Here is a 576716-nt window from a genome sequence, read left to right as displayed (position 1 = left end):
TGGGCAGAAACAGACTTTCTAAAAAGTTTTTTTACTTTTTTTAACACCAAAACCCTTTTGCATTGAAGTCTAGCTGATTAACAATGTTGTGGTAATTTAAGGTGAACAGTGAAGGGACGCCATATATATACATGTATCCTGTATACCGTGGCTGATTCATGTCAATGTATGGCAAAAATCACAATATTGTAAAGTAATCAGCCTCCAATTAAAATAAATAAATTAAAAAATATATATACATGTATCCATTCTCCCCCAAAACCTCCCTTCCATAAGATTGAGCAGAGTTGCATGTGCTATACAATAGGCCTTTGTTGGTTATCCACTTTAAATATAGCAATGTGTACGTGACCTTCCCTAGCTGTTCCTACCCCTCGGTAATCATGTCTATTTTCTAAGTCTGTGGGTCTCTTTCTGAGAAGCATATTTATTAGCACATGAAAAGAGTAACATAAAATAAAAGTTTGATGAGTTGAATTCATCAAAACAAAACATTTTGCACATTTAAAGGCATCATTAAGGAAATAGGCAAGTTACAGACTGGGAGAAAATTTTTGCAATACAGAAAACTGACAAGAACTTGAATCCAAAATGTATTTAACAACTCCTAAAATTAACCATAAAAATGACAAGCAACCCAATAAAACACGACAAAAGACTTGTATAGATACTTCACAAAAGATAATATATGATTTGTATGTGCTAATAAGCACTTGAAAATGTTCTCAAACATCATCAAATATTAAGAAAATGAAAATTAAAACCACAAGATGTCAATTCTCACCAACTGGAATGGGTAAAATAAAAGATATTAGCAATACTATTGTTGTTGTTGTTCAGTCAGTAAGTTGTGTTCAACTCTTTGTGACCCCATGGACTGTAGCATGCCAGGCTCCTCTGTCCTCTCGGAGTTTGCTAAAATTCACGTCCATTGAGTCAGTGATGTTATTTAACCATCTCATCCTTTGCTGTCTCCTTCTCCTATTGTCTTCACTCTTTCCCAGCGTCAGGGTCTTCTCCAATGAGTTGGCTCTTCCCATCAGGTGGCCAAAGTATTGGAGCTTCACCTTCAGCATCAGTCCTTCCAATGAATATTAAGGGCTGATTTCCTTTAGAATTGACTGGTTTGATCTCCTTGCAGTCCAAAGGACTCTCAAGAGTCTTTTCCAGCACCATAATTCAAAAGCATCAATTCTTCGGCACTCAGCCTCCTTTATGGTTAAACTCTCACATTTGTACATGACTACTGGAAAAACCATAGCTTTGACTATACTGAACTTTATCAGCAAAGTGTTGTCTCTGCTTTTTAATACACTGTCTAGGTTTGTCATAGCTTTCCTTCCAAGGACCAAGTGACTTTTCATTTCATGGCTGCAGTCACCATCTGCAGTGATTTTGGAGCCCCCCAAAAAGAAAATCTATTGCTGCTTCCACTTTTCCCCTTCTATTTGCCATGAAGTGATGGGATCGGATGTCATGATCTTTGTTTTTTTCCATGTTGAGCTTCAAGCCAGCTTTTTCACTCTCCTCTTTCACCCTTATCAGGAGGCCCTTTAGTTCCTCTTTGATTTTCTGCCATTATAGTGGGGTCATCTGCATATCTGAGGTTATTGATATTTCTCCTAGCAATCTTGATTTCAAATTGTGATGCATCCAGCCCAGCATTTCGCATGATGTACTCTGCATATGAATTAAATAAACAGCGTGACAATATACAACTTTGTTGTACTACTTTCCCAATTTTGAACCAGTTAGTTGTTCTATGTCCAGTTCTAACTGTTGCTTCCTGACCTGCATACAGGATTTTCAGGAGACAGGTAAAGTGGTCTGGTACTCCCACCTCTTTAAGAATTTTCCACAGTTTGTTATGATACACACAGTGAAGGAAATCAACCCTGAATATTCATTGGAAGAACTGATGCTAAAGCTGAAGCTTCAGTACTTTGGCCACCTGATGTGAAGAGCCAACTCACTGGAAAAGACCCTGATGCTAGGGAAGATTGAGGGCAGGAGAAAGAGTGACAGAGGATGAGATGGTTGGATGGCATCACTGACTCAATGGGCATGAATTTGAGCAAACTCCCCATGTGTCCACGGGGTCACAAAGAACCTGACATGGCTTAGCAACTGAACAATAGCACAGTCAAAGGCTTTAGTGTAGTCAGTGAAGCAGAAGAAGATGTTTTTCTGGAACTCCCTTGCTTTCTCCATGATCTAACAAATGTTGACAATTTGATCTCTGGTTCTCCTGCCTTTTTGAAACTCAGTTTGTATATCTGGAAGTTCTTGGTTCACATACTGATGAAGGATTTTGAACATAATCTTGCCAGCATGTGAAATGAGTACAATTATATGGTAGTTGGAGCATTATTTGGCATTGCCCTTCTCTGGAATTGAAATGAAAATTGACCTTTTCCAATCCTGTGACCACAGTTGAGTTTTCCAAATTTGCTGACATATTAAGTGCAGCACTAACAGTATCATTTTTTTAGGATTTTAAATAGCTCACCTGGAATTCTGTCACCTCTACTGGCTTTGTTCATAGCAATGCTTCCTAAGGCCCACTTGACTTTACCCTCAAAGCTCTAGGTGAGTGACCACACCTTCATAGTTATCCAGGTCATTAAGACATTTTTTGTATAGTTCTTCTGTGTATTCACAGAGCCACCCAGGTCAGAAGGTGTCCAATATGCTACTGGAGAAGAGCAGAGGCAATTACTAAAACTCCAGAAATAATGAAGTAGCTGGGCCAAGGCAGAAATGACACTCAGTTGTGGATGTATCTGGTGGTGAAAGTAAAGTCTGATGCTGTAAAAAAACAATATTGCATAGGAACCTGGAATGTTAGGTCCAGGAATCAAGATAAATTGGACATAGTCAAGCAGGAGATGGCAAGATTGAACGTCAACATCTTAGGAATCAGTGAAATAGAATGGACAGGAGTGGGCAAATTTAATTCAGATGACCATTATATCTACTACTGTGGGCAAGAATCCCTTAAAAGGAATAGAGTAGCCTACATAGTCAATAAAAGAGAGCAAAATGAAGTACTTGGGTGCAATATCAAAAATGACAGATGATCTTGGTTCATTTCCAAGGCAAACAATTCAACATCACAGTAATCCAAGTCTGTGCCCCAACCATGATGCTGAAGAAGTTGAACTTGATTGGTTGTATGAAGACCTATAACACCTTCTAGAACTAATACCAAAAAATACGTCCTTTTCATCACAGAGGTTTGGAATGCAAAAGTCAAGAGACACCAAGAACAACAGTCAAGTTTGGCCTTGGAGTAAAAATGAAGCAGGACAAAGGCTAACAGAGTTTTGTCAAGAGAGCCCACTGGTCATAGCAAACACCCTCTTCCAACAACACAAGAGTTGACTCTATACATGGACATAACAGATGGTCAATACCAAAATCATGTTGATTATTCTTCACAGCTGAAGATGGAGAAGCTTTAAAAAGTCAGCAGAAGCAAGATCTGGAACTGACTGGTTCAGATCATCAGCTCCTTATTGCAAAATTCAGGCTTAAATTGAAGAAAGTAGGGAAAACAACTTGGAGAGGGAAATGACAACCCATTCCAGTATTCTTGCCTGGGGAATCCCATGAACAGAGGAGCCTGGTGGGCTACAGTCCATGGGATCACAAAGAGTTGGACAGGACTTAGTGACTCAACAACGACAAAAAAGGGAAAACAACTAGGCCATTCAGGTATGACCTAAATCAAATACCTTATAGTTATATAGTGAAGGTGATGAATAGATTCAAGGGATTAGATCTGGTAGACAGAGTGTCTGAGGAACTATGGATGGAGGTTCATAACATGAATAGAAGGCAGAGACCAAAACCATCCCAAAGAAAAAGAAATACAAGAAGGCAAAGTGGTTGTCTGAGGAGGCTTTACAAATACAAAAGGCAATGTGGAAAGGGAAGGATATACCCAACTGAATGCAGAGTTCCAGAGAATAGCAAGGAGAGATAAGAAGTCCTTCTTCAAAGAACAATGCAAAGAAATAGAGGAAAACAATAGAATGGGAAAGACTAGAGATCTCTTCAAGGAAATTAGGGATACCAAGGGAGCATTTCATACATGGATGAACATAATAAAGGACAGAAACAGTAAGGACCTAACAGAAGCAAAAGAGATTAAGAAGAGGTGGCAAGAGACACACAGAAGAACTATACAAAACGGTTCTCAATGACCTGGATAGCCATGATGGTGTGGTCACTCAACTAGAGTCAGACATCCTGAAGTGTGAAGTCAAATGGGCAATACTATACATGTGGACAAAAAACTTCACCTGCCAATTCAGTAAACAAAGGATGTTGTGGCCACCATGCCATCATCCACTGCCACCACCCCCAACTGTGCACCTTGAGTGAATTCAGGATGGAGAAAAACCAGGTACTCGCCCTAGATAGTTAAGGTACATATCAAAGGAATAATTTCATTAAGCCCAGACATATTCCCATACATAGCAAAGCACTTAAATTCATTAACTTGAGATGTATGTTTCTCTAATTAGTAGTAAAATTTCAATGTTCCACTACCTACTTTTTTTTTTTTTCTTTTTTCTTTTTGGCTTGTTTTTGTTTTGCAGAACCTCTTATATATCCTGGCTTCTCATTACCTTTTTGGGACAGTCCCTCAGAGCTATCTGAGAGGCTATATCCTGGGTTCAAGTCTTCAGTAAGTCTGTGGAATAAAATGTAATTTTCAATGTTTAGGTTTTATATATATATTTTTTCAGTCAATGTACATAGCAGGAATGTGGGAGAGGTGTAACTCTCATACATTGCTAGTGGGAATGCAAAATGATATAACTCCTCCAACAAAATGCTGACTTCTGTGGCCCTTCTTTACAGTTTCCCATAGAAATGATCCCCCTAAATACAACCAATGTCCCATTCTGGGCCACTGAGCCTGTCTAGGCACATAGTTATGCGTGGTGCCCTGTCTCTACCCCCACCACACACACGCAAGAAATAATATTTTAGTTACTCTGTATTTACCAGAAAAATGTGAAATTTCCATTAAAACGTAACCAGATTTGTATCAGTATTTTTTAGGGAGCTGGGTGATCCTGGAGAAATTGCCCATGAGTATAGATAATAAGAACACCCACACTAGCCCACCTTCCCCAGCTCCTCTGAGAAGGAGCACCAAACAGCATTCCCACCACCCATAGGCTCCTCCTGCCTGGTTCCTGACCCAACAGAAGGTAAGAGTGGGAGCCTCAGATAAGGAATTCTATTTTTTTCCCTTTCCTTTGTAGTTTATTATAAGATATTGAAAATAGTTCCCTATGCTATACAGTAGGACCTTGTTTATTTTATATGTAGTAGCATGTATCTGCTAATCTCAGACTCCTAATTTATCCTTCCTACTTTTCCCCTTCATTAACCATAAGTTTGTTTTCTATGTCTATGAGTCTATTTCTGTAAATAAGTTCATCTGTATTATTTTTCTTAGATTCCACATGTAATGATATCATGTGACATTTATCTTCCTCTGTCTGACTTACCTCACTTACTGTGATAATCTCTACATCCATCCATGTTGTTGCAAACGGCATAATTTCATTCTTTTTTATGTCTGAGTAATAGCCCATTGTACGTAAGTACCACATCTTCTTTATCCATTCATCTGTCAATTGATATTTAGGTTGCTTCTATGTCTTGGTTATTGTAAATAGTGCTGCTATGAACACTGGGGTGTGTGTATCTTTCTGAATTAGAGTTTTCTCTGTATGTATGCCCAGGAGTGGGATTGCTGGATCATATGATAACTCTAGCTTTTTAAGGAACTTTTATATTGTTTTTCATAGTTACTGTACCAGTTTACATTCCTACCAACAGTGTAGGAGGATTCCTTTTTCTCCACACTCTCCCAAGCATTTATTTGTGGAATTTTTGATGATGGCATGGCAGCAATTTAAAGGAAAGCTGACTACAACTGCATTGCTTTTCACCATTTATTCTGTTTTCTCTCTTTTCAAACTAGATTGTGATCTCTCATTTCTGAATCTCTAGAAGTTAGTATATACAGTTTCTAGACTATAATAAGGCATCGTAGCCATGATTTTGATTACTTTCATGAGGAACCCATACAAATGGTAGGAAATAGACTGGTTAGAAAATATCACTTGTTCATATTATTCATTTATTTAATATGAGTTATTATTTTCTGTTTATTCATTTTAAATAAATCTTGAGATTTGAGATAAGAATCTGGTTTTTGTAACCCTTGGTTCATTGTTCTTTCCTCTACTGCAAGTAAGTGAGAAGAGAAATACTGTGAATGGCTTATGATCAGGGGCTGGAGTGGGGTGAAAGGACAGATTGTTCGCTTTGGGGTGTGTCTGTGGTCAGTTGATCAGTTGTGCCCAACTCTTTTGTGACCTCCATGGACTGTGGTCTGCCAGGTTCCTTTGTCCATGGGATTTCCCAAGGAAGAATAGTGGTGGTTTGCCATTTTCTTCTCCAGGGGATCTTCCTGACCCAGGGATAGAACCTGTGCCTCATGCATTGGTAGGCAGATAGTTTACCACTGAGCTCCTTGAGGAGGACACGTTAATTACAGAGCTTTCCAGAAGCTATGTTCCTCAAAAGTCAAACTGTGCATCTTCTGTCCTCCTGCCATAAAACACAGTCTCCTGTGCAGGTTTAGGTCAGGTGGGTGGGAACGGGCTTGAATATTAAGGGATCTAGAGAAAATGAAGTCCAGCAACTCATTTCACAGGAGAAGAACTGAAACCAGAGCAGTTAAGCCATCTTCTTCTTCTTCCGTTTCGTGAGAGCTTAGTTCTGTTGAAGCTGATTTTGAATATTGCATCTAATCATCAACTCTGGGCTACAGGCTTAACCGTCACGAGGCTCTCATTTCGTGATAGATAAAGCAGAAAGACAGAGAAGTGGTGTGCTGTGATGAGAAAGTTCTGGCAGGAAATGCGATGGCCAGTTACCACCCATGGCTCTCCAGCTTCTCTCTGCAAGGCTTTTTTTGAACTCTTCTTGCTTTGCCTTCCCATTGACTGATTGAGTCAAGCCTCATTTAAATTGTACTCATTTGCAAAAATGCTCATAATGAAGAAATTCCCAACTGGCCTGGAACAAAGCCTGTGGCTACTTTCTGCCTTCTGCACTGTATCCATTCCCTGGAGGCCTGAACCCATCTGGTGTGGAGAGTTGCAGTGGAAGCAGAAGGAAGTGACCTGTAGGAGCAGGCCATGGGTTAGATGAAATCACGTATTATTTGTCTGACACACTGCATGTGTTCAACGTTTGTTAGCTCCTGGTATCGTGGCAGTGACATAAAGCACAGTGCATGCCTATGTGCATATTCAGTTGTGTCCGACTCTTTGCGACCCCGTGGATTGTCACCCACCAGGCTCCTCTGTACATGGTATTCTCCAGGTAAGAATACTGGAATGGGTCACCCTTCAGGTGAATCTTCCTGACCCAGGACTTTATCCTGGGTTTCCTGTGTCTCCAGCATTGGCAGGCAGATTTTTTACCACTGACCCTGGGAAGACCCTATAAAGCCCAATACAGCAGGTATTTAGCTTCAAAGGTTACATATATAACTATTAACCAATCTGAGTTAATGTTTTAATTTGTTCTTCTGTTTTAAAATCTGAATACTGCATGTTGATTCCCAACAGATATTTAATCACTTGTAGCAGTGTGATACAAGCAGATCCCATCTGGAATTGACATCAACACATCTAATATGAAAGGCCCTTTAGATGTGCCTCCCAACAAATGGTGATTTTAAGATAAAGGTCAGTAAAACATGCCTCCCACCATCATATGGTGTTTATCAGGGGCCTGTGTTGTTCCCAGCACCGCTGGCCTGGGCTCTACTGTGCAGCAAAGGGTTTGTTTACTGTCCTGAAACCCCACAGGGGTAAAGCATTTTGGGAGAGAAGCCAGATCTTCAGTGTCGCTGGATTTGGGGTAAGCCTCTAGGTGCTCAACTGAGAACAAAGCTTTCACAGAAAGTTGTGGCTGACTGGGACCTCTCTGCACCTGGCCTGTGAGTCCTTAGGCTTTAAGCAGCAGGAGTAAATGAATGAGCCTGACTCTATCAATAGCTGGAGCAGGACGATCTCATTCTTATCTCTCACAGGGACCTGAACTGGAAATTCTTGTCTAGGTGGGGGTGATTGTTCTGGACAGTTACATAAATACCCTACTGAAATTTGAGCGGCAAAGCAAATGATAGGGGAAGCCAGACCTTTCTCGAGGCATCAGTATTGATGAGAGTTGAGCAACTCAAGGTCTTTGAGACCGCTTGCTCAGTGATTTCACACTAGTTCTGACATTTCCAAGGATTCTCATGGTCTAGGTTAAGGCTGTCATCACTGTGGCCACTTCTAGCAGAAAGGGTTTGGTCATAGCTGTAGTGAAGAAGGGCCACTGAGATTTGTTAGTGCCAGCCTCAGGAAATACCACTCCTGTTTTAATTTTTTTCAATAAAGCCCCTTATCAGATACAAAATTAGTGGAGGGATCTTCCTCTCTATCAAACAAAACAAAAACCTCAATCCTTTCCCAGAGATCCTGTCTTCCTTGTACTATATAGGTGAAATCAAAGAATGCATAAATACTCAACCTCTGATGCTCCTTGTCCACAAGGAAAATTCTGGAAATTGTAGCATTGTTGACTTGGCATTTACCTTTGACCATGTTCTTTCTCCTCCCCTTTCTACCCACCTCCCCAGCAGTCATTTCTATTATGAGGATCTAGTTTGTTAGAGAACAGAAATGCAAGATAATCCTGTTTTAAGATCTCTCATATAGAGCATAGCACAAAAGAGAGGGACTCATTCTCTCTCATTCCTCTTTAGAACATTGCATGACTCTGGTTCTCCACGGCTCATTGTTCACAGCAGGTAGCCCAGGGGAATGGTAGTGATGGTCATCTCTGGCAGAGCTTCATTGGAGCAGGATCTGCTTGGAGGAGTAATGACAGCCATAGGTGGGGAAACTGCTGTGGCCAGTGGAGATCTGAAGAGAGACCATGGTGCAGAGATCATGGTGCATGCCTAGGAAGTCATGTAGACACCATGGGAGAGAGATTTCTCTGTGTACACAAAGGATTCAAATTACATAAGGTATAGTCTTTGAACAAATTGAACTTAACTAAAAATAAAAAAATAAAATAAAAGTCTGTCTGAAACACCTTCAAATAATTGAAAACTAAGCAATATAATTTTTACCTGTAATTTTCTTTTTTTGTACTGTTTTTATTTGGTTTTAATATCAGGGTAATAGTGACCTCATAAAATAAGTTTGGGAGTGTTCCCTCTTCTTTAATTGTTTGGAATAGTTTGAGAAGGATAAATATTAATACTTCTTTAAATGTTTCTTATAGAATTGACCTGTGAAGGCATCTGGTCTTGGACTTTGCTGGGATTTTTTTTATTGCAAATTCAATTTTATTGCTAGCTGTTTCTTCCTAATTCAGGCTTAGAAGGTTGTATGTTTCTAGAAATTAATCTATTTCTTCTAGGTTGTTCAATTTGTTGGCATATAATTCTTCATAGTATTCTTTTATGACTATTTGTTTTTCTATGATCTCAGTGGTTACTTCTCTTCTTTCATTTCTTATTTTACTTAGATCCTCTCTCTTTTCTACTTGATGAGCCTGGCTAAATGTTTATCAGTTTTGTCTATCTTTTCAAAATATATGGCTTCCCTGGTAGCTCAAGTTGGTAAAGAATCTGCCTGCAATGTAGGAGACCCTGGTTCAAGTCCTGGGTCAGGAAGATCCCCTGGAGAAGGGATAGGCTATCCACTCCAGTATTCTTGGGCTTCCCTGGTGGCTCAGCTCGATGTGGGAGACCTGGTTTCAAAATATAAACTCTTGATTTCATTGTTTTTTTCTATTGTTTTGCTTTTGTGGGTTTTTTTTTTTTTTTTTTTTGGTCTCCATTTATTTCCCCTTTGATTGTTATTCTTCCTTTTTGCTGACTTTGGGCTTTGCTTCTTCTTCTATTTCTAATTTCTTCAGGTTGTTTATTTGAGACCTTTCTTGTCTCTTGAGGTAGATTTGTATCTCTAAAAACCTACCTCCTAGGACTGTTTTTGCTTCATGCTATAGGTTTTGGGGAGTTGTGTTTTTATTTTCATTTGTCTTGAGCTATTTTCTGATTTCCTCCTTGATTTCTTCATTGACCCATTGGTTTTTCAGTAGCAAATTGATTTCTAGTTTCATACTGTAATTGAAAAAATGCTTGGTATAATTTCTATCCTCTTAAATTTGTTGAAACTTGTGTTTATCATGTGATCTTATGATTTTAATAGACATCAAGTGGTCCAATAGAATTATCTTGGATCTTGGATTCTTTTTCAGAAGATCATCTTGGATTCTTTTTCAGAATAAACATCTCTGAGCCCATCTCAGGCTTACTTCTTTGTAGGGTGGGCTGGAGAATCTCCATTTTAGTTGTAACATTTGGGGAATGTTCCATGTGCACTTGAAAAGAATGTATATGCTGCTGTTTTTGGATGGAATATCCTATAGGTATCTATGAAGAGTCCAACCCAGTAATGTGTCATTTAAAACCACTGTTTCCTTAATGATTTTCTGCCCGGATATGTCATTGATGTAGGTGGGGTGTCAAAGTCCCCTTCTATTATTGTATTATTGTTAGTTTCTTTCTTTATGTCTGTTAATATTTGCTTTACATATTTATGTATGCTCAGTCACTTCAGTCGTGTTCAACTCTTTGCAGCTCCGTGGAGTCTGCCAGGCTCCTCTGTCCATGATATTTTCCAGGCAAGAACACTCAGGTGGGTTGCAATGCCCTCCTACAGGTGATCTTCCTGACCCAGGGGTCAAATCTGCATCTTGGGCAATGCAGGCAGATTCTTTACCACTGAATCACCGGGGAAGCTCTTTACATATTTAGGTGTTTCTCTATTGGGTGCATATATGTTAATAAATGTTAAATCCTCTTCTTGTATTAATCCTTTTATCATTATATAATGTCTTTCTTTGTCTTTTGTTACAGACTTCATTTTAAAGTCTGTTTTGTCTGATATGAATATTGCTACCCCTGCTTTCTTGTCATTTCCGTTTGCATGAAATATCTTTTCTACTCAGGTTCCGTCTGTGTCTTCAGTGTGAGGTGAATCTCTTCACAGTTCTAATGTGAGCAGCATATACATGGGCCTTGTTTCTTTATCCAATCAACCACCCTCTGTCTTGGGAGCACTTAGTCTAGTGACATTTAAAATAGTTATTGATAGGTGTTCACTTATTTTCCATTTTGATGTTTGTTTTCTGGTTGTTTTTGTAGTTCTTTGCTGTACTTTTCTTCCTTAGTTTCTTTCCTGGTGATTTGATGATTTTCTTTAGTGGTATGCTAGTGTTCCTTTCTCTCTAGTTTTTGTGTATCTATTGCAGACTTTTGATTTGTGGTTACCATGGGATTCATGTATGTTGACCTCTAACTACATCTACTTGTTTTAAACTGGTTGTCACTTAAATTCAAACATAGTCTAAAAGATCTACATTTTTACTTCCCTCCCCCACATCTTATGCTTTTGATGTCATATTTTACATTTTTATATTTACCCCTTTACTGTTTGTTATAGTTACAGCTGCTTTTACAATCCTTTTTATGTTTATGTCTTTTAATGTTTGGACTAGCTTGTTTAAGAGGTTTCTCTTCTTCAGCCTTTACTATATATTTGTATTTACTAGAGGGATTTTTCCTTTTCTATAGAGGCTTCCTTCTTTTTGTAGCCTTTTCTTTTCCTCTTAGAGAATATACTTTAACTTTTTTAGGGTCAATTTAATACTGTTGAACTCTTATTTGTTGCTTGTCTGAAAAGTTCTTCATCTTTCCTTCAATTCTAAATGATATTGTTGTTGGGTAGAGTATCCTAGCTTACTTATCCTAGTTTAAATTTCTTTCCCTTTCAGAACTTAAAATATACCATGCCACTCCCTTCTGGCCTAAAAAGGCCCTACTGCAGAAAAGTCAGCTAGTTTTACAGGGGTTCATTGTCTGTGACCGTTCGTTTGTCTCCTGATGCCTTTAGAATTTTGTCTTTGTCTTTTTTTTTTTTTTTTTTAGTCTTTTTAAAGACCTTTATTAAGATGTTTCTTACAAACTGGGGAAAAACTTTTATACCACTAAGAGAAAAATCCTTATTTTATAAGACCATTTAAAAAACACCATTGAGAATTTGATAATAGAACTGTGATAAACTCCAGAGTTCAGGATTTCCAGTTCTTTTCAACTAGCCTCTAGAGTAGTACTCAAAGCTTTCTGAAAGAATACCAGATCCAGTCACTCCTACTATAGGTGTTTTAATTAGATTATGTCTTGGTGTAAGTCTGTTTGGGTTCACTTGTTTGGGATTCCCTGTGCTTCCTGTACCTGGATGTGTTTCCTTCTTCAGGTTCAGGAGGTTTTCAGCAATTTCATCAGATACACTTTTGAACCACTTCTCTCTTTCTTCTCCTTCTGGGACCCCTATAATACAAATGTGGGTATGCTTGATATCATCCTAGAGATCCCTTAAACTGTTTTCATTTTAAAAATTCATTTATTTATTTAAATTGGAGGATAATTGCAATATTGTGATGGTTTTATCTGTTTTCATTGTTTTAATTTGCTTTTTCTTTTTTTTTCTGTTTTGATTGGTTAATTTCCTTTTTTCTATCTTCCGGATCACTTATGTATTCTTTTGTATCATCTACTCTGCTGTTAGTTCCTTCTGATGTGTTTTTTTTATTTCAGGTATGTTATTATTCAGTTCTGGCTGGTTCCTTTTTGTATTATGTGTATATAATATTTTCCTAGATAAAACAAATTATGGACATGCTTTTTTGTCTTGTTTTGTGTGTACTTTGACTAACCCTTGATTATTGGGACAAACTTTGAGTTATTTCCCTTGGTAGGAAATAACCAAGACCATACATTTTCAAGGGGTCTAGCTAAGGTCAGGGGTATACCTGGAACCTTGAAACTGTTTTTCTCATAGCAGCTCTGAGGTAAAGCATTGGTAGATTTGAGCATAAATCAAGCCCTGATCAGTGAGAAGCAGCCTCTCAGTCGTTGAGCTGACATGCCAAGATCTCTTCTCTTGCCAGGGATAGGGTTGATGTACAGACCTCAGGACTGTGGGCTCAGGATGCTGTGTGTGTCATTCAGCACCCTGTCTCATTTTCCTGGTCATCGTGAACAATAAACAGCTTGAGCAGGTTCGGAGGTATGACCTTTTTGTCATTGGGTGACTCCTCACCAGCTTAAGAAGGAATGCACTGATATTAGCAAAACCCTTAAGGAAAGGAAATGAGAAAACCAAAAATGAGAAATCAGCAAGACTTCAGAAGTTTGGGTGTGTGCAGTGCTGAATGCCTCCCAATATTGCTATGATTAGTTCCTGAGAATTTTTCAGGAGGATAGAAACTGTGAAGAGAGGGTCACATAATCAGGGCCTTGAGCCTAAGGAAGCAAGGCTCTAGGTACCATTTTAAAAACCAAGCATAAAAAAAAACAAAAAACCCAAGCATATTTGGTCAGGTTAATTCTTAGCCTTTCCCCACCACTACTAAATCTGTAAAACAACATAACTTTGACCTGTAGCAACCAGAATAAATGTAAAACATAAAAGAGAATTTTAGAACCTGTGGTTCCTAACCAGGAGATCCAATGGAATCATCTTGGATTCTTTTTCAGAATAAACATCTCCGAGCCCATCTCAGGCTTACTTCTTTGTAGGGTGGGCTGGAGAATCTCCATTTTAGTTGGATTTATCATTGGGAAGACCCTTCTTCTATTTTCATCTTTTGGTGCACTGGGCTTCTTGCGATTTCCTCCATTGATGTGGATCTAACGTTCCCATCAGCTCACATGTGGCAAGAAAATGGCCCTCTGGTGGCGCTAGTGGTAAAGAATCCACCTGCCAATACAAGAGAGGCAAGAGACGCGTTCAATCCTGGGTCGAGAAGATCCCCTGGAGTAGGGAATGGCAACCCATGCCAGTATTCTTGCCTGGAAGATTCCTTGGACAGAGGAGCCTGGCGGGCTACAATCCATGAAGCTTCAAAGCGTCAGACATGACCGAGCAACTGAGCACACACATGCAAAGCACAGGGCCCCTGGTAATAAGGGGACAAGTGGTTTTCTGATGGGCCAGCAGAGGGAGCTGAGAAACAAGGGCTTTCCTCTTGCTGAATATGCCCGTGGCTCCGGAGGAAGAAGCTCTTTTCTTAGAGTGAGTGTTAGTCTCTCAGTCATGTCTGGCTCTTTGCAATCCGATGGTCTGCAGCCTATCAGGCTCCTCTGTCCATGGACCTCTCCAGGCAAGAATACTGGAGTGGGTAGCCAATGGGTTATAATTTCAGTTCAGTTCACTCAGTCGTGTCCAACTCTCTTTGCGACCCCATGGATTGCAGCACGCCAGGCTTCCCTGTCCATCACCAACTCCCAGAGCTTACTCAAACTCATGTCCATTGAGTCAGTGATGCCATCCAACCACCTCATTCTCTGTCATCCCCTTCTCCCGCCTTCAATCTTTCCCAGCATCAGGGTCTTCCAATGAGTCAGTTCTTCGCATCAGGTGGCCAAATTATTGAAGCTTCAGCTTCAGCATCAGTCCTTCCAAGGAGTATTCAGGGTTGATTTCCTTTGGGATTGACTGGTTTTATCTCCTTGCAGTCCAAGGGATTCTCAAGAGTCTTCTCAAACACCACAATTCAAAAGCATCAATTCTTCGGCATTTAGCTTTCTTTATGGCCCTACTCTCACACCCATACATGACTACTGGAAAAACCATAGCCTTGACTAGATAGACCTTTGTCAGCAAAATAATGTCTCTGCTTTTTAATACGCTGTCTAGATCTGTCATAGCTTTCCTTCCAAGGAGCAAGCTTAATTTCACGGCTGCAGTCACCATCTGCAGTGATTTTGGAGCCCCAAAAATAAAGTCTGTCACTGTTTCCATTATTTCCCCGTCTATTTGCCATAAAGTGATGGGACCTGATGCCATGATCTTCATTTTTTGAAAGTTGAGTTTAAAGCCAGCTTTTGTACTCTCCTCTTTCACTTTCATCAAGAGGCTCTTCGGTTCCTCTTTGCTTTCTGCTATAAGGGTGGTGTCATCTGCATATCTGAAGTTATTGATATTTCTCCTGGTAATCTTGATTCAAGCTTGTGCTTCATCCAGCCAGCATTCCACATGATGTTCTCTGCATATAAGTTAAATAAGCAGGGTGACAATATACAGCCTTGATGTACTCCTTTCCCAATTTGGAACCAGTCTGCATGTTTGGAACACATTATATAAAAATCTTAATATTCCAGAATTTGGCAAGTGAATGTGCCTGATATTTCATTATCACTGTGCCTTCCTGAGCCAGTCATGTGGTCCTTGTCCTTGTGTGATGGGAAGACAAATATAACACTGTGTCCAAATGTGGACATTCATGCTGCCTATGATCCTCTCTGGGTAGAGACAAAGAGAGCAGAATCAAACTGGATTACAAGACAAAAAGTGGCTAATGCATTTCCCTTTGGATTTTTTTTTTCTAATAAGTTAAAGAATGATTTTCCTTAAAGTAATAGTGTTATTTATTCTTTTTGAGAGATAGCTTAGTGAAAAGTCTGATGGCAAGTCCTTCCATTAATCCATAAAAAGAGCACTAATTACTCAGGACAGATAGCATGAGGTTGATTTTATGCTAGGTCTACAAGTGAGTTAAATAGAATAATTTATAAAGGAAGAAGAGAATCAGCCATAGAAAGGGAGGAAAAATATTAATTCAATCTAGCCTTGCAATTGTAAAGAGACATGGAAATACTTTGAAAAGATACAAAACTTGAATTAAGACATCTTGTTGAATAGAATCCATTAAATTCTTGAGTAAATGGAATAATGACAATAATTTTGTTCTAGTGGCAGAACTTCAGATTATTTCCTGGGTATTAGTGGAGAATGATGACCAGAACCAATGGAACAGAAGTATTATTGGAATAGGAGAGCCTATTCTTTAGATGGTAAATGGGATAATGATTCTGGAGTAAATCAGGCTAAAAACAGTTGTAGGACTTTATCTTAGCCCCTGTGATAAGTCAGACTTGGCATTCTGATTTTTGCATAGATGAACATCAGCCTAGGATTGCTCAGAGTTGTTCCATCTGAAGGACATGATCCATTTTTTGTCATTCGCTCCCATTCCAGGTGACTCTTGATATCCCATACCACTCTTTCTTTCTGGAAGATGTCCCTGCAGCAGGTAACAGTTTTCTCAAGGTCAAAGCCCTCAGTCGACTGGGTGAAACATTTGTTCCCTGATATGGACTCGGTGTTTGTTTCTAGTTCTTACATAACGAACTGGGATGTCAACTAAGGGCTGACTTTCCCCTCGAGATGTAGGTTAAATTACCTTTGACCTTCTAATAACTGGGCCTGTGGAAAGTAAAACAGGATTTCTGCTACATTTCCCTGGGGTGGACCAGTCTTAGCTGCTCTCTGAGTCTCCTCTGCCTCGTTGGCTTCCTGCTTCTTTCTGGGTTGTCTGGGTCAATCCCATGCCAAATGTGAAACAGAACTGCTTTAGTTTCCACCACAAAAACTCACTCAAACAAGCACGTGTAAGACTCTTAACAGAGAGAAGGACCTGGCGAAATGATGAAGGAGATCCAAGTGAGAGTTCACAGCTCAAAATGCAATTCCTCCTCCTCAATGTCACCCAACTTTCTCTCCTCCTCTCTGCTTTCCAGTGGATTTCCTGAGGAGGTCCAATGACTTCTCCTTTCATTTATAGGCCATTTCAGCCCTTTTCTCTTGAGCTTTCATTTTGGCCTTGATGGAGCTTCATGCTGAATAACAGTAGAGGTGATATTTTTCCTCAGGTTATTTTCAAATTATTTTTCCAAAGGGGAAGAGTCTGCTTCCTCAGACAAATTTTGGTGCAGACCAGAGGTTAATATTTTGTCAACCTCAGGACTTCCCTCATGGTCCAGTGGTTGAGAATCCCCCTGCCAATGCACGGGACATGGATTTGCTCCCTGGTCCAGGTGGATCCCACAAGCCTTGGAACAGCTGAGCTAGTGCACCAGAACTAGTGAGCCTGTGCTCTGGAGCCCTTGAACCACAACTACTAAAGTCCATGTGCCTAGAGTTAGGGTTCCACAACACGAGAAGCTACCAAAATGAGAAGCCTGCGCACCGCAGCAAAGAGTAACCCACACTCACCATGACTAGGGAAAGCCTGTACACAGCAACAAAGGCCCAGTGCAGTCAAAGTAAATAAATAAAATAAAAATTATAAAAAATATTTTTTCAAGCTCATGATGATGATTTTAACTCAGTTACTCAATAGCTACTCCCAGCTACATTAAGCTCCATTCACAACTTTGATACTGATACTTAGAAATGGATGATTAGAAAAAGGAAGAGAGGGAAAATGTTCTTTAGTAAGAAAAACACACATTACAGAAGCATTCTTAATAAAGCAATAATACAGATGAAAAGAAAATTCCAATCAGTTCAGATGGGCACATAATCATAATAAAATATCTCATTACTTCTTTCCACCCCCTCTTCTCCCACCTGCTCCCCAGGGGCAGCCACTTTTGACCATTTCTGCTTTTAGTTCATCTGATGGTTACAGTCATAACTTCCCTGAATGAGAGAGATGACTAAGCTCTAAGCATGAGGGTGGACCGTGAGCACTAGAAGGCTTAATTTAAAACACATGGGCAGGAAGTCAGGTTAGAACTACTTAAAATGCTGAAAGAGGATGGGCCCTTTCACTGTTGGTTGCTTCCTCAAACCCAGTAACCACCACTGTCAGCATCACCTGGGAACTCTTCAGAAAAGCAAGTTTTTGGCCCCATCCTGGCACTTACTGAACCAGAACTTCTGAGGTGGGATCCAGCAATGGGTGTTTTAACACACACTCCAGGCGATTCTGATGCACACTCAAGTTTGAGAGGTACTGCTTTAAATCAGCCACAGAATCACATTCCTCTCGCCCACGATTAGCTTAGGGTAGACATGTGACCCTGTTCTGGCTACTGAGATGTGGCAGGTTTGTTTGAGGGGCTTCTGGGAAAACAATGCTTTCTCTTAAAAGGGATGCATGAAAGAATGGGAGCCATCCTTGGTCCTTCTACCAGGTACTGTGAGGATGGAACTCCTGTGGCATCTATTGGTGGTGGGGTGAAGTGACAGAGTGAACAGGGCGGAGCTGAGAGGTGGAAAGAATCTGATGTCCTAATGATATCCTGGGGCTCTGAAGTTAACCATCCTGAAATTATCCCCCCGTGGACTTTTTGTTGTAGGCATGGGGGAGGAGAGAAGACAGGAGAATGGACCTACTCTGCAGTTTGTTTCATAAACATTTGTTCAATCATTTTCATCCCTGAGTCCAGTACCCCTGTTCTGCAGCAGGCTTCTCTTGGACATGTTTTGAGCTGACATCCCTCTGCCAGTATCTATCCCTCTGTATAATTCTAACTATTGACTCGCTTCCAGAGAGTCATGAAAATCCTCAGTCTGCTGATCCTCTCCTATGCTCTCCATTCTTCCTGGTTTTCTTGATTGTCCTTTAGATGAGATTGGGGGAGAGCAGAGCAAGAGAAGGAATATGCTTAGCTTTGCCAACTTGAATCAGAAGTCCTAGTTTCTTTGTGTGTTTGCTCTTGTTGAGACTTGACACCCATTTTCCCTGGTAACCCATTTCAAAAGGAGAAAGAAAGAGGAAGTGCATAGAGAAAGAGGAGAGCTGTTCAGAGTGGTCTCTTCTGGGACATCCATGTAACCCTTGTGAGGCATTTCCGTATGTGGAAATTATGCTTAACTTTTTCATGCTGTGGCTTCTCCCAAAATGTGGATCCTTCAAGAGAGACAGGACTACTGCAGTGAGTCAGTGCGGCAGTAGAGAAGCCCGGTAGGGCTCCTGAGCTTGTCTTGTGTGGCTTCTACCATTTCCTGGAGCTTGGGACAACATCCTTCCCTCCCAGAAGTAATTGCAACTGAAGTTTCAACTGTCTAGCACAAAAGGATTAAAAACGTGTGTATAGTTTTATCCAAACCCTCAACCACATGAAGTAATCTCTTTTAGCATATATTGATTTATTTACTAATTTTACTGAGTATAGCTGGTTTACAATGCTCTGTTAGTTTCAGATGTATAGCAAAGTGAATCAATTACGCATATACATATAGTCATTCTTTTTCAGATTCTTCCCCCATACAGGTTATCACATGATGTAATCCTGAAATAGCACTTACACTGGTGAGAAACCGCCATGGGATCTCTAGAGCCATTTTGGATAGACATCTGTATTCTACTTTATAGAATAATTTTCCAACCTATACTTCTTTCAATCTGATGTGGTTTTGCCACAGCTATTTCAATTTACTCTTTGATCTTAACTGAGCAATACATGTGATTTTTTTTTTCTCTCTGTAAAGGTCAGAATGTGACATTCTGTTGTTTAGAAGAGCGACCCTGGGTAGTTGAGGATCAACCAGGATGGAGAGGCTTTTTCTGACTCTAGAACTTGGTTAATATATGCCTTTCTTTTTGACCTTCAGATTCTTCCTCTGCAAAAGACAGAGATTAATCACAACTTCTGACAGGCTTGTGGTGCTGAAGCTTGACAGGGGTGGTAGATAACACTGACTGCAATGTTGTGTAAGAAACCTCAGAGGTCTGAAGTATAAGTAAGTACACCATCCCCACCACTGAGAGTGGCAACAATCACTCTATCTTTTAAATTTTCACTTAAAAAGTAGATGCATATTCCCAGATGCACATTTGTTCATCTAAAGCTTGTCTGTAATGCACTGTCAGAAAAGTTTTGTTTTCTTTAAAATGAGAGTGAAATTTTAAAGGCACATTTTAAAACACTCAGTGTAGAGATTTTTATGATTCTCCCTTGCATTTACCCATCTGTGATTTGACATATTTGATAGTGACATACATTCACTCTCTCTTTCCAAAGCCATTAACTTAATTTTCATAAAAAGAGTTTTGCTTTTTTCTTCACACTCATATTTCATTGGTTTAGGTAATCAACTTCATCCTATAATTAGAATAATAAATACAGCTTGTAATGCCTTGGGACACACTCACTTGGGAACAGAGCCAACTGAGTTTATACGTAGAATATACTTGGTAGGAGTGGAAATGAGTGATGCAAGACCTGCCCTGGGCATGCCTTGGACACCTGTCAAGGTTTTATAGAGGACTGGGCAGAGTTGGGAAGGTGCCAAGCAAATGTCTTCCCTTTGTCCTTGTTCACTGTTGGTGGAAATGTAAATTGGTGCAGCCACTATGGAAAACAGTATGGAAGTTCCTTAAAAACGAAAAATAAAATTACCACATGATCCAGCAATTCTACTCTCGGGTGTTTATCTGGAAAAGACAAAAACTCTAATTTGAGAAGATACATGCTCCTTAGTTCATAGTAGTACTATTTACAATAGCCAAGAGATAGCCAAGCACCCATCAACAGACAATTGGCTTAAGAAGATATATGTGTGTGTGTGTGTGTGTGTGTGTGTGTGTATACACGTGCATGCAGGCTCAGTCACTCAGTTATGCCTGGCTTTTTGTGACCCTATGGAGTAGTCTGCCAGTCTCCTCTGTCTATGGAATTTCCCAGGGAAGAATACTGGACTAGGGTGCCATTCTGTGGCTTATGCATTGGCAGGTTGATTCTTTACCACTGAGCCACCTGGGAAACCATAAATATGCACTTACACACATTAAAAAGAATGACATATTGCCATTTATAGCAGCTTGGATGGACCTACAAAACATTATACTTAGTGAACTGAGTCACACAGAGAAAGACAAATATATATGTGGAATCTAAAAAATAATACAAATGCATCTATATATAAAACAGAAACAGACTCACAGACATAGGAAACAAATCTGTGGTTACCAAAGGGGAAAGAGAGAACAGTGGGTAAATTAGGAGTATGGGATTAACAGTTATAAGCTACTACGTAATAAAATCAATAAGCAACAGGAAATACCATATAGCACAGGTAACTATATATTCAACATCTTGTAATAACCTATCATGAAAAATAATCTGAAAATATATAGATAATTGAATCACGTTACCATACACTTGAAACCAACACACTATTGTAAATCAACAATACTTCAATTTTTAAAAATGCGTGTTCCTCTAGAGAGCCTGGCTACTCAAAGGCTGATCTGGGGACCCGCAACATTGCATCATCTGGAATGTGTTAGCAATGCAGCGTCTCAGGCCTCACCCCAAACCTGAATCGGAATGTTGATTTTGTTTATTTTTAATTCAACAACTTTTCTTACAGTTCACATATTTCATAGAAGAAGGAATGTAGCACACGATCAGGTTGTATGAAAAACAGTAAAATGCAGGTTTGTTGCAGTTGCTTTACTGACACCTGGGGCCGGCTTTCCCCGACATCAGGCAGAGCAGCTGTGCTTGTCCAAGGCCCCTGAGCAGAGGCAGCCCCGGGCACACTCGCCCAGCCTCCAGGGCAGCGGGAGCAGCAGCTCTCCTTCCAGAGGTGCACCTGCAGGCTCCTCGGGAGCTGGAGCCGCCAGTGGACAGGAGCGCTGGGCGTCCCTCGGGAGGAGAGCTGAGGCCTGAGGTCCAGAGGAAGTGGGCAAGCACATCCACCGATCTGGTGGTGGTGGGGCATACAAGGTTCATTTTAACAAGAACCCTGATAATTCGAAGTCACAGAAAAGTCTGAGAATCACTGCTCTGTGGTTTGCTTTAAGGCCTCTGTTCTTCCCACTCTCCCTACTGAAATAGCTATGTCATGGGTATGTTATAACCTTGTTCTGAAAAAAAGGGAAAGGTTGTTTTGTTGGAAATTGCCTCCCTGGCCCAAGCCAATTTATGAACCACCCAAGAAAATCAGTTTTAGAATCTTTGTATGAGTTTTTGCTTGCTCTAATGACAAATTACCACAAACTCAGTAACTTAACCTGGATTTATTCTGAATAATACTGGAGATCAGAACTCCAAAACTGGTCTCGGCTAAATTCAAGGTGTTAGCAGGGCTTCCCTAATGGCTCAGACTGTAAGGAATCTGCCTGCAATGCAGGAGACCCAGATTCAATCCGTGGATCAGGAAGATCCCTTGGAGAAGGGCATGGCAACCCACCCCAGTATTCTCACCCAGAGAATCCCACGGACAGAGGAGCCTGGTGGGCTACAGTTCATGGGGTCGCAAACAGTTGGACATGACTGAGTGACTTGTACTTTCTTCACTTTCAGCAGAGCTAGTTCCCTCTGAAGTTTCTGAGGGAGGACCGACTCCTTACCTTTTCCAGCTTCTAGAGGTCACTTGGATTCCTTGGCTTGTGGCGCCTTTCTCACCTCACTCCAACCTGTGCTTGCATATTCATATAATCTCCCCATCTCCTTCTTAGAAGACCCCTGGTGATGACACTGGGCCCAGCTGGCTAGTTCAGGATCGTGTTCCCATCTCAAGATCCTTGACTTAATCACGCCTGCCAAGTCCTTTCACACATTTTCAGTTTCTGGGGATCAGGATGTGGACATCTATAGGCTGACCATTATTCAGCCTTCCATATCGTCAGACATTGTTTTAGGGGAAGTTAGGTGGCTCAGAGGTTAAAGCGTCTGCCTCCAATGCGGGAGACCCGAGTTAGATCCCTGGGTTGGGGAGATCCCCTGGAGAAGGAAATGGTAACCCACTCCAGTATTCTGGCCTGGAGAATCCCATGGACGGAGGAGCCTGGTAGGCTACAGTCCATGGGGTCACAAAGAGTCAGACACGACTGAGCGACTACTTACTTACTTACTTACTTACTTACTTACTAGCCTTATTATCATTGTGGGCGTGCTGCATGTTAAGTCACTTCAGTTGTGTCCAATTCTTTGCGACTCTGTGGACTGTAGCCTGCCAGGCTCCTCTGTCCATGGGATTCTCCAGGCAAGAATACTAGAGTGGGTTGCCATGCCCTCCTTCAGGGGATTTTCTCCACCAGGAATTGAACCTGCATCTCCTATGTCTCTTTCAATGGCAAGTAGGTTGTTTACCACTAGCATCACCTGGAAAGTCACTATTTAACAGTGCCTGCTATGTCCTGGCACTTTACATCCATGAAGCCTAATCCTCACAAGAATTGCACACAGTAAATATTATCATCTGGTCCTTGTAGATGAGAAGTCTGGAATTCAGACATCACAGTAACACAGAAACTGTTACCCAGACCCTCATGAGTCCAGACCTACTGAGCACTCCTTGATACCTGGCTTGTTAATTCAGCACGAGTGATGAATCCAGGCTTGTCCAGTTGCCTGTTATGCCCACTGATCTTAAAGCCCATGTTAATTTTGAGAAGAAATTTTGAAATGTTATTCAAAGACCAAAGTGATGGTTTTGGTGAAAAGCCCAAATGACTTCCTGTGCGCTATCAACTGACTGATCAGCCCATTTCTAGAAATCACACACCTAGACAGGAAAGGCTTCATCCTTAAAACTGCAAAAGTCAGAAATGCTGTCCCTTGGCAGGAGGCAACTTGTGAGATGCCACTCTGATGAGCTTCCAAGGCAAACTGTGGGCAGAGGAATGAAGCTGGGACAGAACAGAGGTGGCAGACATAGAAACGTTTCAGTTTGTTTGTTTTTCTAAGTAAAAAATAGCTCTTACACTTGCTCTGGAAGCTGTGCTATGGGCAGAGGTCAAATTCCTCTCAATATGTGGCCATAATCACCTTGTTATTGGGATCATTTAAAAGGACAAGTTTGAGGACCACAGTTTGCTTTCAGGATTGCCCCATCCCCCAGATTCAAACATCCTTTGGCAAAGGTGGGCAAAATCTATGCGACTCTAAAATGTGTAGGCTCTTTTCTGATACACTTACCCCCACTCCCCACCAGATGTTCTGGAATATTTGAAGGTGATCTTGTTAGACTCCTCTGCTTGAGCAATATTATCTTTCAAACCTGAAATAAGCTTTTGTAAAAATCCAGCTGTGCTTACAGACTGAATGCAGAAATACTTACGATATACCCAGGCTCCAAGGTCTTACCATGGGTTAAAGTCTTCATTCTTTTTTCTGCCCAAATGTCTGGAACCGCACATGAAACTCCTTGGTGACAACTTTACTACCATCTCTCCATTAACACTGAAAAGAGTGATGTTTCAAAATGTGTCCAAGTTTTAATCTGTGCTGGCTATGTAAAATTTCATAAACAAAGTTTTTTTGAAATAGCATATAAAGTAGCTGACTCCTTTTATAAAACTGGCCAAAATGCAGACATTTTACTGAACTCCTCTTTTTACCATCAGAACTAGCAATCAGAAATGAATTCCTGGGACTTCCCTGGTGGTCCAGTGGCTAAAACTCCATGCTCCCAATGCAGGGGACCTGGGCTGGATCCCTGGTTGCGGAACTAGATCCCACCCCACATACCACAATAAGAGTTTGAACACCACAACGTAAGGGTTCCGCATACCACAATGAAAATGAAAGATCCCAGGTGCCACAACTAAGACCTCACACAGCCAAATAAACACCTTAAAAAGGAAATGAATCTCTATATATAAAATAGATAACCAAGAAAGACTTACTGTATAGCACAGGGAACTATACTCAATATCTTATAATAACATACAAGGGAAGAGAATGTAAAAGAACATGCATATGTTCTTATATGTGTTAATATACGTATATACATATACATAAAACTGAATCATTTTGCTGTACATCTGAAACTAACACAACATTGTATATCAACTGTATTTCAACAGAATTTTTTAAAAAATAAATAAAATTAAAATTAAAAAAAAGAAATGAGACCCTTGCTTTATTTTGCATTTTATACTTTCTTTTAAGGATTATATTGTATGTTTTGGGATTATTAAGGTTTGCAAACTCATGGACAAAACATTCATGTCTGACCTGACTCTTAAACAAGTTAGCTCTCTAGTCCATGCTTCAGCTTTCTGATCTGTAAAATGGGATGAGTCGTACAAGTTTGTTATGAAAATCATGAGGGGAAAATGGGTTTGCAATGGGTGTGAAAGTCAAACTGTTCTCATCACCAATGTGTGGAGTTAAAGCTACACATGCTCACACCAACTCTTCCCTTCCCTCAGCAGGGTCTGGCTGTACTGTGTGCTATTACTCAATGTGAACCGTGGGTTTTATATCACCTATGAAATCAGCTGCCCTTGTCATTTCCTGTTCTGGCAGCACCCTGCTGAACATCTTGTGATCTCCGGGGACTAGAAGCTGGCTGACAGAGGATGGGCATAACAATATAGTTGCCCAACTGTTGGATTAGATTTCCTCTCGGTGGCAAAGCTCCAGGTAGACAAGAGACAACACGTTTACCTTTCTGCAACTTGAATCCCTTTCTCTCATCTCAGTGTTGGGATTAGAACACTACCCCCTCCCCACAACACCACTTCCTTCCTCCAGTGTGTCCAGGCTGGTAGAATCGGGTGTGTCATTGTTTGCCCACGTGCTGGGCTGCTGTGGGGAGGGGGAGGGGGGCTCTTTAAACCACAGTGCTGGTTTGTGGTCCAGAATTAGTCACTGCTCTCAGCATCACAGCCCTGCAGTGCTTTGTGGACAGACAGCGCCCTTCCTCACTCCTGTCCAGGCCCCTCCCCAACCCACCCAAGTTGGCTTTGCAGCCTCATAGACCACTGAAACAAGGCAGGTCCCTCCCATTCCCCAAATGGTAGCTGATACAGCACGAGTTAACTTGTTAGCTATCAGCTTACTTTCGTATTAAATCACATGAAGTGGAGCTTCAAGGACTCTTCAGGACGCATCATCTTGCCAATACAAATTATATTCTTCTTCAACCTTTATTAAGAACTTGCTATGTGGCAGACACTGTCTTGAGTGTTTTTGATGTATTGTCTCATCTGATCATCTCATCAGCTCTATGAGATAGATGTTATTACCTTCATTTTGCATATGGGAGAAGTAAAGCTTAGAGAGCTTTAACATGGTTACAGTCACACAGGTAGACTAGTGAGCAAGGAGGATTCAAACCTGGAAATTGGCTTTAGAGGCTCTGCTCCCCATGGTGACTCCCACCCCAACTCAGGCTCCTGACCCTCCCAACACCCCACCCGACCCCCGACCAACCTTTCCAAATCAGTGATGGGCTCCTGAGCCCTCAAGGACAGCTTTGTGTAGCATTGGGCCAAAGATTCAGGGCAAACACCAGCCGGTGCCTGTAGGTGTGGATGCCCTTGGGCAGGTGGGGAATAGGTGAACCATTTCCCCACTCTCTGCACTGAGGGGAGTGCACTTGGCTTGGGTCCATGTTGAGAAGAGTGTGCTTGGCCTGGGTCCACATTGAGGGGAATGTTTTTGGCCTGGGTACACGTTGAGAGGAGTAAACTCGGCCTGGGTTCACACTGAGAAGTATGACCTTGACCTGGGTTCACACTTGAGGGAAGTAAACTTCTCTTGGGTTCACACTGCAAGGATTGAGCTTGGCCTGGGTTCACACTGAGGGGAGTGAGCTTGGCCTGGGTTCACACTGAGGGGAGTGAGCTTGGCCTGGGTTCACACTGAGATGGGTGAGCTTGGCCTGGGTTCACACTGAGACGGGTGAGCTTGGCCTGGGTTCACACTGAGGCGGGTGAGCTTGGCCTGGGTTCACACTGAGACGGGTGAGCTTGGCCTGGTTTCACACTGAGGCGGGTGAGCTTGGCCTGGGTTCACACTGAGGTGGGTGAGATTGGCCTGGGTTCACACTGAGGTGGGTGAGATTGGCCTGGGCTCACACTGCGAGGATTGAGCTCAAGCTGGGTTCACATTGCAAAGACTGAGCTTGGCTTGGGTTCACACTGAGGGGAGTGCACTCGGCCTGGATTCAGCTGGATGCACGTGGGCCTGTATTCCAGTAGAGGGACACTACCACCTCTTTGCTCTCTCTCCTTACGGGCAAGTGTGACAGTGCCTGTGTTTTGCTCTTGAGCTGGCCATTCCCGTGCTCACATAGCCCCATGGCTGCAGATGGTAAGGAGAGTGGAATAGACAGCAGATTCTATGATGCTGGGCCCCCTGGGAGGAGTGGTCATAATGGAATTTCTCTAGTCAGAGATTTCCAGCACATGATAAAGGGGGTCATTTATCATCTAACAGTGTGTGACCATCCATTTGAGACAGGTGGGCAATTCTGTGGCCTAAAGCAAAGCCCCCTGTTTGGGAGCAGGGAGCCTGGAAAGTTCATCTGCTTGTTTTGGTCAGACCCCTGGGGATGGAGGCCTTCTCACTTAGCTGGCAGACAGTGCATTTCTGTATCTGATTGATTCCTAGTTGGTCTTCCTGGTCCCTGGTGGCTGTTCCCTCACTGTGCTGGTTCTGAGCATGGATCCTGCAGGCCTCTGGGTGCTACGGGCTCACTGTCATGGCTGCTGTACCCAAAGGTTCCTTGTGGTTTTTCATTCCAAGTATTTTTAGTTTTCAGAAGTGGACCCCCCTGCCCACCCCCGTAGAGCACAATCCAACATTTGCAGCCAAGAGGAGGGAGACCCTGGGTACCCACTGACCCTCCTGCCCATGATCAACCCTGCACAAGTGATGGAACCAGTGTTTCCCCTGGTAAAGTGTGTTGATTTTGAGTAAACGCTGCCTAACTATGTGTGCAGAAGGGCTGGAGGGGGTCCCCAGGGTGGAAAGACATCTCCCCCACCCCAAGGATGCCAGGAGATCAGGAGAGAGCAGTAATCAGAGTGGCCACAATGTCAGCAGGCCACTGAAATCCCTGAGAGGGCGGGTACAGACCCTAAGAAGGGGTGGCAGTCTGGCGGCCATGCATGGTAGACTCCCCACCTGGGGAACTGGGGCCTTCAACCTGCAGGCCTTCCATCCATCTGCTTCTCCTCATGATCCAGAAGGACTAGGGGAAAATAGGACCCAAGATACTTCCCTTGGATGGAGCAGTTACTGTATGAATGCACTGTCTAGCCTCTGGGAGAATGAGAACTGGGGTCCTTAAGGTGTGAGCCACCAGAATCTCTAGATGAAATCTCTGTGCTGTGGAGTGACAGGCAGCAAAGGGCTAATGCAGGGATTTTTTTTTTAATGGAAAAATAAAGTGTCTAGACTAGCTGATCAAGAGTGGGCAGACACACCTGGCCCAGTCTTTTTTTTTTTTTTTTTAAATACCATTTTTAAAGGTTATTTTGCATTTACAGTTATCACAAAATGTTAATGATCCTCCCTGTGTGGTACAATGCATCACTGAGGCCTATTTTTTTTAAAAAATTACTTATTTTAATTGGAGGATAATTACTTTACTAGGGGTTTCCCTGATAGCTCAGTTGGTAAAGAATCTGCCTGCAATTCAGGAGACCTGGGTTCGATTCCTGTGCCAGGAAGATCCACTGGAGAAGGGATAGACTACCCACTTCAGTATTCTTGGGCTTCCCTTGTGGCTTAGCTGGTAAAGAATCCTCTTGCAATGTGGGAGACCTGGGTTCAATCCCTGGGTTGGGAAAATATCCTAAAGAAGGGAAAGCTACCCACTCTAGTATTCTGGCCTGGAGAATTCTATGGACTGTATAGTCCATGGGGTCCCCAAGGGTCGGACACGACTGAGTCACTTTCACTTTCTTTCACTTACTTTACAAGATTGTGATGGTTTTTGCCATACATCAACATGAATCTGCCATATACATGTGTGAGTCTCTTTTCTCCTGAAATCCCTTCCTACCTTCCTCCCCACCCCATCCCTCCAGGCTGTCACAGAGCACTGGCTTTGCGTTTTCTGCATCATACATCAAATTCCCACTGGCTGTCTATTTTACATATTTTTGTATATGTTTATGTTAATGTATATGTTTCAGTGATATTCTGTCAAATCATCCCACCCTTTCCTTCTCCCACTGAGTCCAAAAATCTGTTCTTTATGTCTGTGTCTCCTTTTCTGCCCTGTGTGTAAGACTGTTGATACCATCTTTCTAGATTCCATATATATGCATTAGTATACAGTATTTGTCTTTCTCTTTCTGATTTACTTCACTCTGTATAATAGGCTCTAGGTTCATCCACCTCATTAGAAGTGACTGAAATGCATTCTTTTTTATAGCTGAGTAATATTCCATTGTGTATATGTACCACAACTTCCTTATCCATTCATCTGCCAATGGACATCTAGGTTGCTTCCAAGTCCTGGCTATTGTAAATAGTGCTGCAATGAACACTGGGATACATGTGTCTTTTTCAATTCTGGTTTTCTCAAAGTCTACGCTCAGTAGTGATATTGCTGGGTCATATGGTAATTTTATTCCTAGTTTTTTTAAGGAATCTCCATACTGTTCTCCAGAGTGGTTGTATAAGTCCTATCTTACACCTGATAGTTTATGCCTACTGACCCCTCATCCTTATATTGCCCCTCCCCCTGTCTCCCCACACCCAGCTCAGTCTTAAACTGGACTCACGTGGATACATTTATACACCCATGTGGGGAACATGGAAAACCCCGGATGCAAAGTTGCACAGCCCTGCCAAGACCACAGGCAGCACCTGGCTCAGCCTGCCCTATGAAATCCCAGGCAGAATGGGTGCAACCCCCAGGGCTCCATCTAGGAAAGAGGGGAAAAAGGGTAGAGAAAGCCCAAGAATGGAGCTTGGGTCAAATCACCATGGGAGGCCCTCACCTGAAGCAGGAGGGCTAAAAGCAGTTTTGTTAGATGAGAAATGGAGGAGTTTCCATTTCCTGAACCATAGGAGGAAATGCCGAAAGCCTGAAAGGAGAACCAGACTTGGCAGAGTCTTGGGAGAACCCGGGCACGGGTGCCTGAGTTCTGTCCATCTCTGCATGGGGCAACAGGCTTGTGTTCAAGGCCAGGGGGACCCAGCTGGGCTTCAGAGAGCCTGTGGGCAGCCACCTAGGTGCCAGCACTGTGGCTGCTGGTTAATAGCAAAGAAAGCTCAGCAAAACCAAAGTGAAGGAAGCCGGGCTGTCAGCCCAGTGAGGGGCATTTGGGTCGGCTTGCCCTCGCTGGACTTCCGGGCAGTCTGTCCAGACCTGTGGCCCTACTGTGGGACCAGCTGTGAAACAGAAAGCCAGCGGGCTCCCTGCAAGCCTGGATGGGCTGTTTCTCAAAAATGACAGAAATGGACCACATTTATTGTTAAACTTCTCTTGTGATAGTTGGACAGAGTAAGAAGGAACAGATTAAAAACCTCAAGCAGGTATGAGAGGGAGGGTGACAATCCAGAACAAGGTCAAGATCAAGGAGGAGAAAGAGCAAGAGGACTCCCTTCCTGCCCTAGGGCTCCCTCTAGGGATTAGTGAGCCCCTACTCCCCACTGGGTTCCAAGAATGAGGGGAAACAAAGGGCACTGAATCTTGGCACCTCAACCATTTCCACCCATCTTTGGGGTCTGGGGTGAGCTGAGTGCTTGGGAAATGCTGGTCCTTAGGGACTCCCTGGGGGCAATCATGAGGCCCAGGCTCCTCAGTCATGGGAAGACCCCTGGGCCCCTGAGAGTGGATGAAGGAAGGGTGGAAGAGCTAGTCCTCCCTCCCTTGCTCACAGGCCTGCTTGGCCATGTTAGCCTCCGAGTTGCTCTGACCTCTCCTCCTGGGTGTTGGTGCCTTCGCTGCAAGACACTTGTAAAAGGGCTTGAGTGAGGGGGACTGGGAGGAGACAGGCACTGGTACTGCTTATAGCTGGTCAGTCTGGGATGGACACAAACTGGACCTGAAGATGGGCATGGGTTTATACTAACACACTTTCTGGTCCCTAGAGGTTCCTTCTGGTGGAAGGATGGAAGCTCCTTGTTCCTCTCTGAGCCTATTGCTTCAAAGAGAGGCACACATCACCTGACTCACTTGGGAAGGAATGGAAGACCCCAGCTGCTTGACCATGGACATGCCTGACACTGGGAGGTGGTGGAACAGGGTAACTTCCCCATCCAGACACCACAGAGCTATGTCCTGCGTGCTGAGCCGCTGGGGTCAGAGAGCCGAACTAGAGCTGAGCAGGGATGTCCAGTGGAGACTGCATGGCCGGGAAACACGGGACTTTTCTTCTACCAGTGAGAGAGGCTGAGGCCCCCCTGGACTCAACTTACCACTGGACTAGGGGCCCTGAATCTCCAGGTTAAGGACTGGATGTTTTCCCCAAGCCCCTGAACACCTGGGCTGTCCCTGAGACTGCTTGACATCTGAGCCTAAACTGTATATATCTCCTGGGCAAGACCTCTCATGCCAACCCCAAGGAAAAGGAGAACCTGGTGGGGGGGGGCATTCCCACAGGGGCAAGGCCCACATTATCTCTGCAGGATGTGGGGAAAACAGGGCCGGGAAAACCTGAGACCCTCAGGTTAGTATCAACTGTACTTACTGATGTTCTTCCTGAGCCACGAGGGGGACCAAAAAAGTGTAAGGTCAAGGAAGTGTTTGTTTACATGATCTAAAATATCCATCCAATGGATCTCAGCCCTGAGCACCAGACTCCCACCCAACTGCCCACTGGACCATCTCCACTTGGAGGTTTATTGGGCATCTTTAGCTCATGATGTGCTGGCCTCCACCCTCTCCGCCTGGCCTGAACCTTCCCCATCTCAACCAGTGAAAGCCTCATTGTTCCATTTTCTCAGGCCAAGACCCCTGTACTTTCCTTTGATTCCTTTTGTTCTCTCACACCCCTCACCCAATCTGTTAATAGAACTGACAGGACTGATCCACGATGCATTTAGAATCTCAGCCCTTCTCATTAGCTCCTTGGCCACTGCCAGAGCCTGTGCTGGTCCATATGGTGATGCTTTTGTAATATTTAGAAAAATATCACTCCATAACTTAATGGGTAGATTGAGCATTTGAGAAAGGAATGGTTCCCCTCATCTGGAGGAATGCTGCACCATACTCAGGCTCTGGCTGGATCCCAGGACCCCTTCAACCTGTTGGTATGGCTGGTGCCTCTGCAAACTATCAACTGTACAACCCATGTGTGGTGTGCTGGCTGGTCCACACCAATCCAGACCCACCACCCCCTCTCACCTGCATTGTTGCAGCCAACCTCTGAAGTCTCTGCTTCTGTCCTTGCCCTTCTCAGCCTTCACACAATTTGCCCCTTTTTGTTTCCTTCCCACCTACTTAAGCTGGGATCTCTTATCCCCTCTTCCCCAGCCCTCAACATGGAAGCCATAGTGATCTTTTTTTTCTATTTACTTAAGTAGAGTTGCTATACAATAGTATATAAGTTACAGATGTACAATGTGGTGATTCACACTTTTTAAATGGTGTACTCAATTTTAGTTATAGAAGGTTGGATATGTTCCCTGTTGCTGTACAACCCCTCCTTGTAGATTATTTCATACCAAGTAGTTTGTCCTTCTTAACCCCCTACCCCTGTATTGCCCCTCCCCCTCCCTCTCCCCACTGGTAACTGCTAGTTTATTTTCTCTATCTGTGACTTCACTTCTTTTTAAAAAATATTTACTAGTTTGTTGTACTTTTTTAGATTATGCATTTAAGTGATGTCGTGCAGTATTTGTCTTTCTCTGTCTGACTTATTTTGCTTAGTGTAAAGCCAAGTCCATCCATGTTGCTGCAAATGGCAAAATTTGATCCTTTTTTATGGCTGAGCAGTATTCCATCTTCTTTATCCATTGATCTGTTGATCAGCATTTAGTTTGCTTTTGTATCTTGGCTGTTGTAAACAGTGCTGCTATGAACATTTGAATTAGTGGGTTTTTTTTTTGGATATATAGCCAAGAGTGGAATTAATAGGTTATATGATAGTTCCACTTTAAGTTTTTTGAGAAATGTCCATACTGTTCTCCATCCTGGCTGCACCAATTTACATTCCCACCAACAGTGCATAAGAGTCCCTTTTGTCCACATCATTACCAACGTATGTTCTTTGGCTGGTAGCCATTCTGACAGGTGCAAGGTGATAGCTCATTGTGATTTTGATTGTATTTCCCTGATGATTAGCAATGTTGAGCATCTTTTCATAGTGGTGTTTTAAAACTACAAGTCCAGTTACTCTTCCGCTCAAAACCTCACTCCAAGCATAAACCAGAGTCCTGGCCAGGTTCTAAAAGCCCTGTGCAGTCGGCCCCCTGTTACCTCACTGACCCATCCCCAACAAGCTCCCTTTCTTCCCTCCACTCCAGGTACAAGGCTGTCTCACAGGTGTACTTGAGTGGAGCCCTTGCAGTCACTCTCTTTTCTTCTGGAATGTTCTTCCACAGATACGCACCTGGCTCATTCCTCACTTTCCCAGGTCTTCACTCGAGTGGGGCACATCCACCCATCTACAGCTGCAGGCACCCGCTCCTGAAAACTCAGCGTCACTCCTCCCTTCCCAGGGCACACCTGCTCTCCCCCACAACTCTCACCCCGTCTAACATAGCACACTCACTCTACTTATTATTGTGGTTCTCTCTCTCTCCTCTCCCTTGAATAAACTTCACAGAAGCAGGAGGTTTCGGCTATCTTGATTTTGGCTGTGTTCCCAGAACCTAGAACAGTGCCTGGAGCATCACAGGTGAACAACTTATTTGCTGTTTGTTGAGTGGGTGAGTGGCAGGAAGCAGAGTGGGACTTTTACACTGAAATATATGAAGTTGTTTTTGCAGATTAAAAGTGGTCAAATATCAGGAATTTCATGCAGTTCATTCAGTCTAATACGATGTAACCCATGTTTGGCCCGAAGGACATATTATGTGGGGGGAAATTTTCCTCACATAACATTTGCTCTGTGTGCTCCCATTCAAAAACTTAAGATTCTGTGTAATCCTTGGGTGACAAATTTCCTAGTTAAATGGACATTTGTCTTCCTAATCCTATGATCCATGGAACAACCTTCCTCTAGGTAAAATTCAACAGCATTATATATCTCTATTTCTGTCTCTATATCTATATCCATATATATATATATATGTTTATGGGATAGTTGGAATCAATGAAGGTTAATAGACAAACAAGGAGCAACCATCAAAACAAACACTAGAGACTTGGCAGAGATGAGATCAGTATCAAGGAGGGCAGGTTCACCTCATGGTTCAGGCCTGGAGGAACAAGGATCCCAGCAGAGATGCTTGTCTGCCATCCCTTGACCCAAACAGAGTGTTCAGTGGGCAGAGTCTCTTCCTCTGCCAGGCTGGATTTTTTTTAATCTATTTTACTCATATAGCCAAGGGAAAAAGAATAAGACATTGAACTTGTGCTTTTTAAATTTCACTGTCTTAAAGGTACAGACTATTACAATGCATATGAAACACAATATTTCTCTTGGTGTCTCTAAATGCCACACTCTAACACCTTCTATGGAATCAGTTGTATCCCTGAAGGTGCAGCCTTTAATCCTGCAAGGGCTTCCCTGGCGGCTCAGACAGTAAAGAATCCGTCTGCAATTCAGGAGACCTGGGTTTGATCCCTGGGTCAGGAAGATCCCCTGGAGAAGGGAATGGCAACCCACTCAAGTATTCTTGCCTGGAGAATTCCATGGACATAGAGCCTGGTGGGCTACAGCCCGTGGTGTCGCAAAGAGTCAGACACAGCTGAGTGACTTTCACTTCACTTGAGTAGTAACTTAAAGGACGGTTGCTGGTCGAGTGCACCCTCAATATGGGGCAGACATTCGAGCGCCAATAAGAGCCAGGTAAGGAATATAAGCGTGTGAGACTAGCTCACTCATGTCCACAAAGAAATGTTTTCTCCCAAATGTCTTGGCCTTCACAGACTACTTTTATTCTCCCCACTTTAGAATGAGACATTCTGGAATGAGTCTGAGTAAACTCCGGGAGTTGGTGATGGACAGGGAGGCCTGGCATGCTGCAGTCCATGGGGTCGCAAAGAGTTAGACATGAATGAGCGACTGAACTGAACTGAGCATTCTCAGACATGAGGGCAAAGTATCATACTCTTCTTCTTAAATCTAGCCTAAGGAAAACATCACTACAAGTGTGATGACAAATGGCACCTAGCCCCGCCTCTCTGGAGCAGAAGAGTCTCGGCACTCCCGACCTATGTGACCGGTAGCCCCTGTTGAGCTTCTGCTGAGTGGTTTTCTAAGCCGAACCATCTGATTCAAATTCCATGCTCACTGAACAGCTGACGAGATGAGGTGGGTTGTTACAGACGATGACTGGGAATGTGGGGTAGGGGCTGGCATACAGGTTCAAATCCTCAGGCAGCTGGAGTGGGAAGGATCGGGAAGGACTGGGGATGGTGTTAATATTGGCAGGCGGGCAATCAAAATTCACGAGCCCCGGGTGGGGTCCACAGAAAGGAGAGAATTCTCACATGGGTGAGGTGGGATCAAAATCAGCAGGGGTTGTGGGGGCCTACCAAAGTGGGGGTTGGAAGTGGTCCAACTAAGGGGAGGTATGTTTTAGCACAGATATTATTTAGAATTATCATGTGTAGTGATAACAAAAAAAAGCGGATGGCTTTTAATCTTGTTATACATTTTAAATTCTCCACAGACAATGACATCTATTGTCTGCTTAGGGCAGGTGCCTCCCATTGCTCCCTTTCTCCACCCCAGCCCCACCCCACACTCACTACTGAGAAATAAAGACATTAGATTCAGAGATCTGCCACCATGGACAGTGCCTTATTATTATTATTATTATTTTTTACCAAGCATCTCTTTAAGGACTGTGGGAAACAGGTGGGATGGCAATCCAATCCTTGACCTCCTATTAGACTCCAAGATTTTGTTGTTAGTGAAATGGAAAGCCTCTTTTGTTTCACTTCCAACACCAAGATGCTCAAGATTTATCTTTGTTTATATCCCACCTCCCAAAATATACAAGCAATGCTATTAAGGAAAATCACTGGGCCAGCACTAGCAACTAAGTTTCTCTCTGTTCCTCCTAAGGAGAATCTTATTGATCATCAGTGTGTGTGTGTGAGTGTGTGTGTGTGTGTGTGTGTGTGCGTGCACGTTAGTCACTCAGCTGTGTCTGACTCTTTGTGATCCCATGGACTGTAGCCCGCCAGGCTCCCCTGTCCAGGGAATTCTCCAGGCAAGAACACTGGAGCGGATTGCCATTTCCTTCTCCAGGGGATCTTCCTGACCCAGGGATTGAACCCAGATATCCTGCATTGCATGCAGATTGTTTATGATCTGAGCCACCAGGAAATTGCACAAGAAGCTAAGAATCTGGGCTCAGAGAAACCTCCCTGACTCTGTCTCATAGGCAGAGACTTTCTGACAAAGGTGGACACTCAGGTGTTTCTCCTGGAGCCTGTTCTTCACTCAGAGACACACACTGCAGAGAATCCGGAAAGCTGAACTGCCTTCCCTGTCGTACATCTCTCTGATGCTCATCAGTGAGGTGACCACTGTATCATCCTCCCTTACTCTCTCCAGGCACTGCTGCAAATCCCTGCAGAAAATACCAGCTACAATAGCAGTGATGATGAGAATGATGATGACAAACACAACCTGAAGCATGTGATGGGGAAAGAGAGGGAGAATGCAGGGGGCAAAGGATTCTCTCTAGCAGACCTGATCACTACTGGTAAGATGGGACTATGGTTTCAGACCCAACATCACTTAAACATTCATCAGGCAGCAGGTAGGGGAAAGTGGTATTTCGGAAGTACATAGGAAAAAGACTGCCAGAATTTTGGAATGAAATTCAGCATGACATGTGTCAGCTTCTCCTTAAAGAAAGGCTTAAAGGAACCAAAACAATGTAGTAGAAATTGGAAGCAGTCAAAACTGGAAGTCACGTTTTAACTGAACGTGGTTTTGTAGAAATGTATACTCCTTGTAGCTACCTCTTTGGATGTTTCAAGCAGCAGAATTTAAGCTGTAAAAAACAGAAACAGACAATAAACACATGGAAACGTTACTGCCTTCAGGAAAATGCAAATCAAAACTATAATGAAATACCATTCTCTACCTACTAGAATGGCTCAAATAGATGATAACAAGTGTTAGGGAGAACATGGAAAAAATGGAACCCTCCGACATGGCTAGTGGGGACATAAAATGAGGCAGCCACTTTGGAAAACATTCTGGCAGTTCCTCAAAAGTTTAAATGTGAGTCACCATATGATCCAGAAATACCCACTGCTCTGAATATACTCAGGAGAAACAAAAGCATATATACATGAAAATTTGCACCTGAATGTTCACAGCAATATTATCATAATATCTCCAAAGTAAAAATAATTCAAATTTCTATCACCTGATGATCAGATAAACAGAATGTGTCCATATAATGGAATATTCTTGGGTCATAAAAAGAAATAAAATTCTGATATATGCCACAACATTAATGAACCTTCAAAACATTATGCCAAGTGAAAGTGAGTATTATTTTAAAAAAACCACATATTATATGACTCCATTTATATGAAAAGTCCAGAATAGGCACATATATAGATTGAGAAAGTAGACTAGTGGTTGCCTGACGTTGGATGGGGGACTGGAGAGGGTCTGCTAAAGGGCATGGGTTTTTTTTGGGGGGGGTGGTAATGAAAAAGTAATGCTCAAAATTCTCCAAGCCAGGCTTCAGCAATATGTGAACCGTGAACTTCCAGATGTTCAAGCTGGTTTTAGAAAAGGCAGAGGAACCAGAGATCAAATTGCCAACATCCTGGATCATCGAAAAAGCAAGAGAGTTCCAGAAAAACATCTATTTCTGCTTTATTGACTATGCCAAAGCCTTCGACTGTGTGGATCACAATAAACTATGGAAAATTCTGAAGGAGATGGGAATACCAGACCACCTGACCTGCCTCTTGAGAAACCTGTATGCAGGTCAGGAAGCAACAGTTAGAACTGGACATGGAACAACAGACTGGTTCCAAATAGGAGGAAAAGGAGTACGTCAAGGCTGTATATTGTCACCCTGCTTATTTAACTTCGATGCAGAGTACATCACGAGAAACGCTGGGCTGGAAGAAGCACAAGCTGGAATTAAGATTGCCAGGAGAAATATCAATAACCTCAGATATGCAGATGACACCACCCTTATGGCAGAAAGTGAAGAGAAACTAAAAAGCCTCTTAATGAAAGTGAAAGAGGAGAGTGAAAAAGTTGGCTTAAAGCTCAACATTCAGAAAACTAAGATCATGGTATCTGGTCCCATCACTTCATGGGAAATAGATGGGGAGACAGTGGAAACAGTGTCAGACTTTATTTTTGGGGGCTCCAAAATCACTTCAGATGGTGACTGCAGCCATGAAATTAAAAGACACTTACTCCTTGGAAGGAAAGTTATCACCAACCTAGATAGCATATTAAAAAGCAGAGACATTACTTTGCCAACAAAGGTCCGTCTGGTCAAGGCTATGGTTTTTCCAGTGGTCATGTATGGAGGTGAGAGTTGGACTGTGAAGAAAGCTGAGCACCGAAAAATGGATGCTTTTGAACTGTGGTGTTGGAGAAGACTCTTGAGAGTTGCTTGGACTGCAAGGAGATCCAACCAGTCCATCCTGAAGGAGATCAGTCCTGGGTGTTCATTGGAAGGACTGATGCTGAAGCTGAAACTCCAATACTTTGGCCACCTCATGCGAAGAGTTGACTCATTGGAAAAGACCCTGATGCTGGGAGGGATTGGGGGCAGGAGAAGGGGACGACAGAGGATGAGATGGCTGGATGGCATCATCGACTCGATGGACATGAGTTTGAGTAGACTCCGGGAGTTTGTGATGGACATGCCGGGGAGGCCTGGCGTGCTGCAATTCATGGGGTCGCAAAGAGTCGGACATGACTAAGCGACTGAACTGAACTAATGAAAATGTTCTAAAATTGTGGTGATGTTTGCACAACTCTATGAATATAGTAAAAAAAAAATCACTGAATTTTACACTTTAGATGGATGAATTGTGTGGCATAGAAATCATATCTCAATAAAGCTGTTAAGCATTTATTATAAAGCTTTTCACACCAGTGAAATGAAGAACAAACATGAGAAGCTGTCTCAACGTGTAGAGGACGATAACAGAAGTGACAAAATGAAAGACAAAGAGGCAACAAATAAAGAGCTAGCAGGTAGCTAACTGGAATTTCTGGAGATCCAAGGGCCAGTGGAACAAGTCCCAAATAAAGGTATAAGATAATCTCCCTCTCCATGTTGCTCAGACACATAGATACCTAGGCATAGCTGAACCCTACAAATGGCCAATATGCATATTAAAAAGTAACTTCCGTTTCACTGTTAATAAAAAATTGTTTGTTTAATTGGCAATGATTAAAAAGAAAGCATGCCAACTGTTAACAAGGCCATGATGAAACTGGAGACCTCACATAGCACTGATGTGAACACGAACTGGTAGAACCTTCTGGAGGACAGTGTGAAAACACATCAGGATACTCATGTTTTTTTGTCAAGGAATGTTAACGTTTATCAAACAACATGCATTCTAATGTTTTAAAAATTAAAACTATACATAAATATACATACAGACTCTTCCCAGGTAGTGCCAGTGGTTAAGAAACCGCCTGCCAATGCAGGAGACGCAAGAGATGTAGATTTGATCCCTGGGTCAGGAAGATCCCCTGAAGGAGGGCATGGTAACCCACCCCAGTATTCTTGCCTGGAGAATCCCATGGACAGTGGAGCTTGGTTGGCTACAGTCCATGGGGTCGCAAAGAGTCAGACAGGACTGAAGCAACTTAGCACATAAACACATACACAGGACCTACGGTACAGCATGGTGACTATATTTGAAAGTTGCTAAGAGTAGATCTCAGGCATTCTGACATGCAGACACACATACACATACACACACACGCACACACACAAAGAGTAAGGATGTTAACTATGTGAGATGATGGGTGTGTGAATAATCTTTATCTTAGTAATCACACATGTAGAATGTATATGGATAGCAAATCAGCACATTGTACACTTTCAGTATAATTATATTTGTCAATTATTCCCTAATAAAGATAAAAATACATATACACATACACTACATCCACAGAGAAGACAGAGAATGAGAAATATTTTTATTACATCTTAAACGGTAGCAGTGACTTTTATTGTCTTTATACTTATTTAAATATATGGAATTTAGAAAGACGGCAATGATGGTCCTATATGCAAGGCAGTGAAAGAGACACAGATGTAAAGAACAGACTTTTGGACGATGTGGGAGAAGCCGAGGGTGGGACGATATAAGAAAATAGCATTGAAACATGTATATTACCATGTGTAAAATAGATGACCAGTGCAAGTTTGATACATGAAGCGGGCACTCAGAGCCAGCACTCTGGGACAACCCAGAGGGGTGGGGAGGGGAGGGAGGTGGCGGGGGTGGGGGGCATTCAGGAGGGGGGGTTCGAGGGCACCCATGGTTGATTCATTTCGATGTATGGCAAAACCCACCACAGTATTGTAAAGTAGTTATCCTGCAATTAAAATAAATAAATAAAATTTATTAGAGAAATGCAAATCAAAACCACAATGAGGTACCATTACACACCAGTCAGGATGGCTGCTATCCAAAAGTCTACAAGCAATAAATGCTGGAGAGGCTGTGGAGAAAAGGGAACGCTCTTACACTGTTGGTGGGAATGCAAACTAGTACAGCCACTATGGAAAACAGTGTGGAGATTCCTTAAAAAACTGGAAATAGAACTGCCATATGACCCAGCAATACCACTTCTGGGCATACACACTGAGGAAACCAGATCTGAAAGAGACACGTGCACCCCAATGTTCATCGCAGCACTGTTTATAATAGCCAGGACATGGAAGCAACCTAGATGCCCATCAGCAGATGAATGGATAAGGAAGCTGTGGTACATATACACCATGGAATTTTACTCAGCCGTCAAAAAGAATTCATTTGAACCAGTCCTAATGAGATGGATGAAACTGGAGCCCCTTATACAGAGTGAAGTAAGCCAGAAAGATAAAGAACATTACAGCATACTAACACATATATATGGAATTTAGAAAGATGGTAACGATAACCCTATATGCAAAACAGAAAAAGAGACACAGAAATACAGAACAGACTTTTGAACTCTGTGGGAGAAGGTGAGGGTGGGATGTTTCAAAAGAACAGCATGTATACTATCTATGGTGAAACAGATCACCAGCCCAGGTGGGATGCATGAGACAAGTGCTCCGGCCTGGTGCACTGGGAAGACCCAGAGGAATCGGGTGGAGAGGGAGGTGGGAGGGGGGATCGGGATGGGGAATACGTGTAAATCTATGGCTGATTCATATCAATGTATGACAAAACCCACTGAAATGTTGTGAAGTAATTAGCCTCCAACTAATAAAAAAATTAAAAAAAAAAAAAACGTGCACAGACATCTCTAACGGTAAAAATAACAATAAAAGATATGTTTAAAAAGTCCACTGTTGACTCTCACCTCAGGGTAGAGTCCATCCCCTCAGCCAGCGCCTGAGGCCCTGCCCCTTTAGCCCTTTTTCCCTTCCTCCAGCCTTACCCCACAGCCATATACCACTCCGGCTACTTCCCTAAACGGGTTTCCTGTTGTAGCAGCTCTCTGCTGTTTCATCAGCCAGAACATCTTCCTCCCGCGCCCCGATCCTGGTCCTTGTCTGCCCGCTCTCTCCTGGGTCACCTCTCTTGGGAAACCACTCTGGCCCCCCAAGCAGAGCTCACATTTCCTGCTCTCACCCTACCCTGTGTGTGCACTATTTTTATGCCTCCAATGACATTGCCGTGATGTCTGCACTTCTCTCTCCTGAGTCATTTGAGGATTAGGCAGGTTGTTAATCATCCTATTTACTCAGCATCCATCCAGCACAGTCCTGGATAAATATTTATGGAGTGAAGTGGGGAACGAATGAATGTGAGTTCTGGGCTCTCACACCAGCAGAACATCTGCTCTTAGCACCTGGTAGCTCCAACCTGCCCCGGACAGACAGAGCCCACCATCTTCTCCCTGGGGTATCTATCCTTCCTCATTAGCAACCCCGACTCTTTCTGTCCACGCCCCCCCCCCATCTCTGTGATTGGAGCCTCCATCTCTGCAGGGACAGAGGCCAGGACCATGGGCATCTTTTTTCTCCCATAGGAACTCATCGGGTGCCATCAATCTTACCACCTGGCTGGCTCTTACCTTGTTTTCCCTCCTGCTGTCTTTCACTCTCAATCTCCCTTGGATGTCTGTCCCAGCCTCCCCATCCTTATCCCAATAAAAAGCTCCCCAGTGGCTTCTATTTCCTCCAGTGTAAAGTCAAACCTCTTTCCAGGGATCCAGCCCTGATCCAGCCCTGGTCTCTCTCCCCAGCTTCATCTCTCCTCCATCCCTCCTCTTTTATCCTTTTTAGGAGCAACCTGATGAGTTCCTTCTGGCTTCTGTGCCTCTTGCATGCTGTTTATTTCATCTAGAAAGCATTTTAAACCCTTTTGCTTCCCTAAATCATTCATGAAGCCTTAAAAGACACTTCCTCCAGGAAGCCTTCCCTAACTCCCCAAGGCCCAATTAGGCCCCTCTGAGGTAAAGTCTCATGCTCCCCAAACTTTCAATTCAACATACCCCTTCTCATGTCATATTTAATTGTTTACTTAATTGTTCTCTCTCAGCAGACTGTAAGTTGAATGTGAAACAAGAGTGGCTTGTTTAACATTCTGAACATGAACACTCCTCCAATATCCAGTAAAAAATTAAGTCCTAGGACTTCCCTGATGGTCCAGTGGTTAAGACTTCACCTTCCAGTGCTGGGGTGGAGGTTTGATCCCTGGTCAGAGGGCTAAGATTCCACATGCCTTATGCCCAAAAAACCAAACATAAAACAGAAGCAATATTGTAGCAAATTCAATAAAGATCTGAAAAATGAACCACAACCCAGATGTCTATTGGCAGATGAATGGATACATACATATAATGGAATATTACTCAGGTATAGAAAGGAATGCATTTGAATCAGTTCTAATGAGATGGATGAAACTGAAGCCTATTATTTAGAGTGAAATAAGTCAGAAAGAGAAAGACAAATACTGTATATTAATGCATATACAAATTAAGTTCTCAATAGCTGGTTAGCATTCAATAAGCAAATAGATGAATGAATGTTTGCTTTTCCTTTTGCTATTGGAGATGCTGATTCAATCTTTGGAACCAGACAAGACACCTAGTTCTTCATTTTCTGGAGCCCAGGAATCGGGGAGCATCACTGCAGTGGTGCTGCCCTCTACCCCTACCCTGGCAGCGGAAGGCCCCAGAGCTGGCTCTTGGAGGCCAGGTAGTTGTGCTGGGCCATTCCGGGGTGCTTTTCTTCTGGCCGCCTTTCCAAGTATTCACGAGCAACTTCCCCTTCAGTCACGAGTTTTTCCAAGAGTTATAGGAACCTACCCTGAAGAGTAAGGGAAGTTCTCTGCATGTTTCTACACGCTGCCTTTAAGATATTCTCAGAGTTCTTGTGTTTAAAGTCTCAGGACTGAAACTTTGAGTGATATCAAGTTCCCTGTCGAGATGCTGCTGGGCTGAGCTCAGGATGGCTATCTACCTATGCCCCCTCTCCACATCTCCCGCAAGTGAGGACAGAAACATAGTGTTGTTTGGGCTGGGCAGGCAGTCATGCAGAGTGGGGGCTGTGAAATGTGCAATTGGTTGAGTCAAGTTCAGAGGAATCCAGCACCCCTGGGGTGGTTGGAAGGTGGCTGAATAAGCCAGGTTGGTGGGATGGATTGGAATATTGATCAGTCTCTTTTAGTCTCTCCTCCCTTCTTCCCACTCCCTCTCAGGGCTGTATTTTCTGTCTCACTAACTTTGGACTTGGTCACTTGATATGTGTTGGCCACTGGAATGTGAGCAGATATGATAAGAACAGAAGCTTTAAATGTGTTCCTGTGGTTCTTCCCTCTTACAGTCTTTTCACTCACAAAAAGGATATGCCTCAGGTCACCCTTGCTCCTTCAGCCTGGTTCCCCAAACATACATTTTGGAACAGCTTTGTTTGAGATGGTTATTCATTATATGAGCAGAGATGTGTATGACTGGGGGGTTCAGGGAGCAATTTGGGCTGGAAATCTATATTGGAGGGGTCAACAGATGCATAGCATGCAAGCTTTGAGAGAAATGAGCTCACTGAGGTGTGGGCATAGATGGAAAAAAGTTCACGTAGTGTGTCCTGGTTTTTTCTAAAGTTTAAAATTTAGGGAGATGAGATGGAGTCAGCAAGGATATGGAGATGGGGCAGAAAGACAGGCAAACAACCATGCCAGCAAGGAGTCCTGGGAGCCAAGTGGAGAGTGGGCCTGGAGCTGGAGAAAGTAATCAAATGTGTCCAAATTGAAATGACAGGCAGAACTGACCAGTGGGGGAGTCATGGGATCAAAAGATCAACGAAAGAGATTCAGAAGGGAATAATAAGACAGATATTTGCAAGTACAGACAATTCTTACGTAAACTTTGCTCAGAAATGAAGGAGAGAAATAGAGCCATAGCCAAAGGGGGAAGAAGCATCAACAGAGATTTTGTAAAGCTATAGGATGAAAAAGAATAAGTTTGAATGCTGGTAGGAATGAGCCAAAAGAGAAGAAATTGATGATGCAGTAAAGATGGAAGAGTGGCCACACGATTCATCCTTCGTGGCCAGGAGAAGATTGAGGGTGTGAGCCTTCCTGCGTGGAGGTGGGACCTACAGCGGGGGGAGCTTACAGACATCCTCCTCCACTGCATCAGCTTTCTCAGTGAAACAGGAAGCCAGGTCACCAACAGAGTGAGCATGTGGGAGGCAAAGAAGGAAGTACAGCAGAGTCTTCTAGGAGAGTGGGAGAAAGAATGAACCAAAGGTTTGCATCTAGTATGCTGGCCAGTAGCAGCTCTTGCGAGCATTCTTACCTATTGCTTTATTAGCCCCCTTACCTTATGGGCTCATTAGTCTTATTACCTGCTGTCTTGATTAAGCCTCATGACAGCCCTGTGAAGTAGGTCCTATCCTTTACCTCACTTACAGACGAGAATATAAGTACAGAGTCGTCAAGAAACTTGTCCAAACTCACACAGCGAGAAAGTGGTTGGGCCAGGATTTGAACACAAGCAGTCTGGCTCTGGGCCCAAGTACTTAAGCATTAAGTTAGTGCAGCCCAGTTGAACATATGAAAGTCTGTCACGGAACCGGACTAAATGGAATAAGGATTGAGATACTTTTGTGGTGCACCCACTGTGTGTACTAGATGCCATCACAGCGGGTGTGATGTGCAGTCATGGTTATTATCAACCCATTTTACTGCTGAGGATACTGAGGCCCAGAGAGATTCAGTTGCTTATTAAAAGCTATAGCGCTAAAAAGTGGAAGAACTGAGTTTTGAACCCTTATCAGTCTGATTCCCAAACCCACAGCCTGTACACAAGGTCAAAGAACCATTGTAACACCTAAGTGGGTCTACTTAGCTAACATTGACTTAAATACATCAGAGTCCTCCTGACATCAGGTTGAGATCACTTGGAACCTTTACCCAGAGCAGGTGGAGAATTTACTATGTGGGCCTTATAGCAGGAAGAACTCAAAGCGGGTGACTTTGGGGGAGTGCTGATTGTCTTACTGATCATTTTTGGAAGCACAGTCTGTTCAGTGAGAAAGGAGGTTTAGAGGTATATGGCCAGAGTCTTCGAATTTTAATCAAACCTATCAGCTTTATAGCCCAAGAGCACTTACTCTACTTATATAAGCATTTCTAAAATCTATTCTCTGAAGAAAGAGCTTCAGAGCTCAATGTATCATCTACACTGAACAGCCACCCACTTCCTCAAATGCAAGGAAGCAGACAGTTAAAAAAAAAAAAAAAAAAAAAAGCCAAGAGGCAGCCGTTGTTTATCACGACCTCGCCTCAGTGAGGCCTGAGATTCTTTCGAACAGGAGATTTGCTTCCCATGACGCACAGCGAAGTGTCAACTGGGATATTTCTGGTAATACTGAAAGCAAGAGAAGCAGGGTGTACACTTCACAAGGCACCAGCCCCCCGAGGGACCGTGGGAGGGCTTGGGTGCCATCCCCCATGACAAATGGATGGACCTTTCATCTGAGAAAGGAGAAGATACTTGGGCAGATCAACCTCAAACCCAAGATTGCTTGTGAAGCAATCGTAAAAGGGAAAAACACATACACACACACACACACACACACACACACACACGCTCGAGAGGCAAGAAGATCAAAAAGCCAAGAAGGGTGCGAATTGTGGCAGACTCCCCGCTTCAGCAGCGACTCACCCAGACCAGGAGCAAAATGTCCCTGAAGTTGCCAAGAAACTGGGATTTCAACCTGCGAGGGGAGGCTGGCAAAATAGGTACGGTCAACGTCTTCTTGCTGCTTTTGTGGTTCTTACACTTGAGTTCCCACCATTTGCATGTTGGTCCGCAGTTAGCATAATCTGCTTAAAAATGGATCTCTGGGCAAAGCTGGGTTTGGGGTGAAATTTGCATTCAGACTGATATATTGGCTCAAAGTCCCCAAGCGCCAGGGGAAGGCTTCTTTTTTTTGGTTTGTTTGGAGGTGGTGGGAATGGAGCTCCTTGGTGTGTGGGATCTGGGGTACTTGGCGTGGACTAAGGCTACAGATCTCACAAAACATGGTGAGTTTTTCTCTGTTTATCTTGGAAGGATAATTTCCCTCCTGTTTGGACACATCCATGTGTGAGTGGGTTTTGACAGAGTCTTGGAAGTGCTTGATCTGTTCTGTTTTGTGAGCCCACTGGGTCGCCAGACCTTTGTGGACTTGGGGCTGAAATGGTGTTACTTGTAGCAAAAAGTAAACAATGTGGACAAGACAGAAACATAGAGACATTTGACGGTATAATAAAGACACTTTTAATTAAAAAGGACAGAATGGAAGGGAAATCTAGAGGAGTTGAAATAGATGCATTATAAATAAATTAAATTAAGGGACTCTGGTATGCTTTCCGAGATCCTCTGGCCTTTAATTTTTGCCTCTTCTCATTAACAATATTGGTGATATATTGATTTTTTAAAATAAATTATTATTGAAATACAGTTGATTTATAATGTGTTAGTTTCAGGTGTACAACAAAATGATTCGGTTGTGTGTTTGTGTGTGTATATATATATATATTCTTTTTTATGCATCATCTTCCACTATAGGTTATGATAAAATTCCGAGGATACATTTATATCATTTTTTTAAGATTCCACGTAGAACCAATATCATGTGATATTTGTCTTCCTTTGGCTTACTTTACTTAGTATGATTATCTCCAGGTCCACCATGTGATCCTTTGATTTTAATCTGTTCCATAATTGTTATCATTATACGGGTTTGTTCTACAATTAAACTGATCACAGTAATGTACAATAGAGCAATTGGGTTGGAAATGATTCCTTGTGTTTTACCCCTATACATGTATAGTGAAATAACATCCTTGATACTAGACATAGACAAGTGTTAAGGTGTTTCTAATGACTTAGAAATGTTCAGTTTGGAACAGGTCTAACTTGGACTTCTAATGATGGTTAATGTGCTACTAAAACAAAGGGTTTGTTGCAAAAAGTCACATATCTGAGTGTTAATGATACAGGTCTAAGAAAAGATTTGAAAAAAAATTGAGAGTAATCAGAGAAGCCATTTATCTTGGTAACCAGAGAGGATTAGTGGTCTCTAATCAAGCTGGGAATTATTGCAGGTTGGTTCAGAGAATAAGGAGAGATTTTATATAATCAGAGATTTTTCTCCTAACCACTGTTGATAACAAGGTACTTAGCTAACGCTCAGTCTATTGTATGTCATAAAAATTTGCTTTTAGAAGTAAAACTTCTGTGGTTCTGTTCCTTTGCAAGTGTCTTGCTTCTATTTATTTGGGGTCATTCTACACTCTCCTCATCTGTGTTTCAGTCTTATTCTCCTTCTGTTTAAAAAATGGGAAATGAGACAATTAATGGTTAAATGATTAATTGATTAAATAATTAAGGTTTTTTTTCAGGGATATAGGACCGTATCACATTAGAGTGCAGGTCTACATAATCTCAGACTTGGGATTAGGTTGGGTAGACTTCATGTGATATCAACCAATGTTTCTTAAACCACGGTCCCACAGTTAGCCTGTGTCAGAAGCCACCACAAGTGCTAGGTAAAAATACAGATTCCTGAGCATCATCCTGACTTGTAAAATCAGAATCTCTGAAGGGAGACCCAAGCATCTGCAATTTAATAAGCCCCCAGCCCTCCATCTCACCTCATCAAGAAGTCCTGCTGTAGGTGCTGTGGTCTGAGTCAGTGGACTTGGGAAATTGCCATTCATCTTATACAGCACGGTGCTTGGTCCCAGTGGGCACACAACAAATATTTGTTGGCTGAATGAACGATTGAGTACAAGCAGATGATATTGTTTAGTACTATTTAATGAAAATATCAGGCTTCCCTGTTGGATCAGTGGTAAAGAATCCACCTGCCAAACAAGAGATGAGGGTTCAATCCCTGGGTCAGGAAGATCACCTGGAGAAGTAAAAGGCAACCCACTCCAGTATCCTTGCCTGGGAAATCCCATGGACGGAGGAACTTGGTGGGTTATAGTCCATGGGGTTGCAAAAGAGTTGGACATGACTTAGCAACTAAACAACAGTAATAGTGAAAAAAATCTTAATCACAAAATGAAATGCAGAGGAGCTCTTGTCATTATCTATGCCATTTACAAGTTTGTCACCCCAAGGACTGGACTGCAGCCAGAATACTTTTCATGGGTATCACATTGGTGAGAATTCAAATCACACGCTGAGCCGCCCTCGGATGGAGGAGAGCCACTGACTCAGCCATGGGACTTCTGGTTCCCTCTCCAGCATCCTGGGTCCAGGTGTGACTGTAGGAACTGGTTTAAGAATAACCAAAGAGTTGTGTCAGGGTGTCAATGACCTGTAGTTTCTCCAGCCTGGGCTAGTCAGGAGTAGATCAGTTTCTCAAGCTGGACACTACAAATTTTTGTGCTGGTTGATTCTTGTGATCGGGGTTATCCTCTGCATTGTAGCAATGGTCCTCAACCTTTTTGGCACCAGGGACTGGTTACATGGGAGACAGTTTTTCCATGGGCTGAGTGGGGGATGGCTTTGGGATGATTCAAGTATGTTACATTTATTGTCCCTTTTATTTCTGTTATTATTACACTGTGATAAATGCGGTAATGTGAGCAATGGGGAGCGGCTATAAACACAGATGAAGCTTCACTCACTCGCTCACCTCCTGTGTATGACTGGGTTCTTAAGTGACTGGTTAAGCCTGGGGGTTGGGGACTGGTATGCTGTCCAGTATGATGACCAGTACTGGTCCATGGCCTGGGGTTTGGGGACCCCTGCATTCTAGGATATTAGTAGCATCCTCGGCCTCTATCCAGTAGATGGTGGTAGCACTCCCCTACCACCACTAGTGTGACAATACATATCTCCAGACATTACTAGATGTCTTGGGAAGAGACGTCTCTCCTAGTTGAAAACCACTAAAGCGGATTATCATCAAGAAGGTGTGGTTATCAGACCACTTGGATCTGGAATTCAGACACCACTTCATGATTCATTGTCAAGGGCAACTTTCAGGAGGCTCTTAGTAAGTTATAACTTCAGAGGATGGACAGTACCCTAGACAGACACCAAGTTCAGCACTTGTTTAGGGAAATAGCAAGACAATGATGTGGCCCAGGAAAGGGCCCAATATCTTTTTGCTGAGTGGCACTTTTGGTTCCCCTAAATCTTATCTTGTGAGTGCTGAGCCAAGGCTTGAATGAAAGTGAAAATCTGCAAGGGGGGGGGGGGGGGGCGGGCGACTCTGTACTTCCATCTCAGAGACTGAGGAGAGCCCAGTGAATGGGAGGTGGACGAAAGACCACATCATGGGTCTGGATGTATGGGAGAACCTGACCCAGGCCACCCTGAATCTGATCTATTGGTCTTGGGAGGGAACAGGGGTTGGAGGTAAGGGAAATGCCGAGCCAACGACTTGACTTGAGATGGAGCCAAAAGCACACAGTTCTTCCTTTGACGCTTTGTCATCTTCAGTTTTAGTCCAACACTTAAAATTGCGACAGCTTTCCATTGCTTTCTTGCAGTATTTTGTCTTATTCTTTGCAAATATGTTCTATCACTTATTTGTCTTCCTAACAGAACCGTAAGCCCTGAAGGGTGGTTTTCAAATGCGGTGCCCTTTCTTGCACTCTGTCCAAGGGTCTGGCACATCCAGTGGATGGAATGTAGGTGCTCTATTGAGAAGATATTGACCATTGAGGGAAAGCCCCTTCTGCCCTGCGGCTGGAGAGTGCTTAGTTAGAAGATGACTGGGTGAATTTCAGGACTACATTGTATCCATCCAGTTGCAGGCACACCTTACTTTGTTCTCAGGTACCCTAAGCCCAACTAGGGGAGAATGGGTCCTAGAGAGCAAATGACTCTGAGAAACATTTTTTAAAAGAAGTGACTATGGAGGGACAGTGTTTTCAACTTTCTTTTGTGTGTGGACACATATTTTTAAAATTTTTATTGGAATATAGTTGCTTTACAATGCTGTGTTAGCTTCTATTGTACGCCAAAGTGAATGAGCTATACTTTTAAAACAAATTTATTTTTATTTATATTTTGACTGTGGTAGTATGTGGGATCTTAGTTCCTTCACCTAGGGATCAAAATTGAAGCCCCTTCAGTGGGAGTGCAGAATCTTAACCACTGGACTGAGATGGAAGTCCACTCAACTTTTTTTTCTTGCTGAAATTTAATATTGAGAAAAACTTATTCAGAAACAAACATTCATTGTTTTAATCTCCCAAGTAGTGAAGTGAATAATGACAGTATAGGAGGGTTTTTTCCCCCACTTGATAAATCATTATTTTTCTGATATGGAATCTAGTTTTGTCCTTTAGAAAATTAGCATAAGGAGAATAAAAATATTTGTTACTTAAGGCCCTGGAAGTAGATCAATTTCCAGTGTAGGTTATTATTCTTGTTTAAAGAAGTTAGATTTGAAAGTATAGTTTTAGCTAGATAGATGCATAAATAGATAGATCCACAGAGACAGAGAGAACTGAGTATATAAATAAGTCCAAGAAACCATAAAAATGCTTTAAAAAATGAACAAACAACATGAATAGGCATTTTACGGAATAGGAATAACGATTCCAATAAATACATAGAAATATGGTTAATCACAGTAATTAGGAAATGTAAAAGTACAATGATTTACCTAATCTCACCCACCAAAACAGTTAAAAGTAAAAAGTCTGACAATACCAAGTGTTGTTGAGGACATGGAGCGATAGGAACTGTCAGACACTAATAACAACTTTGGAAAACAATTTGACATTCAGTTTAGTGAAATTGATGATGTACAAACTCTATGAAGTAGTCATTTCCCTCTGGAGAGTGTCCCCTGGAGAAAATATTGTGTGTATGAACAAGAAGAGACGTATAGCAGTTCCACAGTGGTATTTCTGAAATGACAAGGGACAGGAAACAACCAAAGTGCCCATCAATAAAAGAAAAATAAATTTTAGTAACTTATAAAATGTAAATAAGTTTATAATAAATTTATAAAATGTAATACTATCCAAGAGCAAAAAACTAACTGTGATGTATTTCAATGGGACTGAATGGCAAAAATTTTATATTAGAAAAGGGAAGTCACAAAATCAGAATGGGGATTCATTTATAAGAAACTTAAAAACTATGTACTTCTATGTATGTATACGGCAAAACTATAAGGGAAATAGAGAAGCCAATTAACATAAAGTTCTGGGTGGTTGTTACATCTGGAGGGACAAGAACGGGAAATGCATTTGGAAACTCCAAAGGTACCCAGGCTCACTGGTAAAGAACCCGCCTGGAGGTGTGAGTTCGATCCCTGGGTGAGAAGAATCCCTGGAGTAGGAAATGGCAACCCATTCCACTATTCCTGCCTGGGTAATCACATGGACAGAGGAGCTTGGTGTGGAGTAAGACATGACTTAGCAACTCAACAACAACAAAGGTACCTAATTAACCTCAATTGGTAGGCAGATAAGAGGGTATTTTATTAATGTGTATAAAATGAACAAAGAAAGAAAGGTGTAAATAAACCCTCAAAAACCTGGAAGGAGGTATACAATTTGTTAATACAGTTGACCCTTGAATAAGGCGGGGGTTAGGGGCACAGGACCCTCCCTCCCCATTCCGTGCAGTTGGAAATCTGGTTACTGTTATCTTTGCCTCCAGAACGAAGGAATTGATAAATGACTCACCCAAGGAGGCAGGATATTGAAATAGGAAAAGAATCTCCAATTGGACACAAACTTTTTGCTACACTTAGTTTATTTAAAGATCTGTAAAGTGAAAACACAGAAACTATATTTACAAAAAAAAAAAATCACCTATAATTGGACATGCCAAGTTCAAACCCATGTTGTTCAAGGGCCAACCATAGTAGCTAATTATGGGTGAAGGATTTATGGATGAGGCATACCCACAGATATATGTATTATTACATTATAGGTATTTGCTAGAGTTTCTGTAGTGAACAAATGTTATTAATAACTATATCATTAAGAATGTGTGGGTGCTCAGTTGTGTCTGACTCTTTGCAACCCCATGGAATATAGGCCTTCAGGCCCCTCTGTCCATGGGATTTCTCAGTCAAGAATGCTAGAGTAGGTTGCCGTTTTCTTCTCCAGAGGATCTTCTTCACCCAGGGATCAAACCCATGCCTCCTGGTGCTCCTGCATTAGCAGGCGGATTCTTAAACACTGAACCACCCAAAACAAATTCCAGTGCTTGGCCAGGCGGGTTGACATGAGGTCTGGCAGGCGGCACATGCTCTTTGGTGATTTAGAGCCAGCTCTAAAGCCCTCCTCCAGCTGCAGAGGTTGTAACCAGCCAGAACTTATGCATGGCCATCTGCAGACTTTCTGGCCTCCCTCTAGCCTTGGGATACAGGGTTTTCTTGGAGCTACATGGTCCTTCTGTGACCAGGCCAGCCTGGTTGAGCTCCTCAGGTTGGAACAACCAAGATCGTGTAGCCTGTGGTGACTGGTCTATGTTTGTGGCATTCGGCTCTGGTGAAGGCTTTCTTTATAATTCACTGCCAAACTTCCAAAGTGCTCATCCAGACCAGCCCGGGGTCTGGCCCAAATGTCTGGGGCTATATGCTGTGGCTGCCTTTGCACACCCTAACAGCTCCTGGTCCCTGAGGCATAAGGGCCCCCCCACACACACAGGCCGAGTCCAAAGGAGGAGTGTTGATTCCTCAGTCCATGACACAGGGGCACTCCTCTCAGGACCCACCCCTGTCTCTGTTCCTTGTTCCAGTAAAAGTCTCTCCCTATGTAGTCACTGACTTACCTTTAGATACAAATTAAATACATGCCTCTTGCTACCGAGGTCGAGAGCCTCCTGACCACTTGGGGAATGGGGACTGACATCATCCTAAACAGCAGTAGAGCGAAGACCAACTTGAGTAATGATGGGAAGTCAAAATCTTGTTTTCTGCTCACTTACGGGTAAAGTCCTCCCAGCATTCACAAGGCAAGGCTGCCTTAGATTCTGACTTAGCTTCTGCACTTTCGTTAGATTGGAGTCAAGTGCGTGTGGATTGGCAGTGGTGAGCTCAGTTGCTCTTGATACATGAACTTCCAAAAATGTGTCCAGGGTGAGACGTGCCTAGACGTATGCCTAGGCATGGTATACACATACGTAAGTACCTTCCAGGCATGGTCAAGCTGTCGTCTCCGGCTCTCTGTTTATAAAGCATTGGCAGAGAGCATCTTATGGGAGAACTAGGGAAACTCTGCCCCTTCCCTTCAGAGCTGGAGTGAGGTCCTTTGAGAAAAGGACACTCATTATATGGCAGTTAGAAAGATCCTGTGACTGATTAAGAAGACTAAGTTGGTGATAATGGTCCCACCACACACAAGACAGCTTGAAAGAAAAAAAAGCGTAACCTCTCATGAGGCAGCTCTGTTGTTGATTAACTGGATATGAGAAGGGAGTGTATAAGGAGCTTTTATGAAGCCCCAGCTGTGGCCACAGGAGCTGACACCAAAGGGCACTCCGAGAGACTCAGGGAAATACCGCGGGGAGAGGCAGCGTGGGGCGCAGGCCAGGGGGAGGGATTCTAGCAAGAGCGTGGTATGTAAATTCTGTATAATCCCCAGACAGGAACCAAGATGCAGAAGTTACAAAGGGAGAAGACAATTTACATTTCTTGATACTTTACTCATCACCATTTTTCTCCTTGAAAACTTGATTTATTCCTTTGAAAATGTTCTAAAAAATCAAAATCATGTTACAAAAAAATGATACCCATAGGTCTGGCAAACAAACAAAGGCCGTCAGTCCTGCTCTCTGCGTTTTCAAGGCTTACAGGCTAGTGGGGTACAGACAAACAATCACAGGACATCAAGACAAGTCTTGTGATGAGAACAGTCATGGAAGCCTAAGAATCTGCATTCTGGTCCCGCCACCTCTCTCCCCATCACTGCCATCCCTTTTCTTTAATATATAGATACATGTGTTCTTCAGTGAGTCCCAGACTTGCCATCCTTCTCACACTGATTTCCTGTACATGGTCTCTGCTCTTTCAGAGAAGAAAGAAGCTCTATAATTTTGTGTAGCTCCTCCCCGTGGAGGGATTACACCTGCCCACTTGTCTCTTGCAGCCCCTGCTTCCCCAAGCAGACACAGATACACTCTAGACTCCGGTCACATCTTCTGCAGTCCCTGCCCTTTCTCATCTGTGTGGAACCCTGTCTCCTTGGGGCTCCCTTAACCACCACCCGATTCCTGCTCATGTTTTAGCCCTCGCTTGATCTCATTTGACCAGACTGACATGCTTCCTCCTTTCTGTAAAGACAGTTGTGAAACTGACTGTGTGTCTTTTTTGTCTTGGCTGCCAGGAAGCTCAGAGCTAAATTGAAACTCTATCATGTTTTAGTCATAGCATAAATGTCTTATCCCCTGGGAGCTTCTGAGCCTGCAAATCACTGGAAGGAGAATATAGCAATCCTTTCCCAGCCCATTTAAACAGAGACACTCACAACTCTAGAAACTGTGGACTTCCTTTGTGGTGAACTCAATGAAGGCTCCAGAACGTGCAAGATATGAGTCAAACCTACTAACTGATCACTTGGTTTTTAAACAAAGACATTTCTCCTTAATCAGTAATGTGCAACACCAGTGCTCTAGGCCCTCCCTGGAGAGAATTAACTTGAATTGACTGTAAAAAGTGGCTTTGACTGAAATGTGTCTAAGGGATGAATTGCCCATTGGTTTTTCTTGAGTGTAGGAAAACAAGAGGTGTGTGGTCCTGAAGAGACTGCATGAGCTTGGGATGCCTTTTCTGATTTGCAGAAACATTCCCTTCATTATTAAACAGAATTAATATTACATATATTGAGAGGAAGAACTTTCATGCATATAACACAGTACATGTTTAGCAAACACGTTTCCTTTCTTCATAGATAATCTCATTTCTAACCTCAGATCAAATGAGAAGCTGTACTAGGGCTGCCTTCCCTTGGCATCCTCGGTGAGACGCGTTCACTGAGCTGTGCTTTATTGTCATACCATCAGTTTCAATCACCACCACAAGTAACGAGTTCTTGAAATCTGCTCCTGATTATTTTGTAACAATGAGAACAAGAAATGAACAAGGCAGGTGACTCTGAGATGTAATTCTAGGTGAGAAAATTCACTGAAAATTCAGTGCTTGTACTTCATCTCCTTTGAGGGATTGGCATACTTCCTCCTTTCTGTCAAGACAGTTGTGAAACTTACTGTATTTCTCTTTTTATCTTGGCTGCCAGGAAGCTCAGAGTTAAATTGAAGCTCCATCACAACTTTCACCCATGCAGCTAGCACACATATTTTCCTTTGTCTTTGGCATAAATTTATGTGTTCATTGCAAATGAGTTTTCTATTTGAATATGAAAAACCTGTGAAGTCTTTTAAGGAGAGAGTAAAAGTATATGCAGTCTATCAATATATACCTCCTCAGGTATCCTAGGAGTAGATTTCCTACTTTTTAGTGGCAACTGGATATTGCAATTTTTCTAAAACCAGTGTTCAGAGAATATTGGTGCTGAGAATCAATCTTTTTAGTTCACAAATGAAAGCACATTTCCATGATCACTCATATTTTTTCACTAATTATATCAAATAATGGTGTGTTCAGTACACTAAGACCAAACATTTTAATTTCATTCATTCATGTAACATTTATTTGCTCACCTTTACATTCTAGACCCTTTTAAGGAGCATTCTCAATATCATGCCTAGTGATAGTTGGTTCACTTACTCCCTGTGCTACTCAGTTCAGTTCAGTCGCTCAGTCGTGTCCAACTCTTTGCGACCCCATGAACCGCAGCACGCCAGGCCTCCCTGTCCATCACCAACTCCCAGAATCCACCCAAACTCATGTCCATTGAGTCAGTGATGCCGTCCAGCCATCTCATCCTCTGTCGTCCCCTCTTCTCCTGCCCTCAATCTTTCCCAGCATCAGGGTCTTTTCAAATGAGTTAGCTCTTTGCATCAGGTGGCCAAAGTATTGGAGTTCAACTTCAACATCAGTCCTTCCAATGAACACCCAGGACTGATCTCCTTTAGGATGAACTGGTTGGATCTCCTTGCAGTCCAAGCAACTCTCAAGAGTCTTCTCCAACACCACAGTTCAAAAGCATCAATTCTTCGGCGCTCAGCTTTCTTTATAGTCCAACTCTCATATCCATACATGACCACTGGGAAAACCGTAGCCTTGACTAGACGGACCTTTGCTGACAAAGTAATGTCTCTGCTTTTTAATATGCTATCTAGGTTGGTCATAACTTTCCTTCCGAGGAGTAAGCATCTTTTAATTTCACGGCTGCAATCACCATCCGCAGTGATTTTGGAGCCCAGAAAAATAAAGTCAGCCACTGTTTCCACTGTTTCCCCAACTATTTGCCATGAAGTGATGGGACCGGATGCCATGATCTTAGTTTTCTGAATGTTGAGCTTTAAGCCAACTTTTTCACTCTCCTCTTTCACTTTCCTCAAGAGGCTCTTTAGTTCTTCACTTTCTGCCATAAGGGTGGTGTCATCTGCATATCTGAGGTTATTGATATTTCTCCTGGCAATCTTGATTCCAGCTTGTGCTTCATCCAGCCCAGCGTTTCTCATGATGTACTTTACATATAAGTTAAATAAGCAGGGTGACAATGCATAGCCTTGATGTACTCCTTTTCCTATTTGGAACCAGTCTGTTGTTCCATGTCCAGTTCTAACTGTTGCTTCCTGACCTGCATACAGGTTTCTCAAGAGACAGATCAGGTGGTCTGGTATTCCCATCTCTTTCAGAATTTTCCATAGTTTATTGTGATCCACACAGTCAAAGGCTTTGGCATAGTCAAGAAAGCAGAAATAGATGTTTTTTCTGAAACTCTCTTGCTTTTTAGATGATCCAGTGGATGTTGGCAGCTTGATCTCTGGTTCCTCTGCCTTTTCTAAAACCAGGTTGAACATCTGGAAGTTCACGGTTCACGTATTGCTGAAGCCTGGCTTGGAGAATTTTGAGCATTACTTTACTAGCGTGTGAGATGAGTGCAATTGTGTGGCAGTTTGAGCATTCTTTGGCATTGCCTTTCTTTGGGATTGGAATGAAAACTGTCCTTTTCCAGTCCTGTGGCCACTGCTGAGTTCTCCAAGTTTGCTGACATATTGAGTGCAGCATTTTCACAGCATCATCTTTTAGGATTTGAAATAGCTCAACTGGAATTCCATCACCTCCACTAGCTTTGTTCGTACTGAACCACCCCCAAAATGTGTACACACAGATCTTGTTTCCAGATGGGGCTGGTGACACTCTACTGCTGGAACTCCGGCCTATGACTTCTGAACCATCTGTATGTTTCCTTGTTGGTTTGGGAGTTTCAGAGTGAAAGAAGAAGTGGTATGGTATTATGTTTCTGATGCTTATAGAAAATATTTTTTAATATTTACAGATAATTTTATAAAGTTTACCAAATAAATTTATGACAAAGTCTGAACTAGCTACAGTGGCATGAGCCAACTATGTATAGTATGGTGGTTAGAAAGTTACCTTGGAGTCAGACTGCCTAAATTTGAATACCACTGTCACTCGTTGCTTGTCGTGTGACTTTGGTTCTCACTTTCTTTTTCTGTAAAATGGGCATAATCACAGTGCTAACCCATCTGGCTATTGCAATGATTAAAGGAGATGATCTTGGTAAAAATCCTTAGCATAACAGCAGACATTGACATGTATTTCATAAATATCACTTATCATCATCACAATCAACTAGGTATTGTATTCTACTACAACTCCTTCTAGCCAAGTCATTGGTGAAGGCCACAGCCAGCAATGCTAGGGTCCACTTTGGTTTGTCTTGGTCCATTTTAGTTCTTCTCTATTTTCTTTAGACAAATGGTCTTTGCAACATCTGCTTACCCATTTTTCTTCCCAGTGTTGGTCGCCTGGCACATCTTGTTTCTGACTCTGCGTCTTTCAATCTGCAATCCTTCTTTAAGACATACAAACTTTATCCATTATGTTTATATAACTTTTTCATTTTCCCTTTTTCTTTCATCTTGCTTTTCTCTCTCTCTTTTTTTATTGACATTTCTTTCCCAAGTTGGTAAAGAACCTGGGTTGTGATTTTTCTATAAGGATAAGGAGAAGCTTCTGGTAAATTTCCTGTAGAATGCCTGCTGTCAAAATTTCAGTCTCCATGCTGTTGTGATGGGGGCCATTCCTCATGCTTAACTCTGGGTGGGAAAAGAGTGAGTGACTCTGGGTGGTACACCACCTGGAAGACCCCCTATTGTATTATTGAGAAGCTGTTTCCTCCAGGGCTGCAGGCATCTCCCACGCCACAAGTCTATGGCCTCTGATGTGAGCTTGCATCTTGTTTGGGCCTCACTCGGGTCAATGTTTAATGTCTGTGACCCCTTACATGTGAGTTACAGTAGCAGCAGACTAGATTTTCCAGTTCTGTAAGAATCCTGCACATGGCCATCTACTCATTTCCACATCATTATTTTTAGATACATGTGAAGAAAGAGCAGGACCTTCTAAATGAGGTCTCTGTCTTTCTTGGCCTCAATTCTGCTGTTGCAACTGAAGGGTTCTTGTGAGTGTGTTCTCCCCTCCCTGTCCTTCTGCATTTTGCTCTGGGCATTTGGTCATTTAGATCCTGGAAACCCATTCTGCTGGTAGATGAGGAATCTCACCAGGCACACAACCCAGAGTTACTAGGATCACAGGTACAGAGCGTAGTTGTCACTCTCAGTCCATTCTCAGCCAGGGCTCTTTGCTCTGTCCTGAGACCAGCTTGGGCACCCATCTTCTCTGTGTGAGCCATCCTGAGTTCTCCCACTCAGCTAGGATGACCAGCTGTCCCGATTGGCTTGGAACTCAAAGGGTTCTTGAAATATGAGACATGCAGTATAGAAACCAGAAAAGTCACCCTAGCCCCATGCTCTAAGTTTGGGATGTTTCGACAGAAAATTGCCATTATTCTAATTGGTAGCCTCTCTATTCATTGAACTGGATTTCTGATGAGGATGTACAGTTTAGGGTAAAAATAAATAGGAAAAAACATCTTTAAACCTTGACTTTTTCTTTTTTTGGTACTTATGATCAAAAGTCCTTCCAGATTCTTCCTTCAGGCTACCTGAATCTGCCATGCTAACTTCCTCTGTTTTCATGAAATTTTAGAATTCTTGTTCATACTTCAATCTCTTGAAGGATTAAGAGCCACACCTGTCAGTCATGGCAAGGAACGTCTTCCCAGAATAACACAAAACCCCCTGCTTTGTGGAATCTATACCTGGCCCCTGGGTTTGCCCTTACACTTTCTGGGTTTTCTTTCAATTCTACCCCTTCCTCCCCACCACTATGATCACCCACTCATCTCCCTCTGGAAGCCTTCCTGAAATTGCCCAAGTAAGATTAATCTCCCCTTCTTGTGTGAAATTCTTCCATTTTGCTCGTTTTCCTTCTCTTTTGAGGAACACATTTATCAGACAGCTACAATGTGCTGGGCACTGTGCCAGGCTCCGGATGTAAGAAGATTAGAAATATCATGATCTTCACTTTAAGTAACTCAGTCTCATTGGAGAGACAGGAAAGCAGGGCTCTCCCATTAGAGAGAATCAGAAAGTCATAAATGACGTAAGTGCGATTGTAACATTTAAAAAGCTGACGCAGTGTTTGTTCTGTAACTAAAGTTTCCTAGCCCCAATTGAACCACAGCCCCTAAGTATCTACAAGGGGCAAGTTTTCACTCGTTAATTATAATACGCGCGCGCCCCGCCTCCGCCCCGCAAAAGCCAGCTCCGGATGGCTATTCTGCTAAGTGCCAGTAGAGGGCGCCCACAGACAAGATAGCTCCATCTCCAACAAACGGTTTCCCTGGTTTCTCTCCAGAAAGCCCTGGATTTAACCAGGCTGTGATCATCACAAAGTTGTCACCATATCTCATTCCTCTGTGGCCTGAAATACCCAGCATTATAACAAAAGTCACCTTTGTATTTTTAGAGATAAAAAGTGAGTTCCAGATAATACCTATTTCTTGAAAGGAACTGCTCATAGTCCTAAATAAACCATGTCATTCTTTATACACTGTACCCTCTCTGAAGTCTCACTTGCAGGCTTCCCACGTGGAAATGTGATGTGACCACCACATCTTACCTGCTCAGGCCACGCACTCCAGCAATTCCTCCCATTCCATTGGTTCAACCACTTTTCCACCATCAATCATCCATTATATTCTCTTTAACATAGATAGATAATTCTGGGATTGCAGAGCTGTTAAACAAACACCCTTGACTCCTCTGCCCCTCCACCTTGCCTTGATAATCACCTGGTAAAACCCTTCACTATGTTTAAACTCAACAACTGATTTTCTTGGTGCGTTGGGCATCTAATCATCGCTAGGGAAAAACAGGCCACTGAGCTGCCTGGATTTGCTTAAAGTTTGTGATCGATCATGTTAGGTGGATGTTCAGCCAAGCCAGAGAAGCCTACTATGCCTACCTAATAAATGTCCTTTCCTTTTTGCCAAAACAGTTTTTTTCTTTTCTGAATGCTTTAACACCTACTTCCACAGTCACACTCACTTTTACATTTCTTAGAGAAAAGTGTGTGCAACTGGTTGGGGACCACCTTGTTTTCCTACCACCAAGTGCTTCTGTCTACCCACATCTACCCCTATCTTCCCCTCAAGAGCTCCCCTTTAGATCTGGACATGGGACCCCCATTTGGAGACTTGGATCTTATAGGGTCCTGCTCAGGTCTGGCTCTGTGTTCCTCCTCATAAGACAAGGCATCTTCCCACCTGTAGCCTGGGCCCTGCTTGCCATCTAGAGCACTTGGGAATGTGAAATTCCTACAAGGATGGCCAGAGCCATCTTCCTGGGTCCCCCTAGTGGTTGTCCTGTAGATGGTTGATGGCACGGAGGCCCAGAATAGAGCTTGGATGTCTGGGCTGCTGTGTCCACATGCATGTATGTGAAGCCCCTCACTCTGCTAAATGGAGCTGGGATTGGGAGAAGGGGTGTGGGCTATAGGGTGAGGGGCCGTTATCTGTATTCTTTCCACACTTTCTCCGGGGTTGGTGGTGGAATCCTGGCCATTTGTCATCTACAGTCAGCCAAGGTAATCACTGGGGACACCACTCCACTAAGAATGTCCTTGTCAGCATCACTGATTGTTGGTATCTTGGCCAAGGGTGCATGGCTGTCCTTGTCTCATTCTACTACCCTGCAGCGTTTAACTGAGTGAGCCATTTCCACCTTGAAATAATCTCCAGGCTGGTTAGATGCCACACTCGGGGCCTTCCTTACTGCATTAGCCACTCTTTCTGAGTCTTCTTTAATGGAGTCTCCTTCTCCACCAGACACTTAGCTTTGAGGTGTTCAAGGCAGAACTGGCTCCATCATTTTTAGGGCCTGGTGCTGAGTGAAAATGTGGAGCCCCTCATTCCAAGTTAGGAAGAATTTCAAGATGGTGCACTTGAAGAGCACTTCAAGTAGAGCACTGATGCAGGTGCAGAGATGTGGGGCCCAGTATGACCTCACAGGTTGTGTGTCTGTGAGGCCAATGCAGGCTTCAGGACTCAGTCCCCTCATCTTCTGTTTAGCCATCCTCACTTGCTGAGGGCTCTCATCCCTTCCCATGGCTTTAAATTCCATCTCCCCTTTTCTATGTTCACCCTAGTCTTTCTGCTGGGCTCCAGACTGCTCACCATTTCCACTTGGATCCCTCTCAGGCTTCGCTCTCCCAGTACGTCCAACACAGACTCCAGAATTCTCTCTCTTCCCATTCCTCCCCACCCTGTTCACCAGGTCTCAGTAAGACTCCACTTTTCACCAGGTTGCTCAAGCTTTCACCTACAGTCATCTGCCACTCGTCTTTTTCTCTCCCACCCTGCATCTAACCCATCAGAAAAAAATTTTTGGATTCATTATCGATTTGGGTTCCCCATCTGATTATGTTTTTTAAATTATTTCTGATACTGTAAACACCATCATTTCTGGCCAAGTCTTCTGCATTTGTTTGCTAACTAGTCTTCCTGTCTCCCATCTTGCCCTATACAATTTACACTCTGCACCATGGCCAGTCTCAATAGTGGTTTTTTTTTTTCTTTTTTCCCCCTTCAATTCTTTGCTTTAATATAATGAAGTTGTTACCCAGATGATTTTTACAACATCAGTCCTGCTTTCTCAGAATATTGAATAACCGCCCCCTCAATAGAATTTAAAAGCAGAAAGCAACTTGTGGAATGCTTTCTCCAGTATATTTAGAATGAGATTCAAACCAATGAGACCTGCCTATGGGATCTGACCCCAACCATTTTCCCCAACCCACCTGCTGCTTCTCTGCTTCTCTCACACTGCCCTTCAGCCACACTCACCTTCCAGTTGCTTAAACACTTGGAGTTCAAGGCCACCTAGAGGTCTGTCTTGCCACTGTCTCTCTGACATGCCCTTCCCCCGCTCTTACCATGACCTTTCGTCCGTTTGGCTTCAGTTCAAATATCCTCTCTTTGAAGATGTCTTTCCTGCCCACAGTATCTAGTATAATAACACCCCCCGAATCCAGTCTCTCTTTATCTCATTACTTTATTCTATTTTCTTTATAGCACCTTAGTACCAGATACGATATTTATTTGATTTCATTTTATGGTCTCCAACTCCTTCTAGACTGTAAGTGCCTTGAAGGAAGGGCTTTGTCTACTTCCCTCACTTTTAGGGCATTGCTGCCAAGAAACAGAGACTGAAACCTAAACAGGTGATCTTGGAGATTTTTGCGGTTTATCTGGGGACTGCCCTGTGGCCTGCTAACATTTCTCCACCCCAGTGAAATTTGTGAGTAAAAATAAGATCAGTGCATGTTTTTTCTGCTGCCCTTACTAGTGTGGAGCAATGGTTTGATCCAGAGAGACGATTCTGAATTTCTTTAAGAGAAGGAAGTAGAACTTTTGGTTTCTGAAGCTATTTTGGAAGAACACGCAGGTGACTGAGCGTCAGCTGTTCTCAAGGGAGGTCAGGCCCAAGTCACAGGGTTTAAGCTGCTGAGTAGGGTGACAAGCCAGTTCTGGACTGGCTTTGGTAATCCACAACCCTCCCAAATTTGTGTGAAAAATTACATGTGCAGATTCTCAAAGGCATCTACACAAAGGCTAAGACCACTGTTTTATGTTTTGAAGCACAAAAAAAAAAAAAAAAAAAATCCCTGACTGAAGAACCTTGTGATAATTAAAAACAATGTAGTGGGCACATGGGTCCGTCCTCTGTCTTGTCCAAGGGTGTTTTCTGGGTGTCGTGTGTAGAGAGTGAAAGGAGAGAAGGCTGAGTGGTGGGAAAATGCCACACGGTTCCCCAGTTCACAGCTTTTCCTGGCCCCACAGTGTTCCTGGCCTGGGGCAATTTGAGGGTGACAACTCACTGGGAAGCTCCTAGAACTGCTTCTTGTTGCTGACGGGCAGGCCCTGGCATCCTGGACCACATCCCGGTCACGGGTGTGCAAGCGGAAGTGCACTGTGGCCACCAGAGGGCAGCACGCTCAGCTGCCGCTGGGGCCGGTCTGTTGGCCCAGCCAGACATCTGGAGCTCCCTTGGGCAACTGAGCCCGTTCAAGGCCACCCTGCCGTTTCATTAGCTTCCAAATAACGTGGTCTTGTGCTGCAGATGACTGATTTTGGCCCCACTTACTGTGTGGGGCGGGGGTTGACTACTTTCTGTACACTCACTTCGTCCTTAAACCGTAAAGTTCAGGTGCAAAATTACCCTTCATGTCCTGATAGCGCCAAGAGAGTAAAACTTGGGACTGACATAAGCAAGCAAAACTTATAAATGTTCGTGGAATCAGTTATGCAAACTGGGGAACATAAGTTATGGTTCCATTTGTTGTATAGTAGCATAAAAAATGCAAACTGTTCTTCAAGATGAAAAAGGGCGAAAAAAGAAAGGTTATGAATACCATTTCAAGGAGACACCTACTGCTTCTACTTCCAAGGGACTTGAGAACCACGGTCATTTATTTAATGGTAGGCTTCTAGCGGGTAGGTGGCCTTGTCATCACTTTACAGATACGTTCAATAACGTCTTGGGGGATGTATTCCCAGCTCCCCCTCTTGGCTTCTAACCCATCTTCATGGGTGGCCACAGGCTCAGCCTTTGCAGGTCTGCCCTTGGACAGAGCTGACTCAAGCTGCATCTAGCTTGTTCTCTCTCAGCCTGAGGTTCACAGAGAATGGGCATTTGCAACAAAGCCCTGCAAATTGTAGGGTGCTGAGAGGAAGGCCCTTGAACCCTAAGAGCTCAAAACTTGCAAAATATATCTTAATTTCTAATCATCCTGAGTCATGGTCTTTTCCCCAAATTGACTTAGTTTTTTAAAATAATATGCTATCTTTAAAAAGATTATGCACACATGCACATACATACGTTATGTATATACATGTTTATACATATATATCAGGGTTTGTCAACCTCAGCACTGGCCCATTTTGGTCTAGACATCTGTTTCCTGGGAGAGCTGCCCTGAACACTGTGGGGTATTTGCCAGCATCCCTGGACTTCTCCACCTCATGGCGATAGCAACCCTCCAAGCTGTGACAAACAAAATATCTCTGGACATTGCCAAATATCCCACGGGGGTAAGAGCATCCCCCATTAAAAACGATTGATTGATCTAGCTATTGATTCATTGCCGGGGTCCAGCCCCAGCAGGATCCAGGGGAACCCTCAGGGTGAACGGCGTTGGCGAATGAGAGAGAGAGTGAGACAAAGCTCAGGGCTAAGTCTGAAGTTTATTTTTGCACGGCCCCTTTATACCCTTAACAACATCTTTTGGGGAAGTGCATATCGCTTACACACAGGTCATCTCAAAACATTACAGCAACTTGACCTTCAACAGAATCAGGATGTCACCCACATACCTTTTCGTTCACAAGAGTCTTTCTTATCATTTGGCCTTCAGGCCTGCTAACATTTTATGGCTTGCACCTGATGTGACTTAAGCAACTTCAGTAGCCGACCCTGTTTTTCTTATAATTAATCTATTTTCTTTCTAATAAGCTCATCTTTATGGGAACTAGATAGGATTACATTTTTACAGAACAGAAATGCGAAGGACTGCAGAAACAGCAGATATGGCACAAAACAGGCTCTTAGTCTGAAAGTTAACTACCTGCAAGAAGTTGCCAGCTAATCTCTATCTAAAGTATTTTCTATTAGGCACATTCGTGGCTATCATATTTGTGGAACTTTCCTCACCCCGCGGAGGGGCCTATGCTTAATAGTTTCTTAATAGCGTACTGTGCTTAGGATGTTTAGAACAATTAAGAGTGCTTTTTGCAATGAGAGCACATATTTATCACACAAGCCAGAATGCCAGCAAAAGGGTTTGAATTGAAGCATTTCCTTCATCCCTGGCCCCTTCATAGGGTACCAGCATCCAGGAGATTTATTAATTAGGGTTTTAAGTTGGTCTTTATTCAGTGAAAGAGGAGCAGGAGAGCTCACGGCAGGCAACACAAGAATCTGCAGCAGGGTAAACAAGAACAACAGCAGAAAAGGGGGGAGGATACAGGGTGGGGTAGAGGCCGAGGCCAACCTGGAGGGTCCCTTATCCTAGACAGCCTTGCCTGTCAGGTATTTTCTTCATGACCTCATCATGGATGGGGTCCCGGATGGCCTTGCCTGCCCGGTATTTTCTTCATGACCTCGTCACGGGCGGGACCTCCCATAATGGCTCCTGGCAGTTCATGTATGTGTGTATGTGTGTATATATGTATGTATGTACACATGTGTCTATCTATCCATCTATTATCTATCTATATTAGCCAGCTTGATTCAGAGTCCGTTTTTTGCAGAAAAAAAAAAAATTCTGGTAAGACAATGATAAAACATGAATAAATTCCGTAAACTGCTCAAATAAGAGCACAGTAAGTTAGCAGCAAAACCAGGCCTGGAAAATCAGGTCTCAGAAACACTGTCCAGTGGGATTTCTCCTACTTGCCACCAGAGAACTCCTTTTAGGGGTCTCTCACCCCACCAACTTGCCTATCATTGTGCTCTCCCTTGTACTGCAACATGGTAACACTGGAACGAAGAAATGGTGTTGAGGTGAGCAAACAGCATGGCTGCATTGCCTTGTTAGCCTGGGACACCAAAAGGAGTCATTTGGGTGAGGGTCATGGTCAGACTTTCTTCCTAGGGTGTAGGCTTGGTGCTGGGGATGATGGGCCATGAGGTGGACCAGCCTTTGCGGGGCTACCATCCACCTTTCCTGTGATCCTGCTCCCTTACCATCTGAGGAGATTTGGCTTAATATTTTGGTCTTCCTGACATTCCCTTGTTTTTTGAGGTCACTCACCTCACCCAAGTCACTATGGGATGCTAGGAGTCACTTTTTTTCCCATTCAGAACTTATATTAGCTATGGAAACTTTTGAAGGTCAGGAGGAAGTGAGAATGTCAGGTGGTTCTGTGTAACAAACATAACAAATGAGAGTGGATGAAAGAATTATTTTGAAATTCACATCTAGTGAAACATATTTACTTTGGTCTGCAGTTGTATGCATTTTGGAAAGTGCCTAGAGTCATGTGATAACCATCACAGTCAAGATACAGACAGGTCCAGCACCATCTCTTTTGAATCAACCCTTCTTGGCCAACCCTGAGCAGCCCCTCATCTGTTCTCTGTCCCTGTAGTTTTTCTTTGTCCTAAATGCTGTATAAATGCAATTGTACAGGATGTAGCCCGTCTGGAGTCCAATCTCTTTTATACAACAGAATGTGTTTGAGGTCCATCCATGTTCCTACTTCTATCAATAGTTGTGTCCTTTTTATTGCTGGATATTATTCCATCATATAGATGTAGCCACTTGTCAGTTCAAAGACACTGAAATTGCTTCCAATTTTTGGAGGTTATGAATCACCTGCTATAAATATGGTGCTTACAGGTTTGGTATACATATAATGTCTCATTTCTCTTGGGTAAATTTTGAGTAGTGAGACTGCTGGGTCATATTGTAAGTGTGTGTTTAGCTTTGTAAGAAACCACCAAATTTTTTTCCAAAGTAGCTGAACCATTTTGTACTCCCACCAGCCAGGTTTTAAAGTTCCAGTTGCTTCTCATCATTACCAGTCCATACTGTGTGTTTTGAAATTTTATTTCAGTCATTCTAATATCGTAAAGGTGGTGGTTTTACTTTGTTTTCCTAATGGTTGATGATGTTTGGCATCTTTTCATCTAGTGAATTATCTGTTCAGTATTGTACTCATTTAAAAAATGGGTTTGTTTATTTACTTACAGTTGAGTTTTAAGAATTCTGTATGTATTCTGGGTACACTAGCTTTGTCAGATATGTGATTGGCAAACATTTCCCCCCCAATCTGTGGCTTGCTTTTCATTCCCTTAGTGCCTTTCAAAGAGCAAAAGGCTTTAATTTTGACAGAAGCCACCATCAATTTTTTCTCTTCTAGAGAAAGTCTTCTAGACTATGCTTTTGGTGGCAGGAGTAGTTTCTGCTAACTCTGACCCAGGATACTCCACGGATATCAAATATGTTTTGTAAATGTTATAGACTCTTTGAATCTCTCATTCAGCTCCTGCCTGCAATGGTTTGCAAACATTTTCTTTCATGTTTCCTCTCCAGCACTGCCCATGTGAACACACCCACACACTTAAGCATTACAAGCACAAATTTCCTGTGTCACTCTGAAACCTCAGCCCTCCCTTTCCAGGCCTCCTCCCAACGATCACAGAAGTCACATTTTCCAAAGTATTTTTTATCATGCAGAGGAAAGTGTTGGAGATTGGAATGGTCAGTGCTGTTTTTAACAGCCAAACAGTCCAGAATGTCATTGTGAAGCCTCTATCTCAAAATTATGCAAGTAAAAATGGCATTCTGGAATCTCGTCCCTGCAAATACATCCATCCCTTGTGTAACAAAGCTCACACTATATGTCAATGGGATTTAATGTTCAAGTGAATTAATCAGCTATGTTTGTCTATTTGTATTTTGAAATATCTTTCCATATATTCAAAGGACCAGATGTTTTGGGGGACTATTTCTAAGTCTGGGTACGGCTTCCTCTCACTGTCTTAGGTAAGATTTGAAGTCCTCCCATTTCACAGCTGATACAAACTAAGGAAATGCCAGAAAAGTGAAGGAGAGAGGGGAAGGGTGGAGTTAAGGAATTGAAGGAGAAAAAAAGTGTGATCCATTCTTGAGCACATGAATAAATCTTTTCTTCCATGTTTAAAATTCCACATTAAGATGTTTCCTGCTTCTTTTCTGATTGAACCCCATGGAAGTTCATTATAAAACATGTCAGTTATTTTATCTTTATTTAGTGCATACCTTGAGTTGAATGAAATCATTCCCTTTCAACAAAACCTCATGCAAACCTAAGTGATTTTTTACCTTTTATGCTGTAAGATGGGCCAGACCTGAGGGACCTGGAACTGGGAATAAATCTTGCGTGTCATGGTACCAGTCACCAAGTCACCCATGTGTGGTTCCCTGTCTTCTGCTTCCTGTTTATCCATCTGGGCTTCCTGCTTCTTCAGCTTGTGCACCCACAGCTTCAAGGCTTAGTCTCTCTTCCAATGTCCATCGGCTAAAAGCAAACGAATGTATAATGGAGGAAGAAAGAAAAGTGATGTTCTTCTAGATCTTCTATGGACAACAAGAGATGTAGTGTAGAGGCTGGGAGGACCATCAAGGTGGCAGTGGGGGGCTGGGCAACCACAGAGAGCGATCAAGGGAAAGGTCTGTGTCTGCTTGTCAAGGAAGCCCACACGTCAGGCAGATGCTTTCAGAAAAAATCCTAACATTTTTGTGAGGACCTTGAGTGATAATAGGGAAACCCCCTTGAGCATTTTTTTTCAGACAGCTGATAACGTTTGACAGCTTTGAAGAGGAAACACAACTGTAGGATGTCTGCAGCGGAGTCACAGGGGAAATTCTGTCTTCTGCAAAGCCTCACTCAAATACTGTGATGCATAGCCTGAAATGGGTAGAAATGCTGGTAAAGAATATTATTTCACAAAAAAAGTAAAATCTCAATGATTTCCCACATCATTAGCTCTATGTGAGACCTTGACATTAATTTTTTTTTCTATTGGATTATGTTTCATGGACTTTAGAGCAATTTCTTCTGTCAATCCTCAAAAAAATGTTTAATGGAACTATAAAATGTCATGGCAATGGAAATTTTCACATATTCCCCAGCCCTCGATTATATGACCCAGGAGAAGCGTCAGAAATTTTCTGCTGTGTCATCTTCTGTTTCTTTGCAACTCTCACCTTCATCACTTTTCCTTACACAGCTAAACACCGAACACTTGGCCTTGCTCCTAAGAACTTCTTTCTTGAAGTTTTCTTAAAGATGCTTTCAATTTTCAGTAGTTGAATTTTAGGCAATATAGAGTATCCTTTCAGCTCCCTGTCTGGTTTGAGATAGACCTTTCTTACCAACTAAGAATGTATTCTATTCTTGATAATTAATTTTGTAATACCATCAATATTGTTAATTTATCAACAGTAAATTCAAAATATTTTAAAAAAACAAATGGCTTTTCAATTCTTTTACTTATTGCTGTAATAAACCATTGTGTAATTTTCTTAATAATGAAATATTTGCATTCCTGGAGAATTCTAGACACTTGGGCTCCTTAAGTGGGAAAACAGGCAAATCACTTAATTTGTGGAGTTTAATGATCTATTTTAAATGGTGAAGTGAAGGTCACTCAGTTGTGTCCGACTCTTTGCGACCCCATGGACTACATAGTCCATGGAATTCTCCAAGCCTTTATAAAATGAGTTATAAAATGGAGTTATAAAATTCCACCATAAAATGGAGTGGAGCTACCCACTCCAGAATTCTTGGGCTTCCCTTGTGGCTCAGCTGGTAAAGAATCTGCCTGCAATGTGGGAGACCTGGGTTCAATCCCTGGGTTGGGAAGATACCCTGGAGAAGGGAAAGGCTACCCACTCCAGTATTCTGGCCTGGAGAATTCCATGGACTCTATAGTCCATGGGGTCACAAAGAGTCAGACACGACTGAGAGCCTTTCACTATAACATGAGTTAGGAATTGTTCCTTGTACGGTAATCAACCACAACTCAGTTTTAGAACAATTTCATCTTTCCAGAAAGTCCCCTCTTGCCCATGCACATTCAATCTCTCCTTCCACTGTCAGCTCCAGGCAACTGCTCACCTGCTTTCTGTCCCTATAATGTTGCCTTTTCTGGAGATTTCTTACATGGATTTGCAGTATGCTATCTTTTGCATTCAGCATCTTTCACTTAGCATAGGTTCTTGAGGGTCACCATGTAGCAACATGTATGAGTTCTCCATTCCTTTTTATTTGTGGGGCAGTGATGCATTGCACAGCCACAGCTTTGTGTTCATCCCTCCAGCAGCTGATGGATTATGGACCATTTCCAGTTTGACCATTATGAATAATACTACTGGAAACACTTGCATGCAAGGAATCTGTGGACATGCGCTTTCACTTCTCGTGAGTAGATTCCTAGAAGTGGAATTGCTGGCGAGCATGGTAAAGCTTACCTGTAACTTTTAAAGAAGCATTCAGTTTAGGAAGTGCAGCTTTGTTCATGGGCAATTTTTTTTTCCTCTTTGGGGCTGCCCCAGGTTAGCTGAAAAAATTTCCCCTGCTCTCACTGGTTCAGTGGCCCAGGTCAGGCATCTGCAAGACAGGACCTCCCTTGCTTTTCTGGCAGGACTGGTGTAAGCTGGAGATGGCATAGCCTGCCCAGCCAGGCCTCCCTGCTCTGGGGGTCTCCCCCTGCTCCCCTCTCCAGTGCTGCTGTTCTGTTCGAGGAGGTGGGCAGATTCTTTGGGGGACCATCCCCATCCCGTGGACAACTGCTCCTCCACAGACACTGAACTGTGAGTTGGTCAACTCTTCTCTCAGTTCAGTCCTGCTCAGCCTCCAGGTCACAGAAATCCTCCTCACCACCAGTAGCTGACACTGTTCCTTCTTTAGTTTTACTTTCATTTCACACATCCCCTTATTACTGAAGTCATTCTTTGGTCGTTTCGATGGAAATTTGGAAATGGGGCTGTTATACCGTAGGGTCAAACCATCCAGTATTCCAGGGGATCCTTCCTTCCTGGGATCCCTCAGGTTGCCTCTTCTGTTTCCCCAAGCCCTGCCCTTCTTAGCCCCAAAGAACTTGTTCAGGTTCTATGGTTTCTGTGATGTCTTGGCTGACGGCTTCAAACTATACTGATGTCCCTTCCTCCTTGAGTGCTTTCTCTCTTATTTTCTTTCCTAAATAATGAGTCTGCTCCGCTCTCCTTTTCTCTAATTCTGTACTCTGTATGCATATCGTATTAGTAGAAACTGCTTGGATACAGAGAGCAGAAGAATTTGGGGGCTGAGGAGGACCTTAGCAAGAATCCTGCTCAACCAGTTCATTTAAAATATGTAGAAACCAAGATGTGCAGAAATTATTCTTATTAATGACAATGCTGTGTGTGAGTGTGTGTGTGCGCACTCAGATGCTCAGTTGTCCGATGCTTTGGGGCCCCATGAACTGTAGCCCACTAGGCTCCTCTGCCCATGGAACTTTCCAGGCAAAAATATTGGAGAGGTTTGCCATGTCTTCCTCCAGGAGATCTTCTCAACCCAGGGACTGAACCCACGCCTCTTCTGCCTGCATTGGCAGGCAGATTCTTTATCACTAGCACCACTAGCATAACTGGGAAGCCTGCTTAATGATGATAATAATAAGCAAAATGTCCTGTACCTCCTATATAGAACATTTATATATTGTATCCTGCTGGCAAATAGTACCAACAGGCAGGGAAGGGGGAATTGCCCAAGATAACATACTAGTGTCTGAAATGCTTTATTTGAAAACTTCTGGAATTCACTTTGGTTTAGATTATGGAAATTTTTCTAACATTGGGACAGATTCCTCTCATTCAGTTCTTTTTTTTTTTCAACTCATGGGCAATCTTGTTTATTTATTAATAATAATGAATCATTCTAAAGTTTCAGTCAGTTCTTTTTTGACTCACAAAGTTTTAGAACTTTTAAATTGGGAGATAGCCTGTAGATCACTGAAGAAAAAGCCGACATAGAAATTTTACAAGTAGCTCTTGTTTTCTTTATGAAAAAATGACAGCAGGTAGAAGACATAAAAATTACCCAAAATCCCACCTACCGCAAAATAACCTATAACCCTACACCAGTCTGGTGTGACTATTGCATTATGTTTTTCTGTGCTATATCACACACATATTTATGAATTTCCTGCACTATAACGTGTATGTGTGTGTATTTAACAAAATGAAGTCGTATACTATTTTGGAGTAAGTAGATAACCTACTATCACTATATAACCTAGCTATCAATATATAAATTCAATGTTTTCACGTCATTATAACCCAAGGAAGCATTAACTTTAATGCATAGCATTTTATTTTATGGGCACACCATACTTCATTCAACCGATTCCATGTTGTTGAACATTTAATATTTACATTTTTTAAACAATAATGCTGCAGTGAGTATCTTTGGAAACAAATTTAAGATACTTATATTATTATCTGCTTAACTAAATTAGTAGACGGCTTCTTGGTCAAAAAGGCATGGATGTGTCTGCAGATGTTGATATGGAAAGCATGGTTTAAAGTTGGAGAGATGCATCCAGAAAGATGATGGGTCCATAATATCTGGGAGCTAAGGTATCACCCCAGAATAAATTGATCATGGAGCCTGTTTAACTGTCAGTCCTTGAGGAATAGTTACAGTGGCTTTTGTCTTTATGCTTCCTACGCTGTATTATTACTGGGACTTCTCAGGGGACTCTTCTTTAGCCTTCTATTGAAATTAGCACTGTAACTAGAGCGTGCCAAATCATCTGGTTTGATTAACATCACCAGAGTATGTCTTTTTCCACATTCATTTTTCTTAATCAATTACATAAATCATTGCTAGAGACCTGTAATTTTGGTATGCAGTCTTGACTGGGTTGGCAAATTGTTAGACATGTTGCATCTGAAAAGCAGAATTACAGCACAAAGTAGTTGGCTGAAAGATGTTTAATAGGCTAATCAGAAAAATTTGGAGTTGAAAAAAATTGTTTTTAATTTAGAGTTGGAAAAGCATTCAAGGTGCTTTATTTTCATTCTTTTATTTCACAAAGGAGGAAATGAAGACTCAGAAAGGCCCAGAGAATTACACAGCTGGTTGTGTCTGAGCTGGAACTTGAGCTTCAATCTCTTGATGCCCAATGAGATGGCCCTCCACTGCTCTAGGCTGACCGCCTGCCGGCTTGTTCGCTGCATGCTGGGGTCACCATCATCAAGTGTAAACAAGTTACCGGTTTCAGTAGCCTATGGACTAGCACTTTCTCCAATTTTTGTCATTGTAAACGCTGATAATCAGTCACTCCATTCTTTCCATTGATCTTGAACTAGGCGTCCGACGTCCCGGACATTACTTCCAGTCAGAACGAAGACAAAGCCTCTTTGACTGCCTTGCAACAGCTGTTTTTAAAGCTGCTTCTGCGACCCTGGGGAATTATGTGTGTGTGTGTGTGTGTGTGTGTGTACATGTGCACACACAGACCATCACCACCACTAACAGTTTGAGTAAAAGCCGACTTTACAGGAAATATCATCCTAAATTGAGAGCGTCAGGGGTTCCTGGGTTCTTCCCCTTCATTAACTGATAAAGTGACAGAGCTGGGAAATGGAGGGGCAGACTCCGTCCGGAGGGGAATGCGTACGTGTGTGGTAGAACATCTGTCTAACATCATTCCACAACGCTCAGAGGAACAACTAACAGGTCTGGAAATGCAGGCCTGGGAAAACCAACAAGTTGAAGTTCAGGGCAACAGCTGATGTGTGAAAAAAATTAAGCTTAAAAGAATTTATTTTCAAAGACTAGTGAATCTGGAGTCTTTTTTTTTTTAATTATACATATGTTTCAAATACCAAAATACAGAAGAAGATTAATGACCCCTACCATGTATATCCATTACTGAAATTCAGAATTATCAAGATTTTATCACATTTGCTCTAATTCTTTCTTTTTCTTTTTTTTTGTTGAGATGTTTTAAAGCCAATCCCAGACACCATGTAACTTTATTTCTCTTACTTAAGTATGCACCTTTGAAAATATGGACGCTTAATTTCCTAACCATATGCCTGATTACATCTATGAAACTAATTAATAATTTATGAATATCCTTTGTCCTCCATCCATAATCTAATTGCCTCCATTTTTAAATAGAATCTTTTTATCAGATTGTACAGTATGAGAGGAGCCGACTCATTGGAAAAGACCCTGATACTGGGAAAGATTGAGGGCAGGAGAAGGGGTGACAAAGGACGAGATAGTTGGATGGTATCACCGACTGAATGGGTATGAATTTGAGCAAGCTCTGGGAGATTGTGAAGGATAGGGAAGCCTAGTATGCTGCAATCCATGGGGTCTCAAAGAGTTGGACATGACTTAATGACTGAACAACAGTAAGAGAAACATATTATGTCTTCTAAGCGAGGCCCATCCCACTGCAAGAACTGTTCATTGCTAACACTCTTAATAGAACTGTAATGTTAAAAGTCACTATTCCCAAGGACCATAGAGGGCCCCTAGAAACAGACTGGAGTGACATCTGTAGGCTAGTTAATGGCATGTAGCATCATCAGGGCCCAGTGTTTGATTATCAGGGCCAGCCCTAGGGCATGGCCCTGGCTGGGTCCCTACTGTGAGTTACTGGAGCCACAGAATTTATTTGGGCTTATAAAATGCAAATAGTTCAAGCATTCTAATGCACTACTTGTTTATGAATGCCAGTGACTAAGCAGAACCCCTTGCCTAGAACACATGACTGACTTCGACAGTGGAAGGGTCAATACTAATGAGTACATCTGACTGTGCTAATGTCCCACCGGTCTCAATGATGCAGAGTGCTTCCTTCCGTTCCTGTCTGGGGAGCCAGGTAGCTTGGATACAGTGAAGGGGCCACAGTGTGTACTCCAGGGTGCGTGTGCCACTCGGTTGCCAAATCTCCTCTTCACCATGAGCTGAGGAAGAGGCAGCCTTGAGCAGTGTTTATTCGGAAGTGCTCACAATTCTGTGCGCTTCTTGTTTTTATGCTTGGCTTCCTGTTATGCAAAGATCGGCCGAAGGGGCCAGTGAACTGTTGCAACGGATGGAGACACACACCCACAAGAGGCGACAGCTCTGTGCATTCCCAAGAGACACACAATTTCCAGAATGTGAACGCCAGAGGGGTGGCCCTGGAGAGGCAGCCTAGGTCGGGTGAATTCAAAGTGTAGACCTTGAAAGCCTAAAGACCCTGGCTCTCTTCTTTGTAACCTACGGAGACCACATTCTTACTTTTTCATACAAAAGATGTGGCTGTGTGTGCTAAGCCCCTTTGCAAGGCAGAGTTTGCTTTTTTAGATTGAAAGGCTCACTTGTCAAACAATGAATGTCTCTGAGCTACAGAACATGGGAGCATTAAGCCTGCTCAGTTCCTAGGTCTGGAGGCAGGTATTCAAGGAACAACTTTAGATATTTCTTTGAATTCTATCTTGTTTGTCTCAAGGCCAGTGTCCTGGGTAGGCCCATGTGACTTCATTCTGGGTGCACAGAGCTGTCCTCGGTCTTACATCTCATTACCTTTTGCAGGGGTGGGGGTGGAGCAAAGATTTTTCAAGCCGAAGTTAAAAATGAGACTGAGAATTTATGACAAAATTCCAGGAGAGTAATCACAGGATAAATGTATTCTAAAGTCTAAATGCCAGGTTTTGAAAGTGGAAAGATTTTTAAAGTTCCCCACCTCCCTGAATAGTGGGTGTTTCAAAATAGAGGTCAGTTTGCCTTGGAGAAGGAAAAGAGAAGAGGGGGAGAAAAAGTGGGCCTGGAGGTTCTGAAGTTAAAAGACTTCATTTTTTTTTCTAGTAAAGCTGTCTTCCCACAGTCTGTTAACTGGATAGCTGAGGGTCTGCGTGTGTGGTGGGGTGGATAGTGTGTGGGTGGGTATGTGACTGTGTGTGAATGTGGATGGATGTGTGAGTTTAGGTGTGAGTGAGGGGAGTATATGTGTGTGGGTGGGTGTAAGTGTGTGGGTGGGTGTAAGTGTGTGTGTGTGTGTGCATGCACAAATGTGTGTGGCTATGTATGAGTGTGGAAGGGGTGGGTGTGAGTGTGTGGGTGTGTGTTGAGGGGTGTGTGCACAAATGTGTGTGGCTATATATGAGTGTGCAGGGGGTGACTGTGAGTGTGTGGGGGTGTGCAGGGGGGTGTGAATGTGTGTGGTGTATATGAGTGTGTGGGGCGCGTGCAGGGTGTATGGAGGGTCTAAGCAGTGGTTGTAATAACCCCTAGTGACCATCTCCAGGGAGGCAGCCATGAGGGGCTACTGTTTCCCAAGCTCCCGGGGTCGCCCCTCAGCCACGTGGGGGATCCGCTGTGAGCTGCGCTGTGGGCTGAGTGCTGGGGCCCCTGGGGTCGGTTCCAAGTTCTTACCTCCCAGGTCTCAGCCCCCCTGGGCTCTGCTCAGGTCTCCTCAAAGGAGCTTGTGCAGAGAGCCCGTGGGGCGCAGCAGGACTGCCTAATACGTCCACTTTCCTGTCGGGGTGTCAGCACCGCCTTGGTGCTGGGCGGCAGTTTCAGTGCTGCTCTTCCCCATGGCTCTTTCATCAGGCCTGCTGAGCCCTGCAGAGCTTATGCTGGACGGAAAAAGCCGCACAGAGTGGTTTACACATAACATTGCAGAGAAACGGGTGGAGGCCGAGGCAGGTGTCTCCCACGATGGGCGGGGAACGGGCTCCTCTTCACTTCCCTCTGACTGTCTAGCTCTGTGAATTTTCACACACGATTCCCAGTGTCTCTCTTAACCACTAGAATATGTGCCTCCCTGTGGGCTCTTAGGTGGTGCTAGTGGTAGAGAACCCGCCTGTCGATGCTGGAGACTTAAGAGATGCAAGTTCAATCCCTGGGTCAGGAAGATCCCCTGGAGAAGGAAATGGCAACCCACTCTAGTATTCTTGCCTGGGAAATCCCATGGACAGAGGAGCCTGGCGGGCTACAATCCATGGGGTTGCAAAGAGTCGGACTCAACAGAAACAACTTAGCACACAGCACATGTGCCTCTATGGACTGTGTGCCTAGGGATGGATTTGGGGCCTTGAAATTAATTTCTTGCTGTGTACCTGGGCCAGTCACTTCATTTCTCTGAGCTCTGGTTCCTGGTCTGTAAAATATAGAGCTTTCCATGAAGACACAGGGTGAGCATTCAACCACACTGGACTTGACCCTGAGAGTGTGCTTGCTCGGTGGCTGGTACAGCTAAGACCTCACTAAATACAGCACTGTTTGTGTGGATCTTTCATATCAGGGATTCCATCTTCCCTGGCTGCTCTGCTTGCGTGGGCATAAGTGAACATATCTAGAAATCCCACAAATATGTAGATCAGCCAACGTTGGTTGCAAATATATACAACGTCTGGTGGTGACTCACATTTCTCACTAAAATATTTATTTTATTCACTCAAGAAATATTTACTGAGGACCTTTAGTTGACCAAATGCTTTTCTAGGAAGTGTGGTTAGATTGGTGAAAAAAAACTTATGAAAATCCCTGTTCCTGGGAACATACTTTCTCACGCCTGAACTTCTGTCTTTTCATACTTTGCGGTTTGTGATCGATAATGAATCCCCTTTTTTATACAAGAGGAATATGAGAGGGCTCTGGTCCACCAACAAGTAGGTCAGAGTGGAGTCAACTATAGACATCAGGGTGTAGCAGAATGTATTTTTGTGCGCCAGGCTGCACAGCAAATGTTTGAAGCCTCATAAGTCTCGAGTTCACTAATTTAGAGGGTTTCCTCCATATTTTAAACTCTGCACATTATCTTGCACCATGCTCTGCACATAGGAAATGCCCAAGAAATTTTTCCAGCTGGTTAATTTAAAGGATATAAATTTCTTTGTTAAAGAGAATGTATCCTATCACAGAATCTTCTGCCTGTGTGGGGGTTTAATCGCTCAGTCCTGTCTGACTCATTGCGACTCTTTCAACTGTAGCCCGCCAGGCTCCACAGTCCATAAGATTTTTTTCAGGCAAGAATACTGGAATGGGTTGCTCTTTCCTCCCCTGGGGATCTTCTGGACCCAGGGATCAAACCCCCGCTTCCTGTGTCTCCTGCATTGTAGGTGGATTCTTTACCTGCTGAGCCTTATTCAACAGTATTTTCTTTTCTTCTAACACACACACACACACACACACACACACACACACTTTCTTCCTCTCTCTTTGTTCCTTCCAATTAACTTTTCTGAGTCAGACACAGTGAGGGTGCTCCTTCATGATACCAAATGAATAAGACACGGTCCTTGTCTCAAGAACTGCTTCATAGCTCTAGCACCTGCAGACATGCAATAAAAAGCACAAAGATAATTATTCCTTACTACTGAGCCATAAAAAGGAATGAAAATAATACAATTTGAAGCAACATGGATGCAACTAAAGGTTATCATACTAAGTGAAGTAAGTCAGAAAGAGAAAGACAAATAACATATGATATCACTTATATGTGGGATCTAAAATATGGCATAAATGAAACCATCTACAAAATAGGAGCAGACTCACAGACATAGAGAACACACTTGTGATTTCCAAGGGGATAGTGGGGGAAGGAGATGGATGGACTGGGAGTTTGGGGCTAATAGATGAAAACTATTAAATATAGGATGGATAAATAAGGTCCTACTGTATAGCACAGGGAACTATATCCAATATCCTGTTATAAACCATAAAGAAAAAGGAAAGAACATGAAAAGAAATGTGGACACATGAGTCGCTGGTGGCTCAGTTGATAAAGAATCTGCCTGCAGTGCAGGAGACCGGGCTCAGTTCCTGGGTCAGGAAGACCCCCTGGAGAAGGGAATGGCAACCCACTCCAGTATTCTTCTTGGAGAATTCCATGGACAGAGGAGCCTGGCAGTTACTGTCCATCGGGTCACAAAGAGTCAGACATGACTGAGTGACTAACACAAACACACAGACATATATGTAAGTCACTTTTTTGTACAATGGTAATTAACACAACATTATAAATCAACTAGACTTCAATAAAAACATAAATTAAAAAAGAGATATTTATTCCCAAGCCATGGGGCCTTTGCTCACCTACGCAGCCAAATATGCTTTTCTGAAAGAGAATACTGAGATCAGAAGCTCAAACACTTCTTTATAAAGGACCTCTTGCCTTTAAACAGTACTTGTATCCTTAAGGGTCCTCTAACAGAACACAGACGTTTGTGTAAGTGTGCGGTCAAGAGTCTTGGCAGAAAGTGATCAGGGCTGAAACCCAGCCAGTGCTCCTCTTATGAAGCTGTTATCTGGCGAGTCGCTACATCCATCCCTCCAGGGGTACTATCCGCTCCTCCAGGACAGCTCCTGGCCCAGGGTTGTGAGATGGGCCAATACTGGCCCTGGATCTTTGCTTAGCATGGAATGACAGCTTCTCCTTTCACATCCCTTCCAGGCAGCAACCCCTGCTCCATCGCTGACTCTTGGTGAGAGTGGATTTTCGTGTTGTACCTCCTTTCTTCCACACTCACACCTAGTGCAAGCTCTCTGTAAGGAGAAGGAAAACAGTAACCTTTTCTGCCTTGTATCTAAGTTGATCTCCAGTGCCCTGATTTAAAAATGTTTCCCTCAATTCTAGTATCCCCTGGGCTCAACCTTTTCTTTAATTTTTCTGAACATCTGTTATGTTACTTTCCAGATAGGAGATTCTCACATCCTGCCTTTCACTTGCACCTCTTTTCCCCCAGTAACCTCTTTCTGAACACACAGGCCTCACCTGTGAAAACAAGAATTCTGGGGAAGTCAAAACCTCTCAGTTCAGTTCAGTTCAGTCGCTCAGTTGTGTCCGACTCGTTGCAACCCCATGAACCGCAGCACGCCAGGCCTCCCTGTCCATCACCAACTGCCGGAGTCTACCCAAGCCCATGTCCATTGAGTTGGTGATGCCATCCAACCATCTCATCCTCTGTCATCCCCTTCTCCTCATGCCTTCATTCTTTCCCAGCATCAGGGTCTTTTCTAATGAATCAGCTTTTCGCATCAGGTGGCCAAAGTATTGGAGTTTCAGCTTCAGCATCAGTCCTTCCAATGAACACCCAGGACTGATCTCCTTTAGGATGGACTGGTTGGATCTCCTTGCAGTCCAAGGGACTCTCAAGAGTCTTCTCCAACACCACAGTTCAAAAGCATCAATTCTTCAGCGTTCAGCTTTCTTTATGGTGCAACTCTCACATCCATACATGACTACTGGAAAAACCATAGCCTTGACTAGATGGACCTTTGTTGACAAAGTAACGTCTCTGCTTTTTAATATGGTTTGTCATAACTTTCCTTCCAAAGAGTAAGTGTCTTTTAATTTCATGGCTGCAATCACCAGCCCACCCTTATATTTCATCATACCCAGAACAGGACCTTCTTGCCCATTCCCACCAACCACACTCTCTGCTTCTTTCCCTGCTTCTACAAAAGGGCCTCGGAGGTCTCTGAGCTATCTGGAGGCAGCGTTGTGTCTGGCTGATCTTAGATGCCAGATCCAGTCGTTGTTCCCAGTTTGTGCCAAGTGCTTGGCCAATATGCATAGAATGAATGGATGGAGAAGGCCCCCTCACCTGAGCCACTCAAACCCCAAACCTCTCACCCACCTTCTGTTCAGCCAGGTGTGGGGCTCCAGTGATCCACCTCACCACTGCCTCTCCTATGCTCTCTGTTTCCCTGACATCATTCTAATTCAGACCTCTGGATTTGTACCCAGAATATTGTACATTGTCCAGTTAGTTTTCCCCTTTTCCTTTCCTCCTTCCCTCTTACTTCATTCATCTCTTTCCTTTCATCACTTCTATATTTTCTCTCATTTAATATATAATCAAATCTATACTATGATAGTAATGTAAACAATTATGACCTCCATTTAATGCCCATGTTTTAAGAGGCAGACATAGACTGACACCTGTCCTCTTAGAGTTCAGGTAGAGAGCGAAGACAGAATAAGAAAAGGACCAGAAGGCATGATAACTGTTTTGAAGGACATGTATTCCCAGCTAAGAGGGACCAGTGCCCAGGGCTTGACTCAGTCTGCCTGGGCTGAAAAGGCTTCTTGTGGGAGGTGTGGCCAGAAGTCTTAAAGGATGAACAAGAACATTCCAAGAGGTCCAACTGGGGGTGGCTAAGGATGGGTGGGAGAATATTCCAGCAGAGAGACTAGAATATTGTCATGGATAAAGTTCAGGATGGGTATGGAAGAAGAGCAGGAAACACAGCAGGAGAATCACAAAGGATTCTGAATCCCATGGTAGGTAGTTTAGCCTTCATCTTTTGGAATAAAGATGTTGGAGGGTCATTGAAGGTTTCTAGGTCAAAGAGTAACATGGTTAGATTTGTGTTTCAGAAGAACTGTGTCATAAACAATGTCATCAGTGGGTTAGAGGTGAGATTGGTGGGAGGCAAACAGGTTAGGCAACTATTGCAGAAATCCAGAGAGAGGATAAATGGGCCCAAAAAACCAGTGGGGGTAAAGAGGAGGGATCAGAGAGAAAGAAAGCTGTTGATTGTGAGGATGTAGGAATGGTGCAGCCTTCTGAATTGGCTGGTTGACTAGGAAGAGGTCAGTCACAACAAACCATAGAAAAGCAGGTTTGAATGTGTCTGTTGCACAAGCCCAAAGAATGGGTGGGAGATGGGAGAGGAAGTGGTAAGTTCAACTAGCAACACATGACCTTGAGATCTTCACGGTGGTACATGTGGGCAGTTGAGTAGATGAGTCCACAGCTCAGGAAAGGGTGTCTGGGGGCTGGCCATGTAAATTCTACTCCCTTTTCAAATTTATTTAAACAAGGTTCCCAGACTAATGCACTGCTCAGATCAACATATTGAGAAAATATCTTCAGAGAGTTCTGGCTTTGACCAAACTATTCCCATCTCACTCACATGTTCACAGCTTCTAAAATAGAATCTAAACTGATGCAGAGTTGAGAGAAGTTGGCAGAAACATCTGTGAAGTAGACCTTAGAAGATTTTGTGATTGATTATCTGGAGGGAGAGGGGTCAGAAGATGAGCAGATAAAGAAAGGAAGTGATAATGCCTCCCCAGCTGACTTCTCTGTTTAAACTTCCTCCTTTAATTTTTTCTCATTCCAATTTAGGGCAAAAAGCAGCTAACTTCTACTGCAGAAACCTCATCACTGAGAATGTGGAACTTCTTCTGTGTATTTTTTTCTATGTCTCATCTCGTCTTCCCTCACCTGCAGACTAGAGTGCAGCCTAATCAGTTCAATTAAATCACTTGACTATTTTATCACAGACCTCTCTTGCTCAGGTAGGTGAGATGGCTCCCTCTAACCTCTCAGATCAAGGCTGAACTTCTAACTCTGCCATCAGAAGCCACTTTTTCTCTAGACCTTCCAGTTTGATTTCTCTATTTGATAAAATGATATTCCCACCTTTATGGCCTGTTTCATCTCATGTTTGAAGTGCCAACCAATAGAACTTTCTGTGATGATGGAAATATTCTATGCTGTCTATTACTAGCCGTGAGCCTCAAGGGCTATTGAGCACTTGAGATGTGGCTGGTGTGAACAAGGCACTGAATTTAATTTATTTTAATTCGTTTTGATGTATGTAGCCAGTCATAGCAAGTGGTTACTATATTATTGGACAGTGCAGGTCTTGGGGCCTATTCTTTCTTTATCTACGAAAGTAAGGGTGGGTTTCCCACATCCCTAGAGTGTTCTGTAAACTTTTAACAACTGCCTTCCAACTGCCCACCTTGCCTCACTGGCCACTCGCCACCCCCTCTCCAGCCCACAATCCAGCTCAGACTTCCTGCCCAAAGAGCCGGGAGCATGCACTAGTATGTGATGACTGGCTTACAAGCAAAGCTTATCACACTTATTATTTTCATTATGAGAAACAGCCCCCATAAATAGTAACAGATTTCTTTGTTTACTTTATTCAGGAACAAGTCACACCCACAGAGAAGAGAGACTGTTCAAAGGAAAAAATCAGGAAATGGAGTCAAAACCAAGTCCAACTTGGGGCCCATCAGGCTTTCTTCTCTGGTATTTGACTCATGATAAGCAGGCTGGCTGAGGGGCCTTACTGCGGGCCGAGGTGGGAGACAGCTCTGATATGGGACAGAAGGAGCCCCGGCTTCTTTACTGTCTCATCAGAAACTTTGCTATCATCTCCCCAGTGTTCAGGCCTGATTCTAGCAGTGGGAATTTGTTCTGAACCATCTGTACTCATGGCCCAGTGCCCCAAGTCACATCACATTTGATGGACGTATGGGTGAATGGGATCATTTCTGAAATATAACAGATGGTCAGCCAAGGCCTAGATCCCACACGTGCGGACAAAGTGGTCACCTACTTGTCACCAGGACATCAAGACCCCTCTTAACCAAGTCTGAGGATGTAAGATTCATATATCTACTCCTCCTTTGCCAGGCCATTCCGTAATGCACGGATGCTTCTAGGGGGAGGTGTGGAGCTCCATATGTTTGTTTCTGTTACTGCTGTTTTTGCCACTTTTGTTGTTTTTCAGTCGCTCAGTCGTGTCCGACTCTTTGTGACCCCATGGACTGCGGCACACCAGGTTTCCGTGTCCTTCACCATCTCCGCAGTTAGCTCAAACTCATGTCCATTGAGTTAATGATGCCATCCAATCATTTCATCCTCTGTCACCCCCTTCTCCCTTCTGCCCTCAATCTTTCCCAGCATCAGGGTCTTTTCCAATGAATCAGCTCTTTGCATCACATGGCTGAAGTGTTAGAGCTTCAGAATCAGTTCTTCCAATGATTATTCAGGGTTGATTTCCTTTAGGATTGACTGGTTTGATCTCCTTGCAGTTCAAGGGATTCTCAAGAGTCTTCTCCAGCACCACAGTTTGAAAGCATCAATTCTTTAGTGCTCAGCCTTCTTTATGGTCCAACTCTCACAGTTTTTACCACTACAGAGCATGAAAAATTTCCCAGCATCTGAATTCTTCTTCACTGAGTTGGTTCTCTTCAGTCTCCAGTGTTTTTTTGGGTCCTGCTCCCCTGCTCCTACTTCTTCAGTGCTTCTGGAGTCTTCTGGTTTCTCCTATCTCCTAGAGGAGTTCTAACAGTTTCTGTGGATCTCTTGGGGGGCGGGGTGTAGCCTGAGTCTGGGGAGACCGGAGTCTTCAGAACCATCACAAGGCACCCACCTGATTCCCTCCTCTCCTGCACAGGCTGCCTGTGGTGGCATCACCCTAGAAGCCATATGAAGGTTTCTCATTAAGCACTTGCTAGGAGGGATGCCATCCCTCCCAAGTCTGGTGCTGCTTCAGCTGAATGATCACATAAGTTCCATTGAGCTGGGCTACACAGAGGCTGTTGAGGTGAGAGAAGATCCCTGTGCATCTGTCAGAATCCCTCACTCTTCAGTCTTCTTCCAAAATTCTGAATACAAACCATTCTTTCCACTTGTGCCCTCTTTCCAGTACAAATATGAGTTTTTCCAAGTGACAGTCTCTGGCCTAGAGAGACACTTCTTCAAATTCCCTCCTCCCCATGGTATTCCTACCCAAACCCTCCTCTGGTTCCTTCAGATCATTGAAACAGCCTTAGAACAAGTGATCAGCCCCAGGGTGGCTGTTCTTTGAGTTACAGATGGAAGACCTTGAAGACAGCAGTAAAGGGGAGAGCAAGATCTAAGATAAAATCCTTAACTGGCATGCCAGGACACATGGATATAAAGCAAATGCATTGCTAGCATGCTGCTGAATTGTCATCAGAATGTCAAGTTACTTTTTACGACAATGGGGCACTTTTATGATGGCTGTGCAAAGGAGGTTGAATTAAGTATGTCTTGTGTCCTGGTGTACAACATAGGCTGACCTCTCCAGTCCCTGGTGAGAGGCAAGGGATGGTGCTGCAAGCTGCACCTTGGGAATGCCAGTATGTGACAGGAACGCAGACCCTTTATGGGGTCAAGGAAGCCCAGTTAGGGAAGAGTCCATCTCAGACAGCAATGCAGGATGAAATATATAAATAGGGTGATAACTCTGGATCCAATTAGAGTCAGTGGAAGAAAGACTGTAATGCCATATACAATTCTTGTATTTGAAAGCATATCGTGAACAGAAATACAGAATGAAAAACCAACAGGTCTAGAAAAAGATTTGAAAAAGGAATCAAAAGCCATGAAAGAAGTTGTTGCTTCAATGCACTGAAGGTGGGAATGAAGGAAGAAGGAAGGTTTGATGATGGAGCAACATTTTGAAACTAACAGGGAAGTTTAGGAGATCCTCAACAGTGATCTCCATCTTCAAAGTAGGAAGTAAAATCATCTGTTGGTAAAAATAATGAGTGACATTTGTTCACCTTGGACGAGGGACTGTGTGCAAAGTGGTTTTTATATATATATTTATATATATAATAAATTCATTTAATCTCCACAGCAATTCCATAGAATAGGGGCTATGATGATCTTAGTTTAACAAGTGAGGAAACGGGCTCAGAGAAGTTGCCTGATGTATGCAGGCTTAAAGAGCCAAGAAAGGAAAAACTGGTCTTTAACCAGGTGGGATGAGATGGGCTGAGAGAGGAATTGGCTTAGTTCAGCTACGTTGTGAACGTTCTGGGGACTGACAAAAGCTGGATAAAGGGATTATGAAATGGAGACTTCCTCCAGCAAGGAGGAGACTGCAGACACAGGAGACTGATGGGTATGGAGTTCGCTCAGCACAAGGTTGAGGAGACAGGGACCTCCAACGTGGTTTTAAGGGCACTGTTGAACCAGCTGGGAAAGAAGGAAGGGCAGAAACAGAGAAGGGACATGCTGACCTGCGGGGGACCCCAGGTTGGCTGATGATTGCTGTGGAAAGGAGGGAAGAAGAGAGTTATCCTCAGTGGGCGTTACCATGGAGACAAGCTGTGGTCACCTGGACCTAATCTGACGACATGCAGAGCTCTTGTGTGAAAACAAAAAGAAACTACACAGTGCAGTGGGTTGAAGGGTCTGGATTCAAATTCTGCTTCTGTGTCCTGTTGGCAGACTCATGTTCCCTTCAAATGCTTGTATGTTGTCAGCCACGCGGGAGGGGCAACCCAGCCGAAAGGGCAATGGGAAGGCAGCCACAGGGAGGCCCTTGGCCCAGCAGAAAGGGCTGTGAACACGCCCAGTGGGCAGGGGGACAGAAAGTACTTGACGACCCTGGGCAGAAGGATTTGGGAGGTTCCCGCATCCTGCATGGTGGCTGTAAGGTCAGGGGTGAGGGGCTTTCGGGGGCAGCTAGGGCAGGGCAGAACCAGACAGTGAGGTTGGGGAACACAGCAACTCCTTCTGTGAAAGAAGTCAGGCAGCTTCTGACTGCTCTGCAGCTGCGTGGGACTCACCCTGAACCCTGAGAGCAAGAGGCACTATTTTCTCCCCTCTCTTGTCAGATATTGACTCCCACGCAGGAAAAAGGAAGCACCTTTTGTCAGATGCTGCGGCCACTTCCTCTTCAGACGGCTCCAGCCAATCTCTGGCTTTGTAGAAGGAGGGAGCGGACTCCAGCTGCCGGACCTTGCGGGTGGGGAGCCCGAGGGCCGGCGCTGGTGGGAGTGGGCCCCTCCGCTGGTTCGCTGGGTCCCGGGGCATCCTCTCTGCAGCAGATCTGGACCCCTAAGCCCGGCCTGGCCGGGGCCCAGTGCCTCCCGGGCCCTCCCTGCACACTGCTCACAGTCCAGGTCAGCCCGCCTGTCTGTCCCTCTCTACAGCTCGGTCAAGGAGCGTGATGACCGGAGAGCAGATGGCGGCCTTTCACCCTGCATCCACCCCCAACCCGCTGGAAAGACCCATCAAGATGGGCTGGCTGAAGAAGCAGAGGTCCATCGTGAAAAACTGGCAGCAGAGGTACTTCGTGCTGAGGGCGCAGCAGCTTTACTACTACAAGGACGAGGAGGACGTAAAGCCACAGGTACCAACCAGGCTATTTGCCCTTCTTCCTACAGCGGTCCCCTCCTGGGCGTGGGAGACGGATAGAGCGCTGGAGAGTCCTATAAACTCACAGGGGGCTTCTCACTAGGATAACATCCTGTCCATTCGAAAGGACTTCTCTCTGTCTTTCTCACCCTTGTCAAGATAATATAAACTGGGCTTCAGAGATGACAGGGTGATGATTCCCCCACGGAGCCCCAAGATGATCACTGGGGCTCTTCCTAAACACAGCACTAAGTCAAGCCTGGCAGCTATGGCCTTTTCTTTTTAACTTTTTATTTTGTATTGGGGTATAGCTGATTAACAATGCTCTGATAGTTTTAGGTGAACAGCGAAGGGGACTCCGTGACAGCGTGGTCTTGATGGGGATGCAGAGCACAGGGGCTCAGGGAAAGTTGATTTGGGTTCAGGAAAATTGGTCTGAGATTTTGATTTATTTGTCTGTTCAATCAGTATTTGTTGAGCATCTACTTTGCACCAGGCACTGTTCTGGGGAATTGAAATAACCCCAGTGAGTAAAACAGATAAAAAAAAACAATACCCTGCCATGTGAAACTTAGAAGATGGGGTGGGGAAGACAGAAAATAAACATAATCGTTAAGAAAAGTATGTGGTTTGTTAGAAAATGACTATTTCTATGAGGAAAAAATAGAGTGGGCTAGGGAGATTGGTCATTTGAAGGAGGTGGTACTATTTCAAGAAGGGTGGTCAGAATGATTTCATGAAGAGGGGGACATCTTAGCAAAGATTAAAGAGGAGTGGTAATTGGCCAGGCAGATCTCTGGGGAAATAGCACTCCAGGTGGCAGGGACAGCCAGTGCAAAGGCCCTGAGGCCTGAGGCCTGAGATAGAGTATGTCTGATATATGTGGGAAATAGCAAGCAGGGCAGAGTGGGGATGTAAGGGTTAGAGAATGAGAGTATCAGAGGGGATGAAGTCAGAGAGGAGAGGGCAGGAGGTGGGGGTGCAAACTGCAAAGGGGGTGGTAGGCCCCTGTGAGGACTTGAGCATTTGTACCGACATAAATGGGAGGCCTAACAAGGTTTCCAGCAGAAAGGGGTCATTCTTGGTCTGTGTTGTAAAAAGATGGCTCTGGCTACCATGTTCCAATACAGATCCAAGGCAGAAGTGAAGAGGCGTAAGGGTGATTTAGATGAGAGGCTATAATGTTTAAAATCTCAATAGGAGTTGGGGGCTGCAGGAAAATGACCAGCCTGATATACTTTGAAAGTACAATAAACGGGACTTCCAGGTGGACTGGATGGGGCTAGAGAGGTCTTTGATCCTAAATCTTGGGCTTGGGTCTTTTCTTCTGGCCTCATGGCCATTGTGATGAATGAGAGCAAAAGGAGATGATAGTAACAGCTGAGAGGCCCCAGATGTAAATTGTATGTCTTAAGGCAACCAGGAGGGCTGGACACCCTCTCCTAGAGTGGTGGAGGGGAAGGAGTAGGCTTGGCCGGAAGGGGTTTACTAGGGAGAACAGACTCTAGAACCTTCTGGAGGCAGGGAAAAAATCCCCAAGAAGAGTGAAGATGTTGGAAGTGGGTGACAGGGTATGTAAAGAAATGAGAAGGTTCTTTTGGAAGAGGGCGGTTCTCTCTAAGGGCAGGCTTGCGGCTCTGACACACGGGCAGTGCCTGGTTGGCCCTCCACCCAGAGGGCTGGGAGTGTTTGTTCCTGCAGAGGCTGGAGAAGGGCTGGAGACCCCATCACTGACTGAGTTCTTGATCAGTGTCCTGTGTGTAGTAACCAGACTTTCTTCACTTGACAAACAGATCCCATCAGAGTCAAGCAATTACAGGCTAAGATGGAATTCCTAGTGCTTTAATAGTGAGGCAGGAAGTCTTCCCATCTGCAAAGAGTAAGGGAGATAGCAATGCGTCGGCCTTCTCAAATTAGCAGAAAGGGCAGCTCAGTGAGACTTACTTCACTCAGGTGTAGTGGGGGGAGCTTATGTTTGGTTCTACTACCATCCGGCCATGTAATTATTTAATTTTTCTAGACCCCTCTTTCTTCTTTTGTAAAATGAGACAGTCATCTGTCACAGGATTATATGAAGCACATGTAAAAAGTTGTTTTGTAAAAGCATAAACTGATGTCAAAGGGTAAAATAAATTATTGATGGTCCTAACTTTTCTCCCTTACTTTGGGAGGAGGAAACTCAGAATCCTCTCAGGATTAAATTAGTAAAGCTACTTCTAGGATGACAAGTGTGGCTTATTTTTTGGGAAACCTATTAATATATCAAGCCAATAAGTCAAGATCAAGAAGTCAAATGAGAAAAATTACACAACCCCTAAAGAGACAGCTGAAAAGAGAATCTGATAAAATTCAAAACTCATTTCAGATATAAAAAGTTTTTTTAAAAAGCTTTTAGTAATAAAATATAATTTCTTAGAATATTTTACATTATATGGGTATGAACATTTTGACTACAAAAGACATATGGGAACATGGTAGGAAATTTGGAGGATGCAGAAAATCAGAAAGTAGAAAATAAAAATTATCCCATCAGGAAGAAATAGCTACCCAAATCCTCAATTCTTCCAGTTTTTTCTATGCATACACATTTAGAAATATCTATTCTAAATGCAAAATTAGTATAATAATATTTTAATTAAAAATTAACAATATGTCATGAATATTGTCCCTTATTATTAAATATTCTTCTACAATGTAATTCTTAGTGGTGGCAAAATAATTTCTTGTGTGGACATTCTATAATTTTTTAACCAATTTCATCCTAGAAATTCATTGAGAATTTGGGCTGATGTTTCTATATTACCGTAACAAATAAGAATTAAGTGGACATCTTGTAGATTTTTCATATATCCATCATTATTTCAGATGAAGAAAAATCTATACAAACTAAAGAATTTTTATTATACTATCATTTAAAATTGTTTTGGGATTCATAGACATTGCAAATATCTTAAAGTGAAATGAAAGATATGAACTAAATTCATGGGAAAAAATAAAGGTCTATTTCCACCCTATGTTTCACACCATTCATGATGCTGGATGGGTTAAAGACTTACATGTGAAAACAAGTTCATAAAGATCTGAGAAGAAAGTGTAATTACCTGCATGATCTTTGGGAAGCAGGTGCTTCTTAAGCACATTTTAATTTCTTAAGCTGATTTTAATTGCATAAATAGAAATGTCTCTACCTTAAAAACCAAAATAATAAGGTGAAAAGGCAAGGAATAAACAGGAAAAACCATTCATATACATCTGGTAAATATTCTTCATATCTAAAGTACTCTCAAACCTATAAGAAACAGCAATAGGAAAATGAGCAAAGGACTTAAACAGACAACTTCCCAAAGAAATGTAATAGCCAAAAGGCATATGTAAAAAATTTCACTCTCAGTCGTAATTAAAGACATACAATGGAAGTTAATGAGATATCATTGTCCTTTTATAAAACCGGCAAAGATTTTCTAGAAATTCCAATATTAGTGAAGACTAGGGAACAGGAATTCTCATGCACAATTAGTAGAAATGAGAATCTGTACAACCTTTGTGGAGAGTAATATACCTCTTTAAAAATGCAAATTCTTTGGCCCTGCATTCCTAATGTAGGGGTTTATAATAGTGAAAAAGAAAGAATATATAGCAAAAGGGGCTAAGTTATATCAGGGAACTTCTATATATTTATACAATAGAATATAATTCAGCTGTTGATGCCGAAATGGATACTTTTTGAAAATGAAAGACATTGATAATTTAACTGCTTTGAAAAAAAACAGTTAATAGCAGAGGATGATTTATATGCTAATCACATTTTTGAGGGAAAAAAGAATCATGAATCTATACTTTATGGGAAAAGACTTGGAAAGAAATACACAGAGGTGTAACTGAGTTATCTGAGTACTAGAGTTACACAAAACTTTAATTTTCTCTTTCTCTATGACTAAAATATAAATTAGTTATAAATTTAAAAAGAACACACATTCCTAAAAACTCAAGACACAAAAATGCTGCAATCATATTAGTGCAATGATATGAAAAAGGCCCTCATGTATACTGATGATGAGTACGTGCAGCCTTTCTAGAAAGCAATTTGGCTAGATTTCTAAGAGCCAAAAATATCATATCCAGAATGACCCTGTCATTCTGGTTTTAAGAAGCTCTTCAAAAGAAATCAGATATGTGCAGTGCTGTTTGTAATGAGAAACATTGGACGAAGTGTCTGACAAAGGAGAATGATTAAGTAAATTACAGAGCCCTGTGTAATGGACTCTTATTTATGCTCTTCCAGGGGAGGTTTGGGAGAAGGCAGTCTGTACATTTTTTCCTCTGAGTTCTCAGAAAGGTCTGTCCAGCTCTAACAGTATAATGCCCTGTAAGTCCATGACCTAGTTTTCTATAACTCATTCCAAAAGTTTCTTTGTCAAGGAAGTTGTTTAAAACAGAATCTCAGTGAATTGCTCTCAAGTCTCTGCTACCATGATGGTTGTAGACAATCCTGGCGTAGCTGTCCCATTGCTTCATCTGCTTTCTCTGAAGTCAGAACAGGTGGCTGCCTATCGGGGGCATGCTGGGAAGTATTTAACCGACAGCCTGCTGGTAGAGGAACTATTTTGGACGAAGCACTTGCCAATTTCTGTGGTGTAAATACTCCCACCATGGCTGATTCAAGCTACCAGCATCCCTGAACTCAGAATTGAGAACGGAAGTATGTAGCACAGTGTTAGAAGCTATTTCTACCACACAGATTGATTAAATGTAAATAACTATATGAAGACAAATGATAGTAAAATACAGCAAATCATTAGGTAAATAGAAATTTTTTTTATATTTATATGAGATGATGGGTGTTCACCAGACTTATTACAGTGATCATTTCATGATGTTTGTGGGTCAAATCATTGTGCTGTGTACCTTGAACTTGGACAGTGTGGTATGTCTCTTGTGTCTCAGGAGAACTGCAAGAAAAAAAAAAAGAAAAAAGAATTAGAAAATGATGAATTCTGAATAGTACTATCTTTATTTTTAATGCAAAATATTTCATTGAAAGTTCATATCACTTGTTTTTTTGGTTATTTAATTTAATTGAGCACTGCCTAATAAGAAGAAAAATAAAATGTCATTTCAGAGATATCTGTCTCTCCTAAGTACATCTCTAAACTATTATTTGATAAATTTAATCCAAATAGAGTAAAAATAAAATACAAAATGCGTAAGTACCATTTATTGAACAGTTACTTGGTGCTGGGATCTGTGTTAAAAGTCCTGCATATACTATCCAGCAGCATAATCTCAGGGTCAATTTTTTCCTGAGGCCACTGATATTTAAAGATAATGAGGAGTGTGTAGGTGGTGGCTATTTTTAAATAATAAAATTAGAGAAGTATAGGCAGATATTTTTTATTTTCCTTCTTCCCCTGCCTCCCTCCTCCCCCTCCTTCTCCTCTTCCCCTTTCTCTCCTCCCCCTCCTCTTCCTCTTCTTCTTATTTTTTTTCTACTCTGTTTCTCAGTCTTAGACATTTTCATTTCTAGACCCCCAAGGAACATTTATTCTTTCGGGATTCTGAGCTGATATGAGAGTTGCTTAAGACTCTTCCTTTATAACTTCTCTGTTGCCAATCCTTTCATCCGTGGTTTGTTCTAGAAATAAGATGTCCCTGTTTACTCAACTCTGAATCAGATACACTACCTATTACAGTCAGTGAGATGTAAATTATGAGTGAATAACTCCAGGACAAATTAGTTATGTCCTTTCCTGCAGTTACTTAGACTTTGAAAGCATTGGTTTCCTCATCTGTAAAATGCGTGTGGTCATCCTGCCCTGCTTTGGGGGTTGTTCTGAGGTCTAAGGAGATACTGCATGTGACGGTGCACTGTCAGTGGTAAAACAGTGAGTGTACACGTGGTGGAAGTGACTTGTTTTTCTGATGACATTTTCATGTGTAAGGTCATAAGTTCTACCCTCACTCTTCAACTCCCCCGCCTGCCCGCCCTGGGAATCCATGATCCTCCTCCCCTGTCCCTTCAAGGGACATTATGCTGAAGGGTCTCAGCACCTCAGCTGTGATGGTGAAGAGCACAGGCTGTGAACTCACTTCTGAGATGAATTTCTGCCACTTCCTAGCTCTGTGACATTGGGCAAATCACAGAACCATTCTGATCCCATTTCCTCACTTGTGAATTTGTGTAGCAATACTTGGAAAATTGATGAAAGGACTAAGTGAATAATACACAGTTGGAGTGCTTAGCAAAGGCACAGACTCCTGGAGTGTGCTGCTTAGAAGCTCTCGCTGCTGAGTACTGCATCTCCTTGATGACCTTGGTTCAGTCCTCAGTGCCCCCTCTGGTGACCTGGCAGGTGGTAGGATTCCCCCAGTCTCAACATGGCCTCCACAGAGATCAGGTGTCTGATTTGGCCATGAATTTGGGCTCTTGGAAAAGTAGGAAGAGACACAGGTTGTTGATGGCACCCTCTCAGCTCATTCTCTGGTCAAGACCTTGTCCTCTTTGTCTCCTCAGGCACCTCCCTTGTGCTCACATAGCTGCCACTTAATTTGACTAAGGTCTGAACAGCCGAAGGGCCCTGTTCGAAGCTGAGTTGCTAGCTTTCATGTTCCTCTCCACCAGCCCATCACTATCCTGCCTGTCCTCCAACCTAAGTTTAGTTTGAAGCTGATGACATTTCTGTTTATCTTAAAGGCCTCACTTTCAATCTTTCAGGGCTGCATGTATCTACCTGGAAGTACAATCAAGGAGATTGCCACAAATCCAGAAGAAGCGGGGAAGTTTGTCTTCGAAGTCATTCCAGGTAGGTGACAAAAAGCGGGAGAGATGTTCTTACATTCCTGTGTTACTTCTGATCCCAGAAGTCAAGGCTATTATTCAGTGAGTCTGTCAACCAGCTAGCCAACCAACCTAGTAAGAATGCATAATAGTTCTATATATAGTTAATGATCCTATACTAGTTCATTAATAACATGGAAACTAAGTGGATGTGCATCTGATTCAGCTCTGTAAGCATTTCATGGGTACCTGCTTGGAGCCAGGTATTCACTAGGCACTGGGACACTAGTCTGAAAGTATATCACCCTCGCTAACTAAAAGGGACATTCCCTGGTGGCTCAGTGGTTGGTAAAGAATCTGCCTGCCAATGCAGGAGACACAGGATTGATTCCTGGGTCAGGAAGATCCCCTGGAGAAGGAAATGGCAACCCACTCCAGTATTCTTGCCTGGGAAATCCCATGGATAAAAGAGCTTGGCAAGCTACAGTCCATGGGGTGGCAAAAATGTTGAACTCGACTCAGCAACTAAGCAACAACATGAAAAGGAGCTTAGCTTTGAAGGTGAGTGGGACAATAAAATGAACAAAGTATAAATCGAACCATGAGAAACTGCCGTATTGGTGGGTCAAAAATGGTCGATAGTCAGCAGTCTCATATGGTGCAATGTGACCTGATAAGAAATGACAGCTTCAACTTCCTGAGTACTTAATACGTGTCGGGTGCTGTAATTCACTTATTACAGAAGTTAACAGCACACTGGAGATGCCTCTTTCTAATCAAGAGTTACCTTCCTCAAACGCATGTAGGGAACAGGGGTACTTGTCTCAATTCGTCTCAAGGGGAGTTGATGTGTCACACTGAAGCTGCTTCTGCCCATCTCTTGCCCCACCAGGAACTCCAGGGCTGCTGGTCTAGCTCTGGCGCCAGATTTTGCTGCTGCCATGGTGACGCAGCAGGAGAGGCCCCAAGTCCCCTGAGTGCCCCTTCCCTTAATTCTCTTTTTAACCCTCACACAAATCAGTCCTATGCATAAGAAACTTGAGGGGGAAGGGTACAGCAGAGACGGTAAACTATCTGGAGCCAGCCTGCCTGGGACCACATCTGGCCCTGCCATTTGCTCTGTGTATGATAGAGTAAAGTGAAAGTCGCTCAGTCATGTTCAACTCTTTGTGACCTCACCAGGTCCGTGGAATTCTCCAGGCAAGAATACTGGAGTGGATTGCCTTTCCCTTCTCCAGGGGATCTTCCTGACCCAGGGATTGAACCTGGGTCTCCTGCATTGCAGGCAGATTCTTTACCATCTGAGCCATCAGGGAATCCCCTGCTATGTGTGTAATTGTGATCAGTTATTGAATTTAATTATTTAATTTCTCCTTGCCTCTGTTTCTTTACCTGTGAAATAGGGGCAGTGATGATGATAGTGAGGATTAAGTAAACAAATATATATGTCACACTTGGTATAGTGCCTGGTAACGGTGTCACGTCAGTGTTTGATGTTTTGGCAATAACTAGAGGAAATTGTAAAATTCAGAAATCAATTTCCAAACTGGCTATGACTGTTTATAGAAAACAAAGAAAAATAGGATTTTTTTTTAAAGTTCAGCTCTTCCTAAGTGGCCACCTCATGGGCCTTCCCTTGATTTTTATCTGAGGAGCTATCCGTTTTTCTTCCTTCTGAAAGGAAGAACCTACTTTTCCAAGCTCTGCTTTCTGGGAGAACTCTACCCCTTTCCCACAAAGTTTATTCTCTGTCTAGGGCCCCTTTCCCGGCACAAATCATGAGACACAGCCACTTATGATAGCTTGTGTCCCATAGCCTGATTTTTCAATATAGGGTGACCTTACTGAGAGCTCCATCTAGAAATTTACTGTGGGCTTTGCACCACGAATCCAGTGCCTTTGGACACTGCTGTGCTAGCGTAGGGTGAAGATCTGTCCTCTCATCGTAACTTATATTTGCAGTTGTCTCCTGGGCTGCTGGGGCAGTTCTTGGGCAGATTCACACATGTAGGTAGGTGCACACACACTCATCACATAAGGAAAAACAACACTTATAAAGCAATAGTAAGGTAGGGAGCTATTTTCCCAAACATGTCATCATTCACCCAACCTGAAATGAGACAATGCTTTCTGTTACAATGTAGAGAATTTTTAGTTCCTTTTTTGGTCATCTTTTTGTATGAGATGATTCTCAGGGGCCAACCCTGGCATAAGAAATGGCCTCCCCTCTCTTTGATCACCAGTGTTAGCTGTACAAAGCCCACAGAGAAGAGTTCCATTGTTGTTATGCTCTGCTTTTCTTTATTTGGAGCAAGCAAAGATTTGAGGCAGGCTTCCCTTCCCTACTTAACTCAAGCAGAGTAACAATCTCCCACCCAAAGGGGATCATCAGGTAGAGGGGGGCTATTCCTTCTGTGGAGTATGTAGGATTTAATTCTCATACTGCTTTCTGAGATGTGACACCAAATTTATTGAGCGCTTGCTATGTAGGAACTGGGAACCCAGCAATGAATGAAACAGCCTGTAAGCAGCTTAGAATCAATGGGGGGAGACTGACACCAAGCCAAATAAATGAGTACATTGTATAGTTTTATGATGGGATCAGTACTATAAGAAGAAAGCAAATTAAGAGAGAGGAAGTTCTGGGTGAGGTGGGGATGGCAACTGTTGATTCATCATTTGAAGGAGAGCAGGCAGAATAGACATCACTGAGGTGACTTATTTTGAGCCAAGATCTGAAGGAAGTGAAGGCATGAGCCAAGTGTGTATCTGGAGGAAGAGCATTCCAGGGAAAAGGAGCAGCCGGTGCCAAGTCTCTGAGCCTATTTCTCACGTTCAGGAAACAGCAAAGAGGCCAAGGTGGTTACAGTGGAGTGCTGAGAGGGGAGAAGAGGAGGCGATTTGGTCAGGGGTGGGCCCAAGTTTCACAGGCACTGGTCGGTAACTGTACAAAGTTTGATTTTTGTGATGGAAGGATGGAAAGCCATTGGGAGTTTTGAGCGGAGAAGTAACATGATCTGACTTTTGTTTTAAAACTCTTTTGAGTTGAGGCTAAAAAGGGGCAAAGACATAGCAGGAGCAGCAGAGGAGGTTATAGCAATTATACAGTTGAGTTATAGAGACAATGAAGGGGGTGAGAAATAAGCAATTTCTGGACACATTTTGAAGGCAGAGAGTACTTCATTTGCTGACAGATTAGATGTAGCAAAGAGAAGTCAAGGCTGACTCCAAAGTTTTCACACAAACAACAGGAAAGCTGGTTTCCTAAGATTAGTGCATGTAGAAGATCAAGGCTTTAGCTTTGTATTTTTGTTTTAGTATTAAGTAGTTAACTCAGTTTTAATGATAAGGAAAACAATGTTCAGGATAATTTAGCTACTGCTTCCATAGAGGTAAGGATAGAATGTTAAGAGATTTAAAAAAAAAAAAGACTCCCCACTAGATTTGGAGTAGGAGGGGAGATGTGAAGGAAGCATCCCTAGAGAAAATATCATTCGTACTAGATTTTAAAGGATGGGCTTCTCTGATGGCTCAGATGGGAAAGAATCCGCTTGCAACGAGGGAGACCCGGAGTTTGATCGCTGGGTGGGGAAGATCCCCTGGAGAAGGTAATGGCTACCCACTCTAGTATTCTTACCTGTAGAATTCTGTGGACAGAGGAGCCTGGCGGGCTACAGTCCAGGAGTCACAAAGAGTTGGACACAACTTTGACTTTAAAGGCTGGCTAGGAGTTCCTTAGGCAAGGGAAGAAAAGAAGGCAGGTTCCTCTCTAACAAGAGAAACAGTCCATTAGGTGACACATGCTGAACAGACTGTTTAAGTCAGAGAAAGTGTGTGTCTGAGGGCAGAGCTGCTGTTCTTGGGCTTTGTATTAATGTCAAATAGTTTCTCTCAAAGACAGCTCTTCCCAGCACCGATGTGTCTAAATACTCATTTGTTTGTAGGACAACAAGAACTTTCAAATTCCCTGAGGTTCTTGTCTCTCAAATCTATCTTAATCTCACTCAGCCTCACTTTCCTTAGCCTTTGAGATAACCTACTTCTGAATCCATCTTGTCATCAGCTCTTCTGATCAGAAAGATCAGTCATAGAAGCTCTGGTTATTTAGAAACATCAAGATCTGGGTATTTCTTAATTGTTGCCATGATGCAATCAAATGAGTCTCTCAGGAATGAATGTGAACTGAAAGGCATGTTCTCTCAGACTGGAGTGTAGGCATGATGGAAGACACCAGATGAATTTTGGCCAAGGTCAAGTTTGAAGCACTATGGGCTGATGGAGACTCTTGAGAGAAAGATCTGTAGCCTTGCCCTGAGTTTGGTGGTAACTTACTGGGTAACTTATGGGCTTCCCACGTGGTGCTAATGGTAAAGAAGCTGCCTGCCAAGGCAGGTGATAAAAGAGACGCGGGTTTGATCCCTGAGTTGGGATGATCCCCTAGAGTAGGAAATGGCAACCCACTCCAGTATTCTTGCCTGGAAAATCCCAGGGTGAGGAGGAGCCTGGTGGGCTATAGTCCATAGAGTTGCAAACAGTTGAACATGACTGAAATGACTTAGCACTTACTGGGTACCAATGGGCAAGGCCCGTTGCACCTCTGGGCTTCATTTATCTGTGGAGCAGAAATGATAGTAGAGCCTTCTTCTACTTCGAAGGGATATTGTGATTCCTTTGGGAGTCTTTAGTTCTGCCCTGAGGGCTTTTTACTGCCCATTTTACTTCTGGAAACACCTGGATGTTCCTCAATAGCCAGTGCTTCCATGGACTGAGACCAGAGGAGCTGTTGATGACCCAGTGATAAGATGGATTCAGAATCATATTTGTTGTCATTGTTGAGTCACTAAGTCATGTCTGACTCTTTGTGACTCCATGGACTGTAGCATGCCAGGCTACAGAATCAGGTTTTTCCAAAGCATAAAAAAAGTGAGACTGGGTAATTTTAAGGTGGGTTCAAGAAACTGGAAACAGAGGAACTTTGGAAGTATTCTGTTGCTATGAAAGAAAATACAGGTTCGGGCCTAGCTGGGCAGATATAACAGGTTCTTTTTAAAAGTTTTTTTAAAACAGGTGAACCTATTGCCGGGCAGGAATAGAGATATAGACATAGAGAAGGGACATGTGGACACAGTGGAGGCAGCGGAGGGGTCATCCCAAGGGATGACTTGGGAGAGTTGCACTGACATATGCACATGAACGCATGTAAAATAGATAGTCAGTGGAAGGCTGCTGTATGACGTGGGGGGCTCAGCCCAGTGCTCTGTGGTGACCTAGAGGGGTGGGGTGCGGGGTGGGGGGAGGGAGGGAGGCTAAAAAGGGGGGGGTATATGTATACGTACAGCTGATTCACTTTGCTATACAGCAGAAACTAACACAAAATTATAAAGCAATAATGCTCAAATAAAAAATAGTAAATGAAAAAACAAATAAAATTGGGACTATGTTTTCTGACATCTAAAAGAAATTGAACTTATTTGATGTACATTATTATGTAAATTATAGGTGTTCAATATAGTGATTAACAGTTTCTAAAGGTTGTACTCCATATATAGCTGTTATAAAATATTGGCTATCTTCCCCATGTTGTACAATATATCCTTGTAGCTTATTTTATACCCAATAGTTTGTCCCACTTAATCCTCTACCCCTTATTGTCTCTCTCTACTTCCTTCTCCCTACTAGTAACCACTAGTTTGTTTTCTATGAGTTTGCTTCTCTTTTTTTTATTATATCCACTAGTCTGTTGTATTTTTTAGATGTTATCTGTAAGCAATATCATACAACAATTATCTTTCTCTGACTTATTTTACTTTGTATAATGCCCTCCAAGTTCATCCATCTTGCTGCAAATGACAGAATTTCATACTTTTTTTTATGGCTGAGTAATATCCCATTGTATATATATACCACATTTTCTTTATCCATTATTCTGTTGATGGATGTTTAAGTTGCTTCCATATCTTGGTAATTGTAAATAATGCTGCTATGAACACTGAAGTATTTGCATCTTTTCAAACTAGTGTTTTTGTTTTGTTTTTTTATAAATACCCAGGAGTGGAATTTCTGGGTCATATGGTAGTAGAACAAACTCTTTTAGAAGGAAATGCCCTAATATTTTGAAAAGAATGGGTTGATATCCCCTAGAACAATTTGAGATTTATTAGTATCTGTCGTTGAAAGGAATTGCCCTTATTTTCTTGTTGTTTTTAAGACCTGCGTTTGATGGGTTGCCTCTCCTATGCCTCTCCTTCTCTTTCCCACTTTTCTCTGTTTGCCTCTTTCTCTCCTTCTTTGTCTCGGTCTCCTGTCCCTCCTCTGCCCCCTTGTCGTTTCCTCTATCCTTTTGTCCACTTGACAACTCCAACCCAGGACATACTACAGACGTATGTCTATAATATTGGGTTTAAAGCGAAAACAGTAAATAAAGACCTAACAGACTTCAGTTGTCTGTCAACTATGCCTCAAGAGCCAGTGTTTGCAATGTCTTGTGCAGGCGGGAGAGCAGTAATGCTGAACAAGAAGAACTGAGTCACAACAGACAGACATCTGTGTGCTCACCGTCTCTCCCTCCTGAGTTGCTGTTTCCTTTCCCACACCCACAGCTGAGCTCAGGGTAGCCTAAGAAAGTATCCATGACTGGCGTGATAGACTGAAGTCTTCAAAACTTGTACGGGCAGAGCCTGTCTCCTCTAGTACTGACATTGCCCCTCACACTTCCTCTTACTTTTGGTAGGAAATGGCTTCTGTCATTCAAGAGAGCAGATCTCAGCCCAAATCAACTCAAAGGCAAACCACTGAGTTCAGTGATTCATCTATAGAATTGGGAGTTTCAGCGAAAACAGCAAAGGTGCATAGATATTCAGTTCTTCTGGGAATAAGTAGATGCTTTCGTGTTGTTTGACTGATTAATTGGACCAAAGAAGCAATTCAGGCTTGACTTCCCCCTTGCTGCCCCTTGCTCTAGTCCCTAACAAATGTAAGACCTTCATCAGTGTTACTTCTTCCTCCAGCCTCATGTGACCAGAGTCGTACTGGACAGGATTCCTATGTCCTCATGGCCAGCTCCCAGGCGGAAATGGAGGAGTGGGTTAAATTCCTTAGGAGAGTCTCTGGCACGCCCTCTGGAGGTAAGGACCTCTGCAGGCTTTTCTGAACAGGTGTCTGTGACATCTCAGAGATGGGAAGGAAATAGTTTCAGACATGATCTTTCCTGGAACAGTGTTCAAAGAAGACCATGAGGGGACAACTCTGAGGCCATGCTCATTGCCACGGCTCTAAATTCCCTCCCCCAGTGATATCAAAGCCAACTCTAGATGGGCTGGAAAGACCTTTGCACTCATCAACAAATGTGTGTGATGCCCTGAAATGGTCCTTTCTCCTCTCTGGACACAGTGCTTTCGTCTGTAAAATGAATAGATTGGAGCAGCTGACCCCAGTCCCCAGCAGCACTAACCTTCAGCAGTACCAAGAGTCTGCCCAGTAACAGGGACTTCGGAACCTAAGAGGCTTGATGGCAGGATCTATGCTAAAAGCATAAGTAAGGCTGATCAGCACAGGAAAGGAAAGTTGCTGTGGGGTCAGGCTGGGGAGAGATTCTGGATTTGTGTCTCGTGTTGTAAGTATGCAGTAAATTCAGAACCAAACACTTTTCTGGCTTACAAGTATTTGAGTGTACAAGCTCAAACCTGAGTATTTGAGCTCTCTGAGAAACCTGATGCTGTGTCCACCAGGAGCCCTGCCTGTGATACCTAAAGTGAAAAAAATCTGAAATTAACAAACAGGTGAATCCAGTATGTGATTTTTCATGTCATAAAAAATATGAAAGAACTGATGTGGACATGATCTCGAGGGACCACATGACACAAATGAGTGCATTCAACTTTTTTAAGAAGACACTCATTTCTGTCAACTTCAGAATAACTGTATAGTACATGATTATTTATCAGTTATGATGCCTGTTAATTTGTAAATCATTTGCGGGGGGGGGCTTTTACAGCTCAAATATTATATATTTTTTAATTGCCCAATTATTTCTTTCAATAATGATGAGCATCTTAACAATTTTGTGGACATCAGAAAAAATATAGGAAAATAACCACCCATAGGCTACTGAAGATATTTTTATATTTTCCTTTCAGCCGGTGTTCATATATACACACTTCTTCCCCAGGATGACAAACATTGGTTATATGCAATTCAATACCTTTTATTTTCTAGTTTAATTTTCCAAAATGGTTGTATAATCTTAATTGGAAAATTTTATGCAAATGATGTTAAACAAGAAAGAGGGTCACACTTCTCATCTGTAGTCGCTCCTTCAGGAAACCAGGGGCAGGAACTTCCAGGAGGACTCAAGGAGCTGAGACTGAGAACTGAGGGGCAATGCAGCTGTTCATTCTGTTTTTCTCTGCCTGCTTGTCTGTTTTCATCTAATTGCCCTCTAGCACTCACACCAGTCCCAAATACTGCTGTGCTAGCCCCAGCTTTCCTGTATTTCTCCCTTAACTACCAGTGGAGATTGAGCTCAACCTCTTGTTCAGTCACTAAGTCATGTCCAACTCTTTGTGACCCCATGGACCTGCAGCACACCAGGCCTGTCTGTCCTCCACTATCTCCCAGAGTTTGCTCAAATTCATGTTTGTTGAGTCAGTGGTGCTATCTAACCATCGCATCCTCTGTCGCCCCTTTCTCCTTTTGCTTTCAATCTTTCCCAGCATCACGGTCTTTTCCAGTGAGTCGGCTCTTCACATCAGCTGGCCAAAGTATTGGAGCTTCAGTTTCGGCAACAGTGCTTCCAGTGAATGGGGTGGCAGCCGAGGCTGAGCTCATTCCCTTTCATGCATCACAGGCACTTGCGTAGCTCAATGAAGCTATGAGCCATGCCAAGACGGATGGGTCATAGTGAAGAGTTCTGCTAAAGTGTAAGGAAATGATAACCCATCCAGTATTCTTCCCTGGAGAACCCTGTGAACAGTATGAACTCAGCCTCTACCACTGCCCCATTCCAAATTCCTGGCTCAGCTGTGGTCAGGATCAGGGGCAGGGATGCTGTCCTGTGACCTATGACCTGCATGGGGGGCTGAGGGGTGGGCTGTGAGAACAGAAGTGACTTGGATGGGACAGCCAAACTCACAAGTGCCTGCCTTCTACTACAAAGAGCTGCAACCTACTACAAAAAAAAAAAAGAGTGTGATTTCATTAACCATTTCCCAATTCCTAAATATGGCATTATTTTGGTGCTAATCAAGTAGAGATGAGATGTTTATTTATTAAAGTTCTATTTGGTGATGCTCAGCCTGGCTGGTCTTATCTGTGACCTTCCTACTGCCCTGGATTGTGAGTTGGTTGACACTTTCTTTCCTGGATCCAGTGTTTTGACTAAACTGACAGGGGTAGTAGATGCCTTCTAAAATATGTACCTGTTCTGAGTCAGAATGCTGTGGATGTGCTGTGACCAGCGTTTGTGCCCCCTGTGGCGCTCTGCTCAGCCTTGTCAGGGTGAACAGTCATAACACAAACGGGGATTTCTCCCTCACCCCACCTGGAGGCCACCACCATCAGAAGCAAGTCAAGCATAAGTCCTGTAGGCAGAGGAAAGTCCAGGGGAGGAAAAATAAGAGCACGGAACTATTTATTTATTCAGAGAACAAGGTTTGGATTTGATGTGGCATCTCAGACCCTTCAAAGTTTTGCATTGAACCAAACTCGGAGATCTCAGGATGAGAAAGTATTTGAAGACAGCAGAGTCCAGTCTGAGGCCATGGGACAAGTCAGACATTTGTCCTTCCTGTTTTAAACTCAGGAAATTCCAGTCCTGAGGAAGTAAATGATTTTTCCAAGGGGCCCAGGTGTCAAGGGGTAGCAGCAGGGCTACTGTCTCTGTAGGGGCCCTCTTTTGCCTTGCAAAGTGCCTCAGATCTGGGTCTACTGGATCCCCAGGGCGCATCCTTCAGACACTGGGAGGACACTGAGATCTGTTGCTGCTGTCTTTGTCCAGCTCTTCATGAAACTTTCTATGACTTTTTTTCACCCAGAACCTAATCACTTCTCACCACCTTCACTACCACCATCCTGGTTGAGATGCCAGACTGTCTTGTTCGAATTGCAGCTTTGATCTCCATACTCTCTCCAGGCTTTCAGCTTCTCCATCTTATAGTCTGTTTTCAACAGAGCAGAAGAGCAAGCCTGTTAACTCTGTCATATCAAGACCCTGCTCTACTCACCACAGTCCAATAGCTTCCTTTCTCTGTCAGAGGAAAAGTCCAAAGCGTTAGGATGAATCCGTGCACAATCTGCCCCCATCCCTGTGACCTCTCGGACCTTGTTTTCTGGAACCCTCTCCAGTGCTCATTTCACTGCAGCATCACCAGCCTCCTTGATCTTCCCCAGACACCCTGGACACAGTCCTGTCTCAGGGCCCTGGCACTTACTGCTCTCTCTGTCTGTAATCCTCCTTTCCCAGGCAGCTGTGTGACTTGGTCCCTTGCTTTGCTCAGGTCCTTGCTCAGACATTACTTCAGCAAGCCCTGCCCCAATCGTCCTGTTTAATATCAAGCCCTTTTCCCACCAAGTCATTCTCATGACAGTTCTGCAGAGCTGAGGCTTCTTCCTGCCCCAGTTCCTTTTCTAACTCCCGTGATGGGAGAGATAGTCCACGTGGTTCCCATGCAAACCTAACTTCTTCTCCATGGCTCTTCCTGCCTCGGAACTGATTCTGAACATGCCTATAACCATGTCTGATTCTGGGACCAACTTCGGTGGATGTGTTTTATTGGGAGGGGGTGGGATTCCCCACAAGTTCAGCATTTCTTCTACAGAAGCTAGGTGTTATACAATTGAACTCAATTTTGACGCTATCTACAATGGTAAAGAGTCCACCTGCCAATGCAGGAGATGCAAGAGACATGGGAAGATCCCCTAGAGGAGGAAATGGCAACCCACTCCAGTATTCTTGCCTGGAGAATCCCATGGACAGAGGAGCCTGGTGGGCTCCAGTCCTTGGGGTGCAGAGTCAGATAAGACCGAGTGACTGAGCACACACGCATGCACCAAGAGATAGCTTCAGATTTCACAGATTAAGAACTCAGTCCTACAAGACTGCCCCCAAGCACGCACACACTTCATACGCCTTCGACAAGTCCATATTGTATCATGTGCATCTGACCAAACAGCTAGAGATTAGAAATTCCAACAATCCCTCCTTGGGTTCTAATAATTTTCTGGAGTGGCTCAGAGGACAGAGGCAAACCAGTTTACTTACTAGATTACTGGATGATTATAAAAGGACATAACTCAGGAACAGACAAGTAGAAGATATGGGTAGGGAAGGTATGGGTAAGCCCTCTCCCCGCGCCGGTCTATCAGTTCCTCCTTGTGTTCACCAACCTGGCAGCTTTCTGAACCCATTTTGTTTGTTTGTTTTTTTCTGGAGGCTTCATTACCTAGACAGGATTGATTAAATCAGTGGTCACTGGTGATTGAATTCAGCCGCCAGTCTCTCTCCCCGTCCCAGGAGGCTGAGACTGAAAGTTCCAAACCAATAATCACATGGTTGGTTCTCCTAGCAACCAGCCCCCATCCTTAGCTAGGATCCAAAAATTACCTCTTTAACATAACAAAAGACACTTGATCACTCTCATCTCAGGAAATTCCAAGAGTTTTAGGAACTCTGTGCCAGGAAATGGGTGGAAGAGCAAATATATATTTCTTATTATAAATCACAATATTGCACCTTGGAAAGCAACATTTTGGTGCACCTTGGTGTTCCAGCTTTTTCCTTCCTAAACAACCAGTTTATCTCTTTCCTCCTCTCCCCCTCCTTTTTTTTTTTTTTCACTACACTTTTCCTAAGGGTCTATCTGGAAAGGCTAGATTAATTTTCCCCAGAAGTTCTGGATGCAATTCTAGAGTTTTCTAGAATTAAGGAGAACAGAAAGGGAAGTGATCACATCTTAACTTTAAATGACTCTTCCCCAGGCTCCCAGCTGCCCATTTTCTTCAAACCATCTCCTCCCTTTAGTAAGATGGCCCTGACTTCCCTGGATCTGGCCCATCTCCAGGAGGCTGTTAGCCACTTTGCAAATTGTTCCTCAGTGGGGACCTGCTTTGCCCTCTTCCTCTGGAGGCTGGCCTCTGAGGTTTTCCTGAGCCATCGCTGGGCACAGAAGCGCTGCTCTAGGTTGTGTGTAGTTTTGCTCCATCCAACCAGGATATAAGACCCTGGGGCAGGTCCCAAGGTTTAAGACACTTTGGGTGTTTGCTAGCACTAGGCATGGAGCGTATAAATATGCAATTGTTCTATTCCTTGGGTTCTTTTTCTCCCTCATTTCTTACTGTGTCTGCAGCCCTCAGAGCAAAATTTCACAACCCTCAGCCCAGTGTTGCCTAAGGGAGTGTGGTTTCTGTAATTCACTGTTACCCCGTGTGCCCTGCATCATTTTCTCTAGCTAAATGGGACGTTACAAGGGATGGTCTCTGTTTATTTTTATTAATTCTTTCACCTCCTTTCCCCTGAGGCCTCAGCACTTGACAGATACTCAACAAATATTTATTTACTCAACAAATATTTCTTGAGCATGTGTCATGTGCCGAGCACTATGCCAGCACTGGGTACAACAGTGAGAGAGAGAAAGAGGAGAGAAAAAAAGACAAAGTCTCTACTTTCGTAGTCTAGTAAAAGACACAGAAAGGAAGTTAAAACTCCAAGGAAAACCATAAAATTACAATTGCATAAAGTACCATGAAGAATAAAACTCATGATGCCATATGGGGGGAAAATGTCTTTATTAAGAAGTTCAGGAAACTAATGATTCAGCTTCTATCTGAAAGGCCAGAAAAGGCCAACTAGGCAAAGAAGAGGGAAGAGGCACAGTGTCGCAGTCAGAGGAACAGCATGTACAAAGGTCCTGTGGCAGAAAGGAGAATGGGCTCTGGAGTGAGAGGAAGATGTGAACAGTGGAGATAGCCTGGTTAAAGCTGGGTCTTTATGCTAAGGTGGTTTGGATGAGGGTAGGGAAGGTGGAGATGGAGAGAAGTAAGCAGGTTTGCATAATGTTTCAGTGGTAACATTGCCCAGACATGGGAGTGAATTTGATACTTAAAGAGAATGTGGTATCAAAGATGAGTCCTCCATTTCTATGAGTGCATGGAGGGATGAACTTGGTTGGCAGCATCACACTGTCCAGGATCCTACCTGGCAGTCCTTCCCTGCCCTTTCCTGTCTTCCCCGTGACGCCGAGAGTCCATTTCAAGTCTCCTGGGCACGCCTATCTGGCTTGCTGCACTCTTTGCTGAGTCTTCTCAGTGGGAGGGGGGAAATCTTCTCATTTTACCCAGCAACCCACCTCCAAGATCCTTTTCTCTGAAGGCTCAACTGAGCCACGTGCAACTCATTTCCAGGGAAGGGTGGGCTGGCTTCATCAGCGCTAAGTGAAATCCTGTGTTCCTGCCAGAGGCTTTGATATATGGAGCGATGCTGGGAAGGGCTGTGTGTGGGCTTTCTTTTCTTTTTTTTTTTAACGCACCTCCCTGGTACTCCTTGAATGGCAGTTGACAATTAGCTGCTAAGTAAAAGGGGGCACTTATTTTTATTGCGGGGGCCTTGACAGCTTTATGTTCACTCTTTAAAAGCCAAGAGTCATGTGTGTTAAGGTGAGTGGGGAGGAGAAGATGTGTGGGAAGGAGGAAGGGAGGGCCAGGGGCAGGTGCCGACAGATCCCATGGTTTCAGTGCTGGAGTCAGAACCTGAGCAGTGTTTACAAGCATGTGTTGATCTGGAAGCAAGAGAGAATGGTTCCTGCAGCTTGTGGAGGAGGGAAGGTCTGAGGCTGGCCCTGCAGAAAGTACGATTCCTGGGCCCCCACCATGCCTCGTATCCCCAGGATGCCGCGGTGGGAGCTGGGCTGTGGCTTTCCTGCCCTGGCACTGCTCTTTTGCTGGAATTTCAGGAAGAAAACCCCCAAGCTCCAAAAGAAAGGTATTTCTTTCCAATTTCGTGATTTGGTTCTTCCAGGAAAAGACGCTTTGCCCAGTGTTCCCCTTCCCTCTCCTGTCTGAGAGGGGGATGCTGCTAGGACTGAGCCTCCGGGGACAAGAGTGGGGGAGCGGGGAGAGAGAGGCAGAGAGGGGGCTCTTGGTGACCTGGGCTGGACCGGAGGCCGGGTGGGAGGGCTCTTGTCCTGAATCCAGGAGTGTTTGAGCCATGATGAAAGAGGAATGAGGTTAAAAAGGAGGTGACAGCTAATCCTACTTGTGCTTAACAGAACCAATATAGAGTTCAGGGGTTTTCCAGCAAATCTAGGGTGGAAGCTAGAGAAGTAAGGAGTGAAGGGGGCTTGTGAGAGGAGACTAGACAGTTTACCCCTTTCTCTCTCTCCTTGAGCTTTTTGGATGTCTGAAATTTTACCTGGACAATTTTATTCCACTGACTTTAAACAAGAAAGATTAAAGTATACTGGTTTTAGAATCCCAGGATAAATATTAATATGATCTTGGACAGATTTGTAATCTGAGTCTCAGTTTTCTCATCTGTAAAATGGGACAATAATATCTAATTTATTATTTTTATGAGGACTAAATGAAAGAGCACATGAAAACTTTTAAGGTAGTTTGTCATAAAATTAGCTTAATTAATTAAATGTATTAATAATTATGTGGCATATTATAATTACTTAAGATTTGTACCTGTTTAGATGGAAATGCGTTTGTTAATGGTAATGGGTCCAAAGTAATGAGCAATTCTGAGTGGACGAGTGGTTGGAGAGGGTAGAAAGGGCAGTTCCCTGAAGGGCTGAGTGCAAGCTAGGAGGGCACAGAAAGGGAAGCTGGGTTTCTCCTCTTAGTACTGTTGGGGAGGGAAATGGCCTTTGAGTACTTTCCAACCCACTGTCTGTTGTCTTTCCCCCTTCACTGATTCTTCAATAGTTTCCCTAGATTTCTCAGTTCATCTATTCCCTTATAGCTAGGCTATTTCTTGTCTACCTGGGGTCAAGGAATTCAGGATCTTTGAATTCTTTGTCCACCCAGGATCAAAGAATTCAGGACACTCTAGCAATCCAGATCCAGAATTCAGAGGTAGGTAGAACTCAAGATTGGGTCTTTGAAGTCCCAGGGATGTTTTGGACTCCAAACTCCTAACATGTGATGTGAGATAAGAGTGACAGACTGATGTGGACAAACTGAAGAAACAGGTTTGCCCTTTCTCTCATCTTAGAAGGGATCTGTGGGGTCCCGTGTCTCCAGAGCAGGCAGCGGTCATGTCTGGTTGGTAAGACTAGCTTGCACTGATTTCCAGGCTGGAGCTGGAAAGTTTGGAGTCTTCATCATATGGATGATATTTAAAGTCGTGAGTTTAAATTGTGATATTTAAAGTACATGCAAAGGCGGAAGGAAAAGCTTGGGACATTAACCTTTAATGGACAGGGAGAAAGGAGGAATCATCCAAGGGGGCTGAGAATGAGGCTGGTGAAATAAATGGAGAACCGAAAGCCATGTGAGAAATTGTCTCAAGAAGGAAGGGGTGATTTGCTGTGTCACATGTTGCTGATACAGCAGTTCAGAAAAAGACTGAGAATTTGATCACCAGACTTTAAAAATGTAGAGGCCATTGATTTCCTTTCCAATCAATCCTAAAGGAAATCAACCCTAAAGATTCATTGGAAGGACTGATGCTAGAGCTCCAATACTTTGGCCACCTGATGGGAAGAGCCCAACTCACTGGAAAAGACCCTGATGAGATTAAATGAGAGATTAAAGGCAAAAGGAGTAAGCGGCAGCAGAGGATAAAATGGTTAGAGAGCATCACTGACTCAATGGACATGAACCTGTGCAAACTCTGGCATGCTGCCAGTCCATGGGTTCACAAAGAGTCAGACACAGTGACTGAACAACAACAAGTTGATTTCCTTGACAAGTGCAAGTTTGGGGAAGTGCTGAGCAGAGTGCATTTGGGAGAGAAGGGATGAGGAACAGGAGGAGTGGGAGACAGCAGGTAACAGCTCTTTGAGGACTAGTCTGTCATGTGCCAGGCTCTGTGCCAGGAGATAAAAATAGATGGTGAGCCAGACAGGCTGTCTGCCTCTGAGGAACCCACAGTCCAGTGGAAGAGAGATACTTAAATAAATCATCGTAAGATGACATGAGAAGTGATGGAGGTATACACAGGGAGTGCCGTGAGCACAATATAGGGAATAACCAATTCCCTCTTAGGAGAAGGCATTTGAGTTCAGGCTACAGGAAAATCAGGTTTCCCAGTGGGTAGGAGGAAGGGCTTTCACTCCAGAGTTTTAAGAGGAAGGCTGGTTTTCCTTCTATCATAATCTACAGTTACCAAAGACTCTGGGCTGCAGCAGATGCTCAAGCTATATTTGCCAAATGATTTTGTGAATTCCAGTGGAAGGAGTTTGTGAAAAAAAGAATTGCAGAAGCACCCATTACAACAATGTTTGCAGTATGAGTGAGGATTGAGAAGAGAGGCAGTTTAAAGTGAATTGAAAATGTCCTGATCTGTTAAGAAGGAAGGAAGGGGTGTTGCACATCATTCTAATGTGCAATAGTTAGTACCTTGTGTTAATGGCTTTGTATTCTCAATGCCTAGGAAACTGCCTACTGCTTGAATGACTGACTGAATTGCTATTGCTTGTGAGAAAGTCTATAGGAGGAGCAGTGACTTGGGAGAGTTGGGAGTGGGATGAGAGTAAGATTGGAGAAGACAGTGGGAGGACTGCCATCAGACATTGGGCTTACAGGAATAGAGGAGAGAGAGAAAGAAATGAGAGAGGCAGAGATGATATCTATAGAAAGAAATTGGACCAGATATGCAGATTTGTGTCAGTTTATGGGTGCTATCCAAATGCATAGACTTGTATGAACTTTCCCAAGGATAACACCTAGAGTGAGGAGCAGTCTGAATTGGGATGCTAGGAAATGACACATTGAAGGAACAGGTAGAAGATGGGCAAGTACAGGACCCTGCAGAGGAGCCTGCAGGGAGATGAGACTAAAATGAGGGTGGATATTTCATTGCCATGTAGGGAGGAAGTCTTGAGGAAGGAAGGAGAATCAATACCATTGGTCTTCAGAGAAGACCAGCAGATTGTGGAATGAATGAAGGTCAGTTCAGTTCAGCCGCTCAGTTGTGTCTGACTCTTTGTGACCAAAGAGTCACATCACCAACTCCTGGAGCTTACTCAAACTCATATGTCCATTGAGTCAGTGATACCATCCAACCGTCTCATCCTCTGTCATCCCCTTCTCCTCCTGCCTTCAGTCTTTCCCAGTATCAGGGTCTTTTCTAATGAGTCAGCTCTTCTCATCTGGTGGCCAAAGGATTGGAGCTTCAACTTTAGCATCAATCCTTCCAATGAATATTCAGGATTGATTTCCTTTAGGATTGACTGGTTTGATCTCTGTGCAGTCCAAGAGTCTTCTCCAACACCACAGTTCAAAAGCATCAGTTCTTCAGCACTCAACTTTCTTTATGGTCCAACTCTCACATCCATACATGACTACTGGAAAAATCATAGCTTTGACTATATGGATCTTTGTCAGCAAAGTAATGTCTCTTCTTTTTAATATGCTATCTAGGTTTGTCAGACTTGGCCATTAGGAGGGCATGAGAAATCTTAGGGAACAGATTGGGTGGGAAGATGCTGGTGAGGATACCAGATTGAAATAGATTGAGAGGTTACATGAATAACAAGGGAAACAGTGGAGGCCATGAGGGTGGATGACTCTTTCCAGAAGCATACATGTTTCTCTGTAAGCATATTGGTGAAGAAAAGAAAGGAAGTATTTTCTGATTGCAGGAGAGCTGGGGTGCGAAATGATTCTTTAATAAACTGGTAAAGACTTAGATGCAGATGCTCTTTCAATTTAAGATATCAAAGAAGAATGAAGTCCTAGAAAAGTCAGAAAAGGAGGATACCCCAGTTTAAGAAACATCATCTTAGGCAAAAGCACAGAGTACTTTTCTTCCTCCAAGAGAGGACAGGCAGATGGACAGAGGAGGGAGGATAGGAAAGGCAGGCACTAGAGATCACAGTTTCTTTCATGATGTCCTCCATTTGGGGAGATAAGGACAAGATGAGACAAGGTCACCTGCTAAGACAGAGGGGAGGGGATGAGTGGTGTTCAAGGGTGTGGTGAAGATTTGGACCTGAGGAGATGCTGGAGGGTAAAGGGATGTTGGGAAATGCGTGTCCTGGGGAGAATGACATTGAAAGTCGTGACTGTGGACCATGGGAGGAAGAGACAATGAACACAGGAAGAAGGCTGAGAGACTCAGATGAGGAGGAAAGCTGGTGGACGGGCTGTGCAGAGGTGTGCAAGAAGGAGCTTGATTTCAGATCATCTGCCTCAAGACCTCAGAAATAGAGCTCACGTTTGACAGCTCTGACATCTTTGTATTTGGGGTATCTTTCTCTACTGTGATCCAGTGGGCCCCTTGAGCCCAAATGTCAACTGCTCTGAAACACATCTGCTTTTCCCTCTAAGGTGCCCTCCCTAGAACTCTCAAAGGGAATTTTTTAAATGCCCCATTGTCTATGCTTTAAGTCAGATCATTTAATCGTTTCCTTCCAACTTGGTGAAAATATCTAGCTAGCGCCTTTCACAGATAAATAGAAACCTAATTCTATATATTTCCTGACACCCTCTAATTGTTTCTTATCATTTTGCATGGGTCCTTTCATTTTCATAACTTGGTAGTAGGCTAATTAAAAGCGAGAGTCACCTCTTACAGGCCCTTGTTTATAGAATCCATTCCACATGGCCTGCTGCTGATACATGCAAGGCACTCAATAGATGCCAGTGTGAGGCTGAATTCACTTACTGAGGGCATCCCTATTAGGGTTTAAAGTATGGAAATGCCCAAATTGTCATTAATCGTGGAAAGCACTTGCTTAAAAATGACATAGCTCATTAAGTGATTCAGCAAAATTGTTTGACTGTCTACCTTGTCCCCATGCTAAACATAAGGGTGGAATCAGGTTGAGTTGGATTGAGAGGTTACTTGAATGACAAGAGAAGAAGTAGAAGCTCTGAGGGCAGGTCACTCTCCTGGCCTACCCCTGGCATTAGGGAGCCTACAGTCTTGCAGAGGGCACAGCGCAGATGAGTGGTAGTAACCCAGTGAGAAAAGGTTTGGGAAAGTACAGAAGGGATGTGGATGCACTGAGTGAGGATGGAGTCCCTCAGGCGGGGTCAGGGAAGTCTTGGCAGAGGTGATGGTATCTGAGTTGGGCCAAGGAAGACATGGGCTTCCCTTCTGGCTCAAATGATGAAGAATCTCCCTGCAATGCAGGATACTGGGGTTCGATCCCTGGGCTGGGAAGATCCCCTGGAGAAGGAAATGGCAACCCACTCTAGTATTCTTGCCTGGAGAATTCCATGGACAGAGGAGCCTGGCAGGCTATGGTCCATGGGGTCGCAGAGTCAGACACGACTGAGTGACTAACACTTTCGCTTCAAGGAAGACATAGAATCTTAGTAGACAGGGAAGAGAGAGATGAGCAGAGTGGGCAGCTAGAAGAGACCGTCCAAGGGCATGTAGTCTGGTGAGTACTGTGAGCTTTGAGATCATCAGGGTGAGGTGCCTTTGGGGGTGTGAGAGGAAGTCAAGCCAGAAAGGTAGGTGGGGGCTGGTCCAGTTGCCGACCTAAGGGATACTGGCCCTGGTTTTCAGATTTTACCCACAGAAATATTGAAGCAGACAGTCTCACTGGCATGCTGTAAATAAAACAGATAACAGCCCAGCAGGTCTGAGGTGATGAGGATCCCCTAGAGCTTTGAGGGGTAATTTGAAAAATGCTGCTGTGGCCATTGGGGAAGAAGTGGGTGACTGTTAAAAATGGAAGCATACTTGGGTAGACCAGCTGTACAAAGGTAAGTAGCTGGAAGATTTTGAACAATTATAGGTGAGGAGATCACAGCAGAGGTAGGAGAAGGAGGAGTCCGGCCTGGCCTCAGGCAGTGGGGAGTAAAGAGGACACGGATTCCAGAGATATGGCTGCAGCTCTTACATGTGGCATCCACATTAATTAGAGACCAAATACAGGGGACCCAGAGAGAGAATCATGGGGAAAACCAAAGGACTTTGGGCACAGCGTCCCAGGGATTGGAGTGGTCAGTGTATCAGATCCCTCATGATGCCAGAGAGAAGGCCAGGCAGGACAGAAATGAAACCATGACCGTCTTCTGACCTGAAGACATGAAGGGCATGGGGCCCTGGTGGAGAAATGGGTAGCCAGCCAGTGTCCTGATTCATAAACTAACCTTGTTCCACTGCTGGGGTGGGGAAATTATAGAGCCAGATGCCGGCAGGGCTGGGTGGGGCGGGCCCACACATGCTTCGCTGGAGGCAGTGTAAGTCGGAAAAATATTTCTGGAAAACCATTTGCATACCATAGTCATTAAAATGTTCAAACGGCTTGACCTAGTAATTCCACATGTGAGAATTGGCCCTAAGGAAATAGTTCAAAAGGAGAAAAAAACCAATGTTCATCCAATCCAAATGTTCATCAATCAATTAAGCAATTAATTAGAAATTATACATTGAACTAGATACATTCCAGGAACTCTGCTAGGCTGGTGACCATGTTCACTGTGGCAGTGTTAACAATAGTAGAACATAGTAAACAACATAAATTATTTAAAATGCTGCGATGGTTTAATACAGTATGAGACATCCATATGATAGACTATTATGCTTTAATGCTAAATGACACAAGCAGAATTCAAAACAGCCTACTTGCTTCTCTTGTGTTTACTGCCTGGGCGTGAATTCTGACTTGTACTGTGTCCTGGCACCTGACCTTGGCAAGTTCATTAGCGCCTCTAAGGCTCTATATCTGTAATAGTAAGACAGTTATAACAATACTATCTCATGGAGTTGGCTGTCAAGATTAAGTGAGGAAAGGTGTTCAAATTTAGCACAATTCCTAGCACAAGACAAGCAGTCATTAAAAGTGAGTTGTTCTTTTAAATACTATAAATGTAGACAAACAGACTGACCGACAGCCTCAAATGGACAGCCCCCACTTTATAGCCCCAGGAAAAATGATGTGTGTGTGTCTTGTATATTTTGTTCAGTATCATTGCAGAAAGTCCTATCACTTTGGCTGCTCAGTTCTGCCAAGGGAAATCGGAGTGATGGGCAGGCTCTGCTTTCTCTCTTCCCAGCCGTGTTTGGCCAGCGCCTGGATGAGACCGTGGCTTATGAGCAGAAGTTCGGCCCCCACCTGGTGCCCATCCTAGTGGAGAAGTGTGCCGAGTTCATCCTGGAGCATGGTCTGAACGAAGAGGGCATCTTTCGACTGCCTGGGCAGGACAACCTGGTGAAACAGCTGAGAGATGCTTTTGATGCGGGGGAGCGGCCCTCCTTTGAGAGGTATGCTGCGCTCGCCTCGTCGCCCCTGTGCCCTGCTTGGCTGAGAGGACCTTTGTCTACCAGTTGAGCCATGGGACTTGCATAGATGCTGCCAAAATCCCTGGCTTGCAACAGAAAAAGCCTTTTGTTCTGTTCATAACTCATAATTTGGCAGCCTGGAGCATCGGTAGAGAAGTGTGCTGACCATTCATGTGAGAGAGGACATGAACTAGGACTAGGGCCTTGCAGGTCAGTCAACAGGTATGTAGGATATGGGGAGGGGAACGCGGACTAAGGGAGAAAGATGGGACCTAGCTCAAGGCGCACGATTTGGAGCAGATGAGGGATGGAGAATGGCAGAGCTGGCTGGGCAGACTTGGGGTGGTGGATTAGGCACCGTGTCAATATCCGAGGGTTCCGATGGTCTTCCTTGGCTTTCCAGAAACAGCCAGGGCCAGGACTTCTTGTTTATTTGCGGGAACACAGTCCTGTGCAACTCTGAACTTGATTCTGAACCCTTTGGAGGGGAGTACAGACTGACATCATGGCAGCCTGGTGTTCTCCCGGTCTCGTCTCTGGAGGTTGCCCAGCCCCATTTGGGGCATTTCAGGTGCAATGATGTTTCTTCCGCCCTCGCCCTCCCCACTGCCCCCCCACCACTGCAGCTACACAGCCGAAGTTTTCTTCTCTGCCCTGCTCAACTGGCACAACCCCCAGCGACATTGTATACTTTTGACCTGTTGTGCAATATTTGCTCAGTTGCCTGCACGCGCTTGTCCTGCTGGCAAGAAAGAGCCATTGTTCTTTCCAAATCTGCAGCCCGTAAACCGAGGTTTAGTGAGCCGGGCCTGAGCTCTCACCAGTCTCCAAAGATTGGAATCCCCCCAGGAGCCTGTTTACATTGGAGAACTAGGGCTGATCCTGGGACAACCATGGACAGCTAAGTGTGTCTCACCCTCCCTCTCCTTCCCCTCCCGCTCCAGCCACCAATGATGCCCACTCTCCTTCGGAAGCATCGCTGAGACCTGTCTCTTTCTCTCCATTCTCAGCCACCGTCTTGGTTTGGAGCATCATATGTCTGTCTCTGCTGTCCTTGGCATCCAATAGGTTAATTTATCAAGGTGCTCTGTTTTAACAGGAAAGCAACAGGCAAAGATGTTACTGGAATGAGAGCAGGTTACGGGCATCAAATTTACAGAGCTTTCTGGGAGGACCATAAATCACATTTCACCATCAGGCACCTGTTCAATCAAGCGCACTATCTTCACACTGACTTTTCTTCTTATGTTTTTAACGAGCTTTGCGTGGATCAAAAGATGCAGATGGGTTATTGCTAAAGTAATGAGAGCAGTCAGCCAGGAGGACTAGAGGTGATTATGGGAGTTGCCAAACATCTGCCCGAGGCTTGAGCTCCTACACCTATAAAGTCAGTCTGGGTGGTTGGAGTTGAGTCTTTGATTCCTGTGAAATATTTGGGGCCGGAGGGAGGAGAGTTACACACACCTTGTCTGATTGCTCCACCCCCTAGGACTGAGGAATAGAATTTACACATCCAAAGTAAGAAGGGTCACCTAAGGCTCTTCAGGGCCGACTCCTGGGGCCACGTGACCCCTAGGGTACTTGTCTAGATCTTCTACATTGGTCGTGCGTACAGTTCCACCATCAGATCCCCCGAATTACCTCACTAGAAAGAAGAAAAACAAAGGTGCTCTTATTTGGTAGGTTCTACTGCAGATGTATCTGGTTCTCATTAAACATATAAATAAGAATTTTAAAATGTCTTTGTCAAGTTACTTCTGGGCTGGATACTGCCCATATATGATTCGCTTCCCATACCTATATTTCTGTGAGAAAAGGACAAGTGTGCCACATTATAAGGTCAGTGTTACAACACAAGGGTTGACAGACCATCTGAGAGGCCTTGGCTAATCTCTGATGGGTTAGTCATTGAACTCAGAAGTCGCTTGGCTCCTGACTTGTTCTTAGGCTTTGATTAAAAAAAAAAAAAAAAAAAAAAATATATATATATATATATATATATATATATATATGGACATTTCATTAGATTGGAGGAAAAGCAAGCAAACTCAGGAAAAATCATGCTGGAAATTTAGACTATAACCATGATATTTGAGCCAGTTCTGTAACCATGGGGGCACAGACATTAAACCAAAAACTTAGACAAAACTGTATAGTTCTATTGTGTTAAGTGCCAAAAAATGAAAAATAGTTCATTTTTATAACTAAAAATAGTTCTATTTTTAGTTTCCTTTTTTCATCATTTTTCTTTTCAGCAGGGGGCTTTTGACATGATCTACTGGATTTAGGGGGCTTCCCTGGTGGCTCAGACAATAAAGAATCTGCCTGCAATGCAGGAGACCTGGGTTCCATCCCTGGGTTGGGAAGATCCCCTGGGAGGAGGGCATGGCAGCCCACTCCAGTATTCTTGCTTTCACCCCAAAATGGCACTTAATCTGAGATACAGTAATCAAGCCTGAGTATTTAGCCAAGCCAAGCAGAATTATCTTCCCCTGACAAAATGAACTGGAAAGCATTCAGTGGGTTACAATATTCTATGATGATTTAGATGGCTAATTGTGCTTTTTGATGATAACTTTGAAGTATCAATCCTGTATCTGTGGTTACAATCCCTTTCTCTTTTCTAATGTTGGTTATTACCTTCTCCTGATTGAGCTATCTATAGAGTTTGACTTTTTTGTTGCTGTGTTTATCTTCAAAAGTTTCTGGTTCTTGATGTATTATCTATACTATTTCTCTCATTTCAAATTCTTTGTTTTCCATATTTGTTCTGTGGGTGTGTTCTGAGTTTTGGGGGCTGTGCCACATGATGGATGATGCATTGGAGAATGGAGTCATGGCAATAGGAAGCCAAATAGGGGCTGGGGCAGAATCCTGGCAAAAGACAATGGCCTTCTGGAACAGGGTGGGGAAAGGAGGGGCAGGACTTAGAGGGATTCCGGGGCACTTGCAGAGTAAGATTAGAGGATGTGCGGTGGGGGAAGGGCTTCAATCAAACCAGAGACGCCCATTGGGTGGACAGTGACTCAGGGGCATTGGGACAAAGGAGATTTCTGGAGTTAGGAGAATGCTGCTCTGCAAAGTGTCAGATGCTATTTTCTGGGGAACTTCTCCTGCATTTTGATGAGAGGGCTTTGCCAAGGTATTTTTAGGCAGTGACTCAGCAGGGAAGTCTTTTCCAGAGCCCCCACCTTTAAGTGAATAGTCCCCACCCCTGATTTCCTGAAGGCAGCAGTGGAACAGAGGCAGGACTCTGTGCTTGCTTGAGTTCTGCTTTGAGTTAGAGTTCACGGGCCGCAAAGACTGGAGCCTTTTCAGAAGGCAGCTCCAACCACCAGCCGTCAAAACAAACCAAAGAGAAAACATTTACATGAAACGTCAAGACAGAGAGCTCCACAGTCAAGCCATGATGTTCTGGTTTCTGAGGCCTCAAATGCCTGCCTTCTCCTCCTCATGCCCACATCCACCCCTCCTGGCCCTCCTCCAAGAGTCATTCCTACCCAGCCCATCCACTTCTGTATCCCCCATTGCTGATGTCCAGGAAGCACTCAGATCAGCTGAACCTTTTACCACATCACAGCTTTTCAAAATACTACTGGGGCTGTCTCTTACAAACACCAGTTTTTTCTTTTTCTTTCTTTTTTAATTGAAGCATAGTTGATTTACAGTGTTTGGAGTGTACAGCAAAGTGCTTCAGTTACACACACATATGTATCTATTCTTTTTCAGACTCTCTTCCATTGTAGGTTATTACAAGATATGGACTATAGTCCCCTGTGCTATGCAGTAGTCCTTGTTATTTACTTACTTTATATGTAGTGGTGTGTATGTGTTAATCCCAGATCCCGATTTACCCCAACCCACCTTCTTCCTTTGCTAACCATGAATTTGTGTTCTATGTCTATGAATCTATTTCTGTTTTGTAAGTAAGTCCATTTGTACCATTGTTTTAGATTCCACATGTAAGCGATATCATATATTTGTCTTTCTCTATCTGCCTTACTTTACTTAGTATAATCTCTAGATCCATCCATGTTGCTGCAAATGGCATTATAAGATTTTTTTTAAAAGGTAGAGTAACATTCTATTGTGCATATATGTAGCACATCTTCTTTATCCATTCATCTGTCAATGGACATTTAGGTTGCTTCCATGTCTTGGCTATTATAAATAGTGCTGCTATGAACAGTGGGGTTCATGACCAGTTTTCCTTGATATGAAATAAGCATATGTTTTTTCACTATTGAGCTTCAAGTTTATGGAATATTCAGACTCACTTTCTCTTATAGAGCTGTGGGATAAATGCAATAAACTCCATAAACCCCAGGGATTTTCTTAAAGGGCCACAAATGAAATATTTAGGCTCTGTGGGTCAGACAGTATCTACTGCAGCTACTCAACTCTGTTCTTATAGCATGAAATCAGCTGAAGACAATACAAAAATGAATGAGCATGGCTGTGTTCCTGTAACACTTTATTTATGGATGCTGAAATTCAAATTTCATATAATTTTTCACTTGCCATGAAATATTCTTCTTTTGGGCAAGCCCCCCCCCCCCCCAGCAGCCATTTAAAAATGTAAAACCCATTCTTAGCTCACAGGATGTACACATAAGGGCAATAGGCCAGATTTGGCTCCTGGGCCATGGTTTACCGTCTTGCCTCCATCCTCCTTGTTGATACATGCGCTGCCTGCCCCATGCCCTAATTCCTCATCATTCTTCAAATCTTTTCTGAAGAGTCTCCTAGGACTCCCCAGTTCTGTGTTGGATATCCCTTTTCTACATTTCGATGCAGTCGCAGGTCCGGAACTTCCTTTTTCTTTGCACTAACCAGACAGTATTATAATGACTTGGTAACATTTGAGTCTGTACAGCTTTCTCGCTCCATGAGGACAGGGGTCTTGTGTGTCTCCCAGGTTCACTGCTGAAATCCCTATATCTGACATAGTATCTTGAACCTAGTAGATTCTCTCAACACTTACTGTTGAGAGTAAGTGTTGAATAAATGATCATGTAAATATATGAATGAACCCCAGAACTATGTTAAACTTTCTGAGGGATTAAAGAGAACAATGGGCCATAGCTATAAATGAGTTATTGCATGAAAAACTATAGACTACATAGAAAATGCTAAATTGTAATATACTAAGTGACTTAGAGAAAGAAGAAAGCAATGAAGGCTAGATAGTTTAACAGGTTTAATGGAAAAGTAGACCTTCAACTTATCTTTGAGGCACTTAGGTAGAAGAGATAAAGGAAATGGTGTTGGGGATTGTTACTCCAGAAAGGGGAGTAGCAAAAATATTTTAGTCAAATGCGTCTTTATCAAACTCTTCTCCTTTGCAAAACTTCCTTTTGGGGACCTGGGATTTTATTCAGTGGATTGCCAGCAGGAAGGTGAGGAGAATTCTGGAACTTTACTTTCAAAAAGCATTGCTTATTTTCCTCCAGAGATACAGACGTCCACACGGTGGCCTCCCTGCTGAAGCTTTACCTCCGAGACCTCCCAGAGCCCGTGGTTCCCTGGAGCCAGTACGATGGGTTCCTGCTCTGTGGGCAGCTCATGAATTCAGATGAGGCAAAGGTTTGTACGTCATTAGAGTAAGTTGTCCTACTTTGGAAAAAGGTAATGGTTACTGAACACTAGTCTGGTAGGCAAGCAACAGTGGGTCAGGGGTGGACCTTTTGGTGAGATACTTTGTTAAACTAGAACTTTCTCAACAGCGAAAAGTCAATGAAGCCAATCATGATGACAGTCTTTTTGGGATGGACTTCAACAAAGAACTGGACTATCGTCAAATACCCTCAAGTCACCTTAAAGCTAGTAAGAGAAGGAGGATGCTTCTGAGAAGGTTTCAAGCAATATGGCCTTGCTGAAACCCGCTGGAACAGAAAGACAGACTGACCAACCTGGAGGGCAGATGCAGGGTCCGAGTGTTCTAGCTTTGTGATACCATGCATGACAGGCGTGGGTATATGAGGAACATATGACAGGGAGAGGAAGGACAGGAACTTTTCCCTGGCTCATTTCAGCCACAGCTGCCTTCAGGGCCTACAGTTCCTGTCTGCAACATCACAAAGCTCCTCACCAGCAGGAATTTTGATCCTCAGGTAAATTGTTTCCTAAAAGGCCTTACAGTCAACAGTTAACCACATTAGAATCATGTTAAACAAACTAACGAACCAGCAAAAGAAACCAGTAAAACCCTACTGACAACAATAAAATCTTCATGGTTTTTAATTTGCAAAACTAAATGGTCCATGAATGCGTTTGTATTACACAGCTAATCAGTTCAGTTCAGTTCAGTCACTCAGTCGACCGAATGAATCGCAGCATGCCAGGCCTCCCTGTCCATCACCAACACCCGGAGTTTACCCAAACTCAAGTCCATCGAGTCGGTGATGCCATCCAGCCATCTCATCCTCTGTTGTCCCCTTCTCCTCCTGCCCCAATCCCTCCCAGCATCAGGGTCTTTTCCAATGAGTCAACTCTTCTCATGAGGTGCCCAAAGTATTGGAGTTTCAGCTTCAGCATCAGTCCTTCCAATGAGCACCCAGGACTGATTTCCTTTAGGATGGGCTAGTTGGATCTCCTTGTAGTCCAAGGGACTCTGAAGAGTCTTCTCCAACACCACACAAGAGTCTTCTCCAATAACACACAGCTAATAAAGGGGTCTAACTCCCCACATTGGGGGCGGGAGGAGATTTGTGTTTAGCACTACTATGTTAAAAGCTCTCTCTGGCAAAATGGTGCACAGAAAAACTTACAATAAATTTAACTTTGATTTTGCCATTTATTGATAGCAAATGATGAATCTTCTGTAAGACTCAGTTTATTTACTTAGACCAAGAGAACTTTCTACAATGATTGAACTGTTACATAACTGCACTGTCCAATGTAGTAACTGCTCGTTGTATATGGCCACTAGGTACTTGAAATGTGGCTACTAAGGAACAAAATTTCTAATTTTATTGTATTTCATAATAGTCACATATGGCAAGTTGCTGTTATATTAGATAGTACAAACTTAGATTTCATAACAGGATCATTTTGAGAACCAAGGGATATGTGTCACAAGTGAGTGACATTTTAAAATTATTGATTTGGGACTACCCTGGTGGTCCAGGGGTTAAGACTTCACTTTCCAGTGCAAGGGGTGTGGGTTCCATCCCTGGTTAGGGAGCTAAGATTCCACATGCCTTGCAGCCAAAAACAACCAAAACATAAAACAGAAGCAACAATGTAACAAATTCAATAAATAATAATGATCCACATTTTAAAAAATCTTTAAAAAATAGTGACAGCAGCCCCTACAGGTGCTATGAGTGAGAAGAGGAAAGAAAGTTTGCAGTCCTTCGTCTTCCTGGCACATGTGCTCCTTGTATGACTGTCTCTGACGGTCAGTGTGATCATGGAGCTCTAACCTTCAGACCTCTCACCTGCCCTCCAGATTGGTCATCCTGGCCTTGTGTCCCAGTGTGTTCCAGGAAAACCATATTACTTGAAATCCCAGTTCTCAGAAGCATACTCCTTCTCAATACATTTGAAGTTACTTGGGGGCATTTGGTTCTGGTCCAGTTCTTTATTGGAGTGTTACATCTCTAGCATTTACAAAACAAACAGTTATTGTGAGTATGGTTATCACTTAGTTCTTGCCTTAGAGTAGCTCCGAGTTGGGGAGGAGAGCATAATTGCAGATAAATAAAGAAATACACTGTACAAAAAACAATGAGCATCTCCATGCTGTTTTTGCAACTTCCTGTGGATTTATAGTTATTTCAAAAACATTTTTTTAAAAAACATAGAAAACTGTGGAGCAGACAAGATTGACTGCCAAAGTGTTCCTCCTTCAGAGATAAACTCCAATTATGTTCCAGGGTCCCATTGCTGGCAAGTTAGCAGCTTCATTCACTGGTGTTGAAATCTTTTCCCAGGCCCAGCAGGAGTTGATAAAACAGCTCTCAATTCTTCCCCGAGACAACTATAGCCTCCTGAGCTACATCTGCAGGTAAGAGGCCCCTGGAATCAGCTCCATAATTTTCAGCCACACCAGAAACATGGCCCCCATTAGAGGAGGAAAGAGTATCTCTGTGAACTCAAGAGATTCTGGTCCAGACCTTTGGAAGGTCAACTCTATTCACATACCACTGAGGTAGTTTCCTGTGACCCCAAGATAATTTAAAGGATCCCCTGAAAATCTGATCAACACAAAAAGGAAACATACATCCTCCTTCAAACCTACTCCAGGGCTGCTCAGAATCCTGGGACAGGCATTAGAACCCAGAATCCTTATAATTTTTCTAGAATTATCTCCCATCTTACTGACCCTGGACCTTAACTTAGCACCCCAGAGGCATTCATTCCAGGCCACCTTTCTTAGTTCCCTTTCTGAGGACCTGCTGTGTGCCGACTTTGTGGCAAAACATGGTATGTGGATTGACCCAGATCAGGCTGAGTTGGGAGCCTGGATCTCCATCCCAGACAGAGATGAATTTCTCTTTATTTTTTTTAATATTTTTTATAGTTTCCAAATTATAAAAGAGATAGATGCTTGGTTTGGAAACCAGCAAAATACAAAGTACTGTATATAAACAAAAATTACACCAAGTCTGCTCACTCAGCAAAAATCACTATTAACATTTGAATGTGCTTCCCTCTGAATGTTGTTGTCTCTGTGCTAGATCTTCACGTATATCAATATAAATAATATGGAAACAATTTTTATACCAAATTAGAAATATGTATATATAGTAATAATATATATATTTGTAGCCTGCTTCTTTTGGTTAAATGTTATAGTTTGACAATTTTCATATGTCGCAAAATAGGGTTATATATGACTCCTTAATATTCCATAAAATTTTCTCATTTGGACACCACACCCTTCTCTGAGAATTTCTCCATATTGGAAATTTTATATTGCTTCAGCCCATTCATTTAAAAGTGTTTTTTAGAGATAGCATTTAGAAATTCCTTTGTTGATCTTTTCAGGTTTTTTCTTTTTCTTTTTTTAAATAATGAATCTGAGAGCTTCATGCCTCAACTGGGTAGAATTATAGTGAAAATTCATTGTTAGTTTTTGAGCACCTGCTGAAAATTTGAGATGCTCGGTGGTGTAGTCTGAGGATGAGAGCAAGGAGGCAACATGAATTCCCATTTATGAAATCTCACTATAACATTTTTTTCTCTGGAGACTCAGCTGGGATGTACAGAGAGCCTGGGAGATAAGCCTGTAAAGTCAAGACTAGGCATGGTCCACACCCATTTTAGTGGGTCTTAAGCTTATCTCTTAGCTCCTTGCACTGGACCCTGCTTCCTGCCAGTGTAACTTCCTACCCACCCTTGGCCCCTACACCACCCTCAGCAGCTGGGCTGCTTGTTTCTTGTCTTCCTTGATCTTGAATCTTTCGAGACAAAGCCAAATTCTTGTAGTCAGAGCAGACTGGTACCATTCCTGAGACCAGGAGGAAGGAGTTGAGACACACCTCTGTGATCTTGTTGGTACCTGGAAGTACTTCCTTGTGGCATCTTCTTGTCTCCCACTCTGGGATATCCTGGCTGCCCGCAGGTTCCTCCATGAAATCCAGCTGAACTGTGGAGTTAACAAAATGAGCGTGGACAATCTGGCTACTGTGATTGGTGTAAATCTCATCAGGTCGAAGGTCGAGGACCCTGCTGTGATCATGAGAGGTACCGCTGGTCCCGTGGTGATGGCAGGGGCAGAGGAAGTAATAACAGTGACATCACTACCAAATTGCTCTGCAATTTGCTGAGCATTTTCTGTCGATTATCTTATCCGAGTTGTAAAATAACCCTGTGAAATCAGCAGGCAGTTTATTTTCTGGGTCATAGCAGAGCAGAGAGGTTAGAGATTTACCAGTCATCACACAGTATGGTAGGCTAGCACAAAAACATTTAGCTGGTGTTTCTTAGTCTTTTAGTATTTTTAAACACCCTTAACCAGAGAGTGCGAACAAATATGATTTTATAAGACACCTCAGAAAGAAGCTACTTGTAAAGCTGTGCTGAAAAGACTTCTGCGGCTGTGTCTTAGTTCAGTGAACAAGAGTCCTGACACGAGTCAGGATGTCATTGATGTCTGCCATGATTTGGGGGAGACAGTATGCTTGGCACACATTTGGTATGTGTGCAATAAGAAATCAGATGTCATATTGAGGACCACATCAGGAGAGAAAGATGTCTTCATTTTCTTTCTTGTCATATTCCCTATTTCCTAATCAAAGATGATGCAGAGGACTATAGGCTGAAAACAACCCTTTTTCACCCCAGTCCCATATCCTCCTGTCTCATCCTTTTCACCAGGATCCCGTATCTCAAGCAATTAAGAAGGGTCCTGTGAGGAACAACTGAAGTCCTTGGGGGCCATGTGGTTTTAGAGTCAAGTTTAGTGACATCTCATGGGTGGAGACCCTTGAGGACTGCCTGGCCCCTGCCCATGGTCTTGCACTACAAATCTCTTTCTTCTTTCTTTCAGGGACTCCTCAAATCCAAAGAGTGATGACCATGATGATCAGAGACCATGAAGTCCTTTTCCCCAAGTCCAAGGATGCACCTTTATCACCCCCTGCCTCCCAAAATGACCCCAAGAAACCTCCAGTTGCACGAAGCTCTGTGGGCTGGGATGCCACTGAGGACCCTCCAATTTCTAGGACAGACAGTGTAAGTAACATGGTAAGGTGTTGAAAACCTTCCTCTTTCCATCCAACTCTTCCTTCAGTCCAGGTCATTCCATGTAAGAGCTGCCCTGGGGCTGGCAATCTGGGGAGTCCTGGGAGATGCTGTGGCAGTGGACACAGCTGGTATAGACTCATTTGAATGCATCTTGAAAGCCTGGCCTCTTTCAAAATCTAGTTTCTGTTGGAATCCTGGAGATGAGATTAGTGACATGTGTGCCCATCCCCCAATGGCCGAGCAATGGGAGTCCTCACTGAAGCCCACATTAAAAAGGAAACCCTTTCAAATGCAGTCCAGGGAAGTTTGATAGGGAAATTAATGTATACCACAGGATAAATGTTTCAGTGAGAGTTGTTGAAAATTCCGGGTGAAAGTCCAGAGAGAACTGGTTTCCTGCTGAGCCATGAAACGTGATTTCTTTCTCAGAGTATGTGATGTGTTTGTGTATTATTTCCCTTTCCCTGATAAGCTGTCTCAGCAATGTCAACCCCCTCATTTGTACTGAAGGATTGCGGCTCACGTTCACAATGTCAAAACACTCTGCAGACTCTGAAATTTAGACTAAGGCCAACAATTTACAGAGCTCAACTATTTTTACATCTTTTTAGAAACAAACATTTTTTTAAAAGAACACGTGAACTTTACATAGCAGCTTGATTCTTGATGTGTGACCAAGTAATGAATCTAAAATTCCCAGCTGACCAGGTGCTGTCAGTTGCCTACAGTACTGTTAATCCTGTGGATGATGAGGGAAGTATTGAGAAAAAGGTGGTGGTGGTTGTGATTTTTCTTGGGTGATGCCTGTCTGGATACAGTGCATCTTACTAATACTCTAAAATCAAATTAATATTTAGAAATGTTCCTTCTTCCTATAATGAAATCATCCTAGACATCCTTGAGAGTGGCCATGTTGCTCATTTGACAGGTTTCTGTATTTGTTGTAACAGTGATGGAGAGGCACTGTGCTGGAGACCTTAAATAGATCACGTCTGGAGTCGTCACCCTTCCTCTGTAGGGCAGAATTTATCTTACACATCTTAGAGCTGAGGTGCTGAGTCTCAGGGAGGTGGACCAGCTAGCCCAAGGTGATGGTAATAGAATGGCAGGAGGGTGGGACTTAGATCTAGTTTGCATCTCAGGTTCCAGGCCCTTCGGATTCCAGGTGGGGTTGCTGAAGCAGGTGATACGTTAGAAGCCTCAAATGACAGCTTGAGCCCTGATTTTCTGATTTTACATTTAGGGCTCAGTCTTTTTCTCTTTCTTCTTAATTCACTCTGAACATATATATCCATGACACAAAAACGTCAAAACAAAAGAAGAGATATGTTTAGAACTTCAGCTCCCTCTGCTCTCTCCACCCAGCTCATTCTTCCCTGACTTTCTCAGTTCCTTTTTTGCCCTTCCAATGTTCCTTTATGAAAATATAAGTAAATATGAATGTAAACTGTTATTTCCCTCCCTTTTTATACAAGGTATAACATACTCATTCTCTCCCTTTACACACACACACAGGCACACACACATGCTACTCTGTATCTTGAATTTTTCTGTTGAATGGCATACCCTGGAGACATTTTCATGTCAATACATAGACAGCAACTTCATAAACCATGTTTTGGGCAGATGTATGATGGTAAAGAATCTGCCTGCAATGCAGAAGACCCAGGTTTGGTCCCTGGGTCAAGAAGATCCCCTAGAGAAGGGCATGGCAACCCACTCCAATATTCTTGCCTGGAGAAATCCATGGGCAGAGGAGCCTGGCGGACCACAGTCCATGTGGTCACAGAGTCGGACGTGACTGAGTGACTAACACACGTGGTATTATATTCTGTGCATGTACCATGATCTACTCAGCCAGCCCCTGTAGATGAGCAGGCTACTTTTATTCCTTTATACTGTAAACAAGGATGCCATAAATAATGTTGACCATGCTTCATTTCATGCCCAGACAGATATATTTCTGGGATAAATTCCTCAAAGTGGGATTGATGAGTCAGAGAGTAAATAGATTTATAATATGCAATTTTGATTAAAATTGTTAAATAGTGGTTGTCCTCTTTTGTACTTCCACCAGTGATGTGTGAAATAATCTATTTCCCTACACTTTCCCCAGCAGAGCATGTTAGCTTTCAGGGGGTAGGGGTTCCCATCTGATAGGAAAGAACTGATATTTCATTAATTTTAATTTTGAATTTTTCCTATTGTAAGAGAATCCAAACATTGTTTTCTTATGTGTAAGGGCCAGTTGCATTTTCCTATGTAAACCATCTGACCTTGTTCTTTGCCTATGTTTCTATTGATTATTGGTCGTTGTCCTCTCAGATTTTATGAACTTTATGTATTAGAGAAAATAGCCTATTGTCTGTGATATGCATTGCATATATATTTGTTAGTTTGTTTATTCTTTTTTGACTTAGCATGTAGTGATTTCTGTGGCTTACTTTTAATTTGGGAAATCATGGAAACCCATGTAGATTTAATTTATCAAACTTTTCTTTTATGGCTTCTGGATTTTGGTCATGAAAAAGCCTCCCCATTCTAAGATTATTTTAAAAGATCCTATTTTAGGACTCCTTCCCACAAGCAATTGATTTTAGTCAGCATTTCACTTCTATAGCACGAGTTCCTTCAAGTATTAATGTGATATTCTTCTGAAAAAAGTGCCAGGCAGAAAATCAACTAATGTGACAAATTAAGAGATAGTCTTCTTACCTAAACAGACATTTCTCCAAAGAAGACATATAGATGGCTAAGAAACACATGAAAAGATGCTCAACATTGCTCATTATTAGAGAAATGCCAGTCAAAACTACAATGAGGTATCATCTTACACCAGTCAGAATGGTCATCATCAAGAAGTCTACAAACAATAAGTGCTAGAGAGTGCGGAGAAAAGGGACCCCTCCTACACTGTTCGTGGGAATGCAAATTGATACAGCCACTATGAAGAACAATCTGGAGATTCCTTAATAAACTAGAAATAAAACTACCATACAGCCCAGCAATCCTACTACTGGACATATATCCTAAGGAAACCATAACTGAAAAATACACATGGTCTCCAATGTTCATTGCAGTACTATTTACAATAGCTAGGACATGGAAGCAACCTAGATGTCCATCAACAGATGAATGGGTAAAGAAGGTGTGGTACATATACACAATAGAATAATACTCAGCTATAAAAAGAAATGCATTTGAGTCAGTTCTAATGAAGTGGATGAACCTAGAGCTTATTATGCAGAGTGAAGTAAGTCATGAAGGTAAATATCATATATTAATACATGTATATGGAATCTAGAAAGATAGTATTGACAATCCTATATGCAGGACAGCAAAAGAGACACAGTCATAAAGAACAGACTTTTGGACACAGTGGGGGAAGGAGGGGGATGATTTGAGAGAATAGCATTGAAACATATACATTGCCATATGTAAAATACATTGCCACTGGGAGTCTAATGTAAGATGCAGGGAACTCAAAGTCAGTCCTCTGTGACAATCTAGAGGGGTGGGATGGGGTGGATGATGGAAGAGGGGTTCAAGAAGGAAGGGACATATGTATACCTATGGCCAATTCATGTTGATGTGTGGCAGAGATCATCACAATATTGTTAAGTAGTTATCCTCTAATCTAAAATATAATAATTAATAAAATACCAAGGAAATAAAAGAGATGGTCTTCTAGAGTTTCATAGATGCACACCCAGGAGATGCCTTCTTTCAAGTTTCTCATCCTTATCCTGAGAACGTGACACATGTGACAAAAACCCATGTAACATCCAAGGCCATTTTTTTTTTAGGCCAGTGACTCAGATGCAACGAGCCCCACCGGACAACAGCCAAACGATGGGTGTCTAGAAGACAAAGCATCCAGGGACAAGCTAGGAGATTGGAAGCTGCAATCACGAAAAAGGACTCAGACACTCCCAAACCGGAAATGCTTCTTGACCTCCGCTTTGCAAGGTGCCAACAGCTGCAAAGCAGAGATCTTTAAAAATGAATTCTGGTCATCTTCTTTGGAGGCGAAGGCTGGGGATGGACATAGGAGAACGATGTCTCAAGGTGTGCCGCAGTTTTTCGACTCCCAGCGGACTTCCACCTATGATAATGTCCCCACCCAGCCCGGGTCCCCTGGGGATGAAGCCAGTACACTCTCACCCCAGGCCTGTGACTCCAAGAGAGATGCTCTTGCCAGCCTAAACTCTGAAACTGGGCCTGGGAGAAAAATCTCTGGTGAAGAGGAACTTGAATCTTTGCAGAAGATGGTCCAGGAGCTGCGAAAGGAAATAGAAACACAGAAGCAAATGTATGAGGAACAGATTGAAAAGTAAGTCAATCCCAGAGGGGCTTGGGCAGCCACTTGGTTTCCATATTAAAAGCAAATAGGGATTTTTTTTTTCTGCCAGAGGAGTGACATCATGAAACTTCAGTTATAGACAATAGTTTCTATAGTAAGTAGTCTGGCCTAATGAAGAACAAGGGCAAAGGGATTGAGGAGATGACCAAATTACTGAAAACACTAAACTTTAGATTAAATTCGTGGAAAAGTAAGTATGTAGCTTAAGTAGCTTAACCAGCTATTTCCACAAAGTGATTCTTTAAGCATCAACATGCTTAATACGAGCTTCCCAGGTGGAATAGTGGTAAAGAATGTGCCTGCCAATGCAGGAGACACATGGGAGGCAGATTTGATCCCTGGGTTGGAAAGATTTCCTGGAGGAGGAAATGGCAACCCACTCCGGTATTCTTGCCTGGAAAATTCCATGGACACAGGAGCCTAGAGGACTACAGTCCATGGGATCACAAAGAGTCTCACGCATTTGCCTTAAAACATTAAGAAAAATTTTTAAATTTTTTTGTATTAATGTCATTCACTAACTCTGCAAATATTTATTAAGATGGCCACTCCTCCTGAAGGGAACAAAGTCTTCTGAATCCAAAATTGGGTAGGGGGTGGGGGTTCCCAACTCCTCCAAGGGAGAGGAAAGAGGACTCACAGTCTATAATACTTACTCTAATCTTCACACTTCAGACATCCCTTCTCATATAATCCCTTTAGTAATCAGGTGAAATAGGTAATACCCTCATTTTACAGAAGAAATTTGAGTTTGGGAAATATAAAAAGGTTCCTAAAGGTTACATAGCTAATCATTGATGGGGCTGAGATTTGAACCCGGGTCAGCCACCCTCCCGAGCTCACTCAGATTCTATCTCCCCACCACTGGAATCAGTGGTCAAGATCTAGTAGTGTCTCTTGAGGTTGCCCTCTAAACAAGAGGGATGCGGAGAACTCTGAGAAGAAAACTAGATTTGTGATGAGTAGGATTCCAGAAAGTAAAAGTGTTAGTCGGTCATGTCTGACTCTTTGCAACCCCATGGACTGTAACCCAGCAGACTCCTCTGTTCATGGGGTTTCCTAGACAAGAATACTGGAGTGGGTTGCCATTTCCTCCTGCCAAGTATCCTCCCCAGTCAGGGATCAAACCTGGGTCTCCCACGTTGCAGGTAGATTCTTTACTGTCTGAGCCACTAGGGAAGATGGGAAAGAATCTTCCTGCAATGTGGATTCCAGAGGAATGTCTAATTTGGCTTGAAGAAGAAATGGGCAGAGGTAGGCAATGCTCTGATGAGAGGCCATTACATGCAGCATCGACCAGGCCCTTGAAGTTAGAAGCCAGTGAAAGTGTTAGTTGCTCAGTTGTGTTTAACTCTTTGCGACCCCATGGACAGTAGCCTGCCAGGCTCCTTTGTCCATGGAATTCACCAGGCAAGAATACTGGAGTAGGTTGCCATTCCCTTCTTTAGGAGATCTTCCCGACCCAGGGATTGAACCGGGATCTCCTGCACAGGCTGGAGATGGGTCTCCTGCATTGCAGGCAGATTTCTTACCATCTGAGCCAACCAGGGGAGCCCAGGCATGGGCTCAAACAGGAACTCAAGTCTCCATTTAAGAATGTCTCTGCCGTTGGGTAGCATGGAGGCAGTATCTCACAGAATGAAACTCTGAAGCGACTTTTCTAGTCACATTCTCCTCACAGGCCTGAAATTCCCTGCTGTGGTTTTAAAATGTCATATGTACGCTCATTTTCAAGGGTGAATTCAGCATAGCCTGAAGGAGGACAGACAGGCACCTGGGATGAGACTAAGATTTTGGCCAGTAACAGTGAAAATCCTGCGGATTCAGGAATCCAGCTGATCCTGCACTTTGAGTGGGATTCAGAAGTGCGGGTGGGGCTGGCAGGACCATTGCTCCCAAAGGGCAGCTCCCTGACTTCTCCAAATCTTGGTCTCCAGGAGCCTTCCTGAGAGAAGGCTCTGGTCCATGGTCTGCGTGGAGCAGGATGAGAAGGCACGCATGTGTACACAGAGGCTGGGGATCCATACACACAGAATCTGGGTGAGATTCAGCTGTCAATCAACACTTCCACAGAGCAGGACAGATGTAAGGCGCTAGTGGGCTGTAAATATTAGAGGTGGTATCTTCATTCAAAGACTTTATAATGTGGTGGAAGATACAAAACACAAAATGACATGAAAAACAACATGAGATGTCATAGGATGGGTGATAAATGATGAAAGAGGAGCAGGAACACGCTCTGGGAGTTCAGCTTTACTGGCAAGTCCTCCTGTCCGGGGTGGGACACAACCAGGAGGCACAGGCTGGAGACGGGTCTTGTGACGTGGAAGGTGAAACGGACAGGGTGGCGGTGGGCAAGGCCGGAGGGAGAGTCTAGAGGTCATGCCTTGTCATTCCATTCTTTTCTTCCCTTCTTTGTAGCCTCGAGAAGGAAAATTATGACGTGTGGGCTAAGGTGGTGAGGCTCAATGAAGAACTGGAGAATGAGAAGAAGAAGTCAGCAGCCTTGGAAATCAGCCTCCGCAACGTGGAACGCTCCCGGGAGGATGTGGAGAAGAGGAACAAGGCCTTGGAAGAGGAGGTCAAGGAGTTTGTCAGATCGATGAAGGAACCCAAGACTGATGCTTGAGGATCCCAGAAACCACAAAGACTGCCTGCAGAGAACCAGCGCGGCTGCCTTTCTTGCTGCTAACCAATAGCCAGGAAGCAACATCACTCCCTAAGAGGGAGATGACATTTGGAGGGAAAAACATCACATTTCCCAGTAAATAGATCAGTGGAGTTTGCAGGAGGATAAGAGTAAGCGGGGACTTGTGTGGACAGCTATGAGCCCCTGGGGCTGTATTTGAAAGGATTGCATTATTCAGCGGTGGTTTCAGCTGAGTGAGACAGCACCTTCCGCAACTGGCTGGCTGTGTCCAGTGGAGACTGACACAGGCCACAGGCAACAGGCTGCCCCCGACAGAGGCTGGACTGAAGTGTTAGCTGTGTTTCCGTTGTGGAACAACTTGCTTGGTCAGATGCCCGAATGGGGTGTCTCTGAGACACAGGGGCCAAAAATAATATTCAGCTTTTGAGTTCTCTGCCTTGGGGGAGGGGAACTGTGTTTTGAAGGGCTGTACCTGCTGAAGCCAGGACCCCATTCTGCCACCCCCCTGCCCCATGAGGCACACTCTCCAGGGCTGGAAACTCAAAATTCGTGTTAGGCAAAGACAAACCAAGCAATAAACTGTATTTATGAAAGCAAAAGCCATTAGAAAATTGTATTCAAATAAAGGGAAAAAAAGAAGCAGCAGCGCTGTTGGTAATCCATGCAACACCTTTATGAGAGCAAATGACTCCCCTTCCTGGGGGCAGAGACACCCCTCTCCAGGCACATGATGCGCAGGACGTGGGCTGTGTTCCAATTCCACTTGCATTTCAGGGGCTGCGATTGCACAGGGCAGGCCCGCGATGATACAACTTTTTTTAGATGCTGGTTGTGAGTTTAGATAGTAACAGTCATATAATAATATTTTTCCTGTTTCACCAAAATGCATATGATTTTATCCTTTTAACCATCCCGAGGCACTAGAGAAAAGCTAGGGCTTTCCCAGCTCAGAGTTGACTTTTCCTTCTATATTAAGCCAACCTGGCAGAGGCCCCTAGGGAGGCCCCAGGCCTTCCTAGGAAGCGTGGTGGAGTCTTTAATGGTTTTTGTCATCGTTCTAGTTAAGGGGTCTCTAAGCTTTTTTGATCATGTACCCCATCAATAGAAAATATTTGAGCATACCTTCCTCAATATGAAAAAAAGTATAAGTGTTAGTCACTCAGTCGTGTCCTATTTTTGCAAACCCATGGACTGTAGCCTGTCAAGCTCCTCTGGCCATGGAATTCTCCAGGCAAGAATGCTGGAGTGGATTGGCATTCCCTTCTCCAGGGGATCTTCCCAACCCAGGGGTCAAACCCACGTCTCCTACATTGTAGACTAATTCTTTACCATCTGAGCAGCCAGGGAAGTCCATCCTTCTCAACATAAGTATGTTTATTTATTTATAAATGATATACACATACTACTATATTAATCTATCATGTATATCACAAAACATACACAGGAAGAAACTGAATAAGGATGAGATAAAAACAAACCTAAGTAAATATTCTCAAATGTGCTTTCAGCTCTGGAAGCCCCTAGCCCAATTTCCCAGGGGGTGTTACCTGTACTCATATTACATATTTCATCCATTACTCCCATAAATATGCTTGAATTCTGGAAGACACATGGCTGAATTAGTGGTTTGGAATCTCCAGTTATTCACAGTGAGAGTTTAGCCTTCCCCTTCTGTGTCTCCTCATTATTTCTTTTTCTCCCTTTATTTTCTCCCTTTTCTTCCTCTTTTCTGTATTTTGCTCACTCTGGTCATCATATCCCTCACAGAGTGAAAGGCCTGGACAGGAGCTGTTTCCTAGTCCTACTACCCAGGCCCTGCTCCTCCCATCTCCAGCATCCTGAGGACCAGACAGATGGAGGACAAGGATGATGCGTGGAACTCCTAGTAGAGGCTTGCTTACAGCCCATTGATGACAGGGAGACTGATTTGGAACATTATTAAGTAAAACAGCTAAATATTTGATTTCCTAGGATTTGTTTTTCAATTACAGAGTAGCAAACGTAGAAACACTTCCTGAATACTTAATGTCCACTGATGTGTGTCTGTAGTTCTGCCAGGCATGTGTGCCATGTTCTCCTGTGGGTTCCTGACATGGACCCTTTGGATGCTAATACAGACTTGAGTGTGAAAGTAGCCGGCTTCATAGTTCCAAAGGGAACATTTGTCTGCAGGTGCAGAGAGGAAGCCCTGAAGCCTGTTTGTTTGGGGGTCCACATTATAGAAACTTGCTGGCCCATATTTGAATCCTAAGCGCCTCCTGGTCAGATCATGCCTCTCCATGCCTTTTGCCAGAAGCACAAGATCACAGAGCGGCCGGTCCAGCTTCAGAAGCCAGTGTCTCAATACCTCTTCACAATCAAGGACATCTGGCTTGCCGAAACTGCCCCTACTTGCTCTGGTGCCACCCTCCACATAAGGAGAACACAAAGGAGAGTTTCTCCAGGACCTCAGACCCTCGAGTCCAAGGAAGGGCCAGGGAAGAAGATCTGGGGTCTGAGGCCAGTGTCGTCAAAGCCCCAAAAGACCACCTACAAGATGCATAGCAGTGTAGCTCCAGCTCACCTGGATCTGGGAGCCAGTTTCTGGAAGGCAAACCCAGACTGACCTATGTCAACTCTGTTGGACCCTGGAGCTCCCAGGGTTACCTTCAAAGCCCTGCCATGGGCAGGATCTAAGGAATCTGCCTTTTCCCCGCCGCTACCCCCCTTTACTGTCTCCTTTCTTCTCCCTGCACAGGTGCTGAGAACTTCAAAAGTCTGCAATACGCACTTTCAAACCCCTTGCCCTCTTTCCACCAACATTTTTCACTTCCTCACTGCCTCAAGCATGGCATGTTTTCTCCTGTGTGTGAGGCAGGCTTGATGGTCTTCCATCTGTTTGTGCACGGGTTAGGAGACTTTGTATTAGGGGATTGCCTGGGGTAAGTCCTGTCTTCATCTAACAAAATTCCACGGATGGGGTGGCATTTATTTGTCACAATTCTGGAGGCTGGAGGCTGAGATCAAGTTCAGGTGAGGTCTTTTTCTGGGCTGCAGTCTTCCAGTTGTATGCATACATAGAAGAAGCTCCATGGGGAGCTCCATGGGGCCTCTTTTGTAAAACATTAATCCCATTCTCAAGGGCTCCAGCCTTACGACTTACCTCCCATAGGCCACATCTCCTATTACCATCATCTTTAGGGCTGAGGATTTCTACATATGAATTTTGGGTGGAAGGGAAGCAAACATTCAGACCAGAGCCATTCTTTCCCAATGAATCTTGGTCAGTCTGAGCCTCGAGACATGGAATGTGACATCACAATACCGAACCTACTGCGGAGGATGCGAGCAATAATCAATTTTGTTGTTGTTGTTTTGACCAATTCTCGCAGTCCTACTCAGATGGCCATCCTCTCGGGAAACATGGAGCAGGGGACTCCCAAGCAGCCTGAGGCTCTCGAGAAGGGGTGGGCCAGGAGCCGCATGGTGCGGGAGCGGATGGCTGGGCTCCAGGTTCAGGACAGGAGGATGCATATGCGCTGACATCATGTAAACTTCCACATTCCACCACTTCCTCTGCAGATAGCATCAGGCCGTGTGCTGCCGTGGAGCAGAGAGATCACTCAGAGGCTACTCCTGCAATTCACGTGGGCTGCCTTCATAAGAATTGCAGGAAAGCTTTCATCCTGCCGGGAAGGCTGGGTAAAAGGAGGCCCCAGGGATGGAGATTCAGCTGTTGCTCAAGGCTGGCCTTTGGTCAGCCACAGAGAGAGCTGCTGAGTGACTTCAGATGAGGAGTGAGTGCAGAATACCAACAGGGATGCCAAGCTCTCTTTCCTCTGCTGCCTGGAAACTGTTTCACGGTCCTAGAATAACAGCACTGGAAGATACCCTTGAACTTGTCTAATCTAACCTGTTCACTTAATGGATAGTGAAACTGAAGCCCAGAGACAAGGAAATTGTCAGAGTTCACACAGTGATGAGGAGGAGGATTTAAAGGGCTCCTCTGTCCCACTGTTCCGTGATGTTTGTGATTTTTAGCTTCTGTCCAAGGCTTTTGCCCCCACACCAGGAACCTGCTGTGAAACCCACTGAACATCTGTCACTTCAGTGCTTCCAGAATACAGAGCTGGGCTTAGCTCTTGGTCACAACCAAGACCCACCTAATATGATAGCATTTTCCACCTTCTCTGCATTACCAACGCTGTCCTAAGACAGTGGTTCTCAGACTTAGCCTCACAATAGAATCTCCTTAATCTGAGCATCAGATCCTACTCCATATCAACTGCATCAGAATATTAGGAGTGGAGCCTAAGAATTAAAAAAAAAAACCAAAAAGCTTTTCAATTACTTCTAATACAGACAGGATTATTAAACCTGATTCTAAAACTGCTAAGTATGGCTCAAGTCATGACTAATGATAATATTAAATCTACCTGCTTCCTCTCCCATTTTCAATCAACACAACTATACACTCTGTCCTCCCTACATGTTGATTTATCATGGGTTCATTCATATAAGATAAGAGATGCCTACAAGATAGAAAATGGATTTATGATATGGATCCATTTTTCAGATGGGAAAAACTGAGCCTGAAGATGTTACCATACAACTTTAATATAGCAGTAACTTAGTCATGAATAAATCCAGAGTCTGAGACTTCCTTAATACATGGGGATACACTCAACTTACTTTAAATGTTCACATAAGCAAAGAAGGTAAGCCCTTGAGAGCCTGATTTAAAGAGTCTTGAGAATGTGTGTTAGTAGCTCAGTCATGTCCGACTCTTTGCGACCCCACAGACTGTAACCTGCTAGGCTTCTCTGTCCATGGGGTTCTCCAGGCAAGAATACTGGAGTGGATTGCCGTTCCCTTCTCCAGAGGATCTTCCCAACCCAGGGATTGAACCCAGGTCCCCTGCATTGCAGGCAGATTCTTTACCGTTTGAGCTACAGGGAAGTCCCAGTCTTGGGAATGACTCTGATTTAAACCATCTCTCTTTCAGACTCAAGGCAGATAGCAACATCTCTACCAGGAGCCTTTGGGATATTAACCATGAGTGTGACAGTCCTAGGAGACACCCATGAAGTTTCCATTAATTGTTAATACCATCTTTATACCATGTAGTTATCTGATTCCTAGCAGAGAGCTGTGTAATTAGGGTGGGAACCTGGCTGGCTAAATTGTGCTATGGGTGGAGGTGTGGATAGAGTGTGGGATGTACCACAGAATAATGCAGATGAGGGCTCTGGTCACCTGAGAGTACAGGTTATACAATCTGAGATGGGTGAAGAGCTGTTTCCGTTGCTCAGTCATGTCTGACTCTTTGCCACCCCCATGGACTGCAGCATGCCAGGCTTCCCTGTCCTTCCCTACCTCCCAGAGTTTGCTGAAACTCATGCCCATTGAATCAATGATACCATCCAACCATCTCATTTTCTGTTGTCCCCTTCTCCTCCTGCCTTCATTCTTTCCCAGCATCAGGGTCTTTTCTAATGAGTCACCTCTTTGCACCAGGTGGCCAAAGTATTGGAGCTTCAGCTTCAGCACCAGTGAATATTCAGGCTTGATTTCCTTTAAGGATGGACTGGTTTGATCTTGCAGTCCAAGGGACTCTCAAGAGTCTTCTCCAGCACCACAGTTCAAAAGCATCAATTCTTCAGTGCTCAGCCTTCTTTATGATCCAACTCTCACATCCATAGTTGACTACTGGGTGAGGAGGCAGGGGACAGGGGACTCAAGCAGCAGGATGGAAAGCTCATTTGCCCTCAAGCAAACCTGATAACGGATCAAAGCTGGCACTTTGACTTCCTTTTCTTCTCTCTCCTCCCCTTTACTAATGGCTGTCCTTCCTGCCTGCAAGGCCAGTCACGTTCAAACATCATTCTGGATCTTTGATCAGCGTCATCATCGACAGCATAACAGTCACTACCATTGGTAAGCAACAAATACCATTTATTCTCTGGAAGGCACTGTGTCAAGCATTTTGTACATGTCGTCTTTAAATCTTACATCAATTCTTCTCTTTTCTTGTTTTTTTGAAGAGAAAGGAAGAGTGGCTTTATTACTTGCCAGGCAAAGGGGGAACACTGTAGGCTTGTGCCTCAAGAACTGTGCCTTAAACCAACACTTGGATGAAGTGCTACTCTACCAGTTTTACAGATGACAAAATTGAGGTTGCAATGTAGCAGAGCTAGGAACTGACCCAAGTCTGTCCAATTTGCCTACTGCTAGAGTGGATCACTAGCACTTGAGAGAAATTAAAAATTTCTAAAATTCTAAAATTTCTAAAATTTAGAAATTAAAAATTCTAAACTAAAATTCAGAGAAACATTTCACTCCCTAGATCATAGGTTTATTATAAAAGAATATAACTCAGCAACAGCCAGATGGAAGAGATGCACAGGGCAAAGTAGATGGGAAGGGGCACAGAGCTTCCTTGATCTTCCGACAGCTCCATGTGTTCACCAACACAGAAACTTTCCAAACTTCGTCATTTGGGGCTTTAGGAAACCCTCATTCTCTAATAACAATTGGTTAAATCACTGACCAAATTGGTGCTTCAAATTGGTGATTGAACTCAATTTCCAGCCCCTCTCCCCCCACCCTCCAGGTAAATGATGAGACCAAAGTTACAGACCACTGAACTGGCCCTGAAAGTGAGTTAGTCACTCAGTCGTGTCCGACTCTCTGTGACCCCCATAGACTGTAGCACACCAGGCTCCTGTGTCCATGGAATTCTCCAGGCCAGAATACTGGAGTGGGTTGCCATTCCCTTCTCCAGGGGATCTTCCCAACCCAGGGATCAAACCCAGGTCTCCTGCATTGCAGGCAGACTTTTTACCAACTGAGCCACCAGGGAAGCCTAGTGACTGCAATCTGTCTTCTATTCCTGGCATTCTTATTCAAATTGTTATTTTAATTTTTAATTGAAAGTATAATTTAGCTCATATAGTTTAAATGCATGTATGAAATTAAAAGTAATAATGATTATAGTGGTAATAATCACTAGCCTTTATTGTGTGCTGAATATCGCCAGTCAGACTGTTCTAAGTGCTTTTTTGGTATTATCTGAGTTAATCCTAACAAAATCCCCAGAACTAGATAGCACTAACCCCTCTTTACAGCAAAGGAATTTGTTGCTGCTTTTGTTCCTGCCTTTCATGGTGACTCTGCAAACTATCTCACGTCCAGAGAAGAACATTTTTCTGACAGCTCCTGGGGTTGGAGATGGAGTTGGGAGCACATGAGGGCAATATTCAGTAATTGGATGAATTGTTCATCTGACAAATTGACTTTGGGCAAATTAGTCTGCTTCACATGCTAATAGCCAAGCTTGGCCAACTGGAAACAGAGACTTACTGGAAACCCCAGTAAAGCACCAGTGACGTTCACACCTGATAGGAAAATATTAGACAAGGCAGGCAGAGGCTGCTTCCTGGACATCTGAACTGAAGATCAGGACCGAGGGCAAGGTGAGATGGGGCAGTGGTTGCAGACCCCGCAGAAAGGATCAGAAGGCAGGGAAAATTCACCATTTGGAACTCCGGGGGTGGGGGATGGGGAGTGCACCCCGCCTCCAGGCTGTGTGAGCAGCTGTATAGCTGAGGGAGCAAACACAGATCCTTCACTCTGCTGTCTGCAGCCTGATCTGTCCTCTAACCCTCCATCCTGACTTCTCACCCCACGGAAGGGGGCCTTCCTCCATGCAGAGCCATACTCAGTTTGCTAAACCCAGCACCTGCAGGGCTCTGCCAGCGCACAGTGGGCACAATTTTCAGCTGACACCAAAGAGCCACACAGACTGCTTATGACTTTCGAACAGAAGTCTTGGTGAAGCAGAAATGGCCACCTAGCTGTTGAGAATGAGGAAGTTCGAGTCTTATTACAAGTAATTTGTAAATACTTGGTGAATACTCAGAGAGAGAGGGGAAAAGAAGATTTCTTACACGTCAAGAGATTTGCCAAAACGTCCACCTTAGAATAGCTCTTTGTTAGTAACTGAGGCAACTGTTATTACTTCCCTTGATGAAAAGCTCTCTTATAGATAAAAAACCAGTATCAAAAGGACTTAAGAATGAAATAGAGTTGCCACATGATCCAGCAGTGGCACTCTTTGGCATATATCCAGACAAAACTATAATTTGAAAAGATACATTCACCCCTAGGTTCATAGCAGCGCTATTCACAATAGCCAAGAAATGGAAGCAACCTAAATGTCTACACTTCAACAATAAAAGAAAATAAAAAGTTTTAAGAATGGAGAGAACCAGTAGGTTGCAAATTTAGCAAGAGATGCCCAGGCTTCCATTCTAAAATTACCTCCTCTCTCTAGTCTAGGTGATGCGTGGTACTAGTTAAGTGTAAACAAGGGTATTACCTTGGGAGAATTGCTCCTAGTTTGAAATTATTTAGTCTATCTAGAGGCATCCTACACAGCTAATAATGCCATCTGACCACGCTGCCTCTTAAAGCTTTGCCTGCCACTAGGACAAGCCCAACTGCCTACACTCAGTGTAGGGGGCACTTAGACTGTGGCTGGGCCGAGCCACTTTGCAGGATTGAGCCACATCCTCCCTTCATGCATGTATACATCTGCAGTCCCCATGTTACCCTGGGAGCTGCCATGTGCTCGGCCCAGCCCACCTTGGCTGTCTTCCCCTGGAGGGCAGGAACAATGCCAAGACAAGGCTGCCACAGGAACCTGTCCTCATCGTCATGCCATTCATCTGACTGGCAGTGCAAGTGTCTTCAGAGTCACCTGTGAGACACCACGTCACTCACCCATCAACCGGGGCGTTGGGGAGATCTATCTCACTCAAAGCTCATGATGGCCCTTAGGACCAAATAGGATGATGTTGTGAAAGGGTTAAGCAAACATGAGCTACTGGCCTGAAGATTAGGACTCCACACTTCACAACCCCGGAATAGGAATTGCCCTGAAAGCAAGCTCTGTACCCTGCTTGCCTGCTGGCACTCTGGCTCCACAAGCAGGAGCAGGACACAGATCCTTCCCGGCCCCTCTGTCTGCCTGGGCTGAGGATGAGGCATCCTTGCCGGGATGGAGGGCACCAGGGCCTCCTGATGCAGCCCAAGAAAATGGGGTGTTAGTACACAAGGCACTATGAGCAGTTTCACGTCCTTGACCCAATGTGCACACGAGGAACCTCCAATGCAGGGAGGTGCTCACACAGCTCACAGAGACCCTAGGGACCTAGCTTCTCCGTTTTACCTTCCAGGAACTGTGTTCGTACCAGAGCGCCTGGTGTGGAGGAAACACCTGGGAGAGAAACAGGAGTCAGGCTTGAGCCTTCAGCCGAAGCCTCAGCCGTGGGATGGAGCAATGAAGAGATTCTGGTGGACGTCGAAGCTTCCTGCTTACCCCCCACACCACTAAGAAAGCAGTCTATCTATGAAAAGTACTCCTCCCTCAAATGTATTTTAATCGCCTTTTGAAAGCCAGCTCAAGGTGGTGAACAGTGAATAACATATACGGTTTGTGTGGATTCCAGAGTAAGAGTTAACCTGAATTTGAATCCCTGAGCCCTGCTGCGCTCAGTCATTATAGTCCTGTCCAGCTGTCTGTGACCCGATAAACTGTAACCTGCCAGGCTCCTCTGTCCGTGGGTTTCTCCAAGCAAGAATACTGGAGTGGGTTGCCATGCTCTGCTCCAGGGGATCTTCCTAGCCCAAGGATCAAACCTGCAACTCCTGTGTCTCCTGCATTGCAGGCAGGTTCTTTACCGGCTGAGCCACCTTGGAAGCCCTGAATTAGAATCCCAGTTCTACTCTGTTCAATCGTATCATTTTGAATTCTCCGTCACCATTAAAATCTGCAGAAAAACTCCCACCCTTGGTGTATTAGTTTTCTTGAGCCTCCATAAATAACAGAAATTTATTACCTAACAGTTCTGAAAGCTGGACATCCAAGATCAAGGTGTGGGAAGGGTTGGGTTCTGAGCCTCTCTCCTTGGCTTGCGGATGGTCACCTTCTGCCTGTGTGTTCACATGGTCTTTTCTCTGTGCACATCTGTCTTAATCTCTTCTCATAGCATGTCAGTCATGGTGGATTAGAGCCCATCCTAGTGATCTCATTTTACCTTAATTACCCCCCTAATTACAAAAATGCACCATCTCTCCAATTACAGGTCACATTCTGAGGTACTGGGGGTTAGGGCTTCAGCACGTAAATTTTAGAGGGGACACAATTCAACCCATCACACTCGGTAACATGACACTTTATCACTTATGTCTCCAATGAAGAGGGATCCCCCCACTTTTCAGAATTTCTTCTGCACATCAATAAAGATTTTAATATTTTCGCCACTAGAAACTAGGGGCTCTGGTTTTATTTAGTTTTAAATTTTCTATCACAGGAGATGAATAAGATCAGAACTCTAAAGTCTTGGCTGACCCATGGGTGTCATGAGAAGGACATTGGACAGGGGTCAGGAAACCTGATTTCTATTTATAATATACAGCATTTTAATTAGATTATTTATTAAACTATTAATAATAATAATAGGAAGGTGTGATGAGGCATTATTTCACTTGAGCCCAGGAACCTGAATGCAGCAGCCTGCACTCACTCAGTCATTACTGTGGTGGGTTTTTGGGGATATGTTGACAATTGCGTGCTCTTTATTACTATAAAGGTTTTGCCCCAAACTTCAGTTTAATCCCTTGGTGACCTGAGCTGGACCTCATGGCAGCACCATGGTACCTGGGCTAGCGGTGGGTTTGCAGCCTGATTTCCAGAAGGACTGGGCAGCCCCTCCACCCCTAGATGCCAGGCCCCCAAACCTCCCATAATGACACTGAGAAAAGACAGGCCCGAAGAGAAGCAGAGGAGACCACTCTCCTTAACCCCTGTGGAGAGCTTTTCTAAACCTCTCATTCCAGACTCCCCAGGAGCTCTTCCAACCTCCCAGCTGGCAGGAGGCAGAGATAAACTAATCATGTGTATGTGTATGTGTGTGTGTGTGTGTGCGCATGCAAAACTCACATCTCTTGATTCTGAAAAGTCCTTAGGAAAAGAAAGTAGTGGAGGTCAGTGGAGGTGGTGGGAAGATTGAGGTGACCTTACACTTCCCTCCTAGTAGCTGAGGCTTTGGCGTCAACTATAAGGAGACATTCATGAAGGCCTGGAGGCATCTATTGTTCCCCATAGGTCCATAGAAAATTGCTAGCATTTGGAAAAAATGTACCCATAAAGGTGAAGATGATGTTTTTTAATATCTCTTGAAGACCACTGGCTTAGCTGTTAAACCCAATGTGAATGAGGGAAGAAACCAATGAAAAGTTGAGAAGCCCTCAATGGAAAAGTTGAGGAGCATTGGTGACCCACTCCTGCCACTAGTGGGAGCTCTAGGTTCATGCCTCCATCAGCCCCCAGCCGGGCTAGAATATGGGGTGAGGATATTTTGGTGGGGCCTTGAACTAGGGGATCACAGGCTGTAGTCCAAATTCTCCCCTGTAGTGTTATCTTCTGAGTCTTATTACTCCACATAACTAGCTGGGCAAGAGAGGTTCCACATCTTCAGATCCTTATACATTGCGAGTTTAAAAAACACAGACCTAGAGATGAGGGCTAAGGGGCCCAAAGCACGGAGACCCAGAAGGCCAGACAGTCTGCTTCCAGGCTGTAAGCTTCAACTTGCCCAGGAACTGGACAAAAGCCGTTCATTCCAAAAGGCCCAGGCATTCACCCTGGCCCAACCTCTAGAATTCATAGAAAGAAAAAAAAAAAACCTTATTGTACTAAAGTAGTTTTCCTTGGAGAACCCCTTCTGAACACGGTCACTGAGAACCAGAGGTAAGAAGATGCTGAGGTTGACATAAACATCCTCAAACCCACCTCAATGAGTCTAACATGGATTCATTAAGGCTAACACTGTTATTTTTAAGGCCTCGATATGGAACCTACAAGTTTTCTCTTCCCTTCAAGTCATTGTTTGAGGAAGGATGGTGCTGAGCATGATTGTGATTTGCAGCTGCCAAAGGAAACACCTGCCGAGAACCAGATGTGGGTAGATTCTTCCCCCAGGCCTGAGAACAAGGTCCTGCTGGCAACATGCTGGTTTTGCTTCACTGTACTTATCATAGTTTGTAGTGATACATTTCAGGTAAGATTATTTGATTAATGTTGACCTCATCTGCCTCATAGACTCACAGGGCACAGACTGTGTCTATCTGGTTCGTGCATGAGCCTCAGTGATCAATGGATTTCCTGGTCCACAGCCCCTGCTCTATTAAGACCTAGAATAATGCCCAAGGGGTGCTTCCAGTAATTCCAAAAGGCGCTGTTTTAAAAAAGAGAACATGTTTGGCTCAAAGCTTTGAGGAACCAGTACTTGTGCAGCAGTATTTAGTCCTCGTCACCAGAAACTATCCCATCGAAACAGTCTTTTGAGGGGCTTCCCTGGTGGCTCAGTGGTAAAGAATCCCCCGCCAATGCAGGAGACATGGGTTCAATCTCTGATCTGGGAAAATCCCACATGCCATGAAGCAGCTAAGCCTGTGCACCACAAATCTTGAGCCTGTGCTCTGGAACCCTGGAACCAGAGCTACTGAGCCCATGAGCCAATGAGCCGTAACTACCGAAGCCCAAGTGCCCTAGAGCCTGTGCTCCACAACAAGAGAAGCCTTCACAATGAGCAGCCTGTGCACACAACTACAAAGTAGCCCCCACTCACCACAACTAGAGGAAAGCCCACACAGCAATGAGACCCAGCACAGCCAAAAATAAAGAAATTAAAAAAAAAAAATCTTTTGCATGATTTCCACCTAAACATTTTGTTTTTTGGGTGTACCATATTAATGATACTGGTTGGCTTGAAATAAAGATTTCCACAAAAACAACAACAGGAACAACAAAAGACACAGATAATTCATTTTTTGAAAGATATGCAATAAAGCAGCCCTGGATTGAATTTTAGGTATGTTTGACTATCATGTGCCAGGCGTTATTTATTCTAATATTTTTGGAGCACCCGGTGAATACCAGGCTCCGTGAAAGAGACAGGTAGAAAAGAGTTTTGTCATCACACAATGGCCCTCCTAGAGCAGGAGGGAGAGAGATGCAGAACTACAGATGGAAGCAAATGGAAGAACAGCAGATTGTGATCAATGCCATTAAAGAAATAAATAGCGTGCTCCATATAAGAGTCAGACAACTTAGCGACTAAAGCACCACTATTCAGGAATAAACAGATTTTCAGAGAGAGCCCTAAAAAGAGATTCCTGCAAAGGAAATGGCAAAGACACTGTTCCTGGCAGATATAGGCTTAAATTATTAAGAATAAGGTCCTTGTGGGTAGACTTTTTCAATCAACAGAAGTGTTGTAATAGAAGCATGTACAGGTTGCTGGGACACACACACACAAAAGAACACCCAACACCAGATGTGGGGGAGCTTGTGGAGAAGATGCCACTTGAGCGGTAGACTTACAGTGAGCAGGTGGTGGGGCATTCGGAGGAGGGGAGGAAAGGGTTCCAGGCAGAAGAGATGGCACATGCAAAGCAGAGTCATCAGTTAAATCAGAAACCAGCCATCAGTCTGCCTGGATGCTATTAGGTCCCAGAAGAGGCTAGAGAAGAGTGGACTGAAATCAAAGGTGGCAGGATTTTATATTAATTGTTCACAGTTCACCTTCTCTGAAGAGAGCCATCAACAGTTGTTTATCCTTAGCTCCAGCTTAGACATTTAAAGATTTTCTGCTGAGCAGATTGGTGCAAATCTAGAATTTAAGAACTTAATTTTTCTTTTCTGCTCATTTTCCTGATGGCAGTCATTTTTCATCACTTTTTTTCTTTGGCTCCATTATCAGCTCTATTCATTATGTTTACGATGTGGCAGCTGAAATAGTTATACACTCAGGCTAGGAATTTTGGAGAATGAATTATTGCCTTAAAAAATTGGGTTCATCTGTAACATAGAGCCTTTATTATGGGGTCTTTATTATGGGGCCTTTATTATTTGATAGAAACCCATGGCTCCAAGCCCATGTGAGCCACTCTCTGTATTACTTCTTTGATCTCCATATAATATTGAAGAAAGTGCAAAGAGCTCAGAGCATTTTTTGAAAAAGAGAAAAATTCTAGTATTTTTACATCTATCTTTCGAATGCCCCACCCCATCCCCAGCAGTAACTTCTCTTATCCAATCTGCTATGCTCCAACATCATCAGAGTCTCAAAATCACTTTCTCTACTAGAGATGTGTTGTTTATTTGTGTGTTTAACCTTAACTCCCCCCTGACTTCTCTAATTGCCATCTCCTTAGTCAGTCTATAGTCTAGTCCTCTCAATTTGTCCTCTCCTGATGACTTTCCTTTATCTGACTCTCTTTCTTTGCCCATCATCCAGCTCCATGTCATGTAAGTCTCATAACCAGAGCCCAGACAGCAGGCTCTGGAGTCCAACTGTGTGTGTTCAATGCCAGCCTCCCTGCCCACTTTACCAACCTTAGCAAAGTCACTGACCTTTTTCAAGTCTTAGCTTCTTCTTCTAATACTGGTGATAGCCTGATTCAGTTACAAGCGTTTGGCTGCAAATAAAAGGACACCCAGCTAAGAGCAACCCAGGCAATGAAGACACGTAACTATCTCTCCTTGTGAGAGCTCTGGAGGCAGGTGGTATAGATACCGGAGGGAAGCTCCACAATTCCTTAGGGGCTCAGGTTTCTCCATGCTTCCCTATCCATCACCATCCTCAGCCTTTTGACTTGTCTCGCATTGGTCACCTCATGTTTCCAAAATAGCCACTTCAACTCTAGACCACTTGACCACATCCTAAGTCAAGGAGCAGAAGACAAATGTACCTCTCCCTTTGAGGCACTGTCCTTTGATCTGAAAAAATAAGTATCCCCAGAAGACTTGCCATTGCCTAGAATGGAATCATGAAGTCACAGATGAGGTACACGGCCACAATATAGATACTTCTTTGAGACATCTAGCTTTAACAACACTATAGTTTTCTAAAATATTTTCATGACATATCTCTAAGGCCTTGTAAACTAAAATTTCTGATGAAAAGTCATATCTTATTTTTAACATTCATTTATTCATTCACCCAACAAATATTGATTACCCACTCGATCAGGCACTATTCTGGGAACTGGGAAACGTGATACATGTGACATGAACAGTGGTCCATGTGATATGACATTTAAGTGCTGGCCTTAGGATAAGACTGGAGTTCTAGGAAAATACCCTAAGTTGTATCCCCTCCCTTTTGTGTACCTTGCCCACATAGCCACACACATGTTTGTAAGGAAGCATGCAGACTCCAATCTCAAGAACTCTGGAGAGTAACAGAAAGGGCTGTAATTTGGGAGTTCTTGATTCAGTCTTGCAATTTCTGATCCCAAAAGTTTATTTGGCCTCTCTGGCTTCCACTTCCGTTTTGGAAAAATAGAGTTCAACTAGATGAAATCTGAAGCCATTTCCAGCTCTACAAATATATAAATGTATATACTTTTGGATGAGCCCATAAATTCTTCTTGCCCACTGAGTACTTAAGTTGGTCTAGTAGAATCTTCATGAAAGAGTGGCTAAGTGTCTGGGCCACTAAAGAACCCAGAGCAAGAAGCTCCGCTATAGTATTTATCCAGAGACACACAAACACACAGAAGCTTTGCCATGAGGTCACCTTGCCCTTATCTCTGCAATGCAGATGGAATATACACATCTGTCAGAATTCTTCCCCCAGAGCTCCGTGTGTCCTCCGGAAGCCAAGCTGTAGAAAGGTTCACAATTAACCCAAGAAGTGAGTGCCTTTGCTTTCTTATCTCCCCTCCTGCTTCATTCCTCTGGTGACAGGAAAGTGAAAATTCTCTGTGGCCTGGGGGAAGGTTTCTCAGAGAACAGAATGCACAACTGCAAATCAATCTCTTGCTTTCCAGAACAGGATAAGGAAGAAGACACGGCCTTTGTATGAACTGCCAAATTTAGAAGAGGCGGCACTCTTCAAAGAGTCACCTCCCAGCCTTTTCAAATGTTTACTGTGGAAAAGTCCTGGCAAGGGTGGTCTCTTTTTTTTCAATCTGGAATTTTCTTCTCAGCGGTCATTGCAAAGCTGGAAATCTTGGGAATTCCATTTTGGCCTGTTTCTCCGGGACTTTCATTGCCAACAGAGACTTTCAGATCAACCTCATTTAAAAATGTGTGTTTCAACCCCCCAGAATTCTAGTCTGTTGGCTCCACTGGGCTTTGCCTTCACTTAGAGTGGACATCAGTGGGTTCCCTGAGAGCTCTTCCTTGAAGCCATCCAGGGTTATAAGATGGTGCTTCCCGTCACGACAATCAACCACCCACATGCACACTTAAATATATGACAAAGTCAGCTTTATACTCAGCCTTATGGGAAAAGAATGGAAAAATGGAATAGGAGAAGGTGAAGAAAGCTTCAAAGGTAGCCCAAGGCTTTCAGTGGAGAGGAACTGGGGCTTCCTGCCTTTACTTGGTAACACTATTAGTTGTCATTTATTGCTTCCTTACCCATTGGCACACACTGTTCCAAATACTTTATGTGCACTAGCACATTTGATCCTCTCAATGTCTGTAAGGTATGGTGTTTTATTTCTCTCACTTGGCAAATGAGGGAACACAGGCACAGAGAGGTTCAGTAACAGGCAGACGGCCTCCAGCAGTTAGGTTTTCAGTCACTATGCCAACATTGGTCTTCAAGGAACAAAAAGGAGGCAGCCCTTCTGAGAGTTGATTGCCTGGCCATCTATTAGTCTAGGGAAAACTTAGCTCTTCCCTTCCACACCTCTGGTCAAAGCACTACCCCCTATTAAAGATGTCAGGGATCCTTAGTTTGTGAAATGTGGCAAGGAGAGTGTGAATTTTTTTTTTCCTGTTTCTATTTTTTCCCTCCAGATGACCCCTTCTTCTAATTTTGTTACCTTCCTTCCAAGTTACTAGACCAGAGTGGTCACAAATATTTGTTTAAATAAGATATATTTAAGAACGTCTACAACATCTATCTAAATGTATACACACACACACATCAAAAGAGAAATTTGAAGTATGTTATTTTAGTTCATTTTCCCACCTTTTAATAGAATTAGCTTCAGAACCGAAGGGAAATTTAAAGTTCATTTAGTCCAGTAGGTCTCAACTAAAGGCCATGTCACCCTCCAAAAGGTTCTTTTGAGGGTCTGGGCATGTTATAATAACTGAGGGTGGAGTGCAGTGCTACTTTTAGTTTAGTTAGGGAGCCTGGGATGTTAAATGCTCTATAGCATAAGGGACTGTCCTTCACAATGTCAGATTTTTATGCCTTGAATGCCAGTGATGTCCCATTGATAAACACTGACTGAGTTCCAAACTTCCATTTTACAATTGAGAAACTGAACCATAAAATGTTGTTGTTATTTGCTAAGTCGTGTTCGACTCTTTGTGACCCTGTGAACTGTGGCCCTCCAGGGTCCTCTGTCCATGGAATTTCCCAGGCAAGTATTCCCAGGCAATGCTGGAGTGGGTTTCCATTTCCTTCTCCAGGGGATTTTCCCAACTCAGGGATCGAACCCATGTATCCTGCATTGGCAGGTGGATTCTTTACCACGGAGCCACCTGGGAAACCCAGTTAGTTGGAAGCCCAGTTAGTAGCAAAGCCTGAGGTAAAATCCAGATAGACATACTTTTTGGAAAGGGCTCATTTTCCTCCACCAGAGAGTCCACAGAGTCAAAGCTTTTTTCATAATAATACTGAGACATGATTTGAATTTATCACTCTCGTTCAGGGGAGTTTGCCAGAGGCTACAGAATGTGTGCTGATATTGAACATGCAATGTGCCAACATTTAAGGTATCTGTGAGCAAATATTTTCCAAGTAACACGTGCACAATATTATAGACCCACTCTTGTCTAAAAGATCCATTAAAAGTGCAAGAAGACCAATGGATTTTAATATAATTACATACAAAGAGTTCATTGATATGATTTAAGATTTTACCTTGCATCTAACATTTAAGAAACTATCAGTGATTGAGTTTTAGTGTAGTGTCAAAGAATACCCACAATTATCTGAACTTGCTATTAAAATGTCTCCCTTTTTCAACTACAAATTTGTAGGAGGCCACATTCCCTTCATCAACTTCAACCAAAATAACATTGCAGAGAATTGAACATTATAAGAATCTAGTTGTCTTCCATTAAGCCAGACATTGAAGATTTTTGCAAAATTATAAAGCACTGCCAATCTTCTTTTGATGCTAATTTTGTTTTGGAAAATAGATTTATTATTCTTAAAAATCCATTGTTTATATTAATGTACAATGATTTTAATTTTAAAATGAATTGGTAAATATATTTTTTAACTTGTGAGTTTAAATTTCTAATACGGTAAATATCAATAGCTATAACCCTCAGAAATGTGAGCTCTTTTGGGGGTCTTTAGTAATTTTTAAGGCTGTAAAGGGGTCTAAGGAATAAAACATTTCAGGACTACTGCCTGGCATTATATCCATTCAACTAAATGTAAGTCTCTTGGCTAAGACCAGGGACTCTGTTTTAAAAATTGTTTCTCAGATGCTTCTAAGGCACAAACTAGTTTAAGAACCATTGACACAGAGCTTGTCTTTGCTGAGAAAGCCTCATTTTATTGTTGAGCTGTGGAAACAATGCCAGGATCAAGGATAGGCCTTCACAGTCCAGTGGGGGACACTAAGGATGCTGTTGGCGTCACATCAACAAGGACCAGCGATAAACTCCCCAGAACTGGGGCGGGGGGGAGGGGGGGGAGTGGGGTGGACAAGGAAATACCTGACCCAAATCCTGGTTCATTTTGATCAAGAGAAACAGCTGGGAGGCAGAGAATGAGCTTCAAGAGGAAAATGAATATGACTGCTGGATTCAGCAGAAAAGCCACTGTCCCAGTCAAGGGGAATGTGATTCTCTCAGTGTCCTAACCAAGCTCAAGGCCAGACAGGGAAAAGAAGTGGCTTATGAGCCAAATTAGGCTCAGAGATATGTATTATTTGTATTTCCCAGAATGTAGACATTTTCTGGAATCAGTCAGAAAAAAAACTTTTAATTACAATTTCAAATTTCTAGTTTTTCTTAAAATTGGAAAATCTGATGCTCACAGGCCTTAAACTACTTCAGCAACAATTGTTCCTCACAACTGCTGCTGCCCACAGCTGGAGCCTGAGTCTTCCAGTGACCCACAGTCTTCAGGCCTCCTCACTTGTTTATGTCACTTTCCTGGCCACTGGGGTTGCCATCCCAGTTCTAGATAGCTCAAAGAGAATGGTGGGATCCTTTGGTGGTCTAAGAAGAAGGCAGGAAGCAGGGCTATACCAGAATGAGACAGCCATCCAGGCTCAAACATAGCAAAGTCTGAAATCTGGAGTCCTACTGGACGCTAAGTTGGTCTAATTTGCCAGGACACAAGGATTAGAGACAAATAGTTTGATCTTTGTACCATTGATTTTAAGTTACTGTGCTAGTAATAGCACTAGTAATAGAACTAAAGGGCTCACATTAGCTGTAGGCAGTTGATTAACTCCATCTTTTTTGTGAATATTAGAGCTCAGAGTAACAAGTATTCTCTGCTAAGTGTCTTTGACATCACTTGTGTGATGATGAAAACAGCAGTTATAATAAACCCCTTAATATCCTCCTCATGGAAATCTCTTGCTGTGTTGCTGAATTTCACATTTAGTCTTTGTCAAACCAGTTAAGAAAAGCTACTTCCTCAATGTCAGCTCTGGATCCAAAAACATCTACCAAAGATAAGCAGTTGTCATGGCAAAAAACAACAAACCCAAAGGTGATGGATCATGGGACTTGGTTACTGTACCTGCCTTGTGAATCCACACTGCCTTCAACCTTTACTGAACTCCACATGTAGCTTTTCAACACATGTCCTGGGTTCTCTCAAAAGCACTTTGTTTCTCACTTTGCAACTCCTCAAGCCAATGGCATTCAACCATATTATGTAAATCCCTATTTACTAAATAACATTGCTTGGCAATATTTGATTGTCAAAAATCTGGCTTCTGATCAAACACGTTCATGAAAGTTTAGAAAATGCAGAATATAGTCTAGTAGGATCTGGGATGTTTTGCTTGTCTGTTTGCTGCTCATTAACACAAAAAGGTATTGAGGCAAACATTAGTCTATAACTTCACTAAGAACATCTTGGTCACCTGAGGTTGGAAGATTAAATCTTCCACTGACTAATTAGATGACTTTAGTTAAATTACTTAACTTTTTTGTAGATCATTTGTCCAGAGACCAAGAATTCCAAATAGAGTTTTAAAATCTAAGAAACCAAAAGAACTGAAAGAGGTCTCTAACTTTAGTTTAAAAATATTGCTTAGCCATCTTGAGTCACCAAGCTTAAAAACTTAGCATGATTTGACTTAAGAAAAATATTTTCCTATCAAGAAAGGATTTGCCATGCCTATAGATATCCTTCAAAACTTGATTTTAGTGACTATTAATTTATTTTGGATGTATCTTCATTTACTTGGACTAGCTCTAATTGTTAGAATTAAGGGGAGGGAGAAGAATACTTTTCCATTTCATACATAGAGTTGCCTCAAATTGTACCCCTCTGAGAACCTAACAGATGTTTTCTGTTTGCAAGGAGGGGCCTGGATAGCTCAAGTCTGAGCCCCACCCAAGAAACCTAAGGTTGAGATGAGCTAGTGACCTGCTCTGGTGGAAGAGTACAGAATAGTTACTGTGAGGGGCAGGGAGGGGCGTCTCTAAGTCAGGCAGGGCCAAGAATGCATATGTTTCCAGGGGCCGCCGTGTGGGTAGTGCACAGAAGAAAGAGAATCACCTTCGAGATTTCTTAGCTATTATCTACGGAGGTTTTAAAAGATGGCTGAAGCTTCATCAACACATCTCCCTGTGAAAGTGAAAGTCCCTCAGTTGTGTCTGACTCTTTGCAACCCCATGGACTATACAGTCCATGAAATTCTCCAGGCCAGAATACTGGACTGGGTAGCCTTTCCCTCCTCCAGAGGATCTTCCCAACACAGGGATGGAAACCAGGTCTCCTGCATTTCAGGCTGATTCTTTACCAGCTAAGCCACAAGGGAAGCCCCTCCCTTTGGAAGGTGGAGTCAGACTCCCATACCATTGATTATGAGCTTGTTGGCCACAAATAGAATGTGGCAGAAGGGATGTTTCTTTTCTTTCAAGGCTAGACATGCACACTGGAAACATTCTGCCACCAGAGTAGATGTCTGGCTACCCTGCTGGAGCCACGTGGAGAGAGAGCATGGTGAGACAGAGAGAGAGACCCAAGGTGCCCAAGGCCAGATGCCACACGTGTCAGTGAGGAAGCCCTGGAAGTGATGAACCCTCAGCCCCTGTCTGACTGCCTGAGATGGGAAAGAAGAATCTTCCCCCATGAGCCTAATCAGCACTCAGATTTCATGGCCAAAATAAATGACTATGATTATTTGGGTAAGGTTGCTTATACAGTGATGCATAATGGGAACACCATCCAATATAATTGCCTAAGGACATGATGGGACATTAGCACAAAAGAGCCTGGGGTGGGGGGCGGTGGGGGTGGGGGTGGGGGCGTGGTACCACTGATTCCCTGGGTGTTGCAGGAAGCAGCAAGCAGACCCTCAGGTCACAGAAACTACAGAGTCAAAGGCAGTTGCAAAATCAAAGGTTTTTTTAAAGAACTCACAGGAAAGAAGCAAAGCTTTAAGCTTTTTCCAGTCCCAGCGTGAAATTGGCTTATGTTAGTCCTAGTCAGGAAAAAAGCTTTCTTCTCCTCTTTATTTCTTCTTCATTTAACTGTTTCATTAAGCTGGACCAAATATTACTTTGCCAACCAAACATTTTAATAATTTTGAGGCAGGGAAATTATTTCTAAGCATAACATGCAAAATCAAGAAGCTATAAAGGAAAAGACTGACAGATTTGACTAAATAAAAATGTAAGACTTTTGAACAGAAAAATAAAATATTTTTGAAAGTTGAAAAGTAAATGACAAACCAGGAAAACCATTGGTAGCATAAAACAAAGGATTGATTGCATATAATATGCAGATTTCAACAAACTAACTAGAAGAATGTGAAGAGTGGATAAAAGACAAGACAAGTCTATTGACGGAATGAAGAAAATTAATCAAGAAATATGCAAAAACATATTCAAATTCACCAATCATTAAAGAAATAGATGTTTAAATTAAATGTATTGTACTTAGCATTTGGTCCCTGGGTCAGAAAGGTCCCTGGGTCAGAAAGATCCCCTGGAGAAGGAAATGGGAACCCACTCCAGTATTCTTACCTGGGAAATTCCATGGACAGAGGAGCTAGGAGGGCTGCAGATCACAAAGAGTTGGACACAACTGAACAACTGAACACATTATACTTGGCATCTGCATTAGTTTCCTAGGGCTGCCATAACAAAGTACCACAAACTGAGTGACTTGAACAACAGGAACATATTGCCTCACAGTTCTTGAAGCTAAAAGTCTAGGATTATGGTGACAGCAAGGTTGGTTCCATCTGAGGAGTGTGATAACAATCTGTCCTTTGCCTCTCCCCTAGCTTCTGGTGGTTTGCTGACAATTTTTGGCATTTCTCATCTTGGAGATATATCACCCTGATCTCTGCCTTCATTTTTACGTGAGGTTCTCCCTGTGTGCATGTCTATATCTTTGTCCAAATTTTGCCCTTTGTATAAGGACACCAGTCATATTGGGTTAGGGACCACCCTAATGACCTGATTTTAATCCAGCTACCTTTTTGAAGACCCTATTTTAAAATTAGGTCACACTCTGAGGTACTAGGGGTTAGAGCTTCAACATATATTTTGAGGGGACACATTTCAACCATGGAAGCATCCATTAAGAAAAACAATAATATTTAATATTAGAAAGTCTATAGAAACAGACTTCTTGTATCCAGGTGGTGGGCAGGGTAGTATAACATTTTGGAGAATAACTTGGTAGTATCTCTTAGAATGATATAGTCTAAATATGTACATCATTTATCTCCAGCAATTTCACTTTTGTGAATATAACAAAGTCCAAAATGGGCAAAGTGAACATGAAAAATAGAAACTCTGAAGGTAAGATTTCCAGGGAAAGGAGGAGGATTTGTCTGTGATTGCTACTGTTTTTAGTATTAGTAGTTATCACAGTGAAGTGGATTTCAACTTCAAATCTCAAAGTTTCATTCAAAAATGAACCCAGCTAGGCTTGATTTGTTATCCTCTGAGTAGCTAGTTGGGGAATCGATGGGAGATGCACTTCATTTCCTCTGGCTCTTTCTGCTCGAGGAATCTTCTGAGCAATAACCTACGAAGGCTGACAAATTTAGCAAATAATACATGGGACACTCAATTAAATTTGGATTTCAGATATACAACAAACATACTTATTTAGTATATGTATGTCCCATGCAAATATTTGAGACATAATCAATTTTTAATTGTTTATCTTAGATTCAAATTTAACTGGGCATCCTATATTTTATCCAGCAACTTAATACCTGACTGCTTACTGTACAAAGCAAGAGGACCTGGCCCTTGGGAGCTAGGATGCAATGGTATGATTTCACTGTGTTGTGCATTTGCAGGAACTTTTAAAAAAGGCAACAACAACACCCCCCAAAAAAACAAAAAACAAAACCAAAAAAAATATTAAAGAACAGAACATGTGACAGGAGCTGGTCTCATGTAAATATTACGTTAATTAAAACAGATGGATCTGGAGCATAAACAACATAGCTACAGGGGGCTGGTTTTTGTTCTGGCTGGGTTTCTTAATATAGTCACTCAGTTCCCATCCTGTTAGCACTCCTTCCTTATCAAACATTGAACTGGGGTATAAGGAAGTTTAAATTACCAGTGATTGGAGAGCCGTTTTCTAAACACTTAAAACAGATGGTTTACTGCCTGAAAAGCGTGCTCCTTTTCGGGGAATGGAGTGTTGAGCGTGGTTATTTCAGGAAAATGCTTGACCGTAGCTCATGTACTGACATCACGTTTGCAACGCGGATGAATAGTTTCCCCTCCACTCTGTTTTCCTTCTGTCTACCCGCTGCGCAAAGGTCTTATTTTGAATGCTACTTGCTTGCTTCTTGCAGATGACATTGGGCAAAAGGCCTAGTTACTCCTCCCATACGACTTCCCACAGCTTCAGAGAAAGAGCAATAACCATGCAGAAGATTCTTTTTAAAATGACCGTCATTTGAGAGTATAGAGCTGAAGACTCTACCCCCTGAGCAGTAGGGAACTTAACAAAAAGAGAATGTCCTTTTGCCCTTTCGGTGGAGAGTGGCGCTGAGGGGGGATCTAGGATCCAATCCAGGATCATGTGTTGCATTTAGTTGTCATGTCTTTTTAGCCTCTTTTAATATATAATAGCGTCTCAATTTTTCTTTGCCTTTCATCAAAGATTTAAGAGAGTGCAGCCTGGTTATTCTCTAGAATGTTCTCCAAACGGATTCATCTGCTATTTCCTCATAATTAGTCAGGTTACGTCATGCATTTTAGGCAAAAATCTAATGAGGGGGTATTAGAGGGGTTAGAACTGGATTTTCTAACACCATTTCTCTTCTGTGGGAGAAAGCAGGCCTTGTGTCCTGTGAGTGAAAATTTTCTGCTGAAACCCTGCTTCACACTTCCCATTGAAGAATCTTAATTTGAATTGAGAGTGTTAAAGCTTTTACAAGTCTCAGAATCTCATTTAAGAGTGAAAATGGACTGGGTGTCTGTATAGTTTCTGGACTTTCTCCTTGGGATGAGCTGAGCTCCTGTGGATCTGTGTGAACCGTCTGATGACCATTAAGAGTAGGCAGGAGCTGGTTCTTGTAAACTGACAGTTTGGGGGAGTGAGTTGAAGATAATCACATAATCCATTTATAACCACCCAAGTTAACAAGCTCTCACCTTCTCCAAGCAAGCCCCTTATTTACAAATAATCACTTCTGCTCAAAAGCGGGCTCTCATCCACATGACTGGAGTTACATGGAGCCCTTCTCATGGCACTATTTTCCCTCACCACCACAAAGGCCCGTTCACCTTACAAGCAGTAGTACAACCTATAAATAATATTAATGTATAATCTGAGCTTTGAAAATCATTTTTTTCTCTTACTTTGTAGACAAACTACACCCCTCCCCAAATCATTTACAGCCCTGTCTGCCCAATGTACTACCAGGCTCTATTGTGGATGAGAAACTTCTAGAACCATGATAGCTAGCCCTGGGCTGCCATGCTCAGGTCAGACCAAGATGGAGAATGAATCCAGACTCCACACTGGGAGAAACACTCAGTAATGGACTTATTTACAGAAAGGAATGAAAGTGTTGCTAAAAAAATTCAAAATAAAGTATAAGAATGGCTTTTCAGGTTTTGTCAGTCCAGTCCTGGCTTACGCCCATCTTAGGTTCTCAGCTCCCTTTTCTCCACACCTGGAACTCTCATCCTGCCTTCGTCACTTCTGATGCTGAGCAACTAGGGTTGTGCTCCCTGCTGATGCACTTGCCAGATCATGACCTCCAAAAGAGGTGCAGGATGATTGATAAAAGGAATTTTGACCCACCTGTCTCTATGTCCTTCAGATCCCATGATCTGCCATAAGAGTAAACTTCCTCTCAGGACAAGCAGCATCATCTATCTGTCTACCAGACATATTACCCTGTCAGGGCCAAGGTCTCGACCAGGTACAGGCCTTCCTTCTGTTTCCCTCTGGCTGAAGGAGCTGTTTCTGGGCATGTGTTTCAACATGGTCTATTGCTTCCCTGGTTTGATCACTGATTTAGGAATATCCCCTGGAGAAGGGAAGGGCAACCCACTCCAGTATTCTCAGTTGGAAAATTCGATGGACAGAGGAACCTGGCAGGCTATAGTCCATGGGGTCACAAAGAGTCGGACATGACTGAGCACCTAACATGTTCCTTTCCTATTGCAGAACAAGGGAAACAGTGGATCCAGAAGGATAGGAGAGCTGTTTGCAAGCCATAGAGGCTGTCAGGAAGGTGGATCAGATGTGCATGTTCAGCCCCAGTCGCTGGGAACTGGAAAGCTGTGAGGGTCACTGAGAGTGAATTAAATTCATATAAGGAAGAACCCTAACAGCTTTCTGCTTACCTTTGTCTCTCCTGAAGTGACCTGTATGCACAACGACCTAACCTACTTGATGAAGTGAGTATAATCAAGGCAACTCCTCTAAAAACGCATTAGGTGCTCCTTAAAGGAAGTGTGTTCCCTTCTCATCACTAATATTTGCAGAAAAGATGAAAGGTATTTTGGTGGCTGCCTGAGTAGCCCTCAGATAACTGTCAAGTTCCCTTCTAAGGCTGAGATTCTGTAAAGTTTGAATAATCAAATTTCAATGAAATTTAGCATGAGTATGTTTCCCAAAGAAACTTCTGCTTCTCCTGCCTCATTCCACACTCAAAAAAGAAATATTTCTCAATTATTGCCAGGAGCCAACATCATTGTCTATGTATGTCTCTGGAATTCTTGGGATTCACAGAAAGTTGTATAAAATGAGAGAAACAACTACTCACTCTCTGGGGAGACCAGTTAGAAGCCAAAACCAACTCATCATTTCCTCTGGCCATGCTCTACAAATGTAGCAGGAAGCTTTATTCCATCTGAATAGACTGTGAAACAGATATGCAAAAGAAGGGGGTGGGGTGGGAAGGGAAGGCAGAAAAGATTTCATCTCGAGGAAAAACAAGCTGCAAATAATTATTGTCAAAATAATTTTTCCATTTTATTTAACAAGATGATCCTGAATGTACACATGTGGCTTATGAACACAGTGTCAAATATCTATTTCCATCTTCACTTTACTCTAATAGTTACTAAGTACATTTAGACATGGTTTGACAAGAGAACATGAACATGCTTCAGCTGGTTCAGTGTGACTGCGGTATTAGCCGATTTCCCGTGTTTGTGGGGGCGTGTTAGGTGGGCACGAGCAGTCCACATTCCCAGGGCACTCAGGCCAGACTCTCACAAAACAAGTGCTCATGTGCAATGGAAACATGTGGATCACGACAAACGGGCATTCCTTGATGGGGTTGTTCATTTTACATTTCCACACCCAGAAACACCCTTTTTTTGTTGCTATTATACAACATTATCTACTTTCCTTCACTCTAATGTGTGAAACCAAATGTCTTTGTTGGAGGCAAGAAAACGCAGAGTCACAGAAGCACTGCTTTTTTTAACCAGATCTGAAAAGGACTAAGTACCACCACTGGTGATTCTGTGAAAAGATCCACAGTCTTTAAAAAGGGCAAGGTCCCTCCAGTGTTACAAATTGCAAATGATTTTGCTAAAACACTGCTGGATTTTATAGTCTGTTGATGAGTGCAGTAAGCAGTCCTACGTAAAATTCCTTTCTATGAAAGTATCTTTTACTTTAACAATGTAAATTCCAAAGAATACCACAAAATTTACTAAGAGTTCTGGGGAAAGTATTTACCACTCTTTCAGACCAAAAAATTACATGCAGGAAAGAAGTTATTCACTTTAAGACTGATTCTTTGGAGAAATCACTAAATTAATATATATATTATATATATCTTTTTCATTTATAGCATAATGGGTCCAATTACAAACAGATTTTTCCAACTGGGTATCTGAATTGGTGGGTCATTGCAGGCAATGGATAAGATCAGAGGGGAAGCACCCAGTTTTGGGGGATGAAAGACCCCCATTACATTCTGTCTCCATTCACTGAGCAGCGATCTTAGTCCCTCACATCCTGACATTTGCCTCTCACAGTAAAATGATAGTGTCAGCTCATTAGAGTGACATTTACTGATGAAATGTTTTCTGAAAACACGGGCACTTCAGTTAAAACTCTCTTATTTACAAATCAGTAAACATGCCAAGGAGCTCGCAGCATGCCTACAAGGTACAAATATACAAAGTTATGGCAAAGTTATGAAAAGACTTGTTAAAGTAACAGGAAATTTTGGTGCAAAAAGAGAGAGATGAAAATACAGGCCATACATTGTAAAGGAGCCATATTTAGGGGAAGGTACTGTTCGAAAAAGCACAGAAGACTCTTTTATCCAAGAGAGAATCACAAACATAAAAATAAAATATTTGGTATTCTACAGTATATTACAAAAATAAATATATCCATCAATAAATAGTAGGAAGCCTAGAAACTTTTACATGAATATTTGGGTTGTTGGCTGCCAAAGTCCCTCTGCTATCTTTCTCCTCGAAAGTCATTTAGGGTTATCAACTTCTATGATGATAATTCTGCCATAAAAATATTTAAAAAGACTGGTGTGGGACATAGCAAAGGTCTATGACCAGAAAAGACAGTAGTGAGTTCTACTTTCCTAAGGGTCTGACAACTTCCTGGCTTTGTATCAATGCAGTGATGTAGAGAGGTTGCAAACTTGATTCAGGAGGTCTAAGGGGAGATGGCAGGACTCCACTACCTGTGGTCAGTGTCTCTTCATTTTTTGATGAGAAGAAAGAAAAAAAAATACATTTGAATAAGCAATAAACGGCTTTCTGCACTCTCTTTCTGTAGGGTAGAAGAAAATCTTAGAAACGCATGTTTGCACCTGGACTGCAGTAAAAAGAGAAACAGTAGGCATTGCCTACAGCCTAGATTTTCACATCTCTTTAATGAAAGAGTGATTATGAGGGCTCATGACAAATTTCTCCAGGAACCCGGAAGAGCCAGCAGAGGGGCTGAGAAAAGCAGAGCCTGGCACCTCACACCATCCGTGTTCTATTATCTGTGCGCTGCCAGCAGAGGGTACCAGAGCTGGCACGCACGACTCCTGAGAACCTGCTGTTAGGCTTATGGGAATTTTGTGAGCCAATTGACAACACACTGGTGTCTTGAAATAGGCCATAGTGGTGGTGGGGGGGTGTTTTTATACCATCCTTACCACTGCTGGTTATAAAGTATTCACCAGCATATGACTCCTGTTTATTTTACATATGAAGAAAATCTTGGTTGGTTTTTATCTAACTATAACAATCCTGTTCAACCAAGGTTTTACCATATGTCTATTACAGTGTCCTTTAGAAGTACTATAGAGTATATGAGTAAATGGTGTGTACCATGAATGCAAAGGATGGACCCCTTCTCACAGAGGGTACTAAGCTTGGCTATATAAAGCCAGCTACACACACACACACACACACACACACACACACACAAGCACACCATTTTAGGTAGGAGGCATTCCATCACTGAATAATTCTGAGTTGCTAGCTCTCTCAAATTGTCAGTCACCATATACCCACTGATGGCCAAAACTCCATTCTTCCAGGGCCAATGAATTCTCCAGGACTCAGCCTCTGGCCACCAGCAGACAATGGATGTGCAGAGCTGAGGTCCTAATTCGGCAAGATGTCCTTCAAAATAGCTTCCCTTGCCTCTATTTTCTAGTGCAAGATGAGATTAAAAAAAAAAAAAAGTGCAAAACTTCTTAAAGAAGTATTCAGTTGGAGGAGGGTGGGGGAACCACATTTCCAGTTCTAGCTTGGACCATCCCTGTCGTCTGCCTGGAGGAGTCGGAACAATTCTGTCGTGGTTCTGCCTGCACAGCACCTGTGGTCCGGCACGAGGGGCACTGGGACCAAAGTCAGAGTCTCAAGTATCCTTCCAACTGGCCAACTACTGGGCAGGCCTCCCAGACCACTCCCATCAGAGACACCTTCCCAGTCCCTTCATCCTGGCAAGATGGAAAGACTGCAGAAGGAGAAGGAAGGGAAGGCACAGGGTTCCTACCATAGCTGATTTCCAAACTCCAGCTTGGCTTTCGACTCATTTCGTTGTGTGTCTGTTTATTAACTCCTTTGTTTAAGTGTATTCATTTTGACTCTGGTTCTCTTTTTCTTACACTTTGGTATTCCTCATGAACAAAAATCTTATATACTAGCAACTCAACTAAGTAAAATATCAGGGGGAAATCTAGACATAAAGCACTAACTCCTTCTATCCTAAGAGCAAATGCTTTTCAGGTGTCCTCTTTCAGCTCACAGCAGGGGCAATGAAGGCCAGCGAAGACAGGGGACGCAGGAATGAAACAAGGACACAGGTGCTGGGGCAGAAAGAGAGACGGGAGTGAAAAGGTGGGAAAAGCAAGAGCAGAAGTTCAGAGGCAAAGGAGAAGATGGGAAGAGAAGAGTAAGAAGTGAAGAGTCCAACAAACAGATCCCTTCTGATATTTCCTTCTCTTGGTCTCTTGGTCTTTGATAATTTTATTTTGTCCAAATTATTGAACTATCCAATTAGACCTGCTTATACAGTTACAAGGCTTCCCTGGTGGCTCAAGAGGGTAAAGCATCTGCCTGCAATGTGGGAGACTCAGGTTCGATCCCTGGGTTGGGAAGATCCCCTGGAGAAGGAAATGGCAACCCACTCCAGTATTCTTGCCTGGAGAACCCCACAGACGGAGGGGCATGGTAGGCTATAGTCCACGGGGTCGCAAAGAGACTGACATGACTGAGTGACTTCACTTTCACACAGTTGCAAACAGTCCTGGGATATCTCTCTTCTTTGCCCCTCCTCCCCTCTCCCACCTCCCACACCCTCTGCAGCCATAAAGGCCAACACACAAGGCCTTGAATTTTCTATCACCTCAGGAACAGACGAAGTCCCCTGCTTTCCTGACAAGTCACCACCTTCAAAAGCACACTAGTCTCCCATGGGCTCCTTCCTTGCTATTGTCCCTTAAGGCCACTGCCCCTTGAAGCCCTTTAGCTTCTGTATCAAACATCCCCTCCCCTCAAATGTACAGCCTCTTTACCAGGCCTTGCTGCTCTGAGTAATGACGGAAATTCAACTCGCCAAAGCTGCATCTAGATTTCCAAGAGTATTGAAGAGATGTAATAGCTCCTAGGATGGTTAAATTCCTGGTGCAAATTATCTTGATGTAAATCTTACTCAGAGAAGAGGTCATCGAGACCTTCCCACTGGTTTTTAATATATACACATTTGATGGTGCATGTGAGTAGAATCTGCCTCTATAGCCCCAAAAAGGTTGATAAGCTTATCTATGTACACATATACATACACAAATATCTACCTCTCTCGACACTGTATTTCTGCTTAGCGGTGTTCCTTTCGAATCAACATAGAAGGCAAGTAGTGTGGGCTTGCCCCTTGCTGTTAGAGATGGCATTGCCGGGACATAGTAAGTCCAAAGAAAAACAGATTGGAAGGGACTCGACTGTAGAGTAAAACATGAATTTCCTACAACAAACCGACCTGTCAAATTCCCTAAGGCAGCAAGCCTCTATGATCTGTACACCCTTATTAAATAATCTCATTAAATAGGAACACAAAATATACACATTTACAGTTATTAAATAAGCCACAGGATTCCTCTCCTATCTACAGCCACATTCAGAGACAGCCATGCCCTCATATTTAAACTTGTAGGTGACGACGCCCTTATCTAAATAGAGGATGGAGATGGGCTCGAGCTTGGTGGGCACACAGCAGGCTTTGGAAGCCTTCTGGGAATTCTTGAGGTGGACCAAGGCCTGGATAATCGCATGCTTTGTGGGGGTGAGATGCTCTGCCAGGGGGTAGTTGCAAACACCGCGACATTCATAGGCTTCATATCCAGGCGGAGCGATGATCCAAGAGTCCCAGCCAATCTCCTTGAAGTCGATGTAGAGCGGGGTCCTCTTGCAGTAGTTTCCTTTTGCATTCCTTCTGATGCGGGCGGTGGAGTCATAGATGATATTCGACCTCATCTGCAGCAAAGCCTCTTCCCCAGGTCCATTGGAATAACCGTCCAAATCCAGATTGTCCATCTCTGGGAATTGCTCGTGGGCGATCATTTCATCCAGTTCCTCTTTCCGCTCCTTCTCACTGCTTTGGTCATCGGAAAACACGACAAGCAAAGGATCGTGCTTATTCCGGGCACTGGTGTCTATTTCCAGGTGTCCCCTGCCAAGTGTGTCCTCTGTTTCGTGTTTGCTCTCAATGTGGACCTCCAGCTGGTGGGTGGACAAGCCTGACTTTTGCCAATGCCTGATGGCATCAGTGACATCAAAAGTCTCCCACTCACTGTTGGTTCCGTAGATCTCCCCTGACACCAATACCAGCATGCTTCTTTCCCCTTCATGGTCCTCTTTGCTCTCAAGTACTTCAAAAATGGTGATTTTCCGGTCCACTCCTTCATATATCAGGCGGTCTCTTTGCACCAGGGTGTACAACCTGAGCTCAGCCATGATGATGTCTTCATGGTGAGGGATGGATACATTGAAGAGGAGAGGGTATTTTCGGAGTCCGTTAAAACTGGCTGGTTGGGAAAACAGATCTAGAAAAAAACAAAAAAGGAATCAGATTTGCAGCATGTAGCAGAGAAAAACAGATGCTTATTTATGCAATAAGCACTCCTGTCCATTCTCTCCACACAGAGAGAATGAAGGAAAATCAGTGAAAACAAACACAGAGTTGGCATTCTCTAAGAGAAAGTACTGAAGGTCAAGCATTGAATGCTAGACCACCATAAGCTGCCAGGACTAAAATGGAAACTGACCCCTTAATGAATGAGAGAAGATACACCCAGCCTGGTTCCCATAGCTTATCAGTCACAGAATTACAAAACTGGGAGGGTCCTTGGAGATTGTGCAGGGAAAACTTTTCTAACCAGTGAGGAGTTATCAAATGAACTGTATGGTGGTTGTTCTTTGCTTGAAACTTTTCAGAGATGAGGTTGTCATGGCTTTTCATATTTGTACTTATGGATGGAGTCCTTCACATAGTCAGGGCCTTCCAGAAAAACATCCCTTTAGACCAGGGGTTTGTAAACCTGGCTCATGGACCAAATCGGCCCTGCCACCTGTTTGTTTTTTAAACTTGGCTGAGGGCATATGCGGAGAAGGCACTGGCACCCACTCCAGTACTCTTGCCTGGAAAATCCCATGGACGGAGGAGCCTGGGAGGCTGCAGTCCGTGGGGTCGCTAAGAGTCGGACACAACTGAGGGACTTCACTTTCACTTTTCACTTTCATGCATTGGAGAAGGAAATGGCAACCCACTCCAGTGTTCTTGCCTGGAGAATCCCAGGGACGGGGGAGCCTGGTGGGCTTCCGTCTATGGGGTCACACAGAGTTGGACACGACTGACGTGACTTAGCAGCAGCAGCAGGCATATGGGATCTTAATTCCCTGACCAGGGACTGAACCCCCACTTCCTGCATTGGAGGGCTTCTTAACCACTGGACCACAAGGGCAGTCCTACACCACCTGTTTTTGGAAATGAAGTTAACCCTGATAGATAGTTGGTAAAGAATCTGCCTGCAATGCAGGAGACCCGGGTTCAATTCCTGGGTTGGGAAGATCCTCTGGAGAAGGGATAGGCTACCCACTCCATTATTCTTGGGCTTCCCCTGTGGCTCAGCTGGTAAAGAATCCACCTGCAATGCAGAAGACCTGGATTTGATCCCTGGATTGGGAAGATTCCCTAGAGAAGGAAAAGGCTACCCACTCCAGTATTCTGGCCTGGAGAATTCCAAGGACTGTATAGTCCATGGGGTCACAAAGAGTTGGACACAACTGAGAGACTTTCACTATACTATACTACTCATTTCTGCATTATGTTTGTGGCTACTGTTGCACTACAATGGCAGAGTTAAATAGTCTTAACAGAGATAATATGGCCCACAAAACTTAAAATATTTACTTATCTGGCCCTTTACAGGAAAAAAAATTGCTGACCAATTGCTAGACACCAAAGCCTAACAAGTTCAACGAGATAGCCATAACACTAAGGGGAGTCATAGCAGTTGAATCTGGAGTGTGTGGTCCTTTGTAAGGAGGGATGGGGGGAAATGAACCTTGAGGGTGAATTGGTTGCCTTAATTTTGCACTTGATTTTGTGCATATAGGAAGCGTTCAGAATGTTTATGAAATAAAACTTTAAAGGTCCCTTAGTTTTAGAAGCACACTTCCAGATATTACCATGTTGATTCCCTATATGAGAATTTTATAGGTGTCCAAACCTTGTACACTTGTGTATTAGTCGCTCAGTCACGTCCAGCTCTTTGCAACCCCATGGACTATAGCCCGCCAGGCTCCTCTGTCCATGGGATTTTCCAGGCAAGAATACTAGAGTGGGTTGCCATTTTCTTCTCCAGGGAATCTTCCCAATCCAGGAATCGAACCCAGGTCTCCCGAGTTGCAGACAGACACTTTACCATCTGAGCCATCAGGGAAGTACTTTGCCCCAGGTAGTACCTGTCTATGAGGAATCCCTAAAGGCATCTGGCATCAATCAAAGTGTTCCATGATGCCAAAGATGCTAAGGATAACCATCTGAGGGGGTCTCCATCAACTTTGGCAACCTTTTCCCAGTTGTATATTCAGCTCATCATTTCTGTTAGGTCCCTATGCCAGATTGTACTTTTTAATATTTAACTTGATTTTATTATTTTCATACTAACTTTTAGACTTGTCCTAAGCAGCTCTATTCTTGAAATGAGAGGTTTGAGGTGATAGTTGTGTGGGTTTTTTTTAATCCACATTAACAAAAATATCTAATGATTTCACATGATTTAGAACTTCCTCTGGGCACCACCCAAAATCTTCTCATACACCACCAGTGAGAACTACATATGAATGGAATGAATTTAGACTCTCTAGCATGGCTCTCAAAACTAGACTGTAATCAGGTCTTAATCTGTTGACCCAGTCATAGCCCCCATTCTTTGCCAGCAGCATGGAATATTGCAATTTATCAATTAATATTCATTGAAAGATTAAACAAATCTTTTAAACAAAGTCTCTTATTTAAGGTATACTGATGTCTTCACTACTTGCCCAAACATTTCTTTGTTTTATTGTCTATTGCACCTTAGATATGTTCTTCTGACCCTTGAAAAGGTCTACTTCCTCTTCTCCACCTATCTAGCTGTGACCCCTCCCTATGGGACCCTCTCTTCCTCACCTCCCTATCTGGAAGTCCACTCCCTTCTGGGTAACTTGAGTACTCACTCTGTATATCTCTCCTTTGACCTTGCCATTCGTGTCCTTGTTTTTCAGTTGTCTTTATAAGTGGATCCTCCTGACTATTAATAGATTCACATCCTACTGTCAGGTACCACAATTTACATTCCCTTCTATGCCCCTAATCTACCGTGATGGAGGTAGCACTTTAAAAATATTGATGAGTTGATGTTTCTGGGCATCAAACCAAATTGATTATGGGCATGATATGTGTCCTTAATATATCAAGCAATTTGGTAGTTGTACGCCTCCTCCCACCCCCATCATAGGAATGGAGGAAACTTCACTCCCCTTGGACAGGAAACATGAGAAAACCAAAAATAGGGAAATAGACTAGTGTTCTATCCATTTAAAAAATGCACACAATAAAAGCTCACTGTTGTGGGAGGAAGTGTTTACAGAGAAGCACAAAGGAAATTTCACTGATGGTGCATATGATCACACTATCTGAATGGTGATGATGGTCCTGATGGATGTTTACGTAAGTAAAAACCTGTTAAATTATACACTTTAAATATATGAAGTTTATTGTATGTCAGTTATGCTTCAATAGAGCTGATATAAAAAAATAAGTTCACAGTGCTTGTGCAAGTATAGTAATAGTGGTGTTATATTTCAGGCAAGGGAACTAAGGTTTGTTGAGCAAATTCCATGTGCCAGGTGCTTTGCAAACTGTTTTATCTAGCTCTTACAATGACTCTGCAATGCTCGTATTGCTCCTCTGTTTTTCTGATTCTGGAAGAAATCAAGCCTCAATGCAGAGAACTGACTTCTCCAAGATGAGGTCAAACCAGTGGTAGGAAATAAAGTCATGTTTTTCCACCTTGGAAGGGGCTCTTGTTTTTCCCTGATCAGTTAGATGTAGAGCAGATTTTATTTTGTTTTGTTGGTCTTTGTCTCCTAGGGAGTGGCACTGAGCAAACAGCAGAGAATCAAAGAAAGACAATAACAGCCAACAGAGTGAGCGCAGTGAGGGATTCATGACCTTGGGCTGTGCATTTCACCTGGGGACTGACAGAGGTGCAGGCAGCAGGGGTGTTCACTGAGAGGTTTGCTCCCACCCTTGCTGGTCTTCAGTAATAAGAAGTTCTGAAAACTTCACTTCCTGACCTAGATCATCCAAATCCTCCACAAAAGTGAGAACTAAAAAAAACTTTTCTCCCCAGGGGTGCAAACATTTTCCCACCCACATTCTGAGCCAGCTGCCCAGGGATCAGTAATCAGAAACATTAGGAAGGCTTCTTAGGGAAGGAGGTTGTTTATTTTCAATTCAGACTGACCCAAAATGAATCTGTAGTTTCAACTTGTCATTGTCATTATGTTACTAAATGTTATGAAGTCACATTTCCAAGGTTACTAAATATTTGAAAGTGGCAGTCACCTACATTTTAAACCAAGTAGTTTCTCCAGGACTGAGCAACACTTATTCAATACTTCCTCCAATGCCTAGAATTTAAGGAACTCATTAGCAATAACTGACATTCAAAACTTCATATCAATTGTGTACTTTCTTACTCATGACCTCTTTGTGAAATTACCCAATGTGTTATACGTATGTATGCGTGTCTGCTAAGTCACTTCAGTTGACTTCTGCTAAGTCACTTCAGCCGGACTCTTTCAAACCCTGCGGATTGTAGCTTACCAGCTCCTCTGTCCATGGGGTTCTCCAGGCAAGAATACTGGAGTGGATTGCCATGCCCTCCTCTAGGAGATCTTCCTGACACAGGGATTGAACCCATGTCTCTTAAGTCTCCTGCATTGGCAGACGGGTTCTTTACCACTAGCGTCATTTGGGAAGCCTGCTATGTAGGTATATTATTCTCAATTTACAGATGAGGAAAAAAATGGGATTCAGAGAAATTAAACTAAATATCCACATCTATTAAGTCAACCTTGTCTCAGAAATCCAAATTCTGAGCTACTACCTTTTTTGCTACTACCTGTTTGCTTTCAAGAACATTTGGCCAACATCTACCAAACTGTGTTTTGTACCTGGCTAATGACTATAAAAGAATAATTGGTAAATATGAGAGAATTAGGTTTTTTTGGACCCACAGCTTTTACCATAGATTCTAGAAAAAAAAATTTTTTTGGATTACTTGCACCATATTAAACAAAGGATTAACTTTCTAGGTCATTACGTTTAGTACTGAATAAAGATCTAGAGGGAGAAAACACACTTTTCCCATGATATTTAAAGTTTGTGCGTTGTTCTTCATAAAGACACAGAATAAACTGAATCATTAATTGGGCATGCACACTTTCCGGAAATTATAAACAGTGCTTCAAGGATATACATGCATGCATGCTCAGTCGGTTCAGTCGTGTCCGACTCTTTGCAACACTATGGATTGCAGCCTGCCAGGCTCCTCTGTCCATGGGATTCTCCAGATAAGAATACTGGAGTGGGTTGCTGTGCCCTCCTCTAGGGCATCTTCCCCACCCAGGGACTGAACCCACATCACCTGCATTACAGGCAGATTCTATACCACTGAGCCCTCAGGGATATACATGTCACATCAAGCAAAACAAAAACTTAGGAAGAATCTCTAAAATATAAGTTTCCATCCTGTTTGAATATTTTTTACATCAAGTCACAAAATGAAAACTCAGTCAAAGTTTGAGTGAAACACAAATCATAACTCTGTATTTTGTCTTTTTTTTCAACCTTTTCATTTGAAGTAGAAATTCACAAACCTGGAGTCAATTAAAAGCCAAATGGAACTGAGGCCTAACTGGAAAATGACAAAGGTATAGTGGTAGACCAACATCAATATTTTTTATTACCTGCTGTCAAAATTGAAATTTTTCAAAGCTCCAATTATGATAGTGAAATGACAAACACTTTATGGCATTGGATTAAAAAGCCATTCTTTAATACCTTTTAGTACTATCTGGAAAATGACCATAAAAATAGTATAGACCAAAATGTGCATTGCTTTGGAATATCTGTGTATACATACCCCTATATAGATGTCTTCACTCTTATCTGTATTATTTCCACGCATTGTAAATTTACCCACCACTTCTGAAAACTCAAAGCCAGATTTTATCGGTAAAATCTCCACTTACCTTCGTTCTTGAAACTCCTGATGATGTTGGCGGACGGCATGGAGGTGCGATCTGTCGCGAATTTGTTGTAGAGCTCCAGCATGTACTCTGGTGGGTCAACCTTGGCCGAGTCCTGCGTGGGGATGTCAGACAGGTTCAATGTCTTGAGAAACTCATTCTTCATGCTCTGTAGCAGTGTGTTGAAGTCTACACCATCTTGCTCTGAGAAGACATCATCGAAGAGGGGCATGTCTTCTTCCAGGGGCGACTGCTCCAGACTCATGATAGGGTTGCCAGAAACCGAGTGAACCAGCAGGCATGAGAGAGTGCACAGCTGCAGGACCACGGAACCCATGACTCTGCTCCAGCCCCCAGGCCAACCCAGGAAGGTTTAGCGCTCCTGGGGCTCTAAGTGGCAGTTTTATCTCGCGGAGCATAAATGTCTCGTGTCACTGGAGACAAGTTTGGAAACTTCCCCTCTCTCCCCCTCCCCCTTACCACTCTTCCTCTCCCCCCCACCAAAAAATCAGGTTGCAGTAATTGGATAACAAATCCCCCATAGGGGCCTAGCCTTTCTTATCTCCCTAGTGTAAACTGCGCACCAGATTTTGTTTCTATCTTGCAATCCTTTTTTCTTTTAATGAGCATTTTGTAAACATTTCCACATTCTGACACTGGCTAAGAGATAGGACGATTTTCTCCTCGCAAAGAGTCTGCTTCTCTTTTTAATTCACTTCCTTTTGGCAGGAATGCCTGAATTCTGCTTTTACATGGTTCGGTTTCACACATGCATAAAATAGACATTAGGAATATACAGGATACACATCAATGGTGATACGTATTAATGCAAGTGATGGGGTTTCATCCTCACATAAGCTTTTCTGAAGAAAGACAAAATAGCCAACATTTCTAAGTTAAGTTAATACATATGAATGATCTTACATAAATCGTTGGAAGCTGACATTATTAGAAATGGGAAAGTATAAACTTCACGGGCAATAGCCTTTTTCGTACAGATTTGATCTGGCTAAAATGGCTTTGGGAAAATAGGGCAAGTGCTTCATTATGACAGCAACTAAAATTTATTAGGTGCTTTCCTACGAAGAGGCATTGTACTAAGTGCTTTGCATATATCACCGAATGTGCTTCCTATAATAACCCTACTATTATCCCCATGGCCTGTATGGGTCACTAAGTTTCGATAAGTTGCCAGAAGTCACAAAGCTACAAAGTGATAGAGCCAGAATTTGAATCCAGGCGGTCTGACTCTTATGTAACAAGAAAACAATCAGACCATTTAACCAGGTTTCCCCTAGTCTGGGCAGAGGCAGTTTAGCCAGGCCAGGCCAGCCTTCCCTAGGGAGTCCACAGTCAGGAGAAGGCAGGTGACTGTTTGCAGCTGGATGTGGTGCTCAGGTCCTTCACCTGTGTGACAAGTTACTAAAAAGACCACAATCTCTGCCCAATCCATCCTTATGGTTAAATCAAATGACCATCAAACAGTTCAAGTGAAAGCTTGCAAACAAAGGTGAAAAGTGCCAAATGCCTTGGTCTGAAAAACAGTGGTGGAATTGATTGTGTCTCTGCTATAGGGAAAGAGAAGTCAAAGTCATCCCAGTTTTCAACTCTAATTAGTGGTGGGAGCAGCACGCAGCCATCAGGGTAGTTCTGCAGACACTCCCCTGGGGTTGCTTCTTCTGCTGAGGCATTGGGGCTGGTGTCTCTCTGACCTGTTCAGGGCACGGCTTGGTTCAGGGGGATTTGCATCTATGTATTTGGTGCCCTCAAATAGTCTTAGTTTCTGAGTTACATTTTCCTACATTTCCCCCAATAACTATAGCATCTCCTTTTTTTCCTCTAGGTTCCCTATGGTTTATTATCTTCTTCTAATTCTTCCCCCTCTTAAAAATGCAAATTTTTATAGCAGTTTTTTTTTTTTGAACTATCAGAGAAAATCTGTATTTTGAGGGGATAAAAAAAAATCCCTCCACAAAATCAGTCATCTCTTTAATAGTTGTGGATTTGATTCAATGCTCTATTTCAACAAAAGCTTCTGCCCCTCCATTAAAAAGACAATCGTAGACTGAAAATAGATTGGAACCTAAACAGGTCCACAAGTGAGTGAGTCCAAGGGCCATATTCCATCCCACGGGCTTTACTGTCAGGCTCCTGACAGCATACCAGCAGGGCCCCTATATGACACTCTGCATTGAAACCAGCGCCCGTTTATCTTCACACACACACACACAAATGTCAGCGCACACTCCAAAACTCTGAATGGCAGGCATGTGCGTCTAACTGCCTAGGACAGCCGAGTAAGTGGTGGTACTTATAATCCGGGTGCGCTGGTTTCAGATGTCAGGAGGAGAGACAGGCCTCCTGCCTTGCAGAGTTCTGGTTCTGAACATTCTCAGGGCTAAGGTGTGCAACTGAGATTTCACTGGCTTCCCTGTACTCCGTGTTAAAGTATCAGTGGGGTTAAATATTTGGACCCACTTCCCCATCACAAATGTCTAACTTTGGGGTTGATTTAAAGATAGAAGTGAAACTTTTCCTGGTGGCTCAGATGGCAAAGAATCTGCTTGCAATGCAGGAGACCTGGGTTTGATCCCTAGGTTGGGAAGATCCCCTAGAGAAGAGAGTGGCTCTAGTTTCCTTGCTTGGAGAATCCCCATGGACAGAGGAGCCTGATGGGCTACAGTCCGGGGGGTCACAAAAGAGTCGGACATTACTGAGCAACTAACACACACAAAGATAGAACAGGAAAATGTCTACAACCACATCTCAATGCCTATAACTTCTTGGAATGCAAGGTCCTTATGCTTCTCACCTGTGCTGGGTAGATAAGGCAGAAGATTGGACTTCAGGCATGAAAGAAGCATACACAACTTCCTCCCTCTTCTAGGCATCTTACATTTTAGCTACAGAGTCTCTTTATTACCACAGTTTTCTCAGGCTTTTCCTGGTGACTCTCTAATGACTCTGAAAAGTCCAAATATCTCCACATTCCTTTTTTTTTTTAAATTTTTATTGCAGTGTAGTTGCTTTACAATTCTGTGTTACTTTTTGCTGCATAGCAAAGTGATTCAGCCATACATATACATATATCCCCTCTTTTTTGGATTTCCTTCCCTTTTCAGGTCACCACAGAACACTGAGCGGAGCTTGCTGTGCCTTACAGCAGGTTCTCATCAGTTAGCTATTTTATACATAATAGTGTGTATATGTTAGCCCCAATATCCCAATTCATCCCACCCCACCTCTTTCCCCACTTAGTGTCCGTATATTTGTTCTCTATGTCTGTGTCTCTATTTCTGCTTTGCAAATAGGTCTGTCTGTACCATCTTTCTAGATTCCTTATATGTGTTAATATATAATATCTGTTTTTTTCTTTCTGACTTATTTCACTTCTGTACACATAGTCTCTTCTATTAGTTTGCAGGTATGATAATAAAATTGCTTAGGAAGATACACATATAAAAGGTCCCAGCCAATTAAAAGAGATACTAGCAGGATCCCAGGGGCCCAAACTTCACCTCTTGAGCTCTGAATCCTGGGGAGATCGGGGTGTAATGCTGAGGAAGGAACTTGGGTAGCAGCTATCCACCAACCGGTGTGGGACTATGATGATAAATTTTAGCATGACATAGTACTGCTATCCCATGTATAACAGGTGAATCTAAGTTCTGCTGAAAACTCCTCAGCCAGAGCTCTGAAAATTACATGCTGTTAAAACTTGCAAGGTCAACAGGAGGATGACAGCTTGCTCTGTTCACTTCCATGCGTACTACTAAATCTACTCTCTGGCTACCTTTTTTTCTCCCTCCCAGATGGTGTCTATTGTACCAGATGTAGGAATTCACTGAGGGGGGTTGGGTGCCTCTGTTCCCAGGGTGGGTTTTTCTCTTTTGATGTGGTCTGCCCAGGACTTCCTTCTAAGATTAGAAGTTGCCTTGGCAGTGGTATTTCTCATTAACTCCATAGGCCATAGTCCACTTTCCAGTAGGAGATGTTTACCCTTGCCTCTACTGACCCCTCAACAGTTAGATGGCTGCTGACCCAAGGTTTACCACTGTGCCAAGTGCTTCTCATGCCCTAACACACAGGGGCCAGTGCCTCCACTCAACTTTTCGATGTAGGGTATTTCGATGTAGGGTCTTAGGTCCTTCCTTCAATAACCTTCCACCTGATCCCTTCACTCTCCAATGAGGCCTAGAATGTGAATCATTGTCAATAATTGTTAACAATTTTTAAAAATGCAAGCCTTTGTAATAGTCTTCCATTCAACAATTTCTTGCATGTACCTACTATGTGCCAGGTATGGTTCAAAAACAAAACCTGAAGGAAACGTACCAAACCCCTGACCTTGTAGAGCTTACTTTTCAGTTGGAGGGAGAGAGACAAATACACAAATCAAGCAAAGTGCCTGTTGGGTGGTGATAAGCATAATGGCAAAAACCAAACTGAAGCCAAAGGATACGAAGAAGAGCCAAGGGGGAAGGGGACCGCTGTCTCACTGTTAAGGCCTTACTGGAGGAGGTGAGGGAGTCAGTCGGGTGCGCCCAGGAAGCCCATGGAGCACACACAAGGGGACTGCATGCAGAGGGAACAGCTCATGCAAAGGCTCTGAAGAAACAGGATGCTTGGGAGGCTTAAGCATCAGGTCAAGATGGCCATAGGAAGCCAAGCCAGGGCGAGCCGTATGATAAGGCCAAAAGGAAATGGGCTGGACCAATTAGAAAGTCATAGATTTTTTTTTAATAGTCATACTGTGCAAATACACAACTTGCCTCTTGTTTTTATTTTTCTCTGACTGCTTCATCTTAAGTGTTTTTCACATTGGCATATACTATTTACAACCATTCATTATAATAATTGCATAATTCCATTGGGTAGAATTTCCATAACCTGCAAGAGGATTTTTAAAGTAGCAAAGGAAAATTTACAATTTTTTTAAAGCGTAAAGTCATTGGACATTTAGGTTTCAAACACAACTGCCAACATATTCCAAGATTGAGAGCAGTCGTTCATTTATTTGCTTACCTGGAATGTAGGTCCAAGAAAAATGCAGAGTACTTAAATCACATTTTTTTCTTCATAGAATACCACCAGTCTCAGAAATACTTGGAGACCGTCTGTGCCACATTGCCTCTTGCCTGGATTATGGTAGCAGGCTACCAGCTGCTTCTGCCCTCAACTCCTAACCATCTGTTCTCACTATGATAACCAGATCCTGATATGATATTGTATCATCACTCTTTTCCTCACTCGGATAAAAAGACAAAGTCTCACAAAAGTCCTCATGACCCTCCACTGATGCTTTGACATCATTGTTACTTGCTAACTCCACCCTGAGGCCAATGGTCTTCTTGCTATTCCTAAACACTGCATGCCTGTTCCCATTTTAGGGCCTTTGTTCCCTCCACCTGAAACAAGCTTTCCCCAGTAATCCACATGGTCCCTCTCTCACCCCATTCAAGTCTCTGCTAAGAAGCAACCTCCTCCATGAAGCCTACCTTGACCACTATTCAAAATGGCAGCTCATTCAGCAATCCTGAACCTACCAACCCTTCTCCAGTGGTCACTTATCACCTCTCAACATAAGATATAATACAATTTATTGATATAGTATACTTATTGTTTTCAGTCTGTCTGTCAGTCTGTCTCTCTTTGCCATCTGCTCCTCACCCCCTAGCTAGAATATGTGTTACAGAATGGCAGGAATCCTAGTTATGTTCCGTGATATATCATAAGTGCCTAGAGCTTTTCTTTCCCCACAGTGGTTAATAAATAGCCACAGTCACTCAAGAAAAATATGATATCAAACACTGAAATATCTTCTTCCTGAGACTACTTACAGTAATATCATAAAAACATAAATGCCATAAAAAATAAATAGCAATTATTAAAATTATTATAAGTAATATAATAATATGTAATAATTTTAATATTATTTAAACCATTGTTAAAATGTGCATGTGTTTTCTTGAGACACAGTATATATATCTAGGCTGGTTTATGTTCTAGAATGGTATATAATGGTATTACATACCATTCAACTAAAACATCACAAAGAATTGGTTTATCATTCTTCTAAAATTTTATTATGCATTGTACTATATCTACAAAGTGTTTATATGAAATATATCAAAAGTTTGAAGACAATAATAGAACAGACACACTCACATACCTACCACTTAAAAATTAGAAAGTGAAAAAGGCCAGTACCTTTAAAATCTCCAGTGTAACCCTTTCCAATTCATCTCCTCTCCAACAGAGGTAACTATCAGACTAAAATTTTTAATTAATCAATCTGTTACACTTCTGTGATTTTACTACAAATGAACCAATTCCAAAAAATATATAGCTTAGCTTTGCATGTTTTAACTTATATATAAATTGAATCATGCTGTATGTCTTTTTCATGGCCTACTTTTTGCACTTTTTAACCTGTAATCCATTGATTTTCATAACTACAGTTACCAGCTTTACAGATATATGAAGATGTGCTTTTTGATTATACTGTTCATAGACATGGGTTATTTTTGTTTTCCTTACTATGTACAGTGTATTATGAGTAATCTTACTGCCAAATTGAAATTGTTTTTCCCAATTCTGTTCATCCCAGCAGGAGTACCTGTTATTTCATATCCTTGCCAACACTTGTTCTGAGGGCTGAATGAGGCTGTCTCATCTGTTGCTAGCCCCATTTATTCCCAGGATCCACAACAGAGCAGGAGATAGTCTCTTGGACAAAAGGCATAGTTTATGTGGGAAAGCAAGCACTGTTTTAAGGTATTGTATCAGTTCCCAAAACTCTATAATAAGTGATTCAAACCATGTAAAGCATGGTTCCCAGGAGCCAAAAAAAGAAAAAACTTATTGAAGGGCAGGAAAGGAGACTGATATGAATACAGCACCATTATTTTTTATTATTGCCACGCTGTGTGGCGTGTGGGATCTTGGTTTCCCAACCAGGGATCAAACCCATTCCCCCTGCATTGGGAGCAGAGAGTCTTAACCAGTGGACCACCAAGAAAGTCCTGGCAGCACCATTCTAAGTCCATGAATAGGAAGAGAATCTAACAGAGCTGTCAATAAACCCCAGTCACTATACAGATTCAATAAGATCCCAATCACAACCCTAACAAGACTTTTAATTGAACTTGAAAAGATGATCCTAAAACTTGAATGCAGGAGCAAAGAATTAAGAATAGCTTAGATACCCTTGGAGAATGCTATCTACTTCACTTTTTCTGCAAAAATCAAATTGAGATAAAGTAAGAGCTTAATATGAAACAAGTAATTTTAAACCTTTGTCTTGGTGATACAGAGACTCTTGGGAGAAAAAAAAATCCTGGGAGAAAAGCTCCTTTCACCCCAAGAGCTAGTGCTTCCTATGCTATCTACAACTGCAGAAGATAAAAAGGAGATAAATGATTGTCCTATCCCCCTTTGCTTAAAAAAAGAAAAAAACATATAAATTGATTCTATCTATCAAATTCCAAAGTAGCAAAATAGTATTATTATTATTATTATTATTAGCTTTTGAAAAAATGTCACCAAGAGTTCCTTGGAACAGAGTTCCCTAATTACATTGTAAATTGATTTTGTTACACTGCTTTCAGGAACACAGTTATTCATGGAATGAGACAAGCTTTCCCTGTCACAAAAGATTGCATTATTTGTATCTTAATTCACATTTTCATAGTTCTTTAACGCTAACAAAATGTTTTTTGGCATGTGCATCTTAAGGAATCAGTGCTAAAAAGGAAAATGCCCACTGACCTAGGATATCCTGGGAGTGGCATAGACTGTCCGTCAGCGTGCTCTTAGGATCACTCGAGGTGTTTGGCAGCTGCGCTAAGCAACCATCCAGAGTGTGAAGACAAAGCAGCAAAGCCAGCCAGGGCACTCTGCCACCACCCTGAGATAAGTCAAGCCCTTTAACACCAGAAGCTGCTAAGGTTTTATTCCACACTCTCAGCAAGATAAGCTGCCTTTCACGCCTCACAAGACACTCAGATCTGGAAAGCAGCTCAGAAGGGGGAAAAAAAAAAAAAGCTACTCAAATAAGTGCAATTATTTCAGTGAAGAAAATTAGTAGGTTTCAAGTTATTTGAATTTTAGCTTCATGAGGAGCCAAGACATGCGTGTCTTCTAGGCTCTTCAAACATATGGAGAGAGGAGAGGAATAAACCCAGGGCCCTGAGTCTCTCTCAGTATCAGCCATTTTGCAGTTACATCTGAGCCCCCCTCTGAAAGGTGTCATTTGTCTCCCCATTTTACAGATGAAACTGAGGTTTGAAAGGTCGAAACAACTTGCCCCCAAGTTCATGCATTGGGGAAATTTGTATTCAATCTCACCCTCTTGGTATTGTTCCCTCTGAATTGTCTGAATAGCTGGTAGTCCACATAGTTAGACTCTGAGAAGGTAAATAGGGCATACCTCTTTTTACTATGTTTTTCCTTCTTTAGGGCTTCCCTAGTGGCTCAGCTGGTAAAGAATCCGCCTGCAATGCGGGAGACCTGGGTTCGATCCCTGCATTTGGAAGATCCCCTGGAGAAGGGAATGGCCACCCACTCCAGTATTCTGGCTTGGAGAATTCCATGGACTGTATAGTCCAAGGGGTTGCAAAGAGTCAGACACGACTGAGTGAGTTACACTTCACTCTCTTTCTTGCACTTCACAAATACTATATTTTTTGCAGGTTTGAAGCAACCCTGCATGGAGCAAGTCTATCAGCATCATTTTTCCAGTAACGTTTGGTCACTTTATTTCTCTGTGTCACATTTTGGTAATTCTCACAATATTTCAAATTTTTTCAGTTATTATATTTGTTATGATGATGTTACTATTGCAAAAAATTACGCTTTGCTGAAAGCTCTGATGACGGTTAGCATATTTTTAGAAATAAAGTATCCTTAAATTAAGATTTGTACACTGCTGTTTTAGACATAATGCTGTTGCACACTTAATAACTAAGTATAAACATAATTTTATATGCATTGAGAGGCCAAAAATATACATGTGTGACTCGCCTTACTGTGATATTTGCTTTATTGTGGTGATCTAGAGAGCCAAATCTGCAGTATCTCCAAGGTATGCCCATATAAAACCTTGACTGTGTGATTATTCGGGCTTCCCTGTAGCTCAGCTGGTAAAAAATCGGCGTGCAATGCAGGAGACCCCGGGTTAATTCAAGAGCAGAGTGGTGGACTAGTCTGTACTCTGACCCCTCTGTGGTTTCCCTAAAGACTGCATGAAACCTCTAATATTTTTAGATTTCCTGGGATGGTTCCAGTTTCGAATGTTCTGTCCAGGCACAATATGAGTGTCCTTTCTTTTTTTAATGAAGAAAATACGGTCACCTTACCTGTAGAACTCAGTGTACCTACATTTTGAAGGAGTAACGCACATTCTTTCTTTGAGTGATCACCACCAGGACCTTCCCCAGAGAGCTGCAAGGTCAAGGCAAACCACTCACAATATTTTTGAACTTGGAAGGTGACTGTTACTAGATGGTGACTACCTGGGGGAGGAAGAAGGCATGTAGTTTTATAAGCTTCATCTCAGCCAAATCACAATATGAATGCCACTGCCACAGTCTGGGACTGTGTAACTACCAGAATGTTCCTGAAGTAACTGCTTGCTCCCCAGTTTCATGACTCACTGAGGCAAACCCTATAACTGAGACTCATTGCGTCTCCAAGTTGGAAGGAACAAAGGAGGTCAGACCAGCTGGCCTCAGACACTGCAGGAAGAGAGAAGGAAGGAGAGAGTAATAGTTGAGACCTGCCTTATCGGTGGATAGCCACTTTTCTGACTACTTTCACTTGACAAGTTCAGAAGGTTGCATGCCAGAAGGGCTTCTTGGAGAAGGTCTTCCGTATCAGAGCGATAGCCTAAGTGTCTTGTGACAGAACTGCTGCTGAGCATCATACAGTTCTTTGTGAAATTAGAGTCTGCATGTGATCCATCTTCATTAAATGTCATGCTCAGAACAAAGAGAAAAAGAAACTCGAAACCATGAATAAACTTTAGGTAATGTTGCAAAAGCAGATACATTTAGAGTCAAATTTTCAGTTCCTAAACAGAAAGGGATGATCATTTTTCCTTAAAAGGTTTAGTTACCTCCCCATGAAAATCTCGTTTTCTGTCTTTCTTTCCATGGTAAAAGGTCAGGTTACAGAGTCAAGCTCCAATCCAATCATATGATGTCATAAGACAGTAATTTAGTTTAAGCAATCCTTACAAAGTGATGTGAATACATGACTGGAAGATGACAAAGTGAATTTTAGATAAGCACCTTCAATTAAGCTTATTCTGATGTAGAAGTCCAAGGGACCAAAGCTATTTGTTTGGTCTTTCACATACCATCCAAAATTATTATTAGCAAATTATCTACCAAGGTTTTGTTAGGATTCACTGGTTAATTACCTCTGGAGAATTTGTGCAGTTAGGATTGAAAACTGAATTCTTTAAACAGCCAATCAAACAGTTAAGTGGAGTTTGGAGAGACAAAGAATAACAGCATGTAAGACTTAGTTTAAGGAGATTGCTATGGTCACCTGATTCTTCCACTCTCACTACATAGTAATCCATTGGCTTGGCTAAAATGAAATATCCCTGTGAGTTCTGCTGTAAAGCCAAATGACCAAATCTGTGATAAAAAGAATTCCAAAATATGCATCCCCCAGCTGTTATTCCAGACACAAGAATGGCCCTTCTCTGTTACATGATCGGCATACTTGTGAGTTGTGTCATCTTTCCTGAGATAATGTTAGAATGCCTGTCTTCTCAGACAAGTTGAATGAAGAGGCTGTATTCCATTTATTTATCCCTGGAACCTAGTATGAAGCTTGGCACATAGTACATGCTCAATAAATCAATAAACAAAGGAACATATATTTGATGTGACATCATCAGATATTTATCTGCTTTCAGTTTTCTATAGTACTGTAGACAGAACTAGGCTTAAAGATATTCAAGGGAATCTACTTTTAATTAGGGACACTAATTTTCCTAAGTGTCCCCATCTTTCCCAAACTGCTGGTGCATCAGATCCTTAAAGACACTTATCTTTCTTGCTGTCTATCTTCTACCCCATGCCATACCTGCCTACTCTCCCTCCTTGAGGTCTCCTTTGAAAATACTGAGATTCTTTTTTGACTATTTTTCAAAGACTAAGTCCTTGGGAATACTAGCTAGGTCTTGACTCGTGAGAACACTTTCTCCATATGGCAGATGAGACAAAAAAAAGTCTGGGTATCCTCCAATTAAGAAAGCACACCCTCCCCAAGCCACCACTCTCTTTGATAGACCTTCAGGATCAAAGTCTCTGGACCCCCTCTTTTTCTTACTGTGTTCCTATTATAATATTAGTTGCTCGGTCATGTCTTACTCTTTGCGACCCCATGGACTGTAGCCTGCCAGGCTCCTCTGTCCATAGACTTCTCCAGGCAAGAATACTGGAGTGGGTTGCCATTTCCTTCTCCAGGGGATCTTCCTGACCCAGGGATCAAACCTGGATCCCCTGCATTGAAGGCAGATTTTTAACCTTCTGAACCACCAGGGAAACCTGTGTTTCTACAGGGTTGCTTTTCTTCTCAAATGGATTGACGTGTGGTCCTCAGGGGAAAAAGAGATTGCTGCTGCCCTTGGGCTCTAGTATTTGAACCTGCATACAGCCAGAAAACGTTCCTCTCCCTGGTCCCGTCCAGCTCATCAGGAGACTGCATTAGGTTTGGGGCAAAATCCTCATAGAAATACAATGATTTTGCCTGGAACATCCCCCTGCTATATGAATGTTGGTCCCTTGAACTTGTAATATCAGGCAGCTCTCTGAGGAATCAGGAATCTTGAGCCCCAGCCAGAATCAACTTATCATGGCTAATAATTCGTCATTCACCACCACCTCTAGAACAAATGTTTATCAAGCACCTACATGGTGTAGTGCACAGTGGCACGAGGCTGGCAGTGCTCACAGATATAACAATGAGAATAAAAGGCTGCCATTTATTCAGGTCCTCTTTTGTGCCAGGCACTGAGTTCCATGCTTATGGTTATTATCTTACCCAATTCTCCCCCAAACTCTATGACCTAGAGTCATTTAAGCCATTGTCTCCATTTTTTCAGATGAAGAGGCTAGTCAGAAAACCAGGAAGAGGAAGGTCTGAGATTGATGCCAGCTTGGTTCAGTTCCAGGCCCAGTCATTCATTCTAACACTGCTCTCCATCCCCAGGAAAGGCTGGCTTGATGGGCTGAGCAGCATGGCAAAGAACACACAACTAGGAGGAGGAGGATAAGCCGTAGAAAGGGGATCATCTTTGTCTACAGTGAAGGGAGAGAGAAGACTGGTGGAGATCCAGCCACATTGGTGGTGGTAGAAGTTGAAGAACTTCATACCTGACATCCTCAATTTCCTCCGAGAAGTAAGAGGCAAAATCATCTGGTTGAGTCAAATTAGTGCAAGGATAGGGCAGAGGTAGTGATCATGATGAGGATGATGACAATAATAGCAGCAAATATTGAGTTCATTACGTGCTGCATGCCTGTGTGCTAAGTCACTCCAGTTGTGTTTGACTCTTAGCAACCATCTGGACCGTAGCCCACCAGGTTCCTCTGTCCAAGGGAGTCTCCAAGAAAGACTACTGGAGTGGATTGCCATGCCCTCCTCCAGGGAATCTTCCCAATTCAGGAATCAAACCTGCATCTCCTGAGGTTCCTGGATTGCAGGTGGATTCTTTACCACTGAGCCACAGGGGAAACTCCCATTACGTGATGACAATGCACTAATTTATTAACATGAGTGATCTATTTTGTGATAGGCACTATTTTGGACTCCAGGAAACCAAAGCTCAGAGAAATGAAATAGTAAAGCCTATCACAGGACAGGGATTTCAATCCTAGAAGTCTGACTCTAGAGCCCAACCTGCTGAAGGGAAAATGAGAAGACCGTTCAGGATACGAAAAAAGATGACTCCTCACATACTTTTCACTTAAAAGATAAACGTTGGAAAACCGGTGATGTAAGAGGTGGTTTGCAGAGGGAGTTTTAGCCTACCATGTTCGACAGAACATGGGGCAGCAAGGCCAACATGCCAAGGAGGCATTTAGACGTGCAGAAACCAGAGTTCAAGAGAGAAATTAGGTGTAGAGTTTTTATAGCAATAACATATCATATGTGCTGAAGCTCCAATACTTTGGCCACCTGATGCAAAGAGATGACTCATTGGAAAAGACCTTGATGCTGAGAAAGATTGAAGGCAGGAAGAGAAGGGAATGACAGAAGATGAGATGGTTGGATGGCATCATCGACTCAATAGACTTGAGTTTGAGCAAATTCCAGGAGATGGGGAAGGACAAGGAAGCATGGCATGCTGCAGTCCATGGGGTCGCAAAGAGTTGGATGTGACTGAGCAACTGAACAAATGCATGATGTTATAGTCACCAGAATTTTAACTGAGTGAGTGGTACAATTCAACACACATGTATATATAGATCCCAACGTTCATTAAAGTTAGTAAAATATATCATCTCTGCCCTTAAAACTCAGTTAAATACAACAAATTTTAAGCAACCCCTACAGAATCTCAGTTTATACAAGTAGAATCAGAACTATTTTCATTTTACTAAAGTTAAGTCTACTTTGAGTTTCAGTCATACTGAAGGAATACTGTAAACTTCGGGTATAAAGTAACTTATCCTGCAAACTACAGAGCTGTTGACAAATACTGTGAGCTGCCCTGAAACAATACATAAGTAGAGTGTACTGGTGAAGGAAGTAGATAAATGGTCTGTAGCACCAGAAGTAATCACAGCAAGACAAGATTCTCCATGGAAAGCGCCAGTGAGTTCAACAACGAGAAGAGGAGGAGGACAGCTGTGAAGGAGGCTGCCAAGGACCAGAGGGAGAGGGTCTTGGGGAAACAGGGGGCTTTCCAGGGAGAAGATAAAGATTGGCTCCTGCTTTATTTTCTTTGCTATTTTCTATTCTTTACTTGGTACAGAGCCAACAAGAAGTTAATTTCTCCATTGAAAGAAGTTCTTTCCTTGCTGAATTGTCACTGAGGAAAAGGCCAGGCTCCAGTGTCACTCGTTCAAGGGTTTTATTAAATGAACAAACGTCTCCAGGAAGTAGCTAAAACATTTGAACAGCATCTTTGCTTTTCTTGTAAACCATTATCACCAGACTTTTTCCATCCCTTCTTTCCCATGATCCTCTGTTGACTCTTCCCTATCACTCTCAGCCAAGCCCACACACACTGTCTTGCGCTGCACACACGTGGCACGCTTGTTCCCATGCTCTATGGAAGAAAACTTCTACATGACCTTCTTCCGCAGGGCTCTCACCAACCAGGCAACCTTGTGGGATTCCCCTTTAGGGCCTCTTTAAATTGCCTTTCCCCAGCATCTTAGTGATATTCTGACTTCAGCTATGCATTGAATTCGCAGGTAAATTTCTTTTCTTTTTATTCCTAGGAATAAGTTTTTAAATTTTCAATATTTTATTTTTACCTTTGTGACTTGAAAATATAATTTAAAATGTATTGCCCAGAATCAAACATATTGTAGCCTAGAACTTCCTGATTCTCAGAGTGTGACCTGGTCCTCAGAAACACTTGATCTTTGCCCTGAATAGGCAATTTTCTTAAGCCCTCAAAGCTTTACCTTTGCCATCTGTAATGCATGGACAACAGTGTTTAGCATAAGGCTTAGTTCTAATAACTGTTATGAATGTAGATATCTATTCAACTTGAGGCATTGAGAATAGTTATTTTCCCTTTTAAATAAAATCTCATTTTAAAATTTGTTCTCTTCTCTGTCTTATATCATGCCCTAAGCTGTGATTCAAACACAGCTTTTGAAAACTACTTAGAAACTTTGGAAAAATGGTTAAATGAGTACACAGTTAACTTATTAATGAGAAGTTTTCACTCACTGAATGGACCTTTTCTTTTTTCATTGGCTGATACAGTCATTAAAATACTCCATACAAGAGAAGGTCAAACCCCAAACTCCATGAAGTTCACATTAGCTGTGTCTGAAAAAGGAAAACAAAGTTCATGGAAAACTGAGGTCTGCAAAGCCAGGAGAATTAGGAAGATTCCTCCAGCTTGTCCTCTCATGGCCACGTGGGATGAATGAAGTAACTGGAGTTGATAGATGTAAGGAAGAAAGGGGGCTGAAAAACCCTCAACCTTTACAATCTGGGGTCCAGAACAATGTATTCTCTGGGTTGTCTCTCCCTCCTTCCCTCTTATCCTTCGTCCCTTTCCTCTTTCTTTCTATCTTCCCTCTCTCCCTTCCTCCATATATGCTCTGAATGCTTCAGGTTATTTTTTTTTTTTTTTTTTTTAGTATATACATTTAAGTAAAGAAAACTTGACTACTGCAATACTCTCAGTTCACTTTTGTGTCATCACCATAATCCTGTGGAAAAAGCAGGGCACACAACATCATCTTTTTATATAAATAGGGAAACCAAAATGCCCCAAAGTGAAATGAAACTTGTCAAAGACCTCTTACAGTGATCCTGAAAGTCAAGACCGAAATCTAACGGTTAAACTAGGTCTAAGCTAAACTGGGAAATAGGCAGGATTTTTTAAAGAATAAGCTGGATAGCATCAGAACAATAAATTTACTAAGTTGGCTAATGGTTTTAATAATTTCAGTCATAATACAGATATAGATACTCTACAGAATGCTTGCTGACAGTATTTTAAAAATCGTAATGAGTAATTCAGGTAAAACAAGACACAATCACATCTAATCTCTCTCATATAGAGGACACTTGACATTTTCTTTTTATTAGTCAAATGCCCCATACACACCAAGTATAATGTAATTCCTTCAACATCAGTGTCATTGCTTGAGCCATTTATCACATTTTCTAGACCTCCTCATCTTCACTTTTAAGACATTGGAAAAATCAGCCTGTCACTAGAAAGCTGATCCCAAACACAGACACATTTGGATAACATTAGCTGTCAGTTTTTCAACTATCCTCAGGTATGCATTTATGACCTATCTAAGGTAATCATCCAATTTATTGCTTTTTAAGCTGATTTTCAAAAGGGTTTTCCCCCCCTTTATATCACTGAGTTGTTGCAATTGGGAAGCATACTTTCAGAAATAATTGTGAGATATGAGTTAAATTCCTTTGCTTCTTTTTCACTTTATCGGTTCAGACAGACCCCAATAAATATCCAACTAAGGTTATCAGGTTGATGTTTTCTTCAAGCAATATTTTACTGGTCAAGAGAAAAGAATTCAGACAGTAATTGTAGCATGAGACTTATAAGGCCTCAAATATAAGGTGGCCTTCTTGGGGAATGAGGTTGCCTACATGCAACAATGGGAGGGCCAGGGAGCTCCAGGTCAAGGTGGAATTCTATCAACAGGATGAGGTATCAACCAGCAGTATGCTCCTGTATGTTTGAGACATGTCTTTACAAGGCCAGAAATAAGGTCTTTCGTCAGTACATACCCATGGTTCTCTCCCTAGCTGCTTTTCTGGCAGACTAAGAAGATTCCAGAGTATCTGTTTGAAATGTTACACATTCATTCATCATCAGAATTTCAGTAGCTTTTTCAGCACCATTGACATTTAGACCTCTGAATGGGAACCATCTCAGAATGGACCATGTATGGGAAAAATGTGGAAATGACAGCCATTCCAGAGAAGGCAAAAATGAGGAGCCCAGATTGGGAACTAATTTTAGTTATCCTGCACACTCCCACCCCTGTCACACTCCTCTGTATCTCTCTTCTCACTGAAGGTTTTGCTCATGCGGCGGGCAGTGTCTGATAGCATTTATAGACATCTTTGTGTTGCTCATCCCATAATGCTTTGGAAGAACTTAAAATTGCCCTTTGGTACCAATTACTTCTGAGAACGATTTGTATCATTCCATTGCTCCCAAATCATTGATAGATGTCAGGATTCTGAAATAGCTGCAGAAGCTGTTGTCAGCACATATTTTACAAACAAAGCTTATAGAGTGGTGAATTCCAATGACGGAACTTTGGGAAAGAGTATTCATCATAAGATGGAGTCAAGTGGTTCACACATTGGTGTTTTATCAGTTGGTGATTGTTGTTAGTAAACTCAGAGGTGTCGTACCAGGCAGATTGCCTCTGCCCAAAGACTGCCTGAATTGGAGATGCAACAGAATTCTGACTGGGACATATTGGTCAGGACAAGACCCATTCCGAGGTCATAGATCTCCTCTGATGTTTTGTATTGCTATTCAATTTTCATGAGTATACATCTTATCTCAACTAGTTTATGGTTGGATACTGGGTTTGTTAGGAGCCCATTGGAAAGAGAAGAACGAACTTCATGTGGAAATGAAATTTTTGTTCAGTGGTTTGAAGATTCTTGGTAGTGGTCAGAGATTACTGACTAAAGGGAGCCTTCATTCTCCCAGAACCTCTGAAAACAAAGTCAGATGCAGATGGGGCTCAAGCAGAGATGTTACAGCATAAGGGGACATTGTTCTGTATCCTTTGGAATATAAAAGAAAGATATGAAAACAATTTAATGCTTTGGCATTTTTATTAGCATTCATCATTCCCTTCTCTGCCCTTCTCTGCCCTCTAATTTTATTAAGCACCCACTATTTGCTACAAATTTGGATACAAACCTTTCCATAGCCACTACTTTCTCTTATAACTCCTTTAATGTTTCCTATAACACAATATTTAAGAACATAACTTTTTGTGTTACACAGACCTTTCTGTGTATCATATTGAACACAGTAAGACCACTGATTGACCATACAAACTTGAGTTGATTACTGAACCTTTCTGAGATTCTTTTTTCTTATTTATAAAATACTGTGTAAAATAAATATGCTTTTACACTTAAAACTAATACAATATTGTAAATCAACTATATTTTAATAAAAAAGAAATAAAAACATAATGAAGACCAAAATGGTACTTACCTCATAAGGTTGTTGTGAGACCAGATGAGATAAAGCCTATAAAATATTTTAAGTCCCCTACCGGTAAACGGTTAAGATTCATTATTGTTATTTAGTGCAAATTTTTCTTATTTGATTAGATTGAGCCATTTGCAATTGCCACTTTTGCAGGTTGAGATGGTAGAATACTGGTGGTTCATGTGATTTAACTTCATGTGCAGTTGTGTTTTCCAGATAGGCTTACGTTTGTTGTGATCAGAGTTAAGGAGACTGATCTCCTTAATAGTGTACATAAGGAAAGGATTGTGGTGTCCAAAGACTGGAGGTCCAGGCTTATAATTTTTATTCCAGTCATATTATACTTTGTATATTTGAGAATTTCTCTCAAGGCTTTCTACATTGGAAATGATTAATAAATACTAGCATAATTAATTCACATAACAAAACTTTAGGAAATAGTAAACTACTTGTTAAAAACCAGCCTATATTCCTTAGTTGTAACATCACAGTTCTAATACTTAAGACCAATTGACACATCATTTCAAAAACTTGAATACCAAATATGTATGACTTGAGTTGACCTGGTTGAGTTTGCAAACTAGATCTATCATATAGAAACCATTTCACTTCAAATCAGTGGTTCTTGATGAAAAACAAAGCTGTGCAAACCATAGCATGAAAATAGTTGTTAAGGGTGAGGGTTTCAGTCATATGTCTGTCCCCTCTCCAAAAAATGAAAAGAGATCCCAGATCAGGAATAAAAAGAGCTAAAAATTACTGGGCACTTTCTCTCTCTCTCTCCAGACAAGGATGAGAGCACCATGAGAAGCCAAAGGAAGCTTGGGATCCTCACACCCCACCCCACACACTAATCCAGCCAATGCTGTCAGATCTAAAAACGACCCATGATTATAGATGCAGCTTTGGTCCCTAGTCTGGGTCCAGAGCAAACAGTTCAGTGATGGCTGTTTTCATGCATGATTGTTGGATGTATCACAGGTGAGTTCTACTGAAAAGCCTAGGTAATACATATAAATGTAAGTTTAAAATATGAATCCAGAGAATGTTTTTAAATACACAGAGACAAAAAAGAAAAATTAGTGGTTGCAAGGGTATGGGTGGTGGGGTGGGTGGAACTCAAAGGTGATGGCTAAGGGGTGCAAGGTTTCTTTTTTGTGATGTTGAAAAAGTTCTAAAATTGACTGTGGTCATGTAATCACACAATTCTCTGAATACACCAAAAGCCATTAAATTATATGATTTAATTGGGTGAGTTACATGGTATGTGAATTGTATCTCATTTAAGATCTTTAGAAGGACAAATAGGAAAAAAGAAAAAAAGAAAGCAGAATTTCATTTCACAAATCTTTAATCCTACCATGAAGATATATAAAATCTGTAGGCATTTTGGTATATAAGTCTTCTGGTCTTTTTTTTTCCATGCGAGGAGAACTTTGTAGTAATCTACCTTTTAAAACTTAATATACTTGAATATCTTTATGTGCCAATATGCATTTATAGAATCTCTATTACATGGCTACATAACACTTCATTTATTTTGCATATACCCACATTTCCTTACCTAATCACTTATTATTAAATATTTAGAATTTTTGCTATTTAAATAATTCCTTATACCTAAGAAAACAAAAATGAACAGGGAGAACCTTTGATAAAAGACTAGATGAACTCTTAAAATTGTCAGTGGTACAAGCAGAAAAATTGACTTTTTCCTTCCATTAAAATGCAGGCTAATATTGTATAACATGTCTCTATAATTCATAGACACCTACTGTGTGCCACCACTGTGCTTTGTGCTGGGGAATCTACAAATGACAGAAACTATCTGTCCTTAAATAAGATCTGAACTACCACTTCATAGACAATATTCCTAATTCTTTTTAGAAAATAATTCAAGGTAATGTCATATCATACTCCAGACAACCATATTTTGCTTTCACAACCTAAACCATGGAATGCAATGTCAGTGCCCAAATATCATCTATAGAAGCCCTACTTCATTATACAGAAGATGTGAAATCTTACATGCAAGGATGTTTGATGATTTTTCCCAGGTGACTTAGTCTCTAATAGTACTGAGATTTGAACTCAACTCGCCATGAGTCCAGAGCATCCACCATTTCTCGTTGGTACCCACAGCTAATCTCCTCTCTACAATACCCTCCCTGCAAGCCCAGCTCAAAAAACTCCTTCCCCCAACAACTTGTGATGTGAGAGTAGGAGCTTGATCTAAAACAAAATTCACTTCCCCCACTGTTAATTATAGTTAATTGAGACAATGCTTATGCAATTAACACTAAGATGTGAATGGTGATGGGTTACTCCTCCAGGGAATATATATGTCCAATACTCTCCACATGTTCCTAGCCCCATGCCTTTTACAGAGCACTTATATTTCGTATCAGAGTTGCCTAATCAAAAGTAGGACATTTATTGTACAGATGGGGAAATCTAAGACTCAGGCAAGTTTTCCTTTCTCTGGACAGAAAACATAGGTGGCAAAGATGAGGTGGATGCCCAGAACTTCAGTCACTGAATCCAGGACTCTTTCCACTAACACATTATCCTGATAAAAGCATGGAAGCCTATTGGGGTATTTTTGAGCAGGGTAGATTTTTTCCTTCTTCCTCCAAGAATAGGAATCAACCACTTGGCTCTTAGGAATATTTGCCCCTGCACTCCCACTCCCATCCCCATTGCTAAACTAGAAGATCTCTGCCTGCTGTCTTCCAGATTGAGATGAGAGACTATTTCCTCTCATCTCCAAAGGAACAGAGCTCTTCATAAGTTTCATGGATGCGCACAAGGCACTGCAAACTTTAAGATTATTTAAAATTCTGTTTTAGTGGGGGCCAAGTTGAAAGATTCAGAGGAAATAGTACGAAACGTTAAAAAGATAGATTTTATATTTTTTAAAAAAATCTGCCCCAGGAAGCAAGACCTGATTCTCTTTAAATTCTTCCCCACGACCCTGTCCCCCACTTGCTGCCTACATGAAGATCACACTCTTCCCATCACAGGAATCCTCCGCCCTGACACGTCCTGGGTTGTGCTTCTCCTTCCAGCCTTTCAGCACCAAATATTGGACACACATTCTTTTAGAGGCTGTGGCTGCTGCTGCCTCATGCGACCAGCGGCCGCACACCACAGTCCACCGAGGGTGATGGAACGGGTTATCACAGATCAAATTCCTGCGTCAGTCACTTCCTCTCCTTATCAGGGAATCGGGGTTTTTTATGAGGGATGGGGTGGATGTCAGCCCTTGCAGAACACCAGCAGTCCTAACAAGCCTGACTTCTTGCATGCAGTCTGAGAAGGAGCTCTCAGCTATGCTAAGAGAAGATGCATTTAAAGAGGGGATCAGACCAGCCAGCCTGGGGCCATCAGTCATGCACTCACTCACCCACAAAGGCCAACTGAATGCCTATAGTTGCCAGACCCGGGCTGGGGCACCGTGGAGATAATGAATGAGGCTTGTCCTCGAGGAGGGTGCGCGACAATGTGATAAATGCAGCATGCTTTGGGGACCCTGTGCTGTCTGACTGTAAGAGGACCTAGGGATTATCAGGCTTTACTCACAAGACGACCGACACTCAGCGGGTTTAGCATCCGTCATGTGGCCTCCTTGAATGGGCTGTGCTGCCCATATTAAAACCCACAGCTAATTCCCTGCTCAGTACACTCTCCACCCTCTCCCCAAGGCCCCTCCCCAAGGAATCTATAGGATAAACCATAAAGAGAAAAGTTCACAGGGTCTTTATTCACACATTGCTTCTGTCATTTGTGGGTTAGATTATCATGGCTTGTTGAGACTGTCTTTAGGCAACGATTATCTACTCGGGAACACCTCTTGGTGTAAAACTTTCAGAATATCATTCCATTTATTCCTTTCAATTCTAAACCAGCTCAAATACTCACCATTAAGGAGATTCACATAAAAAAATTCATTTGAATCAGTTCTAATGAGATGGATGAAACTGGAGCCTATTATACAGAGTGAAGTAAGCCAGAAAGATAAAGACCAACACAGTATACTAACGCATATATATGGAATTTTAAAAGATGGTAACGATAACCCTATATGCAAAATAGAAAAAGAGACACAGATGTACAGAACAGACTTTTGGACTCTGTTGGAGAAGGCGAGGGTGGGATGTTCTGAGAGAACAGCATTGAAACAAGTGTACTATCAAGGGTGAAACAGATCACCAGCCCAGGTTGGATGCATGAGACAAGTGCTCGGGGCTGGTGCACTGGGAAGACCCAGAGGGATGGGATGGGGAGGGAGACGGGAGGGGGGATCGGGATGGGGAATACATGTAAACCCATGCCTGATTCATGTCAATGTATGGCAAAAACCACTGCAATATTGTAAAGTAATTAGCCTCCAACTAATAAAAATAAATGAAAAAAAAAAGATGATTCACATAATAGAGTGCTGTAGTAGTAGAAAAACTCTCCTCTCCTTTCTCTTGCAAAATAAATAAATAAATGTGCTGTTTCCAATCATTTTCTTTCCCTTCCTAAACCATTTCTTCCCAAACTCACTAGGTGAGACCCTGCAAAGTAGACATCCATGCTGGAAGGAAGGAGAGTAGGAACCATAGTGGTCAGAGAAGGGATTCAGGGTCCAAGAGGGGTGAGGCCAGCCACGTGGGGAAGAGGTGCTAGTGGCTCTGGAGGAATTGATTGTGCAGGATGATTGATCAAATAAATCAATATATCAGGGGTAACAGGAGTCAAGTTCTTACTGTCAGAGAAGGGAGTTACAAATGGGAAAAGTGAGAAACTGAAATGAACCTTCTGCTGTTAAATTTAGATTGGAGGTATTGGTGTAAACTATGACTTTCAGTAGATATAGATCTAACTGATATATGATGGATAAATTGTGTCAGTATCTATAGATATAAAATGTTATGTCTATATTTCTAAATATGCACAAATATTTTAAAATATGTGTGTATATACATACCATCCCTCACTCTGACCTCTAAGAAAGTAAGGGCAAAGATACTATGACATGAGTATCTCTGTGAACACATCTGGAGCCCATATCCTGGCTTCTGAACACCATTCTCCAGTAAAAGGAACCAGCACTCCTTGTAGAAATGGCTGATTCCAGGGCTGGAGCAGGGAAATCACAAGATGAGCCTGGAACATCTGTTGTCTTCCAAAGACAATTACCAAGAACACAAGGAATCATGGGGGCCCTCAACAGGATACAGAAGCCAATGTAAAGCCCAAATCAAGGATGGTTTGAGCCTCCAATAAATAATCATAGTAATGGATTGCAACCCATTGACTGAAATAGGAAACTAGGCATCTATAGACACAAATAAGCATATGAATCAATGGAATATTTAGTGGGAAATGGAATATTTACATGGTTCCCAAGTATCTCTCAAAAAAAGCCTCATTAAGTATAAAGGCAAAAGGAGTGAAAAAGCTTGGCAGAAGCCACCTTAATCAAAGGATCAAAGTGAGCGTTATCAGTAACAGAACAAAACCAAACCAAGCCCTCCCTGTTGGGATGCAGTGAGACAAATACAGCATCACCTCAGTGGTATTCCTGCCAATGATATACAACCTGAATCTAATCATAAGGAAACATCAAATCAAAGGAAATCAAGGGATGCTCTATAAAATAAGTGGCCTGTAATCTTCAGATGTATCAAGGTCATTAAAATGAAGAAAACACTGAGGAACTGGGAACTAAAGAGGTATAACAACCAAACGCAACTCATGATTCTGAACGGAATCCGTTTTTAAATAGGACCTTAATAAGATGATTGGCAAAATTTGACTGGGAGCTTAAGCATTAGTTGGTAATAGTATACCAATGTTCATTTCCTGATCTGTTGGTTGTATTCTGGTTATGTAGAAGAATGTCCTAGTTTGCAGGAAATGCAAATAATTCATGGTTGGTGAGCATCAGGGTGGCAACTTACACTTAGATGGGTCAGGAAAATAAGGTTCTTTTCCCTCTACTTGTAACTTCTGTGTAACTTTTTAATTGTGTTAAAATAAAAATAAATTATAAACAAATAATGTGGAATCAGTGCTCATCTGTTGATAAAATGTAGGAAGTGTTCTGCTCTGCTCATTTTTCCTAATTTATATTCCTGGTTCCCACTAAATGAGACCATCAAAATGGGATATTAATATATCTGCTCAATCTGTGGTTCTACTTTGAACAAGAAAAGCCCCTTAGTGATGAGCACTTCAACATTCATTTTTAACAAAGGCATAGGAGGTGACATTCAATTGACCAACACACTATTTCATTTTTAAAATTAAATATCTCAATGCAAGCTAAGTAGCTCTGGTCCTCAGTTTTTGTCTGAATGCAGTAAATAAACTGGAATAGACCTAATGGTCTGGGTGTATTAATCACTGTGGGAAGAGGGTGGAGTTATAACTGCTCCCCTGGGAATCTTTTTCTCTATGGCAGCTGACATTGAAAATCTTCTCTGAGGGTGTATATGTGTGTGTGTGTGTGTGTGTGCCCGTGCATGTGCACACAAAATGCAGTGGTAAAAAAGGCCCAGAAACAGCAGGCATTTGATATTCCTCCCAGCTCTAAATTCCAACATTCTCAAATCTCTTTTTGAAGGAATCTTCCTATACTGTTGGTGGAAATGTAAACTGGTGCAGCTACTATGGACAACAGTGTAGAGGTTCCTCAAAAAACTAAAAATGGAGATACCATATGATATCAGCTATATTACTGATACCAGCCATATTACTCCTGGGCATATATTCAGGCAAAACTATAATCCAAAAAGATACTTACACCTTTATGTTCTTGCAGCGCTATTCACTATAGCCAAGACATGTAAACAATCTAAAGGTTCATCACAGATGAATGGATAAGGAAGATGTGGTACATATATAGAATGTAATATTACTCAGCCATAAAAAAGAATGAAATAATGCTATTTGCAGATACATGGATGGATCTAGAGATTATTATAAGTAAACTACCACACAATTGCACTCATCTCACATGCTTGTAAAGTAATGCTCAAAATTCTCCAAGCCAGGCTTCAGCAATAGGTGAACCGTGAACTTCCAGATGTTCAAGCTGATTTTAGAAAACACAGAGGAAAGAGAGATCACATTGCCAACATCCACTGGATCATCGAAAAAGCAAGAGAGTTCCAGAAAAACATCTATTTCTGCTTTATTGACTATGCCAAAGCCTTTGGCTGTGTGGATCACAACAAACTGTGGAAAATTCTGAAAGAGGTGGGAATACTAGACCACCTGATCTGCCTCTTGAGAAACCTGTATGCAGGTCAGGAAGCAACAGTTAGAACTGGACATGGAACAACAGACTGGTTCCAAATAGGAAAAGGAGTACATCAAGGCTGTATATTGTCACCCTGCTTATTTAACTTATATGCAGAGTACATCATGAGGAACGCTGGGCTGGAAGAAGCACAAGCTGGAATCAAGATTGCCAGGAGAAATATCAATAACCTCAGATATGCAGATGACACCACCCTTATGGCAGAAAGTGAAGAAGAACTGAAGAGCCTCTTGATGAAAGTGAAAGAGGAGAGTGGAAAAGTTGGCTTAAAGCTCAACATTCAGAAAACTAAGATCATGGCATCCGGTCCCATCACTTCATGGTAAATAGATGGGGAAACAGTAGAAACAGTGGCTGACTTTATTTTGGGGGGCTCCAAAATCACTGCAGATGGTGATTGCAGCCATGAAATTAAAAGACGCTTACTCCTTGGAAGGAAAGTTATGACCAACCTAGACAGCATATTAAAAAGCAGAGACATTACTTTGCCAACAAAGGTCCATCTAGTCAAGGCTATGGTTTTTCCAATAGTCATGTATGGATGTGAGAGTTGGACTACAAAGAAAGCTGAGGGCTGAAATATTGATGCTTTTGAACGGTGGTGTTGGAGAAGACTCTTGAGAGTCCCTTGGACTCCATGGAGATCAAACCAGTCCATCCTAAAGGAGATCAGTCCTGGGTGTTCATTGGAAGGACTGATGCTGAAGCTGAGACTCCAATAATTTGACCACCTGATGCAAAGAGCTTACTCATTTGAAAAGACCCTGATGCTGGGAAAGATTGAAGGCAGGAGGAGAAGGGGATGACAGAGGATGAAATGGTTGGATGGCATTACTGACTCAATGGACATGGGTTTGGGTGGACTCTGGGAGTTGGTGATGGACAGAGAGGCCTGGTATGCTGTGGATCATGGAGTCACAAAGAGTTGGACATGACTGAGCAACTGAACTGAACTGAAAGTAAGTTAGAAAGAGAAAGATAAATACTATATGATATCAGTTATATGTGGGATCTAAAATATGAAACAGAAAAAGACTCATGGACATAAAAAACAAAGAGTCTGAATTTCCTCTTGTGAGAAAGAGTGGTTCTCAAACTCAGTTTCTGAGTTTTTTAATGCCAATTTATAATACAACTACACAGAATGGGTAACAGAGTCAATTATGGAATCAGATTTGGGGTAAGTTATAAAAATTATCTGAGTCTCAAGACCCAGGTTCGATCCCTGGGTCAGGAAGATCCCCGGGAGAAGGAAATGGCAACCCACTCCAGTATTCTTGCCTGGAGAATCCCATGAACAGAAGAGCCTGGTAGGCTACAGTCTGCTGGGTCACAAAGAATCGGACACAACTGAGCAACTTCACTTTTCACTTTCACTTTTATCATCTTTAAATTAATAATAAGACTCACCTAATATACCTGATGTGAGAATTATGTAAGCTGATATACGGCAGGAGGTTAGGATGGGGTTGGACCCACAGGAAATATTCACTGAATTGTTACTGTTATGATTATTTAGTTTGAAAGAAGGTACAGAAACAGTGCTGTGTGGTCATCAACAAGTCACAAGCTTTTAATTCTTATTTTTCCATATGAAACACATATATAATGCTCTATTGGAAGCCACTGGCCTCTTCTGATGGAGCAGACAATCCTGCTGGCTTTCATAGCTTGGAGCTGAGGATGCCATGGAGGCTCTATTCTCCCATCACTCCTGCTGCCCCCTCCGCCAGTCTTCCTGGGTTAATTCTTCAGAGGGAGGCAAGGTTGGAGCTGACTGAGGCAGCTGACTTAAATTGATTTTCCAAGGGAATGGACCTGGGCAAAGAGGTGTGGACCAAAGGTGCAGTTCATCTCAACCATCTGCTGAGTCCCTGTTTGGGATTATAGAAATGGTTTGCTTAGAAACGTCATCGGGAGTTGGATAGATGGTGACTCCTGAGTTTTAATGCATCACAAGGAGGAAGTCAGATGACTCCCTCCGACCCCTACACAGCAGCTTCTTCTCTCCTGCCATCAAGGTGTCATCTGCATATCTGAGGTTATTGATATTTCTCCCGACAATCTTGATTCCAGCTTGTGCTTCATCCAGCCCAGTGTTTCTCCTGAGGTACTCTGTATAGAAGTTAAACAAGCAGGGTGACAATATACAGCCTGTTGTTCAATGTCCAGTTCTAACTGTTGCTTCCTGACCTGCATACAGGTTTCTCAAGAGGCAGGTCAGGTGATCTGGTATTCCCATCTCTTTCAGAATTTTCCAGTTTGTTGTGATCCACATAGTCAAAGGCTTTGGCATAGTCAATAAAACAGAAATAGATGTTTTTCTGGAACTCTCTTGCTTTTTCGATGATCCAGAGGATGTTGGCAATTTGATCTCTGGTTCCTCTGCCTTTTTTAAAACCAGCTTGAACATCTAGAAGTTCACGGTTCATGTATTGCTGAAGCCTGGCTTGGAGAATTTTGAGCATTACTTTACTAGCGTGTGAGATGAGTGCAATTGTGTGGCAGTTTGAGCATTCTTTGGCATTGCCTTTCTTAGAGATTGGAATGAAACTGACCTTTTCCAGTCCTGTGGCCACTGCTGAGTTTTCCAAATTTGCTGACATATTGAGTGCAGCACTTTCACAGCATCATCTTTCAGGATTTGAAATAGCTCAACTGGAATTCTATCACATCCATTAGCTTTGTTCGTAGTGATGCTTTCTAAGGCCCACTTGACTTCACATTCCAGGATGTCTGGCGCTAGGTGAGTGATCACACCATCGTGATTATCTGGGTCATGAAGATCTTTTTTGTACAGTTCTTCTGTGTATTCTTGCCACCTCTTCTTAATATCTTCTGCTTCTATTAGGTCCATCCCATTTCTGTCTTTTATCGAACCCGTCTTTGCGTGAAATGTTCCCTTGGTATCTCTAATTTTCTTGAAGAGATCTCTAGTCTTTCCCATTCTATTGTTTTCCTCTATTTCTTTGCATTGATTGCTGAGGAAGGCTTTCTTATCTCTCCTTGCTATTCTTTGGAACTCTGCATTCAAATGGGAATATCTTTCCTTTTCTCCTTTGCTTTTTGCTTCTCTTCTTTTCACAGCTATTTATAAGGCCTCCTCAGACAGTCATTTGGCCTTTTTGCATTTCTTTTCCCTGGGGATGGTCTTGATCCCTGTCTCCTGTACAATGTCACGAACCTCTGTCCATAGTTCATCAGGCACTCTGTCTATCAGATCTAGTCCCTTAAATCTATTTCTCACTTCCTGTATAGTAATAAGGGATTTGATTTAGGTCATACCTGAATGGTCTAGTGGTTTTCCCTACTTTCTTCTATTTAATTCTGAATTTGGCAATAAGGAGTTCATGATCTGAGCCACAGTCAGCTCCCAGTCTTGTTTTTGCTGACTGTATAGAGCTTCTCCATCTTTGGCTGCAAAGAATATAATCAATCTGATTTCGGTGTTGACCACCTGGTGATGTCCATGTGTAGAGTCTTCCCTTGTGTTGCTGGAAGAGGGTGTTTGCTATGACTAGTGCGTTCTCTTGGCAAAACTGTATTAGCCTTTGTCCTGCTTCATTCTGTACTCCAAGGCCAAATTTGTTTGTTACTCCAGGTGTTTCTTGACTTCCTACTTTTGATTCCAGTCCCCTATAATGAAAACGACATCTTTTTTGGGTATTAGTTCTAAAAGGTCTTGTAGGTCTTCATAGAACCATTCAACTTCAGGTTCTTCAGCATTACTGGTCGGGGCATTGACTCGGATTACTGTGATATTGACTGGTTTGCCTTGGAAACAAACAGAGATCATTCTGTCGTTTTTGAGATTGCATCCAAGTACTGCATTTCGGACTCTTTTGTTGACCATGATGGCTACTCCATTTCTTCTAAGGGATTCCTGCCCACAGTAGTAAATATAATGGTCATCTGAGTTAAATTCACCCATTCCAGTCCATTTTAGTTCACTGATTCCTAGAATGTCAACATTCACTCTTGCCATCTCCTGTTTGACCACTTCCAATTTGCCTTGATTCATGGACCTAAGATTCCAGGTTCCTATGCAATATTGCTCTTTACAGCATCGGATGTGCTTCACCAGTCACATCCACAACTGGGTACTGTTTTTGCTTTGACGCCATCCCTTCATTCTTTCTGGAGTTATTTTTCCACTGATCTCCAGTAGCATATTGGGCACCTACCGACCTGGGGAGTTCCTCTTTCAGTATCCTATCATTTTGCCTTTTCATACTGTTCATGGGCTTCTCAAGGCAAGAATACTGAAGTGTTTTGCCATTCCCTTCTCCAGTGGACCACATTCTGTCAGACCTCTCCACCATGACCTGTCGTCTTGGGTGGCCCCACGTGGGAACAATAATACAGTCTCCTTTATCTCCTCCCATGGAGAACAGTGGAGATTGGACTGGGCAAGCACAGTGAGACCGCACACACAGTTAAGTGTGGATAAGGAAGGTGGAAACATTCTGTCTTCTGGGCTATGCACTCAGTCACTCAGCCGTGTCTGACTCTGCAACTCTATGGACTGTAGCCCACCAGGCTTCTCTGTCCATAGGATTCTCCAAGCAAGAATATTGAAGCCCACCCCAATATGCCCTCTTGCAGGGGATCTTCCTCACCCAGGGATCGAACCCTAGTCTCTTATGTCTCCTGCATTGTTAGGCAGGTTTTTTACCTCTAGCACCATCTATTCTGTTGTTGTTGTTTAGTCCTATTCTGTGGTAACAGGTAAATATTGGTGACTTAATGGGAACGTACATCTGATATTATACGAACTGCTCTACTTGGCAATTAGTCTGTAGGTCACGGTTGGTAGATAGGTTATCATGAAGGGCCTTAAACAGCACTTTCCAAAACCAGGTTTCTAACTAGGGACCCAGGTTGAATATCAGGAAACTTGGGGATCCGGGGGTGGAAGGAAGAAGTGGAGGAATATCCCGCCAACAAGAAGGCATTGTAGCTGGGGCTTAGGCAAGGAGGTAAGGTGCACCTTTTCTTTATAAGGACAGAGACTTCCCCAGTGGTCCAATGGTTAAGATTCTGCACTTCCACTACAGGGGGCCAAGGGCTCCATCCCTAGTCAGGGAACTAAGATCCCACATGCTGCGAGGTGAGCTAAAAAAAAAACAACATTTTTAAAAAATGGTTATAAAGACAGGTACAGAACAGTATTGAGTGCTGGATGGCCGAGTTGGAAATGAGATATGATGTGAAAAAAATCTCAGGGGATTAGAGATGGGCAAGGCTTGTAGCTGTTGTTTAGGGGGCGTGAGGTAGTTCTGGATCCTTGAGTAGGAACATGGGTGGAAGTGGGCTGGCCACAGCCACCAAAAGTCTCCATAGACCACACCCAGGGGTTTGAATGGGCAGCAGTCGCTGCAGAGGGACGTGACTTGAACCAAGAGAAACACTCGTGTTTGGTCCTCTCTAACCGGCCCTAGTAGTTCAAACCTCTTTGTTCTTCCAGGGGCCAGACCACTCCCAAACTTTCTCAACAAATTATCCAGCAGTCCCTGTTGCCAGGCCATGGGGTAAACTGGAGCCCAAAAGAGAGGGGGAAAGCCTGTTTTCAATTCTCCTTATTTTATTCTACTTATATCAGGTCCTACCAGCATTCACTTGGGGTGTTAAGTTGGATTAAGGAAGAATGGAGCGAGGATGTTTTTGCTTTTATAACTCTTCAAATAAAGTGTTATTTTTTGAAGGTTGTGGACTCACAATTATTGCTTAAGAAATGTTTGTTGCCTGCTGAAATCTTTTTAAAATCTAACACAATTTCTGATTCTGTTCACAAGATTGGCTAAGGTTTCCATCTTTTTCCTGCCCCTACGCCATCACTTCATTGCAAATGGATAGGGAAAGAATGGAAACTTTGTTTTGCTGGGCTCCAAAATCACTGCAGATGGTGACTGCAGCCATGAAATTAAAAGACGCTTACTCCTCAGAAGAAAAGCTATGACCAAACTAGACAGCATATTAAAAAGCACAAACATTACTTTGCCCACAAAGGTCCATCTAGTCAAAGCTATGGTTTTTCCAGTAGCCATGTATGGATGTGAGAATTGGACTGTAAAGAAAGCTGAGTGACAAAGAATTGACACTTTTGAAATGTGGTGTTGGAGAAGACTCTTGAGAGTCCCTTGGACTGCAAGGAGACCCAACCAGTCCATCCTAAAGGAAATCAGTCCTGAATATTCAGTGGAAGGACTGATGCTGAAGCTGAAGCTCCAGCAGTTTGGCCACATGATGGGAAGAACTGACTCATTGGAAAAGACTCTGATGCTGGGAAAGATTGAAGGCAGGAGGAGAAGGGGACAATAGAGGATGAGATGGTTGGATGGCATCACTGACTTGATGGACATGAGTTTGAGTAGGCTCCAGGAGTTGGTGATGGACAGGGAAGTCTGGCTGAAGTCCATGGGGTCGCAAAGAGTCAGACACGACTGAGTGACTGAACTGAACTGAACCCCATGGTACACCCTATAAGCTGATGTTTTCCTTTTAGAAGCACAGTTCTTGCAGACTTTCCTTTAAAATATTTATTTGTTTATTTGACTGCATGAGATCTTAGTTATAGCACGCGGGATCTTGTTCCCTGACCAGGGTTTGAACCTGGGCCCCCTGCATTGGAAGCACAGAATCTTAGCCACTAAACCACCAGGAAAGTCCCCAGACCTCCTTTTTTTTAGATAGTGGGAATAAACATCCCGCATGCTCCTATTTGCAATAATGAATCCAGGTTCTGTGAATTTAGGGGAAAAATATTCACTAAATATAGAGAGGATCTATAAAGCTTGTATGTGTGTGTGTGGTGGGTAAAGTAATCCTGTCTTCTTTCCCAAACCAGAGCACTACTCCTGTGTGTGCAGCATGTGTGTGTGTGTGTGTGTGTGTGTAAATATCTGAACTACACTTGCACAGAAACCTTCTCTCAGCTCCCCTGCAGGCCTCCCTGAATCACAGCCCCGCCTTCCCAGAGAAGTGCCCCAATTTGCCTTATAAGGCAAAACTGAGGTTTCTAATTTCCCTTCTGAAGGTTGCAGGGAGTAGAAACAGCAGGTGCTCAGAGGCGTGGTCCAGGGTCGCATTTCCACAGTGACTCAGCGAGGCTTCTTGGAAAACAGGTCCCAGCGAGGGTGCTCTTCTTCGGCAGCCTCTGGGCGATGGGTGATGGGGGGCTGTACTTGCTGCCGGATGCTTATCCCAACACGATCGCCTTCGCTGCCTGTTGCCTGGGGTCTACAGACTATATGCCCTTGTCCTTGAAGGCGCTTGGAAAGGTCTTTGTGACGCCACAGTAGGAACCGAGAGAGGTCCCATGGGCGGAGCTCCAGCAGGTGCAAGGGGGCTGTGGTCAAGCAGAGCCCAGTGGATATGGGCAGGCACGCAGGGCCGGAAGTTCTGGTGAAGGAGTAAGGGGCAGAGCGAGAGGCGCCCTGGCCTGTGTGCAGAGTCAGAGGGCAGGGAGCCCGGGGGCAGAAAAGAGATGGCACTCCAGGGAGGCAGATGTCCAGGGTCAGAGAGACCTGCAAGGCCAGGTTTGGACCAGACCCTCAGGACGTGAGGCAGGATCCTGGAGCAGGAAGAACTGGAGAGCTGAGCTCAGAGTCTAGTCAGCTGCTCAGGTAGAAGAGCATTATGGGACCTGGATGTGAAGTAAGGCCCCGATCATGAGGAAGGTGACAAGGGCTCGGTCAACAGAAGCCTGAGTCATCAGAACCTTGAAGCCACTGGCTTGAGGCTGTCAGAGTTAACATGGCCTAGAGCACAAGTGATTCCAAAGCCTGGGCCGATAGTGTGCCTGTGGCACGGGTTGATCTCTGGGAAAATAAAACAGTCCATACCTGCCTATCTTTGACTAGCCCCTCATCTGTCTCCTGTTGCATCTTCCCTACTTGAGTCACACCAGGTAATCAGAGAGGTAATCAGAGAACGATGATCACCTGAAGGATGACATCTCAGCTTCCCATGCCCTGGGCACCTTGTGCATCAACCCACCCAAATATTCCCAGAAGGTCCCGCCTGCTTCAAAAGCCCCACCAACTTCCTATCCAACCCCAGTCAGCCTGTCCTTGAAACAGTAACCTTGTTTGTCCCAGTTTCCCCATCTCTGACAGATAAAAATTATTACCTTGGTAAAGCAGAGGAGTTGGAGGGGAAACCTGAGACGCTTGCTCCTTGGAAGAAAAGTTATGACCAACCTAGACAGCATATTAAAAAACAGAGACATTACTTAACCGACACAGGTCCATTTAGTCAAAGCTATGGTTTTTCCAGTAGTCATGTATGGATGTGAGAGTTGGACTATAAAGAAAGTCGAGTGCCAAAGAATCAATGCTTTTGAACTGTAGTGTTGGAGAAGACTCTTGAGTCCCTTTGGACTGCAAGGAGACCAAACCAGTCCATCCTAAAGGAAATCAGTCCTGAATATTCATTGGAAGGACTGATGTTAAAGCTGAAACTCCAATCCTTTGGTCACCTGATGCGAAGAACTGACTCACTAGAAAAGACCCTGATGCTGGTTAAGATTGAAGGCAGGAGGAGAAGGGGACAACAGAGGATGAGATGGTTGGATGGCATCACCAACTCTATGGATATGAGTTTGAGTAAGCTCTGGGAGTTGATGATGGACAGGGAAGCCTGGTGTGCTGCAGTCCATGGGGTGGCAAAGAGTCAGACACGACTGAGCGACTGAACTGAACTGAACTGAATAAGAAGTGAGATGAAGATGACAATTTGGGGAAGAGAGAAAAGGTAGATGTGAGATAGGTCACAGAGGGAAAATGCACAGGTTTAGGGACCATCTAAATTAGTGCAAGGAGAGAGAGACATGCAGAAGTGACACCAAGATTTTGAACATAGGCATGATGGTCCGGCATACATTCTCCTGCTGTTGCTTTGGGTTTTAGTTTCCACTACTTTTATGTTCAGTTAGTGTAGAGAAGTCTGAAACATGCAGGGGCATGAATGGAAAGAGAACTGAACTTGACCTGGAGAGTTGCAGGCACCACATCTCCCAGAATGGCAGCTGCACGTCCTAGAAAAGTCATCTAACCTCTTTGGGCTTCATTTTTTTCCTCTATAAAAGATAACCTTCTTCATCTGTTCCAAGGGAAATAATGTGAATGAAATACTGTAAACAATGCAGAATAAGTGTAAGGTATCATGTGTAGGTAATTGCAAGCTCACTTTGCCACATTCAGTCTCAGCCTCTTACTGGGTCTCTCATGAGGGGAACTGAGCTTCACCTCCTTTGCTACTACCGCCACCACGTGGCTGCCTTGTGAATTGCATGCCACAACTGGGGACGATGAGCAAAAAACAAGTTTTGTTGTTGTTCAGTTGCCAAGTCAGGTCCAACTCTTTGTGACCCTTTGGACTGCAGCTTGCCAGGCTTCCCTGTCCCTCACCATCTCCCAGACTTTGCTCAAGATCATGTGCATTGAATTGGTGATGCCATCCAACCATCTCATCTTCTGTTGTCCTCTTCTCCACCTGCCTTCCATTTTTCACAGCATCGAGGTCTTTTCCAATGAGTCAGCTGTTCACATCAGGTGGTCAAGATACCAGAGCTTTAGTTTCAGCATCTGCCCTTCCAAAGAGTATTCAGGATTGATTTCCTTAAGATTGACTGGTTTGATCTCCTTGATTTCCAAGGGACTCTCAAGAGTCTTCTCCAGCACCACAATTTATTTGCAAATAAAAAAGTATTTAAGTCTTTCCAAGTTAGTTAATAAATTTAATGCATTGTCAATCAAAAGCTCTTAATAAGTTGATTCTAAATTGCAATGAAAGACTGAATGGGCAGGAATAGTCAAGACAAATTTGAGAAATAAGAATAAAGATAGGGAGAAAAATAGGTTAGGAAGCTATAGTTATACAAACAGGGGTATTGTCACAGAGTAAGCAGATAGCTCAGTGAAGCATGATAGAAAACCCAGAAGCATCTCTGCACATACAAAAATTTAGCATACAATAAAGATACTATTCAAATTAAGGGGAAATTACTCAATAAATGTGATTAAAACCATTGACTGTCCATTAAGATGTAAATAATATATTCATAAAATTTAATCCTAAATGAACTGTAGATCTAAATTTATAAAATTCAATTATATAATATTAAAGGAAAATATTTGAGGAGTGACAAAAGCTCTTAAACAAAGTTTTTAAAACCCACAAAACAAAGCTGTGGCCTAAGTGACTGACAAATTTGATTACATCAACATTTCTTAAATTATGTTCCTTAAAAGAGTGTAAACAAAGTTAAGTAAGTGAATGTAGGAGAAACAAATTTTGCAACAAATGAATAGTATATAAGCTCCTATAAATTAATTTTGAATGACTCAGTTGTAAAGGAGCCAAGTGTAAAAATAAGCAAATCACAGAAGTAAAGCAAATGGTCAATAAACTTATGAAAAGATGTACGTATTCACTTAATAATCCAAGAAGTGCAACATAAGACAGTTAGTATGCCATTTTTCACTAATTTGACTGGCAAAAATTGAGAACTTTTTTTATAACTGTCAGAAATATTATGGGAAAAGCACACTCATTTTCTGTTGGTGAATAGTGTAATTCAATAAACCACATTATATCTATATTGTGCATAAATGGAAAAGGCTAAAAGAGATCTCAGTGCCTGACATGGTACAATCTCTGGACATGCTGAATGAAAAATCAAATTGAAATGAAATACGTACAGTAAGATGCTATTAATGTGAACCATTAGAAACACTCCGGATTTTCTACAGAAGCCTGTGGGCATGTGTTTATGTATGAGGAGGCAGGCGCAGGCAAAGTTCCCGTCAGATGCTCAACAAACAGAATATGGTGGTCATCTTTGGTGAGGAGATGGGAATTGAAATATTGGTCAAAAGGGATACAAGCCCTAACTTTCATGTTTTACAAGGGTGCATTATGCATGTAGAGACCTCTTTAAGGAAGAAACTGGTTAAAGTGACAGATGGTATTTTTCAAAGATGGCTGCAACAACATGTCCAGTCCCTCCCTGATTTTGGCAATGTGATCTTGCCACACGCCTCCCACTTGATCAGCTTTCAAATATCAGAACTGGCATCCAAAGCCAGATAATCTAGATGACATCTGAGTGGAGCCTGTGAGCACTCTCCAACATTGCTCTGACAACAATCCCGTAAGGTAATACTGCCGACATCCCCATTTTACAGAAGAAGAAGCTGAGGTTCGCACAGGAATTACAGATAAGGAGAACTAGTTTTAAAACAAAGAAAGAAAATCTTATGGGAAAAGATTGAGTCATCTCATCTATAATCAAAGAAATAAAACAAAAACAAGATTTGATGTCATACTTAAACCATTAAAACTTTTAAAAAAGAATGCTTATTTCCATAAAATTTGAATACATTATGGGTGAAAGTGCAAATGAACACAGTACTTTGGAAAGCAGTCTGGTAGTATGCATCATGAATCATAATGTGTTGCAAACATTTTGATTTTGATCTACTTCTTGGAGCTTATCTGATAGGAATAAAACAATAGATGAAAAATGTTTTCACGCTAAGACACTCATTCCAACATTATGCAGACAATTAGAAAAAAAACTTTTGGTATTTTGTATTTGTATATCCTCTGCTTTCCCTTGCTTTTTTTTCTAAGCATCTTTAAACAATTGAGATATTTCATTATAAAAAGATTAGGACGCCACATTTATTTATGGAAATTATGTTAATAAATTCCCGTGGGAAAATACCAGGAGAGGTTATGCAAGAATAATCATAGCCTTATCAAATTTATTTTCAAGATGCTTAGTAATGTTCTCATCTTGTTCAAAGATCTATTTTATTTATTTGTTACAGTGCACGCTAAGTCGCTTCAGTCATGTCCAACTCTTTGCAATCCTATGGACTGTAGTTCATTAGGCTCCTCTGTCCATGGGATTCTCTAGGCAAGAATACTGGAGTGGGTTGCCATTTTCTTTTCCAGGGGATCTTCCCAACCCAAGGATTGGATCTGTGTCTCTTGCATTGCAGGCAGATTCTTTTACTGCTGAGGCACCAGGGAAGCTCCATTTATTACAGTAGGACCTTGCTATTTATCCATTCTATAGATAAAATCTTACATCTGCTAACGCCAACTTCCCAGTCTATTGACTATGTCCGTGTAGGACAAAAGTGTTACAATGCTTGTCTGTCTACCAAGCTCTTTTTATAAATCATAGTTTTTGCCTTAAATAAGCATCTTTAAGGGCCAGGAGATCCCACCCTACAGTCTGTCACAGGTTTTTCCTGGATGGATTCTTCCTGCCCATGGGTACGGTGCCGGCAGGTAGTAAAGCACCGAGCCATCCAGAAGCTCATGGGCAGCACCCTGTGCCCACAGTGGGGAATCAGGTCTGGAATGTCCATGGTCTCAGGCCCACATGCCTGGCATTCTTCACCATCCAGGCCTGTCTGCTGGCAGTTGAGGTCCTTGACAGTTGGTTCATCTGCAGTGGGGTTTAAAGCCAAAATCTGCAATTGCATTATTCCATTATCTAGATTGAGGATTAACACCTCTACTGATTTGATGGAGAAAATGGCTCTAAAATCCTCCTTGACAACCTCTCTCTTTATCAAGAAACCACTCGGATCTCACCCACTTAGCAATTCACACTAAGTGCCTGTATGAACTGAAATTAGGTAGCTCTCAGTCTGCCTGCTCTGTCCAACCCCAGGAGACAAAGCAGCAATAACTCAAGCTTGGCTCCTCACCCCACCCCGAGGGCCTGGAATCAGTCTGGAATGAAGCTCATAAAACCCAGACCCCTTTTCAGAATCCTTACTACCAGAAGATAACAAGTTTCCACATTTGCTCTTACTGGCCTCCAATTCACTGTCCACAGAGAGCTGGGAACAGTTTTTCAAAGACCTCTGGTGGCTCCCCGTCACAGACAATAGAAAACCGCCGGGGCCCAGCCTCCAGCCTGCCCAACCTGGCCCTCCCGCCTTACCCCCTGAACACTGGCACGTCCCCCAGCCCCTGCTGAGGACATACTGTTCTCACTCCCCCATAATGACCCATGCATCCTGGTTGACCTGGCACTTTTCCTTTTAACACTTAGAAACCTCTCAGTCCCCAGCAAACCCAAACCATGGACCAGGCTGCTTCCCCATCCAACCCCACGTACCTAACCGGCCACGCCCAGGCTTCCAGAAGGTCTTAGCCCCTAAGTCACTTTTCAGAGGGGCCTGACTCTCCCTCTACATCTAAATTGGGTCCTCACTGCCACTCTATCTTGTGACAGTCTTTCTGGTGGAGGACACCCATGATAATTATTTACTGCTTCATTCACAATCATTTACTGAGGACTTGGTGCTAATGATTTATGGGCTGGGGATAAAGCAACAAACAAAGCTGACAGGAGGCCCTAACTTCAAAGAGCTTACATCCTAGGGGAAGAGATGGTGTGGTTTTTATAAACCAACTACACAGACTGAGCAGTGTGGTAGAGAAAAAGAAAGCAAGAGGGGACAGAGAATATCCAGGGTGGAGACTGTATCAGACAGGGTGTCCAGGGAAAGCCTGAGGGAAGTTACACCTTGATCTCAAAAGATGAGGAAGCAAAACTTGGATTCCTGGGGTAAGTGTTCCAGGCAGATGGCAAAAGCGCTGGGCAAAGAACAATGAAGAAGCCAGAGTGGCCAGAGCTGAGAGGCAAGAGGAGCAGGAACTGGAGTGGAAGACAGACAGGTAACAGGTCTGACCCTGTGGGACTTACTAGGTCCCTGTAAGACCTGTGGCTTTTGCACTGAGTGAGCCAGAAAGATACAGCTGGCCAGGGAATAACAGGATCTGCCTTAGGATTTCACAGGGCAGGGCTCTGACAAACCCCTGGTGGAGACTTTTCAAAAGATGCCTGGGGTGGATTTTTAACAAGGGTAGTTGTAGCAGTGTTGATACCTTAATCTGGTGTACGCTTTGAAGATAGAGCTGAAAAGGTTTTCACTCAATTGGATGTGGGGAAGGAAGGAAGAGTCAAGTGACTCCAGTGACTTTGACCTTAGTGAATGAAGGATGGTGGTTTCATTCTCTGGGATGGAGACTGTGAGCAGCAGGTTGGTGGAGGTGGAACCATTGAAGATCATTTCCGAACATGTCGACTTTTAGATGTTTAGACATCAAGTAGAGAACTAGACATGTGGGTCTGGGGTCGAGAGAGAGTTGGGCTAAGCGTATACACTTAGGAGTCTTAGAGAAGAGATATTTAAAGCCATAATACACTTGGTAAAATCACTAAGTGAGCCAAATACAGACAGAAAAGAGGACATGCCCAAGTACTAAGGTCTGGGACAGTTCACAGCCTCACTAGGCTGTCAGCTCTATGAAGTCAGAGACTCTGTCTAACTTTTTTCATTTCTATCTGCTTGGTATTATGACAGTGTGTGGCAGATATTCAATATATTTGCAAAATTGTGATATAAAATACAATGAAATATTATTCAATCATAAAAAGGAATGGAGTGCTGATTACGATATGCTAAGTGAAAGCATTCAGACACCAAAGGACAGATATTATATGATTCCATCCATGTGAAATATTAAGAATAGGTAAATCTATAAAGACAGAAAGCAACTTTGTGGTGCTTATAGGCTGAGGAAAGGAAATATAGGGAATAACTACTTTAGGGTAGAGGCTTCCTTTTGACGTGGTGTTTTAGAACTCTATAGAAGTGGTGGTTGTACAACTTTATGAGTGTACAAAATGTTTATGAATTGTCCACTGTGAAATGGTTAATTTTATGTTATGTGAATTTCACCTTCAAGGAAAAATATTAGCTCTTATTGCATAACAAGTTATCCCAAATATAAAGAAAATAAATATTTATTACTTTACACAGCTTTTGAGGGTCAGAATCTGGGAGGGCTTAGCTGGATAGTTCTAGCTCAGGGTCTCTCGTGAGGTGTCCATCAAGATGTTGGTGGGGGCCATGGTCACCTGAAGGCTTGACTAGGGCAGGAGGTCCACCTCCAACATGGCTCCCTCACAAGATGGCTCAGCTTGGAATGGGAAGCCTCAGCTTCTTGCCACATAGACCTCCCCATGAGGCTGATTGAGTGTCCTTACAACATAGCAGTGGGCTCCCCCACAGAGTAAGTGATCCATGAGAGTATAAGACAGAAGACACAATGTCTTGTATGGACTAGCCTAGGAAATACCACACCATCATTTCCACACTATCCATTGGTTGCATAGGTTAGTGTGGAAGGGACCTTCACAGGGGCATGAGTGTTAGGAAGTAAGGATCACCTGGGGCCACCTGGAAGGTTGGTTACCACACTTCCTTCACCCTTACCTAAGGAGTAGTAATGAATTACATCACCTGCTTAACATGAACTTGACCACCAGAAGCAGAGAACAAAAGCCAGCCTTGGGAAAACATGTGAATAGCATACATGTGGGGTACTATACAAATAATGCCTGAGTCTCTACAAAGTGCCTCAGGCATCTGTGTTATGCTGGAAACTACACTGCAACTATTTTCTTTGAAAATATTCTTTGAAAGAAGACTCTCCTAAGTAATTGGATTTTGATCCTTGATAATGAGACTCCTTGTCAGGAACTAGGGATGGGTGGGTGATCCCTGCCCCTGGCTCCCCAGTTTCCTTTCATGGGTTATCACATGTCAACACACTGCCTCCCTGTACCTCCTAGGCCTGCCTTACTGCCCAAGTCCAGATGATAGCCTTCCATTCTCAGAAACGGCAGCTTTGACAACTTTATGGCTCTCAGAGTCCACAGACAGTCCAACAGAACTGCAGGCTTGGCCATGTCATCTCTTGAGTCAAATCTTCCAAGATCCTGCCCAATCAGATTACTGATAGGAGCATTCCTGAAAGTTAGCCAGATCAATAAAATTTTACCAAAATCTTAACTTGGATGGAACACTCTTTGGACACATTCATGGAAGCAAGTGATCCAAATGTTGGTCATTTGTCATTCAGAGAGAAAAAATGACCAGGCCACTTGAGGCTTTTGCTTGAATAAAGAATTCAGTAACAGGAGCATTCAGCTAATTCAGTCTTAACACTGCATTTTAACCTCTACTATTCTCTTGTTCAAGTTACTGCTTATGATAGATCACAAAAAGCAAGCAGGACATATGTGAGGGTATACACTTCTACAGGCAGTGCCAACAAATTAATTTTTCTTAGCCATTCTGCCCCAAAATAAAATAAATATATTTCTGAAAGGTCTCATCCCACTGGGGATTGATGAAAAACAAGTAGATATCAGTGGAATTGGTTACCACTGCTTATTGACACCTGAGGTGGGTTTCCTGCAGGCATTCAAGACGTCAGCCAAACATCCAAACCCTTATCTGTTGGAAGATGGAGGACAGTCAATGAGAGTGAAAAACAGAAGAGCTGAGGCTAAAACCCTGGTTTTCAGACTTCAGGTTTGGTGCTTTTTCCAATACTCTGTATTGTCTTCTGAGGAATTTAAGATTAAAAGGCAAAATGAGGTACACAATAACAATACAAGAGAATGTTATAGAGAATAAAGAGGTAGGAATCCTTTGACTAGAGTTGATTTTATATTCCTGTAACAGGGCCTTTTTGAGTAAATGCACATGACAATAGTGTAAGGTTTCAGTTACACTATGTGTATCATGAGAACACTCATCCTGAGGGTTTCCCATAATGTATCTCTCTCTCTTAACATTCTACTGAGTAGAAGGATCAAGACATTTAGAAGCCATCTGCAAACAGTGAGGGTTTTAACAGATAATTCTCCAAAGAAGACATATAGATGGATAACAAACATATGAAATGATGCTCAACATCACTCATTATCAGAGAAATGCAAATCAAAACCACAATGAGGTACCATCTCACGCCAGTCAGAATGGCTGCTCTCAAAAAGTCTACAAACAATAAATGCTGGAGAGGGTGTGGAGAAAAGGGAACCCTTTTACACTGTTGGTGGGAATGCAAACTAGTACAGCCACTATGGAGAACAGTGTGGATTCTGTAAAATACTGGAAAGAGAACTGTCATGTGACCCAGTAATCCCACTGCTGGGTGTACACACTGAGGAAACCAGAATTGAAAGAGACACATGTACCCCAATGTTCATCACAGCACTGTTTACAATAGCCAGGACATGGAAGCAACCTAGATGTCCATCAGCAGATGAATGTATAAGAAAGCTGTGGTACATATATGCAATGGAATATTACTCAGCTATAAAAAAGAACACATTTGAGTCAGTTCTAATGAGGTGGATGAAACTGAACCTATTATACAGCGTGAAATAAGCCAGAAAGATAAACACCAATACAGTATGTTAGCGCATATATACGGAATTTAGAAAGATGGTACTGACGACCCTATATGTGAGACAGCAAAAGAGACACAGATATAAATAACAGACTTTTGTACTCTGGGAGAAGGCGAGGGTAGGATGATTTGAGAGAATAGCATTGAAATGTGTACATTACCATACGTGAAATAGATGACCAGTCCAAGTTTGATGCCTGAAACAGGGCACTCAAAGCTGGTGCTCTGGGACAACCCAGAGGGATGGGATGGGAAGGGAGGTGAGAGGGGGGTTCAGGATGGGGAACACATGTACACCTGTGGCTGATTCATGTCAATGTATGGCAAAAACCACCACAATATTGTAAAGTAATTAGCCTCCAATTATAAATAATTATAATAATTAGCCTCCAATTAAAAAATAAATTAATTTTTTTAAAAAAAGTTAAAAAGGGAAGAAAACACATACAAACAAAGACATTTAGACCCAAAGGAAGGAAAATGTCACATCTTCAGAGAGGTTGTCTTCCTCCCCGCCACACCCATAAGAGGAACAGTGGTAGGACAGAGATTTAGCATAAAAAGAGGAAGGCAAAGTTTGTAGAAGTCCATTTCCACCCATCCACTGAAGGAGCAGCTCCTTGGAGCATAAGCTGGGTGGTCTGAAGCTGACGGGGTCTAGTTTCTTTGGCTCAGAAGCCACAGGGAGGCCTGGAGGAGAAGTTATAGGCTTAAGTTATTGGCTCCAGGCTGCTGCTCCAGGGACAGCTGGCCTTCGGGTTTGTTTTTCCAGAGGTTTGAGATACTTGAAGGAATATCTTTCGGGAATGGGTGACTTTGGCCCAGAAATCTGCCGGAAAATGAGCCATCAGTCATCCGGTATAGGCGCTGGGTTAAGGATAAAGGGGCTCCCCAGCTGGGGTGATGCAGAGCCTGGAAAGAGGATGTAGGGCCAGATGGAAGCACACAGGTCCCAGGTCCTTCAGAAGATTGCTGGGACTCAAGATTGCTCTCGCTTTCTGGCAAACACCTCCTGGGTGGAGATCCTAGGGAGTTAGTTAAGTGTGACATCCAGATGTCTTCATTGTGGCTGGGTCTGAGGGCAGGGGTTGGAGGCAAGGCTTTCCACCTCAAAAAATCAGAAAGCCAAACAGGAGGTCTTTTAATTCCCTGCATCCTCCTGGCTCATTTTAAGTAGCCAGTGAGTTCTTGTTTCCACCTCCCTTGCTTTCTGTCCTCCTGATTCCTGAGCAAAGAAGTCCTTAGCCCCTCTGCCCCATCCTTAACCAGATGCCCCTACACATGGTTTCCTGATGCTGTCCGGGGTGTAGAGGAGAGGGCAAGATGTGAGCTTATTTACTGATGGCCTGTGGTCTCAATGGCTACCAACAACCTCTAGCCCCACCCCGACAGTCCAGTCTGTTTCCAGGCCTGTGAAATGGGTAAACTACACTCTCTCCACCTCCCCCAAAATGGTTTTACCACCTAAACTCATCTTTCCTTACTAGTGTCCCCCTCCTAAGTTTTCTCCCAAGTGAACTAAACTAAGAGATGAGAAAATAAATTACAAAAGAAAAGATAAACACATATTTTCTATGGGAGGAGAATCTTTGAGGTAGAGATTCTTAAACTTTTTAAATAGAACTCCTTTGAAATTTTTGATGAAGGGCATGACACTTCTCCCTGGGAGGGAAAAACCACGTATGCCTTCACAAATAAAGTTTTATTTGCAATTTCAGAAAGACTTAGAGCCATTTCATCGTGGGCCCAGGTGAGAATCTTTGCTTTCAGAAAAACTCTGCTGTAAGAATTAACTTTGTAAAGGATGACACTTGTGTGCTAAGTTGCTTCAGTCGAATCTGACTCTTTGCAACGCTATGGATCATTGCCCTCCAGTCTCCTCTGTCCATGGGATTCTCCAGTCAACATAATGGAGTGGGTTGCCCTGCCCTCCTCCAGGGGATGTTCCCAACCCAGGGATCGAACCTACATCTCTTATGTCTCCTGCATTGTCAGGCAGGTCCTTTACCACCAATGCCACCTGGGAAGCCCCTGTAAAGGATGATGTCAGCCGCCAACCAAGGCAGGACACAGTGGATCCTGTTTGCCAATTTACCTGGAATGAACTCAGGAAGAAGTGAGAGCAATGAAACAATTGCAGGTCAGGAAGACACAGACATGAGAATAGCAGCTGAAGAGCTGAGACAAGATGCAGCAAAATAATGTCTGCTAGAAGGCTGTAGCTGTTCAGGGAAGGCAGGCTCAGAAGAGCAGGCTGTGGAAAAAATATTTGGGTGTGGGATCCAGGGAGGACAAAAGAAGGGGCAGAGATAACATTCAGGGCAATGGACCCGTGAAGGGAAGAGACACAGCTGCAGAACAGTTCTGGGACAGGGAGTGTCCTAAAGTTGAGATCCTGAGTCCTAGGATTTATGGAGGCATCCAGAAGGTAAAGGGGCTAAAGGAGAAAATCCAAGGGGAGGGAGAGAGGAAGGTGGGGTGAGATTTGAAAACAGTCATAGAAAACATATAAATATAATCATAATTGAATCTAGGAATGTGAAACAAGTGGTGCATGGATGAAGCAGTCCAAATGCACTGAGTATCAGACTCTGGAGAAAAAAAACTAATTAAAAACAACCAAACAGGACTTCCTTGGTGATCCAGTGGTTAAGAATCCACCTGCCAATGCAGGCGACACAGGTTTGATCCCTGGTCTGGGAAGATTCCACATGCCTTGGGGCAACTAAGCCCATGCATCACAACTACTGAAGCCCATGCGTGCAGAGCCCGCAAACCGCAACAAGAGAAGCCACCATGATGGGAAGCCTGCATACCGCAACTAGACAGTAGACCCTGCTCGAAGGAACCAGGGGGAGCCGGCACACAGCCACAAAGACCTAGTGCAACCAAAAATAGTTATTAACAAATAAGCTTTCTTTTGAAAAAAAATATTTATATTAAAAAAAAATGAAACAGTATCAGAAAAAGAATTGGTTTGTGGGCCAAAATGATGTTATTGATTTCTATTTTTCATTTGCTTAAGGATTAGGGAAGAAATACAAGTACACAGAGTGTGGGCAAAGCTTTGTTGTTATTCAGTCACTAAGTTGGTCCAACTCTTTGTGACTCCATGGACTGCAGGATGCCAGGCTTCCCTGTCCTTCACTATCTCCCAGAGTTTGCTCAAACTCGTGTCCATTGAGTCAGTGATGCCATCCCACCATCTCATCCTCTGTCACTCCCTTCTCTTCCTGCTCTCAATCTTTCCCAGCGTCAAGGTCTTTTCCAATGAGTCGACCGGTTGCACAGGTGGCCAAAGTACTGGGGCTTCAGATTCAACATCAGTCCTTCATTCAAGGTTGATTTCCTTAAGGATTGACTGATTTGATCTTCTTTCAGTTCAAGGGACTCTCAAGAGTCTTTTCTAGCATCACAGTTTGAAAGCATCGATTCTTTGGTGCTCAGCCTTCTTTATGATCCAACTCTCATATCCATACCTGACTATTGGAAAAAAACAAAGCTTTGACTGTACGGACTTTTGTTAGTAAGGTGATGTCTCTGCTTTCTAGTCCAGTCTATGTTTGTCGTAGCTTTCCTTCCAAGGAGCAAGCATCTTTTAATTTCATGGCTGCAGTCACCTTCCACAGAGATTTTGGAGCCCAGGAAAATAAAATCTGTTACTGCCTCCATTTTTCCCCCTTCTATTAGCTATGAAATGATGGGACCAGATGTCATGATCTTAATTTTTTGAATGTTGAGTTTTAAGCCAGCTATTCTCTCCCCTCTTTCACCCTCAAAAGGCTCTTTAGTTCTTCTTTTCTTTCTGCCATTAAAGTGGTATCATCTGCATATCGGAGTTTGTTTATATTTCTCCTGGCAATCTTGATTCCAGCCTGTGAATCATACAGCACAGCATTTCACATGATGTACTCTGCACATAAGTTAAACATACAGGGTGACAATATACAGCCTTGTCTTACTCCTTTCCCAATTTTGAACCAGTCCTTTGTTCCATGTAAGGCTTTAACTGTTGCTTCTTGACCTGCATACAGTTTCTCAGGAGACAGATAAGGTGGGCTGATATTCTCATCTCTTGAAGAATTTTCCACAGTTTGTTGTGATCCACATGATCAAAGGCTTTAGCATAGTCAACAAAGCAAGAAGTGGATGCTTTTCTAGAATTCTTTTTCTTCTTCTATGATCAAATGAATGTTGGCAATTTGATCTCTGGTCCCCCTGCCTTTTCTAAATCCAACTTGTACATCTGAAAGGTCTCAGTTCATGTACTGCTGAAGCCTAGCTTGAAGGATTTTAAGTATAACCTTACTAGCATGTGAAATGAATACCAACTGTATAGTAGTTTGAACAATTCTTTGGCATTGCCTTTCTTTGGGATTGAAATGAAAACTGACCTTTTCCAGTCCTGTAGTCACCGCTGAGTTTTCCAAATTTGCTGACATATTGAGTGCAACATCTTAACAACATGCATCTTTTAGGATTTTAAATAGCTCAGCTGGAATTTGATCACCCACACTGGCTTTGTTTGTAGTAATGCTTCCTAAGACCCACTTGACTTCAGACTCCATGATGTCAGCTCTGTGCAAGTGACTGCACCATTGTGGTTATCTGGGTCATTAAGACCTTTTTTGTATAGTTCTCTGTATCTTGCCACCTCTTCTTAATCTCTTTTGCTTCTGTTAGGTCCTTACCATTTCTGTCCTTTATCATGCCCATCCTTGCAGGAGATGTTCCCTTGACATCTCCAATTTTCTTTAAGAGATCTCTAGTATTTCCCATTCTATTGTTTTCTTCTATTTCTTTTCACAAGTCATTGAAGAAAGTTTTCTTATCTCTCCTTCCTATTCCCTGGAACTCTGCATTCAGTTGGGTATGTTTTTCCCTTTCTTCCTTGCTTTTTGCTTCTGTTCTTTCCTCAGCTATGTGTAAAGCCTCCTCAGACAATTGCTTTGCCTTCTTGAATTTCTTTTTCTTTGGGATGGTTTTGGTTACTGCCTCCTGTATAATGTTATGAACCTTCGTCCACAGTTCTTTGGGCACTCTGTCTACCAGATACAATTCCTTGAATCTATTCATCACCTCCTTTGTATAATCATAAGGGATTTGATTTAGGTCATATCTGAATGACTTAAGTCATTTTCCTTAGCTTTACTAATTAAAAAAATGATTCCCCAGTTGCGATGCCTGCTGAGTTCTACAAAGCTGAAAAGATTAATTAAATATCAGCACCATGACAGGGATGAATACAGAAGCCTGCGTTCCAGGCAGGAACTAGAAACTGTAAAATAAGGATGAGGAAGTTTCTGGTTTGCAGCATGTGGTAGGTCCATTACAGAGGAAATCAAAGAGTGATTAGCAAACAGCAAGTAGAACAAGGGATCCAGTCAAAGGAGCTTGGCTCATGCCAGAGACTCCAGGATGCAAGATAAAAGGTAAACAACTTTGCAGATGCCTGGCTTTCCTTTTCCTTTTGCTTCACCCCCTACCCTCAAATCCAGGGGCAGAAATATTAATGATGTCTTGGCTAACCTTATAATTGCCCTATAATTGGCATCTATAAAAAGGCTCATTTTTTCTTGTTGAATCCGCTATGCTCTTCAAAATTTAATTGCCTTCCTCATTCACATTATTATTAAATAGTTGATTGCATAATTTGCCTTTAAATTTAACAATCATTTACTATGTACTCACTACATGTTGACCACTGCTAAGTATTCCAAGAGATAGAGGATGAATAATATACCAAGAGTGGCACCCATTCACTCATCTTCTTCATGTATGTATTTTTGTACATCTCTGTGTCAGGTACTGCTCTCAATATTTTATATCAGAGCTTCAGCAGAAAGTAAAGGTGCCTATAATCTTATGAAGTTTATATTCTAGTGACATGAATGTGTCATTTAGTGACCAGATCAAACAACTATACAAGTAAACATAGCACAGTGAAGAGTATAAATAGCAAAGTAAGGTCCAAGCATGGAATTATCAGATTGTGAAGAAGTGATCACATGTGACTAGGAGTGATGGAAGGGTGGGGAGTGGGGCACTGTTTAAATTGGCCTTAAAGAATGGGTAAGAGGAAGAGGTCAGGCAACAAGTCTCCTGGTATGAACCAAGGCTTGGAGTCCAGAAAGCATGGGCTCCACATGGGGAACAGTGGAGAGCCACCTTTGGTTGGCATCTTGGCATAGGCTGAAAGAAGTGGAAGACAGGACTGCAAAGATTAGTGGGGGGCAAACCATGGAAATCCTCAGGTGACTTTGGAAAACTGAAGTAGCAAGACTACAAAAGTTTATGGAATGGATTGGGAGACGGAAGAGAGAATGTTGGGCAAAAAAGAAGTGCTTCCTAAACTTTCTTTTGGCCAAAGCTCATTCCTTAATGAGGCTTCATTGTTTGGATATATTGATTTTTCCTTTGTGCACATGGCTTTTGGCCTTTGCAGAAATAAGTACAGATTTCATTATGTAACTATATGGTTATTTGTTAACAAACTTACACATCAGTATTTTTAATGACTGAATAATACTCATATAGACATATGATATCTATATGTATATATATAATATTTTATATATGTGTGTATATATATATACATATAGCTGTTATTGTTTTGTTGTTAAGTCATATCTGACTCTTTGCAACCCCATGGAATGTAGCCTGCCAGGCTCCTCTGTCCACAGGATTTGCCAGGCAAGAATACTACAGTGGGTTGTCATTTCCTTCTCCAGGAGATCTTCCTGACCAAGGAATTAAACCTGTGTCTCCTGCATTGGCAGGGAAATTCTTTACTGCTAAGCCACCAGTGAAGCCATATCTATATATGGCTTTTAATCACATTTTTTATATTCATTCATTGAATGACAAACTAGACAGTGTGTTAAAAAGCAGACACATCACTTTGCCAACAAGTGTCCATATAGTCAAAGCTATTTTTAAATAATTTAAAAAAACTAAGATCATGGCATCCAGCCCCATTACTTCATGGCAAATAGAAGGGGAAAAGGTGGAAGTAGTTACAGATTTCCTCTTCTTGAGCTCTAAAATCACTGTGAATGGTAATTGCAGCCATGAAATCAGAAGATGACTGCTTCTTAGCTGGAAAGCTATGACAAACCTAGACAATGTGTCGAAAAGCAGAGACATTACTCTGCCAGCAAAAGGCAGTGGTCTTCCCAGTGGTCATGTATGGTTGTGAGAGCTGGACTGTAAAGAAGGCAGAGCATCAAAGAATTGATGCCTTCGAACTGTGGTGCTGGAGAAGAGTCTTGAGAGTCCCTTAGACAGCAAGGAGATCAAACCAGTCAGTCTTAAGGGGAATCAACCCTGAATACTTTTTGGAAGGGCTGATGCTGAAGCTGAAGCTCCAGTATTTTGGTCACCTGATGCAAACAGCTGACTCATTGGAAAAGTCCCTGATGCTGGGAAAGATTGAGGGCAGAAGGAGAAGAGGGCATCAGAGGATGAGATGGCTGGATGGCATCACCAATGCAATGGACATGAACTTGGGTAAACTTCAGGAGATGGTGGGGGACAGGAAACCCTAGTGTGTCTATGGGGTCGCAAAGAGTTGAACATGACTGGGTGATGGAACAACAACAATCCTAAAATGTATGAGGTGATATCTCAGTGTGGCTTTCATTTGCATTTCCCTGTGATTTGTGATATTGAGCACCTTTTCATATACCTATTGGCCACATAAATGTCTTCCTTGGAAAAATGTCTCCTCAGTTTCTTTGTCCATTTTTTTTAACTGGATCATTTCCCATTTGCTATTGAGTTGCATAACTTCTTCAGATATATTGAATAATAATTCCTATTTAGATATATACTTTGCAAATATCTTCTCCCATTCTATAGGTTGTCTTTTTGATTTATTGATTGCTTCCTTTGCAGTACAGAAGATCTTTAGTTTGTCTATTTTAGCTTTTCTTTGCCTGTGTTTTTGGTGTGGTATCCAAAAAAATTATTGCCAAAACCAATATCAAGGATCTTTTCTCCTATGTTCTCTTCTAGAAGTTTTACACTTTCAGGTCTTACCATTTACGTCTCTGGTCCCAAATAGCCAAAGAAATTTTGAGGAAGAAGAACAAAGCTGGAGATGTAAAACTTTCTGATTTCAAACTATATTACACAGCTAGAGTAATCAAAATAATATGGTACTAACTGATGCTGCAGAGAAGGCAGTGGCACCCCACTCTATTACTCTTGCCTAGAAAATCCCATGGACGGAGGAGCCTGGTAGGCTGCAGTCCATGGGGTCGCGAAGAGTCGGACACGACTGAAGCGACTTAGCAGCAGCAGTAGCAGCAACTGATGCTGGGAAAGATTGAGGGCAGGAGGAGAAGGGGACAGCAAGGATGAGATGGTTGGATGGCATCACTGACTCAATGGACATGGGTTTGGGTAAACTCTGGGAGTTGGAGATGGACAGGGAGGCCTGGCGTGCTGCGGTTCATGGGGTTGCAAAGAGTCAGACACAACTGAGTGACTGAACTGAACATAAAAACAGGAATGTAGATCAGTGGAATAGAACAGCGAGTTCAGACATAACCAATGCATGTTCAGTCAACAAATTTTTGACAAAGGCACCACGACCATACAATGGATAAAGGATAATCTAGTTAATAAATCGTGTTGGGAAAAATGCATAACCACATGCCCCAAAATGAAAGTCATTCTTTTATTGCATTTTACTTATTCAGCCAATAACTACTGAGCATGTGCTCTGTGCATGGTGTTTTTAAAATACTGACAGCCATAATATAATATAGAGATTATATTACCTGAGCCCTGGGTGACCTAAGCATCCCAGGGCCCACTTAGTTTATGCTCCCATTGAAAATTCACAGGAAGTACTATAAGAACAGAGCTGTCTGTCTTCCACTTTGATCATTCCAGTGCCCAACCTCATCCATATACTTCATCTTTATCTCTGAAGAAATACATTCATTTGATTATGACCTTTTGGAATTTGGTCCAGGTAGTTGGGTCACAACCAGTCAAGGTCTTGATAAAAAATAAGAAAATGTTTGAAAAAGCCTGAGTTAGAATTGACTAGTCATAGAAAGTGGTTCCCTATGTCTCAGGAGATCCAGTGCGGCTCAAATGGTCCTTCATGGAAAAAGTCACCCTGAAACAAAGGCTGGGAGGAGAAAGACAAATTATAGAGTGGAAGCAAAATATCAGAATATTAAGATGTCACCCAGAGGTAGATCTTTGAAGAGGTTAAATGAGGTCAGCTTGGTGGGTGGGCAGAAGGCATTACAGGACCAACCCTGTGATTTGGGGTTTGGATGAAGAACTGAACCAGTCTTCTTGCCAATCTAATCTTGTGGTTACAATTCATCTCTTTTGGTTTCATAAGGTTTTTCTCAACCACCTCCACTATTAGTAAAGAGTTTCTCTGGAACTGGGAAATAGAAATGGTAAACACTGATTTTGTATCAGGACCATTTGGTGAGATCTACTATTAGCAATCCTTCCCTAACTGTTAAAGTCATGGGCACACCAGCCCACAAAGCCTTGTTCTTCCCATGTTTGCCTTATATAACCAGTGGAGGTATTTGAGTAAAAGGAAAATATTTAAAAGTAGTTAAAGAAAAGTGATAACAGTGATTACATAAACTTGCCTTTTCCCCCCCAAATGGTATTCGGATTATGATTAATTTCCCAGAATCTTTTACCGTGGTAGTAGTTGAAAGGTCCAAGACTATATAAACCAGGCTTAGAAAGTAAATAGGACATGAAAATTCTTTTATGCGTGCAGTTGCCAAGGTTCTGAGAAAGAGGCAATATGAAACACCTTGTAAGTATATTTTCTGGTTTTGAATATAGGTAACTATGTTTTCAGAGCCAGAATAGCCAGGGAGTAGTTCCTTTTTCCCATCGACTCTTCAAATTAACCCTAAATAGAACTTCCAAATATTAACTTGGCACATAACCTCCCTGTTGGTAAGCCTCTCTTTTTTTAGAACATCAGAAAATGGGTCGTTCCCAAAAGAATTAATAGCTAGTTTGTTGAAAGGTCAACAATCTTTGCAGATTGAGTAGATATTCATATTTTAGGGTCTTTTCTTCCTAGATTCATTTTATTTATAAATTTCTGGCAAAGAAAATTTCAAGTGTATTTAACACATGGCACTAATTCTAAGAATCATTTAATAGAATATTATTGTTGTCTGTATCACATGTTTTTCCTTGGTTAACCTCATTGCATTGTGGTTATTATTCAGAGAGTAACTATTGTCTTTTTCTTTGAAGATGTATCTCACATTCATGGTGTCATCACATTGCAGAATACTGCATAGGATATTGTGGGGAAGGGGAGGAAGGGGGTTTCCTGTCGATTTCGGCTTATGTTGTAAGTGCTCTTGAGCTGAGTGAGCCTTAAGTAGACCAGATAATGAGCTGTGAGGTGTAGGGAAAGATTCTCTGCTACATTTATCTTAGCCTGTTCCCGTCCTTCTAATTCTCTTTCACTTATTTTCTGGTGTCTGAAATGCCTCCAATAGGTTAGGCAGGTCACACCAAGAGCAAACGATTCACTGCAAATATCTCAAGAACTACTCACCCTTGAGTAAAACCTATTTCAAAATAAGGTGTAAACAAGTGATGCATAATCTTTTATGCTCAGGCAAGGTGGAAGAAACTGGAGGAGAGGAAATTGGAAGGATATCAGATTCCAGAGGGGACAGAGGGGGTCCCCACTGGTTGGGAAGAAAGAAGGAGTTACAGAAAGGAAGACGGGGGACCTGAATTATCACTTATTTTACAACTTGACTTAAGATGGCCCTGCATTATGTGCAGATCAAGTGCTTGGTCAGGCTGCCTAATCTTTAGCCCAGTGATTGATAGTAGACGTAGAACAAAACAAAAGGTATCTTTGAATGAACGGTAAAGCTTTTCTTCTTGAGTAGCCAGTACATCCCATATCGAACACATGGAATGACAGTCTCCTGATACATTTGGGGCCACTAGGGCAAGAGACACTATGAAAGTTACAGATCTTTTAAGAAGGCTCCAACCCTGGGGTTTCTCTGAGCCCCAGGCCCTGGGCTGATCTGAGGCTAAGGGAGCCAGCCCTGTACACTGACATTTGTTTCCACTTCAGATTGTGCCTTCAATCCTTGTGGTCCTCTTCCTAGCTCCATGTCTGGCCCTGATGGTAAGTGAGGGTGGAGAGGGTTCAACCTGTCTGGTCCTCCTGAAACAGAAGTACTTCAAAGGTGATAATCTGGGGTGCTGTGCTGTGCTTAGTCACTCAGTCGTGTCCGACTCTTTGCAACCCCATGGACTGTAGCCCACCAGGCTCTGCTGTCCATAGGGATTCTCAAGGCAAGAATACTGGAGAGGGTTGCCATGCCCTCCTCCAAGCAATCTTCCCAACCCAGGGATTGAACCCAGGTGTCCTGCCTTGCAGGTGGATTCTTTACCATCTGAGCCACCAGGGAATCTGGAGGGGCCTCCATCAAATTTCTTGTGAGGACCCCTTTATATCTGTGAGAGATGGGCAATGCAGGAACTCTGGACTTAGGACTGTTCTCCTTGCTGCCTTCTCTTCTCCAGAACATCAGTGACAACCATCCTCTGGATGGATCTGTTGGGACCCAGAGCATCCATGTCAATGCCTTTCGAGGTATGGTCAGCATCCGAGACAACAATGTTTTGAGTGAATGGGATGGAGTCTTGGACTACAAGAATGTAAGATTTAGAAAACGTTCATTACAATGCCAAAGAAAGCTTTGCCTGCTCCAAAATTTAGCCTCCTGCTTTTCCAGAGAGAAGAGAACCCTGTCCACACAGGCCTTCTCTAAGTTTAGGATCTTGAGGGAATACATCTCTCTTGGTAAGGAACCAGCTTTCATGCATTTGCAGTGACTTCTTTTTGAGCTATAGGAGGAGCTTCTGAGATCTCTAGGGATCCAGCACCCCTTTGTGTTCCTTTCCTGTGTTGACTTCACAGGGCTCCTGAAGGCCTCTGAAATAAGAGCTATTTTTAAGAATCCTGATGTCCTCTAACTTGTATGTGCCATAGAGGTTCTTTGGTCTTGCTCTCAGATTTTAATCAGTTTATTTCCAAAGCCGGAAAATAATTTATTTTCACTTTTAGAAATCTTGCTTCCACTTGCCCATGTGGTCAGGGATGACAAGGCGTGACCTGGAACAAAGAGGCGGGATTGGGACGGGAGGCCCCATGATAGAGAAGTTATATGACCAGAGACACGACGCAACCAGAGACACGATGCAGCTTTTGAGTGCTTCAGTTTCCTCATCTGCAAAGGAGAATCAATGGCTGCCTTTCCTACTGGAAAGGACTCAGAGGGTTAAGTGAAGGAAAAGACCGCACCCCCCTCCCCCTCAACTCCCTGCATGACCCTCTGCCATCCAGCCCCTGCTGTCTGGAAGCCCCGCTCCTACATTCCCCGCTCAGGACAGACTCCACAAACACAGGCTTTCTCTCTGCTCCCCCTGGACCTCCCCAAACTCTGTCCTCCCCATTCTTCACCTGATCTACTCCTGATTTCCTGGAGGACAAGGCTCCTGAGTCTTCTTACAGGACATGCAGACCAGGGATTTCTAACTCTGTTTTAAGCCATAAAGACTTTTCTTCCAACAAAGATTTCACAAAATTCCACCTGATGGAACAGAAGTCACAATTTCTCTGGCAGGTGAGGGAAATGGGCTCATTGTCAGACTCAGCTGGAGAACCGTTGCTTTACTCCAAAGCTCAGAGAGGCTGAAGGTCAGGTCCAAGGCTACATCAGGGCAGTCAGTGACAGACCGAGGGCTGGGATCTATCTCTGGAGATCTGACCCCAGGCTCCTCCTCACCTTGTAAACCCAGAAGGGATGCCAACTCACACACTGGCTTCACAAGCAGGCAGTGTCTGTCTTATCCGTTCATGACATTCCCCTGGAGAGAGTCTACTTTTCCTACCTTACAGGTGGGGAAGCTGAGGGTCATGGAGGCGGCTGAGGACCATGAACAGCACTGTCACTGCGGCCGACCCCCTGCCCCTCCAGACCCCCCAGTCTGTTAGTGGTATGCAGAGTTTCCCAGGGGATCCCCCTGTGGCGCCTGCAGCAGGGCCCCGTGTACAAGGCCAGTCCTGCTGCTGGCGCTTGGCTCCGGTGCCCAAGGCCTGCTCTGCCAGATGCTCCACACCACAGTCTGAAGGACAGCTCTGTGCAGCTCTGATGACAAGTAGGAGGCCCCCGTATTGTGACTAAATGAATGACAGGGTTCTGCTGTGTTGCTTTAAGGCCCTCTTGGCGGCTAAGTTGTTTAGCAAGATGGCCTGTGTCCTGGCCAAGATGGATGAAACTGTCTTCCCAACTTTGGATGACATTGTTAAGGCCCTGGACCACCAGGTAAGTGAGATCAGCTCACTGGAGTCCCCTCCTAGTTTGGTGTTTTCCAACTTTACTTTCTGACCTCCTAAGATGATGCTGTACATGCTGGGGAATTCAGTTCATGCTTGATCTTAACGCCCATGGAATTCCATCATCGTGCGAAGGACTCCAAGTCCAATCCATGGCCTATTTAAGTCACATCGCATTAATGAAAATGAACCATTTCATTCCATGCAATGACATAATTTTGATGTATTCCAAAAGGGTATGAACTACACGTTAGTGAATATAAATATTAAACTGAAATACTATTATTATTCTCATGCCTCCTCTCCTCCCCTGCAGACCTTTTAAACTCATACACACATATTATCTTTAGTTGAAAATGAGTTTAGGACTCCTGAAACTCTCTTCCTGACTCTTAAATGACAAGGATTGTCAGATAAATTAAAAATCAGCAGGAAGCCCTTGGGAAGTCATTGAAATCTGGCGTCATTTTGCTTAAATAACCAATGCAGAACATTTGGGCCATGTCCCTAATGTCCATGGGAGGAGGACTGCTGATTCCTGGAAAAGAAAATGCCTTTGGATCACATAAAAATAAAATAATTTATCACTTTTTAAAAAGGGAGGTAGAAAGTATTCCCCTCATCTGATTTATAACAAGTAAAAGGCATAATATAAATGAAGACCATAACTTAAAATTTATTGTAGATCATTATTAGAAATGAGAATAGCACTGGAGTCTGGAAGAGCTGAAAATTCAAGGGTGAAAGGAGTACAGATTGAGTCACAGGGACACACAGACTTTTCTGGAGTAATTTTGCCACCTTGTGGTCAGATAGGATATTGCTATTAGGGAGGAAACTCAAGGGCAAGTACAAGGCTGTTTTTGTACATCCAGTGCCCCCGTGCACTGGTTTCTTACTCTTCCCCCTTGCTGCGCCGCATCTACCTGCTGTCTCACCCTTTTGAAATGTCACATCTTCCAGACTTCAAAGCATTATCCAGCTACTCACGGCCTGACCTACACTGTTTTACCCAACCGGGTCAAGAACTTAGCCCAGTTCGGAGCACCCATCAAGGACATGTGCCGAGCGGTCCCCACTTATTTTGCCCAACAGCAAAAAGAAGGTACATGAATAACTTACCTAGAAACTCAAGACCACAGTTGAGGCAAGAGTTGTGGAATGGTTTTTAGGTCCTTGACAAATTCTAATGACACTTTGCAGGTCTATTCCATTTCTTTGCAAATGGGTATAAAAATAATGGGGCCTTAGATGCATTTCCCCCTGGTAGTAGAGATGACTCCTGATTACTGAGAACAGGAAGCAGAGTGAACTTAGCTTTACCAAATGGTAGAGGACAGTCATTTCACCACTGAGAACTGACAGCTGGTGGATACTCTCAGCTGACCCAAAGTTTCAGCCTCCCCTCCCTTCCCCCCACCCCAGCAGCACAGTGCCTGGAATCCCCCACTGGAGGCCCATTGCTCTGGAGAATCTCAGTCTTCCTCTTTCTCAGGCTGCCCAGATGCTAGAAAGCAGGACTCTGACAGTTACGGACCACACTTTGGGAAAGAAATGTCTTAGTGGCTGGCATCCCTGATGGGGATACAGTAGGATCAGTGTCTACCAGCTTGGGAAGTTACCAGATAAGAATAGAATCTCCCTGGTGCTCCAGATAGAGTCAATAACCACTTCCCATTACACTGTTTTCTGTCAACTACATCTGAGTATAAACTAACCCAGTGAACAAGGCTTCTTCATAACGAGAACTTCCAGCAGGAAAACAAAGAGAACTTGAGAGGCTGGGGGGTTAAAGAGGATGATTAAAGATCAATAAAAGAAATAGAAAAAAAGAATGTGGGACCCGTTATTGCAGCATTGATGAGATCTTCCATTTTGTCCCCAAGTCTCTGGCTAGTAAAGTTGTCTTGAGCATCACACTTCATTTAGGTGCAACTCGTAATATATCTACTCTACTTTAGAGTCTTAGAGCAATTAAGTGATCTTCTAAATAAAACGCTTCTCTTTCTTTTTAAAGGTACTGCACTGGCTATTGACCCAGATTCCTGTTTTGAAATCCAAATCCTGTCCTTCTTGGGACTCTCCATCTGTGGAGAGATACCTGGGCTCTGAACCTCCAGGTCGGCCACGTGGAGAGCAGACCTGTCTGGATGGGGCTGCTGACCTGACCCCAGAGCTCAGTGACCCAGCCCACCTCTGCCAATGGAAAGCTGCTCATTTCAGGCCTGATTACCCCTATCTTTTGACCCAAGATCCAGCTCTGTGACGTAGAAACTGAATACACTTTCTCCCTATTCTGTTGGCTTAGAGCAATAAAGTTTCTTGCCTCCCTGATCTAACATATGAGCACTGCCTGCCTGCACTGTCCTCTCTAGAGTTACCGGACTCCCATCCACTTGCTGTCCATAACCATCACACACAAACAAGGCACAAAGGGGAACACGCCTCTCTTGGAAGGTCTCATTTCTAAGGGCCTCTCTTTGGTGTGTCCCTTGAAGAATTCCTGAAGAATCTGGGACACAAGAAAGAACAAAAAGACACCAGCCACAGCCTGACTTAAGCTTTCAGGTCTGAGGTCACATCTCCGTCTCCTGCAAATTGATGCTGTTCACTGTGGCCCAGCCTACACAGTGAAAATCCCTGAGAGAGAGTTAACTGCGTGAACAAGGCCTCTCAGACCTCTCTTTGGAACCAGTCTAAACCCCTTCATGGGAATCCCTGGGCATTTCTCTCTCTTACAAATGAATAAGGGACCTGGCCTCTTGACCCTGGTTCTTTAACTATCCATCTCGAAAGCTGGGAAGGACACAGAGTCAGCCCCACCCACAGCAACCAGAACATCCCTGACTTGCCTAAACCAGAATAAACAAGGAAAGAGTACTGGAAATACAGACATAGACATTCACCGAAGGTCATGCTGGAGTTTGGAGTAAGTGGGACAGGACTGGAATGGGACGGGTGGGGAGTGCTGAACCATGCATGCGCGTGGAGTAGACGGACTGGGGTGAATTTCAGCACTGATTTGCCGGAGGCAGAGCTGAGCTCCAGCTCTGCATAGTCATGATGTGATGTGACTTACAGTTATGAACGGAAAGGTGATTGTGTGGGAAAGCCCCAGAATAAACCTCTAGCTGGGTTTAAATAAGGTATGGCTGGGTCGGCCAGGGTCTCTGAATCTATGCATTTGGTCACAAGCATCTTGTCAAGGATAAGACTGGTGGAGATACTTGCACAGAGCATCCAGGCTGGAAGAATCAGATAGATGTGACAGATTGTCTTGATCAACCAGAGGCCCACAAAGCATGTCTTGCCCTCAAGGCTTGACCTAAAGTGTCCCTGGAGTTAAGTTCCCATGGCTATCAGTCCTTCCTTGACCAGTGTATGCTTTATCCCTGACATCTGGCCCCCAGCATCTTCAGGAGCAGTCCCTATCTGGTCCCAGGTGCCTGACTCCCTGTTACAGTTGCTGGAGCCCTGCTCCCAAACCCTCAGGACTCATGACGGTGGGGCTGCTGCCTACTGACTGGTTCTGATATCTATCACACCTTCCCTTCTGGACATCTGAGCTTCAACTGTTTCTAAATTTCCCATCATCTCCAGGCTCCACTTGATCATTACAACATCCCAGTTACTTCCAGGAGACTTTAGACATCCCACCTCCTGACATCCACCATGTGTCTTTCCATCTGTTACCCTCCCCACAGACACTCTGCCAGCTAGACTGCTTTCCTTCAGGAAATTCTTGGTTCAAGGCCTGCTGCCCTCCCATGTTGGGCTATCATTGACTGGGCTGTAAGAGCTCTGTATCAACTCTGAGAAACAACTAGCACAGTCCTCTAGACCAGAGATCCTTAATCTCTGGGATCTAATGCTTGATAATGCTTGATAATCTGAATTGGAACTCATGTAATAATAACAGAAATGAGGTGCACAATAAAGGTAATGCACTTGAATCACCCTGAAACCATCCCCCTGACTCTGGTCTGCAGAAAAATTGCCTTCCATGAAACAAGTCCCTGGTGTCAAAAATGTTGGGGACCACTGCTCTAGACCTTACAGAACTTGTCAAGATAGATTTTGGTCCTTCAGGTCCTTCAAAGCTCAATCTTCATCTTATAAAGAATCTCCCATGTGTGGAATTTAAATATTTTATCAGGATTTAAATATTTTAGAAGATGGGATTGGGAGGGGCAAAATTCCAAAATATCATAGACTGGATGACTTATAAACACCAAACATTTATTTCTCACATTTTTAGAGGCTGGGAAGTCCAAGATCAAGGCACCAGCAATTCTGGTGTCTGATAAGAGCCCACCTTCTCACATGTAGACAGCCGTCTTCTTGCTGTGTCCTAACATGGTAGAAGGTAAAAGGGAGCTCTCTAGGCCTCTTTTATAAGAGACTAATCCAACAACATTGGGGATTAGATTTCAACTTATGAACTTTAAGGAGACATAAACATTCCTGTCTACAGCACCACCCTACTGATGACCATTGTTAATATTTATCCTTAATCCATCTCTCAACAAAATTCACCATATCTGAATCTCAAGCCAGTACCCCTCACTCTGACCCAAACATATTCCATGTTATTAACACCACCAGCCTTCTGTTTAAAATGCAATCACATTAATATTCACAGCAAAGTGTTTTCCTCCATCTGTGACTGAAGAACCCAAGCTTCTCGCTAAGTCTTTTGCAATAATCTTTGAATGTCTTTGGAAGGGCCTAGGAACTGGCTTGTAAAACCATTCCTCTTCTAAGCAGGGAAATATTCTATTCTCTTTTCTTTTTTTTTTCCCCCATTTCTTGGTACAGCTGCTGTCACTGACCTCTGTCGACATCTCCAGTGCTGCCTCTTAGGTCTGGGCGGAAGGGACTGGGAACCCACCGCCCACGGTGCTGTAAGCCGATCAGTCACCACACTTGCCACCCCTCCACGGAGCGTGTGCCCTGGGCAGATGCTGCTCTCTCAGCCCCAGGGGTTCAGAGGAAACAGGAAAGTGTGTCTCCCTCCGTGGTTTGTTGTCAGTTGTTCTCAATGCTGCAACGTTTGCTCTGGTTTCTTCGAGAAAGTGTAGCGAGACACTGCTTCTGTCCTTTCTGCTCACAACTCCCACTCACCACCCTGAGGCCTGAAGCCTGAGCCCTTTGGAGACTGGGCTAGAGGCAAATCTGAGCTCCTCCCGTCTAGGACTTGTTGGGTGTGACCATGTCCCAGTTCCCTCTTTCCTGAGCTTTCTATCTCCTTCAGCTTTGTCCTTTTCTTCCTGCCAACATGCCACGGAAGGATCATGTCTAAATCCCAGCTGGGAACTGCTCAAAACCCTCCCACCAAGGAATCTCTGAGATTCTTGCAAAAATTCCACCCTTGCCCTTAGGCCCTTCTCAGGGAGGAGGCCCAAGACAGAGGTCAATTTCCCTGCCTCTGAGCTCGGAGAATGATGTTCCAATAATAATGATGCTCCAATAATAGGCTCCCTTGAGGGGAGTCTTGCTCCCTCCACTAGCCCTGCTCCTTCCACCCTAGAAGGAGTCTCCCCTAACTGTCCTCATCACGCCTGCCTCTCTGCAGCCTCAGGGATGAGTCGATAGGCCCCGAACCCCAGATCTGCAGGTCTGGGTGGGCAGGCTCACCAGCCGAGGGCGGTGACTGCCCAGAGCTTACTCTCTGGCTCCCTGCCTACTCATGGCTCTCAACTTCCTCAGGGGTCAGGAGTCGGGCCCCTTGTCCTGCCAAGAATGTGCTGCTCCTCTTCTTCCTACTCCTGCCTGAGGTAAAAGGACCATCCTCACAGTTTAAGCTGTATCTCTGTGGTTATTCCTATGAAGCAGCTTCATTGGCCTCATCCGGTGGGTGCTATTCACCTGGGCATCAAACTCAACATTCAAAACACTAAAATCATGGTATCTGGTCCCATCACTTCGTGGCAAATAGATGGAGAAACAACGGAAAGAGTGACAGACTTTCTTGGGCTCCAAAATCATTGCAGATGGTGACTGCAGCTGTGAAATGAAAAAAGACACTTGCTCCTTGGAGGAAAAGTTATGACAAACCAAGACAGTCTATTAAAAAGCTCTAACTGAAAACCACTGATTTAGACTAATCATTATGGAAGCCTTGGAATTAAATAAGGAATATATTCCTTAAAACTGAAGGATCTTTTTAATGGCTACTTAAAGAGGAAACGACTACTGTTGGCAGGAAAGATGTCAATGGGGGAATAGGGATTAGGTAGTTGGTGGATTTTTTTGTTTTGTTTTGTTTTTGCGGTAGAGATTGGAAAATTCTGATCAACAATAGATGAGGAGGAGGAGCAGCCAAGATGATGGAGTAGGAAGACCCTGTGGCTCACCTCCTTCCAAAGGCACATCGAAAGTTACAACTATGTACAGAGCAACTGTTGAGAATGATCTGAAGACTAGCAGAAAACATCCTTCTGGTGCTGGGAAAACTAGGCAGCTACATGGGAAAGAATGAAATTAGAAGATTTTCTCACATCATACATGAAAAAAAAAAAAAAAACCCTCTCAAAATGGGTTAGAGGCTTAAACATAAGACCTGAAAGTATAGAACTCCTAGAAGAAAATATAGGCAGAACACTTTGCTTATAAATCATAGCAATATTTTTGGATGTCTCCTAAGGCCAAAAAAATGGAAAAATAAAAATCAATAAAAGGGGCTTATTTAAACTTAAAAGCTTTTGCACTGCAAAGGGGACCATCAACAAAACAAAAAGAGAACCTACTAAATGGAAGAAAATATTTGTAAATGATGCGGTTGAAAATTGGTTAATATCCACAGTATGTAAACAACTCAATGTAGAAAAAACATTTTAAAAATGGGCAGAAGACCTAAATAGACATTTTACCAAGGAGGATATGCATAGCCCAACTAACACATGAAAAAATGCTCAATATTGCTAATCATCAAAGAAATGCAAATCCAAACCACAGTAAGATATCACCACACACCTATCAGAATGGATGTCATCGAAAATACCACAAATAACAAATGTTATTGTGGTGAAAAAGGATTACCTTGTACATTGTTGGTATGGATACAAATTACTGCAGCCACTATAAAGAAAAACAATATGACATTTTCTCAAAAAACTAAAATAAAATTACCATATGATCTATCAATTTCATTCCCAGATATATAGCTGAAAAAAGCAAAATGTTAATTCTAAAAGACATATGCACCCATATGTTCACTGCAACATTAATTTCAATAACCAAGATATAGAAAGCAACCTAAGTGTCCACCCATAGATGAATAGGAAAATAAGATGTATATATGCACAATGGAATAAATGGAATGGATACACACACACACATAATGGACTATTAGCCATAAAAATACTGAATCTTGCCATTTGCAACAACTTGGATGGACCTAGAGGATATTAGTCTACATGAAATAGTTCAGACAGAGAAAGACAACCACCATGTATTTCCGCTTACATGTGGACTCAAAATATAGAACAAAAGAACAAACAGAACAGACTCATAGGTACAGAGAACAAACAGGTAGTTGCCAGAGGGTAAAGGAGTAGAGGGATGAATAAAATAGTTAAGGGAGATGAAGAGGTACAAACTTCAGTTACAAAATTAAGGTACACTATTAGGATTATAGTCATTTATAATGCAGTATCTTTGATGACAGCTGGTAGCTAGACTTATGGTGACCATATTATAATGCACGGAAATATCAAACCACTATCTTGTGCACTTGGAACTAACAGCGTTGTAGGCCAATTACACTTCAATTAAACTTATTAGGAGAAGCAAATCAAATAGGACAGGCACATGCCTAAAAGGAGTGAGTCAAATATAAGCTACAAGGAAGCTGGGGCTCCATTAGATGTTCTCCAGAAAGAGTCCCTTTGTAAGGTCTGGAGAGGGAAGATATTAATTCTGTTTTCATTTTTGTTTATCTCAAGATATTTCATAATTTCCCTTTGACTTCTCTCTGAACTCAGTGGTTGCTTGAGTGTATGTTGTTTAATTCCCATGTACTTGTGAATACTTTCCTCTTGTTATTGATTTCTAGTTTTATTCCATTGTGGTTGGGAAAGATATTTGGAATGATTTCAATCCTCTTAAATTTGTTAAGACTTGTTTTCTGGTTTAGCATGATCTACCCTACAGAATGTTCCATGAGTGCTTAGGGAGAATCTGTTTTTGCTACTGTTGGGTGGAATATTCTGTATATGTTGCCAGGCTTGTTCAGTTTACAGTTTTCAAGTCTGCTGTTTTCCTTATTGATTTTCTGTGAATGATCTATTATTAAAAGTGGGGTATTGCAGTCCCCCATGATTATTATATTGCTATCTACTTCTTCCTTTAGATCTGGTGATGTTTGCTTTTTATGTTTAAAAAGCTCTGACATTGAGTGTACATAGATTTATAATTGTTTTATCTTCCTGGTAATTTAAAGTAAAGCTAATTTGAAATTAGAATTAAGAGTCCTTTCCTCTCTGATGATGACATAAGGAAGATGGAGACCTTGGGGCTCACAGTAATGTTGGTTTTACCACCACGGAGAAAGCTAATGCAAGATGCTGAGGCTGACATGTAGAGAGAAAGAGTGTTGAGAGTGGAAGAAGATAGTCTGGTCACCTTCAAGCACTTAGTTCTGGCCAACCAAGACCAGAATATACCTATCTTCCTTTGGCAGATGAGGCAATAAATTCCCACCTCTCCACTCCCACCTGTTATTTCGATTTGGGTGCCATCATTTGCAAACATTAGGGGACCAGCTAATATACTCTACTTTTATTTGACACTTTATTATACACTCTTTACTGCTGTTATCAAGTGGTTTTATATAAATGACTCATTGCCTAACAAGAAAATAACTTTCTTTACTATGGTAGTTTTGCCAGCATATCTATCCTGGTGTTAATGGTTATTAAGGAGTAGGTGTTAGAAATAGAAGCAATTGACGATAGAAATTCTTGCTAGAGTAGTTCCTCTTTGTTCTGAACTTGCATTCACTGACCAGTCCATATAAGAATTTAATTATATGCGCTGGAAATTTGCCCACCTTTTGCAATTTATATGGAATGTTAGAAATTGTTTTCCTCCTACATTGACTTGATACTCCCAATCAAGTCCTCACTCCTGTAAAACTTTTCAGGAATATGTATCTCTCTCTAGGTGATGGGTGTTTCTCCCTCTCTCTCTCCACACTCTGGGATGAAATATGTCATGATAGTGTTTATTACAGTTGAGTCTACTAATCTGATGAACTAAAAGTTATATAAATGGCCCTCAAAGTTGGGGACTTTGTCAGAAGGTATACTTGATATCACAAACTTTATATATAAAGTTTGCATCATCTGATCAGGCAAGCTGTCTTTAAAGAGTATAAATAAACTATCCCTCTCATCAGGTGGAAGTTACTGTCACCTGAGCCCCTGCTCTACCTAAGCTACTTCAATGTGTTGGATGGAGAGATGGGCAGCTGGTTTAAGTGACAGATGCAAAAGTGGAGACTTGCACATAACTGACCAGCCTGTATGTAACTCACCTATATTATCTGGGAATTTTCACACTATGCACTTTATTTGAAATCCTGGCAATTTCTTTCATATATTGATGTAAACATCGTTTGACTTCCCTTTGTGGTTTACAAAAACAAACACGCAGATATCTATAAATATACTAGTCATGTTTTACTAGTGAATCTCCAGATTAGTTGGGGCATTAAGAAAGAATTTAATTTGGCTGTTGAGTGGAAACCAAGGGTGTATTTCTTTAAAAAGATGAAACCAGTGTGCTGAATGCCTTACACGTGAACATCTGCACAGACGGAAATTCCCAAGATGCCCAGCAGCCCAGCCTTTGCACAGGCTTCAGCACCAATATTATCTGAAAAGGGGGAAATTTTTGAAAGAAAGAGAATGAAGACGTTAGCAAATTAAATTTAATTTAGCAAACCAATGCCCTTTTGTAAATGTCTTGACGAGGGATTGCACATGTAATTTCATGTTGCCCAAGATTTCAGCTATACTTGTAAAGAATAATCATATATTAGCTTAAATAAGACTAACAATTCCTGGAAGTACTCTCTGGCTCAGCAGATGCCATGGCATTTTGCATTGATGGCATGCCAGTGTGCCTTTACTTGTAAGTACTAATGACCTTATTAAAAGAAAAATATCTTAACACCTGGGCAATAGAAAGGTAATAAGTGCCAATTCTTTTCTTCTTTATCTACCTCCCACTACTCTGAGGAATTTTTCTTGTTGCCTTCATTGTCTGTGATCCAGCCTCTCTTTCACTCTGGCCACTCTTAATACTTGGGCATATTTAGCAAATTTTGTGTAAAAATACCAGGAATGACCACAGTGACATATGTTAACTGGATAAATCAGAGTTTATATTCCCCGTCTGTCAGTCCACTTTGCCTGCTCTTTCTTGGGCCAGTCTTATCCTAAATTCTGATTGCTCTTTAACTTTTTTGAGAAACAATTGACAAATGTATTTGTATATATTTAAAATGTAAAATATATTGGGGCTCCCCTGGTAGCACAGTGGTAAACAAACCACCTTCAATGCAGGAAACTCAGGTTCAATCCCTGGGTCAGGAAGATACCCCTGAGAAGGAAATGGCTACCCACTCCAATATTCTTGCCTGGAAAATCCCATGAACTCGGGAGCCTGGCGGGCTATGGTACATTGGGTTGCAAAGAGTCAGACATGACTTAGTGACTAAACCACCACCAAAGTGTACAATATGATAATTTGATATACAGATACATTATAGAAGGTCAAAATAACACATCCAGCACTTCACATAGTTAACCGTTTTGTGTTTGTATGGTAGAAATTCTTAATCTCTACCGTCAGCAACTTTTAAGTATGCAATACTATATTATTAACCAGAGTTACCATGCTGTACTGTGCTCAGTCGCTCAGTCATGTCTGACTCCTGGAGACCCTATGGGCTATAGCCCGCCAGGCTCCTCTGTCCATGGGATTTTCCCAGGCAAGAATACTGGAGTGGGTTGCCATTTCCTACTCCAAAGGAATCTTCCCAACCTTTGGACCGAACACACATGTCCTGTGTCTCCTGGTGGATTCTTTACCACTGAGCCACCAAGGAAGCCCTATACTATACTTTGGAGAATCCAATAGTTTTCCCTTGGTGCCAAAGGAATCTTTTTTTTTATTCCATCCTCTATCATAATGAATTAACTTCTCCACCAGATCATGTGTTCCTTGGGGGTAAAGTTTTACTCATTTCTGTGTCTCCCCCAATATTTAGAAGCATTTCCACACATGAAAGATATTTAAATCCCCAAATAAACCCAATTGAGTCATGTTTCATGTTTATTTGTATCTCACACAGCACTTAACAGAGTGCCTGACATATTGGAGCAGTCAGAAAATATTTGGTAAAGGAATGATTTATTGGTACTTACGTGTCTTATCTGCCACTTCCCCCTGATATAAGGGGACATGTTCACAAAGCTGCCTGATGGGTGATCCAAACAGGAACCAATCCACATTTGTGATCAGAGACTTCAGTGGGTTGTACTTGACCCAGATGTATTTGTCAGAAAACATGCTGTTCAAAGCCTAGATCAGTACAACAGAGTGGAATAAGATGAAATAAATTGATATAATCTGGTGTACCTTATTCTACATTGTGGCTTTTTCTCTTTCAAATTATTGAACAGAAGGTGGTCAGGGATCTCAAGACATCATCTCTTCTGACCACTTGGTCTATAGAGAAGCCTCATTATTATCAGTGTTATTTTGCAGTTAATGATAATGAAACCTAGAGAGGGTGAATCCTGTGCCCAATGAGAAGACACAAAAGGAGAATTAAACCTCAAGTTCCTAGCCTCACATGATGCTTGCTTATTCTCATTATATTGTATTTACTTTCACCATTGTGTTATTGGATATCATAACTTCACTCATTTTTCCTCCCAATCATGAAAAGAGCAGTTAGTCCTTTCTACAAAGACACTGGCATTTATGATAGGTTTTTAAATTTTTAATTGTTATTTTTACTCTCTAAGGAAGTAAATGGTTTGCCTGAGGACACATATCTAGGGCTGAGCAGAGGCAGCCTTTGTATTATAAGTTCTTATAACTGGGAGCTGCATAGTGGAACTCAAGCTAAGAGATATATTCCTGCTCTAAAATCAATGAATATGAAAATGCTTTAAAGTGGAGAGTACCGTATCCTTATCCCTTACCCTCTACATTTCTCCATGGATCCCGTATTTTCTGGCTCAAGAACAGGGAATACTTAAGGCTACTCCAGAATTACCTTCCTCTCAAAGATGTACCGTTTGAGTTGGTCCAGAGCAGGGATGGCTTTGTGGTCCATCTTCAGGATGTAGCAGGCTCTTCTGGAGAGCACCCTGAGTGCAATGTAGCCCTGAAGCAGCAAGAGCATAGTTACTGCCCCTCCCAGTTCCTGAATTTAGTGAGTACAGCCCTTCAGGAAAGCTTCAAACATACACAGTAAGATTTTCAAGCTGCAATCCATTCTATCCATTTGACTTCTTTTACCTTGTCATTTCACTTTTTCACTTGTCATTTCTACCTCTAAATTTGTGTAAACTCCTGATGTGTGCCTCACTTTTCATGTTTTGGTTTTGCAGTTTGGGGTTTGAAAGGTCAAGGAGAAATTGCTCTTTGTCTTTCTCTATTGATTTTGTTCTGCCGCTTCCTCAATTTGGAGTAAATACGGTATTCTTTAGACCTGTGCTTTCAAATATGTTAATTACCAGCCACAAGTTTCCATTTACATTTAAAGTCAAATTAAATAAAATTTAAAGTGTACTTCCTCCATCACATATTTTCAAGTGCTCTGTAACCACAAGTGATTAGTAGCTTCCCTATTGGAAAATGCAGATACAGAGCATTTCTACCATTGCAGAAAATTCCACTGGACAGTACTGCTTTAGAAGATCTCCTCAACATATTCACACCACCCTCACGCTCCACACATACATGTTTCATTGACTCTCCTCTCCCCTCTTTACCATCTTCTCTTCATCTTTTCTCCACCTCAAACCCAAGCTGGCTGCATAAGGATGGAATGGAGGAAGTTGGGATTGGAAGAACAATGGAGTTTGAAGACCTTGGAGCCAAAAGGAACCTTCTTGAATATTCATATGGAGTGGAATTTTCTCTGCATAGTTCTAAATAATTATTCAGCATATAAGATTGTATATAATGCAAATCTTTCTAGTCCCTAATTTTCAGCTCTCATTAATTTCCAGTTCCTAAAATCCAAAAATCAACTGAAGCCAATCCTGATGAGAGTGGAAGAGGCTTAAACCAACTTCTCACCATGCTACTTTTTAAAGATACTTTTGGGATTTCCCTGACACCTGCTTAAAAAGAATTTCAGCACAACTCCTTGAAAACTAAGACTCAATGCTTTCAAATGTGTCATCGAACTCCCAATAACAGTGGGACAGAGGCAGGGAGGAGGTTTCTACAAGAAAAGCAAGTTTAAATGCCCAGTGCCATAGACCATGGACTGCTTATATCCACAGTGCATAACTCTCTCCATAGATAAAAGCAGGTTTGTCACCCAGATGGAACAAATGGAAAACAAACAGATAAATGAATGAATCAAGGATGGAATAAGTTTTCTGAGCAGGTTTCTGAGATTTATTGTTAATTCTAGTAATTGAAACTTGGAAATAGCATAATGTTTTTAAGTTAACATGCTTTAATTCTTCCAAAAGTGTCATTTTTCATATCCTATGTACATAGTTAAATATGTAGTTGTTCAGGATTTCTGCTATTTTGTGACTGCTTGTTTCGTGATTGCTCTCTTTCTGCAGATTTTTTTGTATTAGAAGAAGCCCTACTTCACTCACACCTTTGACAAATATTTTTGAGAGCTTGTGTGCCAGGCCTTGCCCTGGGTTTTAGTCACTCTTCTAGGCACTTTCTGAGCCTGTAGTGAGCCAACATCATCATGCTTCCTACCTGAAAAGATCAAACCAATTTGTATATTTCCTGTCTCATCAATTTTTTAATTAGAAATGGGAAAAGAAGAAGTAAGGAAATTCTGAAAGAATTATAAGAATAGATCCTGGAATTCAAATGCACGATAAATGGTTGTTCCTCCACCCTGTAGAAGTCCACTCTTGAAGAATATAAAATATTGCTGCTTACGTGTTTATAGTCAAAAATGGTGGTAGAGGAGCATGAGCCCGCATGGATGTTAATGATGGCAGCATTTTTTTCATTGTCAATTGTCATCGTCTCCTGAATTTGGCCACCTTTGTCAGTTGGGCTGATGATGTTATAAACCTAGATTAACAAAGACATAATGGTGTTTTCACAAACCATGTGCTTTTGAAAGGCAACCCTCCCAGCAAAGTAAAGCCTTCTATTGCTTTGAACAAGAGATTGGACATTGAGATGTTGCCACTGGCATCCCAAACCAAAAGCCCATGCTAAAATAAGAATGCAAAGGTCTTCCTCTTAGTTCACTGCATTATATATGGGTAAAGCAATGACATCACATGAGAAATGAAATTGACCACATTTTAAAGCAAAGGGTTATATTTTTAAGGGTTATATATTTGTGGTTGGAAGAAATAGTCAGCCTCATTGTTTCTGTTACTGGTTATTTCTGGGATGTCATCCCATGTACAGGGCATGTGGACTCTCTGCTGTCCTTCAGATTATCTTGTGTCTTCTTTTTCCTCTCCCAATATCTCTAGGATATAATATCTGTAGTGAACTAACTCACCTCATTTCCCAAAGATTGTGTCCCAAAGAAGGCCAGTGCCACCACAAATAGCACCTGAAAAACAGACCAGTCACATCCATTCATAACAGGGCTGTCATTTGGAGTGGGGTGACATAGGACATGACAAGCACAGATATCTCAGAAAGCATATACTTGAAGACACTGGTGGGAGGTCATGGATGGTCAACAGTCCATTTCCAAAATGTGCCAACACTCATTCATTTGACAGGCATTTGGTGAGTTTTTGCTAATTTTCAGATTAGTTCTCCCTTTGTTACCAAATTCCTGACCCTTCCCAACAACACAACCTTCTAGAAAGAATATGCCAGAAAAATATTTGGGGGAAATACAAGATGCCTTTTGGAGTTAAAAGTAATAATAATGATAATAAATTTTTAAAAAAATACTTGAGAGAGATGAGCGTAAGAAAGGGCTCATTTTACTAAGTGGAGGACCCTGGAGGTATTCACACTGGCTTTAGTAGTCAGGCATCAAGTTGTGCTTTTTGGTTTAAAAAATTATTTAATTCCTTGAGATAAAGAGAGTAAGACAGATTTAAAATAGATTCATGGGTGGTAGGGGTACCCATGTATTCCTAAGGGAAACTATGAAAATCAGATCGTGGAGGCACAAATAACTTCTGAGGCTGATATCAAAGAAAACGTCCATGTTCCCATTAGATGCCATCAGACAAGTGCTGGGCCAGCAGAATGCGAGGCTGACCCGGGGCACTGCTGGCATCCTGCTGCAATTGTACAGGGTCTCATTCAATAAGCTGATCCTGGTTTTGTGTTCCCTGTTCTGAACATCACAGGGCACTGCACGGTCTTTGGGACTGCTGATGGAGAGACTCTTCAGGAAGGCGGGTGTTTTTAGTACCTGTCAGTGAGGCTTCAGAGAAGGCAATGACAACCCACTCCAGTACTCTTGCCTGGGAAATCCCATGGACGGAGGAGCCTGGTAGGCTGCAGTCCCTGGGGTCGCAAAGAGTCAGATATGACTGAGCAGCTTCACTTTCACTTTTCACTTTCATGCATTGGAGAAGGAAATGGCAACCCACTCCAGTGTTCTTGCCTGGAGAATCCCAGGGACGGGAGCCTGGTGGGCTGCCGTCTATGGGGTCGCACAGAGTCGGACACGACTGACATGATTTAGCAGCAGCAGCAGCAGTGAGGTTTTCCTACTTCCCTTTGCATCTCATCAATAATATTTCTGTCCTGGTGACTGTGGGTAGAATGTCTAACATGGACCTAAGGGCAGACATCCAACCTGTCTACTCGCATACAGAAAACCTCGGCTCCAAGGCCAGCTCTAGTAACCTCTGACACTCCTACGTGTTCTATTTAATGGGTCAAGTACAGAAGCTTGAGTTAGATGGGTGGAGGGCTGAGCACCTTAGTGAAATGATTAGAGTCAGGAAATGTCCCCTGCCCCCAAATAGCCACCCACCCAACAATGTGATTAATACCCCACGGTCCCAGGTGTGCATTTTGGGGTTGGATCTCTTTTGGAAAATCAAGAGATCCTGGGAGAGGGAACTGGTTAAATTGACAGTGTTTAACAGCTTATGGGGAGGTACTTATATTACTCTCTCCTTCAACAACTCAGTGAGAATAAGGGGTAGAGGCTGCGGGGAAGGAGCTCCATGCTGCAATAGAACATAGTTCACTGTCTATGGAGCGCTGCCATGTGGAGCTATGGGAGACTGGGATCAGGGCCGGGATCTGTTGGAGTGGGCACAGCAGGGTTGCTCTGCCATGATTGCTTCTGTACGTGGGGCCTAAGATGGATAGATTTCAAGACTAAACCCCACATTTCTGGCCTGGGGAAATCATAGTCCTCTGTGTTTCAGTCTCCTCACCTGTAGAATGGGGCAATACCACTCAGTTCAGTGGCTTCCCCAGTGGCTCAGCAGTAAAGAATCCGCCTGCAATGTAGGAAATGCAGGAGACACAGGTTCAATACCTGGGTCAGGAAGACCCCCGAGAGTAAGAAACCCACTCCAGTATTCTTGCAGGGAGAATCCCAAGGACCGAGGAGCCTGGCAGGCTCTGGTCCATAGGGTCACATGAGGTTCAGACACAGCAGAAGGAACTGAGCATAGCGCACATGAACTTGTTGCAGTGAATAGATGAAGTGATTCATGTGAATGTTCAGCATAAGGCCTAGCATGCACTTGGGAAATGGCAGATGTTTTTTTATTATTGATATTATTATTATTACTTTTGACCATACCTCATGGCATACAGTATCTTAGTTCCCCAACCAAGGATTGAACTTGTGCCCCTTGTAGCCGAAGCACAAAGCCTTAGCTATTTGACCACCAGGAAAGTCCTTGATATTATTATTTTCAAATCACTATTTCCCTTTTAGATGGTAAATATAGTTATCCTAAAATGCCCTCCAAATTTCACAATAAGGAATTATTATTAAAATATTACAAATTAAAATTCCCTCAATATTCCTCATTTTTTTCTTTGTATTTTCATAGTAAACATCTCAAGAAATAGATAAAGGACAAATAAATATGGACAAATTAATATTTGGCGTTATTCCTGCCAAAGACAGCATTAATTCAATCAAGAAACTTAGAAGAATGAAGTATTTGTCTAAGACCCCTGAAAACCAACACACATTGGATGTGAACATTCTCTGCAAGCAGTAACCATAAGAGTATAAAGAAATATAAACAAATACTCACAAAGATTTTCATTTTGCCTGAAAAGAAGAAACTGCTGGAGCAAGTGAGGCTGCCCAGTGCAACTTCTACCTTTATATCGGATTTCAGGTGCAGAAATCTCTGTCCAGAATGATCACTTTGAAAAAGGCCATGTTCCTATCAATGCCACACCCCAGCAAACTCCTTTATCAGGATTAAGACACAACCACATAACATAATATCAGAGAAGTTCATTACTCAATAGTGAAAATTCGTCACTTGGTCACTCTGTAAATATCGCCACTTATCTGCTCTCTGTTGCATTTGTGATTTCAATGTCCACCCTTTAAAAATATTGCAAGATCCTTGTTCTACACAAATATCTCATGGTCATCTATATCTAATACTATATTCCTAAATCTCACCTGTTAGTAAAGTCCACCCTTAAGACATGAGTTGGGCCCCACTCAGTGTCTTTTCATCCCTGCCCTGCTTGTTGAATTTTCCATCCAAGAGTTGGATATGAGCCTAGAGCTGAGGGTAGTGTCTGCGGACATGTTGTAAGAAAAAGCCATCTTAGGACTTCTTTTCTCCTCTCTTACAGAGTTGGTGCTAGTTTCCAGAAATCCATGAAGAACAAGTCTCAGAGATCCCTCTGCCCAATTACCAGCATTAACCAATTTTTTATGTTTAAACTTTACCCAAAACTCCATCACAACTATGACTTATATAGTTCTTGTTATCTTGATGTACACTGAGAAATTCTCAAGACTGAAAAAATAGGGAGAATAAAGATGATACAAGTAATTTTTATAATTCTACCATCAGAAATGGCTAGCTAGTATTAGGGTGGGATCTTGAACTCAAATGCGGGGAAATACAAAAGCAAATAGCACCTGTAAATGGCAGAATTGTTCAACACGGAAAATTACTACAGCAAAGAAAAAAACATAAATGATGTTCTTGTTCTAGAGCTGGAATGACTTCTTAGCCAGTAACTATTTAAAACTTGAGCTTTTAAAAAGCAGACATTTGGGCAATTTGGGAGTTACCTAGTTCATTGGAATTCCCCTACCTTGGCTGTTCAGCTGCGTTGGATGTAAAATGGGCTTTTCATTTAATCTTTCTAAGATAGCAACAGCAAGAAGGGCTACACTACATCTGCATTTTCCTCCCATATCTGGCTCCAAAATCCCCCCTAAAATCACACAGTAGATATTAGAATTAGAGGTATTATACTCTACCCTTTAATGTGTCCCCTGTCCCCTCAAGAGTTCTGAGTCTGTATGTCTAATAATGACAATAGTTAGCATTAATAGGGGTTTCTCTGGTGGCTCAGGATGGTTAAGAATCTGTCTGCAATGCAGGAGACACCTGTTCAATCCCTGGGTTGGGAAGATCCCTTGGAGTAGGAAATGGCAACCCACTCCAGTATTCTTGCCTGGGAAATCACATGGACAGAGGAGCCTGGTGGGCTACAGTCCATGGGGTCACAAAGCATCAGACATGACTAACACTTTCACTTTAGTATTAATGGAGCACCTAATATGTTCTATCACTTCCTAAGAACTTTGCATATATTAATTCATTTGGTCCTCACAAATCCTATGGGTTACTTTCTAATCATGTTTCATTTTACAAATAAGAAAACTAAGGTGCAGAAAAGTCAACTTTTAAGGACACAAGTGGGGGTTAGAGCACAATCTGACATCACATTGTGTCACCAGAGTCCACACTGGTAACAAGTGCTATCTGTCCTCTAATTGGGTGCTAAGTGTAACTTCTTGGCTTTCTGAGATGGAGGCATTAGCAAGGAGCCTTCTGATTCCAGAAAGTTTCACGACAAAAAGATAGACTTGGAAATAGGCCTAACCCACAACTCAAGGGTAAAACTTTTAAATAGGGTGAATGAGACACTGTATTTATAAAAGCTATTATAAATAAAATCCAAGATTCAACTGCCTACCTCCCCAGTGAGAGTGTGAAGTTGCCAACATGGAAGGGTCTCCTTCTGGCCTTACCGACACCTTGGACACTTCTTCAGTGGGTCCGAAAAGGGGCACAGCCACGTGGACTCTTAAACTTCCCTGGGTGATTCTAATTGAAAGAGCTGTTTCAAATCCTGTCCAAACTCCTCCTGAGGAAAATTAAATCCAAATAGGTTAAGAAACTCGGCCAAGGTCATATATAGATACAGTTAGTGACAAAGATAAGACTTTTTCTTGCTATTCTATTGTTCAAACTAAATAGTAAATCCACTCCCTTACTGATTTTGTTAGTTTTCCTTACATAAGTTTGAGCTTATTTTAACTATTACCCTTTTAATGACACCTACATCCCCTATTTTTGCAGTTTTTCTTTCTCTCTCTCACACACACACACATGAACATAATTCTGTAACTCATTTTTTTAATTTGCCAGGCATTTACATTTGGATATACTATAATATATGAGACTCAATACATCTAAAACAAAAGTTGCTACATTCTTTTCCTCAAAGCAGCCTTTTTTCTGGACATTGTTATCTCTGCTGACAATTTCCCCCAGGTGTTCAGGCTCACCTTGCGGCTATCCTTGCTTTTTCTGCCATTTTTCCTCTGTAACGCCTAGCCCACTTGTGTCTTTCTTTTCAATCTATGAGCTCAAACTCCATTTTCTCATTCTCACCACCACACACTGTCCCTGGCGCAATGACTTTAAGTAACCAGAATTGCTACCCTAGCTGCTATAACAGGAAACACCTAAATCTCAGTGATTTGACAACATAAACTTTTATTTCTCATTCACGTAAAGGCCAATGCAGATGACTTCATGGACAATGGCTCTCCTCCAACAGATGACTTATGGCTTCCAGCTTCTTTCTTATGTAGCTTCCCCATCTTCAAATGTAGTTTCATGGTTATCCTGGCAGCAACAAACCGGCAGTTGAGAGTTTAGATCAACAGCATGAAGAAAACACATCTTCTTTTAGCTTCTTCAGAATGAAAATGACCACATCCATTCATTATCCATTAGTAAGGACCAGCCACAGTTCATATCTAGACATGAGGGGAATGAAGCTTAGCTCTGTGCCAAAAAGAGGAAGCCAGTCTTTGGGCATAAGAGAAAAGGCCAAAATTGTCTCCATGTTTCCAGACTTTCCATTGTTCCATCCTCAGAACCAATTAATTCAAGACTTAAAGGCTCTTGTATTCAAAGACTTTCTAAAATTCTCCAGCAACTGTAGGCTAAAATTGAATACTGTTAGCTTGGCAATGGCACCCCACTCCAGTATTCTTGCCTGGAGAATCCCATGGATGGAGGAGCCTAGTGGGCTGCAGTCCATGGGGTCGCTAAGAGTCGGACACGACTGAGCGACTTCACTTCCAATTTTCACTTTCATGCATTGGAGAAGGAAATGGCAACCCACTCCAGTGTTCTTGCCTGGAGAATCCCAGGGACGGGGGAGCCTGGTGGGCTGCCATCTATGGGGTCGCACAGAGTCGGACACGACTGAAGTGACTTAGCAGCAGCAGCAGCAGCAGCTTGGCATTTAGCTCACTTTTATAGTCTCATTGCAAACTAAATTTCTCAAGTAGTATGAGTGAGAAATACTTAAATGAAGGAGAGAAGATGTGGTTATAGAGACAGAGAGATGTTCATTTACTCAATTGCCACAAAAGACACTCAACTTTACTTTCCTGTCCTTTCCCTCCATGTCTTAGACTCCCCACCTTTCACCATGCTATTGTCTTTTCATATTACCTTTATATATTTTGTCTCTCTTTCTTCTTTCCTTCCTTCTTTTATTTCTCTTCTTCTTTCTGTTCTCAATGACAGTCTCCCTTATGAAAGTCACCAGATAAATATTCTGAGATGGATAGAAGAATAAATCAGACCCGATGAGTATCTGTTCTCAGAGCTTGCTATCATAAACATAAATAACTATTAAAATATAGTAAATGTTATGCACACTGTTATATATATAGAAAACAGATAACCAACAATGATGTACTGTATAGCACAGGGAACTATACTCAGTATTTTGTAGTAACCTACATGCAAAAAGACTCTGAAAAAGAATATATATACATATATATATATATGTATATATATCTGAAACACTTTGTTGTACATTTAAAACTAACGCAATATTGTAAGTCAACTATACTTCAATTAAAAGATAATAATCAAGAAATATATAGTAGATGTTAAGCAACAGAAAAGTAACACAAGTAATTTGCAGCAACATGTACAGACCTAGAGATTGCCCTATTGAGTGATGTAAATCAGAGAAAGCAAGGATCATATGATATTGCTTATATAGAATCTTTAAAAAGAGTACAAATGAACCTATTTACAAGACAGAAATTGAGTCACAGATGCAGATTTAGTCTCAACTTATGAAACATTTTACAAATCCACAGGTTATAAAATGAACACATGGAACATGTCTTTAATGGCCAAAGACATGATTAGAGGGAACAAAACAATAGGAGGTGCTTTGAGTTACAGCTTCTGACACATCTTACCTGAATTTGAATTGTCTAAGTGTTCCAGCTCACTGTGTGTTCTTTGCCAAGTTATTTAATCTCTCAGTGCCTCAATATCCTCATCTGTAAAGAAAGGGTAATAAAAACATCCCCTCACAGGGGTACCATGAAGATTGAACGAGGGCACACATATAAAGCACATAGTGGAGTAGCAGACACAGTAGGTTCTTAATAAATGTTATCTAATGTTATGGTCACTATTTACTATTTATAATACACATTCAGTTTTGTTAGTTATTAAGAAATCGCAAATCAATAATTTAATAAGAAACCATTTACTTCTTTTAGTGAGCATAAGGTAAAAAAAGTTCCATCTTCTAGGTGAAGCCTCTGTAACTATCCCAGCTTAAAGAACTCACTCTCCTCTGAATGTTTTGTCTATAGTGCTCATTTGAAGAAGCCACAAGTCACAAAAGAAAAGTACAGGCTCCCAGATTTCATGAAAACATCATCCCATTTTTTAGCTGCCATGTGACATTTGACAAGTTGCAGAGCCTCTCAGTAAGAAAATGGCCCTCATAGAGGAAGTGGGCTCTCATAGATTAGGAATCTGTTGGACATATGAGCCTCTAGAACCTTGAGAAAACAAATATGTATTGTTTATAAACCACCACGTCTGAACGCCTAAGACAATAAGAGAAGGAATAAAGAAGGTAAAATGAAATCTTTTCCCTTAATTGATCTGATAGACAGCTGTTCAAATGTAATGCAAACTATGGATTTTGGGTGGTAATGATGTGTCAGTATAGGTTCATCAATTGTAACAAACGTACCTTTCATTTCAGTGTTGCTAAGGGAGGCTATGCATGTGAGGGAAAGGAGGATATAGGAACTCCACTCAATTTTAATGCCAACTTAAAACTTATCTTTTCAAAAAACTTTAAAAAATAAAAAAGGTTAAAAAAAGGAAAGAAAGAAAAAAACAAATGAAACAAATACAAAATAGTTTCAAACATATTAGCTATTAATCCAACTATTTCAATAACTACTTTAAATATGAATGATCTAAATACACCAAGCAAAAAAGAAATTGTCAAAGTGGATCAGAAAAACAAGACCCAACTATATGTTATGTTCAAGAAACTCACTTTAAATATAAAGACACAGATTATATATTAAAATACAGTTTAAAGTAAAGGAGTAAAGAAATACATACCATCTAACACTAATTTTTAAAAGCTAGAGTATCTATATTAATTTTAGATAAAGCAGGCTTCAAAAAAAAATTATCCAAGATAAAGTGGGCAATAACAGCATGATAAAGGAGTCAATTCTTCAATTTATTTTAGGGTGAGCCACGAAATTCTACACAATAAATAGTATCTACATTTCTAAAATATACATATCTGTTTAGATACCCCCTTGAATATGTGCCTATATGAAGACAGCAAATCAAATTTAAAGGTGTGTTAATTATTTTAAAAAACTAGTGATTGCCTTTTTAGAGAAACACCCATGGAAACTAACACCAACTAAAATATTATTTTTCTGGGAGGAGCGCAAGGAACTTATAGGTGTGGCAAAGAGAAAAGCGCCTTCACGCATGCCGGGAAGTATGAGGCTGACATAGCTGAGCCCAGAAGTCGGGGAGGAAGGGAATTTTCATGTGGCCATTAGTGAAGATTAAATCCCTAGAATATCTCGAGCTTAGTGTGTAGCAAATTGTCAGTTCTTGATAAATGGAATAATTCTGACTCAACTTTTCTCTATTGAAATGCAATTAAATGGGAGATTTCATAACTATAAAGATGAATCTGAGAGTATTAAGAACGTTGTAAGGTGATTCTCCCCCAGTTCACACGACCTGGCTCTGCAACTCCCCTAGGCTGACACTTGTTTCCTGGGTGTCTAGATCCAGACTGCCCCCCAGGACTTGACCAAAGGTTCATCTTCTGCATGAAGCCTCCATAACTATTCCAGCTTACAGAGCACACACTCCTCTGAATGTTTTGTCTCTACTGCTCATTTGGAGAAACTGCAAGGCATAAAACAAAAGAATATAGACTTCTGGGTTACACGAAAGGATTATTCCATTTTTAACGGGCATGTGACCTTGGATAAGTTCAAAGCCTCCCAGAACCTTTCTCTTACCTTGTTTTGATATAGCCACATTATGTGTGTGTCTTGTCTCCTTACAGAGCCAGATACGTAATCTGTGAAGCCCAGGGCAAAATGAAAATATAGCACCTCTTGCTCAAGAAACAAAAAACCACCACAATATTATAAAGGAATTAGCCTCCAATTAAAATAAATAAATAAATTTATAAAAAAGAAAAAAAAGCTTTTTCCTTTCTTCCATAGTTTCTCTCTTTCTCTCAACCTATGATGGTGTCTTTGATTTGATAGTTAATGTCACACTACTCTCTCAGGCATGGGGATAGTTGGAAGTAACTGCAAATCCTGAGGGGCACCCGGGGCCCCTCACTATGACTCAGCATGCAGGTGTACATGTCTGACCTTGATCATGTCTGCATCTGCACCCAGACTCCACAATGGAGGCAGAGGAGTGGGCGGTGGAGAGACCATCCAGGAAGTTGGGGAGAAGCAGGAATTGGGACGACCCACAAGCCACAAATCCAAGCCCCCAGGGCATGCTGCATTGTCCCACTGGACTCTACTTACAAAACACAAATTCAGAAATATAATTAATAAGAATTTCAAGTTGGCAACTCCAAAATATTAAGTTTGGGGCCCTCTTCTGAGCATGAGTCCTGCATGGGTACTATAGTGATCACATGTCAAAAAAACCAATCCTTCCCTTTGGACAGATTTCAGGATCTTGGAGTGTGAGCACTTGTTTTATATCTTTGAATCTTCTATAGCACTTGTGTTTAACTGGCTCATTGCATTAGCTGGTTAATTAACATGATTAATTAACATGGTTAATTGATTACTTTTCAATATGAGAAAATGAGCAAAGAATTATAGGTCTGAGCAGCAAATGAAAAAACTTCCCCAGCTGGATGAGGGGCATTGAGTCTTTATTTAAATGCAGTTGGACCCCTGAAGAAAAAATACATTCCAGAATAAATCCCAATGGATACACTCTATTAAGCATTTCCAGGAATTGGAGACTAGGGGTGTGGGTAGAACGAGTACATAATTGAATAAACATGGAGCTCAGTATTCCCTGAAGCACCTCTGAGTATCCAGCTTCTTCCTCTGAGGATGTGTGCTTCCAGACATGAACAGATTACACACATGTGTGTATTTTCTATCTGGGATGCAGAAAAGGAAACCAGTTTAGATCAGTCACCCTGCAGAACATTCAATGATCCACAAAATCATGTTTCACTGTTCAGTCTTAGGGCAAGTCCTTCACTTTGGCCTCTTCTGCCAGGGAAGTCATGGGGATAGTTCAGTGTGGGGACCATGGGGTCCTCACAAAACCTGGGCTCCAGGTGTGGCCCTCACAGCTGTGCTACTTTTGGTTCTCATCACTTAGAATCTGATTTTCATCTTCCATTGTTCACTTTGATCCTTTCCAGGCCTGACTGCTATGGCTGAAGGAACATACCATCAGCATGAGCTTTCACACCACTTTCTCTAAATTGCTTCAATATGAGCAATCAGCAAGGAGTGTGCTATTACTTCTGAATTACCTGTAAATAAGTATAAAGCAGCACGTTATTATCACTTCGTTTCTATTCCTCAAGTAGGCATATTTTCTCCAACTCCTTTTCAGAATAAAAGTACTTTGATTTGATTACTCTTCATAGTGATGAAAAATGAAGTTATTAATCAATATTCCTTTTATTTCTACTTTCATATATTTTATAGAAATGATGTCATCACTCAGGAGACCTTCTTTTAGCAAGATGTTTCCAAATCCTGTTCACAACGCTCTAACGCTCAAGGTTAGCGACCGATTGGAGTCATAATGTATCACTGGTTGTCTCTGAGGGGTTTCAGAGGTTTGGCAGATGTGATTGGACAGACATACAGGCAGCAGCAGAAAGTCAGCATTATATAGATTTTGGCAGGCAATGGTCCTTGAGGAAATAACAAAAAGAGAAGAATCTGTGATGCCATAAGAAACAGCTTCCTCCACGTTGCCGTAATTTGAAAAGAATTTCTCTCCTATACAAAAAAACAACTATGTAATAAGTATGGATTTTCTGGAATTGGAAGCCTTCTAGCAATAATTATTAACATGCTATTCTACATGTTCCTATTGCTATTTTTTCAGATGTGTCATTCCTGGCCAGAAATATATATGGAAGATTCAATAGGAGTACATCACGGCTAAAAGCCCTGGAAGCTGTAATCACAGGGACTGTTATTAGAGTCTTAGATGCAAACTGGTAAAGCAAGATTGTGGGACGGGGGCAGAAGTCCCCTCCACTCCCCACCTCCAGGTGACAAAGGTGCTCAGATTTCACAGTGAACCATCCGATGCGGGACCATCACAGTCTGGTGTTCAGCAAGACAACAGAGGCAGAGAGACTGAGACAGAATCTTGGCATGAAGGGGATTCCCCCCTCCAGCAAAGAAAGTACAGTGTGAAGTCACAGGGGTTAAAGGCCAGCTGAGTCCTAAATATCAGAAAATGGGGAAGAAGAAAAGGGAAGATGAGATTCCTTCGGGCTTCCTAGGTGTTGAGGGCAGCCCCTCTACGTACCTACACCAGAGAAGGAATCTTGAATGAGGATATTTAATGATGAAAAATTACCCTGTAAGTAAACATCCCTTTCACTCAGAGAGAGAGAAGGGAAATAGAAGTCTGATTTATGCAGAACAGCTCTGAAAGTTCCTCCGGATCTGTGGTCTGACCATATCGCACTCATATCGCACCCCTGTTTGATCCACACAAAGAGAGCTTACACCCAGTTGGACATACAGGGTGTGGGGTGACGTGAGGTCCTGGGTGTGTGTGCTATGAGATAAAACAGGGCCTTGTTCTTTCCATGGCCCAGCATTGAGCTCTGTGGGCAGAGGAGGCTTTATTTACGCAGGGGCTGGTTTGCCCCACACTGACCTTGGGCACTGGGGTCACACCATCTCCCAGACTCCCTTGTTGTGTTACCATAGCCAGTGCAAGGCAGCACCTACCTAGCTGGCTCCAAAAATCAGAAATGAATAAATATTGTGCATATTTTATCTTCTAGCTTGAACATCGCCTTTCAGTGTGTGTTGGTTGCTCAATCGTGTCTGACTCTTTGTGACCCTGTGGACTGTCCATGGAATTCTCCAGGCCAGAATACTGGAGTGGGTAGCTTATCCCTTCTCCAGGGGATCTTCCCAACCCAGGGGTCGAACTCAGGTTTCCCCCATTGCAGGCAGATTATTTACCAGGTGAGCCACAAGGGAAGCCCAAAATGGGCCTATGGAGCATCATATATGTGCCATATATATTCTAAGTTCTATGGAGGTGACAAAAACACTTGTCTTTCTCTCAAGGGAAGATAAGAAACATATAAAATGGAAGAATGGAAGGGAACAAGAGACTTGCTCATGCACGTGGCTTGTAGGATCTCAGTTCCCCTACCAGGGATTGGACCTGGGTCCTCAGTAGTGAGGGCGCAGAGTGCTAACCACTGGACTGCCAGGGAATTCCCACTTCCTTAAGACTTTTGGATGAGACTAGTGTTGAGGTCAGGGTTGACCCCTCCCCACACACATATAGGGTGTGGGGTGAGGTGAGTATATTTCATACATACTACACTGATAGCTCAGTTGGTAAAGAATCTGCCTGCAATGCAGGAGACCCCAGTTCGATTCCTGAGTCAGGAAGATCCCCTGGAAAAGAGAACAGCTACCCACTCCAGTATTCTGGCCTGGAGAATTCCATGGACTGTATAGTCCATGGAGTTGCAAAGAGTTGGACACGACTGAGTGCCTTTCACTTTCACACAAAGTATGGGCTTCCCTGGTAGCTCAGCTGGTAAAGAATCTACCTGCAATGCAGGAGACCCCAGCTCTATTTCTGGATTGGGAAGACCCCCTGGAGAAAGGATAGGCTACCCACTCCAGTATTCATGGGCTTCCCTGGTGGCCCAGAGAGTAAAGAATCCACCTGCAATGCGGAAGACCTGGGTTTGATCCCTGGGTTGGGAAGATCCCCTGGAGGAGGGCTTGGCAACCCACTCCAGTATTCTTGCCTGGAGAATTCCGTGGACAGAGGAGCCTGGTGGGCTACAATCCGTGCAGTCACAAGAAGTTCGACATGATTGAGTGACTAAGCACAGCACAGCACACACAAAGTACAGAGGAAGAGGTTCTTCTGATTTTTGAGGCCACTGAAATACAATATTATATAAAGGAGGAATTATTGTCAAATCCAAGATGCATCCTCGTAGGCAGCACAATTGTTGTCTCCCTAAGGAAGCTGCCTCCAAGGAATGTTAATAGATATTAGGAAAAATAAATCAATAAAAGAAAAAAGGAAAACCAGGTTCTATGGTCAGTTAAGTTTAGGAGAATCTGGATGAAACAACATGACATAGATTTCTCCTCTACAAATTCCTTAGCACATTTGATAGGTGAATGTGAGTTGTCAGTTCCTAAGAGGGAGATTATTGAACCCTGAACTCTAGTTAGCTAGTTAACTATTTACTCATTGTGGAGCATCTTCCAGACCAGCATTCCATAGGCCCAGAGGAAAATATGTCAACCTCCAATCCTTCATTAGATATGACAGTCAAAATGTATCCTAGGTACTGCAGCGATGTACCAATGTGACTACACATGGCTGAGTGTACAGACACCATGCTGTCTCCTCTGACTTTGAAGTCACATGGCAGCACGTGAAGAAGAAGAAGACCTCTTCACAGATGTCTGCCTCTATCCCAGGCTTCCCGATCTTCTGCAGTTAAAGAGTAAGTTTGGTAAAGATTAGTGAACATATTAAAAACATAAACAAAATCTTACCACAGCTACACTAAACCACTCAAACCAACATTCTGAAAGAGATATAGATAGTGATCAAGCTTTATAACCACATAACCCAGTACTGTGATTGCAATCCATACATAGAAGGATAGCTATGGGCTCAAGAAGGCTTCCCAAGGAGAAATTTATAGATCAGTGATTCATGAGGTATAGTTTTTCCCTTCAGTAATTTAATTTACTAACTTCCATTTGTAAGAGAGAGCAGGAAAAAAAATTAAGACTTTAATTCACCTCCAAGATTGTTTTGAGCATTTACTTGTTTGCCCAAGTGACAATATCTACTTTCTGCTTCTGATGAAAACATCAGAAAAAGATTATGTTAGCATCATTTCTGAAAATTTAATTATCTAAAAACAAGTCAAAGGACAAGGATTCCTTTTAGAGCTCCAGGGAAAAAGAAAAAGATTTAGCCCCAGGATATGGAGAAGCCGTGATGGAGGCAGTGATATTTGAGCTTGGCCTGGAAAATGAATAACGATTACCAGTTAGAGATAAAGGCAAGGGTTGGCACTCCAGGGTGAAGGGACAGCATGTATGAAGGCAGAGAGGCATGAACCATCCTGAATGTTTCCACTAGAGTGAGAACCCTGGTGTAGCTCAAATACAGATTTTTAGCATAGAGTGACAGATACAGCTGGAGAGGCTCTGGAAATCTTATTAAAAAGGGCCTTCTGAGCCATTCCAGTGAGCTTGAAGTTTATCTTGTAGGTTGCCAGTGAAAATTTCAAAGCGTAGTAGAGTCAGTTTACTTAAATACTTTAGAAAAACAGCCTTAGGGAAAATGGAGAAAATGCCCTGGAATATGAGACTGATAACCAGAGCTATCAATTACATCACTGTTGTAAAAGTCCAGGTGAACAAAGCTGTGGACAAAGCCAGGGTTTAGAGTCAATTCTAAGATGAAATGACAAGGTTAGTAACTAACTGTATGTGGTGGTAAGAAGAGTCACAGAGAGTCCTTAGTTTTCTAACCAGATGTATGGTCCTGTCACTGAGAGAGCTCAGGATTGCAGAGGAAGATATAGGTTTGGTGGGAGTAACTAATAGAATATGTTTGCATGCCTGCATGCTCAGTTGTGACCAACTCTTTGTAACCCCATGGATTGTAGCCCACCAGGCTCCTCCATCCATGGGATTTCCCAGGCAAGAATACTGGAGTGGGTTACTATTTCCGCCTCCAGAGGATCTTTCTGACCCAGGAATCCAACCCGCATCTCCTGTGTCTGCTGCATTGACAGATAGATTCTCTACCACCGCACCACTTGGGAAGCCCTAATAGAACAGCTTAGCCTAAGCAAAAACATCACAGTGGCTCAGTTGAAGGTACGAAGAGGAAGCCATGCCACGTTCTTACAGGAGCTGCTCTCTGCAAGGTCCTTAGTTTCTTATCTTGTTTGATTTTAGGGATGATTCTTTTCCTAAATCTCAGTGTAATATCAATGTATAAAATACCCACAGCCACGGCTTCAACTGGACCAGCAGTTGCCATCAATCATACTGCTCATTTTGATATCTTCAACTTCAACATATGGTGAGTCAGATCAGCTCCATGTCAAAATGCCTTGCCAACCAGGCAGATATTCCAAAAGGCTTCCTGGTATGCCGGAATGTGGCACAGATATGGAAAATGGAGAAAGATAAGTCTTAGGCCCCACCTGTTCACACCTAGCTTGGGTAAAGCTGGTCAAGTACAAATATGAGAACACTTTTTATCTGAATGCACACCTGTCATCTCAGCTTCATTGCTTTGGTGAAGTCAAGATGAAGTTCACAGTGAGTAGATTGTTCCTTTTGAATTTATTACCTTATAATTGGAAACTGCTAATATTCTCAGCTAAGTGGGGGTATGCTTCTTATTATAATATCACTGTCATGGAAAAATTTGTAAAAATAAGAATAATCCTTTTTTATGGAATCATAGCATTGATAAGCATCTCCATAGAGAAGGATAATTATACTGGGATTAGTTAGCTGCCCGAGCATCTTATATGATACTATCTTTAAAAAAAAATTGCTTTCTGGATCTGTTGATTCAGATCTGGGCACAGAGCAAACAATTGCTAACTCTATAGGAAATGTCTGATTTTTCATTACATTCTTGAATTCCTTTTTTGACAAAAAAAAAAAAAAACTACTGAGCAGGTTCAAGCAAGATAAAAAGCTTATTTTCAAAACAAATTAGTGAGAGACTTACTATCACATTCCCTCCTGTGAAATGGATCTCTAAGTAAAAAGTTTTGCCTTGAACCCTGCCTATAGTCTTATAGTCATGAAAACACTAGCAGCATGAAGCTAGTTCATCAGCTCATTTGTTTCATATAAAAGGCTGAGAGAGTAGCAAATGGACAGCAAAATTCTGCCAAAGCAACTGGTGATGCTGTCTGTCTCATAACAGGATGCAAAAGGGCTAGAGTAGGGTGAATAAACATTCATATTTTGACATATTAAACATTAAAACAAATGACAGTAGATTCTGCTTCATAATGGAGATGCAAGTGTGAAATAGTTTTCTGGAAATAAGTGCTAATGATAGGAAGGTTAAGAAAAAAAAAAAGCTTCAGACACAGGTTAAATCTGATTTCTCTTGCAGTTGTGGTATGAACAAAAGGTACACCCTTGGCCAAGTCACTCAACTTCTGAAGCTCCATTTTCTCATCTGTGAAGAATTATGTTGTACTAATAGATCTTTAAAATTTCTTCCACCTCTGATTTTTTTTCGTCCTCCTTTTTAAACTATCAGGGGATACATCAAACACTTTTTTTTTTTTAATTATCTTGAATCACTAGTGCAGGTCTCAAACCATTTTGTTCCAGGCAAAGAAAATGAACATAGGGACCCAGAATTGTACATCCTGCATAAAGCTCTGTGTTCTGAGAACCAGTATCATGTACTCAATGACAACTATGATTACCCCAGGTATCCTGGGACAGTGATTGACTTCCCTTCTACTAAGCACGCTTGATAGCCAGATACTCCATCTTTGGCTTCTCATCATTCATATCCAACCTGGTTACTAATCCATTGCTTTGAATATATATATATATATATAGTAAATGCAGACAAAGACTATTTGATTTCACTTACATGAGATACCTAGAATAGTTAAATTCATAGAGTCAAAAAGTACATTGATAGATGCCAGGGGCCAAGCGTGGGATGGGAAGGGGAAATAGGGACAATAGTATGAATGTACTTAGTGTCACTGAACCATATAGTTAAATATGGTTAAAATAGTATGTTTTATATTGTGTGACTTTTACCACAATAAAAATTTTTTTTAATAAAAAGACTGCTTCTGAGATTAGGAGGTCTTGGAAGAAGAGAAAGCATTCAGGTCAATAATTTGATCTGGAAATCAGTCCTATTTGATTTCTAGACCACATTAAGAAAGTTCTTAATTCACTTTCAGGTCTGCTTCTCAGAACTTAAAACCATTTTCATGCCATGTATGCTATTATTCAGTGTCAACGCTATTTTTCAATATACTTACACTTCTTCAGTTTTTTGTAAGACCTACATTAAAAATTCTAAAACAATCAACATAATTATTTATAATTAACCTAAAATTCAACATTATCATTGAATTTTCTACAATTTAAAAAAATTGAAGATCGAAGAAGAAGAAAAGACAGATCACTCAACAAATTTAGTAAGCACTTTAATAAGCTTAGCTAGAAAAAGACAATGAGGACATCGTTTTGCCGTTTAACAGTAGACCAATGTTATTTGTGATTTCAGATTGTCTTTGCTGGACTTCTTGGCATCTTCCTGACTCCTACTCTTGCTGGCTATGTAAGTTTTATTTTTTAAAGTGTGTTACCAAAATGCATTTGCAAAAAAAAAAAAAAAAAAGTGGTATTAAATCATTGTCCATTTCTTGTAAATTTCAGGATATCAATGTCAATGATAACAACAACAGTGGTGGAAGTGGGCAGCAGTCAGTGAGTGTCAACAACGAACATGGCGTGGCCAATATTGACAATAACAACGGATGGGGCTCCTGGAATTCCCTCTGGGATTACGGAAGTGTAGGTAGTCAACATGCAATTTCTCTTCTTTGCAAACATGGCATTTCTTTGTAAACAATAATGAAAACTGCCTGCTAACCACAAAAAAACAAAAAATTACGTAAATTCTAACTGCACATAAGAAGAGAGTTATAAGTAAAAGTGTCTCTTTTGCTTACTCAGCTTACATTCCTAGATAAAATTGCTGTCAATAAGTTTCTCATAGTAAGTTAAAATTCAAGTCAGTGAATGTTAATTAGAATCCAGTGAATGGTATGAGGCTATAAAACAAGTGCAACATCCTTTGGCCTTACCTGCAGAAACCCTCAATAAAGATGAAAGACCTTCATAATATTACTGTTGCCAAACCATAATCCACATCATTCTACTGTCAATTTCCTAAAAAGATAGAAATTGGCATTTCATTTATAATTCAAAAGGACTAAAGTAAATGTAACTGACAATATTAATTAAATGTAGGGGCAGCTAAAAATACAACAAAAAAATAATACCCACTTGGCTCTAGTTAGAAAACCTAACTCTGCAATTGTCAGCTCTATATTTAACAAAATTTGTCGTTTAGAAAAGGCAACTCTTTGTAGTTTCAGCTTTATCATCTGGTCAGTTAGAAAACTAATTACTATCCTGCTACTGCTGCCGCTGCTACTAAGTCACTTAAGTTGTGCCCGACGCTGTGCGACCCCATAGACGGCAGCCCACCAGGCTCCACCGTCCCTGGGATTCTCCTGGCAAAAACACTGCGGTGGGTTGCCATTTCCTTCTCCAATGTGTGACAGTGAAAAGTGAAAGTGAAGGTGCTCGGTCATGTTCGACCCTTCGTGACCCCATGCACTGCAGCCTACCAGGCTCCTCCATCCATGGGATCTTCCAGGCAAGAGTACTGGAGTGGGTTGCCATTGCCTTCTCCAACTATCCTGCTAGCCTCCTTGAAATGTTGTGAAGATCAAAGGAGATTAAAATATGAAAGTATTTAAAAATTTATTTCAGCAAAACAAACATGTAGGGAGACTCTTGCTGGGCTAGAGTCTGAAGTGAATTCAACAGTCTCTCCCTCAAAGAGTTTGTGATCTGTGCTTCTGAATGTCAGCAATAAATATGATTGCAAAACAGGGCCAGATCCAGCACTCTCATCTCAGTTCATTGTGATCTCACAATTCCATTTCCCTCTGCTGGTGAAACTAATTTCTGATGAGAAAGACACCTTGGAGAACACACTGTTTACCACCCACCATCTTCTTTAATAGGGCTTTGCTGTAATCAGATCCTTTAAGAAGAAGTCATGCATTGTGCACAAAATGAACAAGGAAGTCATGCCCTCTATTCAAGCCCTTGATATGCTGGCCAAGAAAAACAAGGTAAAAGCAAAAGTCATTTTATTCTTTTGCTCGGGGTCGGGGGGGGGGGGGTCTTATGATTTCCAATAAACCATGAGAAGGTCACAGTTGCTCCCTCTTGACCACATAGTACATTGTCATGTGCAGCACAAAAGGGGAAGAGGAATTGGAACTGCCTGACGAGAGGCAACTGCCATCACACTCAAACCTGTCCCTCTGGAGTCTGATCAGAACACCTCACTCTTACTAATAGGGGAACAAAGCTCTGTTCACATCAAGGGGAGTCCTCCACACTTAAAGGACATTCTCCCAGAAGATTTGGGTTAGGGTTATTAGATTTAACAAACAAAAATAGAGGATACCCAGTTAGGTTTGAATTTCAGATAAACAGTGGATAATTTTTTTTTCCCTAACTATGTCCCATGCAATATTTGGGACATGCTTACAAACGATCTGTTGTTTACCTGAAATCAAAATTTAACTGGGTGTCCTGTATTTTATCTGGTAACCCTAGGAGTGGTGGGCAGGGAGAGGGGAACTATCACTAAAATGTCAGCCTGAGTTTATATTTGTATAACTGATAAGTGGGTATCTTTCATTGATAGTGTAAAGAAAACAAACTACATTTTCAGAGACTGATGATCATATAGCTCAATCCAAGGAATATAAGATGACCAAACGAGCTATAACCTTCAGTGTAAATTTACCCTGACTTACGCTGTTATGAAAAGCTGATGTTTTGAATCAGCTAAATCCCTTAGGACATTTCAAAGTGCTGAGATATACAGGGTTGTAACTGGTTCTTCTTCATTTTGATTATGGAAAAATTATAGCCCAGAAATATGCCCTGTCAGCCTCGTTGTTGTTCAGTCCCTCAGTTGTCCTACTCTTTGCGACCCCATGAACTGCAGCACGCCAGGCTTCCCTGTCCTTCACTATCTCCTGGAGTTTGCTCAGACTCATGCCCATTAGTCAGTAGTGCCATCCAGCCACTTCATCCTCTGTCGTCCCCTTCTCCTCTTGCTCTCAACCTTTCCCAGCATCAGGTGAGTCTTTTCCAATGAGTCAGCTCTTCGCATCAGTTGGCCAAAGTATTGGAGCTTCAGCTTCAGCCTCAGTCCTTCCAATGAATAGTCAGGGTTGATTTCCTTTAGGATGGTCTGGTGTGATCTCCTTGCAGTCCAAGGGACTCTCAAGAGTCTTCTCCAACACCACAGTTCAAAAGCATCAATTCTTCAGCACTCAGCCTTCTTTATGGTCCAACTCTCACATCCATACACAGTGACTGTAAAAACCATAGTCTTGACTATTCGGACCTTGTTGGCAAAGCAATGTCTCTACTTGGCCTTGTATACAACCCCCAATTCAACAAACCACTGGGTTTAACACCCCTTCTCTCTCTTCCTTGCCACCTGTCTTCCCCACACTCAGCTTCAGGGTAGAGGACCAGAGGGACCACCTCCCAAGAGCCTGATCTACTCCGTCAAGCCTGACAAAGTCAACAACCTGGACCAGTTTGGAAAATCCATTGTTACCATGTGCCAGGGGATTCCAACATACATGGCTGAAGAGATTCAGGGTGAGGAACCCCCCTACTGTGCATTCTGAGTTAGTGCTGGTAGGACTGTCAGACTGTTTTCAGGCATGTCCACGGAGGACACAATTTCTCAGGAGGTGGTGATCAAAACTAACACTTATGTAGTGTTTGCTCTGTGCCATGCACCATTCAATGGGCTTTACGTGAGTCAGCTCATTTACTCGTGACCCCAGTCTTATGTGATAGACTTTATTGTTATTCTCACTTTCCAGTGAGGAAACAGGCACAGAAAGAGGACACAAACTCCTTGCCTGGGTCTTTCCTAAGTATTTTGGCTTTGGATTCTGTGATTTTTAACCATTCTGAAATATTTCCTTTCATGGGTGAATCTAGAGTAAACTCAAGAAACTCATAAATCGCTAAATGCAAGGAGAATGCTGATAGAATCTGTTGGTTTTTTATAGCTCAAACAATCACCAATTCTGAGCATTCAAACAATAATTTACACAGAAACAGAGTGTCCACTCAGGAACCGAATAAAACACCAACTTTTTAGATCTCTTAATTGGTTAATTTATGGCTAGCTAGCTAAATCTTGAAATTATTGCAGAGTTGGTTTGAAAACTGTGCAACATTCCTCACCACCATCCCCCTAAAAACAGGTCGTTGAAGAGGCATTGATAGTGCTTTCCTTTTTTTTTATCAGGAGCAAACCTGATTCTGTACCCAGAAAAGTGCATCAAGGTTGATATACTCTGGATTCTGAACATTGCCTTATGTGAAGAAGCAATGGAGAACTAAAAAAAAAAGTTCCTGTGGGTTTAGTCATCAGAATTTTCTATTCAGAAAAATGTGGGTTCTAATGGTGTTTATCATATCATTCTGAAATGTTCTCTCCTAGTCCTGTTTGGTTTCCTTAAGTGTCAATAAACCTATTTAGCACTGAGTTCACCTTATACTAAAATTCTTTAGTATTTCTATTTGGAAAGCACAGGGTCAAAAGTGCTGTATGGTGGCAGCGAGTTGTCGAAGTGCATTAGACCCAAATGTTAGCCTATATTCAGAACCTGTCCCTTATAAAGAGCCCCTTCAGCTGCTTCAGACACTACTAACCACAGCTCTGGGAATAGTTCCAAGACCATCCAACTGCTCTGAAGACTGCCCTATAGTTGATGTGCATAGTAACATTTCAGATCAACAGAAATCCACTCAACGTAGCATAAGCCAAAAGAGGGGGAAGGGTGTTGCAAAGATATTAGAATATCTAAAATTACTCTTAGAGAAAGAAAAGGAGAAGGAGACTTGGGTCTTGGAGCCATTCGGCTTCAAGACCCAAGTCTCCTTCTCTCTGAAACCACATATAGTTCTTCTCTGCTCCTCTCAAATTCAACTTCTCTCTTCTTTCTATCTTGATGACTTTTTCTGTATTCATGGCAGAAGATGGCTGAACCAGAATGTCATCCCCATCTCCCATGTTTTTGTGTCTTTCAAGCTCACAAGATCAAGTCTCATACTTTTGAATCCATATTCCAAATTTTCTTCACAATGCATGGTTCAAGAGCCCACAACCTCCACTCTTTGATGGGGAGGGGAGTGAAGTCATACGGTACACACACAGCATTGAGGTCTCTACTGAAGGAGAATAATTTCAGAGAAAACAGAGGTGCCAACTGGTGTGTGTTCTAATATGAAAGTACATCTCATTTTAAAAAATTACTCCCACATATATTTTTTTATATCCTGGATACCATAAGAGGATATTAATCCACTACCATGTCTTCATATAAGATACCCCTAAATAACCTAACAAACAAAACTAAGGACATTGAAATAGTGGAAATGGCATTGGAAAAATGCCCATATTTACCAGCCCCTTATTGGGAAAAATTATAATTTTTAAAATTTTGAAACAATTCTGATCTTGGTTCGAGGCAGCAGTGAGTGGTAGCATGAAGTGAGGTCCTAACTCCCTGCCTAAGCATTGGATCTGGGAAGCCCGTATGAAAAACAGGAATCCCTGCTACCAGACAGCAAAGACTAGAGGCTAGAAGCTACTTTTCTTTGCCCCCAGCAAAAAATGCATTTATCCCAGAGGCAAAAACTGTTCCTGCAAGTACAAAGTTTATTATTAGAGACATCGCCCAACAATGAGTGGTAGAGCCCCCAGAGAAGTGGCTTGTTTAATGTAGAAGCAAGACAGAGATGCACACCCAGAGAGGAAGGATGTGAGCACCCCTCCTAGTGAGGAGGAGTGCAGTGAAGACGCAGTTAAGTTATTTACATGGGCCAATTTTTCTGGATCTTTGTTTATCTCTAACTAATTATCTGATTTCTTTCTCTACAGCTGACCTACCCTAAGACCCTCCCTGACATGCCTGTGCCAGTTTTTTCTAAGATGGATTCCAGCCCAGAGGCCTATGGAATATTATCATCACATATTATGGGATGGTACTACCTCCTTTGGTCCCCCAAGGAGTCTTTCTCTGCATATGAAATGTCTCCCTTGCCACAAGGATGGGAAATATACAACATCCTGCTCTTTTAACAGGGTTTAGTTTTAATTCTATCCTTGACGTAAAAATGTCCAGTGTCCAGCTATTTACCCTATTCCTGTGGCTGGTTTTTATATTAACGTGTAGATCCCAAAATATAGACAGGAGTCCAGTCGTAGATGTGTAGCCCTGGAGCCTGTTTGTCTGTTGCTTCAGGAAATACAAACAAGGGGCTGGTAATGAATGTCCGACCTGGAGCTCATCTTCTCACCTTCAGGAGGTGTGAACAGAAGGCCAGTTGTAAATGCCTAGCCTGGAGTCCATCTATCTCCTGCCTCTATTCCACTGCTGTTCATAAGAAGTGTGCTACCATCAGAGCAGAGCTTCCAAAATACCCTGAAGCCATGAGATGTGGAAACCTGTCAAAGATCCATTAAAAATAAAAGTCTTACATACTGCCCTCCTATGAGCAAGAAGGAAAAAGAAAGCCACGACTCCCCAACTAGACACAATGTCATGAAGCTGACTTAAGTGAACCAGAGAGTCTCATGTTTCTTAGAAGAATTGTCTCATCACTATTTCAGGATAAGAAATTGAATTCAATGGGAAGTAAAAATTTTAGATTATATACACCTATCAAATATATGAAAGAAAAATTATAAGAATTTCAGGATAATTTAACAATCTGAGTATACTATTAAAGATTTTAACGCATATTTTTCTATTACTTGTAAACGGCTAAGAAAAAAATGAATGGAATTAACAATAACAAGCTTATTTTGATTAACATATATATAGAACACTACAGAAATCACATTCTTCTTAAGCATATACGGGACATATACAAATATTGATCACATGCTAAGGCATAAAGCAGATCTCAAAAACCTTCAATGATTGGTATCAAAAAGATCACACTTTTATAGACCTCAATTTATTTATTTATTTTTTAATTTATTTATTTATTTTTTTAAATTAGTTGGAGGCTGATTACTTCACAACATTTCAGTGGGTTTTGTCATACATTGATAAGAATCAGCCATAGATTTACATGTATTCCCCGTCCCTATCCCCCCTCCCACCTCCCTCTCCACCCAATTCCTCTGGGTCTTCCCAGTGCACCAGGCCCGAGCACTTGTCTCATGCATCCCACCTGGGCTGGTGATCTGTTTCACCATAGATAGTATACATGCTATTCTTTTGAAATATCCCACCCTCATCTTCTCCCACAGAGTTCAAAAGTCTGTTCTGTATTTCTGTGTATAGACCTCAATTTAATTAAGAGAGTATAAACGTTCCCCTCTGAATAAAACAAGATGGTCTCATTTGTTTTGAAATTAGGCAACATAATTCTAAATAACACTTGAGCCAAAGAAAAATTCATGATGAAAAGTACAGTTTATTTAGAACAGTGAAGTAATGGGAGTGCTACATGTCAAAAGCTTGTGAGCAGCATCTGTTAACAACTTACTGTTTTAAACATTCATTTTACAAAAAAAGAAAAGCTAAAAACTGAGTCAACCATTCAACTTTAAAAATAAAGGAAGACAATAAAATATCCAAAATCAGTAGAAGGAAAAAAATAATATGGATAAGTTGACTAAAAAATATTGGTCACAACCTGTAAATAAGAGAGTTGTTTTATTTGGTGGGCGTATTAAGGACTTCTGAACCCAGAGGCCAGCATCTCAGTAGCCCTGAGAAAACTGCTCCTACAGGCAGGAAAGGATGTCAGGCTATATACAAGTTTACAACAAAGCGGGCAGGCAGTCTGAACATCAAAGACTATTGTTAGTAAGGAAAACCAGATACCTAGCTAAGGAATTTAGCATTCTTCAGTGTATAGGAAGATGCAAGCCTCTGGACTCACTGAATTCATTCCTTTCACATGCACCTCTGCTATCTGGGGCCATATCCTATTTCCTAATTGTTTACATCCTCCATTCACTCCTGTTCAAGAAGAAGCAGATGGCTGCTTCTTGCATTCCCCAGCTCCTCAGCAGTCACCGTGGGGATGGGGAATCTGCTGGATCACAGGCATTGTCTTCTGTTTTGGGGAGCTCTCATTCACATTTGGAGCCCTGAAATCACTGATGGCTATGACATTTCTGGTTGATTGATATGGCCAGAGATATTCCATTTCACAGATGGTGGCAGATGTAAGTAACATAGAAAACAACTATACACTAGTAAAACTCAACAATGGCAAAAACTGGTTCTTTGGGAAGGCAGAAAATTGACAAGCTTTAGGTAAAATTAGCCAGAAATAAGAGATAAATTATAAGCAATGTTAGTAATAAAAATAATACTAACCTACAAATACCACAAATACTAAGATGTCAATAAAATGGTATTATGAATTTTATATAGATGAATTTGAAAGCTTGGGTAAACTGAATATCTAAAAACTTAACCTACCAAAGCTCACTCAAGAAGAAATAACAAACCTGAATAATTACGGCCAGAAAAGGAGTTAGTGAAAAGTATAAAAACTTCACACAAGAAAATTACAAGCCAAAATAGTTTCTACATTGAGATTTTACAAACATTGAAAATATAGACTATTCTAATCATAAAACTATTCAAACGTATGGGGGCAAGGGGAGAAGTACTCTCCAGTTCCTTTCATAAGAATATTTAGTTGATTCCAAAACGTGATAGGTATGAGAAAGGAAAAGTACAGGACAATCTCTGTCGTAAAAATAGGTGCAAAATATCTCAATGAAATGATAGCAAACTTATCAAGCAAAGTGTAGAAAAGGTAATACAGTGTGGCCATGTGGAATTTTCCTAGCCATGCCAGGTGGTTTGATATTTAGTTCAGTTCAGTTCAGTCACTCAGTTGTGTCCGACTCTTTGGACTGCAGCATGCCAGGCTTCCTTATCCATCACCAACTCCTGGAGCTTGCTCAAAATCTTGTCCATCGAGTTGGTGATGTCATCCAATCATCTCATCCTCTGTTGTCCCCTTCTCCTCCTGCCTTCAATCTTCAAGTTTGTTTATCTTCTGGGAAAGATCGAAGGTTTTATAGTAGCAAACCAATAATGTAGTTTGCCACAATAAAAATCAAAAGACAACAAACTCACTAAATATCTTAATAGCAGCAGAAATACCTAATAGAGCTGAATATATATTCACAATAAACAAGCAGTTTTTAGGAAACTTGGAATTAAAAGAAAATTCATTAAACAGACCAAAATCATCAAAGAAAACTGTAAGCATCAATTAGAACAATGAAAACATTTCCACTGAAACAAGAAACAAAGCCAGATGCCTGCCATCACAACTTCTAGAAACATTGTACTGAAAGTTAGTATAGTTAAAAAAAAAATTAACTATAAAAATTAGAAGAAAAAAGAAGAAAAAACTATCATTATGCTGAGATGCCAAGGTTTTCTGTGTAAAAATTACAAATCTATAGATAATTTATGGGAGTCAGCATTTGGAAATTTTTCTGAATACAAAAATATTAAGTATGAATTATATTTCAATATGTCAGCAGCAAACATACAGAAAGTTTAATTTTTTAAAAACATTGATAACAGGAATAAGAGCAGCAACAGATATGATATGCCTAGGTAAAAATATTTGATTTATTTAAGAATATTTCTTAAGTATATGCTACATGTATAGCACTATTGTACACACTTGAAATCCATCAGCAAATAAAAATTCAAAGATCCTTGTTTCATACAGGTGACATTTTAGTTAGAGGAGACAAAAATAAATGACAAACATGATTAACAAACAAACAGAAATAAATAGGATATTTGTTAGGACAGTATTGTGTACTATTAATGAATAGAATATAAAATGAGAAATGCTAAGGGAAAAATGCAGAGCAGGTGACATGTGAACAAAGAATGAAGGAGATAAAGGAGTCAGCAATGTCAATATTTTGGGGAGAAAAGTATTAAGGGCAAAGGGAAAAGCCAATGGTAAGGCCTAAGGCAGAAATATGTCTGGCACATTAAAAGTATAGTAAGGAGGTCAGTAGGGCTGAAGCAGAAGAAGCAAAATGGGGAGTAGAAGGAGATAAAGGTACAGAGGTAATGGGGCACCAGATCACCATGAGCTATATAGGCAACTGTTAGAACTTTGCAAAATAGTAAAATAAAGAAATATTGCAGAAATTCAAGCCAAGATGGGATACAATCTTACTAAGTAATAAATTAAAGATCTACCAGACTTCTATGGAAATTTTGTTGAGAGACATTAAGTAAACTCAATAAATGCAGACAAACCATGGTCATGAATTAGGAATTCAATATCATCAGAACATAAGCTCTCCTTCAATCTATAGATTCAGTACGTTGTGTTGCTCAGTTGTGTTAGACGCTTTGTGACCCCATGGACTGCAGCATGCCAGGCTTCCCTGTTCTTCACTGTCTTCCAGAGTTTGCTCAAACTCATGTCCATTGAGTCGGTGATGCCATCAAAACAGCTTACCCTCTGTGACCCCCTTCTCCTCCTGCCCTCTGTCTTTCCCAGCATCAGGGTCTCAAAATAAATTTCCAACAGGTCATGTATATGGATCTGTGTGTGATTAATGATGAGTTAAATTTAGAATGTTCATTGAAGACTAAGGGGCCAGTTAGGAGAAAATTCTCCAAGGGTTCATGATGTTTCTATACATTTTTTAAGTAGAGGTCCTTTGTTCTCAACTATTTTTGTAAAGATGTTTATATAGCAAATAGCCTTGGAAGATAAAGATAGTGTCTCTCTTTAGCACAAAAAGGCTTCCCTGGTGGCTCAGCTGGTAAAGAATCTGCCTGCAATGTGGGAGACCTATTCGATCCCTGGGTTGGGAAGATCCCCTAGAGAAGGAAATGGCAACCTATTCCAGTATTCTTGCCTGGAAAATTCCATGGACAGAAGAGCCTGGCGGGCGATAGTCCTGGGGTTGCAAAGAGTCTGACATGACTGAGCACGCACAGGATACAGGATGGAATAAAAAGAAATGGATAAATGAAGCTGGAACCCTACCTCAAACCATATTAAAAAATAAACTTCAAGTATATTAAAGAAATCTAAATATGAAATGCTCAAAATTCTCCAAGCCAGGCTTCAGCAATACGTGAATCGTGAAATTCCAAATGTCCAAGCTGGTTTTAGAAAAGGCAGAGGAACCAGAGATCAAATTGCCAACATCTGCTGGATCATCGAAAAAGCAAGAGAATTCCAGAAAAAACATCTATTTCTGCTTTATTGACTATGCCAAAGCCTTTGACTGTGTGGATCACAATAAACTGTCGAAAATTCTGAAAGAGATGGGAGTACCAGATCACCTGATCTGCCTCTTGAGAAACCTGTATGTAGGTCAGGAAGCAACAGTTAGAACTGGACATGGAACAACAGACTGATTCCAAATAGGAAAAGGAGTAGGTCAAGGCTGTATATTGTCACCCTGCTTATTTAACTTATATGCAGAGTACATCATGAGAAACCCTGGGCTGGATGAAGCACAAGCTGGAATCAAGATTGCCAGGAGAAATATCAATAACCTCAGATATGCAGATGACACCACCCTTATGGCAGAAAGTGAAGAAGAACTAAAGAGCCTCTTGATGAAAGTGAAAGAGGAGAGTGAAAAAGTTGGCTTAAAGCTCAACATTCAGAAAACTAAGATCATGGCATCCAGTCCCATCACTTCATGGCAAATAGATGGGGAAACAGTGGAAACGGTGGCTGACTTTATTTTGGGGGGCTCCAAAATCACTGTAGATGGTGACTGCAGCCATGAAATTAAAAGACACTTGCTCCTTGGAAGGAAAATTATGACCTACCTAGATAGCATATTAAAAAGCAGAGACATTACTTTGCCAGAAATGTCTGTCCAGTCAAGGCAATGGTTTTTCCAGTAGTCATGTATGGATGTGAGAGTTGGACCGTAAAGAAAGCTGAGCGCTGAAGAATTGATGCTTTTGAACTGTGGTGTTGGAGAAGACTCTTGAGAGTCCCTTGGACAGCAAGGCGATCCAACCAGACCATTCTAAGGGAAATCAGTCCTGAATATTCTTTGGAAGGACTGAAGCTGAAGGTAAAACTCCAATACTTTGGCCACTGATGGAAAGAACTGACTTATTTGAAAAAACCCTGATGCTGGGAAAGATAGAAGGTGGGAGGAGAAGGGGACGACAGAGGATGAGATGGTTGGATGGCATCACCAACTCAATGAACATGAGTTTGAGTAAACTTCGGGAGTTGGTGATGGACAGGTAGGCCTAGCGTGCTACTGTCCATGGGGTCGCAAAGAGTGAGACACAACTGAGTGACTGAACTGAACTGAACTGAACTGATTAGAGGTTGGGATTTTGCGCCTAATGATATCAGCTTGACCTCAGGGGAAGAAAGAAGGCTGAAGATTGAATCACAGGACTAATGATTCAATCAGTAGTGCTTACCTAACGAAGCCCCAATAAGAACTGGGACACCAACGCGTGGGCGAGCTTCCCTGGTTACGACACTCCACATCATTGTGCAGGAGGGTGAGGACCCTGACCGTACACAGAGAGGACAAAGGACGCTTCATGATGGAGACCCTCCCAGACTTTGCCCTGTGCATCTGTCTTCAGCTGGTCCTGATCTGTATCCCTTTGCTATAGTAAAACTGAGTTCTGAGTTATTTTAGTTAATTATTGAATCTGAAACTGTAGTGAGAACCCCTGAATTTTTAGCCAGTTGGTCAGAGGTTGGGTAGCCTGGAGACTCCTGACCTCGTAGCTCGTTTCCAAAGCAAAGGCAGTTTTGTGGAGATAATAATGCCTACATATTTGATTATGTTGCTTCCTTTAATATCTATTTTCTTTTTCTTCCTTTCTTTCTCTTTATTTTTTCTTTCCTTCCTGCTTTCTTTATCTTTCTTTGCCTAATTGTATTGGCTAGAACATTAATAGCAGTGTAAAATACAAAGTCATAGCAGTTACACTCAATTTGTACCTCCATTTTTTACCATTAAACAGCATGCCAACAATCAGCTTGTCAAAGATAGATTGGAAGATTTATTTCTTTCTAATTTATCTAATTACTTCTTGGATTGCCTTAACTTTAAGAAGAGAAATAAATAATCTTTTAATTATTTATATTGAGAAGGTACTATTTTATTGAGGTAGGAAGATAAAAGCTTAGTCAGATAAGAAAATTAAGAGGTCTGTTTTACAATACAAAATAAAACATTGAACTTAATCAGAAATGGGCTACAACTTCTAATGAATTCTTACCTAATTGATGTATACTGCTTTATAGTTACAGTGCAAATAATGTCTCTCTGGTCATATCTGAAAAGAAGACACTCAAAACCCATCTGTCAAGATCACCAAATTCCACTCTATCTCCACAGGGCTTTTGCCCTGCTGCAGCTCCACAATCCTGGGAATGTACTCCTGTCTAAAGAACTGTTCTGGTTATTCTTGTTTCTGCATGGAATCAGAAACAAGACATGCTTCAGTGAACCTGGAAGAATCCTCAGTGTCTACCAGAACTTACTGAGTTATAGCTCTTAGTGCCCAAATAGGAGGTCTTGTCCTAATCCTAACTTAGACACTTGAAAGAGTTTCCCCTCATAAAACTTGTAATTGTCTGACATGAGGCTAAGGCTGAACTTCCTGCTTTGCCAAGGGCTCCTGGTCCAGATTCCTGCCAAAGATGCAAAGGTTCATCAAAGTGATTTTTGCAACTGTCATCATAGCAGTGGACCCTGTTCCAAATCAAAGAAAAAGCTCTAGAATTTTCTTATCAATTCTCTTTTATAATATATCACTTTCTTTAATATTGTTTATTCATTCTTATTCTCCTTAAGTTTGTTATTCGTTTCTAGTTTATTGAGTTGATGACTTAATTTATCTTTATCATTCTTTCCATTGTTAAATAATACAAATGTTTACTAATTTCTTAATTTCTTCCTGTGTATAACTGACTCAACTTTATTCCTTCATTTTCAACATGCACTATTCACATTACATTGGGAAGGACTGATGCTGAAGCTGTAGCTCCAAATCATTGGCCATCTGACGTGAAGAGTCAACTCACTGGAAAAGACCCTGATGCTGGGAAAGATTGAGGGCAGGAGGAGAAGGGGATGACAGATGATGAGATGGTTGGATGGCCTCATTGACTCAATGGATATGAGTTTGAACAAACTGAGGGAAATAGCGAAGGATAAAGGAGCCTGGCAAGCTGCGGTTCATGGGGTTGCAAAGAGTCAGACATGACTTAGCGACTGAACAACAACATTGACATTACTATTATTTATTTAAATTGCCTAAAATTTCATAAGGCTATTTTTTTAAAATGTGTGTCAGTTCTCCTCTTACACTGTTGGTGGGAATGCAAACTAGTACAGCCACTATGGAGAACAGTGTGGAGATTTCTTAAAAAACTGGAAATAGAACTGCCATATGACCCAGCAATCCCACTCCTGGGCATACACACTGAGGAAACCAGAACTGAAAGAGACACGTGCACCCCAATGTTCATCGCAGCACTGTTCATAATAGCCAGGACATGGAAGCAAGCTAGATGCCCATCAGCAGATAAATGGATAAGAAAGTTGTGGTACATATATACAATGGAATATTACTCAGCCATTAAAAAGAATACATTTGAATCAGTTCTAATGAGATGGATGAAACTGGAGCCCATTATACAGAGTGAAGGAAACCAGAAAAATAAACACCAATACAGTATACTAATGCATATATATGGAATTTAGAAAGATGGTAACGATAACCCTGTATGCAAGACAGGAAAAGAGACACAGATGTATAGAACAGACTTTTGGACTCTATGGGAGAAGGCGAGGGTGGGATGATCTGAGAGAATAGCATTGAAATATATATATTATCTATGGTGAAACAGGTCACCAGCCCAGGTTGGATGCATGAGACAAGTGCTCAGGGCTGGTATACTGGGATGACCCAGAGGGATGGGATGGGGAGGGAGGTGGGAAGGGGTTCAGGATGGGGAACACATGTAACTCCACGGCTGATTCATGTCAATGTATGGCAAAAACCACTACAATATTGTAAAGTAATTAGCCCCCAACTAATAAAGATAAATGGGAAAAAAAAAAAGAGAGAGAAAGAAAAAAATGTGTGTCAGTTCCAAAATTCAAGGCAGAACGTAAAGTTACAGAGGTGGAACTTAATTCCTACCCCTTGAGTAGGTGTTGATTTAATGACTTGCTTCTAATAAATCAAATGTGGAAGGAAAAAATAGTAACTTTACAACAGAGAAAACTGACAGAGACCACTTCGTGATCAGGGTGGACAGCACCAGTACTAAGTCATGTAGATATTATATGCCCTCTGATATGATATATATATTTATCTGATATCCTTCCCCAAAATCTATAACCCCAGTATAACCATGACAAAACATCAGATAAACCCCAAATAATGAGCATTTTATAAAATATTTAATGTGCTTGTGTTAAGTCACTTCAGTCATGTCTGGCTCTTTGTGACCACATGGACTCTAGCCCACCATGCTCCCCTGTTCATGGGATTCTCCGGGCAAGAATAGAGGAATGGATTGCTATGCCCTTCTCCAGGAGATCTTTCTGACCCAGGGATCAAACCAATGTCTCTTATGTCTCCTGAATTGTCAGACAAGTTCTTCACCACTGGCACCACCTGGGAACTACAAAGTATTTAATAGTACTCTTCAAAAGTGTCAATGTTCTTGTATTCATTTCTCAGGGCTGCTAAAACAAATTGCCACACATCTACTGCCTTAAAATGTGCTGTATGCCAAGTCGCTTCAGTCCTGTCCAACTCTTTGCGACCCTATAGACTGTAGCCCGCCAGACTCCTCTGTCCATGGGCTTCTCCAGGCAAGAATACTGGAATGGATTTCTGTGCCCTCCTCCAGGGGATCTTCCCAACCCAGGAATAACCTGTGTCTCCTACAACTCCTATCTTGCAGGTGAATTCTTTACTGCTGAGCCACTGGGGAAGCCCATAAAATAGCAGATATTTATTTTCTTATAATGTTGAGGCCAAAAATCTGAAATTAATGTGTCAGCAAAGGCTGTGGGAAGAATCTTGCTTTTCTTCTTCCAGCTTCTGGTGACCTGTGGTGTTTCTCAACTTTAAGAAGCCTAACTCCAATCTCTGCCCCATCTTCCTTCCTTATATGTCTCAAACCTTTCTCTCATTTCACTTACCAGGACACCAATCATTGGATTTAGGATCCACTCTAAATCCAAGATTATCTTATCCCAAGATTCTTAACTTAAATCTGTGAAAACCTTATTTCCAAATTAGGTCACATTCACAGGTACCAGGGGTTGGGGCTTGGACAGATCTTTCTGGAAGACCCAATCCAGGAGACTGAGAAACTGTCACAGACGGTGGAGACTAAGGAGATGACTAAATGCCATGTGGTGTCCTGAACTGGATCCTGGAGTTAAAAAAAGAGACATTAAAGATGAACACTGGTAAAGTGCAAATAAGATCTGTAGGTTATTTAATTAAACCATGACAATGTTAGTTTTTTAATATTATTTAGCATTGTCTTAACATTTATTTCCCAGTTTTGATTATTGTGCCATGATCATGTAAGATATGCATTCTTACTAGAGGAAACTAGGTGAAGGGTTTATGGGAATTTTCTGTACTATCTTCTCAACTCCTCTATAAATCTAAAATTATTTCAAGTTAAAAGTTTTGTTTAAGTGACCATATCATACTATTTTATTAAGAGATAAAAACTCACGAGTTTGTTTTAAAATCCAGATTAGACCAGCTAAAATGATAAAAAGAAATACTGATAGTCAGAAATAAATAGTCAAGGATGTATGGGTACATTTAAAATAAATAATAAAATCAGGTGGTGATATTATTACTGCCAAGTACAACTTAACGGAAAAATCAGTAAATAAAGTAATAGGAAGATTTTTGTGATGATGGAACATGTAATCCACATGGAAGACCCAATAGTCATAAACTTTATATACCGAATTACATAGATCCAAAGCATATGCAACTAAAAATCCCTGTTGGAATTGCTAAAAGAAACTAGCTAAGTTAGAGAGAGGAGAGGGGAAAACTTATACCATATCCATCAATTTTTAAGATTAAATGCATGAAAATAGAATATGAAAAACTTCAATATTATATGCTTGCATCTTAACATAGAATCACAATGACATGCAGAGTCATGTCAGTATCTGCTTTCAGTGGTTTAAATACCATGAGTTGTGTTCATTGGTGAAGTGGTTTTGTTGCAAAGGCAAACAATTCCTGATACACTTCTAAACAAAGCATCATCTTCCCTCAATTTACATTCATTCCTGAAAATTTTGGAACCAACTAAAAAGGTACAAAGTAAATATCTTTCTATGTAAAATAAGTTAGTATCTAAACCCAGAAAACTGAGTTTAGATAAAGATAAATGTTATCTAAACCGAATTTAGATGAAAATCACATGGGATGTAGGACAAGACTTCATGGCACCTATTGCACTATCAGCTGAGCTACCCTCCAAATGACTTCAGTGTGTGTCTGATACACACAATTAATTTTGACAACTAAAATTCTCCTACAATTTTCTTCAAATCTTTTCCTGTTTGTTATGTGCTACCTGTCAACAGTATGGAGACAGAACCAAAACAACGGTAGCATATTTGGGATGTCCCAGCTGGACACAAAGTTTTCTTTTTATGTTTTATTGCCTGAAGTTAGCTGAGTCTTCTACTTAGTAGGATTCTCTAGTTAGGGGACCATTGAAGAGACTGATACCCATTTTCTTACAGCTCTTTACTTGGTTGGAACAAGGGTAGAAGCCCATCATACTCTGTAAGCCACTGGCAGTCAGGTTCTCTCCGTGACAACTGCCCTCCATTCCACTCTCTGCCATTCTGAACGGGGTAGTATTTGCATCTCTGACTGGAGGTGGCTTCAGTTCTAGTGTTACTGAGTCCAAGCTCACTCTACTCACTGTACAACAGGCCAATAAATCGAAAGATGTGGTTTTGAGGCAAGGAATACTTTATTTGTAAAGCCAGCAGAACTAGAGGATGACAGACTATTGTCTCAAAACAGCCATCTTATTGGGGTCAGTTTCTTTTATAGAACAGAGAAGGGGAGGAGGTGAGGAAGTAAAGTAAAAAGGCCATTTATCTTTTTTTTTGTTGTTTGTTTGTTTGTTTGTTTTTAATTTTTTATTAGTTGGAGGCTAATTACTTCACAACATTTCAGTGGGTTTTGTCATACATTGATATGAATCAGCCATAGATTTACACGTATTCCCCATCCCGATCCCCCCTCCCACCTCCCTCTCCACCCGATTCCTCTGGGTCTTCCCAGTGCACCAGGCCCGAGCACTTGTCTCATGCATCCCACCTGGGCTGGGGATCTGTTTCACCATAGATAGTATACATGCTGTTCTTTTGAAATATCCCACCCTCACATTCTCCCACATAGTTCAATAGTCTGTTCTGTATTTCTGTGTCTCTTTTTCTGTTTTGCATATAGGGTTGTCGTTACCATCTTTCTAAATTCCATATATATGCGTTAGTATGCTGTAATGTTCTTTATCTTTCTGGCTTACTTCACTCTGTATAAGGGGCTCCAGTTTCATCCATCTCATTAGGACTGGTTCAAATGAATTCTTTTTAACGGCTGAGTAATATTCCATGGTGTATATGTACCACAGCTTCCTTATCCATTCATCTGCTGATGGGCATCTAGGTTGCTTCCATGTCCTGGCTATTATAAACAGTGCTGCAATGAACATTGGGGTGCATGTGTCTCTTTCAGATCTGGTTTCCTCAGTGTGTATGCCCAGAAGTGGGATTGCTGGGTCATATGGCAGTTTTATTTCCAGTTTTTTAAGAAATCTCCACACTGTTTTCCATAGCGGCTGTACTAGCTTGCATTTATCTTGCAAAATATCTCCTCACTTGGCCAGCATCAGGGGAGGGGATGTGTTAATCTCTTCTTTTATGCAGTCATTCACAGGTGGGCAGGGTCAGATTGTCTCCTTATGAGCTGATCAAAGGCGCTTTAGTTTAATAGTCAGGCAGAGGGGCAGGATTCCCTGTGACTCGCTGTTATGTATGCTTACAGCTATAGACAGCTATTATAATAACAAAAATAACAAAAAGAAATGGTTAAAGTAAAAGAGAGATCCAATGTGGAGTCAGTTTTCTCTTCCCTGTTACACTGGGCATGTCCACTGTGTCAAATGTTTTCTTTCCCAGTGGTATAGCTGAAGTTGGTATGGGCACAGTCTCCTTTGCCTGAAATAGATGTTCCACTTCAGATCTGCTATTGCAGTCTTTCCCAGGCCATCTGGGTGCAATGGAAGCTGGCATTTGGGCTGCAGTCAGCTGCTCTGGAGTTGAGTTATTTGTACATTGGAAATTTGACTGCATATAAGTGTCATCACCACCCTTCACTTCCAGCCTTTGGGGGCTTTGCCCTTAGTCTGGTTAATGTGCTCTTCCCAGAATGTTTTATTTCCCTTGCTTGAATCACAGGTTGCTTGTCACTTCCCTCAGCCTGGTCCTTTATCACAGTGTAGGTAACAAAAACTTTTCAGCTTCTGGCCTTTCAATGGCAACCTTCCATCTTTCCTAGTGCTACAACAAAATTTTACTCTATTTTTGTGTTATTCAGTTCTAAAGGAATATGGATAAGAAGGGAGGTAATATACAATTTTTTTTTTTTGGCTGCATTGGGTCCTCATTGCTTCACGCAGCCTTTTTGCAGTCATGAGGACTACTCTCTAGTTGCAGTACATGGGCTTCTCACTGTGGTGGCTTCTCTTGTTACAGAGCAAGGCTCTATGGCATGTGGGCTTCAGTATTCATGGTGCATGGATTTAGTTGCATGTGGAATCTTCCCGGATCGAACCTGTGTCCCCTGAATTGGCAGGTGGACTCTTAACCACCAGACTACCAGGGAAGTCCTATATGGACTTTAAATGCCATCTTAGACCAGAGGCTGGAGAGGAAGCTGAGTTAATGTCAGACCCCACCAGGACCTTGTCATGGGACTTTGAGGGTCTGGCAAGTGACTGTTAAAAGCAGCATTTGTGATCGGGCTGTGATGTCTCTGGTGCTGAGGGATTGGAGGGAGAATTGTTTTGTTTTTTTTTGTTTTTTTTTACCAAGCTTTAATGAACAAATTGCTTCAATTTTATACTAATGTTTCCAGAATATCGAGAAGGAGACAATACTTCCTCATGTATTCTGAGAACTTGGTATAAACTTAAAAACCCAAATTTGGCAAGGACAGTATAGAAAGGAAAAATTACAGATCAATCTCACTCCTGAACATTCAAAAATTCTAGACTAAATATTGAAAAATCAAATTTTAGCAATGTAAGAAATACAATATATCAGGATTAATTTGGGTTTATCTTAGGGATGCAAGTGTGATTTAACATTCAAATATTTATAGATATCATTCATCATATTGAAGGAGGAAACAGACAGAGCTGGACTCCATCTTAGGCCAGGCTGTGAACATTAGGCTACATGCATGGTCACCCTCCCCATGGACTCTGAACTTTGTGCCCGGTGTCTATAGAAATGGCATACCAATGGAAAACCAGACCCCCCAGATAAAAGAGCCTCAGGACTTGGACTTGGACTCTCCTTTGCCTAAAAGAATATGCTAATTATCTCTGTAACAGAACAAAGTGGTAGATTCCGTTATGTTTATCGGGATATGACCACAGGCCTATTGATAAATATCCACTGTTTACCTAGTCTTGTGACATATGAATCATAGGTTAACTTTGATGGTATCTCTCTTTTACCTTGTCCAGACTAGTTTCAAGGAATCTGGGGAGGTGGGTTTGAGCAAGTACACTTAGGGTGTATAAGGTTTTCACAAAAACTGGTCAGGGTCCTTGGCTAAGAGGAGACTCTGCCTTGGGCCCGCCGGTGTAATAAACTGCACTCCACTATCTGCATTGTCCTTCTGAGTGAGTTTGTTTCCCGGAACGCGTGGCTACAATATTTGGTGCTTTGGCAGGGAAACTCCTCACTTTGAGGAGACAAGTCCCATATGGGACTACTCTGAGGCCTTTTGACTTGAATCTTCAAGAGCGGGGAAGGTGCCTCACCCTTCTGGAAGGATTCTGCTTCTCAACGCCTGGACCTTTCACATTAGCAGGTAGTGGACAGCAGCAGGGAAACTGAACGCTCAGATGAGGAGGAACCCACCCGTCAGGGTGGAAGAGGAGGCCTGATCACCCCCCTGGGAGGGACTAGAAGGAGAGGGGACCCACAGGAGCCTGGAATAGGCAGGCGGCAATTGCTTGGTACACGCAGATAATACCACTCTAATGGCAGAAAGTGAAGAGGAACTAAAGAACCTCTTGAGGGTGAAAGAGGAGAGCCTCTTGAGGCCTGAAACTCAAGATTACAAAAACTAACATCATGACATCTGGTTCCATTACTTCATGGCAAACAGATAGGGGAAAAGTGGAAGCAGTGACAGATTTTATTTTCTTGGGCTCCAAAATCACTATGGACAGTGACTGCAGCCATGGAATTAAAAGACACTTGCATCCAGCCTGGGCTGGTGATCTGTTTCACCCTAGATAATATACATGTTTCGATGCTGTTCTCTCGAAACATCCCACCCTGGCCTTTTCCCACAGAGTCCAAAATTCTGTTCTGTACATCTGTGTCTCTTTTTCTGTTTTGCATATAGGAGGGAGGATCAGGATGGGGAATACATGTAAATCCATGGCTGATTCATGTCAATGTATGACAAAAACCACTACAATATTGTAAAGTAATTAGCCTCCAACTAATAAAAATAAATGAAAAAATAAATAAATAAAAATAAAAGACGCTTGCTTCTTGGAAGGAAAACTATGACAAAACTAGACCACATGTTAAAAAGCAGAGATGTCACTTTGCCAACAAATGCTCATAGAGTCAAAGGTATGATTTTTCTGGCATCCTTTGATGGCTCAGTTGGTAAAGAATCTGCCTGCAATGCAGGAGACCCAGGTTCAATCCCTGGGTTGGGAAGATCCCTTGGAGAAGAAAATGGCAACCTACTTAAGTATTCTTGTCTGGGAAATCCTGTGGACAGAGGAGCCTGGCAGGCTTCAGACCAAGGGGTCACAAAGAGTCAGACATGACTGAGGGCAGTCATGCATGGATGTGAGAGTTGAACCATAAAGAAGGCTGAGCTCCAACGAATTGATACTTTCTAATTGTGGTGCTGAAGAATACTCTTGAGAGCTCCTTGGACAGCAAGGAGATCAAACTAGTCTATCTTAAAGGAAATCAACCCTGAATATTCATTGGAAGGACTGATGCTGAAACTAAAGCTCCAAGACTTTAGCCACCTGGTGTGAAGAGCCTGCACATTGGAAAAGACTCTGATGCTGGTAAAGACTGAAAGCAAAAGGAGAAGTGGGAGGCAGAGGATAAGATGGTTAGAGAGCATCACCAACTCAATGGACATGAATTTGAACAAAGTCCAGGAGATAGTAAAGGACAGGGGAGCCTGGTATGCTGTAGTCCATGGAGTCGCAAAGAGAAGGACATGACTGAGCGACTGAACAAAAACAAATTACATCAAGAAATTAAATGAGAAAAAAATCAGTCGACAGGTTCAGGAAAAATATTTGACAAATTAAAAACCAATTTATGATTTTATTCAAAAAATGAGAGGGACAATTGAATTGCCGATGTCTCTGTCTACAAGTCTTGCCTGGTTTCAGGGAACAGTGACCATACTAGTATTGACCTGGACAGACAGCAGCCAGATAATGACAGAGACAAGGGCCACATGCCTTTTTTTTTTTTTCACAAATGCAAAAATAAGAAAATTGAAAACCATCTTTCCAGGTTACTGATATACATCAACAACCTCTATTCCAGAACTATGTGCATAGATTTGCTCTTCTATCATCTGTTTGATGAAATTGTGTGTTTCTCCCTCCAAGGTCTCATTTGGCTCTTTGGAGTGAGGTAGTTACAGCAGGCAGCTCATGTGGAAACTGAGCCTTAGCAAGGTGAAGCTTTCGATCAGAACCAGGTAGCTAGCAAATGCTGGAGGACAGGGACTGGGTCTCTGGTTTGGATCTGAGTCCAGTTTTTTCTCTAGCACATTTATTCACATTATAAGATTCATTGAAAACACAAGCACAGGATGTGGAAGAGAGAGTTTTTATATGGGTAAATACCAAAAACTCAGTCTTAGATGAATGTCAAGTCTTCCATTTGTTCTCATTGTGAAGAGTATCAAATGGTAGAGCTTTAGGGTACAGAATCCCAATCCCCACCCTCTCACACATATACACAGGCAGAGTTCATCTCTGCGAGACCAGCATCCTTCCAGGGTCTTTTGAGCCCTTTAGCTAACCACATAAGGCAGCCAAATTCACAATGCTTTCTTTCATGCTTGAGTTCTGTAGATGGGACTTCCCTCCTTAGTTCATCTCTTCTGTGGAAATTACTCAGTAAACAGTAAAACTAGGCATAGCAACCCCCACTCCCAACCCACACACACCCCAAGATCAAAGTTCTTGGCAATCTCTAAGAACTTCCTGAGGAAAAAATATAGAGAGGAGCCTTCCCACTTAGATCCTTAGAAAATAGCCTCCTCCATTTCTCTAACCCATGCCCATCAGGCAATGTAGGAGCTTGGTCACACTTGTCTTACCCATCTCTTAGAGTACCGGTGTAGCGAATGGTGTGGGGAGCTGGACTGAGCACAGCTGATCCTTAGGTAAATTAATTAACTTCTCAGGGACCCAGGGGGAAAAATACAGGATTAATGATACCTGCTCTATTAGTCAACTATTATGAACAACCACAGAATCTCAGTTGTGTTCAATAATAAGCATTTCTTTTCACCCATTGGTGGTCAGCTAGGTAGGGTGTCCTGGGCAAGGCTTGGCTGGACATCTCTGTTTCAAGTTGTGAATCCAGCTGGCTCTGATCTGTTCCATGTGTCTCATTCTGGATACCTGGTAGATGAGGCAGCCACTGAAACCATGCAGGACCCTGCTGGACAGAGAATCTGCCACTTAGAAACTCCCTGCTCACCATCAGATTCATTACACTCCTAGGGTGGGTCCTGCTTCTGCTTTGACAAAGGTTTTAGCACCTTCTCAGCTCCCTGTCCAGCCTATTTTACTTCACAGCTGGGGAGGGAGTGAGGGAGTATGCTGGCCAAGTTCTGAAGGCACATACATGACCCCATGTCCACTCCTCCAGGAAGAGTCAGGCTCAGATGGACTGAAATGACCCTTAGACTTTCCATTGTAGACAATCTTTGCCTTTGACTCCAAACATACTTAATGACATATTCAAGAAGCACTCTGAGAATCTGATTCCCCAGAATCCTGCACTGACCTCCCCTGTTTCACAAACTCCAAAGAACACAGACGCATAGGCAGGCCTGTGTAGCTGGTCAGTGTCTGATGGCATTGACAAGACCCTGGTGGGTCTGACAGAATGTCACCTCACCCCAAGGCATCACCCTTCAGAGCATGGCAGGTGTCCATAGGAACCCATCAATATTTTGGGAAACAAAATGCAATCACAACACTTTGGTTTAAGAGATCCCTTCCCTGTTCATTTGTTTTGCACATCTGCTTTGCAGAAGTAAGTTTACAGTAAAGAAGTAGCAATCCTGTGTTTGAAGTCAAGCATCCTTGGCCCTTGCATAATTCAGAGGAAGGACCCTCATCATCCACTAACCAACACATGATACAGTCATTTATATGACTTAAAACATTTAGATAGAACATAAATTAATGCTACAAAAACCAGTGTCTTGGCAATAGAATAAAGAAATGTCAAAGTTAAGTACTTTGTTATACCGAACACTATGTTATGAATAGAATCCAGAAAATACAGTTCCCAGGAACTCTAGCAGTAGATGGTTGCTCAAAAAGGACTATTATGTTTACACTTCATCTTTCAAAACTTCTTCAACTCCTCATCTTTCTACTTACACACTTGCCAACTTGTCAACATCCTTTCCACTGTCTCAAAGGATCACACAGTGGGAGGAGCCAAGGCAAATAGGTACAGGCCAGCATCCCAGGCCCACCAACAGGTACAGAGATGATTAATCAAAGTTATTTGACCTCTTTGAGTCTCAGGTTTTCATTCATGAAATGAGGATTGTAATATGGAAATCACAGCTGTTGTCGTTAGAGAAAGGCCGCATCCATGGTCCTCTAGTATCGTTACTGCCTTGTGATATGTTCGTTTCCTTGGCCAGTGCTGACCTCTCCCTCTGTGTTCTAAATCCTCCCTTCCTGTCTCCTCACACAGGCACCGCCTCCTCGCCTCTCCTCCTCCCCACTCCCATCTTTGGTCTTTCACATTGTTGGTCTCTATAGTTCCTTTGTCCCTTCCCCATCGTGGATATCAACTAAAACATCTCCCAGCTTAAAAGAAAGAAATCATGCAAATAAGTAAACACAAAATCCTCTTCCAGCCTTGTCCTACCTCCAATTCCCTCATCTCAGATATTCCCTTCTTTACAGCTCCAAAACTCGTGTTTTATATGAATTGCATCCACTATTCTTCAAGGTATTCTTTTTGTTTCTAAACAATTTGATTTGTAAAAATGACTTCTGAGTCCTTATTCAGATGAATATATTTCATAGTTGCCATCATAACCTACAGAGATTCTAAATTTTTCATGTCATAAGGCACCATGAACAGTTTCTCATGTTTTACCATCTTCCTGTGTCTTATTTTTATTTTTTTTCAGGGGGAGGGGTAACTTAAAACAACATGAGTTTATTGTCTTATAGTTCTGGAGGCCAGAAGTCTGAAATTGATCTTTAGGGGTTAAAATTAAGATGTCAGCAGAGCTGTGTTTCTTCTGGAGACTCAAGGGGAGAATCCATTCTTTGCTTTTTCTAGCTTTTAGAGACCGCCTACACTCCTTTGATTGCGGGCCCCTTCCAGCCATCAGATCACTCCAGCCTCTGCTTCTGTCATCACCTCTCATTCCCTGACCCTTGTGCCTCCCTCTTTCACTGATAAGGACCCTTGTGTGTATGTGGACCCACCAGATAATCAAGGATAATCTCCTCATCTCAAGATCTTTACCTTAATCACATCTGCAAAATCCTTTTGCCTTATAAGGTAACTAGTTCACAGGTTCTGGAGATTAGGACATGGACATCCAAACTGGGAAACGAGGTGAGGTGGTGGAGGGCATTACTCTGCTCCCAACCAACGGTAAGCTCATAAAGAAGCCTAGGAAGTGATCACCATGAAAGTCAAAACAGACTTAACCTTCCTGTGTTTTATTTTTAATGGTATATAATGCACCATTTTATTATTGACCCAAAACCAAATATGTATATCATTATAGATATATTGTCTATACATATGATATGTGTGTATATATGTATATGATTTTTGGTATTGCCTTCAAAGTTTATAAATTACTCTGTGCTCTGATTATTTTTCAACTTTTTCTACTTTTTTTCACTTTTACTGGGGTCTCCTGCATTGCAGGTGGATTCTTTACCAACTGAGCTATCAGGGAAGCCCCTTTATTTTATAAATATCTCCCTATATTTATATCTAGCCCATGTGATTGTCACTTTTAACAACAACATGGCATTCCATTGTACTAATAACCCAATAGAATGAAACAAACTTAGCAGAATTCCTTAGTGAGAACTTTGGCAAAATCTGAAGACTCAAAATTTTTATTCAAAATATTAAAGTCACATAGTTTAAAAGTCAAATTTCTGAAAGTCTTATAATAAAATGTTCCTGTTTCCTGTCCCACCACACTCCCCAGTTCTCAGTCTCCTTTCCCTTTTAACTATTTTAGGTCATTTTTCTGGCATTTACACATGGCCGTATCTCTAAATGATGTGTACACTGATATATTTTAACCCATTAACCTCAGATATTATCCACTGACTTTCTATTTTAGAGGTGAGATTTAGCTCTCCTGGGTCAATCACATCATATGAGCTATCAATTTCTTTCTTGCTTATTGGCAGTGTCCTTTAAGGATTTAAATAGTTCTGCTGGAATTTCATTGCATCCACTAGCTTTATTAACAGCAGTGCTTCTTAAGGCCCGCTGAACTTTGCATTCCAGAATGACTGGCTCTGGGTGACTAACCACACCATTGTAGTAATCTGGGTCATTGAGATCTTTTTTGTACAGTTCTTCCATGTATTCTTTCCATCTCTTCTTCTTGATCTTTTCAGCATCTACTAGGTCTCTTACCATTTTTATCCATTACTGTTCCCATCTTTGGGCAGAATGCTCCCTTGATGTTGCCAATTTTCCTGAAGAGATCTCTAGTCTTCCCCCCCCCCTTTTTTTTTTTCTATTATTAAACACTCTTCACTGAAAAAGGTCTTCTTGTCCCTTCCAGCTATTCTTTGAAACTCTGCATTTAATTGGATGTACCTTTCCCTCTCTCCCTTGCTTTTCGCTTCTCTTTGTTCTTCTGCTATTCATAAAGCCTCCTCAGATAACCACTTTGCCTTCTTACTTTTCTTTTTCTTTGAGATGGTTTTGTTTGCCTGCATGGCATGGTTCATAACTTCATTGAGTTATGCAAGTCCCTTCACCACGACAAGGCAGTGATCCATGAAGCGGGCTCCAAATATACTGATATTTAGTAATGAATTTGGGGTAGGTCTACTTCTAGCCCTTGTTCTGGAGACTCAAAGGGTCCTTTCAAGCTAGAAACTTATGTCTTTAAGTCTAAGAAATTTTGATGATTTTTTTTCCCCTTTATTTTCTCTGCTCTCACATTCTGTAATTCTGTTATTTGGATATTGGACCTCCTGCACTGGTCGATTGTTTCACCTATGTTTTCTACCCATCTTTTTCTTCTTGTGGTCTTTTAACTCCACTTCCTTAAAAAAAAAAAAAAAAGTCTTCAAGCTTATTTTCCATTTATTCTGTTGTTTTTTTTTCATTTTTATTTTTGTGTTTTAATTTCTAAGAGTTCTTTTCCCCCCCTCTGAATGTTCCTTTTTTCTAGCACCATTTCTATTAATCCCCTTTTATAAAGGTCAACAAAGAACTAGTTACTAAATCTAATGAAGGGTATTTAGTTCTTGTTTTCTCACCTTCTCTGTCGTGATTGATACTCATGATTACTCCTTCCTAGAAGTGTCTTATTTTCCCTCTGGTTCCTCATTCTCTGTCAAGCTCTGTAAAAATGTTCATGATCCCCAGGATCCATTCTTGACCTCATTATGTGGTGCTCTTCACTTGGCCTAAAGTGATATGTAAGTGTACTCATTCCGTCAACTTCTACACTCGTGACTTACACTGCTCTTCATCCAGTCACCATTCCTGAGTGCAAGATTCACACAGATGAATGTCTTCTGCATTCTAACTTTCCAATTAAATATGAAGCAGCAGTATCAATTAAGAATAAAGAAGGGTATGCTGGAAATTTAAAGAAAAAGTATAAATAGACATCTTAGAGAGGAAGAAAGTAATCCAACTCAAAACACATAACAGGACCACCCATGTAGATCTGAACTGCAGCATCAATAAAGACTTGTTGTTTTAATATTATGTTAGGAGAACATGCTTAATGAAGAACTATCCATTTGTGGAAAAAGTATTCTGAAAATTCTACTGTATCCATAGGGTTTTCTGAATTGAATGTTTTTCTTTCCCTTTTTTCTCTTTCCCATTGTCCCTGAATTGACTGCAAGATTAAGAACTATATTTTAAGCTGATCCCATTACTAAGCTTGTGATGAATTCCCTCCACACTTCAGTTTCACAGTTTCTGTTTTTAGACACCAAATTCTAAAGCTTTCTTTAGAAAGCTATCACCTGAAGCTTTCCCTCTACCTCTGAGCAAATCTGATTTCTAGAGGACAGTATTCCAAGTGTTGGAACAGGTCATCCCAAAGACTGTGGTCCAATAGTGTATCACTGAGAATTCCATATGTCAGATCTACTTCTCCTTGAAATTGTCATGGTGGGATCTGGAGGAGATGAGGAGATAAGTTGAGTTTTCTCTAGAAGGTGAACCACATGTTGGACCTATTTATATATTTGTGCCTCCCAGCTAAACTCGGCAAGGTCCACATTGTATTCATCCTTCCATCACCAGTGTAAGCACAGGCCTGCCTTATAGCAGATATCCAAAAACTATTTTTGAATGAGTGAATGAGTTAGGAATAAGAAATAATAATGGTTGTTTTCTATAAATTGTTAGATCTTTACAAAAAAAAAAAATACAGTACCAGAAAGAAGCATCACTGATTATAACCATTTCCTCAGACATTTCTTTAGAGTTTAGCTCTCTAGCATTCTTGGCTAGCAGAAACAGCATTGGTGCCAATAGATTATTAATAGCCCCAAAGCATGTTTTCCATTTGTTTTCTGTACACACCCTAGGAAACCATCAACTCCCAGTAGATCCTGGATGAGCTAAAATCTTTATCTTTGCATTTTTCAAAATTGATAATGTGAATGCTCATGGTACAGAAACAGCTTTGTTTCATTGGTGGTAGAAAAATCAAACACTCTAAATGTGGTTCTTCTAAACGTAATTACTCTTTTCCTCCCTAGAAGAAATTCACATGCAATTTCCCAGAATCTCTCAATAACACTAAAAGCCAAAATCTACTGCGTGCTTCCTGAAGGCCACATGTAATATATTATCCCATTGAAGCCATACAACAATTCAACGAGGTAATATTAACCCAATTTCACAGATGGGAAACTGTACTATAGATAGGTCACTTAACTTGCTCGGTCACCCATTAAAATGGCAGAGCTGTGCTTTGCCCCAAATAGCCTGTTGTGCAATTACACTATTTATTAGTGTGTGCCCTGCCTAGTGCTCAAATAGTTTATGGGAATTACCATTAATTCTACCTATTTCAACAGATCTCATCAGAGAAGAAAAGGGTATAGATGAAAAAGAAATTGGTCACTGTAAGGCTGTATTAAACTATAAGTGTCCCTGGAATCTCCACATCCATTTCTGATATTTTACAGAGATATATATCTTGAAAAAACTCCATTGGTTATTCCAGGGTGATTAATGTCTTTGCCCCCACTTTTCACACTTCCCCCCACACACACATGTGTTCACACACTTTGAGAACAACTGCTCTTTTTGGCTTGGAACTTGGACAGTGGCCACTACCAAAAGTGTTGAAGGAGTTATGGGCTTGACAGGACTAGGTAGATTTTTTGTGTCATCTTCAGTTATAAACTGATCCAGGGTCTCTGAGTAAGACCTTGCTTTTGAATACCCTGAAATATGCCAAGACTGAGCAGAATTGGGTAGAAAAGGGCTGAACTGGTCTTGTATGTACCTTTCTGCTGGCATCAAGTCGTCTGATAAAGCTTCCATTAGGCATTTGTAAATTCTGGACCTGTCAGTACCCTGGATTATCTGTACTGGTCCAGTTCATCCCTCTTCTGGGTTCTGCATTTGATGGGCCTGGTCTCTATTCTAGATGAAATAAATGTTTTGTTTGCAAGGCTTTGGGTCTTGTGAGGCTCTGGGATGGATTTCTTTTTACAATATGTTGGTATGAATCATGGATTATTCTCCTGGCTGACTCCTTGTAAGAATATGCATAAGGCTTGCTGTGTTTGACTTTGAGCTTTGGCTAAACTCTGGTTGGATTAGGCTAAAGCAGGTAGGCAGTTCAACTTCAGGCTGGGCTTGGATGTGGTTTAGGATCTACTGGGATGGTCTGGAGGCTTAGCTGAACTCAGTTGTGAACCATATTACAGATGGTCTGTCTCTGTGATGATGCTGACAGATATATGAAATTGGCTCTTTTTTTTTTTCATGGCTCTGAATTTATTAGAGTTGGGTTGGGACTGTGTTGAATAAGTTCTTTCTCTTCATTGGGATGGCTATAAACAGGGGTTTGGGATTGCCCTAAATTGAATCAAGGGATATAGTGAAGTTAATTGATTTTTAAGTTAGACTTTGCTGGGCTTTAGCATGCTGGGTTTAGCAAGGTTTCAACTGTTTCAGAGCTGAGATTGTGGATAACCTGTCTTATGGAATGCACCAAGGTATTTTGCTATAAATCATGATTCTGCCGCGGGACTTGAAGCTATTACTGGAGGCTTTTCTTTTCCTATGACCAAAAACCAACATTCAAATGATTCAGATTCTTTAGAAGTATTGTTATGGACAATAAATTGCTCCTAGGAATGCTGTCTTGAATTTTTGCAAATGGTGGTCCTATGGAAGATAAGCGTGAAGGAAATCTCATAACAATGAAAAGAAACTTTTTTTTTTTAAACTAAAGGCCATTTTGCCTTAAAAGACTATGGAGTCTCACCAAAGCCCGAGGATCTGTGGGACCTCCAAGACCTTTAAACATTGAACCTATTTGACTGACACAAATTTTGGCAGAGAATGCCAGATCTGTCCATACTGTGAACAAGTATTTCTAAAGAAATAATTATCCAAGTTTTCTTCAGTAGACTCTGTTATCTGGAGCTTCCAAAACCTTTGCCAAAAACCTAGACGAATGGTCCTTTGGTACCCAACTGGATTCTTAGAAGATTAGATGGCAATGTTATCAAGAGAGCAAACTTTGTTTTTGAGAGCTTGACAAAAGGGCTCAATCGTATGTGTTGAAGAGTAGGGGACAAATAATGGAGAGTGAGTCACTAGGGTCTGGTAGACAGGAAGGTCATATTTAACAATTTCTATCTCAAAGAAAGAAGCCTGGAAAATTCATGTGGAACCGTGATTAGAGTGCAGGATAAAGCCTTAAGATGGTCAGTCTAGTATTACAAAGTCTCCATCTTTTGGAAGCCAGGGAACTTGAAATTCTTGGCATTCTTAAGTATCCTGGGATCCTTGTTTGTGTCATAAAATGTGCAAACATTCACAAGTTACCACCTATCCCTCTCTCTTCTTGACATAGAAGTTTCCCCTTCCTGGCAACTCGCTGCAGCCCAGCGTCGCCCTGCACTCCTCCACTGGCACGCTCCTCGGTGCCACGACGACACACATGTCAGATCAGCGGGGTTTTCTTGGGGCTTACGCTCTTGACTTCCACACAATGTGGCACTGTTGACTGTTTCTTCCTCCAAGAAGCTCTCCCCTGCCTTGACTTCTGGTTATCACTCAAACACCTTCACGTGCATGGTTAAATTGCCCTTGTGCTTCTTCAACCCCAGAAATATCTTTCCATAGCTCCAGCATCATCATTTATATCATTCTTCCACTGACTTGACTTTGAGAAGCAGGGGAATTCCTTCCAAACTCCATATGGCTTTCTCTGTGAATCCTGAGAAGGCCAGCCAATGTTCTTGAAAGAGATTAGAACCCTGGATACCCTTAGTACAAGTGGAATACTTAGCATTTCCTTGAGAAGATGATAACATCTGTGGAAAGGTATCTTGATACTTGAATATCTCTGAGCTGTGAAATCAATCTTGAGAAATGCTAGCAGGAACGCCTTGAAAACTCTTCCCAACTTCTTCTCCAACCTCAAGGAACTGATCCACCTCTCCCATTTCCCTATGTGCACTAATTATAAGTCTGTTACATTCTCACAACCAAAAGAAAATATTGCCAATTTGAAGAACCTGAAAATGTCTCCTCTTGAGGACCTGCTGAACCACCATCTTGATATCATACCAGGGACTTCATTTGTCTTGTTATAGACTCTGGACATCTTTGTTCTACTCAGCATTCCATGAGATTAATCATATCTCCATGGCTCAATATCAAGTTCACTTCATGGGCATATTTGGAGGATACCTCTCCATAGTGAGTGAAGCTGGCATAAACTCTCTAATTGGAAGATGCACATGAAATGGATTTCTCTGGGCTTGTGAGACAGAGGAAAAGATAGAGTGACTTTAAAATCTAGAAATGGTCAAGGTGTATTAATGATTCCCTGATAGCTCAGTTGGTAAAGAATCCACCTGCAATGCAGGAGACTCTGGTTCTATTCCTGGGTGGGAAAGATCTGTTGGAGAAGGGATAGGCTACCCACTCCAGTATTCTTGGGCTTCACTTGTGGCTCAGCTGGTAAAGAATCCGCCTGCAATGTGGGAGACCTGTGTTTGATCTCTGGGTTGGGAAGATCCCTTGGAGAAGAGAAAGGCTACCACTCCAGTATTCTGGCCTGGAAAATTCCATGGACTGTATAGTCCATGAGGTCGCAAAGAGTTGGACACGACTGAATGACTTTCACTTTATCTAAGATAGTGAAAGAAAAACAGAGGCAACTTGGGCCTTCAAGCATCTGAATCCATCTAACTCTCTGTCCTCAGAAGAACCCTCTTGGTCCCAGGGGAGACCACTCCACTTTCTCCCCGCTTCCCATAACTTTGTTTCAGACTGAGTTTACCTCCCCCCACTTCCTACCGCGGGAATTCCCTCACTTATCTTTAACAATCGTGTCTCTTAACTTTGAAGAGTTCTGTTAAGACTCTTCTGATCCCCTGCCAGACTAACTTCCTAAACTATAAACCCCTCAAAACATGCTTCTGTCACCCAAACTTTAAAGAGAGTCCAAGAGCATGAGGATGAGAGAAGACACTCCTAATCTTCCCTGACCCCGCCTGTCCCCCAAATCCCTTTCAGGTTCAAGCCCTTTCTTTTTCTTTGCTAATCCTGTCACCCACAAATGTTCTCTTCAGTATGTTTTTCTATCTCATGTTCCTTTCCTAATCAGTTTCCCCTGGTTTTCCTGCATTCATCTACCCACTTAATTTCGGTAGATTTTCCTCACCTTCTTTCTCATCATAGAGCTGCAATGGGACCAGGAGAGGTTTTCAATTTTGGAGAGAGGGAAAATATATGGAAAAAAAAAAAAAAAAAAGACTTGGATAAGTTAGAGTATTTTAATCTCCCTGAAATTATTTTTCTCCTGAGAGTAGTTATTCCCAAAGTATAAGTATTAATAGGTACAGTACTTTTCAAAAAAAGAACAGTTTCTTGGACAACTAAGCTTGGAAAATACAGTTAGACATTTTTTCCCCCTAAAGATAGCCTCAAATTTTTAACATGATAATAGGTTCTTAGTTATCTATTATGGCATAATATTACCCTCAAAATTTGATGCTTGAAACATACATACACTCTCATTCCCTCATAATTTTTGTGGGTCAAGAATCTGTAATTGGCCTGGTTGAGTGGCTCTGGCTTTGAGCTTCTCATAAGGTTACAGTCAAGAAGTCAACCAGGACTGCAGTCCTCTGAAGGCTTCACTGGGGCTGGAGGATCCACCTCCAAGATGGGTTGTTCACGTGGCTGGCTGATTGATGTTGGCTGTCAACACTAAGTTTCTTACTACATGGACTCTTACACAGGGCTGCTTGAGCAATCTCATGACATGGCATTGGGTTCCCCAGAGGAAGTAGTACAGGAGAACAAGGAGGAAACCACAATATCTTTTTTTATCATTATTATTAAAAAAATAGTTGATTTACAATGTTTAATTGTTTCAGGTTTACAGCAAAGTGATTCATATACATATATATTCCTTTTTAAGATTCTTTTCCAGTATAGTTTATTACAAGATGTTTTGAATAGAGTTCCCTGTGCTATACAGTAAGACCTTGTCATTTACCTATTCTATATATAGTAGTGTGTATCTGTTCATCCCAAACTCCTAATTTACTCCTTCTCCTGCACTTTCCTCTTTGGTAACCATAAGTTTGTTTTCTAGGTATGTGAGTCCATTTCTGATTTGCAAATAAGTTCACTTGTATATTTTTAGATTCTACATATATATTTTGGAGTATGTGTTAGTTACTCAATTGTGTCCCACTCTTTGCGACCCCATGAGCCCATCAGGCTCCCTGTCCATGGGATTCCTGGGACATGAATCCTGGAGTGGGTTGCCATGTCCTTCTCCAGGGGATCTTCCTGACCCAGGGATCGAACCCAAGCCTCTCGGGTCTCCTGCATAGGCAGGTGGGTTCTTTAACACTAGCACCACCTGGGAAAGTATATATTTTAGATACCACAAATGATATTTTTTTTCTCTCTGACTTACTTCACTGAGTATGATAATCTCTAAGTTTATCCATGTTGTTGCAAATGGCATTATTTCATCCTTTTTTTTATGGCTTAGTGACAATCCATTGTCCATATATACTATATCTCCTTTATCCTTTCATCTGTGGATGGACACTTAGGTGGCTTCCATGTCTTGGCTACTGTAATTAGTGCTGCTATGAACATTGGTGTCAAACAGTTCAATTAAAAAAAAAAAAAAATCCAACCAGAAAATAGGCAGAAAACCTAAACAGACATTTCTCTGAAGAAGAAATGCAGCTGGTCCACTGGCACATGAAAAGATGCTCAATCACTAATTATTAGAGAAATGCACATCAAAACTACAGTGAGGTATCACTTCACACCAGTCAGAATAGCTATCATCAAAGAGTCCACAAATAATAAAGTCTGGTATAAAGAAAGAGTGTGAAGCAAATGGAACCCTCCCACACTGTTGGTGAGCATGTAATTTGGTAAAACCAGTGTGAAGAACAGTATGGAGCTTCCTTTAAAAATTAAGAATAGAGTTATTATATAATCCAGCAATCTCACTCCTAGGCATACATCTGGAGAAAATTCTAACTTAAAAAGATGAATGCTCAATATCTTTTATATTCTCAGAAGTCACACACCATCATTTCTGCTGTACATTATTTATTACACACAGTTCAGTCTCATTCACTGTGGGAGAGGAGGTGTGAATAGCAGGAGATGAAGAACATAAAGGAACATTTTGGAGGCAGGCTAGTGCAATGCATTAGGAATCTCCAAAATTTAGAGGCTCTCAAGCAGAGGGGAAGATGAGTGTCTGGAGCAATAACCCTGAAATAGGGAGTACCAGCGTGTACTGAGGATTCCCAGAGTGGAAGACATAGGAAGATAAAACTTGAGTTCCCGCTGGGAACGGGGGTCCAGAGCCCACTCTAAAGAGGATCCCTCGCTGTAGAAAGGCTGCAACAGAGCTTCTCTGGCAGTCCCAAACTGTTTGGAAGGTTCACATTCTTGTAAGCTGTTTGCTTCCTCTGTCTTAAATCAAAGATTGGATGAAAAAAGTCAAAGTTCATAGGCTGAAAAGAACTTACCACGGAATCTCCAAAATCGGAGATGGAGACCATCTAGAATGCTCTGCTGTTTCATGCCAGGAACAGCTTTCTGTGTGGGACTGTTTTTTGCTGTTTTCAGTCACATGACCGCATCCCAACAGTCTCTTTTATGATCTGCGCTAAGTGTACAGTTAGGTCACTTGGGTGATTCAGATCACAAAGGCCCGTTCTTCTACGCTCGTTTGTCCACCGTCTTGTTTGCAAAGGTCCTAGCCTGGGGTCAGAGCCGTGGTGCTTGGAGTAAGTTCTCATCAATTGCTTACAGGGACCTTATCAGCGGACGTAGAACAGGAAAAGAAAGAACAAGGATAAAAAGGCTAGCGAGTGAGGAAGAACTAAAAATAGGGAAGAAGTAATGGAGAATGAAAGGAAAGATGCGTGAGAAAATGGAATAGAAAACGTGTACAGCCAGGCTCCCTAGAACGCGGAAGAGTGCTTTCGCCGTCCTTGGCCACAAGGTGGCACCCTTTGAATTTTCTTCCCCCATCAAAATATGAAAGAGGGGGAGTTGAGAGGAGGGAGAAAAGAGTAAGCACTCCCCCAACCAAGAACAATTTGAAAACCCACCCCAAAATATTTAAAATCTGGGACAAAGAACCGTCAGGACGGAACTGCTTCAATTGCAAAACCTCAGCGCTGCCTCCGGAGCGGCCCGCCGGCCCGAGTCAGGAGCAGCCCCTTTAAAAAAAAGCGGACTACAGTATTGGGATTCTTGAAACCCGAAACCTAGAAACAGAATCGTAGCGGAAACCAGAAGGAAAACCTTGAACTCCTCCAGACAATTGCTTCCGGGGAGTTTTTCGGGAGAGCGAGGGGGAATAAAGGGCCCGAGAGGAGGGCCCCTCGGATGGCGCGCCCCTGAGGGTCCTGGCGAGTTCGAGGAGCGTGGGCAGGAGAGGACCCTACCCTCTCCCTTGGGCTGCAGGTCATGGCCACCGTGGAGCAGAAAGCCCTGGGCATTGGCTTCAAGTGTCTCTCTTTGGCCACTTTTGTGCTCATCTGCGCCGGGCAAGGGGGACGCAGGGAGGAAGGGGGTCCAGCCTGCTACGGGGGATTTGACCTGTACTTCATTCTGGACAAGTAAGTGCCGTGAGTTGTTCCACCCTAGGCTAAGCTGATGATGCTTTCTCCCCGGGCTGGGCTCCTTGGCAGGGTGGCTTTGGGACCGGCGCGCATCTCCAGGGACACAGAGGGGCCGCGGGAGGTGGCGGTGGCCCCAGCGCTGCGCCTTTGTGGACCGAGCGCGCGTCCCCATCCTTCCCGGCTGCAGGAGCTGGCCGGGCAGGCATCGCTGCTTGTTCTCCAGACAGCTTCTTCTCTGCCTTGCTTTCCGGCGACCGAGGCGCCTGAGGTTGAGGATGGGAGTGTAAAGATGCTGTTGACCTACTACCTCTCTTTGAACCCTTTCCATTTGCTTTAGAATCCTTGGTGAGAAAAGCTTGCTTAGGAGAGGCAGAATCAGGCACGTCTAAAGTAAGCGGAGTGGGCTTTTAAAAGTCAATCGTCTCTTGTTTAAAAACTCTGCCCTACATATTCCTTTTCCCTGGTTCCTCAGCATAGAATGTAGGCAGACCGAGCAGTTGGTGGAAATATAAGGCGGATTTCTCCACTCCACTGAGTTTGAGGCTAGGGAGTTCTTTGTTGTGGGGACGTCTTGCCAGTTGTAGGATGTTTTGTGAGTTGTAGAATGTTGAGCATCCCTGGCCGCTACCCTCTAGATGCTGGTACCTCCCCCACCCCACTCCCCAGCCCCCGCCGTCCCCACTAGTCTCTCCGTGGTGACAAGCAAAAATGTCTCCAGACATTGCCAAAAGTCCCCTGCAGGTATATTTCTCCTCCCTCTGGGCTTGAGAAACCCCGATGCAGGCGAAGTCAAGTTCTTGGCGATTTGACTGGTGGGCTACCAAGGAAATGCAGGAGCCCTGGTTTTCTTGCAAAAATGGATGAGGCTTCAGGACTGTTCAAGGGAGAACTGAACTCTGCCCAATCCCCTGTAGACTTGCCAAGCCACAGTCATTCAAGGAAGTTGCCTGCTATCAACTAAAACGCAGCTTTAACAATAAAAAGCCCCTTAGCGAAGATCAGTGCTCACCAGCGCTGTGTGAGCGCCCCACTGCCGGGACAGGACGCTTGCTGTTACCGTGGAGGGGACATGAGTTTCACAGACTGGAAAGTATTTGCGAGTTGGAAAAAGAGTCCTGCAAAATAAGCTGGCCAGCTAGACACCAAATGTGCTTTGCAGTTGCCCCTGGAGTTTGATTTTTTTCCGTAAAGGCTGTTTTGAACTCCAGATTCTTTGGATGAAAAGGGAGATCTCTTTCCTGCAGATTTATGAGAAGGTGGATACTGAAAATATACTCCAGTGCTAAGAAATGGAATTTCTTTTGTTACTTCTAGTGGCTGGGAGCACCAGCTCACAGATTCAGACTGTCTGAAAATACAGATGCCCATCACTGTGCTTTTTTTTAAAAGCCAGTTCAGAAGAACATACAGGAAAACTTGAAAATGGACAGAATCACCATGTCCCAGAATGGAACAACTCCACACTGCAGAGATATCAAACTCTTTCCAAATTACCTTGTAAATTGAATTAAACTTTAAAATCAGATTTCTGAAAGAATTTTGTTGGTGAGAGGAATTTAGCAAAATGATTCTAGGTTTATCTTAGAGAAAAAAAACAAGTTATTAACAGCTAAAACATTTGGGAAAAAGAATAATGAATACTTATATCTCCAAATATTAAACTATACTGTGAGGCAAATTAATAAAAGACTTTTTAAAAAATGGTTCTTGAACAAATGGTCCATAGGAAAAGAAAAGGTTTCGATTTATACTTTACCCGCCCCACCACCACCAAGATAAATTCCAAGAGGATTGAAAATTTTAATGTTAAACATTTAATTTAAAAATAAAGTATTGAAAGAATTAGAAGAAAATTTATATGAGTATTACTGTAATCTTAGATTTGGAGCTTTAAAAGCAGAGTAGCAGCAATAAAGAAAATTACAAAAAGATTTAAATATATTAAAATCTGACATGTCTATAAGTGAAAAAAATGTCACAAATAAAAGATAACAAGTAACAAAAGCTTTTGCAACATAAATTCACCTCTGTAGAGTAACCTTAAAATATAATAATCAGTTTTTAAAAGAGCATCTCAATAGAAAACAGGCTTACTATATAAATAATTCACACAAAAAAATATGAAAGGCAATAAACAAAAAAGTTCAACTTCCCTAGCAAAGAAATGGAAAAATCAAACAAGATGTAATTTTTATTACGTTGGCAATGATTTTTAAAGAATTATAACATTCAGCATTGGCCAACTTGTGGGAAGGAGGGCCATTGTCATATCTTAAAAGGAAAATATAAATTTGGTTTGGTCTTTCTAGGTTTGTGCTATCCAATAAAACTTTCTGTGATGATGGAAATATTCTCTTACTGTGCTTTCCAATATGGTAGCCACTAGCCGTATGTGGCTATTGACTCCTGAAATGTGTATAGTGGGATTGAGGAAATGAACTTTCCATTTTATTTAAGTTTAATTTAAATTTAAATAGTCATATGTGGCTATTATTTTGAATAGCATAGACAAGAAGATAGCATGGCAACATGTATCAAAGGAAAACTCCAAGATAGCCAGAAAAGAGTGCCTATATGTTCATGGCTGTGATGTTTATGATAGTGAAGCTGAAAATTATCTAAATGTCCAACAACAGAAGATTTAATAAGTTAGACATGGTATATGCATGATATTGAGTACACATGTTATACATGCATGTAAGATATTTTTAGGAGAAACACAATGCACATAATATACTCTTTAGGGAAAATACAATTACCAAATGTTATACACTATGATTCTACCTTTGTAAAAAATGCTAAACACATGTGTGTCTTTATTTACCCAATATGTAATAGTATTTGTCTGTAGAAAGTAGGATTTTTAAATTCTTTTTTTACACTTTTCTGCATCTTCAAATTTTTCTACAATGAACATATATTCTATAGTCAACAAAAATGAGTTATTCTGAGTTTTTAAAAAGTCATTTCAAGTGTGAGGGGGCTCTCTTAACCAGCGTGCTGAATTGCAAGCTCCTCACAATTATAGGGGATTTGCTTCTTTCATGTTTAATCCTGGAGTACTTTTCTAAATGCACCATAGGATCCTTGGCAATATGTTGAGGACCCAAAAAGGCTCCAGGAAAAAAATGGTGGGGCGACCTTTACAGGTACCTACCTTTACATGGAGATGGACTCCTCTGACTTCTTTTAGTTGTCTTATTGCTTGAAGAGAGGGACATTTTTGTGCTGAATGAGAAAGTTGCTAGAACTTGGTATGATAAGCGTATGCATTTCCAGCTTGCCATCTCGATTCGAGCTGATTTATGGGATTGTGGAACCCAAAGCTGGGGGATGGGCCAAAAGCCAGTGAGAGCAGACAGTCCCCCAGCTGGGCCCTAAAGACATGGTCTTTTGTCCTAGAAAGTACCTCCCCAGAAAGTGCTGTCCAGCACCCAACCACTACAGCTTGCAAAGGGAAAGAGTGCTGATGCATTTTTTCCCCTTGGGCTTCTCAGATCCTCTGACGGACAAGACACTGCAGAGGCTGAAGCCAGTGGCTCAGAAGGCAGTAAATTCACCATTCTTCTCCCCACCCCTCAACTCCCTTTTTCCCAGCGAATGGTTCTCTTCTTTTCTGTGACATTAAACCTCAGCTCATTTCAGCTTTAAGCAGGATGCATCTCTGGCTTGGAAGAAACCCAGATTATACATTTAATGGAACGTCATGTTTTCTCAACCAGAAGCAAAGACTTCATAATGATAACCTAGACTACCACAGTAACACAATAGGGCCTTATTAGCGGCTTTGGCCACGGAGCTGATGGACTGGGCTTCACAAGGCTTTGTATGACGGAATGTTATGTTCATTCAAGCATGCTTTTCTGGTTACAGTCAGGAAAAGTAGACTGCTGGGAATTCAATCAGGGATTTGAAAAGTCAGATTTGGGAGGACTTTATCCAGAGGAAAACAGTCAAGGAGCAGCTCGCCACCTTAAATCTCCCAGAGGGCCCTCTAAGATCAGTCACCCTGTTGGCCAACCCGTGGACATGCACGGACCTTTTCTCTCTTGCAGCACTCTTCTGTTATTACACTAGATGTTTATGTATCACATATTGGTCTGTGTTTATGTATCACATATTGGTCTGTTTTATAGAGAGCTGTTAGTCACTTAAGTGGAAAAAGTGGACTCTCCATCACGAGTTTGGGGAAGTGCTGGCTATATTCATGTGTGCCCTACGGACTTCAAAAATAGAAGGGTTGGGCGGGCTGGGGCAGGAGAAGTGGAGGAGATGGTGGGCTGGAGGACAGCAGTAAGCCTTGAATAGTTGACTTACAAGGTTTCCTAAAGCCACAGCCTGTCACCCAACAAATCCTTCCATTTGCAAAGACCCTCTACAGGCTCAGTGTGTGGGCTTCTTCCCCATTAGGACCCCCCAGCTCCTCCCTCCATGACTTCCTTTCTGTTCAGCACCAATTTTCTCTTTCTCTTTTCCCCATTCAAGGGGACCCCATCTCGCTATTTATGGAAGTCCAACCACAGCATCCAAAATTGGGTGGTCACATGTGATGATCTGTAGGACCCTTCCTATGTGTTATACTTCAGAGACACAGTCATTAAATGGATTTTTATAATATTAGACTGGGAACCTCACCATGTTCTGGGTTCCCAGCTACTAACTTACAACAGAAATCTTTAGAGTCAAAACTAAAGTCTCCTAAAACTTACACCGTCTCACAAGTGCCCCAGTAGGGCAAGTACTACTGTCTCTAATTTACAGATGAGAAAACTGTTCAACCTTGGTCAACCCAATGGATTAAGTGACCTGTGGAAGGACCTAGGATTAGATAATGACAAAGCTGGGACGCTGTCTGCTCCTGACTCTCAGCCCAGCTCTTTCCACTCATTGCCCTGTGCAGTTGGGTCATAATGAGAAGCACATGGCAATACGACTGTGTAGATTCCAGGAATTAAAAATCCCTGCATCAGAGTTTCAGGAAATGATGGTGCATAAGGCAACTAAGGTTACTTAATTGAGGAGCTACTGCTATGCTGTTAAAGCAGCTCTAAATTGATTGAAAGTTTCAGGGTCTCCCACCCTCTGCAGCCCGTGGAGATGTTCCAGAGATCTGGGGATTACCTGATGCATAGGACTCTAAGGACATCTGATTATAGTGTCCTTAAAGATCTGGTAAATTAATAATTTGTTCAGATTGAACCTGGTGGAACGGGGAAATTCAACTCTGTAGACATGTTAAAACTCACAGATGTAGCTTGTTTTCAGAAATGCTTTGGAAGAAGACTTCCAATAATGAAAATGCAAACTTGACTCTAAATAAGGAAAACAGAGTTCATTAGAAGGTACCTTGAAAATGATACAGTAATAATTCTGAGAAGCATCAGGGAAAAAAGATTTTCAAGGGTTCGGAATGTCTTCTTTTTGGTATCAAGATGGATTTGATGGTTTTTCAATATTCTTCCTTAATCGAAAGAATTGCAGTTTTGGAGAGGTTTTATCAGGTCAAGTAATAGCTGGTAGAACTGCTTGCAAATTGGAAGGTTTGGCTTATGGTTCAAAATAAATAGGGCAGAACTCTTTTGTTTTATTTTGTGCTTCTGTCTGGGCCAGCCAAGTAATTACCTCTAGTTTCCTTAGCTGTGGAGACCTGGTAAAACTCAGTGTCAAGCTGAGAATAGAATCCAGGAGTGCTGGAGGAAGGCACCAATCCTAAGATAACCTGCAATTATCTTCAAATCCTGTAGGACTCCCAGCAGTCCAGCGGCAAAGTCTGGCATCCCTTAGTGAGACTTGGCTGTCGCATGAACGCGAATAGGATTCGCCCACCCTAAAGGAAATCAGTCCTGGGTGTTCACTGGAAGGACTGATGTTGAAGCTGAAACTCCAACATTTTGGCCACCTGATGCGAAAAGCTGACTCATTTGAAAAGACCCTGATGTTGGGAAAGATTGAAGGCAGGAAGAGAAGGGGACAACAGAGGATGAGGTGGTTGGATGGCATCACTGACTCAATGGACATGGGTTTGGGTGAACTCCGGGAGTTGGTGATGGACAGGGAGGCCTGGCGTGCTGCAGTTCATGGGGTCGCAAAGAGTCGGATACGACTGAGCGACTGAACTGAACTGAATTTAGAACATGTGCCTATTTTTTATATGAAGTCCAGAGACTGGATTTTGCCTCTTGCAGTGATTACTGGGCAACAAGAGACCAAGTGGGTATTTGGATATTTCCTGACATATTTCCCAGACATGCCATGTTTGTACTGAAAATAGTGATTAGATTTCTTCCATTTGGAAGAGCTGATTCTTTCGTTTCTTTGGCATAGATTTGTTCTTAAGTCCGATCACAAGTGTGTGCTCCAATAAAAGTACAGGTGACGATACCTGTTGTCAACAGTGTCCTGTTCTGGAAGCTGCAAGGAATGGAAGAAAACAGCAAGCAGTCCAAAGCTATTTGCTTTTTAGGGAGGAGGACATTAGATGGACTCCAGGCAGGCAAAGCTAAAGGCTCTAATGAGGATTTGCGGCAGGGGGCAGGTTAGGTCGGGCTTCCCAGGTGGTGCTAGAGGTAAAGAACATGCCTGCCAATGCAGGACACATAAGAGATACAGGTTTGATCCCTGGTCGGGAAGATTCCCCCGGAGAATGGAATGGCAACCCACTGCAGTATTTTTGCCTGGAGAATCCTCATGGACAGAGGAGCCTGGTGGTCTACGGCCCATAGGCTCGCAAAGAGCTGGACATGACTGAAGTGACTTACCATGCATGCAGGTAAAGTCAATTTTAGATCAAAGAGGAGAAAAAATAAGTAAGTTTACTGAGCCCATGTTACCTGCCATGCATTGTATAAACATTTTGCTTGTTATCTCCTTTGTAACCACTTAAGGCCAGCACAGTCATGATCACTATTTGACACATGAGGAAACTGAGGTTTAGCAAGGCTAGCCAAGGTCATTGTAAGTGGTGAAACTCAGCCTCAAATCCAGGCATCTCTGACTCATGACCTGTGCACAGAGATGAAAAGAATCTAAGCATGCAAGAGAACATTGACTCAGTCAGGGTAGTTTATGCCTTGGTAACAAACAATCCCCGAAATCATAGTGACACAAAACAGCAAAGGTATAAACCTTTGTAATCTCTGTCTCTGCTACACATCTGGTGAGGGGCAACAGGGCCTGTGCTCAGGGTGCTATCCTGGAAGCTAGACTGGTGGAAATTCCTTCACACCGGCTTTTACCATCATTACTACAAAGGAAGGAAATGCTGGAGAGTCTCTGGCTGGAGCACTGCCAATAAATTAATGATTTGTCCAGATTGAACCTGATGGGAAAGGGAAATTCAACTCTGTAGACATGTGAAATGACACGCATCCTTCCACTCACAACCCACTGGTCAGACCTAGTCATGTGACTACTGAACATCACCACCACCATCGCACCATCAATACTACCTCTACCATCTCCACGCTTGCACATGTGCGTGCCAAGTAGCTTCAGTCGTGTCCTACTCTTTGGGACCCTGTGGACCATAGTGCTCCAGGCTCCTCTGTCCATGGGATTCTCCAGGCAAGAACACTAGAGTGGGTTGCCATACCCTCCTCCAGGGGATCTTCCCAATCCAGGGATCGAACCCATGTCTCCAGCATCTCCTGCATTACAGGTGGATTCTTTACCCACTGAGTCACCTGGAAGGCCCACTACCATCACCACCAACACCAAATGGGATATGGAAAACACCATCCTCCTGTTTTTCTAAAGGGAGAGGAAAGCCAGATATGGGGGGCATGAAAAGCCTTTACTATAAACATTTAATCATACACTACTTTTGCTCGAATAAGAAGAAAGGAATAGTCCCTGGGAGAGGATATAAAGATAAGACTTCTGGTCCAGGGTCAGTGCTGAGCCATGTCTTACATATGTTCATCAATCCGGAACTAGAGTCAGACATGACAGTTCAAATCTGCCTGTGTGGCAGTGATGGCCTGTCGTTCTTTCCCTTCCTTGTCCATTGATCCCATTCTTTACATGAAAAATTCAGTGCAGTGGGCAGGGGATTAAATTAGACTAAATAGAAAGTAGAAATGAAGATGAGACATGTTTCCCTGATAGCTAAGTATTAACATGAATGTATTCAGAATCTCAGAATCCCTTTGTCCATAGTTTGTGGACTATGAGGGAATTTGAAAAGCTGTGAGGGGAGAGTGGGATGCCCAGGTGGTGCTGGTGGTAAAGAACCCATTTACCAATACAGGAGATGCCTGAGACGAGGGTCCGATCCCTGGGTCAGGAAGACCCCCTGGAAGAGATATGGCAACTGACTCCAGCATTCTTGCCTGGAGAATCCCATGGACAGAGTAATCTGATGGGCTACAGTCTGTAGGGTCACAAAGTGTTGGTTGCAACTGAAGCGACTTAGCACGCATGTACACAAGGGGAGAGCGGCCCCTGGAACACCGAGGCAGCCAGGCTGAGAGGATGCTGTGTGTTGCAGAGGCTAATTCCGACCCTGAATCAAGAGTATCTGGGTTCCAACCAAATGTGTTTCTCAGTGAAGGTGTCATTGCCCTTTTCAGTGGGCAGTTTTTCACTGAGAGGGACTGTAGGATGCTTAGCATTTCTGATCATTCCTTTGTAAATGCTATAAGCTTCTAGTCATTGTGATACTCAATAAATAAATGCCTCTAAATATATCCCTAAATGCCTTCCTTGAGGTGGTATCACCCTGGTTGAGAACCCCTGACTGAAAGAAAGCAGGTAGAGCAAGGCATGCCAGTGATACTGATTTTAAGCTTCGTAGGACTACATCTGAGCAGGAAGAGCATTTATCTAGAGGAAGAACTAGAGTGGCTTTAGTTATAAGAGGGCCAGTGGAAACTGCTGACCTTGGAAATGAATGTGCTAAACCGGTGGTTCTCAACCAGGGACCAGATCAGCACCTTAAGGGTCCAGGGCAGGCCTGTATCATTTGGAAAATTTCCCAAGTGATTGTGATGTGGTTCTTTCCCTCCCACAATAAATCATGAGAGTGAACAGAAAGACCAGAGAAGTTGTCCTATAGTGATGGCCTTGTTCCTCTCTCACGAGGATGTCGCTAAGGAAGCAGACACCTGATAACTGAATGCCAAGCAGAGTTCTTACTTTAGATGGTGGTAGGAAAGGCTCAACATAATATAGAGAGGAAGAGCCCAGGTCACAGATAAGCCATGCTTTGCCCTGCTGTGTTGGCAGGTCCTGCCGTGTGTGCATACACATGGAGGCCATGGTGTTTGCTAGGACAATCCTTTGTTCCCTTTCTGTCAAGACTCCAGGCAGGAAACATACCCCAGGTCCTCAGGGGAACGAACTGGACTAATCACAGAGGTTAAGAGAGCTGCCTTTGGAGTCAGGCATTTCAGGCTTTAGATACCAGCTCAACCTTTTACTAACTTGTATGACTTGAGCAAATTATTTAGCCTTTCTGAACCTCAGTCTTCTCATTCATAAAACAGGTATTAAAACTACTGCCTCACAGAAGTATCCTGAAGATTAAATAATATTAGAATAAAACCCTTAATGAAGCATTTGGTATGTGAGTGTCCTAGATGATAATGGTGGTGGTGGTGGTAAATGTAACAGTAGTGGTGATGGTGGTGATGGTGGAGGTGGTGACAGTGATGGTGATGATGGTATTGATGGCGACTGTAGTGGTGATAGTGATGATGGTATTATTGATGATGTGATGGTGGTGGTGATGGTGACAGTGATGGTATTGATGGTGATGGTAGTGTGATCAAGATAATGGTACTATTGATGATGTGATGGTGGTGGTGGTGGTGGTGGTGGTGATGACAGTATTATTGATGAGGGTATTGGTGATGGTGATGATGGTATTAATGATGACCGTATTGATAGTGGTGGTGGTGATGGTGATGATGATGGTTTTATTGATGATGTGATGGTGATGGTGGTGGTGGCGATGGTGATGGTGATGATGGTATTGATGGTGATGGTAGTATGATCAAGATAATGGTATTATTGATGATGTGATGGTGGTGCTGGTGATGGTGATGATGATCGTATTGATGGTGGTGGTGATGGTGATGACAGTGTTATTGATGATGTGATGGTGGTTGTGGTGATGGTGACAGTGATGGTATTGATGGTGATGGTACTGGTGATCAAGATTATGGTATTATTGATGATGTGATGGTGGTGGTGGCGGTGGTGGTGGTAATGACGGTATTATTGATGATGGTATTGATGGTGGTTGTGATGGTGATGATGGTATTGATGATGTGGTGGTGGTGATGGTGATGATGATGGTCTTATTGATGATGTGATGGTGATGGTGGCGGTGGTGATGGTGATGGTGATGATGGTATTGATGTGATGGTGGTGGTGGTGATGGTGGTGATGATGGTCTTATTGATGATGTGATGGTGATGGTGGTGGTGGCGATGGTGATGGTGATGATGGTATTGATGGTGATGGTAGTGGTGATAATGATTATGGTATTATTGATGATGCGGTGGTGGTGGTGGTCATGGTGATGACATTGATGCTGGTGGTAGTAATGGTGGTAATTACCCCTAGAGAAAATGGATGTGTTCCTCTAACAGAAGACATCTCCTTAGATTATAAGTTGGACTTCCTGTCTAGGGTAAGGAGTACATCAGTTCAACTCAGTATTTATCAAACTTTGCTAAATGTATCAGATTACAAAATGCCTATGGTGACTCTAAAGGAGTTCACAGTTTAGCAGAAGAGACAAAGGGTTAGGGAAACAGAGTTGGTGAAATAATGAATTTTGATTGAGATTAGAGAGGTTTAGGAGACTTTCTAGAGAAGGTAACTTTGGATCCAGGACTTGAACCTCGAGCAGGGTTTTGCCAGGTGACAAAGTAAAGAAAAACACATTGATGACCAAGGAGCACCACAAGAAGGTGAAATGACACATACTCTTTGTGATGTGAGCATGGCAGTAAGAGTGACAGAAAAAGAATCTGGAAAGAGCAGGATTTTTCACATCAACAGCAGGTTAAGGGATTATATGTTGGGGGAATGGGAAAAAAAGAACAAATGAAATTGAGTGACTTTGTAGGGTGGAGTACCAGGACTTGATGAGCAGTTGGCTGTGAGTGAGAAGAAAGAGCTGTGAGGGGAAGGAGTAGGTTTCAGAAGAAAACAGGAACTTGGTGTGGACATGTTGAGTCTGTACACGTAGGACATTTGGGTGGAGGTATTGAGTAGACAGTTGGATTTATACCCTGTAACTGGCAAAAAAAAAAAAAAAAGACTTGAGAGTTGTCAGCCCAAGAGTAGTAGATGAAAATATGGATATGGATAATAAATAATATGGAGATAATATCAAGATAATATCAGGGTTAAAAAATGTCAAGTAGAGGTTTAATGAGGAAGATGGCCAGGGTCCAACCTCAAGGAATTGCCAACAGGAATGTCTGGGCCAAAGAAGAAACTCCATTAACCAGAGTTGAGAAGAAGTTGCCAGAACAGTTAGAAGAGAAACAGCTAAGAACTGTTACCACTGAGGCCAGGAGAGAGAGAATTTCAGTGGAGGGGTGATGAGCTAGATGTTTTCCCCCTAAAATCATCATTTCTATTCCTAGTCTTGGGGGCAGCATCACCCATAGATCTAGCCACGTAAGCCAAAGGGCTGGGATGAATCCTCTTATACTCCAAAGCCTGACAATGTCTGCTCCCACATCTCTGCCTTGTCATCACCTTGCTGTACTGTGCTTAGTCGCTCAGTCGTGTCCAACTCTTTGCAACCCCATGAACTGCATGCCAGGCTCCTCTACCCATGGGGATTCTTCAGGCAAGAATACTGGAGTCAGTTGCCATGCCCTCCTCCAGGGGATCTTCCCAACCCAGGGATCGAACTCAGGTCTCCCACATTGCAGGCGGATTCTTTACCACCTGGGCCACCAGTGAAGCCCTATCATTACCTTATTTCAGGCCATTTCCCACCCAGTTCATGGAAATGTTCTCTAAATTTGTCTCTTTACCGCCTCTTTTTTTTTTTTTTAACCCTTCCCCTGGGGCTTCCCAGGTGGCTCAGTGGTAAGAATCTGCCTGCCAATACAGGAGATGCAGGAGACATGGATTGGATCCCTGGGTCAGGAAGATCCCCTGGAGTAGGAAATGTCAATTCACTCCAATATTCTTACCTAGAAAATTCTGTGGACAGAGGAGCCTGGCTGATTACAGTCCATGGAGTTCCTAAGAGTCGACACACCTGAGCATGTACACACTACTCTATAATCTTGACATTGGTACCAAGTTGATCTTTTTAGAACAGATTTAATCTTGACATCATCTCCCCCAACCCTTCAACCTCTAAACACTCCCAAAGTTCTTTCAGTATAAAATGTGAACTCCTTAGCAAGGGATTCTAGAGCTTTGTTGCTCTGATTACTATGTGTTACCCTTTACTATGTGTTGCCCTTAGCTTCATCTCTTACCACACCCAACACCCTTGCAATTTCCAACAAAGTTGTTGGTGTGCAGTTCCCTGAACTAACCCCATGCTCTTTCTTGCCTTTAGCTTTAGTGACCTCATCACCATTTCCATCTTTGTGTAGGTGATACCCTCTTAACCTTTGAGATGATACTGGTACTTCTTCCCTTCCCGTCACTAGCTGTGGGCTCACCGTGGTACAGAAAAGTTGAGAACAGTCATCTCTTTACATATCATCTTCATTCTAAGTTTGTTCTTTGTTCAGAGTCTCTCAACCCCATAACAACTCATATCACATAATAAGCAGCAGAGGGGTCCATTATCAAGACATGGAGAAGAATAACCCTTGGTGTGTGTCTTCTGAGGTCTCATTCAGTGGCTTTATCTTCTTTTCCTCATACCTTGCTGCTTAACCGTATACAGCTCATTCCTGTAGGAACCACCTAGAACAGGATTTCCCCAACACCTTTTGGCATAAGGATTATGATCAGAATCTTAACCACCATTACTTACATAAAATGTTGTGTTAGTCACTCAGTTGTGTCCTATTCTTTGTGACTCCATGGACTATAGCCCACCAGGATCCTCTGTCTATGAAATTCTCCAGGCAAGAATACTAGAGTGGGTTGCCATGCCCTTCTCCAGGGGATCTTCCTGGCCCAGGGATTGAACCTGGGTCTCACACATTGCAGGCAGATTCTTTACCATCTGAGCCACCATAAAAGATAATACAAATACCAGGTTTATGGAAATTGTATAAAAAATTAAAAAAAAGAAATATCCCAACTGAACTACACTTCAGTCACAATAATAAGCAATATAAGGTCAAAGGAAATACAAGATGCCATTGGACAGCCATAACCTAACCGTAAGTAAATGGATGGGCCAGGACATTCCTGGCCTGTGCTTGTCCCAGTATAATTATTAGTGGCTTGCTAGTTTACTCTTGAAAGTGTTTCAGTTTGGATTTTAAATTATATGGTTATCCTGATTATTGACTGTCATAAAAGACACTATCAGAGGAACAGGAGAGGATTGAAGGCCAAACAGGTGAATCCTCTGATACACCTTATTCCATTAAAATGGGCAACCAGTTTGGCACTTCTGATTCCGCTCAAGTACACCAATTTTAATCTTCCTCTGGCATCCCCATTCCCAAATTCCCATAACAATTGGTGGAACTTCTGCAGTACTTCTCACTAACTTAGCAACCTAACACTGTGAATTGTAATTGTATGCATCTTTCCTCCATGGGGAGGCAGTGTTGCACAGGTGTTAGGAGTAGGGGTTTAAACACCAGAAAGACTGTAGGAGAGTAGTATTTGGACTAAGCATGGACTCTAGGGTCCTTATCCCAACCCTACCACTTACTAGGGTGTCCTTGAGTGAGTTACTTATTCTCTTTGTGAACTAGGTTTCCTCATCTGTGAAAAGGGGCCTGATAGTGTTATCACATAGGGTTGTGCTCAGAGCATAGTGCTACCCACACACAGGAAGTGCTCATTAAGTGCTGCTGCTGCTGCTGCTAAGTCGCTTCAGTCGTGTCCGACTCTGTGCGACCCCATAGACGGCAGCCCACCAGGCTCTGCCATCCCTGGGATTCTCCAGGCAAGAACATTGGAGTGGGTTGCCATTTCCTTCTCCAATGCATGAAAGTGAAAAGTAAAAGTGAAGTTGCTCAGTCGTGTCCAACTCTTCACGACCCCATGGACTGCAGCCTATCAGGCTCCTCCGTCCATGGGATTTTCCAGGCAAGAGTACTGGAGTGGGGTGCCATTGCCTTCTCCACATTAAGTGCTAGCTATTATTAAATGGCTTCTCTGGTGGCTCAGTTCGTAACGAATCCACCTGCAATGCAGGAGACACAGGTTTCATCTCTGGGTCAGGAGGAACACCTGGAGAAGGAAATAGCCACCCACTCCAGTATTCTTGTCTGGGAAATCCCATGAACAGAGGAGCCTGGCGGGCTACGGTCCATCGGGTGTCAAAGTGTCAGACATGACTGAGGGACTAAACCACCACATTATTAAATGGCAATGAATGAAAATGCTCAGCCCAATGCCTGCTGCCTAGTAAGTACTTAGTGCATGTCGTTTTGTAATTACTAATCTTTTAGATTCTAGAGGACCTACCAGGCATTCAAAAATCATTTTTGCTGCATCGATACATACTCTTCTTTATTTATACATACTACAAATATATCCAGCGAGAAAGAACTGAGAAAGGTCCTATGCTAAAGGCATTGGTGACTTTTGGAAATGTTGCTTCAGGACATCATAAATGCAGAAATTAAAGCTGAATGAACTCAGGGGCTTAGTTTGAGATGAGAAAGTAAAGTAAGTTTGTTGATGACTTCTGAAAAAGAAGCTGAACACAGACAGTTAGCTTCTCATGGCCTCCCCAACCATCATCTAAAACTTTCATCCCCCGAAAGAGAAAGTCTTCAGGAGGCATTTGGGGAGGCCTGCGTCAGGTCCACGCTCTGAAGACAGCCACAGTGACCTCCAACACCCTTGTAAGAAATTCCGCTAGAAACAAAGCAAATGAACTGAGTGCAGGAGGTCCGGCCGGGTCTGCTTTCAACCCTGTTGCCAAGTTAGAAAACCATGTAGAGGAGGATTCTGGAGGAACCTCAAGAACAATCCCAAATCTGGAAGTGAGTCTGGAGGAAAGAGTGCGACATCAGAGGAACAGAGGCCTCTCCATAGAGCCCTGCTACCCCGGTGCATCAGCGTCACCCAGAGGCAGCTGTGCTGGACGGTCGAGACGAAACAAAGCCACAGAAGCCAGAGCGCACGAACACCAGGCATCTTCGTGACAGTGACTCCCTCCAGCATTGCTGAGCCCTCCCCACATATCCTGGGCCTCCAGGGGAATGGCAGTTCTGTCTTTGATTATGTGGATGCTGTAGGGATCAGGGATGAGGTCAGGTACAGCACAGTGTGAACTTGGAGCAGACATCAGGTCCAAAAGCCCAACATGTGGCAAGCTGGAACTGATATGGCCCTGTCCAAAACAAACACACAAACCTTGCAAGGATGAGATTCCTTTGTGAAAAATGGTGAAGAATTATTCCATTGCCTACTCTCCCCTCATTGACGGAACAATAACTTAAGCTTACTTTAGCTATTAAGACCAACTCCCTTCCCCCAAACTAAGCTCTTTTCTTAAAAAAAAAAAAAACTTTTCATTGGAGTATAGTTGATTTGCAATGTTGTGCTAGTTTCAGATGTATAGCAAACTGAACCATTTATACATATACATATTGCCACTCTTTTTTTTTTTTGGAGATTATTTTCTCGTGTAGGCCATTACAGAGTATTGAGTAGAGTTCCCTGTGCTATACAGCAAGTTCTAATTAATTATCTATTTTATACAAAAGAGTGTGTATGTCAATCCCAGTCTCCAAATTTATCCCTCCCCTCCCTTATCCCATAAGGGATACCCATAAGGGTAACCATAAGTTTGTTTTTTACACCCATGACTCTACTTCTATTTTGTAAATAAGTTCTTTTGTACCTTTTTTTTTTTTTTTAGACTCCATATATAAGGAACATCATATGATATTTGTTCCCCAGATTTAGTTTTTAGAGAAGTTTGCAAGTTCAAGACATTACCATATATATGGCAAATATGAGACCCAGTTACACCTTCCCACATTGAAAGATGAAAACAGGGCCTACAAGATTTTAGCAACTGAAAATAAATGATGTAACAAAATTCCTGAGGTGGAAGAACATGTCTATGGAAAGAATTTTCAACAGCAAAAGAAATCAGTTTTAGCACCATATGTTTTATGATTTCAGCGACATTAAATAAAATAAGAACTTTGTTAGACAGGTGATAAAATATGAAAAGAGAAGAAAAGGGACCTAAAACAGTTAAGGAAATATAAAATAATATGGAAAAACATAAAGTCATAAAGCCACCTGAGAAGCAGTGAAGAACAGAACTGACAATGCAGAAAATGAAGGATGAAGGCATGTTTGAGAAGCTCTCATAAGTTGAATAGGAAATGAGTTACACAAAGGTGATGAGAGAGAAGATGATAAATAATGAATGACAAAAATAAATATCCAGTATACCAGATAATTTGCATTGCTAGAGCATAACCCAGAAGAAGCACTCAACAAGTTGATAGAACTTCCCTGATTAAAAAACAAAAACCTGAAAATGTAGATTTCAGCTCATCAAGTAATAATCAAAATTAATTAAAAGAGATTTGTACTTAAACATTTCCTGGTAAGAAAGTTTAATTTCAAAAACAAAAGCAGAATTTTATGAATGGGAAAAGATACAGTTTACCTACAAAGGTTCTGCAACATTAAATGTTGGAAAAATTTAATGAATAAAGTTATGATCTAAAATGTTCTGTCAAGATGTCACTTACATGAAAACAGAAAGACGTTTTCAAATACATACAGATTCTTCTAAAAGGGGGAGTGAGGATAATTTTCTTTAAGAAATTACTCAAAAAGTGAATCAGGGTTTTAAAAAAACTTAATAGTGATTATATAAAAGAACTTCCAGTGACCATCCAAACCATTTAAGCAAATATGTCTCATTAGTATTTTCATTAAATTTTGAGATGATATTACATCAACTAATAAGAGCAGTCTGTTATGAGAAAGGAACAGCTGAAAATAAGAAACTTTTGGAGAGAAAATATGCTGTTTCTGAGTATTCAAATTCATGGAAAAAATGACCACCACAAAGAATATTACAAAAATAAATTCAGCTCATCAGGAGACAGTTTAAGAAACTTTTTCCAGAACTCAAGCAGAAAGAATACAGAGATTAAAATTATGAGACCAGAGGTAAGTAATACAAAGTGAAACTGAAGTCGCTCAGTCGTGCCTCTTAGCGACCCCATGGACTGCAGCCTACCAGGCTCCTCCATCCATGGGATTTTCCAGGCAAGAGTACCAGAGTGGGGTGCCATTGCCTTCTTCAAGTAATGCAAAGGCATATAAAAATTCCTCAGACATAGAAAAATCCAAAATATATAGCACCCACATACCTTTATTGAAAAAAATATCACTTGGAAGTATTGACATCAAAATGGAAAACTTTTTGTAAATAAAGGATATGAAAAAGACATAATATAAAAGAAATAGAAGTAATGGCCCCAGAAAAGTTAATGTCACAGTAATGTTATCAATGAGGTTATACAGCAAAATATAAAAGTTAAAGAATGTATTCTCAAAAAAGAAAGTGAAAAGGGTAAATTTTTTTGTGCCACATAGAAAAAGTTGCTCATACTATATTCACATATACTGCCTCCCTAAAATGTAGTTTACTTTTATCTATCTTCCAAATCAGTCAATCCTAAAGGAAATCAACCCTGGATATTCTCTGGAAGGACTGATGCTGAAGCTCCAGTACTTTGGTCACTTGATGTAAAGAGCCGACTCACTGGAAAAGACCATGATTCTGGGGTCACAAAGAGTCAGGCATGACTTAGAGCCACCCCCGGTTCTCTCAGCCCTATGGCTGTGTGCTTAAAGGGGGCTCATTGTGTCCTTGTGGCTTGCACGTGAAGGGTGCCTCTGACTTTTCTGGCATCCATAGTACCGTATCTTGTCTTGTCACGGTCACCTGGTGTTCATCCACAGATCACACTGCTGGCTTTGACTGGTGGCCTTTCAGGCTCGTTTATCACATCTTGGTTTCAGACAACTAACTAGTTTTCTGTTCTGTTAACAACAATTCTGTGTTGAATTTGCACCTGAACCAATATTTGATATCAGAAATATCTTTAGGCTTTTCTTGCTCTGTGTGAGTGTGTGTGTGTATCGGAAAAGGTGAATTAGTGGAGGTGAAAGGATTACATATTTTGGTCTAGTATCTTCCTGAGCATTCACAAAAAAAAACACAGTTTAGTTTACATCTTGACACAGTATATGTGCATTATATACCTACACATAGTTGACTGAAAGTTTCACATAGCATGACTTTCTGTCATGGTATGCAATATATTCTGATATTTCTATTCTATTTCATTTTTATTAACTGTTGGCAACATCCCACCAAACTGATTTCCCAAATCACTAATAGGTTGCATTCCACAGCATAAAAGTCATTGCTGTCATAGCCTTCAATGAGGTGGACTAACAGGGAAATTCCTTACAAGTCAGTACTGTGGGGCTGGGGTCTCCAGACAGATAGGAGCAGGGTGGGTACAGTGCTCAGTGGCTTGATTTGGGTCTGCACTGAAGACATTGGAGGAGGGTAAGAGTTGCTGTCAGCTTTTAGAGCAAGAGGGAGGCTGGTTCATGACTCCAGCCAATCAGAAGAGGACAAGAGCTGAAGATCTGGGCTTCAGCCAGTTAGGGTGCAGGGAGGCTAGGAGGAAGGAGAGAAAGGGAAGGAAGAAGTGGAGCGAGGTAGGGCGTGGGAGGGGGGATACAAATGAATGTGGGGCCAGAATTAATTGCCTGTTTCGCTCAGTGGCGCCTGAGGCTGCCCTAGCCTTGCACGATTAGCTGGGGACCTGGTGGGTCACTGAGGACATGAATGACTTCAACTGGGTGGGGCTGAAGAAAAGCAGGACCTGACAGTTTTATAATTTCCATCCTCACTGGGACTCTGCTCTTCCAGGACTAAAAGACTCCTGGGTGATGTTTCCAACTGTGAGCTCTCTTTATTTCCCTTTCATTTTACTCTGACCTGTATGCCAAGGAGAGGACAATTTAAACTCAATTTGGTCCACTTGATTCTTTCTGACTGGCTGTATCTGTGACTAATGGAAAGAGCTTGTGTTTTTAAAGGAGCTCAACCATAGGGAGGTTTGGAAACTCACATAAGCACAAAAGAATGTGTTTCAGAAACAAATCAGAATGACACCCAGGGTTGTTCTTTTGCTCTTACTCTTTGCATATGAGATCCTTGAAAATAACTGAGCAGTAATCTGAGGGCCAGGTCAAGTTCCATGCAAACCCCTCTCTGGGAACACACAGTGAATACACAGGATGTATTGACTTCTTATCAGGCTCCAAACCTTGGAGAGGACCTAGAAAAACAAAAATAGGTAAGGAGCCCTAGAGCTACTCCCAGCAGTTACCTTTTCAAGGGACCAGTGGCTTTGCCTCCTTGTGGTCTGGGGAACCCTTCTGAAAGCCAAACAGAAAGTGATGTGAAGAGGAGGTGACTGATTTTGAGTGGATCCAGATTTAGTAAGTGAATCTTCAAGCACAGAATTCTGTAGGACTGTGTTCAAGCAGAATTCCCTGGGAGGCTACTTGAATTCCAAATTTTATTGAGATATATATTTGTGGAGCCAAAGCATGAGATCCTAAGAAGGGACCTGAATTCTCTACAGCATCTCGATACCCAGTTGCCCCACGGAAATCTTCAGGGGCTAGAATTGCATGAGTTAGAATTTAATTGAGTCAAATATCTGGGACATTTCACATCCACTGACTTGGATGTAAAACATGGATATTACAACTCTTTGACTATATTTTGTCAGCATTTGTGTGTTAAAAATAATTCTAAAAACAAAATAATCCACAACAGAGTTCAGTGGAACCTTAAAGAGCCTGTTGATGAAAGTGAAAGGAGAGTGAAAAAGTTGGCTTAAAACTCAACATTCAGAAAACTAAAATCATGGCATCTGGTCCCATCACTTCATGGCAAATAGATGGGGAAGAAATGGAAACAGTGACAAACTTTATTTATTTATTTTGGCGGGGGCTCCAAAATCACTGCAGGTGGTGAGTACAGCCATGAGATTAAAAGACACTTGCTCCTTGGAAGAAAAGTTATGACCTATCTAGACAGCGTATTAAAAAGCAGAGACATTACTTTGCCAACAACGGTCAGTCTAGTCAAAGCTATGGTTTTTCCAGTGGTCATGTATGGATGTTAGAGTTGGACTATAAAGAAAGCTGAGCACTGAAGAATTGATGCTTTTGAACTGTGGTGTTGGAAAAGACTCTTGAGAGTCCCTTGGACTGCAAGGAGATATTTTGGTCAAGGCTTAGGTAACTGTGTAAAGAATGATCATGAGTACATATGAAACAACAAACTTTGACAGTAACAGGACAATTATTAGTAGAGTTGGGATGGGAGAAGCAAGCCTGTCAATATCCCCTTACCTGTTGTTTTATCTTACGACTCTCATTTTATTTTCTTCTTGAGAAAATACAGCACCTGCCCATTGGCAAGAAAGTGTTCCAGATGGATTTAGAATTTTCTCAACACTCCAGAATATTTCTTGGATCTTTCCTTATATCTAGCTTCTAGAAATCAAAGATGAATACCAATATTTTCTAAATTTTACATGTCAATCAGATAAAAGGATAGTGCAAATGAAATATTTTAAGACAAAAGAAAATGTGAATTAATTAACAGTGGGTGATCCTTTGTAATAAGTGTGTATATATATGCTGTCACTTCAGTTGTGTCTGACTCTTTGTGACCCTATGGACTGTAGCCTGCCAGGCTTCTCTGTCCATGGGATTCTCCAGGCAGGAATACTGAAGTGGGTTGCCATGCCCTCTTCCAGGGAATCTTCCCAACCCAGGGATCCAACCCGCGTCTCTTATGTCTCCTGTATTGGCAGGCAGGTTCTTTACCACTAGTGCCATTTGTAATAAGTAAAGGAATGCAAATGATTTGTGCTCGATTCTTGAGAACAAAAAAATGCTAACACAAAAAGAATTTACTTGAGACCCCTGCTTCTTTATTAGACAGCCAAGAATAGATCCCCAACTTCTAGTTCAAGTCCCTACTTCAACTCTTTACCTCCCTTCCCAGTTTAATTCCCTCACTATAGGACTTCTCTACTGATAAGAAAATCAGACATGGGATGGAGGAACTGGGGATTCCTCTCTAATCATTAGGTATCTTACCTTGCTCCTCAGTAACCAAAATTTCAGATGATACTTGTCTGGGTTATAACACAGCATTGCAAAACACAGTATTGTGTTTCAGAAGTGGGCACAGGTGACCAGTGTTCAAGGAGATCTCTTGAATCCAGTGGAAAAGAGTTGTAGAATTCTAAGTAGACTGTGGCTGATAGTCACATGGTGGCTCCTCTGAAGCACATACACAGCACTGAGCCAGATCTGCCAGACCCTCACTAAGACCCCCAGGACCAGAGCATCTACCCTTTGGCTGAAGAAAGGGAGTCAGAACCAGTCTTTGAGATTTTAAATATACTACTGAAACATGTCCAAGAGGATGGCTGGGATTCTAATGAAAAACTTTCCAAAGCTTTAAAAGTTTAGGGCTGGGATATGCTCTTCTGGTGAGCTATTGGGAGTCTCCCGGTTGCATTAAACTCAGAGATCTACCATTGATTAGATAGGCTGGTTCATTGAGGATTTGTACTCTAGAATTGTTGGCCCATCTGGGAAGGCTCCTCAGGATCACATAGGGTCACAGGAATTGGCTGGAGCTATCTGAGTCTCAGTCCTGAGACACTCATCCAAACAAGGCCAGAAGCCAGGACCGGCTGGCAAAAGATCAGGAGGCATCCATGAGCAATAGAGACGTCTCTCCATGCTCTTCTTCCTTCCTTTCATCCAACTAATAGTTAGATGCTGGGGAGGCAAATATCCTTCACATTCTCACAATGGAAGCTTGAAGAAAAAAGTGATGGCAACCCAGTATCAGAGGATGATGACTGAGAGATGGACACAGTGCCCTGAGATCCCGGGACAGGAGCAATGAGCCCCATCTGTGTTGGTCGAAGGCAACAGGCAGAGATCAAGTTGGGTCTTACAGATGAGTAGGAGTTTGCCAGTGTGGACATTGCATGTCTCAAGCAGATGGAATTTTGGAATAGAAAGGTTTACTGGAAAAGGTTTATTTTTGACAAGTCAAGCCTCACCCTCTCCACTCCTTCTGCATCTCCCCAACTCCCCCTCCTCGACCCTGTAGGCTTTATGCTGCTGCCGCCGCCCAAAACTACTTGCTTTTCCCCAAACAAAGCATTTCTGGATTTATTAGAGGAGGAGTTGAATATTTTTTCAAATGCTGATTTACCATCCTTCAAGGGATTGCCTGTTCTGATCCTTTGTTTATTTTTCTATTGTTTGCCTTGGTAACATTTACTTTGTACCAATTATTTACATATACTGGACACTAATCTTTTGCCATTTATTTTTGTGGCAAACATCTTCTCTCACTCTCTTCCTTGTCTTTGCTGATGGTATTTTTTGTCATCCAGAATTTTAGACACTTCTAATAGTCATAATAATTCTTTTTGTAAAGAACAATTCCTACTTTTTGTATTTGGTTGAGGGAACTCTTCACTAACCTGATGACATAAAAATCTTCTATAATTCACCTGATGGATTGAAAGTTTTGTTTTTCCTATTAGGTTTTAATACATCTAGGGTTACATTTGGTATGAGATAGTGATCTGATTGATTGTTTCCAATTAGAAATCCATTGTCACAGCAATGACATGGAAGGGTTTATTCTCCCTCCCCAGTGTGAATCACCTCTTTCACTATGTATTAGAGCAAGACCTTACATACACTGAGGTGTGGATGTAGTTCTCCCTTTTACTCCGTTGGTTCTACTCTTACATATCATGTTTATGGGGTTGCTATATTTGATAGGGCAGTTTTTCCAACTTTGTTCTTTTTCATTATTGCCTTGATCACTTTTATAACTTTAATCTTCATTTCATTTGTGAAGTCAGTTTTTGAGTTTCACAAAACATTTTTTCAGAATTTTTCCTAGAATTGAAGTTATAGGTCAACCTGGAGAGCTTCCGTATCCTTATGATATGTAATCTTGCAGTGTTTGACCATAACGTATTGTATCACTTCTGTTCAGATCAGACAGACATATCATTACTGGATGTGGGGCAGAAAAAAGTAGATTTTACTCATAGAGGTGGAATACACTTAACCAAAATGAGAATTCCTAGACATATTGAATCACAGAAAAAAAAGCATGAAATTTACTTTGCACAGATTCATCTTAAAGATCTATAAAATAGTCTGAAACAAAATAACAATAACTTTCTAGAAGTTAAAATTAAGGTAGATGAGTGCATAAAAATAAAAGCTATCTGAAACCAGTGGAAAATGTTTTCAGTCCAAAATGTCAGAGTCAAAAGAGCAAACTAACCTCAACAATTATGACAGGCAGAAATGCAGAGCTCAGCTGAAACAGATCCTTAATAAAAGGAAAAGAGCACTGAGTCTACAGAAGAGTACGTTAAAATAGAAAAAGTTACTATGAAGTCAGTGCAACAGATTGAGTATGAGCACTTTGAAAAATACTTATAAGCTGAATTGAAGTAGTAGTAAGCGGTATCAGTGAAACAGAAGTCAACTGTGGGAAATAAGCCCATTTCCAAATCTAAAGTGTTATGATTCCATATGTCTTATAGAAAATTTCCCTCTTTTTTTCAGTAAAAGGATCACTTTTTAATGATGAGGAGCTGTATCATTTTTCTTCTTTTAAGTATTAGTTACATTAACTATCCTTAAATTTTGAACTATCAATATCTTACTGAAATAAATCACCAATTAATTAATTAGCATTCTTTTGAATTCCTGCTGGATTTGTTTTGCTAATATATTTTTTAGAGACTTTGAATCTGTATTTACCAATGAATTTTTACTCTTTTGAGGAGTGGAATTTGTTTCTCTTTGTCTATTTGGGCATGTAGTTTGTGCCGATTTCATTTGAATGAATTGGAATGCTATTTCTTCTCTAATCAGAGCAATAAATTGCACAAAAATAACTATTCCTTAAAGCTGTGAAACTAACCTGTGAATCTGGCTGGGCTCAGGAATTTTTTGACATATGAGTATATGGAGTAGGGGTGGTAAGGAGTTGGAGGTGGAGTGAAGAGAGTTCTTTACCAAAGTTTCTCAGAATTCTAAAATTAAGTCTAAGCATCTTTAATTTCCAAAGTTACGGAAGTTTCAGATGGTGAGCCCTGTTAAAGGCTAGGTCGACTGTAAAACAATAGAATATATGACACAAGGTAAAGACAAATGAACACCTGATTAAATCACATCTGCTTTATTTCCCTAGGTCAGGAAGTGTGCTGCACCACTGGAATGAAATCTATTACTTTGTGGAACAGTTGGCTCATAAATTCATCAGGTGAGAAATATGTAGTTCTCGGCCATAGGTAAACCCAGCTTATGTTTGCTATTCTACTAATTACTAACTAGTTTGGGGGTGGTTTTTGACAAAGGTAGAATCTCAGACCTTGGAAGAGAGATTTACCTTTGTTTTCATCTTTGCCACATGTTAGAATATTTTGTTTGTTTTTGTTTTGTTTTTAAATAGAATAACTTGACTATGTTTTCAACAGGAACCCAATTTGGTTATGAGATCAACATTTTAACTTTCTTCCTCTCTTGTCGAATAATATCCTTCTAGAAGGATCATTAACATTTTCTTTCACAGTGCATTATGCTAGAGAAATTGGCTCATTCTGGCTGGACCCATGTGTATGGTGTAAGGTTACCTTACACCTTATGGGGTGTAAAGTGATCAATTCATCCCAGTTTGCCCAGAACCTCCTTGGTTTTAGCACTGGAAGTTTCATACCCTGGGAGCTCTCCTCAGTCCTGGACAAACCACCATGCTTGTTCAGCCTGACTATGTGCCCTATGGGGTAGAACACTCTAAGCATTCTCAACCATATGTCCAAGGGAGGACAATGAAATTTTGAACATCGGCACTGTAAACGTTGCAGGGGCCTTAGCAGTCCAGTAAATGTAGACTCCCACTAGTAAAAGAAAGGAGGTCATTTTACCCTCTTTGGGTACAGCTGCCAAACGACAACACAACTGTGATAGCATTCACCTATATGCTTGAATTTAAACCAGTTGTCCAGGTCTTTGGTAAAAATTGTTCTGGGTATTGTAAATTTGAAAGCAACTCCACTTCTGCTTGGTGGCCTCTGTTGTCTTCCAGCCAATGTGAGTAGCTGTATACATCTTCTGTGAGTAAGATTTTTTTTTTTAACTCAGGAGACAAGTTGTCCTCTGAGACCAGAAAACTGATAAATGTATTCCCTGCAAATTCACCTGCTGGTCTCCACATGTACCCATCTGTGGAGGGAGCAGGTTAAGGGGTGTCCTCTCTGTGATGCCCAAAATTGGAAACTAAAGCAAGTAGCCTATAAGTCCAGATGAATGGAGAAAACAGAAGCTGGGAGGAGATGGAGATGAAAAATAGAGGGAAAGGAGAGAAACAAAATATTTAAGAGACTCATAGAAGCTTAGAATTGAAAGGAGTAACTTTCCAATCTATCCTAAGAGCTATGCACTCACTGCCAGCTTGGAAAGCTCTGGTGAGAAACTGCTGCCTTTTGAGGCAAATGCAACCCAGTAGTTGGACAGTTCCAGTTTCCATAAGAGTCCTTTTGTCCCTGACCCATAATGTCCCTTCCTACACTCTCATCCAGGAGTGATATAAAACAAATCTATCTCCAGACACTTGGGAGTATCTGCTATGTTTCTATTTGCCCTGATGGTTTTCTGTTCCCTCTAAAGCAGAGGAGTCTCCTGAAAAAAGATTTGAAGTCAGGCAGACGTGGAGTTGCATCCAAGCTCCATTAGGCAACCAAAGCAACTGACTCATCTTGGTTGAACCTCAGTTTACATGTGAAAATTGTAAGAGAAAATGTGCTCAAAGCAACAAACCCAGCACCTGACTTAGAATGGGCACTCCACACTTCTCTTCTCCAGTTCCTTCAGCACCTCCAGACACTTTACTATTTTACATGCAAAGAAATTAGAGGTAGGGATTGAGGAAACTAAGAGACCATTTTATCCAGTTCTGTTTGTTTTGTTTTACAAAGAAACTAAGGACCAGAGTAGTTGATAATGGCTTAATCCAGACCAAGAGGCACTTCCCTGGTTTGTTTGTTTGTTTTTTGGCTGTGCCATGAGGCATGTGAGATCTTAGCTCCCCAACCAGGGATTGAACTGGTGCCCCCTGCAGTGGAGGCATGGACTCTTAACCACTGGACCACCAGGGAGTTTCCACTTCCCTTTCATTGTCTCCTCTGGTCCTCTTTGGCTATGGACCCCCTTCAAAATGTGGCACCAAGACACGACTGCCATGCAGACTCCAAAAAGGACTGCTTTTGTTAACTGCTGCAGCCCCAGGGCCCCTAATAGTGCCCGACATACAATACATGCTCATTCAATACCATCACTTTTCACCATATTCTTTAAACCCTCATACTACACCTCACACCCATCACTCTCAGCAAAGAACTTCACCTGCTGTTTCACCAAAAGCCCAGAGAACAGCAGGCAAGGGATTACCTCTTATTCTAATCCTCCTCTTAAAAGATATATGCATGCCTTCCCATTGTCTCTGAGATTCTAGTATCCCCTTTATTTAATCCCAGTCTTTTCACATTAGTCCATTTTGTCCATTGTCTCCAATATTCCCCCAGGTCTTTGTTTCTTTCTTGTATTTTTCTCTACCTTTCCTCTGGCTCCATTTCCATTGCCAATAGATAAAATGTCATTTAAAAAAAAAGTGAATTTCCTGGTCCTGTCTTCCTATAGATGCCACCTTAATTCTTTCCCAATTTCTCACTAAAATACCCTTAAAGACTGTCTGGCTTCATCCTTACTTCTCATTCATTCCTTAACCCATTCCCATCTGCCTTCATCCCCACCCTTATACCTGCTTACTCTCACCACAGTCCCAAAGTGATGCTCAATAGGACAAATCCATTGAGAGCCATGCAGTGCTTGCTCTTCTGGTTAGAGGCACTTCATTGGATTCAGATTTATCTCTCCTTGAAGTCCTCTCCTTCACTGACTTCTGGCTCACCTTTCATCCACTGACCAGAGCCAGGTTTTTAAATGTTAGTGTTGGTTCTAGGTTTGGCTCCCTTCCCATCTCCCTGCTGACACTCTGAACAATTTTACTCACATCAGTATGCTGAGAATTCCCAAATTATGTCTTCAGCCCAGACTCATATACCAATTACTATTTGGAGACCTACATTTCCCACATTTCAAATTCATTCTTTCCAGAGCTTAATTCTCTATAAGGTAGGCAGTATAACATGGTGGCGAAAAACCCAAGTTCTAGAATCAGAATGCTTGATTTTAAGCCCTAGGTTCACCACTCTCCCACTGTGTGACCTTGGGAAAATTTTTTTATCTCTCAGAGTCTCAATTTCCTTTTGTGGAAAATAGGATTGGTAATAGTAATGATCTCATAAAGTTGTTACAAGTTTAATGAGATAATACATGGGAATCACTTACAATAGTGCCTGACACATAGTAAGCACATGATTGGACTGGTGATTATTATATTATTATGAAAATTATGATTGTTATTATTATCATTTGTGATGTAATGTCCTCAGCACTGGTGAAGTAGTAACAGGCAGCCTGATGCCATGGGACAGGGAACCCATTCTCAAGAGGCCAATTTCAACTCACCAGGTGTTGCTTGGGCTCCTACTATGTATTACAGACCACGCTAAGGGTTTCCAAAGATGCATTAGGCATAAGGTAATGGATGTAAACTTTATTTTGGAGGCAATAGGAGCAATTGGAGGTTTGATAGAGATGACAAGATGAGTGACAAGATCTGATTTATATTTTAGGAAAATAATTCTGGAATCAGTGTGAGGAATGAATTGGAGCAAGGAATGATGTTCAGCTGGGTCACAAACTAGGAAACAATTATTGTCAGGAAAAGGGGAACAGGTTTGGGGAAACATTTTAGGAAGTGGGGACTATAAGATCTGTGGCCAGGTCAGATATGAGAAATCATTGCATCATGAAGAAATTGGCTGTTATTATGAAGGTAAACCAGCTGGCTACCTAGAGAGAGCCCCAAAGGGTGGGATTCCAGTGGTGGATCCATGGTAGTGTGACAGTCCATCTTGCAGACAAAAAGTTATGTTTGTCCTCCCCTGAGGGTTATTCTATCCTTCAGAGTGTGGGTTTTACATTGATAAAGTTCCCAATCACTGCCATGTAAAAGCCATGCTGATGTATTCATTAATCGTGAGAAGTTCTAACTATCAAGTAGAATAGTTAATTCTTGCGGCCCATCAGCAATGCTGTCCTTACAAGGTAACCTCCTTAGAAAGCCAAATAGAGAGGACAAATTGATTGTGATCCTACTTTCCAAGTAAAATAAACTGTATAATATTGATGACTAATGGCATAAAGCTGCCACTGCCTAAGACACTCCATTCATTATAGGGTATACCAGACTATAGCGGAGACACTCAGTAATGTTTTCTGTTGGGATCCTGAATTGTATAGACAGCATGCCAACCAGTCTTCTAGGGACACACTTCAGACATAGTGGAGGAAAGTGATGAGCTTTAGCTTTCTTACTTGTAATCCACATTCAGTGAGTGATGGTGTCAAATCAGAAGCAGCTTCCAGGAAGACAAAGAGAGTCTTCTCTTTGATCCAAAGCTTCAAGTTTGCTGGTGGCCGAATACTTGCAACACCAGCTGTGGAAGTGCCCTTTGGGTTGTAGGTTGGTAGCTCTGGCAGCCATAATAAGAAGGGAAGAAGGAGGGGGAAGCCTAGAAGGGAATGACATTCCACTGTGTCTCTTTCTGCCCTAATAGAATTGCTTTTCCTTCCAGCCCACAGCTAAGAATGTCCTTTATTGTCTTCTCTACTCAAGGAACAACCCTCATGAAACTCACAGAAGACAGGTAAGGATGCTCCCCATCCCTGTCATTACAAAACCCATCTTTTATTGAGTAGTTAGTTCTGTGATTTGTGCCCTCCTGCCAGCCTTGACCTGTTATTTTAATCAAATAGTTCTCTTTTCACTTATGCGTTGAACTTTGCACATTGACCCATCTGCTAATTTACTCTGCAATGACTTTGATAGAATTTCCTGCTGTTGGTGAAACTTTATAAATGACTGAATCACATTAAGGTAAATCTTACCTTGGTGACTCAGTCTGCTGACGTGGAGCAAAATGTTAGCAAACCAAATTCTTAGAGGATTATATTTTCTTTTATTTAAATTAGATTTATTTTGTGGATTGAGCACTGTGAGAGCAGTAAGAACTTGAAATATTATCATCCATAATTATAAAGGCAGGAAATAGAAAGGGAGGGCGTATGGTACCACAAGATAAAAGACAATTTGAATCAGGTGTGGAAAAATGTTGTTGACATAAAAGGATTATTTAGAAGGAAGTGGCAACCTACTCCAATACTCTTGCCTGGAGGATCCCATGGACGGAGGAGCCTGGTAGGCTGCAGTCCATGGGGCCGCTCAGAGTCGGGCACGACTGAAGTGACTTAGCAGCAGCATAACACAAACATTGTTTGGGGATTTACCACTTGTAGGTAAAAACTAGCAGTAACAGAGACATGTCATTTATTCACAGCTAGGGTGGCATATGGGAGATGACACTTTTCCTGAGTTAATGATTCTTTGTCTACGTTTTAAAAAGTGGTATGGTCCACATGAGAGAGGTCCCAGTAATCCCACTCTCAGGATTATTGACTGACTTATGTAAACAGGATGGAGAAAGGGAGGAATAGCAAGTACAGGGAGGGTAAAGGACTTTATTCTATACCATTCTTCTAGAAATGAGAATAGGACTAACAGGATGGAGTAAGGTTTCCTGGAATTTGCACTCACACAGCACATCTGATCTAGTTCTTGTTTTCCTCCATGTCTTTGCTTCCCATCTGTAACAAAAAGAGTCGTCCGTACCACATGGAAGTTTCCAAATCCTGTTACACCTCCAGCAGTGTCTATTACATGCACTCATGCCATATGAGATGCACTGAATCCCCATTTTCAAAATAGGGGTTTCTTATTCCTTATGACAGAAGGGGAAACTGAGCCTTATCTTGCTCCTAAGAAAAGAGCAGAACCCACTGTAGATGCAAGCTGCACGTCCTTTCTGCCCCACCTGCTGGTAAACAGAGACTCATGATGCCCAAGAAGCCTGTGTGGCTTCCCTTCAGTATTGGCCAAGGATTTTAAGAAACTCTGAGACACTGTCTCTATCCTGTGGACCACATGCAAGACTCCTAATCTCTCTCAGTCTTTATATATGATAATATCTCAGTCTTAATTTACAAAGATGTCTTTTCTTTAGAGAAAACTCCTCTCTTAGCCATTCTTCACATCATCCTGCAACCCAAGGCTGCCTAATGCTGCATTATGCTGATTCCACTCACTCCATGCCTGAGAGTTTGGCAAGAGAGCATGTTCACACATCCCTTGTGGATATTTTCTGTGCTACTGCTCACAGCCTCTAGGAAGTTGGAGAGGTCGAGGGAGGTCACAGATTTATAAACACTATTAGAACACTGAGGCTTTCAGACCCATTTTGGTTATGCTAGTTCAAATTAGTCATCTGAATCCTACTTTGAATCTAGTTTTTTGTGCCTTAACTTTACTACTCTTAGTATCTTGTGCCAAGAAGACTGGGATTAGAATCTCTACTTTTCTGGAAGCAGCATTTAATATTTAAAGGATGAAGATACATCAAATAACAGCCAGAAATACCTTGCTAAAGGCTGAATGATTTGGGATTAACAGATGCAAACTATTATATAGAAAATGGATAAACAACAAGGTCCAACTGTATAGCACAGGGAACCATGTTCAACATCCTGTGATAAACCATAATGGAAAAGAATATGAAAAGAATGTATATAAGTGAACCACTTTGGTGTCCAGGAGAAATTAACACAACATTGTAAATCAAACAAAGGCTGAATGAGTTTTATGTGGTGACCCTGTGGCCTAAACTACAGATCAGCTGGTGAAGTATGGCAATGGTTCACTGACACATCCCCAACCTTGTCAGCCTGTGGAAAGATGTGGGCAAGCCGGAAAGTATTTAAAATACTTCCTCATGAGATTGGTGTAACGAATTCGGCTTTAGAGCTCCCAAACTGATAGTTTCTGAAATATATAACTTTCAGTGTTTTAGTTTATATTTCTTGAAATATAATAAATATTTATATTTATTATGAAGATCAATTGTCTCATTTGATCTTCATAATATCCCTGCAAGACAGGGAAAGATGCATTATTAGACCTGTATAATAATGTGGAAACTTACAGAATTTTTAAAAACTTGCTGAAAAACAAGACATGAATTAGCAGAGATTCTCATTTCAACAAGAACAAAAGATTTGGGGCATATTAAAAGAAATAATATCAAAGGTACATTTGAAACCAATTCTTGGCATCAGATCCACACAGGGGAACCAGGGGAAGGTTGGAGTAATACAATGAAAAATAATTATGTAAAGTGTCATTTTTCACTGACTAAAGATTTTTTTTTTTCTCTTTACTTTTAGTTCTCAGCAGTTTGATTATGATATGTCTGCCATGGCTGGGTTTTTTTTGTTTGTTTTTTTTTTTTTGCTTCTTTTTTGAGTTTATCCTATTTTGGCTTTGCTGAACTCCTTGAATTTAGAAATTTATGACTTTGATCAAATTGGGTGTCTCTGTAGCTGTTATTTTTCAAATAGTTTTTTCTACACTGGTTGCTTTCCCCTCTCCTTCTGGGATCTCAGTGACATACATGTTAAATTAAACCTTTTGGGTGTTATTCCACATGTCCCTGAAGTTCTGTTTAATTGTTTTTTGCAATTTTCTTTCTGTTCTTTATACTAGATTGTTTCTGTCATTCTATCTTCACATTGATTCTTTCCTCTGTCATCTTCATGCTGCTGCTTAGCTCATCCACTGAATTTCTAATTATAGATACTGTATTTTTTCAATCATAAAGTATCTATTTGGTTCTTTTTAAAAAATTTCCTCTGCTGAGAATTTCTATCTTTCCTTTTATTTTAGGTGTGTTTGCCTTTACCTCATGGATTATATTGTTGTTATGGTTATGTAACTATAATACTGTAACTATAAAACTAGTTATTTTAGCTCCTATTATATAATAACTATTATATTATAACTGATAATTCCAGTAGTTCAGGATTGGCTTCTTGTCTTCTCTCTTGAGACTTGGTCACATTTTCCAGGTGATTTGTATGTCAAACAATTTTAGATTATATTCTAAAAGTTTTTAATATTAGATTAAGACAGTCATATTCAAATCCTATAGAGAATGCGGATTTGTTTGTTTGCTTTAGTTGGCAATCGCCATGGTGAGGTTCAGATCACAAGGTCTATCTCTTCTGTGGGTGGAGGTTTTTATTTTGGTTCAGTTTTCAGTTTTTGCTAAGTTGCTTTGGGTCTCTCCTGCACATGTGCAGTTCAGAGATGAGCCCGGGACTTAAACAGCTTCATATACAGTTAGAAGGATCCCCTTCTCCAGCTCTCTCCTCTCCAGAATTCCCCACGCACTAATTTTCTCAGTGAGGGCCCCCCTTTCCAAGTCTTCCAGCAAGAAAAATGGGGTTCCTCTTGGAGTTTTGGTCACCACATTGCTGTGTGCAGTTCTGTACTGAGGCCACCCTTGGGACAAAGCCAGGAGTAATAAAAGAGAATAGAAATGGGATTTCCTCCACATTCTTTGGACCACAGGGACCTCTTTTCCCAGAGGCCAGAAATATGGGCTTAGCTTTCAGGTGACATCCCAGGCTACTGCCATGTGACTGAGACCACCCTCAGATTACAGCTATGAAGGAAATGAAGAAAAAAAATTTGGAATTCATTCCTGTATGGGTTATTTCTCTAGGTTTTAACTCTTCAATTCACCTGAATTTTTTGCTTTTTGGAGTTTTACTGTGTTTGCTTTCTTCATTTGTCCAGACATTGTTACAATCAACAGAAGAGACAGCAAATTTACTCCATCTTACCTGCTGCTGCTTCAGTACTACAGATAAGGACACCGAGATTCAGAGAGTTTAGACAACTTGCTCAGGTCAAAGAATAAAAATGGCAGAACTGGCATTCTGGTGCTGGATTCTGGACTCAGTCCAACTCATGTGCTTTGCATTCTATCATGTTGCTCTTTCAAGGTTTCTTGACATCATCAGTTTGCAAAATAGTTGACAATGTGTAGCAAGTTTTTTAGGTTTCTTCATTAACATAATAAAGGACTGATGTTAATTTAAGTGTTATTAGAATAAATTACTTTAGTGTTAACTACTGCACGTGAGTCCTTAAAAACTCCCTGGATAGTCTTTTTCCTGATCTTAATAGAAAAATGCTCCAAATGTTTCATCATTTGGAAATGAGACCATGTCAAGGAAGTCCAACTCTTCCTATACAAGAAACCAGAAATAGATAATTTAATTAAATGCATTTTTGGTATCTATTGAGATCATATTTTTTCTTTGACCTAACTAATACAGTGAAATGCATTGAGAAGATATTTTACTACTGGGTCAGATGCATTTCTGATTACACTTGGTTGTGATATTTTATTATTTTAAAGTAGAGCTGAATTCTGTGTTCTATATTTTATTAAGAAATTTAACACTAGTATTCATAATTATGATTGGGCTACTATTTTCCTTTATATGACTACCTTTAGTTACAGTACTTTTTTATAAGCTTTTTACATTATTACTTCTAGAATTAACCTGATATAAGGTATGAGGTCCATCATTTCTCCAGGTGTTTAGGTGGTTTTTCTAACATCATTTCAGCTCAGTTCAGTCGCTCAGTCATGTCCAACTCTTTGTGACCCAATGGACTGCAGCACACCAGGCCTCCCTGTCCATCACCAACTCCTGGAGTTCACCCAAACCCATGTCCATTGAGTCAGTGATGCCATCCAACCATCTCATCCTCTGTCATCCCCTTCTCCTCCTGTCCTCAATCTTTCCCAGCATCAGGGTCTTTTCAAATGAGTCAGCCCTTCATATCAGGTGGCCAAAGTATTGGAGTTTCAGCTTCAGCATCAGTCCTTCCAATGAATATTCAGGACTGATTTCCTTTAGGATGGACTGGTTGGATCTCCTTGCAGTCCAAGGGACTCTCAAGAGTCTTCTCCAACACCACAGTTCAAAAGCTTTAATTCTTCTGCGCTCAGCTTTCTTTATAGTCCAACTCTCACATCCATACATGACCACTGGAAAAACCATAGCCTTGACTAGATGGACCTTTGTTGACAAAGTAATGTCTCTGCTTTTCAATATGCTGGGTAAAACTTTTTACTACTGATTTAAAAGTTTAAACTTTCTCATAGGCTTGGGTCCTTTGCTGGTTTTCTATGCTGATGTACTGCATTTGTCTGTTCTTATGCTAGTACTGCATTATTTTAATTAGTTTTAACATCTGAAAGATAAGTCCTTCCTTACCTCTAATCCTGGGTGAAAATCTCCTGGTCTTTAAATGACGGGGTTTATTTTTCTCTACCATATACACTTCAGGTAATTATTTAAATTATTAAATATTCCAAAATATTTTTCACTTGAATTGTATGAAAAGTACAGAATAATCTAAACAAAATGCATTACATTATTACTATATCGACTTTCTTACTTAAGGATATATCACTTTTATGTCCCCCCATAAGGTTTTGATATTTTCTTCAGATCAGTCTCAGGCAGTATTCATTAGATTTATTCTTAGACATTTAAAATTTTTGCTTCCATCGTGAATGAATGTCTTTTCTGTTGTATTTTCAACACTATTGTTCACTATAAAGCAATTAATCTATAGCTTGGGATCCATGGGCTTTTATTGAACTCCATAAAATTATTTTTAAAAATTTGCAAGTCAAGGAGATTATAATTTGCAACAAAAGAGGCTGATGCCCCCCAAACAGTTAAGAAATAGTGGCCTGGGGGAAATCATTGCTCTGTAGATTTATTTCTTATCTCAACATTTTAAAGGACCATTTTATTAATTCTAGTATTTTTCTAGTTACTTTTGGAGTATTTTTCTAGCAAGATGGTTACATCATTTGCAATTAATGATAACATCTGTCCTCTTTTCTAATATTGATAACTTTTATGCCCCTTGGGTGTATTGGATTGTATGTTTTTTGATATCAAGTTGTATAAGCTATTTGTATATTTTGCATATTAACCCATTGTCAGTCACATCATTTCTTTTCCATTGTATTCATATCCATCGTATTTTTTTATTGTGATAAATTGTGCATCCATTTTTAGGCATACAATGTGGTGGCAGAAAGTTGTGCAACCATCACCACTATTCAATCCAGAACTTTTTCATCATCCTAAACTGAGACTCTCCCAGTCCCTGGTAACCTCTGTTCTACCATCTATCTCCCTGGATTTGTCTGTTCTAGGTACTTCATATAAGTAGAATCATTTAAATTTTGTTCTTTTGTGTTTGGCTTATTTCACTTAACATGTCTTCAAGGTCCATCTGTATTGTAGCATGCATCAGAATTTCATTCATTTTTAAGGCCAGGATAATATTATTTTGTACATATATAATGCATTTTGTTTATCCATTTACTTGTCAATGGACATGTGAGTTGTTTCCATCTTTTGGCTGTTGTGAATAATGCTGCTATGAATATTAGCGTGTAAATATCTGTTCAAGTCCCTGCGTTCAGTTCTTTGGGCACATACACTAGAAGTAGAACTGCTGGATTATATAATAATTCTGTGTTTAATTTTTTGAGGAAACATAGTGTTTTATGTTTTCCACAGTGGCTTCACCATTTCACATTCTTACCAACAATGCATAGAGATTCCAATTCCTTCACATCTTTATTGATACTTATCCTTTTCTGATTTTTTAAAAAATTGAGATAACTTTGGTTTATAATATTATGTAAGTTTTATTTGTACAACATATATTTCTACTTCAGTGTACACTACAACATGAACACCACTAAAAATTTAGTTTCCATTCAACACCATAGTTGATCCTCTTTAGCCATTTCACATTCACTTACAATACCTTCCCCTCTGACAACTACTCTGTTCTTTGTATCTACATGTTTGTTTCTGGTTGGTTTGGTGTATTCACTTATTTTTGTTTGTTTGCTTGACTTCTATATTCCACATATGAGTGAAATCGTACAGTATTTGTCTTTCTCCATCTGATTTATTTCATTTAACATAATATCCCCTAGGTCCATCCATGCTGTTGCAAATGGCAGGACTTTTTATGCATTTATCTTTTCATGACTGAGTAGTATTCCATTGTGTATTCCTCTCCATACATACAGACAACACATATACACACATATTCTTATCCATTCATGTTCTTTATTCATGTCATGTTCATCCACTGACAGTCACTTAAGTTGTTTCTATATATTGGCTATTGTAAATATTGATAATACTGTGATGAATATAGGGGTGCATATGTCTTTTCTTATTAGTGTTTTCATATTCTTTGGATAAATACCCAGAAGTCAAATAGCTGATAGTTTCTATTCTTAAGTTTTTGAGGAAAACCCATACTGTTTTCCATTAGTAGCTGCACCAATTTATGTTCCCATCACAGTGTTGGAGAGTTCCCTTTTCTCCACATCCTTTCTAGCACTCTTTATTTCTTGCCATTTTGTTAATAGCCATTCCAACAGGCATGAGGTCATATTTCATTACGGTTTTAATTTGCAATTCCCTGATAATTAGTGATGTTGAGCGTCTCTTTGTGTGCCTGTTGACTACCTGTATGCCTTTGGAAAAATGTCAATTCAGGTCCTCTGCTCATTTTTAAATTGGGTTGTTTTGTTGTTGTTGAGTTGTATGAGTTCTTTGTGTTTTGATATTAATCTCATATCAGATATGAAGCTTTTTAGTTTGATGTAGTCTGGTTTGCTGATTTTTTATTTTGTTTCCTTTGCTTGAGGATATAATATATATGCTCAGAAAGATATTGCTAAGACCGATGGCAAAGAGTGTACTACCTTTGTTTTCTTCTAGGAGTTTTATGTTTTCAGGTCTTACATTCATTTTTAATTCATTTAATCTGGTAGGGGTTTTTTCTTCTGTAATAGCCATCCTGATGGGTATGAAATGGTATCTCATGGTAGTTTTTATTTGTATTTCCTTAATGATGATGAATGCTGAGAATTTTTTCATTTGTTTATTGGCACATTCATATATCTTCTTTAGAGAAATGTCTGTTCAAGTCCTTTGCCCATTTTTTAATTGGGTTTTTTTTTATTGTTGTCACTGAATGCTAAGAGTTCTTTACATATTCTGGATATTAAGCCCTAATTAAATACATGAGTTAACAAATATTTTCTCCATTCTGTGAGTTATCTTTTCACTGTGTTGATAGTGTCTTTTAATATGTAAAATTATTTAATTTTGATTAATCCAATTTATCTATTTTTTTCTTTGGCTGCTTTGTGCATTTGGTTTTACATTTCAAGAAATCATTGCCAAATCCAATGTCATAAAGCTTTCCCCTTTGTTTTTTCTAAGAGTCTTATAGTTTTAGCTCTTACATTTAGGTCCTTGATCCATTTTGAGTTAATTTTTGCTTATGGTTTGAAATAAGGGCACAATTTCATTATGTTGAAAATGGATATCCAGTTTTCCCAGCACCTTTTGTTGAAAACACTGTCTTTTCCCCCATTCAGTGGGTAGCACTCTTGTTGAAAATCACTTGACCATATATGCAAAGTTTTATTTCTGGGCCTCTATTCTATTCCATTGGTCTATACATTTGTCCTTATGCCAGTACCAAACTGTTTCAATTACTATTGCTTTGTAGCAAGTTTTGAAGCCAGGAAGTATGAATCTCCCAACTTTTTTCTCTTTTCCAAAATCGTTTTGGGTATTTAGATTCCTTTGAGATTCCGCATGAATTTTAAGATAAGTTTTTCTGTTTCTACATAAAAAAATGTCATTGGAATTTTGACAGAGGTTGCATTGAATCTGTAGATCACTTTGAGTAGTACTGTCATCTTAACAATGTTAAGTCTTCTGATCCATGAACATAGGCTGTCTTTCATTTATTTAGGCATTCTTTAATTTGTTTTATCAGTGCCACTGCATTTTTAAACTAACAAATAATATCTTTCAACCCTACGAATTTTTTTCTGATCCTGAATTTTTCCTTGTGTTGGGGGGGCACACACTGTTATTGTGTTAGAGATGATATATCTTTATCATGAATATGAATTAGAATTGCTTTATGTGTCCCCCTGTTTCTCATATGAGTTTGCTTCAAAGGGGAAATTTTCTTAACTTTCTTAAATTGATCCTCTTCTTTCCATCTTACAAGAATTTTTCTTAGTAGAGTGACTCAAAAAAGGAACAACTACATTTACTAGGATTTGAGATGAGTTCTGTCAGAGATTGTGTAAATCTTTGTTGAAAAGGTGAAGATCACAGGAAAAGAAGATGGGAAAATTTATATGTAGTGCAACTTTTTTTTCTTTTGAGAAAGGTAGAGACTTAGTATGTCCAAGGTAAGGAGGAAGCCTGTGCCAAAGGAAAATAGTCAAGTGTAGATGTTGGATCACTATGTTGAGAATCTATCTCACCATCAACCACAGGCTTTCCTCCTCAGGTCACAGACTTGCAGGCTGGTAGGTCCTTCTGTCACCTTGATCTTAGCAGCTCTACATCTTGCAGGAATTATTCCGAGAGTCTGGCATGTATATGATACACTTACCAATTTGCCAGCAATGTCAAACATTTTCCCTGTTCTAGTACTAGTTCAGCTGTTTTTACAGCATTTTGGAAAGAAAAAGGAAGATTAAAATGTGTAGAACCAGATCACTGTTTTTAACTGGAAATTTCACCTTTCTTATAAACTTTGCAAAATGAAAAAAACAAAGCATAATGAAACAACTGTGAGTCAAAGAATTATTATGTCTTATCCAACTCAATGGCCTCACTTCACTGCTAAGAAAAATATTCTCAGAGAGGTTGAATTATTTGCCTAAATTCATATAAGTAGTCAGTAGAGTAGGATTTTTTTTTTTAATTCACAGAATTAAAATGTTTAGATCCAGTGATTTTTTTTTCGATTACATTACATAGCTTACCTAATTCACTGTATCTGTATGCATATTGTTATCCTTTTTCATATCTGTGGAATAATTAAATGGTAGCAACCACTATACATATAATATGTGCAAATACAGAAGTATATATGCATTTGTGTGTACTTATATGTGTGTATATATATATATAACCTTCTATTAATGGCTTATTATCTACTGATAACCTAGAATACCTTTTTCAATTATAAGAGAAAATAATAATACCTATCTTGTAAGGTTGCTATGGGAATTATATTATTTATTCTGTTTTATGTAGATGGGGATACTGAGTCAGAAAAGGCTCAAGGCCACTCTACCGTAAATGTGGAAACCTGGATTTGAGCCCGGGAACCATGGCCCCAATGTCCCACATGCCTAATCACTGCACTATAGAGTTTCCCACAGTTTTACTACTATATACAGTTTTAAATTAAAAATAAACCTAAGCCTACATAACACCACCCCAAACCCTTTGACTTCTTCCAGAAATCAGTTCCCTGAAAGCATGTGCCCTCTACACATTTTATCTTTGTGGGCTTTTAACAACATAGCTTGGAAATATTCCTCACAAAGAGGTACAGAGGTAGAATCAGCAATTTGCAGATGGGGTTAAGAGGTTAAGCATCTTGCTTATTGCTTAAGGAGTTGGAGAGAAAGCCAAGAATGCTTGGCTCAAACTGCTGAGTAGAAACCAAGAGACCACACTTCTCTCTCCCTCCCAGTCAGCCTTTGGTTTGGTCGAGAGTGTGGTTTTGCCATCAGTATCACGGGGGGAAAATGACATATTCTGAACACATCACTTGATTCCTGAAGCAGAATGATTGCAGGCTGTCATTACCAAGGGGCATAATTCTGAAAGCTTTTTCTAAATTTAAAAGTAACAAGAGAGAAAAAGAGTCTTCAGATACTTTGTGCTTGAAAGCACCTGGATTCATTCCACTTCGAAGTACTGTTCATTCAGGTACAAGAAGATCTGATGGCAAAATTACGAGAAATGGAGCAGAGCACTTACTTTCTCTCTTCTCCTTTTGACTGAGAGATAATATCATGGTGTCTCAGTCCCTGGGAAGGTCCTTACCTCTCTGTGCCTCTGTCTCTCTGATTGTGGAATGAATACTGTCACGATCATCCCTACCTTGTAGAACTGTTGGGAGGATTAGCAATGCCAGCCACCTAGTAGATGGTGTTGTTACATTTGTGGCTATTGTTGGGGGTTTTAACAAAGAATTAAGGAATCACCCTAAATCCTCATGGACACATACCACTGAAATCATCACAGCATAGCCAAGAATAATTCATAGCAAGTCCCCAGCTCTCCATGGCTCACGTCTTCTCTGAAGTTTTTAACCTTTGGCTGGTCTCTCCCTACACAGAGGGATATGGGTAGAAAAGACTGCTTTGGCATGGCGTCAGGTAGAAATGATTGTTTCCTTTGTCTAATGGTTCTAGCAAGACTTGCTCCAGACGAGAGCACACAGGAAACGTCTCTAGAGGAAGTTTGTCTAAGGGCTTCTTATATTGAATCTCAATGATGGTAAAAAAAGAGCCCACCTTAATGCGGTTCAGTAGGTCTAGGAACAGATGGATGTGTGAGAGCAGACTGGTCCTGCACTTCTCACAGTCTCCCTCTGGAGGACCGCTGTTAGGGAGGAGAAAGGAAAGGCATAGCCCTGGGGTCCCTAGGTTGAGTTTGAAGTGGCTCATCAAAATAAGAAATTTCCTCAACATCCTTTCATCTTGAAAATGAATGTGCATTTGTATTCTATTCCATAACACACCAATGTTTAACTTCACATAAAAATCATGTTGAGTCCTTTCTCAAATTTGGAATATAATCTATGCCCTAGGAAAAAACATTATACACACACACATACACACACACGCACACACATCTTCTGTGTCTTTGTGTACAGTTCACTGTCTTGTACCAAGTTTGGATGCCACAGTTGTAGTAGAGACACCACAGACTTTGTACCAGGACCAGCCTCGGCTCCAGTCTGGGCTTTACCAGCACGTACATGTTCTGTACCTCTTAAATCTATTTTCTTTTCAAGTGTATGATGAAGATAATAAACACCATTGGGTGGTGTTGTGATGCTTTGTGAACTAACCATGGAAAGAGCCTAGCAGAGACCCTAGCACAGCATGGATCCTCAGGAAATACAACTTCCCCTGCTCACCTACTATGTGGCATGTGGCACATACATAGATGAAGGATAACATCTGACAGAGCAGCACCCACAGACATTCTTATCTGGATGAAGCCAGCAAGGCAAACTTCAGAAATAGCAGCATCAAACACGGTAGAGTTTTCATATTCAAATCTAGATAGCTAAGACCAACACATTTTCTGTGGGCTAACCAAAAAAAAATCTACTATTGGTCAACATCAGGCTTGTCCATCAACCTCCTAGTCCCTTGGCCTCCCGGGTGGGAACTTGAACCTTAGATTTAGCACTGACTTTGATAGGCTCAGAATGCCTCCTTGTGAACTGTGGTTCAGCCTTTGATACTCACCCTCAACAATTTTTAAAAATTATTAAATATTTTAAGTATAACAAAAGTATACAAAGAAAGGATTGTAAACCCTCATTTTCTACCACCAAGCTTATGAAATAAAATGCTACGTTTTGACACCCCCCTCTCTCTTATCAGAGATATTACTATCCTGCAAGTAGGATTTATCATCTTAATGACCATTGTATATTTTTGCATACCCATGAATAATATATTTTTTCATATTCAGTTGTATAATAGACTGTCATACTGTGTTCTTCTTGAGCTTGCTTTTTACACTTAACATCATGTTTTTGAAACCTTTTCTGTGTAGATATGTGTAGCTACATTTGGTTCATTTTAACTAATGTATACTTTCTGTGGCATGGCGTTATATTGTAATAATGTACCACCATGTACTAATCTATTCTCTCATTAATATACAATTAGTTTGTTTCTAACTTTTCACCATTATAAACAAAGTTGCATTGAACATTCTTGTATCTGTCTCCCAAAAGGTGGGAAGCAAGATTTCTCTAATATAGGGATATATACCTAGGGATTGAATGGCTAGGTCTTTGGTATGTAAATATGTAACTTCAGTAGACATGATTTAATTGTGCTCCAAAAGGGCTGCACCATACACTGCCATTAGTGATTATATGAATTTTCGTTTCCCAACATTCTACCTATGTCTTGTGTGATTCTCCTATTCTTCTCAAACAGATGTGCCAACATTTGACTTGTGGATTGGATTATCTGGTGTGAACCTAGTATACTCCTACCTACTCCCACCTCCAGCCCAACATTGCTCCAAAGTGTGACAAGGAAGTCCTATCTTTTGGAAAGAACTGTAGCTTTTTCCAGCCTGACCATAACAGCAGACTCTTGTCTATTGTCTACTGTAGAACTGTCTACTTTCAGCTTCCATCCGAGAAAGTGACTCTGGGTTCCTCATTCTCTGTTGCTCAGGTTTTGGCAGAGTGTCACTCTATCCTCTGCCCCTGCAAACACTCCTTGTGGTCAGTAGTGCTAAGCTCAGGTACATCAAACTGCCCATCTTAGATGCCACCAGCACCAGGAGAGACCCTGTCCCTATTGAACTAAGAGGAGTGTGGAACTAAAGGTTCTCACAGGATAAAAATATGTATTTGGGCAACCCTGACTATAGAGCCTACTTTGCATCGCTCCCATCTCTTGCAAATATGACTCAACTAGGGGAAAGGGTTAGTGATGGGGAAGGTCTTACAGGGATTTGTTTGCAGCCAAGTAGTGCCATAGGAAACTGCATGGTGAAAACCACTCTGCAAATGAATAATAAACCAAAATAGAGTTGTATACAGAAGAGTTTGTTTGGACAAATTCATCATGTTGCCCTGTGATTAAACCATTGTTCCCGTCCTTTGCCAGCTTAGGTCAGCTCAGGAATTGGGAAATTCCTTGATGGGCTCCTCTTAATGAACTTCAGTTACTGGTCTGCACTTGACCCTGTGTTGTACTGTAGACTACTCCTGCCTGTCAAATGTAGCCTCTCCAGTTACCAGGAGATTCCCAGGTTCTGTTTCTGTTTCAACCATTGGTCCTAACATAAAATCAGATGCAGGACTCTGAGCTGGAAGGAAGCTGGTAGATCTTATAGTTCCACACTTTCACTTTGCATTTGAGAAACCAAAGGTTGACATGTGTTAGAAGTGGCAGAACTAGAATTCAATTCAATCTGTCTTCCTGCAAAGTCCATGCTCTTATGAATGATACTGAAGCCATGCGAAGAATGAGACTGCCTTGTAAGACAGTGTGAAAAAAGTGAAAGTCGTTCAGTTGTGTCTGAGTCTTTGCCACCCCATGGACTGTAGCTCCTCTGGAATTCTCCAGGCCATAATACTGGAGTGGGTCACCGTCCCCTTCTCCAGGGGTTCAGTGTAGGTGTAAGAATAAGGGGTTCTGGGTTCTGGGGCACTCCAGTCTTTAAAGTTCTAGAAGAGAAGGAAAAGCTTACTCAGAAATATGATAAAGGACAACTGATGTGGGAGATGGAGAGAGGATGCTGCAATGGAAGTCAAGAGAAGAAAGCATTTCTAATTAAGAGAGAGGAGTTAACTGTGCTGCTATTGGTGAGTAAGAGGAAAGCAGACAAGTGACCATTGAATTGGGAATGTGGAGATCATTGAGGACCTTGAATAGGCAGTTTCAGCAGAATTGCTGAGTCAAAAGTCACTGCAAAATGAGCTAACAGGTGAGGGGTTTCAATTTTAAATTGAGGGGTAAAGATATTTTTAGCCTATGGCAACCCTCTCTAGTATTCTTGCCTGGAGAATCCCATGGATGGAGGAGCCTGGTGGGCTACAGTCCATGGGGTTGCAAAGGGTCGGACACGACTGAGCGACTTCACGTTCTTTCTTTCTTGCAAAAAGCACCTACAATCAGGAGAAGGTGAAACAAAACCACAAAGCCCATCTTTGAGGAAATTAAGAAATATTTAAACCATAAGAACACAGGACAGAAAGAATACAGAGAATGGCAAGCAATGTAAGCAGTGTGGAGAGAAGTCATACGTAATCCCACAAAAGTGTTGATTCATATCAATGTATGACAAAACCCACTGAAATGTTGTGAAGTAATTAGCCTCCAACTAATAAAAAAATTAAAAAAAAAAAAAAAAAAAGAGATATTGAGGAAGAAATAGCCTTGTAGCCTTGCAGAACCTTGGAAAGCTCAAAACCTGGAACTGTCTTCTGCTACTGCAGAAGGCAAGGAAGTGTTACAGGGTGAAGACTGGAACATGTTTAAAAGTCTATCTAAGGATCTTTCAACCTTCAGAAACACTTGCTTCTGCTACAATTTGACAATTTCCCCCTTTCCCAGCTCCACTAGAAAAGAGAAGTGTATTCTCTGGAAAAATTAAACTAGAAAGGTTTCATGGACAGACACCACACAAGGGAGATTATGGAGACATGTGCACAACAAATGTTGCTACTTCCAACCCTCTCCTTTGTCAATTCCAGAATTAACACCTAAGGAAAGAGTTTGAAAACTACTTCTCTGTAGAAATAATCATTTCAGAGGGGGGAAAATGTTCATACACCGATGCATCAGTGGATGATCCATCCAACAAAGAATCCTGTTGATAAAAGCTGATCATCCACCAACTGGTATGCCCCACCATGCACGCAGGGTTTCCCAAGTGGCCCTGGTGGTAAAGAACCTGCCTGCCAATGAAGAAGATGTAAGAGACATGGGTTCGATCCCTGGGTCTGGAAGATCCCGTGGAGGAGGGCATGGCAACCCACTCCAGTGTTCTTGTCTGGAGAATCCCATGAACAGAAGAGCCTGGTGGGCTACAGTCCATAGGGTCACAGAGAGTCAGACACAGCTGAAGCATCTCAGCACACACGCATGCACCATGCACATAGAGCTTGCAACCAGTCTTAGTCTTGTTCATTCACTATGAACAGATGGATAAAGATCACTTTACATTTGAAATCTTTACCAAGGAAAACTGGGAAGTACTCTTTCAAGAAGTTTTGTTTTGAAGAGACATGCAAATGAATTGGTCAATAGCTAGAGGGACGTGTGGGGTCACCGAGGATTTATTTTGTTAAGATGAAAGGTACTAGAATATATTTATATGCTGGTAATCATCCCCAGTATTTTTCTTCCTGACTTGAAACAAATGTGTAGTCGCAAATATTTAGAAAAAGCCTTTATAGTATGTCTGCTTCTAGTTAGGATGTAGAGGGATGTGAAAAACCTTCATTTCCATGGTCAACCAGAAAAGCCCAGACAAAATAAAATTCATATGTTCCACTGGGGCTAGCAGACACACAGGAAGCACTGATGAGATGAGAGAGAAACAAGCCCAGTAGAACTGAGCAGACATCTGCAGAAGCTTCCGTACTTGAAGGTGGCTACCTGATCTGGGTTTGGGAAATTAGAAATGTAGGTGAGCCATGGACAGACCTCTCAGGCATGAGGAAAAGTCAGCTGAACCTTAGACAACACTGTGCACCAGAGAGATGGATTATCTTAAAGAGCCCCAAAGAAGAAAAATCTCTCAGCCTAATAATTCTTCCCTCTCATCCAAACCTCTGCAGTTTCCCAAGAAAGGAGCAGTGAAAGAGTTCTTGAAAATGAGAGAGAAATCACTTAATCCCATGGATACTTGTGGTGCTTGCTTGGATTCCGGAGTCCTAAGTCAAGCAAAATTATCTGAAGCTGCGCCTAACTCCCATCTCAAATACAGAAAAGATCACAAAGGCCGGGCTGGGAACTGGGTTAATAACAGGGAATACAGTCTAATTAAAGCTGTATCCCAACCGAAGATCAACCTAACTCAAGAGACAATCTAAACATTCATCACCACCCCGACCCCAGCTCACAAAGATAAAAGGCTTACAGTCTGCAGTGAGTCAAAAAAAAAAAAAAAATCAATATTACACCTAAGTTTCCACTGCTATTTAAAAAATATACCATGTGTGAAATACAAATTTAAAAATTGTGAGACATGGGAAGTAGGAAAATGTAACCGATGATCAGGAAAAAAACACAGGAATGGAAGCAAACTACAAATGATTCAATTATTGGAATTAATAGACAGGAATTTAAAACAACTGCTATAAACATATAAAGAATTTACAGGAAAAGGTGCATATAATGGAGGAAGACATGGGGTATCTGAAAAATAAGAAAGGACCTCAAAATACCAAGTGAAAACTGCAGACTGAAAAATACAATATCTGCAGAAAATGGATTAATGAATTAAAAACACATTAATAGAAATTATCTAAACTGAAATAGAGAAGGGAAAACATGGAGGGTGATGAACCAGATCTTATTATTAGTGGGGTGATATCAAGTGACCTAATATATGTATAATTAGAATACTAAACATGATATTTCACACACAGATTCAAGAAGCTGAAAGAATCCCAAACAGGATAAATTAAAAAAAAAAATCACCTAAGCACATCACAGCTGAATTCTTGAAAACCAGAATAAAGAGAGAATCTTAAAAGCTGTCAAAGGGGGAGGGAAAAGACATATTACAAAGGAATATCAATGAAAATCTCTTACTTTTCCCTGGAAAAAAAGCATGTGCAATCCAAAAGACAAAGGATCAATATCTTTAAAGTGATAAAAGGAAAAAAAGTCCATCCAGAATTCTGTATCCATTGAAAATATCCTTAAAATTAAAGGCAAAATCAGGACGTTTCTAGAAAGAAAAAAAAAAAAGCTGAGAGAATCATTACCAGCATATCTGTGTTACAAAATAAATAAATACATGTTGAAAGAAATTTTTCAGAGAAAGAATTATACCAGGTGTAAACTAGCCATAACAACACATAAAAACAACAACCAGAAATGACAGCTATTTTCTTTTTCATTTATAATTTTATTTATTTGTTTTTGACTGTGCTGGGTCTTTGTTGCTGAGCGAGCTTGTCTCTAGTTGTGGTGAGCAGGGGCTACTCTCTAGTTGTCGTGTGTATAGGCTTAATTTCTCCCCAGCATGTGGGATCATCCCCGACCAGGGATCGAACTTGTGTCCTGCATGAGCAGGTGGATTCTTCACCACTGAGCCACCAGGGAAGGCCGACTATTTTCTCAATTTTATAGAAAGATGATTATTTAAGACAGAAACAATTAACACTGTATTTTGGCGTGTATTACATACAGAAGTAGAATATGTGACAACAATAACTCAAAGGATGACAGAAAATTACATGGAAGTATAATACTAAGAGGTTTTTCCATCATATGAGAAGTGGTGTGATATTAACTTAATATAAAATAAGGATAAATATCATAATCCATATAGCAACTGCTGAAATGAAATGAAAGGGAGGCTATCACTAGAGATCCTACATATATTGGAAGAGAATGAAAGAATATTAAGAGAAAAGTAATAGAAATAGATTCAACAATTATAATGGATATTAATAAATACCTATGCATGTTACTATATATAAATTATACCTAACTTTAAAAAATATAACAATGGATCTTTGGTTCAACATGCATCCTGATGTCATTAATCATACTGACCTACTCTGAGATAAAAATCGTAAAGAGGATGTGATCTTTATACATTATAAACAAATGATTAGAGTTGGTTATGGGACTTCATGACTCCAAAGTAGCAGCAAAATGTCTTTAGTTAATCTTTGCTATTCTATTCGGTTCACTCCATGTCTTTGGTAGCCAACACTGGAGCCCTGAGACATCTGGAAATGTTGTGAGTGTAGCATTAGTGGTTAATTGTGATGTGTGTTTACTGTATCTTTGAGGTTCCAAAGCCAAAAACTGCAGGATATTTGAGGAAAGTCAGTCCCACAGAAGCTCTTTTACTAGGAGGCAAAAAGTGGCCAATTCAGAGCTGATGCTGGGTTTCAGAGGGGTGGTGGTGGAATTTATTTTTTATAGACTGAAAATGTGGTAGACATTGCCTAACCCCAAGGTGGATTTTGCAGTGGAAGAATCACTGGGATACTTGGGGTAAAAAGTTGTTGAAGTGCTTCTTGATGTACTTACATACATTCATCCTTTAATGGTTTCATCAGCAAATATTAAAACATCACAATACAACTGGAATCCCAGAAAGTAATCTTCAAGAAATGTAGAAAAATTCCCAGGGTAAGAGAAAGCAAAACAGACACTGTATCTGATTCTCCCAACTCCCTCCCCCTACAAACTAGCATAGTACTCGGTGCAGAGTGAGTGCTTGGTAAATAGTTGTGAAAATGAATGAATGGATGTATGGATCTATCCAAAGTGGAGTCATTCATTCAGCAACAAATCACTCACTCTATGTCCATCATTAAGTATTGCAGGAGTTGCAAAAGGAACACAAGACATGTGGCCTGAAAACCCTTGACTTCTAAGTAGGAACACTGGCAGACATGTGAAACCACCAAGGAAGAGAGGAGACTTTTTAATAGCAGCCTGTTTTCGTAGGATTCCCAGACTCTCTCATTTCCCAGGAAGATAACATTTCATTTGGTAATACCCAAGTTCTCAGAGAGGAGAGGTTCTTATCAACCCCTTTAAAAGACCTTTCTCCCAGCTTTCTTTCATTTCTAAGAGAGCATTAAAAAAATAGGTCTTTATTAATAGTTCTGTTGTCCCAGAATTAAAACAGACCCACAATTTCCATGAAACCATCTGTTTTGTTTGCTTGGATGTTGTGGGAGCTTAGAGAAGGGGCATGGAGTAGGGAGATGGGGCCATAAGTCATCTGATCTTTTACCAACTAAGGGTGGTGTAAGGGAAGTGTGACCACTGCTTGGGACCAGTGAGCTCATCATATCTTGCCAGACACATCAAGGATAAGGACACCTCCCCAAACAGCCTGTGCTTGTTTTGGTACCAAAAAAATAGAAAGCTCAAGAAAACACTTGTAAGGAAAGGAAATAGGCTTAGAGAAAACACCGCCGTTCCCAGACATTTTTTGGCAGAGAAAAAATACAAAGCAGCCAGGGAACCTTTTCCACACCCCCAGTATTCCATTTTTTTCCCCGCTTTTTAAAGTTCCAATTTTAACACAATACACCAATTTTAGTGTTACCAAACTGTCCTAAACCTCACTAGTCAATGACCAAAGACAAGACCACATTTACTCACATTTCCTTTCAATGCCCAATCTGCATCCACCTAATTAGAAATTATCCTCCGCCTCCATAATGCACCTCAGCTATACCGAAGAGTTTCAGGGTATGACCTCTGTGACTTGGGAACAAACCCCAGCTTTCGGTCTCAACCACGCGCTCCTACCCCAGCTTCACCATCCTGCCACCCTGTTGGCTCTTGTTGCTTTTGTTCAGTCGCTCATTCGTGTCTGACTCTTTGCGACCCCATGGACTGCAGCACACCAGGCCTCCCTGTCCTTCACCAACTCCCGGAGCTTACTCAAACTCATGTCCATCGAGTCGGTGATGCCATCCAACTCTCTCTTCCTCTGTTGTCCCCTTCTCCTCCTGCTTTCAATCTTTCCCAGCATCAGGGTCTTTTCAAATGAGTCAGCTCTTCTCATCAGGTGGCCAAAGTATTGGAGCTTCAGCTTCAGCATCAGTCCTTCCAGTGAATATTCAGGATTGATTTCCTTTAGGATGGACTGGTTTAATCTCCTTGCAGTCCACCGGGCCTCTGAGGAGTCTTCTCCAACACCACAGTTAAAAAGCATCAATTCTTCAGCTCTCAGTCTTCTTTATGGTCCAACTCTCACATCCATACATGACTACTGGAAACACCATAGCTTTGACTATATGGACCTTTGCTGTTATCCTCATGAAAAGGCTGACCTGCAGGGCAAAGCTGCCCTCTGCCAGGTGAATGCTAATGCCACCCTCCCCCTACCATGGTGGCCTCATGGGGGACTCTGCTCTCATCTTTAATCCTCCTTCTAATGCACAGATATATGCTCTTTCTCATTACCCAACAACAGAGTTGAAATTAAACTATGGCTTTTAATGGAATTTATTAAAATGTGGGGGTTCTGTAAAGAGGTACAGCATAGAGAATAGTTTATAATCACATGGACCCAGGCCTGCCCTACAGTCCATTACTACCAGGTCAGCTTCTGCCTGGCCACTGTCCACATGTAGCCAATGAAGCCAATTCCCTCCTCTACCTCTTCAGCAAATATATCTTGAATGTCTGTAATGTTCCAGGTACTGTCATAAACACGGAAGATTAGTGGAGACTAAAGCAGACATGGTGCAACCCTCATGGAGTTTAAAGTCTAGAACTGAAACAAATGAACTAAACTGAACAGATGATGACATAATCAAATGTTACTAGTTACAAAATGTCCTAAGTGCTATAAAGCAAAAATTGTGGGATGCCCTGTAAAGTCTGATTGAGGGAGCTAATTGTCCAATGAAGCTACTTTGAGCAATTGATATTTACCTTGGGATTGAAGGCTGGGAGAGAATTAGCCCAGTGGAGAGCTGGGCAGAGAATATCTCCAGCCCCTAGGCAGCAGTGACTGCAGGTGTGAAGGATCTGTTGGAGAAAGGAGCTAGGGATGACCAGTGGCACTCAAATGAAGGGAGTAGGGGCCGAGTGGTGCAAGTTGAGACTGTCAGGGAGACAGAGAACCATCCCATGTAGGCACCTGAAGGTTGTGGTAAGGATTTGAGCTCTTATGCCAAGTGTAATCAATTGCGATGAAGGGTTTTGAGCAAGGGAGTGAATAGCATGTTTTGACACATAGTTTTAAAACATGTGGAGATTGAACAGAAGAGGGTTGAAAAGGCAGTCTGATAGCTAGTGACTTTCCCAATAGTGTAAGGAAGAAATGATGGTGGCCCAGACCATGAGGTTGGCAAAAGAAATAGAAGTGTCAGTCTCAAGATATCTTTAGAATTCAACCAATGGAATCTAATGTTAGATTACATAGGGGATTAGGAGAGAGGGGACTCAAGGTAGAGGGGGTCAAAGAAGGCTTCCAGTTAGTTGATTTGGGCAGCTTGGCATGTGAGCTGATATCTGGGCACTGATAAGAGAAGCAGACAATAATCTGTATGTCTTCCAAAGTCTAAGTTCAGTCAGTTCAGTTCAGTTGCTCAGTCGTGTCCGACTCTTTGTGACCCCATGAACCTCAGCACGCCAGGCCTCCCTGTCCATCACCAACTCCTGGAGTCCACCCAAACCCATGTCCATTGAGTCAGTGATGCCATCCAACCATCTCATCCCCTGTCGTCCCCTTCTCCTCCTGCCTTCAATCTTTCCCAGCATCAGGGTCTTTTCAAATGAGTCAGCTCTTCGCATCAGGTGGCCAAAGTATTGGAGTTTCAGCTTTAACATCAGTCCTTTCAATGAACACCCAGGACTGATCTCCTTTAGGATGGACTGGTTGGATCTCCTTGCAGTCCAAAGGACTCTCAAGAGTCTTCTCCAATACCACAGTTCAAAAGCCATCAATTCTTCGGCACTCAGCTTTCTTTATAGTCCAACTCTCACATCCATACATGACCACTGGAAAAACCATAGCCTTGACTAGACGGACCTTTGTTGACAAAGTAATGTCTCTGATTTTTAATATTGCTTGACCTTAAATATTCCACCTTAGAAGCATCAACAACCTCAGTTTAAACCCTATTCAATTCGTTTTTTAAAACTTCCAACCTGATGATCCAGTCTCACCTATGAGCACCCATTACATCAGTTTAACAAATTATTAATTCTATGTTGGGCTTCCTCTTTAAGCAATTACCAGTATATACAAGTAATAAATCTTATCCATTCATTTGTTCATTCATTTAATCAAGAGAGAAATAGTTTAGCATAGTGACTGAGAGCAGGGCCTCTAGGTTGAAATCCCACCTCTGCCACTTAGTAGTAAAGGGGCTTTGGACAACTTCCTTAAAGTCTAGAACTGAAACGAACAGATGTTATTAGTTATAGAATTAGTTATTAGTTTATAAATTAGTTACAAAATGTCAAATGTTATTAGTTATAAAATGTCATAAGTGCTATAAATCCAAAATTGTCAGGTGCCATATGAAGTCTGATTGAGGGAGCTAATTTGAACTGGGGAAGTCAAGTGACTATTTAATACTCTCAGCAATATAATCAGTTTCCTTATCTGTGAAGTGAAGATAACTCTAGTATCTACCTCAGAGAGCTATCCTAAGGCATAAGTGAATTAATTGTATGTATTTTTCAAACAGTTTGACACAGTATTAGTACACAGATGGTATTAAAAGTTGCCATTGCTCTTCATTAATTCAAGTTTTACTGAAAACTTCTCACTGTTCTATGCTGCTTGGCAAAGTAGAAATCCAGGCAAAAACTTTTGTTTCTTCTAATCAGGCAGATTTGATGTCAAGCCTTTGTTCTCTTACTTAACTAACCTCTCTGAACTCGTTTTCTTACCTGAGGGCAATAATACCCACCTTGAGTGGTTATTATGAGGATGAAATCAGAAATCTGTGTAGGGCCCGTATCTAGTGGATGCCCAGTGAACATTAGTTTCCTTCCCTGCTGAAAAGAACTTTCCCCACCTAATTTAAATTGTGCATCTCCACCCTCTGCCCCTAAAGAAACTCCAGTGGGAAGAAGATAATTTTGAACCCTTTATAGGCTTACTGTTCATGAATGAAGTTCATTTATTTTTCTTTTGTCAAAAACTACACTTTCTTGCCCTTTTCAGCAATTGATGGGAATGTGAATGTGGACATCTAACATCCCTAAGGGAATGGTCCACAATGATTCTAATTGGTCCCCTAAGCTTCATGTTTTCCACTGCTGTCAGACCTTTTCCCAAGACCATAACCCACTTCCTCTTCCTGCACCACTACCACCTTGAGCAATCAAAGTAAGAAAACACGGACTCCAGCCCACAGAAAACACTGTTGGTTGTCCTGGAAAGCCCAGTTTGCCAGGGTCTTTATTTTCAAAGCTGACTACTTGGTTTTCTCTGGCACAACGGTGCTGGTGGCATTTTGCTTCAGACGCCTGTCCCTCCTGCCTGTGGTCCTTGCGGTGGCCTTGCCCTGGGTTGTTAGTACCCTTCTCTCTCTGGACTGCATGAGCCCTTTGCATCTTGATATAAAGTTGCCTAAGGTGGTATGTTTGCTTCAAGACCAGTTGCATCTCAAGACTTGTTTCCAATGTAGAGTGAAAACTTTGTCTTGTTCCAGGGTATGGAAAATTTTCACCCACAGATTCCTGAAGAAGTGTCCTTTCCCTCAGTCCCTGGAACCTCACTTATTCTACACTATGGCTGGCCCTAAGTTGATGATTTACTACAAAGACTTTCCTGCCAATAGGCTTTTAGGGGACTATTGGGGTAATATAGACTATCCATGAAGATAAAGACTAATGCATGTGACTATCAACAGCAAAAGAAAAACAAGACTAACAGGGTGTCTTTGGATTTCAGGGAACAGATTCGTCAAGGGCTAGAAGAACTCCAGAAGGTTCTGCCAGGAGGAGACACTTACATGCATGAAGGATTTGAAAGGGTAACTTTAAAAAGAGTTGTTGTTGTTTTTTTTAAAAGAGTTTTAAACTCCAAATATAGATTGTTATATAGAAACATCAACACAGGGATGGCTGATGAGATGAGACACATGTTTTAACAGAACTGAGCCACACTCGATGGCAGGAGTAAAAAAATTTCCCATAAGTGTGTACCCAATAACTCCATCCAAAAGAGCTGAGTAAATGAAATTCCTTCCTCCTTCCCTGACACTGGATGAAGAATCTCAGCTAATGCTTAGCTGATGCTCATGAATCATGCCACACACAAGTCCTCTCTATTCCCAGGGTAACCTTTGCTATATATTTCTTCAGAGGTTGAGACAGAATTTCATCATTTCAGTCTAAAAGAAAAACAAGTTCCAGTCTATTAGAAGTAAGATATTGATCCAAGATAACTTTAGATGAATGTCATCCATTGATATTTGAGTGAAACCTGGGTGAATTACATAAAGAATCAAGACTGACCCAGGACTGTGGATCCAACATCAGAGACCACTACCCACTATGGCATTTATAGTAGCAAAGAGTAGATATGTCTAATGACTTTTTCATGTGTTTTTCAGGCCAGTGAGCAGATTTATTATGAAAACAGTCAAGGTAAGACTATATTCTGAATTACCATTATGATTAACTTTTTTTCTGTGTTTCCTTCTGAAAAATTACCTCAGTAATTTCCTGTTTCAAAAGACACATATGATATTGCTTCAGATCCTTGAACACACACTTCATCACAGAGAAGGAACACATAGAAAGATGGCATGTACCAGGTCAAATTCTACTGCTCTGATGATTCCCAAAAAAGTTATATAAAAGTAATTAAGATCTCATTATGGGCCACAGTCTGAAATGCTCATGACCAATTTTGCATGTTGAATTCATCAAGTTAATAAATACTTGGATGAGTTAGTGAAGTCTTGGATTTTTATGTCAAATTTAATTTTCTTGTCCTTCTCTGAGCTCCAAGCCTCTTCATCATCATGATTGGATATGATTTTAGATTAAGATACCAGTTTGGCTTAATCGTTCCTTCATTTAAATGGGGAAAGGGCATGAAATGCACTTGCTAGTGTGCTTAGCACATAGAAATAATATTTGTTATTATTTTAGTCAATATACTATTACTACCCTGTCTTTCATGGGTAACATTTCTCTATCTGAGGCAAATCTCCAAAAAGAGAGTCAGCACTACAGTAGGGACTTTTCTCCCAGACCTGCAGAGGTGTGCACTTCCTATTTTACTCTAAACTGCAACAAATAAGACAGACCCAGTATCTATAGCAACACCTGTTAATACAAAGACATCATCAGCAATGGTGGCTCAGATGGTAAAGAGTCTGCCTACAGCGTGAGACACCTGGGTTGGATCCCTGGGTAGGGAAGATCCCCTGGAGAAGGGAACGGCCACCCACTCCAGTATTCTTGCCTGGAGAATTCCATGGACAGAGAAGCCTGGTGGGCTACACAGTCTATAGGGTTGCAAAGAGTTGGACACCACTGAACAACTAACAAACAATGTTACTAGAAGTTTCTAAATCACTGACAGAATTCTAGTAAGTTCTGACACCTGCTGTAATACTTCTAGTCAACTTGTGAATCATGATGACTGTTACTGTTTGCCAAACTCTTGAAGGTGTGCACATGCAGTCAAGGACAGCATGTGAGAAGGACATCTGGATGGCCCGGGTGGTCAAGTTTGCCCGCAGGTCTTGGCAAGAGTCAGGTGAACTGTTCCTAGGAAATAGTCATGTGTGAGTCCCTGTAGCTACCCCCAGCTATCAGTCCAGTGACCAATTTACCAGGTATGGTCTTTTTTAAAGACAAGACTTAGCAACCCAGAAATAAAACATGTTCCCCCTTAGAGTCTGTCCCACATTCTTCTTCACGCTGGAGCTACTTGCAGTCTCAAAAGAAAAGCTGATTCTCACAATACTGAATCTCAGATGGTGCAGCTTCAAAGAGATGGACTCCCAGGGCTGAGGGGATTTTCTCGGTGTGGCAGGATGAACTGAGTGGGTCTGTGTTGTTTGACCAGGATACAGGACAGCCAGCGTCATCATTGCTCTGACTGATGGAGAACTCCATGAGGACCTCTTCTTCTATTCAGAGAGGGAGGTAAGAGACAGCCTGGCCTGTGTCTGACATAGAAACGGGGCTTCTTCCTTCTGAAATGGGCTGCAGTCTCTCTACTTGGGCAAAATGATAGATTTTCTTTGTAAAATCCCCAGATAAAATAGAGTCCCATATGTGAAAAATAATAACAGTTTATTTTTAAAGTGAATCCACATGTCTCACACATGGTGGGTATTTTTCCCTTTTACAAAATATTTGCATATTACTTTGGGGGATAAAATATATCTGTCATGCCTTTCTTTATTGAAAGCAGTTTTGAAATACTATGTATCATTTTTCAACAAATCCATCAGTACTATTTTTCTTTCATTTCTACTAAAAACAGGAGGGGAAAGAATTACTTGAAATATGTAAGAGCCAATTTTGTCAAAATGTATTAATCACTGAAATTCTTACTAAGAGTCAAAGCTGAATATTAACTGATGACAAAGTAAATTGCAAGCTCTCCTTCAATATTCCTTTTTTCCTTTTCTTTATGCTCTTGAAAAGTGGTCCCCAAAGCAATTAAAGGAATTCTTTTGAAATGAAGCTTTCAATTTGTGTAAAGAGATTCAGAAAAAGAGGTTTGTCTAGGACATGAAAGTGATGTTTATATTTAGGAAATTCTTTCCTTTCAAATGTCACATTCGAGCTATATGTATAAGTCACCCAAGGAAACCAGTTCACCATAGAAATGTATTGAAGCCTCATTAGTGACAAAGGCTCATTCAGGACAAGCTCAAAAGAAACACAATAAGAAGAAACACAGGCAGGGAGGAAGGGAGATGCCAGCCTCTTGATGAGAAATCAGAGCATTACCCTTGCCTGAAGCTCTTGAATACTATTTAATTTAAATTCAGCCTTCTCCACAAGCCGGAAGTATATATTCATTCATTCATTCATCCACTCGCTATTTACTTAGAGTTTGACCCGTATGGGCACTTTGCTGGACTAGAGAAACATTGGTGAGTAAGACACAGTTGCTGCACTCAAGGACTTTACCATGTAATACATTCAACTTTTTGAAGCCTCTGTTGGCAAAGGGCATGAGGATATTAAGTAGGTAAACACACTACTGTCCCCCATCCCTAACTTGTACAAAATTCTCAATGGGCAGACACATGAGTAAATTATGACAGATGCTCCTTGAGCATCTGGGAAACAATATATTCCTATATGAATATATATTCCTATATAGAAATTCCTAACTTTAGAAAAAGTTGAAACTAACTATATAATAGGAACACAAAATGGTTTATCTAGATGCAAAGTAGCAATCAAAGTAAAAACCCTAATAAGGAAATAAGTGACTATAAAATAAATGATAAGTGACAGGCTTAAAATAGGGATTAGTAGAAAAGAATTTTAGGTATGGCACATACAAACTTAGAAAAATATTTGGAGTGCCACTGCCAATAGGAAGAGGGTGTCTGAAACAGAAAGATAAAGTTCAAGATACAGAAAGAAAATGAACCTTTCCATTTTTGATAATTCTATATAAAGCCCTGCTAGAGGAGAAATGTCATATAGAAGTTGCTGCAGATAAGGCTGGGGCTAGACTATATCTAAAAGTTAATTTTATCCTGAAAGCAGCAAGAAATATTTCTAACTTGAAGGTAAAAAGATGTATGTTTCTGTCCCTTCTAAAATGCAGGATTAATCATAAGTGGGTTGGAGTAGTAAGAGAGGGGGATAAAAGGACACCATTGAAATCAATATGCATATATTGGGCACCTATTATATGTTTCCTATCAAGTATTTATTAATTTCCTACTGTATTGACATATACCAAGGAATTACAAATTTTGTTTTCTATTCTGAAACAAACAACCTAGAAAACCTGGAAGAGTCTTTAATAAATCAAATATTAAAACCAAGCCAAAATCTGTATATTATTCATTATGTTGCCCTCTCAACACTTAATTGTAGAGAAGGTCATAGGTTCACCCACTCAAATATGGACTGCAATTCCCATACCATTGACTCTGTGTCTTTGGGAATAAAAAAACCCTTATTCACAAAGGTGCTGACATTGATGCACATCTGTATTGTTCTAGGCCTCATGTGAGGAGCTCTGCATATGTTATCTCATTTAATCCCCCAAACACTTCACAGAGCTAAGTCAAGCATCAAACACAGGTATATCAGGTTCCAAAGATCACAACCTTGCTGTCAGAGCATGATGCCATTACAAAGAAAGAACCTATGTCAATAAAAATCCATCAGAGGAACAGAAAAGATAATTTCCCCAGAAAAGAATATTTCCCCAGAATATTTAATATGACTTAGCTTACAGTTTCCTTTTCCTCCCTTCGTCATTCAGTTTCTCATCAAGACTCTACTTCTGTGGATCTTTCTCAACACTTCCCATTAGACTAATCACTCCCTTTGCATCTACCATATTGAATTAGAATGTGATGTTCACTGGAGTATTGACTCTTCAGGTACAGGGACTGCCCTCTCCGTTATGGTACCTGGCACACAGTAGATGCTCAATAAATACCTGGTTATTGCAATTAGTCTAGCTGATCCAAAAGGACTACATTTGCCACTGCTTCTCACTCTAATGTCATTGTTTCATTGGCCCAGGCGAACAGATCCCGAGATCTGGGTGCAATCGTTTACTGTGTGGGCGTGAAGGATTTCAATGAAACACAGGTATGAACATAGATTTCTTCATGCTTGGGAGCATATTAAGCTTGTGAATGATAGAAAACATATGCATTTGGTGGGGAGGGTGCATCAGCAGCGTAAATACCCTTTAGATAGATGATTTTTCCAAGAATGCTAATCAGGAAGGGAGTCATTGGATGTGTGAGGGATGTGAACTCATTTGCAAATACACTTGAGGGTCTTCAACACAGAGCATCTAGGCAGCATCCTTCCTAGTTGACTTTTGGTAGATATTAAATTGCCAAGAAGTCAAAACAGATTGAAATTAACTTGGAAACAGATTGGTTTTTTAAAATTTATTTTGACAAATCTGATTTTCTTATTTAAATGGCAAACATCCCTTTTATCTCATTAAAAACACAATGCATTTTCAATACCCCCTCCCATAAATGGAAATAATTGGCCAGTGGGCAGAAAAATATGTCCAGGTATATATAAGCAAATTGTGAAAATGTGTTAGCAACCTAAAGGGATGTTCTTCATAATTTATTTTTGTTTTGATAACATGGACAATGCTCATGATATGTTGCTAAATGAATAAAATAAGGTAACAAAAACTGTTTTGGGAATAGTACAAATCCACTTTTTAAAATAAAATATGATATCTGTATGGAAAAAGTATAAATAACTATATATATCAAATTAACAATAATAGATGAAGGATGAATGGACGAATGGGTAGATAGATGAATTATATGAACTTTTTTTAACACATGAATTATATGAACTTTTTTTCTTTTTAACACTCCTGGGTTTTTTGAAATTTCCCAATGATTGTGTGATCCTTTTGCAATCAGTAAAAATCCTGGAACTGACTCTAACTGTGGCAGTCTCAGTACTAGACAGAAATTTGGGAGGAGAAAAGCTCACATATCAGTTTCTCCTTTCTTCAGTCCTCTGCTCCATCAAGCAGGAGCAGCCAAACCAGTCTTAAGGGTTCTTCCCTCAATGAGCAGCTTGGGTCTAAGATAAGGGTCCCCATTCATTGACCTCACCCAACACCAAAGCTTGAATTTATTTTTAAAGTTGCACTGAAAGGAAACCTGAGTCTGTTTGATTCAAATACAGTTGCCAATAGAAATGTGGTTGAATGGGAGAAAAATGAGCCAATGGCCTGCCCCCAAATCCATAAATACATCAACCCAGGCCAAGTGTTCATCTCGCTTCGCAATCTTACCCCTGCTCCCATGGAGACAAGCATTAAAACAAACGTAAAAGCTGGAGCCGGCTCTCCGGACCCGCTCCAGAAGGGCGGCTGGTAAGCTCATTATGACTGAGGGCGTTGCAGTGAGGCCCCTGAGCCCAGGCAAGCCCTTCGGTTCCTCCGGGTTCTAAATGAGATGGAGCCCCCTGGACCCAGAGGCTTTTCCCGGTTCTCCGTGTCCGAACCTTACACGTCTCGGTGTGTGTTTGTGTTTGCTGTGTTCTCAGCTGGCCCGGATTGCGGACAGTAAGGATCACGTGTTTCCGGTAAATGACGGCTTTCAGGCCCTGCAAGGCATCATCCACTCAGTGAGTAGAGCAGCCTCCTCTGGGACTGAATACTCCGGCCCTTCCGGCCCCCTGATCTGCTGCCCCGTGCCCCCATCGCCTCTCGCTGAGGCTGGTGGTCTTGTTCTTGAGACACACGCCTTTGTATATCTTTGTGTCTGCTGTGTTCCCACTTCTCCCTCCTGCCTTTCACACGGGTTTCTATTCTTCTGTGCCAATTCTTCACCCTACAGTGGAAAACTAAAAATGGAAGGGAGTCCTGCTCTGGCAGTGAGCCGGACTTCAGGCAGTTCTCACACTGGAAGCACTGTGGCCCATTGCTGTGCTCCTGAGTGACCTCAACTTTCCCAATCATGACTGACTGCAGCCTCCCTTCAGACCACTGCAGGCTCAACCCCTATCATTTGCTCCTCAGAGGTACTTTCCACCAGTGGTTTTCTACCATGGCTGCCCGTTGATGATTATCTGAACAGGAGTTTTAAGATCTTCCCTGGGTGATTTTAAAAGGTTTCTTTTTTTAATACTGAACTTTTATTTATTTAATGAATGAAACTTACCTGGAGTCACAACATAGGTTCTTGTTTCTCTGATTTTCCATGGCTCATTTGTTTGTTTGTTTTTTAAATATATATAGTTGATTTATAATGTTGTGTTAGTTTCAGGTATATATACAGCAAAGTGATTCAGTTACACACACACACATGCACATATTCTTTTTCAGATTCTCAGATTCTGTTCTCTTATATGTTATTACAAGATATTAAATATTGTCCCCTATGCTATACAGTAGGTCCTTGTTGGTTATCTGTTGTATATATAGTAGTATATATATGTTAATCCCAAGCTCCTAATTTATAGCTCCCCTACTTTCCCTTTTGGTAACCATAAATTTGTTTTCTATGTCTGTGGGTCTATTTTTGTTTTGTAAATAAGTTCATTTGTATCATTTCTTTAGATTTCACATTTAAGTAATATCATCTATTTGTCTTTTGTCTGGCTTACTTCACTTAGCATGATAATCTCTAGGTCCATCCATGTTGCTGCAAGTAGAATTGTTTCTTTTTCATAGCTGAGTAATAGTTCAACCTTACTGTAAAATATGAAGGTTTCCATGTTCCCCAGGGTTTGCACAGTCACCAGCCCTCTTTTCCATCCTAACCTGTTTTTTTTTTTTTTTTTTAAATCATCCCTTTCCTATCAGTGAACATGACCTGGCTTCCTGGATTTCTTTTCTACCGTCCATCCCCTAGCTAGACCCTTGGTCCAGTAGAATGCTGGAGAATGCTGATCTTTGAAGCTTCAGCCAAAAGGCCTGTATGTGTGCTGCACCTGTAATAAAGTCCAGAGTTGCTAAAGTCTCCACCTTTAGGTCTGGGAACCAGGCAGACAGCCAGTGGTATCTGCAGTTGGAGTTCACCAGGCTTTAGACTTGGGGTCCAAGATGCAGATTCAGAGCTCAGAGGATCACTGTCCTTTTAAGATGTCAATGTGGTCTTAATCCAGGGGTTACTCCTCAGGAGTTCAGGATCTGTCCAACTCCTGCAGATTCACCTAGGAAGTCTCCAACGTGTTGTGCCTCATGCTCCCTCTCCCTCCCTCCAAGGTTTGCTAAGAACCCCAGTAGAGTGGAAAGGAGAGTGAGACATGTGAACTTTGAAGCTGATCAGTCCAGAGTTTAAAGGCTGGCCCAACAACTTATCATGTGTAGATCCTTGGATGAGGTATTTTCTTTCATTCCATATTTGTATAGGGGATTAATGATAAGACATACATTGTAGTCTTGTTTGAGGATTATAAGAGATAACACCAATAAAAATGCCTAATATTTTTTTCAAGCACATAATCAGTACTCAAGACATATGAATTATTTCCTCTTCCATGTCCCTTCACCACCACATGGGAAACCTTAGTGTCAGCTTCCTCCTGATCCTCTGAATTTCTTGAATATGCTTAATAATCACGTGGAGAATCTTGTCTGCACTACCCATTCCCAGGGTCTGTCCCCAAGAGCTTCTATCAGAATCAGTATGAGATGGAGCCTGTGAACCTGCATCTTTTAAATCTGCACTTTTTAGTCAGTGCCCCAGATGTTGTACATTCAGAACACTGATATGTGTGATCTTACATTTCCAGAACTGTGAAAAAATAATTCCAGCCAGAGTTGAGAGCTCCTATCCTAAACGTGTACATATGACAGACGTCTTCTTTAAGATGTGATTGCAAGAAACAGAAACCCACTTAAACTACCTTAATCAGAAAGTGGAAATAATTGAAAGGATAGAAGATTATCAGTTCCAGTTATGGATCCCCAGGTGAGGGACCCCTGGGGTCCTGTAAATAACTTCTGAGGTCAGTATGGCACACTTGACAGTATAAACAACAAAAAATGTAATAACCAGGTAAAACAACACCCAAATAGTGATTTCTCCAGATGGTTAAAAACAGGATTCAGGCCTGATCATGAATCCTGTGGCAGCTCAGAGGTGAACTGTTCTGAAGAGGAGGCTTCATGAGAAGCTGAGCAGACCTGAATTCCTAAAAGACCAAGGACGGGTGATGGATAGCTCCAGAGAAGAGATGACATGACGTCATCCCAAAGAATGGAAAGGAGCAAACATATTTTGAGGACAGTAATCTGTCTGGGAGAGTTTGGGTAAAGGAGTCAGGAGTAATGAGAAATAAACTAAGACATTGGGTTGGAAGCAGATTGATGAGAGCCTGGAGGAATTTTAACTCCAACTTAGCGTAATCACTGAAGCATTTGAACATCTAACAAGTGATATTTAAGAAGAGAATCTGATAGCAGTGTCTCTGCATGTAAAAAGGATACTGGGGGGCCCCAGAGGCAGGAGCCCAGTCGTGAGGCTACTGTAGAAGTCCTTTCTTCAGATGACTGGGTTCTAAACAGGGACAACTCTTACTTGCTCAAAGATTCTTATGAGTGGTATGCCACATCATTCAGGAATTGGTTCCTCCCCAACTAATCTGAGTATTTTTATCTGTATAAATTGTGTTGTCTGACTGTTTCAGCCTTAGCAACTTATTTAAGCTCAGCATGAGCTCCGATGTTTGTAAAGCTCTTCCTACCCCTCCAGTAGAAATCACTCCAAAGATGTTTAAGAAACTTTAGTAAAACTGTCTTCCAAAAAGGGAAAAAATAATTTGAGACTCCAAACTTTTAGCTGAATGATAGCATTCTTGTGAGTTTTTATCTGGGAGTTATGCTGGTGGTTTCCATCCTTCCAATACTTGAAACCCATGTTTATTGCAGTTGTTAATTCATTTGCTTGGACAGAAAAATGAGGACAAACACAGCACAGCTCATCTTTCTCAAGCCAGACAAAAACAATTATGGCCTGAAAGTTTACTGACTAATTTTAAGAAGTGGGTTCATTTCTCCTTCTGGATACTGAAAAGAAAACTCTTGTATCCCCTCTCCCCATCTGAAGAATCTTTTTCAGCTTGTTTCCATGGATGTTGTTTTGTGGCTAGTTATTTTCTCATAATAAAGTAGGACTGGGCTTAATTATCCAGAATAGGTGCAGAGCAGCTTTCAAAAGCTCAAATAGTTCATGAAGTTCTAGACCCACCATGACCTTCTTTTTTTATTGAGGCAGAGTTGATTTGCAATATTAGTTTCAGGTGTACAGCCTAATGATTCAATGTTTTTATAGATTATACTCTGTTTAAAGTTACTATAAAATACCAGCTAATTTCCTGTGTGGTACAATATATCCTTGTAGCTTATTTATTTTATACAGTGGTTTGTACCTCTTACTAGTGGCCTTGTTTTTAAATCCCCAATCAAGATGCATGGGCTAATATTTATTCATTCCTCTAATATGCATTGAAAACTTTTTATGGTAGACGCTGGCCATTTGGTTATATGTAAGCAGATAGAGACCCTATCCTGGTGGAGCTTATAATCTAGTGGGAAGATTATAAAAAAAAACTCAATAAATAAAATGTATAATTTAAATTATGATGCATGGTATATAGAAAGTAACATCCAACTGAGATTACAAGTAAAGTGGTTGGCAAAGAACTCAGGCTCCGTTGAAGAGATCGCCTCAGAGTGAAATGGAGTTGTTCATTGGAAAAGCGTGGATACAACATTCTTGGCAGAGCAGAACCCTAAGAAGGTGTATAACACAATTGAAGAAGAGTGGGGCTTGGATGGTAAATGACAGAAGATGAAGGTCTGCCCACTTATAATGGTGGAGGAGGGAAATTGAACCCACATCTGGGTCCATAGAGTCTGCTTTTTCCACAATACTGGGCTGTGGATGTCTGAGGAAATGGAAAATCACTGGGTTATAGGGAACTGATTATCAAAGGCATGGATGCAGCAAGTCCCTGGATTCTCTGCTTCCTCAATCTGACTCCTGTGTTTTGATCTTTCTACTATTCTTCAATGCTCTCTACTTTAAGGAGCAAGTACTCAGAGTTTGTACAATCTGTTAGTTCAGAGTGCTTTCACTTGTTTTCCATTTTAATCTCCCATCAGTGGGATACAGGGAATAGGCAGAGAGAAAAGCTTGTAATTTATTTTGGTACCAAACATTGTGCCTTTTTCTCGTTTAATATTACCCCATTTAAAAATCACAACAGCCCTGTGCAGGAAATATTCCCATTTTACAGATGAAGAAACTGAGGCTCAGATACCCTGCACAAGAGCACACAGCTCTAATGGGGAGATCAAGTTTGGAACCCAAGTACATGACTCTAGAGCTCAGCTTTCTCCCACCTCAATTTCCTTAGAAAGGTTAAAAATAAGAAGTCATCATTTAGTGAATTCTTAGCTGTTAGGCACAGTGAAAATCATTTTACATAGTCATCTCATCAAATGCTCACCCCCACCATTTAATGTAGATATTATTACTCCTTCCATAGAAGCAGATACCCTAGGCACAGAGAGATTAGCTAACTGGTCCAAGATTGCACAGCAGTGGGCAGTGATCCAGGATAGACTCAGTTCTGTCTCAGGTCCATAACAAGATGACCACAGCACTTAATGAATGATGTGGGTAGGCCGGGAAGCAGCTCCATTTCGGAGAAGAGGACCCTGAGGACCAAGAATGTGAAATGACTTGACACAGTTTACAGAGTTTGTAGCAAAGACAAGACCAGAGTCCAGACAGGTGCTCTGGTGTGAGTGCACCATTGGTGGGCAGGAGACTCTTTGCCATTTACTATTAGGTAGAGAGCACCTCTGAAAATCTCAGTTTCTGCTTGATGGATGAAATTTCATTATTTTGAAAGGCTGGCAGCTTGCCACAACTGAAAGAAACATCTTTACTTTCACACTTGCTCAGGACTCTACCTCAGAGGACAGAATTCCTTCTTGTTTTTGCAGAATTCAGTTGATAAAATTATAGAACAAAATTTAGAAGGTTGGAAGATTAGGGCCCTTTAAGCCAGTAAAACTGTAAAGGAAGAAACTATTTCTTTGCCTTTTCTTATTGTGGCTTTCTCCGGGAGTTTCCATTGACCACAACTGGTGAATGCAGCGCCAGCCCTCAAGTGAAAAATATGAAGCAAAGGTCCAGCGAGGCTCCTGGGTCTTTGTTTGCCTTTTCAAAAGTGCTGCAGGCAGTGAAATGGGAACCTGCATGAAAGCTGGGTTCGGATAACACTGAAGTGGGTCTGCAGCTTTGAATCCTAACGCTTGACCTGGTTACCATGATGCCAGCTCCTCCTCCCACTGCCCCCACTTCTCGTGCAATCAAGGGCGGTGCCTAGAATCAAGCACACTTGGTCTCTGAGAAGAACCCAGTCACTGGTACCAAACTATATCCATCCAGGAGCATTTCTCTAGGATAAATATTTAAGCCTGGATAGGGCTTCCTACTAATTCGAGGGGTGAGTCAGTGCCTAGAGCATTCTGAATGTTTGATCAACTATAAACAAGTATTGAGCAAACATGACTATATTTGAAAGGATTTCTTGCAAGTTATAGCACTAACATCCTTGTTATCAAGGAAGCTGTAAGAACTAGTGAAACTGAGTACTGAATCTATTCCATGGTGTATATATATTTATTTTATTTATGGTAACCACATCAGGTGCTAATTTCTCCCTTCCCCTTATGGGAATGCAAAAGCCCCTTGTCCAGTCCAACTGGACCTTTGACAAAAGGTAAAGCCCATCTTCCTGGCTTCCCACCCATCTACTTTTCCAAGATCCCACAAGGGACTGCTAAGGGTTTTTCTCCAATCAAAAGCTAAATCCCTGGGGTTTCCCTGGGGTTCCAGTGTTTAAGACATCACCTTCCAATGCAGGGGGCATAGGTTCAATCCTTGGTCAGGGAGCTAAGATCCCACATGCCTTGTGGCCAAAAAACCAAAACATAAAAAACAGAAGCAATACTGAAACAAATTCAATAAAGACTTTAAAAATGGTCTGCATTTAAAAAAAAAAAACAAAACAAAAAAACAGTATCTGCATCACATTCCTGTAGTCCTGCAAAATGCCTGACTTAACTGAACCAGCTCTTCTTCCAGGGCTAGCAGAAGGGGAGATTCATTTCAGCAGCAGCCCTTCTCTTAAGTCAGCCGTGTTTGTGAAGGAAGAAACGGCCTTCTCCACCTTTGCCCCATCTAAATCCTGTCTGGAGTTCTGTCTCAACTTCAAGGCTCTGCTCCCGTCCTCTCTTTTCTGTGGAGCCTGCCCTGATCTCTCCTGCACCTTGAACTCTCCCTGCCTTGAGCTCCACTGACGCTAATTGTTGGCATCACTTGCTTGGCACTTGCCTTTCCTCCTGGTCAGTTGCTGAATTGTGTAGTCGCAGAGCCTGCCCCCTTTGTCATATTCCCTCTGTGGCATCAAGTGCGGGGCTGAGCATAGGAATTCATTGCAAAGAGGCTCCGAGGACTGCAGAGCGTTCGTGACCTACGAGACACCACACGTGGGCAGTTTCGTGACTCTACTCGTTGTAAAATCCTCTTAGTCTTTCCCTACCATTTTCCAAGACTGTATCTATAAAAGATGGCATGTTGTGCTGCATTCACATTAGCAGGCCTGGAAGCATAAATAGAATTAATTATAGTTTTTGTGGTGGGTGGAAAAGCTTTTTAAAAAATCATTTGCCTCAGCAGTCATTAATTAGACTTTACAGACATTCAGGTCAGGCATTTCAGCTAAGCTGTTATTTCTATTTAACTCAGTAAAGAATCCAAATGTAATAAAAATTCCCATTACTTAAATAGGCTGAAGAAATTGCAGGGAGGTATGTTCAGTTAATCCTCAGGTCAACCCCACACTCTCCAGCTCCTTCTCCTATATCTAAGAATCTGTTAAGACTTATTGTAAAAGCAATAGCAGAATTTAGACAAAATCCAATGAAACACTGTAGGGTTCAGCTCCCCAGGAGGGCCACTGACTTTGCTGGTATTCATGAGATCAACAAGCTCATCTTACTAAATAAACCTTGTCTTGGAGTTCACAGTTATCTGAGCTTTCCTTCTGAAAACAAGAGAGGAAAGTGGTTTCATAGAAAAAAGATGAATTTCCTCAGTTTCAAAACCTTGTTTGTCCCGTGCTTCTTCACACCAGACTCTCCTTGAGTGTGAAACTAAGAGAAGAGTAGTATATATTTAGATAAGCTGGATGCCCCTCTCCAGACAAAAACTCTTGCATGTTTTGAGGATATTTAATAAGCTTTATTGTCTAAAAGTCAGTAATCTCTTAAAAATGTCTTTCTTGCACTTTGGAATATTTACTTGGTATTATGCATGACTATACATAGGATCCTGGAGGGCTAGGGTCCACAGGGTCACCAAGAGTCAGACACAACTTAGCAACTAAACACAACAGTGACTATACATAAAATCATGTATGAATCCAGAAAGATCTCTGTGTGTTAGTAAATTTTTATTTTAAATTCAGATTCTGTAGAACTGATAGGAATCTAGGATAATGTCCATAGTTAACAATAAATATATCTATTGATTTTTAAGTGTGGAATGGAATTTACTTAGGAAAGGTGACTACCTTTTTTTTTTTTCAAAATTTTATTAGAGATCAAATACTTTCAAAATTCGTGGGGGCAAGATTGACAGTTCTGAAGACAAGGATGAGCCAAATATGTGTCCCAAGCTCCCTGACATTCTCTAAAAGCAATATCCTCCAGGCTTATCCAACATGAATACTGCCATCAGCTATATTATTGTACCTGGGAGTCTGAATCCCACCTCCCAAACATTTACATTTTTGCCAAGTAAAGGGACCAAGGCCTTTTATAAAGCAGGCCCATCTAGACCTTACACATGGGGACATAATACACCTACAACATTATACTGTCTTAAAATATAAGTCATTTAAAAGGATGAAGGTGAGAAGCAGGCCTGCTGGAAGGGCAGTCTCCATAGACGGTGGTACTTAATAAGAAGAGGGAGATGTTACAAGATGCTGAAACTAGCCTTGTATTCAAAAGACTATAAAAGATTTAAAATTTAATTTAAAAAACCAGAAGAGATTAATGTAATAAAAGATTATATTTATGGGAAAAAAGAAAGGCTGCTATATAATATGCTAAAATGCCAATTAATGAAGCCATGCAGAAAGTGTACCATTTGTTTGTGCAACAAATATTTATTTAGTGCCTACTATGTTCTGGATAAAAACAATTCTCCTTGCCTTCGTAGAGGTTATAGTCTAAGAGAGAAGATAGACAATGACCAACCAATCAAAAAGATAAATATATCATTATAAACCACAGTAAGTCCTCTGGAAGGTGGTAATTTATACTAAAATGTGAATGAATACAGAAATATTTCATTGGTAAAATCACCAAGACTTAGGTCACAAAATCCATACTGAATCTGGAGGGTGACAAGGAGAGTGAATTTAAGGGAAATTGCTAAGTTTTGGCTTAGAGAACTAGACAGATGTAATTGGGTGATAGACAGTTAACCACCCACGGGCCAGCCTGCTTCAAGCTCCAGGCATCTTCGAAGCAGAATATGCCTTTCATGATAAGTAAGACACTAAGAAACATGCTATCTAGATATGTAGGAGGTAAAGGCCCTTATACCACAAATGGATAAAGGAAACTGGTCTTATATGAACACACACAAAACCCTTCCAACAGGAAATGGCCAAGTAAATAAAGAATGATAGTTTATTAGGGAAGGAGGCAGAGCAATGAGGGGGAAAAAATTAGGTATGCTTACGGTAAGGGAGGGATTCATAACAACTCTATGCAAATATTCACAATCTTTAAGGATTCTTGAGAAAGCTCTGCATAAACTCTGAACTTGATGAGAAAAGGCTTCAGAATAAGTAAATAAATAAATAAAGTCCTGAACTAATCCACTATGGGTTTCACTTTAAATATATTAAATAGCTTTTATTACTTGGCAGAGTTATTTTACATCTGTTGCCTCTTTTACTCCCCTAACAATCTAAGGAGGTGTTCAAGAGTATCACTACCAGTAACAACATGTGCATTTCTAGAGCTCTTTACAGATTTCCAACATGCTTACCCATATATCTTCTTTTTGAAATCTGCCCAAAAGGTAGCAGGATAACATTATTAGCCATCTTTCAGGCATTTTCAGCAAATAGGATTTAGCAAGAGGCCAGTGGTGAGTGATGAGACAGAAGCAGTTATGAGTGACTGTCTTTGCCCAAGAGTAGTAGCAGTCATAGCAGTTGTAACTGAAGTAAGAGTAACAGCTACCATTGTTTGAGAACTGAGTATGTGTTAGACGTCCTGCTAAGTGCTTTACTACTAAGGCTGTTCTGAGCCTATTTCTTGGTACCTTATTTTCATGAAAGGCACTTGTTGGCTGATGGCCCAAGGTCATTAAATAACTATCTATTGACTAATCACATCTGTCTAGTTCTGTCTATAGAACAAAAACCTTGTCAGTATTCCTTAATCTCACTCTCTTCGCCAACATTTACCACCTAAGTTCTACTGATTTTACAAATGAAACTTCTCTGAGTTCTTGTCTGTTACTCATTTTACCATCAGACAGCTCTTTGAGGTCAGTGTTTTTCTTATTCTCATTTTACATAAAAAGAAACTGAGATGCAGAAGTTCAATAACTTATCCAAATCCTCTTGGCCAGTAAGTAGTGGGGCTTGGATCTGAACAGAAATCTATTTAAAGTCCAGATCTATTTTTTTCTGTCTCTAGAGCCCAGGTTCCTAAGAATAAATCACCATAGTTGAGGATTTACAGGTCCTGTGCTATGGACTCTGCCTATAGTATCTCATTTAATCTTCCCAACTCAACAACCTCATGCAGTAGGTGCTGTTCTTATCCCACCATTACAGATGAGGAAACAGACTCAAGAAAGGTTATGGAACTTGCCCAAGGTCACAGTGCTTATGACTGAGTTGAACCAAGCAATTTGATTCCAGATTCTAAGTTATTAGTATGTTAAACTGTTTCCCAAAATTGGGGTTCAGACAAGTTTAAGGATTTGCCAGGGACCATAAGTCAGACAAGTAGAGGACCAGGGTCAGGACCAGAAACCAACTCCTCGCATTGGTTAGGCTTGAGGCATGTGGTAGTCTTAGCCCAGTCTCCATTAGAGGTCAATTATTCTGTCACCTCTGACATCACCCCGACCCTGTGTGAGTTCTTTCCACTCTGTCTAGTCAGTTCCCATCATCTGGTTCCCAGTGCCTGTCTGTACCTCCTCCAGAGGTACCAGTGCCCTGATCGGGGAGGGGTCCTCTGCCTCCCCACACCTATCCAGTCTCCAGTCCCTAGGCTGCTCTGCTGTCTGTTGAAGTTCAGACAGACTGATTACTCTATAGTCTGGGCTACTAATAACCAAAGGACCCCAAATCCACCCCATGCCATTCTGACTTCCTACCTTTTGAAACCAGATATTTCAAACTAATAGAAGCGACAGTCCCAGACAAATCCTGCCCATCCCCCTCACTGATAAATTTTACTCTATTGGCTGCACCATATCCCTTCCAGATGTTTTATGTTAAGATTGGGAAAGCTGTGTTTTTACTGGATTGAATCACTGCACTTGGCTGACATTTTTTGGCCCTTAATACACTCCTTAGATTTATCAGCTAATTGCAGACACTTTGAGAGAATCATACGGCATGTGTTTATTATGACAAAACCTGCAAGTGTGTCTTTGTGGTTAAAGTTTCACGGGTGTTTCCTTTACTGACCCCTGGTTAAGTATTAGAGTTGGTTCAAAAATGTTGCTTCTAAGTCAGGAACGTAACATGGGTGAAAATTTCATTTTTGTGTTATGATGGAGTTTGAGGAATGGAGACAGGATAGATCCAATAGCTCAATTTTCATTCTTGGACTGTTGAAATCTTTAGTTGCAGATGATAAAATGACTTATAAAGGGAGATGGAGGAATTTTATTTAATATGTAAGAAACAGCTTTGTGTTGTTCTAATGTCACTGTTTAATAAATTTCTCCAGTGGGTCAATTCTGTCTCTTCCAATGTGGCCTGTTTGGAGATTTATGCCTGAAGACATGATGAAGGGGGTGGTTGCCTCTCTGAGTCATGGCCACCAGTAGCTAGGATGGCCCTTCAGGCAAGAAGAGCCCAGTGGCAGCAAACTAGGGGGGAGAGGGGAGAGGACAATCATCACAGTTCAGGTAGTGCGGGTGCTCTCTGGGGAGGATCAGGATGCAGATCCTGGCAAGCCCCAATCCTAGGATGTTGCTGCATCTAAAGGACTGTATTGACCATTGGAAAGAGGAGGAAGGAAAAGCCAGAAGGGAAACACGGATGCCCAGGATATTTTCTTGGGGGTCCCTCATTCCAAGTCAGAATGTCAATGAAGGGCTCAGGGGTGATACCAGGTCCTCAGAGCCAGGTATGTGACGACCACTGACTAACAGAGATGGAGGTGGAGAATTGGATGCATGTTATCCCATTCCTGTGAAACAGGGGGAACTGAGGCTGCACCTGTGCTTGAGGTGCGTGGTAACTGGGTAAGCCAAAGCGAGAGGAAATAAGGCAAGCGCTGACAAAAAAGGAACAAATTGCTTTGACTCTGGAATCACATAGAAGCTGAAAACAGATACTAAAATGCCTTTAAATTGTGAAAGAGGCAGAAAGAATGTTCAGGAAAAATAGCTGGAAGTCTGAATCTTAGAATTGTCAAGAAAAAGAAATACAGTTGGCCCTCTGTAGCCTGGGTTTCACATCTGCAGATTCAACCAGCTGGGGATCAGAAATATTTGAAAAAAAAATCCAGAAAGTTCCAAAGGATAAAACTTGAGTTTGCAGCATGCTGGGAACTATTTACATAGCATTTTCATTGTATTATAAAATATAAGCAATCTAGAGATGATTTAAAGCAGCAGCCCCCAACCTTTTTGGCACCAGGGACTGATTTCGTGAGAGACAATTTTTCCATGAACCAGGGGTAGGGGCAGGGGAATGGTTCAATGGTAATGCGAGTGATGGGGAGTGGCAGATGAAGCTTCACTGGCTTGCCTGCCCTCGCCTCTTGCTGTGCAGCCCAATTCCTAACAGGCCACGGATGCATACCATTTCCATAGCCTGGAGGTTGGGGACCCCTGACTTAAAGTATATGGAAGAATGTGCGCAGATACTCCACCATTTTATGTAAGGGGCTTGTGCATCCTCTGACTTCGGTATCCATGGAGATCCTGGACCAGTCCTCCTGCAGATACTGAGGGAGGACTGTGCTGCTTCTTGTGACTCTCAGGTATAGAAAATTACCTCAAATACATGGTTGCAAGGGAGCCTCTTTCAGTGAATACATCTGAATGTTTTGTCGTCTGTATATCAGAGAACAATTTTCTGAAGCATGTTGTTCATTTCCTTTCACAATGCTTCTCTATGAGGATGCCCAGATTTCTCTCTGGAATGGGTAAATATTATCTCTTCTGAGAAACTGGTTTGTTTTCATTCTTCAGACTGAGAATCTCATAAATATTGTCTGTCCTCATTTGCTACTAGAAAGCTTAGAATTAAGTTTAGGAGCCACTCCTAGCAAGGAAATAAGCTCTTCCCAATGTATTTTGTCTATGCTATTCTCACTCCTTACTTCATCTTCCCCTGATTTTCCCTTTAATCTATTTTCTCCCTTTTTGTAATTTATTATATATTTTGTTTGACTGTATCCTTGTGGCATATGTATCACTTAAGCTGGAACAAAGAAGCATATTTGCTAAATACAACCATTCAAGTTAATGGGTGTTTCCCAATGCTAAAAATGCTTTTTTTCTTTAACAGACTTTACATTTTATTTCACTATTAATTCTTTTAACAAATGCCCCTTTCATAAATAGAGCAATGATCTTCCTCAGCCCTCTGACCCATTTCAATTTCCAAATTAAGTAAGGCCCGCCCAAATAAAGATACTGCAGTATATCACTCAGTATCCTATACTTGTTTTAAATGCTTGGCCAAAATTTTAGAATCCTTATGCAGTAAGCAGTGGGATTTATAAATGGCAGAGAAAAGCTTAAAAAGTCAGATACCCTGATTTCGCCAGAAGCCTTTATTATTAACTTCCTGTGCAGTCTTGGGGTTCTCCAGACTCCACTGAACCCTGCAAGACTCACTTGGGGGGAAAACTACATTTCCATTTAAGTAAGGTCCTCTTAAAGTGTGAGGCACAACAAGCAGCCTTCAAAGACATCCTTTGCCTGCAACATGTTTCCACTTTTTAAGGAGAAGGTGACTCTGAGTAATCTGAGCATGCCTCTCTTCTAGAGAATTGGCCATTTCCATCCTATCTCTCTGGGCTTATCTATTTATCACTCATTTTTCTACTTTTTAAGCTTCTTTTGTTCCAGCTAAAGAAGTCTATGCATTTCTAGTTTCTCACCTTTGCAAATGCCACTCCCTGCCAGGACCTTAACCTTCCCCTAACTTACTCCTCCCCACTTGACTGAGTCCCACCCTCAGCACCCACTTCTTCCAGGAAGCCCTTCTCAATTACAGCCCTCAGTGATCTCCCCCATGAACTCGGTAGCTTGTACCATCTGCCCTTTTCCCTGGCACCTATCACATAGAATGGTCCCTTGTTATTTATCTTTTCAAGTGTAGCTCCCATTTCATCTACTGGATGTTAAACCTATCTATAACTAGGAGTGGCCTTTCATAGATTCAATACATATCTGCCAGAACAAATGAATAAATAATTCCTATGGCTTTTGTGGGGCTCCCAGGGTGCTGTTAGTGGTAAAGAACACACCTGCCAATGCAGGAGACCTAAGAGATGCGGCTTCAATCCCTGGGTCAGGAAGATCCCCTGGAGGAGGGCAAGGCAGCCCAATCCAGTATTCTTACCTGGAGAATCCCATGGACAGAGGAGCCTGGCAGGCTGCAGTCCACAGGGTCGCAGAGTCAGATGGGACTGAAGCGACTTAGCACGCATGCACATAGCTATTGTGACACCCAGAACATCTAGCACAGTACTGCTCATAAAATGCTTGACATTAATGATACTAATGAAAATGTAACACTCTACTTACCTACCCACTACAACATAGTGTCCTTGAGCCTTCTGATCTTGGTAGCTAAAATCAAACCCACTTTTCTAACAAAATAAGCTATGCTTTGACTTTGACTTTTTGATTTCCTCTCCTCCTAGATTTTGAAGAAATCCTGCATCGAAATTCTAGCAGCTGAACCATCCACCATATGCGCAGGAGGTAAATTGAAACTAAGTGTTAATTGCTGTCACATGAATGATGAGATTTCAATTCAGGTCACATGTACTTCATCAGTAGCAAAGAAGGGTACGAAAGGGGAGGGGGAAAAGAGGAGTCAAAATTGCTAAATTTGCTTCTGGGGCAAAAAGGTAATAAACAAACAACATGTCAGTTGTTTGATAGTTTGAAAAAACCTATCCAAATTCTCTCCTTTCATGGAAACTAATTATAGGAATATTACAGAAAGACTGGATTCCCACACACCGCTACCAATACCCCTCTCTGGATACAAGTGGGATCTAACCCTTCATCTTTTTTTTTTTTTAACCCTTCATCTTCATGGCAGCCCTACATCACATCACAGTGATCATAGGCCACCTCTGAAATGTTGACATATTTAATTATTTAACTGGTGCTGAACCTTTTTCCATAACTAATATTTTGATCTTAATTAATTGCCCTATCTGCCAGCCCTTACAGAATGTCAGTAGGCAACTCCAGTTGTCCCTGTCAAGAGCCATTATAATTTTGTCATTAATGCAGCAAACCTCTACTTAACAAAGAATCAACCTTCTATGGGTCACAGTATTTTGTCTGACTGATCAAAATTGGGGTCTTGTTGTTGTTTTGTATTATAACGGACTGTCTAAAACTTCAACCGTGCTGGCTCTCTTTGTATAATTCCTGGCAGTTTCCCCATCATTCTCCTTTTATTTATTTAAAAAGTACTGTTAAGCACCTACTGAATGCCAGGCACTGTGGTAGGTGCTCAAGATTCGAGAAGGGTAAACTCTCTGTTATTTCCTAGTGCTCTAGGACCTGGAGTCTTCCACTGTTGAGACCTCACTGCTGACATCATCTTTCTAGTCTCCTAAAATACCAAGTGCCAATTATTAATTTATCATAGAAAATATATCATGCAACCCTGTAAGTAGTGAGGAAGAACTTTCCAGCTTTTGCAAAAACTGTACAGTTTTATTCTTTATGGCATATTTTATTGATATAAGTGAGGTAATTCCTTGAGGATTTCATTTCAGTTTCTTGGCTATATTTTAGAATAGCTGAAACACTTTCAAGGAGTTAGATGTACTGAACAGTATGAACCAACAACAAAACACTAACGACATATGTAAAAATATAAAGTTGTTAGTGGTGCTTGGGGACTGACTATTCAGAAATGTGTGTAAATTTCCTGAAGAAAAGCAATCAACAAAGAGTATCTGTTGACCTTTAAATACACTGCTACCTGGCAACACAGATGGCAGGAACATATGTAGCTGGCACAAAGACAGGTCCAGGAAAACCTTCTTAAGAAAAAGAATTGAAATATCTTACCTTTGCAAATTTACAAAAGCATATGACTACATCAAACCCAGTGCCAGGAGCCTTGACCAGGGTTCATTAGCTCCAAGGTAAATCTGCCTCCACAATTTTTATAATTCCTTTATTTTAAAACAATTAGAAAACAGGGGAGTTCCTTAATTGTGCAATTATCTCATTCATGAAAAAACAACCCAGACTTGCAGTTTAGCAATCCTACTGGATGTTTTGCAACTGTGTATTGAATCAGAACATTTAAAGACAATGAATACAACTTCTGTTAATTCACTAGCATAATCAGTTCCCTTCCTGTAAGGTTCTTGGGGACAGAGAAGAAATCTTATTTCTTTCCACTTCCCACTGCCTCACAGAGTACATGGTACTTAATAGGTGGTCAATAAATGTTGACTGAATGTCTTGATTCATATATTCCTTCAATAAACTATGCACCAATTTTTGCTCATTTGACCCTGATTAACAACTACTTTCACCTAATCTCAAGAAGTTATCAGACCTTTGAACTGCCAATTTAAAATGAAGCAAAATTAGAAATAGCCAAAGACAGAACAAGACCCCTCAAACCCATAATCTCAACAGGTTGGACAATGGAAAAATATCTTATTAAATAATTCTTGAATCAAAGATTAATAAACCAAAATCTGCTTTACTTACCATCAAGGTGTTCAAGACAATAAAAAGCCCACATATATAAATATAATGAATATGTCACAGAAATATCAGGATCCACAAGATCTGATCCTAACAAATTCAGTTTTTAGTATGTTTCTTATTAAATAGAAAAGAAAAATGATTAAGTAAAAGATATTTTTTAAGCTAAGGAAAATACAAGAAAAAAGATTAAAATGTATTAATGAATTTAAACAAATTAAAACAAGTTAACTGATAAATTATCCCAGGAACTGTGTCTTTGACCATGAAGAGCTAATAAAATAGACAAATCTCTGGTAAATCTAGTCCAAAGAATCTTCCTGTGGATATTTTTTAAATCTCTGACTGAAATGCAATATTGCATATTTTATAGACAAACAATAGCTTTCCCATATCAGAGCAAACTATCCAATTCTATTTATTTTATTTTTTTTAAATTGAAGTATAGTTGATTTACAATATTGTGTTAATTTATGCTGTACAGAAAAATGATTCAGTTATATATGTATGTATGTGTGTATATATGTATATACACACATTCTTTTTTACACTCTTATCCATTATGGTTTATCACAGGATGGTAGTTCCCTGTGCTATACAGTAGGACCTTGTTATTTATCCATCCTATATATACGAGTTTGTATCTGCTAACCCCCAACTCCTCATCCACCCCCCCCCCATTTCCTTTATTCCTTAGAAAAAAATTAACACAAGACAGAACAATGGGACTTGGTCATAGGTTTTGAAAAGGCAAGCTCCCACCTCTCTTGACTTAGAATCATTAGGGTTAAAACATGTTGATTAGAGAATAACTATATTAAGAAGAAAATAAAACTTTCACAAGATATCCCTACTCCAAAAGTTCTTCCAAGGATTCTCTTAAAGGTCTATCTCTGATCATTCTTGGAGTAAGCATCGCTTTCTTGAAATATTGGGGACCACTTCCCCGTGGTTATGAACTCCTGTCAAGTAGACCCAGGCATACCCCCTCTGAAATTTTCATTAGGTTACTGTGAGGATCCGGAGATTTATGTGAAAGTGCTTTAAAAACCATGAACTGTTATAACAAAACAAGGTGATATTATTATCATAAGTATCATCTTAATAAGGATTGAAGGTCAATGTGAGAATGTTGATAAAATCATACCTAGATGAGAAAAACATGCCTGTATGTTTTTCTGGGCTTCTCTGGTGGCTTGGTGGTAAAGAATCCACCTGCCGATGCAGGAGACGTGGATTTGATCCACTGGTCGGGAAGATCCCCTGGAGAAGGAAATGGCAACCCACTCCAGTATTCTTGCCTGGGACATCCCATGGACAGAGGACCCTGGTCGGCTACAGTTCATAGGGTGGCAGAAGAGTCAGATGTGACTTAGTAACTAAACAACAACAGTGTTTCTCTACTGAAAGAAAATTGGAGAAATATATAGAGTTCAGAGTATCTGCAAAATGATTCACTAACTCACTATATACTGAAGGAGAAAGTAAACAAGGAAACATTGAGGCTAAACCCTAGACAGATCTGTGAAGAAGACAGAATTTGCTTTCATCCAAAACCTTTCCTCTCAACCCCCTCCCCTCCCTCTCTGAATTACTTCCCTTCCTTGGCCACCAGAGCACCTCCTCCTATGAAGCCCCACCCAGGCCTGTCCACTCAAGACACTCTATGCTGATGACTGCATTCCCCCAAGACAGTGATCTCTGCTGGCTTTTACCAACAGCTCAGCAACAGGCATAATTCTGACAGCAAACTGAGCTCTGAGTGAGGCAGTGAGATATTGCACTGGACGACAAAACTGAGATCCAACACAGACCTTTCCATGTTGGGCTGCAAATAACAAGGTGAAATTTAATGGGACAAATATAAAATGTTTAACTTGTAAACAGTTTCATATACAAGCAAGTTTTGAGACTTAGTAACAGTTCATACAAAGAAAAAGAAAAAAGCCAGAAGACACATAGCTATCTTGAGAGCCAACAAGAATGCCTTTGACAAAAAAGAAGCTGATGCCATCTTAGGGTGTATCAGTAGCCATCCAGTGTCCAGGGTAAGAGAGCTAATTCCATGCTGTACTATTCCAAGTTCAGACCATGGCTCCAAGTCCCATATTTTAAGGATGGCTACTGATTGACAAATGTTCTTAACAGAAGAGGAGATGGAGCTAGAAACCATTTAATAATTCATTCAGGATGTGAGGGCAACCTGGCTGTGATATCTGTCACTCCATTGATAGACAGGATTGATTGGGTTGATCTGGCTGGCTAGGCAGGTGTCCCCTCCCTCCCTCCCATGTGTGTGCCTCCTGAAGCTGTATGCTTAGTAGAAGAGGATAACCTTTCGCAGTAGTGTTTCATGCATAGTTCATGAATGCTATAGTGCTTCATGGACTGTAGTCCATTCTTCAGTCAAGGATATACAAGTAGCTGTGTTCCCTTGCTACAACCTCCAAACAAGCTCTCAAGGTCCATTTACAGGAACAGGCAGGATAGTCAAGCTTCTAAGATTCCAGTCACTGATTCTTTCCTTCCTTCCCTTCTTCCTTCCTTCTTCCCTTTTTTCTTTCCTTCTTTCTCCCTCCCCCTCCTTTATTTTTCTCTTTTCCATCAATTCTTAGTGTCTACTATATACCAAACAATGTGAAAAGATTTGAGTACCAAAATGCATGCCTGGTCCCAACCCCCATGAAATTCTCAGTCTTCTCTAGGAGATAGTCATATGTTCAGATAAAATACAAAACCATGTATAAAGCACTATAGCAGAGATCTGCTCAAAGAGATGCTAATGAGATGCTTGTGGGATGAGGAAGGACTGAAATGACCACAGAGATTTAGACAAAGAATTGAAACACAAGGATATTTGGAAAACTCCCATGCAAAAAGGAATTATTGGTCTTATTATATATAGCTTCAGGAGACCACCACGGAGCAGTCGGGGAGGAATTCAAGGAGGCAGATTTTGGCTTAACACATGCAACTCTTACAATGAAAGCTTTCCAACAGTGGAGTAGATGGTCTGAACTTTCCACCCCTAGAATTATGTGAGCAACAGCTGAATGACCATCTGTAAACATATGCTGTCCTGAGAACTCCTCCTTTGGGTCTCCTTTATAACTTTAAGTTTCTAAAAGACTTAATTCAATGTCAGCTAAGATATTAATGACTGATTATTGTTTAATTGCTAAAGAGACCAGTACACTTGGAACTATTGTGCATTTTAACAAAAAGTCTTAATGGGAAGTAGATGTAGGGATCTGCCCTGATCAAAAAGAATTTCATTCTATGTCATGAGTGAAACTATTTGGAGAGAGAGCCGTCCCCCAAAGCCTCCACTGCCAGAGGTTATAAACTGGTGGCCAACAAGCCCTCTCTGGTCTGCACATATGTTCTTTTTGATTCACACTGCAATTAAAAAAAAAATTATTACTAACACTTAAAAGTCTGATTTCACCTAAAAATTTTTCATCTCGTATTGAAAAATCAGATCTAGCAACACTGGGCCTGTATTTATCACATGATAATGATTATTAGAGACTGAATAACTTCCCTTTAAAAGTAGCATATACTCTTTGCAATTCACCATACTATCCCCCCTCTCCCCATTGTCACCCCTATACCCAGGCCAAGCATATGGTTGCCATTTGGTGTGGTGCTTAAGTCCCTATTATTTACAGTTCCTGTTCCAAAACATGTAGGAAGTCACCTGCTCTGTGGAAAACCTTTACAGCCCCTTTGACTTTGCATATGTGCCTGGTAAGTTGCTTCAATCACGTCTGACTCTGTGCAACCCTATAGACTGTAGCCAACCAGGCTCCTCTCTCCATGGGATTCTCCAGGCAAGAATACTGGAGTTGTTTGCCATGCCCTCCTCCAGGGATCTTCTTGACTTGGGGACTGAAGCCACATCTCTTACATCTCCTGCATTGGCAGGAAAGTTCTTTACCACTAGTGCCACCTTGGAAGCCCCAGCTTTGACACTGCCTGCTTTTAAATGATTCTCTTTCCCTTCCAATATAGACTCTTTTTTTATATTTCCTAATTAAACAGTTTTGCAGATTAGCCTGTGTGTAATTAGGAGAATTGGCCCAATGTTGGATTGGCCCTGCCTACTTTAGTATGTAAGCAATATTCCAGGAAGAAACTAATTGGAATTAAGCATACAGCTTGCCAACTACTCTACATGTGAAGCTTTTGTCCTCCAGAAATGGAAGGAGGTTATCATCAGCTCCCCACATTATCATTTGAGAAGCAATTGTATTATTTGTACTCTGTTGTTTCCCATTGTTTGTAATAAATAATGACTGAGTGAGTGCAAAGGAAAGCACTTTTAGGCAGCTTAAACCAGACACTTTTAAGCAACATCAAAAAGTGCTTTTGTTCCTTTCACTCTTCATTTTCTTTCAAAAAGCTCATGCCTGGCCCATAGGCACCTCTTATGAATCAGTTGTTTAATTCTCTGCTTGGTCTTCTTTTTCATTCAAAGATATTTCTGTTTGAAGGAGGAATACTCACTTAGAAGGAATACTTCCACTTAGATGGTGGAAATGTAAAATGGTACTCTCACTTAGGAAAACAGTTCTAACAGTCTCTCAAAACGTTAAATATACACCTACCACGTGACCTAGCCATTGTACTCCTAGGTATTTACCCAAGAAAAAAAGAAATTTATGTTCTGACAGAGACTTGTACACAGATATTTATAACTGGTCTATTTTTAAGAGCCAAAAACTGTGAACAACTCAAATGTTCATCAACGCATGAATGGATAAACAACTGTGGTTTTTCATACAACGAATAATACTCAGCAATAAAAAGGAATAGGCTATGCATAAACCTCAAAGTAATTATGGATGAGTCTTAAAATAATTATGCTGAGTATAAAGAAGTCAGACCAAAAAGAAATACTTACCATATGATTCAATTTCATAAAATTTTATAGAATGCAAACTAATCTACAACAACAGAGAACAGATCAGTGGTTGCATGGTATGGGGAGGGACTGGAAGAAGAGATTATGAAGGGAAACATGGAAACTTCTGAGGGAGGTGGGTGTGTTTACCACTTTGATTGTGGTATTGCCCCTTGACTGTGTAATTGTATCAAAATGTTTCAGTTATACACCTTACATACCTTGTATATCAATTATACCTCACTAAAAAGTAAATAGCTATAAAAGTTTTTTTAAATCTTCTAGAGTAATTTAGGCATCAGAAAGCACTTAATACACACCCAGCTCTATATTATATTTTAGATGTTACATGTCACAATAAGCATTTAATAGGAGAAAAAATTAAAACTAACTCACAAGATAGAAATATCACTAACAATAATTTTGTTAGTGATAACAACAAAGTCTTAGGTGACCAGAGCAAATGGTGAATGTAAAGATATCTCATTTTCAGATCCAATGATTGCTAAAGGATCTTTATTGAGGTCATCACAAAACTATGTGTTCCATATTTAAAAAAAAAAAAAAAGAAAAGGAGAGAATACAATAAGTTTATCAATCTATTCTCTGATCTTAACAGTTTTCTTTTTTTAAACTGAGCTATAATTCACATATCCTAAAATTCACCCTTTCAAAGAGTACAATTCAGTAATGTTTGATATACTCACGAAGTTATACAGCTAAAACCACTATCTAATTCCAGAATATATTCATAATCTTAAAAAGAAACACTATACTCTTTAAGCTGTCACTCCCCATTTCTTCCTCTCTCCAGCCCTGGCAACTGCCAGACAATATTCTGTCTTTCTGGATCTGCTAATCTGTGCTATTCATATGGAAATGAAAGGGAATGGAATCATGCAATATGTAGCCTTTCGTGTCTGGCTTCTTTTACTTGGCATGATGTTTTCAAGTTTCATCCACATCACAGCATGTGTCAGAATTTACTTTATATGGATGAATAATATTCCATTGTATGAATACCATATTCATCATTTTATGGATAATTGCATTGTTTCCACTTTTTGGCTATTTTGAATAATGCTACTGTGAACATACATGTACAAGCTTTTGTGTAGATGTACGTTTTCAATTCTCTTGAGTGTATACCTAGGGATAGAATTTCTGGGTCATATGGTAATTCTAGGCTTAACTTTTTGAGGAACTGCCAGACTGTTTTACAAAGCAACTGCACCAATTTACATTCCCACCAGCAATGTACACAGGGTCTAATTTCTTCACCAACACTTGTTATTGTCTATCTCTTTTATTATAGCCATTCTGGTGAGTGTGGAGGGATTTTGATTTATTTCCCTAATAACTAATGATGTTGGGTATCTTCTCATTCAATGACCTTAGTAAGCCTCAGAAAATAAACAGGATTTTATCTGACTGGTACCTGAATAAATGACCACATTCTCCTTCCCTTATTCCCTTTCTCTCCCAAGATGTTGTTTATTCATTCATTAAAGGAGCTTAGTATTGACACTGACTCAGCCCTGGGTTAAGCACAGCCCAAAATTCTAAAGAAAAAGAAATGATGGCCTCTCTCATCAGGAAGTTTAAATATAAGTCATAATTGAGAATAAAGTGACAAAAAGTCATAATAAATATATATCTTAAAGCTAACTTAAAGAATATGTAAAGAGATGGAGTAAAAGATCATTTCCTGGTAGAAAGTCCTCCCTGAGGCTTTCCAATCTCTAAGCACTTCTTGTAGGAGCTGTAACCCAACACACATGTTGCAAACTCTGGGAGTTGGTGATGGACAGGGAGGCCTAGCGTGCTGCAGTCCATGGGGTCACAAAGAGTCAGACACAACTGAGCGACTGAACTGAAAAAATCCTTAGATGTATTTATTGAGAGAGGCAGGTTCAGGGCTTTGTGAATAGTGTAATTCAATCAGTATGTCCTGGTTCTGTTGTGGCCTGGTATCGCTTGCTGGTAGATCCACTTGACAAAGGTTTTGTTACATAACCTTTACGTGTGAAGGGCTGACATTCCAGTTGGGCTGCTGGGTCAATATTCGGGCTCTTCTGGAGACCAAATGTGCGTCCTATCACAGAAACTGTACCAGGCACTCTGCTCTGGTGTGCCTCCCAGAGCATCATTTCCTCCATCTGCTCCCCAGGCCTGGGGGTTAAATTGTTTGGTTTCCACTGTGGCCGTTCATGGACTGTAGCCATTCATGATGTGTTTCTTCCTAATACCCTGGGGGTGGGCCAGGCCCAACTAGACAGAAATCCTGTCTTACAGAGGACCCCTCAGCAGCACTGCTAAGGCTAGGATATGACCTTAAGAGAAGAGAACTTGGCACATGGCCTGCATTTCCAGCATCTTCTCTCCTTCCACCGATCTTTGAGGAAATAAGAAAAGTAAGCCCAGCAGTGAGGCAGGAAACATTTTGAATCAGCAAAAACATCCAATGGCAGATTTCTGGATGTCCAGCATTCAGACTAAAAACAGAAATGAGTTTCTAAAGGCTAAGCTGAATGAAAAGATATTGTACAATAAGATTCTTCCACAATGCTTGGCACTTAATGCTTGTTGAACCAACAGTGTCATCAATCACATGCCAGGCAGACATCAAAAGAAAAGGCTGAGTCCCTTCACTGTTCATCTGAAACTACCACAACATTGTTAATCGGCTATAACCCAATACAAAATGTTTTTGGTGTTAAAAATAATAATAATAATAACATTTTTTAAAAAAGAAAAAATAAAGAAAACTATTTAGTTCATCCTTCTAAATTTAGCAATCCTATGTATGCATCAACATGCATATCTAAATTCTTAATACTCATACTGTTGCAGTGAAAAGGAAAATAGAGGAATTAGGTTTTTTTTTTTTCCTTTCCCTTTCCTGAGAACAAAGAAAATAAAGAAAACAGTGAACAGGTCAGGGAAGAAATATAAACACATCTGAAAGAGTTGATCACTCCTAGTTTTACTTTTAACTCTTCCTAGTCTGTAGTCTGTGACTAGATTTGCTTTTCACAAACTAACCTGACACTCTAAATTATATCCTGCATGTGTGGTCCCTAGCTCTGCATGAGTTACATCCTGCATGTACTGCCCCTTAACTCTATGCTAACTACTTCCCGTACCTGGTGCTTACCTTTCCCGAGTTCTCCCTTTGCAGACCACCCCTTGTAGCTTTTTGCATTTCAGAAAGAAGGCCACAGGAAAATAAACCAGAGATAGTAATATTAGTCGCTCAGTCATGTCTGACTCTTTGTGAACCCATGGACTGTAGCCTACCAGGCTCCTCAGTCCGTGGGATTTTCCAGGCAAGAATACTAGAGTGGGTAGCCATTCCCTTCTCCAGGGGATCTTCCCAGCCCAGGAATCAAACCCAGGTCTCCCACACTGCAGGCAGACTCTTTACTGTCTGAGCTACCAGGGACCTGTCTTCGTAATGCCAGCTACAACTATTTTGAAACAATACAAGAAGGAGAAGGATACAAGACTCTCACTACGTTGTTCGCATCACACACCCCAGACTATAAGCCCCTGTTTGTTACCACCAAAATCTTGGCTTTCTCTGTCCACTGAAGCGAAATGAAAAATTACAAAGACAGAGTTTGGGGGAACTAGAAAGATGGCTTGAATCCTCAGCTGGATGAGGGAAGAACGCAGCAGGCCAGTGCCCGCCACCGCAGGGAGTCAGAGGGGATCATATAGATGGGCCTCCCAGTCTGGGGTATGGAATAAGGAGCAAAGTGAGAATCTGGCATTCTTCTTCATGCGTTGTTTCAAAACGGTCATAGCTGGCATCAGGTAGCCTGGTAACTGGATCTAAAAAAGCCATGTGCCCATGACCTTAATAGAGTTCAAAACTAAGGCAGTGAATACTCATACATTTAGTACCCAGTTTTGCTGCTTGCCAATTACATATTATTTGATCTTGGGCAAGTCATTTACAACGTCAAACTTTCAGTTTCCTTACAGTGAAGTTCGTTCATAGCTCTCAACAGCCCTCTGCTAACTTGTTTCTCCTTGTGACACCCTTAGAGCCTCTAGGTTCCTTTCCTTTCCTTCGGGTTCCCTGCCTCCCAGCCAGGCCAGCTCCACTTTCCTGCAAAACGGGCAAACCTGCCAAAAACAAAAATAAAATAAGCTTTAAAAAAAATCACAGTGTTACTCTCTAAATGAGTCATATGTCACGAGACATTGAGGACTCATTTTAGCCTCATGGTAAAGAGCATGCTGGCTGAGTTCTAAGCACATGGCACCTGACACCCAACAGACCTGGATTCCAGTTCTGATCCTGACCACCAGCTGTGTGATCGGGGACCAGCTAGTTAACCTCGCTAAGCTTGGTTTTCTCATTCATACCTCCCTGTAGTGAGGTTTAAATGACATGAGACATTGACAATACTTAGTACAGAGTCTGGCACACAAAGAGGGAGCAGTTGATATCAGTTATTATTCTCTTGGCAAACATGACCTCTAAATGAGTTTCCTGGGAATGAAGGTGACATATATTCATGCCATTTATTAAAGTTTGGAAGAGTCCCCTATACTAGTCCTTTAATTCCATTCTTCCTCCAGTGAAAATCTCCATTTGAATAGCACTTTACACTGCCAGATCCACTTTCACAAATATTGCACTTTGACTTCTAACTTTTAGTCTTTTTCTTTTTTTTTTAGTGCCACACAGCATTATCCCACGCCCCAATTTTTATATACAAAAGGATGACAAAAATAAAAGAAAATGAAGTATTGGCGATTAGTTCCCATCAAACTTAAGCAAATATTCCTAAACATTTAATAAGTTAATTAGCTGGGTTTTTTTTCTCCTTAGTAAGAGGATCATTATTTTTACTTTATGAAGATATTGTGTTAATTCAGTGTGAATTATGCCAACATGAAATTAACATGCAGGGCTAGAGGCCAGTGAGCTATATTATCTCTTCTATTTGGAGAGAAGAGAGCACTAGTTGCACTAGGACTTATGTCAGTTCAAACGGGAAATACTTGACAACCGGCCACCCATAAACAAGACATGTCTTCTCTGGTGAGTACAGCTACTCCTACCTAACATTAGGTGTTCCTACTGTGTGCCCTGCAGAGACAGGAGAGCTGAAACTGTTGTCAAACAAATTCTAAACATAGAGGAATGCTTTTCTAGCTGTCGAAGAAAAGACAAAAGGACAACGTCAAATGATACCTAGTCACATGCTACACTATTCAGGACAGGCTGTGAATGCCAGAAGACAGTGGTCTTCAAAAACCCTAGGCACCTTGAGTTCTAAAGAAATCCTTCCCTGTGCATCCAATGTATAAAAGAGACACAGGAGGCCTTCTGGTGGCAGACATCACAGGTTTTAAAACTGCCACGACTTGAGAGATGGGTAAGGTTTGCAGGACACAGGTGAGGGAGAGGCATTCCAGCGAGGAGGAACAGTAAAGGCAAATCCAAGGTGGGAATTTAAAGTAAGAAGTTCGGTGCCTTCCTGGTGGACAACTAGTGAGAAGGTAGTGATTGAGTGGTGAAAGGCTCCCACACGGATGCTTCTGTTTCCCAGCTTGAACTGATTTTGAATATTTTAAGCTTGATGAATAGTTAACAAGTACCCTAAATCAGGGCAGATGGGAAATTTAAAGTTAACATTGTGCAGTCAATTAAGATGTCTCGTCATTATTCTTTATTTCAGAATCATTTCAAGTAGTCGTGAGAGGGAATGGCTTCCGACACGCCCGCAACGTGGACAGGGTCCTCTGCAGCTTTAAGATCAACGAGTCAGTCACGCTCAGTAAGTTCTTGCCGAGTTTGGGGGTTTCTGCCACTGGCTTCTGGGAAGGGGGAGTTCCCAGCCACCTTCCCGGAAAGCCACACCCAGGAAACTACAGAGAAGGGTCCTCCCTGCTAGAAAGGCCACCAGCAAAGGGCATAACTGGCCCCTGCGGTCCCCTTGCTCCCATAAGGAGAGGCAGCAGGCACTTGTTTCCGAGTCCACAGCATACATGTACCAAGTTCCAGACTCTCAGGCCCTGACTGGTTAGGGTGTACAGAGCTCCACATGGCTTAGTGAGATATCAGGACTCTCAAGCAAAAGAGGAAAAAAATAGGTGTTCTAAATTTATTAATTCTGAGTAAACTAAAAGCCAAAAAAATCTCATCAGGGTAGATACCTGACCTGAGATGCAGGAAGATGGATGTAAAACTAAGTGCATTTCACGGGAAATATGAATTCTCACAACATTGGCACATTCACAAGACATTTGTAGCAGGGAAGTTAAAGACATGTGTGACTCAGATTACTGTCCAGGAAAGATGGGGCAGATGGATTATGTTAAGACAGATGGCCAGGAGTCCCTGTTATTATTTACATCTGGCATTCATCCCACAGATAATTACTGGTTCAGTATCTGTAGCAGTAAACAGCAATTATAGACTGTATTTTCTACAGTGCTAGGACCTTTTAAATACCTCACATCTTTTTGCCACAACAGCTCTGGGAGGTAGCAAGATAAAGAAGATGGAGAGGATACTCATTTATTGACCTTTCACACTGGTTTTGTCCTCCTGTTAGCATTGTGGAGTAGGTACTATCCTGTTTTTAAAAAGGAAGAACTGAAGGGTATGCCTTTTTCCCTCTTTAGCATCTCAAAACCCGCTTGAATATTTAAACAAAGATATGCAATGGCTTCTTTACAAACATCTGGAATTCCTGTATATGGAGAAACTCCAGAGATTTGAAATATTCAGTTATTTTTTCCTGATACTTAGAAATGCCCTCACATATCCAGAATGTACTTGCTATTTGAAAACATTTTCAAGTATCCTGTCATAGTGTGACAGTTGAACATGCATCCCCTACAGAATCTTTCCTTTTTATTTTCCTCCTTTAATTTGTGATGTTCAAGTCCACCTTCCCTCTCTCCTCTTAATCTTAAATCTAAGATTAGAAACTCCTGAGGATTAAACTCAAAAGACATCAACACCTTCCAAAGAAGGCTTCCCAGACAAGCAAGCCTTTAGAACCAACTCCTCTCTGAACATGCATGGCCATGAGTATAGCATTGCTGTTGCTTGAAAGGTTACCCAGAGATTCTATACTAAGATAACAAAAAAATGCAAATTTTTTATGATGGATTTATAGAATGACATTTTAAACATGTATTTTCCAGCTTCTCCATAAAATTTTATTTCTTGGGAAACTAGCTTCTTTTCCTTTCCTAATATAAACTTGCAAACACCTGCACAGTCTGTTCATCTAATACATATTTAAAAAGAAATAAAGTCTGTTGGGTTTAGTTTAAACCACAAACCTAATTATGCTTTCAACACAGGCACTGACAGCTTGGAGAAGAGAAAGGCAGTGACTCAACCATATTATATACCGCAAGCAACACTCCTGAACTCAAACAAACAGTTATTTAAAATATCTTAGCTAAGGGGGAAATACTGGAATTTTTTTTTAATTGTCTTTATTTGTTCATTTATATTCAGTAAAGTAAGAAACTATGGAGGATAGAAAAGATAAATAAATTTTAAAATGCAACATATTCAATTTTTCATCTTTCTGTCAACTTTATGAATGTAACTATGTCATTGAGTTGTCCCATAAAATAAGACAAATTCAGATTCTCTTACTTTTCCCAATCTCCTTTCCCACTTCCATGTCCATGTTTTAAAATATTATGTTTTCATTTTTATAGTATATATTTCCTCTTTCAAGATTTTTTCTTAAATACTGCATTACATTTTATAACAAAAAAGAGAATAGAATTCCCTTATTAATCAAAAAATGACTAATTGAAAGCCCAATAATGAAGCTATGGTTTTTATTGTATAAGCCTTGAAGTCTTCAAGAAATAATGTATTATTTGTAGCAGATTATGTTAAGAAAAACAGTTAAGTAAAAAATAACAAATTTAAAAAATTACATTTATAGTGAGATATATTAACATAACTGTACAAGCCTTTAGATGAATAATAAAAAATTAAAGCTATACAGCAAATATATATACTTTTTTTTAAAGTGGCTATGAATGCCCTTTAACATGTATTGCACTAAGACACAAATAAACCACCAACATATTAATGCCAAAATGTTGAAATTGTTCCCATATATTCTTAGATGATAAATATAACCAGAAAATAAAAAGCATAGGTTAATACCTATGTCCATCCTGCTTTCCTTGCCTTTGCTTAAAAATAAAATAAATCAACCACTTAGGAATCTAAAATTTGGCAACCTGTTTCTGGTCAATGGTTCCAAAATTATGCATGAAATATGATGTAAAAACTGTGACATGTGGTCTTGCTCAAAGGAATGAGGAGGAAACCCCCAGGTACAGGAAACAAAAAGGGAATGCAAAATCTAAGCAGAAGGCAATGCTGTGAGGGCTCTAGGCCTGAGGGATCTTCAGGCTGTGATCTCAGTACTGATATAGATATAGGATACCAGCAAGTTCAGTTCAGTTCAGCTCAGTCGCTCAGTCATGTCCAACTCTTTGTGACCCCATGAACCGCAGCATGCCAGGCCTCCCTGTCCATCACCAACTGCCGGAGTCCACCCAAACCCATGTCCACTGAGTTGGTGATGCCATCCAACCACCTCATCCTCTGTGGTCCCCTTCTCCTCCTGCCTTCAATCTTTCCCAGCACCAGGTCTTTTCCAATGAGTCAGCGCTTCACATCAGGGGGCCAAAGTATTGGAGTTTCAGCTTCAACATCAGTCCTTCCAATGAATACCCAGGACTGACCTCCTTTAGGATGGACTGGTTGGATCTCCTTGCAGTCCAAGGGAATTTCAAGAGTCTTCTCCAAACACAGTTCAAAAGCATCAATTCTTCGGCACTCAGCTTTCTTTATAGTCCAACTCTCACATCCATACATGACTACTGGAAAAACCATAGCCTTGACTAGATGGATCTTTGTTGACAAAGTAATGTCTCTGCTTTTTAATATGCTGTCCAGGTTGGTCATGACTTTCCTTCCAAGGAATAAACGTCTTTTATTTTCATGGCTGCAATCACCATCTGCAGTGATTTTGGAGCCCCCAAAAATAAAGTCAGCCACTGTTTCCACTGTTTCCCCATCTATTTGCCATGAAGTGATGGGACCGGATGCCATGATCTTAGTTTTCTTAATGTTGAGCTTTAAGCTCAGCTTTTTCAGTCTCCTCTTTCACTTTCATCAATAGGCTCTTTAGTTCTTCTTCACTTTCTGCCATAACGGTGGTATCATCTGTGTATCTGAGGTTATTGATATTTCTCCCGGCAATCTTGATTCCAGTTTGTGCTTCCTCCAGCCCAGTGTTTCTCATGATGTACTCTGGCATATAAGTTAAATAAGCAGGATAACAATATACAGCCTTGATGTACTCCTGTTCCTATTTGGAAAGCAGGCAAAAACAGAGCCGCCTGTAGAAATCAGGCTCCAGAGGCTGTAACACACATTAAATGGGTACAAGGCAAGCTGCTCAGTGATTCAGGAAAGCAGGCAGGGGAGTAAGGTAAGATGTTCTACCAACCACATGATACAGAAGCACCAAAATGTGTCTGTGGCCATCCTGATTGCTGTGGCCCTGGCTGAGGCAGTATACATCCAGTCCAACCTCCACCACTCCTGAAGCCATAACTCCCTCTGAAAATGGGCTCACAGCACCAAATGATAAATCATATGACAATAGCTGAAAGAAAAAGGAGAACAAGCAAGAAGACTAGGGAGCATTTTAAAAGAGAAGGTAAAATAAACATATTTAAAGTGTATTAAAACAAGAAAACATCTCAAAAAATCTAACTTTACACCTAAAGGAACTAGAAAAATAAGAACAAACAAAACCCAAAGTCATTAGAAGGGAAGAAATAAAGATCAAAGTGGAAATAAGCAAAATAGAGAGTTAGGAAGCAATAGAAAAGGTTAATGAAACAAAGAGGTGTTTTTTTTTTTTAAAGACAGACAAAGTTGACAAACCTTTAACCAAATTCATCAAGAATAAAAGAGAAAGGATTCAAATAAATAAAAAAAGAGAAATGACAACTGACAACAGAGAAATACAAAGGATCATAAAATATTACTACAAACAATTATGTGATAATAAAATAGACAACCTAGAAGAAATGGATAAATGCCTAGAAAAGTGCAATCTCCCAAAACTGAATCAGGAAGAAATATAAAAAATGAACAGACTAATAATTACCAATAGTGAAACTGAATCATTACTTTAAAAAACTTCCAACCAAAAAACTCTAGGGCCACACAGTTTCACAGAGAAATTCTACTAAACTTCAAAGAAGAAATTTATCCTTCTCAAACTATTTTTGAAAAATGAAGAGGAAGGAATACTTCTGAACTCATCCTACAAGGGTAACATCACCCTAATATCAAAGCCAGACAATGATACCACCAAAAATAATTATGTTATTATCACTGATGAATGTAAATGCAGAAGTCCTCAACAAAATGTTAGCAAACTGAATTCAACAGCAGGTTGAAAGGGATCATACACCATGATCAAGTAGGATTTACCCCAGGAATGCATGGATGATTCAGTATCCACAAATCAATCAACATAATACACCATGTTAACTAACTGAAGAATAAAAAACATATGATCATCTCCACAGATGCAGCAAAAGCTTCTGACAAAATTCAACATCCTTTTATGATAAAAACTCTTCACAAAGTGAGCATAGAAGGAACATACTTCAACATAATAAAGGCCATGTATGACAAACGACAGGCAATATCATAATCAATGGTGAAAAGCTGGAAGCTCCTGGAAGATCAGGAGCAAAACAAGGATCCCTTCTCGCCACTATTTTTTTTTTTTTAACATGGAAGTGGAAGTCCTAGGCACAACAATCAGAAAAGGAAAAGAAATAAAAGGAATCCAAATAAAATTGGAAAGGAAGAAGTAAAACTGTCACTATTTGCACATGGTATGGTTCTATACACAGAAAATTCTAAAGACACTAACAAAAACTATTTGAACTGAAATAAGTTTAGTAAGGTTGTAGGGAACGAAAGTAATATACAGAAATATGTTGCATTTCTAAATACTAATTATGAACTATTAGAGAAATTCATAAAACAATCACATTTTTTACAGCTGTCTCAAAAAGAATAAAATAATTTGAGATAAATCTGATCAAAGAAGAAAAAGCCCTGAAAGCTATAAGAGATTGATCAAAGAAATTGAAGACAACAAAACAAATGGAAGGATACTTTGTGCTCATGGATTGGAAGAATCAATATTGTTAAAATGACTACACTACCCAAAGAAATCTATAGATTCAGTGCAATCCCATAAAAATACCAATGGCATTTATCACAGAGCTAGAACAAATAACTCTAAAATTTGTATGAGTACACAAAAGACCCCAAATAGCCACAACAATCTTGGGAAAGAAGAACAAAGCTAGAGCTGTCACACTCCGGGATTTCAAGCCATACTACAAAGCTACAGTTGTCAAACCACTATGTACTGGCATGAAAACAAACACATAGATCAATGGAACAGAATAAAGAGCCCCAAAATAAACCCATGCTTATATGGTCAATTAATCTACAACAAAGCAGGCAAGAATATACAATGGGAAAAGACAGCCTCTTTAATAAGTGGTGTCAGGAAAACTGTACTGCTCTGTGTAATAGAATCAGTCTGGACTATTTTCTCACACCACATACAAAAATAAATTCAAAAGTGGATTAAAGACTTAACTGTAAGGCCTGAAACCACAAAACTAGAAGAAAACATAGGCAATATGCACTTTGACATCTGTCTTAACAATATTTTTTTGGATCTGTCTCCTCAGGCAAGGGAAAAAAAAAAACAAAAATAAACAAATGGGACTACACTAAAACTAAAAGCTTTTACACAGAAAAGGAACCTATCAATAGAAGGAAAGGCCACCTGCTGAATGAGAGAAGACATTTTCAAACTATGTATCTGATAAAGGGTTAATATTCAAAATATACAAAGAACTCATACAACTCAACATCTAAAAAAGTAAACAGCGCAATTAAAAAATGGGTAAAGAACTGGGTAGACATTTTTCCAAAGAAGATATGCAGACAGTCAATAGGCACATAGAAAGATGCTGAACATCATTAACCATCAGGGAAATGCAAATCAAAACCACAAAGAGATACTAACTCATACCTGTCAGAATGGCTATCATCCAAAGATGATAAAGTGTTGGCAAAGATGTGGAGAAAAGGGAACACTCGTGCAGTGTTGGTGGGAATGTAAACTGGTGCCGCCAGTTGGAGGACAGTATGGAGTTTCCACAAAAACTTAAAAGTAGAACTGCTATATGATCTAGCAATTTCACTTCTGAGTATTTACCTGAAGAAAACAAAAACACTAATTTGAAAAAATATATGCATATTACTGTTCACTACAGCATTATTTACAGTAGCCAAGATGTGGAAGCAACTTACATCCATCCATAGATGAATGGATGAGGAACATGTGATATGTGTGTGTGTGTCTGTTGTATGCTAAGTTGCTTCAATTGCTTCCAACTCTTTATGACGCTATGGACTGTAGCCCACCAGGCTCCTCTGTCCACATATATACACAACTTAGTGGATAGACTAAGCAATGTGATTAGACACAGATAAAGATGAAATGCATGAACTGGAAGAGAGATGTGAGGAAATATTACCCCTCAACCAAAGCACTTGACCCAGATTTTTTCATCTGTGTTTTACCAGATTTTAAGGACAAATGATTCATATCTGATACACATTCTTCTAGAGAAAAGTAGAGCAAAAGCATTTTAATTCACTTATGAAAATTATATAATCTTGACTTTTTAAAAACTGGACAAGACACTAGTAGTAGAGTATATTTGAAATTGATTTCTTTGATGACAAACATACAGATAAACTATTGGTAAACAAAAATCCAGCAATGTATTTTAAAAGGACCAGGATAAGTAATACCATTTTAAAAACTAAGGGGGGAGTTTTCCTCTCACATAGCAAATTTTTTGATGCCAAGAAGACATTAAAATTCACTATCGATTCCAAAGTTTAAAAATACATACTTTTAGGGACTTCCCTGGTGGTCCAAGAATTTGCCTGCCAATGCAGGGGACATGGGTTCAGTCCTTGGTATGGGAAGATTCCACATGCCCCGAGCAACTGAGCCCATGCACCACAAATACTGAACCCACACTCTCAAGCCTGAGAGCTGCAACTACTGAAGCCCAAGCGCCCTAGAGTCTGTGTTCCATGACAAGAGAAGCTACCGCAATAAGAAGCCCGAATACTTCAACTCCAGCATTAGCGCCAGCTCTCCGCAACTAGAAAAAGTCCACGTGCAGCAAAGAAGACCCAGTGCAGCCATAAATAAATAAATAAAATTATTTTTTTAAAAAGAAAAAAAGTCACAGGAAAAATAGAGAAGCAGCATATAAACTCGAGAAAGAACTAAATTTAACCAAACTTGTAAAGACATATACGAAGAAAGTTATACAACTCTGTGAGGGAAATGAAGACAATGTAAGTAAATAGAGAGCCAGTATAGACTCATGGCATAGAACACACACTGGAACCAAACCACCCAGGAAAAGCACCCTGACTCTGTCTTAAAGCTTTGTGACCGTGGCCGTTTACTTAACTTCTCTAAGCCTCAATTTCTCCAGCTGTAAAATGAGTATGGCAATAATAGCACCTCCGTGGTGGATTCCTATAACATTTCAGTGTAATAATTAGGGCCTAGAACAGGGCCAAGCATGCAGTAAGCAGCTGATCAACATTGGCTGATAGTATTAATTTATTATTATCATTATCACTATTATTCAGTGAAGCAGCAACTGAGGATTGCAGAGACATCTGTTGTCTTCAAATTAATATTTACTTTTACTGCAGTCCTAATGAAAAGTCCAATGGGACTTTTGAAGTTAACAAAGTAATTCTAAAGTGTATATGGAAGAATAAACATTTAGGTATAGCCAAGAAAAATGTGGAAACTTGCCTTAGCCCATTTTAAGATGTATTAAAAAATCTGCAGTAATTGAAACAATGTATGACTGGTGCCACAAAAGGCAAACTGAACATTGGGACAGGAAAAACGAAGTCCATAAAGAGAGCCAAACACTTCTATGAATTTAGTATAAAATAAAGTGACCTTTCTAATCGGTGGGAAAAGAGTAGATTATTCTTTTTGGTATTGAGACAACTGGCTCACCCCTTGGAAAAACAATTCAGTTCAATTTTTATCTCACACTTTACATCTAAACAAATTCCAGATGAAAAATTTAAATGTGAACATGAAACTATAGAAGTTTTAGAAGGAAACAAAAATAAATATTTATATAATTTTCCACTGGGGAAAATACTTTTAAGCATAACTCTGCAAGGAGATACCACAAAGGAAAATTTGAATGGTTCGAATACACATTTTAAAATTCTTTAAACTTCCCCCCTTAAAAAAAATCTGAAGGGAAACAGAAAACCTGCTAAATTATTTTTAAGATGTATAACAAATAAAGGGTCAATAACTTTAATATATAGATAGGTCTTAAAATCAGTAGAAAAGACGAGCATATCAATGGATAAAAGATAGGAAAAAGAAATTTACAAGAAAAATAATGGCAAATAAGCATATGGTAAATGCTCACTGTAGTCAAGGAAATGCAAATTAAAATAATCTATCAAACTGGTAAAGATTAACAGAAATACAATGCCAGTATTGGCAAAGATACAGGGAAAGAAATATTTTCATTCATCATTGGTGAGAGACCATTAAAGATCACTGAATCTTCTGGAAGGCCATTCCTGTTTTTTTTTTTTTTGGCTGAGTCACACAGCTTGCAGGATCTCAGTTCCCCAACCAGCGATTGAACCCAGGCCCATCACTGAAAACCCGGAACCCTAACCACTGGGCCATCAGGGAACTCTCCAGGAAGGCCACTCTTAGATCAACTGCTTTTATACATTTTTGACCCAGAATTTCAACTTCAACTTTATCAAAGGATGCTAGAGAATGTTAACAAAGCTGCAAGATGTTCATCATAATATTGCTTTATGATAGCAAAAAGGAAAAAAAGAGACAGAGGAGGGAGGAAGGAATGAATTTGAGATGGAACCAAGGAAGGAAGCAGAGAGGAAAGCAAGTAAACAAATTGAAACATCTAGGTGGTAACATAAATGTTTTGCAATTGATAGTGTGTTATATAAATTATATTCATGTTTAAATAATTAATATTGTGAGAAAGAAGAGTAATTACTTATGTGGGAAAAATGTTAACAGTACTGCTTCACATGTCGAGAATAAGTTATGAAACAGTGCCTAAAAGCTGCTCCTGATTTAGACACATACATTTATATGCAGAGGGAGAAATATGAAAGACACACATCCAGATGTTAACAGTAGTTACCTCTGAATGAGTCCACTATGAGTTTTTACTTCTTTCTGTCCATCTAAGTTTTCTATGATCATATGTCCCTTCCGTCATGAGAAGAAAAAAAAAAGACAGTTATTTAAATTTTTGTTTTAAAATTCTTGTTAATTATTTAGGCCAAGCATGCATCTTAAGTGTAGCATTTAGTTGGTTCTCCAGTTACCAGGCTGAACTACTACTCCTGGCCAAGAAAGTATCTTGGAAATCTTCACACAAACTTTATTTATTCTGGCTACACTTTTTCCTACTTCAGTATTCGGTGTATCGTGCCACGAAAAGATCCACTTTCAATTGGAAATCCATTTGTAGAGAGATTAAAATGCTAAAAAGGATACACTGAGGTAGGAGCTGAGAAATGATCTGTTTTAAAGAACAGTAAATAAAAAATGGATGGTTTTACTAATACAATAATGAGAAACTTGTTAGACTCTCCTAGTGTTGCATGGAGACTTATGAGGTATGACCAGAAACAAAAGAAACTGATTTTTAGCAAACTTACTAAAATTCAATTGAAGGGCCATGTGAAAATTCAGCCTCTTGGTTTTATAGGCACATTTCTTTTCTGATGCAGGATTTTATTTCTCAGCTTGAACTTCGATCTTATTCACAAGGCATGGCTCTGGTTCACTTTTGGTTCACTCTCAAAGAATAAAACATTGCCCCCTTTGAAGATATTTTTTTCAAACTGAACATCAGTCCTGAAAGCAGCTCTAAGAGAGTTTCAGAGAGGGGCTTCTTCCCAAGGTGATGAGAGACTACACTCACTCAAATATAAACGTTCCAGTGTGTTTGTTGTTAGAAATCTGTCCAGCTATCCAGAAACTATACTTTATCTTAGAAAACATCTGGTCCTCAGGACTGCTTTGGGCCCCTTAAGGAGATCATCGAAATGCACCTATGGTGACAGCTGGGGAGAGAGAAGGAGAAAAATTTCCCAAACAAAAGCCTGTTGTTTCCTTTCTCACTGGTTGGAATGTTGCATCTATTGGTCAAAGGTACTAAGCGCAATTTGGATGCATCCTTACTTAGGGCTTGATGTCGTATGAAGATAATAGAATATCACTTTGTGCAACTCGGAATTAAATGATACAAAGGGGCATCTTGTCTCATAATTCTTTTTTTTTTTATTGGAGTGTAGACTGTAGTTGATTTACAATGTTGTGTTAGCTTCAGGTATACAGCAAATTGAATCAGTTATACATATACAAATATCCACTCTTTTTTTAGATTCTTTGCCCATACAGGCCCTTGGGCTTCCCCAGTGGCTCAGTGGTAAAGAATCTGCCTGCCTATGCGGGAGACGTGGGTTCAATCCCTAGGTCAGGAAGATCCCCTGGAGAAAGAAATGGCAACCCACTCCAGTATTCTTGCCTGGGCAATCCCATGGACAGAGGAGCCTGGTGGGCTACAGTCCATGGGGTCTCAATGAGTCGGATGCGACTTAGCAACTAAACAACAACAGGCCATTACAGAGTATTGGATAGAGTTCCCTGTACTATATAGTAGGTTCTTGTTAATTATCTATTTTATATATAGAAGTATGTATATGTCAGTCCCAATCTCCCGGTTTATCCCTCCCTACCCCTTATCCCCTGGTAACCGTGTGTTTTCTACATCTGTGCTTCTACCTCTGTCTTGTAAGTAAGTTCATTTGTACCTGTTTTTCAAATTCCACCTATAAGTGATATCATATGATATATGTCTTTCTGTGTTTGACTTACTTCACTCGGTTTGATGATCCATCCTCCACTCCTGCTTCTTAATCAGGCCTCATATCAGAATCCCCCAGAAGCATCATCCAAGTAATGACAATTACTGATTGTGAGCACCTGCCTGGTTTCCTTTCTAAACTAGCTCCTTTCATCCTCCCAGCAGCCCAGTGAGGGAGGAGTTACTTGTATCCCCCTTGGCTGACAAGGGAACTGAAGCACAGAGAGAAACTGCACAAGGTCACCCAGGTGGCCAGAGGTTGCAGCAGTGTGGACCCCAGGCGGTCTACTCCAGAGGCTCTTGCCCGCTTCTCTATGTTGCTTCTTAAACACCGATCCCCTCGGGTCCCCGGGTCCCTGATCCTGAATGCCCACATCACTCTGACATGTGCCTGATTTGAAGACACCGATTCCCACAGCTTCCCCTCACTGTAGAGACAGGAAACCTCAGCTCTGAGAGATTCAGCTACTTGCCTGAGGTCATGGGTTTGTTAGTCAAGACTTGAGCTCTGGTTCAAGGGGAAAAAAAGCCCTGGACCAGGGGACGGACAGCCCAGGCTTTAGGTCAGTGTATGCAGCTGAGTGTGAACACGGGGAAGCCACCTCTTCTGGTTCCCCAAGTGGCCTCTCTTTCTTACACTCTACGGGCTTTCCGTGTATCTGCTCATGTTTCCCTTTGCCCCTGCTCTCAGAGGGAGCTTGGGCTTCGCCCAGTTGTTTCTGAAATGGCTCCTGCCAAGACTGTGTTAGTCCGTGTTTCTATCTTTCAGATCCAGACAAAAATATAGATAAGTGGAAATTTACTGCAGTTTTGCTTGGTCAGACAAAAACCTCAGGAATCTGGGATGAGTTGGGGATAAAAGAGAAGTTGCCACCAGATGTAACTAACTGGTGAGACTTTCATTTAGAGGCAAAAAAAGTTTCTTCCAGGGGCAATTTGACACAAAATTAACTACAGCAGTGCCTAATAGATGGTCAAACTTGACATTGCCCCTGTTCTACCAAGGGTGCAATTGCTTCCAAATGAAAATTGGAAGCTGCCTGCGGACTCTGGCACCCAGTGAGCTTCTCTGAAGTATGATTAAGAGAAATTTGCTTGTGAATGTCCCTGAAACTGCTGTTAAGCCAGTCCTGTTGTCTCAATAGGGGAAGTTGGCAGCCCCTCTATTCCGTTCCAGATAACTGGACTTTTGCAGTGCCTTTCCTCATGGAGCACTACTCCTCTGTCATTTCAGTAGGATGATGGAAGAAAGAGTAGTTAACAGAGATGGACCAGACTCATGCGAACTCCAAGGAGGCTAATAAGCTATGCCCCCTTCAAATTAACATTTGAAATATGTTAAATATTTGCTCCACATTCATTTAGAGGAAGAGTTGGGTGCTTCTGAGGGAAAGGAAGAGAGCGCTACTGATGTATCTTTCCTTCAAGCAGTTCAGCTCTGGCCCCTAATATGCACACCACAGCAGCTTAGTGATGTCCACTGTGACTCAAGTGTGTGCCTGAGGTCTGCTTCCCACCTCTTCTCTGCATTTCTCTATTAATTTGTGTTCTTTAAGAGCAGTCAGCATTTGCAATAGTTCATGGTCATGATCCTGTGATAGATATTGATAGATAGTCGCTCTGTCGTGTCCAATTCTTTGCGACCCCATGAACAGGGTCACCAGGCTCCTCTGTCCATGGGATTCTCCAGGCAAGAATACTGGAATGGGTTGTCACTCCTTTCTCCAGTGGATCTTCCTGACCCAGGGATCAGGATCCGGGTCTCCTGCATTGCAGGCAGAGTCTTCACCGTATTTTAATAGACTTGTCCCTCAATCCCAATTCCAAAGGTAAACCCTTCCAAACCTAATTGTGCACAGCTGAAAGACTTTGTGTCAGTAGACACATACCTTGTGCATGAATCCTAAATTGTCTTCCGCCAAGTGAAAACAAAACTTTAAAAAATATATTTCTTAGAAAATTACAGCTGTCTCAAGGGCACCAGTTTTCTGACCTCAAGCTTACAAATTTTTTAAAGGTTGATGCTTTGCTTATAAGATAATTTGTTAGTTTTGTAAATGTCAACAGTCAAGAATTTTTGGTCTAGATTTATTGAGAGGAGGAAACATTTTGCCAGAGCCCTGAGCCCCATTATCTTCATTTGGTTTTCTTGCAATACCTAAATCTTTCCCTATTAGCTTTGGATAGAGATGATGCAGAAGACTATAACATTATGTACAGTATGATTCCAGTTATGTAAAAAATAATATGCATAGAAAAAATTCTGAAATAGCATGCCCCAAAGCATTAACAGTGTTTATCACTGAAAGTTAGGATTGCCGAGGATTTTCATGCGTTTTATTTTCTTCTCTGTATTTCTCAGACTTCTCATGCTTACCATGTATTACTTTTACAGTCACTAAAAGTAACAGTAAATATGAGCTGAAAATAATCCTGAGAAGTCAGACTAGCTGTGCTAAGGACCCTAAAAGCTGGAGAGTTCTGAGGCACAGAGATCAAGCCCCCAAAAGACAACCCGTGAGCAGCAGCTGCTGGCTACTATCCCTGGGCTTCTCTGGGAATGCATTCATGGTCCCTCACCCTTTACTGCCTCTCCTTCTGGCGCCATGATGTAATCTTGATCCTCCTGTAAACAGTGTTCAAGATAACCCACTTCATTTTTTTCCAAGACTGCACTTAGCTCTCTGTCCTACCCTGGTGTTTGTAGGTAAGGTGTTCTGATTGCAGCCTTCCCACCCATATCAGCTCAGAGCTTCAGCAGCAATCTAATCCCCACTTCTGGAGCACCCCCATTTCAGTTGTAAAGCCCCACCCAGCAGAATGGCTCAGGTGTCACCTACCACCAGGCAAACCTGAATCCATCAAAGCCTGCATGGAAGAATTTACCAAAAAACACTCTCTTCATTACTCTAACCAGATGCCTTCCAGTGGCCCTCAAGCTGTTACTCCCTCACCCTCCTCTGTGCATAATCCTTTAACACCTCTGAACTTTTCTGGACATTCTGTCAGTACCCCGGGGGGAACTGTGAACTACCTAGTAATATCTCCAGAACCCTCTAAATGGGCCAAAACCATGTGTGAAAGTGTTAGTCACTCAGTTGTGTCAGACTCTTTGCAACCCCATGGACTATAGCCCACTAAGCTCTGTTGTCCATGGAATTCTCTAGGCAAGAATACTGGAGGAAGTAGTCATTTGCTTCTTCAGGGGATCTTCCCAACCCAGAGATCAAACACAGGTTTCTTGCATTGCAGGTGGATTCTTTACCATCGGAGCCACCAAAACCATGGTAGATATTATACCAAGATTTCTAACCTTGGTACTACTGACATTTTGGGCCAGATAATTCTTTAATAAGAGGGAGAGGAATGCCTTTGTATTGTAGGCTACTTAGCATTGTACATGGTCTCTACTTACTAGATGCCAATAACACGCCCCTTCTGGTCTGACAATCAAAATTGCCTCAAACATTGCCTTTCATCCCCTGAGGGTCAAAACCACCCCCATTCAAGGACTGCTGAATGCCTTCTTGTCATACCTACACGATATAGCCTGACACAACCTAGGAAATAAGTTCCGCAGGACCTAGTCAGTTTGTATATACCCTCACATCTTGTGTTGTACAGGTACATCAGGCTATGAGCCCAGAAGTACCCCCACTTTAGTAGTCACAGTTGACATATGTCAAGTGCTTATTAAGTGTTCAGTATTTAATCATATCATCTCATTAAATGAGTGAGTATGAAATCAGTATTATTGCATCTTACAGGTGAGAACTCTGGGTTATGGATAGGGTTATACAGTCTGTAGGTAGCAAGCTGTGATGGGGCTCCTGCCAGGGACCAGGCTATTCATGTGCTCGTGGTTCCTACTCTAACCTGCCCAGAGAACAGAGAAGAAAACCAAAAGGTATATTCTGGACACCTTAACACACAGGTACTAGGGAAATAGTCATAGATAGACCCAGGAAACTTACCTGGAACCCGTTGGCCAAGCTCATCACCTGATCTCATAGTAACTAAGCAGTGAGGGCTTCCAGAGAAATCTTGCAACAACTCCAGACCAAGAGATGGGTGGATAGATATGGGTCATGTCTGAGGGAAAAAAAATAGTGGCCAGACTGGTTCTTCCATATTAAAAACATGAGAGAACATTACAGCAGATGTGTATGTTCTGAGGATCATTCCCAAATTGGCCCCACCCTCCTATGCTTCACTACTGGCTCTTCCCATTCTGTGTTGACTCTTCTCATTGCTCTGACCACAGAAAACCATTGTTTAGCCTTTCCAAGTAGAAGCTTCCCTCTCCACTTTCAAAATCTCTGCAGGGTCCCCTTCAGTAGAGTTCAATGACTTCTATAAGAAGAATGCGTAGGTTTGTTACCAAACCCGTCTATGAAAAATCTTCCAGTTCAGGGTCTGACATGAAGTTCACGTGCCTAATAAATAGCTTCTTTCTGCTCTAAGCAATGGATCCCATTCAGCTTTGCAGTAAGACCCTCACATTTGTGAATTTTCATTGCATGAGTCCCATTAGAGCAATCAACCACCTCTTTTCTGGCTGGGACCTCAGAAAGCTCAAGCCAGATGCCTTGAATTTCATCAACTTGGAGTCCTGCAGAGTATCATCTTATTTCCAGTTTTTGCTCAGTATTTTAAAAGTCTAATTTTTTAAAAGCTGGTTACTTTTCAAGTCAGTGAAAAGGTAGAAACATTTAGTCTAGCCTGTCTTTTCTCCCTTCATTCAGGGACACATTACCCAACCAGCTGATAATTTGGTGCTGAACAGTTATACTTGGCACAGAGATGCCACAAAAATGTTCCCTAGACCCAGGGAAGACGGGGAGAAAGAGCAGGGTGAGCTCATTCAGTCCCTAACCTCCACTATTTTGTCACAGTAGGAATGTAAACTCTACTTTGGAGCTTACATCAGCTTTTGGAGGGTTTCAGCAAGCTCCCCTAGATAAGACTAAGAGTTATTTTTCTTGTCCTTTTGGCCAGAAATAAATATTTATATCAAGAAAGGATTGCCAAGACTTGGAAAGTATTTCAGTTATTTAATCAGCCCTATAAAAGGATTCACTGTGATTGGTGTTTGAATTAGCTAATAAATTTTAATCTTGGTTTTATCCCAAATCCATTAGACAGTCACCAACTGCAGCTAAGAATTCTGGAAACTTCTTAACCAGTCTGAAAAGAATTACATTGATCTGAGATCAAAACCATGTACACATTTGAATGTATGGTTTTGAGATATGGGTTAATTATAGTAAGTCAGGGTCTCCCAGAAGACACTGGAACCTTATCACAGAGCTTCTCAACCCTGGTTGCCTCTCATGGAAGACAAGCCTCCTAACATTATTCAACCTCACCCATGGAGAATCTTGACTTTTGCCTCCACAGCTGTCAGACTCAGCTCTGGGTACACTTCAGGCCACATCATAAAACTAGCTGTGAGAGTATGACAATATAAAATGACTGACTAGTTTAAATTATATCTGTAAAAAAACTAGCTGAGTTGACTATGGGCAAGTCATTTCAAGAAAACCTGGGTTTGATTTCCAGGTCTTTTATTCATGTTACAACACTAACTCAATTAACCAACTTCTTTGAGACTCAGTTTCCCAAATTGTAAATTAATAATAATAATAATGTCAAATGAGACCATAGGTATATCAGTTCAGTTCAGTCACTCTGTCATGTCCAACTCTTTGTGACCCCATGAACTGCAGCATGCCAAACCTCCCTGTCCATCACCAACTCCAGGAGCTTGCTCAGATTCATGTCCATTGAGTCAGTGATGCCATCCAACCATCTCATCCTCTGTCGTTCCCTTCGCCTCCTGCCTTCAATCTTTCCCAGCAGGCAGGGTCTTTTCAAATGAGTCAGGTGGCCAAAGTATTGGAGTTTCAGCTTCAACATCAGTCCTTCCAATGAATATTCAGGACTGATTTCCTTTAGGATGGACTGGTTTGATCTCCTTGCAGTCCAAGGGACTCTCAAGTCTTTAGTACCACAGTTCAGAAGCATCAATTCTTTGGCACTCAGCTTTCTTTATGGTGCAACTCTCCCATCCATACATGACTACTGGAAAAACCATAGCTTTGACTAGATGGACCTTTGTCGACAAAGTAATGTCTCTGCTTTTTAATATGCTGTCCATAGGTATATCAGTTCAGTTCAGTTCAGTTCAGTCGCTCAGTCATGTTTGACTCTTTGCGGCCCCATGAATCGCAGCACACCAGGCCTCCCTATCCATCACCAACTCCCGGAGTTTACCCAAACTCATGCCCATCGAGTCAGTGATGCCATCCAGCCATCTCATCCTCTGTCATCCCCTTCTCCTCCTGCCCCCAATCCCTCCCAGCATCAGGGTCTTTTCCAATGAGTCAACTCGTCACATGAGGTGACCAAAGTACTGGAGTTTCAGCTTCAGCATCAGTCCTTCCAATAAACACCCAGGACTAATCTCCTTTAGGATGGACTGGTTGGATCTCCTTGCAGTCCAAGGGACTCTCAAGAGTCTTCTCCAACACCACAGTTCAAAAGCATCAATTTTTCGGCGCTCAGCTTTCTTCATAGTCCAACTCTCACATCCATACATGACCACTGGAAAAACCATAGCCTTGACCATAGGTATATAGTGTTACACAAAATCAGTATAGAATAGATATACATATACATGTATGTATAGGTATAAATATGTGTGTGAATGCACAGGTAAATATATATGCCTGTGTGTGTGCACATATGTACACACAAAACACATTCACTAAAACTTTTCATTTTCCCGGGAATTTCTAATAAAAATCACATTCCTTCTCAGATGGGACTGCTGCTGCTGCTGCTGCTAAGTCGCTTCAGTCGTGTCTGACTCTGTGCGACCCCATAGATGGCAGCCCACCAGGCTCCCCCGTCCCTGGGATTCTCCAGGCAAGAACTAAGACCCAGCCAAAACTCAGACTGGGACTTGAACCCACAGTTCCTGACTTGGGAATGGACTAGAATCCATTGTGTTTTAATTGAAACTGTTTACCTGGCATCCAGACTTAATGAAGCTCAGGTTCTTTTGCCATAGAAAGAATTCAGCATGAGGTAGAACAATAGGCTAAGAGTGAGTTTATTAGCATAAGATGCTTGTTAGAAATAAGCAGGCAGGCAAGGGAGTGCAGCCCTGAGAACAAAGAGGGCTATATTTTTATAATCAAAAAGTAGGGAGGGGAGAAGACACCTTCTTCCTCATTTGGAGTAGACATCAGGCTTACATCATTTAGTTTCTCCTTTGTCCCTATATGGTTTAACTGGTACTGTCATGGTGCTATTTAAATCATATGTATATTAGCAAAGGGCTTCCCTTGTGGCTCAGTTAATAAAGACTCTGCCTGCAATGTGGGAGATCTGGATTCGATCCCTGGGTTGGCAAGATCCCCTGGAGGAGGGCATGGCAACCCACTACAGTATTCTTGCCTAGAGAATCCCCATGGACAGAGTAGCCTGGCAGGCTACAATCCATGGGGCCACAGAGTCAGACACAATTGAACGACTAAACACTTATTAGCAAAAGGGTGATGACATATACTAACACATGTTGATTAGTCTTACGTTTTGATATAACATCCCCTTCACTTACCCTTTCACCTAAATTCTTGTCTTGGCTACATGCAGAAATGCCAGTCTTCCAAGGACCATTAACTCCCTGACTTCGGGTAACAAGATTCATATCTATTGTCTTATGTTAAAACTCTCAGGATTTGTGGCTTGACTGTGCCTGGCACTTGAATGTGCCTGGTCTTCCTTCAAGACAGAGTAGATTGTTGCTAGGTGACTGGATTCTTTTCTTGAGTGTTCATATGCTCTCAGCAGTCTCCCAAACTCCCTTAAAATTCCCTTTCTATCTTTAATCCCCTAGTGGGATTTCTAAACTATTTAATTATCCTACTCTATTCTTATCACTAATGCCTAAAAAGATGTTTGATAGAACAATGTAATCAAGCAATTAGGCATTTTGAAATTTTAAATTTTCAATTCCTCTGATTTTAAACCACACATTTAGTTTCCAGTTCATTTTAAAGGCTTGGATACCCATGTAATAATGCGAAGTAACATTTACTGTGGATGGAGGTTCGTGACATTGTACAGGAGACAGGAATCAAGGCCATCCCAAGAAAAAGAAATGCAAAAAAGCAAAATGGCTGTCTGAGGAGGCCTTACAAATAGCTGTGAAAAGAAGGGAAGCGAAAAGCAAAGGAGAAAAGGAAAGATATACACATTTGAATGCAGAAGTTCCAAAGAACAGCAAGGAGAAGGAGAGATAAGAAAGCCTTCCTCAGTGATCAGTGTAAAGAAATAAAGGAAAACAATAGAATGGGAAAGACTAGAGATCTCTTCAAGAAAATTAAAGATACCAAGGGAATGTTTCATGCAAAGATGGGCTCAATAAAGGACAGAAATGGTAGGGACCTAACAGAAGCAGAAGATATTAAGAAGAGGTGGCAAGAATACACAGAAGAACTGTACAAAAAAGATCTTCATGACCCAGATAATCACAATGGTGTGATCACTCACCTAGAGCCAGACATCCTGGAATGTGAAGTCAAGTGCGCCTTAGGAAGCATCACTACGAACAAAGGTAGTAGATGTGATGGAATTCCAGTTGAGCTATTTTAAATCCTGAAAGATGATGCTGTGAAAGTGCTGCATTCAATATGCCAGCAAATTTGGAAAACTCAGCAGTGGCCACAGGACTGGAAAAGGTCAGTTTTCATTCCAGTCCCAAAGAAAGGCAATGCCAAAGAATATTCAAACTGCCACACAATTGCACTCATCTCACACGCTAGTAAAGTAATGCTCAAAATTCTCCAAGCCAGGCTTCAGCAATACGTGAACCATGAACTCTAAACCAGCTTGAACCAGATGTTCAGGCTGGTTTAGAAAAGGCAGAGGAACCAGAGATCAAATTGCCAACATCTGCTGGATCATCAAAAAGTAAAGAGAGTTCCAGAAAAACATCTATTTCTGCTTTCTTGACTATGCCAAAGCCTTTGACTGTGTGGATCACAATAAACTGTGGAAAATTCTGAAGGAGGTGAGAATACCAGACCACCTGACCTGCCTGCTGAGAAACCTGTATGCAGGTCAGGAAGCAACAGTTAGAACTAGACATGGAACAATAGACTGGTTCCAAATAGGAAAAGGAGTACATCAAGGCTGTATATTGTCACCCTGCTTATTTAACTTCTATGCAGAGTACATCATGAGAAACCCTGGGCTGGAAGAAGCACAAGCTGGAATCAAGATTGCCGGGAGAAATATCAATAACCACAGATATGCAGATGACACCACCCTTATGGCAGATAGTGAAAAAGAACTAAAGAGCCTCTTGATGAAAGTGAAAGAGGAGAGTGAAAAAGCTGACTTAAAGCTCAACATTCAGGAAACTAAGATCATGGCATCCGTCCCATCACTGCATGGCAAATAGATGGGGAAACAGTGGAAACAGTGGCTGACTTTATTTTGGGGGCTCTAAAATCACTGCAGATGGTGACTGCAGCCATGAAATTAAAAGACGCTTTCTCCTTGGAAGGAAAGTTATGACCAACCTGGATAGCATATTAAAGAGCAGAGACATTACCTTGCCAACAAAGGTCTAGTCAAGGCTATGGTTTTTCCAGTAGTCATGTACTGTCATGACAGTAGTCATGTGAGAGTTGGACTATAAAGAAAGCTGAGGGCTGAAGAATTGATGCTTTTGAACTGTGGTGTTGAAGAAGACTCTTGGGAGTCCCTTGGACCACAAGGAGATCCAACCAGTCCATCCTAAAGGAGATTAGTCCTGGGTGTTCACTGGAAGGACTGATGTTGAAACTGAAACTCCAATACTTTGGCCACCTGACGCGAAGAGCTGACTCATTTGAAAAAACCCTGATGCTGGGAAAGATTGAGGGCAGGAGGAGAAGGGGACAACAGAGGGTGAGATGGTTGGATGGCATCACCGACTCAATGGACATGGGTTTTGGTGGGCTCCAGGAGTTGGTGATGGACAGGGAGGCCTGGCGTGCCGCGGTTCATGGGGTCGCAAAGAGTCGGACACAACTGAGCAACTGAACTGAACTGAACATTTACTAAATGTTTCTTGAGTGCTAAGTAATGTACTTCCATGCACTCTTGTACTCCCCACACAACCTAGTGCAATGATGTCATCATTACTGTTCACAGATAAGGAACTTGTCCTCAGTCACACACTAGTCACAGGACCTGGGATTTGAACCTGCATCTGTTTGACTCTGGAGTCTGCCGGGCACTGTGACCCCTGTACTCATCTCCAGAGCTGCTCAGATCCCAAGCCTGGGTGTCTGATGGTTTGGTGTAAGGACACTCATTGATCCCCAGATCCTGATTTAAGTCAAATTTCAGTTTGATTATCAGACTGTTGTAAGACAGATGCTTTGAATTCACCTATGTCATGGGTATGCACTGAATTTGGAACTATCTTAGGTAAAAAGCAAGGACATTTATATTTATAAATCATCTAAAAATTCCCTTAAGGCCTGGTTTCAACCCCCTCCCGTCACTAATTTCCTCCCAGCTCCTGGCTCCATCTCCCCCGCCCACCTGGTACTAACAAGCAGTGAATGGCCGCCAGTGGACACAGGACCAGGGCCCTCCACCGTCCTCCAAAGTGGATGTTGCCCCGTAAACAACACCACACCACTGGTTCTGGCAGAGTTGGCCCTGAGGTTGGCATGGCCCCTGAGCCAAACGTGGCTCAGCCTGAGGAGGAAGGCTTTGGGCCCTGCTTCCCAAGTGGACGTTCCAGGAAGGAGTCAGATGATCATCAGAGTTATGGAAACCAAATGGCCCTCCTTTGTTTAGAGAGAAAGAAAAAAAGGAAAAAAATCACTCATTTTTGTGGTAAAGTGAAACCAGGCTCCAAACCAAACAATCTCTCTCCGAGCCGAAAATGCCAGCTCCCCAGAGCAGGCCCACAGCCTGGGACTCCGATGAACTGGTGGGAGGCGGTGCCACGGCCTTCAGCCACGTCTCCTCGGGCTTCTCAGCGGCGAGGGTCTCCTCTGCTCTGCTCCTGAAATAGCTGGTCTCCCCTGCAGGAAAAGAAAATGAAAGGAGGGGGAAAGTGAGAAACGAGTCCGCTGGAACAAGGCTAACCAACCAAGGCTAACGGAGACAACCTCCAACTCTCCCGCCTTTCCGGCTGGGAGGGAGGAGAGGAGCTGCTGGGAGAGCGCGGGGGTGGGAGCCTGGGCGGGGGCCTGGGCCTGGGCCCGGGCGTGTGGATGTACTGCGCCCCCTTCCGCTCCCCCCGCAGAATGCAGCCGGGAGTCACAAGGCCTCCTGTGGCCGCGCTGCGGCGGGCTGGTGGCTCCGTGGGCAGGAACCCGCACTCCCAAGTATTACTAGAGCATGTGCAGCAGCCAGAGCAAGTAAGTATAGGTTGTCACTGGCCACGACTCTCGCAGGCTTTGTTTTTCCTCTAATACGAGCTTTTCCTGGAACGGAGAGGCCCTTGGTGTGGACCCGGGAATCCAGTTCTAGTCCTGGCTTTGCCTCTGACTTGCTGTGAGATCATGGTTTACTACAGCCTCTCTGAGCCTCCATTTTGCATCTGGAAAATGAGCCCAGTGAGTCCTGCCTTGCCTTGGTTCCCAAGGTCATAGTGAGGGGATATCAAGCCTGGCTTTTATCCAGAGGTGGAGGCCAGACTGCCCACGGGCTGATGTTACAAGCCCTCTTGTGTAACACTTGGCAAGTGTCTCCATCTTTGTCTGTTCCTCACCTTTACAGGAAGGGAATAGGGACTTCCTGGGTGTCCCCGTGGTTAAGAATCCTCCTGCCGGTGCAGGGGACACAGGTTCAATCCTTGGTCCAGGAACTAAGATCCCACCTGGCATGGGCAGCTAAGCCCATGGGCCAAAGCTAGTGAAGCCTGCGGGCTCTAGAGCCCGGACTCTGCAACAGGAGACACCACGGTAAGAAGCTGGAGCACTGCAACTAGGGAGTATAACCCACTCGTGGCGAATAGAGAAAGCCTGCGCACAGCAACCAGAATCTCCTGCAGCCAAAAATAATTTAAAAAATAAAGTGAAGGGAATAATAGCCTTCCCTGGGTTATGTGATGTGTGTGATGCACTTAGAGCACACAGCACGCCCCAGGTCTCACTGTCATCGTCACCATCGTGGACAGAAAAGCATCTTGAAGATAATGCCCATTTCAAGCCCTGTGTGATCTGCCTCTGTCCTCATAGCTTTTAATTGTTCTCAACACACTCACTATTCTGACAATATTCCATAATCTGCCAGTGCCTGCGGGCTGTGTGCTCAGTCCCGTCTGACTATTTGTGACCCCATGGACTATAGCCCACCAGGCTTCTCTGTCCATGGCATTTTCCAGGCAAGAATATTGGAGTGGAAATCTTTTTCCTGCTTCAGGGTATCTTCCCGACCCAGGGATTGAACTTGCATCTCCTGCGTCTCCTGCATTGGCAGGCAGATTCTTTACCACTGAGCCACCCTGGAAGCCCAATCTGCCAGCATTCATTCTAAATGAGGGGAAACTCCAGTATCTTCCTGTTACACTTAAGAAAAGTCCCCTGAACCCACCATGATCTACAAGGGCTTGATCATCTGGCCCCGCTGCCTTTTCTAGCCTCATATTTTATCCGCTGTCTCACTGAAATCCAACAGCCTTGTCAGCTTTCTCCTAGCTCCTGAAGGCCTGGACTCCTTCTTGCCCCAGAATCTGTGCAGGTCCACCTCTTTCCCACCCCATTTCCTCTCCACCTGGCCTCAGGTCTCAGCTCACAGAGCCTTTCCTCAAGGAAATGTTTCCTGACCTTCCAGACAAAAGTCTGCCCCCCTGATTCTCCTTCTTTGTACTGAACACAGTTTAATTAAGTATGTGTAATAACAGCATTTTTTGTGCTTTGTTGTACTTTCCTCATGACTTCTCCTCCTCCAGAACTCCTGTTCACTAGCGAAATCCAGTGTTCATTTTATTTCCTGTGTGAAGCCCTCCCTCAAGCAGGGTTACTCATTAGAACTCTAACTGAAGTTTTGATTTAGTAGGTGACCTCTGTCTGGAAGGCATAAGAGTGCCTGCGTTTTGTTCAGCTAATTATCCCTTCTCCTTAGGCTACAGACCCAAGGAATAACAGGAAATAAATGCCACTTATTATTAGCAAGTTCAATATCTGATGTCCCCAGGGCATAAATCTTACCCACATCCCTAATTCCAATAGATAACTAAAACACTGGCCATTAAAAAAGAAGTGAGAGGCTTTGTCTACTGTGTTCCATTCCAGACCTAGAGTAATGCTTGGCACATGGTAGACATTCAAGAGAATATATTTTTAATAAATAAATGTGTTTAAATAAGCAACAAGGATATGTTTTACAGCACAAGAAAATTTAGCCATTATTTTGTAATAACTTTAAATGAAGTATAATCTATAAAAATATTGAATCACCATATTATACACTGGAAAATAATATAGTATTGTAAATCCACTCTCCTTCAATTAAAAAATCTTGTACTGAAGACTAAGATTAAATAAATGTAATATTTTTACTGCTTCAAAAAATTGAATGTGTTTAATAACTATCTCCCCTGCAACTTCTATAAAATCCATGAAAGCAGAGACCAGGTTTCTCTTCTAAAAGCCTGTGTTTCTAGTTCATAGTAGGTCTTGAATAAATATTTGTGGAACGAATGACTTGGAATAATCTCCCTACCTTTTCACCACTTGATGGTCTCCCTAGACATCAGGGGAAACTGTAATTGGCCATCTCTTTTTCCTCCTTCCATGGAGACACAGTGCTTAGAACTCAGATGTGTCCTCCAGCTCCTATCTCATGTGGGTCTGGTCCTTAAGTCCTATTATGGAGGGCACAAAGCTTCCTAATCTCCACTCAGGCAAGTGTTTAGTGTCAATTGCATTTAAATGTCATTAGAGACATCAATTTCCTATCAAATGCAACAGCAGCATAGCATCCTTCCATTACACATGGATTCCTTTCTGTCTTCTAGGCATTTGTATTCACAACTTGATTAAAGGGGCATATTTATTCATCTTCATATCACCTACAGTTCCTACTACAATCTTTTGAACAAAGAATGCACCCAATAAATGTTGAGTCATGAAAGAACGACTACCATATGCTGAGTATAGTAACTTCTCAGCCCTGCTTCTGGCCCCAGAATCTGAGAAACGATGAAGTTTTTAAGGAGTTCCAGATTAAAGCTGCTTAAGTTTTTCCCTGGACATCCATTAGGATAAGAAAAAGAAATCCCTCAGCTCCAGATTCCACCCCCCACTTGAATCCATCTTTCATAACTACATTTGCTAAAACTTCCAAAATCATCACTTCAAGTTTTTCTCCAAAAACCTCCAAAGTTCTTTTCATAGCCAAATAGGCTTAGGTCCAAATCCCTCAGTCTAACTCAAAGAACTTGGACCAAACATTTTCCTATACTGATCTTTTCAAGTCCTCCTTATGTCCTACCCGGAGCATCCCTTTTGTTTGCTCTGCCTTTGCTGTTTGCCATTTTTCCCACCAGAAATGCATCTTCCCATCTCTCCCCCGAAACTCAGCTGCTGTTATGTTCCCTGTGACCTCATCATGTCACCCACCTAGAGGGAGCTGCTCTCTGTCTTCTGAAGCCAAATGATATTTTGGCTTAGCTACTTCTTGTATCTGTCAGCAAATTTTTTTTTAATTGAGATATAATTGATATTTATTAGTCTCAGCTGTACAACATAATGGTTCAATATTTTTATATATTCTGAAATGATCACCACAATAAATCTAGTTAACATCCATCACCACACATAGTTATAATTTTTTCCTTAGGATAAGAACTTTTCAGATTTACAAATCTTGTAAACTTTCAAATCATGCCGTACATTGCATCCTCATTACTTATTTATCTTATACCTGGAAATTTGTACCTTTTGACCACCATACTCATTTCACCCACCCCACCTACCCCTGCCCCTGGTAACAACCAATCTATTCTCTGAGTCTGTGAGTTGTGGTGGGGTTTTTTTTTTTTTTCTTTTTATATTCCACATATGAGTGAGAGTATACAGTATTTGTCTCTTATTGTCTGACATTTTACTTAGTGTAATGCCCTCAAAGTCTATCCATGTTGTCACAAGTGGCAAGGTTTCCACTTTTATGGCTGAATAACACTCCATTCTATACACATATGCCCTAATTTCTTTATCCATTCATCTGTAGATAAACACTTAGGTGGATTCCCTTTCTTGGCTATTGTTTCAATAAACAATGTTGAATCAACAAACTTTTCCCATGAATATGACTCCTGTCTCAAACTAGGCCTAGACTTGAAGCTCCCAAGGATCAGTCTGATACCTTCCCATTTCCCCTCAGTTACGCCTGGTCTGTGGTAAGAGCTCACTCTCTATGTGCTCACTGAGGCTCAACTGGATATACAGGTTAGAAAGTATTCAGGCAGAAGAGCTTGCATTCACTCTAATGGATTTTACAACTCAAGACAAGTTTATATTTCAAAACATCATGGCTTTTCTAGTGTCTCCTAGGACTTGGTTGATGGTCTGCAGGAGGCACCAAATATGAAATTATCAACTTGCCTCACTCCTCTTAATCCAGTGACTTCCTTTTTACAGATGAGAAGCCCTTCACTGTGGAAGATACTTATTTGCTGTGTCCAGCACCTATCTTAAAGGAAGTTGGCATGTAAGTTTCCACCAGCAACTAAACCCCACAGCCAGGGAGGTGAGAGGAGGTTGCGGGGGGCGGGGGGGGACAAAAGGAGAAGAGTCTCTCTTCACTGTCATGGAACCTTTCTCTAGACTCCTCCAGATAATGATGATGGTGCTATGAGTGTAGAGAACCAGGCACTAGCATCAGTGTTTTACAGAGGGGACATTTATTCTACTAAGATCCACTATAGCCTGCCAGGCTCCTCTGTCCATGGGATTCTCCAGGCAAGAGTACTGGAGTGGGTTGCCATTCCCTTCTCCATGGGATCTTCCCAAAACAGGGGTCAAACCCAGGTCTCCTGCATTGCAAGTAGATTCCTTACCCTCTGAGCCATCAGGGAAGCCCAATGAACCATCACAATTTTACAGATGTGCAGTCTATAGCAGAGAGAATTTAAGTAGCTTGTCGAGGTCACATAGTGAGTGGAAGAGTATGAGTTCAAAGCAAGGTCTGTCTGGCTGCATTACAACTACATTTCTAGAAAGTTCTCAGGCTACCCAAAGCACTGTTATACTCATAACCTCATCCTGTCGTCATAATTGCCCTTCTAGATGATTATCTCCTTTCTTAGAGATAAGGAAATTTGGAAAAGAAGCTCAGCAAGGATAAGTGATCCACAGCTGATTCAGGACCCCACAGTCAGACCCTCTGAGGCCATGTTCAATGTTCCTCCGTGTCTCTCCAGAGCATCACGTATTCATCCACACTGCCCAAGCCTCTCTGAACTAATTTATGGAGAAAATCTCACAGTGATGCAGTTATGATAAGTGCTAGTGAGATGAGATCAAAATAGTCAAGAGAAGGAGGAGAATTAGCATCCTGAGCAAGAAAAGGAATATGCAGGGAAACAGACAAGCAGTGTTGGTGAGGGAACACAAACTAACCTCTCTGTAAACACATCTCTAACAGAATGAAGACAGAATGGTGGCTTTAAGCAAAAATGCTAAACTTGTTCATCTGAATTCTGCTTTCAATCATTTGTTCAAATTACAAAGCCTCCAAATCTAGTTGCTTGACATCAGCCCATGATGCCACTGATTCCACAAACTAGCCCTGTGTCCATGCTGCTTAAGGCAAGCTTATGTCTCAACGAGCATCTTCTAGATGGGAGGAAATAGAAGGCAGGTTAGCTCATGTACTGCTGTACCTTTCTGTGTTGCCTGGGTGGTAACAAAACCATCACCATCAGAATCTCATCACTGAGAGTCCAGACAACAACTGTAGAGTTTCTAGCTTAACCAGTTCATCCCCTGCTGATTTGGACCATTTGTTAAGACTACCTCTTCCTACCTACTACAATGTGGCAAGTAAATTAAACGGGAGCAGCCTCTGTCCATTCAATGCTATTTGCCATGATGTAAGAAAGGCTGGATACACTGCCTTGCTGCACCAGCCGGGTGTATCCTGACATCTCTCTAGGGTGTTAGAGATGGGTCAGCCCTTGGAGAGCATCCTCCGAGTTTTACAAAGGAGCCAGCTCAGAGGGTGGTTTAGAACGGAGCCCCCAGGGGCCCTGTGTGTCGGCACGCCGTGCTGAGTATCCCTGGTCCCCGTGTCATTGCAGGAAAGCCGCACTTCAGGTCAGCATGAACGACGGCCTCTCCTTCATCTCCAGTTCTGTCATCATCACCACCACACACTGCGTAAGTCCCTGCCTTTCCCTTGACCGAGAACTTCATTGTCATCCTCATCTCCCTGGCGAGTTTTTTCCAGTTCTGCGTTCTGTTAACTGAGCTTTGACTCTGGCACTGCAAGGCCAGCCTTTGGCCACCTCAGGGGCTGAACACATGTCGAGAGTGTATCAGGAATGCCTGTGCCTCCCGGGTTCCCCGCTTCTGTTACTAAAAGTGAGACCTGGCCACACTGGCATGACCAGATGGTACGATGGGGCCAGGGCCTGTGCAGTGCGGAGTGGGGATGCCTGGATGGACTGGGTTTAGGAGAAAATGCACAGAAATAAATGGCGTAGTATATACAGAAAACCCATCTTAGGGAGTTTTTCCTCTAAAAGGAAGCAGGGGGTAGGTGGGTAGTGCAGTAGCTGAAGGAAGAGGTGGAGTAAAAAGACAGGCTTTTATTTAGAATTGGAGAAGTTGCCACTTGTTAATATGATTGTGAAAATAATCCAGGAGAAAATGGAAAATTCATGAAATGGGAGAGAAGAGGAAGGGACCTTGGCCCATAGGGGCAGAGGGCAGACTATATCCTCTGCCAGCTCCTCCGATGCCCCATCTCTGGGTCCTTCATGGAAGGAGTATTCATCTCTGGCTATGCATGAGATCACCTGGAAAGCTTTTAAAAGATATGATTCCCTGGCCAATTGGGACAAAGTCTGTGCAGCGGGCCCCAGCTTTGGTGGGTTCAGGGCCCCCTTGGGAGTTCTCTTGTGCAACTATGGCTGGGAACCCCTGGGTTTATGAGGTTGCTCCCACTGTCAGTGTCTTGGAGCTCAGCCCATCAGAGGGCAGTCAGGGCTTTGTTAGCTCATATACAGACCTCAGCTCCTAATATGAACATTTCCGAAAGGATCTTTATTGAATATTCAGTTTCTGTTCTACCAAACGCACTTTTCCCATGAGATTGCTCTGCATGCTAAGTCGCTTCAGTTGTGCCTGACTCTTTGCGACCCTTTGGACTGTGGCCCACCAGGTTTCTCTATCCTTGGGGATTCTCCAGGAAAGAATACTGGAGTGGGTTGCCATGCCCTCCTCCAGGGGATCTTCCCAAGCCAGGGACTGAACCTGTGCCTCTTAGGTCTCCTGCTTTGGCAGGCAAATTTGGAGAATTCTTTACCACTAGCGCCACCTGGGAAGATCACTCTAGAGACTAGCATTTTTTGACCTGCTGGCCAGCTTAGACAGGTACCTTAGTCACTTCCCAGCTGGCCTTTGGAGGGCATATCATTAGAACCCCTCAGTGATTGGGGTTTGTGTCCTAAACACTATCCAGGTGGATGAGGGAGGGAGAGCAGACAGGCCCTGGGGACAAGATAAACATGAATTGTTTCCTGGAGGAGCAGGAAGCCAGGCCTCACAAGGGACAGTGCACCCAGCTTCACCAGGTGTCCCTCCTCCTCCTTTCCCCCCACACACATATGTTGCATCATATGTTAGGAGCCAGTCAGCTTTCCTGAAAGCTGGGTAAACCAATGCAGTGGGTACAGACAATGGAAAAGTTTCACTTGACCACAGTAAGAGCCTAGCGTCATCATAGAGACGTATCACCCCTGAGCAATGTCTGTGTCTCAGGCACGCCTCAGTGGAACCTTAAATCTGGAGACTAAATCTGAAAGCTGGATGCGGGAGCAGTGACATGTCTCCAAGCATGCCCTGCCTGATTCTTTCAGAAACTGACCCTGTTGGAAACTGCCAACCTGCAGGAAATGATTAAAATACCCCAAATCTAACAACGCCATTCCAGATTCCTCCCTGCTTTGGAATGACCCAACAGTTTGGGCCTGTATTTCTCATTATGTCTGACTGGACCAGAGAAACAGCCGTGTCCTGAGTCTGCGAGGGCAGGGAGGTGGGAAGGGGAAGTATCTCGGGACAAGCCTGTGGGGAGGCAGGGGCAGGATGACAAACTCAAGCCCTGGGCCGCTAAGCCAAGAAGAGAGGGTGTCCTCACTGACATAACCCAAAAGGAAAAGAACTCCCAGACAACTCTAATATCATCCTGACTCACTCCAGCCTACATTGCATTTCCCATCTCCTTCATCTGAGTGCAAGTCATCAAGTTTTCTGTTTGACCCTTGATCAGCATCACCTCATAGCATCTGCATTATTCGCCTTTCACTTGAGAAGGCTGCATGTCTATGACAAAGTTATAAGGACCCTAAGATTTTAGATCCAGGTCCATTCACTCATTTATTCAACAAATATTCACTGATCATGCACAATGTGCCAGATCGGCACTGCCCTGGGTGCTCAAGATACATCAAAGGACACAAAGGACAAAAATCTCTTATCTCATGGGTATGTGGGGAGAGAAAGCAGGCAGTGAACAATAGACATAACAAATGAATCACACACTATGTTAAGAAGTGATATAAGCTGTTAAAAAAAAAAAAAGCCAAGGGAATTGCATGATGATCCAGAGGTTAGGACTCCATGCTTTCACTGCTATGGGCCTGGGTTCAATCCCTGGTGGAGGAACTAAGATCGCACAACCCATACCACGAAAAATAAAATAAAGTAAAAAATAGAACCAAGAAGGGAATTTGGTACTGCTTGAGTGAGTGAGTACAAAAGAAGTGGCATTTGAATAGAGACTTTGAAGTTAGCTGTGAGGGAGAACTTTCCAAACGGTGAGCCCCACTCCTCAGAGCCCATCACCAGGGTCAGCTGGTATGTTCAAGGAAGAAAGAGGGCTGGTGATTAGTCACAAGAGGAGTGAGGCAAGCAGTAGGCAGTGAGGTTATGGGATGGAGAGTGGAGGGTCTGGAAAGAACTTCGGCTTTTGCAGAGGTGCAACGCAGCCTGGCTTGCATTTGAAAGTTCACTCTGGCTGCTGGAATGGCCAATAGGAAGACAAAGGATAGAAGGACCTTGACTGTTCAGGAGGGTTGTGGCAATATTTCAGGCACAAGTGGTGATGGCAGCTTGACTCAGGTGGGAACAATGGTGATGAGAGAAGAGATCATAGTCAGATATGTTCTGAAGGCAAAGCTAGCATATTTCCCAAATCATTAGACATAAGGCTTGAGAAGAGAGGAATCAAGAATGGCCCCAAGGTGCAGCCACTGTGGAGAACAGTATGGAGGTTCCATAAAAAAACTAAAAATAGAGTTGCCATAGGATCCATCAATCCCACTCCTGGGCATATATCTAATTCAAAGGAAATATGCATTACAATGTTAATAGCAATACTGTTTTGCAATAGCCAGGACATGGAAGCAGCCTAAATGTCCATTGACAGATGAATAAATAAATAAGATGTAATACATATATACAATGGAATATTAATCAGCCATGAAAAAGAGTGAAATAATGCCATTGGCAGCAACAAGGATGCACCTCTTGTTGTACTAGGTGAAGATTGTCATACTAAGTGAAGTAAGTGGAGAAAAACAAAATACCATATGCTATCACTTATATGTGGAATCTAAAATATGATACAAATAAACTTCTTACAAAATAGACTCACAGACATAGAAAACAAATTTATGGTTCCCAAAGGGGGAAAGGAGTGGGCAAGAGATAAATTAGGAGTTTGGGATTAGCAGATACAAAATACCATATGTTTAATAAATACTATATATTTAATAGATATATAACAAGGTCCTACTGTATAGCACAGGGAACTAAATTCCATATCCTGTAATAAACCATAATGGAAAGAATATGAAAAAGAGTATATATATTCATATATAAATATAACTGAATCACTGTGCTATACACCAGAAACTAACACAACATTGTAGTTTAACTATGCTTAAGTAAATAATTGTTAAAAAAAAGAATGGTCCAGAGGGCTTCGGCCAAGGAGTAGCCCTCGGTTGACAGGAAGAAGGCTAAAGCCAGAGAGGATATGAGGCAGAGGAGGAATCAGATGTTTTTTTTATGCACCAGTCCTGTGGCCTTGACTGAGTTATTTAGCCCCTAGGTACCTCAACTTCCTAATCTGTAAAATTAGAATAATAATAATTTACATCTCTTAGCAGTATTGTGAGTATTAAATGAAATGATATGTAAAGTGCTTGGCAAGCAGTCCTGGCCTGTAGTAAGTGCTCGATAAATGTTAGTTGTTATTATAGTGGAAGCTTAGTCAAAATGATGGACCTAATTGGAGATTCTTCCCAAGGAGTTGCTCCTCACTTCAGAGTCCCAATGTAACAAAATAACTCTTTCAACACAACATGTAGCCCTATGAGAGTATGTTTGTAGCTTGATCAAACCCAAATGATTGTAAGGGGACAGACAAGTTGGCCAAAATCATCCAGAGAAGAAGATTTATAGTGAAATATTCAACCCCAGTCCCCAACAGGTCCTGTAGAAGCTCAAATTAAAAAGACTAAAGCCATCACTGGACAAATAGAGATGCAAGTGGAGTGGGTGGTCCTCCATAATATGAAGTAAGGTCTTGGACTTGCCTTTGTTTCTTGGGCAGCTGGTTTGGAGGACAAGGTTTTTAGATCAAAAATGATCCCCTGGGTCTGAGTAAAGGGTTAGTCTTGTCAGTGCCAGTTGCAGCCTGCCCAGTCCATCCCCTGGAACCAAAAATAATTTTAAAATATGTAGTTGAACCTGTTCTTTTCTCGCTTTATTTGGTGCCCATTTGGACAACTGTGTCACAAGTTTTCAAGATCTGCAATGAATAACTGTTGCCTCTGCCAAGAGCAGAAATTCCATGAAGTTTTACAGGAAAGACATTTTTCCATCCAAGAACTAAAAGATTCCTATACAAATGGTAAACTTTGTTGAGCTCCATGACTATAGAAAATGGTCAAACATCCAAAGCTCTCTCTTCCCAGCATATTTGAATACATCCCATCTCTAAGAGTCTTCACTGACCTCCTTTTTTTCTCCAACTCTAGAAATAGGTTGAGAAAAATCACCAAAATGTACTGCTCTAAGGGAAATAGCAAAAAGCAATTTGTCATTTTGATAACAACTCAAGCAAATTTAGGACCTTACCAGAATTTTTTATGAAAGATTGTCTTCTTTTATGTAAATAACCTTAAAATTGTGTAATTTTCCACCTGAAGTGTACAAAAATCAGAGAATCGTCCAACAAGTATTTCTCACATTCTTCTTGTGTCTCCGGTGCTCCATTTATGTTTTACAAGTCGCTGTCCTTAAGGAACGTAAAATCCATTTTGAGAAGTGAGTCCAACAAATTCATAAAAGAGTATGTAATAAAGAACAAGGTCATGGGAGCCAGGTGTATAAATGCTGTAGGATTTCAGAGTAGAGAAGATGTGACTCCACAAAGAGTCATGAGGGCTTCATGAAGGAGACAAAACCCAAGTGGTGGTTTGAAAAATGATAATAACAGGTGAGAAGTGGGAAGTGGCCTTCTGCTGAAGTGAAACCAATCTGAGCAGAACTAGATACAACCATGAGCATAGTTTGTTCATGGTCCCTCCCAGAAAACATAACTTTTTTTTTTCTTCTTATTTGTATCAATATCTGGTGCCTTCTAATTGAGGTCCATCCCTCAGGTTGCCAACTACTTTCCAAGGATGTGCATGCCACACCCCTGATCACCTGGTGATCAACAGTAAGGCCCAGCTGATGCTTTTCCCTATTAACTACTAGGATTTAATTAGTGTTGGTTTCCAGGTTGGAGAATCACAGTCTTTGAAGGGGAGACCTAAAGTTAGACATAAAAGTCTAAAATCAACACTAACTCAGCGGACAGCCTGTCTTTGCTCCTAATTTATCCGAACAATAGCCTGGCTACAGTGGTGTGCATGTGAGCATGCTCAGTCACTCAGTCATGTCTGACTCTTTGCAACCCCATGGACTACAGCCCACCAGGCTCCTCTGTCCATGGAATTTTCCAGGCAAGAATACTGGGATAGGTTGCCATGCCCTCCTCCTCCAGGGGATCTTCCTGCTCCAGGAATCAAACCTACATCTCCTGTGTCTCCTGCATTGCAGGCTAGTCCTTTACCCACTGAGCCACCAGGGAAGCCCCACAGTGACAAGGCTGAGTAAATCTGAGAGGACCCATGTCAAGTCCCTATTGACAGAAAATCTTTGAATTAAAATAAAAATGCAACAGACTTAACCCTAAGGCATCAAAACCAGAACGAATGCTCTATGATTACAGCAGAAAGGAAGAATTAATAATAATATTGAGTCAAAAATCCTAATTTCAGGTTCCTAATTTCATTTCCTATGATGATCTTGGGCAAGTTAATCTGAGCCTGTCTCAGTGTCTGTCTTATTGTAAAGTTTAAAAAGTGACAGCTCTGTGTTAGTTTGTTGACATTCTCTTTCCTTACCGAGTAAAAGTCTAATGGACTATCTCATTAAAAGATTTGCTGTTCATTATTTATAAACAGGCTATTTTCCCTGATTAAGAAGTATGCTTCCCTCTGAGTCCATGATAAGCCTGTTCCTTTAGGAACAGCCTGGGAAAGACTGAAGATGTTGCCTGCATAATAATGAGGGAGAGCAGCACCAGTAAATTAGATCTGGTGATAAGTCAAACTGGGTTAAGCTGCAGTTTCCTCAATATTTTTTGTATAGTTGATTTATAATATTGTGCAGCAAAGTGATTCAGTTTCATATATATATATATATATATATATATATATATATATATTCAAATTCTTTTCCATTATAAATGGTTGCTGCAAGATACGGAATACAGTACCCTGTGCTATACAGTAAATCTTGTTGTTTATCTATTTTATACATAGTGGTGTGTATCTGTTAATGTTCACTATTTTTGAAAAGAAAAGTTTTCTCAGTAAATGGATCATGGTGTTACATAAGGGAACTATATAGACTGTGTAGAAGAATGAGTCAAAACAAGTATTAACTAAATTTGATGCGTCATTACTACATAGAAAATGTCTAGTATTAAAATTTAAAATACGCTATCACACCCAGCATGTCTGGAAGCGTTTTATCAGAGGAGGTACCATTTCATACAGATGAGAGCTGCAAGCTCAGAATCTTCTGACAGCCTGGATCGTCCAGCGTGCCCTGAGATAGCCACTACTCACTGGGGTTTGGAGTACATTTGACTTCTATATGGATGAACATAGTACAAATTTGTTGCCCAAGGGTTTTTAAATGATTTTATTCTTCAGATTTTCATGAATTGAAACTGTTCTGTTCCCAAACTAATGGCATTTTTCCCAGAAAAAGAGTGAGAAAAAATTTTGTGTGTGTGCTATCAAGATCAAGATTCAGGGCAGGCTCTGGCATATGAGGATCTACAGCACAAAGCAGACAAAACCATCGTGACTGATACAGAATCTAAGTAACTACATTTGCTAAGTCCAAGGAACACAGAGATAATGCATGGGAAACAGACAAGTACTGCAAAGATTTGCAATTTGACATAAGTGCTTTGATTGAGAAATGAACAATGCCCAGTGATGCCATGAAGTGGAGTGTCTGGGGAGTCAAAGAAGGATTGATTCACAGGAAAGAAGATGATAAATTTGCTCAGGGTATGACCTGGGTGAAAATATGTTTGAGGCCCATGTGGCTGTGGTTAGTTGGGATGGGATGTTAGGAGAGAAGATAGAGATGAAACAACTGGGACCGGTTGGAGAAGCCTTCCTTAGTTGGAGTTTTTCTCTAGTATTTACTTTAAGTATAATACAGAATGCTGTTTTGATATTGAATTCCAATATCTCCTCATTTAGGAAATAAACATTTTTCATCTTCAAAAAAAAGAATCTAGAGGAAAGCAGTGTCGTAGGAAAACTGGCATGGCCTGAGTTTGCCTTGGAATACCAGAAACCAAGGGCCCTTGTGGCTCCGCTGGTAAAGAATCTAACTCCTATGCGGGAGACCTGGGTTCGATCCCTGAGTTGGGAGGATCCCCTGGAGAAGGGATAGGCTACCCACTCCAGTATTCTGGCCTGGAGAATTCCATGGACTGTATAGTCCATGGGGTCACAAAGGGTCAGACACAACTGAGCAACTTTCACTTTCACCAGAAACCAAGGCGATGGTAACTTAAATATAATCTGGATGCTGCCAGTGTAGGCTGAGGTTGCACAGGCAGCCTTGGTTAGGGCTAGCTCAGAAGACAGTGTGCTGGAACCCATAGAAGAATGCTCCAGTGCCTGCAGCAAAGAGAGGCTTCAGATGAAGGTCAGGGGCCATCTTCCAACCTTGTCTGCAGAGTTCTATTCTAAGCAACTTCCTGGGTTCATTTTGTAAGTCGGTTCAATTCTGTGACTAATTGCTTTGAAATAACTTAGGAAAATAAAAATCCAGCCCAGCTTTGTAGTTGTATAACTATCTAGGTAAACAGACAGTTGGCATGACTGCCCTTGCCAAAATTTCTTGAATTTCACCAGCCTGGTAGGGAATGAATCCAGAACCTCGTGCTGAGTGGCAATCTGGCCTTCCAACATAATAAAAAACTAATGCTCACTCTTCAGAAAAAGTAGAAATCAGAGAAGTCTTTTTTCTCCTATTTCTTTTCCAAGGTAAACAAAACAGTCCATTAATCAAAATAGGTAGCTATCTTTGAAGTAGCTAATTCAGACCAGCAGCTATAAGTATGTGGGCCTCTTCATTAAGGAAAGTAGTTTAGAGAAGCAGTTGCTGATGGTGAACAAAGCCAAAGACTGGGACCGGCACATATGAAATAGTACTGTGGTCCAAGTGTTAGGCTCTCAGAGAAGCGCGTAGCCTGTCTTTGCCCTCCAGAAGCATACAAACTAGTTATCAAGGCAGAATACATACTCCAACAGGTAAATACTATATTTGGTGGTGTAAAAGGTAAATATTATATTTGGGGGTGCAAAAGGCAAATACCACAGGGTATCCAGAAATTCTTTGTCTATTCCAAAGACTCATGAGTCTCCACCCAGGCCTGTGGATAAGTAAATTGACACAAGCACTGCACACTTTGGGGAGAGTCCACTTAATGGTCCTAGTGGGTTACCAAGTTCTAACCCTAACCCTAACTTCTCAGTTACTTAAGAAGGCATTCATGTCTTCCTGCAAAAGGGAGCTGGACAAATTCTAGAAATTCAAGAGTAACATATAGACAGCTCACGATGTACTCAACTCAGAGTGTCTTTTTCCGAACAAGACCCTCCCCAATTTTTATTTCTCCCCAATTGTATTTCTCAATTATAGGAAAAGACTCATGAAGAAGACAAGTCCCTTCCAATCAATCAGTGGAGAAGGGCAGGACCAAGCCCCATACCAATTTTTCCTATAGGTTCTTCACCCTGACATCATTCCACTGCCTGTATAGTTCACTCCCATGTCCACCCTTCTCCTTATCCATTTAGCCCCCATGTCTTCACAGAGGGTGAAGACTTCCTATCCTGGAAGAATAAGGGGTGTCAGGGCTGGAGGGGAAATAGGAGACTGACTTTGCAGAGGGTTTGAATGACAGAAGATGGAGTCTGGGTAATGGGAAGCCATTCAAAGGAAGAACAAGGCAATCTTTTTGGAAGATTAATTCAGCATTTGTTTATTCCAAGTCTATTAGCAAAATATTATTTATCTGGATGTCCCTGATTTATAATTTGGTCATTTGGAAAGGAACAGGCTCCAGTTTATTGTTCCATTATCTGAGGCGAAAGAAACTTTGTTCCAAGAATGACCAATCCACAGCCCTAGGGCTACTAGTGATTCATTAGCGTCTCATAATCAGCACCTGAAAAAGGATGGCTTTTGCTTTCTTATTGCTGTAATTATAGGTGATATGTCCTGTGAAAGATGTGGCTTAGCAAAGTACAAAGGAAAGACTTAGTTGGGGAAGAAAAGTGGGAACCATCATGAACTTTGGGATCAGATCAGTGTGACTAAAATCCCAGTCCTTAAACAACTGGCAGTGGTCCTAATACACAATAGATACCCAGTGTTAGCTTCCTTAGGCTGATGTTATAGGTTCTCTAAGAATCAGCATGGCGACAGTCTCTGACAGATACCATTCGACAGAAGAATGGTATCTGAGCCTAAGGAAGCAATAGAACCTTTCAACTTGCTGAAGGAACACCTTTCAAGTATCATATTAAATAGTAAGGACACTGCAAAGGAGAATCTCAAAAAACTGAATATGTGAAAAAAGATTACCAAGTATGATAAGTCATATAGAATAATCTATAGAATTGAGACCAAAGATATGAAGAAAGACTTGATAGACATTTTCAATATTTCAAGGGCTGGGCTCTCCTGAGGTATATCTGCTTTTATTGTGTATATCTAAGGAGTAGAATGGGGCTTCCCTGGTGGTTCAGATGATAAAGAATCTGCCTACATTGCGGGAGACCCGGGTTCGATTCTTGAGTCAAGAGGATCCCTTGGAGAAGGGAATGGTAACCCATGCAGTATTCTTGCCTGGAAAATCCCATGGACAGAGGAGCCTGGCAGGCTACAGTCTATGAGGTTATAAAAAGTGGAGTAGAATAGGTTGACGGATAGTTGTGGTTCAGTTTTGTAAAAAGTCTTTCTGATTGGGTGCTCCGTACAGGTGGGAGTCAACTCCCCATTGTGGTTATATTCAAGTCCAGGCAACTTGATAAATTGGCAGAATTATGTAAAGGCCATTCATGCATCAGATAGGCAATTGGGACTAGAAAAACTTTCAGACTTCTTCCAGTGCTGAAAGTCTGAAATTCTAGAACTAAAAGTGATCTAGTGAAAGAGTAAGGCAAATATTATCAGTCCTATATGGTGCAACAAATGAGTTTGGCTTTTATATTTTGAAAATAAATAAGAGCCTTTTGTTGGTGACACTGGAGATAGTTTCTCTTAATGTGGTTCAAACTAGCCAACCTCCACCTGATACAAGTGAGATTATATTTCAAACCAAAGTGAGCTTAAAGCTCCTCACAAGAAAAATTTGTTTTCAAATAACTTCAAACGCATCATCTCATTTACAAATGATTAATACACTAGTCAGAAATCAGTCTCATCTATTTATTAATTAGCCTTAGTAGAGACATATATAATTCAAGGTCTTTTTTTATTTTAACAAGATCAGCTATTGTTTCTTGTACTGTCATTAGAAAGGCTGAAAGACCACAGTAATATCAGAATGCCAAACTCAGATGTCAGACGTTGTTTATGAACTGAAATAAAAATAGTTTGGCGGCATCTCTATTTTGATAACCCTTGTATATATAAGAATCTTTTCAAATATGTTTTGAAGGATTGTGCTGATTTGTTTTTCTTGGATGTTTGAGGAATTGACTTTCAGTATTTTTATCTCAAGGCATTTTAAAGAATGTTTGCTCTAAGTTTGAAATTTCCTTGTTTTGAGAGTAAATGAGAAAAAAAAAGGATTTTTTTGAATCTATACTTGAGGAAATTCAGATAAGCACATAACAAGATGGTGATATTTATTTTTAGAAATAAAAAGTCCAAATACTAATCCATAACCAAGATAAATATATAAAGGACCAAAGCCAGCAGTTAAAAAACACAGACTGATATATTGTGTTTAAAATATATTCTGCTATATTTTATTTATAATAAAGCATGCATTCAACAAAATAAAAGGGCACAAAGGTTAAAAATAAAAGTATGAGAAAAATTATGTCAAGGGAATACCAAAATAAAGTTAACATAGCTATATTAAAGTTAAACTTTTTAGCTAAAAATCTTTATTGATAAAAAGAGGACCATTACATAATGTTAAAAGGAACTGTTAACCTAGGAAGTATAATTCTAGCCTGTACTTCATGATATATCCTCAACATATATGAGGCAAAAGCTGACAAGATTACAAAGAGAAATTGATAAATCCACCATCACAAGAGGACATTTTAAAACAATTCTCTTAGTAATTAATAGATCAAACAGCCAAAGGAATCAGTTCAGTTCAGTTCAGTCGCTCAGTCATATCCAACTCTTTGTGACCCCATGGTCTGCAGCATGCCAGGCCTCCCTGTCCATTACCAACTCCCAGAGCTTGCTCAAACTCATGTCCATCATGTTGATGATCCCATCCAACCATCTCATCCTCTGTTCTCCCCTTCTCCTCCTGCCTTCAAGCTTTCCCAGCATCAGGGTCTTTTCCAATGAGTCAGTTTTTCACATCACGTAGCCAAAGTGTTGGAGTTTCAGCTTCAGCATCAATCCTTCCAGTGAATATTCAGGACTGATTTCCTTTAGGATTGACTGATTAGATCTCCTTCTAGTCATCTTCTCTAACACCACAGTTGAGAAGCATCAACTCTTGGGTGCTCAGCTTTCTCTATGGCCCAGCTCTCACATCCATACGTGACTACTGGAAAAACCATAGCTTTTACTAGATGGACCTTTGTCAGTAAAGTAATGGCTCTGCTTTTTATTATGCTGTCTAGGTTGGTCATAGCTTTTCTTCCGAGGAGCAAGCATCTTTTAATTTCATGGCTGCAATCACCATCTGCAGTGATTTTGGAGCCCAAGAAAATAAAGTCTGACACTGCTTCCATTGTTTCCCCATCTATTTACCATGAAGGGATGGGACCCGATGCCATGATCTTCATTTTTTGAATGTTAAATTTTAGGCCAGCTTTTTCACTCTCCTCTTTCACTTTCATCAAGAGGCTCTTCAGTTCCTCTTCACTTTCTGCCATAAGGATGGTATCATCTGCATATCTGAGGTTATTGATATTTCTCTCGGCAATCTTGATTCCAGCTTGTGCTTCATCTCACCTAGTGTTTCTCATGATGTACTCTGCATATAAGTTAAATAAGCAGGGTGACAATATACAGCCTTGACGTACTCCTTTCCCAACTTGGAATCAGTCTGTTGTTCCATGTCCGGTTCTAACTGATGCTTCTTGACCTGTGTACAGATTTCTCAGGAGGCAGGTAAGGTAGTCTGGTATTCCCATCTCTTGAAGAATTTTCCATAGTTTGTTATGATCTACAAAGTCAAAGGCTTTAACGTAGATGTTTTTCTGGAATTCTCTTGCTTTACCTATGATCCAACGGATGTTGACAATTTGATCTCTGGTTCCTCTGCCTTTTCTAAATCCAGCTTGAGCATCTGGAAGTTCATGGTTCACGTACTGTTGAAGCCTGGCTTGGAGAATTTTGAGCATTACTTTGCTAGCGTGGGAGATGAGTGCCACTGTGCAGTAGTTTGAACATTCTTTGGCATTGCCCTTCTTTGGGATTGGAATGAACACTGACCTTTTCCAGTCCTCTGGCCACTGCTGAGTTTTCCAAATTTGCTGGCATATTGAGTGAAGCATTTTCACAGCATCATGTTTTAGGATTTGAAATAGCTCAACTGGAATTCCATCACCTCCACTAGCTTTTTCATAGTGATGCTTCCTAAGGCCCACTCGACTTTGCATTCCAGGATGTCTGGCTCTAGGTGAGTGATCACACCATTGTGCTTATCTCGATCATGAGGATATATTTTGTACAGTTCTTCTGTGTATTCTTGCCACCTCTTCTTAATATCTTCTGCTTCTGTTAGGTCCCTACCATTTCTGTCCTTTATTGTGCCCATCTTTGCATGAAATATTCCCTTGGTATCTCTAATTTTCTTGAAGAGATCTCTAGTTTTTCCAATTCTATTGTTTTCCTCTATTTCTTTGCAAAAAGAATAAATACCAGAAAAATGATATAAATCATGCAATTAAACATGATCTAGTGGACACACAATAATGCTACAGCAAAATGTTCCAAGTAGGGTCCAAAATTTGGAGGGGGCATAAAATGAGGGCTATACAGTTAAAAGATTAATTAAAAATACCATTATTCCATAAATTTTAAGAAAGATATCTCTGAAATTGGAAAATTTCAGAGATTAATGTATCATAATCTCATAGTGTTTTTCCCTAATGGCTCATAAAATAATGAGTCATCCTACAATGGATGCATCTTAAATTCATTAAAATGTTTCCCAGCAGTCTGTGCTATATCCAAAGTAAAGATGATGAAACATATGCTGAACAAAACTTATTTTTCACTTCTTCTCCCCCACTCACCCCTACCAACAGTGGAAATGAGAACTCTATCCTTTCTCCTCTGGAGAGTGGGGGCCAGGGAGAGGGAAGGAGCTGATCGCCAACCACCTTACAGCCAAATCATGACGTCTTGATAGTGCTGCTGCAGGGCTTACTGTGTATAGGAAAATCTCATGTGCTTGCAGTTTCAAATAAGTCATTTAAATCTTTTATAAGTCAAATTAAAATCATAATGGAAATTAGAAAATAAAGTAGTCGATTATAAAGATTCCTCATACCAAAACTTGTGGAATACAGCTAAAGTGACTCTTAGATGGAAATGTGTATCCTTAAATATCTATGTGAGAAAAGAAGAAAGGCATAAGTTGATTAGCCAAGCTTTGAACTCAAACCATTACAGAGGAACAATGGAGTAAGCCCCTCCAAAAATAGAACAAAAGCAATAAAGTAAGAGAATAGAAAACAAGACAGAAAACAGAGTTGTGGCTGCTGCTGCTAAGTCACTTCAGTCCTGTCCGACTCTGTGCGACCCCATAGATGGCAGCCCACCAGGCTCCCCCGTCCCTAGGATTCTCCAGGCAAGAACACTGGAGTGGGTTGCCATTTCCTTCGCCAATGCATGAAAGTGGAAAGGGAAAGTGAAGTCGCTCGGTCATGTCTGACTCCTCGCGACCCCATGGACTGTAGCCCGCCAGGCTCCTCCATCCATGGGATTTCCCAGGCAAGAGTACTGGAGTGGGGTGCCATTGCCTTCTCCCAGAGTTGTGGGGAAGGGAAGTAAAAGAATAAATATGTATTCAAAGAACTGTGTTCTCATCGGTCAGTTCTGAGGGAAAAGTGTTAGTCGCTCAGTCATGTCTGACTCTGCAATCCCATGGACTATAGCTCGCCAGGCTCCTCTGCCCATGGAATTCTCCAGGCAGGAATACTGGAGTAGGTAGCCATTCCCTTCTCCAGGGGATTGTCCTGACCCAGGGGTCTAACCCAGTTCTCCTGCATTGCAGGCAGATTCTTTACCATCTGAGCCACCAGGGAAGCCCCCAGTTCTGGGTGGGGGACACACAAACTCCCCTCTGTCACAGGTTCAGGCTGTGCTGGACTGAGATCATTTACTGAGGGAACGAAGAAAACATACGCCAGTTAAGCTCATCCCTCACTCCCTTCGAGGTCTTTCTTCCCATGGAAGCCTTTGTACACAAAGTGAATGTTATAAAGTGTTGTATAGTGCTTACATTTTATTCTCCGCCACTCTTTCTCAAGTTCTTTTTTTTTTTAGTGTGGACCATTTTTAAAGTCTTTATTGAATTTGCTACAATATTGCTTCTGTTTTATGTTTTGGTTTTTTGGCTGCGATTGGCCAAGAGGTGTGCAGAATCTTAGCTCCCCAACCAGGGATTGGACCCATACCCCCTGCATTGGAAGGCAAAGTCTTAACCACTGGACTGTCAGGGAAATCCCTTACTCTTCGCCATTCTTGTCGGGAACTAAAATTTTCCATGTTACTATGAAACCCTTGATTTCTGTGGCTGTTTGCCCCTCGGGAGGTCTTCTGATCACTTTTTTTTTTGAAGTTTATGGTTCTGCTTTTTCTAGCCTCTCACTTCCTAGTCTTCTATTTTAGATCCCCTCCCTGCCCCCTTTTCTGATTTGACAAAGCTTCCGGGTGCTCAGATATCAAACAACCAAGCTTCTTTGAATATAAAATAAGAATCCCCAGTCTCTGAATAGGAACCTGAGAGAAAGTATATTCCTTAAGTACACAAGCTTTAGTGAATGTCCAGTGTGTGCATTTACGCGTGCTCTTGGGTCATTGGGGCTATTCCAAAAGATTGAGTCTTTTAGGTTGAGCATTCTGAATTAGCAAATGCAGTTGGGAGAGGCACAATTGTAGGAAGAAGTGCACAATTTAAAGAGGATCCAAAAAGTGTGTGTTTGTGGAGAGAGAGAGAAAAGAGGGGTGGAGGGAGTAGTGCAGGAAGAGAGGGACGACAGATTCATAGTTGAGGAAATATGACCAAATCACAGAGAAAACCTTTGAGCATTTTCTGTCTGCCAACACTAAAATAATGCCAACTCTTTAAATAGTCCAAAATTGGCAAAAAACCAGTGGACTAGGCTATCCCAGAACTGGAGGAGACAGCAGCCAGGCCCAGGCTACATTGTCCTAGCTGGGAGTTTACAGTCACAATGCACCAAATCGCAAATTGCCATAGGGTCTTTACATATATCTTCTGACCAGGATGTTGTGATTTACATTGTCTGCACCCCCAAAGAGCAAACAGACTCTTTCCTCTGCTCCCCACAGAATGACAAAGTCCCACCAGGGTACATGAGCACCCTTCCTTTTTCAAATCAACCAGCTTCTCACCTTTTCATTAGGGCACCAAGGAAATTCAAAGGTCAGTAATTTAATTTTTAGCTCCCCAGAAGAAGAGTCTGTGCCACAAGCAATATATAGCTAGCATTCCTTTGCTGTAACGATGGTTCCTAGAACAGATGTTAGTTTAGCCAGTGTCCAAAGCAGTGGGCTTAATATTTTGTTTCATTTACTTAAAAAATTAAAAAGCACTTGAATAAGTGACAACTAAAATATTTCTGAGTTCCCTCTATATACTGTCTAACATCAGGAAAACTGTTTCAATTGCAGGCCAAGAAAATGAAAAAGGTGCAGCTAAGGCACTTTTGTTTTATCTGCATTGCCCAAATCCATCAACTTAGAAAAGGTAGCTCAAGGCTTTTGAGACTGTGTGTAAAATGTGCAAACCCATGAAAGTAGATATCTAACAAATACTCTTCACAGTAGAGTCTGACATGGCAACCTCAGTTGGCCTTTAGCTGCTGGCCTTAAAATTTGTGAATGCAAATTTTTGATCCCTCACAGATTAAAAAAAGAAATGTTTGATGATGATTCCATATTTGTATCTCATATTTCCTCACTCTAAATAATGTCCATCCTTACTCAATGCCTTTGATAAAATTTCACTTTTCTTCTGGACTGCTCTCTCCTCCTCTCCACCTACCCAGATTTCACCATGGTTACAGGGCCTGCCGAGTGCTGCCTGGACCTGCCGCAGGTTGCCTCACTGATCTCAGCGAGCCTGCTGAACTCCCCCTGCTCTGAGCTCAAGCACTGTGGGTTATAGCATCGTTTAGAGATTAACTGCACATACTGTGTGCTGCTCTTTGAGCAAGCTCTGTGAGTCAGTCCTGACTTTCTCAATGGATGGTGATAGCATCTTCCAAGATTATAGGCTGACTTTGTTCATCTTTCTATGTGTCCTACTGCTGAACATATGGTAACTATTCAATAGAAAATGATCTGTTGGTCTCCTGATACTATTTGCAGTTTTGTTGTTATTTTGTCACTCAGTCATGTCCAACTCTTTGTGACCCCCATGGACTGTAACCCCTCAGGATCCTCTGTCCCTGGGATTTTCCAGGCAAGAATAATGGAGTGGGTTGCAATTTCCTTCTCCAGGGGATCTTCTCAACCCAGGAATCGAACCCACATCTCCTGCATTCCAGGCAGATTCTTTACCACTGAGCCACCCAGGAAGCCCTATTATGCAGTTTAGAGACATTGTCTTAAGGACTAGATCATCGTGATCACCAGTAGTAAGCATCTGTCTCTCGACAATGGCCCCAAATCATAAACATGGCTTCTACCTTTCCAAGTCCATAGTCTAAAGCAATAGCTAACTGTATAGTGAAGATATACTTATTGACAATAGATAATAATGATGCTGACTAACATATGAAGTATGATCACTAAGACCAATTGAGCATATGCATTAACATTAAATAAATAATTACATTAAAGGCAAACAGACAAGTCTCTGTAGCTAATGGAACAAAAAGTGGAAATGAGAAATTAGTCTTTCTCTTCCACTTTCAGTAGTTGAACATTACTTTTTCTGTAATCCTATTTCAATAGCCTACTGACAGGAATTAAGGCACTCTGAGTACTTATGAGCTATATGTTGTCTGCATTGTTGTCTAAAAACTGGTTCTGACTAGCAAGCTCTATGAATTTTATGGAAAGGAAAGTGCTGAATGAATCCAGCATCTACTTATTATCACCCTCACCATTGCTAGTGAAGATCAAGATGATGCTGGAAAATCTTGACACAGATTGTCCTTCCATGATAAGGACTTCAAAGCTTGAGTTTGTAGGAGTGTGGCATTAATCTTCCCCTTCTTGTTGCATTATAATGGTGGCTTCTCTAAGGCCTTTTGGTGTTATTTGTATAAGGCAAAAAGTAATAAGATATATAGCAAACTAGAATTGACACATCCATATTATTAATGCTTCTTCAAAATATTTACTTGGAAAGCCGTATCCTTAACAAGACTCAAAATTTCAGCTACCTTCTGCACTCCTGCTATGAAACTAGCATGACTCTGAAGGCACAGTATTTGAATATCGCCAGTCGAGGAAATAGGAAGACATCATCATCAGTTCAGTTCAGTTCAGTTGTTCAGTCATGTCCGACTCTTTGAGACCCCATGAATCGCAGCACGCCAGGCCTCCCTGTCCATCACCAACTCCTGGAGTTTACTCAAACCCATGTCCATCGAGTCGATGATGCCATCCAACCATCTCATCCTCTGTCGCCCCCTTCTCCTCCTGCCCCCAATCCCTCCCAGCATCAGGGTCTTTTCCAATGAGTCAACTCTTTGCATGAGGTGGCCAACGTATTGGAGTTTCAGCTTCAGCATCAGTCCTTCCAATGAACACTCAGGACTGATCTCCTTTAGGATGGACTGGTTGGATCTCCTTGCAGTCTAAGGGACTCTCAAGAGTCTTCTCCAACACCATAGGTCAAAAACATCAATATTTCAGCGCTCAGCTTTCTTCACAGCCCAACTCTCACATCCATACATGACCACTGGAAAAACCATAGCCTTGACCAGACGGACCTTTGTTGGCAAAATAATGTCTCTGCTTTTTAATTTGCTATCTAGATTGGTCATAACTTTCCTTCCAAGGAGTAAGTGTCTTTTAATTTCATGGCTGCGATCACCATCTGCAGTGATTTTGGAGCCCAAAAAGTTAAAGTCTGATACTGTTTCCACTGTTTCCCCATCTATTTGCCATGAAGTGATGGGACCAGATGCCATGATCTTAGTTTTCTGAATGTTGAGCTTTAAGCCAACTTTTTCACTCTCCTCTTTCACTTTCCTCAAGAGGCTTTTTAGTTCCTCTTCACTTTCTGCCATAAAGGTGTCATCTGCATAGCTGAGGTTATTGATATTTCTCCTGGCAATATCTTGATTCCAGCTTGTGCTTCTTCCAGCCCAGCGTTTCTCATGATGTACTCTGCATAGAAGTTAAATAAGCAGGGTGACAATATACAGCCTTGATGTACTCCTTTTCCTATTTGGAACCAGTCTGTTGTTCCATGTCCAGTTCTAACTGTTGCTTCCTGACCTGCATACAGATTTCTCAAGAGACAGGTCAGGTGGTCTCGTATTCCCATCTTTTTCAGAATTTTCCACAGTTTATTGTGATCCACACAGTCAAAGGCTTTGGCATAGTCAATAAAGCAGAAATAGATGTTTTTCTGGAACTCTCTTGCTTTTTCAATGATCCAGCGGATGTTGGCAATTTGATCTCTGGTTCCTCTGCCTTTTCTAAAACCAGCTTGAACATCTGGAAGTTCACAGTTCATGTATTGCTGAAGCCTGGCTTGGAGAATTTTGAGCATTACTTTACTAGCGTGTGAGATGAGTGCAATTGTGCAGTAATTTGAGCATTCTTTGGCATTGCCTTTCTTTGGAATTGTAATGAAAACTGACCTTTTCCAGTCCTGTGGCCACTGCTGAGTTTTCCAAATTTGCTGGCATATTGAGTGCAGCACTTTCACAGCATCATCTTCTAGGATTTGAAATAGCTCAACTGGAATTCCATCACATCCACTAGCTTTGTTGGTAGTGATGCTTTCTAAGGCCCACTTGACTTCACATTCCAGGATGTCTGGCTCTAGGTGAGTGATCACACCATCGTGATTTGATATCAAAACAACTCCAAAAGTTGTGGGAACCAGATCTGGTGAATGTTGGATGATCAAATTGGGAAACTCACTGATAAAAAGCAACACGTAACTTACAAGATAACAGATTTTCTTTTTGTGGCCTATAAATTAGCTTCAGAAACACTTTCAAAGGAGGTATTTCAGAATTGCTTTGAGCATGGGCTGAATCACTGGAGAGTCTCCAGCATCCAGAGTCACTAGTTTAGAGGGAATTAGATTCCTGTCTGGGAGTTCTACTGTGTTCAGTACATGAACAGCCTCATTACTTTATAGTCATGCTTTTTACAAAGAGTCCCACAAGAGCCGAGGTAATTCTCACCTAGTATTTTTCCTATACTGCCCAATTTATGGGTTAAGGAATCTAGTATCTTCGGTGCCTATCAATTTTATCACCATTTTAGCTCAGATTACCTCTAGCCTGGATTACCTCTCAGGTAGCAAGAATAGATCATAATATTTGATAGTGTTTTACCCCTATTAATGTTTGATTGATTTTAATGGAAGCTATTAAACTTACCATTGGAACTCTCACTTGGGTTTCCCTTTGCTTGACATTGCAATGGCAACCTGAAGGCCTGTGGTTTCCCACTATGTAACCCGGGACCACCCACCAACACCACAGCCAGTCACAGTTGCAAGAGACTGTTCACAGGAATCAAATTTATTCACCTGAGCCAAGTCTGGGCACATCACCAGGAACACAGCTTGGGCATAGAAGCAAGGGGGAGAATGGAAAGGAAAGTCACATTTTATTGAAGGATGGCTGTGTGCCAGGATCTTTACATACCTCATCCTATGTCATATCAAATCAATTCAGGGAAGTAGGAATTACTGCAAGTTCATACACGTTGAGAAAAGGAAGTTTAAGAGAGGCTGGTTACCTAAAGTCTATGTATTAATAAGTGAAAGAATTAGGACTTTAAATTTTACTAAGTCCAAAGCCCAAGCTCTTTGCAGTAAGATTGGTGAGCTGTTTCTAGCGCCAGGACCATGGAGGGGGAGGTGAGCAACCTGGGGCAACATTGGCAACTGTGCTATTTCAGCTACCCACTAGCTGTGGAAGGTCTTAGTCTACCAAATCCTTATTTCCCTCAATCTAATAAATACTTGAGTGACAAGTCCTTTTAGTTTTAAACATTGTGTTACATCTCAGTCACAAAAATAAGTAAAGTCAGACTTATGTCCTGCAGGGTCTTATAGTTCAGTGAGAGACAAGCACATATGATATAATACTATAATAAAAAGGAGATACTGAGATAGAGATATAAGATGAGAGCCCACACTTGGAGTTGAGTGGTAGCACTTACTTATCTGTGTTCCTCTCTCAATTACAAGGTCAGTGATAACAAAGACCACATCCATCTTTATGCCAGTGCTTGTAGAGGGCCTGGCATAGAGTAGGTATTCAATAAATATGTATGGTATGAATGAATTGGGTGGTGCCTTACCTAAGACTAGTTGGGAAGTGGTTCAAACGGTAAAGCATCTGCCTACAATGCAGGAGACCCGGCTTTGATCCCTGGGTCAGGAAGATCCTCTGGAGAAGGAAATGGCAACCCACTCCAGTACTCTTGCTTGGAAAATCCCATGGATGAAGGAGCGTCGTAGGCTACAGTCCATGGGGTTGCAAAGAGTCGGACATGACTGAGCAACTTCACTCACTCACTTAGCTAAGACTTGAAAGATGAAAAACAGTTGCCCAAGGAATGAAAGGAAGAAAGGGTGTTTCAGGGAGAAGACCATGAGAGAAACAGTGAGCTGGTGTACAGGATACTACATGTGGTTGTGTTTAGTCAAAGCCCAAAGTATAAGGAGGGAGGTGGTGTGAGAGGAGGTTGGAGAAAACAGAGGCCTAGTTGTGAAGGGCCTTGAGCTAAGGACTTTTGTATTGAGGGACCCATAAATGGATTCTGGGGGTTTGATGGACCCCTCTGAAAATATGAGCAAAATTAGTGAGCTTGTTTATAAATGTGAATGTGTCCTTTTCTGAGGAAAGGGCTGTATCACTTTCATCAAATTCTCCAATATTAAGAACTCTTGACCATGAAGAGCTGTTAAAGGTTTATAGGTGGCAGAGCTATTATAACATGTTAGGTCAATGACTCTAGATGCAATGGTGGAGGATGGAATTTGGGTAGCAAGGCTGGTGGTAGAGAAACCAGTGAAGAGATAACTATGATTGGCAAAAAAAAAAAAAAAGATTCTAAATCTAATCAAGTGTTGAAGAAGGAGTATATAAGGCCAGATTCAAGAAGTATTTAGCCGGTCAAAGGAATAGGTGTACTTATAAGACGGTGTGAACTTGGGGAGGGGAGAGAGGAAAAAAGAGAAAACTGAGATGGACTTCCAGATTTCCAACTTGGATTAATAGGTGGTGCGTGCATGCTAAGTCGCTTGTTGTGGCCGACTCTTTGCAATTCCATGAACTATAGCTTGACAGGCTCCTTTGTCTATGGGATTCTCCAGACAAGAATATTGGCGTAGGTAGCCATTCCCCTCTCCAGGGGATCTTCCCAACCCAGGGATCAAACCCAGGTCTCTATGTCTCCTGCATTGGCAGGCAGGTTCTGTATCACGCACCACCTGGGAAGTACTTAGTACTTATCACTGAATGAGGAGAAGAGAATGAGCTGGTTTGAGAAAGGAAACAGTGAGCTCAGTTTGAATTGTTGAGTTTGCAGTGCAGTGCCAGTAGAACCTACCAGACAGTGGAATGACCCTGACTATGACCCTGAAGCGTGAAGAGAGATCTAGGCTAGAGATAAAGAGTTAAGTCATCAGTATCTAGAAGGGAGACAGCCCGTGGCCAGTTTTAGAAAGAAAAACCACAAGGGACCAAGAATGCATCCATGGGTTGTACAACATGGCAAGCGAACTAAATGCCACTGAATTGTACACTTACAAATGGTTAAAGTGGCAAATGCTGTGTGTATGTATATTTTACCATGCTTTTTAAAATGAGAGAAGAGTAGACACTTCAGGTATAGCTTAGGGGACTCTACTCACTGCTCTGTGATGATCTAAATGGGAAGGAAATTCAAAAAAAGAGGGGATATATGTATATGTATCATGGATTACTTTGCTCTATGGCAGAAACCAACACAAAATTGTAAAGCAACTATACTCCAATAAAAATTAATTTTTAAAAAGTATATAACTTGCTTTAAAAAAAAAAAAACCAACCCAGATCCATGCCCCTGCTGATATTTAAGGGACTGAATACAAGGAAAAGCTCATGAGGAGGTGGGCAAGCAATAATCAGAGATGTGAGGTGGGAAGCTAAGGAGAGTCACCACAGATGCCAAGGCAACAGAATTCCAACAAAATGCAGAGCGGGATGGGCAATGAAGTTAGATAACAGCTAAAGTTACTTCCAGAAATAACAGTCAGAATATATAAGCTCTGGGAGAGAGGGAGAGAAAGAGAGAGAATTTTGGTCTCAGGGCTTGCCCATCCAGAACTTCTCAGCAGTAATAAAATGACTTAAATTTCATCTTTCAAAATAAAACTTGCCCGTACTCTGCCAGTTTTGTCTGGGCAGGAAACAGAGCTCATACCAGCTGCTGAGGATGGTTCGAAATTCCACTTCAGAGCCCTGGAATGTAACACCTCCCAAGTGGCAGCCTCTGCCTAGGGAGGGAGGGAGGGAGGGAGGGAAGCTGCCTGGAGCGGAGGGTGGGGGTACAGCAGCGGGTACAGAGCCCTTTGGTCTCCCTTGGAGAAGCTGACACTCCCGTCTGACTTGCCCACCATGTCCCTGGTGCAGGACAAGTCACCATATCCCTGGTCTCTTTGTCTCTGCACATCTCCCTCTCAGCTGGATAGCCTCTTTGTTGTTTACAAGCGAGTTGCCATGAGATCTCCAGGTCACGGACCATAACTGCCCCTGGCCGAAGGGCTTCTTTCCCTTGGGTGCTTTCCGACAGTGCTTGCTCAATACCAGGGACAGAGGGACGGAGCCAGAGATGGAGGCAGGAGAGGAAGAGGGACCGCCGGGTAGCCACACACCGTAGCAAACCCGCCTAGTCGTATCCTGGAGTGCCCTGTGGCATCATCATTTCCCAGCTGAATCCGGGGAAGCAGCCTGTCCAGCTTTTAAAAAGATCTAATGGATCATCAGCTGTTTTCCTGTCATATTTTTGGCAGAGTTTGGCTGATAGCCCTACAGTGTGGCAGAATAAACCTGCTAATTCATTCTTCAGGTTAAATGTTTAAAAGACAGTCTCATCTAACCAGGTGAAATAGTCTGAGTATCTTCGGTAACTCAGTGATAATGCTCAGGATCTGTAAAACCTAGCCTAGATCCTAAAACTGCAGCAAACCCACCACCCATCAGGGAGGGCTCATCATACTGCTTTATTAATAATTCCTGTACACTCTTGTCAACATGTAATTGTTACAATTTACCAGGGCCCTTCTAAAAAGTGAAAGTGTTAGTCACTCAGTCCGGTCTGACTCTTTAGGACCCCATGGACTCTAGCCCACCAGGCTCCCCTGTCCCTGGGATTCTCCAGGTAAGAATACTAGAGTGGGTAGCTATTCCCTTCTCCAGGGGATCATCCTGACCCAAGAATCAAAGCTGGGTCTCCTGCATTGGCAGGGAGTTTCTTTACCGTCTGAGCCACTAAAGAAGCCCTAGGGCCCATATTAGAGTAAGTTAAAAGATACTGGAGGGGTCACAGTCCTAGGGGCAATAAAGCATGTGAACAAACAGAAATAAGACCCTCAACACCATATATGAAAGCCTTTGTTGTTGTGGACTGGAGACTGAGGCTGAGGGGACAGCAATGGACTGGAAACTGAAGTCCAGGATTAAATACACTTGCCAGCCTCCTCTTGCCTGGGGCTTGTCCAGGGAAGATGCAGAGCTTTGGGGGAGCTGATGAAGTTTAAGTTTCCAGGATCCTCTTTTGAATGGGTTCCTCCTAGCCCTTTTAAGGCCCCAGGAGGGGCACTTATAATTATGAGTTCGTATTTTTACATTCTTTTTCTTAAAGAGGCCTCCCCAAATTGTACAAGCATCAGGCCTCACGCAAAACCAGCCTGCGTGGAGCTGAAGAGTAGCTGTCCCAGTGGGTAGCATGCTCCCAGGAGAGGAAGTGGAGAGCAGAGGCCCATGTCCTCTGTGCTCTGGTCCTATTTACTGAATGGAGAAGGAAATGGCAACCCACTCCAATATTCTTGCCTGGGAAATCTCATGGACAGAGGAGCCTGGCGAGCCACAGTCCACGGGGTCACAAAGAGTCAGACACGACTGAGTGACTAAGCCCTCAAAGAGGAAGAAATGCCTGGAGTTGTACACAAAGTGCCCTCAACAGGGAAAGATATGCAGAAGTGGGGAAGAACACACCCTCCTTAACTGATCCAGAACTGAAGACACTCCACTGGCTACATGTTAATAACCCCATGCCTGGACATCAGGCAGAATCCCAGTTCAAACCCACCTTGAAGATTTGAGTTTCGTAAACTTGAGCTTCCCCCAGTTTCCCATCATTCCTCTCAGTTTTACCCTCCTCCCTTCCCCCAGGCCAGCAAGCAGATAAAACTCATATAAAAGTCTCTGGAGTCAGGGAGAACAGGCAGGGTCCCACTAGAGGCCATCCCTTTGTAGGTACAGGTTTTTTTGTTTGGTTTTTTGGTTTTTTTCTCCTTTTTTTTTTAGAGAGATATTCAGAGCAAACAGACAAACAAAAAAACAAAGTATCAAGACGGAAAGGAGCAGTGATGCTTAGTGCTCTATTCCTTAGAAGCTTGCCTCCCTCCTATTATACAAGATCTCTCATGCCCCACTACTTGTGAGTCAGAAATCCAAAATTACTAGAAACCTACCATGTGAAAGATGCTGTCATTATTCGAGTTTCCAAATCTATACCCTTGAAAATAATGCCTCCTTGTCTTAAAAGACACACCCTCATTTGGTGAGCTGGGAACAGAGGAACTGACAAAGCCATGAAGCAGGGATTTGCCTTTCAAGCCAGGTCTACTTCAGAGAAGGTTATCCTAACAAAGAATGACTGCAGAAAGGAGCAGGTGAACATGTTACACCTCAGCATTCACAGGAAAAAAGGCACGAAACTACTCCTCATTGAAGAAAACGATGTGTTGTTGTTGTTGTTCAGACGCTAAGTAGTCGTGTCTAACTCTGCAACCCCATCGACTGTAAGCTCCTCTGTCCTTCACGATCACCTGCAGTTTGCTCAGATTCATGTCCATTGAGTTGGTGATGCCATCCAACCATCTCATCCTCTACCGCCCCCTTCTCCTTTTGCCTTCAATCTTTCCGAGCATCAGGGTCTTTTCCAATGAGTCAGTTCTTCACATCAGGTGGCCAGAGTTTTGGAGCTTCAGCTTCAGAATCAGTCCTTCCAATGAATATATCTCCTTGCAGTCCAAGGGACTCCCAAGTCTTCTCCAACACCACAGTTCAAAAGCATCAATTCTTTGGTGCTCAGCCTTCTTTATGTTCCAACTCTCACATCTGTACTTGTCTACTATAAAAACCATAGCTTTGACTATATGGGCCTTTGTTGGCAAAGTGATGTCTTTGGTTTTTAATACGCTGTCTAGGTGTGTCCCCTCCCCCAGCTGGAAGTACCTTAGGCTGCTTCCATTCAGCTCTAGTCACAGATCCCAGAACCCCCAACCTCCTGTTGAAAATATTCCAAATTAAAGGGCTATGTTTGGAGAAGGAAATGGCAACCCACTCCAGTATTCTTGCCCGGAAATGTCCATGGACAGAGGAGCCTGGCGGGCTGCAGTCCATGGGGTTACATGACTGAGCATGTGTGCATGAGGGTGGAGGGAGATGGGTTGGTAGCAATAAAGTGGTAGAACTAAAAAAAAAACAAATAAAGGGCTATGTTGATTTATTAAACTTTGTTTTTATTTTTTAAATAAAATAAGAATATAAGCTGTTGGATATTTAGGCTATCCAGAAAATACCAATGACAGGAATCAATCTTTGGCTATTTGTCTGCTGCTTTCTTTTCCCTCAGAAAACTCTTTTGAAGTTTCTAGAGAATTACATGCAGAGGCTTCCCAGCAAGGACAGGTGTCAAAACAGAGTTTGCAGGGCAGATCAGGGTCTGCTCTCACGTTGCATCATAAAATCAGGTCCAGGCAGGTCCCTCCCCAGCGTCAGAGAGAAGAGAGGCTACATCTGCTTCCAGGCCTGGAGGCTGGCTGGTGCGGCCGGGGCAGACACATTTAGGCACTGCCCCAAATGGCCCCGCTCAGCCCCATAGTGGAGGCCACGTGGGCCCGGGGTATTTCCAGTCCTGGTCACCCTGTGCCCTGGTGAAGTGGTGAGCAGAGGCCAAGTCCACGCTCTTGTCCTGAGTCAGACTGAGAGCGATGGTTAGCCCATGACCCTCTTAGGCTCCAAGCTAGGAAGAAGCTTTGGGGAGCAAGCAGTGGGTAACGCCGTGACCTGGGACACAGGAAGGCTGGTGGAAGGCCTGAGTTCAAGGAGCCAAAGAAGGTGGCACCAGAACAGATCAAAAGAGGCAGCTTATGGGCCACCAGGCTATCCTCTGGACTCTGGAACATTCCACGTGTCTCCTGGCTCATGGCAGAATCTTAACACCCAAGGGAGCTCTTCATCTTGGAATATGATGAAGATACAAAAGGATTAATTTAGAGTAACTGAACCAACTTCTAGAATGAAACAAATACCATTTACTACACAGTGCAGGTGTGTATGTATTTCTCTACTATATTCTGATATATATTCAACAAAGTAACACAGAGTCTCCTAATATGAGTTGTCATGAGGTAATTGATTAAAACTTCAATCCAAGCTCATAAAAGGCAAGCAGGCTCTGCTGTGACCCCCATCCCTTTTGGACTTTACTCTGAAGCACATTTTCACCACTTGAGACTCCAGTCCCCCTGGAGCCGTGTGGGTGAACTTCCGTCAGAGCAGATGTAGCAATTACAAACACATTGTCAGTCTCTCACATGGCTATTTAATGTTTAGTCTTTAAAGTATCAATATTTCTTAAGTGAATTTTTTATAAATCTCATATTACAGTATAATGGTGAAGTGGAAGTGGGCAAAGTTCTAAAATCAGACTGTGAAGGTTCAATTCCCAGTTTTGCAACATTAAAATTGAGGGCATGTAAATGTCTGTAAGAGTCTTGGGTCAGTGATATACCTTCGCTGAGCTGTTCATTTAGTTACATGAACTCATGCACGTGTAGCACTTGGCCTGGTGCCACGAATGCCAATAGCACACATTAACTGTCGGCTGTCATGAGTAAAATTAGTACAAACATCTATGAAAATGCAAGAGTTTCAGAATGAGTGACCCTATGAAGTGTTATCCTAAAAGATGGGACCGAACTGCAGTACCCCTCCACCTGGGCCCTTGACCTCCAGTCTTTCCCTCCTCAGGTCCATACTCTATGCATTGAAAGCATTTGCTTTGCAAGAAACAAATCTGATTACATTACACTCAGGTTGAAACCACTCAGTCTCAAGATAAAAGTCACGCTCTTGGCTTGGCCTCTGACAGGGGAGATCCCACCTCCCTTCTACCCCCACAATAGGCACTTTGCGTTTGCTTTCTCGGCAGGAATGCCAAGCTCTCCTTCACCCTGCAGGGTAAGAGTCTAGTGTCACCCCCTGTGAATGGCTGGTTCCAGGCACTTGGTTCTTAGCATTTGCTGAGAGCAGTAGCCTGCTGGTTCAACCTGTAGGCTGTGGAAGAAAATGGCTCAGCTTTTTTGAAATTTATTTTATTGACATATAGTTGATTTCAGTTCAGTTCAGTTCAGTCGCTCAGTCATGTCCAACTCTCTACGACCCCATGAACCGCAACACGCCAGGCCTCCCTGTCCATCACCAACTCCTGGAGTCCACTCAAATTCATGTCCATCGAGTCGGTGATGCCATCCAGCCATCTCATCCTCTGTCTTCCCCTTCTTCTCCTGCCCCCAATCCCTCCCAGCATCAGGGTCTTTTCCAATGAGTCAACTCTTCACATGAGGTGGCCAAAGTATTGGGAGTTTCAGCTTCAGCGTCAGTCCTTCCAATGAACACCCAGGACTGATCTCCTTTAGGATGGACTGGTTGGATCTCCTTGCAGTCTAAGGGACTCTCAAGAGTCTTCTCCAACACCATAGATCAAAAGCATCAATATTTCAGCACTCAGCTTTCTTCACAGCCCAACTCTCACATCCATACATGACCACTGGAAAAACCATGGCCTTGACCAGATGGACCTTTGTTGGCAAAGTAATGTCTCTGCTTTTTAATATGCTATCTAGATTGGTCATAACTTTCCTTCCAAGGAGTAAGTGTCTTTTAACTTCATGGCTGCAATCACCATCTGCAGTGATTTTGGAGCCCAAAAAATTAAAGTCTGACACTATTTCCACTGTTTCCCCATCTATTTGCCATGAAGTGATGGGACCAGATGCCATGATCTTAGTTTTCTGAATGTTGAGCTTTAAGCCAACTTTTTCACTCTCCTCTTTCACTTTCATCAAGAGGCTTTTTAGTTCCTCTTCACTTTCTGCCATAAGGATGGTGTCATCTGCATATCTGAGGTTATTGATATTTCTCCCGGCAATATCTTGATTCCAGCTTGTGCTTCTTCCAGCCCAGTGTTTCTCATGATGTACTCTGCATAGAAGTTAAATAAGCAGGGTGACAATATACAGCCTTGATGTACTCCTTTTCCTATTTGAAACCAGCCTGTTGTTCCATGTCCAGTTCTAACTGTTGCTTCCTGACCTGCATATAGGTTTCTCAGCAGGCAGGTCAGGTGGTCTGGTATGCCCATCTCTTTCATTTACAATGTGTTAATTTCTGCTATACAGAAAAGTGATTCATGTTTACATATATATATATATACACACAGAGATATATTATATATAGATACATAAACATATGCATTCTTTTTCATATTCTTTTCCATTACCGTTTATCACAGGCTATTGAATAAAGTTCCCTGTGCCATACAATAGGACCTTGTTGTCTATTCATTCTCTATATAATAGTTTGCATCTGCTAATCCCAATCTTCCACCCCATCCCTCCCCCAACCCCGTCCCCCATGGCAACCACAAGTCTGTTCTCTAAGTCTGAGTCTGTTTCTGTTTCATAGATAAGTTCCTTTGTGTCACATGTTAGATTTGACATATAAATGATATATGATGGTATTTGTCTTTGTCTGACTTACTTCACTTAGTATGATCGTCTCTAGGTCCATCCATGTTACTGCAAATGGCACTATTTCATTCCTTATGGCTGAGTAGCATTCTATCATATGTATGTAATCACATTTTCTTTATCTGTTCATCTGCTGATGGACATTTAGGTTGTTTCTTTGTCTCACCAAATGGCCCAGCCTTAAATTCTGGTTTTTCCCTGTGAACTTGGGCATGGTTCTTTTCCTATGTTTGCCTCAGTATTTTTATCTGTAGAATGGAAAACATAATATTATTGAATTCATAAGGTTTTTAATGATAATTAAGTGAACTGACATATTGAAAGCATATTAGTACATAGAATAGACAGTCCCTGGCACTTAATAAGTATGTGGTATTAGCTGTATTATCGTCATTACATTATTACTATTGCCCCATAATGTAAGCTTTAAGAATTGAGACTGTCTACATAGTTCACTGCCTGGCACATAAGAGGTGGCACATGGGGTGGTTACTGGTGGGGAGAAGGGCATTAGAGGAGGGAGGGAGTGGGAGGTGCAAACTATAGCGTGTAACATAAGTTCAAGAATGTACTATCAATAGAGAGCATAGCCAATATTTTGTAATAACTGTAAATGGAAAGTAAACCTTCAAAGTTGTATAACATTTTTAAATAAAATGAAACCGATCCAACAAATTAATAAGTAAAAGGTGCTGTATATACAGCTGTTGAATGGCCCACAGCCCCCTGAGTATGGGTAACAGTTGATACATGTTCCTCAGCAGACTGTGAAAACCCTGGTTCTCTCTAATTAGTCCTTACCCCAGATATCCGCTCAGTGGGCACAAGACAGACCCCCGTAAACGCTGGCTGAATGAATCCATGAGTGAACCACTGAGGTTCATGTTCATGCAAATGTTATCTCCTTATAAGACATGAGTCTCGGGTCTAAGTTTACCAAAAATGCACGCCCTTTGTTTGATGGTGACTCTTTTTGCACTGGATGTCTGTGTATAATGGTTGCTGGAAGATCTTGAAAACCAGGCAGTGCATTTGGGGGGTTTATTGGAGGCTGCATCCAGAGCAGGGGTCAGTCCCTTCAGGACCTCCTGCCCTGCTGCGTTTTGTTTCCCCCAGCATCCCCAGGGCACTTGCCTTTCCCTGAGTCCCACGCTGTCTTCCTCCACAGCAGCAGGGAGGCCTGGAGCTGGGTAGGGTCAGACCAAACCTGGCCAGAGGCAGGCCACACAGAGCTTTGTCTGAATCCAGGAAATCTTCTTCCAGTACTGAAGCCTTCTGTCTTCCCATCTGGGCCCGGTCCTTCACCCTCCCCACTTCATAGGAAACCTTCTCCTTTTTCCAGAAGGAAATTTTTAAAAATCCTCCAAGTACATCAGCCTTTCTGCTTCAGTTCCTTTCTCTAGAGTGAGGATTAAATCAGAAGAGGAGAGACTGCGTATAATGTGAATACATGTAGTCTGTAGTCTTTACTAAATTATAACTTAATACTGAAATACCAAAGGTTTATAAGCCTTGCAGTAACAAAATTACATATTATTCTGAGTGCAAACAGATTTATGATGTGAAATGGCCACCATATTTGCTGGCCATGTGGAAACAAAGAGAGGGTGAGTTACAACGCAGCGTCTGGCTTGATGGCTTCCAAATCTCTCATCCAGTCATGTCTGCTTTCATCTTACAATTCATTTTGTCCTGACGTCAATGCAATGAGGCAGGTGAGGTTTAGTATCTCCATTTTATGGATGGAATGTAGGGATGGAAAGATCAAGAGGGTTGCCTTTGACTAACAGTAAGTCTGGAAAACACACATCGTTTCCTTGTGTCTTCCAGGAGAGCATCATTTTCTGCTGTAGCTCATGCATGAATGTTGTGGTCCAGGAGCATCCTCTGGCCACCGTGGCCCCTCCCCACCCACTGCCCAGCCCTGCACCTGCACTTGTGAGGTGCAGCTCCCTCGGGGGCAATAGGGCATTCCTAAGCCTCGGCTTGGTGGGAGTCAAATGTTTAGTTCCCTGGCTTTTAGGTCAAAGACATTCCACAGAGTAAGAGATGCCTTTGAACAGCTTCCAGTAGTCCCTGATGCGCACTCAGAGTAAGAGTGAGTCACACCCCAGCTCTGCCATTAACTCACTGTGTAACCTCAGACAGGCCACACAGCCTCCCAGCTCTGGAAATGGCAGGGAGGGAGCAGCTTTGAGAACCTGGTCACACTGGGAACAGCTTCCCATGAAGTCATGTGCCCTAAAATTCATGAGTGTCGTTTTGGGAGGGTGACACCTTCCATCCAGTTGAGCCTGTCTATGTACCCCACAGGTCCTCCAACCCAGGGTGAGAGCCCCAGGGTCATGTGAGTGCTCACACCAAAGGGCGGAACCCCAAGTGCAGATTTTTAAAATACAACTTTAGGAGTTTATTTTCTTATTATTCAATGCTAAAAAGAGAAAAAAACAAAGATAGATTTTTTTTTTTAATTACCATTAACCCACTACCTGCAAAACCACCATTAATATTTTAGTAAATATCCCTCAGTCTCTCTCTCACTCTTGACACATATACATAAGTCCACTCTTTATATCAGGGGTGTTTTCTTGGGTCATTTAGATATTTGCAGACATAATGTCTACAGAGTAACTGACTGTATGGTGGTTCTATAATGTATTGTTAGTCGTTCTTTGTTAAACCTTTAGGTTGCTTTCCTTTATCATCATCACCATCATCATTATCTGTGCAAACATACCTGATTTTCCCAGGGAGGTGCTAAAAGTAGAAGTGCTGGCTGTACTGGCAAGAAGGGGTATCCATGACAATTAATACCTGTGACAACTTGCCTCTAAGCCCTAGCTCCAAACATTGTGCCCCCTTGCATTCCCAGGAGCTGGGAAGGAAGGGAGATGGAGGGCACTTAAATCTGCCTCTTTGAACCGCCAGCCTCGGAATACTGACACCCAGTCAATGAGATCTCTGCTGCTAAAAGTTAACCATCTCAGGCCATGGCAACTGTCATTTTGGGGGCTGGCCTAGGCATGTTTGGAAGTGGGCATAATTTGTCTTGGCTGCCTGTCTCACTGGATCTGACAGCAGCATTGACTCAGCCACCACACCCCTCCCCTCCCAGGGCCAGCAGCAGCTGCTTTACCCTCCATACCCTGGAATCTTTTTGCCCTTTATCACATCCTATCTGTGGGCTCTAGTCTTTGCTCGTGAATCTATTACATGAACACATGAGAAACAGGTTCAGGGGAGCAGACTGAGTCCTGACAACTGTCCTGAGTCCATACCAGGTGGTGGCAGGCACAGCAGATCCAGGGAGCAGGAAACTGTTAGCGGACAGAGGGTGCTGGTCCGCAGGCAGGTAGGGAGTGGCAGGCCTTCTCGGAGCCCAGATGCATGAGCAGCCATCTGCTCTGTCTGTGGCAGAATTAGTCCTTCAGGATGTTGTTCAAAGAGAAGAATAGGGCCTCCCTGAAAAGAGGAATCTGTTTCTCATGAGAATTGACTATATAGAGTGTGTTGCCCAAAATGCTGGGCAGAGTCTCAGCCATTTGCTTGGCGAACTGTGCACATCTCTGGGCCTTAAATCTGCATACTGAGGATGGGAGTGTGGGGTGGGGGACCACAGGGGTTGCCTTGCCCCACCCAAGCTCCGTACTGGTTGCACACAAAGCCAGTCCCACTGCTGACCACCCTCTCTCTTGGCCCCACAGTCCGATGGCTCCATCCTGGCAATCGCCCTGCTGATCCTGTTCCTCCTCCTGGCCTTGGCTCTCCTCTGGTGGTTCTGGCCCCTCTGCTGCACTGTGGTAAGTGACGCAACCTCCTCCTCTGACCTTGGGCCTCTGGCCACGCAAGGCGAAGAGTGACACAAAGGTAACAGTCCCACGAGCAAGGAAAGGGTAACAAGAAAATTGTAAATAATTAAGAATAAGTCTAGCACTTTTTGGTACAGTTAGTACAAAATTGGCCACATCTAACACAATCAATCTAACACAATCAATGACCCTGAGTCATTAGGAGTTCAAATGGGTTAGGGAGTGAGTTTACCAGTGGACATGCCATTTGCGTAGGACAGCTGGAGAACTTGCTCTGGGTCCAGTGCCTAGGAAGGATTAGCAGAATACTATAAATGATGAGGCTTAGTTGATAGGTAACCAGTACACATGAATGTGTGTGTCTTTGGTACATGTGCATGTGTGCACACACATACACACACATATTTGTTGAATTGCATCAACTGGTACTCTTCCAAAGCCAACTTGGTCTTAGCAACTAGTCAGCTCATCCAAGAAAGTGACTTAGGCCTCTATTTTTAACAATACAGAGTGGCACCTACCTTTTATAGCATGCACCTGGGCTTCCCAGGTGGTGATAGTGGTATAGAACACACCTGCCAATGCAGAAGACATAAGAGACATGGGTTCGATGCCTGGGTCAGGAAGATCCCCTGGAGGAGGGCATGGTAATCCACTCTAGTATTCTTGCCTGGGAAATTCTATGGACAGAGGAGCCTGGTGGGCTACAGTCCATGGGGTCACAAAAGAGCTGGACAGGATTTACTGACTAAACAACAGCAACAATCAGTTTCTATTCCCTGGCACAGAGACCCAAACAAAAGGAAAAGCCCAAACAACATAATATCCAAATGAAGGAGAACATTAGGTCTCATAGGTCTAGTTCTAGCACGTACCCTGCCTTCTTGCAGAGTCAGAGCAAGCACTGTAAAGCCAGGTAGGTTTGAATCAGTGCTGCTCTGCTGATGCGGGATCTTTCATTCCCTGGATTTCAGTCCCTCTGTGGCCAGCCCAGGAGGGGAAAACAGATGGTGAGACTCTCCAGGCCAGTTTGTCTTCACTTTATCTCTGGAATGCCAGCATTTAAGCACACAGCACAGAGCTCCTAAAATCTATGTGTGGAAATACCCTGGTGTTCCAGTGGTTAACACTGCACTTCTAGTGCAGGGGGCACAGGTTCAATCCCTGGCCAAGGAACTAAGGTTCCACATCCTGCATAGTACAGCAAAAAAAAAATAAAAGTTTTGGGTTTTTTTTTTTTAAATTCTGTGTGAAGAACAGAAACCAAAGACTCATAGAGCACTAGACTTGAACTGAAGGAGGAAATGTCTTCAAATGGCATCTTAAGGAGATGGGAAATGAATGAAACAAGAAATTCAGCCAGGATATGGATCCATGTGGCAAGGATTTCTGGAAAGTAAAGCCTTTGCACCAACAGAAGCCTCTGGTGTAGACGGGAAAAGATGACTTTTAGCAGACAAGAATGTGTGGTGGGGAGGGACTCCAGACAGGTGCAAATCTTGAGTCAATTAGTGTAATCCAGGTTGGAGTGATTTCACCAAGATTTTAAGCTGTCTCAGCCACGGCAGCCTCAAAAGTTAAATGTTTAAATACTTAAGGCTGCACAACCATTTTATTTGGAAGGTTTAAAAAAAAAAAAATGAGCCAGCCAGAGTGCTCTGTATGGTGATTCAGAAATATACACATTTCCAAGTCTGGAATTCTGGAGGGAGACCTTGTAGTGGGCTCTTAAAGAAGGGGTGGCTGGCGGTGGTATTGACGGCAGCCCAAAGTGAGCGCCAGGGCTTCTGTTATAGCAGGCATCCCCTTTGTTCACTGAGTCCCTTTAATTGTTAAAAACTGTTACTTCTGAGTGGAGGCAGCTAGAAGCAATAGAACAGCCAAGCAGTACTCTATGACTTACTGGCTGTGCGATCTTGAGCAAGTTACTTAACCACTCTGTCCCCCAGTTTCCTCGTTTGCATACGGAGGACAATGAGAGCTCTGACCTCATAGGTAGATAGTGAAAATTAAAGGATCATAAATATGTATATCTATATCTGTATAGATATATATGTATATGCATATATAACTGCTTGAAACAGTTCCTTGTATTATTTTTAATAACAATAATTAATATTATTATTTTAAAATAGTTACTATAATAAGAATACATAACTGTACCATATGGCATTCAATTTATATTGGTGAGAAATGTCTCTTTTTTCCAGTTTTGTTGAGATATAATTGACATATAACATTTTATAAGTTTACAGTCTACAACTTAATGATTTGATACTTGTATTGCACAAAGTTTCCCATAGCAAGCATCCCTTTACCCCACATAGTTACACACTTTTCCCTTTGTGATAAGAACTTTTAAGAACTACCTTCTTGGTAGTGGTGGTGGTGTTTAGTCACTAAGTCATGTCCGACTCTTTTGTGACCCCAGGGACTATAGCCGGCCAGGCTCCTCTGTCCATAGGATTTCCCAGACAAGAATACTGGAGTGGGTTGCCATTTCCTTCATCCAGGGGATCTTCCCAACCCAGGGATCAACCCCACGTCTCCTGCACTGGCATATGAATTCTTTACCTCTGAGCCACCAGGGAAGCCCAAGAACTACTTTCTTAGCAACTGTTAAATGGACAGTACAGTAGTCTCAACTGTAGACATCATGTCTTACATTACAGCTCCAGAGCTTATTTATCTTAGAACTAACTGGAAATTTGTACATTTTGACTACCTTCACTCAGTTCCTCTACCCTCAACCCTGTACCCCAACCTCTGTCTCTGGCAACCACAAATCTGATCTTCTTTTATGGATTTGGTTCTTCTAAATTCCATGTGTCAGATCATACAGTATTTGTCTTGCTCTGCTCGACTTACTTCACTTAGCCTGATGTCCTCAAAGTCCATCCATGTTGTCACAAATGGAAGGATTTCTTTCTTTTTTATGGCCAAATAGTATTTCACTGTATATGCATATCACATCTTCTTTATCCATTCATCCTTCATAGGTTGTTTCCATGTCTTGGCTATTATAAATAAGGTTGTAATGAACATGAGGCTGCTGGTACTTCTTTGGGATAGTAATTTTGTTTCCTAAAAGTGAAATTTCTGGGTCATATGGTAGTTCTATTTCTAATTTTTTGAGGAACCTCCATACTGTTTTCCACTGTGGCTCTACCAGTTTATGTTCCCATGAATGGTGTATAAGGAGTTCCACTAACATTTGTTATTGTCTTTTTTATGATAACCATCCTAACAGGCATGAGATGATATCTTATTGTGGTTTTATTTTCCAGGAAAATGCCTCTTAATTAACGCCTTTAGTTATTGGGAGCAGGATTACATAAGGCCAGATTGTTTTGCAATATTCAAAATATTTTTCAACGATTCTATCTGGTTAAGCCTATGTTGCTTTGGAAGACAGCCAAAAGTCTTAATGCAGTCTGATTTTGTAAGTCCTGAAGGATTTCTTTGCAAGGGGAAGATCTTAGAGATTGATTTCCCTGTTTATGAGGTCTATACAAACTGCCCTCACAGCTATTTCTGAAAACTGACTGGGGCTCTGACCCTTGGTGTACCCCCAAAATTGCTTCTTGATCACTGGCTTCCTTCATGAATGGTGATGTTCTGAGGGGGATGAGACAAAGTCATGTGTTTTCTGAAGGGAGTATACAGGAAGGAGGGCAGACATCATCTGCTGCCTCCTTAGGAGGCAGAATGCAGGAAGTTTCTCTCCCTTGTTTGACAGCAGCCCCCCTCCACAGTCTGGGACTGACAGAGGGTGTCCTTGTGACTGATGGTCCTGAAACCTTCCTCTGTCCTCTCTACCCTGCCTCGAGTGTGAGGAATGCCTCATGACCTGGTACCAAAGCCACATCTCAATGATGGAAAATAACCAGAGGGCAGAAAGGGTCTGTAACGTGAGGAGGCCATGACGATTCTCTGCTGTGTCCTTCCTCTGTCTTCTGCACAATTCTCTCCAGGAATGATATTTAAAGTATTTAACAACCTTCAAGCCCCCCCACCGCCATCCCAACTGAGCCAAACATTAACTGTTTAGTGGCTGAATATGAACTGGGAATGGGGGTGGTCCACAAAGTCCTGGAGGCTGGCAGGGGGAGAAGGGCAGGCAATTAGATCACTCTTTACTCATCATAATGAACATTTTTAAAGTAATGACCAGGATGACCAGAGCAAGTGTGTTGCTGGCCCTCTGCAGAACTCAGCATCCTACAAGCTGGCCTTCTGCAGAACTCAGCATCCTCTCACTTCCTGCTGGCCCCATCTGAAAGAAGAAATCTGAAGGGTGAGAGGGACTGGTGCTACTCATTGCATTTTGCATTTCTGAAAGGACCTTACTCCCATCTGGCTCTTATCTTCTGCCTAGATGGAACCTGGGTTAACTTCTTGCCCAAATAGCAGAGAATAGTCTATCAGTGGTGACCAATGGAGAGAGAATTTTTCCAGATCCTGGATCAAAACCTTTTAGTGTTTCCCAGCATGGACCTCAATATCCCCAGGTAAACCTTTGATTTCTAAGATTCCTACCTTTATTCACTGGCACCGAAAACATTCCCATTGAAGGGGAGAGTCACTGGACTATGTAGCCTGGGCTTATTTGCAGTTGCAGAAAGGGAATTCAGGAGCCAATATTTTACCCCAAAATAGACAAATAAATAGAGCCCTGCCTCAGTTCCACAAGGGGCATTGCCAGAATCCTTTAAGTCATGCAATGGCCATTCCATCTACTTATTACTTGGTCCAATATTATTGAACTTTCTCGATTGAACTTTGAAAAAAGGAAGACCAAGAAATCTAAATAAGACGATGATCATGAAAAAAGGGTTGAAATATATTGTAAGAGTGAAAAAGTCAACAATGAATCAGTGGTATTAGCAGTAAATATCATCTAATATAGATCAAGAAAGTGTAGTTAACCCTGGGTGTCTACCGTTATCCCAGCCAAGAGGCAGCACCCTAACGAGAGCCTGCAGTCCAGCTAGGGTGGTAGCTTCATGTACACAGGGAAAGGCCATCACTTCTGGCCTAAATTTCAGCAGGTCACCAGACACTGATAGATCCCTGATTAGTAGTGGGGACTTGACTCCTCCAAATCAAAAATCTGGGGATAGAATAAAAGCTTGCATGGTCTCTTAACCTATTGACCCCATATTGCCACTCTCAGGAACACCCTCGATTCCATAACTCCTTCTCCACCTGCCCTGCCCGCTTCCTGCACCTGAACAGAGCAATTGTAAGTCTTCTCTCCTGCTCCCAAGATGCTGATCCCTTCAGAAAATAATTTCCCGAGCACACTGATGAAGCCAGGGCACATTTACTGGTCCTTTGAATTGCTTAGCAAACTCTGACCTCATCTGTATGGAGCCCCAGATTTCACCCTCACAGTGTCTCTCCCAGACTGTTCTTCTCCTGGAAATGTCTATGCTACTTCTGGCCCTTTCACTCTCAACAGACAACCTGCTCTTCTGTCTCAGTGAGAAGATGGAAACCATCCTGTGAGAAACCTTCCACTTCAAACAGACTTGTGTGTATCCTTCTCCAACATCCTTCCCTTCCCCGGATGCAGACTGGCCCCTCTCCCTCTCCTTCCACTCCTGTCTTTCATCCTGTTCTCTCCCACTCACCTCTGCCTATGGTATGTTCATCCTTTCCACCGTCTTCCTCCCCACTGCCTGCTGGCCTCCTTCAACCTTTTCGAATGTGTCATAGCTTATTCCTCCTTCAAGCTGCCCTATTCCTTCTCCCCCTCTTTCATCTGAAACCTTCTCTGCAGAGCAGACTGTTCTTCTATTCACTCTTCAGCCTGCTGCACCCTGGGCTCCATCACCATTGTTTCTCTAGTCCATCCCTTGCAAGCCTGACCTCCCAGCCAGGAGTGCTCATTTCTCCTCCTACTCTAGTTCTTTCAGCAGTGGGAACTCTCTCCTTTCAACTCCCTCCCCTGCTGGCTGCTGCTGACTCTTCTGTCTCCTGCTGCTGCTGCTCACCTCTTGTTCTTTGAAATTGTCTTCAGCCTTCTCTACACATTGTCTCTGGCAATATCACCAATGCTCATGACTTTGGCTACAACGGATATGCTGATGGCTTTTCAACGTGGCCAGCCATCTCTGGCCTTGGCTTCAAAAGATCAGGTCTATAGTATCAGGACCCAGTGGATTTCTCAAACATGGGTATCTCTACCTGCCCCCACAACATGTCCCAGTTAAACTTGTTGACCCCAGAACTGGTCTTCATCACTGGATATGTCATCATCCTCTGAGCTGCCCAAACTAGAGACAGCAGAGTGATTGCCAGTGTCTTCTCCCTCTCTTCTTGTCTTCTGTCACCTCAGAATTGTGTATAGAGCATCCTCTTCTCCCATACCCAGTCTCATCTGGCACTTCTGTCCACATCCTCTACCCCAGCCCAAGTATAATACCTAGCACTCAGGAGTTGCTTAACAAATAGTTTGGAATGAATGAATGAGTGAATGGATGGATGTCATTGCCCTAGTCTAAGGTTCTGCATCTCCCACCTGAACTATTGCAATAACTTTCTAACTGCTCTTTTAGTCTACTGTCACTAGGTTTTTTTCTTTAAAAAAAAAAAATCAAGGAAACAGTTCATGATCCCACTCCCTTCCCTGCCCCAAATCCTCATGACTGTTCAAATTCTCTAAAATAGACTTCAAATTCCTTGACTTGGCATGTGTAGACCCTTCCCAGTCTGGCCACAAACCCCTTCTCCAGCCTCACCTCCTACCCTCCTCCCTGTGTGTGCATGGACTCCCTAAGCACCCCGTGAGAGCTTCTTCATGGCACCAACCATGCTGTTGTTACTGATTGTTTACTTGTCAATCTTCCCTTATAGATATAAGCTGTTGGAAGCCGGGAGTGTAGTTCTGCAGACATTAACCATGCCCAGTTCAAGACTGTTACTTATAAATCTCAAAGTTCTTTGAGTAGTCAAATGGAAAGAGAGCTGTCTCCAGGCTCGCTCTGTTCTTTGGAGCTCCTTGAACATACCATGTAGTTATTATTGATCTCTTTCTGTTGTCTCCACTTGCTGAGATATTGTCATAGTCTTTATCTATTCTGTCTACAATTCCTCTTTGTAGTCCTGCTCATGATTACTCCATCTAACTAGTTTTCCTTTTTCCCACCTGGGAGAATTAGCTTCAACTTTCCTTGGTTTTCATAGCACTTTTTTCACACATCTGTTAAAGCAGGGGTCCCCAGCCCTCAGACCAGCACTGGTCAGTGGTCTATTAGAACCAGGGCTGCACAGCGAGAGGTGAGCTGCAGGCAGGCCAGTGAGGGAAGCTTCATCTATATTTTCAGCCTCTCCCTGTTGCTCACATTACCACCTGAGCTCTGCCTCCTGTCAGATCAGTGGCCACATTGGATTCCCATAGGAGCATGAACCCTAAATATGATGAGCTTGGATCATCACAAAACCATCCCTCCAGCCCCGCCATCCTTGGAAAAATTGTCTTTCATGAAACCTGTCCCTGATGCCAAAAAGATTGGGGATCACTGGACTAGAGAATTGTTTCATTCTAACACAACGATTCATTCATATATATGTTCCTGTCACTATACAGTGAACCCCTCCAAGGGAGGGAGACACTAGTCACATAAAATCATCCTACAAAGGAGTACAGCACCTGGCATGTAATTCATATGTTTTCCAAACTAAGCTAAAAAGCTAAATCATCTTGGGATATGCAAGGAACTCACAAACAGTGGAACTGTAGGGCATGGTAGTCTCATGAGTGTTTGTATCATTATTATTAGGTTTCATAAATTACATGTCTGTTAACACATGGTTTTATATGTATCAAACATTGCATAACAAAGCACATTTATATCTGCTTCTTAAATATAATCCTAGAAATGTGCCCATTTTATTGGAAGGTAAATGGGGTCAGGAGCCCTGAGCCAAAAGATCCTGCCCTATTTTGCCAGATGAGAAAGTTCTGGAGCTTGGTTGCCTAACAACATGAATATACTTGACACTACTGAACTGTACACTTTAAAATGGTTAAGAGTAGGTTGTGCATTTTTTTCCACAACTAGAAACAAAGCAAGAGATCCTGCTGTGCTGTGCTCAGCCACTCAGTCGTGTCCAACCCTTTGCGACCCCATGAACTGTAGCCCACCAGGCTCCTCTGTCCATGGAACTCTCCAGACAAGAATACTGGAGTGGGTTGCCATTTCCTACTCCAAAGAGATCCTGCTAGAGAGTCGCAATTCTTCTGCAACCCAGCTAATTAAACCACACTATTTAGGTGAAATCAAATTGCTACATTTCTATTCAAATAATAGCAAATATTCTTATTCAGTTTGTTGGAAAAGGATTATGTGCTTGTATTGAGAATGTCTCTTAATATAAACAAAATTCAGTTCCCTTTTGCTTTGCTTTGTTTTTAGTGGCCTTGTAGGTATTTTATAAACAGTTTTTAAAGAATTATGTAAAGGATCATTCATACCCTTATTGAATTTCCAGGGTAGCTCAACAAATAAGCCCCTTTGTCATCACCAGTGACAAATTCCAAGGGATGAAAACTAATCAGGAACTTGATATGCCTTAAATTGAAATAAAAATAAAGTCTTCAAATAATGCCCTCCACACCTTTAAGCATAATATTTAATTTTTAGGGCCAGACAACCAAACCTCACATCACCAAAGGGATTTACTGAAGTTTATTTAATAGAAACCTAACAAGTACAAGCAGCTCCTTAGCCAGGCATTTTAGGCCTAGATTCATCGTGCTTTCTGGACCCCTTTCCAGCCTCCACCCATTCCCATCTGGACACGCCTTGCTCTGAAACTTGCAAGATTACACAGAGTTCTGCCGTGGCCTGCCCTGCACTGCAAGCCCCAAACGCCCAGTCTGTTGTCATCTCCACCTTGCCCTCATAGCTTCCCTCATCCCTGCGGGGCTGGCCTTGACACTTGCTTGGGAACCCACCCACCAGCATCCTCGTGCCCCCAAGTGAGCTAGGAAGAGACTAGTCGTCATTAAAGACTACAGGGTTCCAGTATGAGATCATCATCCATCAGTTAAAGGCAAATCTTTTAAATTCATTTCCTCATGTGAAAAATTAGAAAATTGGAACCATATTGGCTCTAAGGTTGCTTCCTTTTATTCTCACCTCATGTAAGTGAACCTACTCCTCCCCTTCAATATGTCCTGGCCTGTGATCCTCAAATCTGGTTACACATCAAAATACGATGCAAGTAGTCAGGGGCAACATTTCTAAACAACATCCACTTGAGCTTCTTTTGACCCTGGAGCCCCTCTCCCTTGGCGTAGTCCTATCCCCACCCGTTAACATACCAGCACCTAGAAGTACACTAGTTCTTCCCAAATACCTATAGACATACTGATGTCTGGAAGGACACTAACATTCTGCCAAAGACTGTTTGGGAAACATAATCCCAGAGAATGCCAAATTGGCTGAAAGTCATATTCCTGGGTTCCTAAGAATGGCCCCATTCCTGCCCTTCTCGAAGGGTATGTCAACACCAACAAGTTCAAACACATTGTGAACATCATGCCCCATCCTTGCTCAGTGTGTGTCCTGATGAGATCCACAGCCACTCCCCCTGGCTGGAATCACCTTGCCCATAACCAAGGCAGACAAGATGCTCCTCCAAGCTTCAGGGAATCTGAATTCATGGATTTTTTAAAACTGTCTCAGTTTTGCAGTGCCTGGCACATTGTCTACTGGAGACTATGCATAGCCATTTTTTTTTAATTACCATGTAAGTCATTTGGGTCTTATCAACTGATGTTAAAATTCTTGCCACCATTCTCTCTTGAGTTATGGATGAGTTTTGCCTTTGAAATAATTCCAATCTTAAGGGAGATATGATGAAAGGCCAAGAATTATTTGGAATTTGAGTTCCAAATGCAAAAGACAAAAAAAGTTGAACTCATTTCTTTGAGAATGTCTTGTACTACATTCTAGATCAACACCCTTGGCAGTAGCCTTTACTAAACTTTTACAGTGTAAATTTATTGAATTCAGGCAGTACTTGGCCAGCTTTAATCAGCTGTGAGGTTTCTATTACATTTATACTGTTTGTATAGTAAGATTCATTTATCTGTCATCAGCTAGTATCTCATACTTGCTGGACATTCTCCACATTGCATTGCCTAGTTTCCCTTGGTTTCTTGATTTTAATTAGAAAGATATTTATTATAAGGTTAAGGGATCAGAATTGAAGTCTAGATTGTAAAAGCACAGCAACAAGCATCTCCTTCCATCCATGAGTTTAAAAGCATAGCAGCAAGCATCTCCTTCCATCCATGAATTTAAAGCCTTTTGTTATATGGCTTTTCAGATCTCATTGGCATTTCTTCTATACACAGCTCTCTTCTGATGGCTTCTCCTCACACAGAACCTATGAGGTCAGTGAAAGTTGCTCAGTTGTGTCTGACTCTTTGCGACCCATGGACTATACAGTCCATGGCATACCCCAGGCCAGAATACTGCAGTGGGAAAGCCTTTTCCTTCTCCAGGAGTATCTTCCCAACACAGGGATCAAACCCAGGTCTCCCACATTGCAGGTGGATATTTTACCAGCTGAGCCACAAAGGAAGCCCAAGAATACTGGAGTGGGTAGCCTCTCCCTTCTCTAGCAGATCTTCCTGACCCAGGAATTGAACCCGGGCCTCATGCATTGTAGGCAAATTCTATACCAACTGAGCTGTAAGGCCAGGGAGGTAGCAAAAGAGTTGGAATTAAGGTATCAGTCCAGAAGTCCCATAATATGTGATGTTTTAAATCAAAAGCTCCAATTGACTTTAAGCATCTAAATACATTTATTTGCATTAACCCCTCTGAGCTGGCACTAGTGATAAAGAACCTGCCTGCCAATTCAGGAGATGTAAGAGAAACAGATTCGATCCCTGGGTTGGGAAGATCCCCTGGAGAAGGAAATGGCAACCCACTCCAATATTCTAGCCTGGAGAATCCCATGGACAGAGGAGCCTGGCAGGCTACAGTCCATAGGATTGAACAGAGTCAGACATGATTGAAGAAACATGCCTCCTCAGCATGCAGGAGGTAATCATTTGCAAAAAATCAATTACTCCCAGCTGGTGATACACTAGACCTCATAGCAAAATAAAAACAAAAAATTCCTGGAAAAAAATGTATAATAAAATTTTGTTTTAAGTGCATAACCAGGATCACAAGAAAACAGACATTTCCAGGGACAAAATAAAGAAGGTTCTGGAAATTAGGTACTTAGCTGACCCTAAAGCAGTGGTGATTTTCTAATCTCAATAACCTAGACATTTGGTTTCATAGCTTTACATAAGTCCATAAAAGTTTGAGAGTAGGACTGAATCTTCTGCTTATAGCTGAGACCTTGAGTAAGGGGATGGGCTATGAGTTTGATGTGTGTGTGTGTCCCTAAAAATTTAAAACAACAACCTCTCAGTTTTAGAGTTCAAATATATATTACTTTGGGGTCTATAAATTACAAACTAAGAGAAAGGGATTCACAGTTTAGAAGTACTTAGGAATCTGCAAAATGAAACTTGAATCCTCTCTGGCAGGCTGATCCCTTAGCTTAGTCTTCATAAGACTCCCATAGGTAAATGCAAACTATGCATGAGTTCACAATTGAAAATTACCCAAAACTCAAGGAATATTATTACTCAGATTCCTTGGTGTTTTACTATGCATAGAAAGCACAAAAGACCAAAAACCAGTTGAGAAAGTCAGGCCCTGTCATTTGTCTTTCCTGTGCTCTTTACAAAAGTAACAATGGTTAAGTAGCAGATACATCAAAAGTTCTCTAAATACCATTATTTCTCCCATAACTTGAAGGATGTTTCTAAAAATGTCACTTCAAAAATTCAACAGACATTTATGATTAAAAAAAAAACTTCATAGAGGGAATATATCTCAACATAATAAACCTACAGCAAACATTATTTTCAGTGGTAAAAAACTGAAGCATTTCCTCTAAGATCAGGAACAAGGTAAGGGTGCCCATTCTCACTACTATTATTCAACATAGTTTTGAAAGTCCTAGTCACAGAAATCAAAGAAGGAAAAGAAATAAAAGGAATCCAGATTGGAAAAGAAGAAGCAAAACTCACTGTTTGCAGAAGACATGACACTATACACAGAAAACCCTAAACATGCCACCAGAAAATTTCTAGGGCTAATCAATGAATATAGTAAAGTCACAGGATATAAAATTTATGCACAGAAATCCCTTGCATTCCTATACACTAACAATGAAAACTCAGAAAGAGAAATTAAGGAAACAATCCCATTCATCATTTCAACAAAAAGAATAAAATACCTAGGGATAAATCTACCTAAAGAGACAAAAGACCCATATGCAGAAAACTGTAAGACACTGATGAAAGAAATCAAAAGCAATACAAACAGATGGAGAGATATATCATGTTCTTGGATGGAAGAATCAATATTGTGAAAATGACTATACTTCCCAAAGCAATCTACAGATTCAATCCCTATCAAAGTACCTATCAAAGTACCAATGGCATTTTTCATAGAACTAAAACAAAAAAATTCACAATTTATTTGGAAAAACAAAAGACCCTGAACAGCCAAAACAATCTTGAGAAAGAAAAATGGAGCTGGAGAAATCAACCTTCCTGATTTCAAACTATATTACAAAGCTACAGTCATGAAGAGAGTATGGTGCTGGCATAAAAACAAAAATATAAACCAATGGAAAAAATGTCAGAGATAAACCCCTGCACCTTTGGGCACCTTATCTCTGATAAAGGAGGCAAAAATATATAATGGAGAAAAGACTGCCTCTTCAGTCAGTGGTGCTGGGAAAACTGGACAGCCACATATAAAAGAATGAAACAAGAATACTTCCTAACACCATACACAAAAATAAATTCAAAATGAATTAAAGACTTAAATGTAATGCCAGAAACTATAAACCTCTTAGAGGAAAACATAGGCAGTACACTCTTTGACATAAATCACAGCAAGATCCTCTTTGACCCTACTCCTAGAGTAATGGAAATAAAAACAAAAATAAATAAATAAATGAGACCTACTTAAACTTAAAAGCTTTTGTACAGCAAATGAAGAAATAAACAAGGTTAAAAGACAACCCTCAGAATGGGCGAAAACAGTTACAAATCAAACAACTGACAAAGGATTAATCTCCAAAATAAATAAGCAGCTCATACAGCTCAATATCAGAAAAACAGCCCAATCAAACAATGGGCAGAAGACCTAAACAAACATTTCTCCAAAGAAGACCAAAGATGGCCAATAAACACATGAAAAGATGCTCAACATTGCTAGTTATTAGAGAAATGCAAAACAAAACTACAATGTGGTATCACCTCACACCAGTCAGAATGGTCATCACCAAAAAATCTACAAACAATAAATGCTAGTGAGAATATAGAGAAAAGGGAACTCTCTTGCACTGTTGGTGGGAATATAAACTGATACAACCACTATGGAGAACAATATGGAGATTCCTTAGAAAACTAGGAATAAAAAACTACCATATGACCCAGCAATCCCACTACAGGGCACAGACCCTGAGAAAACCATAATTGAAAAAGACACATGTACCCCAGTGTTCACTGCAGCACTATTTACAATAGCTAGGACATGGAAGCAACCTAGATGTTCATTGACAGATGAATGGATAAGGAAGCTGTGGTACATATATACCATGGATTATTACTCAACCAAAAAAAAGAATGGATTTGAGTCAGTTCTAGTGAGTTCTAGAGCCTGTTATACAGAACGAAGTAAGTCAGGAAGAGAAAAACAAATATCATATATTAACACATATATATGGGATCTAAGAAAATAGTATCAGTGAATCTATTTGCAGAGAAGAAATGGGTATACAGATATAGCGAACAGACTTATGGACACAGTGGGGATGAGAGAGTGGAAGAAATGGAGAAAGTAGCATGGACACACATACACTATCATGTGTAAAATAGATAACAGGTGAGAAGTTGCCATGTAACACAGAGAGACCACTCTGGCACTCTGTGATGACCTAGAGGGTTGGGGGGAGGGAAGGAGGTGATACATAATGGCTGATTTGCGACATTATATGGCAGAAACCATCACAATATAGTAAAGTGATTTTCCTCCAATTAAAAAATAAATTTAAAAATAAAAGCAAAATAAATAAATTAAAATGTCAATTCCTTATGGAATTTTAGCCCCATGAAAGTAACAGCCTAGTGAGGGAAATAGGTTCAGAACAGAACACTCAAAACCTTCTAAAGTAACACATTTTTTAGCATTAATAATACACTAAAATTTTCTAGCATTTTAAATGCTTTAAATTCTTAATTAGAGTAATGTGTGTATGTTAGTCATGCACTCAGTCACATCCAACTCTTTACAACCCTATGGACTGTAGCCCACCAGGCTCCTCTGTCCATGAGATTCTCAAGGCAAGAATACTGGAGTGGGTTGCCATTCCCTTCTCCAGGGGATCTTCTCAACCCAGGGATTGAACCTGGGTCTCCTGCATTGCAGGCAAATTCTTTACTGTCTGAGCCAACAGGGAAGCCCAACTAAAATAATGCTACAATATAAATAGCTCTATGCCTCAATTTTTTTAATATAAACACGTGAAGTTTCATGATGGGTTTGAGTATGATGTAGCCCCATGCCTCTGAGTTAACAGGACGGAAGGAAGGACATTCTTAGGACGAAGTATCACAACAACAGAGGTGGATGGCTGTGACTCATTGTCTTGTTATTCCTTCTGCACTGGCTTAAAATAGAAGCCCAGCTTTTGATGTCTTGCCAGGGTCCTCTTTTCTTAACAACAAAATAAAAGCTATTTGTGTGATTCCAAATAAGAACAAATGCCACAAATTTGTTTTTCTGCTGCTCTCAGCATTATAGCCTTTTCTTCATCCATGGCACATGCTTCTAATCCCCTGTAAAGCAAATGATGGGCCCCATGAGTTCCATTCTCCTTTCTTTGTGTTCTTCAGTGTGGTCTCTGATGAAGCTCTTGGGTGTCCCTCTGTTTCCTTTGCTCTCAGGGTATCTTCTGTCTCTCATGTCACGAGTTCTACCGAAGCTTAAGATTTTCCTCCTTCCCTGAATCCCTGACTTCTTTAACCAGGACACACATTTGTGTTAAGGCTGCTATAGTAAATGCTTTAGCGAATAAAAGTACACATGCTCACAAGTGTGATATGTAATTGCACTGCACAGGGGAAAACAGAAGTGAGAAAGCAGATGAGGTGTGTGTGTGAGAGAGAGTCTTGTGTATTTCTACCAGGTCACTACTGACAACTGGACAGCATCTTCACATTCACCTGATAGCACTTGTTACACCCAATATAATTGGCTCACATTTTTAAATGGTTAATGTTATATGAATTTTACCATAACCAAAAAAATCTAAAATATATACATGCATACTTAAGAGACAGTTCTGTTCCAGACCATCACAGACCAGCGTTCTCCCCAGTCCTGCCATGAAGATCAGACAAGTCCCTGAACCTCCTTCAGCTCCAAATATGCTTACAAATATGTCTGTTGAGCGATTTTCCTCTTAAACATTTCATTAAGGATCTCTTCACCCTTATCCATCTTCTCTTTGTCCCTCCTAATGAGGAAGGAGCTGACAAGCCCACCCAAAACCAAGAGGAAGCTCCAGATACCTTCTAAGAAGGGAAGTGGCCCAAATCAAGCCTAAGTTTGGTAGTGCTCAGCAACTTCTTGTGTGCATTCTTGTAAGAAATAAAGATCCTCCAGTCATACTAGTTAGAAGCCCAAAAATTATGCAATTAACTTTCAATTACATTTAAAAGTATGACAGAAAACCCTATAATGGAGACCTGCAGACGTGCAGACAAAGTAGGGAACACAGCGAGCATTTAGGCAGAAGGCGCTCCCAGTGAGAAGCAGCCAGGTACGTGGAAGGAACAGGAAGGTGACAGGAGGCTGAAGGGCAGAAGTGAAGGGGAGGGAGGTGGAGAGGAGTGAGGTAGGGAAGTGGGGGGCCATGTCTTGCAGATCTTGTTGGGGCTAGGGCAGTCTGCATTTTATCCTGTGAGCCTGGGCCAGTCTGTGTGCAGCAAGGCGGCAGTGGGCTGTAGGCTGGAGAGCAATGCAGGCTGTTGCCCAATTGCTCCTCCAGGCCACTGGGCTCGGGCCCTCGGTCGGATGAGGTGGGGAGGGATGATGTGGCTGTGATCTCAGAGCACTCCATTGGGTGGCCCAGGCGCTGGTCTTGGTATGAAGGTTTGGCTCACTCACAGGCAGCCCATCCAGCTTCAAGGCTTGGAGTAATCATATGACTTCAACTCAGCCTGCCTGGATCACACTTTGAGATGCTCTCTTGCCATCACTTCAGGATTGGGGGTGGGGGGCGGGTAGTGTTTAGGGGACAGAAGGCGGTGCTGGAGGCAATAGGAAGTCTCCTTCATTCCCACTGAATACAGCCAGACACCCAACCCAGAGGGCCAGATGGAAGTGCTTAAATCCTGTCTACCTGAACATGGTGGCATTTTTTCAGAGGCTCAGGTGGCCAGTTTACAAGTATGTCAGAGTGGAATCTAGATTATAGATTAGTCTGCTTTTGATTAACACTTAATAAATCTTGCACTTTGCTTTGTCTTTTGGGTTCCCCTTGGGACATTGTTGGCTGTAAAATTCAATAAATATCCAATAAGACACTGTGAACATCAGCTCACAGATGGGTTGGTCTGAGTGGTGGGCCACTTGGCTGATATCTGCACTTCCTGGCTGATGTCATGTGTTTAAACATATGTGGTAAAACACACTGCTGCTGACCCCTGTGAAGACCCTGGCCACTGTCAGGCGCCCTGGCCACTGTCTGAACACCAGCCTATCTCACTCATTTTATGAAGCTCTGGCTTGTAGGCTGCACCATCTGGAAATCACCATACATAGTCATTCAGTATATCTGGGACGGGGGGTAGGGGGTGGCGGGCAGTGTTAAGTGAAACCTTCATTAAAGATGTGATAAAAGCAAGAGACAGCGACTATAAGAAAGGGAAAGGGGACTAATAATAGTATGCACCATCTATTGAGCACCCACCTGGTTTCAGAACAAACATTATTGCTCACCGTGACTCAGTTCCTGCAAGGTTAGTGTTATTGCTCCCATTTCACAGAAGTGGACAGTGGAGGTCAAGGAGGTTCAGGGACTTGTCTGATCTTCACAGTCAGAAAGAGGCAGGTCTGGGGTTCACAAGTGACAACTATTCTATGCAGCAAGGGACAAGGCCGATTGCATTTTGAAGACAAAAGCCCAGCTGCTCTGCACCGAACCTCTGTTCACCTAGGGTACTCAGCAAGCACATAGCTCACAGCACTCTTGTCAACATCTGTCTGTGTTCCCAAGTCTCCTGCTCTCCTCCCACTTTCTTCCCTAAGACTGCCCTGAGAGAAGAGATGCATGCCAGATTGCTGTCCCTAGCTCCTCACTCCTCCTTCCATTTCCTATTTGAAAATCACCACTGCCTCTGGGACAATGGGAAGTCAGCATTGGGAGGTAATGACCCTCCTCAGAAATTTTTTTTTTAAGGAATTTGGAGCCAGTGTTAAGTGGGTGAGAAAAATCATGGCTTCATACTTTACGAACACCTTCAGCAGGTTTCTCACAATGGCCAGGAAATGGAGGCAAATGCAACAATAGTTTGAAATGATCACCTCTGCCTCTTGATTAATTGAATACTATCCTTTTAGGTGAGTGAAGGCTCAGTCCCCTGGCTGGTGTTAGTAGAGCCTCAAGTGAGTGGCCTGTCTCAGCATGCAGAGATAACATTACAGATAGTGGTAGCATGGGTGGCAGCAGTGGGGATCAGAGCCCAAATGAGGTCCCAGAATAATCATCAAATGAAAGGTGGGATGTGCTTAGTAGGAGGGACGGGGAGGAAGATCTGCCTAGTAGGCAGCCTGCTCTGCAGCCAGTAGAGCTCTCCAACCAGATTAAGAAACTGGTCCCATGGACAGCACCTGAGCACCCATCCACAAAGTGATTCAGGCCAGCGCTGATGCTAACACATCAAAAGATACATAATGACTTTTGTATCTACCAGAATTCTCAGAGGAAAAGGACTGCATGTTGGGATCCCAACATTCTGATAATAACGTTTGGAGTATGAGAGGAGGGAGCCTTCGAGGGACGTGGTGGTTGTTCAGTCACTAAGCTGTGTCCCACTCTTTGCAACCCTATGGACTACAAGATGCCAGACTTCCCTGTCCTTCACTATCTCCTGGAGTTTGCTCAAATTCACGTCCATTGAGTCTGTGATGCTATCTAAACATCTCATCCTCTGCCACCTGCTTCCTCTTTTAACTTCAGTCTTTCCCATCATCAGGGTCTTTTCCAATGAGTTGCCTCTTCCCATCAGGTGGCCAAAGTATTAGAGCTTCAGCTTCAGTCTTCCCAATGAATAATCAGGGTTGATTTCCTTTAGGGTTGACTGGTTTGATCTCCTTGCTGTCCAAGGGACTCTCAAGAGTCTTCTCCAGTGCCACAGTTTGAAAAGCACAGTTTGAAAGATTCAGTGTTCAGCCTTCTTTATGATCCAACTCTCACATCCATACATAAATACTGGAAAAACCATAACTTTGACTATATGGACTTTGTGAGCAAGTAATGTCTCTGCTTTTTAACACACTGTCTAGGTTTGTCATAGCTTTTCTTCCAAGGAGCAAGCATCTTTTAATTTCATGGCTGCAGTCACTGCTACAGTGATATTGGAGCCCAGGAAAATAAAATCTGCCATTGTTTCCACCTTTTCCCATCTATTTGCCATGAAGTGATAGAACAGGATGCCATGATCTTAGTTTTTTGAATGTTGAATTTTAAGCCAGCTTTTTCACATGGTAGAGTCAGAGTGAATAATGGCCAAACTGCCTTGTAAAAAATTTTAAATAGAATTAACTAAAAGGTGGCAAGAGCTTTCCTTTTATGAATGGGGTGTACAAGTTGGAGATAAAAATGAGGACAGGTGGCTTACTGCCACCCCTCTGTCCTCCTCGCTTGTCCTTCTCCCACGTGTTACCCGTCCTCTCATTGGTTAGAAGTGGCTCCCAATTGCTTGCCTTCCCAAAGTGACCACACATCTCTCTTTAACCCAGATGATGTGGTGTTTGCGGAGTCCAGTCTTGGAATATTGATCTGTAAATCTTTGTACCTCTTCAGTTTCAAGGCCCCGAAAGGAATCCCTGGTTACCCCTTCTTTGCTGCCTTCTGTTGGGAATCAGTCTGCCTGACTGTCACACCATCCCTCCAAGAGTACCACCTGGGGCCAGCAACAGTTAATGGGGTTGCCAACAGTCTGAGTGTGGTCCATACCTAACTGACCTCTGCAGCACTATCTTAACTTCTGTTGTGTACCATTTGTGTTAGACATGCAGCGGTCTGGGTAGATTGGTGAATGAGTTGATGCGGGAATGACTAGATGAATAAATGAGTGAATACATTTGCAGGACAGTTACCTGGGGTAAGAGATGAAACTGTTACCTATGGAATATTTTTTTCTCTATACAAAACTAAAAGAGGCACAGTTGAGTGTGGAGCCCTCAGCTTGGGTCATGCTGTAATTACTGAGTTATTCTGCCCAGAAAGACATCTGACTTGCTTGAACCCATTACAGTGGTAATTATGGCCACACCACCCAGGAACCTTTTGAAAGCAGGCCTCTTGGAAAGCAGGTGGATGGAGATTTCTACTCATTTGTTCATTTTTTTTTTCCTTTTCAGATTATCAAGGAGGTCCCTCCACCCCCTGCTGAGGAAAGTGAGGTGAGTGACCAGGTGGGCTGGGTGGCGGGGTGGGACAGAGAGCTGACTGCGCTGGCCCCAGACTCAGGCCCCCACAGAGCAGAACTACATCAGGCCCAGATTCCCACTGCATATAAAGCAGCAAAGAGGGAGGTCTTTGGCTCTTTCTTAACCAAGGATAAACAGGAACTGATCTGAACTGACAGCCGGAGGCGCAATGGTTTTTGGAAGGTTTTCTCCCTGCAAGAAAAAATTGAAATGCGAACATAAATGGTTTTCTCAGTACAATTATTTGGAGCCCCAAGGTACTGCTTTTTCCTCCAAAACAGACAGATGCTGGATCTCTTCTCCCTGAAGAGACAATGCTTTTTGTGTGTGGATCTGAGTGAATTTGCCACATTCTCCAAACAATCAGTGATTCTAGGAACAAACTATGCTTAAATATTACATTTTCCTTTAATTTAAAACAATGTTACCTAAAGACTTGCCAGGCAATAAAGAAAATATACTTGCACCCCGTCCAGTATGCTAGTATTCTGGCCTTGTATAGGATATTAGCTCCTCATCATCGGAAAGGAGAAAAATGTCTTACATTCCGTCATAAATTGTCCAATAGGCAGATCTGGTCATGTGTGGCCTAGAGGCGTTAAAGGCTAATGGTAAGAAGGAGCATCCCTGGGGAGCAGTGCCTGCCCAGAGCTTTTCCTGGTCCTCTGATTAGTCCTGGGATAGCTGGCTTCCCTCAATGTGGCATTCATAAATTTAGAAGCCAGAGTACAGGTCTGCAAACTTAGTGGCTTCCAAAGAGATATCAGTGAGGTTTCCAGTTCATTTTCCTTAATCCCTAAGGTAGGTTGCATGCAAAGTGAGCACCACCCCCTCACCATTCCTCTTCCCAATGCCTTTGTCAAGTTTCCTTCATACAGAAAAAGAGATAATGATTAAAATTCCATGTGGCTCTTATATCCTGAACTATAAGCTTGTAAGCTAAGGGATTTAATAACTGCAATCAATTAAAGCGCATCTTGTTGGAATGCTAACTTTCTGCCCAGAAATCAGTGGAGGAAATTACATTGCTGTGCACAGCTAAGGGAGGGGAAAAAAAACTCTCCTGACATCCACAAAAGCCTCTTCTTAATCCTTCAAGAGAAAGCACCGTGGCTAGCTCCCCCAGTTCCAATTTGGCTGTGGTTCTATTGTGTGCAGCTGTGTCTTATACTCCCTGAGAAAAATAGGGCAAGAAACTCTCGATGAGGTTGCTCTGTTTGCCCTGAGGTGAAGAATGTTCCCTTTACTCATCATGTTCAATTAGCGGAGTTATTACCCTTTCTTCTGCTGCTGGCTCTGCATTTGCCTTTGGAAGGTGACGTGGCAGCCACCATGGCCAAAATCCACCAAGGGTCTTAGGTCCAAGACTGTGGGGTATGGTTGACCCCCAGGCCCCAGCATCTAGCATAGGACTCCATGCACAAAATAAATGCAATAAGTATTTGTACAGTGAAGTCCTACAATTCTGGAGGAAAAAAATAAAGCCCAAGTCAGTAAATCACCAAGAAAGAATAGCTAAAAGCAAGAGAAGACAAGTAGTTGAATTTTTCCAGTTTCATCCAATATTGTTATGGGAGTCATACTTTCACCTCTAGAAGGCAGACCTGAAACACAGTGACAACCTGGGGACCCTTGAGACCTAGCAGGCTGTGTTAGACCTATAGGAGCGTCCATGCTGGCCAGGGCAGGCTAAAGGGGGCGCTGATTCTCCGGACATGCATGCTGGCCCTGATTGCTCCTTGGCCCTGTGAGCTCAGCAGCCCTCATCTCCTTCCTAATGTGTTTTGGCAGAAAAAAAGAAAATAATCATAAAAAATAAATCCCACAGAAACAGTGATGTAACCCAGCCCATGAAAGTATTTTACACAAAGCCCTGAATCACAGTCCAAACCTAGACAACCTTCTCCACTCTAGCTCCCTGTGTTCAAATCCCACCAGCCCTTCAAGGACAGCTCCTGTGCTGTAATTTCCTTTCACCACAGCTAATTTCTCCTTTCTCTGTATTCCCAGGGTATTTTATTGACATTTTCCTTCTGCATCAAAGTTTAAGATTATTAGCTATACTTGAAGGTCAGGATCTATATGTAATTGATCTTTGATTTATCCCCAAAGGATTTACAATATCTGACATTAATAGCCAAATGAGGTTAAACGCTGTCTGCCATATATATGAACAAGTATCAATTATCCAAACTTCCATCAGCTCTATAAGCATCATATCCTAAAGGTGATAAATATACTGAGAAAATGAACACAACTTTATAATGAACTCTCAGTTATCCTCTTTATTCTTGTTGTTGTTCAGTCACTAAGTCATGGCCGACTCTCTGTGACCCCATGGACTGCAACACGCTAGGCTTCCCTATCCTTCACTATCTCCTGGAGTTGGCTCAAACTCACGTCCATTGAGTCGGTGATGCTATCTCAACATATCATCCTCTGTCGCCCCCTTCTCCTTTTCCTTCAATCTTTCCCAGCATCAGGGTCTTTTCCAATGAGTCAGCTCTTCATATCAGGTGGCTAAAGTATTGGAGCTTTGGCTTCAGCATCTGTCCTCCCAATGAATATTCAAGGTTTATTTCTTTTAGAATTGACTGGTTTGATCTCCTTGCTGTCCAGAGGACTCTCAAGAGTCTTCTCCAGCACCACAACTCAGAAGCATCAATTCTTTGGCACTCAGCCTTCCTTATGGTCCAACTCTCACATCTGTACATGACTCCTGGAAAGACCATAGCTTTGACTATATGGACCTTTATTGGCAAAGTGATGTCTTTGCTTCTTAATATGCTGTCTAGGTTTGTCATAGCTTATTCAACAAACCTCTGTCCATAGTTCTTCAGACACTCTACCAGATCTAGTCCCTTTAATCTATTAATCACTTCTACTGTATAATCATAAAGGATTTCATTTAGGTCATACCTGAATAGCCTAGTGGTTTTCCTTACTTTCTTCAATTTAAGCCTGAATTTTTCAATAAAGAGCTCATGACCTGAGCCACAATCAACTCCAGGTCTTAGCTGTATAGAGCTGCTGCTTCTTCAGCTACGAAGAATATAATCAATCTGATTTTGGTATAGACCATTTGATGATGTCCATGTGTAGAGTCAACACTTGTGTTGTTGGAAAAGGGTGTTTGCTATGACCAGTGTATTCTCATGACAGAACTCTGTTAGCCTTTGCCCTGATTCATTTTGTACTCCAAGGCCAGACTTGCCTGTTACTTCATATCTCTTGATTTCCTGTTTTTGCATTCCAATCGCCTATGATGAAAAGGACATCTTTTTTTAATGTTAGTTCTAGAAGGTCTTAAGGTCTTCATAGAACCAGCCAACTTCAGCTTCTTCGACATCAGTGGTTGGGGCGTAGACTTGGATTACTGTGATGTTGAATGGTTTGCCTTGGAAAAGAACCAAGATCATTCTGTCATTTTTGAGACTGCACCCAAGTACTATGTTTTGTACTCTTTTGTTAATTATGAGGGCTACTCCATTTCTTCTAAGGGATTCTTGCCCACAGCAGTAGATATTGTGGTCATCTGAATTAAATTCACCCACTCCCATCCATTTTAGTTCACTGATTCCTAAAATGTTGATGTTCACTCTTGCCATCTTCTGCTTGGCCATGTCCAGTTTACCTTGATTCATGTACCTAACATTCCAGGTTCCTATACGATATTGTTCTTTACAGCATCAGACTTTACTCTCACCACCAGACACACCCACAGCTGAGCATTGTTTTTGCTTTGGCCTAGCCACTTCATTCTTTCTGGCGCTATAGATTCCGAGCAACTGACAGTGATATCTCTGTGTATAAAGACAAGACAAAGAAAAATTACCTGAAATTTCAAGCTCTCCACAAAAACAAGAAAAGTAAATTTTAGCAACTAAGAAGAGTATTTCCTGGGTTAAGGGTCTTCCCTAATTGTCAATAGACTAAGGACTCCTCACTGTCTCTAGTTATTCCAAATAATTGGCAGTTTATGGAAGAATCAATAATGGAGTACTTCACCTGCTAATTTAGTTCTAAAGGTCATCACCCTCCATGCATTTTCTGACTGTTTGAGAGGGAGAGGGACATGTGTTGAGTGAACTGACACTGTGTGAGCACCCAATTAATAATAAGCACCTGGCTTTAAATGATGAATTTATTTCCAGGTTTATCATCCTGCTCATTGATGCTAATGATTTCTATGTGGCAAGAATTTCTTGGATGGGAAAACTGGGCTACAGAAAAATTAAACAACAAGTCTTGTTGTTTTGAACTCCCTAACAGCAGCAGACCTGGTCCCGCTCACAGCTGTGTCTACACAAACAGCCAGACTAGCATCCTACTGTGGAGGGGTGAAGAGCCAAGTTTCTGCCAGGCATCTTTTTTTTCAGTGGACATATGACACATCTGATACACACATGCACAAATACACCCTTACATACACACATGTCTGCTCTAATCAGAAGTCCTAGAACAGACCCAAATTCAGTCTTCTATATTCAGTAGTTTAAAAAAAAAACACACAATTGCTTTAAAAAGTGCACACACAATTCTTTACTGAAAAACACAGGACAGTCATTGTGTTAATCATTACGTGTATGTAAACAAATAGGATGGTACCAAAACATATCAGTTAAGTCAACTGGGATTTTTTTTTTTTTTTGTACTTACACAGAGGAGTTGATGAATTTTGTTGACTCACCAGTTCTTCTGAGGAATTCATCTCCAAGACAGACATTGAAGCTGACTTCTCTGGCTTATCCCCAGAGACGTCCGAAGACACAGTAGTCAGAGCTACTTAAGGTCGGGCCTCCAGAGCCTCTCAGACCTGGGAGATTCTATGGCTTCTGTCCTTTATTTCATATCATCATCCTCACAAAACTTACTCTTCTATAAATGTAAACAATCTCATTGACAGTTGCATTCTATTTTTCTCAAAATAGAACATGTTGCAGTGGAGGCACAGCTACAGTCATCTGAGTGAGTGAAGGAAGGAATGGACAAATATAGGGCCCTTGTTTGGGGGCACGTAGGGTTTATCATAAGGTTTTAAGATGTGCAATAGTTCAAAGAACTTTTTAATGAATTCAAAGGCTGGTTTAAAACTATTTCCTTGGGCTCCATTCTGTTTCAGTTATGTTTTCCCTTCTATAGATGGGTCCTAGTGCTACCCATAGTGAATTGGAGATTGAGAGCCTATTTAGGCCAAAATGGCCATTTGGTTCTTCTGCCAAATGGATATCAAAGAAGCAGGAATGTTAAAGAACTCATAGACTGAGTCTCAGAGGGCCACCATGGCACAACTCTAGGGGGCGCTATTCACATCATGGTTTGCATGAGGAGTGAGGGATCCCCAGAATCAGTAATCTCACCCCTTTCCTTGCTGGTTTGCTTAATAACTGACTAAGAGGTCAATATTTGTTGAGTGAGTGAAAGTCAATACAAGGAACCATGGCAAACACAGAAGGGAGCACTGAATTCCCTGGGAAATCAGGGAGTTCTTCATGGAATAGGTTACATTTGAGCAATATCTTAAAAGATGGGTAAAAGAAGCAGGAGAAGTTTGTTTCAAGCATATGGAACTGTGAATGGTGAAGCATGGAGCTATATAAAAGCCTAGCACGATTGGAAAGATGGAAAAAGTACAGTGCGTGCAGACAGCAGAGGACTAAACCAGTCATGGCCTCCCAAATGTGTGCATCAGACTTCTATTTTTCAGCTCCTTCTTGTCCAGGTCTGCCTGGATGAACAGGTCAGAACAGGCCTCCCTATCTGAGTCATGTGCTGCCACTCGTGTCACCCAAGCATCAGCCAACTGGATGTCTGGGGTCACCACATCCTTCAAAATTTAAACAAAACTTCCGCTAATGGACAACCAGCATCCCTTCCTAATCTCTGCGGTTGCTCCAGGCACCACTGCCTCCTACTACTTGCTTCTTCTGCGTTATCTCCTCTTCTTCCTTTGCTGGATACCATCTAACAAATCAGATCCCTCTATTCCCCAAAGACACAACTGGCACAAAGCCATCTGTGTAGGAAGTTTTACTGAAGGTTTAAAAGTGCCAGTGGGTTACAATACAGTGCAGCCAATTAAACAGAGTATTAAACAGCCCCTTCTTTTTTGTTTTTAATTTTTTTAACACCAAAAACATTTTGTATTGGGGTATAGCCAACGTACAATGTTGTGATAGTTTCAGGGGAACAGTGAAGGGACTCAGCCATCCCTGTACATGTATACCATCCCTGCCATTCCATTCCTGCAAGGTTCTCCTGGCCTCCTTCTCTGGTGGCACCTGGCAGTTTCCTGGAGTTCAGTTCCATTCTTCTGCTCATCTTCTGCTGACTGCCCACAAACCCCTGATTCCTATGGCTTTGCTGACACAAAGCAGTTCTGCTCATTCAGTCTGTACTCCATTTATCATAGGGGATCTCTGTACTGGTGATTTTTCCCTTCCCTGCTACATCCTTAAAGGGCAGTGTGAGAGGGACTTCCCCCAAAGCCCTGCTATTTAATTAGAGGTAGAGACTCACCTCAGGTGCTGCCAATTCTGTCAGTGAAATTGCTGAGGACTATCTATGATTTTATTTCATCAATTTTTGGCCAAATGAAAGAAAGAAAAAAGAAAAAACACCACATCAAAAATTCCCTTCTCTTCTGAAGATTGCAAAACCCTTCCGTCTCTAGAATGTGTAAACAGAGCCATAGTAACTGAAGGGAAATTCTGACTCTCCCATTGGTCAATCCTTGGGCCTCTGTGTTGTCTTTTGCTGTTGTTTGAGTTTGGCCCACAAGCTCAGGTCAGGGGGTTAAGGGCAGGCTTGGTTGTATCAAGAGCGCGTGGAGTGGATTGCCCTCTAGGCATTTCCTGTATGGGATGCAGGACCTACACATGCGCAGAAGGCCAGCACAATTTGGGTACCTGGCAACCGCGGAGGCATAGAGCCCAGGGGCGGGAAGAGATTAGGGGGAAGGGCAGCTATGCGTGTAACTATAGGGGGAATACCCGACAAGGCAAGCCAGATCAGAACTCCACTCCACTGGTCTCTTCATTTCTCTGGGTCTGGCTATCCTCTTCTGTGCAGTGAAAAATCCCAATTATATGGTCATCTGTGCTCCTGTCATTTAAATAATTAGGAGACTCATGAGACCCTTTCAGTGCCCTAATGAATAGAGCAGCTTTATTCTTGGAATTTCATACATTCTCCGTGCTGCTATGTTCGTTAAGTCCTTGACCGGGCATGCCCAGGGTTTTGGAAGCCATGTTTCATGTATGACACAGACACATCTAGTGGTGAAGTTTAAACATATAAGGTTCCTGGTTGACATTATAAACTTTCTGAAATTGTAAGGTGAGATACTGTGAGCTATAGTATTTTCTTGCTGGTGTCCTTTTTGTTTGTTTTTATTTATTATTTTGGCACATGTAGTCAGAAGTCTTAGCAGGTACAAGTGGTGAGAAGTAGAAAACTGCATTTACTTGAAAGCATCAAATGATTGGAAAAGCAAAACACAAAAGGCCAAAACCTAGAATTTTGTCAACACAGAGAAACAGTCAAACAAGAGTGTGGCTGCCTGGGCTCAAATCCATCTCTGCCACATCGAAGCTGGTGACTAAGTCACTTAACCTCTCTATTCCTCCTCTGTAGTGGGTGTGATAGCACCACCTACATCACTGGCTGGTTGAGAGATGACTGGGTTGATATATGTCAAGCACTCGGAAGGGTGACCAGCACATACATGTTAAAGGCTACATAAATCCAGCTGTGTTATCACGAATTCGATACTGACAATTATTGAGCACCTACCATGTGCCAGGCTCTGTGCAAGATTTAGAATACAAGGGTCGTCAACAGGACCCACTGTGCCTTCAGGGCGCACAGCCCCACGTCCAAGGAGGACAGGTTCATTTCACACACACACACACACACACACACACACACGCAGACACACACACATGCAGACTGGCCCGTTCTGGTCAGCTGCCTGAATGTGATCACTGTCCTTTAGATACATTAATTTTTAAACAGAAACCTGCCCATCAGAAGCACAGAAGGTCACCTTGAAGGTCTTAACGTGTTGTGTTCCTGCTTTGCTTTGTCACCTCTGGCTCTGACCTCTCTTCTGCGGACCCTTGCATGTACCCGGTCCCATGCCTGCCCCTTTCCACACAGAAGTGGCCCCACATGGGATTCCACCCTGCCTCCCCAAATGCCTCCAACCCAAGGCTGTGGGAGGTGATCTTGTTCTGAGCACATTAATCTGTTTTGCAGACTTTCCTTACCCCGAAGGGAAATTATGCCACCACCCTCTAGCCCATCTAGGACTGTCTGATGGTGACTTTTTCTCCCCACAACAGGAATTAGCGCCAAGATAAAGAAGGGTTTTGCTAATTATCCCTCCCTTATCCCTCCCTTTTCCACCCATAAGCTTACAAGTTCCTCTTGTTTTCTCCCTTCATCTTAAAAAGCATTGTAAATGCTAACTTCCTGTCAGTAAGCTAAGCTGCAGACACCTAGTTAACTGCTTTATTTGAATCATCTTGTTTAATTTATTTATAAATTCAGCAGATAATTCTTGGGCATCTACCATGTACTAGGTGCTGTTCTAAAAGCTGAGACTGCAATGGTAACTATGACAAATAAACATAAGCTTTCTTGAAACTTCCATTGCAGTGTGGAAAGACAGACAATAAATAAATAGCAAGCCATGTGTGTGCTCTGTTGTTTAGTTGTGTCCAACTCTTTGTGACCCCATTGACTGTGGCCCACCAGGCTCCTCTGTCCATGGAATTTTCCAGGCAAGGATACTGGAATGGGGTGCCATGCCCTCCACCAGGGGATCTTCCCAACATAGGGATCAAACCCGCATCTCCTACATTGGCAGACAGGTTCTTTACCACTGAGCCACCTGGGAAGCCCTGTAAGAAATAAAATAGAATAAAATAAAATAGATTGATGGGATGAAGAGACTGGGGCTACTTGAGAAGGATGTCCAGGGAATGCACTCAGAGTATCGGGGAGAGGGGAGTGTGGAAGGAAGAAGGCTGGAGAGGTGAGTAAAGGCCAGAGCTCTCAAATCAGAGTTGAGGTTTGGAATTTATTCTGCTACTTTGTGGAGAATGGATTATAGGTAAGAGAGGTCAGTTAGGAGACTGTCTCCATACCCAGGAGAAAGCTTATGGAGCCTTGGTACCAGGGTGGTGGAGGTGGTGATGGAGCTTGAGTTGGAGAAGCCATGAATTGAGAGTCTTTTAGAATTAAGGTCAGTAGAACTTGCTGGAAAATTGAGATGAGATAGGGAAGGGGAAGCAGAGGAAGAGAGAATTCAAGCATGACTCCCAAGCAAGGGGAAAGACTACGACAGGAACCAATCTGAGGTGGGGAAATCAGGACTTCTTTTAGACATGTATTGTTGAGAAATTGATTAGTCCCCGAGAAGATGTCGGTGCCAACAGAGGTCAGAGAAGTCAGGGACAAAGATGTAAATTCACAAGGCATTAACATGTAGATAGGATTAGATGAGATACGCTATAAAGGAGTAGAGATGCAGAAGAGAACATGTTCCAAGAACGCAACACAATCTAACCAGGTCGTACTGCTCTTATTCCCACTTTGCAGATAAGGAAAATAAACTTGGACAGGTTAAGTGATTTGCTCAAGGCCCAGTAAATGGTGACACTGGGGTTTAACCCAGGCAGTCTGCTCCCATCCACTTTGCCATAGTGGACACAATGGTGCTTTGCTTCCTTCATGTGTCACAATCTCTCTGCAGGAAGAAGATGATGATGGTCTGCCTAAGAAAAAGTGGCCTACGGTAGATGCTTCTTATTATGGTGGCCGAGGCGTTGGAGGCATTAAAAGGATGGAGGTAAGGACAGCTTCACTTACTCATGTCTACATGCTGACTACTCAGTGACAGAAAACCAAAGCAAAATGGTGAAAACTCACACTTAAGGTCTAATGGGGATGTGAATCATGAGGCATCAATGGAGAGATAACAAGTATAGCCTTTTACCTATTCACCCTGGTGTCTTGTCCACTGTGAGTCAGAGCAATTCACTCATTAGCTCAAGTCCCCCCTACCCCCACCCCAGTGGTTTCTTCTATCACTGGAATAAAATCCAGAGTTCTTACTGGGCCCACAATGCCTTTGCGTATGTTGTTCCCACATCCTGGATGGTTCCTCCCCCAAATATCCATGTCCCTTGCTTGCTTTTGCTGCTCCTCCAGCCCTTCCCCCTTTCCCTCTCTCTACTCCACCCCTCTTCTCTGGTCCTCATGACCCAAAAGAAATGGACCGGGTAGCACATCATACAGTTGTTTGTGATCCCTGTTTTCGGGGGGCATCATATTTTATTTTGTTATTTTGTGGGGTTTTTTGTATGTTATTTATTTTAGGTTCGTTGGGGAGAAAAGGGCTCCACAGAAGAAGGTGCTAAGTTGGAGAAGGCAAAGAATGCAAGAGTCAAGATGCCGGAGCAGGAGTACGAATTCCCTGAACCCCGAAATCTCAACAACAACATGCGCCGGCCCTCCTCTCCCCGGAAGTGGTATTCTCCGATCAAGGTGTGCCTCTTTCTACTCAAAAACCCATCCTCACTCCCTGTAAAACACTTACATAGAAAGAACCAGAATCTCTTGAGATGATAGCAAACCAAAATCCAGCTTGTCACAAAGAAACAAATTTCTCAAATCATGGACTTGAAAGTTTAAATGTATACTTTCTCAGTTTCCACAATATCAAGGTGAGAGCTGGGCTTTTTTGTTTTAATTGGAGTACTGTTGGTTTACAGTGTCTTGTTAGTTTCAGGTATACGGCATAGTGATTCAGTTTCATGTATATATACTCTTTCTCAGATTCTTTTCCATTATTGGTTATTGCAAAATATTAAGTATAGTTCCCTGTGCTATACAATAGGTCCTTATTGTTTACCTATTTTATGTATAGTAGTTTCTATCCGTTAATCTCAAACTCCTAATTTATCCTCCCCCCCTTTCCCTTTTGGAAACCATAAGCTTGTTTTCTGTGTCTGTGAGTCTGTTTCTGTTATTTAAATAAGCTCATTTGTATAATTTTTGTAGATTCAGCATATAAGTGATAGTATATAGTATTTGTCTTTCTTTAACTTACTTCACTTACTGTGATAATCTTTAGGTCCATACATGTTGCTGCAAATGGCATTATTTCATTCTTCTCTTTTTTTTTTTTTACAGCTGGGTAATATTCCATTATGTGTATATATATATATATATATTTATATACATTTCTTTTTCATTTATCAGTTAACGAGCATTTAGGTTGTTTCCATGTCTTGGCTACTGTAAATAGTGCTACTATAAACACTGGGGTGCTTGAAAGTTTTCAACTTTTCCCAGTATGTGCCCAGCAATAGGAGCTGGGCTTCTTAAAATCCCCATGGCAAAGTGATGGAATGAGAGTGGACTTGAAGAAAGTGACTTGGGTAGTAACCCCAGAGAATGATTATAACTTTCAATGATTTCATTGGTAGGCTTTCCATAGTCTAATAACAATAGCTGGATTCTCCTTGATGCCTAATATCTATCCTTCTTGCCACAACAGAAGCCCATTTCCCTTTATTCAAGCCATGTGCTGGTGTAGTGGGCTGTGTTGGCCATGAGTCTAGTACTCATTTTCCCTGGCTGCGAACAAAGTGTCTTATTTCTCCAGCATCTCTCTTCCCCCTCACAGTTCCACAGCTTAACTGAAAGCCTTTTTAACTTATTGGGAAATTTAAGTCATTGGAGGCAGTTAGTGCTTCCTAAAGGCCTCTTTTCTCTTCCTCATGGGTGCAGATGTCTTTGAATTCATGTGATTCATTCAACACCCTTGCTCCTTGGTCTTCCCCATAGCATGTGCACTATGCCAACCATCAAAGAGTACTAGAAAATCGTATCCAAAAAGACCGACATAGTCTACAGAAAAACTAGAATGGTAGAGTCTTTGCTCTGCCTGGGTCTGTCTGGAATCCAAGGCTCCAACTCAGATCTGCACCCTCTAGCTCTGTGCTGCAGACAGAACTATGCCAAGGCCTCAGGTGAAAGACTCAATATAAGAACCAGCTCTCTTTGTGGAAGAATGAATACATGTGTATGTATGGCTGAGTCCCCTTGCTCACCTTTGAGTCCACCTGAAACTATCACAAAATTCTTAATCAGCTATACTTCAATATAAAATAAAAAGTTAAAAAAAAGAACCACATCTCATCAGCAGCCCCCCCACCACCCACATACAGCTTTACTCCCCTTCCAGTGATAAACTGAGATATTTGCTATTTTCAGAGCAGCTCTTCTCCCATGAAATCAAAAGAAGTAACCATTTTAAACAGTGGAGGAAACTTTCTTGGTAGTTGTCTCTGCTCAATTGAATTACCTCATTCTCAAACTAATCTCAGTGAATTGTCATTTTGGTTTGTTGTGTTTCAAGTGGTGAGATTCTTAAGATAAGCCACCCCCTCTCCTAGAGCAATGGGTTGAACTCTGGAAAAAATGTGGCCCAAATGTAGTTTGCTTGACTAACAGCTGTTTGCTTCTAATTATATTCTAATGTGGAACATGCAGTGGCGTGCATGCATGCGCAGACAGGAAGGAGCCAAGGAGAATCTCAGATGAAGGCGAAAGGGGATTTTCTATTATGTTGTTTTCAGAAATCTGTACCTTGTGACTAATACAACATATTTGGTAAGAGCCAGGGTTTCATCTCTGTAATCTTGGATATTGAGAGAGCTTTAATTCTATTTGAAGAATTTGTATTTGCTTGAGAACATGTTATTCATCTGGTAACTAGTGGTCTAGGACTGAGTTTTATGAAACAAATGAGCACATAGACAACTAGATTTAGAAATATCAAAATACTCCCAACACGCACTTGGAATTAGTGTCAGTTGAATATTTGTTGTGTACCTACTGTGTGCCAGGTACTGCTGGATATTGAGTCTATAGAGGGTCTCAAACTTGGCTGAGAGTCAGTCACCTGTAGGAGCTTTAAAAACACAAATTCCCAGGCCTAATGTCTCAAACCTCATGATTCAGTCTCACAAAAGGCTTTCAAAGTCTCCCTGGCCTTTATGACCTGCCCACTTTTTCTCATGAAGGGAAACTCCTTTTTTCCCCTAATTTTCTCCCTTTTCGAATTTCCCATCCAAACTCCCTAAGGGAGACCGCACTGTTGCCTCCCCCAGCCCCTGCTCTTCAGCCTTGGTCACTGTCTGTGTGTGTGCAAGCTGGTTCTCAACGTGTGGTCCCTGGATGGGCAGCATCAGCATCCCCCAGGAGCTTATTAGAAATGAACACCCTCAGGCCCCAAGCCTGACCTGCCAAATCAGCAGCGTCAGGGCTGGGGCCCAGTTAAAAAGGGACCACCGAAGGTACCAGCCAGCCTTCCAGAGGAGGCTCCCTGAGAGCAGGAACCGTGGTGCGGTGGCAAAGTGACCACAATCATGCCTTGGAGACATCCTAAATTTCACATGGGTCCATTGTTCTCCCAAACACAGCTGCTAGATTAATGTTGGATGGTTGGAAAACTGCATGTTAAGGGATCACCACAAAAGCCAGCTGGAAAACACCTGTGATGCTGCTGGGCTCGTTAGGCACCTCTTTAGGACCCCTTTGTTAGGACATGAGAAAGCGTGAATGCTCCTCCTGCTGCTGGAGCGGCTCACACAAAGGCTTAGCACAGCTCCTTCATTCGTTCGTGTGACTGCTCCTGTTTGTGAGTCTTCCCCCTGCTGGAGGCACCAATTATGCTTAACTCATCTTTGAATCACCCACAAACAGCATTGTACCTGGCATGGAGTAGGGATTCCTCCACCTCTTGTTAATAGAGCTGATGCGTGGAATGTAATTATGAAACCACACCCAGAGCATCATGCCAGATAGACTTTCTCCTGTGACTTACCCAGATCACTTTGGTGCTCTCAGACCAAAGAAGGTGACATTCTTCTTGCCATCTCTTTGAGGCAAGGAGAGAAAAAGAGGTCATCCTATGTGTAGCTGGGCCAGATTGTCAAGGGAAGGGAAAAAACAAGAAAGTTTGAGAGTAGAAGCACAGAACAGAATTGAAAAGTCGTAATGTACACTGTTCAGAAGAGCAGCCTGTCCACCAGAACTTCAGTCTTTGGACTGTAACCTCATGCGTGGTTCACAATGAGCCCCATTCTAGCCACAATGTCTATACACACCCACTAGGCCTTGGACAAAGCATTCAGCCTCAAGCTGTTCATAAACTCTGTTTCCCTTTCCTGAACCCTCTGGCTGGATTTGTCTTGGTCCTGGCAGGAAACAGAAGGCACACTCCAGAGGGTCGAACTCACACAGATCTGGGCAGGGTTAAGAGAATCCCCGGCGATGGGGAGGCATGCAGGCACTCCACAGGGAGGGCTGTGGCATCCCTGGGCCTGAAGGGCAAGGAGAGGAGCCGGTGTTACTGGATCCGTGAGAGCTGCAGCCCCGGAGCAGAGGTCACCCAGTGGGAGCTGTGGCCGTAGAGAGGGAGTCAGTAAGCTAAATCTGCCCTGCTCCCTGTTTTAATATGGTCCACAAGCTAAGAACGGTTTTTGTATTTTTTAATGATTTTATTAGCACCTACATAATAGCCTCTTGACCTACAAAGCCTGAAATACTTACCCTCTGGGCCTATACAGAAAATGTTTGCAGACCCCGGCCCTATAAGAAAGCAGCCACTGATGGAAGTGGGGGTCTGGGAGGGAGTAGAAGGAACAAGTACCAACCTCCCCTTTATCTTGCCCTCTTCTCTCCCTTTTTAAATTGAAGTACAGCTGATTTACAATGTTGTTTCAGTTTCAGCTATATAGCAAAGTGATTCCATTATATATATATTTTTTCTTTTTCAGATTCTTTTCCATTATGGGTTATTACAAAATACTGAGTATAGTTCCCTGTGCTATATGGTAGGGTTCTTGTTGGTTATCTATTCTATATCTAGTATATTTAGTATTGTGTATATGTTAATCCTAAACTCCTGATTTATCCCTCCACCCCCTTCCCCGCTTTGGTAACCATAATTCATTTTCTATGTTTATGGGTCTGTTTCTGTTTTGTAAGTAAATTCACTTATATCATCTTTTTTCAGATTCCACATATAAGTAACATCATAATGTTTGTCTTTGTATGACTTACTTCGCTTAGTGTAATAATCTCTAGGTCCATCCATGTTGCTGCAAATGGCATTATTTCATTCTTTTCGATGGCTGAGTAATATTCCACTCTATATATCCCCACATAGACCCACACACACATGCGTGTGCATGCCCCACATATTCTTTATCCATTCATCTGTCTGCTGTCATCTTCTGGTGCTACCTGTTGGCCAGACCAAAGGGAAGCTAAATGATGCCATCTGTTGAGGTTGCGCTTCCAAGGCATGGAACCAGGAAGGCAGAGAATTGCAGAGAGTGGATGGGGGCAGGCAGCCCATGGAGGATGGCCCGCCCACTCACTGCCCCACTATCAACAGGGAGAACATCTCCACCCAGGGCAAAACTTTCAGAAAGTTCTAGAAAGAGTCCTGGTTCCCCAGTGAAGGTGATCAGAATCACACACCTTTAAACTGGTTGCATTTGACTCGGTTTCTCAAGCATTCCAGGAAGTAGATTTGAGGACCAGAGAAGCAGGGGTGCCCGTTGCCTCAGCACACCCCAGGGGAGCTCCCTAGGAGAAGGAGTCCACACGGGCTGCTCCCTGCCGTCGCCCAGGCTCATTTAAGGCCCTGACCACACTGACCACACTTCACCCTTTCCTCATTCCAGGCTCATGATCAGGACATTTTCCGATATTTGGCCTGAATTTTTCTTTGCTCGGTTTTCACCCCCTGGATTTACAGCAATCCCGTGCTTCTCATTAAATTGGGACTGACCGCTTCAGGCGAGTTAAGTAATGCCCAGATGTATGGCCACCAGAAAGATTAAAACCAGGTCTATTTTCAAGTTTGCTGGAAGGCTTGCAGCCTTCAGAGAAATGGTTTTCCTCCTTTTCCAGTAGCTCCTCCCTTTGACTGGCAATGACAGAAATGACAGCCGAAGGACAAAAGCCAGACCCTGGCTGGCCCTGCAGGCCGCTGTGTTCTGCAGAAGAGCCAGACCGGCCTGCGCGGCTCACAGCGCAGGGAAGCCGGTGGTCTTCTGTTCATTTTCTTTCAGGCAAACCTGTCATCCCTGGCCTTAAGCACCTTGACCTTGTAATCAAGCAGCGTTCAGCGCTGAACTGCCCTGAACGAAGCTCTATGCCGTCCAGTGAGACACACTGAAGCCTTAAATGTTGTCAGATGTGCTGTTGACGTTGAACAGGCATTTTTTGTCCCTTCCCGGCTACATTTTAGAATGGTTCCAAACATGTTTTAAACAAAGACCGAAAGAAGAGAGGGAAAAAAAATGACCATGTGTGAGTGTGTCTATGTGTGGGCATGTGTAGGGGAAGTTTCTAACTTATGCATTCATTTGTTTCATTTAAGGAGACGCATGAGTCACAATATTTACCATATATTTTAAGGGATAAAAAATAAGTATTAGTCTCTCACAGCCCTCTAAGTTGAACTACCCTCAAAATTCCCAGCTTCTGACTAACTTTCAAGTAGCTGAGGCAGACAAACCAGAAGAGAAGATACAGCTGCTGCCTGCCTACCCCTCCTCCCACCCCCAAAAAAGGAAAGAAAGGCAGCCACAAAGTCCATGCACCAAGATGCGTTGAGCAATGGACCTCACAAACCTCCTGGCTTGGTCTTCTTGTTTAGGAAGAAACAAGTGAGCATTGATGGAGAATTCCTGGTTTGCCAGCCTTTGTGGATTGGAAGATACTGATTATCAGGCTGGGGTCAAGTTGGGGAACCTGGAATTGGTACACTTCTCATGTGATAGTCAAAGTGTGTCAATTTCATATGAAAGAAAAATATATATAAATGTCAGCTAATACACTTTGGTGGAGGGTTCCCAGAATGGTGGAGAATCTTTAAGCTTCACAGAAGCATTCCTTCTGGGGAGTGAGGACCTGTGTCTTAAAATGTACCTGTAGAGAGGGCCATGCATGCAGGACACTCAGATCTGAGAGAAATAATGGAGTCAACTCAGAGGCTCCTGCCAGGCTGTGAGTAAAGCCCACCAACCACTTGGAAGACTCTCCTGAGGCTCTTCTGGCCCCAAAGGGATGTTATTAATAAGCCCAGTAGCTACTGTCTTGAAATGACAAAACTTCTGCCTCCTCTCAGAAAATCAAGCAAAGAAACCTTGTTCTGTACTTCTCTTTGACTTTTAAGAGTTATTTTTTATCCTCCTGATTCTAAAAACACTTATTCTAAAGCTTACTTCAGCTCTTGCATAAAATGCTACCTGATGTATTGACAGAAGTACAGCAAGGTATAGGATGTATAGATTACCCCAACTGTTTTCTGTGCCACACAGAATGGGGACTTTGGATTCCTTTGTGGAACTTTCAGAATTCAGAGCACTGAGGCTCCAATCAGAACTAGCTGGTCTTACTTTGGCCAGAACAGCTCATGATAGCAGTTCACCTGGATGAAGGGCACAGCTGAGTGACACATGTACCACAAGTCAGGCATAGTCCCGAGGGCCTTTCTTGCACTCACTTCTTCATTTCTTACCAACATCCTCAAAATTAGAAACTGCTACTACTCCTTCTGTTTTACAAATGGAAAAATCAAGGCACAGAGGGATAACTTGCCTAAATTCACACTGCTAATAAAGATGCTTCTTGATTTATTTTATTACCAACAAAGCATCCATTCCAGCTAGCCATGAAATCTGTTATTAATCAAGTAGTAGAAAGGACTGGGAGCCTGAAGGTAAAAGACCGATCAGGAAACTATTCTCAGGATGAGTGACAGATGATCAAGGCCAAGACAGTAGCCGAGGAGACAATGGGGCAGGGCTGGACAGGAAGAGGCAAGAGGGGAGACGAGACAGAACGTCCACCAGACAGTGTCGACGTTGGACGTGAAGGGGTGGCAGAGAGAGAGGAGATGAGAATGACCTGTCTAGTCATTGCCTGTCTGGATGTTGATGGTGCTCCATGGCATACTCAAGGCAGGGTGTAAAAGGAGGAGCAGGTTGGGGAAAAATTATTCAATATGTGATGCTTGGGGTTTTTTTATACCTGTGATATGTTTACTTTACAACTAAGATTTGGTAATTGGATTGGAAGCTTATATGAGCCATGGGCAGACAGGTGGAAATTTGACCCATGAGACCAGGTGAAAGTAGGCGGGGTGAGCATTCCGCCTGGGGGTGAGTCTAGTAGAGGGGGGACACCGAGGACACCCTTGCATCAAGTGTAGGCAGAGGGGAGAAGAGGCTGAAAAGGATTTGAGAGAGTTGAGAAGGAGCAGGCAGAGCCAAGGTTTAGCCAAGCCTTAGCGAAGCAGCTGTGGTGGAGTTTTGGGGGTTCCCAGACACCGTCATAGAAGCCAGGGGGAAAGGCGGAAATGGGGTTGAAGGACAGAGTGGAGGACGGGTGCTCCAGGCTTGTGAAATACAAATTATTGGATTCTTACTCGTCATCTTACACTCATTTCCATATTTCTACAGAGCATTTCAAATTATCATTTTAATGACTTTACCTAAGGATTAATACATTGATAACATTGAATGCTTTCTGTGAGACAAGTATCTTACTTCAAGGGCTTCCTGCCTGCCAGTGCAGGAGACATAAGAGATACGGGTTCAATCCTTGGGTCAGGAAGATCCCCTGGAGGAGGGCTCGGGGACCCACTGAGAATACTGGAGTATTCTTGCCCAGAGAATCCCGTGGACAGAGGAGCCTGGCGGGCTGCAGTCCATGGGGCCACCAAGAGTCAGACATGACCGAAGCAACTTAGCATGTACACATCTTACTTCAATATCTAATTGTAAGCCTTTTAAGAAATCCATAGAGCAGACAATATTATTATCTCTCTTCTTTTTAAAGATGAGAAAGGTAAGACTTAAGGACATGAAACAGTTTGTCTAAGGCCACAGCAGAACTGGTGAGGGGCAGCCCTGAAATACAGTCTAAAGCCAGTCATTTTGTGCTTAAATATCACTCTATGATCTGTTGCCATAAAGAAACATGACCCATTCTTCTGGTGTTGCACATCTAGGTAGTTTTTGCCCCTTTTCCCTGCCTGGAACTTTGGATTTCTGCTGAGTTAATTATAACACTTCCTCAACAGCCACTTTTTCTTTTAGCCCCATCTCATTGCACCTCATTTGTCGAGGAGTTGAGTGATCAGTGCACAGAGTACTGAGAGGGGGATGATTTACCAAGTCAGTTACCAGGAGTCCTCCCGAAAAAAGGGAAAAGAAAAAAGGCATTCGTCCAGGAAGTCCACCTGTTTATATCCTGACATATAAATGCTTATCCCAAAGAACTTTAAAGGAAAACATTTAACCAATGATTGATAACGGTTTAATGCAAAAAACCATGCTGAACACAGCAGCAGTCCTTCCCAGCATTCTGAAGTCATTCCAGAATATTTTTAGAGGTTTTTGTAAATACTTGGCCAAGAGAGATGAGAAGCATTACGCTTAGCAAGACAGAGTTGAACCCACAAGAACTCAAGCAACCATTGATAAAGGTTGCAGAGCACATTTTTCATATCTGAATAAAACCCACCAGAAAATAACTTCAGAACACCAATTCTTTAAGGTGGCATTCTTAAATCGATGCTGCCACTATGAAAGCTTTGTGGCAAGGAACTTGAAGTTTCTAGATGCTTAGCCTTTCAGCATTATCCTTCAAAGACCACTTACAGGTCAGTGTTTTCAAACATGCTCATGAGACCCCAACAGGAATATAGGTTGGCCCAGTAAATCCTTATGTGTGCACATGTGTGTATTCACTTCATACACTAATACTCACACCCATGCATGTTTATCTGATACACATTTTTCACAAATCATACTTATCCTCACCATGTGCCATTAACTCAAATATTTTCTTTCCTATTAATTCAGATCCTAATACACAAAATTATTTCATGAGGGGTCGAAGAGTTGCAACCCCCAGTTTAGAAACCCTGTTCTAGAGGACCTAAGTGAAAGTGCTCCGACCAGATCTGCACAAGGAAGAAGCTGCAATTGGTATAGTAGAAAGTATATGAGCTTTGCACAGGGAACTATATTCAAAATCCTGTGATAGACCATAATGGAAAAGAGTATTTTAAAAGAAGGTGAAGTAAAAGTGAAAGTCGACTCTTTGCAACCACATGGAATGGTCCATGGAATTCTCCAGGCCAGAATAATGGAATGGGTAGCCTTTCCCTTCTCTGGGGGACCTTCACAACCCAGGGATTGAACCCAGGTCTTCTGCATTGCAGGTGGATTCTTTACCAGCTGGGCCACAAGAATGTAGATATGTATATAACTGAATCAATTGCTCTATAGTAGAAATTAACATAACATTGTAAATCAACTATACTTCAATTTAAAAATTAATAAATGCCATTAAAAATTTTTTTTTAATATTTAGAATTAGACAGACATGGTGGGGGCATCCAGTCACACCTCTCCAGTTTACAAGTTATGTGCCTCTGGCCGAGTTAGCTGACCTCTCTGATTCCTTCCCCATAACTCTTTGGGACTGCTGGGAGAATGAAATGAGCAGACACACAGAAAAGCACCTAGCCCAGCATATGGCAGTACTGGATGCATTCATTCATCTAACACATATTTACTGAGCACCGGAAGCTGTGCTAAGGGCTGGGTATACAGCAGTTAAAAAAAGCAGCAGCACCTCTGCTTTCATGGAGCTGGCATTCCAGAGACAAATACCAAGCAAATAAACAGAGTCTTTGTCAGGGAGTGATAAGGGCTGTATTCGTTTCCTACTGTTGCTCTAACAAATTACCTCTAACTGAGTGGCTTAAGACTGCACAAATTTATTGTCTTAAGATTTCTGGGGGTCAAAAGCCCAAAATGGGTCTCACTGGGCTAAGATGACAGCAAGGCCAGGGCTGCACTCCTTCTGGAGGCTCTAGGAGAGAATCCATCTCCTCATCTTTTCCAGACTCCAGAAGCTGCCCGCTCATTGGCTTGTGGCCCCCTTTCCTCCCCAAAGCCAGCTACCACGGGTTGAGTCCTTCTCACACGGGATCACTCTGACTCTGCTTCTGTTTCTCCATCTCTTTCTCTGACTCGGACCCTCCTGCCTCCCTCTGTTAAGGACCCCTGCGAAATACATAAATAATAAACAAATCCATGTGGTTAGCTTGGGTCCATCCAGATGATCCAGGATCATGTCCCCCAGTCTAAGATCCTTAACATAATTGTTGGGGCAATTCGAGTGCAGGTTGAAAAAGAATTTCCAGACACACAGCACTTCAGAAGGGAGTGAGTTTATTAAGAACAAAGAGCAGAGATCAAGGAGGCATTGCAAACACAGTGGGCTGACCTGACAGACCAAGAAGAGTTGACAGTTTTTGTGGGTTAATAGCCAATTTTTACAGCCTCCAGACAAAGAAAATTCCTGCTGGAAGGTTGGTGTTAGGTGATTGGTTGGGGCGCGATAGAGTGTTTACTAGAGTGGGCATCTTTGCCTAATTTGGAGTCAGGAGGCCTGTTAGTGATGATCAGGGGCTTTTGGCAACAGTTACCAAGAGGCTCAATTAACTTGTTGACCTGGTTCTGGGCTCCGCTTCTGTGGCCTTGGTACAGGGCTCGCACCTGTGGCTTTAGAACAGGACTCAACAGTAATCAAATCTGCAAAGTCCTTTTTTTTTTTTATTGCCATGAAAGGGAACGTAGTCACCAATTCCAGAGGCTAAAATGTCATGTTTGGAGGTGGAGGTGAGCAGATTTCCTGGTGGTGAAGGGAAATCAGACAAAATAAAGGTGACTTCTGCCTGTTGGTGGAGTCACCAGCCAGGGTTAATAATAAGAGCAAAGCTAAATAAATGTCTTTTTTTCCCTGTGTTTTTAGTGTTTGCAGTGGCAGAAGCCAGCTCCACTCAGCATGTCTAAGGAATTAGATCATTAGACTCCCTTTGTCATGTACTATGAAAACTTTAGCCCTCACAGATTCAATCTTCTCAGATTCAGCCAATCACCTACAACTCCAAAGGGGGCTGTGATTTGTGGTGATCCGTGATCCTTGGTCATTTGCCCCTCAAGCCCAGGATTCTGAAGCCTCTTGTGGGGACAGCCATGGATCTGCGCCCCAGGACCCTTTCATTGGTCTAGCCCCACCCACGCTTCTATTCAGTCATTTTTCTGAATTTGTCCTCATTGTTTCATTTGTAAACTTGGGACACTAAGTAGCAAGAAAAAACTTTAGTGCAAGTTGAAAAGCTTGACCTGCAGTATGAGGAGATGCCCAGAAATGCAATGAGGACAACTGGCTGAATGACTCCTCTGTGTCTGCAGACCTGAGGCTGCGCTATAGTCGCAGGTGTCCCTTGCATGAGCATCACGGTTCTCTGGGATGCATCTCTTCTCCTCCATTGCTGAAACCCACATTTTGAACTAGAGAGTCACGTCCTGTGACAACTGCATTGCTGGTGAAGTGAGGTTCATATGACTGAAGAAGCGTGGAAAGTTCATGTCTGTGCGGGCCTTCAGTCTGGTTTCAGATGTAATCTTGGTGCATTTGTTTCATTTCAGGGAAAACTTGATGCCTTGTGGGTCCTACTAAGGAAAGGCTACGATCGTGTGTCCGTGATGCGTCCACAGCCAGGAGACACGGTAGGATTCGTTAACAATGTCGCATACATGCGTTCTTTTTCTCTCTCTCCCTCTGACTGTTGAGCTGGAATAACTCCAGGTATGTGAATCCAGCTATCATATTATGTTGTGACAAATCAGATACTAGTTTTCAAAATTTGGGTTCTACAAGACCTTGAGTTTCGACTTGCTTTTCTGAAAAGGATTTTGACCGAAACAGGTTAGATTAGCTTTCTAGGAATTGAGCTGCTGGGTTTCCAGGTACAGTGACTGAATAAAGCAGGGATGCTCAGACAGCTTCCAGAGAGAGGGCTGCTGCTCCTCTGCCACACTGGCCAGTGGTCACAAGCAGGATGCCAGGGCCACAAGGTGGAGCCAGGGAATAGGGACCATAGGAAAACTCCCCCATCATCCAGCAGGTCCTGGGTTTGTCTGATCCAGGATCACAGGAGGGTCTTCCACAATGAGGATTTTCCCCGAAACTGTCAGGGCCAAGCTCAGAGTGTCTCCAACTGGAAGGAGATAGACAGGAAGGAGGCCGCGGAGGCCTTAGTCCTCATTTGGTAAATGAGGAAACAGAGGACAGGACAAGCTAAATAATAACAATGCTGAAAACAACTTCAGTTCTGCCGTAATCACGCCATTGCTAGCTCTTCTGGGAAGAGCTAATCTCTCTTTTATAAAATCTACAAAGCAAAGCCTGGGACCAAATTCCCCCTCAACCACCCACAACCTGCATCTTTCATACGCTGCTCTGGGAATCAGACACACTAACCCAAAAGCAAAATCAAGGTGTCTAATTTGGGGCTTCTTTTGAATCAGGTAGAATTGGGTCTGAATTTTGCTTCCTTCCTGCCTGGAAAAACTCTAAGCAAGTCACATGACCTCTCTGAATGCCATTCTTCATATTGTAAAGTGGTTGATAATAATTACTGCAGGGTGGCTGGCTGGAGCCAGTAATGTTTGTAAAGCATTTGGCTTCACGTTTGAACACATTAAATAGTAATGCTCAAACATTGTTATGATTAGTTACCTTGTGCTTTTCTGTCGGTGAAAGGTTGATGCAGAAATTCAGACTATATGGCTGTTGATCATGTCAGATATACCTGCATCTTTACACTGCCCGCTCTGCAACATGGCACAACTAATAGAACTCAAGAGCAGGGTCAGTTAGGTGGGTCACCCTCCCTTTGCACCTGGTGACAACAGGTGGCTTGTGGTTGAGAGGATTTGGTCCAAAGTTTCACAGCCTGAGCAGACTGCTGCCAGCTAGCTGTTCCTGCTCCACATTTCGGCAGGGACAGCAGGCAAGTATGATGTTAAAAAAAAAAAAAAAAACCCACCCAGGGCATATAAATGCTGGGCCAACTTGACCTTCATGATCTCTAGAATTTGTTTTTTGTCTGGAAGTCAACAAGAACACATTGCTAGAGCAGATTTTAAAGTACAAACAGCTAACAGAAATGAGCCTTGGCCATCAGCTTTGTACTCAGCGTGGTATCTGGCCTTATAAGTTATACATATGGTTTCTGTGGAAAATCAAGAAATTTTTTAGCCTGCATGAGACGCATCTAACGGATTAAGAAAAAAGCAATAGGATAGGTAAACTCCTCGGACTCAGCAGTACTATTTTTGTGATAGAACATGCTTGTCCATGATCAAGCCCATTTTTTTTTCAGAGCGCTTGAAAAACATCTCCACTCAAATTTGTTAACATTCCATTCTTCACTGACCAGTTTGCCAGAAACAGATTTATAAACTGGGTCAACCAGAGAATCGAGTGTAGCAAAGAGGAAGGATAAGAGAAATATTATGGTAAATAAGATATAAGAACTAAAACTGTTTGAGGGCAAATGGCTGATTGGATAAATCTAACAAAAATGAGATGAAAATGGATGGAATTCCTTCTAATGAATCACACCTAGATTGAATCTCTTATTTACAAATTCTGAATGAAAGTTTGTGTTTCACATTTGAAGACCTTCTGCGTGCTTTTGAGAAATACAATCTCACCCCGAAATTTCATTCTCCAGTCACACAAAATAATAGATGGGAAGGACGGGAGGTCAGAGAATTAGGATACAATTGTGACCATGTTCTCAGAGGTGTTGCAAAGTACAGTTGTCCAGCCTACTTTGAAATGGACTTTCTTTACAGGAATCCTGCTAAAATTTTTAAGACACGTGAGAGAGTAGATGGAGAGAACCGTGTCTTTGTAATCATGGTGATGGCCACAGACATCTAGTTGTACACATGGAGATATACAAGAAAGATCATAGATTATGTAGGAAGGGAAATTCAAAGCTACTTTATGGCAACTCAGGAAACAATTCTAGGAGAAGAGAAGACTATACTGTAGCTTATTATTATGTGCTTATTCGGTTCTGTATTCATAGCTTTGACAGACTCACTACAGACCTGCCTTCTTTGCACGGTGGATGACTCTGTAAGAATTCCTCAGCACTGATTTATGGGGCTGACCACATTTTCCATAAACTCAAAATGACTACATCCAGGCATGTGCTCATGAACAAGAGTCACAGGTTCTGAGTTTTTCCTTTAAAACAAAAACAAAAACAAACATCACCTAATTACACTCTCAGTTACATTCTGAATTGTTTCAAACACATGTTGATCTCACAGAAACCTGGCACTTCTTCCTTCTCAGTTCCTGTCTGCTCCATCCTTCCCCAAATGAACCCACTCCAGCTTTCCAGAGGCAGACACGGTCTCACCAGGAGAGCCTCGGAGGCTGCTGGAAAAGCAGAGTGACTCCAGCCCCCACCACAGAGCAGAGGGCTGGGAGAGGCCTGAGCCCAGAGTCACATCCTTCCCTGGGATTGGTGCCCACTTCCTGGGAGCTCTCCAAGCCCTGGGTCAGGGAAAACATGAATGGGATGACAGCAGGAGACATGAATGCTTTCTGACTGCCACCACCCATCTTTGCTCTTTCTGCCTGGGATGGGCCCACAGTCCTGTTTTGTTTTGGAGCCCACCAAGAGAGCCTGAGCCAACATAAAAGGGAAAGTACCAAAGAAGCTACTTAAGTAGCAAACCAGCAACACATCGGATCCTAAAAGTTAATAAGTTCACTGAGCATATGGTGCTTGCATGCCAAGTCGCTTCAGTCGTGTGGAACTCTTTGCAACTCTGTGGACTGTAGCCCCCCAGGCTCCTCTGTCCATGGGGTTCTGCAGGCAAGAGTACTGGAGTGGGTTGCCATGCCCTCCTCCAGGGCACCTTCCCAACCCAGGGATCAAACCTGTTTCTCTTATATCTCCTGCATTGGCAGGTAGGTTCTTTACCACCAGCACCACCTGGGAAGCCCCAACCATATGATATCCTCTGCTTAAACCATCCCCTGTCTTCCAGTGTATAGCCATCGCTTTGCTCTTTCGAAAACATGGATCTCAGCATGCCATCCCAAAGCTTCAGTCTTTCAAAGGCTGGGAAGAAGCCCCAAATCCTTAGCTTGATTTAGAAAGGCTTTCCTTGTCATTTCAACTACTTTTTCCCCCTGGCTCCCGTATCACTCCATAGAGGCTCCAGCCACCTAGAATTGCTCACCATTCCCTGAACATTCGTCTGTGTCTCTGTGCCTTTGTAGTCTTAATTTCTCTGCCTGGGATATCTTTCCCATCATCTCTACCTACTGAACTGTTACCTTGGTAAGATTATTCATTGTCCCCATGGTACCCCTCTAAACACACAACGTTGCTGTCCAGACCCAGGCTTTAAAGGGGGGTTTACCAAAGTAGAGAACATTCACAGAGACTTAGCAGGAAAGTCTGGAAATTAGAACCTGTGTCCCATGACCATTTGCCAGGATAGTCCCCAAGGCTTCCTATATGGGAGCCTCTCTGACTTCAGAAAATTTTCACCATTCAAGGACAAATGGCAGAAGGAATTGGGAATGTTCAGTCTGAGGCAGAAGACTTAAAGGGAGCTGAGAGCTTTTTAACTTGGTCAGCATGCTAAGCATTCTTTTTATAAACTATTAATATTTTCTCTCTGGGCCTCCCTGGTGGCTCAGATGGTAAAGAATCTGCCTGCAGTGGGAGACCCAGGTTTTATCCCTGGGTCGGGAAGACCCCCTGGAGAAGGGAATATCAACCCACTCCAGTATTCTTGCCTAGAGAATTCCATGAACAGAGGAGCCTGTCAGGCTACAGTCCATGGGGTCAGGTCCAGGACAACTCCAAAAGAGTTGGACACAATTGAGCAACTAACACTTTCACTTTCATTAATATTTTTAATCACTTACCTGTATTCAAGGAATAATCTTTTCATACCCCTTCATATCATTGTATGATGTGATTTTAAATGCAAACTGTGACATTATATTTCAGCCTGCCTTCTTTTTAGAGTGTTTATTTTTACAAATGAAGCTATCTGTAACCAGGATACTTGTTGCCAGATCATTGTGCACATTCATGAATGTTTCCTTAGGATTAAGCATGCAGTTGTCTCATCAATCAATCAAACAGCATGCAAAATTTTAAAGTTTTGACATAAATTGCCAGGTTGGGCTCATTATTCATTATTGCCTGAAACACTGTGTGAATTAACACTAGAGCCTGCATCTATGAAAATCCCATCTCCCATTAACATTATTAATCTTACCTATTGGACAGGTGCTAATTTAATTTGCATTTTCTGTTACTGAAGTAAAACGTCTTTCAAATATCTATTTTCCCTTTTGTCTATTGCCTATATATGCCTCTATCCTATTTTTCTATTGGATATTTTAGCTTTGATTTTTATATGGCCATTTGCTTAACTCATATTCATTCATTTACTAGTCAAATGTTTTGAAGATCCAGTGGTATATATTAAGTATATGATGCTTACTTCATGAAACTTAAAGTCTAATTTTGTGTGTGTGTGTGTGACATTACCTATAATTTTATAGGTAATTTTAACATTTATAGTTAAATCTATGAATGTTTCTAATTTCTGCCTTTGGTGTCAAAATTTAGAACAATCTTGTCTAGTCCAAGAGGATGTAAATTTTCACAAAAATTTTCTATTACTTTGTCTCTGTCACTTTTAGTTTTTGGTGGTGTTGTGAGTTGGTACCTTTTCTGTATCTTCCTGGGTATTTTATGTAAATTTTGGAGAAGTGCCCTCAGGAGTTATCAGTCATGCTGCTGCTGCTAAGTCGCTTCAGTCGTGTCTGACTCTGTGAGACCCCATGGACTGCAGCCTACCAGGCTCCTTCCATGGGATTTTCCAGGCAAGAGTAATGGAGTGCCTTCTCTGGTTATTAGCTATATGTTATATCAAACCAGAAGCCCTGGAACATTAAAGTCTCTAAAGTACAGAATATGACTTCAGAGAAGACATGAAGTTAAGCCACAGGCAGAAGTTACAGTAACACATATTTCATCTTAAAAAACTGAAAGACGAGTTTTAACAACAAACAGGCTTCCACAGGCATCACTGGGGTTGCTCCATGTTACCAAACAGGGGTAAAACCAGTCAAACCACTGGGCCAAGATATAGTAAACAGTTCCTGCAGCAGATCACTAGTTCTCAAACTTGAGCACAGAATCACCTAGAAGTTTTGTTAAAACACAGGTTGCTGGATCCCACTGTCAGAGTTTCTGACTCAGCAGGTCTGGGGTGGGGCCTGGGAACTAGCATTTCTAACAAACTTCCAGGTGATACTGATGCTACCGATCTGGGGACCACACTTTGGAACCAATGAGATAAATGGAATTAAATGTCCATCAAGATCCCTCTAACCCTGACTGCTGGGGACTTGAAGTCAGCATCTCTGTGCTTATTTGACCACCAGTGACTACTTTCCTGTGTTTCTCTGCAGAACACCTATTAACCTAATTGGGGAATAACTGCTCTAGCAGAAGTCTAAATATTAAATTAAATACCAACCAGTTGCAGAAAAATCTTGCCAGCTGCAGATGGTTTTGTTCCTAGATTGCTAGTTTCAAACACAGAAATGTAAGGGAGTTTCAGAGATCAGAGTTCATGGAATCCAGTGATTTTCAATCTGGTTGCATGTTGTAATCATCTGGGGAGTTTTAAGGCCCTGGTGCCAGATTCTATTTAATTTTTCTGGGATGAAGTCTGGATACAGGAGTTTTAAAAGCTCCCCAGGTCATTTTAAGAAGCAACTAGGGTTGACAATCAGTGATTTGATCCAATTCTCTATTTCTTGTCCTGGGCAGCATCTTCTGTTTCCGTCATGGAACAATTTGAAGGCAACTCTCAACATCCCTTCAAAAACTCTATCCTGTGTTTCATAGGCATAAGGAAAATGGATGATTACAATCACCAGACAATAAGCATAGATTCTTCCTGCTCCAATATTGTTACTGCTTGGGTAAAGAGAAAGGAAAAGAGAAAATATAACTCTGCCTCCTGGGTCTTTCCCAGATGGAATTAAAATATCAACCTGTCTAAACCCTCCCCAGGCATTTTTTACCCCAGCTTTAATGTCCCAACCCCTGCACATGCTCTGGGAGGAGCCACTGGGGTTGGATATCGTCTTTGTTTTCAGCTCCTCAGTTTCTCTCCGATCTGGCATGGGGAGGCTGGTACATTCCATCGCTCCATCGCTATCTGCAAAAACAAAATATGAGGCACACTCTGAACTTGTTTTGCAAGACTGAGCCTCACTGCAATCAGGAGAGACCCAGGAAACACACATGTAGATGGAGATGTACGTAAACAACATATGATACTCCTCTGAAGGGCAGCCGCGGAGGTTGTGAAATCTCCCTGAGCTCCCCAGGGCTGCCGTCTGCACAGCTGTTTCCAGCAAGGGAGCTGGGCCAGTCACGTGGGCCGCATGCCTTCCTACTGTTGCAGAGGCAAGAAGGATCTGGGCAGGTTATCTCCAGGGACAGAGTGTCCTCAGCCCAGTCCTTCGAAAGCAGACGGGCCTCCTGTAACATAAGCAGACTCGAAGTGTCTCCACTCTGTTTCTTGCTTTCTCTTTTCTCCCTCTTCATGTACCTTGCGTGACCTCCTCCTCCTTCTTCCGTCTTCATCTTGGCTACCTTCCCTCAAACATTCTTTCATCAAATTTCATCTCTGTGCTCCCACCTAGGAACCCATCCCTGGGCTGGGCACTGGGGATGCCAGTTAGAATAGGACTTAATTCTGACTTCCTGGAGTTCAGTGCATGATTTGAAAGAGAAGAGTAAAGCACTGTATTAATTATAGATGGTCATAGAAGCACAGCGGCTTCCCAGGTGGAACTAGTGGTAAAGAACCCACCTGCTAGGACAGGAGATATAAGAGACTTGGGTTCCTTCCCTGGGTTGGGAAGATAACCTGGAGGAGGGCATGGCAACCCACTCCATTGTTCTTGTCTGGAGAATCCCATGGACAGAGGAAACTGGCGGGCTATAGTCCATAGTGTCACAAAGAGTCAGACACGACCGAAGCGGCTTAGCACACATGCACACATAGAAGCACAGATCCATTCACAAGAAGGGGAAGCACTATTATCTCTATTGTATAGAGCAGAAACTGAGACTCAGGGAGAGGCTATTAACTTTCCCTAGGACACACAGCTGGGAAGGGGCAGATCTGGGGCTTAATTCAGGACTATCAGACTTGAAGTCCACACTGAGATTCCTCAAATCCTTCATGCATTCAGTAGATACTTGTTGAATAATATAGAAACCTAAAAGTTTCTATATATTCCCAAACATAAGAGTTTCTATATAGTCCTTTTTTATTAAGAATTTAATGTCTATTTTCTTGTAATTATACAGATTAGCCAAGTTTAGATTAAAATACTAATACCAGTGTCTTGTTACTAATATAAGTGAGAGAGTTCCTAATAAGCTGCTAATATTAAAAAAAATAGATACTTGTCAAACACTTCCTGTGAGATGAGCACTGAGTTTGTGCTGGCTGTTCACCAATTAATAAGCTGTGTCCTGTCCCTTGAGAAGCAGGAACCAACAGTCAAGGCCCCAAACACCAGTGTGATGGCTCTGAAATGGATGTGAGAGGTTGGGGGCGGGGGAGGGGATACACCCAGGAAGGGTATTTCACCAGCCTTGGATCAAAACTGGCTTCTAGAGGTGGCACTGAGGCTATGATCAGAGCGGAGTTGTGGAAGGAGGCTCTTCTGTGGGACGGAATCTTTAGCAAGAATCTGGGGGTGGCCTGTGGCTTCTTCAGGAGACTTGAGGAGCGGGGTTTGGTGGAGGACAGTGTGAGGAGTGGAGGAAAGGGGTGGAGGGGGTGCTGGTCATGGAGCCCACTCTGGGGACAGTGGAGAATCACTTCCAAGTGTTTTAGGCATAGTTGTGGTCACATTGTGTTTCAGAAAAGTCACGCTAGCTGCAGTGTAGACATGGTGGCCGCCTGACCGGAGGCAGTGGTAGGAGGAAGAAAAAGGCTGGATTTAGGAGATGTTGAAGAAACAGAATGACTGGATTTGGCAATTGGCTGGTTGAGAGAGCGGGTTGTCAGGGAGGACCTCCAGGTTTTGGTCTGAGCCAACTGTGACATCATTCAGCAGGATAAGGGTGCAAGTCGAGCTTTGGGAGGGAATTGAGTGTAAGTACCATGGAGTGTCTAGGGCACAAACATTCAGGAATGCTCACTCTCAGAGTCATATGCGTGCAGGGTGTGCACCTACAGGACCTGAGAGTGGAAGGTGTGCCCTGATGCCCCCTGACATCACCCGACCTGTCAGGAGGCAGTTTTTCTCTAGTGAGAGTTCTGGGCAGGAGGCAAAGACAAGCGTCAACACCATGACGGCTGAGACCAATGTGAATAGATGCAGAGCCAGGGAGAGGGTGGAGAGAGAGAAGGGAAATGGCTTGAGTGCTGAACACATCCTTTGAGCTGGGGTGGGGAAAGAAAAAAGGAGAACAAGAGGGAAACGAAGAAGGACCGGCCAAAGAAAGAGCAGGTGTGACAGGAGAGTTTGGGTCATGGAAGCCAAGGGAAGATGGTTCATCACAGGGGAGGCTGGGGTCAACAACATCAAGTATGGGAAATTTAGATGAAAGCTGGCAGGTCCTCTAATTACCAGCAGTAAGAAGGTCCTGGAGGTCTTAGTGACATGGATTCAGTGCAACGATGGGGACAGGAGTGAGGCTTAGTGGAAAATGGGAAGGGAGAGCCAAAGCAGTGGCTGGAGGAGAGCTGGACTTGAAAGAGGCTCTTTGGTTGATCAGGATGAAGGACTTGAGAAAGATGAAGGGCTCATGATGGAAGTCCAGGAGGGGCTGAGACTGAAGAGCTCACTGTTGGAGGGCAAGAGCCCTGAGGAAGTAGAAGACCTAGAGGCCAGGAAATGCCTCTCTTCCTTAGTGACCTCAGTGGCAGAGTCCAAGATGGGCTCTCCCCCATTCAGTGGCCTCTGTCTTCCCTGTGATAGGCCAGACAAGCAGGGCAGGTAGACATAGACTGTCTGAGGAGAGGATGAGGAGGAAACCAGCCGCACCTTCGGAATTCTACCTCTCCCGTGCATCCGCATTTGCTGCAGTTCCAGGGTGGGTATCTCTTCTTCAGGCAAAGTGAAAGTGAAGTCACTCAGTCATGTCCAACTCTTTGCGACCCCATGGACTATAGCCTACCACACTCCATCCATGGGCTTTTCCAAGCAAGAGTACTGGAGTGGGTTGCCATTTCCTTCTCCAGAGTCTTCATGCAAGAAACATGGTAATTTGGGATGCCATGTTACAAGCAATTTCACTTCAAAACTCCACCTGCAAGAGAGCCCATGGTTGGGTCCCTAGAATATATTACTGTATGTTTTATTTCTCAGTGGCAGAATGGAAATAATGATCTTCTCTACCCATGGCACCTAAAGGGCAGTGCTGACTGCATTGGGGTAGTTTGTTTTGTTAGCGGAGGCCTCCCACTTCTTTTGTTAGTGGGGGCCTCCCACTTCTCTGATAAATTAATCCCATAATATCTGTCAATTACCAATTACTAGTTTTATACTAGGTTATAATTAACTACTTAAGTGAGATACTTGTCATCTATCAATATTGTGGCAGAGCCCTACGATTCATAGACAAAGCCATCAACAAATATCCTTGGTCAGGATTAGGTTAAACCAACCATTCTGGAGTTACTCTCTCACTCTACTGTGTACTAGCAGGGTCACTTTTCAGTCCACTGTGCTCTTTAAAACCGTGTCCATTTTCCAAAGAATTGTTTACCGGGAATGCATGCACCTGCATGTGCAGGCTGTGCCCTGCGACAGAGGACCACCCAGAACATCACTGGTCAAGCTCCCTGGAACAGGCCTGCATCCCAACTCAGAGCGGAGTGTCTCTTCCTGACTCACGCAAAAGCACCATGTGGGCCAGCGATGGCCCCCATCATATGAAAATAGAAAGCAACTCATTTCCTCCCAAGGATTGCTTTAGATACTTTTGCTCAGTCCAGTGGGTTCCCCCAACTTTATCATTCCAAGTAACATCCTTCTCACCATTCCTTGTACTCACCAAGAAAGCATTTACATAGTTAATAGAGTTTTTACCCTATATTATCTTTTTTCTTTATTCACCTGTGATCATGCATGTATATAACTTAATGTCTGATTCTTTAATTTTATCCCTATAAACATAAGGCGGAAACAATTTTTCAAATTGCTAGGCAATTAAAATCATTAAAACCACTGTTCTATGTGTGCTGCTCAGACAGTCCTTCCTAAATATTGGCAATTTAAAAACACATGGTTGTCTATGTAAAGACATGAACATCCCCATTTGAACAGCTTGCTGGTGGAACAGCAGATCCAAGTACATAAATACCAGCACATTCTAAGACACATCTCAAAAACATGGTGAAAATGGATGACTTGGGCAAGTCCCAGCATCCACAATACACAAAATTGTTTGGTTAACATTCTGTAGAAAGTTTACCTGACCCTGAGGCTCTTATCAGTCATTTCCTGTGTGTGGAGTAACATTTTGCATTTGAAACTCCTCACTTCAGTTTTCCTCTGAATTTGCTTCATTGCAAACGCCTCTGTTCTGACAACCTGATTGGTGAAAATAAAATGAATGGAGCAAACCTGAGAGCAGGAAATGTTTACCCAACTTTCTAAGTGTGATGCTTTTCAGCAAATATTACTGAGGTACTGGGAAGGGCTCTGGGGAAAAGGCAAGTGTGAGACATCAAAGAACAGATGGCTAAGGTTGAGGAGACAGAACAGATGGTGGTAGCTCCCGGGACAGACAAGATTGCTGAAGGGAATGAGAGCCACAGAGGAGGGGCAATCATCTGAGAGGATGGGAAACCTTCTCCTGGACTGGTAGGACTTGAAATGGGCTTTGAAGGAAAGTTGGAACTTATGCAGACAGGAAGTAGAAAGGTCGGGGTAGCAGGTTTCCAGGACCAGCCTGCAGCCCTTTAGTGCCCATGGCCAACCTGCAGAGTGAGAGGAGACATCTCAGGATGGGATACAGAGGATGAGTGTACCTCCTGAGGCTGGAGGGGGAACAAGGATGAGATGTTACCACCGTGATGACAGGGACTGAAAAATTTACACTATAATCATTTTGAGCTAGTCTTCATCTGGGATAAATATTAGAGTGCCAAATTACATTGTCTTTCAAGACATTTGATTTCAGGCACAGTTTCTCAAAAGTTTTGCAAAGCTCTGGTTTGACGAGATACTGATAGAGTTTTTCATTGTTTTTAATGTATGTAGAAAACTTGGCCATAGGCATCTTTGTCTTGCAGAACAGCCCAGTTAAAATCATTCTACCAAAGCTCAAGAACGCAAAGGATCCAATGTGTTGGTAAATAGTTAATAGGCTAATAATTAATGATATTGGTTGGTCAGGATGAAACAAAATGACAAGTGTAAATAATTCAAACAGATGGGAGTTCATTTTCTTCCCTTCTTTACCCTGAAAACTACAATTGATTTCAAAGAAGTTAGATCTCTGCACACATGAAAAACTTCTCAGAATTCCTCTCTCATATTTAATTCAGCAGTGACTAAAAGAATCAAATTACTGTATTTATGTCTTTATATAAAGGTCAATTCCTTCTTGCACAATAGACAATAGGCTTTATATAAGGCTTTTTTCTTAGTCCCTCTGCTCTTTAATTCAATTCACAGAACCGCTGAAAAAGTAGACTTTCTATTTTAAAGTAGGGGAAAAGAAGTTTGCATAGAATATATTGGTTTTTACTTTGAGTAAACAGGGATCTTCAAAATTTCTATCAGTGTCTGACACCAAGATGTAAAGTCCCCAATAGATCTGGAGAGAAAGTCCAATTTGCTGGCCACTGACTTCTGACCTTTCATAAACTTTTGTAAGACTAGATCATTTAAGAAAAAAAAAAAGCAAATTATAGGAAATGTTCCTAGAGGGTGTGATTTATTTTGGCTGAGCCCCTTCCCTGGATGTTTGAATTCTCAGTAGTATTTATTCAGTTCTCACCCTTGGAAATCTTTCCTTCACTGTCTCATTGGAGAGGAACATGAGTACTTAGAATTCTTGGCTTACCCGCCTGATTTTACAAAAGAAAAAGTTCAAGACATCCTCTGTCCACAGCAAAAACCAAACTGTACCCGAAACCTGCAAAGTTAACTTTTTCAGAGAAGTTAAACCCAAAGTTGATGGTGCAAAATATACCATCTTGAGTTTTGTTTGTTGTTTTTTTTTTGCACTAACTTCCCACTCCCAGTGGGAGGTCTCTTTAAATAAATAATTATGAAGGTATCTGATGTGGCTGAGGTCTCTCCCTTCCCTTCCAATCTCCCATAACCTAATCCCTTTTTTTTCCACATCCATACATATTTCCATACTCATCAGCATCATCATTTTATTGCTTAGCTGATGACTTTCACCTTTGAATTGCCTCATCTCCCAAACAGCTGCAGCAACAGGTTAAGTCCTGGTATCAGGTTGCAAATAGCAAACAGAAGAGAATTTGGGGGCTGAAGAAGGTGGGGCTGGGTAATAGAGACACCCCCTCTTGAAATTCTCTGATCTCATTTTTTTTTTTTTTCCTGCCAAACAGAGTCAGGACTGAAGGAAATTGGGCTTGGTTCTAGGGTCAAAATTTCATCCAAGTGTATAACACTGTAGGAAGTTTTCTACTTTGCTCAAGTGTGATGTTTATGTCTAGCCACTTGGCAGCTATGGGCCTTCTCTTCCAGCTGAGGGCATTTGAAAAGATCATCTCTAGTGAATGGTCTACATCTCTGCCATAGGCCTCAATTAAGATTTATTTAACCCAGGTTGGTGGGGAGTTCTATTCTGGTCCAAAAGTATTAGGTTGAATCATAGGTGGCAGGATCTGACCTAGGAGATATCCTTCCAGAATTCACAGACTGCTGTAGACACACACACGCACACACACCTTCTCCCAGTATCCCCATCACCACCTCACCTCAACCTGACCCTGAGTCTCAGGAATGGGTTGGAGGTTCCTCATGATCTCAGTCCCTTCATTTTCAAGATAAGGAAACTGATGTTTAGCAAGCTGATGGGGACACCTCCAAACACTCCCAAGTACATTTCCTCGGATGCTCCCCATCACTGCTTTACTTATCTCCTATTTTCATGTTAGTAAGATTAATACTCTCATACTAAGACCCCTGCTTCATTCACAGTTACAAAGGGAATTAGTGGAAGTGGCAGGACCAGACCCCTCCAGCCCTTTACACAGCCTGGCTCTCCTGAGTCCTCTCCCCAGGCCAGGAGAAGAGTGTGGAGCTCATGATTGGGTTTGATCCCTTGAAGAAAAGGTAAACCAGACCGAATTTTGGGAGGTAGAGCTGGTCCCTGTGACCCAAACTCCTCCTTTCCTGTCCACTTACCTTCGCCCACCTCCCAACACTGTTCCATTTTTATACTCTGCCCAAGATGGCATACCCACTGCTTGCCTCCCTTAGTGACCTGTCCTCCCTTCAGCGTGCTGTGTTCCCAAGTTACCTCATATTTTCTCTTACTGATTCCACCTCTGCCTGCCTCTCTATCACCAACACTGTGTCTAAGAGTACACCCATGCACTGGTCTCGAGCTCCGACCCTACAGCAGGCACCATGCTAGGCACTGGGGATTTACATGAATGTGGCCAATCCCTGCCCTTGTGGGATGCACATCAGAGTAGTCAGAAAAGCACTAAATTAGAACCTGGTGTGATGAGTGGTATGGAACTGTGGGGAGCATCTGAAGTGTCATGGGAGCATAGAACACAGAGATTTAATCCAGGCTGGGGGACCAGGGAAGACTTTGAAAAGAGACCATTGGACTGAGATTTAAAGGATGAGCTCTCCTGGCGAAGTGAGGGAAAGGCATTTGGGTGGAAGAAACAGCATGTATGAAGGCCCAAATGAACTGAAAGAGAAGGCCCAGGCTGACCCTGGGAGGGGAGGGGAGAACAGTCACACTCCGCCTCCCAGCTCTGCCTTCTCCGCCCTTACAGCTGGTCACGTCTTTCGGGTGCCCAGCTCTCCGAGGCTCTCCCCTGATTTCTGCTCATTGTCTGGTCCTTCCTTCCTCCTGTGCTCACAGCTGCTGCCCCAAAATTTCACACCATTTTAATTTAAAGGCTGTACTGATATTTCATTCCCTGAGGAAACAGTAACAGATTTGAGGAAAGGGACATTTCCTTTCCTTTCCCTCATAGCACTGAGAACATGGTTCGACTTGTTTTCTTGTTCTGTGAAGACTTCTTCTGTGACCCCAGTTCACAGCTATTTGTAAACTTTTATAAGATTCCTTCCATAGTAGTGGCCAAAGATGTCTCAAAAAAAATCCTCACCTTTAACAAAGAGGGAGAGTTCACATGTTCTTGTAGGGTCATCTTCAGGTAAAATGAGGCTGACTGAGCATTCAGTTTATTCAGTTATATTCACACATGCACCTATGTGTGCACACATATCACACACCTTACTACACCAACAGTTTGCGTGTGTGCTCAGTCGTGTCCAACTCTTTGTGACCCCATGGACGGTAGCCCACCAGGCTCCTCTGCCCATGGAATTCTCCAGGGAAGAATACTGGAGAAGGGTGCCATTTCCTACTCCAGGGGGTCTTCTCAACCCAGGGATCTAACCCACATCTTTTGCATCTCCTGCATTGGCAGGCAGTTTCTTTACCACTACACCACCTGATTAAGCATTATTAAAACATTAAACTTTCATTATAATTCCTAATCATACTTTCTGTCATTGCCATTTATTAATAACTTTGACTTTTCCTTTAAATTTTTTGAAAATAGAAAATGTGAGAGGAAAACGACTCTCTGACTTTACTCATCATACTTTATAAATTCATTCTTGTGATATTTGTTTAACGTTTTTAGTGTTTTTCCATTTTTCCTTTTGGCTGAGACCATCGAGAGCAGAGCTATGTTCAGAATCCATAGTAACGGCAGAGTTAGCTCCAGGGGCGCTCACTCCTCTAGCCTTCAGCACCTGCGTGCATTCCTGTATCCCACCAACATCTGGATTGGGTCACCCCATTGACTGGGTGGCCCTAAGCAGCTGACACCCAGTCACTGGCCTCAATCCCCAGTGCACCTACTTTCCAAGGCCTCTGTGACTCTGACTCGAATATAAGCTCTAAATAGGAGTAAATCTTGTGTAAGCTTTTCCACATTCTCTACTGCTCACTCAAGGTGATTTGTAATGGGAAACTCTTGAATGTCACAGAGTCTGGAAAATCGGACATCATAACAGACATCCATGCCCCTTACTGGGATCATTAATCAAAGTGGGTCCACTGGAAAGTCCATTGTGGAATCCTCCCTTCTTTCTTTCTAACGGGGGAAGTAGTTCTGACCAAGCAGGGCTGGACTTCTTAGGCATGGAGGTAGAGAGAAATGGAAAGAAGAGGGAATATTTTCCAATTGGTGGTGGAAACAAACTTACCAAAATTTATGAAGCCACAGCCTCGATGCTCCACCATGTCTGTAGGCCCAGGGGATGTATGGTCCTCCAGAGATGGCCAAGGCAGCTGTAGAACTAAGGCTACCTTCTGTGCTTATAGACAGTAAGCATCCCTCCAAACCAGGAATAAGTACAGAACTCCCGTAGCCCATGGTCCCCACTGTACCACATCAGCTGCCCTGGCTTGTTCTGCACTAGATCCTCCACTGGTCGCCTAAAGTTGAAAATGTGTTTGCTAATGATTCACAACAGAACCTCCTAGCAAAAAACTAGGGTTACAAGCAGTTCACATCACACACACCAACAACCCACGTGACTACATCCCACACAAGGTCACTAATAAGCAACATGGATGGAAGCTTCCAAAAGATTTAACCTACCCGTGGGAAAATTCCAGTTTCATCCAGCAATGTTGCTATGCCTTCAGATTACTGTAAATGCCAATGGTGAAATGACTGTTCTGATCCTCGGTGGACACAGCCAAGCTTTGATGCCTGTCCTTTATAATTCACCCATCTATGTCCAGAAAGCCTGAGACTTATAATATAACAGATTTATGAGTCAAGGGAGAACAATTTTTGGATAACTTTACCTTGTAATCATTTTCTTTCTCTCTTAAACTCATTCCATTGATATGTTTAGTTCTAATCCATTTCCAAGTTTGATATTTTTTAAAGACAACAATTTGATTTTTGAAATTCTCTAGCTTTGCAAGCCATGGACCAAACTGTCCCACCCTGAAGAAACACAGATTCTCATAAATCTTTCTCTGAAACACAGGGTGAGAGGAAAGGGGTGTGATTTGATTTTAAATGAGTATAAAGCTTCCTATCACTTCCAGAGGATAGATAGATAGACAGACAGACAGATGGGCACAGTTTCAAACAGTTTTACATACCTTAAAGAGTCTATGGAGATCAGAAGATAAAAGTATTTCCATGACAGGAATTTAAACTCTTAAATTTTCTTTTAAGCTCCTCACTGGCCAGCGAAACAATCAACTAGAACTTTTCTTCCAGCTGTGGAAAAACAGTGGACAACTTAGTGGAATTATAAGTGGAGTCTTTTACAAATAAATGGAGTGCTTTACAAAATTATTTGTGACCTCCCATTTCACAAGCAGCAAAAGATCTTGAACACCTCAAAAGTAGAATCTAGGGATTTGCCTGGTGGTCCAGTGGCTAAGACTCCACACTCCCAATGCCAGGGGACTGGGTTCAATCCCTGGTCAAGGTACTAGATCCCACATGCCACAACTAACATCTGGCACAGCAAAATTTAAAAATTAAAGCAAATTTTTCTAAAAAATGTAAAGTGTAGGGCTGCACAGTCCCATAAGGCAGCCCCTAGCCATGTGTGGCTATTGAGCGCTTGAAGTGTGACTAGTCAGAAATGCCATGTACTGTACATGTGAAATACACTCTGGATTTTCAAAGATGTAGCATGAAAAACAGAATGTAAAAGATCTCCTTCAATTCAGTTCAGTCACTCAGTCGTGTCCAACTCTTTGCAACCCCATGGACTGCAGTACGCCAGGCTTCCCTATCCACCACCAACTCCCAGAGCTTGCTCACACTCATGTCCATCAAGTCGGTGATGTCATCCAACCATCTCATCCTCTGTCATCCCCTTCTCCTGCCTTCGATCTTTCCCAGCATCAGGGTCTTTTCCAAGGAGTCAGTTCTTCATATCAAGTGACCAGAGTATTGGAGCTTTAGCTTCAGAATCAGTTCTTCCAATGAATAGTCAGGACTGATCTCCTTTAGGATGGACTGGTTTGATCTCCTTGCAGTCCAAGGGACTCTCAAGAGTCTTCTCCAACACCACAGTTCAAAAGCATCAATTCTTCGGTGCTCAGCTTTCTTTATGGTCCAACTCTCACATCCATACACAACTACTAGAAAAACCATAGCTTTGACTAGATGGACCTTTGTCAGCAAAGTAATGTCTCTGCTTTTTAATATGCTGTCTAGGTTGATCATAGCTTTTCTTCCAAGGAGCAAGCGTCTTTTAATTTCATGGCTGCAGTCACCATCTGCGGTGATTTTGGAACCCAAGAAAATAAAGTCTGTCACTGTTTCCATTGTTTCCCAATCTATTTGCCATGAAGTGATGAGACCGGATGCCATGATCTAAGCTTTTTGAATGTTGAATTTTAAGCCAGCTTTTTCACTCTCCTCTTTTACTTTCATCAAGAGGCTCTTTAGTTCCTCTTTGCTTTCTGCCATAAGGGTGTATCATCTGCATGTCTGAGGTTATTGATATTTCTCCCAGCAATCTTGATTCCAGCTTGTGCTTCATCCAGCCCAGCATTTTGCATGATGTACTCTGCATATAAGTTAAATAAACAGGGTAACAATATACAGCCTTACCATACTCCTTTCCCAGTTTGGAACCAGTCATTTTTATATTGGTCACCTGTTGAAATGATAACATTCTGGATCTATTATTAAAAATACTCTCACTTGTTTCTTTACTTTTTACAAATGGGGCTCCTAAAAAGCTGAAGATTACTTATGCGGTTTGTGTAACACTTCTATTGGCTGTGCTGGTCTAGAGAACTAGCCTGCAAGACACTTGTGAAAAGAGGGACAACATGATTTCATACAGGCCCCGCATCTTCCAGTCATCTCTATTTAGCACACATAAGGATAATTTCAGAGTTTTGTGTCACGGTCTGCCCTTTCTGATTTTCTGTTAGGTCAGCTGTGACTTTACCTTTCTGGGCCAGTTCCTATTCCAAACTTCTTGTTTGGAGCCAAAAGTCTTGCATGCTCCAAACCAGCATGGAGGGTTTTGTTTTAAGGCTTCCTTGTACTATCATCACAGGAAAGAAAAGGTTTGCTGCATTTAAAACTTTGTTCTAGATATTTGTACATTTATTGGATTATCTGCTTTATCTTTGAAAAATTCCTAGAAAGCAAATATTATCCCCATTTTACCAAAAAGAAAACTGACTTGACTTGGGAAATAATAACTTGTATTTACCAGGAGCTTCATAATGTGTAATTATTTTGAATGCATTTCCTCTGATCACCCTTTGATGTAAGTGTTCTCATCCCTATTTTACAGAGGAGGAAATTCACTTTACAGAGGACTCAAGAGCCTCTTGAGTCCATGGCTGATACATGGAAAAGCTAGTGTTTATTCACTCATCACGTTTATTTGTCAGACTAAGCCCCAGTGAACCAGGAGGCCAGGGTCCCTCCCTGCAATCTGCACTGTAGGGTTCTCAGTACCCAAGTGTTAAGTGCTATGCCAAGAATTAAAGCAGGGTGGTGGAATAGAAAGAAAATAGACGCCTAGCCTGCATGGTTAGAAAAGCCCTATCTTTGGAGAGATGGGCACTGGAGGGGTGGCACTGAAGGTAAGGTGTCAATGACAAGCAGGAACTGGCCAGGTCAAGATCAGGAGAGGAGCAACAGTCCGATGCCTGTATGGCTGGAGAGAGCGTGGCTTGTTGGAGGAAGTCAGAGGCCAGCACCAAGTGCAGTAAGAGACAGGAGGGCAGGGCGTGTAAACCAGGGACTGGATTTTATTCTGTGTGTTAACAGGAAGGCTGCATGGAGGAGAGGGTTAGCAGAGGAGGGACATGGTGTGATTCACATTCAACCCACACTGCCCTTGACACAATGGAGAGAAGGGATTGTAGGGTGCAGAGCAGAAACTGGGAAACCAGTAAGGAGCTCGTTGCAAATAGAGCTGGATGAGGGGCAGTGGTGATGGCCTGGCAAGAATAGAGCACAAGTGGCGAGGAGTGAATGCAATCTGAATGTATTGTAGAAGGACTTCCCTGGCGGCCCAGTGGTTAAGAATCCACCTTCCAATGCAGAGGATGCAGGTTCCATCCCTGGTTGGGGAACTAAGATCCCACATGCCATGGGACAGCTAAGCCTGTGCACCACAACTAGAGAAAGCCTGTGTGCAATGAAGACCCAGTGCAGCCAAATAAAGAGAAAGGAAGAAAGTATTGTGGAAACACAGCTGATGAGACTAGCTGATGAGTGCTCGTCCCTCTTTCCATCTGGCTGTCCCTCTAGCCGCCTCCACCTCCTGCAGTGTCCTTCCCAACACACTCTGTCCTGGAAATTCACATCCCATTCACCTAGTAGGGGCCTTTCCACCATGCCCAGAAAGCAGAAGGAAACTCCAGCAGAGCGCCATTGTATGTCACCCTTTGGTTTCGCTTTGTGAATTCTTGTCGTGCCTCGCTGTCAGCCTCTTGACTATGCTTGGTAAGCTCTGTAATCAGAGATGAACAGTGAGACCTTACTGTATTCCAGAATCTCTTCCATGAAAATAATAGAGACGTGATTCTGTTTTTTCTCACATGGGGGCTGGCAGGAAGATGAGGCGTTTGCACATTCATTTGCCCTGCTGCCATTTGGAGGCTGAAAAAGCAGAATGCGCTGTCATATATGCCAATCATCAGCCAATGCACCACGCACACGGGGGCCCAGCCTGGGGTCGGCACTCCTGATTAGGGGACAGAGCGGATGGGGAAGAAATCAGGTGGTGTGTCATAAAGTGATTGTTTGCTGCTGACAGTAAAATGGAGAGATCATGAGTGGAGGGGGTAAGCCAGAGGTCAAGTTTGGTTGAAAGAGACTGCAGATAGGAGGTATGACTTCAGCTTTTCCTTCGAGGATGCTCAGGCTTTGGCTAAACAAAACAACAGAAAAAAAGTAAGACCAACAGGGTTGCCAGTCAGCAAGTTTATATGTGCGTCCGTATGTATATGTAGCCCCTTCTCCAGCCAGAGAAAACATTTTCTTGGCGTGGACATTGAGCCTTCATTAATGCTCTCAGTGCTAAGGAATGAGAACTCACCCTCCTTTACCTACTAGCCAGCCAGCCTCTGCCCAGGAAAACAGAAGGCGATCAACCACAGCGGCAGGTGTTTGGCACGTCTGCATATGCCCCACACCCACTTCTCTCTGATGTGAGGGAGTTCTGACTTCTTGACAGCAATGAACTATGCCCCCTCTGAAACCTCCACTGGCTCCCACTGCCTGCACACAAGATGTGTTTTATGGACACTTATTCCCCAGCTGCTCATAGGCATCAAATAAGTTTGGGGAATGCTGCACGTGACAGTGTTAAAGGTTTTGTTTTGTTTTGCTTTTTAATCTGCAAGACTTCAAAGATGCTTTCATGAGCCAATTGCAGTGGGAATCTCCAAAGAATTCCCATGGAATGTATCATGCCATATTTCCCAAACTTGAAAATGACTGGTCTGTTTTGATAGAGCATCACTTGTGCCCTGTGGAAGGCAAATTTGGAAAGTGCTGGGTTGACCAGCATTTCCCCCCACCCCCCTGACCCCCATCACCCTGCACAGTGGGTCAGACTCTGCCTGCGTCTCCATGAGTCCTACACAAAACAGTCTGCCCTTTGAGACACTGTTTCAGTGGACAGGCCCTATGTATTCCTGCGTCTAGACCTCCACTCACACCGAGCCCTAACCCAAATGATCCTGGCCTTTCCTGTCCTCTCATTGTAACTCAATGCAAATCCTGTCTCCTCTTTGCCAGTCCCTGCCAGGTCTCCGAGATGCCTTCTGCCTCTGATCCATCATCACCCTGCTTCATGTCCCATTCCTCTAGCATTTCATAGAGATCCCCCCACCCCAACTTCCTCTGACACCTCGCAAGTGGTAGGCGCTCAACAAGAGGAGAAACAGGAAGGCAGTGAAGGAAGAGAGGACAAGAGAAGAAGCCAGGGAGAAGGATGATGGAGGTGGAGGAAGAGGAGAGAAGAGCTCTGAGGTGACAGAGGGAAAGGGAGTCCTCCAGGATCTTAGACGTGGTATTTCATTCAGTGTCGGGAGAGGCACAGCTAGGAATCGCACCTCAACTACTTTGCAGAAAAGAAGATCCATTGGGTTTTCTTTCCATGACAGCAGCCCCCAGGGAGGGAACCAGTTCCCAGGCCCACTTTGCAGGAGGCCAGTGCCCAACTGTAGGGCACCAGCTCAAACTGGAGGTGCCATACCTGAGAGTGGCCCAGCTGTGACCCCTTAACCTGACTTGTGCCTTAATAATTAACATAATTAGGTATGTGTTTACACTATTAACAAAACATCATCTGTACCCCTTTCTTTGTTGGTTTGTGTCAACAACATAATTGTGCTCGGTTGTGTCCAACTCTTTGCAACCCTATGGACTGTAGCCCACCAGGCTCCTCTGTCCATGGGACTTTTCCAAGCAAGAATGCTGGAGTGGGTTGCTATTTCCTGCTTCAGGGAATCTTCCTGACCCAGGAATCAACCTGTGTCTCCTGCATCTCCTGCACTGACAGGTGGATTCTTCACCACTGAGCCACCTGGGAAGCCCAGATAACATAACACCATATACAATTAATGATAAATATCAAGCAAAATAAATAACAAAGTATGAATTAACCCTAAAGCGATCATCATATGAGCATTTTGCTAAAGCCAGTGCCTTCCTTTTACATGGGAGAGGCCTGAAACCCAGAGCATCTTGAGCCTTGAAACTGAGCTTAAACCTTGGATCTGTAGCCTTGGGTACTCACTTTCTGAACTACTTTAAGCTCTGCCTCCCTGGCAAGGGAGTCTGTGATCTCTTTCTCAGCCAAATGGCCAACTGCCTGAGACAGACACACAAGAAACCTTCCCACGTCTGCTTTATGCTTCTGACTCACACAAACATGGCCACCCCATTTAACAAAGCTATTTTTTTTTTATGGGACCTGACCTTCCTCTTTTTTTCCCCTATACTCTTAAAAAAAAATGTCAAGCAAAATGGTGTACGTTATGAATCAGATTAAACAGATATCTTCCAAAAGAGCCCAGCCTTGGTAAGACATCAGTCCATTTCCATCACCTTAGGTCCTTTCTGCAAAGGCCGGGGCTCTGCCAGAGTCCCACCCTGGAAAAGCTCATCCTATGTAAGCACATGGCTTGGCGGGTTTGCCAGACCTGTCTCTAACACTCTGTTAAATGCCCAGATGTGTTTCTTTCATGCATGTGCATAAATTCCATTTCAGAGTGTCAGGGCAATACCTCAATCTGTCTCCTGAAAGTGATTCGTGGAAAGAACCTGAATGCCAGGAGGCCTGGGTTCCAGTCAGTGTTTCCTCTGACTTTTACAAGTTGCAAGCAGATGACGGGGCCCCATGTGCCAGAAGCCATGGGACATGACGGAGACAGTGGACCCTGAGCGGAAAGGGCTGATGTGGGCCGTGGGAGAGAAATTGGCCCTTCCCCCAGCCCCGGGGGACTCACAGTTGGCAGAGCTGAGCCAGGGCAGGGCTGAGACCAGAGCCATCCACATTATTTAACAGCCAGCCCTGTTGGAGAAAAAGAGCTGGAAGTGTGTAAAGAACCAAGCGTGTGTAAGAGCCCAGTCTAGGAGAGCATTTCTGGGACTTGTGAGCAAGAAGAGAAAATGATGCACGCATCCGCAGGGTCAGGAAGACCAAGCCATTCCCTGCCCTGTAGCTGGGTCAGTTCCTTGTTACCAGCCCCACAAAGCTGAGTAAGTATCTCCTTCTGAGCTCTGGTACCTGGAACATGGCACAAGATGACTTGTGCATGATCAAGATAAAACTTCGGTTTGTCTTTCCCTCCAGCCCTTGTATACTTCATTCACTGAGAGATTTTCCTCCTGCCACCAGACGCGAACTTAGCAGGCCCCACAATTCCTAGGCCCACTCTTAGGTTATAGGCAGATCTGCAATCAAAAGAGGAACCTAAATTCAGCCACCAGAAAGTCCAATCTAAGAGATCAATCAAAATCTCACATCTCATCCGGTATTCAGTCTTCCCTTCCCCACCCTGGGCTGGCCTCCCATGAAGCGCAAGTTTGGGTGTCTCTCCTCTCTTCCCTACTTCACTCTTCTCCTCCTCAGTCCCACCCCAGCTTATCAGCCAATTTCTTACACCTTTTGGACGAGGACCGGTGAGCAGAGATAAGAGAAAGAATAGATCTTCCTTGATCTTGGACATTAAGCTGAGCGCAGCCCAGGCTAAATGCTGGCTCTGTTTTCCCCTGATGTGTTTGGAACTCCTTTTGGATCCTCTCAGGCAATTCCTATGACGTGGGTGATGTCTCTGTAGCCCTGTGTTTACTTGGTTTACTTGCTCCCACAACCTCTGGATGGTTCATCTCCAACTTCCTACTCCCTCTGTCCTATTAGATGGCTTTAGTCAGGATCCAAGATGGCTCCACACTGGATCCTTCTGCGTGTCTACATCTGCTCCACAGGAGACATTCAGACAACATGTGGCCAGGCCAACCCCATGGCAGCCATCTCTATTCCACTGCTATGGCTGCTTGCAGAACTCTGTGCTTACCATCTTCAGGGAACTTGTTTCCAAGCTCTCTGTTCCTCACTCACCTCACCAGTCTAGAAGGGAAGCCTCCCCTTCTCCCCATACCTCTCTCCCTGGCAGGAGGCACACTGGGGACTCACAACACAAACACAGCACCTCTCCAAACCCCTCTCCCTACCCCGGCCCATTTATAGACCCCAACTGAGGGGTCCATGCATCATGGGGCCAGTTTACAGATGTTGCCATGGAAACTTGCATTGATGGGGAGACACCTCCTTAGAAACTCTTGCATTGTGGAACACAGTCAGAACTTCCATTTTAACATTCCGCACACATTCATCTTAGAGTTTAATCATGTACTTATTTAAATATAAGTCCCAAAGGGCATGAAATTCATCTGGTTTATTCACTGCTATATCCCACCATATAGTGAGCACTCAGGGAATAATTGTTGAATTAATTAATTAATTTTTAAATAAAGTCATGGTCTCTCTCTAGACTGTAAATTTTACGAGCATAGAAACTGAGCTAATTTTTACTCAACATTTACCTCTAGTATCTAGTAGAATGCTAGCCCACTGTAGATGTTTTAAAAGTAGTTTTTGTTTCATTTTGTTCTGGCTCTTTTGCACTGGCTCTTCTCTAATTGTGGTGTGGGATTGTCCCCTGCACTGGAAGGCAGACTCTTAACCTCTGGCCCCCCAGGGAAGTCCCTAAAAGTAGCTTTGAATGAACTAATGAACCTGGGCAAGTGGCCACACTTTCACTCGAATTCATGGACCCTCCACTAACCTCAAACATCTCTCGCACCCTTCCTCAAATTCTTCACTTGGCCACACTGCCTGAAACTGTACCCATCAGAGATCTCTCTCAGAGTGAGTCTTTAGCAGTCCATATATCTGCACTAAGTAAATGGAAGCTGTCAGTCATTTATACTTATGAAGGCAGCTTGATACAGGAAGGTTAGTTGGACTTAAAAGGAGCCAGGAGGGAGCACTCACAAGAAAAAAAATGGCGGTCCTCCAGGTGGGGACCCTCTGAGAGACTTGCCAAGGAGACTGAGCCTAGGAGGAGGTGAAAGGGAAACGGAAACAAAGCCACTGTTTTTTAACAATGTGTTTTGCCTTTAGCACCCCCTCCTCCCACACACTTTTAAAGAACCACTTAATTTTTAGAGCTAGAAGGAATTTTAGATACCATCAGAGTCTGTGGTTTTCAAACATTTTTGAGCCAAAAGGAGAATTCTTTGAGTCTTACCAGAAGCCAATATGAAAAACAGATAAGAGGAGATGATCTGGTTCTAGATGGGCAGTGAGCCAGAAAGCCACACACACACTCACATACACACACATACGATTTTCCCACAATAGTCTCCAAACCTCCCCCTCAGAATTCCTAAGTGCTGTGAAGCAGTGGGTCCAAACACAGTGAAAGACCCATGCTGTCCTCTGTCATCAGCATGTCTGTGAGGCTGGGCTCCAGAGGTCAAAGCAAATAAGACCTGACTTTTCCCTCCCTCCACTGAGGGTCAGACCTTGCTCCCTCCACTCCCCAAACTCATCTATTCTGTAAATGTTTGCTAAATCAAAGAAAGAGCCCTTTCATGGGGCCACTAAAGACTTCCCCCCTGAGTTTAATGCAACCAACAAATATTTGCTAAGTGCTGGCTACACCCTTGACCCTGTGTATGGCACTCAGGACAAATGGTCATTGTCATTGCTGCATTCATCAACACTCTCCGGATGCTGTTTGTTCAACCTTCTCTGAACCATCTAAATTGCAACTAAACATCCAGCCCACATCTGTCCATCTTTTCTTCAAATGTGCTGTGAGACACGCTGTGAAATGATTTGCTGAAATGCAGATAAACTACATCTGTCAGCCCCCATCTATAATTCTGGTGAGACTTGCAAAAAAAAAAAAAAAATGAGGTTTGGCCCCAATTCACTCTCTGCAAACCTTGGCTCAAGGGGACGACCACTACTTCCTGTCCTTGGAACTCACAAACCATCTGTGTAATGACCTGTTCGAGCTTCCTGCCAAGGACTGACGTCCATCTCACCAGTCAGCAGTTCCCACCAAAAGAGTTTAGGGCCTCAGGGGCTCCTGTCCCAGATACTGGCCCAAGTCCAGGTCACAGAAATGGCTCCCTCATCCTCCTGCTTGTTACAGGAGCACAGCGGGAAGCAAGCAGAGTTCAAGTTAGTGGAATTATTTCTGTATCGGCAACACCAATCCAGGGCTCAGAATCGCTTAGCCGAGAGCAGAAGAACAAGACTTTACAAAGAAGCACGGCTGGATTTGCAACCTAACTCTCCCACACGCTGCCTGGGTTTGGCTAACTATAGCAACCCACTCTAGTTTTCTTGCCTGGAGGATCCCGATGGACAGAGGAGGCTGGCAGGCTACAGTCCATGGGGTGACAAAGAGTTGGACACGACTGAGTGACTAAGGCTTCACTTTCACTGAACCTGCCAAATGAGCTTGCAGGAGGTTGTAAGGACTAAATGCAGCATGGTCCTTGAAGTGTATAGAATGGTGGCTGGCTCACATCACGACTGTCACTATGAGGAAATGACCTTGCTGATCAATTCCTGGAGGTCAAGGGTGGGACAAGGCCAGGGATAGGCCCAGAGAGAGGGATCTGTGTATGAGGAGTATGCTCCTAAGTACACAATTCATTTTCCCAGGCATCAGGAGGTACACAGGAAAGACAGTCTTCCTATAAAGATTGGATTCTTGTAGAGAAAAAAAATCATGAAAAAAAAAATGTCCTCTTTCAGCCACATGGTTTGTGAATTTGCTGTCCTTGGGTCAGGCTGAGATCCCAGAGGACTGGCTCCCAGCTGGTTCCTGGGGTCACTTTTCAGAAGATCTATGGTTTTCATGGGCAAGTTCTTCAGTGTAGCTCCTAATCCCCACAGAGCTCAGTACAAGAGATTCTGTCTCCTTGAGGACTCAGGAAAATCCAGAGGAACCAAGAGAGAGAATGCTCCAAAGAAATGTCCATCCAGAGGGCAAACGTTATCACAATCCACGCTCCCAGCCCTTGTGGGAAAATTGCTGGACAGTCACCCTATACCTTTGTTGATTAAAATTAAACTGGCAGAATTCAGCTGCAGTGGATTTGAGAAGTCCTGGGTCAATTTCTAAAGCACATTTATTTTTTAAATACTTGAGCTAAGGGCAATAGTAATAAATGACAGCTGGGAACTTGAAGTTTTATTTTCAAACTGAAAAAAATTAGGGAGTTGGGTATCCCTGTATATTTTCATATTAAGGATAAGTCAATAGAGAGATTCCATTGTGTTTTGTCAGTCTAAAAGTAATCAATTCAATATGCCACAGTCACAGATTGAGACCCTGTAGAAAAAGCCCTCCTCACTGGACGATATGAAAGTGACAAGGGTAGGTTAAGAGCAGAAAGCTGCTGGTGAGGAAAGGGAGGTGGTGCCTGCCAGGCTGCTTCTTCACAAAGCGCCTAGTCCAGCCTGAGGCTTTGCTAGAAGGGGCAGCACTTCCGGCCTTGACTTTGACCAACTTTCAGCAAGAGTTAGAGATCATAACCGGAACAAAAGCACAGCAGCCAGGAACCCAGCATAGATGGAAACACAGCTGAGAACATCTGACCTATATACCTTTCAGCATTAATAAAAGGCTAACAGAAGACCAAAGGCCTATTAAATATCCCTGCCCCACCTAGATCACCACTTAATTGGGGTGGGGGGCCTCCAGGTCTAAAATCTCGGTTCTGATTAAAACAAACCAGGAGCCTCAATTGCTGCCCTATGTTGACATCAGGGAACTCATTCTTAGTTCTGCTAATGGTTACAATGTAGAGATTATTATGCTTTTTTTATTTCATGCACTTAATCAATGCTTGAAAAATTAAAACAGTGAGACTAAAGATCACCAAAGATCAAACTTCCTCATCCATCACAGATGAACATCTATTCTCAGAGCCAGCCTCTCGTAAAGAAGTCCCCAGTTTCCTTACCAGGGTTTTGGTAGTCCTACTCTTATATTGGAGGCTTAGTCAGAGCAGTTCATAAGCTGTGATTAGAAAACTCTTCTGTGTATATGTATCTCCCCAACCTACTTACCAGAAAGTCTCCAAAAGGAGAACGGTTCATTGCTTTGCTTTAGGGACTTTGAACCTAGTTAACATCAATGTCTACCAGCTTGAGGAACACAAACACACACACACACACACACACACACACACACATCACTGATGAAAATGGTATCAGTTAAATCTTCTTTAATCAACTGGCTAAGAGTAGATCTTGTTCTTTATTTATTCACCATTTTTTGTATTGCTAATAATTAGATCCTTTACTATGAGCCAGGCACTGTGCTATATTCTTAGCAAATTAATCATCTTCATGTATCAGAAAGCTTTCAGTATATGTAGAAATGATAGAAGTGAAGTGAAAGTGAAAGTCGCTCAGTCGTATCAGACTCTTTGCGACCCCATGGACTATACAGTCCATGGAATTCTCCAGGCCAGAATACTGGAGTCAGTAGCCTTTCCCTTCTCCAGGGGATCTTCCCAACCCAGGGATCGAACCCAGGTCTCCCACATTGCAGGAGGATTCTTTACCAGCTGAGCCACAAGGGAAGCCCAGAAATGATAGATGACCTTGGTAATCATGATTCTGTAGATCCAGGGTTTGGAATCAGTGTGTTTGACAAGGATCCCAACTGATACTTATGACTGAGCAGCTCTCCTGGGAGGTGTCCCAGTTTGCCCACAGCCTCCTGACTGAGGTGCCCCCAATTTCCTGGCAGGTGGGATCTCATCACCACAGAGCAGAGAGCAGCAGGCTGGTCACCTGAGTGAGGGGCCGCTGACCTCCCAATGTGACTTACAAATCCATTCACTTTCCCTGGGCCGTCACACAGCAGACTCAAATTGATCAGATAGTCTGCAACCGCCAGATCCTCTTTACCCCAGCTGTGACTGAGCCAGGGGTTCCCCCATGCCAGAATCAGTTTTCTTAAGTGCTCGACCTGGTCTTTAATCCTAAATACCTAAGTTATTTAATTTAGCCTGTTGTTGCAGCTCGTCCAGTTCCCTTTCTTACCCTGGCTCCATTCTCCCATGCATCAAGCAGCACATAGCCAGGAGTCATCAGGACACGTGGCAGAAAATGTCCATGTACCCTGTTTTCCACTGGTGGCAGGAGTCGCCCAGACCAGCAGCTCTGGACTTGGCCACAGCCCCTCCACCACCAGGAAGTTCCCCTCTCCTGTTGAGTTCTTCCTGAATCATCTCTATCCTCCCTGTGTATTTTTTGTACAAGCTTTTTAGCTATTGAAAACCAAAGCAGGCCACTGTAAGGAAATTTTTATTGGAAAGAAACTGTCTGCCCTAAGGACAGTCCTTTTTTGTGTTTATGAAATTCTCAGAGTTAGAACCATGATTTAAAGAAATGGGAGGCCAACTAACTTGAAGTCTGTTTTGGTTAACATTCATGTTGATGGTGGTTTCACCTATTGAAACAGCAAAAATATTTAACAGAAATATCCACATAGGAAGCCAAGACAGCCCCACATAGGGAGTCCAAGAAACCTTGGAGTTGGGCCCTCTCTTTCCCCTCTGTGGCTCAGCTTTTCCGGCCTATAAGGGAGTGATGATTCCTGCTCCCTGCTCTTCACATGGAGCTACTGAAGAGATCCACAAGATAAGGCCATGCTGGCATTAGAGTTTCTGAGGCAAAATTAAACAGTTACAGTTATAGCATCACCCCCTGAAACTATGATTCCTTATCCACCAAATGATCCCAGTGTGCCTGGAATGATGAAAGTGTTAGTTGCTCAGTCGTGTCCTTCTCCTTGTGGCCCCATAAACTGTAGCCCACCAGGTTCCTCTGTCCATGGAATCCTGTAGGCAAGAATACTGGAGTGGGTTGTCATGCCCTCCTCCAGGGGATCTTCCCAACCCAGGAATCAAACCTGGGTCTCCCACACTGCAGGCAGATTCTTTACCATCTGAGCCACCAGGAGAGCCTGATGAGAAATGCTTAAATTTGGGTAAAGAAGCAATTAGCTGAGAGTTTTCTCATATATTGAGGAGTAACAAGACACTGCTTTGAAACCTCCAAGTCTGAGACACAAGGAAGATCACAGCTTGTATCTATAACCTAAAAGGCTTCCGTGTACTAATTAGGAATTATAAATAAGAATCACCCTGAAATCAGGTGTGTGTACTGTTCTCTATTTCTTTAAAACAACTTTTCAAAACATGTATTCCATGTCTTAGCTTTAATTGAATGTGCTTCTTAGGATGGATTTATGTAACAAGTAGTTGACTGTCCTCTGGTGGATTGTAAAGACAGAGTCCAGCATCTTCTCCTTGAACAGAGATTGTTGGGGGCTGATCTTCACTAACTGTGAAACTGCAGGGTGGAGTGTTTGACCCCTAGAAGTCCCTATGCTCCAATGATTCCTCTCTCCTGTATCAAATTTGTTTTGAAACTCAAAGAGATCATCATTGCCTCAAATACAAAGAGTGACTTTATGTGATATGTCTTGGGAATACAGCTTATATGATCCATCGTAATAAAATGAATGTGTATTAAATAAAACATCATGTGCAGAACAGAGAAGATGGATGGAATGTCACAAAAAAGACTTAAACAATATTTGTATATACACTAAGTAGAAACATATGGGAAGGCATTTTTTTCTGTTGCCTCTTTTCCAACAGTGTGGGGCTTTTAAGTGACACTATACATTTATGACAGTGGCCTGCTGACCAGGAGTTATCAAGAGACCCTCCAATTAGAGAGGCGTCTCAAGTGGTTCAGCAGTAAAGAATCCGCCTGCCACTACAGGAGACACAAGTTCGATCCCTGGGTTGGGAAGACCCCCTGGAGAAGGAAATAGCAACCCACTCCAGCATTCTTGCCTGGAGAATCCCATGGAAGGGGAGCCTGGTGGGCTACAGTGCATAGGGTCGCAAAGAGTTGGACACGACTTAGTGACTGAGCACACACGTGATTACAGAGAACCAGAACTCAGTGGCCACTATACCCCCAGACAATCAAGTTCCAATGAAACTGACTTAAAGACACATTTCAAAAGTATCTATACAACTTTATGCACCTAAAATATAGTAAAATCTCACCAGATATCAGAGTTTGGGAGTTTTATTTGCCCTTACACCCAGATGAAAGATTGTTTCTTTTAAAATGATCCAGATAAAGCCTCATCTTGTCCCTGTATCATAATTCAACTTGTAATGCGAGTGAGAGTGAAAGGGGGACCTAAGAATAGATTAAAAGGCATTCAGTGGGGTCTTAGTTCAAATCATGGCACAGTTCATCAAAGAGAGACTATTGGCAGTTGATTAATTTTGCCTGGATGGCATTTTCCCCTCTAGGGGGAAAAAAAAATCTCTGGTTCCTGTTGCATCACCCAGAAAAAGGCGGATCCACTGAAATGTGAAAATGGTGAAATGTGGAAAAAAATCATATAGCTCCCAAATATTAACATTGTTCAAGCTGGGATCATGGGCCTGAGGTTTTCTTTTATCTTAGTTCTGTAAAGTTTTTAATGTCCTCAGTGGATTTTATTTAATGAAAGAAGTGGGAATTTAAGAAGAGAGAGAAAGCTGCAAATGCATGCTTGAAGGGATGATTGTAGAACTGGGTCTGTGATATCTGAGCTAGACTTTCTGGGTAAAGGGTAAAACATGCTCCAGTTCATTGCATCAAAGCAAGGAGGCATGAGTGGTTGGTCACACGAGAGCATGATGGTTCTTTGCCTTGACCACTTCTGCTTACGCTGCATCCAGCACCATCTTCACATCTGTGGCCCAAGTCTCCCAAGACACTCATTCGCAAGGTCACATCATTCAAAATCATTTTCGGGTCTTCTTGTCTTTTTTTTGTCTAGTGATCCCCCAAGGTCTTTGGACTCAGCACTTTGGTATGAAATTCAATCTTCATTTAGTTCAGAATTTTTTTTCTTTTCTCAGTGACAGAGTATGATGAGGTAATGTTTTCTGGCAGGCTGACCCAAGATTTGAACCTTTAAAAGTGAAACACACTGAGAGCTGAAAACGACAGTGTACAATATTTATTCAATATTCTTGAGTAGACAGTGATGTTTTCCTAGTGTTAATAACAGAGTGTCAGAACTGTCATTGTCCCCACATGTGCCCATTGCAAAATTATAAACATATTAGTTATTCTCTATAACAATAGTAATAAACTGTAGAAACTTTTTAAAATGACCCAAGAAAACTGTCTTTTCCCCCAGAGACTATTTAGTAGGCTTTCTGTATTGGTCTGAACAACAGCAGGCCAGAAAGTGGATAAGGAATGACCCCAAAATCACTGGATGCTGAGGAAAGGGGTGAGGAGTGAAATGGTGTTGGAGGCACCTTGTCTGGTTTCCAAGGTAGCGGAGGTGGGAGGAGGCATCCTTGCATAGGTTTCCTTAGACTGGAGCAGAGCAGCACCGTTGTCCCAGCCCTGGCATATCAAGAAGATAAACTTTGTAAAGGTTCTTCTCATTCATAAAAAGGGATGTGAAGTGATAGTACTCTGACATTTGTGGTCAATAAACCCCTTTTGCATGGCCTAGAACCTTCTCTAAGGTTTTATTTTGCATAAATTACAGTTTCATAATCACTTTCTAGAACTGCTCCTTTTTGTACTCTTTAATGTTCCTTCAGGTATAAGGAGAAGTGGCATCTTTTCATTTATATAAAGAATGCATACATTTGTGATTTGCATTCAGAAAAAGCCCCTTCACTAACCATGTTCCACACTTTGGGGGTCCCTGTGGTTCCAAGAGAAACAAGGAAATGGCTCTCTTCAAGTCCAGAACAGTTCTGAGATGGCATCAGGTCACCTTTACTCAGAAGGCCCTGGTGGGACAGTGAACCACAGCTTGAGATCACTTCAGGAATACATGGATAGGGAATAAAATAGTACAGACAAGGGTGATTGAGTAACCAACAGCTTGGACATTGACAGACCCAGAGGGAAGGCCATGCCTTACTCAGCCAACTCCTCTTTGTAGATAACATCGCAAGCAACCTCTTCTGTCAATCTCACTCAAATGCTGTCTGTCACTCTTCAGCTGACATCTCCCTTTCTAAATCCTCTATAGTCTCCCTTCCCTTTTTAACTGGTTTCTCATTTTGATTTGGTAGGTTTCCCCTTCTACTAATTTACCAACCTGGAGAGATGAGGGTTCTGAATTTTCTGACTTCCTTCTCAGTTCATCCTTAAAATGGAACTATGAAGAAGTGCTCTCACTGGAAGGATAGCCCTCTACATGAACAGAGTAACTCAGGACTTTCTCCTTCAGCCCCAGTAAGGCTGATTCAAACTGGGAGATCAAGAATCTGCCTGCAATGGGGGCAACCGGGGTTTGATCCCTGGGTCAGGAAGATGCCCTGGAGAAGGGCATGGCAAACCACTCCAGTTTTCTTGCCTGGAGAATACCATGGACAGAGGAGCCTGGCGGGCTGTGGTCCATAGAGTTGCAAAGAGCCAGACATGACCAAAGCGACTTAGCATACACACGTATGTTAATCCCAGACTCCTAATTTATCTCTCCTCTCCCTTTTCCCTTTGGTAACCATAAATTTGTTCTCTATGTCTATAGGTCTATTTCTGTTTTGTAAATAAGTTCACTTGTATCTCTCTTTATTTAGATTCCACATATAAGCGATATTACATATTTCTCTTTGTCTGGCTTACTTCACCTAATATGATAATCTCTAGGTCCATCCATGTTACAACAAATGGCATTATTTCCTTCTTTTTATGGCTGAGTAGTATTAGATTTAGGTATATATACATGCCACATCTTCTTTATTCTTTCATCTGTCAATGGACATTTAGGTTGCTTCCATGGCTTGACTATTGTAATAGTACTGCTATGAACATTGGGGTGTGTGTATTGAATTAGAGTTTTCTTCAGATACATGTCCAGGAGTGGGATTGTAGAACTGTGGTGCTGAGAAGACTCTTGAGAGTCTTGGGGTCACACAGAGTCGGACACAACTGAAGCAACTTAGCATGCATGCACACAGGGGAAGAGGGAACACAAAGCAAATTAACAAAAGCATGACTTGTAAATTTCTCAGGGCAGCCGCATTCCTATCCATAAATGTAATCATCTGCTCCAGATCATTCTCTGCCCCCTGTTGAGTGAGGCCTGCTGAAAGCCTGGTCACTTAGGCAGGACCTGGAGCAGATCATGCAGCCAAGGGAAATAAAGGTCAAGCTAGTTTCAAAGGTCTCATCAACCCATAGGAATGAGAGAGCCTGGGGCCAGAAGAGTGTTCAAGAAGGAAGAAATGCAGAAAACCAGTTGCATCAATGTAACCTGGGTGGAGGCCAAGAAGAATTCCAGAATCAGAGATCCATGCAGGCATCTGGGTGACATTTTGCTGCCATGGGAGGGGCTTGTACAACTGGGAGGGACCATTTAAATAGATAGAAATGAAGCAGGCAGCGCCACCAAAGTCTCTCCAAGTGAAGAGTGGACCCTCTACTGAGAGTGAACTCTCTACTGAGTCCACTTCCACTGAACAAATAAAATGCACTGGTCATTGGCAACATCCTTTATTTGCAATTAAGGTGCTGAAATCCACAGAAGCTTTCCTATATTTTATATCCTGCTTCTTTCCAAGGGATTTAAGGTATAATTTTTTTCCTCTTAATGATTTGTGCTCTACTCTCACTAAATATCAGTCTAACATACCATTTCTTCCCAGATCTGACAGAATGTAAGCTCAGACCAGCCTGGGAAGAATTAAACATCACAAATATTTAATTAATGAGCCTGAATTAGTGAGGTTTTTCCTGTACCACAGTGATGAGGCATTTCAATACTGGGTCCCCTTTCAGATCCAACTCTACATTGTGTCATAGGTAGGAAGAATATGGGGGCCCAGTGGAGGCCTGAAACTAATTTTGAGGCTGAATAACTTAATGTTTTTTACTCCTGAATGAATCCCAGATTTTGAATGCTATAAATTTTCCATTTCTTCGGCTGGCAATGGCAAACATCAACCATGACCTTTCAGGGCCTTGACTACTGTCTTCCTTTGGTTTCAGTTTAAGAAGCACTCTGGCAGGATCACAGTAGCCCTTACCTGAAAAGCAGATGAGTCCAGGAAAATGTCAGTGGCAGCTTGGAGCCAGCTGGGCAAGGATCAGCCTGTGTAAATTTGAAGTGGGCAGCCAACTGCATGGTCAACATTTAAGAGGCATCCCAAAGCCTACCTGCTCCAGCACGTCACCACAGTGGCTTACCTTAGCCCCCCAAATGCCCATTATTGGTGCCACCCCTTTAAAGTTAAACACTATCTCAGGACTTTCCCTTTAGGAGTTACAATATTAAGGTTAGCGGTTCAGCTGATCTAGCAAATCCCAAAACAATATAAGCTAGGGGCAACAAGATAGGGGCTTCCCAGGTGGTTCAATGGTAAAGAATCTGCCTGCCAAGGCAGGAGACACAGGTTCAATCCTTGGGCCAGGAAGTTCCCCTAGAGAAGGAAATTACAACCCACTCTAGTATTTTTGCCTGGGAAACCTCACAGACAGAGGAGCCTAGCAGGCTACAGTCCATGGGGTCACAAAAGAGTCAGTCATGACTTAGCAACTAAACAAACAGCAAAGAAGATAGAACTTTTTTTTCTCACATGTAACCTTCTGGGGATAAGCCATCCAAAGTCAATATGGTGGCTTCAATATGGTGGCTCCAGTATGGTGGCTCTATGCTGTCAGGGGCCTAGGTTCCTTCTGTCTGTGTCTCCACTAACCCAAGTGTAGTGGCTTTCATCTGCATAGTCCAAGAAAGGAACAGGGGAGGGTATGTCCCTTCCTTTTAAGGCACTTCCTAGAATTTGTACACACCATTTCTGCTCACAGCCAACTGGTCAGAGTTTAGGTCATGTGGCCACACCTCGACACAAAGGAAGCCACACCCACCTGTGAATTCCTGCATCACACTAGGTCAGCTTTCAGCATCACTTACCCCACCTCCTGAACCAATTTATGCAAGCAAGGCTGGGAAGTGTAATCATTACTGTGTGGTCCTGTGCCCAGTGAAACTCCTAGGTTCTACCCCTGAAGGAAGAAAGTGAAAATGGATGTGGGAGACAGTTAACCATTGCTTTTTATAGTATATGTTTGCAGACATGAAAAGAAGGTGCCTAATAAGGAATAAACCTTCATAGTGGTCCCAGCTCATGGATCATATTAGAGATTTTCACATAGAAAGCACAGAGGACTGAAAGGGTAAGCAAGTTTTGATTAGAAGAAAGTGGGGATATATGGAACCCTTCCCTAGGAAGGGCAGCTGGAGGGCACTAAAATTCTGAGGAAGTTAAAAATAGAGATGTGGAAAGCTCAAAGGGAATGGTGGGAACAGGGACATATCAGGACCCAAAGCCAATTCTCAAATATATGATATTACTGGTGGCCAGCTCTTTAAGTAGACATGCTTCTTGATTCCTTCTGCTCTATATTCATTCCAATCTAAAAAGCACATGTTGCTCAAAAGAAAGAGTTTAGCATTCAGCAGAGCTGGAGTTATATCTCTGCTCCATCATTTACTTGCAGAAAGGCCCTGGACAAATTACTTAGCCTTTCTGAGCCCTTTTCTACATTTTGAAATCACAGTGTTAATATTAACTAATAGTACTATTAGGGCTTCCCTGTTGGCTCAGATGGTAAAGAATCTACCTGCAATGCAGGAGACCCGCATTCTATCCCTGGGTCAGGAACATCCCCTGGAGAAGGAAATGGCAACCCACTCTAGTATTTTTGCCTGGAGAATTCCATGGACAAAGGAACTTGGTGGGCTACAGTCCATGGGATCTCAAAGAGTCGGATACAACTAACACACACAGTACTATTAAGAGCACAAAATGAGATGATGTATATAAAACAACTAAGGCTGGCTCAGTGAATGGTGGATGCAATTAGTATGAAACCTTTCATCTCATGATAAGCAACTGGTCCCTCAAATATGGAGCTTAGACATTATGACAGGTCACAGGATAGAAAAACAGTACATGGTGAGATGCTGTGAATCTAAAGGACACATACCCATTTAGGGTGCCAGCCATTCATTGGCAAGAGTATAGTAGCCACAAAAGCAAAATGTTCTTTATATTTTAATTAATATTCTCTCCACTTGGGAAAAGCACTTTGATAACTACAGGCATTGGAAAAGAACTCACCCTAAAGATGGAATTCCTCACATTGTACAAAAGAAGAAAAAAGAAAACAGACCTTCATCCAGGAGCTTGTATGTGTGGAGCAGGATGAGGCTGGAGCTATGCCCCAGATGAATAAGTAATTTCGTAATTTTACATTTCACATCCAAGCTAAATAATGCTTTTGGCCAGGCAATCTCAGTTTATCTTCTGGCCCCTATTTTTTAAGGCAAATATCTCAACATAAATAAAATAATAAATAGACTATATTAACGATAGTTCTAAGTAGTCAGAGTCATTTAACTGGGATTAGGGACAAGGACAGGGAAAATATCCTCAAGGTTGTTAACTGGAAGAGACAGAAAGGGAGAGAAGGAAGGCTCTGAACAAAATTAGTTCATCTTGGGTCAGAGTTTCACTCACTCAGCATGACCATGCCACAGTGTTTTCTTAAATTTTTGAAAAGTGCTTGAAAGCAACATTATTACTGAGACCCATCCAAAATGTCAATTAAAACCAGGCTTTTTGGAAAAATAATTGCTGCACTGCTTAGCCGGACCCAACATTGAACTTGATACCACCAACGAAGAGAAAATGGTCAATACCAAGGGCTGGTTTTTAGAAAAGCAAAACTTAGAAACAATATTTAGGGCATGCTACATCAGGTCCGGCCACTCAGCACCATTTGCTTCCTCTTGAATCAGCAAATGTTTTCAATTAATTCCACCTCTAAAGTGCATGACCCTTGGAATCTCTGCATGCATCTTTGTCTTGCTACCCTGAATACTCTGAATTTTTAGAGTCCTTTTGGCCACTGATCACTTTTCCTGGGTCTCCTTTCTCTGGTCCTATTCCTTTTTTTGTTGCTGTTGTTTTTAAGATGTGTCAGAACTAGACAGGTGCAGACATAATACATCAAGGTTTTATATAACGATGAGACATAAGTAGGGGATTTAAGCATCAAATGGGAAACTTCATTTGTAAAGCAGTTCCTTATGTCACTGTGTATGTTTTTGTCTTTGTTGACTGCAATGGCATATTGGTCTTCCTCAGAGGCCATAAGAGTGAATCCTTCTCTACGTGGACTTACTAATATATTTATTTGCATGACAAGTAATTCATTGCAACTTTAGGCATAGTTTAGACATGTGCACTTAGCAGACTTTCATGTAACCTTAGGACAGAATTTATTCATCCACATTTGAGTGGCAGGATTACTGTATCTTACTGTATTTCCTCTGTCTTGGTACTTATAAAAATATGCTTAAAGACTTTCCATGCTGGAATGCAATTGGAGCATAGGTACTTCACTTGACTGCAGAAGCAGGGAAGACCTTTCAACTTTGAGCTACCCACTGGCAGCATAGGAGTAAGTGATGGGATATCTCAGGCCCAGCTCACATAAGTAAGCTTGCACAAGTATATAAACAAGGAAAAGCCTTTCAATATTGCAACATCTTGCCTATTTCTTTCCAGTTCAGCCTTTTCTTATCACCATAACAGCCTACATTTCATAATGAATAATGTAGGGTAATATCAAGAGAACAAAAAGGGAAAATTGTGATGGTTTCCTTTGGGGTTATATCTTTTTCTCATTCAGTGGGCTTATCTTTCTCCTGAGGGCCCATGGATTCTAGCCATCTGAAGTCCTAGCCTATCAGTCAACGAGTAGAGCAAAGATCATGGTCCTTACCAACACCTTTGAAGGATACCAAGTTGAGTCCACAAAAAATGAGAAACCCACAACATTTCTTTACTCAGCTCCAATACTAGGCAAAGACATGAGTTACCACTTGTTTCAGTACCATTCTGTGACAAGTCACTCTAAAATATAGTGGTTACTATGGTACATATACACAATGGAATATTACTCAGCCATTAAAAAGAATTCATTTGAATCAGTTCTAATGAGATGGATGAAACTGGAGCCCATTATACAGAGTGAAGTAAGCCAGAAAGATAAAGACCAATACAGTATACTAACACATATATATGGAATTTTAAAAGATTGTAACCCTATATGCAAAACAGAAAAAGAGACACAGATGTACAGAACAGATTTTTGGACTCTGTGGGAGAATGCGAGGGTGGGATGTTCTGAGAGAATAGCATTGAAACAAGTATACTGTCAAGGGTGAAACACATCACCAGCCCAGGTTGGATGCATGAGACAAGTGCTCGGGGCTGGTGCACTGGGAAGACCTAGAGGGGTGGGATGGGGAGGGAGGCAGGAGGGGGGATCAGGATGGGGAACACATGTAAACCCATGGCTGATTTATGTCAATGTATGGCAAAAACCACTACAATATTGTAAAGTAATTAGCCTCCAACTAATAAAAATAAATGAAAATAAATAAATAAATAAAATATAATGGCTACAAAAGCTTCCCCCATGTCTCAGCAGTAAAGAATCTGCCTGCAATGCAGGAGACATGGATTCGATCCCTGGGTTGGGAAGATCCCCTGGAGGAGGATATGGCAAACCACTCCAGTATTCTTGCCTGGAGAATCCCATGGACAGAGGAAGCTGATGGGCTATAATCCATGGGGTCACAAAGAGTCAGACATGACTGAAGTGACTTAGCGTGCATGCTTGCATGACGGCATATTTCACAGAACTAAAACAAATAGTTCTAAAACTTGCATGGCATCACAAAAGATCCCAAATAGTCAAAATAACCTTGAAAAAGAAAAACAAAGCTGAAGGTATCACAGCCTCTGAGTTTAAAGAAGACATACAGGAAAGTTAATTCCTACAGCTCCAAATGGAAGAACATAACTGTAAATGAAGCAACTGATAAGGGATTACTCTCCAAAATATACAAGCAGCTCATGCAGCTCAATATCAGAAAAACAAACAACCCAATCAAAAAACGGGCAGAATACCCAAACAGACATTTCTCCAAAGAAGACATACAGATGGCCAATAAACACATGGAAAAAAATGCTCAACATCACTCATTACTAGAGAAATGCAAATCAAAACTACAATGAGGTATCACTTCACACCAGTTAGAATGGCCATCATCAAAAAATCTACAAACAATAAATGCTGGAGAGGATGTGGAGAAAAGGGAACTTGCACAGTTGGTGGGAATGTAAATTGATACAGCCACTATGGAGAGCAGAATGGAGATTTCTTTAAGAACTAAGGATAAAGTGCCATATGACCCAGCAATCCCACTACTGGGCATGTCCCCTGAGAAAACCATAATTCAAAAAGACACATGTACCCCCAGTGTTTATTGCAGCACAATTTACAATAGCTAGGACATGGAAGCAACCTAGGTGCCCATCAACAGATGACTGGATAAAGAAGTTGTGGCACATATATACAATGAAATATTACTCAGCCCATACAAAGGAGCAGATTTGAGTCACTTCTAGTGAGGTGGGTGAACAGACTGAAGTAAGTCAGAAAGAGAAAAATAAATATCATGTACTTGGCACTGATGGTAAAGAACCCTCCTGCCAGTGCAGGATGTATTGAGACATGGGTTTGATCCCTGAGTCAGGAAGATCCCCTGGAGGAGGGCATGGCAACCCATTCCAGTATTCTTTTTTTTTTTTTTTAGTTTATTTTTTAATTGAAGGATAATTGCTTTATAGCATTTTGTTGTTTTCTGTCAAACCTCAACATGAATCAGCCATAGATATACATATATCCCCCTCCCTTTGAACCTCTCTCCCATCTCCCTCCCCTTCTTGCCTGGAGAATTCCATGGACAGAGGAGCCTGGCAGGCTACAGTCCATAGGATCACATCGGTCAGACATGACTGAAGCAACTTAGCGCACATGGAATCTAGAAAAATGGTACTGATGAACCTATGGAATCTAGAAAAATGGTACTGATGAACCTATTTGCAGGGGAAGAATAGAGACACAGACATAGAGAACAGACTTATGGACACTGCAGGGGAAGGAGAGAGGGGGACGCATTGAGAGAGTAGCGTTGACCGTAATAGAATTTACCATATGTAAAATAGATAGCTAGTGAGAAGTTGCTGTATGTCAAAGGGAGCTCAACCCAGAGCTCTGTGACAACAGAGAGGGGTGGGATGACGTAGAGGGTGGAAGGGAGCTTCAGGAGGGAGGGGACATTTGTATCCTTTTGACTGATTTGCGTTGTTGTATGGCAGAAACCAACACAACATTGTAAAGCAATTATCCTCCAATTAAAAAAAGGTTTTTTTTAACTACCAAAAAAAAAAAAAAAAAGATACACATATGGCCAACAGGCATGCCACTAGTTATCAGGGACATGCAAATCAAAACCACAGTGAGATACTGCCTCACACCTGTTAGAATGGTTATTATGGAAAAGACAAGGAGTAAAAATGTTGGAGAGGATATGGAGAAAAGGGAACCCTGTGCACTGCTGGTGGGAATGTAAATTGGTGCAGCCACTATGGAAAACAGTAGTAAGATTCCCCAAAAAATTAAGAATAAATAGTGTGTGTGTCTCTCTGTGTGTGTGCTAAGTCACTTCAGTTGCGTCCGACCCTGTGCGACCCTATGGACTGTAGCCTGCCAGGTTTCTCTGTCCATGGGATTCTCCAGGCAAGAACACTGGAGTGAGTTGCCATGCCCTCTTCCAGGGGATCTTCCCAACCCAGGGATCAAACCCACATCTCTATGTCTCCTACATTGGCAGGTGTGTTCTTTACCACTAGTGCTACTTGAGAAGCCCAGAATTACCATATGACCCAGCTATTCCACTTCTGGACACTAACTTGGAAAGACATAGACTCTTGTGTGTTCACTGAAGCATTTTTTTCCAATAGCCAAGATATGGAAAAAGCCTAAGTGTCTGTCAGTGGATGAATGGATAAAGAAAATGTGCTATGTATGTATGTATATGTGCATATGTGTATACATATGTATGTATGTATACATATACACACACACACATATAAACAGGCTTCCCAGGTACACTCAGATGGTAAAGAACCTGCCTGCAATGCAGGAGATGCAGGTTCGATCCCTGGGTTGGGAAGTTCCCCTGGAGAAGGGAATGGCAACCCATTCCAGTATTCCTGCCTGGAGAATTCCATGGACAGATGAGCCTGGCGTGCTACAGTCCATGGGGTTGCAAAGAGTAGGACACAGCTGAGAGGCTAACACTTTCATTTTTACTTTTCATACACATAAACACAGTGGAGTACTATTCAGCCATAAAAAGAATGAAATCCTGTTATTTGCAACAATATGGATGGACTTTGAGGATATTATGCTTAGCTAATAAATCAAACAAAGACAGCTACCATAGCCTATCACTCACATGTGGAATCTAAAAAACAACCTACAACAACAAAAAAAACAAACTCATAGATACAGAGGGCACATTAGTTGTTATCAAAGGGGAAAGAGGTGGAGGTGGACAAAATGGGTGAAGGGAGTCAATTGTGTAGTGATGGATGGTAACTAGACCTGTGGTGGTGATTGCTCTGTAGTGTACACAGATATTGAACTATAATGCTATCCTCCTCAAACTTGTATAATAAAATAAGTAAATAAAACATAGTGGTTTAAAACAATAACTTGCTATTTCTCTCACAGTTCTGTGGGCTGACCTGACCCACCTGTATAATTCTCACCTGGGGTCTGATCCCTCATAAAGTTGCAGTCAGATGGTGGCTAGAGCTAGAGTCATCAGGATGGACTGGGCTAGATGTCCAGGAAGGCTTCTTCACTCACCTGTCTGTGCCCAGTGCTCTCCACGTGGCCTTTCACTACAGTAGTCTGGACCTCTTACACCGAGTCTCAGGGCACCAAAAATAGGAAGCAGAAACTTCCAGGCCACTTGATATCAGTCTCAAAGTAGTACATCATCTCCATTATGTTTCATTATTCAAAACTATCACAGGACTTCCCTAGTGATACAGTGGATAGGAACCTGCCTGCCAATGCAGGGGACACAGGTATGATCCCTGGTCCGGGAAGATTCCACATGCCGCAAGGAGCATCTAAGCCCATGCACCACAACTACTGAGCAACTACTGAAGCCCTTGCGTCTAGAGCCCGTGCTTTTCAACAAGAGAACCTGCTGCAATGAGAAGACTATACACGGCAACGAAGAGTAGCCTCCGCTCACTGCAACTAGAGAAAGCCCGTGAGCAGCAACAAAGACCCAGCGCAACCAAAAATAAACAAATAAATAACTCTAAATAAATAAACTATCACAAACCAGATTCAAGGGAGTGGAAAAATGGACTCTTCCTCACCAGGGGGAGAAGCCTGTACCCAGAGGAAGGAAGGAGTTGATGGCAGCCATTCCTGCAGACAAGCTACCCAAACAGGAAGAGAGAATTCTTTGGAACAGAACTCTCTGCCTAGACTGCTCTGAGAGAGGCCCTCCCCTGCTGCTCTTGGGTGGCCCAATGACTAAAGCAGCAAAGCAAACTTTGAGCAAATACAATTATTTAAAATTGAAGTATAGAGGAATTAATAAACCCATACCACTTTTAGACTTCAACAGATCAAGCTGATGAAAAAATAAACAACAGATAGAGAGGCTTTAATCTAATAAAGATAGATTTTTGGATATTTCTTTAACAGTGTACCCATCAACTAGAAAATTCACAGTATTTTTTAAATTTGTGAAAAATTACTATGACTTAGGCAACAAAGAAAACTGGGAAGAGGAGAAAAAATATAATTTTACAGGCCACGTTTTTCCCACCATGTCACCACCAAAAATACAAATAAACAAACCATGCCTGGAAGTTAGGAATAAGAATTTAACTCTTTTTTTAAAGCCCTTAGAAGTTTTAAAACACTCTCATAAATTACTGTTGAGTCTAAGGGGAAATGAAAATGACAATTACTGGGATTCTAGAAAATAATGACAAGTAGAACACCACAATAAAAACCTATGGGAATTGGAAAAAATCATAGCCTTAATTTTTTTCATTGTTAGAAAAAATGAAAATAATGAGCTAAGCATTCAGTTAAAAATTAGAAAATATCAAACAAATCTACAAAAAACAGTAACAAGGAATCTGTGAGTCTAAGAACAAATTAATGAAAACCAAGCAAAATGAGTAGAACTGAGAAGTCTTAAAAATTTTTCTTTGCAAATACTAGTATCATTGACAAATCTTTGAAATTCAGAAAAGTCAGGATATATAAATATGTATAATATGGATAATAAAAAAAGGGGTATTATCACAAAGAAAGAGATTTGCTTAATTGTAAGAATTTCCCATGTACAAAGCATAGATCTATGCAATGGATTAAAAAATCTTGATAAAAGGAATGATTTTCTAAGAAAAGATGAATTATAGAAATAGACTCAAGAAAAACTATAAAACCGGAATAGGTCAATATCTGTGGCAAAAACTTTTAAAACCATCAAAAAGCTGCACTTAAGAAAAATAACATGTCCAGAAAGATCGAGAGAATTTTCCCATTCTTTAGTGAACTAATAATTCTTAGGCTATTTCACAAATATAGAACATACAAAAAAGATGAAAATCTTCCCAATTCCTTTAGTGAAAATTATTACCTTGATGATAAAAAGAACAAAAGTGGCCAATCTCACATGTGAAAATTGGTGCAAAAATCCCAAATCAAAAATTAACAATTTTCAGAAGTTTATTTTAGAAATATAAGGATAGTTAGAAATTAAATAGACTCATAATGCCCAATAAAGAACTTAATAATTGCATTTGGTGTTTCCATGTGACAGATTATGCAACCATTGAAAATGGAAGGGGAGAAATGACCATGGCATTTTATTTAAAAAACTTTGATAGATGATGATACCATTTTTTGTAAACATGTGCCTACTCTCTGTGTGTGTATGTATGTGTGTGATCTGAAAGAATGAGCACAACTCTGACTGTGATCATTGAAATTCTTCCCTCCTCTTTTCCCTCCTTCCTTTGTATATTTTCCAAACTTTCCACAAATAAATTGTAGAACTTGGTAATCAGAAAAAAAGGGGGAATTTTGCTCTTAAATGTCTTATCTCAGTCGTCGTTCTTAACAAACCCCGTGTTTACACGTGTCCCACTAGAGATGTGCCATTTTTATATATTTCTACCCTTTCATTTTTCTAGTTTGCTCTTGTTACCAAATATTTCCTTCATGCTTTCATCTTACCCTCAGTTTTGGCATCCAAAGAAGTTATTATGGAGAGCAGGCCAGTATGTGTGTCAGCAAAATGCATCAAATAACTAAAGGAATTGACCTTGGATCCTTTTCCACGAACAGCACATAAAAGGCAGGCTATTATATGAGATTTATAGACAGGGTAAGGGTGCAGTGGAGAAAAGGGAGCAGAAAAGAATTCTGGCATCACCACTCACAACACACCTTCTCTTCACCCTCGGCTCTGACTTTGGGGAAGAGGAAGAAGGCAAGACAGGTGTCTCTGCAACTTTGTCCCTGTCCTCAACTTGGGCCTATAAATGGATGCTGTTAAATGAAAAGCCAGAGTGTGGTATCTTTATTTCCAGTGATGGACCAAAGCTCAAAAAAAGAAAAGCACATGAAATTGGCAGAAAGAAATACCAAGGGAGCAGGACCAATTCGTGCTGAGGAACTTGGATATTTTCCTGTAGAAGGTGGGGAGACACTGAAGAATTTAAGCAGGAAGACAACCTTGACTGTGTGTCTATGTAATGTGTATATGATTATATATATATTTATATTTACAGATAGAAATATATGAATGTTTATATATACAGGCATGTGCTGTGCTTAGTCACTCAGTTGTGTCCAACCCTTTGAAACCCCATGGACTGTAGCCCGACAGGCTTCTCTGTCCATGGGGATTCTCCAGGCAAGAATACTGAAGTGGGTTGCCATGCCTTTCTCCAGGGGATCTTCCCAACCCAGGGATTGAACACAGGTCTCCCACATGCAGGCAGATTCTTTACCGTCTGAACCACCAGGGAAGCCCATATACAGGCATACATATATCTTATTGCATGCATGCTCAGTCGCTCAGTTGTATCCAACTCTTTGTGATCCCATGGACTGTAGCCTGCCAGGCTCCTCTGTCCGTGGGATTTTCCATACAAGAATACTGAAGTGGGTTGCCATTTCCTCCTCCAAGGAATCTTCCCAACCCAGGGATTGAACCTGTATCTCCTGTATCTCCTGCATTGCAGGCGAATTCTTTACCCCTGAGCCACTAGGGAAGCCCACATACATGTTATATATAGTTCTATGCATCCATGTTTGTGCATACATGTGTATATCTATGTGCATTTGTTGTTCAGTCACTAAGTCATATCTGACTCTTTGTGACCCAGTGGACTGCAGCCCACCCGGCATCCCTGTCCTTCACCATGCCCAGAGCTTGCTCAAGCTCATGTCCATTGAGTCAGTGATGCCATCCAACCATCTCATCCTCTGTTGCCCTCTTCTCCTCCTGGCCACTACATATAAATTTTACATGGAAACCAAAATGTCACTGGAAAAGAGAAAGGCAGAAAGCAGGAAGACAGGTTCACTGAGTGGCTCAATTTATAGCAGAGAAGCCAACAGCGAGAGCATGGAGGAATGAATGGATGGATAGGAGAGATCTTTAAGAGAGAGAATCAGGGACTTCTTTAGTGGTCCAGTGGTTAAGAATCTGCCTTGCAACGCAGGGGACGTGGGTTTAATCTCTGACTGAGAAACTAAGATCCCATGTGCCACGGGGCTACTGAGCCCACCTGCCTCAATTGGAGAATCCACACATCACAACAGAAGATCCTTCGTTGCCTGCGGTAACGAAGATCCCGTGTACTGCCGCTAAGACCTAATGCAGCCAAAAATAAAATAAATAAAGTATTCATCATTTGTAAGAGAATCAGAACTCTGCTTCTCCCTGACTGTGGCAGTAGATGGCCATCTCCCAGTTTCCACTTATATTTCCTAACTGAGATCAACCCTAACTGAATGACTGCCTGCAAATTTAGTCATAATTCCAAACTCCCAGAAGAGAAATCTGATCTGTCTACCTCAAATTAGGTGTCCACTCCCCTGTCCAGTCAACTATGACCAAGGACAGGGCCACAGAACACAAATATTGTGTTCTGTGTGTGCGCTTAATCACTCAGTCATGTCCAACTATAGTTGGACTGTAGCCCACCAGGCTCCTCTGCCCATGGGGATTCTCCAGGCAAGAATACTGGAGTGGCTTGCCATGCCCTCCTCCCGGGGATATTCCCAACCCAGGGATCAAACTCGGGTCTCGCACATTGCAGGCAGATTCTTTACCATCTAAGCCACAAGGGAAGCCCATGGGTGCTGAGATCCATTTATTTGTGGGATTGTTTGATTGTTGCCCACCTCTACTTCTGGGCTATATTCTTCTTGAGGGCCAGGACTGTGTTTGGTTGGTCAGAACTGTCTGCAGCACCTTATAAGGTATTCAGGACACGGTTAGCACTCAAAAACCATTTGTGGGAAAGAAATGCACAAATGACTTAACAAATGAAGAGATTCAGGCAGAAGAAAAGGCATGATGCAGTCTTCAAATCCAATCCTCCATGCGTTCATTGTTCATGTGTCTCATTTATCACCAGAGCATCTACTTCAGCAGAATTACATCAGTTGCTTCAACACGCCAGTGAGCTTTTTGTGGTCTAGCCTGAGAACCAACCCCCATTTACAAGAATGATGTAAGTTAGGAACTATGCTCCTAATTCTAAACAATTGACATAAAACAAACTTTGGAAACCTGATCCATTTGTAACTTGAGAAATACCCCCAAACAGGACAATCAATGGAGGAACTAAACCAGAGAGTAAAGGTATTTGTCAGATGAAACTTGGCAGACGTGTTCTCCATTTTCCGTCTGATTATTTTCATATTCTTCCTGTGAAATCCAATTTCCTTAAGTGACCTCTGTTCATAGGAAACTATTTGGTTTAATCAGTGGAAGCCATGGCGTATTTTTAACCATCTCTGAAGGCCAGCTCCCTCTCCACTGAGGGTGCCTGATACCCAAACAGATGTTTTACAGCACTCAGAACCCATGAGCTCACCACTGGCAAGTCTTCTGCACACAATCAGACCTCAGCTCTTCTCACACATCTCCCGCAAACCCAAATTCAGAACCCGCAGGCAAGCTTGACTCCTTACCATGGTAACAAAAAAGAGCAGAGCATAGAGAATCCAATTCTGAATTTTCAGTCTATTAATGTTCTATAAACCTGATGACCAAATGGAAAATATGCAACACAAAGAGTTAGCCAAACGAAATAGTCTATAAAAAGATGTGCAAACTGGGTGCTCCCAAAGACTTCGGATTAAAGTATCCAAGTTAAAGAGTTCCAAGGCAGTTTGAATTTTGATAGAATTTTAAAACATTAGAGCTGAAGGGTCTGTGGACATCATCTAGCAAGCACAACAGTTTTGTTCCAGAGATGATGAGGCTGAGACCCAAGAAAGAAAGGGCCTCAAGGTTTCACATGCTAGAGGCAGAACTGGGGGTAGAGCTCTGCCTCCCAGGCCAGACCCGCAGGACAGACAGACCACAGTCCCACACCCCCAGCTTCCTGCCTGTTCTTCCTGGACCATCTGTCTGCAGTTCAAAGCTGGGAAGAAGCCAGAACCTGGTCAATAAGATCTTTCATCCTGCCTATGCCATGACCATTTCAGAGTGTGTCCCCTCCACTTTAGATAGAAAGTTTTACTGAAGACCAACTTCCCTTGATAAATCAATAAAAAGTAACCTAAAAAGGTATGTTTAAAAGTAACATGTCAACATTTCAAGTGTGGAAATCAAAGGGAATACATAGAATTCTTACCACTCCTATGGTCAAAGGAAACCATCACAGGATGACTGAGGAGATGTAAACAGAACTGTGAGATGATGGACCTTTGGTCCTCTGAGAACCTAAACTTGCAGGGAAAATCCGAGCTTCCTAGGAAGGCTTGCTCCACCTCAGAGACACTTGGAGATGTGAGCAGTATCCGCTGAGTGCCAGCCTAAACTGGAACCTCATGCTGCTGTGAAGATCTCAAAAGGAGAGGAAGCAGATGGAGCCTCAAAAATATTCACCCGCACATTGGGGAACAAAGTTTATGTTGAGAAGAAAACCAAGTGGCAGAGTACAGACTTCATTAAATAAATATTTGTGGAGAGCTTAGGATGTGCTCAGCTAAACATCCTGCAATAAAAGAGCAAGAATTTAATTGAAAGGTGTAAGCAAAGACCAGATCACAGAAGGCTGTGTATGCTATTGGAGGGAGGTGTTTGGAGTTTACTTTAAAGATCACTCCGTTCAGTTCAGTTCAGTCACTCAGTCATGTCCAATCTTTGCAACCCCATGGACTACAGCATGCCAGGCCTCCCCGTCCATCACCACCTCCCGGAGTTTACTCAAACTCATGTCCATCGAGTTGGTGATGCCATCCAACCATCTCATCCTCTGTCCTCCCCTTCTTCTCCCACCTTCAATCTTTCCCAGCATCAGGGTCTTTTCAAAGGAGGCAGTTCTTCCCATCGCGTGGCCAAAGTATTGGAGTTTCAGCTTCAGCATTAGTGGGAGCCATTGAATGATGGTGACCTGGGAAGTGAATTGACCAGACTTAGGTTCTGGAAAAATCTCTTGACAGCTGATGGACTGTGGCCAAGTACTACATTATATGATACTATCTACAAGTGCTTCAACAGCATTATTAGCACTTTTATTCTATATTCAGGATAATACAGTAAAAGGGGGTGGGTGAGTGAGAGCCTAGGGCAAGCAGAGCTAGGTTTTAATCCCATTCCTACAATTTACCAGCTGTATGGTCTTGAGCACGTTATTTAAATAGTTCTACCTCCTCAGTCGACTTCCTTTCCGTACACTGATGATAATACTTAGCTGATGGAATTTGATAATAAATAAAGTGGATGACGTGCCTGGACATTTCTAAGAATCCTCCCAACACCATTAAATGCAACCAAATCAAAGTAGAATTTTTCAGTTCGGAGGGAATGCCACCTAGCATCCTGCTGTGCCTCCACTTACAGGAAATACTGTTGCATTTTCTTCTTAAAATTTAATCAGGACATTTTATTGCTAACATGTAAAAATAATTGGCATTTTTACTTTGTAAATGAGCAGTGAGGTAAACTGAGGTCAAAACCAAATATTGGCTCTGAATCAAACCACCCAAAAGCAATAGTGCATAGAATTAAACTGGTTACAGAGACCAGTGCAGGAACTAAGTGCTTCTACTGTCCTAGCAGCCTTTTAACCAAACACTGGTGCAGATTTGCTGGCATATGTGACACTGAAAACATCTGGCCTTTCTATTACCCTCTCACAAGCAAAAACTGATGTCGTATAAACTGATCTTTAGGCCAATTATATGGTCTAAGAGTTACAGTGTTTGTGTTGGCTCCTCTGGCTCCAGGTTTTAAGAATTTAATTTGTAGCCACACCCCTGCCTGAAGTCCTAACTGCATCTTAACTGTAACTGACTCCAGGGATCTGTTTATGCGGTGTCTGCATCTTCTTTTTGGGACGATAAGTATGTGTGACAGCATTGCCAGTCAACTGTGTCCTGTAAGAATAAGTTATAGGAGTGGCGCAGCAATGGGAGGATAGAAGAGGGTGGGGAAATGAGCGAGCTCTGGGAGCTGCTCTGGTCACCTGTCCATTGCTACATTTTTTTCACCCCTGTGTATCAGTTTTATTCTAGAAGCCAGGTGAGGAATGTAGAGGTTCTACCCCACAGTTCTCCTAGAAGGCACTAAACTAGGAGTCAGAAATCCTGCTACTACCTCCAAGTGGCCTGTCTACCCTAGACAAGGTCATTATCATGTCTGAGCACAATAGACATTACTGTGTCTGTTTCCCCACCTAGACTCAACTTCACTTACCAAACACAGTGCCAGGCACTGTTCCAAGCCCATCACCAATGCTGATTAAGTTAATCCTCATCCTGAGAGCGAGTGGCAGGTGGTGTATTATCCCCACCTCATGTCTTACAGGGGGGTGTCACTCAGGAGGGCATGACAGAGGCTGTGAGCTTGCCCCCTCCCCTCTGGCTCCGAGCAGCCGAGCTGCTCTCGGCTCCAGTGCGCCAGGTCTGTACCTGTGCCCTGCAGCAGGTGACCCAGGGCACTCCTGGGGTGTTACTGACTGTAGGAAGGGGTGCTCTCTGCCTCTCCCCCACCCCACCCCACCCTTGCCCTCAGCTGCTATGGCCAAAGGCTGTGATGGTGGCTGGAGAAGGGCTGACCAGGAAGATCTCTCCTCTCCTCACTCTCATCGCCCCCCGCCCACCCCCAACCCCTGCCTGCTTTTTCTCCATCTTTAGCTGACAGATGTGAGAGAGTTTTGTTCAGTGGATCCTTTCAAATCCTTTTGAAGACATTGAGGAATCCAAATCTGGGTTATGAATGGAAGTATTGATAGAAGAAGCCTGGGAGCTCCTAATTTTGTCTCTGGTAAAAGTACTAGTTACAATTACATGAAATAATTAAACAGACTCTGGGTTCTTTCACCTCGTCTCTTGCCCATCCTGACCATCAACTGATCCCTGGAGGGAGGGAGAGAATAGTGGGACAGCCAGCCCTAAAGGAGACCTGAAGGTACGTGGGGCCTCGACCACAGGCATCAGCATCTCCTTCCCCAGGAAGGGAACTTTCCTTCAGCTTTAAAGGAAATGGGTTTCTCTAGTATCCTGGTCTGGTCAGACGTATCTAGGAACATAGGACAGAACATGTAGTACAGTAAATCCCAGTGCTGAGTTACCCATTAAAGGAACTTATCACAGATGGCAATAAAATTAGGACTTTCACATCTTGAAAGAAAGAGCTGTATCCAGGATCATAAATAAACTATATAACTGAGGCTTAGGTTTATAAAGCTGAAAAAGAGGGCTGCTTGAGAAAACAGAAATTTACAGTGCTGGGTCACAAAATTAACTCGTGAAAGTCCGACCATGATCTTGGAGTTGCAATGAGAAGATGGTAGCTGATTTCTGCAGTTGGTGAACCCCAATCAGAACCTAATGAGGTCAGGCCCTGGTTTAATTTCATAAAATGTAAGCTCATTGGGGTGCTGGCACCTAAATACGGCCTTGTAACTCCTAAACCAACAGTGGAGCAGCAGGTGACAAAACGAGGCCAGTGCCTTCCAGAAGTTTCTCATCTAGTCAGGAAGCGAAGGCATTTACAAATAAAGCAATTATAGGATGCAGACTTCAGAGTGTGGTGTAGACGGTAACTAGAGAATTCAAGGAGGAAAGCAAGGAATGAGTAGAAGCCAGACTTTTCTTTTTTTTTTTTTTTTCCCATTTATTTTTATTAGTTGGAGGCTAATTACTTTACAATATTGTAGTGGTTTTTGCCATACATTGACATGAATCAGCCATGGATTTACATGTGTTCCCCATCCCGATCCCCCCTCCCGCCTCCCTCCCCATCCGACCCCTCTGGGTCTTCCCAGTGCGCCAGCCCTGAGCACTTGTACTTTCCAGGGAAAGATGCGTGGAGGACAAAGGACTGACTCCGGACTGAAAGATGCGGGGAGGGGCGCATGTGTGAGGCAGGCGGTGCTCTGGCCCCGCCCCCATCCGCTCCCACAGACCTGCATTGCGCCCCACCATGACTCTCCCTAAGCCGAGTCTCAGATCACACATTTGTATTTCCCTCTTGTCCTTTGGGTAATTGGTCCTTAAGGTCTACAGTCACACCCTCTTCATTCCCCACTCTCCCAGGCTCTTCCTCGAAAGGCCTGGAAAAGGAAACCCTGGCCTCTCAGGACACATCACATCCAGGCTGGACAGCACAGGATGGCGTCCATCCTAAAGAAGGAAGCCAGGAAAAATCCACACTTCCTCCTCAGTGGAAGCCCCAGAGTCATTCCTGTCTTGGGTTATAATCAGGTTAAAATGAGCAGGACAAGGAGAAAAGGACAGCCTCAGAGGGGGTACCCCGCCTCAGCCTCCTGGGGAAGGATTCTGTCAGCATCCAGGACACACAGTAGGGAGAAGAAGATGCCCAGTGGGCATGGGAAGTTTGGGAAAAGGCCAGGGCCCACAGAGGTGGCCAGTACCCTGCCCAGACAGGCAGGGGAGGGCCGAATGGGAAAGGTGATTGGAGGGGGGTGCTCCACTTACCAGAAGGAGAACTTCATGAGGGGGAGAGGGCCTGTGCTCCCATCCCTTGCAGAGCCCAGTGTTGAGTGGAAGGCTCCCAAACACCTATTAAGAAGAGAACTGAAATCCATTGTTTTTGGGTGAAATGTCCTGTAGCTATCAATTAGGTCTAACTGGTCCATTGGATAAGGAAGTTGTGGTACACATACACATTGAAATATTACTCAACTATAAAAAGGAACACATTTGAGTCAAGTCTAATGAGGTGTATGAAACTGGAGCCTATTATACAGAGTGAAGTGAGCCAGAAAGAGAAATACAAATACTGTATAAATGCATTTATATGGAATTTAGAAAGATGGGAACATGACGATCCTATACGTAAGACTGTAAAAGAGACACAGATGTAAAGAGCAGACTTTAGGATTCTGTGTGAGAAGGAGAGGGTGGGATGATATGAAAAGATAGCATTGAAACATGCATATTACTGTATGTTAAATAGATGACCAGTGCAAGTTCAATGCATGAAGCAGGGCACGGAAAGTCAGTGCTCTGGGACAACCTGGAGGGATGGGGTGGGGAGGGAGGTGGGAGAGGGGTGCAGGATGGGGGGACACATGTGTACACATGGCTGATTCATGTTGATGTACGGCAAAAACCACCACAATATTGTAATTATCCTCCCATTAAAAAAAAATTTTTTTTAAGGAATAGAGCTGGTGGGTGTCTGCTTCCAAAGAGCAGAGGGGAAGTGCCCCAGGGGGAGGGGGCTACTTTGAGGAGGCAGTTGTAGGTATTCCAGGTGTCTACTCTGCATTATCCAGCCAGGTCCCTGGGAAGGGTGGAGAAAAGGCCGAATTCAGAGTAGATGCCTTTGTTGCAATAAAAGGTCCCCAGGTTGTATTTCCTAAGAATCTAAGGGCACCTGAGCAGGTGCCATAGCACCTGGAAGAAGAAGGCTTCCCCAGCCAAAGCAAAAGCAGGATAAACTGTCCATGTCAGAGCACAAGGGAGGCAGGGGCCTGGAGCAGGCGGCTGCATCTACTGGTAACAGCAAACCCACCTCTTCCTAGTTGTGGTTTAACCTTCCTGAGCCTCAGTTTCCTCAGCTGTGAAACAGAACAATAGATAATAATACCTGCCTGGCAAGGCTGTTGAGGAGATTAAATTCAATGACTTCTGTACTTGCCCTGACCCTGTGCATCCAGTCCCCTACTCTTCCGCACCCTTGGTAGAATCTGGGGGGAAAATGAAGTTAAACAAATAATTTTGTGACATAGTGTTGGCCTCAACAATTTAGGGTCTGTGTCCCTTACCAGCTCGGAGAAGTTATGGAACGAGAATGCTGCACCTTTCCCTTGGCAACTTAATTCCCTTAAAAGCCCCCAAGATGATAGCTTATGGTGAACAATGTCAGATTCATGATCTCCAAAGAAGATTTAGCTTCAGGACTAGGGACCAGGCTTGAACACTCAGAGCTTTTCTGTGGCAGAAGTTTTATTACAGTGACAAAGAACAGAGAATGCTTCTGACAGACATCAGAAGGGGGTGGAGAGTGCCCCACTGGCTAGTCTTATCAAGGCATTATATACTTTTACCAGACCCACTCCCATAACAGACATCTTAAGGTAACAAGATTAATCAGAAGGTTCTTGTTAAAAAGGAGAAACATGTCTTTCAGCAAGATACATTGTTGTTATATAATCCTTAGTACAGGGCTTAAGGAAAAACAGACCCTTGAGCAAGATGAGTGTTCTTGTGTAATCTTTAGCTCTTGGCTTAAAGAAAATAACATTTTATGTGACTAAGACAAAGCAATGTAGAAAAAAAGTTTGTCCTTTTCACCTCCTTAAGAGCCCCAGACCCCTTTCTCCTCCTTGAGGGCCCTGGACTCTTTATTAATCTACCCAAGAATTAACTCTCTCAATAGTAAGCCCAGAAGAAGGAAATGGGGAGCTTATTTGTTATCAGGTTCTATTTCAATGGTCTGCTAAGAGCACTGACATAAACACTGACAGAAAGCATCTGCTTTCCGCAGGTTTCTTTCTGCCCGCCCTCTGCACTTCCCACCCGCCCTGTTGTAAGGCCCCAGCAAACATCAGCTCAGCTCAGTTCAGTTCAGTTCAGTCGCTCAGTCGTGTCCGACTCTTTGCAACCCCATGAACTGCAGCATGCCAGGCCTCCCTGTCCATCACCAACTCCCGGAGTCCACCCAAATCCATGTCCATCGAGTCGGTGATGCCATCCAACCATCTCATCCTCTGTCGTCCCCTTCTCCTCCTGCCCTCAATCTTTCCCAGCATCAGGGTCTTTTCAAATGAGTCAGCTCTTCGCACCAGGTGGCCAAAGTATTGGAGTTTGCAGCTTCAACATCAGTCCTTCCAATGAACACCCAGGACTGATCTCCTTTAGGATGGACTGGTTGGATTTCCTTGCAGTCCCAGGGACTCTCAAAGAGTCTTCTCCAACACCACAGTTCGAAAGCATCAATTCTTCGGCACTCAGCTTTCTTTATACTCCAACTCTCACATCCGTATATGACTACCATAGCCTTGACTAGACAGACCTTTGTTGGCAAAGTAATGTCTCTGCTTTTTAATCTGCTGTCTAGGTTGGTCCTAATGTTCTTTTTCTCTGATTCTCTTTCAGGGACGCTGTATCAACTTCACCAGAGTCAAGAACAATCCACCTGCCAAGTACCCCCTCAACAATGCCTACCACACCACCTCGCCACCTCCTGCCCCCATCTACACCCCACCACCCCCTGCTCCCCATTGCCCTCCCCCACCTCCCAGTGCCCCCACCCCTCCAATTCCATCCCCACCTTCTATTCTCCCCCCTCCTCCACAGGCTCCCCCTCCCAACAGGGCGCCACCCCCCTCCCGACCTCCTCCTAGACCTTCTGTCTAGAACCCACAGTTCATGCTCTGGGTTCTCTCAGAAACTTTGGGGAGGAGGCTCCTCTGTGGTGTTAGAACAAGTCTTTTCAGTTAGAGGAGGCTTCCACTTTGGAAAAGAGTGGTGATAACGCCCACTGACACTCACACACTATAAAAATTTGTAACACCAATACACCAACAATTGTGATCAGCGGAAAGAAATTGAAATTTTGAATTGCCTGAAAACCAGTGATGAGGCAACTACAGTCACAATTATAGCCATCAGCCAGCCATCATCTCTAGAAGGTTCCAAAGACAGTGAAACTGCTGAGATGCTCTAAGTGGGATTGGGTCTCCTGGAGACCAATATGAAAATCATTTCTCTGAGGGTGAAATGCAGCGTCAGATAAGAAGTCATATTGCTGGGTTGCTCAGTGCTGCCTTCCCTCTTCCACTCCACCTCCATCTCTTGACCCTAGATCTACAAACCAAGGAATCCTCCATGCCAGCCAGGAAGGTCAAAACCCTTCACCTACAACTTTGGGTAAAGATTAGGGTCCCCATTGTGACAAAAAACTCAACATCAGACAGGTATCCAAAAGCACGTTCTGGGATTTGCAGAGGAATAAAAAGATATACTTTATTTTCCTTCCAAATTCTCCCAGTTTCCAAGTGAGGAAGAGGGTGGTTGTTCACAGGTGGAAAAGGTATGTTGCCATGTTGCTGTGTAAGTGAAATCAGGTGTGTGCACTGACAGGCGTGTACTAGTGGGAGCATCAGACAGTTTCTAAAGCTCATAGGCCATCAGCAGCTAGAGGTGGCTGGCTTTGGCCCAACATGGCCCCTAAATCAACAGACAATAGCAGTGTAGAAGAGCAACTTGCTAATGATTTATGTTAAAAGAAAAATCAAGATTTGGCTTCAATGTAGATCACTTGAGATATGAAGAAGTGATTGATACTATTTTCCAGAGACAAATATGAGTTGATCTTCCCAAAATGGCATCACTAGCACCTACCACACAATTTCACTGATTTTGTTTTTCTTTCTTCATGAAGTTGTGCACCAGAGACTTCTAGGTAGAGCTGAGAGACAATAGTCCCGACATACTAAGGAATATATCCACCCAAAAAAGCTGGTGCAAATGTATTTCTCCTTGGCTTTTCAGCACACTGACAAATACTATCAGCTGCCTGAAATTCCCACAATGCCTGGGAACCACTCCACTCCTCCAAGTCTTGCTGAATCTGTTGTCACCAGGAAGTTATATAATCACTTTCTAAACATTAGACTTCATCACCCAAGGATGAAAACAGAAGCCATTGTTCAGGGCCTGCTGCACCAGCCTGTTCAAAATTACCTCCCCCTCCAACTTTCCACAGGTCTTAAAAGTCCTAAAACTCTTAAATCTTTTCGAGAATAAAGCAGAATCTAAAGTAAATGCAAACTTGGTGCTTTGGGCTGTGGTCTCCAAAGGTCTTGCAAGAACCCCCCAAGCCAGTCTCATTCTTTCACCTCACTTAGAACAGAGACATAAGACCCAGCATACACCGCATACACACCAACGCGTGTAGCCATGGCAGACATTGCTAATCAATCACAGCACATCTTCCAATGAGCCCAGGATTCCTTCACAATCTTCACACCATAAGTCTGAAGAGCCACCACTCATCAGTTAAAATTGAGAGATAAATGATCCTTAATCACTATCTCAACTTTAGAAAGCAAAAGCAAACAAGGATTGTGTGGGGGGATGAGGAAACCTTTGGACATAAAAGGTACAGTCAGGGGAAAATAGATCTAGGCAGAGTGCCTTAGTGAGGGGCTATAGACCCTAAACGCATTGCCAACACCAAACTGACACTTCCCCAGGCATACCTTGGGCCCTCCCTTCTTCCAGCCTGCCGCTTCCAGAGATGCCCACAGCTTCCTTATAGAGATAAAATCAGAGATGTTTTCCAGGGCTCCCTCCCCCGCCCCCCAATCCTGGCCCAAATTATCTATGTTGAAAACATTAGGCTTCTTCTTTAGTACAGTCCTCCATGAAGCAGGTGTCAGAATGTCGCAGCGACCTGCAGTGACATTGCTGGACTCCAGAGACCCATTCCATAGGCAAAAGGGTTTCCCAGGCTCACAGCCTAGAGGCGTTGAGCCCCTGGCCACTGTTTTGACTGCTGGCGGTACAAAACAGTCCACCCCACACCACTGCCGCCTGGCTCACTGCGGCCATCAAAAAGTTAAAGCCAAGATGTTAATTAACATTGTGCATCAAGACGGCAGGCATAAGGTGAGAATGCAACATTCAAGATCTCAACCATACATCAATCAGAAGCCCCTGTGCAGTTTCCAAGATGTTTTTATAAACTTTTTGGTGAAATGGGAAACTGCAAATACATGATGGCTTTGAAGAGGATTAGCAGGGTTTGTCCTTAAAACGGATTCTTCATGTAAACCCTAGTCATTTAGAAGGACAGTGGAGAAGGAGAAACTTCTATACTGTATGAACAAGGTAATATTTGAATAGTAGGCTATTACAGGCAGGAAAATTCTTTAACTGGTTTATAAGTCTATCCGTACTTGGGTCATTCCCTGTAAAAGGTAGCAGACATATGATTGTGATCAGGAAACTGCACAAAATTATTTTTTTCAACTCTCATATTATTGTCCTCCCGAAGTTGTTTTTTTTAATAAAAACCAACTTTTTGTTGTATATATTCATATTCCATGTGTTAGATGGAAGCATTTCCTATCCAGTGTGAATAAAAGGAACAGTTGTAGTAAATTATTATAAGGCCAATGAAATTTCATGGCAGGTTATTCTACCAAGCTGTGCTTGTTGGTTTTTCCCATGACTGTATTGCTTTTATAAATGTACAAATAGTTACTGAAATGACGAGACCCTTATTTGCACAGCATTAAGAAGAACCTTGAATGGTTAGCTCTGTTAACGAGCAGCTCACAGTGTCTGGCCTGTAGCTTGGCACACACTCCAGTGAGACACAACGTCTCTTTTACCAGAGTCGAGAACAGAGCTGGTGGACATATTAATTAATAGTCTTGGATATCTGGCTGCAGGTAACTTCACTGTAAATATAATCTTAAATGGGCAGAGACTATCTTGGAGTCTCATACATGCTAAAGTTCAAACACTAGGTCAGATGAGGGAAATTCATCCAAGAACTAGAAAAAAAAAAAAAAAACACAGATGACATATTGTACCACAATTTCAGCCCAGCACCAACTCAAAAAGAAATTAATGCTGTGTAAAAGTGGGTTGAGTTAGTTTGCAAACTATAATAAAGATATATGCAGTAAAAAGTCTGTTAATGCACATCAGATGGGCATGGGATGTTCTAGTCAGTTGCGTTTTCTAGTTATCCGAACTCTACTATATTATTGTACTTGGATAACCAATTTAAAAGAATTAGAATATGATGTTTTAAATACACTTAACATTAAACTCTTCTTCTAATTCTTTCTTCTATCTGTGATAATTCAGAAGACATTATGAATCTTCAGTGCCTCTGAGTCATTGTTATAAGGATCAGTTATTGCTGTACCTGCTATAGAAGACTGAGCTAAATGTGTACAATGACAAACCTTGGAAGTTGCTTTTTTTAAAAAAAAATAATAAATTCCTAAAATCAACTCTTTCACTGGTTGTCTCTTTGCTATGAAAATGAAGTACAGATTGCTCAAGTGCCTAACATTGTGATCATAAAAATGGCTATCATTCTGCAGATTAAATTATATTTCTCAAATTATTTTGTGCCTTCTACTATCTTGATTACCCTGTCTTCTTTAGCTGTCCAACATTCAATTTATATTTTTTGTAGGTAAAATGGTGTTTCTTACTAGTTCCTGAATCTGTTTCTTTATAAGTCCTCATTAAGCCTTGAGTTCATCTTAACTGGAATAAAACCATCTGAAAACAAAATCATTCCACAATTTCTTTCCAAGATTTCATTAGTATTCAACTTTAATAGCATTTTGAGCACATGGACTTTTTTAAATTACATTCTTCATTAAATCATTTTGAGATAACTGACTAGCAATTTGGAAGGAAAAAGAAGTTGGAGCCCTACCTCACTCCTTATACCAAAATAAATTCCAGCTGTATTTAATTTAAGTGTAACAGATGAAACCAGGAAAGTACTAGAAGTAGAAAAAATATTTACTGTATGGAATGAGGAATTTTTAAATCTCATATATTGCTTGCATTACCAACCAACTTTCTTATAAAATCATTTCAATGATTGAGTGCTGAATGCTGAGTCGTGCTCCAATGTATTATGTTGAATAAACAAAGAAACTAACAGGAATAAGATTATTGATCAAGTGTTAACTGCAAAGTTGAGCAGCAGGTGTAAAATTGTTTGTCACTAAATCCAGTTTTCTATCTTCAGATAAATGTGTTTCCCTGGAGTCTCACTTAGGTGTAGAACAATCAGTGTAACACTTTGTCCATCTAAATACATTGTAAACAAGGTCCATGTTACTTATAATTATCAAACATAGACCATAGAGTTGGCATATGCAAAACAAATGAAGTTATTCTGGTTACAATTGTATCATATTGGCTTGAACCATGGCACCTCTATCCTGAAGTTATCATACCTAAATAGATTAGAAGCCTTTTAATTCCTCTGGGCATAAGCTTTGACTCCTTCCTTTTTGCTCAACATTAAAATGGTCATTTAGTTATATAAACTCTTCCTTCTCTACTTGGGACAGTTTTAAATTTTGGAGTTAAAACTGTGCAACATCTCCTTTGTTTAGTTTCAAATGTCATTTCACAATGTCCTTATAAAGCAACAGCAGCGGTTAACAAAATGCCTGAGTCACTGGAGAGTGCAGAGCAAAGCTCTGTTAAAAGATGTTCCATTAGTTGTGCACATTCAGTACTGTTTAGCCAGCATCTTTAGTTGAGAGATCCTTGTAAACATTAAAATGGATGCAACTCATAAAAGACATACTTCTTTTTAGTGAAGTGGCTTGCATTCTTGCAAAGCATTTTAAAAGTACAAGAAACATTGGTGCTAAGAGTGCAGAAAACGCTTCATTTTCTTCTGAAGGAGAAGTCATAAGAGACCTGTCAACCACTCATCATTGACACCAAAAATGTGCACCCCCAAGATTAGTCATGGAAGATTTACAGCCTCCTATATTCACATTGTTTTAAAACATAAGCACTTTGGAGGTGTTGCCGAGGTAATGGAGTAGGAAGACCTTGAGCTTACCTTCTCCCATTGGGCACACCAAAATTACAACTATTTACAGAGCAACTATCAATGAGAATGACCTGAAAACTAGCAGAAAAGATTTTCCACAACCAAAGATATAAAGAAGGAACCATAGTGACATTGGGTCTTTTTTGCAGCACATGGGCTCAGTAGTTGGGGTGCCCTGGCTTAGTTGCCTGCAGCCTGTGGGACCTTAATTCTCTGACCAGGGATCAAACCCCTGTCCCCTGCATTGTGAGGTGGATGCTTAACCACTGGACTACAGGGAAGTCCCCATAGTGACACTGGTGGTGGGAGCAAAGATGCAGTATAGTCAAGACCCACACCCATGGGTAGGTGATCCATAAACAGGAGGATAATTATAATTGCAAAGGTTCTCCCCAGAGAAACAAGGGTTCCAGGTCCCACTTTGGGTTCCAGTCCCCAGGGGTCCTGCACCAGGAAGACGAGCTCCCAGAATGTCTGACTTTGAAAGCCAATGGGACTTGCTTAAGGGAGAGCTAGAGACCCTGCTCTTAAGGTGGTTTAGTTGCTAAGTTGTGTCCAACTCTTGTGACCCAATGGACTGTCACCCACCAGGCTCCTCTGTCCATGGAATTTTCCAGGCAAGAATACCAAAGTGGTATTTCCTCTCCAGGAGATCTTCCCAACCCAGGGATCAAACCCAGGCCTCCTGCACTGCAGGCAGATTCTTTACTTACTTGGCTACCAGGGCTCTTAAGGGACATGCAAAATCTCACATACTCTGAGACCCAGTACAGAGACAGTAATTTAAAGGAGCCTGGGTCAGACCCACTTACTGATCTTGGAGAGGCTCCCAGAGCAGCAAGAACCAGCAAGGACTCCCCTTGAGGACACAGATGTTGGCAGCAGTTATTTCTGAGGGCTCATTTTACCACGGTGACATTGGGGCTGGCAAGCACAACTTTGGAGTCTTTCTCTAGCTTGTTAGCACCAAGGGCTTCCATACTCGCCAGTAGATCAGCACCAGTCCTGGGGCCCTCTGGGTTGAAAGGCCAGCAGCATAAGAACTAAGCTCTGCCCAGAAGCGGGCCAAGCACTAGCCCCAGACATCCTTGTCCATGCAGCCAGCCATATCAAGACCTAGCCCCACAAGCCAGCAGGTTGGCAGCCCCTGCGTGAAGTAGGACCTGGCAACAAACCAGGCCCAGGACCAGCTCTACCTACCAGCTGCCCACAGTAAGTGGTCCCATCATAACCGAAGAGCCCAGCATCCCACACAGGGTCACTCTAGAGCATATAGCTCTGGTGACCAGAGAAGAGTATGCTGCTAGGTCCCATAAAACATCTCCTGTACAAAGTGACTTCTCCACGATCAGAAAGCATAACAATATACCGAATACATTGAAAATCAGGCAAATTGAAGGAACAGAGGACTATGTCCCAAATTAAGGAACAAGATAAAATGCCAGAAGAACTTGGTGAACTGTAAACAAACAAGCTAACAGATAAAGGGTTCAAGGTAATGATGATAAAGATGTTTAATGAACTCAGGAGAAAAATGTATGAACACAATGAGAAGTTAAAGAGCTAGAAAATATAAAGAAATAACAGAACTGAAGAACATAATAACTGAAATAAAAATATACTAGAAGGAATCAACAGTAGAATAGATGAGACAGGGGAATATGTCAGCAAACTGGAAGACAGAGTAGTAGAAACCACCAAAGCTGAACAGAAAAAAGAATTCTAAAACAGAAGTATAGTATAAGAGATCTCTGAGACCATACTAAGCACAGTAACAGTCACATTACAGAAGTCACAGAAGGAAAAGAGAGAGAAAAAAGGGCAAATAACTTAATTGAATAAATGATAGCTGAAAACTTACAGCTATCTGGGAAAGAGAACATGCCAGCAAGCACAGAACATCCCCAAAAAGATAAATCCGAGACCCACACCAAGACTCATTGTAATTAAAATGGCAAAAATTAAAGAGAAAATCTTTTTTTTTTTCTAGGCATCTGAGAGTTTTATTTAAGAAACTTCACAAAGCCCAGTTTGGCCTTAAGCTGCCCTCATGGTTAGTATTTCCTTAGCTCTCATTTATATCTTCCCAAAAGAGGTAAGAAAAAATTGGTAATTCTTTGTAGTAAATTCATGTTAGCTATTTCAAACTTATCACAGCATCATTTATAAAAGGAAAATTAGAAATAACCTAAATGCTCAATAGTGGCTAAGTGATAATCTATGTGTCATGGACTGGTATAATATTTAATCAAGAAAAAGTGTTTATGGTCTAATGTTGGGGGAAAGCAGAAGGTATATATGCTTGGAATGCAGTTCTTTTATGAAAATGTATATGTGATGGGGAAGAAATCAAGCAGCAAGGGAAAGGCAACAAGGTATGTACAGGGGAACTTCCATAAAGTTATCAGCTGACATTTCAGCAGAAACCCTGCAGTCCTATCCCCTTCAATAGGTACAGAAAAAAAATTCTGACAAAAATCAACATTCATTTATGAGAAAAACTCTCAACAAAGTTAGTATAGAGGGGACATACCAAATGCCATATATGACAAACCCACAGCCAACATCATATTTAATGTTGAAGAGCTGAAAGCATTTCACCTAAGACCAAGAATAAGACAATGATGCCCACTCTCACCACTTTTATTCAACCCAGAACTGAAAGTTCTAGCCATAGTGATCAGGAAAGGGAAACAAGCAAAAATAAACAAATAAAAAGCTTTTGCACAGCAAAGGAAACTATCATCAAAACAAAAAGACAACCAACTGATTGGGATAGGATATTTGCAAATAATATCTTTGTTAAGACATTAATATCAAAAATATTCAAAGAGTTCATACAATTCAACATCAAAATAACAAACAACTAGATTAAAATAGGGCATAAGGCCTGAATAGATACTTTCCCAAAACATACAGATGGCCAAGAAACATGAAAAGATGCTCAGCATCATTAGTTATCAGGGAAAAGCAAATCAAGACCACAATATCACTTCACTTCTGTCAGAATGATTATCATCAAAAAGACAACAGGGAAAACCTAGTGGTCCAATGGTTAAGACACAGTGCTTTCGCTGCTGGGGGCCCAGGTTCAATCCCTAGTTGGGGAACTAAGATCCCACAAGCTTCATGGCACAGACAGAAAAAAGAGACAACAAATAAATGTTAGAGAGGATGTGGAATAAAGGGAACCTTTGTGCACTGTTGGTAGGAATGTCAATTGGTGTAGCCACTATGAAAAACACTATGGAGATTTCTCAAAATTTAAAAACAGAGCTACCATACAATCCATTACTTCTACTAATTAGCAAACGTATATGCAACCCTATGTTCCTTGCAGCAATATTTACAATAGCTAATATGAAGCAACCTAAATGCCCATCGATAGATGAACAGACAAATGTGGTATGTGTATACAGTAGAATATTACTCAGCAATAAAAAAATGAAATTTTGCCACTTGAAACAACATGAATGGACCGAGAGGTATCATGCTTAGTAAAATCAGTCAGATAGAGAACGATAAACACCACAGGATTTCACAGATATGTGGAATCTGAAAAACAAAACAAATGAACTAACATGACAAAACAGAAACAGACTCATAGATACAGAAAACAAAGAGGTGGTTGCCATAGGTGGGAGGTGTGGAAGGATGTGAGGCAGATTAAGAGGTGCAAGCTTCCAGTTACAAAAAAACTAAGCCTTGAGAATGAAATATACAACATGGGGAATATAGTCAATAATATTGTAATAACTTTGTATGATGATATCACCACTCAAATTGTGATCACTTCATAACATATAAAAATTATCGGGGATTTCCCTGGTGGTCCAAGGGCTAAGATTCCCTGCTCCCAATGTAGGGTGCCTAGATTTGATCCCTGGTCAGGGAACTAGGTCCCACACGCTGCAACTAAGAGCTCACATGCCACAACAAAGATCAAAGCTCCCACACGCACAGCTAGGAACAGTGCAGCCAAATAAATAATTTAAATATACTAAAAATTAATTAATTAAAATAAAATATCAAATCACTATTCTGTGCACCTGGAAATAACAATGTGGTAGGTCAATTACACTTCAATTTAAAATATTAAATAAATATTAAACTTAAAATAATAAATATTAGTTATGAAAAAGCAAATAAATAAATACAAGCCCTTTGACATTCTCCTCCCTGTGAGTCCCACCTGAAACTTTACATAATATAGAGTACATCTCTTTTTGCTTAAAACTATTTTAAAACTATTTACAGATCTCCTACTGTAAAAGGGACTTCCCAGATGGCACAGTGGTAAGGAATCTGCCTGCCAATGCAGGAGATACAACAGATCCAGGTGTTCGACCCCTGGGTCAGGAAATAGCTAGGAAATAGCAACCCACTCCGGTATTTTTGCCTGGAAAATTCCATGGACAGAGTCTAGGGTGGGCTACAGTCCCTGGGGTTGCAAAGAGTTGGACATGACTGAGCACACACACACACACACGTACACATTGTAAAAGACCAGTTTGAAATTGATGGTAACATGCATTTCCATCCAAGCTTTTGTGGCAATAGGTAAATAGTCCCCGTGAATGCAGAGTACCTCATAGATAAAAGTGACGCAGAAGCTTTCACACTTATCTGAACCTGAAGGATCAGGCTTCCCCCCAGCTGGGGTGGATTTCAGGTGACTGAGAAGCAGCCTCTTCTCGGCAGGGTTGGCCCTGGGGTTCAGGAGGCAGGCTCCAAAGGGTGGGAAAGAAGACAATGGGAGACCCTCAGACAGGAATAGGAAAGGAGTGATTCCAGGCAAGAGTGGGAAAAAGGAAGAGCTGTCAAACCAGACTACAAATTTTCTGATAATGCACACCTGGAATTAATTCCAGTGTCAAAAATCTAGGGCCCGGGGGTGCGGGTGCTGATTCAGCTCTGTGGTCCTGCTGGTAAAGACATCAGACATGAGAGTAAGGTCACCGTGCGTGTGAGCTCAGTGCTCCAGTTGTGTCCAGCTCTGCGACCCTGTGGACTGTGGACACCGGGCTCCTCTGTCCTCGGGATTCTTCAGGCAAGAATACTGGAGCAGGTTGCCACACCCTCCTCCAGGGGATCTTCCCAGCCCAGGGATCAAACCCGCATCTCCTGTGGCTCCTGCATTGCAGGCAGATTCTTTACCACTGAGCCACTGTGGAAGCCCAGTATGATTACTAGGATATAGCAAATGACCAAAGGATTATTCAACTTCTGGTGGCAACAACTATACATTTGGGCATGCCTTCACTGAAAACAGTACTGATAACTGATGGGATGGATCTGAGGGAAAGTCCAGACAGACCCTGTTCAGTTCCTCTCATTCCAAATGGTGGCCATGATGATGGACTTTAAGCTTTGGGTGAGTAAACCCAGCCTCAAGAATAGTAATGTGGTTCCCAGTCATCCCTTTGGGAAGAGAATTTTTCTTTCCTGCTTCAAATAGGCATGCAACTATTTTATACCCAAACTCCTTTCTAACACCACCCCTGGCTGCCTTCTCCACTCCATACAATATTGGATATAACGAGCACCTCTTGGTGCTAACACAGAAATACTGTCAGTGTCTATGCAACACGTGTTTTGTTTCCATGGCTTTGCATTGTATGCTTCCATGAAGCTGAACAGACTTTCAGACTCACTCACATTTGTATCTGCTCTGATGACATAATCCCTGCTTATGAGGATTAGACCTGCAGTGAGCTCCAGGAGAATTCAAGTTCATGTCTTACCTTCGTCAGGCATTTCCATTTGCCCCATTAAAGCTGCCAAAACAAAGACTCCTTTTCAAAAAGCCCGGACCACTACACATATTACTGGCTGAGACTATCAGTTCTCTAAAATGTTAAACTTTTTTATTTAGATCAGCATCTTTATAGGTTTTTCAATATTTGCTTTTAGGGGATTCTTTTTTTTTTTTTTTTTTTTTAGGGGATTCTTAAAAGAGTATTACCTTTATTTAGTCTTGAACCATTAGTAAAAACAAATAGATCCCATTCAGGACTATGTCCTGGATATAGTTTTCTTGCTTCTAATTAATAGCAACTGGTAGTTGATTTTTTAAAAAATCTCATTTCCTTTGCACCTTAGTAATAGGAAAGTAGAAAAGCTTCCTTAACCTGATAAAACATATCCACAAAAACTACACAGACATTATATTTAATGTTGAAGTATTAGGGGTATTTCCTTTAAAATAAAAAACAAGAAAGGATTCTAACCATAACCATTACTGTCCTAGCCAGTGCAATAACAAAAAGTTTTAAAAACAGTTATAAAAATCAGGAAGGAAAAAACTGTCATTATTTGCAGATCATATAATGGATCAACTTAAGAGGAGCCTGGCCAGCTACAGTCCACAGGGTCACAAATAGTTGGACATGACTGAGCAACTAAAATAACAACAGTGGATCAATATAAGAATCAACTTAAAAATTACTACAGCTGACAAAGGAGGTCAGTGAGCTAGACAGGGACATGACCAATACAGTCAATGAGCATACCTGTTAGAGTCCTGTCCATTCATAATAGAAATATATATAAATTATGAAAATTTAAAATTATGTATAAATTATACATATATATGTGTATATATATAGTAACTAGAAAAAAACTAACCAAAAAATGTGCAGAACCTATAAGAAGAAAACTATAAAACTTTATGAATTATCCTTCACAAAAAGAGAGATGTACTACATTTCTAAGTGGGAAAATGGAATACTAAAAAGATTTCAGATCTCCACTACATAGAAAGAGATTCCAGATGGACTTTCAAAAAGGGAGAGAGAATGTAAGAGAAGTGTTCTTGCTTCTAATTAATGGTGACTGTTCTTTGGCAGGCCTGTCCGTGAATGGAAGGTTCTTGTTATCTTGCCAATCAACCCTCAGGGAAAATCAAGAAAAGGGCAAAAAGAAGAATGGAAGGCAGGAAAGAATTGTCTTCTCTATGGACTTCCCTGGTGGCTCAGACGGTAAAGCGTCTGTCTACAATGCAGGAGACCTGGGTTCAATCCCTGGGTCGGGAGGATTCCCTGAAGAAGGAAATGGCAACCACTCCAGTACTCTTGCCTAGAAAATCCCACGGATGGAGGAGCCTGGTGTCCATGGGGTCGCAAAGAGTTCGACATGACTGAACGACTTCGCTTTCACTTTCATGGTCACAGCAAGAAGAAACAGAGAAAAATAAAAGGGTCCTCTCACACCCTACACTCTGACACTAAAGTAGACTGTATATTAGTGTAGTCCTCCAGTAGTAATTTATGCATATGGTGCCCAACCAACAGTAGTTAATCAATTGTAGTTGAGTGAATAAACGTACAAATGAAGAATCCCAACAAGTCCCAAGCTAAAGCAAATCAACAGAAGAAACGGAAGCTGTATCTGAGACAACGTTAACTTCCAAGAACCAGCAGTGATAAAGAGGTTCTTCCTCCCCCACTGCCTTTGAGCAGATATTCAAACTGTGGACCCTCACTGGGTGGTATTGAATAAATTCCCCTGCAAATTCACTAACTCCATCCACTGACTCCATACACATTCCTCCACATTCTATGTCAGCTGAGGTCAAGTCCTTTTTGCCTGGGAGGAAAAATAAGAGTAGATGCCAGGAATTTAGGGTATGTGCCAAAAGGGAAAAAAGGCTCCAGTGCTGGCAGTCACCAGAAGAATCAGCTCCAATTTGCCTTGTTTATCAAATGTCCTATCACAGGACCAGATTCCCTGCCACTCTGTAAGTGCACAGAGCAAGACTCAACAGTCGTGTCATGGTTCATTGAGGAAACAGCAAGAATCCAGAATCCAGAGTCAGGCTGTCATGGTACCCATTAGTGCATTCATCAACAAAGCAGCTGTTCATCTGTAGATCTGGGCTCTGAGATTTCACAACTGCCTGAGCGGGCTTCGTTCAGTCCACGATAAGTAGATCTCACCCCGGGTTGCTGAGCCTGTCATCTTCCATCTCAAGGCTGCTTATGTTGTTGCCTTTGGTAGATTACAAAAACGAACATTCACTTTCTTCTTTGTCTTTCTTTATCTTTGAATGAGCAGTGAAGAGAGTTTCCATATATCCCCTCTTCCTGGAACAATCTTCCCTGTTATTAACATCTTGCATTAGGGTAGTACATTTGTGACAAACTGATAAATCAATAGTAAGGTCCACAGATTATATTGGAGTTCATTCTTTGTGCCATACAGTTCTGTAGATTTTGACAAATGCATATGTATCCATCATGTATCATACAGCATCATAAAGACTAATTCCACCACCCTAAAAATTCCCTGAGCTTCACTTCATCCCTCCTCCTCTCTCCCCTTGAACACTGGAAACACTGATATTTTTACTGTCTCCATAGTTTTGCCTTTTCCAGAATACCATGTAACTGGAATCATACAGCGTGTGTAGCCTTTTCAGATTGGCTTCTTTCATCTCATAATATGCATTTAAGAGTCCATGTCTTTACATGGCTTGATAACTCATTTCTTTTTATTGCTGAATAATAATCCATTGTTTGGATGTACTACAGCATGTTTATCCACTCAACTGACAGTGATGTTCATTACGACTGATTTGAACAGCTCATAGACAGGAATTAGTGGGATGGCTTTATGTTTTCCATAAGACTCTCTAAGGTTTTTCATGTATGTTTATAAATACACATGGATGGTTTCATAGATGGTGTTTCATGGAGTGGGAGGATAAGAGTCACCTATTATCCCAACACCAAAACAAAATCTCTTAAACAGTTTAGTTTCTTTCCAGTCATTTTTTACATATTCCCACTGTAAAGTACCGAAGTCATAGAATAAATGCAATTTTTATCTTATTTTTCTCACTCAATATTATGAAATTTTGTAGTGGATAGTATGGTTCTCTGCCAAGAACCCTTCCTCAAGGCTAACAAATGACATACCAACCCCCAGCTGCTGGGAATATTAGCTACTGGCAGCTCACAGCTAATTCCCTCACTAGGACTTGTTCTTGGCCTTGGCCAAGGTTACGCTCCCTCCTGGGTGAGCCCATGCCAATGACAGGCTGATACATAGATGCAGAGAACCCTCTTGTCTCAAACTGAGAAAACTCAGAAGAACCATGTCAGCTCCAGAGATCCCTTTAGAGTCAGGTGAGGCTTCAGTTACAGCTACAATGAAAATCAGCTTCTTCCTCTATTCAATCCTCCCTTATTTACTTTTAATCTGAGAGTACCGCCCCCCACCCCCACCCCATAGCTCATCAACTCTGTTTCAAGGAATCTAAGACAGTTGTCACCAGAAACGGTCTTAGGAAGCAGACTCTAACATTGAATTCTGTAGCTGGGTGACTTACAGCAATCCCTTGGGCAATGAGTACCCCATCACTGATGGTAAATGGAGAATGGAGAGCCCTTGGCATGCTGTGGTGATATAATTATTAAAACTTACACAAATGGTAAAACTGGGATGGGATACTGGTAGAAGGAGGCTTTTGACAGGAACAGAGTAAAGGGACAAAGTAAGGTAATTAAATAGTTAATTCCACTGAGGGATCATAAGAAAAAAGTATGAGAGACCCCAGTAAGTTTATGATCACTCAAGAAAGCAGGTTTGCTTAACCACAAAACCAAGAAGGCTTAGTTAGCAACAAAACCATGCAACAGAAGCATGCCCCAAAACAATAAAACATTGGTGAAATGAGACCCACATGCTGCCCAGTGAACTCAGTGAATCAGTGATTCCTAGGACATGCCACTCTGTTGCACACCAAAAACAAAAACATAAGGAAAAGGTGAAATTATACTGAAACCTGAGGTGATTTACTATGTTTTAATATATGTTACCTCCTTTTGCTCATTTCCATTGCCCCCATGACAGTCCTGACTTGTCCATGTAGGGAGAAAAAAACTCCCCCACTCATCGTGGAGGAGAAATTTATGATAAAAGCTTGACACCTACACAAGAATGAAGAAGAAGGTGGTTTTTTCCCCTCCTTACTTTTCCTCTGATTATAAAACATAGTAACTACGTTCTCCAGATAACAAGTGCCCTCTTGCCCACTCACTTGTAGACTTCACAAGCATCCTGTTTTAATAAATCACTTTTTATCTATCACTTTGCTACTCACTGAATTCTTTCCACTCTGAGACATAAGAACTAGAGCTCCTCAAAGCCCCTTGAGATGCATTTCTGTGGGTTCAATCTGGTCATGTAAGGCTTTTGATGAGAAATCCACTGACAGCTTGTGGGGTTTCCCTTGTTAAGTTACAAACTTCTTTTCTCTTGCTGCTTTTAAGTCTTTCTTTGTCTTTGATTTTGACAGTTTTATTATAATGGGTCTTGGAGAATATATCCTTATGTTGAGTTTGTTGGGGGACTTATTCATTTCATGAAATTTATGTCTAAATCTCTCCCCAGATTTGGGAAGTTTTTAGCCATTATTTCTTTAAATAAGCTTTCCATGCCCTTCTCCCTCTCTTTTCCTTCTGAGATTCCCGTAATTTGCAGATTGTTTCCTTTGATTGTGACCCAAAAATCATGTAGGTTTTCTTCACTCTTTTTTAATCTTCTAAATTTGTTCTCCCCTGGATAATTTCCTAGTTATTGTCTTTTAATTCAAAGATTTTTTTTTCTGCTTGCTTCAGTCTGTTGTAGATGCTCTCTACTGCATTTTTTATTTCATTCATTGTATTCTTTGACTCTGGAGTGTCTGTTTGGTTCTTTTCAATGATTTCTGTGTCTTTGTTAAACTTCTCATTTTTTGTGTGCATTGTTTTCCTGACTCTGTTAAATTATCTTTCTGTGTATTTGGGTTGTTTGTTTGTTTGTAGCTCATTGAGTTTCATTAAAACTTTTTTTTTGTTTAATCTATCTTGGGTAAATCACAGATCTCCGTATCTTGGGATTAGTCACTGGAAGAATTATTCTGGTCTTTCGGTGACATCATATTTCCTTGATATCTCATGTTCCCTGAAGGCTTGCACTGCTGTCTTTGCACTTGAACTTGCCATCACCTCCTTTGGTCTTCATAAATTGACTTCAGGAGAAAATTAACTTCCACCAGCCCTGCTAGGGATTCTGAGGTTTTCTCAGACCAGTTTTACCTGGATATTCCTGCTCTACCCGTATTTTTCCCTCTTGTGGCAGGATTCTTAACTTTGTATGCCTACTCTCAAACTTGCAGTACACTAGATTGAGTGCTGACAACCTCTTTTTCACTCTCAGAGTAGAACTAAAGCTCAGCTTTGTAGTCTCTCCCTGGCCTGGCAGTATGCTTCAGGTTTCTGTGTGTCCTCAACTAGCCATCTGCCAAGGCTTGCTCACACCACCATCATGAGCATGCCCAAGGAACTGGCCACAGGATGGGGAAATGTGTGGGTGAGGCATCCAGAGCCCTGGGGGTGCAACAGGCCATTTGGGGTATTCATAATGCATCTCCAGGGCCTCATTGATGGGTTTCCTTATGGAGTCCCACAGGTCAAGATGCAGTTAGTAGGATCCACGTCCTTTCAGTGCCCTCCAGACCCACCTGCCTCTCTCCCAGCTTCTCCTCTACTGCCCCCACCTACAATCATTCAACTCACTACTAAGTACTCTGGATGGGACAAAGGAGAAATGGACCCCTGTGGCAGCATCCCACACAGCTTGGGAAGCTGGGTGGTCACTCACTTTCTTTCTCACTCGCTTTCTGGGAGAAATCACAAGCTGAGGAGGGCCCTCACCAAAGTCTGTATGCCTGTTATCTGATGAACAAGTCTTCCCTGGATCCCTTGGCATATGGTGCTGGGTCCCAAACTCCCACAAAGACACTTTCTCCATAGACAGGTGGCTAAGGGGATAATACAAGAGAGGGATGTCTTATTTGTCCATCTTGCTGACATCACCCCATAGATTTGACATATCTAAAACTTAGTCTACATATACTCCTGTTTTAAAAAATATAAGAACTTAGACTGTTTTAATCTAATCATATACTCCAAACCTGTTTTTATTTTTGTTCAATATTTCAGTTCTACTTGTTTTATAATTTTTATACATCTTTAGACATTAATTTTTATTAAACGCAATCATTTATTTATAGATAGCCACATATTTAAAGATCTATTTCATTCCTTCTTGCAGTAGACCATCAAATTTTTGTGTACCCTAAGTGCATCTTTAGAATTTCCTTAATGTAAAATCTGTTAATCAAAAAGTCTCTGATTTTTTCATTTGACCAAACAATACTTTTATTTTTTCCTCTTTCCCTCCTGATAGTTTCACTGTATATACAGTTCTAGGATGACAGCTATTTTCTCTCAGAATATTGAAGATATTAATATTATTCCAATGTTTTATGGGTACTATTTTGTTTTGTTTGTGAGCACCGTAATAAGAACTACTAACAGAAAGGTTCTTTAATCTGTCTTTACAGTCTGGCAATGTTTAAGACCTAGCCAAAGTCTTTGGTATTCTTCAGTTCCACTACTATCTGTCTAAGGAAATTTTTGCTTATATTGCTATAAATACGTTGACCTTAAAACTGCAGTATGCACACGTTTCATCAATTCTGAAAATTTTTCAGTCATTATTCAATATCACTTCAAAAATTGCCTCTCTTTCATTCTTGTTCTCCTTCCTCCTAGAAGTCCAATTAGACATAAGTTAGACCTCCTCACCCTGTCCTTCATGCCTCTTAACCTATCTTTCATATTTTCTACTACTTCATCTCTCTGTTTTGCATTCTGAATAGTTTCTTCAGATCTATTTTCCTGTTCATGTTTTTATCACCCATATCTAATTCTCTCTTTAAATTTAAACAATCATCTGAGTTTTCTTATTTCAGCTTTTAGATTTGTCTTGCATAAAAATTCTATTTGGTTATTTTTCAACTATGTCTGTTTATTTTTCATAATAACTTTAACCTTGTATTTTTAATTACCATTTTTCTTTCTCTAAATATATTAAACATGCTTAAGTTCTATTTCGTATTAGATAATTCCTATATCTAAAAATTTTGCTGGCCTTATTCTGTGGTTTGTTGTTCCTGCTGGCTTTTGCTCAGAGTGCTGCCTTGTCTCCTTAAATGCTTTTTGATTCTGTCTCTTAGCCCACATTCCTCTGAACTTTATTCATGGAAAACTTTGAGGGTTTTGTTGTGATTGCATTTCTCCAAAGAGGATTTATTTTTGCTTCTTCCAAATTTCTGGAATCATTACCAATCCAGACCTATTTTAAAATAAAATTTGACCTAAAAGTATTTAGAGTCAAGCAGGTAGTATAAATTTGAGTTACAAACTTGAACGAGTGCCGATTTATGGTTAGGAAATCTCAAGAGAAATTTTTTCCCTTAACCCAACACAGACGAGCAAGCTTCCTTGCTATTTCTATCCATAAAGCAGTATATTTTTCTAATTCATTCATACACTAGGCTGTCTTTTACTGTTACAGCTCCTTCCTTTGGCTTTTACCTCTACACTCTACAACATGTGATCATCAAAATGAAAGCTGGTTCTCATTAAAGAAATGAGTGCTTCCAGAGTTGGTACACACACAAAAAATATAAGGTGAGACTGGAACATTTTGTTGTATCAGAGAGTAAAAGTTGTTCCAAAAAAAGATTGCAAGATATTTAAAAAAGGAACCAGAATGAATGGATTCCCACTGTTCACAACTGGGAAATTTTGGCCTCATAATAAACTGTGACAGTGATAGAGTAAAATTCATGTCAAGGAATAAGAATCCATGAGTTTATATTGAAATAGATCACCATATGATAGAGAGGTAGATGATAGATAGAGATATAGACAAAAATTTTTCTTTTAACTTCCTTATAATAGAATGTCAACAAATAAATGTCAACTACAGAAAGAATGATATGATTAGCTAATCACCACTTGGCAACCACAACAGTATTTCAAGTAAGAATGAAAAATAGATACTGAAATTAATGGGCAGAATTATGACAAAAACAGGATATTTAGATAGTCTCAAAATATTTCACCAGAGATACTTATTAATTATAAAAACTTTATAATGGAGAAAATTGGCAGATCTTAAGCAAGCAATCACAAATGAAAAATGATATCCTGTTCTTCTGTATATGAATAACTGACAAGGACATACCATCACTTCTGTAACATTCTTGCCAAAAATGTATGAGCTAAATCTCATCACAAGGAAACATCAGACAAATACAAATTGAAGGAAATTTTACAAAATAACTGACCTACACTCTTTAGAAATATCAAGACCATGGAAAGATAAAGATTATAGAACTTTTCTAGATTAAAGGAGACTAGTGAGACCAAAAAACACGCCTATGATCCTGGGTTGAATAGTAGATCAGGAGGTATTTGTTGTCAATGTTATAAAGGCCATTAATGGAACAACTGGAAAAATTTGAATGAGGTCTATAGAATAGATAATAATATTGTATTCATGCTAATTTATGATTTGATAATAATACTATAGTTATATAACAGAATATTCCTGTTTGTAGCGGAAATATATAGAAAGAGCTAGAAAGAAGGAGTGGAGAAGGAAATGGCAACCCACTCCAGTATTGTTGCCTGGAGAATCCCACAGACAACAGAGCCTGCTAGACTACAGTCCATGGGGTCGCAAAGAGTCAGGCACCACTGAGCGACTAAACAACAGAAAGAAGGAGACAAAGAAGAAGAGGAAAAAGAAGAAAAGAAGGAAAAAGAACAGATACAAGCACAGATACTGATATAGATGATGATATAGCTATAAAGGAGGGGAAGGAAGAATAAAGCAAAGGTGGTAAAATATTAACCGTGTGAAAAAATGGGAATCTGGGTGAAGAATATACTCCAAGACTCTTTATACCACTGTCCCATTTGGAACATTTTTATAGTCCAGAACCAGGACTATAATCAGCGTCTGGTAGGTCCAGATCCCCACTCTCGCTCATCTCTCAGAGGGAGGCTGTGCTGGAGCTGAGGGATGCTAAGGACAACCTGAGCTGAAAGGAGTCAGAATTAGCAGAGCTGGGGCATGATGAGGACCGAGTGAGTCATGAGGCCGGGGACAAGACAGTGCAAGCAGATGGGCCCCTAGTACCCGGCACTCAACAATGCCAACAAAACCCACAGGAATATGCTGACTGCAAATAACAGATTAGCAGAAGTTCTTGGAGAAAAAATACTCTGTACGATAGTTCCAAGCTAACCAGTTTCTTATGTTAACTACAGATTTGGGAAATTAGAGAGCAAATAAATCCATTGTAATTTAATGTGAGACTTGTTGAAGCTCTCTCAACACATATTGGTCTAAATGCTCTAGAATGGTACTGTCTCATGTGGTAGTCACTAGGTCTGTGGGGCATTCTAATTTAAATTATTTTTTAAATAAATAAAATTTTTAAATTCATTTATTTAGTCACATTAGCCACATTTCAAGTACTCAATCGCCACATGTGGCTAGTGGTTTATAGCTATTATTACTGTACAATATAGATACTGAACACATCCATTGTTACTGGGAAGTCTGCAGATAACATGTACCTTACATTATACATTGTATATTCAGTTACAGAAGCTGAAGAGCTTGTCATTGATGAAGATAGCTGTGATTATTTATTTCATTGTCTTTGAGTCATGGAAAATTGGCAAAACATGAGAAATACCTTTAATAAAGCCCAAACACTCCACTTCCTATTGAATTCAATAGTAGGATAGCTCTTTTTGCCAAAGAAGAGAGACTCATCAAGAAGAATCAGGAGTAATAAAGGACCTTGAGACTATTGCAAACATTGTTGAGAAGATTCTGATATTCTTATGTCCTCTGACTTCTTGGTTGGTCTACATTTCTCCCCATCCTCCACCCCCACCTCCTCATTATGGAAAATATTGTACATGTTTCATTCATTATACAGAATGGTTTGGCAAGGAAGCCTTGACCAAGACAAATTTCCAATAATAAAGCCTGTAACATTATCCAAGGAAGTAAGGAAATTGACCTCAATACCCACATTAGGAGCTAAGGAGTTGGAGCTCTGAGTTACTAGGACTGGAATAGAATTGTGAGCCACTAAACTTTCATAGCCTATGAGCACTTCATGTCAGAGCTGACAAAACTGGCTTGCTCGAGGCAAGCTGAAGTGAACATGGTCTGTGATCTCCAATGGATATCTTAAATGCACTCAGATGGAATCCAAAAAATAAAAAAGAAACGCAGAGATTCGTATCATGTATGCAACACTTGAAAGCATGCAAAATAATACTGAGATTGTTTTTAATACAATATATGTGAGAAAACATATACATTTACATGATAATAATAAATACCAACTTCAAATAGTGGTTTTCTCTAGAGAGACAGGGAGAGGGAAACATCAGGAAGGAAGACAGAAAGCTTCAGCTGGATATATGAAAATTTTCTTTAAAAAAAAATCCAGAGGCTTCCCTGGTGGCCCAGCAGTTAAAACTCGGAGCTCCCAACACAAAGGGTCCAGGTTTGACCTGGTCAGGGAACTAGATCCCATACGCCACAACTAAGAGTCTGCATGCCTCAACTAAGGATCCCATATACCTCAACAAAGACTTGGCGCAACCAAAGAAAGAAAAATAACTATTTTTAAAATAAAAGATATGGGACAAGCCTGGTTCTTCAGTAGAGTCTTACAGAACCATCAGTGGGTACAGAAAGTATCAAATATATTATTTTGGGAATGTTTCTATCTGTTTGAAGTTATTTCTTAATGAAAGAAAAGTTTAATACAATACTTTCTACTTCTCCCATTTCGTATTTGTGTGATCCCCAGCCTCCCTTTTATCTAGTTGCAAAGAAGATCAAATAATACTGGATGAGCTGTTGAGAGAAGTTCAGGAGACACTCAGAAACCAATCAAGACACTGGCACAGGGTATGGAAGAGGGCTCCGGAGTGGCCAGGGACCAGGGTGCGTGGTGCTCTAGACCAGCCCATCAGATATGTGGCATGCAGTCGTTACGCTCTACTCAAATAGAGATGGTCCATTTCTTTTGGACCAGAGCAGCCTGGAGGAATGAAGCTGGGTTCTGACGTTCCAATGAAAACAGAAAGGATTGGATTTGCAAGCCTCTCTGCTTACTTTGGCTGGCCAAGATTGCTCTTTCCACATCTGTCCTCAGGTTCAGGGAAGCCAAATACGTAGATGTAAATGTATACAGTGGTTCCTGCCCATCAACACTTCAGGAACCCAGGTCCAACCTTGCAGATCCATAAGGGTTGACGACCACCTGCAGGCACCCGAGCAGACTAGGGACTGAAAACAGCTGAGAGAAAAGAAGCCACTTCGTTTTTTCTTTTTTCTTGAAGTATACTTGATTTAAAATGTTGTGATAGTTTCTGGTTTACAGCAAAGCGATTCAGATACCTAGACGCTCTTTTTCATTTTCTTTTCCATTGTGGTTTATTATAGGATATTGAAGATAGTTCCCTGTACTATACGGTAGGATCTATTTCATATACAGTGGTTTGCATCTGCTAATCCCAAACTCCTAGTTTACCCCTCGTCCCCCCTCTCCCATTTGGTAACCATAAATTTGTTTACAAGGTCTGTGAGTTTGTTTCTGATTTGTAAATAAATTCATTTGTATCATATTTTGGATTCCACATGGGCTTCCCTGGTGGTTCAGATGGTAAAGAATCTGCCTGCAATGCAGGAGACCTGGGTTCAATCCCTGGGGAGGGGGAGATCCCCTGGAGGAGGGAATGGCTTACCTCCACCAGTATTCTTGTCTGGAGAATCCCATGGACAGAGGAGCCTGTGGACTACAGTCCATGTAGTCACTGAGAGTCAGACACAGCTGAGCGACTTTTATACTTTTTTGGATTCCACATAGGAGTGATATCATATGACAGCTGTCTCTCTCTTTCTGACTTACTTCACTCAATATGATCATCTCTAGGTCCATCCATGTTGCTACAAATGGCATCATTTCACTCCTTTTGATGGCTGAGTAGTATCCATTGCATATATGCGCCACATGAGAAGCCACTCTGGAATGGCTCCTTCCCCTCCCTCATTCACCTTCTATGGTGCCCTTGGTCACTCAGCTCTCAGTCAAGCGTCCTCTTGCCACCACAAACCTGAATGCTCTCCTTTCTGCCACCCCTTCCCCCTCTTCCTCCTGCAGTCCTCATCTCTGGGATAACTCTTTTTTCCTTCACCCCCAGCCTTCACCTCCTGCCTTTCAGAGACCTGCTCTCCCCTTACAGCCCTCAGCCCCACATACCATAGGGCCCAGGGGCAGTGCTAGAATATTCCTAACTTCTCCCACCGCCCCCACCCCTCCACCTCTTCTCAAGGATGTCATCAGCCAACTTTTAGGCAAGGTCCTCATAAATTCTGATGCTTCCCAGAACTCAGACCTTGGCTCTCTTTCTACCATATACTCTCTTCATGTCCACCCCCACAATTTCATTTTCCTCGTGAGTCAGTGACTCCCACCTCTGTACCTCCAATTCAGATCTGTACCCCGCATTGCGGACTCATCTTTCCAACCACTGCTGGACTTGACTACCTGGATATTGTACAGTCACCTCAACTGCACCATTTTCAACACCGACTCATTCTCTGCCTCTCCACCCACCCAAGCACACTCACTGTGTACTCCCAGATTTGACAAACAAACCATCGGGGCTCAGCCACCCAATCTTGACTCCATCTTCTCCTAACTCTCATGTTTTGTCAGTGACCAAGTTCTGTGGATACCGCCTTTGAAATAAGTTTCATAGTAGCCTCTCCTGGGGCTTCCCAGGTGGTACAGTGGTAAAGAATCTGCCTGCCAACGCAGGAGATGCAAGAGACGTGGTTCAATCCCTGGGCCAGGAAGATCCCCTGGAGAAAGGAATGACTACCCACTCTAGTATTCTTGCCTAGAAAATCCCATGGACAGAAGAGCCTGGTGGGCTACAGTCCATGGGTTTGCAAAGGGTCAGACATGCCTGAGCAACTGAACAAAACAACAACCCTCACCCCAAATACCTGACAGGAAGGGACTATAACTACTTCATCTTTGCTTTTCCAGCATCTAACACAAAACCATGTATAGGGTAGATGCTCATGAATTGCATGAAAGACTTAAAAGTGAGGGACCTGGGCCTCAGACAGACAAATTGTTTAGCCTACTCTTCTCAGTGTTTCTCCTGTCTTCCACATAATAGCAAAGCCACAGCTCGAAGGGATAAAGTGGCATATAACTATATAACTGGGCTTCCCTAGTAGCTCAGTTGGTAAAGAATCCACCTGCAATGCAGGAGACCCGGCTTGATTCCTGGGTCAGGAAGATCTGCTGGAGAAGGAATAGGCTACCCACTCCAGTATTCTTGGGCTTCCCTGGTAGCTCAGCTGGTAAAGAATCCGCCTACAATGTGGGAGACCTGGGTTCAATCCCCGGGTTGGGAAGATTCCCCTGGAGAAGGGAATGACTACCCACTCCAGTATTCTGGCCTGGAGAATTCCATGGACTGTAGGGTCTATGGGGTCACAAAGAGTCAGACACAACTGAGTGACTTTCACTTTTACTTTCATATAACTGGAACCCAGATCTGTCAACAAACCCAAGATCTTTCTACTATAACTATCAAAACAGAGTCTAATTCAGACCACACTGCTGTCATTCCCTTATAAGACCTCATTAAATAATAGTAAAAATATTTTAAAATCCATCACAATAGAGTGAGAGTATCCATCAATGGGTCATGGATTTTGATGAATTTCTCAAAGACATTAAATAATACTTAAGAAGTTGGCAAGAGATGAAACAGGGTGAAGGATGCAACAGTCTACAGGACTCATAGAAGGAGCCTCAGCTAAAGAAGGAGAACTCTCCCCTGAACAACTCCAGGGAGGCTTCCAACTCAGAAATGCCAAGTACCAGAAAGTGGGAGTAAATGAGGGGCCGAAAACAGGGAGATTGATGGAATAATAAAAAGTTGTCCCCCACCTTACTCCCTGCCTCCACCTCATGCAAAACTTCTAGTCATCTGATACTGTCTAATCATTGCCTCCCTACTCCAAACAAATAAGAGAGTTCTTCTCTTTTAAGAGTAGACAGGACTTTCATGGTGGTCCAGTGGATGAGAATCCAACCACCTGCCAATATAGGAGACACAGGTTCAATCCTTGGTCCGGGAAGATTCTACATGCCGGGAGCAACTAAAGTCCATGCACCACAACTACTGAGTCCACACTCAACAGCCTAACAGCTGCACCTATTGAAGCCACGTGCAGCAACTGCTGAAGCCTGCACACCTGGAGCCTGTGCTCCATGATAGAAGTCACTGCAGTGAGAAGCCTGCGCATCACAACTAGAGAGTAGCCCCCGCTCATTCCAACTAGAGAAAGCCTGCCCACAGCAACCAGGATCCGGCACAACTTAATTAATTTTTTTAAAAAGTAGACAAACTGAAAAACTAGGATAGTCAGTGTAGGGCATTTGCAGTCTCCTTGGTAAAGTCCAACTTCCTGTCCACTCTCCTTAAAGAAAAGCCACAAGTTGACAAGCTCTGCCCTCTCACACTGACCTCCCAATCACCTATTTCTACTGCCTCATCCTTAAGTATAACCAAACAACTAAAAATTTACTAGACTTTTGAGGGAATCCCACAACGTGAAGAGAAAGACCAACACAAACAATTAGAAATGGGCAATTCACAGACAGAGCAGATTGCTAATTAATATCCTCAGAGAGATTTGAGGCAATGCCACATGAAATAATAGTGAGATACAGTGCAGGCTTCCCTGATAGTGTAGGTGGTAAAGAATCCGCCTGCCATGCAGGAGATCCAGGTTCGATCCCTGGGTGGGGAAGATCCCCTGGAGAAGGAAATGGCAACCCACTCCAGTTTTCTTGTCTGGAGAATTCCATGGACAGAGGAGCCTGGTGGGCTACAGCCCATGGGGTGGCAAAGAGCTGGACATGACTGAGTGACTAACAGTGCTAAGTCATTTCAGTAGTGTGGGACTCTTTGCAACCCTGTGGGCTGTAGCCTGCCATGCTCCTCTATCCATGGAATTCTCTAGGCAAGAATACTGGAGTAGGTTGCCATTCCCTTCTCCAGGGGATCTTCCCCACCCAGGGATCAAACCCACATCCTTACATCTCTTGCACTGGCAGGCAGATTCTTTACCACTAGCACCTCTTGGGAAGCCCAGTGAGATTCAGTACTACAATTAAAAGGAACAATCCAAAAATAAATTTTTAATTATCAGAATGATTGGGAAATAAACCTAAAAGAATCTCCTGTGTGTGTATGTGTGTGTGTATATTAGTTGCTCAGTCATGTCCAACTGTTTGCAACCCAATAGACTGTAGCCCACCAGGCTCCTCTGTCCATGCCCTCCAGGCTCCTCTTTCCATGGAATTTTCCAGTTAAGAATACTGGAGTGGATTGCCATTCCCTTCTCCAGGGGATCTTCCCCACCCAGGGATTGAACCTGGGCCTCCTGCATTGCAGGCAGATTCTTTACCACCTGAGCTAGCAGGGAAGCAAGAGAATCTCCTAACAAAGAGAATAAAAAAAGAAAAGAAAATATAAAATAAAAGAATGAAGATAAGAGAGACTTCCCTGGTGGTCCCATGGTTAACACTTCACACTTCCAATGCTGAGGGCATGGGTTTGACCCCTGGTCGGAGAACTAAAATCCTACATGCTGCATGGCCAAAAAATAAGATAAATAAATAAATAAAAACAAAAAGAATATAAAATAACTTTTAAAAGAAAGAAAGAAGGTAAGAGAAATATAGGATTAATTCATCTGACTTGTAGAAGTCCCAGGGGAAAAAAAGAAAAGAGAGAGAGAGAGAGAGAGAGAACAGAATCTTTATTTTTCAAATAATACCTCCAAATCCCAGAAGTGAAAGATACAAGTCTTTAGATTGAAAGGTCAACCAACTGCATTGCACAAAAAAAGAGAAAGACAGAAAGAGAAAATGAGAGAAACATATGTTCAAGACCACCAAGGATAAAGAAAAATATCCCAGAAGCTTCCAGAAAGGAAAAATAAAATTGTCTACAGGGGAACCAGAACCAAACTGACCTCAGACATTGCATCAGAAATACTGAATTCCAGAAAACACTAGAACAGACAGAGCCTTCAAATTTCTGATAAAACCCTAGTTGAAACAGAGAATTGTATACCCTATCAATCTAACATAAAATTAGACAAAGATGATTTTCTTTCTAAGAAAAGAAAAATTTACTTCTTTTTCATAGATATACTTGAGGATATATTCCAGCAAAATAAGAGAGTAAAATAAGAAAGAGGAAGACACAGGATTCTGGAAACAACAAATTCAACCCAAGAATTTAAGGTTGCAGAATAAAAACTGTTCAGCACAATGAAAGAGCAGTCAATCCAGACTAAAGCTAATCAGCAGAAACCACCAGAGAATAAAAATCAAGGAAAAAAATCTGTATATATTTATTTCTCTTCTTTCTCATGTACCTCTCTCGTCCACTTACACTCCTCAGCTTATCATCTGTAATTTTTCCTCTGTTTTTAAGATCAATACATTAATAGCTATAACTAATGTAATTTACTCTTAGTTAGAAACTTAAGCTTATAATTCAGGTAGACAATGCAAGAGAAAAAGAAAGGCAGTTAAAAATTCCAGGAAAAAATAAAAACTGAACAAAAAGTGAAATGTAATAAAAATGCAATTAAATTGGATATGCAATTAAAACATTACATAGCCATAAATTTTATTATGAATTTTTTAACTTTTGAATCAACAAATAGATAAACCATGAAAATTCATTTTAGTTGTTTTTAATTATTTTCTTTGGAAAAGACCCTGATGCTGAGAAAAACTGAGGGCAGGAAGAGAAGGGGGTGACAGAGGATGAGATGGTTGGATGGCATCATCGACTCAATGGACTTGAGTTTGGGAAAACTGGGAGATAGTGAAGGACAAGGAAGCCTGGTGGGCTGCAGTTCAGAGTTGCAAGGAGCAGGACACGACTGAGTGACTGAACAGCAACAACAGAAAATGAATAATCAAAAATAGCAGTGCAAGCAAACCAGTTAGAAATACGGAGGAAAATCTCACCCTGGTGGAATGGGTTGCCATTGGGAAGTGATGAGAGAGTGGTTTCAGCAAGTTTCTCTTGGAAATGTTTATTATCCTCCCCTTTTTAGAACAGCTTTATTGAGATATAATTCACATTATATTATTCCGTATAAGGGCTTCCCTGGTAGTTCAGCTGGTAAAGAATCCACCTGCAATGCCAGAGACCTAGATTTGATCCCCAGGTTGGGAAGGTCCCCCGGAGAAGGCAAAGGCTACTCAGTCCAGTATTCTGGCCTGGAGAATTCCATGGACTGTATAATCCATGGAGTCCCAAAGAGTCAGACACAGTTGACCACACTATTCTTCCATGTAAAGTATGCAACCCAGTGGGTTTAATACATTTACAGAGTTGTGTAACCATTGCCACAATCTAATTTTAGATGAATGTCATCATCCCAGACAGAAAATGTACTGCTGTTTTAATAGCAATCCTTGTAGAACTACATAACTCATTAAACCATGATAAACAAAATAAAAAACTAAATAGATAAAAGAAAGAAAGCAATGATTAAGTGTAGTTTCCTCTAGGAAGCAAGACAAGGGTATGAGTGGTGATGGCACGAGAGATGGGAACTTTTGTCAGCCTTTCTGTAAAGTTGCTCTTTTTTGTATTGTAACCACATACATGTATTGCTTTTATTTCATCACTTTCTTTAAAAGTGATAGCAATTCCTTAAGCAAGAACTAACGGAAAGTGATGGATTGAATGTGAGATCTATAGAATATATAATAATATTGTGTTCATGGTAATTTTATGATTTTGATCATTGTACTGTAGTTGCAAAAAGCCCTTTGGAAGCCCTTTAACGTGAATATTGTCCTTCTGGCACCAGGGCCATCTGGAACAAGAAGAGAGGAACCCAGTGAGTGACTAAGGGCCTGTGGCGGGGTAGCCAACATCTGAGGGAGGGGTGGCCAGGCACTGGGACGTGGGGCCTGAGAGAAGTGGCCTTTGAGAATAAGGGGTGGAAGACTGGGCCTTGGAGCCCAGAAGCCCAGCCACCAGAGACCCAGGCCAGGGCTTGTGACACAAAAGGGTAAAAGTTGATACCTGGGAGGAAAGAGAAACATGGCATCTGTCACCCAGCCACAATCACTCTCTTTTTAAAATTTTGCATTTTCCTTTACTTTTCAAAAAAAAAAAAAAAATGACCCCAATTTGGACTGACTTTTTTTTTTTAATGCCAAGGAATAGCACTGGCCACATAAGTGTTGTTCTCGCCTCTGCCTTAATCTCAGCTTCTCATCTGGCTGCCAAGAGAAGTGGCCATTACTCTGCCAGCAAACTGTCTCGGAAAGAAAGAAATGGAAAATGTGAGGAAATTTCCTTCCAACATCCCAGAGAAGCCTCGCCTCAGCACAAGCAGGGAGAATTAACTGCACGATGAATGACACTGGGAAAAAGGAAAACAAAATCCTAATTCCACAGTGTCTGGTGGGTGAGGACCCTGTTGTGGGGCCCTGATGGAGAGATGGGGCTAGCCACCCTGGAAATGGGGGCGAATTTGAAGACTTGGTCTCACGACACAAGGTGGTAAAGGTTTCAGCCTCCAAAGGTGGCCAGGCCGGGCCTATCCTGTCGTTGACCGTCTCTCACTCATCCCTAAGGGCAAACTCTACTGCCCCCAGTTCCAGGCTGTTGGGGGAGTCTTTGTGAACCCACTGGGGCAATGACACATGTGCCCCAGCAAGGCTTACCTCACTGGTTTTTCTACCCAGGATGCCTGGGCAAGCATCCTGTTATACAAATGGGGTGTAAGTATTAATTGGGAGGAAAAGAAAACAGCCAATAGAATACTTTACTAGGAAGGCAGCCTTGGTAAGGAGGTATTGTCCTGGCTCTGGGCAATACTAAGTGGAAAAAAAATAGCAGAAAGGAAAGGGGAGCACAAGTGATAGAATGCAATAAATAAGTACTAGGAAAAACAAAAGTACAATGATGTATAGATTATTTTTCTTTTAATTTATTTCATTTTGAACACTGACAATCATTTTATCTTAAATATGTTACTGAAAATAAGAAAATGTATATGCAATGCAACTATGCAACTGAAGTATTGAACAATTTTCAGAACAGTTTTATTCTTAGGGCTTCCCATGTGGCTCAGTGGTAGAGAATCTGCCTGCCAATGCAGGAGACGTAATTTTGATCCCTGGGTCAGGAAGATCCCTTGGAGAAGGAAATGGAGTGACTAAGCATAAACTCTTTGTACATAATTATACTCAGATGAGCCTTTTCTTTTAAATAGAGACTTGAACAGTAAAGTTCTCTGTTCTGTCCTCTTTGGGTGATGAAGACACGTGGTAGAGAAGTTTGGGGATCAGTCACATCAGGGTTGAAGCCGTGGTTCTGCCTCTTGTTGGCTAGATAACTTTAGGAAAGTCATTTCACTTCTCTGAGTGTCAGTTTCTCCATCCGACTCATGGTAATAGTAACAAGAACTAATACTTTCTGATCATTTCCTCTGTACCAATATTCTATACTCTCGTCATATATCAACTCTTTTTATCTTCATGAGAAACTTTCATGTATATTGTTATGAGTTGATTTGTATCCTCCCAAAACTTATATGTTCAAGTCCTACCATGCCCCCGTACCTCATTATGTGACCTTTTCTGGGGAGGGAGGTCATTATACATAATTAGTTAAAATGAGATCATACTAAAGTGGAATGGACCCCTAATCCAATGAAGCTGCTGTCCTTATTTCAAAAAGGGAAATTGGACATGAACATGTGCATACAGAAAGAATACTATGTGAAGATTGACATTACACTGCCACAAGTGAGGAGAAGGGCCTGGGACAGACCCTTCCCTTGTACCGTCAGAGGGAGCCTAGCCCTGACTTCTAGCCTACAGAGCCCAGAGATAAAAGTCTCTATAAGCCACTTCATTTATGGCCCTTTATTAAAAAGGAGCCCTAAATCTAACATAATTAGATTATTGATCTATTTTTCAACAGCCCTAAAAATCTAATAAATATACTATTATCATATTTCTACTTTGCAGATGAAAAAAACAAAATGCAAGAGCTGAAGTTCACACAGTAAGTAGCTGGG

The 576716-nt window shown here is 42.0% G+C and overlaps 6 protein-coding genes, 1 long non-coding RNA gene and 1 other non-coding gene across 14 annotated transcripts; 4 read left to right on the top strand and 4 right to left on the bottom strand.

Moving 5' to 3' along the window:
- The first annotated feature begins 46089 nt into the window (after positions 1 to 46089).
- ARHGAP25 (Rho GTPase activating protein 25) lies at positions 46090 to 133925 on the top strand. 7 transcript variants are annotated; one of them, XM_043917601.1, is made up of 11 exons: positions 46090 to 46211; positions 87199 to 87398; positions 94116 to 94203; positions 101186 to 101302; positions 115353 to 115560; positions 121032 to 121164; positions 123516 to 123589; positions 125150 to 125271; positions 126077 to 126261; positions 130080 to 130606; positions 133058 to 133925. In XM_043917601.1, the coding sequence occupies exons 1-11, from the start codon at positions 46151 to 46153 to the stop codon at positions 133263 to 133265; spliced, it is 1923 nt and encodes a 640-aa protein (XP_043773536.1). In that variant the 5' UTR covers positions 46090 to 46150; the 3' UTR covers positions 133266 to 133925. The 7 variants fall into 7 exon arrangements, with proteins under 7 accessions (XP_043773536.1, XP_043773535.1, XP_043773540.1 ...); XM_043917600.1 differs by lacking the exon at positions 46090 to 46211 and adding an exon at positions 46367 to 46496; XM_043917604.1 differs by lacking the exon at positions 46090 to 46211 and adding an exon at positions 82774 to 82788.
- A 29961-nt stretch (positions 133926 to 163886) lies between these two features.
- On the bottom strand, positions 163887 to 171781 carry BMP10 (bone morphogenetic protein 10). The gene is made up of 2 exons (XM_043917328.1): positions 171289 to 171781; positions 163887 to 165527 (listed from the first exon to the last, which is right to left on the bottom strand). The coding sequence occupies exons 1-2, from the start codon at positions 171620 to 171622 to the stop codon at positions 164587 to 164589; spliced, it is 1275 nt and encodes a 424-aa protein (XP_043773263.1). The 5' UTR covers positions 171623 to 171781; the 3' UTR covers positions 163887 to 164586.
- Positions 171782 to 223582: 51801 nt separating this feature from the next.
- On the top strand, positions 223583 to 229553 carry LOC122702962 (gastrokine-3-like). The gene is made up of 6 exons (XM_043916987.1): positions 223583 to 223644; positions 224950 to 225003; positions 225405 to 225539; positions 227102 to 227209; positions 228184 to 228325; positions 229238 to 229553. The coding sequence occupies exons 1-6, from the start codon at positions 223633 to 223635 to the stop codon at positions 229330 to 229332; spliced, it is 546 nt and encodes a 181-aa protein (XP_043772922.1). The 5' UTR covers positions 223583 to 223632; the 3' UTR covers positions 229333 to 229553.
- A 7327-nt stretch (positions 229554 to 236880) lies between these two features.
- On the bottom strand, positions 236881 to 244775 carry GKN2 (gastrokine 2). The gene is made up of 6 exons (XM_043917598.1): positions 244671 to 244775; positions 241970 to 242023; positions 241387 to 241524; positions 239516 to 239626; positions 238656 to 238812; positions 236881 to 237099 (listed from the first exon to the last, which is right to left on the bottom strand). Exons 1-6 carry the CDS (start codon positions 244680 to 244682, stop codon positions 237017 to 237019), a joined length of 555 nt encoding a protein of 184 aa, XP_043773533.1. The 5' UTR covers positions 244683 to 244775; the 3' UTR covers positions 236881 to 237016.
- A 12948-nt stretch (positions 244776 to 257723) lies between these two features.
- On the top strand, positions 257724 to 263897 carry GKN1 (gastrokine 1). The gene is made up of 6 exons (XM_043917597.1): positions 257724 to 257824; positions 259791 to 259844; positions 259943 to 260080; positions 261325 to 261435; positions 262846 to 262993; positions 263658 to 263897. Exons 1-6 carry the CDS (start codon positions 257813 to 257815, stop codon positions 263750 to 263752), a joined length of 558 nt encoding a protein of 185 aa, XP_043773532.1. The 5' UTR covers positions 257724 to 257812; the 3' UTR covers positions 263753 to 263897.
- Positions 263898 to 296076: 32179 nt separating this feature from the next.
- ANTXR1 (ANTXR cell adhesion molecule 1) lies at positions 296077 to 549033 on the top strand. Its single transcript, XM_043917596.1, has 18 exons — positions 296077 to 296584; positions 321051 to 321122; positions 325618 to 325689; positions 350240 to 350321; positions 350904 to 350937; positions 352373 to 352452; positions 355039 to 355107; positions 356554 to 356634; positions 371186 to 371246; positions 383841 to 383939; positions 410931 to 411000; positions 412592 to 412670; positions 446511 to 446606; positions 466367 to 466408; positions 476196 to 476291; positions 476822 to 476989; positions 489046 to 489126; positions 545156 to 549033. The coding sequence occupies exons 1-18, from the start codon at positions 296433 to 296435 to the stop codon at positions 545414 to 545416; spliced, it is 1695 nt and encodes a 564-aa protein (XP_043773531.1). The 5' UTR covers positions 296077 to 296432; the 3' UTR covers positions 545417 to 549033.
- LOC122703357 lies at positions 495560 to 506097 on the bottom strand. Its single transcript, XR_006343466.1, has 3 exons — positions 505869 to 506097; positions 499977 to 500095; positions 495560 to 495690 (listed from the first exon to the last, which is right to left on the bottom strand). It is a non-coding gene; the product is annotated as an uncharacterized LOC122703357 (long non-coding RNA).
- A 22967-nt stretch (positions 549034 to 572000) lies between the features above and the next one.
- TRNAC-GCA lies at positions 572001 to 572072 on the bottom strand. The gene has a single exon. It is a non-coding gene; the product is annotated as a tRNA-Cys (tRNA).
- Between the last annotated feature and the right edge of the window lie 4644 nt (positions 572073 to 576716).

Source organism: Cervus elaphus, chromosome 11 (genome assembly GCF_910594005.1).
Source record: "Cervus elaphus chromosome 11, mCerEla1.1, whole genome shotgun sequence".
Lineage (NCBI taxonomy): Eukaryota > Metazoa > Chordata > Mammalia > Artiodactyla > Cervidae > Cervus > Cervus elaphus.
This window is presented reverse-complemented; position numbering and strand designations above follow the sequence as displayed.

Coding starts and splice junctions, on each gene's coding strand:
- ARHGAP25 (XM_043917600.1), top strand. CDS start 46,427: ATGGAGCTCCTTGGTGTGTGGGATCTGGGGTACTTGGCGTGGACTAAG. Junction 94,204..101,185: donor TGTCTTCGAAGTCATTCCAG/GTAGGTGACAAA, acceptor TTCTTCCTCCAG/CCTCATGTGACCAGAGTCGT. Junction 115,561..121,031: donor GAGCGGCCCTCCTTTGAGAG/GTATGCTGCGCT, acceptor ATTTTCCTCCAG/AGATACAGACGTCCACACGG.
- BMP10 (XM_043917328.1), bottom strand. CDS start 171,622: ATGGGTTCCGTGGTCCTGCAGCTGTGCACTCTCTCATGCCTGCTGGTT. Junction 165,528..171,288: donor CAGGAGTTTCAAGAACGAAG/GTAAGTGGAGAT, acceptor GTTTTTTTCTAG/ATCTGTTTTCCCAACCAGCC.
- LOC122702962 (XM_043916987.1), top strand. Junction 225,540..227,101: donor GAGTCTTGGACTACAAGAAT/GTAAGATTTAGA, acceptor TGTTGCTTTAAG/GCCCTCTTGGCGGCTAAGTT. Junction 228,326..229,237: donor TGCCCAACAGCAAAAAGAAG/GTACATGAATAA, acceptor TTCTTTTTAAAG/GTACTGCACTGGCTATTGAC.
- GKN2 (XM_043917598.1), bottom strand. Junction 241,525..241,969: donor CACAATCTTTGGGAAATGAG/GTGAGTTAGTTC, acceptor TTGTTAATCTAG/GTTTATAACATCATCAGCCC. Junction 239,627..241,386: donor CCATTTTTGACTATAAACAC/GTAAGCAGCAAT, acceptor TTGCTGCTTCAG/GGCTACATTGCACTCAGGGT.
- GKN1 (XM_043917597.1), top strand. Junction 259,845..259,942: donor CTCCTACTCTTGCTGGCTAT/GTAAGTTTTATT, acceptor TGTAAATTTCAG/GATATCAATGTCAATGATAA. Junction 260,081..261,324: donor CCCTCTGGGATTACGGAAGT/GTAGGTAGTCAA, acceptor CTTCTTTAATAG/GGCTTTGCTGTAATCAGATC.
- ANTXR1 (XM_043917596.1), top strand. CDS start 296,433: ATGGCCACCGTGGAGCAGAAAGCCCTGGGCATTGGCTTCAAGTGTCTC. Junction 466,409..476,195: donor CCCCTGCTGAGGAAAGTGAG/GTGAGTGACCAG, acceptor ATCTCTCTGCAG/GAAGAAGATGATGATGGTCT. Junction 476,990..489,045: donor AGTGGTATTCTCCGATCAAG/GTGTGCCTCTTT, acceptor GTTTCATTTCAG/GGAAAACTTGATGCCTTGTG.